Source organism: Grus americana, chromosome 1 (assembly GCF_028858705.1).
Source record: "Grus americana isolate bGruAme1 chromosome 1, bGruAme1.mat, whole genome shotgun sequence".
In the NCBI taxonomy this organism is placed as follows: domain Eukaryota; kingdom Metazoa; phylum Chordata; class Aves; order Gruiformes; family Gruidae; genus Grus; species Grus americana.
The window spans coordinates 15,778,130-16,284,486 of record NC_072852.1 but is presented as its reverse complement, the minus strand read 5'-3'; the positions used below and the strand labels follow the sequence as shown (position 1 = coordinate 16,284,486).

Sequence of the window (506,357 nt, the reverse complement as noted above, 5' to 3'; positions counted from 1 at the left end):
AGGGAAAAAATTGAACTAGAATATTGAGGCATTTTTATAATTGACACAGTTTAATGTTATTTGTGTTCTTCCAGACTATTTATTCCCTAGACAAAAGGGTGCATGTTCCATGGTCCTCTGTTATTTGCACTTCAGCATTATCAGTATTTGAAAACGTAAATCCTTCATTGCCTGTGGGGCAACAGCAATCAGCCAACAACATTTTCCTTCTATACTGAATTCCACCTGGTTTAGAACATGTGCAGTATTCTGTTCAATTTCATAGAAACATAGAATTGTTTAGGTTGGAAAAGACCTTTAAGATCATTGAGTCCAACCATTAACCTAGCACTGCCAAGTCCACCACTAAACCATGTCCCTAAGCACCACACCTACACGTCTTTTAAATACCTCCAGGGATGGTGACTCCACCACTTCCCTGGGCAGCCTGTTCCTGTGCTTGACAAGTCTGTCAGTGAAGAAATTTTTCCTAATATCCAAACTAAACCTCCCCTGGCACAACTTGAGGCTGTTTCCTCTTGTCCTATCACTTGTTACTTGGGACAAGAGACCAACAGCCACCTGGCTACAGCCTCCTTTCAGGCAGTTGTAGAGAGCAATCAGGGCTCCCCCTTTCTCCAGGCTGAACAACCCCACATCCCTCAGCTGCTCCTCATCAGACTTGGGCTCCAGACCCTTCACCAGCTTTGTTGCCCTTCTCTGGACACACTCCAGCACCTCAGTGTCTGTCTTGTAGTGCGAGGCCCAAAACTGAACACAGTACTCGAGGTGCAGCCTCACCAGGGCCGAGTACGGGGGGACGATCACTGCCCTAGTCTTGCTGGCCACACTATGGCTGATACAAGCCAGGATGCTGTTGGCCTTCTGGGCCACCTGGGCACACTGCTGGCTCATATTCAGCCGGCTGTCAACCAACACCCCCAGGTCCTTTTCCACCGAGCAGCTTTCCAGCCACTCTTGCCCAAGCCTGTAGCATTGCCTGGGGTTGTTGTGACCCAAGTGCAGGACGCGGCACCTGGCCTTGTTGAACCTCATACAGTTGGCCTCGGCCCATGGATCCAGCCTGTCCAGATCCCTCTGTAGAGCCTTCCTACCCTCCAGCAGATCAACACTCCCACACAATTTGGTGTCATCTGCAAAGTTACTGAGGGGGCACTCGATCCCCTCGTCCAGGTCATTGATAACGACATTAAAGAGAACTGGCCCCAGTCCTGGTCCCTGGGGAACACCACTTGTGACCGGCCACCAACTGGATTTAACTCCATTCACCACAACTCTTTGGGCCCGGCCATCCAGACAGTTTTTTACCCAGTGAAGAATACACCTGTCCAAGCTATGAGCAGCCAGTTTCTCCAGGAGAATGCTGTGGGAAACTGAAGTCCAGGTAGACAACATCCACAGCCTTTCCCTCATCCACTAAGTGGGTTGCCTTGTCATAGAAGGAGATCAGGTTGGTCAAGCAGGACCTGCCTTTCATGAACCCATGCTGACTGGGCCTGATCACCTGGTTGTCCTGTACGTCCCGCATGATGGCACTCAGGATGATCATCTCCATAACCTTCCCTGGCACCGAGGTCAGACTGCCAGACCTGTAGTTCCCCAGATCCTCCTTCCAGCCCTTCTTGCGGATGGGTATCACGTTGGCTAACCTCCAGTCAACTGGGACCTCCCCGGTTAGCCAGGACTGCTGATAAATGACAGAAAGTGGCTTGGTGAGCACTCCCACCAGCTCCCTCAGCACCCTTGGGTGGATCCCATTTGGCCCCATAGACTTGTGTGTGTCTGAGTAGTGTAGCAGGTCGCTAACCACTTCCCCTTGGGTTATGGGGGCTTCATTCTGCTCCCCATCCCTGGGTACCCAGAGAACAACTGGTCTTACTGCTGAAGACTGAGGCAAAGAAGGCATTAAGTACCTCAGCCTTTTCCTCATTCTTTTTATGCTAAAAACATCTAAAGGTGGCTTTAGGTAAATAATATGCAACATAGTTCATAATGTTGCCTGAAAGTGAAAATATTTTCTGTGAAAAAGAGTTCTCAAGTTTTCTAGACTTACTTTCTAATTTCTTGCACAAAATCAAGATTTCCATCAGGTGGCAGTGTTCCGTTATTTCCTATAGAGAAGCACATCATTGAGCACAAATTTTTGAGATCTCATAGAAGAGAGGCATAATATTCATAAATGCCAGGCTTTCTGATTAGAGCAGACTTAAATTATTTAGAAGAACCACATGGGAGAACAGCAATTCACTCATTAATAAAATATAGTCAGATCTGTTGAAAGTGCATTAGCTAATGAAGGCAGCGGCACCTAATAATGCTGTGTGAAAGCGTCTGGGATCAAAATGATAGGCCATATTCGGTGGGCAGAATTCTTCTTCTGTCTTTCTACATAAAGATTTCTCTGATTGCACCTCCAGCAACACTGGAGACTGGATGTGCCTGATATTTTTGTATTTAAATCCCTAATTCTTATGCTGGCTAATGAGAAAGTGTCCCAGAATCCCCGATGCTTGCAGTGAAAGTATCATGGCCCCATCATTTCCTCCCATCCTCACTAATGAGCAGAACAAAGAGAATAAAAAGCAAAAATCCTCCAGCTGTAGTTAACTGAAAGTACTCAGCCAACAAGTTTTGATTCCCCACGGCCTTCTCCCCGGCCTCCCAGCCGTGGTATGCAGCAGGGGTACTGGAGCCCTCCTCTGCACAGGCAGATCTGAATGCCATGAGCAGTGAACAAGACCATCTTCGGCAACAAGAAATTACTCGAGGCTCTGAAGGACGTGCTTTGGACATGTCATATCTTGCTAAGAGAGCAATGTCTGGGTAGCAAGTGCAAGAACGGGATGGGGCAAAGCAAATGGCTGCCCATCCCCACGCCCCACTAAGGAGGTCTCTGCCAAGACCCCAGCAAAGCTGCTGGAAAGCCCCATGAGGACATCTCCACAGAGATGCAGCATCTCTTTGCACACCTTATGTCCCAGCCGGAGGGCCCAGCCATGGGTTCATGCTGCACCATGAAGTTTTCTCAAATTAGAGAAGATGCTGATGATTACCCTGGCCACCAAAGGGAAGGAGGCTTTTGTGGTGATTGCTTCAGGACCCAGGAGTAGCAAGAGGGTGTAGGGGACATGGAGAAATGCAGAACGCATAAAAGCATGGTGGGTGGAGGAAGCGGGAAGGCGAAGGGGCACGGGGGAGTGCAGGGCTAGACCCCTCTGTCCTGTTTGCTGCAGGTCTGACAGTCACCTCCGAACAGCCTTGCCCATTAACTGCATGTCACTTGGGGTCATGGTGGCTGGCACTGCCTTTATGAAGCTTTCTGGGGACTTCGCTGGAATTTGGAGGTTGTTAAAATATTTTCTTGAGGTTTTACATCTCTGAGTAATAAAGATCATAAAGATCAGATCCTCAGTGGATTGCCTTTAGGACTGTGGTAGTTGTAAACCATGGTCACCTGAGTGCTTTCTGTTCTATTGCTCCTGGTATGGCTCTACCTCACCTTTCTTTGGTTGTGGCACTCCTTTTGTGAACACTGAGGTTACGGTACCTGGGTACACTCCTGCTTTTTATTGCATTTATTAGTACACATGAAATGTCACCTTGCAGCAAAGATGAAGGGACTGGAGCATGTCTCCTGTGAGGAAAGGCAGAGAGCTGGGACTGTTCAGCCTGGAGAAGAGAAGGCTCAGGGGAATCAATGTATACAAACACCTGAAGGGACGGTGCAATGAGAATGGAGCCAGGCTTTTCTCAGTGGTGCCCAGTGACAGGACGAAAGGCAACAAGCACAAATTGAAAAACAGGAAACATCTAAACATCAGGAAACACTTTTTCACTGTGAGGGTCACCAAGCCCTGGCACAGGTTGCCCAGGGAGGTTGTGGAGTCTCCATCCTTGGAGATACTCAAAAGCCATCCAGAAATGGTCCTGGGCAACCAGCTCTAGGTGGCCCTGTTTGAGCAGGGGGTTGGACCAGATGACCTTCAGAAGTCCCTTCCAACCTCAGCCACTCTGTGTCAGGAAAATAGACTGGAACACAAAGTCTTCTGGTTATGTGCCCTGAGAAGAAGAGTCAGCTCTGACTTGGAGCTAGAGGAGGAAAGCCGCAGGCACATACTGAAGTCAACAGAGGGCAACACGACTGCATAGACTAACAGAGAGATCTGCAAGGAGGTTTTTGAGAGGTACACATTAAAAACTAGAGCATTATATTTCTTTGAAATACTGAATATTTTCTTGCACTACAAATTGCATTTTTTTTGTTTGTATATACCAAGATTATGAAGTTATCAATCTAGACAGACTATTGCACTGTCTCTTAACTTGGGAAAATAGAACTGAAAGACCTATCACATTGCACCCAAGGACTGGATGATGACCATCAGTGTCTTGTACCTTGCAAAAACACATTTAAAAAAACAACTTTTCAGATGATTCATCCTATGTTTGGTAAATCCTTTTGGTAAACCCCTCTCTTTGGTGAGAGTGAGCACCATGGCAGGGTAAGGTATATCCAGAAAGAGACAGGGGTGGCATTTTGTTTTTGCACCCTTGTCCAAAGCAGGGTACTGTACTGATTTCCAAACTGCTCAGCTTACTGCTATGCTTAGAAAAGCTTCCTATCACTCAAGCATTAAAGCAAGATGATTAGAGAAGTGGAGAGAAAGCTACACAAGTCCTTGACCTCTGTTTGACATTCTGCACCAATATGTGGGCAATATGGGATAAGTAGGAAAGATGAAGACAAGTGGGATAGGGCCAGATGGAAGATAGCAGCATACCTCAGATTCACCAAAGAGGCAGGACAAGTGTCTTGAAAGCATATCAGGAGTCCTGGTATGTACTCTGTTCTGCAGGTATTTTACAAAGATCTGTGGCTCCCAAATGCTTGCAGGAGAGTTAAGCAGTTGGGACATTCCTCTGCTAGCTGGAGCTCTGAAGGAGGACATGTAGGTAAGCAGGGGGTTGGGGAGGCTGAAGCACTGCATTTTGGGGCCAAAGGGAAGTTAGAAAAGAGTCCCAGACCCTACAAAGGGCACCAGAGCTGGGTGTGGTGGCAGGACCCATTTGGGTTCTCTCACATTACATGGTGACTGCAGAAAAGAGCATCGGTCCAAGCTGTAACCATGACATACCTAAGACCTTGTGACATATCATGGTTAAACACCCAGCTCCGTGCCCCTGGCAGTGGCTTGTGAGTGAGGTACAATGCAGCTGCTTCACCTGAGGGAGCGAGTCTTCTTTGCATTTAAATGCTAGACACCTAGTGAAGCCATCCTCCTAAAGCAAGTACCTAAATTCCCTGGGTGGCCAGCAGGTGCCTTTGAAAATAAGCACCCAGGAGATCCTGTCTGCCTATCTTAAATGCACGTACCAAGGCCAAGACAATCTTCCTTGAGGCCTTCAAGGATTCCTGCTTCTGCTTTTATTACACAGGGAAAGCAAGCAATCAAGGCAGGCTGAAGGAGGGTCGATTTAGATTAGATGTTAGAAAGAAATTCTTTACTGTTAGAGTGGTGAGGCACTGGAACAGGTTGCCCAGAGAGGTTGTGGAGGCCCCATCCCTGAAAGTGTTTAAGACCAGGTTGGTTGAGGCTTTGGGCAACCTGGTCTAGTGGAGGGTGTCCCTGCCCATGGCAGGGGGGTTGGAATTAGATGGTCTTTGAGGTCCCTTCCAACCCAAACCATTCTATGATTCTATGATTCTATGAAAATTGTGCAGTGCCCATAATTCAAAGTCTTTGCAATGAGAATTAGGATAGGATTATGTATTACTGATGTCTTGCTCTTCCTGTGCTCAATCTGTCATTGCCCATTTAAACTTCTTAATAAACATTTATACCAGAGCTGATCATAAAGTGCCAGTTAATTTTCACATTTTTAAAAAACCCCAAACTTTTAATTGTTTTAAGCTTCCAGTTAAATTTTCACATTTTTAATAAAAATCAAAACCAAAACTACAAATATTTTGTATTTCCTAAACACCTGTGAAATTCATTGCTTTTGTTGTTGTTGGAAAACATGTAAATCTAAACTAAGGTGGAAAATTTCCACGCAAGTTTTCATGTTAACTAAAATGTCACTTTTGTCCCCAAACAAGGCCATTAAAAGTGCAGTAACTATGCAGTATTTAATTCTCTTCAATTCCAAAAGCTCTGGCAAGCAAGGTAATTAAAAGAAAAATGAAACCTAAATAACAAGGTAATAAACTTGGAGATGCCTTTCAAGAGAAATGTATTACATCAAGGAAATGACACACTTCTACTCAGGGGATGGGTTTTCTCATGCCCTGCTGTCCTAATCTGGCCTTTAAAACCCGTGAGCAAGAGGGTTTTGTGGCTAACAGGAAATGTCACACCAGGACATTTTCTGTGTTCAGACAAAAAATCTTTGAAGCAATAAATTCCCATTGTTAGATCATCTTGGCTTTATGAAAGTCAAAGTTCTCCCTGAAGCACAATGTTATCGTGCAGCTTGGAGCTTTCTTGGTGATAACAGGATGATAAACAGAGCGTATTTCCTGCATCTAAGATCGCTGCACTGTTGATGCTTTAGGCACTGTATGGTACCTGGATGGGAGAATGTCCTGATCTAGCACAGCAAATCAACTGACACCATGAAAATCAAGGTGCACCCACTGTGCTAATCTGCAGTTTGCCCTTTAAGAACCGTAGTAGGTATAGATTAGTTATATTAACATTACTGTTTGCTTGTGTGTGTTGGGTTTGTGTGGCAAGGTTTTGGTAGTGGGGGGGGCTACAGGGGTGGCTTCTGTGAGAAGCTGCTAGAAGTTTCCCCTGTGCCTGATAGAGCCAATGCCAGCCAGCTCCAAGATGGACCCGCCTCTGGCCAAGGCCAAGCCAATCAGCGCCTCTGTGATAACATATTTAAGAAGAAGAAAACCACTTAGAGAGAGCTTTTGCAGCCGGAGAGAGGAGTGAGAAGATGTAAGAAACTCTGCAGACACCAAGGTCAGTGCAGAAGGAGGGGGAGGAGGTGCTCCAGGTGCTGGAGCAGAGATCCCCCTGCAGCCCGTGGTGAAGGCCATGGTGAAGCAGGCTGTCCCCCTGCAGCCCATGGAGGAAGGATGAGGGGGTGTAGAGATTCCACCTGCAGCCTGCGGAGGACCCCACGCCGGAGCAGGTGGAGGCACCTGAAGGAGGCTGTGGCCTGTGGGAAGCCCATGCTGGAGCAAGTCCGGGCCGGACCGGTAGACCCGTGCAGAGGGGAGCCCACGCCAGAACAGGTTTGCTGGCAGGACTTGTGACCTCGTGGGGGACCCCATGCTGGAGCAGTTTGCTCCTGAAGGTCTGCACCCCGTGGGAGAGACCCACGCTGGAGCAATTTGTGAAGGACTGTAGCCCAGGGGAGAGACTCACGTTGGAGAAGTTCATGAAGGACTGTCTCCCATGAGAAGGGACTCCATGCTGGAGCAGGGGAACGATGAGAGGAGTCCTCCCCCTGAGGATGAAGAAGTGGCAGAAACACCATGAGATGAACTGACCGTAACCCCCACTCCCCGTCCCCCTGTGCCGCTGAGGGGGGAGGAAGTTGAAGCCGGGAGTGAAGTTGAGCCCAAGAAGATGGGAGGGGTGGGGGGAGGTGTTTTAAGATTTGATTTTATTTCTCATTCCTCTACTCTGTTTTGCTTGGTAATAAATCAGATGAATTCCCTCTCTAAGTTCGGTCTGTTTTGCTCGTGACGATAATTAGTGAGTGATCTCTCCCTGTCCTTATCTCGACCCATAAGCTTTTCGTTGTACTTTTCTCCCCTGTCTAGTGAAGGAGGGGAGTGAGAGAGCGGCTCTGGTGGGCACCCGGCCTCCAGCCAGGGTCAACCCACCACATTGTGGTATTGTGTCTCAATCAGTTAATATAGAACATTATAACAAAGTCATGCACCTGGGAGGCACTAACCCCATGCTACAGTGTAGGCTGAGTTCCAGCTGGAGAGAAAGCAGTTCTGAGGAAAAGAACCTGGCAGTCCTGGTGGAGACCTAGTTGACCCTGAGCCAGTAATGTGCCCTGGCAGCAAAGGCGGCCAACAACCTCCTGGGCTGCATGAACAAAAGTGTAGCCAGCAGGTCGGGAGGGCATTATTTCCCTCTATTTAGTGCTTGAGGGACTACATCTAAAGGTCTGCATCAAATTTCGGCTCCCCAATGCAAGAAAACATGGTGATAGAGGCGATGGGCACAAGTTGGAGCACAGGTGTTGTGCCCTTGTTCTCGGCACCTGCCCAGCCATCCCCAAGGCTATCTAACCTGCTCTTTAGGAACTCCAAGGAGATTTTACAATGCTGTTGGCTACCTATTCCTCAGCTCAAGTATTGTTATCATTAGAAAGTTTCACATCTTTCACTCTACCCTGGGCTAGTTACTTTATCAAAGAGAACATTTTGCCATTTTGATGCAATTAATTCTTGAAAAATGTCTCTTCGTTGTTGCTTATCTCTTTATTGTCTTCAGGGTGCTGAAACTTACATAAAAGTATAATCTTGGATTCCCTTGGTTCTCCTGTCTCCTTCAGTTAAAAATAAAGTTAATCCTTTTGCAAAAGTCTATAAGCAAAAACTTTATATATACATTTTGTGTTTATTGTTAGGTTACAGAATAGAGAAAGAAGAGATTAAATAACACTTAGATAATCTAGAATGATACATGACTAGTCTTTAAGGTTTGGTGTTTCAGCAATGAAGAAATGTAATTTTGCAGGTAGTAGGACAATGCCAAGTCAAATGTTGCCTGAAACTACTCATACATAAGCATAAGAACAGGAAGGAGAGAAAAGGAAACATACAAAACAAAATTAATAAAACCAACATGACTTGCATTACAAAGTGAACAAGTACAGAGGCAAGAGCTACCTCTACTTTGACATTTAGTACATTGTACTGATTTTGGCTGGAATAGAGTTAAATTTCTTCCTAGTAGCTCATATGGTGCTATGTTTTGAATTTGTGCTGAAAACAGTGCTGATAACACAGGGATGTTTTAGTTATTGCTGAGCAGTACTTGCACAGAGTCAAGGCTTTTTCTGCTCCTCACACCGCCCTGCCAGTGAGTAGGCTGGGGGTGCACAAGGAGGTGGGAGGGGACACGGCCGGGACAGCTGACTCCAACTGACCAAAAGGATATCCCATACCATACAATGTTGTGCTCAGCAATAAAAGCTGGGGAAAAGAGGAGAAAAGGGGGATATTTGGAGTGATGACGTTTGTCTTCCCAATTAACCGTGACGTATGATGGAGCCCTGCTTTCCTGGAGATGGCTGAAGACCTGCCTGCCAATGGGAAGTGGGGAATGAATTCCTTGTCTTGCTTTGCTTGTATGCGCAGCTTTTGCTTTACCTATTAAACTGTCTGTTTCAACTCGCAAGTCTTCACAATTTTACCCTTCCAATTCTCTCCCCCATCCCGCTGGATGGAGGAGTGAGCAAGCGGCTGAGTGGGGCTTAGCTGCCAGCTGGGTTCAGACTACGACGTATGTACAAATAAGAGTGTATTTGTACAGCAAAGCAGTTGGTGCTGAGGACCTGAAATCCACATTTCAGTGTTTTTCATTATTTTGAATGAGCTGGAGCCTGGTTCTATTGAACTCCCCTTTGCAGCTGCTCCTGGATGTACCCCTGGAGCACATCTTCCCATTCATTCCCATCCCCAGGAATCTGGTTCGTGCTGTCTGAGGCTGCTCCACCATGTGACCCAAAGCAGAGGAATGGGAGATGATCAAGCCATTTGCTACAAAAGTGGAGTCACGTTCTGAAACAACACACTGATGTAGATGCTCCAAATAAGACTGCAGGTGCTCAAATAAAATAAATCTATAGCAGAAAGTTTGGAAATGGCACTGAAAGAGAAGAGGTAATTTAGAGAGAGACTCAAAATCATGTACTAGCTTACAACCTCCACTTTTAGAAAGTGCACACCTGGCAGACAAGATGACCCTGATAGATTACTCATACTGATGCCGCAAAAGGAAAGAAAAACAATAATCTTATAATTCTTCTAAACTGGCCACAGGGCTATCTTTAGAGGTTTACTAGATAACTAATGTTAATTACTATTCCTCCCCAGCCAGCCTTAATAAACATTGAACCCAAAAATGTGAACTTCACCTTCTCTTCTGTTCTACATCTTAACACAAGGTCTCATTGTCATTAACACATTAACATGGAGATGGGCTAGGAGCTGTCTGGAAAGTTTTTTTTCCCTCTGTTTAGGGTCCCCAGCTTTTGGTGCATGACAGCAGCCAGTGATGGGATGGCAGGAGTGAGGAAGAGGCGGGTCCCAGCCCTACGGCAGGGGAAGGCCCTGGGAATGAAGTTCGGGGTATCGCCCGCAGCAGGCTGCGCTCCCTTCTGGCAGCTTGGTTGGCCCCACTCCAGCCCAACATGTCATGCATTGTGTCTTTCACTCTAAACTGTGTCCTAGAAAGCACTTCACGTGCTTGAGTTCAGTCACTTTTCCTAACCCTGAACTGGACAGCAGCACAAATGTGCTTCTACTGCCGACACTCCTAGACACAGATGCGCAGGAGCTTGGTCAGACCTTCTGTGCTACCCCCATGACTTCTTCAGTAGGGAAGTCTCCTTGCATCCAGGTTCCTGGACTTGCAGGCAACTTTTCAGTGCTGGAGGAAGGCTAAAACATAGTCAGAAGTGAGCCAGGGAGCCAGTAAGATGAAAAAAAATTACAAAACATATTGGATACAAGAACCCAGCAGCTGCAGAGCAGAAAAGAGGATGTGGAGTGGTTTCTATGCAACCAGGTGTAAGGCAGACTTGAGTGCTTTCTGTTATCAGCATCTAAATTAACCAGTTTTAGCCAATTCAGGTATGTCTATGTGAGTGGGAGTGAAGTGCAGCCATACCCCTAAGCACAGCTTCAGGGTGATAGGAGTGCCTGAATAAGCTCAGCAAGGCTCAATGTCTTTGGGAAGAGGATGTCTGTGGATCTTCGAGGCTCGTTTCAGGTAGAATAAAAAAAGAAGCACCCAGAAAAGTAATGCTCCTGTGCCAGATGCTGGGCAGATTTGTTCCCGCTGCCCTGCTGGGTCATCAGATGCTCCAACATCCCACAGTCACCAAGCAGTAGCCTAAAGTACATTGTCAGCACCTGTGAAGACTCTGGATCTGCTCATTCTGCAGGATTAAGGAATCTTTATTTCAGAGATTTTCACTCCCTCTAATGCCCTTATTAACTTGGGTGTATTTAGACATTGATTCAGCAACACCCTAAAACGTGGATTACAATCCATTTCTTTTCTCTATCTGTTTGTTCTAGAGGAATATTTTCATGGCTCACCAGAGATGTTACTACATTTATTTCTCTTGCAGCAGCAGCCATCTGAGGTGACTTACCTCTTTGTGAATTTAGAACTAAATTTAGAGTAACTGTGCTGTAGCTCTACTCCAGATTCCCCATGCCCATGGTTCAAGCATATTTATTGTCTCACTCTAAAATAACTTTCCTCCCTCCAGAGGGACCTGAGGGAACTTGAAAACTCCAAAAGACACTGTGGCTGGGGAAGGACTGGGACTATGGACTGTGCATTGTGTTGCCACCACAAAGCCCACTTGCAGTGCTGTTGGGGGAAGCCTAGTAGTAGGGATTAATTTTAAAGCTTTTGCTTTGCTGTTGCTCCTCCAACCTGATTTACGCTGTAAAACTGTGATCTGACTATGCCAAGGGGAGATCTAGTAGATTTACTTGGAAAATTGCAGAGCAGACTCACAGTGTTTTCACTTGTAATTGCCATGTTTCCACTTATCTTTCCCCTCTTCTCCTTACTGTTCCTTTTCTGTCTCTTCCTCTGTCAAGCTACACATTAGCACCTTTGCCACAAAGCAAAGGACACACCAGCAATGCACAGCAGAGGGGTTGGTGTGCTGAAGAGGGGAGCAGGACCTCCCCATTAGCACCCATGGCCCTTAGATCAGCCCAGCTCACCCGAATGAGCCGATCTAGGAGACGACTGTCAGCGCAGCAAACAAACACGGGAGCTGCCTTATCACACCATGTCAGAATCTACACTACTCTGTCAGGATCCAAAGTAGACAGATGTTGGAAACTCATCTTCTATTCCTGAAGCCCTCTAACTTTTTCAAACCTCCCTTCAGTGGCACCTGCCATTACACACCAAGGATAGGAGTCAAATCACTGGACTTCAAACATCTGCAGAGTTGACTTCTGCATCTGGGAGACTCCTGTGGAGTGCCTCTGCAGTCAGTGGGAATGGCAGATACTCACAAGGCACAATTCAGATGAGTTCCTGTAGACAGCCGCCATGGGAAGATTGGCTAATCACACCTTGGAAGTGCCCATCTTTTCATAAAGACAGCTGAGCGTGATAAGCTCAGCTCTGGGCATCCACATCAGCCTTCTTCCATGAGCCACCCAACCCATCTCCAGCAGAGATTTCTTCTGATCTGAAAGAGGCAAGTGCCCTGTGGGACACAGCCATGAGATCCTGCAGTTAATGTCTATATCCAATATGCATGCACATAAGCAACCTGAATTCTGTCACATCCTAATTTGGGATGCTTTACTTTGCAATCCTAATAGTTTTCTTTAACTAGTGTTTGTTTCTGGGCTCTTCTAAAAAGTGATAACAAGAAATCAGGAGACTCAATACCTGGCTTCATTTTGGTTCCCTCTCAGCAGGTCTGCAGCCTTGAGGCCCACTGCATGGAGCAAGTGGGGTAAGTTGGAATGTCAATGAGCAGAGGTGGACATTTCACAGATAAAAGCTGGCAGAAAAGGAAGGCACTCTTCCTAAGTCATATTCTTAACAATGCCTGAACCATTTGGACAGAATCCATCCCAGAATTCATCCTGAAGCAGATTCTGCGCACAGGAGCTTATTGCAAAGACCTGCAGCTCAGCACAGAGCACTGCAGCTGCAAGTGGGGCAGTCAATACTCGCTTGCTAAATTCCTGTTAGACTATTAGCCTCAACGACATTGTATGGCAGGAGTTTCACCTTGAGCTGGGCACTTAGAGAAAAAGGATTTCCTTCATGGGATTTGAATTTGGTTCTCTAGTTTCATTTACACCTTTTTGTTTGTAATATTGAGAGCTAGGGAGGTCAGGAAATCCTACTCGGAGCATCCTTTGCACAGAGGTACATATGCCTTTTGTATAGCCACATTGTAGACATATTTGTGGAGTACAGTCATATTAATGTCTAACAGACTAATATCAAATACCTGCAATGTCCCTCACAGATCTCCCAAACAACATCAACCACAGTTATTGCAATTCTGGAATTCTTGCTGGTGACCTAATCAATAACTAAAATGGATTAAAGAGACATTGTTGGGAAACAATTAAGGAAGACATCTGACAAGGCACCCTCATGGGTGGTAGCACAAAAACAATGGGACCTGAACACTCAGGTCACATAGCTGAGGCACAACAACCCACGCAAGGACATGGCTGCCTGCCCTGTACGAACTACTTAGTCATGAAGCAAATCAGTGCAAACTCCTGAGTGATGCGGTGGTGACTTTGAGCTGGTTGGTGGCGAGGGAGATGAAAAACCATGTCAGTAGTCCAGCCCTACTCTGATCAATAGAGCAACAGCTCTGCCAGAAAAATCCCTGTGCTGCTTTTCACAGCCTGCTTCCCTGCCTGAAGGAGGGAGCAGATTTCTAGGTCAGGGTTTTTCAACCCAGGGATCTTAAGACCTAGAACAGTCTCAAGGACCTGCCGTTGACTTGAAGCACAAGTGAGAGAGAATGTAAGGATGGTATTTTTCCCCTTAAAATAAGTCAAAGCTTAGTAAGGCTCTCAGAAGGCTTCCCCCAGTCAAGGCTATTTTAATTCTAGAACAATGAAGAATATTGATTGCTATGAGCTAATATCTACCTCTAACAACAGCTGCACTAGGTTGTCTTGGTCATCACAGCAGAACTTGTCCTTGCAAAGGAAGTTTCCAAAATATCTGTCAATAAAACATCCTTTGATATGGCACTGAGTAATTTTTACATGCCTCAGTTTCTTTTAAGTAAAGCAAATCTTGTATGTTTATCTACTATGGAAGGCTGTTATAAAGTCACACTAATAGTCATAAAGCGATTCAAGAATCTTGAGTGGAAGGTCCTAAAAAATATCAAGTGCTATTATAGCATTAATACATTAATAGTGAGATAGCTCGGGTAATGTTTAACTGTAGAATGAGACAGTAGTAATAAAAATGACACTCAAGAAAGCATTAATTGTTCTTCTAACCGAGGTACTGTTCCTCTAATTGAACTATTATCTTCAAAAAAAAAAGGTGTAATTCAGTAAGTGGCATATTTACAAAACTTTATCTTCAGTAAATGTTATCAACATAGATTTATGTTAATAAATTAAGCTTGAATAAGAATTATATTTTGGATTGGCTTTCAAATATTCACCAGGAATACAAGAGTTCAATGGCATTTTATATGCTGTATATTTAGACTGTCAAAGCAAAATATTATAGAGATATATTAAAAATATCAATATCATAAAATATCAATATATATAAAAAGAATGGTTTATAGTGGTCACAAGATCCCCCACTCATTTTTGTGTATGATCAAGCCAGTCTAATGGTTGTGTTTGCATTGTTGTTAATATCAATTAATGGTTACATTGGAATTGTTATTATTCTTCATTTGTGTTTTCATAAATCTGCATAAGGAATCTGGCACGGACAGACATAGATGGGTCCAGGAAGTGAGGAGACAGCTTTAGATATTGATTCTTAAGAAAAACACGTTTTCACAGCTGTATCAATCAGGAGCAGGGTGCCTGGGATGTTAATCTTCAATCTAAAGATTTAGACACTGATTTGTCAGTATTTTAAGGAGACACCCACTATTCTGCACATGTAATTTACTCCTTCTACACGTTTTGCTAGCACCTCGCTCCTCTGCCACAAACATGAGCACACGGCACCTGAGGTCATAGGACAGCACAGACGGTCTTCCACAACCATTGGTAATGGTTGTAAGCTCCTGGTCTGCAGGAATGCATGCAAGCTCTGCCACTCAGCAGCTCAGACTCAGGAGGGCTGTCTTGCTTACAGAACCCTGCTTAAATCACAAATCCTTCTGGGCTTCTGGGATAAGAGCCAAAAGACTTGAGTTTAAATATTAACAAAATGCTCTGCGGTGCACAAGGCTGAGCACAATGTTCTGCAATTGGGTTGCACCAGTTTGTAAAAATCTCAGCTTTCAATTGCTTTATGTATGCACAATAAAGTTTCATTTTCCATCATGTAGGTATTTGGCAGGAGAAGACATGATCTGTTGTCCTTAAGAAATTCTTTTTTTACCTCATGTGGCTAAATCAAGCCCAGAATTATCTCTTTTCATCCCAGAATGAGTGCTCAGCCGTTTCTGCTGCCCTGTGGGTGGACAGGAGGAGGGGAAGATCTGGAAGGTCTGGAAGGTCTGGAAGCACCTGCGGTGCTTCTGGTGGGGATATCTCCCTGCTCCTCCTCCTCAGTGGGGCTGATTTCTGAGCCCTCCAAAGGAACCTCACAAGAGGGTCACCCTTCCGCAAGAGCACTCTGGCAACCCTTTGTGCAAGGGAGAGATCTCAGCTGGGGGTGCAAGGAAAGCTGTCCTCCCTGTCCCTGGTCCAGCATGCCCTTCTTGCACATGAAGGGGTCACAAGACCCTGCAGGGACTGACGCCATGTTGGGGCTCTGCACCCACTTCCCACACATGTGCCAGGCCACAGGCACAGAAAACCCCTCAGGAACACTCAGCCCAAGTCACAGGTTATTTTTTATTTCATAGAATCATAGAATGGTTTGGGTTGGAAGGGACCTTAAAGACCATCTAGTTCGAACTCCCTTGCCATAGGCAGGGACACCCTCCACTAGACCAGGCTGACCAAAGCCCCGTCTAACCTGGCCTTGAACACTTCCAGGGAGGGGGCATCCACAACTGTTCCAGTGCCTCACCACCCTCATAGTAAAGAATTTTTTCCTTCTATCTAATCTAAATCTACCCTCTTTCAGCTTAAGACCTTTAACCCTTGTCCTATCACTCCATGCCCTTGTAAACAGTCCCTCTCCACCATTTTTATATGCCCCCTTTAGGTACCAGAAGGCTGCAATAAGGTGTCCCTGGAGCGTTCTCTTCTCCAGGCTGAACAACCCCAGCTCTCTCAGACTGTCTTCATAGCAGAGGTGCTCCAGCCCTCTGATCAGCTTCGTGGCCCTCCTCTGGACTCTCTCCAACAGCTCAATGTCCTTCTTATGCTGGGGACCCCAGAGCTGGATGCAGTACTCAGGTGGAGCATCATGAGAGCAGAGTAGAGGGGCAGAATCCCCTCCCTCGACCTGCTAGTCACGCTTCTTTTGATGCAGCCCAGGACATGGTTGGCTTTCTGGGCTGCAACCGCACATTGCCAGCTCATATTTAGCTTTTCATCCACCAACACTCCCAAGTTCTTCTCCTCAGGGCTGCTCTCAATCCATTCTCCACCCAATCTGTAGTTGTGCTTGGGATTGCCCCAACCCACGTGCAAGACCTTGCACTTGGTCTTGTTGAACTTCATGAAGTTCCTCACCTCCTATCAGCCTCCCCAGCAAGCTGGCTTTCCTGGTTACTTCTATTATGTCAGCCATCTGCAGCTCAACATTTCCACCTGCACTCTCCTAAAAGTGTCTTGACTTTCTCCTTTGTTTCACTCTGATAATTTCCATCACTTTTTGGTATGTGTCACTAGAGAGAGTTGTGTTTTAATCAGTCATTGAAAAGACCAACAAAAATCAGTTGCTTAAGAGTAGCTGAGACTTAACTTCAGGTGGAAGAAAATTGTCCTAGAAAATTTAGGAACATCTTAAAGTGTGAGAGAAAGGCAGAAGGGTTCTTGTGGAGGTGGATATCCTTTTGAGAAAGCCTCACTTTACTCCCAATAGATGAGGCAGAAAGGTTTTTGGACTTGCCACCGATGACAGCAGAAGGTCTCTCTTCCCACACCGGGCTGGCCCAGAGCCTGTCAGGACCCAGACTAGTATGGGCTATGCAGCCTTTCCAACCCAAACTGCAGCAACTCAGCACTCGTTAGAACATCACGAGTCACACAGAAAATTTTGTGTATATCATTTACATAGTGTGATCGCTAATTAGAAACTGGCAGCAATGGGAACAACAGTGCTGCACCATATCTTGCATCCCATAGGTCAGACGACAGTCCCTTCTCACCTTGTCCTGACAGTAAATCCTGCAGATCCAAAACAAGCTGCACTCTGACTCGTCAGTGCTGTTTAAATCAGGCTCTGAGTACATAGTTCAGTAAATAAAGGGCTGGATTGGTTAGAAAACATAATGATTTAACAAAATGAAGGAATACATGCATGTTGGTGTGGTTGTTTATCCATGGGCACATCGCAGGACAGAAGATAGTTAATCGGTACTTGTACTGATAGTGACATTAGACTGCAACCAACTCACATTTATCAGATGTACTTAGATACACAGTTTTTATTTTAGGTTCATCCTGAGTCATAAATAAAAAGGTCTTTCCAGCAGACCTTGAAAAATATTACATCATGCAAGTGCAGCCAGTAGGTAAGAGATAATTAACTTTTGATCATAAAGGCAGCTAACAAAAAGAGTACAAATATTTTAATGTATTTTTCATGAAAGCCACTATCATATAAAAAGGTACTACAATATTTATAATGATCAGTCTTAAAAAGTTAGTTATGATTAATGCCTTTGTAAGGAATATGGCTAAAAGGGATAAGAGATATGACACGAGTGAGGAATTTCATGAAACTCTGTGGCACTTTGTAATATTGTTTCAGGACTGAGCTTTAAGCTCCAGAAACACATGGGTTTGTGGTGTTACAAAGAGCAAGCATTTAATTTCCACTGACAACCAGACTGGATCACCCAAACATACTCACTCCAAGCACGTTGTCTGCATGACCATGTCTTGGGAAATGAGAGAGGGAAGACATTTTTGATATATCAAGGCGAGTCCAATAAGGGCTGATTCGTTTTCTGGCCTTCCTTTGGAAGATCACCTCCCTAGACCTCCAGCTCTAGGTTTCTAGACTCCATTTTCTCCTTCCTTTGTCCAGCCCAGACAACCACCCGGTTGTGCTTGTGGAGGGTCCTGGGTGCCATTGGCCCCATCCCAAGGAGCATTTGCCTCCTCACCCTTCAGGGAAGAGCCCTGCTGGAAACCCTGCTCTTTTTTCATCCTCCTTTTGTTTGCTCTAAATTCCCTGCTTCATAGACTTTGATAACTGGACAGTAAACACAAGCAGCTCCCCTTTCCCCTGCTGTTCACAGATCCCCAAACCAAAATGCTTGGTTTTAAGGGACCTGTGTTCAGGATTATGACTGTTTTTCCCAGCCCAACGCTGCCTGTCAGGCAGACCAGTTTCTTACTGCCTTATCTTCAGGTGCTTTTGCATGAAGCTCAGGGTGGGGCGAGATGCCCTTTTTAGTTTCACCCAAAAGACTTGTTTGATCCAGACCTGCAGCCCAGTGCTCCAAGCCCCATCGGTGACTCAGTGGGAATGATGCCAGCTGTTGAGAAAGAAGCTAATTTCCTGGAGCAACTATCTTTTCCAAGACGGCCTTTATCCTAAACTGATTAGATGCAACTGTTTTAGCTTGTTTAATCTGGCACGATTACAAGCTGAAGCAGTCTGGCAAGGAGCGAAGGGGAGTGCCGGCTCTGGCAGCGGGTGCTGCAGCCAGGGTCTGTTCCCCAGAAAAAGAAGGTGCCCCATTCCCGAACTGGAAGATTTTCCCATTGCTGTTACTGCTCACCATTTGCAAAATGGCTTGCACATGTGGCTTTGGGATTTGTGGCATTGCATATTTCTATCCCATCTGGAAGAAGTATATCTCTTTTTATCAATAAAGCTGCAGATAGAAACTGTGATAGTGGCCAGTTTGGGATTCAAAGACAACTATGGGCCTGATTACAGCCCTGGGTGACCAAGGTTTCCTTCAGGCGTGGCACAGGGAGCAAATAAGCCTCTTCTAATAGTGAAAAAAGCACCTAAAAAAAAAGAAGACTGAAACCATAGGCTATAGGCAAGTCACAGCAAACCATGTGGACTGCAAGGCTTCCTGTTGTACAAGCAGAGGCCAAAATATCAACTATAAGCATCATGTGGGGAAAGAAATAAAAAAAAAGGAGTCCGGATTTGACTGACAGAGAGATGCTGTGGATGAGCCCAGGAGTCCCGGAGCTGTCGGGCCTGGGACTGTGAGCACAGAAATACAGACATTGCCACCTGCTCTTTGTTTCATCAAGCAATAAATGAAAATTCATTCAAATGTTTCATTTGTGGTTGTGTTTGGTTTTTTTTCTGGATCTCTCAACCACCACTCTTGTAAAGCTCCTCAAATAAGCAGTGCTAATGAGGAGTGCTACAGCTGGGGTTATCTCATCGTCCTGAATTACCACTTTCCTACCTCTGCCTTCTCCTGAGCAGACAGTATGCCAGGTCAGGCCACCTGCTGATCTGCGTGAAGATATTTTACTGTTTCCTTGTGTCAGTCTGCAAAACAGCAGATAGGAAGGATATTCAGGGGTGTGAATGAGACAGAGGGTACTGTAGGGCTTTTTAACAGCACGAGAAAGATCTCATTTGTAGATTGAGAATGAGAGGGATGAACAAAGTGATGTTTAATTTCTGCTTACGACGAACTCAACTCAGCTCTTGAATTTTACCTTCAATTTGCCCTCCTTGTATTTATTATAATAGGTTTTTAAAAATATATTTAATATTTTATTTAGTGTTTAATATATTTTAATATTTTTAAAAGTCTCTATGATATAGAGAAGCAAAGTTTAAAGAAGTGAAAGTTTGCTAGCACTAATCTAAAAAATTAATCTGAACTACTGATTTTCAGCATGTGGTCTTTGAACCTACTGCTTTACTTCAAAGGATGTCTTTAACACAAGTAAGAAAATCGGGCTTTTCTGTACTAAATGGCAATGTATACTTGGGAGATTTGTATGAAAATGTTTATGAGCCCACAAATGGAAAAAGTTAAGTATGTTAACAGTAAATCAAAAAATAAAAGTAAAAATAAATTCTAAGAATTCCAGTGAAAATTCATTGCAATACAGGAACTGGAAGTCCCTCTCTTAACACTTACCAAAATATTCAGGAAAGTGAGGCTCCTTAAATAATCGGAATCTATCTTGATGTAAGATCAAAAGACAAAATACTCCATATCCCATGACTACCATGGTTGTGCAATTCCAAGGAAAGAGCAGGCTGGTAATAAAGGTGAGTTCAGGCTGAAATTCCCAAATCCAGATGTGATTTTGAAGGGTTATAAAGAGCAGGGATGTACACACTTGAACAGCTCTGGAACAAACACTTGGCGATGGTGTGGGGAAGCATAGATGCCAGACCTGTTGAGCCGTGGAGCCTGCAGCTAGGTGAACCCTTCTGCTAGATGAACACAGCAATGTTGCTCCATGAGCAAAACCCCAGATCATTTCATTTTGCACATTCCTGCAAAACAAGCTGAAGCTGATAGGAACCCAAGAACTGATAAGAGACCTGGTGAAATATTGGGAAATACTTTTTTCCATGTAACTGTTACCTAGGGAAACCTCAGGCATTATTCACACGGTTGAAGGAATGGCACAGTCTAAAGTATCTGGAGATAATGTTGTATTTTATTGCACTGTTATCTGCAAAGGTACACCACACAGGGAGACCTAGAGCACACACAGAAATGTTTACAAGAAGCTGGCTCTGACTTAATGTTTGAATATATTCAAATGTTCCATCAGCTACATAGAAATATCTGCTGCGTATTTATTTATTTAGGTTGTTTTTATAGTACTCTTCAGAGTGTTTCAAAATGGATGGCTACTAAAAGTGTGCTCAGATGGACTTTAAAGAGGAAACTGGGAACAGTGGCCAGGGCTTGCCTGGGAAATATGGTGCTGGCACCCGTTTGGAGAAGCTGCTTGTTGTATGCTGCCAGGCAGTGTTTTAGCCATTTATGATTGTTGTTTGGTTTTGGTTTTACTTTCATGCCAGTGTGACTTTGCTCCTATTTAATAGAAATGTTTTGGGCTCAGCAACTGAAATTCAGGTAACCGCTGTTGTGCTCTTCAAGGATCATTATCTTGACTGACCTCTGGGGAGGCACAGCCTGGACCCAAGTCATGGCCTGGGGATGGAGTCACGGACAAACGGTTCAGCAGTGCTGAGGGGTGAGAAAATGGGCCTTTTCTGGCTCAGCAGTGCTGGACATGGAGATGAGTGTCAGGCCCCATCCAACACATTCAACAGCTCCCAGGCTGCAGTTGACCAAATCCAGCCAAGAGAGGAATAAATTATTCCTCCCTCTGCCATCTGTTCCTTCTTGCCAGGAGGAAAAGACCTCTAAGGAAACCCAGTGGGGACACCACAGCTTTCCCTGGAGCCAGCACCATGTTTCCGTGGTATTCACACAGCAGACCTGAATGATCTCAGCAGGAAAGCGCTGTGGCATCAAGCCACAAGCAGCTGGCACTGTGGCTTCCTAAAGATGGGATATACATAGAGGAGAGATATCCATAGCTGCTGTATGCAAGCCTGAAGTGGACAGGACCCCCTGCAATGCCTGGGGGAACACAGGATGTTTTTATGCTCTCATGTGGCTGAAAACCCCTTGCAACTGGGTGTCCCAAAAGCATGTCTTGGAGCAGGTGTCCCTGGAGCCAGCGGGAAGGAGCTGAGGGTAGAGAGGCAAGGCTGAGCCTCCGCTCCAGCATGGCACAAGCAAGGCTATCTACGCCTCTGCTTTATTTTCAGATATCTGAACACTCATTGCTCTGTGTCAAACATAATTCCATGCGCGTGTAGCAGTATCTGTACCAAAGGACAGAGCACGTCGGGCTGTGACGTTGCAGATTCCTTGACTCACCCATCCCAGGCAGGAGAAGTTCTGCAGGGCTCTGTGATTGTGCATCCTCCCATCGCCTGGCCACGTCCCAAATAACGTGCATGCAGTCACAGTGCGAAATACAGTTAAATGCTGAATCAACAAGTCTAATCTAGTTGGTTGCCTCTGATGTGAGATATCTCTTAAGAAATTAATTTGCTTTATGAAATCAAAAGAGACAGACAGCTTTAAGTAGAAACAAAGGACCTACTTACGCCTTAAACAAAATAGGCAAAGTTCATAAGAGAGAAATAACATTAACATTGGATTAAAATATGACACTCTTGTCTTGAAGAATGAAGTCCAGTTTTTAATGTTGGCAGAGGGGCATGACAAAACTCTCCCTGCTCTGAAAAGCAATGTGCAGGATTTTGTGTTTGTGGTTTTTACGGTATAATGCCATCATGTAAACACCCATCATCCAGCCCAAGATTGCTGACTTTCAGGGCACAATCACTCTTAAGTACGTAATAAAAGGGAATTAAAATCCATAAGTGTAATAAAAGAAGTATGAATAAAAAAACGAGATGTGAATATGCTACCAACCCTTCTATTGGAAATTTCCAGCTCCTCTGCACGATACAGTGACGTAACAGCACAAGGTGCTCCTACTCATTGTGTGCTCTAGACAAAGGAGCCATAACCTTCAATGACCCTTACTGTAGCAGGGTCTTATCTCTTCCTGAGTCATTAAGCAAAATTCAGACCCTCTTTTTCAACAAGTCTTGATAAATCTGAGCAATCCAGAAATATCTTTGTAATGGACCTGACCCTCTCCTGCTGCCCAACCTCACTGCCCTTTCCAAACTTATGTTGACTGCCTGACACTTGCTTCTTAAGTAAACTTACTCATCCTTAACTAAACTTAGCCCCATATTATGCATCACCACTGAATTTGACCCAGTAGCATGGCTGATTTGATTTGTGCCTCAGGATACTAGGAAGAGAAACTTGCTGTAAAGAAAGCAAGGTACCAGAGAGTATAAGCAGCTTGAAACAAAATGATGTCATGCTTCCTTCTGGTGTCAGTGTCCTGAGTCTATGAGTACAAGTGACACCTCTGCTTTCTATGAAGACCTCTCAGGGCCATCCAGTTTTCCTTTTCTTTCTTGGAGGTCCCCAGCGAGGGCTTCAAATCTTCCTGAGGGTGCCATCCACAGGCTGTGGTCCCTGTCCTTCCTCCAAAACGGGAGCGAGGAACTGGCACTCATCTGCTGTGCATGCCCAAACTGACTACAACACTTACTGCTGACCAAAAAATATTTCTTTTACCCACTGAGCTGCCCAAGTAGAGCAGAGTGTCATATTTGAAAGGGTTGGAAAAAATTGAGTCTGGGGTGTTTTGCACTAGAAGCATCACAGCAGATGGTATTGTGAGCTATATTTTGCTTGAAGGTTTTGGGCAGAACCTGGCAGCAGGGTGACCAGTTGGGCAGCAGAAGACAGGACGTGGCCAGAAAGCTACACATGAGAACAGAAGCTTTATACAGCACGTGGTGAAGGAAAACATTGGGAAACACTAGAAATCGGCATGGCCTGATGCTGTTATCCACAGTCTCAGCCAGCTAATCTCTTAGTATCGATACTGGTGTTTATTTAACACTAAAGACGTGGAGCTCTTCACAAGACAAGTAAAACGCATCTCCGGCAGAACTGTCGTCTTCTTTCTCTGTGAAAAATAGCTTCCCTCTGCAGTCGTAAGGCACTCAGACAATTTGTTACTGCTTTATCTCCCTCCAGCCACTTGTTCTCCCTGCCCATCCTGGCCGGGGCAGGAGGCAGCACACATGAAGCCCTTCAGAGAGCTTAGGTCACTGAGTGGCTTTCAAGAGCTGTGGGTGGTTTTCAGCTCCCATGAAAATAAGAGGAAGCTGAAGGCACTTGAGACTTGGCAAGGGATCAGGCTGTGACTGATTCACAGCACTGAACTCTCTGCATTTCTGGGACTTTCTAAGAGATAGAGCAATGAGAAATTGTTATTTCTTCCTCCTCTGCTCTGCCTTGGCAGAAAAGGCCACACTTTCCAAGTTGGTTACGGAGTTTCACTGGAATTTAAGCACCTGATGTCAAGACATCAGGCCTTTGCACAGCTGAACTTCTGCAGTGTGGGTCAGAGGCAACTTGCCCACTGTATGACCCTTGTGCATGAAACCTCTTCTGCACAAAACCTCTTCTGCGCCACTAGGAGAAAATCATGTTCTTAACATTACTGTTGCAAACACAAAGGCCAAAGTGTTTCTTTCCTTCGTCACTCCATATAGCACCTTATTGCTTCAGTGAATTCGTGGAAATAATCCAAGAGTAAAGCACTTACAGGTGGACATGATGAAGCCAAGGACAACACTCTACTGACTTCGTTAGAGCCAAGCGTCCCTCTTGCATTTAAACCTAGTTCCAAAAGAGCTGTCCTACTGATTTACGTTACAGCTTCTCATGACGTATCCCAAATACAAAGAATTAAGAATACATTCAACACTTCAAAGGGATTTTAAAGCACTTCTATGACCACACCTGCACTTTGGAAAGGAGGGAGGCCAAAAGCTGTTTAATTGGTTTGAGTTGTTCTACATCTTTTTAAATGTTTGTTGTTTTAATGGTAAAAGTAATTTCTGTGTTAGTTTTACAAACTGCAGCAAATCCCTTAAGCCTAACAGCAGTTACCAAAAACAAGAGTTTGCTGTCACAGAGGAGGTGTTCTTGACAGTTTAGGAAGTGTTCTGTCATCTTTACTGACTAGGGAAGCTTGGTTAGAGGTGTAGCACCAGCTTTCAAAAGGGAAGAAATCCTGATTGAATGGAATAACAGAGTTTGCACCTTGCAGGGATAGGTATTGGGGTCTTACTCACTCCATTATTTTTTGGTTTAATCATTGACTGAAATATGTGCAAACCATCTGAGAGCAGAACATCAGGTTCTTCTTGCCTCTTCTCCTCCCAGACTGATGTGTGTGACTGTCCCTCCAGAGTACGCAGGGTGCCTTCCCTCACGCCATGCCCTTTCACCAGATGAGGAAAACCCTTTCTTCAGGGGCAGGATCTGTGATTTCAAAGCCCCAAAGGCTAAGGCAAACCAGCCCAGAGGAGTGCCCTAAAGAGCCTAGGACCCCATGACCTTCCTGATGCCATGGATATCAACAGCTGAAGTGTTTCTAGGTGTTCATGGTGGCATGACCTAAGGAAATGGTCCTAAGGATGGTTTTCATCAGAGAACTTTGATGTTATGGTGTCCTCAGCACCTCAGCACTGAGGGTGTACTGCCTCCTGAACACGGGCACCTGCTACCAAAGCTGCAGCCTGAGGCATCAAAACATTACTTCAGCTATCTCCTTAGGTGGTTTTAAGTATCTCAGGGAAATGTTTACAAAGGCTCACTTTGGCCTAGGGAGGCTGATTTCCCTCAGTTCCTCTGTAGGCAGTGAAGGGAGCAGGATTCTACAGGACAATCCAACCCACCTACACCACGTTCTTGCCCCAACACTTGGCTGCACACATGGTCTGCACCTTTCCACCAGCTATCACAAGATGCTGCAGTGTCAGCTCCACCAAGTCACAGCTGGCTATTGGAATTCCCTGCAGAGACTACTTTTGGCAATGATCTGAGCGTACAGGGATTGCTTCTGGAAAGACAATGTAGGGTCCCTTAAAGGTGCTTGGGAGGAAGATTCACAGTGGCACACCTTGCTCAGAGCTGGCATGCCCAGCAGCCCCATCTCCCTTATCACTGGCTCATGCTCCTTCAGAAATGAAGGGAACCATAGCTGAGCTCTGATCACCACTTCGCACTGTGCTCAACAGAAAGCTGGCAGATGCACAGCACAGGATTGCAACAGACAGCCCTTCTTATTCATCTCTATTTTCCCATATTAGTCTCTGCAGACCAATCAGAAACAGTTCACCAAAGTTAAGCAATATCACAGAGAACTTTAAGAAATTACTCTTATCATCCCTCCTGAGGATAAGCTCAATGGTCAAGGCCACAGTGAAATCTTCCTTTTATTGTAAAAGTTAACCGAAGTTAGTTATTAAAATGCTGCCAGTATTTAGGGAGGATCTGAAATGAAGAACAGCACAAGATACCTGCACTGCCTCTGAAAATGTCAAGGATATCTTTTTCCATAAAATCTTGGTGTGGTTTCTTCTGAAGAGCTTCCTGGAAGACACATCAGGTACAATTTTGACTTGCCAATCTGGATATGGGATATGTGAAGTGATGCTTATAAATTAAATGCTTCTAGCCATGTGCTGTATTTCTTGTAAAATATGAAAGGTTCTCTTGTGGAATTTGTTTGTATTTTTCAAATGTGTGTATTGCAGAGAAATAGAGTTTGTGAGTGTGTATGCCCAGATTGAAAAGTGTGTTAATATTTAATTATTCAGTTAAAGTTATCAGATTTTTGTGTACTTCTTAGTCAATATTTAGGATAAATTAATAAAGGGAAAAAAGTATCCCTTTGCTAATCCTCTCAACAAAATGACACACATCAAGATATTCGTTACCAAAGGTTCACAAATGTGAGGGATTAGCAGTGGTGTTGGAGTTTTTTATGTGTGAGAGATGGTGACGCTGTTAATTGCTGGCCATGAGAACAGGCTCAGAGGCCATATGGAATAAAACTGAACCAGAACGTTATCTCTGGGGTTTCAGTTCAGACCTAGTCTTGGTCAATAGCGAGTGAAAGCTGTTACCACTTGATAGATGTGTGATGTAAGCTTGGTCTGCACTCCTGTTCTGCATGGGTGGGTGGACACATTATAGAAGTCATCAGAAAAATTGCACTAATTTGTCATGTCCCACAAGGAGTCCAAGGACTTAACGATGGGAGCACTCTGGAAAGGCAGTGTGGGTTACTGGAGTAAGGACCTCTCTTTTAGGGGATTTGTGGAGGATGTTAGCCTTCACTATGCTGGCAGTCATCACAATATCCCCATTTTCTTTAAAACATCCAAAATAAGTAAGCTGAAGAAAATTCCCTATGCAGAGGGCATCCTATCTTTCTAAACATAAATGGGAAGAAAATGAGACGGAGCAAGAGGAAGGCTGTTCTGACTGAAGTCACATAGCTGATAGCTGCCAACAGAGCCCATGGAAGAGGGAACCAGATGAGAAAACCTTAATTAGCAGGTGACTTGCTGCACTGGTCATCTAGCTGCAGCAAGATGCTGCACCATACGGTCTCATGTATCTGCCAGGAAACAGGTTGAAGGCACATTCCACCACACTTCAGGTCCTCAGGCTGGCTTGCTTAAACTTGAGTAAATCCACCTGGCACTGCAGTCTTTAAAGCAGACTCATGCTCACATGGTTCAGCTTGATGAGACCCTTAGGGTGAAGATCCAGCTCCCTTTCTGCAGCTCTAAGCCATCAACCTAAAGCTAACCCGGAGGAGAGTCAGTAAATTGGGGCTCCTATGAGGAAGGAAAAAACACACGCAAAATACTTACACCTTCAACAAGACCAGCACTAACAAACCAAAGGAGATTTGGAGAGTTGTAAAGAGGCATATTGTACGTTCACTGAGATTGGGGCAATAAATTGGTCTGAGGGAAGAACAAAGGCAGGGCAAGGGGCAGGAGTGACAACTATTCACAAAAGATACAGCAGCTGCAGCACTGGGGAAAATGCGAAATGAAAGAGTAACCCACGCGTTTATTTTATTTTTATGGCTTATGAACATTTCAAAGGGTACAAATAGTACATCTTGTGCCCTATAGAGTAATGAACAAAACTATTCAAGAGGACTTTCAGCAATATTCTTCTCTGTGACATGAAATCTAGAAGACTGATAAGCAGACCAGGAAACAGAGCAATTCTAAAATCTTTGATGGGTAAAACTTCATCCTGAAAATCCATGTACACCAAGACTTACCAGAGAAAGAAAAAAATTAATGCATTTTTTCATTTAAAATTCATCAGCCTCAGGTTTGGAGCCTTGATCCCAACAGAGGGAGGGACAGTAGTGTGCAATTATAGGAATGGAGTAAGTTTTTAACTGACTTTGGATCAGGGTCTTGAATGAGCTTAGATTTTGAGTCTGTTAGAATAATTAGCTGCCAGTTTTTGGAAAATATTACAGATCTAATTTTTTAATGCTAAAACAGATAGTAAAAATGTTTAACCCATTGCCAAAATCGTGACTCCTATGTGGAAAAACAGTATATCAACAATAACATCATATCTAAGAGGTTCATCTGACATTACACATCCATGAATTCATCCGACTTCTATACATCCATGAATTTCCCCAGAATCAACTAGGAGAAAACCAAAATGAAATCACTCGAAATAGGTCAATAAAGGGCCCTGAGCTAGCGAAGTCTCAGGATGGGCTTCACATTTTAATGCCAAAATTGTCATAGATATAAAGCTTTCCATCTGTTCATAACTATGCGAACTGCTTTGTGCAACTTGTGCGACAGGCAACCTGGTCTAGTGGAGGGTGGCCCTGGCCATTGCAGGGGTGTTGGAACTAGATAATCTTTGAGGTCCCTTCCAACCCAAACCATTCTATGATTCTATGATTCTGTGAAAATCTGTCCTGTGATATCTCCAAATATTGAGTGCACACAAGTCTGAAGGCTACTTCAGTGGAAGTCAAGCCATAGACCTGAGCAAGGAACTAGTGTTGGTTGAGCATCTGTCATAAAACCACCAGCAAGCACCAAAGTACCAAGGAGCATTTGTGCTGGGGGAGAGCAAACCAAGAAAAATGCTGTATTATCAATGTCACAAAATACTTTTTGCTTCCTACAGTACATCTTTGAGTCAAAAGAAAATAGAATAGGATAGAGCAGATTAGTTTCAGTTGGAAGGGTCCTACAATGATCATCTAGTTCAACTGCAGCTACCTAGAGGCAAGTTCCATGACTCCTGTCTAGGACTGTATCAAATATTTAATGGTGGCTGCAGCAGAGAGAAATGTTTTTAGATAGTACATTTATTTAGGTGAGTTTAATGTGGGAAGAATATGAGGCATAGAGGGAAACACAGTGCTGCACAGTGGGCAGCACAGTGATGGCATCAGGCAATTGCTGCAAAATACCCAGTGGCATCGACTGAAACAAATCTTGAATCTTCTCATGCGTAATGCAGGCTGCAGGGGTCATTTCTGGAGTGACCTAAGACAGGTTCTATTCAGCGTAAACATGCAAATGTGTGTTGGGACAAGGCAGAAAATAGTATTTAGGTCAGACGTTGTGACAACTCTTTGTGAGCATGAAACAGAGAAGAAGCAGTCCAGACAACCTGTGGAAATAAATCTTACAAATAACAAACAGCAATACCGTGTTTTTTTGCTACTGAGTCTAACCTCCTCGTCACACAGACCCAAGCCAAAAGATTCAGCCCTGTCTCTGAGTCCAAGAGAGGATGGCTGAGCCCTGCCTTGGCTCTGCCTTTCCTCTCATATGTCGGTGGGTTTCAGCAAGCTCCCAGCCCTCCCGGTGGGGCCACAGGGAGGAACTGTTTGGGATCTGCTTGTTTGCTCCTTAACAACTTAGTCTCCCTTAAGAGAGGCAGTTTTTGGCTGCAGTCAGCTGACTCAGAGATAAATGAACTCAAAATCCGTGTTGTCCATTTTTTGGCTGCATCTTTAGAAAGAAATACTTCATGCTCCAGCGAAACACTGCCCTGCAGTGGGAAGAGGAGGAGGGCAGGAGATCACCTTGACAAAGTGAAGCAGGTGTCTTAACAATCTCTCTTTTGATCTTCAAAGGTGGTAACGCTCAGTTTGGAGTTCACTCATCTATGCTACAGCTACCCACCCCACAGTACATAAGGAGCTAACCCTGTTCTTCATTTCAGGTTTTTTAGTGACTAAGGCCAGAGAGAAGCACACACGAGTCACCACCCTTGCCTGACATTTCAGGAGAAATGGTTGAACCTGTGGGCAACCACTATATTGTAGCCAGAGCTGTGTACTCGGAGAATTTGTTCAATGAAGAGCATGAGAAATTGCACAGATACCATAAAACCTTCTGGGATCACCTGAAACTATATTTTCGGTAAGGACATTTTTTTATTTTTTTTTAAATATGGATCTGAGAAACAGCCCAAACTGTCACTCTTAGACAGCATGAACTCCATCCTGACAACTTCTATCTCAGATTCCAACAATGCAAACAAAAACTCATTAACCAAATGCAATGTTAGAGTTTTATCTGCTATTACCCTTAAAATTCTCTCTACAGTTGTAACCCAGGCAGCTTCTCCTTTCCGGGGGCACTTGGCAGCGCAGGCTCTGGGGAGACCTTATCGCGGCCTTTTAATACTTAGAGGAGGCTTATAAGAAAGATGGGGACAGATTTCTTAGTAGGACCCGTAGCAATAGGACAAGGGGTCATGGTTTTAAACCAAAAGAGGGCAGATTCAGTCTACATATAAGGAAGAAATTTTTTATGATGAGGGTGGTGAGGCACTGGAACAGATTGCCCAGAGAGGTGGTAGATGCCCTATTCCTGGAAGTGTTCAAGGCCAGGTTGGACGGAGTTCTCAGCAACCTGATCTAGTGAAAGATGTCCCTGCTCATTGCAGGGGGGGTGGACTAGATGACCTTTAAAGGTCCCTTCCAACCCAAACCATTCTATGCTTATATGATTGTATGAAAATTTTGGTTGGAAGGGACCTCTGGAGGCCACCGGGTCCTCCTTGAAGCACAGCTGGCAGAGCAGTTTGATCAGGGCTGTGTCTGGGTGAGATTTGGACCTCTGGCAGCCTGAACCTGAATCCTTCCCCCTCTCCAAAGACAGGCTGTCTCTCAGCCAAGCTGTTCACCAACAGACCTCTGTCCTCTTGTGTCTTTACAGCTGCTCCCCACAAAGGGTCAAAAAGATTGCCTTGGGTTTGTTTCCCATTGTCTCATGGCTGCCAGCATACCGCTTCAGGGAGTGGATCCTGAGTGACATCATCTCCGGCATCAACACGGGGCTCGTGGCTGTCCTGCAAGGTACCACCATGAAACGTGTGGTCTGACACAGCCTGCTAGGCCAGGCACAAAGGGACTGTGAGCTTCAGCCTGTAACACACACGTCACCTTCCACGGGCCTCTGTCCTTACAGGTCTCGCCTTTGCTTTGCTGGTGAACGTCCCCCCTGGTTATGGACTCTATGCGGCATTTTTCCCTGTCCTGGTCTATTTTATCTTTGGCACATCCAGACATATCTCAGTGGGTAAGCTCAGGCACATCAACCACCTTCCTCACTGGTGAAGAAGTACATGCTGTCCCTTCAGGTCTCTAACGAACGCCTTGTGCTGCTCAGGTCCCTTCCCCGTCCTGAGCCTGATGGTCGGAGCAGCCGTCATCAGGCTGGTCCCTGATGAGAGTGATGGAAATGTCACTTCCCTGAATATGTCAGCAATAAATGAAGAGAGGGTGATGGTGGCTGCATCTGTAACCTTCCTTTCTGGGGTTTTTCAGGTTGGTAAACATATATGTGTGCGCCTGCGCGCGTCTATACGCATGTATACGAATAGATGGATGGTGGACTGACCTTCCTCTTTGGTTTCTGCTGGTGTAGTCACCAAAGCAATTCTCTTCCCCTTCCAACGTAACTGACTTTATCTCACTGATGCACCCCACCTACAGCAAAAACCAACCCGCTGGATAGGAAAAAAGTAGTTGTGAGAGTAATGTGAATGCTGCAGACACACCAAGGGGAATAAAAGCTCTGGCTCATAATAGTTCAGTATTTGGATTTGTCTTTTCAAAACGACCCAATTTCTCCTTACTTCCTAATATAGAATTCCTACAGTTCCTTCCTTCCTAACATATTAATATGTTTGTGCTTCATGAAACACTGGTACCATGTGAAAATATGGGCACTGAAACCCCTAAGATTAAGGAGGTTTATTTTAGCTACAAAATAAGGAAAAAAGGTTTTAACTGCTCTAGCAATTACTCTTACTAGTCTTACACTCCCTGTTGCTAAGTCTCAACTTTTATTGCAAGTCTGGTAACAGTATATTCCTTAATCCCTGGATGTATGGGATTAAGTGAAAATCTCTGTTTCCATTAAATATGGTTCTCTTTGTTGCAGAGAGTGCTTAAAAGCACAAATGAATCCCACTGATGTATAGTCATTTTGCATTTCAGTTGCTTCTGGGAATTGTCCAGTTTGGATTCATCGTTATTTATCTATCACACTCATTAATCAGTGGTTTCACAACTGCTGCGGCTATCCATGTTGTGGTATCTCAGCTGAAATTCATGCTTCAACTACCTGTCCCTGGATTTAATAAACCATTTGGCATCATCTATGTAAGTGCTAAGGGTTAATTATTTGCTAATGCAGTTGCGACCTGCGATGTATATCTGTGTATCACAAGGCAGTAAAAACAGAACTCAGCACAAAAACAGCCAAGCAGAAGGAAACACAAGAGACAAATGTAAGAGATGTGTTATTAGTATATGACCGATCTTTAAATTTATTACCAAACACCAAGTTACACCCGGTTGGGCTAACTAGAAAATATTGTCTATTGTGTGTTGGCATACTTTAATTAAGCATTCAACTTTGCCTCAAGCATTTAATTATTCATTTTGACTGGACTGATATTATATATTTAATTTGGATATAACTCTGTGAGGGCTGTTGAATGAGAAAGGAAGAAGGAGAAGGACAGGAAGGGAGGAGCGGAGAGAGGCACCTGCTCAGTAATTCCATTGCTCACGTTCCCTATTGCGTGGGTGCGTGTTGCTCCGACCCTCCCTCAGGGGGACGCCAGGAGGAGAGCGTCGACAGCCAGTGGAAAGGGTCTTTGACGGATGCTTTTGTCATTTGGATGATGCACATGCACATTCATTGGGGCTTGCAATCAACATCATGCCATAGGGAATAAATCCCAACTGCCGTAATCCTCAGGGCAATTCAGATACAGGCTCTTCTGGAAGGGTTACTGCTACTGTGCCAGGGCACTGCTATTTTGAAACCACCACATGTTTCTTCCTGGTTTTGCAGACTCTGGAGAGCATTTTCAGCCAGATCACAAAAACAAACATTGCTGACCTTGTCACATCCCTTATTGTCTTGCTTATCGTGTTTGTGGTGAAAGAAATGAACGATCGATACAAAGCGAAGTTACCAACTCCCATCCCGATTGAACTCCTTGTGGTAATGGTCACTTCTTTTTGATGTTGCAATTGCTCCATCACTATAGTGAGATGGGAAGCAGAGTTTTAACTATTTCCTATCCTGTTTTGCATTAAATGATGGGTTAACATTTTACCTATAAGGAAAAATTGACAACATTCATGAGCTACTGTGAGATGTTTTGCCTCTACTTAGCTGTTCTTAACTGCATACATCCGTAGTAAGAAAGATGTTATAAACTATGAGTTTTTCCCCTGGATGAAATTGGTTCTGACACCAACCAGCTGCAGTCCCACAGCTGGGGCCCCACTCCACCACACCTGCAAGCAGCCACTGGTCCTGGCCACCCGTGGCCAAGCACAAACCAGTTTTGCCCTCCAGCAGCAGAGACTTTTGGGCCCCCCCCCCGGCCCCAGCAGCAGTGGGGTAGGGGAAGCCTCACACGGGCAGCAAGCTCCCAAGTCCTGGAGGATGTTGCTACAGATGCAGGTGGTGCCTGTTTTCCCCCAGAGTTATTACAGCACTTTGTTAGAAAACAACATTGAGTGGGATGTTCTCTGTTATTAATGAGATATTCTGATATATTCTCTGTGTGATTTATGAACGTAAAGCCATACCTGTAAGGTGCTTCAGGAATTACACCTGAACAGCAAAGGGATGTGCAGACTTGGGGCATAATTCTGCTGCTGGTGATGACACTGGAGGGCGTGGGAGAGGGAAAGAAATGGGTTTTAATAGTTTTTTCATACTGTTACTTGAATGTGCCTAACGGAGGTGGGATTTATTATCTTTCAGACAGTCTTAGCAGCACTGATTTCCTATTTTGTTAACTTTGAAGAAAAATTTAATGTAGCTGTCGTCGGAAAACTAGAGGAAGGGTAAGTGATGTGCTTAAAATTTACCAGCAGTGCAAAATGTTCTCTCAAGTTTGTCAGTGCTAAATTAGTTCAGCTCTGCTTTTTGATTAAAATAATCTACTTCATCTTCTTTTGGTAGGTAAATAAACATTTGGCTCTCTACAAAATGAAGACACACTTTCAATAGGTAAAAGTTGCTCACTAGAGCACATCTCCTGTGTGACAAAGAATGCACTGTAACGTGAAATAATTGCATGCTTCATTTTCTAAGACGACAGCTGTTGAGCAGGAGGTTGATGTTTGGCCCTTATACTGAGCTGCTCACTTCTCAACCCCTCCATTTCCCTTGAAGTACACACACCACTAGCAGTCCTGGGAAGCCACCAGGACACTGCGCAGTTCTCCTGCCTGGTCCCCCGCGACCAGCCACCAGCATCTCCCCAGGCATGATTATCCTCCGGAGGCCTCAACGTCTGCTCCTCTACGAGTATATCCTTATAGAGAGTATATATCCACATATAGAGTATATATCTATATAGAGAGTACATCCAGCTATGCCAGAATTTTGGCGTAAAGAATTAATAGGCACACATTAAGTTAAAAAGAGGGAGGAAGACATTTACTAGGACAGCAGACTGCAGCCATTTACTCACCCAGGCACTCCGGATTGCCTCTTGTAGCCCCAGGGGTGTTAGTGGATGAAGCTTGCAGAAGAACAGCTATTTCTGCTCAAGAGTCTCCATTCTTCAGATTTCAGGTCATTGGAGGAAAAAAAAAAAAAAAAAAAAAAAGCCCAGAGAGGAATTGTCCCTAGGATCTGCAAAAGCCCCTGATCAAAGGAGCAGGAAATGGTAAAGCTAAGGCATCTAGCAGAAAGCCTGAGAGACTAGTCAATATTACCTGACCTAGTATTTATTTAGCTATCTAAAGTGCTTCAATGAATTATGCAGGGATTTTTTTTTTTTTTTTGGTCACAATTAAGTCAAATCCTTCCGTGTGCAAATCGCCTGTGCAAGGGCCCCAGCGCCGTGCCAGATCTGACATCCATGTGCAACTAGAAGGCAGAACTGTGCATGCACCTCAGACAAAATAAGCTGTGGCTGGTCCTGGCCAAGGAAATGAGAACCTGCTGAGTCACAAGCTGAGCAAAGTGTGGATAAACAGAATCCCTGTTCCGATCAAGGATTCCCCAAAGTTTTACAGGGTTCAGATCCACAATTCTGTGTCGCATCTCTCCAAAGTGCTCAGTATAAGCTGGACACTGCCTTGCTCGCTTTCTTGACACCTTGTCTCCTTAGGCATATCCTTAATGAGCAGATTTTTCTGTCTTTCAGATTTCAAGCGCCTGTTGCACCTAATGTAAGTGTCCTCCAAAAGTGTATCGGTGACAGTATTTCCATTGCAATTGTTGGGTTTGCAGTAGCCTTCTCCGTGGCCAAAGTGTATTCCATCAAGCATGACTACGCAGTAGACGGCAACCAGGTAGGCAAATAACACAGAAATCAGTACAGTGCATTTGTCAATGGGAAATAATTCATTTTAGAACTGCTTTGCCTTGTGAATAACTTTCATGAACTAGCTTTTAAGAACAATCTCTTTTGTTTTACTTCAGGAACTGATTGCTTTTGGGCTGGGTAATATAGTTGGTGGATCGTTCAAAGGATTTGCTTCCAGCACCTCTCTGTCGAGATCAGGTGTGCAGGAGAGCTCGGGAGGCAAAACACAGGTATAGAAAACAGATCATGATGGCGTTTAATGCAAGAAAGCTCTCTTTTTTTCCTGGATGACCATAATGACCTTTGGGCACTTATTCATGGTGGAATTGTTCTCTCATGCAGATTGCTGGTATTATCTCAGCTGTCATCGTCTTGACTGTGATCTTGGCCATTGGGTTTCTCCTGGAGCCATTACAGAAGGTATTCACTGGTTTCACCTCGCATTTCCTCCTGCTGGCCAAAGACAGGGCTGCTCTAGGAGTCACTGGGAACCTTCAGAGACTTCAGTGGGAGCCAAACAGGGTTTCGCAAAGCTTGCTGCTTTTTCCCAGATCATGACAGAGAGGACCACTACATCTGGTCCCTCAGAGGGAACGCAAGTGCCCAAACACCAAACATCAGAGCACCGGCTTTTAGGTGCCACAGATAAGTGGGATGTGCAGCCTCTAGTCAGACACCTGTGCTGCACCATGGTTAGGGAGGTCCCAGTGCGACGCACAGGGCATCCCTACTTGCAGCAGTGACACAACGCAAGGAGCTGCCTGGCCTTTCAGCTGCACTTTGGCCCTATTTGTATCATCTTCTAAGTCTTATGTTCAACATTTTCTTTGCTTGCTTTAAAATTCAACATGGATTTCGGTCTTTTTAACAGTCAGTCCTTGCATCTTTGGCTCTTGGCAACTTGAAAGGAATGCTCATGCAGTTCAAGGAAGTAGGCGTCTTATGGAGAAAGGACAAGTACGACTGTGTAAGTTGAGTCCCACAAACATTCAGGAATTAAGTGCTCTGGCAAACCCACCTACTATGCAAATTTGCTTACAGGTTATATTTATGTTTATACCTGCATTACTTCAGTAAATGGAAAGTACAATAGTGGCATGCCTTTTTTTACATTTATACCTCTCACTCGTGTTTTCCATTTTGTCCCACCTATTTTGAGTTGATTCTCTCTCCTAACTTCACTTTCATCCATTTCATCAAAATCTATTAAAATACAGTTCATTATATAAAGTCAAATATAGAGGCAGTTACAGAAAATGTCTCAATACCCAGTGCATTGGCTACACATTCAGGAACACTTTCTCACGCTCACGCAGCACATTAGGTGGAGGTTACACAGCAAAAAACCAGTGAAGACCATGGCTTGAAGGGTTTACTCCAAATGGTAAAGTTCACTGCTGGAGGGCAGGACTGCTTACCTCTGACACTCAGAAAATTTAGGCTCTTGGCTTTCTCATCAGCCAATTCCTTGTGTTCCAATATGGTTCCAGGCCTCAGTTTTCCCAGCTGCCAAACAGTTATTGACCACATGAAAATGCTTTGAGATCCATGGTTAAAAATACTCAGTATTATTTAGTCATTTGTGCTTATCAGTCAAGTACATTCACAGCACCTACATTTGCCTGTTTTGATGTCCAAAGCACATTTACAACTCTCAGCTTTACCAGGCTCCTGATTTACTTGTAACTTGCCTTTCTGCTGTGTTTTGATTGAGCATTTAGTGAACCACCTATAGAAGATCCACACCTCTATTATTCTCAGCCTTTATTTTATAGAAATTGTCATCCCTAGAAACACTCTTTGGTGAGCCTGGCCCTATTTTACAAGAAAAAAAAAAAAACCAAAAACATAACTAGAAAACATGAAACCCTTCACCAAAGGTGGGTGGACAGCCTGCTCCCACCCTGGACTCACGACCCAGGTCCTTGGCGCGCTCATAACCGCTGCCATCCCCCTGCTCGTTACAGGTTATATGGGTGGTGACTTTCTTAGCTGCTGTTTTTCTCGGCCTGGATATTGGGCTAGCAACCGCCGTGGCGTTCCAGCTGCTGACTGTGGTGATCCGCTCCCAGATGTGAGTACTTGTTGGACGCGATGAAAAGATATCTCAGGGCCTCCTGTTATAAATTAATTCCGCCCTGTACTGAGAAGGCCAACAGCCCCATGCCTTGGTCTGTCCAGCAACCATGTATGGGAAAATCATTTACAGGTGTAAACCCTTGGATGTGGGTCCCGCTTCAGTCTGAAGAACTGGAGCTGACATTGCTTACTCTGACCCTTCCCTCCCGCCAGGTTTTGGTATGAGGTACAAATAATTGCGTGTGTGTGTTTGTTCACAGTCCAAGCTGCACCGTTTTGGCTAATGTTGGGAGAAGTAACATCTACAGGAACAGGAAGGATTACACTGATGTAAGAAATGTCACATTTATTATCTGCTGCATTTGTGTTTCTGTAGCAGATGTCGTTACTGACACTTTTCCTTCATTGTACAGATCTATGAGCCAGAGGGAGTGAAGATTTTCAGGTGCTCATCTCCTATCTTCTTTGCTAATATTGAATACTTCAGGGAGAAACTCATTACTGCTGTAAGTGTCTGGGGCTATCATCCTGAACATATGAATTGCATGACACATTAATTTCCCAGTAGTTACTACATGTTAAGTCAGACCACAGCTCAAAGATTAATTTTTCATTAATTATTCAAATATTGTTGCCACTACTGTAATGCCACATGTATGTACACATCTCTGAGAAAGAGAACAGCCTGACTAGTGCGAATCTTATAGCATAACAATGTATATACATATTTTAAGTCCTTTAGAAGGTAGTGCAAACATAGAGAATATAAAGGGACATTATTTTATTTAATTAACATCTATATTATTTACACCAAATAAATGCCAGTTTACTCATCTTACCCCAAAGAACTTAACCTCAACAGTCAGAAGAAAAGCTGAATGAAAGTACACTATCAAAGAGGTCTTAATTTATTCCATGACAAACTGGACAAAGGGAGCCGGTCTTTCTGTAACCAGCATGGAGAGCCAGGACCCCACTGCCAGAGAGGCTTGCCATCCCCAAACTAAACTGAACTTGCAAAACAAAGGGGATGTTGTAGTGGGTGTCTACTACCAATCGCCCAGCCAGGATGTAAGCACTGAGTTATTCTATAGGCAATTAGGAGAAATGTCAGGATTGGTAGCCCTTGTCCTTACAGGAGATTTCAACTGCCCAGACATCAACTTGGAATATCATACTGCTGTGATGAGCAAGTCTTGGAAATTCTTGAAGTTTGTAGGAGATAACATCTTGTCACAGGTACTCCATAAGCCAACTAGGAAAGGTAGCCTCCTAGACTTGCTGTTTGTGAATAGAGAAGGACTTGTGGGGGATGTGATGGTAGGTGGCTGTCTTGGCTACAGTGATCATGAAACTGTTGAGTTTAAAATTTTCAGTGTAAGAAAAAAGGACAGCAGAGTTGCTACCCTGGACTCAGGAGAGCAAACTTTAAGCTATTCAGGGAGCTATTTAGTGGAGTACCCTGGGAATCTGCTTTTGACAGCTTAGGAGTCCACAAGTGCTGGTCAGTCTTTAAGATCCACGTTTTAGAAGCACAGGAGTAGGCAATTCCACTGTATCATAAGTCAAGCAAGTGGTGCAGAAGACCAGCTTGGCTGAACAGGGAACTCCTCGTGGAGCTCAGGAGGAAAAAGAAATTGTATGATCTCTGGAAGCAAGGTCAGGCTTCGCAGGAAGATTACAGAGTTGTGGTTCCTATATTCAGGGAGCTAGCAGATGTTATGGCAGGACACCTCATGGTCATCTACTAAAATTCTTGGGAGTCTGGGGAGGTCCCTGCTGACTAGAAGCTAGCCAATGTTATTTCAATTTTCAAAAAGGACATGAGGGAAGACCCAGGGAACTACAGACCTGTTAATCTAACCTCACTTCCTGGAAAAATTATGGAGAAGATTATACTGGGTACTATTGAAAGGCTTTGAAAAATTAATGCAATCATCAGGCACAGTCAACATGGATTCACAAAGAGATGGTCTTGTTTAACTAATTTGATATCCTTCTATGATAAGGTCACCTGCCTGGTAGATGAAGGGAAAGCGGCAGATGTAGTTTTTCTGGATTTTAGTAAAGTTTTTGACACTGTCTCTCACAGCATCCCTCTGGAAAAGTTGTCCAGCTGTGGGATGAGCAGGTACACGGTGCGCTGGGTGAAGAACTGGCTGAAGGGCAGAGCTCAAAGGGTTGTGAATGGGGCTACATCTGGCTGGCAGTTGGCCACCAGTGGTATTCCTCTGGGTTCATTCAGTTCTAGGGCCAGTTCTGTTCAATATGTTTATCAATGATCTGGATGCAGGAGTTGAATTCACCATTAACAACTTTGCTGATGATACCAAACTGGGAGGTGCTGTTGACTCTCCTGAGGGATGAGAGGCCTTGCAGCAGGTTCTGGACAGATTGGAGCACTGGGCAATGATTAATGGGATGAAATTTAACTAGTCCAAATGCCAGATCCTGCACCTAGGACAGAGTAACGCTGGCACAAGTATAAATTGGAATAGGAGTGACTGGAGAGCAGCCCTGCAGAAAGGGATCTGGGGGTGCTGGTCGACAGCAGCTCAATATGAGTCAGCAGTGTGCCCTGGCAGCCATGAGGGCAAACCGCTTCCTGGGTGCATCAAATACAGCATAACCAGCCAATCAAAAGAGGTATGTATTCAGCATTGGTGCAGCCTCACCTGGAGTGCTGTGTGCAGTTCTGGGCCCCACAGTTTAAAAAGGATGTGAAAGTCCTTGAATGCCTCCAGAGGAGGGCAACAAAGCTGATGAAAGGGCTGGAAGGAATGTCCTATGAGGAGCAGCTAAGGACTCTGGGCTTGTCTAGTTTGGAGGAAAGGAGGGTGAGGGGCAACCTCATCACTCTCTACAGCATCCTGATGAGGGGAAGGGGAGGAGGTGCTGATCTCTTCTCCTTGGTATCCAGCAATAGGACTTGTGGGAATGGTTCAAAGCTGCACCAGAGGAGGTTCAGACTGGACATTAGGAAGCATTTCTTTACCAAGAGGGTGGTCAAACACTGGAACAGGCACCTAGAGAGGTGGTTGATGCTGCAAGCCCGTCAATGTTTAAGAGGCATTTGGACAATGCCCTTAATAACAAGCTTTAACTTTTGGTCAGCCCTGAGTTGGTCAGGCAGTTGGACTAGATGATTGCTGCAGGTCCCTTCCAACCGAAATAGTCTATTCTAGTCTAAGGCAAACTCTTGCACCCATAACCTCCCCTTCCTGCTGCTCTTAGGAGGGAATTGATAAGCAGTACCTACCCTGAACATTGGTAATGAGAAGTTCATTCTTCACATGAGGGACTGAAACTGGCAGAGCAACCAGGGAATCCAGCACGTTTGGGTCTCCACGTACTTGGCTTTCACCTCAGAAGACCTGAAGGGGTTTTTCTGTGAGTGCAGAGAAATACAGGCATTTCTAACACTGTTCTCCTACACCCACTAGATAGATGAGGCAGAAGACTTGCAGGAATTTAGTATTTTTGTAACCCTTATTAGCCTAATTTACCTGGCACCTAATTTTGCTAAAACCACTAAGAGGTTCAGGAGATATATGCAGCCATTATGATCAACTTTGTTTTTCTTCAACAAGAAAATAAAACAATTTGTATAGGACCCACACTGCAGTCAGGTGGCACAGAGCAGATACAACCTGAGCTCTCTAATCTCAGTCACCTGAACGGCCATCTCGTAATGAAGATGAGTAGGACAAGCTCTGGGCTAGCCAGCACTGCACCAGCCTGCTGGAGTTATTGGCCTGTGCTACGGCATTGTCACTGCTATAGTGCTGTCCTACAGCTAGCACAGATGGGCCTGCCTGGTTTGCAGTCATACCTGTAGACATCTTTCCAACCAAGAAAAAGGGCCCTTGTTTGAATTGATGAAAAGTGGTAGGCAACATCAAGTTCAAACTATGCTTATCATGACTGTAAAAAAAAAAAAAAAATCCGCATGAGATGCTGTATCCTTCCTCTGGTGTCACCGGGGTGGGTTTTTTAATTATTCAAAGTGCTGTTTCTGCAGGTCGGCTTCAACCCACTGAGAGTCCTGAGGAAACGCAATAAAGCTCTGAGGAAGATCAGAAAGATGCTGAAGAAAGGAGAGCTACAAGTGACACCCGTATGTATGGCAACTCTACCCAGGAGGGGTTAAGCAACCAGCTCCCTGGCTTGACATGGCAGAGAAGTGCCTCACAGGCTCCTGTCCTAATTAGATATGCTGTTCCCCAAGTTGCCACTTCATTACATAAACAAATTTCAAAACCAAGATTTTTAATGGCGCTCTCAGTTAGACACCTACAGCTTTACCGTGGGCAGAGCTTCTATGTGTCCACTGGAGCTTTCTTTGGCATCAAATGGCAGGATCAGATCCCACAGATGTGATGTTCATGCTGCATTAATGGTAGGATAAAGCTGGTTTTCTCCCAGCCCAAATCCTGCATGTTTTTTGTTGACTTGTTCCAAAATTACTGAATCAAAGCATAACTGGCCATTGACTTCAGGGAACAATAAAAAGCCATTATTAACTGATTATGATAATAATTAAATGATTGATGAGAGGAAAGCCAACATTTCCAAACTCCTCCAGACAAGGGAGAGACAGAACTTTTTCAGTGTAAAGTGCAGGTGGGTCGTGCTCCTTCTCTTGCATACATCAGCTTTGCATTGCCACCACTCTCGTCCTTGCAAGTAAGATGCACTACTACCCTAGCTGGGTCTTAAAAAGAAGTATTAATTATGTCACTTTTATCTGTCAACACAGAAAGGCTTGATTTGCCTGGCTAACCATATACATGAGTCAGACGAAGAATTAGATAACAACAGGATAGAGGAGCTGGACCAGCCCGCCAACATGACAGACTTGTCCATTCTGATCAACTGGGGCACTGACCTTCCCCCCGGCATCACTGTGCCCCAGGTCAACATCCACAGCATCATTCTAGATTTCTCAGCAGTGTCCTTCCTCGATTTTTCTGCTATGAGAGTCCTCCAAAAGGTAATTGTAATTTAGAAGACAGACAGTGATCATATGAAAGAAAAACATACGAATGTAGTTACACTTGGGGGATGAGGGAAGGGATGGCATCCAGACCTTGACAGACTTGAGGAGTGGGCCACTGTGAACCTCATGAAGTTCAAGGCCAAGTGCAAGGTCCTGCACATGGGCTGAGGCAATGGGGATTGAATGGATTGAAAGCAGCCCTGAAGAGAAGGACTTGGGGATACTGGTGGATGAAAAATTGGACATGAGGCAGCAATGTATGCTCACAGCCCAGAAAGCCAGTAGTACCCTGGGCTGCATCAAAAGAAGCGTGACCAGCAAGTTGAGGGAGGTGATTCTCCCCCTCTACTCCACTCTAATGAGACCCCACCTGGAGTACTGCATCCCACTCGGGGCCCTCCAACATAAGAAGGACATGGAGCTGTTGGAGCAAGTCCAGAGGAGGGCCAAAAAAATGATCAGAGGGCTGAAGCACCTCTCCTCTGACAAAAGGCTTGAGAGAGTTGGGGTTGTTTAGCCTGGAGAAGAGAAGGCTGTGGGAAGACCTTATTATGGCCTTTCCTTACTTAAAGGGGGCTTATAAGAAAAATGGAGACAGACTTTTTACCAAGGACTGTAAGGCAATGGGTTTAAACTGAAAGAGGGTAGATTTAGATGAGAGATATATGTGATTTTATTCTGTGTTTCTACCTTGCTTCTTAAAGGTATTCCTACATGGACTGGAAAGTCAGTGACAATCTTTGAGTTTATGTGAATTTTAATCATAGAATCATGGAATGATTTGGGTTGGAAGGGACCTCAAAGATCATCTAGTTCCAACCTCCCTGCCATGGGCAGGGACACCCTCACTAGACCAGGTTGCCCAAAGCCCCATCCAACCTGGTCTTGAACACTTCCAGGGAGGGGGCATCCACAGCTTCTCTGGGCAACCTGTTCCAGTGCCTCACCACCCTCACAGGGAAGAATTTCTTTCTTATATCTAATCTAAATCTACCCTCTTTCAGTTTAAATGTACATTTTAAAATGTACATTTTCCATAGAAAATGTTTAGGAAATTGATTAAATAATCAACCTAATTTTTGTGGAATTAGAGTGTTAGCTCTGGCACCCTTTCTTCACCTGGTAAGGTTTTGGGATGCTTTACAGAAATGTATATGTGAAATATGGCTTTAAATGGCAGGCTGGGAGTTGGAGCATTGGAGTTTCATTTCTGCTCCTGTTCTTGCTTCCCAGGATGACCTTGAACAAAGCAGTAAGAACATTTTCAAACAGTAGTAGCTAAAGTTAACTATCTAGAGCCACATAGGGTGTGTAAATCTATTTCCATAGGAACTAAACACCTGTCGTGTCAGTGAGAACTGTAGTTTTGTTCAAATTCCCAGTTATAAAAATCTCCCCAGAAGCTTTTGGAGTCTTAGTTTCATCATGTGTCAAGTAGGTACAATAAAGCCATATAATTTATGACAGAATCTTTTTCACTGTAGGCTAAATGTATATAATACTGCCCCTTTTCTAAAGGATCGGTCCTCCCTATCTGCAGCCATGTGAACAGACCATCCAGCCTCTAGGTGCAGTAGAGTTTGAGTTTAGAGCTGCTTACCATCAGAGATCCTAAATATCTTAAAGTGGTTTGTATATTTGCTGTGGCTAATCACCATAACAGCTGTTATCTGCAAAAATAGCAGTAGCTAATTAGTGCCTCTTTCTGGTTTAACAGACTTTGAAAGAATTTGTCCGGATCAACATTGATGTTTACATTGCAGGGGCACATGGTGAGTACTTCCGTTTCCATCAGCATCACCATGGATGCCTCGTCCCACTGACTTCCCCATCCACCACTGAGCACGGCTGCTGAGGATCACCCCAGTTTTACCTTCCAGTCTTGGATAGTGAACAGATCTAGCTGAGCAGAGGCGTCATCCCTCCCGTGCTGTCCCCAGCAGGCTGGGACCACGCACGACGGCTCATTTTGCCTATGGCTGCCGCTGTCCTGTACAGCTCTGGGCTGTGAGACCCGCTATCGGGCAGCCTGGGTTAGGCATTGAACAAGAAACGGGGCTCAAATTCCCTCCTGCCTGGCATTGAGTGGGGCAGTGCTGATGGGCACTTACATCCCACCCTCTCCACATCAGTAAAGAGGAACCCATCTGCTCTAATAAATAAAACAGTGCAGTATACCAGCAATTCCTGTGTTCGCCCAGTGGGCATGCTCAGGATACGCTGTTTCTTCATTTTCAAGGCCCGCAGGTCACTCTGTGCTTTGATTTTGTTCCCCTACAGAGGGCTTCCTGGACAAACTGGAGAGATGTGCATTTTTTGACGAGGAGATCAAGCCATCCATGTTTTTCCTCACAGTTCATGATGCAGTTTTACACATTTTGCTGAAGAAGGACATAGCCTGCTCCCCCAAATCAAAGCTCGCTGAGGTAACACTACAGTATTCATCTTGCACTAATTTAGTGCCTTCACATTACTCACAGGCATCCAGTAGTGCCCTGCATAGCTAGCCACGTGTCCTACACCATCTCTATATTAAAAAATTAATGATTAATGATTAAATCTCAGCTGGTCTCCAATAAATTTGGAGAGTAAGAGTGGCCCCTGGAACAGGTTCCTGCAAAACTGCTAGTGAAAGGAGTGAACAACTCCCACTGGAGACTGGCCTGGCTGTGGACTTCACTTGAAGCCACCTCCTTGGGAAAAGCACGGTGTGGGGCGAAATCCTGGCCCACCCATCGACAGTCCTCTGTCGTCACCCATCCAGCGTGTGATTGCTGCTTATGCTGCAGTGGCTCTTGCAAAGCAGACTTGATACTACTTGCATGTAGGCTTCCCAGGCCTGTCTACCTTCAAAAGGAGTGCTAAAGTAGTGCAGATCTACTACTACAGCCAAATTTAGTGTTGGCCTTTCTGGGAATGTTCTTAAATCATGAGCGAGAAAGGACCCTGCATATGTTAGATCTGTTTAGAAGTACCAAACCCAGAATGATACTCACCTGGAAACTGTTTAATCCCACTTAGCTTAACTGGCCCAGCTCTTCTGCACTGACCTGGAGACTGCTGGGGGGCATAACAGGCTGACAAGTGAGAGCTTCCTTCCTTCTAGGTCAACTTCCCAAGCATGTTGCAGAGATTTAAAAGCAATACCTTCTTCAATGTGAAAAAGGAAAAAAAGAAACAAACCATTTCCTAACCCACAACTTCTTGTGCTCACTGCAGGAGAAGGGTAGCAGCAAGGACTATATCATCACCTTCAGCAATGGACTGCGCAGCCGGGAGGGCACGGTAAGACGCCTGTCTCCAGTAGCAGCACTCCAACCATAGGAAACACAGTCCCAAAAGCTGCTCACGGGAACTGTGAGGTCAGATAACAAAAGCATCTTCATTCCTGAGCTCTTGGGTCAGCCCAGGGTAGAAAGTGTCCAGAGAGCTCATTATTGAGATTTGACTTAAGGCAAAACATTAGAGGAGTAAGAGGCACAGGGCTCAGCTCACCAGCCTTGCCTTGCACACTGAGAGTCTGCAGAGGGAAGGCGGGCGAAGGCCACCTCACCAGGCTCTCCTCTGGTCTCCTCCTCGCCTGCCCACCACCGTTCCCCCCTGCCAAACTTACTTACTGGTAGCATGTCTGCATGGCAGAGACATCAGCATTAGTCCCATTTACCGAAACGTCACAGGCAGAAGGGGAGCTTGGGGACAAGGACAAGAAAGGGACACACGCAGCCTTTCGTCACAGACTTAAAGAGAAGGGCAGTATCCAGCACATGGCAACTCCATAAGGAAAAAATGTCAGACCACAGTCTTCCCACACAAATGCTTCAGAGGAGCAAACTTTTACCTATCACTCACCAGAGGGCACCTGCCCTGGCTATTCCTTACAGAGGGTGACATTTATTTCCTTTTATTCCCTACAGATTCCAACAGAAACAAAATTTTAGCTTTAATTTTCTAAATATAATGTTCCCCAGCAACACAACATGACTTACAGAAGATGAATGCAGATGCAGTGATAAGCATGAAGATGGAAGGATACTTTCATGTACCTTAAGAAGGATTTACTATACATGGTTATGTTCCAGGTTTTGGAATGGTCTTGTTAGTCTTTATGTGTCTCTCTATATATACATGTATTTATTTACATACATGTACATACATGGAGGCAAAAATCATACAGATTTCCTTATTTCATACCTTCCTGACAGCCTACTCACACAGTTGAAGCAGCAGGTAATGTTAACCCTACTTGCATATACTTGTACGTATATCTATATTATTCTGTTTGTAGACAACCTGTACAGTTACCAGAGAATATATAAATATTTGAAATCTCATAAGTTATAACACAGACTAATAGTTGGGAGTGATATTTTACCTTCAGTTTGTATATAACTTGTATAAAGTTTTCCTTTTTGTTTGTAAGATACCTAGTAGACTGAGTTATTAAACTTGTCTTCAGCTCACTACCATAAGCATAGTGTACACAGTGACCAACGTATCTACATGGAGATTGCTCAGGAAGGACACGACATTTTCAGATCCAAACACGATTCATTGATTTGGATTCGGCTGATATAAAGTGCACAAGAGAAGATACATTTATAGTGAACTATTAAATAATTATTTTGGTAACTCTGCATTGCTCGCTGCATTTGTCAATATACCATCGAGGTAGCTCATAATCAATGAGTGCGTCCCCCAGCAAGCAGACCGCTGGCCCCAGAACTCGGCTCAGGAGGAGCTGTGGGTGCGGAGCTGCGAGGCGGACAGGCTGAATTGCCCAGGTCTCTTGAGTAGACGTGCAAAGGACTTTAACTTAAAAAGAGTCTTTTCTGATCCTCCAGTCTGCACACCCAGTTGTACAATCGCTGTACTCCAAGGCTGGAAGCTGAACTACAGCACATCTTTCAGAGAAAATGCAAAAAGTGATAGAGCTTTTAAGTTAGCATAGCAAGCGATGGAGGTATAAAAATCTTCAGCCTAGAGGAAAATGGAACCATCCCTGGAGTGTGAAAGAAACAGCAGTCTGAAATCACAAGAGGTTTTAGTTTTCAAGCCTACTTTTGACTTTCACCCAATACGGGATGACCAGAACAGTGCATTTAGACTTGTAGTTAAGAAGGGCTGAACTGGATGGAAGGGAAGGAGAAAGTGCTCTGGGTAAACAAGAACCATGATTTTTCAAAACAAAATTTGAAAGAAAACCACACAGAAATAAGTGGGGAGAAATACCACTTGGTTTTATAAAACGTACATATACACATGCCATGCTCACCTGGTACCTTTAGAAAACCAAGCTTCCCAAGGGAAATACCACAGATGTCACCTCTCTGGACCTGAGTAAAGCCTTCCGTGTCCTGCCAATGGGCAATTGTTAATGCCGTTGGAGAAGACGGGATGCCTAAAGGCACTGAAAGGCGAAGATGGATTAGACTAAAGAGGAGGTGACAACTAGGAGCTTTGAAAGGGAAGTACCAGGGTAGAAGGAGCACTGATCTGTTAAATATTGTCATTAATTGGGGTTATTTTTGCAAAAATCTGGGGTTATCTGATGAAATCTGCTGATGAAACCAAGCTGAAAGATTAACATTAAAGCAAGGAAGTTTTGAACACAGAAAAAAAAGAGATGCTCTTGAAGGCTGAGGTAAGAGAAGTTCAGCATTCAGAACACACACTCATGCATTTGCAGATGAACAACAAGCTGTGGTTCTGACGTGGGTGATCACGCGCCCGAAATGGTGTGGGAGAGGCGGCCTTGGGCGGTAATCACAGTGAGACGTTACAGACTGCTTTCTACAGACGTCGGATGGGTGGTGGACAGTTGTGCCAGCCTGCTGCTCTTCAGACTGTGCCACAGCAGAATTGCTGGCTAAGTCAGGTAGGTGTCACCTGCCAGACAACCAGCACACCAGTACCTGAGAACACGTACAAGCAGGACATCACTGAATCGCCCACACAGTCTTCCAAAAAACCATAGATTGTATCAGAAGAGATTTTCCCAGCAGAATGAGGGAGATATTAGTGCTACTGTACAACGCACAGGGGACGTTTCACTCTAAATACTCCAAACTTCAGGACTGAGCCCTCCGGTTCAAGATAAATGAAGTCAAACTGCAATTAATGAGGAAAATTGCTATGAGGATCTTTGTGGAATGGAGAGCCTGTATCTAAGGACTGGCAAAAGGAGATATAGATACATCAGGGATTTAACCTAAGAGAGAGGAAAGGCTATGCAAGATAAAAAATAATATTGTTCTATGAGAAAAAAGATATATATGGGTCAAACATAAACATAAGCTAGATACTAGAAGATGGTTCCTAATTTTTACAATGGTGAGATTCTGAAACATCCTTTCCAGTTAAAATAAGAGAAGCAAAAAAGTTTAAATTACTTTTAAGATGAGGGTTAACAGATTTATGAAAATCATGACGCCACATCATACCAGTGGAATCTGGACTTTCCAACGCGGGCTGTTCTTCCCACTCCTGTGCTCACACACATCCATACCGACTCAGGCAAACATCACTAGCAAAAGCAAGTCAGCCTGGTGGAATACCACATATTGCACTTCAACACCATGTTGGATTTGCTGACAGGCTTCAGGTTAAGAAAAAAAAATATTCTTCTCTACGTTGCACTCCTCAGAACAATTAATTCAGTATCAATGACTCTTCTGACACAGCACAGTGCGCCAGAGCATAAATCCCCCTTCCAAAACTATTTGCCATTTCTTAAATGGACAGGAGACCTGGACAGCCTTAACCAGAGAGCCTTGCGCGCCCATGTCACACATCCCTACCAGCTGCTTGTCATCCTCTTAAATCACCCTACTTATTTTTAATGTAGACAAATGCAGCATTGTATTTCTGATGCTTTATGCAATTTCCCCCTCCAGGTACCAGTTATTTCTGCATTCAACTCTGTTACTCTAATAGTAACGTTTCTCTGGGCTGTTTACCCTCATGCAGATTGTAGCACATACATCTTGCTCCGTTGTAGGATATTGTAGTGATGCAGATTTACTCGCTTATTATTGAGACAGGCACCTTTGGAAACCTAGATATTTATCACTCCTCCACTGGGTGCTGTTGCTGCTCAGTTAGAGCAATGCCATACACCTCTTCTTAATTTTTTACTCAATAAAAAGCTAAAAGGCAAATTTCATACCTGCTTTCTTTTTGGAGAGCTGACAAGTATGGTGTCAATTCATCACATATCCTGAGCCTACCTCTCCATGGCACAGTGCAGATGCTTGGTAACCAAATAAAAGGCATTTTACAGCCAGAAAGAGGGAGGGGGAAAATACAGAAGCCGTGGAGCCTGTGATGCTCAAAGCCTACTCTCAGGCCTCGTTTTCACTTTGCAGTGCAGATAAGATTGCCCGTGTGAAATATAGAGACAAAAAATCCAAAGGTCTTGGGCTCAATGGAAAAAGCATTACAACATGTATATTTTTCTCAATTTCTGACTAAGTTTCTATTAAGGAAAAAGTATCCTTAAGCACTTCTTTACTGTGTCGGTTTTGGGCTGGGATAGAGTTAATTTTCACAAGAAGCTGGGAGGGGATGCGGTTAGGACAGCTGACCCAAAGTAGCCAAAGGGGTATTCCATACCATATGACGTCATGCTCCATATATAAAGGGAACTGGCCAGGGAGGAGGGGTTGGCGACAGGCTGGGCATCGGGTTCCAGGCAGTGAGCGAATGGCATCGTGTATCACCTGCTTTGTATATTCTGAGTACTGCTGCTGTTATTTCCCTCTCCCTTCGCTGTCCCACTGTCCTTATCCCAACCCACGAGTTTTACCTTTTTCTTCCGATTTTCCTCCCCACCCCACGAGCGGCCTCGCAGTGCTCAGCTGCCGGCTGGGGCTAAACCACGGCATTTACTGGAAAAGAACCACCACTCAACAGTTCTCTGTTCCTCACCCCTGTGCTGAATGCGGACAGCTTGCTTTGCTCACTCTCCTTTACGCATCTGCTCCCTTCTGCTTTCTAAGAACATGCCTGAAAGTTTACCTGATCCAGAAATGGCAAAGAACAAGTGCAGGAACTCTCATTAGTACTTATGTGATTTTATTTAGTGTAGGAAATAATTCACCATAAATTATCTTGGAGCTGTGTTCAAGCATTGGTTTTCACAAATAAAACTGAAGATAACTCTTGTCAACTGACACATATTCACATCTCTAAAATTACTCATTTTGGGTTTTTTTTAAGTAGTTAAGCTGAAGTTCTTTTGTGAAACATTTCTACTTAAAAATGGCAACATTCCTGCCCACTTGCAGACATTATAATCCCTTAACAGAAGTGCATTACCATCAGTCCTACTAGCACTCGGGAATCACTTGCATTCTATTATCAAAATGAACAATAAACGTTTTGAGCTATTTTACCAGCTTCCTGCTGCTATTCCACCCATGCCCTTCCGGACATATGTTGGATTTTTTTAACCTTTTAGTCTTTTGTACTTATGAGTCAAAATTGAAAACAATTACAAAAACCCCACAAACCAACCAAACAACAAACTAATGACCCATATTTAGAGAACAAGGAGATACAATTTAGAGTAGGAAAAGCTTCTAAAGTTGCTCTTATGGCTGTCAAGACTAAAAGGAGCTTTAAACTTCATTATTCCCACTCACATTGCCCAACCACAGCTAGTTCAGCTTATGAACTGGTCAGTCTGAACCATTAGTGTGAGTATAACATACCTGAATACAGGGAAGAACCTCACAAGGCACCGTTACTATAGAAAGATGATTTAACAATTGCTAAGACTTGTTTTTAACACCATAAAACACTGGGGAAATACAACCTGTATAACACTGACATTTCCTTTAGAAACGTGGTCAGGATGGAAATGAATATAAACCTGGCACATCTCTCTGCTGCACTGAACCCTGTAGCGTCACATACACGAACAGGAAAAGTTCAGCCTTACTTCCCACACATTCAGTATTACGTTGCAGCTACAACCCACCGCGCTCCTCCAGTTTCCCAGGCTCGACAGTACCCTCTGATGCGGCCCCGCACGTGCTTTTGTCAGCAACATGGCAACATGCGCAGAGAGAAACACAAAATCAGACACACGTTTTAGAGAGCAGAAAGCATTTTAAGGAGGGAGAGGTGTGTTCAGACTTGATCCACAGAGAAAGCTGATCCACAAACATGCTTTTGAGAACACTTGACTTTACATAATACAGGAGACTTTTTGTCTCCCTTGCTATGTGTGCAAACTTTAACATGCAATGAATACGAGTTATGTCCATTTTACTTTTTTTAATAAACAGAATTTGAGACGCCTTTGAGAGCAGTAAGTGAAAAGAAGTAGAAACTCCATCCAATAAGGTTTTCTAATTCTCTTGGATCAGGTTTTTAAAAAATAATTCACCTTTTTTTTAAAGGCATGAAAAATATCACTTAACACGTGTAGGTATCCAATCTTTATGTTAATAGCATTTAAAAAAAAACCACCAACAAACAAAGTACATGTTCACGCAATTAACCTGCTTGTTGTAAAGCATGCATGGTTGCAGGCAATCCTTTAAGCAAAGCGATAGATGGAATTGAAGATAAAACGTAAGGACACAAGCCTCTACGACACTGATGTTTCTGGGCCATCTGCTGGTGTCCTTTCATTCATTGCACGGTGGACCCAAACCCTCATCAAACTCCTTTTCATTCCCTGAAGTGACTTTACCAGAGGAACCTGCAATGGCTGACAAACTCAAATGTCATCAGGGTTCTCTTCAAACCTCGAGCTCTGCTCAGCAATGCCTGGGGAGGGAGATCCCTGCCACAGACAGGGATATCTATTCAAAATACACATCATTGATTCAATTCAAATGTTTGTCTTTACAAGGAAGACGTAAGTAGGAATCCAAAGAATTTGCAAGTACATCTCACTGTTTCTAAGACTGTCAGTTATACCATTAAATACAATACATGGCATTTCTGAACTTCACACTGAAACGATCAGGCATTTAGCAAAAAAACTCCAACCAACTGAACAAAAAAAACCCCAAAACATGCCCCAAACCCCATAAACAAAGACTGTTAACACAAGGTTTCTACCAACACAGACATTTTTTTAACTTTGTAAATGTGAAAGCATCAGCAGTACCCTTAGTCACGTAGGTATACTTCAGAATTAATAAATAAAAAAAAATGGATTTAGGTCTTCCTATAGAAACAGGACACAGGAATGTGACCCAAGTCCTGCCTACGTAAGATGACTTTCCAGCGAGTCCTCTATCACAAAGACTTTTGGTCCATGGTCACCAAACAATTCAAGGAATTCCACTGATTTTTTGGGTAATATGTCATTGTCCCTACGACGTCACCTTTATCTCAAATATAAACAGAAAAAATCTCACATTTTCTACAGTGACATCATTTCTGCTTTTCAATAGAGCAAAGGTTGTTTTCCCTTAATCAGTTCAGCTGCCTCAGCATTTTCAGAAAAACACTTTATCAATAACTTCAACAACAACAGCGGACCCAGAATTATTAAGTTTGAATCCTTCATCTGTTTCACAACAGACTGGGTAACATCTAACAGAAGTATGCAACCTGACTGGTTTCTAAAAACTAGCAGAGTGGAAAGAGTTGCCTTATTTCCTCATCACCTGGAACTGACAGGTAATAGCTGATTTCTGAATGTTTTATTTTCCAAAAGAAGAGTGCGCAGGCGAGGTTGATGCATCTCCCTGCACAAAAGCCGGCCATGTAGTGCCCTCATAAACCGCATGAGTTACCTTCTCAGCCTCAATGCAATGAAGCTGGTACCTAGAACCATCGCTAAGTCTGTTTAAAACAGGACCATCACACGTAAGCTTGCCTTTGCAGGGTCAGAGTATTAATTGGACATGCAGATTTCCTCCCAGATGAAGTTATAATATAAACCTGCCTAAGCCTACCTCCTACTAAGTAATTTAACAGTGACAAAAGGGGGTCCTTAGAAGTTCCTCATGTGTTTACTCCAAGTTCCAAGTAATGCTGGCAGAGTAATTTTTGCCTTCATGCACACTGAAACAGCAGATTTTCAATCAACCCCATACCACAGCACACTGTCACAATCAGCCTCTTTTTCTTCACCAGTGTTTCATTTAAAATGACTTGTTTTTCAGAGAAACCAAAACAAAGAACTCTGTCTTCAAGAGAAGCATATTACAGCTAAGTAGACTTAATCAGTTGACACTTACTGGCCATTTGTATACCCCAGAATTTAATTGTGTATCTCAGCATTTATCTGCACATCTCTAGAGAAGTATTGACTTGGAAGGTAGTCGAAAAAATTTGCCCTTGGTCACAAGGAAATCAATGGCAGTCAAGGACAGAGGATAAATCTACGAGCCCTTGCTCTGGTAATTAAAAAATACATAGTTTATACTTAAAATTACAGATTTGGAATGTTGCACTGCCAAAACTCTCTCATAAATTTAACACCTATGAGGCAGGAAAGAAGGCTTACAAAATAAATAGTAACACCGAAGCTTTAAGATGTTTCAGATTAGTCGAGAACAGTAGGAAATTACACACCTTAGAAAAAACCCACAAGATTTCATCTAAAAGCACCACTGCTAGAAATGTGGCATTTTGAAAAAACAAAGGTTCAGCACTAACATTGATTAGAAATGCAAAGATAAGCACTCCAAACAACACAGCGCTGTCTTATTATTGTCCTGTTCTGCTGCCAGCTGCACTAAAAAAAAAAACCAAATAAACCAACCACCTTCTCATTTCGTATTCATTGTACTTCTATGTAAAAGTATGCTTATAAAATGTAAGTTTTGGGCCAACAGACCTGAGGGCCTGCTTGTATTGCTACTGTTTAAAAAAAGCGGAACAAACCCCCTAACTATTGTCTGTTAATTAAATCTGTATCACAAAATTGAAACAGATAAATGATGTGTAGCTTCTTTCTATCTACAGAAGGGATTTCAGACCACTGTTTTCAGGTTACCCAAACGGGAACTTTTCCTACTGTACATACTCTATAAAGTGAGAAGAGGCAAACTCCACTTCCCTCCCCAAAATTATCTGCTTCTCAGACATGGCAAGGCAATTCACAGCCACTTCCAGGCAAACATAGCCATAGGTAAACACAATAGTTTGAATTCAACTCCAGTGAGTAGCGTACATGTAAACAGAACCGTCTGAACCGAAACTAGCCTTAAAACAAAACAAAACCACCCCAAAATCCCAAACAAATAAAAAAACCCACCCCACCAAAACCCACAAGATATTATTACCTGGTTTCCTGTCATGCTCAAACCTGTATTTCTGATAAATTTATCTTGCTGCATAAAGAACAAAAAAGAAAGAAAAAGCTGAAATACAGTATTCTGCATGTCTGATATCTAGCGCCATGAATTCACCATAGTCTGAATTCATTATAAGCAATGGCAGCTGTTAGTAAGAGAAATGTTAAAGTTCCCTTAATATTTCATTATGCTGTCCCTTTGGAAAGTATTAGTGCCAAAATGGTGTCCCGGAACTATGTCTGTGTTAACTTCATATAAAAACCCACCACTTTTACAACCATATTTCAATTTAATTATTGTACACAGGTTAACAAAAACGTATCACAAGTGAAACTAAACACTGAATTTAACAAAAACAATATTCAGAATGGTACAACACATGTTCATTTTCTCCAGGAAATAATATTACAAGTGTTCATCTTAGGACAATTTAGTCACACTAGAGACAGAAGTTCTGTTAAAATGCAACCGTGGTCTACTAAGCCACTTATTTTAGCACTACAGAGTATTTGAAGTCAGAGTCCTACAGCCAACGCTTAAAAATCATTTAAGATTCAAACCCCAAAATGTCTTACAGTATTTAAAAAAAACCACAACAAAATAACCCCAAAACAATCAATTAAAAGGCTGTTGTATATAGTTTTATCCTCTTCATAGCACTCTCTATTCATAGAATTGCTCGTATCATTGGTAATAGGGTCTGTATCTGGCTTGATCAGGGTGGTGTGGTCCAGGAAGCGGGGCCTGAGCAGGAGGCCCTTGCATCCTCGGTGGTGGAGGCGGCCCCCTTGGAGCTGGCCAGATCCCTGGACTCATTCCCCCGGGCTGTGTGAAAGGGGGACTAAGAGTTCCTTGATCTTCACTGAACTGTGGCAAAGAGTTAGGATTATAGTGATGGGGAGGGGGTGCACTGACATTTACGGGTGGGCCTCCGTGCTGAGGAGGGGGAGGTCCTGGCGGAGGATGATTCATATATGGTGGCATCTGGGCAATTATATGTCCAGGTGGTGGGGTTATTGGAGGAGGAGCAGAGGTCATTGGTGGTGGAGGAGCTTGGCTATATACCATGTGTGGAGTACCTGCTGCTTGGGGAGGATGCTGCAGCGGATGGCTTATTGGTGGAGGTGGTGGGGGGGGCGGTGCGTAATGTTGCTGTGGAGGCATAATATGATGAGGGTGCGATACCACCGGCTGCCCCTGGTATTCAGGATGATGATGAGCAGGTGCGGGGGCTGGTGGCGGTGGTTCTCGAGCACCTGAATTTGAATCATCCTGAATAGGAACGGTTATTAAGTTGCTGTGTTTTCTTGTTGAAATGCGGAAGGTGTCCTGACTGACAGGGCGAGGTGGCGGTGGAGCCATTGACATCTCTGCAGGAGGCGCACGAATGTCTTCATGTGGCTGGTTATAATGCTCGTGTGGCACGTGCTGTAAAGGGGGTGGCGGCATCATGATGTGCTGCTTTGGCGGAATGTGGCTCAAATGATGTTTCTCAGGTGGCATTATGAAACGCTCAGGAATTTCAGCAGGCGGTGGAGCAATAGGAGGATGTACAGGTTCAATTGGAGGACGAGTAACAGGCTTTCCAGCTCTCATATGACGGTGGTTGATGTGAGCTTGTAAGTCCCTCTGTGACAGGTAAGTTCTCTTGCACCCTTGAACAATGCTACACATGAAGAGAGACCCTCGGACACACTGCTCGATTCGCTGCACAGGTTCATTACAGCTAAATCAGAAGAGAATATTGGTTTACTGTCATCACAGAGAGCTCAATCTGCCTTTTTTTTTGGTTAAAAGTCAACCAGTTTACCGTAATTACCCAAGTTAGAAGTGACAATTTTTTCTCCACTGTAACAATGAAAGAAACATTTCATTGATTTTGAAGTTTATCTGGTTTTTAAGTCTCCAAATACAACTATAAAAGACCATAAACGTTTCATGAAGTGGAAATGTACATATAGCATCACTCTCACAAATTCCTTCTGTGCTTTAAGACTTACCAAGAGTCATTCTCACCAAGTACATTAAACTGCAATTTATTCCTTTTCAAATTAGAGCAATAACAGGCTACCTACCCAAATACTTAAACAGCAAACACTGATCCCTTACAATCCCAAAATGTGGGATACAAAACTATAATCAAGTGGTATAGTAAGGAATACTCTACTGCCTCTGCTGAACAGACATAAGTAAGAACCATGTTAATACAGCATCTGACATAAAATTTGTTATTAAAGGAAATGTAGCAAAGTAACTTAAATATCTTGAGATAACTTACCCTGGACACATCTTGTCTCCCTTTTTCTCATGTAGTATAGCACAGTCATAGCAGAAAACATGCTTGCAAGGTATCTAGAGACAAAAAATGGCTCTCTTAAGGCATCATATACAAATATCTATGTCATTTTGCAGAATACAGTTCCTCCGTCCCTCCAGCACACAATTTCTAATAAAGTAACTAAGCTACCTATGAGATGAACAGGCATAGTGATAGTTAGCAGTTTCCGGCATCTTTACATAGAAGCTTTTAAAACAGTTTGTGTTGAGTTTGGGATTTTTTGGGGTAGGTTTGTTTGGGTTTTTTTAAGAGTTGGCAAAAATCTATAGGCAAAAGTTTAAGCCTTGCAATAATACCAACACTGAACATTTATAGAAGCTGCACATGCAATCTAATTACACTTGTCTTGCTGGCAAGGAAGGAAAGTTTTAAATGCATTAACTGTGATTAAGTCAGATCCTAAAGCCTGTTACATCACACTTAGAAATCTGAATTAATCTCAGGGAGTTTGTTACACTAATTTTAAAGGGACATAAAAGTCAGTAGTGTTTTCTAACTTCATTGCAAGTCTTCAACTGACATAAAGAGCTTATTTTTAAAGCTAAGTGGTGTAAGGTCAAATCCCACTGAAGGTTTTTTTTGTTGGTGATGGTGTTCTGATTTTTTGTTTAACATTTTCAAGCTTACTTTCTTAAATCAGGGGGTAAAGTGAAATCGGCCAGACAGATGGAACAAAAACACTTCAGCAATGAAGGGCACTGATTCCATTCTGATATTCTTCTGCTGTTTATTCAGAGGGCTGCTGAAATCAGACCCCTCCGGAGGCCTCACAGAGACATAGTGAAATCAAATTTTACCTAAAGGGAAACCACGGCTGCATCTTCCACTGATAGTTTCACTCACCATGCGTCCATACATTTTGATGGGCAATCCACACTTATCACAGAAATGGACCGGTGTATCATCCTTTTCCCCCAGCAAGTTTATCTGATAGATAGAGAAGGGGGTGGGAGAACAAAACCCAACATCACTAAAGCTTCTCATTTCAATTATCACCGACACCCCCAATTATTTCTGAATTAGTTGAGAAGGAAGGAAGGACACCACAACCATGAGAAAGCAGAGGATATATTTTATCATAGAATCATAGAATGGTTTGGGTTGGAAGGGACCTCAAAGACCATCTAGTTCCAACCCCCCTGCCGTGGGCAAGGACACCCTCACTAGACCAGGTTGCCCAAAGCCCCATCCAACCTGGCCTCGAACACTTCCAGGGATGGGGCATCCACAGCTTCTCTGGGCAACCTGTTCCAGTGCCTCACCACCTTCACAGTAAAGAATTTCTTCCAAATACCTAATCTCAATCTACTCTCCTTCAATCTTAAGGCCATTATCCCTTGTCCTATCACTACACACCCTTGTAAACAGTCCCTCTCCAGCATTTTTGTAGGCCCCTTTAGGTACTGGAAGGCCGCAATTCAGTCAATCGAAAGTAACGGAATCACTTTTATTTAAGAAGGTATCTATCAGGACTACCTACAGCTTGATAACATTCACAGACAAAGATTCACAATTTCTCATCCGTGACTTTACCTTATAGTCCCAAAAGATGGGTCCAGGGAATCTCCTTTGATTGCCAAACATTTCACCTCCTTTGCATTCGTATCGCTCCTCTTCGTTATAATCAAATTCTTCTGTGGAAAGAAGAAAGAGAAGAAAGACACAAGCCAGCCACAACGCTTCCCTCATTGACACCAGCTGCTATTAAGAGCATGTGTCACTATACTGAAATTATCAAGAAATGCCACAGCACTTCTAACCTGCTGGGCCCATTCTACAGAAAGGTACAGTCAAAATAGTAAGACAGTCTGTTTTGGGAACATGCACCATTGAATCCTTATAGTGCAGCAATATCTGGAAATCTGAAACTTGTTTTGCATTTAGACAGAACCTTGGACTCTAAGTCTCCAAGGCTGAATAGTCTTGAACAATGCTGCAGAATAGTATGCTTCCCTACTACAGGGCTAATACTTATATTAATTTACCTTCATCACCAGCTTGTGTCTTTGAAGGCATCCTGTTCATATTTCTTGGAGTTCGAGGTGCAGGTTTGGTTTTATTGGTCTGTTTTGAGATAAGCTTTATAGGGATTCTTCTACGAACATCAAGACCACCCAATGATCCTGAACTATTTGTTCCTTGCAAATCATTGTCTATGAAAGAAAAAAAAAGGCTATGTAATTTTTCAGTTATCTAATAGTTTCTAAATAGGCTAAATATTAACGGAAGAGTTTTAAGAAAAATAATTTTTCAAACTTGTTGAGATTCATACATCACTAGAAAATAAATATCTTCACACATAATTTATTCTAGAAGTTAAGTCACAAAACTGTATTGGAAACAGGCATGATTTTAGGAAATCTAGTTCTAAAAATAAAATTATTTTTAAAAAGGTAGCTAGTCTGTCATTTCTCCACAACAGGAAAAAAAACATTATAGCTTCTCTCACAGCATGAATAGTACTGTAGAGTCAATTCTTTGTACAACCTTGACAGCACAGAACTTCTTATGAGAGAAGATAATTTTTACAATTTATGTAAACTGTTTATTGAAGTTGGAAGGAAACTAGTTTCCATATTAACTGAGCATCTTGACATATCACTTAGAAATTTAGCATGAAGTATCACAAAAATATCGGTACTTAAAAGTGTGCAGTAGTATCCTTGCTAAACTGAAAATTATTGTTCCCCACTACATATAGAATTCTCTTTAACCAGAGTGAAATCTGAGTACCAGAGCAAAGGCAGCAGGAAAAAGCCTGACCCATCATGCATCAGCAGATACAGGCTCCAAGAGATAATCTAGAGGGGGTATTGCAACAAGCAACACCAATGAAGGGGGTACGACTCCCTCAGCTTCTAGTGAGTCTACCTTTAACCACTGCATAGCACCTCATTCATACAAAAAGTTATGTCCTTCACAAATCTATCCAGCTTACTTTCATTTTAATTGAAAACGCTGTTTTGACAGGTGTTTCAAAGCGGGGCATGCTCAGCCTCGAAGGGCTGTGCCACAAGCTGTTACAGAGTGTGAGCCCTGCCATTCCACTTGATACAGCACTGCAGCCCTGGAACGATCACTGAGGCCCCAAAGGATCACAGCATGGTAGCATCTGGATGCTGAAATTAGGGCCCCGTTAGTGTAATTCTGTACAATATCTCACAAACTACTGTCCCTCAAAGCCTATAACCATCCCACACGACACAAGTAGGAGGAAAAACAAGAGAAAAAAAAAGGAGAGAGGAGATTGCTCTAAGTTATTCAGCAGTTACCACCAAAACCAGGAACTGTGACAAAGTTTCAAATTGGGACTGTGCCCTGGCAGTCACTTTACCTCAAAATCAAGAGCCCTCAATTTCCTCTGATAGACCAACTGTATTTATCCCTCTTAGCACTGCGGTTGACATGTTTCACTCTAAAAGGCAATATGTAAAAAGGCAAAAATAATAAAGCCTGAGTTTACTTTTGTTCATTTGTTGCTTTCGTTTAGGCTGTCCTGTTGGCTAAACAGATGACCCAGCAAACATACAACTACACCACCAGGTTTCCCCAGAGACTGCTGCACTAGAACATCAGAGATAACGATGCTAAAGCTGTCTATTTTTCACTTGTTGGGAAATCCTGGTTTCTACCAGAATACACAAAAATGCAACACCACAGACCAGAAAAAGTCTCTGCAGGACCTCAATCCATTTGCAAATAGAAATAACTAAAACAAATTTAAAAAAAAAAAAACAAGCCTCCACAACTTGTGTATTATTCAGTCCACTGAACAGCCAATAGGAAACAATTAACTTCTGACGTTTTTCTTCCATATACCATTGCAAGCTAGGAATATTTACATGAGTTAGCTGCTCAACTAATCCAAACTACCAAGTTTATTAGTCATTCATGTTTCATGAAAGGATAATAAATTCCAGTCTGTGTAAGCATAACTAGCAGGATTAAGTCCAGAAAAAAAAAAAAAAAGAAAAACATGACAGAATTGTTAAGACTACTTAGAGAAGCTCTAATTAGAGGTGATACATCCTCCTGTCATCTTCATCAACTTAAGTTTTATTTTTATATTTCAGTTTTTTTGAAAACTCATAAATATAGCTCAAATACTATACCTTATAATCTATATAATTTATAATTTATTTATAATTTATAATGCAATAAGAGGAAGAAAAAAAATCAAAAATATCCTAGCAAAAAAAATCCACGTCCACTCATCTATTCATCAGACTACGCCAGCACGCTAACCAGCAAAGTATCAAAGCTACAAAACCAAATTTAAGCCCATGAGAAAGTTTCCTCTCTCGAGCACAAACTACGGAACCAGAAAACACATCACCGGCACCGATCTCGGGAAACGAGCGCCTCGCCGCCACCTCTGAAACGCTACAGGCTGCACCACCTGCTGCAGGCCGACGGGCTCCGCACACACCGCCCGAGGCAGCGCAAGGCCGCCCGCCCGCCCGCCCGCCCCGAGAGCGCGCAGCCGCCGCCGGCACCGGCCGCGTATGACGCTGCGTCAACCCCCTCCGCGCTCCGCAGCCTGTCCCGGGACGGGGGAGGAGGCTGCAGCCACGGAGCGGCCCCTTAGGCCGGCGGCCGAGCCCCGCCGTGCCGGGGGGGGGGGGGGGGGGGGTGGAGGCGGGACCGCCGCTCACGGCCGTTGGAGGGCGCGCGGCGGCCGGGGGAAGCGGGGGGAGCGGGGAACCGCCAGGCCGGCGCTGAGGGGGAGAGAGCAGGCCCCGCCGCGCGGGCTGCGGGGAACCGCGGCGAACCCGGGCCCCACCGGCGTTACCGGGTGCTGGGCCGCATCCTGCCGCTACCCCGGTACCGCCCCGCACCCGGCGGCCCCGCGCGCGGCCTCTGCCCGCTCTGCGCTGTCGAGCGGGCCCGGGTGGGGACGGGTATAAATGGGTCTCCCGGCCTCTCCCCTCCTCACCATTGTGGTCCATGATTCGGCGCGGGGCACTGTGGGAGCGGAAGGGTGCGACCGGAAGCGGAAGTGGCCGGGAAACGGGCGGGGGGACGTGAAGAAGTGCGCAGTGGGGAAGCGTTTGTGGTTTCGCGCTCGCTGCGCCTCCGTAGAGCGGCCATGCCGCCGCAGGATAGTGAGGGCATGGTGGAGCCCGTGGGGGGGCTCGGCGGAGAGGAGCGGTGCCGCGCCGCAGCGGGACCCTCGCTCCCGGCAGGCTCTGCGACGAGGCCGGGGAGGAAGGCGCGGCGGTTCCGCAGTGCCTGCCGGGATCGCGGCGGCCGACCGCTGCCTCCTGGGGGGTGTAGTGCTGCGGCGGGAGCCGGGGGGCGCCCGCGGACATGGCGGCGGCGGGCCTGGGCACCGCCCTGCTGGGAGCCGCGGGGTGACCGGGCCTTCCTAGGCACTGCCTGGCGGCGCGGAGGCGGTGGGCAGCCTCTGTGCGCCCCGGTCAGGGCCTGCGGGCTTCGGCGGCGCTGGCGGCTGTGCTGTGCAGCCCCCCGGGGGCCCGGCCCGGGCTCTGGGGGCTCCTGCCCCGCGGGGAACCGCCTCCAGCCGCTCTGGGCCCCATTCACACGCGCTCTCGCCTGGGTGGCTGGGGCGACGCCGGGCTTCGGGAGGGCTTGGAGCCGCAGTAGGGAAGAGTGGTTGGAAATAGGAGGCATGGCCCTGCGGCTTCTTGGAGAAGGGTAACGTTAAAAATGAGAGGGATCTTTCTGTTTGGGAGCCACGACCGCCCTGCCCGCGGGCTTAGCCGGAGGTGGGTTATATGGTGCGGGCTTCCAAGGAATGGGACAAATCTGAAACCACATTGGGCGCTCTCAGCTGCTGTGGTCAGACTTAAGTTTTGCCATGGAAACAGCAGATTCCTGTGAGTTGGCACTATGGAAATGCCAGTGATGTCGTGGAACAGTGGACCTCCCGTGCACCCCCAAAGCTCCACAGCAGTAGAGCTCGCTACCTCAAGAGGCTACTTTGTGTAATGTCCATAAACTTAACATTTTGTAAATCCTATGTAATTCAGTGGGATACTGTCTATAGAGTGCTTCTGTAGCACTGGAGAAAGGAATATAAATAGAATTAAACCATAGGTCGTAGGGTAGGAAGTGGTGTCAAGGAGCCCTCCCACAGTCCTAAGGTAGGGACAGTTCTACTCCAAAAGCTTGACTGGTGACTGTCTCGCTAAAAGTCTCCAGGACTGGGATCTTGTGTCCCTACAGACAATGTCTCTCAGTATCTTTATAGCTTTAACACAGAAAAGCTGCCATTTAAGCCTAATGTTTCTCTTATCCCCACAAGGCAGAGAGGTTTTCTGTTTTGTCTTTGTTGTTCCGCAAAAGGCAGACCCAAGGGAAGTGTGGCACTGATCCCCGCACAATATGCTTTATTTCCCCATAATAAGAATTCACAAAGAGAAGAGTTTAAAAAACAAAAAAAACCAAACATGCAAATGTGTGGAGCATGTTTTCAGTGTGCACAACTTTATTTTCTAGTTAATGAATACAATTACTTTTAAAATGCAGCTTTTTAAAAGGGTAAAAAACTTAAAATATATCTCCAAATTTAATACCTGACATGCAAAGACAGAATAGTAATACGCAAAATGCATACAAAAATATCACTTCTTCATTCTACTGGAAAAACATAAGCACATCTAGTTGCATTACATACAGATGTTTGAATTAGTACAAAATTGTATAGAATTTTAGCTTCATTGAGAAATCCATTATTTTGGTATCCTTTATTTTGATGGATACATAGACAGAAAATTAAGAAGCACGTGCCCTGACCCACTGAGAAAGGTATTTGAATGCCTTCTGCATGTTACCTCTTACCATTCTGTGTAACTGTAGGCTTTGTGTGAAATGGTGTTTTTCAGGAAAAGTTGAATATTTTGTGCCAGTTAAATTAAGAACAAATAAAACCATGCCTTTAAGAAATATGCAGGCCAAGAATAAGTGCATTGCATCATATTTTATCACAATTAATTCCAGATGAAATGTCATATTTGGAAAGGAAAGTGGAAGACTGTTGAATATTTGATTGTTTTTTCTAAATACCTGTATGGACAAGAACTGGAGAAGGTTCAAAAAATAACATAAGCCCACATTTCTTTCAAGTAAGAATCTATACTCAAACTTCACAGTGCAGATGTTCTCTCGAGGTAAAAAAAATGCACTGCTATCATTTTTTATACCATCTTTTCCGTAGTATGTGTTCTGCATAAAGACTAGCTGAAAGCTCACTTATCAGTCCCAGGTAGAATATTTTACTTTTACTTTTTACATCAAATGTACATCCACTGTAGAAAAGCGTATAGCTTCTGAGAAACGTTACTGGCCTTGTCGTTCATCGCTATGTGCTGTGTGCGCTGCCAACAGTGCCTTATATTCAGGTTGATCTATGCTGGGGCTGTGGCCTGATAGGAAAGTTTTGTCAGTAATGTGGGCGAAGTGCCACGCTCCTGCGTTAGGCTGGTGAATGGAGGGGGAGAGAATGAGGACAGGTTGCATTTCAAATGAGAAACTTCACTGACTGAATTTTTTGCCTTAGAGAATAATGATGTCAGACTGGTGCTGTCACCTACTGTGTAAGATGCTGTCCAGCTGACTGAAGGTTATAGGAATTTTTTCACTGATTTTCATGGAGTTCACTCAGGTCCCTAGGACAGAATAATTTATTTAGTGCTTAGCTTTTCACCTGAGGTTTTCCGTTAACATTACTTGCAGCAAAAATCTTCTCTATGCAGTGTGATATAAGAAAATTTCTCTGACATAATCAAATAAGGAGACAAATACGTGAACATACTGAAGCTAATTAGCCCACATTATGAAACGTAAAGGGATTTTATACCTGGACATTTTTTTCTTACACTTTTGTTGTTATCTGTTCCCTCACCACACAGGGGTTTTTTTTCCATTTAAAAAATTAATGTAGTGCTAAAAAATTTAAGGTAACAGTCTGTTTGCCATAAAACACATTTCTTCTTCATGAAAAGTAAGAACATTGATTTCCTGCATATCTATTTTACATAGTCCTAAAGTAAGGATTAAAGTTTTGCAGGTCATATCCTTTATCTTTTGTAAATTATTGCACTTGTGCATTATGAACTGTCAAATGTAAAAGAACAGCAGCAGTCTGACGTAGAATATTAAAAGAAAAAATAGGCTATATAAAAATATGACTATTCATTAAACTAAATAAACTCCTATATTCCATTTAAAAAAACCCCCAAACCTCTATACTAGGTCACATTCTGACTTTCTTACTTGCACTCAGTAGCAGCCTGTTCTACAGATTCCATTCAGTACTTGAGGACTAAGGTTTTCCTTAATCTAATTTATGTCATGATCTGCCTCTTGATGAAAGATATGTAACTTAGCCAAAACAATCTTCTGTGTATGCTTCGTTTTAGGGACAATCATTAATAGTAGTGCATGATTTGCTACAATGGGATTAAAATAGAACTAATGAACCCATATCCAAGGGTTTTTCCTATGAAACATCCTATTTGAAGTTTTATAGTAGTTCAGTGCTGTTGTCTGTTCTTCTGTTTCGCCTGTCACCTGTTTCAGTTATCTAACAACCTGCAGCAATTTAAGGAATTGCTTGGAAAAAAGTGATCATGATGACACATTTTTCAAGACTTGTCAGCATGTATGCTCACAGAAATGTTCTAGAATGGCAAAGCCTTGGCCAGCTGGAACTCCTGCCCTCTCGCTAGGCATTGTGCAAATACAGAACAAGAGGCTTGCCATCCAAAGATTTTGGTCTCTCCAGCTCTCCTGGGCAGACCACAAAGCAGCTTTTCATCCTGCACACACTGATAAAAGTGTAATGCACCTTCTGCCTGGCTCGTCCCCAAACTGAGTACATCTTTTGTAATAGTCTTCTGATTTTTTAAAATCAATATATCGTATCGAAAAGTGCTTGCTGAATCAAGGTCCAGAATATTTCTGGGATAACGTTAGCTAAAATTCAGAGATTTCTAGAGATCTGTATCATTCAGACAAATCAGGGTTTTCTTCAAGTGCAAAGATTGGTTCCATTGCAGAAAACACTTATATAGTACCGATGCATAAATATTGCTGTGAGTTCACAGGTAAGACAATACCAGCAGTCCGTCTTCATGAAGCAAGTCTGCGCATAGCCTAGTGAAATGGTTTTCAAAAGGTGGAGAGAAACAGGCGATGGTTAGTTCTGAGTACACACCCCTTGGAAGAATAAAATGTTTGTGTATGTGTTAACTAAAAACTACCATGTTCAACCTGGCCTCAGTGAAAGTACAGAGAAAGTAACTGTTCTGAGGCAACTGCCCTCTGACTTGTGTCTGCATCGGACAATTTGGTCAGGAAGCCACAGTTCTGAAGGTATTAGCTCTCACCTTCAAAATGTGGCTATGAAGGTGTAGCACAGAAACCTCCCAGAACACTCTCTGACCTTGGATGGGTAATTTTGTGTCTGGTGTCTTTTCTTATTTAATGACAATAATATCAATATCTAAGCAATCCTGTGATTCTATTGATATTATTGTCATTAAATAAGAAAAGACATACAGAGGAACTTTGCTGCAGCATTTTGCTAGAGCCTGACAGAAGGGTCACAGCATTTCTCCTGCCCATTTCCACTCCTGCTGCTGAGCAGAGAGGCCAAGCACAGGGCACTACTTCACTTTAGATTGGGAATTAAGAAGCAAGTTCTGACTAGTACCACAGTAACATAATAGGAGGGACACAATAATCATGCCTTTACCTGCATGGAGTGTTGTAATGCTTCCAAGGAATTGATATATGACTAGTTTAATCCATCTCAGGCTATATAAGGGCATTTAGCCCAATCTCCTGTTTTCTGAATAAGTGGCCTGTGTGCTGCACCGTTATTTTAGCAGGAAGTGCTACTTTCTTTTCTGGCAGTATTCTCTAAATACAAAATACCAGGGTATTGCTTTAAAGGAGTTGTGGTGTTGCATGTTATGTTCAGTACAATGCTTTGCTGCACCTTCCTCTAAAATGTTCAGATTGTACAAGGTGTCTGCTGTGTTAAAAGGAGGAATAAAGGGGGGAGGCTGACCATAATTTTGGATTCAGGTGCCTCAAGCCTTACCAAGTCTTTTAGGCACCTAACTCATGTTTAGATCTATTTATAAGCCTGTGTAAAGCAAAAGTAGTCCTAAAGCAACAGAGATCAGGAGATGCTTATGCATATATAATTTACTACATTTTGAGAAAAGCTTGACTTCCTCCACTAAGCACTGACATTCAGGTACGCAGGGAGAGTATTTATTTGTGGAGAAGGAAGGAAACTATTGAGGACTCAGTTCATCCGCCATACTGTCACAGCACAACTCAATGCTACAGGCAAAGGAATAAAGCCAGCAGTATTGTATAAGTAATAGACACATTCAGTTCTAAAGTGCGTACCTCTTCCTGAACATCAAGTTCATCATCAGGCCGGATCATTTCTGTGAATTCTATGGGTTCTTTAGACTCCTGCATGAGTGAAATCTTGGGAGAAAGAAATTAAGAAACGTGATTCTATGAAGAGTTATGCATTGTCCATATCATTAAAATTGATTTGTTACTCTGAAGTACCTTAAGATAATTTCCACAACTTACAAGAGTCTGTTGTTTACTGTTCCTTGACAAAGCTGTTGTTTTAGTTCAGCTGAGAGGAACTTAAATGTTGAAAAGCTTTTGGTCCTGCCTCTCCTCAAATGACCAGTTACGGCTTTGTAAAAATAACAAAAGCAGAATCTGTCTCTAAACTGCTGTATAGCTTTGTCAAAATGTTAACCTCTACTGTAAGACAGTAGTATGCAAAAATTATAAAAAATATAAGGGTCTATCCTAGTAATATTAATATAATCAGTAATATTAATTTTAATTACTATTTATTCATAATACTGTAATAGTAATTGTTAGGGAAGGAATTGTGGTGAAAAGACAGGAGAAAATTATAAGGCCATTTTCCTAATGTGGGCCCACATCTTTAAACACTACAGAGTGTTCTGGTTATCTCAAAACCCACAGAAAACAACTAGGAAATGCACAGAGAAGGGCAGTAGGAATGAACACTAGCGTTGAACAGCTTCCACGCACACTTATACCAAGTAGAATAGGACTCTTCAGCTTTGATCAGAGGTATATGAAATTATTAATAGTGTTAGGAAAGGGAGCAGGGAATGATTATTCATTGCAACTAGCAATCCAGAAATCCAACAGGCTTGAAACAAATGGAAAATATTTGTCATATAACACATTTAAAATTACAGAACCCATCTCCACAGGATAGTGTCAAGCTAAAACTTGGAAAGGGGTTCCAAAAGGAGTATGACAGACACATCAAAGAAAACTCCATCTGTGACGATTAAATGTAATGGTCCAAATGCAACCTTCAGCTGAGGAAGTTCTTAAGCTGCCAGTTGTCAAAAACTAGAAAATGTGTTTTAGGATGAAGTGTTCTCCATATGTCCTGTTTTTTGTGTTCTTTTCACTAACAAGATCCTGGGGTTGGCAGACCCTTCCTTTGATCTAGCAAAATATTAATGTACTACAGAAGCTGTCCAATTTACTAGACTTTACTTGTACTACAGCTTTATGTCTAGTTTTCAAACCTGCCATGCTGTAATGGAAATTGCAAGAATGAATGCTAGATGATAGAAGGAAAGGAAATGTACTACCGGATATCCTTACCTTCTCAAGAATGGGATCCTGGTTGTCACTGTACGTCATTTGATTCCTTATGTAGAGCACAGCATCATGGACAGTCAAGAAGAATATGTCTTTTCTGACGATGTCATCAAAGAAGGCACTCCGTTCCAGTTGAGATATAAGGTTGTCTGAATAAAAGAAAGTTGTAACAGGTTAATACAATTTGAAGTAATTGAAGAACAAAATGTCAAAATACATGGTTGCAACTACCAGAAATCAAATGTACAGCCAAATCAATCAATCAATCATAGCTTTGTCTTGACTTTTACTTTCCATATTTCCTCTAAACACCGCCATTCTTTGTGTCCCACCACAGCCCACCATGTTTATCAGTGTGATAATTCACATTTTTATTAGAACAAATGCTCCCACACACACATCTAGAGATCCCTTCTCATCCCTTCTCATCTTCATTTTATTCTTTGCATGAGTGGTAGAAATATTTGAATGTTTACCTTGGTATGAAGCAAAGTATACTCTCACATCAATTCTCTCAAACTCTCTAATTATCTAAAAAAATAAAAGTTTGCAACAAGGACATAAATAAATAAAGTCTGTAAGGAGAAAATGCATACATGTATATATGTCTACATATGTAATGTATAGGCACACACACACACACTTCTTTTGTTTCTGAGTGTCTTCATTCCAAATTGTATGTTTCATTTATTCATCATAAATAAGGAACTTTGCTATACTTAAAGATCCAGTAGTTAAGTACCTAGTTGCTGAAGTGGCCTATCTTCGACTCTGTAAGTGGAACTATCAATTTTACGCATACATACGTGGCTGCCTATTAAGGTTCTCATTCTGCTCTCATAATATGAATAATCGTGTCTCTTCAAGTGAGAACCACATGGGCCTGAGCAAGCTTTATTTCCCAATGTATGTGTAATATGATACAATCCTTCACTGGCACATGCAAATTTTTTTACAGATTTTTCCCTCATGCAGTGCACCAGATGGCCCTGTTCTTGGATGAAAAAGCTGCATATGGAAAAAGTCATGTCTGTGGACCTCATATCTCTTTTGTCTCAGAAGCTGGAACTGAATTGAAACTAGGCAGAAAACTGAAGCAAGGCACAAGCATTCTTGTATTTCAGTTAGTTAAAAGGTGGGAGACCAGATTCTACCCCTGACTCCCTGGGGGGAGTCTTAGAATAGTATTTTCAGAGGTGACTGATAATTCCGTCCCCTTCTGTTCATCGATAAACTAGTCTTGGTAATCTAAGTTGTCCCAACTGCCGAATGAAGTTAGCGAAAGCAGCAATCTGAACATAGGAAGTATCATAATAGACTAGAGACTGAACAATCTGGTCCTACACACTTGTAACTGGGCACCAAAAAATAATGGCAATACTTGCCTTAATCTCTTCACCTCATTTCCCTCTCCCTAAACTAGGAATATTGTCTCATTACATACTGTGATGTTTGAAGAAGAATTAATGAATGTTGATGAAGTGCTTTTATATTAGCCACAGAAAACCCTATAAAGAAAAGAATCATTCTTCCTTCCTTCATAATTTAAATAATATGGAATGAATAAATAAATATTGTGGCTAATGACTGAAAAGTGATGTTAAGATGAAATTTTTACTACCTCTGTGTTGAGTGAGCATCATCCTGTGCCCAGATTAAAGTAGGAGGCATGTGGAAAGAAAATATATAGCTAAAATATTTCATAAGATATGCATACAAGGGGACCACATTTTGCAGTTCTAATTTTAGAGTACTTGACTTTGCAACCTTCATACTGTTCTTTTAATGCATTTTATTTTTTTTCCACCTAAAATATGCACACACCAATATTCTACCTCTTGTTGTATAAGATTTGAAAGTATTGTACGACAATGGACTTTTAAAAACTCAGAAATTAACTTCAGCTAACAGCTCTTGATTTACATAGTACTGACTATTTTCATTTTCATGGAACACCAGAAAAAAATGTCCTTACCGTTTTTATTGATCTCACAGCTACAATATCCAAGAAGGTTACTGCTCCAAAATCAAGAATGAGACTGTGGATGGGCACCTTGGGGATGTTGACTTTGACTGGGAGGTCTGAATTCCAGTCCACCTGGATCTCTACTTCTTTGGTAGGAACTTGAAGATCTTCGTTGTCTTCAGGTTCCTCATCAGTCTCAAAAGCTTCATTATTAATACCAGGCTCACTGATGATGCCATTCTAATGTGCAGATAATATATGGAATATATCATTTGATCATGGAGAAAGTTTTGGAGTTACAGGAAGTACTTCCCTGCGATGATAACTTCTGTTTCAAGAATGAGTGAGACTGATACTTGTGACTAGTACCCCCTACTCCCGACCTCCAATAATGTGGTTAGTATAACTAACACCATTTTATAAGGCAAGCAGCCGTTCTCTGTGACCAAGCAGGTGACATATTCTTTCCCTTTCCCTTCATTCTCACGCCTTGAAGGTCCTGTGAACCAACTAGACAAACCAAACAGATTTCTTCTTCCCCTCCCTACCAGCCTCAAGAATCCTGGGTGCTAGGCTGATTACTCCCTTCCTTGCTGCCCTTGAAGGTCCCAGGCACTGGCCAGCCAGGTGTTGTTGATGGCCCCGTCAGAGAACAGGGAAGCGTAACAGTGCACAAAGCACTGTCCATAAAATCAAGTAGTTACAAGTCCTAAGTGGGGAATTTAGACCAGAACTCTGCTGGACAGTGAGCCCCGTGGCCAGGGATGCCTCCACCATTGTCTGCTTCATCTGAGTACTGAGTGACTCATCTTTTATATGATTTTTGAGTCTAGATTATGATTATTATATTGATACATCAAACCATGTATTAAGATATGACCCCATGTGCAGAGGGTCCAGGTGATTAGAAAATGTAAGTGAAGTTGTGTTACAAATTCTGTATTACACTACTCATACTACATTGATTTTGTTTGTAGAAATTCTGTGCCATTCTAATTATAAATTCTGTGCTATACTAATCATAAAATCCTGTTAAGAAAAATAAAGCTTTCACTGTAACTACAATTTAGTGCCGTCATCATTCTGCCAAGGATCCCTAAAAGAACCTGTCTGTCCCCTTAGTGTCAGGTGACAATACTGCATCCAAGAATTTAAAGAAAAACAAGATAGAGCACATAATTAAATCCTCCTCCGTGCAGTGTATTTCCTTTCCTCTTTTTTCTTTGTTAAAAGAGCATCTTCCTGCAAAAAAGGCTACTATCCAGAAAAATAAATACCTCAGAGCTACTCCCTCCCTCAATAGCTTTATTTCTAGGAGATATTTAAGACCAGTATTTTCAACTTTGAATTAGATTTACTGTGTATGATAACATGGTAAAATGACTAGGTCAAAAGCTGGAGTGTCACATGTTCAGTTGAGCATTTAACTGCATCATTAATTGTGATATATACAGGAAATACTGCATCCTGCACTGAGAGTGATGAGAACAGAAAACCCATTTCTAACTTCCAGCTCTCGAGACTGAATAGGTTGCCTGTACCTGTCCACTCCTATAAGCATTTGCATTGAAATGTACATTCCATACTCAGAGGAACATATGCTGCTTTCTTTAGAGAGGATGTGGAAGGCTATGTCTACCAGCCAACTGATACAGCTCACCTGTGCATAGGAAGCTGGATAAAAGGAATGTGTACACGTGAAAAAGCCAGCACTTTCACTGCACAGAGACAATCATCTGAGGTGGTGAGGGGTAGAGTTAACATCAGGGAATCTCTTGTTTCCACTCCTGTTAACACTATGACTGTCACAGCTGCCTGAATCTGTGGGGTCTTTGGCAAGAGGTGTACTGCTGTGCTAAGTCTCCTGCAGGTCCCAGACTTATAGTAATAAATCATGCTTTTCTATCTTTATTTTAAAGATGACTACACAGGAACTCATAATTAAGGCTAAAGTAATAAGCTACAACAGTAACCCTTTGAGAAAGAATAGAAAGGAAAAAAAAATCAGTTTACCTTAGTAGCTTTTAATTTCCCCTTCTTGATTAGCTTTTGTATCTTCCTCAGTGCTTTGAGTCTCTTGTTATATACCTTGACTGCATCAAATCCCACCTACAGAAAAAGGATCAAAATTATTTAATTTTACGTAGATATAATTCTGAGGAAATCTCAAAGGCAGTTAAGAAGCATCCAAACCCATCACGTATCACCTACTGTGGATTTGAGGCTGTTTTTCAGTCCATCGATGTTAGCATAAAAAATTGGACTTGAAAACTTGAGAATCTTCACACCTTCTGGTTCTATAGCCTGTTGCCAAAGAATATAAGGTTAAGCAGCAGCAACCATATTTTGGCTAATAAGAAGCAGTTTAACTGTTTCAACAGTTCAACTCCATATCTACTTCACAAAAAATGGTGTATCTTTGCTGATAATTGAGGTGATTCCATTTTGAGAGGCTTACAGCCTCAGCATGCAATATGGACCAACCATCTGGATCAAGATGAAGAATTTAATGTTGAAACTTGTTATCTTTGAGCACTCCACTTCCAAATTCAAGTTGTCCACAATATGCAAGGCACAACTTTGTCTTACACTGGCTTGTAGACTGAAGGGGAACAACTCAGCAATTACTTACTTACATTTTTATAGTCCTTGACCTTCTTGTAGATGTCTGTGCCAGGAATGTTTCCGAAGCCACCCCATGAAGGACTAACAGAAACAAAAAAAAAAGACAGTGAAGGTAAACATCATACTTAGGCATTCATAGAATTAAAGGGATTGCCACATACAAACTCTCATAGACTCGTAGTCTGCTCTCTTCTGCTAAACTAATAGCCTCATTGGAAAAGTGTTGTATCTTTGTTTTGTATCACTGTGCAAGGGGTTTTTTGAATTTGTAGTGAATGGTCCTTTTTAAAGACAAGGTACTTTGGTCTCAGCCTACTTGCTGCACCATTTTTATGTAGAGCTGAATGAATAACTTGTTCCATTTTTTTCCCAAACCAGAAAAATGTTTTAAAAGCAGATTGGTTTGGTTTGAATGAAAAAAACAATTTTTTTACTCTGAAAAGAAATTGATCACTTTTTTTTTCCATTTCGAATCAACTGAAACAATACATTTGCATTCTTTTCACATTACTTAAAACTTTTTGTTCAACACTTTTAATTTCAATTTCAGTCAATAACAAAATCAAAATATTTTGCAGCCTCCACATGTATTTTTAACAGTTGAAATAAATTGGTTTGAAGTTTGTAAAGCTCACCTCCCTTTTATATTTTGATTTCACATACCTGAGTTGAATTTGGGAACGTTTTTTTGAGGCTCTTCAAATTCCATTTTTTATAATCTACTATTGTGTTACAAGTTTTGCAAGGCTTTATTTTTGTGCATTTGCTGATAGTGCAACTATCCTTTGGTATTGCAGGTAACCATACTCTCTGGACTCCAGGCTAAAGGAAAGGAGTTATGTTGTATTTTCAGAGAAAAGATCAATGAAAAGTAACAAGATGGCCAAAGAAGATTCTGCAAAGCCACCTTTTCTCACCATTCCACTACCATATGTTCTCTGAGCAGCAACAAATCAGCCGCAAGCACAAAATTTTGTCTTATCCTCATGCTTTCTCTTCCTCTTCTTTCACAGGCATACACCCAGTCTTGTATAAGCAATAAGTGAAAAGGTTATTGGCATGTGCAACGTACTATAGTAGTATTACAAGCTAAGTGTTACTATAATGATCAATTAATTACAGAAGCCATTCATACATCTTTTTCTATTTGATCTGGAATGTTCCTGTCCCTTTCCAGAACTCAGCTATGCGGGTGCATAAATAACGTATGGCTAAGTAATACCAGAGTACCCAACATGATATGGAAAAATTACTGATAAAATAATGCAGCTTCAATGTAATTAAATGATAGCACACAAAAAAGTGTTTTGTTCTAAGGAATAGATTTTTTTCCATTTAACAATTTTTGTAAACCCAGGCAGATTTTCTGCCATAAATCATCTTGCTTTTCAGCATATTATCTTCCCTTTTCATGGTATAACACTAACAATTATTTCTGATGCTGTATTACTTACAACTGAACTCTCAACACAACTGTCAGCAATCCAAACAAAAGGCCAGCAAGTAATCCCAAATCAAGTCCCAGAATGATGGATGCTACACATGTAAAAACCCAGATCATCTGGAGAGGAAATAACAAACGTAAATTCTCTTAATTATAACATATAACTCCTGGTCACACTACAGAATCACTAGACCAGACAATATGAGTAGCAGAAGAATTCAACTTTTGAGGTGATCGTAGCACACTGGCAATTAGCTGACTTCCATAGAAAAGTCTTCCTCTTCCTCCGAGATGCTTCTATCCATCACTATCTTACTAGGCATAGTTAGCATTTTAGGAAATAAGTTTTTCTAACATAAGAACATTTTTCAAGGATCCAGTTACTTTGGTGAAATTAAAGGGGATGCAGTTAACCATTGCATTTTCTTCTTTCTGTTGGTGGCAGTCTTTGTTAATATTTCTTTAGAAAATTGAAAGAGTTTATTTTCCCAAGATGTAAAATACTGTAAGAAGCCCTACCTGCAGACATATAGAGAGGGAAGGGGGCTCCTCAGTGATATCTAAGAATGAGAATTGTTCCAAAGAGAGCTATTTCTAATTAACAGGTTGATGGCAGTCTCTAAAGTCTCCATTGAATACTCAGGCAGAACAGTTGAAGTGGGCTCCTCAGTTCCTCTCTACATCACTGCCCAGGCAGAACACCCAGTGGACCCAATCATACAAAAAGCTGAGTGCCCACACTTCTCGCTGAAGTCAGTGGGATCTTTTACCTATAAAGAGGACTAGTAAATGATTGACTAAAAAATTTCAGATCTACCTAAGGCAGGTACTGCCCAATGACACACGCTGTAAAATCTATGCATTGTAAGGACTGCAAGGAGAAAATACTTTCCATGCAATCTTCTCCTGCCCTGACAGCCACACTGAAGGTCTATTCCACAGAAAACACAATGGGACATGTGAACAAGAACCCCGAGATATGGTTATAGTGGTTCGTATATCCCTTAGCATGCCAAATGAATCCACATTCTAGCTTGGATTAGTCTTACTAGAACAATAAACATATTTTCTGAGGACTACCTGAAATTTTCCAGGCAAATGGGATGCTAATGTGGTAACAACATAAATACATGTACATTAATTAAGAAAAGGTCAGTTTTTCTGACCCATTTAAACTGTGCAAATGATAAAAGCAGAATGGTAAAGGTGGCAACAGTCCATCTTTATTCTGATTTTCAAGCCGTCTCAACACAAGATTGCTGTAAACTATGGTAATTGCTGTGAAGGAGTCATCACTGCACAGGAATACTGTAATTGGCATCCTTACTGTGGGGTGTAGGGAATTAAGAAGATAAGAAGAATACTATGTAAAACTCTAAACTGACCTCATGGCATTTGCATTTTGAGGATGCACATAAAAGTTTTCTGATGCTAACTCTACAAAATTCTGTGTATATGGTAGTTAAGAGAAGCTTGGATGGCAATAAAAGGCAAAAAGAAAACCAGGAGAAAACATTTGGGAGAAAAGAAAAAAAATAGGTTACTTACAGCATCCACTTTATTCTGTCTCCACAGACGGGGAACGTCAAACACTTGCATGAACATCCCTTTCAAGTTAGCTATGACTACAGCTGCCAACACAGACTGTGAAGAAAAATGATGAAAAAGTGTTATCCAGAAGCAAAGATGCATATTGAGATAGTACTCAACATTATACACTATAAACCAGAGCCTTGTCTGGTATCAGTCACCATAGTTTAAACAGGGCTATTTATTAATCCTGCCCATCAAAGTCGAGCATTCGGATCTGATTGGTGCTGGTGGCTGTGCTGCAGAGGACAAGTACAGTACCTTTTGTAAGGGCTCTAGCAATTTCCCCAGGGCAACAATGGCAATCAAAACAATCCCAGCTGAGATTATACCGGCAACCTGTGAAGAACAGTGTTTATAGGAAATGAATTTATTAAGACTCTGTCTTATCTTTCTGGGATTACAAAGAAAAATGTACAAGTAGTTGCACATTACATTTCTTTAGGAGCAAGGAGACCTGCCAAAATGCCATTCTGTTTAGGCGTATGTGGGCAATCATTATACACTTCAGCTATCACAGAGGAAATTCAATTAAGCAGGTAGTATAAACAACTGCACGCAAGGTAGTAGCTCTTGGTGCGGTTACGTTGCATAGACAGATGAAAGGAGCAGAGTCTGTGTGTCAGCCAGAAAAGAGGCTGCTGGATAACCTGTAGTTCTCCACTGTTAAAAACTGCAAAGCTGTGGCACTGTAGAACAGAGTAGCATACTCAACATGAGAAAGATGGCACATGAGATGATGAATGGCCTATGGCAGAGCTGCTCAGGCCAGCACGTGGGACCTTAAATACCTCATAGGCAGCTGCAAGAGGATTTCCTCCCTCATCCTCCCTCATCCTACGGGGGCAAGCTCAGTCCCTTAATTGGGAATGAAATTCTGGGGAATTAGGCTTGAAGGATTTCTGACCCCTAATGTAACTCATGCTATCTAAAACGTGATTGCCCTCTTCTGGCATAGCTACAAAAGTGATTCACTACCAGAGCACAAGCTGCTAGCTAAGATACCTGTGGCTTTCTGTGTGCCAGCAAAACAATCATTTTAGGACTATTTTCATCCCATTGTGAAAGCTGTGCCCTGTATAAGATTAAATTTACCTGTGCACAGTACTAGTAAGAAGAGATTATTACCTGAGTCTTTCCACCAGTACTTTCTTGGACTGCAGTCCGTGAAAGAGCAGTAGTTGCAACAAAACAAGAAAAGGCACCTGAAAAAATGTTGCTGAACCCAAAGGCAATAAACTCCTGAAAGATAATTGGATGATGCTGTAAATGCAGATGCCTGAAGACAATTTTGCAATGGAGAATGACAATAGCTTCTACAGTAAGTAAGTAGCACAATAATATTGAGAAGAGTATGGATTAGTAATAGCTGTTAAATGTTTACACAAATTCCTCATGTGCCAGTGTAACTACCTGTGTTTGGTATACTCTCCCTAACATGGATGTACTCATCTTAGTATAAAGACGTTTAAAGCTTATTTCCGTCAATGTTATCAAACCTAACATTTCTAACAATTACACTGGTATAATTGCATCAACAAATGGGACTAGTATAAATTTAACTCCCAAGTATCATCAGCTAAACAAATAATTTTAATCAGTGCAACAGTGAGTTTAGACAAGCCCTTAATTAATGCAAAGCATTGTATTATTAGTAGAACTAATCAGGAACTTTGCAATAAAACACAGTTTCACTGAAAACTGCTAGTTTGTTGAGCCAGAAGTTTTTCACTCTGAACATCCCAATGAACTCATGCTGAGTCCCAGGCAGCGTTCTCATAGATTTGCCCCAGGGTCACAGATGCTGGCGCCTACTGATGCTGGTTGTTCTGCTCAAGTGACAAGGCCCCTGGGAGCTTTATGTCCTGGGATCTGGGCCATTCCTCTGCTGGGAAATGAGGCATTTGGGAGCTGCCTGCAACCCCATATAATTGACAGAAACATTGTTTTCACCAAGCTGACACAGTCACAAGAGCTTTTCACTCACTGCAAATTTTTAAAAATATAATTTGAGAATTGATTTTGACTCTCTCCCTTCTTTTCTCCAAAATGAAATTTCCTGTAAGCTTTTCATTAAGCTCCAACTACAAGAGCAGGATTTTAAATTCATGTTCTTTAACAGAACAGACCTAGCTGATTCATGCCTAGTCCTGTGTAACAGCTGTGCTCTGCAAGAAAATGTTGGAAGTATAGTTCCTAGTGTTCTTAGGTCTTGATAATCTATGAATCTATGAAGACAATATAAACACTAGCAGATAATAGTATTGGCCTGTCCTTCAAAATTATTTTACTACCTGCCTTTATGATGTTATTTTAACTTCTCCAGTTCAAGTAAACTATTTGCCCATTATTCATGGCTGCATTTAACCTTTGCTATGTGTAAAATTCATAGCATAGTATCGAAAGGAAGGCACTTTGCTTTTATAGGCAGTAATTCTACTACTACAATATTTAATTAATATCTTTGAAGCACATCAGTGCTGGCAGAACAGCATATTCAACAAAAGAAAAGCATAAACGGCACTTCCAGGAATATGTATTATTCATTCAGATTTATTAAAGTCAATGCATTTTAGGCAACTTTAAATCAAAGTGTTACCAGATATGAACTTTGTATATTGTAAAGTGACCAGCATGTTCAGAAGTATAATTTCATTACATACTGCAGAACAGTGTTTCCAAAATCAAAATTTATGTAATCCATTAGCCCTAAAATAAAGGAGGACTCATTAAACAAAGTGCTTAGCTTATCTATTTATTGTAGTGAGTGTATTTTCTCATATGTTCAAAGGATAAAATTCAAAATTAGCATTGATGCAGGACAAGGAAGCTTTCCGACATTTTTCTCCCACGCTCATGGGCAAGTCACATAACCCCTGGTGAAGACACTGAACAACTGCAGGAATCCTCCAAGAGCTTGTCAATGCATAGCTCGTCTAACGTTCTAGCTATGCGCCTTTAGAAACCAATGGTTAACACAATGCAGCCACTTGGTGCGGGTAGTTATTCAAGTATGTTCATATGCTGGTAAGCAGTTACTTTTGTGAAGCTGCAGGACTTAGCTATACAGTTACTAGTATATTTATATTGATGTAACTGGTGTCATGCAGAAAAGTACAATAATTTACTCTGTAGGAATAAAATCATGCCTTAACTGAAAAGTTCAGCTGATACAAATCCTGCATGTAGACTAAGCCTAAATAAAGCAGTCTGGAGCAGCTTCTTAGCTTGATATTGTCTCCCCCCACCAACACCACACCTCAGAATATGCCTTACAAGTAGAAATGGAAAGCATGTTGCTAAAGCTGGCCATGTCAACTCGACATCACCAGAAAATTCCCTATACAGTGCTTAGCTTTAATTACCTAGTCAGAGCTACTGCAGTCACTAAAGCAATACAGAAGGAATTAATTAGTATGAAAAGTCCATACTGAAGATCGAGCTCATCTCTATGTGGTAAATTTGCCAGGTAATATATAGCCATTTCAGCTATATTTTTTCAATAGTTGAAAGAATTTCTCCTGTCAGACTTCAACTTTAGTCTGAAAAATGTGTGTGAATGATGTTTATTTCATTTGGCTACGTAAGTCAACATGAAACAGATCTTACATTCACTATGTCTATAAAGTATTTTGGTTTTACGTACCTGGTTTCCATCAATAGCATAGTCATACTTGGTTGCATATACTTTCCCCACAGATACGGCAACAGCATAAGCAACAATAGCAATGGAAAAGGAGGCTGCTATCATCTGGGAAAACAGGCTGACATCTGGAGGTGCAGGAGGCAAAAATCTAGCATTTAGAAAATATATTAGTGTTACCAACTTTGATCAAATTCTGTTCTTACTAGAATTGTCAAGGAGTCTGAGGCAGAGGCATACAGGTTGCTTGTAATATGAAGTGTAATGTTTCAAGTTAATAAAAAGGTGGAAACAGCCCATTGACATACAGAACACGCTTATCTAGCTCACCATAGCCCAAATCCTGATGCTATTAGTCAGCAACAAAGCTCCCATTGTTCTCAGCATGACTGAGATTTGGCCTTATGATAGCAAAGTGAAAAAGTACATTTTTTGAAGCATTGAATAAAGGATGTATTGAATAGTACGATGAATTATATAAATATGTTAATGACACTTCATACTATTGTTAACATACTTCTTCAGAAGATCTCAAAACCATTTTATCCCCTACTGTGTTTCCACAAATTTTAATTAATCAAGCCCTGAATACCAAATGGAATGTGAAGGTTACTACTGTGAAGTGCTCTGAATCTTTCAAGTGAAAGTCTCTACCAGTGTAATCCTGAACATCTTTGCTCCTGTGACTATGAAGTGACAATATTGATTGGGATAACAGTAGCAGCATGAATATGAGCCACAGTGAGATAACTCAGGTCTACTGAAATAAAATCTATGCAGAATTTAATTATTAAAAATCCTTTAATTTTTTTTTTTTCATTTTCCATAGTCATACATTCACTTCAGGAGCATGAAGCAATGAATTCTCAGATGAACTTCATGAATCAGACAGACGTTCCTATGCCCATTTTACAGATGAAGGAAAGCTAGGCAACATATTTGGGTGGCACAATTGACAGAGCCAGAAGTAAAACTCCGGAAATCTCCAGCTCTGAGTTCTAAACTCAGGTTACAGTTCTCAACATCTCTTTTATGTCTTTTCTTTTACCACTGTCATTTTTAGCCAATTAAAATAATACCTATTTCCCAGAAAACAAAAGCACTCACCCTCTTGGAATGCTCTTAACAATGCCTGCATTGTATTTTTTTTCCAAGTCAGCAGCATATGAAATGCCAGTGGCTACTATTGTCTGTAATAAAATAAAACAACAGTTTTAATACTTAAGAAGAGTTCTTGCCTTCCTGTAGCTAGCCCCATCTATTTTATCTGTTATCAGTTTTTGTTATGCTCCTTTGCTTACCACAATAACTTCTATTGGTATAGGTATAGGTATCTTGTGTTTGAATCGATCATTTATTTCTTTAACTACCATGCAGACAAAAATGGTGAGGAGTCCAGCAATAAGATCTGCAATGTTGGTGGTACCAATTTTTTCAAATATTTCAATAAGAGTCTGAAAAATAAAAATGACAACATAAAACATGCCCATGTCCACTTGAAGGATGTGAAAATACTCATGAGAAGATCCACATGCATGGGGGTTTGGAAGAGGCTGAGTTACTTCTTTGTTCAGGCCTCGAGGAGCCTGAGGATAATGTACTGTCAAGGTGCTACAGAATCAGTGAATGGATTTAATGATGAATTTAAGTGAAAAAACGTAACTGCAAGAATTGTCCACACAGCAGGCTTCTGCTTCCTGATTTTTAGGAAATTAATACTAAGTAAGAAGAGCTAAACCCCTAGATGTGTTTAACCTCTACCTGTTCTTGGAACAAGGAAGGGAAGATCTATAGCTTCTTCACCTTGTCCAAATACCAAGAGAGATCCTCATTTTTCTATTCAAAAGACAGCTAGCAGACCCATGGGCAAAACTCTGGTTCACTGTATGCCCAGTACACATGTCTGTGGACAACATGTTTCCTATTTCTGCTGTTGACATCCAGAGAATCAATATGAACATGTGGGTCCTGCCAGACCCTGGAGAATCCTATGCTTGAGAGAAGCAGTCACCTTACCTTACTGTATATTAACCCTCCCAGCAGAGTTCCGTCGCAGGCTGGAGGACACTCACAAGTGGGCTGCAATGGGCAGCTCCCTTCTCTACCCTTGCTTGGTCTTACTGTTTATTGCAAACAAGTGTACAGAGAAAACATGAAGGGCTGATTACAGAAAAGCTACAAATTCTCCTCTGTCCTCCTCCTAGGCATCAGGGTAATTCTCACTTGCCCCCAGTCTCCAAGAAAATTTAATTAGTCCATGCATAGTGAAGCAGCTTTAACAGAACGATCTTATAGAAAAGAGGTTAGAAACAGACTTCTTGCATCCTGGTTAGCTCCCCAAACACTGAGCTGTCAGTTTAAAGGCAATGGGAGGGTTGCAGCAGCAGTACCACTACTACCATTCTGAAAAGACTCTGGTTTTGAAAAAAAACTTCTAAGTGCTTAATAAGCTACGTTTTCTGAACTACAGAAGAAGCCTTCCTGAAACACTGAATCAGATGCCTTTCTTTGGGTGACTGAAGCCATTTCTTGCCCATCGTACAGATTACCAGGGATGCCATTCTTACTGACCATCTCTTCCACTGCCCCACTTCACAGGGGAACAGTAACTTCCTGACTTTGGGTTGTGGACACTGCTAATGTTGGATGCTTAATGTTGCAGTTTGTTAAACACCACTTCTGAAGCAAGTCCAAAACTTGCTGAAGCTGACACAGCAAGTCACTGGTTGAGCAGGCCAAAAATCACAATTTCTTTGCTCTACACACATCTGCAAACACACGGACTTGGCTCACCTGTAAGAACACAGAAGCTTTGAGCTTTAACCTAAAAAGTCAGCGTTCCACTCAGGCTTGCAGGAGCTGGAAGAACCATGTAACTCCTTTTCAAAAATACTTTCTAGTAAATGTATCACCCACCAATAAACATAAAAAATAGAGATAGAAAAACCTGCTGGATTAATGACCTGACAAGTCTGCTCTAAGCTCTATTAGACAGTAATTTGTCTCATCTAACTTTCTAACTTGTATTCTGAGGGAAAGAATTTTCATTAATTCTGAAAAGGCCCATAACATAATACTAATAATGCTAATCTAGATGCCTAATGTATTTTTGCTAGTCTGGTTGCCTGAACTGGCATGAAAAATCTGTAAATACATTTTTGTGTGTGTGTGTGTGTGTGTGTGGAGAACAGCCTCTTTTAGAAACCTGTTATTCTAATGTGAAGTGCTATGGAAGATCTAAAATACTATGAATCTGAATAATTTCATGCTGAAGTCAGTGACAAAACTCTCAATAATTTTCCTGGGGAAGGAGACTTTTCTGTAATATGAGACCTCTATTTCTGTAATCCAGCCAAGACATTTCTCCATTTGATCATTTTCTCTAAGATGAGCAAATGGAATTGTAACAGCAATGTTTAGCCTCACCTCAGCTAACCAGTAGGTACCTGGCCAAAGGGTGGGAATCCACATCCTTCTTTAGGTATTCACAAGTATGGCTACAGTGTGGAAAGGAGAACAATGCCCTTTACCAGAATGACCTGCTGGTTTAAGAGTAAAGAGGCTTGGGAACCATCAGCTTTGGGAGATGACCTGACAGTGTTAAGAAATAATGAAATGTCCTTCACAGTAAGCCAGAAAACAAGAGGTGGGACAGAAAGTACTCTCCAGAAGTGACAAACTAGAGAAGAACTGTATTGCTGGATAATTACATTTAAATTTTATGTGAAAAACTGCTCTGCCTGAAAAAAGACTTCAAGATGGCAATTAGACTTTCTGTCTGGGGAACCCCAAAAGCAGCTACTTAGAGCTCCACAGCTATAAATGAACATCTGCAGATCTTCATGAGAGTGAGAACTAAAGAATGCCCTATACTTACCACCATGTATATGAACCATTCCTGTATGAAATGGAAGCAGAAGGTAAACAATTATATAAAAATTCTGGCATAAAACCAAAATAAATCAGAAGGGCATACTTACATATATTATGGAAAGGACACCATTATAGTTTTTAGTTGAAACATTTAGGACTATTTTCAATTGTGACACAAGCACTTGAAAAGCAGCTGCAGTTGTGAATCCCCGAACTAGTGGATCTGCAAGGTACCTCACAATGAAACCAATCTGAAGGACTCCAAATACTACCTGGAAAAACCATGAAGAATACTAGCTTGTTAAACAACAAAAAGGTGCACTTTTATTTGATGATTTCTTATGCTTTGTTATTTTCTCTTTGTTGGTACAGAGTCTTAGGACTGTCTTCCCCCATTGCAGCCTAGTATAGCTTAATATCATGCCATTCAAGGAAATAAAGGAGACCTGAAGAAATGTGTGAAAGGATGCTCCAGGATATGCACCCTTAGCACTTAGTTTCATGCAGGTCTCTTGGTCTGCAATCACTGGGCTATTCTGTTGTCTGCGCTCCCAGTCATGCTGCCACAGACTCTGCCCAGGATAAGAATAAACCCCCAAAAGCTCTTCAGAGTTTGAGATGTTTTTCCTTCAATGTTATGGTTTACTACAGGAAAGTGTCTTATTGCCCTAGTAGGTATTTCCATGCCATATGTTTCCCCATTAAAATTAAAGCAATATCAACCTTGTGTCTTCAAGCCAACTATTTTACCTGTAAAATTCCAACCAGAAATGTGAGGGTACTAGCAATCAGCACTCTCTGTGCATCTCTGGACTGAGTGTCTATCAGTATCCCAGTACCATTAGTCCCATTACTGCCATCTATGAGAAAATTATCATCAGGGGCCATGTTCAGTACAACAGATCCCACCATCAAACTGACTACAGGGAATGGACCTGTAATGACAAACAGAACACACTAAAGTTTAATATACATCAAAAAGAAGCATTTATCAGATTAGACAAGCAAATTCCAAATCAGAAAATCCATTTAATATTTTAACTGGGTTACATTAGTAGTATTAGGGGGCCGGGAGCCACAGGCACTGCAAACATGACACAAAGATATAATTCCTTCCTTAATAACTTAGTGTCCATACAGGTGCTGTTTCATGCTTTGCTTAAGCCAATTTAGGGCTATATCAAGGCAAAAAGGGGCAACATGTTCCAACCATCTCCAGCACCACAACCAGACAAAACAGATCATTGATCCAGCTGAAAGCAACCTTTTTTTTTTTCTTTTCTTTTTTCTTTTTTTCTTTTTTCTTTTTTTTGTCATGGTTACTTTTCAGCTGATCCAGATTGCCACACAGTTGCATGGTCAGGAATCCCAACACCACAGTGGTGGAAGGAACATGCACCAAGGGGTAGGACCACATCTTTTGACAGTAGAGTGGTATTATATTGGCTAAAGATGACTGAAACTATATTTTGGGGAAGATGCAGACAGAGTAAGTGATCATTGTGTCAGCAACACACAATCTAAAAGTAACCACATTTGTTGCAGTTATGTACTAAAATTATGCAGAAAAGGAAAATGAGACGAAATGTCTTGAAGGATAAGTTAATTTTACAGACACCTTAGAGGACACTTCATGAATAAAAGTATCAGAGAAAGCATAAAAAGGACCATTTGATAATGTAGGAAGTAGGAATGTCAACATAAGTAGAGGTGACAACTCAGACCTGGATAGCAAATGTGAGCTGCTAGGTAGGGTTGGAAGAGGTTAACAAAGTGGAGAGAACATACAGAAGTATTCGATGCAGCAGAGAAGAAAGCTGGTGAAGAATTGTAATATCATGCCAAAGCTTTGGGAGGGGAAAACAATCTATTCTTAGTAACTATGAACAAGGAAACACTGTATTTTGTTAGAATGAAGAAAAAGAAACTTCAGTGACCGAGCTGTAACATGAATTTTAAATGTGAGAACTGACAGGAAATAAACCCCATATTTTAAAGAAAGTATTCAGAAGGAATCAACAAGGTTTACCCATAGCCTTGATGTGAGGACCTAGAGCGAGGCTGGAGTGGACACACAAGTTCTGGGTCTCCACGACAGGCAAGAAGATGATACTGTCCACAGTGATCAAAAAAGGATGCAGCAAGGAAGGCTTGTAGACAAGACTAAAAGAGCTCTGTTTTAGCCATCTTGAGCTTTAGCTGATAGACAAAATGTCTGTTCATGATGCCTACTGAGGCCTTGATCTTGCAATTTCTTGCATAGAGTGTAGTCAAAGACAAGATTTAAACTTCAGCATAAATGCAAGCAAAAAGCACGCACAGGCACAACTGAAGTTACCTATTAAGCACAATTGCCTGGACAGAGAAGAAATAAGCCTTAAATCCCCCAAACCCACCAATATTAATATTCAGCACAAACAATTTGGTTCAGAAATTATTTATCTTGAATGAAATATGGGTGTTCACAGTAAGGATTAACATGATGTAATAGATTATTCACTGTAACTTGAATACATGCAGTTACCAACTGAGATGTGCCTTGATGTTCCCAGGAAAAAGTATGTCAGGATGGGAAAAAAGGCAGAATAGAGACCATATCCAACAGGAACTGCAACCAGCAAAGCATATGCCAAACCTGAAATGATAGATCATCAAAATGTCAGATTTAAAATCTCTCAACAAACTACTGTCTTGTCTAGAATAGACTTTCAGAAAGATTTAGTCCTTTTGTCCAGATACAATATATAATGTATTTTGTCTGTAAATCAGTTGCAAGCACATATGTGAGTATGAATGATTATAAATGATTATATATCCCACACTGGTAGTTGGATGAATAAGTACTGAAAGATGTTCCTAGATTTGTACAGGTAGCATAAAACATAGGCTCAGATGTGGAGTGGGGGAACACTGCTGCAAAAGTGAATGGTCTGCCCCTTGAGAGAAAAGAGGGATATGTGAAGTGTCCTACTTATGGATAGAAATTTCAAGCACAGATTATGAATTATTGCACTACAAATATACTTCAGCCCTTCTGAAAATCAAGCCACTTCTTTTAGGCTTATAAAATTAAATACCAAAAGTCATACAAATTTGAGAGTTTTGATCCTTATCATCATCTTCCTTTTTACACCTGTGCAAGCAATCAAATCCAAAAAACAACAAAGGAAAAAAAACCCTAAAACCAAAGAAAATTTCCTTTCAGACCCTGGTTAGCTTCCACTGCAGAGTGTACTATTCTCCTTTAAAGATACCACAAAAACATATCAGAGTTCAAAACAATTGAAGTCCTGGTCATACTACTCTGACCAGGGGGAGGACTGCATGCAACATACACAGTTGCTGGGAGTGAGGGACTGCAGGCACTTCAAGATCCCAGAACCCTCTTTTTTGGCAACCATTTTGGCCAATTTTCCCTGTATCATGATTTAGAATTCTAGAGTTATTATATATTTTAAGAATTACAACTAGATTTAGATTTACACTAATTTGTTTTTTAATTTTTTTTAAATACATGGGGAGATGAGAGACCAAACACTGTATTTCAGAAAGCAGTTTTACAAGTGCAATCCAAGTGCAATCTAACTGTGAGAAAATCAGGCCCCACTGTAAAAAATAGAAATGTGGGGATTACAGTAAGAGGATAATAGCTACTATAAGTCATATGAAAAGCCCATCCATCCCAGTTCATTTTAGAAAGGCAGAGGAATCCTGTGACTGCAGCACTACCTTCGGCAGAGATCTTCCAGCTCTGACGCAGACTCTCTGCAGGACTGTGGACAAATCACTTTGTTATTCCTCAGGTCACCCTCTGCCTGGGGCAGCAGTTTGTAACACTTCTTTTCTGCCAGTCTGTGCCTTCCTAGCATGCTCCAAGGGAACAGACAGGAGGGAATACTTGTGGCTAATTGGGAATGCACAAACTGCTTTCCTTGTTCCCAATGTGAATCTTTTCCGCCTGCTGCAAACACTTAAATTCCATTGAGGGAAAATGTGGGGTTGACACAGCTAGCTTAACCTCCTCTGGTCCTGAAAAATTGTGAAAATAGTGTAAGAACACCATTGAGATGAAAGAAATTAATGTGCTGGATTGTGTTGGGGTTACAGCTAGTCTTGTCTTTGAAAGTGGACCCTATCAGCTGCCTCAGGCAGAAGAATAGTTCTGCCCTTTAAGTCTTCCTTAAGTAAGTAGCTTATTTTAATTCTTTTCTGCTTATTTCTGCCACTTTTCTATTTGTTCATCTACTGAATGCTTTCCTAATAAATGGGATAAGGATATAAGGAAAAGTTAATATTGCAACCCATGTGCTGCAAGTATCCATCAAGTTTATAAATTTTTTGAATGTGAATATACCATCAACTCCTTGAGGGTTCTTTTCTGCAGATACCTGAACAGTCTCATGGGCCAAATTTGAAAGAAGAGTAGTTACAAGGTTGCATTATTTTGGGGCAATAACTAGATTTTTCTAGGCAGCTGCAGGAGAGCTATAGGCTCAGATAACCAAGAAAGAGAAATAAGACCACATGACCTATCTAATTTATCACAATGCAATTAAAATTTTAAATACCACAATGAATACTCTTTGAGGAAAAGACTCGGGAAAAAAGTTAAATACATCTTGATAGGACATCAAAGGAAATTTAAATCTTCTAGCCAAGCAGAGAAAAAAGGAATAAATTAAACCCATCAATAATTCAATGCAAAATAATACCTAATATCTAGTATTAAATAACAAGTCTCAGATTTGTAATTCCATCTGCATAACATCCCTGAGTTCAGCCGGCTCCCTTATAGAAACGCCCTCGAGAACGGAGGGCCGACATGCCTGGCTTTACCTTGCAAGGTGGCGACGAGGCCGGTGCTGATCCCCGAGATGATATCGCTTATCAGCCACTCTTTCACCCGGTAGTTGGGCAGCCACTCCAGGATGGGCAGAAAGGATTTGGCAACCTGAAAGGCCCTTTTTCTTGAACATCTGTGAGAGAACAAGTGATAAGCATACTCCACGGGGCTGCAAGTGGGAAGCCCCCACCAACCCCAAGCTGACAGACAGCTGGGGCAATGCACATTTTAAGAGGCAGAGATTGACATGGTTGTGTCTTCCAGACAAGGATGGGGCACGTCTTGGTGTCAAAAGTGCTGTCTCCTGAAGGGAGCACCCTATGGCCAACTGCATCCAGGCGCTTCGCTATGAAGGGAAGCAAGGATCAGTCTATCGACAGACTGGCGGGTTTTGGGCTGCTTTATCCATCGGCGGATGGAGTTTATCGGTGCCGGGACAGCGCGTCCCCCGACACCCTCCGCCTCCCCTCACTGCTCCCCCGCGGGCCGGGCGCGCCCCGCTGCCAGCGCCTGACGGAACTCCCCCGGGGGCCGCCACTCACCTGCAGGCCACCTGAGCCCGTTCGCGGAGCGTGGGCGGCAGCGGCGGTCGCCGCTCGTTCTCCTCCTGGAAGCTCGCCTCGCTGTAGATGGGCCGCGCCACCACGTAGTGGCTGAGCTCCGCCAGCGGCTCCTCCGCCCGCTCGCCCGCTGCCATGGCCCCGCCTGAGGCGGAGGGCAGAGAGCGGCGCCCGCGTCGGCACCCCCTGGCGGCCCGCCGCCCGCGCCGCGGGCTCCCCCGGCCGCCCGCCGCCCCTCAGTCCGGGGCGCGGCTCGGCACCGCGGCGCAGAGCTGTCCGCGTCCTGAAGCGGCGGCTCGGGCGGGGCCCCCGACGACGGCCCGGCCACCGACGGCTCTACCTGCTCCCGCACCCGCTCTCCGGTGTGGGGCAGGGCGAGCCGGCCCCGCCGCAACGGCATTTATACCGCCGGTTGCGGCCGGGCGCTTTATTTACGGGGAAACGGAGGGACCCGGCTCCGGGCTGGCCCGGGCGACGCCTCCGTCCGCCCTCCCCCTCCGGCCCCGGTGGCCCCCTCGCAAGCCCTGCCCCAGGCCGGCGCTCCCCGGAGCGACCCTCCCAGCCCCGCGGCAGCCCTCCGTCGGTCCGTGTGTGTGTGTGTCCCCCGCCCCCTACACACACACACTCCCTCCTCCGGCACCTCCCGTCCCCTCGGGGCTGGGGGCTGCATTTCAAAGCCAGCCGCCCGGCAGGCATGCTGCCCGGGAACAGCGCGGCATGAGGGTCGTTGTCGGGGAGAATGACTTTCAGCGTGTGGAGCGGGGCTCCCGGCACGCACACGAACCCCACCACAGGTGGATGGTCTCGTTCCCACTCACCACCTGCCCTGAGGAGCCATCTGCCCAAGGGCGGCCTGTGAAAGCACTCGCTGTTAAGACGAGCCTGGGGGGACAAGATAGCACTAGCTGCTCCACGCACTGCTTGACCCACATGGAAACCTCCTCTGAGTTTCCAAAGCCGTGCTGCATCCCATGATCCAAGCTTTGGGAACCAGCTCCATGCAGAGATACAAACGCCTAGTAAACTGCATCTACTCTCTGAACCGTCCCTGGGCTCGCCCAGTCACCTTGGTGGGAAGATGTGGTTCAGAGCCTGCAGGCTCTTTGCATCACACCTGAAATGACAGGAGGGGGCTTGGGGCTGCAGCTTCTAGTTTGCCCAAAGAGGGTCAGATGGAATGAACTCCTTGGCAGCCCTGCTGTAATTTAGGATTAGAGATAAGACTGGGGCTGAAAAACTCAACCATGCATGTGAAGTACTGCTGGCTACATTGCAGCTCTTCCATGTTACTGTGTTGGGTTTGCATGGCAAGGTTTTGGTAGTGGGGGGGGGCTACAGGGGTGGCTTCTGTGAGAAGTTGCTAGAAGCTCCCCCTGTGTCTGACAGAGCCAATGCCAGCCGGCTCTAAGACGGGCCCGCCGCTGGCCAAGGCCAAGCCAATCAGCGCCTCTGTGATAACATATTTAAGAAAGAAAAAAAAACCACTTAGAGAGAGCTTTTGCAGCTGGAGAGAGGAGTGAGAAGATGTAAGAAACTCTGCAGACACCAAGGTCAGTGCAGATGGAGGGGGAGGAGGAGCTCCAGGCGCCGGAGCAGAGATCCCCCTGCAGCCCGTGGTGAAGACCATGGTGAAGCAGGCTGTCCCCCTGCAGCCCATGGAGGAAGGATGAGGGGGTGTAGAGATTCCACCTGCAGCCTGTGGAGGACCCCATGCTGGAGCAGGTGGAGGCACCTGAAGGAGGCTGTGTCCCTGTGGGAAGCCCACGCTGGAGCAAGCTCCTGGCAGGACCGGTGGACCCGTACAGAGGGGAGCCCATGTCAGAGCAGGTTTGCTGGCAGGACTTGTGACCCCGTGGGGGACCCACACTGGAGCAGTCTGCTGCTGAAGGTCTGCACCCTGTGGGAGAGACCACGCTGGAGCAGTTCGTGAAGGACTGTAGCCTGTGGGAGAGACTCACATTGGAGCAGTTCGTGAAGGACTGTCTCCCATGAGAAGGGACTCCATGCTGGAGCAGGGGAACGATGAGAGGAGTCCTCCCCCTGAGGATGAAGAAGCGGCAGAAACACCATGAGATGAACTGACCGTAACCCCCACTCCCCGTCCCCCTGTGCCTCTGAGGGGGGAGGTAGTTGAAGCCGGGAGTGAAGTTGAGCCCGGGAAGACGGGAGGGGTGGGGGGAGGTGTTTTAAGATTTGATTTTATTTCTCATTCCTCTACTCTGTTTTGCTTGGTAATAAATCAGATGAATTCCCTCTCTAAGTTTGGTCTGTTTTGCTCGTGACGATAATTAGTGAATGATCTCTCCCTGTCCTTATCTCGACCCACAAGCTTTTCGTTGTACTTTTTCTCCCCTGTCTAGTGAAGGAGGGGAGTGAGAGAGCGGCTCTGGTGGGCACCTGCCTCCCAGCCAGAGTCAGCCCACCACAGTTACGTACGGACAACCTAGCAAAGACCTTGCAGGAGTGAAGTGAAGCATGTGTCCTCCTCACCCCAGGAGACGTTTTAAACATCAGCAGTGCTGATGTTTTGGCTAACACCAAAGAGGCGCTGAGGGCACATGCTGAGGATACTGCATCAAGCAAAATTTTTGTTCAATGACCTACTCAGGAGTGGATATTCTCAATAACCTGGGTTTCAAAATGTTTCAGTACAGTCCCAACTTCAGGCATGTTGAAGCCAACATTGCTAAACTGGAAGGAAGCTACTTGCTGAAAGTATGTTTCGTACTGTAACACAGTTCAGGCTTTCTAATTCTGCAACAGGCAGAATTCTGCTGTTGTAGTCTCAGAAATGTATAGGTAAACTGCTGCAATGCTTTGATCTGAGCAGTGTTGTATCAGGCAGTGAAACAGCTGGCTTCCTAAACTGAGTCCCAAAGTTTTGTAGAAACTTGTAAGCATGGCACTGGACTGAGTAAAAGCTGACAGTTACTGTCTAGCGGTAGGACTTTGTGTTTTAAGGAAAGTGGTCTTACGTAAATGTTATTCACTCCAGAGTGGGAAAGCTGTCAGATTTTTTTTGCTAGCAGATAATACTACAGGGAAATGTAATTAATGTTGGAAAACAGAATAGTATCTTGATTCAGTTAGACATATATTAAAGCACATACAGAAATCTGAGCTGGCATCAAAACTGAGTAATCTATTGAGTTAGAATCCACTCCTGATAAAAATGGAGTAGCATGAAAAGTAGTTTTGAAATCTAACTTTGAAAAGCTGTTGTGGTAACATCTTAGGTTCTAAAATTAACGCACAATGAAATGACTCTAGAAGGTATAATGGCTTCTGGGTTAATCATTAAAGCAAAGAATAATAGCAAAAACATTTGCAGGAACCCAACATAGACACCCTACACTTACAACATAAACTCAATTTTCAGGACTGGATGCATATTACATATTATTTTCTCCCAGAATACCTGCAAAACTACAATTCTCTTATTTATATAACTAGGAGTTTAGAAGAGAAGTGGGTGATATCAAGGAGAAAAAAGTCACACTGAACATGGCAATTAACACTGGAAGATTACAGTCAGAAGAATCTGGATCGACTGTAACTCATGCTCCCTACAAATTAATTTCCTGCAGCACGTGTCTGCCTGAATGGAACTCCAAGGGTCAGATCCCAGGTGATGAGATGCTGTAGGATCAGCAGCAGATCATGTACAGATGAGAACGCTGTAGGACCATGCATATTGGCAGAACAGAACTATGCACGTTTGAGGACAAGAGGTTTCAAGAAAAAGCTCCATCTGCATAACACAATGCACTTACCAGTATTTGAAAAGAAATTATTTGAGGAAGAGAATAAAGAATGCAAACCTAGGTCAGAATGAATCCCATACGCAGAGACAGATCTGTGTGAAATCAGAAGCAATGAGTTCCTAAACCGCGATGCTGCTGCCCCCACTCAGGATGCTGCCCTGCATAGCATCCCCTTCCCCAGGAACGCTAACCCATCAAGCTAGAAGGCAGGCTTTTCTTTCTTGTTTTGTTAGCTTGAAATTGACATCAGTCTTCTAAATCCTTTTGTTCACCTTATTATTTGTTACTATTTCCTACTTAGATCCTGTTCATTTTGTACATGGTATGAGATAAACAACCTGGGATGGATACGCAGCTTGTTTCCAAGTCCCTGCTTACAGTACCACTGTATGCTCTATTCCCCAGTCCTTAATTCTAAATGCCTAAGTCATGTCTGGAGAAGAATCAAAGCCTGAGATTTTGTCCTTACTGGCCAAAAATAACAGTTCCTCTCTTCCTTCCTCTTACATTGCCTCTTTTCTGTACCATGTCTTAAACTCAGAAGGAAAGGAACAGTTTAGCACCTTCCCAGCCAACTTAGTTTCTTCTTCCGTAGTCACAGGAACGTGGGTTTAAACCTCAGGCTAAGTAAGATGTAGAACATGCTCTCGCTTTCTAGGTGAGCAGCTATTAATCTATCTCACAAAGCACAATTCTCACTAAAATGACTGCCTCTTCTGGCTGTGTTTTCAAAGAGAAGAGTGAACCCAATCAGACTACACAGTCTGATCTCAGACAGCAGAATAAAGGAAAGAATTTAAGCTGTGACTTAAGCAGTCATACCTTAAGCTGCAAGTCTTGCAGACATACTTTTATTACAGCTGCAATTGGCATCCAATTTCCAGACAAAAGAGTTTTGAGAGATCCTGCCCATTTTCACTTTCCCTAGTAGCTGGCTTTGGTATCTCCTCACTTCCAATGGACACGCTAGCACTAGTATCTAACTCACCCTAGTCACTAAACATAGCGGGTAGGCTCCCGCTTGCTAAACCCTGATGCACTCAAGTGTGTTTGGGAATTTGAACAACCCAGACTTGGTTGTGTTGATGTAGACTGAGACCAGCTTGGTAGAGTTCAGAAGGGAATCTTCTAGCACATATAGTCCCGGTCTGTAGGAATGTAGCCTGCTCCCCCCTCCACTCAGCTCTCCCAAAGCCGAGGATAGAATAGCAACATCCTTTAGGGCAGACTTGCACTCGCAGGTGACAATAGGAATTTCCTATGGACCACAGTTGTATTTCAGAGTGATGGACACAGAACTAGAGGCACTCTCTTATTTTCCTCAGAAATACACCTTGCAATACCCATCTCTATTTGCACAATGCCTCTAGAGCAAAGTAAGTGTTGCATTTTATCATATAAACCAAAACATTCCACATTCTTCCTGAATTGGGGATGCTCCTGTTTCCAGAGCAAAACTATGTTTTGAGACCTTACACAATTAATGTACTCAGCAATATTCAGCACAGAGGACTGGAAAGACATAACTGACTTTCCAACTTTATCTGCAAAATGATTTGTATCAGGTTGCATCAGGACCCAGATTACAGTTGTCACCGGGATAAGCACTGCCCAAAGGCAAAGCAAAATGAGGGTTTCTCTCCCAAAGCCCTCACAAAGTAAATTTAGCATTTCAAGGAACACTCGAGAACTGAGGCAGTCACGTAATATTTCTACAATAACTTCACATTTGGAAAAACCAACTTAAATTTTATTTCAATGCTGAGTAAAAACCAGAGCTTTCACCCTTCAAACCAAGCTAGGAAAGCACGGCGTCTTTGCAGAGGCTACACAGCTAGGGACCACTGCGTCAGCAAATACATGTACTGCTAACGCAAGGGTACATTATCAGAAAAGCCTGTGCACAATTTATGTTATTGAAGAAGATATATTATCAGATATTTGTTGCAAAAATAGAAAAGGGGGAAAACATCCTGCCTAGCTAAGGGTGCTTTCATTTAAGGAAACATCGAAGTATGTAGTTAGGTCTATTAATATTCAGGTCAGTTCTCATGCACCCACCATGACCTCACTGCTTTCTTGACTCAGCAGAAGAAGGGGTGTATGAAAAAACCATGAAAACACATCTCAATTTTCTTTGAAAGCTACTATCAGTTAAACCTGTGCAAATATTTTTAGAATTAGAACCCTCTCCTATGTTTCCCCACCAAAGTACTGAAAATGCACATTCCTACTTTTGTAAAAAGGGAAAAAAGCTCCAAAACAACTAGACGAATACTTTGACATTATTTACAGTATAAAGAGCTCTGAAGTCTTACTTCTGGAGACACACCCAGAATTAAATCATCTGTCAAACATGAGTACAGGAAGTAATTTCGATTCCATCAGTATTAGTGGAGATGTAACTTTTTCTTCAGCTCTTTCCTACAAAACAGGCAAACAGGACCAAAATCCGACAAAACAGCCTGAAAGATCAGGAGTAAAAACCATGAAATTTTGATTCACTCTTTCCCTGTATAGCAATCATAACTTAAACATTACCAATGAGAAAACTGTACTTAAAGTTGATCAACCTGGACTCCAGCAGGTTCTGAACATATATAAAAGATTGTGAAATAATGTAAATGCAAAATATTCTGAAAGACTTGCCATCTACTGGAATTTCCATATATACTATTTAGATTTCTAATTTTACAAAAGAAATGTGTAGTTTCCAAGAATACAGTTTTACAAAGCAGATATTACAATATATTTTCAATTTGAGCAATAAAAGATTATTTTTAGGTGAACAAATCTGAGACTCCAAAGAGCTGTGCATGTGATAATGCAATTCAAACATGTGTGACCACCCACAACAGAAAACTAGAAAAATGATGATGGTCACATTCTACTCCGGGACAGGGAAATCTGGTTAAGTGATAGAAGTAACGGACATGACAGAAGAAATGACTGGAGGCCAAGTAGAGAGTCTGTGGGTTTTAAGCAATCTCTAATTTTTAATTAAGGAAACATTCTCTGTGGGCTGATATGCAGGGGTTTGGTTTTGTTTTAAGCTGCTGTCTCCTCCATCTCCCAAAAAGTGGATCCCCACCTTCCACGCAGCCAGCAGGACACTGTTAGGCTGAGGCGACTGATACAATTACAGAGGGCAGTATGCAAGTACCATGTGTTGAATGAACATCGCACATTTAAAAATACCAGGTGTCATTTCAGCTTCTGAGGGGAGCAGTACAGAGCGCAATGCACTCCTTCAAACTGCAGTCATGCTCTACACAGCAAAAATTACCATGAAACATACAGACCTCCTTCTCAAGGAGAAGTATTGATACTATCAGTGCATTCACAACTACCTATTTTTTGTTCCATGTTATTTTTTCTAAGTCTTTAGGGATGAAGAGTCCAGTGCATGGTATCTTTCATTGTAAGTTGCTAATTATCTACCTAATTATTTACTTGTACTATAGGAAGAAATACTTGAAATTTAATGAGTAGATAACAACGGTAAATAAGCAGTATTTGCTTTTGTTCTGGGTCTTTAAGAAAAACAGGTGAGCTTTTAGTCCTGTTATTAAAAACCACACCTGCTGTTATACCTCTAAGGGTTCCAACCATCACCTTTAGATCAGACTGGAAATAACATTCTGCCACAATTCTAAGTATTTCAGAAGGGGGGAGAGAAAAAAAAAAAAAGATGCATTCAACTATATCACCTAAACCTGTGTGTATGTGGGTATTAAAATCTGTACCTTTTCCTGCAAGTTTTGATATGAATGAACAAACGTCCCAGTGTCGTAGAATCTCTGAGAGTACATTCTGTACTACTTCAGCAAGGATGAAGTATTTTTAAAAAACATACGCATTTTTATTTAATATACTAATGTGTAATAGTACTTAATACACTAACGTTTAAATTCTAAGCTAAACAACTCCTGTTTCCAGAGCAAAACTACCCCTATGAAGAAGGCCATATTTCCAGGAAAAGCTAAATATCATCAAGTTAGAAGTGTATTTTGTTCTTTGTGTGTATACCTATTAACTCTGATGACACAGTATATTGGGAGATATTTACAATAATAAACCCAGAAACTCCTGAACTTAAACAATCCCTTTAATATAACAAACATATCCAACTTTCAAATATAAACTGGAACCAACTAACAAAAAAAGAAACTCAAAACAACTTTCTGAATGCCAAAAAGGGCTTATGCAAAACAGTGCACATTTATTCAAGGTATCGTATCCATGAAAACAAAACCAAAACAAACCCAAGTATCTACATTTAAAAAGAATTTTTTACTTAGCAAGGCAAAAGAAGTTAGGTGGCACATACGGAGTGAACAGATGTAAACAGGGTAAAAATACAGAATGTTAGTACTAACCAACCCAAAACTTTGGTTATGAAAACTGAAATAACCCAGTATATTAAAGAAAAATAAACCAGAGGCATGCAAAATATTATTTGTCACAAAACACTCATCCATGTGGCTAAGTGAAAGTCACAAGCTAGTGAGAAGCACTTAGAATTGCAGTTTTCCTTCTTTCTTTATTTTCCTTAGATTGATTGTCATTCAGTTTTCCACTGAAGTGGAATGGCTGATGAAAAGCTTTCAGCCTTCTTCAACCCACTGGTAACTGAATTTTTGAAGACTCCAAACAGGTGTTGCAAAGGAGGTTTGGGTAATTTTGTTTTTATGATATAGTGTGATATACAACCTTGCTCAAAAGCTACAAGCAAGTGGTGCGTGATGTGTTACCATTCTGGAAGGCAAAAGCTTGGAGAACAGTCAAGTTGGTCCAGATGGAATTGAAAGATTTTTGAGTTTCTCCTCACAAGAGCAGTGACAAACTCCATGGTACATCAGGTAAGCCGCTTAGCATTTTATTTGCAACACAGAATATTTTGGCAACCAAGATATATTAGAGGAATCTGAATAGTGACCTGCAGCGCATGTGCTTTTCAGAAAAATCAAGTTTTGTTTCAGGTATGCATCAGGAGCCTAAACAGCATGACCCTTTTCACACTGAAGCAACTGTACTGATGCCGTCTGTCTTAGATGCACCTACAGGTCTTTCTTGTCTTCTGCTTCATTTAAACTGCCCTGAAAAAGAGACAGATGAAAAATATTTTTTTATGTTTGGCAAGACAGAAACCATTGAGTCTAGATGCCACATTCTGTCCCCTTGCAGTCATATCTGATTTGTTCACTATACACCCTTCAAAGCTGCAGTCCCATCAATGATACCCCATGTAACACGTGCATTCTGATCCCAGGACAGTAGCAGCCGTGCAGCCTACTTCTGCTCCACATTCACATTATGGCTGAAATGTGCAGCAAACTGAGCAGAAAATGTTTTCTGCTATCAACAGTAGCTGCATCTACTGTGTGCTCAGTACCTTCTGTTCCTTCCATTCAGAGGTGACCACAGAAAACTGCAAGGATGTGTGTTCTAGACCACAAGACTGTTAGAAATGCAGCAGGACTACTACGGTTCATTACACAGGGAAGCACAACAAAGATAGGACATGCATGGTGGTCTTAATTCAAACACAGATCAGTTGAGCAATCTCTGTAAGAATATAGGCTGAGGCTGGGTATCAGTAAATGGCTTTACAGAGTACAGGAAAAAGATTATAACCAGCTCAAATTTGCCTTTATTATTTATTTTATTAATACAGGACCAACAATCAGCTCTTCTTGAAAAGCAGGTCACCATAATTTTAGTATCAATCACTTTTTTTTCCCAAGACCATTCCTTGTAAACAGACTAACTTTCATTTTTATGGAATTTTGGTTAAATTCTGAGGCAGACATTAGCCATGGAACATAAAAACACCTGTCAGAGAACAAGCAGGGCTCCCAGTTCTACCAGAAATAATTACTGTACTGAGTATTATAGCCATGCACATATGCTAACCCAATCAAACTGCTAAGTCAGCTATTGCTTACTATGTTTCTTTTATTCTTATTTTGTACTTCAGTTTGAACTTTTATAGTAGCCTGTTTTTAGCTTACGCTGTTTGTTTTGGTTGGGTTTTTTCTTTGTGGTGTTTTTTTTTTTTTGTTCTTGCATATCAACAGTATTGCAACATTTATAATCCAGTATTGCAAAAGCATGTTTAAAGAGCAAACAAAATAAAATTACTCTTATAAAATGATGTATATACCACACACACGCCACTCCTATAACTTTCTTAAGATTCAGATGGTTTTGCATGTGATGATCAAACTGAAATCTTTCATTTCCCAAGTGGCAGCAAAATCGAGTCTAATGATGGATGACCTGAGCTTTGTCACCTGAAGTGCAACAAAGAAAATGCTAATAGCTTTGCCATCCAGTCCCTGAAAAACAAAATTCTACTATTTTGATGAAGTTTAAGGAGTGCTGCCCATTGTAACTTTAATCTATACTGAAGATTTTGGTAAATTCCCTTGCATAATAAATACCTAACAAGCAGAATTTTGCTGGTAAAATTTCAGAACATCGCGCTCATATAGTGATCCAGAACCACCTACCTGAAGTCGTTCATATTCTTTCATCAGATTATCGTATTCTCTTTTAAGGCCTTCAGACTGCTTTTTAACTGCAGTCACTTCATTTTTTGCCTTGTGGAAAGCTGTAAAATATCAGAATTACTGTTTTAATTATTATTTGTATTCCAGCAGTTCCTCAGAGCCCTACTTATGTATTAGGGCTCCACTGCACTAGACATTCCTTCCTCTAAAAAAGCTTAAATTTAAAACAGAGCATCACAGATGGGCACGGGAAGAGATATGCAGGACAGGGAGGGAAAAGAGAATGATTTGTGTTCAGGAAGAGCAGCACAAGGAATAGGAAGAGACTCTAAGAAATGTAAGGGCAAGACCAATAAACTGTTGACAGAGGTGACAAGTTAGTGGTGACTACAGTGTTCTGTCACATTGCAGAAAACAGAAAACCAAAACCCTACAACCCCCAAACCAAAACTGTCAGCCCTCTTAAAACAGAGAGGGAACTCAAACACTGGGCAAGATTTTAGCAAAGCAACTGAGGCTGTCTATAAAATGGGGAGGGGGAAAGAAAGAGCTAATACATTAATAGGAGCACAGACCACCACCACCCTTTTTCACTGTTATATATTTTACCATTTACAAGTTAATTCACAGAAGCATCACTTTATGGATGGGAAGGCAGAAATGGTGGTGGTAGGACAGACAACCGTGGACAGGTTTTTAACATGAGAAAAAGTAATTATTACTCTACTCAATCTCAACAGCAATAAACTGAGAGCATGTCTATGCTGCAGTACAAACCAGCCCAGGACTTCATAGGCTCTAATTTACAACACAGGGTAAATCAGCATAAAGTTTCATAAAGCCGTTACTCCTAAGCTGTTTTGTAAACATTCATAAGGCAAGGTCATTTAGACGTTTTTACATTCCTCTGCTATAGGTATCTCAGGTATCTTTATATTTCTCTGCTGTAGCAGCACAGGCATACCCTAAAACTTGATTTATTCATGCTAAAACAGAGAAATGTTGTTCATGACCTATAAGGCTGCCTCACATAGCCATACTTAAATATCAATGGTACAAATAAAAGAAACATTTACAGTTTTCCTTGTTCTAAAAATATGGATCCATACTTTGACTGTGAGCACCCCGAGACAGACTGTTCTTTTCCAGAGACCTCCAAGACACTTAAGAATTGCAGCACCTCTGTAAGAGCCTGTTCTCAAAAGATGAGGAGCTAGACGTAGTTTTGTTAAGCCCCTAGCTACAAGCACTCTGGTCTGGTCATGTATCTCTCTGGGCGCTAGTTCCTGAAACATCAGGACACAAGAGATTTGACCACTTTCCTACATGCAAAAAGGAAGACTCCTTCCCCCAGCACTTCTGCTATTTTTAATTAATTTGAATGTATAGATTCAAAATCATTCTCACTTTAAAATTCTGCAAGTGGTTTTCCAGTAATAGGACTTTTACCCAGCCTGAAATTCTGGTCTACTGAAGTTAATTACACTTACATCTACTGATTCCGACATGCTCAAGAATTCATCCCATCTCTTTATATCCTTTCTTTCATTTCCATACTCTTACACAGATATCCTTCATCCTTTAGTGCATTCTTGACAGCATCAATACAAAAAACATTTTCTAAAGGTTTTGGTATTTGGAATAACCATGATTTCCACACATCTGACAAGTCAAACCCCAGTGCATTTACTCTCTCTCTTTGATCTTGCTGCTGTTTAAAATAATCAACAGTAAAATTTGGAAATCACTCTAAACTCGTGACAATTTGATAAGCTTCTAAATGTTAAGTTCTAGACAAAACACATATGCATATGCCATTTTGCCTCTTCAAGAATCTGCTAATTAGAAAGCTAAATTTTGCCTTTGTTTAAACGTTCTTGTACATAGTTATAGTAAAAATTAACAATATCTCATTTCTGAAGAAGTCATAACTCCATGTTATTGACCCAATATTATGTAGCTGCTTGCAAGCAGCAGCACAGTACTTTAGTTGCAACTAAAAACTACTGTATCTTTAAAACATGAATAAAATATCTAAAAGTATCTGCGAACCAAGAAAGCAAACAAGCCACTGCATTGTTTCAATGTTTTGACCAAAACAGATGTATGACAGGAATACCTCACCTAACCCTAGAAGAGGAAAAAGCAAAGAACAGATTGTCCTTTCCACCTGTGTTGGCTATGGACTAAAAAAACACCAAAAACCCCAAACCCAGACTCATTCCTGTTGGGGCCACACAATAAAATGAGCATCACATCTTTGACAATGTGAATTGCCCAGCACACCAATGTCTCTGGCAACGGAGACAGTCCATACATCACTGCTCAACTGTTTTGCCATTGCATGAACAGTACAGTGCAGCCAAGTCGACTGTACAGGTATATTGTCTGTCATATGGATCGTATCATATGAGCACTGATCCAGCAGAAAACAGAAAATCCTTTGTGTGCACAGTACAGTCAGTTGTTATTTCTGGCCTCCATCTGGCCTGTTACTTTGCCTCACAGGAGGCAGAACAGCTGGACTGGCAGCAAGCAAAACCCAACAGCCGATTGTTCCTATCAATGAACAGGATGAGTAGGCAGGAGGTGAGAATGCTGCTTCTATGTTAATGCAACTAATGAGAGGAATAGTCAGTGAGTCCCAAAACTGGGATCCAGCCTCAGTACTGTGAGAGGTGGGCTATCCTTTTTCATTCCTTTTCCTTCCCTTCAAAGGAAAATCAACAACATATTCTTAGGGCAGTATGTAAACAAAGGCATTTATGGAAAACTTTATCCTTTTACACTCAGTGTGTGACTGGAGATCCATAAACTAATGTAACATGTACAGTCTGGGAGAAGTAGAGAACTTGTCCTTCCGTTACCAGATTCTCTGTATCCTGTTCCAGGATAGTTTACTTCAGATTCCTCTAAAGTCAAAGCAAGATGAGGAATAAAATTGCTCTAAAGAGGTTACCACAGCCCAGTAGCTGTAGCATTTCTATTTTCATTCCAGCAAGGATGGAGAACCAAACAGTAAAACAAAATTAAACCAGCAACAAAACAACCAATGATTATTTGGGCATTTCCCTGCACAACTACTAGTCCTGGTCTGACTAAATCACTTGACTTAGAGTGCTTGCTGCTAAGGAAATGATCCGGAACTTAAATTAGCATTGCTCACAATACAAGTCTAAAACCCAAATGATTTGGACTGGTCTAAGACTAAGATAGATCCCTCTCTCAAGAGTCTTCAAGCTGAGAAAGAGCTATTCACATTTAAGAATGTAGACACTGACAGGACAAAAGATTTGCTAACAAATACACTGTAAAGCTGGGAACACAACTCCACTCAAGTTATTCCATACTAATTCTGTATTCTCTTCTTAAGATGTAATGGTCAGATAACGTTTAAAAAGAGAAGGCAGAGCCAAAAAATTACACACAAATTTGTTCCAAGTACCTTTTGCAACCTCAAATGATATTTTGTTACAAAAGGGATGCTACAGCATCTTTGGATGGTGTAAACAGCCTTGTATAACAAAACCATGCTTGCTGTATGCAGCACCATCCCTTTGAATCAAATATGAGTATCAACTCTTGTTGCATGTGACATTGTGCAAGGGCTCCCACCAAGGTTATGATCTCACAGTGAAAAAGTAAGGTTAAGCAAGATGGACTTTGTTTCCAAATCTCCCTCTGCCATTGGCTAAATAACATGAGACTGTGACCAATTCTTTTAACTTGTATCTCCTATTCCCAACTTAGGAAAGCAAGCTGACAGCTTGGAGTTTTGGGGTGGTTGGTTTTTTTTTGTTATTTGATTGTTTTTAAAAACTGAAGTGCTTCCGTGGAGCTCAACATCAATATAGTTTCCCTACGTGGCAACACAAAGGTCGAGCTGAACTCTCCCTGGAAGTAACAGTTCTATGAAATGTATTCCCAATGTCTGCATTGTTTACATCTAACACCTAATAAAGTTAGCATTTGAGAGCTGTACATCCGTACATGCATACTTTCTAGAATAGTCAATAATTAAAAGCTATTTCAAAACCAGCCCTCCACATAAACTGTTGCTCTCTTACTGTCTCCTACAACACTATGCAATCATGAAACAAAAAGCAATCTTGTGACACATTCTGTACACAAAACAAATCTCATTAAAAGATGCATGGAAGTTTCATTAGAATTTCCTCCTGCCCCACTGTATGCCCATGACAACAATATATAAATAGAGAGTATTTTCAGAAAAAGTTGAACTAAAGTTCAAAAGCACCTAAATTACTTCGGTGAGCCAGTATGCACTTCATGAAGTGAAATCCTAATGGCAGAGACAAAGAAACAGTCTTTGGGTTTTGTCTCAATGCAGTATACAGACTCGGTTCAAAGATGCAGTAAGGTCACAGCTCAGTAACTGCATACAGGTGCTGGGGACCGTAATGCCCATTATGCTCCATCTGATGCGGGCAGAAGCTTTAAGAGCATGTCATTTGCCATGAAATACTATTAGAAGAGTGAGGGATCAACAAGCTGGACAGGAGTCCGCCACCAGAGTGTTCTGCTGCAAGACCTGATCAACACTAGCTGTTCTGTATAAACTTCTGTTGTGTAAATGAAGGTGTAGCCTTTACCAAACACTAGGACAGTGTCACCAAAAAAATCACTTGAGATAGAAGGTGAAATAGTACAGCATTGCAGAAGTCTCCCTCCCACCCAAAGGGTCCCATAACAGCAAATGGACATTTCACACACTAGCATTTCCACAGCGTGGGAATCTGTGAGTGAGTTAATGCACCAAAAGTCCCATTCATGCCCCCAACCCAAGGACCACTGTAAGGACAGCTGCCTTATGAAATTTCTCTCAGACTCTGACCTCATGTCCAATTGCAGATAGTTTGTTTTGTTGTAGCTTTTTAGATAATTTTCAAAAGTCTCAAAATGAAACAATATCATAGCATCTCTTCTTTCCCAAGAAAATTTCTATAGGTCCAAGACCAGCAGCCGTACTGAGAACCTTTAATTATCTGAATCAACGTTTTTGTTAGAAATATGTCTAATGTATAGCAGAAGAAATGTTCTCACATTTGCACTAGGTGCTTCTAGCACTATGTATACTTATTTCTAGGTATCAGTGAGACATTTTTCATAATATACAAGCGTATCAATAAAATACCATCTTGGAAGGTTTCTAAACAGTCATGTTATTACATGTCTAGGTATGCTAAAAATGGATTTAGGCTCTGAAAGTGCTAGCCCCACTGCTGGGTGCCTATAAAACCCCCAGTATGTGGGTCTGCAATAAAGTAGTGAAGAACTAGCTCCCTTTCCTTCACTTCCACAATAAAGCAGAAAAGGGCATCAAGAGGGATAGGAAAGTCAAGTCTGAAAAGAAAACAAGTTTGGCTGAAATCTTTGTCACTCATTTCCAACCTTTCCTCAGATTTTAGTAATTTCATTACTCAGTCTTTGTCTTGTATTTTCATTCTTCCTCTCCATCTGCTCAGAGCATAGCAGATGGCAAAACGTTGTCTTAACTTAGGATTTCACTTATGGTTAAGTGGACCAAAAAAAAAAAAAAAAAGGTAGACTGCATTTCCTGTCAAAGGTAGAAAGCTGAAGAACTAGAGATGAGTCTCCTGAAAGTCTGCAATAATCACTGTCTACACTATAATTTCAGTCAGAATTTAAGAAAGAAAAGACATACAGTATTTTCTCTGCCAGAGGTTGTAAATACTGGTTCAAAATCTTACAGAAAATTTGGACATCCCCTGAAGTCACAGCCTAATCTGATACTAAATTGCATTATTTAAACATGAAGCAGACTTACATTTAGGACTCCTTTTGGGTGCCACTCTATTGAGGTGACCCACCTTTCAACATGTGGCCTACTATACAGTAATATATCACCCTGTCACCATGCATAAGAAGCTTAACAAACGTACCTGACCACAGCAATGGATATTTGAAACTGCTCCGTCAAAACGATTATACTTGTTTTTTCATCCAAGCAGCAAAACCCCCCAAAATTCCAATCAAACAAAAATACAAATTTATGATTCTTACTGATACTATAGCTGAAAAACAAGCAGACCCCCCCCCCCCCAAACCAAGCCAGTAATGTTTTCCTTTTTATACTAGTTTTGCCTTGTTTCATTATTAGGCGACAACCCACACACACTCTTTGCTCCTCACTGCCCCCCACAAAAAAAAACCAACCCAAAATTTCATGAATTGGACTTTGTGGACACAAAGGAAAAGTTACTTTAGTCACGTGAGATCAGTGGCATGAAACAAATTGTTAAAAAGAGGTAAACCACACTTTTCAAGCTCAACTTTGATATTGTGTAATGCATTGCTCACACTTAGCGAGCATGAAATTCAACATTCACCTGCTCAGTTGCAGAAGTTGCAAAAGAAAACAGTAAATTTGATCCACATTAAATCACTAACACTCCACAGAAAGCCATGTCTACAGATGTGGCTGTTATCAAGTACTTTAAGCTTTCTGGCTATCAGTTTGCTCAAAATAATGTAAGAGAAAACTTACAAAAAACTAAGATAGATATACCTTAACACCATCTAGCTAGCAATGGTAATTAATGTAACCATGGGTTTTTTGTTTGGTTTTTTTTTCCAATGAGGGGGATGGCATCAGGGGAAGGGTTGTAAATATTTTCCTATTCATTCCTTAAAAAGACCGTCTCCCCCACTTTCCCCCTAACAAAAGACTCAAGCATGCCTTAATTTATACATCTTTTGGACGGACAACAGCCCACAGGGAAAATGCAGCTGAAGCAGCATGTGGTAAATCTATTTATTCCTTAGTTTTCTCTAGCATTCCTCACTGAAAAGCTTACATTATATTAGTGTTACATACCACCAGTTAGTTTACATAAAACATATGCATTTAAGTTTTTCATTGATCCTGTCACTTCAAAGGCAGTTTTCCCCCCTTTCTTTAAGAAAACAGCAGGAGAGGGAAAACCCACAATCAAACCTGCCTGAGAATGTGAACTAATGAGATCCTCTATTTAAAGATTCTTGTTGCTTCAAGCCCAGCTGAAAACAGCTGTTCTACATTTCTTGTTTGTCTTCCCAGTGGACAATGAAAAATTATTAAATGTTATTTTTACAGCTTCGTAGCAGTGTCATGCAGTATGAAAGCCAGGCTGTGTTTTGATGACAACATGCTATCTGGTACCACAAAAATCTGTATTTTGTTTCAGTCCGAACATCTGATTAATGCTTACAAGGTCACAGGCAGTGTTATCTTAAAAACACTAATTTCAGATGAGTAGGTGTTCATAAGCATCACACACCTTGACAGATCCCAGTAAGACAGAACCAAGCAGGTAAAAACTGCTTCTATCTCAATTGGGGTTGCCAAGAAAGGAGTTTTGACAACCTAAACCTTAAACATGGAAGCTGCTAACAGAAGTATTATGTTACAAATTGCAAGCCATGTTTCCTTGTAGACAACTAGAAGATTAAAAAAAAAAAAAAAAGCTAATGCCTCTGCTGTAGGAGATATATAAATTTAGAACACTAGTCAAGGACTTTTCTGCTATCTGACCAAACCCCTACTTTACAGAAAAAACCTCAAGCACATACTTCCCCATTTTATACAGGGAGAGTGGCTGATATGTACAACATGAAAGATCAATCTGATGTCTATAAGTAACCTGCAATTGATTACATATCCTTGCCATGTCATTAAGACTAGTCAACACCACTTAAATAATCGGTTTAATTTGTTAATAATTATGAATTGACTAAGGTGTTCAAATTACACCATGTGCATTTTCATAATGAAAACATTTACTAAAATATGGGGATAGCAATGGCATGTTTTTCCAGTTCCTAGTCAAATGTAAAGAAATCCCAAGTGTTCCATAAACTGGTGTAGTTAATGCTATACCTAGAATAAGTTTTTGACATCCAGTGTTGAAATAATCTTTTTCTTAATTGCAAAAAAGTCCTAACCAATACTCACCATTTGATGTCTTCTGTAGCTCTGCTTTCAAATGTTCAACTTCCTTCTTCAACTTTTCATCAGTTGCTTCTGCTGACTCTTTCCTTTTACTGCTTCCTTTTGCACTCAAGGCCTATTAAAAACCACAGTTGCTACATTAATTTTGTCTTCATTAGTCTGACATTAATGCCAAACAACCAGAGAATGTCAGCCTTGATCTTGCAAAGTGACAGATTTTATCAAGTGCCAACATGACACAGGCACTCAAGTCATTCGGGGGGGGGGGGGGGGGGGGGGGCGGAATAGAAAAAAATGCTCAATGTTTTAACTTGACAGTAATGGCATACTTGTAATAGTGTGGCATTATCTCCTATGTAAGAGTACTTTCTATCTCTGCATCAAGCCCACAACCTCTGTTTAGGTTATAAATGGCTTTTCCAGAAGACACACACTGGGACTGCAAGTGACGGAACACTGCCATGTTTATGTGCAACTTGCTCTAATAATTTATTCTGATTTAAATCTTGTAATACATCACAAATCTCTCCTTGTAGGTTTGCAGCTACTTCTTCAATCTTCAGAATACCTCAATACCCAAATTAGATTTCCACTGAAATTCAAGGAAAAAAAACTAGGAAAGGATTCAGGCAGAGCCCTGTAAGTACTAGACACAAGAGCAGAATACTCCTGTACTCTGAAAATGTTGGCACTACTATACTTATGGACGCTCTTACCATTAGGGCAATTCCTACTGATGACTTAAAGTATCATACGTTAAGGATTAGACCTTATAATTAGACCCTTTGCTCAAATAGCCTCTATTATCCAACCAAGCATTGTCTTTGTTACAAAAATGGCAAAAGTAGTAGAAAACACTTAATGGGAAAAAGAAAAATAGAACAACTGAGATGAACAGCCGTTAGGTGAACTGATGATATCAGAGCTTACTGGGCATCAGTGGGAGCAGATGGGGAAGATTACTTTAGGAAGAAGGAAAATAACTGTTTATAAAGACCGGTAAATGATCCCAGAGAAGAGCTGAAGAAATTTTTTCAAAAGCAATTTAACAAAAGAGCAAAGATTGCATTCGACTGCTGGTGACAATCTGTCATGAAATTGGCCACAGATTGTCTCCTCTACTTTGTGCTCCCCTCTTTCTATTAATACACAAATAGTTATTTCTGTAAACTTTCATCTTAAGTTCTGTGCTCCATGGAACCTCTGTACAGCAGACAGTGCTGACCTAGCACACTAAACTAAACTTACAGTATTTATACTTACAGCCAGCGCCCTATAGACAATTGCTCTTGCATCTCTATGATGGTGGAACAAAGCATGCTTGTAAACAAACACAAATGCAGAGGCCAAGCCAGAGAAGAACCTAAGTCATAGTATCTCTGTAAAGTTAAAACAAACCAATTCTGAACACTTTGCACCTCCAGCGCAATAGAGATCCAGCCACAGCATGCTGGCTGTGCCTGTGGCTACCACTGTTTTTGCAAACCATGCAAACACACAAATAGAAACAGACAGGAATACAGTTTCCAGTTCCTGGCTATCACTTACAAGCAGCTAAGAGAATGTGTTGCTAAGAGAATGTGAAAGCAGAACAAAAAGAGGACTTTGGCTAAATCCCAACATGACAGAGAGGAAAAAAAAGTACCAGTTGCAGTAAAGAGACAAATTCTGTGGCTGAGGGAGTCTGAATCATTTTGACAAAACACCAAATCCCAAAATTTTGGAATCGTTTCATACTTGGGAAATACCTAATACACCCTAGTGATCCTTGCGTTACAATACCTCTCAAACAACTGTATTTTTTTTCATCCCTTCTACTACTTTTTGTCCAGAGTCTGCTCTGTCTGAAGATTTATTACAAAAAAATTACAGTGCTGGTAACCATAGACACAGCTCCAGACAACCTGGAAGGAAACCTGTACATACCTGCTGTGAATTTTGACAATGTGCCAGACTGAAGAATGCTGTAGAAGTCTTTATACCCTGGATATCTGCACTCTAGCTTATAGTTCAATTGCTTCCAACAGAAGTCAAACTAACCAATTACAAGACAAGATTTCATACATTTATCTTTTTTACCTTTGCTGACTTCCCTTCCCACATACAACTGTATATTGAACCACGAGAAACAAATGACGGCTTAATTTTCTCCATTCTTCTCATAAAAATAACATATCTTTGGTCCACTGATGGTTCTTTTAAGTAAGAAATTTTTGGTAATAACCCTCATTAATACTATGGCAGTGCCTTACTGAGAAAGGAAGGTATTAGGAAATTGGCTGACACACCATAAAAATAGATGCAAGAATACAAAATACAATAAATACAAAAGACCAATTTTACAAGTTAGAAAAGACATTTCAGGACTGGAGCAATTCCATCTAGAAGAAACAGTCAGCACAAGAATAGCTATATTGTAGGCTTTCCCGTACAGGACTGCTATAGTCCTGACCTAAACAGCCAACTCGTTAGGATAAAAGATTAGTGTCTCCCTCTACTTTGCTATGATTGAATTCAAAGAGATATTTTAATAATATATTATTACTTTGATGAAATTTGTACTGGAAAGACAGAACTTAATTTATTTGGATTACTTTAATTTCCTTTGTTAATAAAATACTACTGAAATTTGTATTCAGCATTCCAAATTACACATTGTAAGAACATTGTTCTTCCTTTTCCAGAAGAAAAAAAATGAGTGAACATTATTTGGAAGCAAACCATCCCCAGAGTATTTTGTATTAACTACTGGCTGTATAAGAAAATAACTAAAAAAGTTCAAAGATACCTCCTGCAGCCTTTCATTCTCGGCCATGTATTTTTTGGCTGCTTCAGTAGCATCGTTTACTTGTGTTTCCAGAGCTGCATGAGATGTCATCCCTTTTGCCAACTGAGTAAGAAGGGTAACAGTACGTCTCAACACACTGGTGAAGAAACACAGCGAACAGTACAGTAATTCACAGCACAAATTAAAAAAAAACCAAAACAACAAACCAAACAAAAAAACCCCAAAACAACCCCTTTTCTCTCTCTGTGCATTATATGTGAAAACAAAACCACAAGAGGACTGTTTAAGCACCTGAAGGGAAACATCCAGGCTCATCAAAGACAACTAATAGCAAAATAAGAGATTGAAAAGACTTTCATCCATTAAAATTCTGATTTTTACCTGGTGCAGAACCTCCCTCCTCCCAAAAAACACACAGCCATTAAGGGGTCTAAGACCTGCTTGCTTAAAGGCTGAAATACTCTTGCCTGACCTAGTGTTTTAAACAGGATGGATCTCTGAATGCAAGACACAAGCAACATGTTATGGTAGTGACTACAATGCAAAAAAACCCCACCAAAAACCAACACAACTTTATAAAAGGCCTTACAAGAATAAAATTAGCAATTTTGAGTGAGCATACTAATCCTCAAAGTACTCTGTTAATACCATATAAATCAGAACACGCATGAACATCAGCACTCATATGGCACCTCAAATCTAAGCTTTGCAAATACCCTCCTTGATTTGATCTAGTGATTGCCTCTTTGCATCCATAATTTCATTATTCATCTTGGAGTCTTTCAAAGCAGTATGTTGCTGAATCAAGGAAAGGCCAAAGCAACACTGAATAAAATTAATTCCTGTAATATAACTATGCAGCTGGTCTTCAAAAGAAATTTGAAAATCCAGGTAATTGGCTTTTTCATAACTGAAAGCGCATTAATAGACCTTTTGGCTTTCAAGGTAAGCCCTACTCCCTGCTTTTTCATTGAAAGCTCATTTTCTTACTTTTTTTTGTTTTAATAAAAAAAGTTAAGGTCTCCATGTCACTACTTTTCCAATGGTTAGCATGTTTTACTATTGCTTATTAATTCATAGATGCAGCAGTCAGGCATTAGTAAAACATCATTACTAAAATAGAATCACAGAATCCTAGTGTAGGACACAATCCAGCTATTCCCCTCTCGGAGCAGAGATCATAAACATTTGCGTGTATTTACTTAACCTTTCTGAAGGAAGACAAAGAACATGGTGCATTCCTATCACTACTGTACATGGTTACAGGCACCTTTGTTTTTTTCCAAAGTTTTCCTGCTCAAGTTTCATACAAATTTTTCCTTGACATTTCTTTATGTACAATGCTCCTTGATGATCAGCTAAAACGGCCGTACATCACTCCAAGAGGAAAGAGTTTGTCAGAAGTCTCTGATTCGAAGCATTTCCTTGTTCTGTGTTCCTCTTGTGTATCTAGGCAATATCAACCGGCTCACTGAAGGAATTCAGAAGAGGGCCAGCATTCTTTGCCCAGTGTCACCATAAAAACATACAAATAGGAAATCATCTGACCAACATGTCTGTTTCCATTCATTCACATTATTTGTGTCCAGTGAGTTTATGTGCTCCTTGCCCAACTAAGACCTGCAGGTCGTTGTGGCTATTATGAAGATTCACAGGTAGTCTTGACTTCTACTGCTGTGCAGTACAGAACTGTGCTTTCCGTTATCCTGTTTTATTAGTGGTATTTAAACATCCTGAAAGGGATACCACACTTAAGATCATAATATCACAGTAGGCTAGCTGCCACAAAGTGCTTGATCTGAAATAGTATCTGAAACTCTCCTTGGAAGCTGGAATATTATCCTACAGTTCCTAACTTCAAGTTTTAGATGAAGTGGTTCAAGTCAGACTCAAGCTTTGCTTCTTAACACAGCAGGATGCAATAATACCTTCTTGCAACATACTAAGAGTATTTTAACAGTACCTTAGTTTTTGAGGGTATTTTATTCCATTTTTCTGTGTCCAAAACAAACAAAACATAGGGCATAAGTTTAAGGAAGGAAATGAGCATCCCCTGAAGAAACTTCTCCTGCAAAATACATGTTTTCTCAAACACTCAAAATGTTTCTTTCCATGTGTTGCTCACATATCCTTCCAATCTTCAAACATTTGTGAGATATTATTTTCCCTGATCTTACTTGCCTCATAATCAATCTCTTCACACTTAATTCTTTAATCTCTTGACATTGGCTTTCCGATCTTTTTTATAGTTGCATTACTTGGTGTGATAGTTCCTGTAAGAAACACGCTATGTAGAAGTTATAAAAATGTTATACTTACAGCCAAAAAAATAAGGAAAAACCTGAGAGATAGAGGTTTCTTTGTGATCGGAAGAGTTTCATCTGAATATGATCAAAGGCATTGGTATTGACATTTGCAACCTTCTCATTCACATGAATGGCCGAGTACTTCCTAACTTCTCTAACAGCATCTGCAAATGAAAACAGTTTGTTCTTATTCACATCTGTGGGTACGCCTGTGTGATAAACCAGAGTACTAGAAATATGTATTTGGACTTTCTGCTCAGCAAACAGGCATTGGACAAATAGTGACACCAGTTACATTATCCATACATTTTAAAGATAGGTCTTGATAAATCACTGAAGTCATATATTTCCAGAGATATGCCAAACCATTGTCCAAAACATGCTTGAACAGTCATTTCCAACACTTGCACCCAGTCACCAGGGATCAGGCCAAAGCAACACATTCTACAAGTGTTACCAGAGACCCTATAGACAGTGTCAAAATGTCACTGCTGACAACCAAATTAAAATTCAGCCAGTGGACAAACAGTGAGAAAACAGAAAGAGAAGAGAAAAAGAAGAGATGCCTTCTGAAGTATTTGCTTCACATGGAATTTGTTAGATAAGCATGTATTTTGGTAATAACAGAGGCATCTACTTTATGCTTGAATTAGAGAGGGAAAAAATTATTTCTACAACATCGATCAAAACAGGAATACTCTAGTAACAAAATGTGAACACAAACAGAACAGAGGGGGTAAGCTACACCTCAGCTTTCTTTCATTTGCCTTTCATCCATCTTTCAGCTTCTTTTCATCCATCATATAGTCCTGATAGTTCTGCAGAAGGGCAAATAACACTGCCAACACTCCAAAATAATTAAGACTTACATCTACATAAAAACAAAAGCTAACCCAGTTAAGAGTCACAATCTATAAACTGAAGGTCATCATACATACTTAAGGCCAACAGAGCACCTAAAATCTCCTCTTGCACATCAACAAAAATACACATTTCATGACATCATGAGTTCTTGCAGAATATTTTGGCCATATGTTATTAAATTGCTGCTGCATTTCTCTAAGCAAAATCAACTCCACAGAAAAGCATGTGAGAGTAACATCACTTATGACCATCTCTCATGTTCATAAATTAGAGAAGAAAAAAAATAGAAAAGATTTGAAGTGAAACTTCAAACAATGCAATGAAGACTAAGAACAAACAAAAGCCCGTATCCCTGTGCTATGGGAAGATTCTAGTCGTGCAGTAACCAGTCATCTTATGCTATGGGGCAAGCATCTCACCACTGCTTTACTTTAGCCTAAATCTATCTTTCCACAAAATCAATAACCATCACCAACTCAAAAGCAAACTTTGGTCAAAGTTTTCAAATGGTTTTCAAGGACAGTAAATTAAACCCATTGGTTCTCAATCTTAAGCCATTTACTGAAGGATCTACTTCTAAAGATAATACTAAAGATCATCTAAAAAAAAAGTTTATTTGCATTTCCAGTTTTTTTTTAATATTAAGAAAACAATATTGCAGTCTAGTCTGTTATCTATGTAATTCATCTGTATGTTTCTCTCAGCAGACAATAAAAAATACAAAGAAAAAAATGTGATTAAGTAGCTTGGAATTAAATAGTATTTTCATTGTAAGGTGCTTGAAACACTTCTACCTATGGAGAAGAACCACTTCAGTCACTGAAACACAGGAAAACTATTTCCATGAATGAAATACAGGAGATACTAACCACACAAAGCAGTCAGGATAGACATTAAATGAAATCAGTCAGACACAGAGTGGTCACTCAAGCTTCAGTTTCATTGACTCACAACAAATGCAGCCAACAGCTGTGTTGTATCTGTGCTAAACAGAAGTACTCAAATAGCCCAGTGCTTTGACATACTCTTCTGGTCTTCTATTTTAACAGCAACCAAGAGAAAGAGTGCCATCTACTGCATATTGGGCAGCTTAGCCAAATTCTGCTATCAAACATTTGAAGTTCATTTACTTGTGTGAGAAAGTGAAACCAAGCAGCTGCCTAGACCAAGCTCCATTTTTCCTCCTCATTCACTACTATATTACTATACTACTATATTACTATTGCATTTGGATTCCCAACAGAGATGCAGTATAAGCCATTCTGTTGTAGAACTTTTAACCAAATTAGCTGATTTACATTAGGCTTGAATCCTTTCAATTAATCTACTGCCATGAATTCCCTATACCAGGGGTTTTTTCCCCATTTGTTAAGCAATTATTTAACACTTACCAAGAAACAAGACGATCAGTAAAACTATTATTGTAAGGAACATCTTGTTCCAAAAAACTGCCATTTTGCTCCATAGAGGAATCATAAAAATCTTCTGCCATCTGTAAAATAGCACTGTATTATTCAAAAATAATTAAATGCTAGAAGAAGAGCATAATAACCTCACAGAAGAGACACTTGCTATCGATATGAGACTTCGGTAAGGTCTCTAAACAGCTGTTTTAATTGCAATATAATTTAGGTATACATAACTTTTCCAACAATCCAACTTGCTTGTCTCTTTTTTGTTCTTGTCAATACAGGCAAAGACAGTTGGTTCAACTTGAAAACTTCTCTCATGATTGCAGGTACTCTGCAGATATGTTTTATTTTAGCTTTTACTTTGACTAACTTTGTGTTCAGTCCTGACTACAATAAACTCAGGAATGGGGTAAAGACTGTAAAACCCATTCCATCATTTTTATTTCTACCCACTTATACTCCTTGTTGCCAAATAAAATAAAAAGCCTCCACAAATTAAGATTATCTCTACTATCCTTCTTCAGAAGGCTTATCTTTTACATTGATGAATCTGCATAGTTATAAAGTACAAGGATTGTTATTTCATTCTATCTTGCAAATGACAACAAAAGGACAAGTCTTATGTTTATATTTTGTCAAGTGTTAAAACCTCTTTCAAGAGCATAAATTTGTTGGCCAAGGAAGCATCTTCAGAGGTCCAATGGTGGTGAAGACCATTTTTTGTTTGTTTGTTTAAACAATCAATTGCCTATTCAATATTACTGCATGGAGGGCTCTGCAAGAATTCACGCTTGCAGCACAAATAAAGATCATCTGATGTGCTCAAATGAACTAAAACCCACAAAAGACAACAGAGCAGCTTCTTGTCCTTTGCTGCAGATTAGAATTGGTGCTACTGCAAAAATGAAGTAATACTTAGTTATGCAATTAGGGATGTAACACAGGCATGGCTAGTCACTGTCTGATAATATCCAAGTTTTGTTAAAGGACAAATTTTAACAGTCTCTGGAAAATGTAAATGCTCTTAAAGCAGTTTCCAACGTACTATGAACCTAATTTAAATTAGACTGTGGCATCATCTCCAATGGTTCCTCCTGGTTCTGCATCAGCAAGAATTAAAATATTTTAGCACTGTATGTACAAAAACTTCATTTAAATCTTTTAGTATAATCTGAATTCTTTACAGCAGACAGCCATAGTCTGTATCAACAAAGAAAGCTTACTTCAATTAAACCAAGCTACAACTCAAACGAAGCAAACTTGCTAACTCTTTAAACATGCAATTCTCCAAGATTCATACTGATCTCCACTTAAGAAGTGATTCTCTGAGGTATGACCTTAGACCAACTAGATTCTCTGAGGTATGACCTTAGACCAACTATACTGCCAAGTTATAGTCAGGCTAAAAATAAGATCTCTTTACTGCAAAGTCTTCCTATATTTTCACACTTTTTTTTTTCCTCAAAAAAGTATCGACATTCACATTTATTAATACTGCATTTCCTTTTGGTAACAGAAATCACATACATATATTCCTTCCAAATTATGGTACCGGCCACCACTACAGATGTACCACTTGGCAGTACAGTTCTGTCTTTTTGCATACTTCTATTTTCATATTGTCAATTTACGCATTCCCCAGGAACTTAAAAGTTTGTTAGCAAACTTGAAAAGGAGCTTATTATACAAAAAATGTGCAGGAACAAGAGAGGCAAACAATCTGTTTGAAGACCAAGTGAGTAAATCAAAACTTTAAAGATCAGCAGTTTCACATCCATCTTTAATCATGCACGCTTTACTGCTCTGACAGAACCAGCTTCCAGGCCACCAAGATGCGCAAGGCAGAACTGCTGCCTTCCAGTACTGTCACAGCAGCTAAATCTAATGATTAACCTCACAAGATTCCTGCAACAGTTTTGTTAAAATAATTGAACACATCACAAAGGATAAAGCTACTTCACTCTTTCAGAAACCACTATTCAAAGGAATAGCTGAATGCTACAAACCAAGAGCAGAAATCTATCCTTTGTATATAATTAAAAGCACTGTGTTTAATGTTTGCATAAATTTTGGTAACACTAGAGGTTACGAATTTGCTTTTCAGCCACAAAGACTGGATTCAAATCCTATTTATGTCTTAAGTGAAACTTATTTCAATACTCCCAATGTACTGTGCATGTGTCATCAACCTACAGAAATTCTTGCAGCTAGTTTCCTCACATAAGCCATTAATAATCTGATTACAACTCCTGTAATACTTCTCCCTTCTTACATACAGTTGCACTTTTGATTATAAAACTACAGAAAATACGAGAACTCAATAATCTATGTTGAAATGCTGAACTCCTAACAATCAGAGGTTAAATTAGATTTTTCCGAACAGTTTCAACTTCAGAAGTTGAGGAAACATGACTAATCATTGATATCAGCTGTGGAGGATCCAGCCATTTTCAAGACTCTCCCCACAGGTTTAAGTAGTTAAATTCAGACTCTAGACAGAGCAGAGTTTTGTCTTAATTTTTGTTTCTTAAGATGTTACAGTAAAAGCTGCATTCTTCACTTTAAATACATCTAAAGATGCAGAAGTGAAACATGTAAGAGTTTTTATACAGCGGCAAGTTTTTTGAAAAAGCTTTAAGGTTTCATCCTACTTGGGTTTTGTTGTTTTGGTTAGGTTTTTTTAAGAATTACTGATTCTGGAAAGAAATCATAACTCTGTTTCTCTTGCCTCTTACAGACAAGCTACCTTTCCTTATTTCCTGTAGAGAAATAAAAATAACATTAGTAAGTTTGAGGAGCAACTTGCAGGAAACAAGATAAGGCTGTAAGCCAGGCCTTTGCACACAATAAGAGTAATTAACACATTTTGTTTCTTTCCCTTACTAAGGGCATTTATTTTACAAGAATGAATTCTTAATGTTTTGTCTTGTGTTCCAGAAGTATTATTATTTTGTTAATCTATATATAAGTTTGTAGAGGCCTTTATTTCAGTAGTCCTGAACCTTTTGCATCAAGCTGAAGTTCACATTTTTTTTTTAAACAAATGATCACAAATTTCTGACAGCCTTTGCACATGCTGTACGCGTCTAGCTTTGAATATCAGATGTCTCTTATGTGTTCAGCACCCACAATGCCTAGTGCACACCAAAGCATTGTAAAGCTGCTCCTCGCAAACTTGACAACTCCTGAAAAGGCTGCGCCATCCTCTCGTTTCTTACTGAGCTGACAGCACAGGAAGCCAGATGCCCTCCTGCGTGCTGGCTACTCCAAAAACCCCTGAGAGATGACTGCGAGACAACGTCCCACTTGCTGAAGCAAAGCAATGGGGCTCAGCCTGGGAACCCCGATTGCTGCTTGGATGAATCAGCAGTGTGTGTAAAGCAAACATAAAGCTCCTCAAAAAATGATTCTTGAAACTCCTGATGCGCAAGTCCCGAACAGCATTCCTTCAGCTTAGTTCACTGCTAGTTTAAGATGCAGCAGAAGTCGGTGTTTATAAAAAACAAATAAAATAAAATAAACCCAAACTGCTGAGAAGACCAAGCTGGGGTTGTCCAGCACAGTGAAATCCCACCTCAGCGGAGAAATAAACGGCAGGCAGAGCACGAGAATTACTCCCACTTCACCGTACAGAAAAGCGGCAACCGCTGTCCACTGGAAAGTCATCGTCCCGGAGGCCTGCGGACGAGAGCGCGGCTCAGGCGGGCCCGCGACACCCCAGCCGCCGGCACCATTGCCACGGCGGCTCCGGCAGCCCGCCGGGCCCAGGCTGCCTCGCGTTGAGCCACCGAGTTTCAAAGGGAAACACTTCTAAAGTAACTTAACCGTGGCTCCGAGGGGAAGGGGGGGGGAACGTCCCACTATACTGACTTCCCCTCCCGACCCAGCCCCTGGGGCAGAGCCTGTCCGCCGGGGGAGGGAGGTGGGGACTGGGAGCCTCACCGCAGCCGCAGGGTCCGCCGGTGGCAGCCCCCCGTGAGGAGACCGCAGCCCCTCCTGTGCCGCAGGCCGATGGCCCCCTCCCGTCGCCCCCCGCCCCTAAGCGCTGCCCGCTTTTCCCGCTCCACTCTGCACAGCCGGGGAGGCCAGGGCCGCCCCGGGCCCGTCCTGTCCCCCCTCCCGGCCGCTCGGCCTTCGCAACCTCCTCGGCACCGGCGCCTGGCTGAGCCTGATGGCAGCAAGTCGCTCTCGAAGGGGCTGGGAACGAGCGAGCCGGTCCTTCCCGCCGGCGCTGAGGGGCGGCGGCAGACGGGCCGCTGAGTCGCAGGGCGGCCTCCGCCTTGCTCGGAGGATGTGGGCCGGGACAGGGCTGAGTGACAGGACGGCCGCGGGGGCAGGGCGGGGAGCCGCGGCCTGGGGGCGGTGCGGAGGTGGTTGCCGTCCCAGCTGGGGAAAGGTGCGGGCAGGCCGGAGGGGAGGGTCCCCTCTGGTCCTACCCCGGTAGAGCTGGAGGCTCCCCGCCGTCCTCCCCCCTTCCCAGAGGCCATCGTTGGCTACCGCCCCCACTTCCCGGGTCTGGCCGAGGGCCCGGGAGGGGTGAGACGTGCAGCACCGACTGCTGAGGGGGTTGCATGCAGCAGCTGGAAAGCCGACTCTGACGGTAGGCGTGAATTTATTGAGAAACCACTCCTCTGTTGGAAAACGCAGGGATTTACACGTTGAGAAAGATTAAAATTAGTATCTTTTTCACATTATAGGGAACGGTTGTAAGCATTTTGCTGCAGGATCTTGCTGTGACTGTCCCGCTGCTCCATTACTCAAGCTTATTCGGTCAGGGACTTCAACTCTGCTCTCCAGTGCACTGATTAGTTTCTGAAGATCAACTAAAACACTGTGTGTCCCTCCATGCGTTATGCTACCTTAATGTATTAAGATCCTGTAAATCTGTTTTTCTCAAGGAAAATAGGCCCATTATTCATAAAGACACCACGAAAAACAACAAAACAGTCTCAAACACTGTCAAACAGGCCTGTTTGGACCTCACAAATAAAACAATATTCCTTCAGAAAATCCTGTTCTATCCTACTGTCCTGTGCAGTGCTTTTTTATCAGCATAATGAGGCTCTGACCACACAATTTCCATACCTTGGTACCCGTTTTCCTGTTTCTTGATCAACTCTTCTGCCATCCTTGTAACTCTCCTACTTTGCCCCTGTGTAACCCTGCGCTAATCACTCCTCCCTGTTGTTCGCTGTATCTGTGCCCAGATCCAGTATTTCTGATGCCGTTACTTGTGCAGTCTTGACCTTATGTGGCGTTACTGAGTTCTGATACGGTTATTGGGCACTCTTGGCCTTGCAAGTTTCTAGTCCTGAAAGGGCCCCCCAAGCTCTCTGTGTAGCTCAGTTGTTTTTCACATATCTCCCCCTTAACCACCGGTGAACCCCAGCCGTCCCTCGCAGTGCTATCTGCAGCTTGTGCCAGCTTCTCATAACTGTTGCGTGTCACGTCCAGCAATTTCACGTCATCTCTGGGAGTTTTGCACACCCTGTGCAGTTCGCTCAGGGCAGGGCCTGCTTGCTGCTGATTGCCATCCCCGCAGCCCTAACAGATCCTGAGGTGCTGCTGGTAGAAGAGGTTCCCTTGTCTAGCAGCCCTCTTGACACAGCTACCTGCATTTGGGAATTCTGTCCCAACTAATTTCCATCAAAATGAGACAGGTTAAATGCTGTCAATAGTAGCTCTTTGTTCCTCTAATCCATTGGAACTGAAACAGGGTAGGAAAGTTCATGCATAAGCAGTTTTGAGCAGAGTTGTTTGCAGCTGCTCACAATCTGAAATTGTTTACACTTAAATTTTCCCAGGTCTATGGCCTGGGGATGCAGCCAGTGTGTTAACATTTTCCTAGCTGCTGCCAAGCAATGTCTGGATGAAAGGTTACCTCCCAGATAATTGTTTATGTGTAACAAATATTGGAGAGTGACACAACCAGCCATTTCAATCCAATCTACACAGTGGAAACAGCCTGGGGTTTAAGTAGAATTTCCAACATGCTTTCATAAACATATTTAATCAGAAGCATAGACAAAACATAACCTCTTAGAATGTCCTGTTATTACATTTCATCTATTGGCTTGCAGCCAATAGACTTTATTGAAACTGTTAAAATGTTATTAAGGACTTTCTCCCCTTCACTTCCAGTTTCCATTTCTGAGCTGCTTACCCACCTCTTGCTAGCACAGCAGGCTGGCATCCCAGTAGCTGAGCCTGACACTGATACAACTATATTCTGCTTTTTGACTTCAGGGGCCTCATAAGATCTGAGAAAGGCTCACTCTGCAGCACCTGCTGTGCACTTCCACTGCAGCTGCTGTGAGTCCCCCACCAACCTGGAATGCAATCCGCGGGACAGAGAGATGCCTTCTGCAAACATCTGTGAGAGGTCCATTCTCAAGTTGAGTGTACTCTGCCACTCCTGGAAGGTATTCTTCTAACTGAACTTGTAGAAGTCCAGGTTGTTGATCTAAGCCTGCCTGTCTTACAGTGAACCACAATGTGATAAATATGATGCCATACAATATATCTAATGGCTAGCTGCTTTAGGAAAAAAACTCAGAAACCTTAAAACATTGCAGTTAAAAGAAATACCTCTCCCACCAGTAAGGTGACAAGGTATTCAGAAGTAGAAATATGAAATGCCTGTGTATTAGAAGCTGGTTAAAGCAAGAAATCTGACTAATTCTCTGCTGAAAGAAAACCAAAGAGAAAGTTCAAACTTGTTGCATTCTACTTTGGTTTGTATGACAGCTGTCTCATTATCACACACTGCTTTTGCCCAATCATCAACCTAGAGAGACCTAAGAAACAACTTAACAGTAGGGAATAGAGAAAATGGGATTGTGCACGCTGCGTGAGGGAGCTGGGGTTACTGCAGCAGGTTAAAAGTTGCAAGAAAGTACAGGTATCATGAGCATACAGCATTGTTGTGCAGGGCGACTTAAAGAGCGGGATTGGTTACAGGAAGCAAAGGACCCAAAATAGGAAACAAAGCTTTGACTCTTGTTACTTGCAGAATAACTTTTAAATATTTGAAAATTAGAAGATAAAAAGACCAAGTACCTGGTGATGTTACAAGTAACATGTACAGGGAAGGAATATACCTAGTGGCTTTAAACTGGAGATGAGAATTTTCCCAGATTCAAAGAGCTTATAATGAGAAATATGACTATATTCTAAAATAACACTGGAAGTTAAATAACTAACTCCCATCTTTAGCAATTTATGTATATTTGAATAGTATGGCTGCTCAGAGTATGGCTTTAAGACTCCAATTTTGCAGTTTATTCTATGTCAACACAGTGAAGTGTGTTCAGATGCTATCCTGGTTTTGGCAGGGATAGAGTTAATTTTCTTCCTAGCAGCTGATGTAGTGCTGTGTTTTGGATTTAGGATGAGAATAATTTTGATAACACACTGATGGTTTTAGTTGTTGTGAAGCAGTCAAGGACTTTTCTCATACTGGCCTGCCAACAAGTAGGCTGGGGGTGCCCAAGAAGCTGGGAAGGGACACAGCCAGGACAGGTGACCTCAACTGGCCAAAGGGATATTCCATACCATATGATATCATGATCAGTGCATAACTGGGGGGTTGACTGGGAGGTGGCATGGCTCAGGAACTAGCTGAGCATCAGCTCTGGATGGTGACCAATTGTATGTGCATCACTTGTTTTGTATATTCTTTTATCATCATTATGTTAAAGAAGTTTCTTCATCCTCAGTTTCGCGCAACAGAGTTTCAGGCTCTAAATCCTATGAGATAACTTACTTGGGTGGTACAGCAGCTTTAACAGCTCGAGCTGGGTGTCTCTGCAGAGGGACCCTGAACAAAGAAACTCCTGGGCAATTATACCCTTACAATCTAAGTTCCCCTCATGGGACAGTTCAGACCAATAGTACTATTAGGGTCTGGGGTCCCATGTTCTCCACTGGGTCCTTTCTTTGTCTCTAGGTGGGCAGCTTCTCTTCTTATCTCTAGGGGTGCCGCCTCTGCTGACAGTTATAGCCTCATCTTCCAGCTTAAACCCGCTCTGGGGCCGCCTTCTACTTAACTAGGAAAGGGTTCAGCAAAAGTTCAATATAACTAGGTGAAAATGCATTGTGTGTGGCCTACAGTTTTGGCAAATTTAGTCACTTAGGCTAAATTAGTTATGCCAACACTTATGCTAAGCTTGACAACTAATATTTCCCAACTATTATTATTATCATCATTGTCTTCCTTTTTCTGTCCTATTAAATTGTCTCTATCCCAACCCACGAGTTTTACCTTTTTCTTTTCAATTCTCTTTGCTGTCCCACTGGGGGGGGTATGGGAGCAAACGCCTGTGTGGCGGTTTTAGCTGCCTGCTGGGCTAAACCATGACAGATGCAAACAAAATTCACAAGGGAAGAAGGCATACAATTCATCTCACCCTCAAATAAGGATGATAAACTTCTGTTGACTTTTATGATGCATAATTGGCCAGATCAAGCACTCCTTAATTACTAGCGATATTAACAGCAACCTAGGTCTTATACTTCAGGCAGAAATCTCTGATTGATCTCACACAGGCACAACAACTGCTGCCTTCAAAATCATCAAGTATTCAGTTTGTAAATAGGTCAAGGTATTTCAAGTCCTCCAAAGATCAGTTTCCACACTACTACCAACCAACCAACCAACCAACCAAAAGCACCTTGCATTTGTGTTATTTAACTTTTTCTTCTCTGCTCCTTGTGGCTAATGGGACAGCTCACATAAAATAATAGTTGCTTGCCAAATCATAAAAACCTTAAGAAAATGCTAACATGGGGCTTGGTTAATACTTTCAAGAATCCTTTTCTTCTACAATTCAGTTGTATAGTTTTACTTTTCAATGTTGATGCGGAAGGCTGGAGGCATTCGAGGAGAATTGAGTATTGCACTATAGTTGGATGAACTTGAGATTAGAAATTCAGTAGTACAAAATACAATGTCATGCAGTTGGGAAGTAAGAACTTTTGCTGTAAAACTGGGAGCTCATAAATTACATGATGAGTATTAGTTGAGGAAAAATGAGGCATTAGAAAGAGAAATATTAACTGCAGAAGACATTGCTGGGGTTTTACCTGGAATGCTATACCTAATTGTGCTCATCCAATGCCAAGAAAACATTACAAGCCAGAAGATTGTAAAAGAGTTTTGTCTGAAGGAATGGAGAACTTATCGCACCAAAAAAGTTGTAGAGATTGTCTCAATCAGTCTAGGGTAGCAGAGCATGTCTGTAGTTTCCTCTTAACACATCAGGAAGGTGACTGTATCAGAAGAGTTATGTAGCTTTGCTCTCTTAGTGAACTAGACTTGATGGTCACGTCTTTCAAACTTCTGTTCATATGCCTGAATCAGAACATATTTGCTATGAAAAATGATCAAGTCTTTTATGCCATTGCATTAAAAAAATTGTGAGAATTTAGATAGCTAAATGATTAAAAGATGTGGGGAGTAGCATCAAAAGCAACCTCCTCTCCCACAGGTTGTCACATAGTGTAATAAAAAAAAAATTACAATTATATACAAAAGCAAGTAATTTATTTAGAAAATTTAGAACTATTCACTTGTATATTCATAGAAGTATCAGAGTCAGAAAACTAAGCAATTTCTGGTATGAATTTCTGTGTAAACATATAAAGAAAACAAATTATTTGATTACAAATAATTGTACTGCACAGATTTGTGAAATTTCCCTTGCAGAACAAATGCAGCTGGTGTGTAATGTTATTATCTTGTTCTAATTTTCACTATTTCCCTCCCATACAAAGATTCAAAGCCAAGTGGCTGTCATGCTTTGATAAGCAACATGCCAGCAGGCAGAAAGGACTGCAAGAGCCCCACTGAGAGAATCTGTCAGCTTTTCTTTGACCAATAAAGTTCTGTTTTGGTAGATGACAGAGAATTAATCTTTTATATAATTATTATACAGTAGAGAAACAACACTGAACTCACTTAGATTGAACTTTCAAGTCTTGTACTGTAGATTCAGCTAAGTTTGTACTTAGTTGAAACTAGCTCTTCATTTTACTCTTTCCTTCTTTCCATCATCGTTTATTCCAGGTTACTTTCACTACATGAAGTGTGGAATTTTTGAGTTGTAAGTAAATGTAGGAAGTTTTAGTCTGCAAAAGGAACATTTAATTTAAAAGAGGGTACTATGCTGGGCTTCAAGGCCTCACAGTCTTTAAGACTGAAAAATCTACTCAAATTTAAAAGTGCAGTTTATGCCACTTAAAGCAAAAAACGTCTATAATTGCTCCCTTTGTATTCTTTTGGTCTGAAATTCTTGATATTATTTACAAATAGTCCTTCTGATTTTAGGACGTTTCATGTAAGAAAGGCGCTAGTTTTGCAAATACATTGCTGTAAGCAATTGTCTGGTGAAAAAAGAAATGAAATTACTGCAGTCTTACAATAATCAATTCTCTGTGTAGTAGTGTACTGTAAATAGAATTCCACATTTGTGGAATATGGAATATTTTCTGGAGTGAAAAATGTTGACATAAAAATACTAAAAATATAAAGTATCACCTTGATCATAATGTTACACTGTGTTGAAAATACTTACACAATATATGAATGTGACTAAAACGTAGGAACCCAATTAAAACTTTAACGATGTATTGACAATTGCAAAATACAAGTTTACATAGAACTAAAATACTTCAGTTATCACACACCATAATGGTCCTTCAGATAATCTAGTACTGCTGAGGTACTTGATAAAACATTAAAAACTTTTTTTTCTTGTTTTGAAGTTATCCGTTCCATCATGTACATTAAGTGGTGGTGAAAACATGTAAAAGGAGTTCCATGCTCAAGAGCAATGTCAACCCAGTCCTGGATGCATTTCAGAGGTGTCTCTTCGTATCCTGCAAACATAGCTGGATTTGCTAAGAGTCCTCTAGCCACCATTATACCTTCAAATTGGAAATTAAAACAATCAGTTACATTATAGTTTAAATTTTACATTAAATCTTCCCGTAGATTTTGTATAGCACCCCTTAGGACAACCACCCAAAGCTTACAAACAAGTAATGGGAGAAAAACAGGGATGAGTATTACAGCTATACCAGAGAAATCCATTTAATAATCTGAACCTCAGAGTACCTACAACACCTGTCAACACATTCAACTTGATGACATATCCTTCCAGAAATTTTGAAGTGAAACACAGAACACAGAAGCCTTTCTTCCCTAATTTTTAAACTGCAATTCAATATTATTTTGTTTTTATTTGCTACACACATGCAAACCTGTCTTGTTAACATAAAATTATGATGGAAACACATAAGAGTAGCACTATGCTAAATTTAGTCATTTTCAGTTCAATTCAGCTGATTCAGTGACCTAGAATCTTTCTTCCAGTAAGAGCTCAATGTCTCAATTATATAAATCTCAGGGCTGTTGGTCTTCAGTAAATCTTTCTGAAGAAGCCAGTGTATTTGCAACTATAATCCTAAATTGTCAGATAAACCCATACAAGTTCTATTGTAATTTTTCTGCAATTAAGGGATTCTGTTTTCCTGCACTGTCAACATAGATAATCTATCACAGTCTCTTTGTAAAAAAATAGGATGATCAAATATGACAAATTTCGTACATGACAGAAAAAACCTGATGCTTTATATTTTTGCTATTGAAGGTGGCCAGCTGAGCTATAAAAACATTCTTTTATGTATTTCCTTCCTGCTTTGTATTTTGGGGGAAAGTCAATGTAGCAACCCGACAGTTTGGTTCAACTAGTTTTTGTTGTTGCTATTGAACATCAATAGTGTCAAAAGAAACCTGCCACATGAACTTTTCTTTACGACACTAGCTACTGTTCTCTGTCCTGTTATTCTCTAGCTGTAAGATTCAAAGTGTGTAAATATAGATCACCTCTTCAAACATGTACTGAATTTCCATATTGTCTTGAAACCATAGACAGCTGCAGGAATCTATTGTGACTGAGTAACTGCAGGACAATCCTTTACCCCAAAATTCTACCACTGAAGTGTAAGACAAGGTAAATACATACAGATCTGAGAGTGCAAAGCCTCACTGTGTCCTTGAAGCTAACCATCCTAACTGTTAAGTATCTGGCTTAACAATATTCCCTTTTTCTGCCGTATTGTTACTCTAAGGAATCTGCTCCCATGTGCAGGAAGTAGAGATTTGCAAGTGGAAATTTACAGTTCTTTAGAAGATGATCAGCTCCATAAAGAGAATGAACATCTGAAGGTCCTCCTGAACTTCACTACTGACTGATAAGATAGCATAACTAAGCAAAGAGCTTTTGTAATTTGCCTCAGAAATCATTATTTGTGGCTTTAAATAATGGTGCTCTAGTGCTCTGATGATTACAAGTGATTCTGTTTATGCCTTTATAAGGCATCTAAAACATCCTCTTTCATTTGTCTCCTCAAAGAGCGAAAAGCACTCAAATCATGTCCTACTTACAGCCAAAATAAATACTTTGAAATCTGATTTGTCAGTTTACTTAGAAAATAGAATATGTTTAGTCTTACCATCTGCTCCTGTCAAGTGATGAACATTTTCAGCATCTTTTAAAGTTTTAATGTCTCCATTAGCCACAATAGGTATAGACATGCTTTGTTTAATTATTTTAATTGCATCATAATGTACAGGCTGATGTCTTTCTTCCACACTTCTCCCATGTACTGTAATCCATGAAACTCCAGTTGCTTCAGCTTTTTGACACAGGTCAACTGTTCTTTTTAAGTCCTCATGGATCCTAAAATTCCAAGGAATGAAAACATTAGATAGTAAGTTACCTGAACTGTATAAAAAGCCTCCCTCCCTAAGGAGGAGTTACCACAGATTTGTATAAATAATAGTATAAATAAAGAAAATGTTACTGTTGAAAGATAGAGTTTTTTTAATAAAGACATATGAGTTTAATTTGTTGAAACCACTATTTAATTTAGCATTTCCCAATTATATCACATTTCTGAAATATACATAGTAAATTTTATAGAGATTAAGCAAGGGTGCCCAAAAGAGTCTAAAATAAACATAATTATTTTGCGTATTTTGTGGAAAAAAATCCAATTTATAATAGTTCTTTCCTGAAGGATTGCAAACTGAGTTGAAAATTGAGTGACAAATATGGAAAGACCACACGGGATATGTGGATAAATAGCAGATGAAGTGGTACAAAGCAACGCAAACAACAGTTCACAGCAGTTTATAGAGTGATGAAGGGAAGCTGGATGTGTTCCTTACAGCAGCTGTGGCCATCAGTTCCCAGTGTTGTTTCCCTTCCCTTTACAGCCAGCAGTAACTGTGGCTCTGGCGTCCCACAGCTCCCAGAGTAAATCCTTGGGATGGTACAGATTATGCATTGCTTTTCTTTTACGGAACCCTAGACCTTTTAACTTGTACTTCCATGTCATTTGAATTGCAAGAAAACTCCAGCATCCAGCAAGTTATCTGGGTAAGTAGTCAAAGGCTGTGCTGGTTCTACTATCTAAGTTTGGAATTACGTGCCCCAGACATTCTTTCACCATCTAGGGTCAAAAAATCTCAGCAGTCTTCACATGTAAAGAAATTATTATAATATGTAATATTACATTAACAGAATTATATGTATTATAGTGTAATTATTACACTAACATGTTTCTTTAAAAAAAATTAAAAGGATTCTTCCATGTACCATGAACAGCACTTACATTAGACCTACCTTATTTTAATAGATACTGAAAATCTAGGGTTGTCGATCTGATTCCGTACATGTCTCACCATATCTCGAACTAGTTCTGGTTTATTTATTAAGCAAGCACCATAACCTTCTGCCATCGCCCATCTTTAAAAGAAATAGAATACTTGTATTCTACATTTGAAAAAATGCACATCAATTTCAGTCAAATCCATCAGTTTCCTTACAACCTTTAGAATGTGCGGTTGCGTAAACAGAGATAGTACTGGCTATGATCGATGATTTGTTTGCATTTTTGACACCAGCTTTTAGATCCTGGTTTAGTCTCCATTGTGCTGTTAGAACTTTGGACAAGTTACTGATCTCTTTCAGTTCAATCTTCTGTCCACAAAATGGACTCACAAGGAAGATAACATTTAATCAACAATGGTTTAGACCATACATAAAATAAATAGTTTGATGTTTCCCCTTCCATTGGGTCATGGATTTCTTCTAAACAGAAAATGACTTTGGATTGAAAAGGAAGATTTTTGAAGTGAGGATATGATTTCAGTAATATTCTGAAGATTTTCCCTCAACTGCAAAACACTTTATTTTGATTGGTAGGAAATAACCTCTGCTTCCACTGAAAAGCAGCAGTTTTTTTCTTAAACAATCTTTCTTATAAAGGCAGATTAAGTGCACAAAGTTTTGTTATTTTGAAAGCAGCATGCACAAGAAACAAAGGATTCAAATGTAAGCATGTATTTTTGGCCTAAAAGGAATTTACAGTTTGGCATACTTAGCTGTAGTTAGCTTAGAAAAAAACGCACAACACTTCCATTCTGAAGTCTCAGATCTCTCCAGAAAAGTTTCCTCAAATACTATAATTTTAAGTCAAGACAACCTAATTAGAACAGACAAATTAAGTATTTGCACTGTAATATTATCTTTTGCTTTCCTACATTTATTTTTGAGGTCTTCACTTAGAAAAAGACTGCCTGACAAGCATGTAATAAATAGTTCTCAATTGAACCAGTTAGCAAGAATCTTCATTTGTGCATTACTACTCTGTTTCACTGTCAAGACAAAATCTTTATCAATTTAAGTGAGAAGTAGATCACTAATTCACTGTACTTATAAACCTAATAAAAGATGGAAGAAATTCTTTTGAGCACTTCCTGAATAATATAATCTGTATAATTAAAGACTATCCTTCACTTGCAGATATCAGGGACTTGCCTCGTTATTTTGGGAATTGCCACATCATTTCTCAATACACTCTCCAAATTATTTGCAGCAAGCTCTTTTTGGTAATGCATATTTAAACAGCTGTTGAGAAGGGATGGACACTTCACTTCTGAGCCAACACTCAATATCTCAAAAATAAAAAAAGGCAACTTTGCAAATACACCTGGTTTTCCCAGTCTCACCACGGTGACAGGCATCTCAGAACATTCAGAACGTCTTGCCCCATAGACATTTCTGACAGGTTAAAAAGCTGTTTCTCTCTCCAAGTCTATTTTTAAGTTAAGAGAGCAAATTACTATGAAAATAAAGACCAGCATTCTTTATTCTCAAATTATTTAATCATTATTTCACCAGCTTTTTCAAAACTTTACCTCTGAGGACAGCCACAGTTTAGGTCTATTCCATCTGCAAAAGGACAGACGATACGGGCAGCATCACACAAAACCTGTGCTTCTTTAGCAGCAAATTGAACAATCAATGGATGATCACCTACTCCAATGAAAAGATATTTAGAGATTTAAAAAACCCCAGAAAATAAAAAGAAGAAATTATAAATTTTAAATATTTTTCATATATTGAAAAGCTGTCTGGCCATGGTCCTGAGCAAACTGGCTCTAGGTGACCCTGCTTGAGCAGGGCGACTGGGTAACATGACCTACAGCGGTCCTTCCAAACTCACCTATTTTGTAATTCTGCGAGCCCTAGATCACAAATAAAGGTAGTTCACCAGTGGTTACTAAATGAGTATGTCTATCAAGAGAGGTGGGAATTCAGACATACGTATGTGTCCTAAATGGTTGCTGGCTCAACACAGACTTTTTCTGACTGAAATTGGTCAGATGCTTATCTTTCACAAAGACAATATATGAAACTAAGTATTTGCAATTTTTCAGCAGCCTTCATGCTTTTCCTCCTAGCCTGCCCCTTCTCGTCTGCATGCTGCCCCTTTGCTGTGCTGACATGGCTGTCTGTCTTGCCAAGCGGGAAACTTGCTTATGGAACCAACCCTTCAGAAAGGAGCTGAACGACCCACAAGATGTGCCCTTCCTTATCCCAGCCCATCTCTTTCCTCCTCTGTGCCAGCGTGGCTGGTTTTTATGCATAATGCAATATGCAGAGTTGGAATGAGAATACACAGGCAGAGGCAGCTTTAGCAGCTTTGTCTCAAGTGGGAAACCAAAGTGTCAGTGCTCCTCAACTTGGGTCTGCTGAACTACTTGTGATTTACTAAGCCCCCGTAGAGAGCCAGATGGACATTTGGAACATGGTCTCCTCTTTTACAGCTACTGCATTACATTAAAGGCATCTAAAAATATCTCAAACAGTCTTAGCACTCACTTCCCATATAAACAATTGCTGCAGCTAAGAGGAAGGGGGGTATCTGAGCACTGATGGAAAGAGATGATTCAACAAATGCACAAAGCAAATGCACTTCTGGTACTGAAAAGACCACAGCTGCTTCTGAAGATTTTTCTGTTTTAGTGGAAAATAAGCAGTTCGTGAAGTAGCGGAACTTAAGTCAGAGAGGGCAGCAGTACCTTCTCAATCAAGTTGAGACACTTCTAGAAGTTACCTAAAAATCCAGCAAGCAAAAAAAAATCCCTTGCATATTTTCAGAACAGTGTCCATTTAAGACAGTGCTCTAGCTAAAGAGATTTATATTACTGCAGTTAATACTTGGGAATAAATCCACGCTCCTAATTTTTGGTTGAGCATTACGTAATAAAAATACTGAGTCTAGCCATATTAAATTTTTTAGCAGCGTCCACAAAAAAATCTACCTCTATGTCAGAAATACACAACACAGAAATGTCAATGCCAAAGAAAACGGAAACCAGAAATTGCAATTGTAGGCTCCAAACCTACTCTGCTAATTAGAAGACAAAATCCCCAAATAGCCAAGAAGCTAAACATAAAACCACAGTAAAATTTTACAACCTGTTGTGGAGCTACTTGTTAAAAGCATAAATGCTAATAATATAAATACTATGATCTTGGCAAAGCTGTCTGTAGCAGAAAGTTTGAGAGGCCTATAAAATTACGGCCAGCATGAAAGAGGTGTATGGGGAAAAGATATGGTTTACAACAGTGGAATGTTTCATTTTGTATCCCTTGTTATCAGGCAGCAAAGGAGAATTTCCTCTTTCCCTGTCCCTGCACCCCCCAGAATATACTACATATCTGACGTGTAGAACTTGAATGCCACAGGACGTTGCGCAGATCAGAAGTTGAAAGGCAGCGAACTAGTGGCTCTATAGACCTTTGAGCCATATATGTTGCCAGTTATGTTCTTACTCGTTTATTTTTGCACATGAATAATTATTCATGCTTTTTTTAAAGTTAAATTCCACTAATAAGAGAGCCTACCTGTGCTTCCCAATGTGACTTATCTAACTGCTGTTCTATTTGCATAATGCACCACTGTAAACAGCCAGTGCTAACATAATGAAATATACTTCCCCTGCTGTTATATATACATTTACAAAACTACCAATTCAGTGGTCTGAATAGATTAAATTATCACACTTCATAGATCCTACACGCCAATCTTACCAGCATGTCAGCAGCACTCTCTTCATTCCTCCAGTTGAGGCCTATGCTTTTATGTTTCCTGTTACACTCTTCTACTGCAGCCACTTTGCGCCAGCAGATCTGTATCGTTATTGTCACCTCTTCCCACATATTTCATACCACTTTTCTCTTTTGCTTTACAGACAGGACTCTGTACAACTCCTTATACTCCATCTTTCTGTATGTGTTCTAGTTATGTTTCTGTACCATGCCTGAAGCCTTGCTTCTCCCCATCAACCCTAGCCATGCTTCAACTTCCTGGTCTCTTCTTGCCCCTTTTTATCATCCTCAGAATATCTCAAGGAGTCCACCAACAGCCCCTTCCCCTTTCCACTCCAGCTAATTTGAAACCCTGCTTCTTTTATCAATCCTTGATTCCACTGTATCAATGTCTGGTCTATTAATTTTTTTGTCTTTAGCAACCCTCTTATTTTTGTTAGAGACTGGAAAACTTTTCCTGGCAATAAGTTAAGTGTTAGTCTCTGAAACACACAAGAAACGGCAATTGCTGGGAAAAAAAATCTTACTACCATCTTGTACAGGGTCTGGCTGGGATGGAGTTAATTTTTAAATTTATTTAAAGTTTATGTATATGTGGTGGTTTAATCTTGGCTGGACACCAGGTGTCCACAAAGCCACTCTATGACTCCCCTCTTCAGCACGACAGGGAGGGGAGAAAAATAAGATGGGAAAAAAACCCTCCTGGGTCAAGATAAAGGCGTTTTAATAAAGCAAAAGGCTGTGCACGGCAACAAAGGAAAACCAAAAGATTTATTATCTACTTTCCATCAGCAAGCGATGTCTGGCCACTTCCCAGGCTTCAGTAGCGTAGCAGTTGCTCCAGAACACAAACATCATAAAAACCCCAAACGCTCCCCCACTTCCTCCTCCCTTTGCTCAGCTTCTTATTGCTGAGCAGATGTCGTATGCTATGGGATATCCCTTCAGTCAGCTGGGGTCACCTGTCCTGGCTGTGTCCCCTCCCAAGATCTTGCCCACTCCCAGCCTACTGCTGAAAGGGGGAGAAATGTTGGAGAGACAGCCTTGATGTGTGCCAGCACTGCTCAGCTGTAGCCAAAACACTGGTGTGTTATCAGCACCTTGCTAGCTACCAATACACAGCACAGCACTGTGAGGGCTGCTACGGGGAAAATAACTCCATCTCAGCCAGACCCAATAGAGTACAGCAGCCTGTATGGTGCTGTGTTTGGGATTTTGTGACACAAACAGTATTGTAACACACAGGTCTTTTGGCTACTGCTGCACAGTACTTGCACAGTGTGAAAACTTTCTCTTTTTTCCTCGCTCTGCCTCTGCCTGCCCCCAACAAATAGACTGGGGTGGGCAAGAAATTGGGAGTGGACACAGCTGGGACAGCTGACCCAAACTGGCCCAAGGAATATTCCATACCATATAACTTCAAGCTCAGCAATAAAACTGGAGTGGTAGCGGAAGAACAGTGGGTAGGGACATGGAAATTGTGTTCCAGGGTGGCTGTTGCTTGGAGACTGGCTGGTGTTGGTCTGATGGTGTGGGGTGGGAAGTGATTGCCTTTGCATCACTTTTTTTTCCTTCTCCTTTTTCCTCCACTTATTAAGCTATCTTTATCTTGACCCATGAGTTTTTCTTGCTTTTGCTCTTCCTATTCTCTCCTGCTGCTGCTGGAGGGGGTAGAGGAGGAATGAGCGAGCAGCTGTGGGTGCATAGCCACTGGCTAGCTACGTGGTCAACACACTACACATCTAAATCAGTTTGGAGGCCCTGATTTCAGGCGGAGACAAGGCTTTCCGCTATTTCATTTGACACACTATCACTGGAATGTCCTTACTCTCACCTAGAATATTTCTATGGTTTTACAACCAGATATAGCATACCAAAATTGTTAATGAATGTCAAGTTGTGTGACAGACTTCATTCACTTGGCCAATTTGGTTTATCACCACATAAAACATTCTAACAAGGCAACGGTTTCTTAAAAAAATACCTTTGTTTGTTGTGAATTCACTGTCTCTAGCTTTTGCAGATCTCACAAAATCAGCTGCCACTATCATTGGTGTGTAACACAAATCGCAACCGTATTTCCTAACCAAGGTTCTGAAAGCCAACCTGCAAACACATGAAAATGAAGAGATGAATAGTAAAGCCATTTTTCTGATTAGCTATTCTAAAATGCTGTTCTGACATGCAGTACTGTGGGGATGTCAAGTATAATCGTAAGATAAAACATGTCTATCTCCATCTTTAATAATTAAAGGAGAAGAAGGTAATCATCCTTGTTTTTCCAGTGAAGATAAACTTCCTCAGAGAAAATACATTGAAAACATAGTTGACATGACAGTTACTTACTTTGAATAACGGACCATAGGGGCACATATTTTTACAACTTGTCCAGAATGAAACAAATCCATGGGATCTTTTAGTTGGCATTGCTTAGTTTCTACGATGTCACCAATCATGTATAACTAACAATCCTTTTAGCATCTGGAAAAACAAACAGTGTTTGCGCGTAAGTAATTCAGCTATTTCTCACAGGCCACGCAGCTAAATAACAGAGCTTAAATCGGACTTGCTCTTTGGTAAAGCACCCTGACACTGGCTTGCAGAGTGTCGGGACCAAGCCTTTTGCCAGCACCAGGTATGAACACCGGCCCTGCGCCGGGTGCCCGGCTATAATGTGTAATACCGCCGTTGTAATACCGTTGCGCCTCCACCCCTTACAGTACGGACTCAGGCCGGAAGGTCGGTCTCCAGCCCAGCCCCTCGGCGCGGGGCCGCCTCCGAGGCCGGAGCAGGGGCTCAGGGCTGCCCCTGCCCTGCCCCATAGGCCACACGTACAAAGTTTTCCTCGTGTCCGGCGAGAACCGCCCCTGTTTCAGCTTGGGCCCGCTGTCTCTCCTCCTCCCGCTACAGACCCAGCTCCCTCCCCGCACGGCGGGGGCTGCGGCCCGGCCACCCTGCCCTGAGCTCGCTCCCGCGTGCCGGTGCCTGCCGGGTGCCGGTGCCTGCCGGGTGCCGGAGGCGCGGGCCCGAGGAGCGCCGCGCCGCTGCCGCCACGGCCCGCCCGGCTGCCGCCACCCCCGGGCGGGCTGCCCGCACCCTGCCGCCCGGCCCGGCCCGGCCCGGCGCTCACCACGTGCGCGAGCGCCCCGCCACCGCGCCCGCCCGCTCGCGGGGCCGCCCCGTTCCGTCGCGCGCCTTTGCCATCATCGCCGCGCGCCGCCGCCCCGGAGTGACGCGCGGGCTGCCGGCACCTGCCAGCATGGAGGAGGCGGGGGCAGGCGGCGGCGGAGCCGCGGCCCCGGCCCTCGCCGAGCTGCTGGCGGACGGTGAGGCGCGGCCGTTGGCGGCGGCTGGGGGGGGCCACTGGCTCGGCGCGGGCGGGGGAGAAGGCAGCGCCTGGCTGTGCCCCCGCCGGCGGGACCACGTCGGGGGTCCTGTCCGCGGGCGGCCCTGAGGAGACGTGGGGTCCTGTGCGAGAGCGGTGTTGGGCTGGGCGGGCAGAGCCGGGGGAGAGGCGCCGGTGCGCGGGGACGGGACGAGGAGGGCGGTGAACCCCCCGTGCTGTCAAGTCACGGAAAGTTTCGGCGGCGGAGGGACGGCAGGCGGCGGGGAGTGCTGCCGCACCGGCTGGGCTTCCCCTCCGCGGGGAGGAGACCTCCGGCTGTGGGCAGAGGGGTCTTAATGGCGCGGCCCTGTGAGGTGGCGGGTTCACCTCTGGGCGCTTGCTCCTAAAGGACAAAAAAAGTGTACTAAAAGGAGAGACGGAAGTGCTTGGTAATATTAGTATGCACTGTCTGGAAGCACGGGTCTTGCTTGATACAAAATCATCATTGCAGTCTCACTGATTGTGTAGTTCATAAAGCAGTACCATTGTAAGAGTCCGGTATGATTTCACGAAGTCGTGTCTCATGCCACTTCAGTCCTCAGCGATTGGAAGGTGACTAGTGTGTGTTTGGTTATGGGTACAACCTCAACAGCCTCACCCTGGTTACACTGTAAAGTTTGAAGAAGAAGGTAGCAATACTTTTTAGTATATTCTACTCAAGAACAGACTAGGGGGAGTAAAGGAACATGTTTTTTTCACCATTTACACCCCCCTCCCCCAGTCATCAGCTCCAAACTTGTTTCTCTTGATTGTGGTCTCTTCTCAAATCGGCGTCTCATTTGTATTATGTGATGTAGAGAACATTTGAAGAAAGTGAAGGTCAAAGAACTGTACGCTTTAGATTCATAAATATTATTTAACTGTTTTGAAGTGTGAAGATAAAATCTAAATCTTTTTCAGAATGTTATGCTGACTTCTTCAGAGAAGACTTTGATGTGAAAGCTTACACTTCCCAGTCTATCCATCAGGCTGTGATAGCTGAGCAACTGGCAAAACTTGCCCAAGGTATTAGTCAGTTGGATAAAGAGCTTCATTTACAAGTAAGTTTAAAGCATACCTGTTATTCTGGGCTGGTTGATATAAACTGGTCAAAAGCTTAGTAATCGTATGATCTTGTTGCTTCTGAAACTGCCTGGTGTACTCTGCAAGCAGTAACTAAAGGTACAACTTGCAGCAAAACTAGTAGTGAATCTGATACTTAACTCAGTCAAGCCCACTCTTAATACTCCTACCAAGAAGCCATATACTGCTTTGTTTTCAGTTTCTGCAGCCAATCTCTGTGTACATAGAGGTTCTGCTCTTCCTTGTAAGGATGTTCCCTGACTCTTTCCAAATTATCATGTCAGCTATCAGAAACGCTGGCCTGTGTTTTGGGATGACAGTTGTGAGAAGATAGGGAATGGTTTAACTTGCACCCTTTCATCCTGTGCTGGAGAGCAGCCTTAGCTCTAAGACTTACCTTTATCTGGGCAAATATATGTTGACACCTCCACACCTTCAGAAAGGCTTTTGAGTTTGAATAGTAGAAAGCTTTTTGGTAAAATCTATGCAGTCACTGCAAATCCACAGTGGAGCTTGCAGTGAGAACGCATGCGAAGTTTCTGTGTAGTTTCAAAACCTGCTTCCTCCCTCCCTCTGCCCCAATTGGTAAATTCTGTGGGAACTAATTTCTAAACGTCGTAAACAGAAAAGAAAATATTAAAAATGAAACTATACATTATTACTGTGTGATTAATAAGCTTATATTTACCATTATTACTATATATGAAGGTGTGTTGAAATGTGATTGCTCTGCTGGCTTTAGTTAAGATGTCAGCTATGCTGCAGTTCTTCTCATTCTGACTTTGTCACTTTTATGAATTAAAACATGTTCTGGAAACCCTTTCATCTTTAAGGTGTGGCTGCTTTTTCCTGTGTCTGCCTAATGTAGGGATGATGATGATATATTAATATCCCTTTCAGGCACATGTTCCCCATTTTTCTGTGTTGATTTCTCTATTCTATTTATTAAGGTTGTAGCAAGACATGAAGACCTGTTGGCCCAAGCAACTGGAATTGAATCCCTGGAAGGTAAATACTGTTATATTATGCATAAATACCATTATATTATGCTTGCTACTTCTTACAATGAAGGAAGCACTTTTAATATCTGTGCAGGGAACGTTGTTCACTGCCAACTTTGGCCCCTAATGTTAATGCTACGGATCTTATTTCTGAGGAGTAACATGAGGCAGGGTTTTTTTGATGTCAGTAGATGGAGCTCCAGGGAGGAGATTTGGCTGATACTTCTCTGGCATAACTACTTCATATGTAAACATATTTTGATAATCAGTTCTGAGCAACTTTAGCAATCAAGTCTTTTTGACCTTTTAATATATTTTTCTAAATAAGCCTAATTTTGTTGCAACATTAGCTGATACCTGTTGCTGTAAGTACCAAGTCTGTGCATGTTGCATATGCATGTGTTGCATAGTTTGCAAATCTTAACCAAAGAGGCTTTAATGCATAATCTTAACTGCATTGAGATGGTTTTTTTCCTAGTAAGGGGCTGCTAAATTAAATACATACCTTTGTGTTATTCTGCTGTTTGGGATCTGGATTTTAACATAAACCGCTGACTTCCAAAGGCCTTACTTAAGAGCCATTGAATCTGTATTGAACAATTGTTGCAGTATATTGTTCTTGTGCCAGGAGCTCATTAGACTTGCCATTCTGCTCTTTGTCACTTGCTGGGAACTTCATGTGGTTTTGTTTGTTTTTTTTAATGCAGAAAGTTATTTACTTCTGTAACATGCTAATTTGCATGTACTATGGGATCCAAGCATATCCCCTTTCCCCCTTCCATTTTGTGACTTGCTAAGTAATTTATCTTTGTTCCTTCTTCTGCTTGCAGGTTTTGGCATAACCAGAGAGTTTCTGGTTACTGACAGTTGTATCTTCTTAGTCTTTGGAACTTGTTGGATACAGTATTCAATTGTTAGCATTTGCATATAGTTATAAAAATAAAGAAATGCCTATTTAATCTAGCAATTGTAGCTCCCAAATAGCTTTTTAAACAGTTGGAAAATTAAGCATAGGAAGACTGGAATCTCTGTTCATTCTCCAAGTAAGAAGTAGATAGGAATCTGTAGTCAATATTGTGACTGATAAATACCTCCCAGTCACGATCTTTAGCAATTTGTGCTCAGTGGAACTGTGTTTTCTGAAATCGTGGTTGTTTCTGAAGGACTCCTTCCTAAGATTGCTCTGAGGAAAGAATTAAGTACTTCAAAACAGCTATTCAGTTACAAAACTTTTCTATAAGGCAGGCGTGGTAAATAAGACGTGTTACATTTAATAACCCGAAGTAAAAATAGAATCTGAATCACTTCAAATTTGTTGAAATTTCTCCATTTACTTAGGGTTATGCTCTTCAAGAGGCCTTTTCTGTGTGTTAGGAGAGGAGAAGCATGCAGAGGTTCTAATCCTGAAAAGTATTTGATACTCGAGGCATCAGTAGAAACTTCAGTCTGCAGTTGCCAGGAAAATCATGCATCTATGCACACAATGATGATGTTTTAAGTTTTGCAAAACTTTCTCATCTCTGCCCTGCTTGTGCTACACGTGATATATGGTCACTGTAGAGAAACACTGAGACAAGATTTATAAGAAAAAGAAAAGGTGGATGTCAATAGAAATTTTAATTATGACATTAGAAACACATAGCTCTTGGTGTGTTTATCAAGAAAGTTAGCAAGTGAAGATTATGGAAAACTAATTCACAGCACGCACCATCATTTGGATGCGTGAAAGCGAATCTCATTAAACGTTTCAAACTGATATACCCAGCTTGTAGTGTCCTTTCTTTTTTAGGTCTGTGCACTTTTTAAATGGCATACTGCTCTGGCATACATACTCTTTTCTGTCTGTAGGTAGCTCAATAGATATCCTGAACTACCTGTTAGCTCAAGATAGGCTAAACAGTATCGTCCTGTATCTTACCCAGCAGGTGGAGAGGGTAAATTGCCTTTTCACCTATCCTAACTCTGACTTCTGGCAAGAGGACTGCTGTATGCTTTATAGCAATGTCACAGTCATAGATGCAGCAATGTCATGCTACTGACCCTCCCCTGTTATTGCAATGTAGAGTGGAAAATTCAGCCTGTTTTGCCAACTTTTCACTGTATCTAATATCTTCATCCTCTGACGCATGAGAATTGCATGCCTACCATTCCGTGTATAAATGTCAGAGAAGTCCTGAGTCTGTCACTAAGCCAAATTAATAATTCTGAAATATGGAGAAATGGGAGTTTGCATATTTATATAAAATACGTGAGATGTAGTCCCAGTACAGGACAAGCTGAATAAAACTTTTATCAGTAGTTTTGTTTATCTTCCATCTTACTGTATCATATTGCAGTTTTATCCAATTTGATGATGATAGGCTCGTAAACAGGACTTCACAAAAATGTAGTATGTTTGAGAATGCTAACAATAACTGGAACAAAAATAATTTCGTAGGCCTGGGTTTGTGTAACTTGATTAAATTCTCAGCAGGCTGATTCCATATTGCAAAAAAATGACTGCTACCCTTGACTACTTTGTTTGCAATTTAACAAGAAAAGAACAAGCGTGCTTGTGGGCTTTCTTTGTCCTGCTTTGCCAAACGAATCTGGAACAAACACGATTAGGGTAGTTAGCTCTGTTTGTCATCTAAATTAGATGATCTCACAATGACATCGTTACCTTACTTTTTTGCTAAAGACGCTTATATAGAGGAAGAAAACCTTGAAATAGAATTGGTTATCTTCTTAGTCCTATTTTGTCTGTTGGTTTCTCTGAACTGTCTAGTCACTATGTTAAATAAAGTTAAATAAGTTGTGCCATTTTTGTGTATCATGTTCAGGCATTTGTACCAGGTTATATGCCTTTGAACAGCAGTCCTGATCATCATTCTCTTCCAAAGCAACATACTCTAAATATTATTTGAAACTTAACGTATGATGGACTTTAGAGTGATATTTCTCTGTAGGTTTGTGTTCTCTACCAATAGATTTTCCATATCATTCAGTAAGTGACCTATTACTTGCTCAGTTTATTTCCAAATACGCTGTGTTTTATTCATTTCAATCTGTTTGAATGCTTTGTTGTAAAGGGGGAAACTGTGTTTTTTATGCTAAAGTAGTCTGCAGTAGTTACTGTGATTTGAAGAATAGTTCTTTTTATAATTGACAAGTGTTCCATGTAAAAAATCTGCTTTATTTTGCAGGTGTCCTCCAAATGATGCAGACTAGAATTGGTGCTCTACAAAGTACTGTTGATAGGTATGCCATTCATTGTGCAAAATAGTATAAATTCTTAATTGTTCTATCATGTTATTTTTTTTAATAGTTATAAATAAATTTCTCTTCTTATTTTTAGAATTAGAGTCAAAATTGTTGACCCCTACAACAAAATAGTGTCTCGCACAGCTCAGCTAGCAAAACTTCAAGTAAGTGGTGTTAAAAATGTGTTTTAAAAAAACCTTTTTGAATATGTATTATTTCCCAGTGGCCAGACATGGGTGGAATTTTTGTACTCCTGTAGCCTGTAGTTCATTGTCAGTATTTCTCAATGAAAAATCAGTATTTGTGTGTCTCTTCGTGAGCTACAGAGAAGTGCTTCATATTGCAATGTAGGAAACTGACGTTTGCACTAGCTAAGTGAGGTTTTGTAGAAATGGAGGGAAGAGAGAAGGGTTATCTGAGTACAGATTAATTAAATTCTCATTACTGTTTGTGTAATTTTGCTATTTAATGTTGTAGTGCCATTGTGTAGAAGATACTTTTCTCCCCTAAATTAATGCATGCTTGGCTGCAGTTTAATAAAGAGTTTGGGAAGGAAATCTTTCAAAATAGTCAGGATGCAACTTATGCAGCCAGTTGTGGTTCTGTAGTTTTATAAGCCCAGGTATGTAGTTGTCCCTGTTTTTTGAATATAAGTGGAGTCTACAGGAGAATGTATATCTCACATAGAGGATAGCAGTGGGAGAGAGCTTATCACAATGATGGCGAAGTAAGCATCAAACATTTCCATTGTTTGTTTTGTAATAGTTGAAAACTATTCCATAGATCTTCAGAGTCATGTAGCTGCATTCTGTTCAGTTTATGATTTGAAAAGCAACAGAACTCCAAATCCACAAGTGTTTAATGAGTTATTGTTTGAACTGTTTGTCTTTGCAAGTTTACCTTGGCTTTGCAAAACTAGAAACTTTTAGTAGCTGAAATTTGAGCTGTGGATATACACTGAAGTAGCTTGCCATCTGTGGGTGACTGCTGTTCTACAGTAGAGTAGGTGGAGCCACAAACTCATGCAGTTTCTAGTCTGGGGGCTGGTGCCTTAGTCTGTCATCTGAACTACTATTTTCTACATTACTTTCAGTAGCAGCAAAGTTCAGCAGGAAGCTCTTAACACTCTGTTCAGCCAATTTGTTCAGCTGCTTCTCCTGTTCTTTTCAACTCCAGCTGTTACTGTTTATGCCACTGGGCAAAACTTCCTTTACTTCCATGTGGCAGGTTAGGTGCAGATTTTTTTGTTCTCTGATGTATGTTGCAGCTGTGGAAAGGGTTGTGGGAATTTGGGGCAAAAAAGATGAAGATCATTTCTGCCCTGACCTTTCACAAAGTCAAATTTCATAAGGATGTCTCAGAAGAATGAGTCCCTGAACTTTGGAAATGTTTCTTGGGTGCTCTTTGTTTCCTCTTTGCTGTAGCAGGGTTACATGGATTTTCCTGTGGTGTGAAAGCAGCATGCTTCCAGGGTCAGCATTACTCAGCCTGTGCCAAGGAATTTCTATTATCTGGCTTTTCTTGGCTATAAGTAAGAAAAAAGAGGTGCAGGGTAAGGGGAGCCTGCTAGGCTACCCTTCCTAGCATCCAAATCCACTTACTTACTTCAGTGTAAACACAGAAACGATGACTCCAGCTTTTCTGCCAGTGGGAGTGCATCCTCAGCACGAGAGCTTGCTGTCCCTTCTTGTGTTAGCAGATACATAGTAAGTGGTTTATGTGGCACTACACTGCTGGGAGGAGTTGAGGGTCAGGACACCTGAATTATGAGATGAAGCTGGACTTGTGGAGAGTTGAGTCAACAGGCCTTTGAAATCTCGACCCTCCTGCACTGCTGTGGTGTCTCTTTCCCTGGCTGCCTTGTTTGTTCAGGAAGGAAGGGCAACAGCACCCCAAACAATTCACTTCCTGGCAGTGGCAGGGCTTATGACATGAAATTGCTCCCAAATGTAAGACTTGTGGCATGGGGCACTTTCAAACTTGCTAATTTTATCAGTTGATGTACAAGTGGTAGAATAAGTAGAAAAAACTAGATGACTGATAAAAGAGGTTGCTCTCTGTCAAAATCTGTGGAGTTGGCAGGTATGTTTTGCTGAACTGTGGTATTTAAGGGCCTCTTATACTCATGATGGTATTATTTTAGTGCTTCTCCATTGATTGCTGTGGGACTGCTCACAAACTGAAGGAATATTTGGCTTGCATAAAGCTGGATTTTGCCATCCTTAATTGTTTTTAATATAGTCTGGCTTTTTCATAAACATTCTCACTGCAAATTTATTATCAAACTTCAAATGCAGTCCTGAATTCTAAACCTCATTGTGTGCTTGTGTCTTGCTCTGCTCTTAGAGCTTCATGGCATCCCAAGGGAGCAGCAGACTCACAAAGCTTACTTCCTGCTTTAAATCATACTGTGCTCTTCTGAGTCTCTCCGTAGTAGATCACAAGCTAAATGGGAACAGTTAACAGCTGAAATATGTAGACAGTTTGTCCTTCAGAGGGTTATTTTCTGTGCAGCTCTATTTAACCATGTGTTTCTACATGTTCTCTTAATTTCAGATATCTCAGTGTTTAAAAATCTTTATAGTAGTCAAATTTTTAAAACTCTTTAAAAATAATAATTCTGTATTTTAAAATTAGTCTCTCTTTAATATATTCAAAGGTAGCAGATTTCATCCTGGTGCTGCTGTAACTAAATAGTAAATGTAGTCTGAAGATAGTGGACTGTCTCATGTTCAGGGTTCTGTTATAGAGACGTTCAATTACATTACGATCTGGCAGAAATATGCAATTGCATATATGAGCTACACACTGGCACATTTTCAAGTGGTCCTCTCTTTATAATTAAGTTTTCTTTAATCATTTCTTAAAATTAACATGAGATTAATTGCAAGAGGCTTTTTGATTGCTCGAATTGTAGCAATAATGTGTGTTATGTTGATATGCTCCTTTAAGTTTCAGGAGATAACTAACATGTAATCTCCAGAAAAATCAGGTTTTATTTTTAATTTTACAAAAAAACACTGGGACTAACTCAGGCCACTGGCCTTTTCCATATGAATTCTTACTTGAACAGTGGAATTAATTCCTTCTTGGATGAAAGCATCTCCTTTAGAAAAGCATACTATATCAACTCAGGAAGGGAATGTTTCCTGAATTAATTCAGACTTCTGTTATGCAGGTGGTCAGGTTAGAGGATCTAGCATCTGTGAACAACTCTACTATTAGATAATAGTTTTTATTTCTGTTACGTGATTCTCATATATTGCATTATTTTACAGTGACTGGGAGTTTTTTAAGTTGAACAGCTCATGTAAATGGAAATACTTGGGTGAAACAGAATCTTTGTCAAGGGCACAATGCAATAGCAATCACTGTGAAGTTAGGAGTCCATCTTCAGTGTCTTTGGATTTTTCTCCTCCTCCTAACGTACAGGGCCAGAAGTTAAAAATGGTTTTGCTCTTGTATCTAAATGTAACTTTCCCATCTCTTACTCAATATGATAGTCCTTTTAAAAGATTGTTTCATGGGGTAGGAGATAATGAACAACAATCAAATGAAAAAGAAATAATCTTTTGGCATGTAAAGTAAAAGAGGGTCAGAAGATAACTGAATTTGAATTCCTAGGGAAAAACATTAGCCAGAGATACACAATTGGATTACAGAGTAATTAAATTTGAAAGCAAAGTAGTAATACTATGCCCTCTTATTTGGCGAAGCACAGTGCACTATATAAAAAGCTATTTTTGATTCATCTTGCAGAAATTTAGTTCACAGATATGGAAGTGATATGTGGATCAAGATTTTTCTAATTAAAGAAATGAATTAATAAAAACTAATACGTTAATCTCTCAAAGTAGGATAAGCCCCACTTACTTCTCACTAATGGTAATAGAAATCATGTGGTTAAGTTGTCGTAGAATGCTTAGGAAACTTGCACTTCAGACTGTGTGATACAGAGCCAAAACCGGTGAGAGTAATTGTGCTTTCAGTGATTTGCCTCAGTGGGGCTTTTTCTAATTTTTCCTTTTTGTTCTGTCTAGATGTTTAATAAAATTAAACTATAAATATTTGTGTTTTGATTGCCTTGTGCTGGCATAGGGAAGAGACAAGTTGTACAGTCAACTGAATATTGATTGAAATGACTCGCTTGTGTATGTTTTCATATACACACTGTAACATTAGTTTTCAAGGCATTAACTTGAGTATAAAAAAGGGGTTCAAAGTCTGTAAGATACTAAATATTTTTTAAAGTAATTTTAATTTAATTTTGATATCCATAAAATAAATATTTCAGGAGGCTTTGTCTTCAGTACCAGGGAAATACTCAGAATGACTGTCTTCCTCATTCCAAATTTCTCATTCAGCTCCCTTGTTAATCTGATTGCAGATGTTGGACTGTACCTGTGAACGTACTGAAATCCACATACTTTTTTACATTCCCCTGAATTGCATTTCTGAATTCTAGTTTAGCTGTTACCCACTCCAGAATGTTGCTGTTCCCATTGCATGTACCTCCTAGCCCCACTGACCCAATCCAGCCTCAGAGAAACTCTACACTCAATGTAACTCTTACTGTTTCTCTGTCTCTATTATTTTCTGCGTGAAAGGAGAAAACCTGTTTCAAGATACTGTTTGAGTGAAACGTAATGAAACTCTAATGGCTGATTCTGATGTCAGCAATGCCTTTTGTCTAAATTGGTGCTAACAAAAACATACACAAATATGTTTCCTGAAAATTTACATATGCACCTGTCTTCTTAATTTTTAGCCAAGAATGCCGTATATTTTAATAAACCTATGAAAGGATGTGAACTAACAGTTGGCTGAATGAAGGTGACTGACCTTATGAAAGTTTTGCTGAAAATGAGTTTTTACATATATTCCTAGCATAAGAGTCAGTATCTGTAATAATGATTTAGCCTTTAAGTTCTATTGTCCTCTGAAGTAAGTTCTGCCATTTTGCTTATTTTGGATCAGTATTTGATTGGCAAGGCCAACTTCTTAATTTTACTAAAGCTTACAGAGGGGGGGGAATATTGAGGATAGATGCACAATGTAAAATAAGGCTCACTTCTAGTTAGAAAGTGAACATGTCTCTGTCATAGGGTTCTGAGTTTCCTTTATTTTTTTTTTAATAGTAATGACAGCATAATCTCAGTAGCCCTGTGAATGTAATTACCAGCTTTTGGAAGTATTGGTCTATATTGCATAAAACCATGTTAAAAAAATCCTGAACAAAGGGATTTCAGTGTTGAAAAGTTCCTTGGTTTTATTCATGTTCATATTTCCTTTTTTGGTTAAAGTATTTCCATATTTGAGGCCTAATATTATGTGATCATAATGTACTGATAATATCCCCTAATGTTATGATTTCTCTGGAGGCTGCCTGTGACTTGTTGCGGAGGATAATACGCATCTTGTATCTCAGTAAGAGGCTTCAAGGACAACTGCAAGGAGGAAGCAGAGAGATAACAAAAGCTGCCCAGAGTCTCAATGAACTTGGTGAGTCCTTCTTAGTTACTTTTAGAGGTGTTTTTAGCTTGCGCTCGTATGACTCACACTAGTGTTTGACTTAAAGTAACCCCCAAAACTTTTTACTGTAGTTCTTACTGTCTGCTTCCTACTTGAGAAATGGTATGGACAGAACTCATTAGTACCTTCAACTTTTTCATATGACTTCTGTAGATAAAGGTATTTAATAACATGAAAATTCTATGGTAATAACTTGTGTTCTTTTGGGCAACAATGTTTTTGTGAAGCAATTAATTTCTTATTGGTTTGTATTTGTATAAAATGCCTTCAGAGACAGCAGCTAGATATTTAGCTTTTGGAAGACATTGCACTACAATAAGGCATAGTTTGAATTACAGTTTATGCCCTAAAAGAGAATTATTGGCCCTGTGACCTTTATGAAAGCCATACGATATACAGATACCTAACCTAATTCAGGTACTAGAAGCATTCTGCTGCAATAGTGACTAATTTACCCTGTCTTTTATTGGCTTCTAGAAAGAATGATGAAATATTTCTCACGAAGCTCACATTATGTTGCTAGGTTGTTTTCTGTACTTGAGCTAGCTTGCGTACTTCCACTCTGTGCTGCAGGATGCAGTGAGGAGCATCCCGTTAGCCCTGCAGATCAGTCGTTGGTGTTGTATATGGTATCTTGCCAGCTGATTCTCCTTTGGTTTAATGGTATTCAAATTTTGGCTTCCAAAAATAGGTTGTGGGAGGACTGAACTATCAAACATTCAGAATCATCCTGAGGTTTATTGTGCATATTTGTCACTACTGCTCGTTTTATACCATGTAATCAAAAAATTATTAGACAATGACTTAGTCTTATAATTAGCAGATGCTACGTTGCAAATGGAAAGTTTTTGTATTTATTTAGTATAGCAGTTTGACTGAAGTACTTAAGCAATTGTAGCATTCTAAGCTAGAATATTTTTTCTAATTTTCTATTTTTTCTAATTTTTAATTTTCTTTCCATTTTGGTCTCCTCTGACATCTTCAGGATATATAAAGTAATATTGTTTTTTAACTACCTGAATTATAAGTCTTGTAGGATTAATCTGAATGTTAGGTCCTATTTAAATAATTAGTGCAATTTTATGGTAAAATCTGAGATGTTTATCTTGTGTAGTTTTTTGGGTTTCTTTCTTTTAAATAAAATGCCTTTTATTTCTCTTCTTTCTCTTTTGTTTTTTCTTTTCTTTCAACGTTTTAAAAAAGAGCTTCCACTTTCTTCTGTTAAGGTGTCACAATCTTTTGAGTTTCTTGTTTTCAAATACTCGGTCTTTTCCTGAAGCTTAGAAAAGTATAAGTATTTATTATTGTTAAAGATGAGGGGAAACATTTCCCCATAGGAAGCTCTTTTGAGTTTCATCCTACAGTCCATGGTAGGGGGATCGAAGGCTTGTGGTCCTTAATTTAATCCTTAATTAATCCTTAATTCTGGATGGTTTGTGGCCAGGTAAAATCCCTTGTCTGCTGTCATTTTTTCTCTCCTTCTCTTTTCATTTCTTTTCTCTTACCTCTTCATCTGCATCCCTCCCTCATCTTTTGGCTATCTGTTCTCCTCCACTGCCCACCTTGGCTGGTCTGAATTCTTATTGCCTCCCAGCTGGCCACAATGCCCAGCACCCGAGTGGATGGGAACATCCCACTGAGTCGGCATGGTTCAGGCTACCACAGTGGGAGACGGTGGGAAGGTGGTGTGTTGCAGGGAGGCTGGATTTTGGGGTATGGCTGGGGAAGCACCATGCTGTGCTTCTGGTTTTGGAAAGTGTTGGGATGTGTGGGAGATCTGGAAGGGGGAGGTGATAGTGGCGTGGAGCAGGAGAGCAGTGAGGCTGTGGTGACCTGGGGTGAGGTTGTAGAAATGCTGTGCTTCAGAAAGGTGGGAACGGTGATGTAGTGCTCTGTGGCGTCGGGAGGGTGGGAGACGTGGGGAACAGACACCGGGCACTGGTTGTTCGGTGGTGAGATACGAAAGCTTTGGGAGGACTTGGGAGGTACTACAACATCTGATGCTAGTAAATAGGTGGTAGACGTGAGTGATGTGAAAGGCTGGTATTGGATAGGGAGCTCTGCATCATGGAGGCTTGCTCTTGAGTTGGGGATCATGGCCAAGATTAATAGTAATTTGTGTTTTTAGCCAGATATTTCTGAATATCCCTTTCGGCTCTCTTTCAGGGAAAAATTCTTCCCATTGTTTGTTACCTTTCTGTTGTATGTGTGGTGCAATATAATTTCTGCTTTGTTGAAATCAGCACACTGTGATATTACCGCAAAAGCTTTGCACTTTCTATGGTATAATATACCTTTTATTGCTTATAGGTTATTCCGGGTGGAATCTTGGGATGATTGGCCATTTATTTTTATGTACTGCTATACTCTGTGTATGTTTGGGGGACACGAATGTGTGTGTGCCTGTTTAGGTATATGTATTCAACATATATTTCTTCAGCAAATCTATGTTAGTTCACTTACAGCTTTTACTTAGATGTGTTTTGGAAGTTTATTTTGCAGTGATGATAAAAATATAAAATCTTGGCATTAGATAGAAATATGGGTCAATCAGAGGAACTGCAAGAAACAATAGCTATTAGTCTGCAGATCTCCAGCTTCAGTGGATGATTTTAGGAACTTTATTCTGAAAACATTTGGTAATATTTTCATTGGGCTCTCTCCTTAAAGCTAAAGTAGATCTAAAATTCCTCAGTGTTGGACTTTTCACATTCTTTGAAGTTAACTTCCTGCTTTGGCACACTAAGAAGAAAAACCGAATTCCCTATGTAATTTTTAGAGATTAGATGTGATGTGTATGTATATGTATATAAACCCCCCAAACTTTCTTCAACTTTCTTTTTCAACTCCTCCCTCCCAACACACTTCTTTGGGTTCTCTAGCAAAGTAGAAACAGAGCTGTGGTAATCCGTTGAATAAGCTGTTAGCTGCTTGTCTGGTGATGATTCTTCATATGGTATAATCCAATTCAGTGTATGGATAGGAATCCAATTCAGTTTATGGATAGGTAAAGCAAGTGGCATATTCAGATGTCACACAGTGCCTAATGCAGTGAATTATGTGCCCTGACTATGCTTCCTGGTGATATTTTAATACAAATATTTTATAAAGTGAAAAAGAAACATTCCTAATCCAGTTTGAACAATAGAATGAGACAAGAAAATGGTACCCTATATACAGTTCCCTTTCACAGAAGAAATTCTGCAGGTATTAAAAAATATACTGTCCTCTTTGTGGGTATGCAGAAATTTCTGTCAGTAACAGTGGCCAGTAACTGATCAGCTAAAGGTGAAAAAATTCTCAGTCATGCAGCGAATGGCTAGCTTGACTCTGGACAGGTTGTTAATTCCATCTATCAGTTACAGAGCTAGCTGTGGACAACAAAGGATTTATATCTTTCGCTTGTTAAATACCTATAACTGATGTCATCATTATTCATATAAATGTCTAGACTTCTTTTAATTATAATAAACTCCTAGTCTCTATATATGGTTATATTATAATTTATTTCACAGCAAGTGAATTTATGTGCTTGAATGATCTTGTGAGCGTATAATACTTGTAGGCAGGGTCTCACAGCAGCCATAATTTTGCTCTTTTGTAAACTCAGAGTTAGTCTGTGACTAAGCTGTGCAGCCGTAAAATGAAGGGGAAGGAGTCTATTGAAGTACAGTTTTGGGTGTCTTCAATATCGAAGTTGCTCCAGGATGGTACTACCTTCCACGTAACTTAGGGAAGAGAGGCTGCGGGAAGATGAGACTATGACCTTGCTTTAAAGCTAGATAATTTGAGAGAAAAGGCAAAATATTGTCAGTTACGGAAGTCTAGCTAAAATGGAGAAAACCCTACATACACATCGTGTTCTTTAGAAAGAGGGAGCAAAGCTTACACATGGCAGTTATTTAGCCTTAACATGCCAGTGGAAGACTTAAGGGAAATTCAAAGAAATAAAGCTCAATTTTGATGATACTTGTAAAGAAGTGTAGCTCGGACGGAGAAAACTGAAACTAGTGAGGATATGCATGATACTTGGTGAAATATAATTTGAAAGAAGTTCTTTGGCTATGCTTGGAAGGCCTCTGTAGCTGCCCTCGTGTAGGCATTGATAGCCCTGTTTTCTAAAGTGCACTCCAGAACTAGGGACATCTACACAAAGGTGACCGTGATCTCGGACCTGAAAAAATCTCTTGTGGAAGCTAGTAAAAAATTGGACGTAGCGCCTTTCTAAGGCAAACAAGATGCGTCATGATATCATTTTAACAAGATAAAGCCTGGCTATAGCCAATATGTCTGTTAGAGTAACAATTGGAGGAAACGGGAGGAGGAAAATGACTTCTTGTCTGCCTGCCTTAATGGGGGTTGCATTGGTGGGACCTTGTCTTGTCCAGTATTGAGGTTTCTCTGCTTCAGTGTGCTTTTCTAGTATTCCTGCTACATGTAGTACCCTGGAGTTTCTACTGAGAGGGAACACCGTTGTAAAGATTGTGAAGTTATCTATAGTGTTACATCTTGTTACCCAGTTTGTGTCCTACAGTATACAAAATAATGCTTGATAGAGGGAGAGAATTAAATTTCTTTGTGAAAATTCACTGTTTATTTTTACACTTAGCTCTTGTAGCTATGTGTTGTAGTAATGTCACATGGTCTGTGTTTTCCCCATTTTTGAAATTACTTATGATATTAAATAGAGCAAAATATTTTCAAATATTTTAAACCTAAGAAATCTATTTTTTTCTTCTTTTTCTCTGTTGCTGTTAAAACATGGACCTATCCTATAGAAAGGAGAGTGTGTTCCTTTGTATGCATATGCATGTATGTTTATATAAATATTTATAAACCCAAATAAAACAATATGTATATTCATCCTAATGTATCTCAACTGCTTTTCAGAGTAATCTCATTGTTCTTGGTGGTTATCTCTGGGAACTCCTGGGAAGAGAGATGAGATTCCAGAAGATGGGAGAGCTTGCTTTATTGAAAATACAACTCATTGGTTCCTATTTTATTTAGACAACTCAAACTAACTTGACTTCCTTAAGCAAAGGAACTCCAGAACAAATAAACTATTTGTAGGACTCTGGAATATAAAAATGCTTTTAAATAGTAGGCCACATAGATTTATCAGAATGAATCCTGTTTAACCATCCACATTTTTTTTGTTGGGTCTTAGAACTAGAGAGATCAATGACTGTCTTATAATTTGATTTGACACCTTGTCACACTAGTAGGATCAGCAATATAATCCAGATGAAAATGTTGTGCAGTGAGTGCAGAAGTTTTGAGAAGGCCATACCCCAGAAGTTGTCATCAGTTGTTCACTGTTGCCCAGCAATATATCAGGTGGAGTTTTGTTGAAATGTGTTCTGCAGCTGGCTCATGTTTTCATTAATGATTTGAGTGATGTAATATGGTATATCCTTATTAAATTTACAAGTAATAATCAAGCAGAGAAGAATGGAAAGTATGTTGGGAAACAGGATTAGAATGAAGAATATTCTTAGCAAATTGGAGATATGTCTTAGTGGAACGGATTTAATTTCTCTTCCAGACAAGTGCAAAGTCCTAGCAATAAATAGTTGTACTTAACAGCAGGAATAGGAGAAATGACTGTGTGGACAGCAGTTCTGCAGAGAGGCTTGATAGTTCCTCACAAGTTGAGTGCAAGCCACTTGTTCATTGGTTTCGTAGCAGTGCGACATTGTTGGCAATGAAATTTCTATTGCTCTTTATAAGGAAGGGTGTTGTGTGCAAAGCACTCGAAACAAATCTTTTGTTCATGCTTCGGCTGGAGTATCAAGTCCCTTTTGAGGCACCTCATTCAAGGAAGATGTAGGTTAATTGGAGAAAGTCCTAAGTACAGCAGTAATGATGGCTGAAGGTCTTGAGGATGGGCAGTGGGCAGAGGAACTAAAAGTGTGTGGCTCTTTGGTTTGGAGAACAGTGGTCTGAGAGGCAGAGTAGCATTCTTCAGACAAATAAAAGTTTTTCAAATGAGAAGGGAGTAAATGGCTCTCCATATCCACTGTGATCAAAACAGTAAATAATGGATCCTAAATGAAGCAAAGAACATTTTTATCTAAAATGTTAGGAGAGGTTTCTGCCAGTAATAGTAATTTCAGGGGAGCTGTGAAGTCAGTATTTGAAGCTTTTTTTAAAAGCAGTTTAGTCAAAGCATGTATCAGGAATAGTTCACATACAGGTGGTTTTGTGTTGAAGCAGGAGGACTGAGTAAGGTTACCTGCTACCAGTCCGTTGTTTCTCTCAGCGATGCTCCCCCCACCAACTCTGTTAACAGAAAATACATTATAGGGAAGTTTTGGGTTTGGGTTTTTTGAATTTTTTTTTTATAAACTGGACTACTTGATGTAAAATTTGCTTCCCACAAGTTGGTTTGTTGGGCATTGTGCTCAGATACCTCTTGGAATATCAGGACAGTGTGACTGAAAAATTCGTGCCATCACTTTAGTTCAGCCTCTTCTTATCACTCCTTCAGATGAAATAGTAGATAAATCTCCTCCAAGACCTTCAGCTCACCCTTCTGACACAATTACTTCTCTTCTGGTTACTCACTGTGTGACTGACATTCAAGTTAATTTCACACAGTTCATCATGTTACTGGAGTGCTGCAAAAATTGACCCTCAAAACTGTTATGTCAATATTCTCTAGGAGAATGCAGTGAGCAGAAGGAAGGTGGTACTGACTGTGTGAATATAATTTTTTTTTTTTTCCCTTTGCGAGGACAGAAGGCAAGCTATCCATTTTTCACTGACCCAACTTTTTTTAAGAAAGATGTTAATTTACTCCTGTAAGTTTTTAATCATATAAGCATAGAATAGTTTGGGTTGGAAGGGACCTTTAAAGGTCATCTAGTCCAACCCCCCTGCAATGAGCAGGGACATCTTCAACTAGATCAGGTTGCCCAAAACCCCATCCAACCTGGCCTTGAACACTTCCAGGGAGAGGGCATCCACAACTTCTGTGGGCAACCTGTTCCAGTGCCTCACCACCCTCATAGTAAAAAAAAAAAAATGGTTCCTTATGTCCAGTCTAAATCTATCTTCTTTTAGTTTAAACCTATTACCCCTTGTCCTGTCACCCCATGCCCTTGTAAACAGTCCCTCTCCAGCTTTCTTGTAGGCCCCTTCAGATACTGGAAGGCTGCTCTAAGGTCTCCCAGAGCCGCCTTTTCTCCAGGCTGAACAACCCCAACTCTCTCAGCCTGTCCTCATAGGAAAGGTGCTCCAGCCCTCTGATCAGCTTCGTGGCCTCCTCTGGACTTGCTCCAACAGCTCCATGTCTCTCCTGTACTGGGGCCCCCAGAGCTGGATGCAGTACTCCAGGTGGGGTCTCACGAGAGTGGAGTAGAGGGGCAGGATCACCTCCCTCGACCTGCTGGTCACGATTAATACTTGGGAACAATGATGAATATTGTTGGGTGTTTATCAAAATGCTAAGCACTACTAGTCAGTATTCAGGGAACAACAGTTCTAATTTGTTGAAAAGTTAAATAACTCATTTTAGTAGTAAGTGTTCATACTTGTTTGTTTTGTAGTGATTATTTCATCCATATCTATTGCAAGTTGGAATTATCTGTACCTGTTGTTTCCACAGTATGCCTTATTAATTGAGTATTAAAACAGTATAAATAATCTGACTAAACCAGACAGACTTATTCTGAAGTGATTGCAGATTGGCTGATTGTAATATTTGTCCTTCAGGTTAAATATTGTTGTATAGAAACTATTTCATTTTAACTGCTGCAGTTTTTGAAGTAACATTAAATGTGATATGTATCTGTACACAAGTATTACTAAATTTGCAATGGTAAGCTGTATGAGCACCTGCCATAGATATGATGGTAGCTATCATCCACTGCTGCCTTCTTCCCATATCATATTCAAGGATTAACTTAATTTTTTTTCTATTCCAAGCAGAAATTTAGACTGTATGATTGCCAAGCCAGATCTTTTGTTGACTCAAACTGCAATTAAAGTGAGGAAGGACTCAGTTACTGTCATGTCAGTGAGGTCTTTCACTGCTAGTATACAGAGCAGACAGATTTGTTGATATTAATATTGCTGCGTGCAGTCTTTCATAAGTATCCACACACATCAATCTGGAGGGAAAAGTTTTCATGGCACTTGTGCTTAGGGATTTAGATGCAGTACAATTTGCTGCCTTGTGCAAGACCTAGTGTCCTCTAAAATAATATAGCATATGTCTGTGTAACACAATGCACTGTTCTGAAGGGGTAACTGAACTGATTTGATTAATAGAAATTACATGGCCATGCTAGCATGATGCTTTGCCTGGGGTAATTAGTCCTGCTGAGAATGACTGAATTGCATTACTGGCTCAGAGCGATCTGCATTATTTTTGAATGTCACTGCTTCAGGTGGTACATCTGCATCCATAGTAAGTGTAAATATCTTGCTAAAACATTTTTCTTCTGTCCCTGGTGGTGTTAGCAGTAACACTACCAGATCCTCACTGAAATTGTTTGGGCTAAAATATGCTGTACCTTTCTGTAGTTGATGTGAAATCTCCATGTTCTTCAGTTTCATGTTGTTCCTTTTGTTGAGTTTTTTGTTTTGTTTTGTTTTTCCTGAGGCTCTGTTAGCATAAAATGGAAGATTTTGCAAAAAGTTGTTGTGCAAAGTTTTATTTGTAGTATTCCAAGCCAAAAAACCTTCTCTAGTGGAAAGGTCAAGGAGATATATAAATAATTTAAAAACCTTAATATTTGTATTATATATATTATATAATACAAATATATATATACACACACTATATATTATATATATATATAATATTAAAACAAAGAGTCTTGAACTGTCTGGAAACTGAGAACTCATTTTTATATAAAAGCTTAATTTTTCCAAAATCAGACTTATGAAAAATTTTAAAAATAATGAGAAGTTCTTCACATGAAGCCAGTGTCACATGTGAAATCCATATAGAATACACTGTCCAAACTGCTTTTCTTCAGCGTCTCTGGTAAAAATGGAAAGTGATGGCCTGTTGCTCTAGTTATATTGTGATTAACTGTGTATGGTTAATAGTGTACTTAATCACAAAATAGTTGTATAATATATAATAAATATATATATAACAGATACTGTGTTTGCCATGCATAATACTGGTCATTCTGTGACAGATATATTGCAAAATAATTATTCTTTATTTTTAATGTGATAATGTTGATAGAACCATTCAGCTTACATTCATACAACAGAGGCAATTGAAGTTGTTATTTTATACATTGATAAAGAAAAAGAAAAAAAAGCAGGTTTGTAATGCTTCAATTTACTACGTTTAGAAAGATTCTGGTTTTATTATTTGATCTGTCTTTTCAAGGAAAGGAGGTTCATGAAAGCTATGGGTAGTTAGTGCTAACAAAAAATCCTCTTGGTTACTAAGAAGATCTTGTTATTTTCTTAGTATTGTTCCTGGCTTCATGTTTGCCAAAGTCACTACTTGATTTATTGTAAATTAACGTTAAAGGAAGAGCTATTCAGGCTTCTGCTGAGTCGTGTTATTTCATGAATTATGCTGTACAACCAAATATTTTGTGTAATGAGTGTAGAAGCTAGTCCTTGTGCTCTTCTGTAATTGCTGTACCACCCACTTATTTTCTTTGTTTCAGTTATGCATACAACAATGTTGTTCTAGACAATCTTATTTTATTCCATCTTTACCTTTTATGCAGAGTTAAGGAGCTGCTGTGGATTTTAATTTATTTCTTGTCGGCTTTTGAAGTGAAGAAAGAAATATCTTTATCGTATGTAACAAGTTCATTTATTTGACCTATTCACATTAAGATACTGAATCAATGTACATGTAACAAAATGACTTGCAAAACTTAATATACTTTTTCATTAGTAAGAGACGAATAGCGTAAGATCTCTTTATCCTCTTTGAACAAGGCAGACAGAACGTATAGATTTTGCCATCAAATTGTGTTTTGCTGTGATTAGGATTACTAGCTTGGAAACTTTACGTTATACAGAGCATTTTATGTAAATAGTTGGTATGTTTTACTTAATCTCTGGCATGCATTCTTTTTCTACCCATTTTCAATAGAAGACACTGAATAATTACAGGCACATGAGAAAAAAGACTAAGTTTGAATTGATACAAGAAAAAAATATCCTGTTGGAATTTTGTTTTTCAGCATAACCTTTAAGTTAGTAGGTCTTGAATTTACATTTCCTCAGGTTTTTTAAAAGTTTGGTTTCTGTTAATGTGGCTTCATTGCTGTGTCACTGTTTTCCAAAGTCATAACTATTCTGATCTCTTGAAATTTAGTTTTCTAGAAAATTAATCCAGGTATAATTGTAATGTTGAGTTTTCTTGATGACTAATTTCCTTTAAATGACCATAAACATGTTTCAAATTTGCCATGTTGAGTGAATTATGAAACTATTTTTTCATGTTAGCATTAAGCCGCTTTCTGGTTTTGATGAGATTAGTTTTTTAGTTATAACTACTTGAAGAATTTGATTTTAGTATATTATTAAGCATTTGGTAATTTTAGTCTCAAGTATATAGACCTTGTCAAAGGGCTGTGTATCAGGTATTTTAAAATGGATTTAGTACTCTGCTTTCTGTCTTGAGGTGTTGACCTGTTCCTGAGAGGTATGTTATTGATGTCCCATTAGCAAGGCTGTGCCAGAAGTTAATGACAGTGTGTTCAAGTTGCCTTTGCTGTAGCACATGGAGTATTTCTGACAGTTTTTATCCTGATTCCAGGCCCATCAAAGACCATTTTCTATCTTTTGCTCTTTCTTGCTCCCAGTTACAGATGTTCACACCTTTTGTTCCTTACATTTCTGGAAGGCTTTGCTCTTTCAACCTCCTTGTCACCTGTTACTCTGAATCTGATTGCTACTATGTCATTATTAATATCAATTATGATTATTATTGTCATGATCTAATGTATCGAAGTTTTGGTTGTAGGCCAGTATTACATTGAGCTAGGCTTCAGCAGGTACAGAGTAAAATCTGGGGCCTGATAGCTCCTGATTTATTTGCTTCTAACAGTTCAGAGGACTCCAGTGGGAAAGAAAAGATCGTGGGCAAGAACTAAGGAAGGGGAGGAGGGATGTGATGGACTACCAAAAAGTGTTTTCTGCTGGAATTATTGTCAGGACAGCAGCAGTCATGCAGCTGATAAGTTAATATGCGTTTAAACTCTCTCATGTACTGGCATGTGCGTGAGGCATGAATAGTGTTTGCCTTGGTAGTACATTCAGTTCTGTGTTTGAGATTAAGCCAGTACTTCTTATTTCTTAAAAAAAATGAAACTACAGTTTTTTCCATCTGCTTTGGTAATGTATCGGATGGTCTGGGGCTTTGAGAGCCAGAGGATATATTGTTTGTAGTCCCGCCTGGGTAAGGCTGAAGCAGAGGGGTTAGGAATTTTGAAAGAGGAACTGGCTGGAAATGAAGAACAGAAGTGATGGAAGATGGAAGTTGTAGAAGGTGGTCTTGGTAATTACAGTATCCTATCTTTTCTCATTAATGAGCCTAAATGTAAAGACCAGGCCTAATAAGGTGGTTTTTTTCCAGTTTTTTTTGTCTGTTTTGCAATTAGTGAATTTAAATATGTGACTCTAAAATCTGAAAACTGTACTTATATTCTGTTTCTTTAATTACAAATTTCCCCTTCTGCTCTTTTCTCAAAGTATCCCTATAGAGCAGAGAGGAATTATAGCAAACCTGTTTCTGTTTTGCTGTTACAGAATACTTGTTCCTCACCAGAAGGGTGGTATCCCAGCTGGTAAGGATGTTTGGACCTTGTTTTTGCCTTACTCCTTGGTCATTTTAAGTGTTTGAACAGTATGGTTTTTTGTGTTTGTTAGCTAGGGTGTGTCATGAGAGCAGAGATATGAAAGGATTTTGAAGAACCAGTAACATAGATAATCTTGTAGCTGTGAAGGTTTGTGTTTAGCCAAATACAGGATAAATACAACGTCAGAGGGGTTTTTTTACTTTATAATTGCTTTGAAACAGTTATGATTGTGTAAATAGTACAGATCTTAGGGCATCTTTGTGTTTTGAGACAAAATATTCTGTTACTGGGTAGTCATTCTTTTTTAATAGAACTACATAATTAAAAGTAGAAATGAAAGCTATGGGTTTCTGTTTCCAGGTGACATACAAAAATTATCAAGACCCAAAGATATCTGCAAGCTCTGTCTGCCTTTGAATTGGATAATTTTTTGTGCACTGACTTTAAAAGTCTGTATTAGTTAAAAAAAAAGAGATAAAATGGTGCACACTGAAGATAAGAAAAGAATTTAAAAGAATTATTTTTGGCTGAGAGAGAAGGGAAGAGAGACAGAGGTTAGCTGTGAATCTCTGAAAGATTATCCTTTTGCATCTTGTAAATTATCAATACATTGTAGAGAATAAGAATAGCTGGCAAGAGCTTGAAAAGAATTTGTAGTGTCTTCTACATGTTATATAAACAAAGAAACAAGTATCACCTCAGATGTCTATATGTTCGTATAGAGAAAAGCAAGTTGGATTACAAAATTTAAAATAATAAGTGAACTCGGGGATATCAGCAAAGCAGAGAGATGTTATCTTGAAATCTAGTGGTGATGTATTCTCACTGTATTTCAATAGGTATAAAAGTTCAAGTAAACAGTTAAGAGTTAGGACTCAGAGTACCTATTATAAACAAACAAGTCAGTGATACTAACAACTAGTATGGAAAAATGGAGTTCTGTAGAGTTTGACACCATTTACAGCTAGAATGATGCATCTGAAATAGTGTGGATCCAATCATCTGTTCTGCTCTGTGTGGAGGTTCTACAAGGAAATGGCAATTTTACATTTCAGGCAGGTCTGTATGAGGACTGTCTGAAGCTCTAGTAAGAACTGGCATTTATAACTTTGTTCTCCTCTTCCTTTCCTGAGCATTTACGTACTTGGAAATTCAATAGTAAGCTGCAGGCTAGTTCTCCCAGAACTGGAGTAATGATCTCTAAGGTTATCAGACTCAGTGGTTTGAGTTCAATAGATAATCACTTCCCCATGGGAAGGTGTGGAGAAATGTCACACGTATTTTTTCTAGGGGAGTTGGCTGAGGGTAGCCAGGAGGATGTGTGCTTCCTCTTGTTTATCTATGGCCAATGGTGAAATCCGTTGTTTAGTGATCAAGGAAACAGCACTGTGAAGCAGTTCATAATATTGATCTTTTTCTTTCTGCTGGGACTGAAGCGTTTATTAGTGCATAACCTGGTGGTTGTACTGAAGAAGAACACGATTAGTTCAGAAATAACACTTCAGAGTTGTGTGTCTGAGAAAACAGATTTTTTTTTCTTTTTGAACAATCATTCAGAAATAGTCAGAGTGAGAGAGAATAGAAATGGATGAAATGGACAGGTAACTTGTGATCACCAAAGAAGAGAAGTGAGCATTTGATTAGAATGTGCACCAGAAGATCAAATGGTGGTAGCAAATCATGTTTGGAAAATTTCATTAGGGGTAACAGAATGAGAAGTTACAGTAGAAGTATCTGTAAATGCATATAGATCAGAGAACCAGCTAACAAAATCCAAAAGATGTGACTTTTACAACCCACTGAATTAAACCAGAAAAATGGAAGCATGTTTCTGAGATGTGTGGAAGAATGGTGCTGGGATCCTAGACTATTTGTCTTCTATGGCTAGTGGTAAAAAAATCACCAATTTCTAACACAGGAATTATCAACAAGGAGAAGCATTATTCTGGATTCTCTTATAATAAACAAACTCATTGAATTTGGAAGTCACTTGTTGCCAGAGTGGCAAGTTGTGATGCATAGGACAAACTGAGAATAGACCCAGTGTTTAATGTTTTATTTTTGAAAGAGTTAATTTTCCAGTGCAGAGGATTTTCTGTTCAGTAGTTTGGACAAACATATTTAGACAAACTTGAAAGTTGAAAGCTTACTGAGAAGACTATTAGATTGTGAAATACTGGCTTTTTGACAATCAGGAAAGAGGGTAGTCCTGGCTAAAGGCCTGTTCTAATGCAGTGACAAAACAAAGACAACTACAATGGGAAAATAATGTATAAACACAACTGAATGCATTGCAAGTGTAGAGTATAGATATCATACATTTAAAATATTACAGAAAAATCCATGGCTGGCAGGAACCAGAAAGGCACCTATCATGGTGTCTTTAATCTTATTAATATACAGGTTTCCAGATTGTTCATAAAGATTTGGAATAGGAGGATTTTTCAGGAAATGCTCTTGCTTTAATTTTGGAGGCAAGGTTAATTTGTTCTTCCATAAAGTAAGGATACCTTGTAATTCAGCAATAACTAAGGAGGATGTTACACAAATGTACTAACTTCCAGAGCCATTTGTTTGTAAGTCCTTACTGAATGGGGAAGGGGAAAGTCCAACTTGTGTTGTTCCAACATTCAGAAGGAGAAACGGTATTTCTGTTGAAATCACAGTTGGTTAGACACAAAGCTGCTGTAGAAAAATAGTAGCGAAGTTGAATTAACTTGAAAGAAGAGTTCAGGACTGTAAAGCCGAATTAATAATAGTAAACTACATTTTTATGGAAAATATGTGTTGTCAAACAAATTTGTGTGTTTTGATTAAATAACTTGTGTAGATTCAATATAGATTTATTTTATGTGCATAATGTACAATTTAGATGACTTGAATCTCCCTTAAGGTATTGTTCACTTAAGTATTTAAATAAGCTATCTTCTCCTCACCTCACAGTTGCTCTACATTCTTCGTAGATAATTTTGTTACTAGGGGAGCTGGAAGAGAGGGAGAGAGGTAAGTAAGGTGGTGGTAGTTTTCTATGGGTTTACACCTCAGATTAAGGCAGACTACTGGAGGAGAAGCAGCTGTGAATGGGCAGGGCACCTTGAATGTTCAACAGGAACGCATAACATGCTTTTTAAATTTTTTTTTTTTGAGAAAAGTATGATCTCGATTTTTACAAATATGAAAATATGGTACAAAATTTCCGTGAAGTGTTGGAATTGGACTGCATCCATGCTGGGATTGCTTTACCAATGTTGTTTCTGTTCTAGCATTCACGCAGCTCCATCAGGCAAATCTGTACTTCTGCAATTGGTACAGGGAATTGGGCTGTACACATAAAAACGTAGTTTTGTGGATACTTGTGAATAAATGCAATTATACATGTCACAGTAGGAGATTAAATGTGCTCTTTTTCTTGAAGATTAAGACTGTAGAAGTGCATTCATGGGGAGAAAATAAAGGGTCGCAGAAGGGCTCTTTCATTAGCAGAGAAAGAAATGACAAGAGCTAAGGACTGGAAAATGAGGCCTGGCAAATTCAGGAGTATAAAATAATTGAAAAATGAGATTGTGTACACAACTTTGTTGTAATTCCTCAAGTAAATACTGGTTGTTCAAATCTTGAACTTAATAACCAATTTTATCCTGTTCATTTCTAATTAAAGTGTGAGCCAGTTCAGGTTAAAAAAAATCTAACCAAATAGCTTTGAAAAGAAGACTGAAGTCTAATCTTTGTTCAGGTCCTGGATGGGAGCCAGCATTCCTCTAACTGTTGTTTCTGCCTTGCCTGAAAGACTAGTGAAGGTGTGCTCTATGTATTACACAGTAGTGAGTAGTGTAGAGTAGGATTTAATTCTTGCACATAGGCAACAGCTTTAAAAATAGGCTGTTTTCACAGGAGCAGTTTTTGTCTCCCGACTCACATATGTAACTTTCAAATATTAGTTTCATCAAGAATTTTATGGACTCCTCTCAGTTATGGTTTGAAAAGTAAAGTAGTCCAGTCTTTTTATTTATTTACCATTCAGGTCCAACCTTCCATTGCTCACCAAATCTTGATTACTGGCTTTGTTACCTTAAAGGTATACCCTTTTCAGCTGAAGAACAGCGTGGTCTCGTAGCTCTTTTCGTGTAATTTCAGGGAAAGATGTGAAGACCTAACCTCATTAAAAGAAGGAACATCCTATTATTTTGAGAACGTACTGTTTCTATGACATTGTTTACAATTCCAAAGATTTCCCCCTTCCAATTTTTAGCAGACCTAACTTGCAAACTAAAGATCTAGTAGAAACTTGAGGTTTTTGACTGAAACAAAATTGGGGCGTAACAAAGTCTCAGTGACTGAATCAAAAGTTTCCCACTGTGCTGGGTTGACCCAGGCTGGAGGCCAGGTGCCCACCAAGGCTGCTCCATCACTGCCCTCCTCAGCTGGACAGGGGAGAGAAAATATAATGAAAGGCTCATGGGTCGAGATAAGGACAGGGAGAGATCATTCATCAATTACCATCACGGGCAAAACAGACTTGACTTGGGGAAATTAATTAAATTTATTACCAATTAAATCAGACTAATGAGAAAAAAACACAAGTCTTAGAACACCTCCCCCACCCCTCCCTTCTTCCTGGGCTCAACTTCACTCCCGATGTCTCTCCCTCCTCCCTGCCAGTGGCACAGGGGGACGGGGAATGGGGGTTGTGGTCAGTTTGTCACACCTGGTCTCTGCCACTCCTTCCTCCTCAGGGGGAGGATTCCTCACACTCTTCCGCTGCTCCAGCCTGGGGTCCCTCCCATGGGAGACAGTCCTCCACCAACTTCTCCAGACTGAGTCCTTCCCATGGGCTGCAGTTCTTCACCAACTGCTCCAGTGTGGGTCCCTTCCATGGGGTGCAGTCCTTCAGGAACAGACTGCTCCAGTGTGGGTCCCCCATGGGGTCACAAGTCCTGCCAGTAAACCTGCTCCAGCACGGGCTTCCCACAGGGTCACAGCCTCCTTCAGGTGTCTCCACCTGCTCTGGTGTGGGGTCCTCCATGGGCTGCAGGTGGATATCTGCTCCACCATCATCCTCCATGGGCTGCAGGGGGACAGCCTGCCTCACCATGGTCTTCTCCAGGGGCTGCAGGGGGATCTCTGCTTGGGTGCCTGGAGCTCCTCCTGCCCCTCCTTCTTCACTGGCCTTGGTGTCTGCAGAGTTTTTCCTCTCCCATCTTCTCATTCATGTCTCTGGCTGCAATTGCTCTTGGTGGTGTTTTTCCCCCCTTCTTAACTCTGTTATCCCAGAGGCACTACGACTGTCGCTGATGGGCTCAGCCTTGGCCAGCAGTGGGTCCGTCTTGGAGCTGGCTGGCATTGGCTCTGTTGGACATGGGGGAAGCTTCTAGCAGCTTCTCACAGAAGCCACCCTCGTAGCCCCCCTGCTACCAAAACCTTGCCATGCAAACCCAATACACCCACTTTTATTCCACTTTATTTGAGCTGGTTCTGGAATCTGCTCTGTAAGCTGTACAACTGAGGCAAGGTTTGTCAGAAGCTTCTGAATACATTAATCTTCTAAAAGATATCTTTAGCTTATCTTCATGTGCACTTTTTTGTGCTTTATCCATGTTTGACTGCAGATGAGCTTTGTAGCTCCATTGTATATTTATGGCCATGTAACCTCATACAATCAAAATTATTAAACTTAAATATTTGTTTTTGTTTAAACATAGACAATGAAGTGATTCACTCTGGAAATTTCTTATGATTTGATGTTTGCCTGGTAACTGTTCAGAAGATGAATTTATAATTCAAGTAACATTCTTGTTTTTGTTATGTACAAATATACTCCTAGGAAATCTATTGTATCTGAAAAAAAGTCTCTCATGAAATACCTTACTGACTGCAATAGCAACAAATACATATGCTAAATCTTATTTTAGCAATATTGTACTCCATATATGTGCACATGTGTGGTATTTTGGCAAAACACAAAAAATTAGTTTTCCATGAGAATTCCTTTTGGGTTAGGCATTTAGCCTGTGAAAGCCACTGTTGTTACTGAACCACATAACTTTGTGAAAAACTTTTGCTTTGCCCGCAGATTTTTTTCACATCTTTTGTTTTGTTCCTTCTCATTCATTGATAGGTCTCACTTACAAGCTATTACAGTGGTTAGTAGGAATGATAGAGCTTCCTCATTATTGTTGTGATGTTTTACAACAGCAGTGCTCACATTCACCTCTTGTTTTGTGATGATACAGACATTGCAAATAGTGTTCCTTTCCCATTTGCTTTTTTCCTTATGCATGTTTTCATCACACTGGTAAATACAACCTAGCGCACAAAGTATCACTGGTATTTATAATAATTTACTAATGTGGGAAGCTGTCTTTTTTTGCTACTTCTCCCTTCTTCCTTCTCTGTTTATTTGTGACAGGGATTTATGAAAAATATCTTGAAATAAGATTTGGAAGAAAACCATGGCACAGAGTAGCAATAGGTTGTCATCAGTTATTGTGCTTTTTTTTCCTCTACTAATTGAGTTTAAATTGAGTTTAATTTGGTAAAATCTCACAACAGATTGTGAGAGATCCTAGTACAGTTGAAAGTAAAGCTGTGCTAATATTGCTCTGTTAATAACAGTCTGACATAGCCAGAATGACAGATTTTACAGCAACAATGTTGTTTCAGCAGTGACATTGATTTGTTTATCAGATGTGGTATCAAGTTAAACTGTTGCAAGATAGGGTAGGAAGTTAGAGATCATAGCAGGGTAACAGAAACCAAAAGTATATTTCCAAAAAACCGAGCTTGGAAAGGAAACAAGGGCATGCTGTTTGCCAACAGCTTTGTGCCGTCAGCCTGCCCGCCTGCTTGCCTGGCTGCGCAGTGTCAGGAATCGGAATGAGGATATAGAAATGCTTATATTCAAAGGATATAATTAATTCAAACTATAAAAAACCCCTATGTTTTAATAATTTCAGGTTCTGTAGCTACCACAGAACTTTCACTGTAAATCCTGGTTTTTCATTTTAACTGAATTTCTTTTCATTGTGTGAGAATTTCTTTGTAAAACAGGAAAACAGCTGATACAGAAATCTATAAAGTAAATACACAGGAAGATATTTCTTCCATTCCAGCTCAATTTATAATAATCACTGAAGTGTAATTTTAGAAAAGAACATAAAGATGTCTAATGATATTTCTCCTTCAATCTATTACTCTACAAAAATAATTAAATTGAGATAAAGAAGCAGTAATTGAAAACATACCATGGTAGTGAAACACATTTGAAGCATCAAGAGAAACTGAAGTTATCTGACCAATACTGATTTGAGAGAAAATTCCATAGCATTTTTTAAAATTTATCACTGAAAACAGACATCTAATAACATTTTCTTTTCAGAGCTGTTCTTGGAATGCATGTTCTCTGTATATACTTTGTACTCGGTAAAATGTATAGTTTAGGAAAAGAGGTAGTAGAATAATGCACGCTCTCAATTTGTCTGTTATTCTGTGTACAATTTGTTAAATCAAAAGCCTTTTCTGGAGTTGCTGTTCGTGTCATTCTCCCCTCTCCTCCCAGCAATTTTAGTAAAAACACATATTACACTTGGTGATTCAAAGATAAGTTGTTCTCGTGTTTTTGTTTGTTATAATCTAAAAAATAAGGTTAGCATTCTTTCCATGGCAAGTGTGTGTTGCCCTCCACCTTTCTGTGGTCCTGATGGCTGCAGCTGCCTCACAACGGTTCCTTTCACCTTCTGCCCTTTTCCTCTTGACCTGTATTCTCCATCCTTCTTTAACACTCATTGGATGTAAGTCAATTTTGATTTTCGTATTAGTCAGTTATTATGTCTGGGTTTTTTTTCTTTTTTCTTTTTCTTTCTTTTTTAATTTTTTTTTTCTTTTTTTCAGAACCCCCTAGCAAAACAAAACCCAAACCCTGTGTTTAATTTTGCTTCTTGAATTGCACAAGTGTTCTGTGAAGTAGAAAAAGGAGAAGGTAATTACAGAGTCAGATTCTTCTGTTGATGTAAGACAAATAAATTCAGTGATATTACAGTAGAATGTGTGAAGTGGGAGTGGAATTTGGCTGTTATAAAGCTGGAAGGTTTTAAGACAGAATCTGATTGTCCTTAGCTATATGTTGGACGTATTTTGTTTGAACAACGAGGGAGGGAAGGGTAAGTTAGAGTAATTTATATTTTTTAATACTACATTGAAACTTTGCTAAAGAATGTTGTGTTCTCTCCTTTGAAAAGAATTTAGTGGCAATTGATAACTAAAACACTTTCTTCAGAGGAAACAACCATATGTCTAAAATATTCAGCTATCAAAGAATTCTGATGAATAGCACGTACATTGATGTTGAAAAAGAACTATTATGTGCATTGCAATGTGATATACATAACAGTTAACAGAGCAGAAAAAGTGCCCAGGTAAATTATCGCTCATTGAATGTATTAGTTTGTGTAAAAGGATAGAAAAAAAAGAAAAAGGTGGTAGTGGGGAAGAGAAGGCATTTAGGTATGTTGTCTAGTTCAGGGATACTCTTATCAAAACCCCCCTCCATAAAATATAAAAAAGATGCTAATATTGAATTGCACTTTTGGTGTGTATGGATGTCTAATAATTATGTATTATGTACATGTGTGCATTCATGTAACAATGAAGGAAGAGAGGTGTATTGATCTTAATATGTATCCGGATGCATACATTTTTGATCTATTTAGAAATCACTGAAGTGATTCCTATTCCCCTGGCACTAATTAAGCAAACAGAACTTCTGACCATGCAGCAGTGCCTTGTAATCCGTAAAAATTGTTGCCAACTTGAAACTAGATATTTGTGATGTATTTACACATCTGTTTCACTTGTTTGTAATATATTACTGTGTTAAGGTGTGCTTCTTGAATATTCTAATAGATACTGGCACTGTACTCCGCTTTTTTGTATTTTTAGTGTGAGCTAGCCTCATTTTACAACGTAAAATTGAATGGAAATGCATTTGAAGTTAAAAGACAACATAGTCTGATACTGGCTAAGAGTTTGGGGACAGAGAACGTGTGGAAACCGGTGGTGGTTGCTTGTGTTTCTGTGATGTATTTGCTGGAATTAATATTTTGAGAGTCCTGTACAATTCTGCTTGCCTTAGGCTGAGTGGTGTGAAATGTAATTGAACTAATGACTCACTGTGGTGAGATCATTTCTAAGAATGTAGTGGGCTTCTTATTGTACAATACTATGGCATATATTTGCCCTTTTTTCTCCAGCGATGCTGTCTATTTTTGCGTTCTGTTTTAGTCTGTCTTGTCAAGCACCCACGGCACACCTTCATATCCCTTTAAAATCTTCTTCTGTATCTGTAGGATATACAGTGTTCTTCACTAGTTACTCTTTATTTTGTCTTGTTTGTGTTTAAATCTGTCGTCTTCGTGGTACAGGTTATGCATGATTCTGTTTTACAATGACTTCTGCATGTATATAGGATTGCACATATTCTTACTTGTATTCTTCCCTGCTCTATGCAGAATTTTCTTCTGCAGACTTCAAAGTGTATTCCAACATGGAAAGTCCTTTTTTTTTTTTTTTGCTTTATTTAATGAAAGATGAAGAATAGTAAATGTAAAAATGAACTAGTTTATATTCTTAAAGGCAATCAATGACTGTGATCGACATAGGCTTTAAAACCTGACTTAATCTCTCTGACTAATTCCTAGGCTGCATTTTCTCTTTGTTATGAAGTACTGCTTCATTGAATCTGACTTCCTAATGAATGAGCTTTTAAACACTAAACGCGTAGTTCTTGCGATTTATTTAATTTTAAAAAGTAAGGTCATGTTGTCAAGAAACCTTTCAAGACTGAAAGCTTTTCTTAAATGCTTATTTCAGATAAGGACATGATGTAAGCTTATTCGTATGTTATGGTCATTATGATTTCTTTTTTTCTTCTTTTTAAATAAAATGAATAGTATTTTTTAATTGATTTAAGAATGCTTTATTGAAAGATAAGTAATCAGTTAAATCATATTATACCATTAACCCTAGAGATCCCACTTTCTCCTTCTTCTAGTGTTCAGAATACAGAGGATAACTAGGCAGAGAAAGGAAGAAGTGTTACAAAAAAAGAAAAAAACAATATTTCCTGCTTAGGTTTTTTGAGCACATTTCTTTTCAGAAGAGTTTATTCCTGACAGAATGTTTTTTTGAAGTGATAAATTTGGAGCATATGGGATTTAAAAAAAAAAAAAAGCTTCTTGCATAAAACCATTAAGTTTACTTCCCCCCTACAACCTCTCAAATAAGATGAAGGATTTCAATTCATGTAGGAAACTAGGGATAGCTTGGATAAAATCAACACTGTAAGTGGGCACAGTTGAATGCGGGTGTCATTTGGTTAGCCTTTAGAAAAAAGCCGGTGAAATTATGTTTGTATGTTACACAGTAATTTTAGATAATGAATTATCAATTAGATAATAAAACTTCTGGGTAGAATTTGAATGATTGTAAGTGGCTGGTCTTTGTGGAATATGGAGCTCCATTCTGGTAAGCTAAGGCAAGAGCCTAAGTAAACTAAGGTACATTACAAGTACTGGGGGTTTTTTAACCACAAAAACAGTTTTGGCAATACAAGTATAATTATTAATTTAATGATGTAATGGAAAATAGCTTTTTGCTCTCTTAAAACCACACTTTTGGTTTTTTATATGCAACTTCAGAAAAGTGCTTCAGAAATCCTAATTTTTTATGTAATACTTTAGTCAAACTAGCTCTCATATTCAAGGATATGTTCTGCTTTTTTTTTTTTTTAATAGAAGCCAATACTTTTTGAGAATTAGCCATTTAATTATACTGGTAGCTGGTGACACACCAAGCAGTTTATATAAAAAGACAAGTGAAATCATGCTCATTGATTTTGCAGTTTTTTGTTTTGTTTCCCCCTCCCCCCATAACTGGCAATTAATAGCCACTGTTCATTGAAATTATGATTTTTTTTTTTTTAAAGCATGGGATAGTGCAAACCACTCAACAGACTTTTGTTTGTATGAATATCTTAATTCTTCCTTACAGTGCTATGGATGATGATGACTTCCTGAGGCTTCTTGATTCTTCATTGCAGGTATAAGATGAAATAGAAAAAGAGGATGTAGAACGAAGTGTACTATGGCTGTCCATGAAATGCAGAAATAGGATGGCTAGCAGTATTGGTGATAGCTTGTGACAAAGCAGTCAGTTCAGAACTGAACATCATTGAAGGAGAAGTGAAGTCAAAATAATACAAAAGTTATTGAGGACAAGAAAATTATCTTCTACTTTAGCTGTGGCACTTGACAGCCTTATCTGTCTATGTAGATAGATGGTATGAATGCAGAATCTCTGTGTAAGAGGTCCCCATGTCACACTAGAGGTCTAGCTAAATCCCTTCAGTGTGAAAATCTAAGCCTTTGCACAGGAATGGCTTGGCTCATTGGTTATCTTTTAGTATCAAGCCCAATAACTTTCTTGTCTGTGGTTTTTGCCTTCATTTAGCCTGTCTTTCCCCCTTTATCCTTTCCACTCCTCCTGTGTAATTATTTAAAATTGTGTATTTTCTTTGTAGAAACCATAGGTCTGAGATTTGTATACACAAGACTTTTCACTTTTCTAAAAGTACTGTCAATTTTTGGACCAACATGTTTCCCCCCCCACCACCAATCAAAATTAACTGATTCTGAAGGACATCATGTAAATGGCTTTATCTACACATGCATGGTAATTGCATGCTGGAGAAATTTGAAATAAGTAGCTATCTAAATATGAGGTTAAAGGTTGTGTCCAAGTTGTAGCTGTATAGCATTCAGAATACCTCTGATCAATATTGTTTATAAATTAAATTTAAAAATACCATATCATGCGAAATGGTGAATTTGTGCTTTAGAAAAGTATTCCCGAGCGGAATTTTTTTTTAAAAATTCTTTTATATTTACAGAGAAACTGAGCCATACAAATATTTTTAAAAGTTTGCACTTCTTTAAGGCTATTTATTTTCTAAAAAAGAGGACTTGAATATTTTTGACAAATATACACATGGTGTTACGCTAACAAACGGCCATGCAACATATATCTTACATAATGAAGAAATTGAATATACAAGACTTACTCTATTTAACATATATATTGAAAATTTACAGTCTCGCCAATAGTTAAAAAAAGTTTTTCTTATTTGGCAGTATTTTTCTACAATTTGTTGAAATATTCCACTTGATGTGTTTTGGTGAATACTGAAACCTAGTCAGTGACAACCTGAGGTACTAAACATTTCTGCCTTACTTCGTTGTCTTCAAAGGTAATCTTTTTGTTCCTTTTAGGCTCTATCCATGAGTTGTGTATTACAGCGTTATTTGGCATGGGATCTGCTTCCACTATTGAAACAACTCGCTTTTTCATCTTACTTTTCAGAACTTTCTGAAACTTTTGCCTCGTGAATGCATAAAGTAGAGGGTGAAATATAGTTGTTCCATATGCCATTACTAGAAAACATAATCGCAACTTTACCAAAAGGTCACTTGGGCCCAAACATAAGATGGTGGTGTTTAAAACAGAGATGGGTGTCCAGCAGAGGAGGAATGTTGAGATAATCAAGAGGGACATTCTGAAGACTCTCTTTTGACGTTCTCGTCGCTCCCGGTGCCGTTTTACAGCTCGGCGCAGAGCAATTATGACAGACACAGAAGTCCTTACGCCAAAGACGACGTTTCTTCCTCCACTGCTGTGGGACACATCCGTAGTCTCGTGCTGAGTGGTCAAAGAAATAGTTTTTTTCTTTCTAGCTTTCTTCTTTTGTCCCGTTGTAAATCTTGTACCAATCCGAATATTTAGAGCCTGGAGTATTTTGGTGTATGTAATTAGCATTACTATAACAGTGAAGAAAAAGATTGGAATCTGAACGAGAAGGTGGTAGTACATTCCTAGCTCAGTGTGGTACTCGTTTGTACTCACGCACAAAAGTGTCTTATTTTCCCAAGTACTTGCGCTTCGAAGACTGAAAAAGTTGACTTCAATGAAAGGAATCAGGAAGGAAAAAAGTGAAATGATCCATATTGATGTCATTAATATCACAGCCCTTCCCATGGTCAGAATTCGATTGGCAGGTTTTACAGAGATGTCGTATCGGTCCAGAGTGATAGCAAAGACGTTGATTGCAGTTGAAACGCTTGCAAAGGAGACACAAGCCTCGTGGAAGCAGCAGATGAGAGCAGTGTTACTCTCCAGTGAAAGCAGAAGGATAACTATAGTTAGAGGAATACATCCCACACAAATTATTACATCAAGTACATGAAGGTTCATTGTAATTATGTTACTGACAGAATTGATTAAGTTGGATTTCATACAGTAAAGTACCAGCACGGTGAGGTTGCTGCCAAGTCCCAAAACAATTTCTAGCATCAAAAATCCAGTGAGAGAAACTTGAAAGCTTAATGGATATGACAGTGGTCGGTACATGTTGGTGTCGATGTCATCAATGGCATCTTGAACTGTAATGTTAGATTCAGACTGCATGTTGACTTCCAGAATGGGGGAGAAACACATTCTTTTGTTGCAGCTGTTTTTTCTCCTGAAAGATGAAATAAAATATGGAACTATTTGATTTCTTTTTTTAACACTTATTGTAGATAAATGCTGGGAAAGGAGGAGGGAGGAAAAGCATCCATTCTTATCAAACTCTTGATTTACTGTATTTTTAGAGCTTTGGTTGGCATGGACTCAAAAGCCCGAGGATGTAGAATAAGGTCTTTCCTTTTTAAAGGAAAGCAGGATTTGTTTAAAAAAAAAAAAAAAGTGAAAAGCTTCCACTTAGGGAGACAAGTCTTTATTTATAGTGATGTGGTTTTTACAAAGGGCCCGTTTGTTGAATAAACTATACTTGTGCATTGCCTTTGTATTGTGTTGAGGGTCATTTTAGAAGAATGTTGTTAAGTATTAACGAATTAGTACTCAAGATTATTTTAAAAAGGCTCTTGTAGAAAAAGAAAGCAATAGGAACATGGAGCACTGTTGCTTATGTGTCATAAAAAGGACACAAATTATTTATGGCAATTTAGCAGCCTCTTTCTTATGAAGAATTTGCAATAATGTTGTGGGCTGAAACTTGAAGTTCTGTAATTCAGCAGATTTTTACAGAGTTTGAAGACTTCTGTTTACTTTTAGCTTGTGTGCAGCTACATGTATGAAACTTACCACTACAACAATTTTATATAAGTATATATAATTTCAAATGCAAAACTTATTTGAGTTTGGGGGGATGGAGTTTATTATAAAAATACGACATTCTCTTTTTCTGATTTGAATATTCAATTTCTTCAAGAAATCAGTGCCTACATGGAATAGAAGAGTATTTAATTTTATTCCAGAACAGATTTAAGGGAGTAATTTTAGAAAATAATACTTTAAAAGAAAATTATCTCTTTTTTTTTTTTTTAATTGTATACAAACTGCAATGAAATCCAACAGATTTATATACATAGCATGTTTTTCTTAGGAATAAGTAGGTTCAAAAAAAAGCATTTATTGCATCTAGGAGATTTTTTTATTTTGTGGCTCATCTGCTTTGTTTTACACATGCTGATAGGTTGTAAAAGTAGCATCTGCATGTAATACCTGATGTTTGTGTTATTTATATTGTCAGCCAGCTCTTGAGTTTGTAATGAAATGAATAAATAAAAGAGAGGTTATTCAATTTCTTATTATGATACTCTAGGTTTTTGGGGTTTTTTTTAGGTAGCTTTAAATTTAAAAGGGGATGTACTTGGCATGACAATAAATTTAAATGTGGACCTTTGTTCCATTCTGAATACATTAAAAATGGATAGCACTAAGGTGAACAAAAATGAACTCTTTTTAAATGAAAGTATGAATTAAGCACACTTGGGATACAATATGCAAATGCATTTCATCTGCAGTTCTGAAAAGCCTCAATTGCACAATACTATTAATTGCAAATTGTATGATGAAAATTCTTGGTATGCTTCAACAGTTATTTCACATGTGCCTCTTCAATACAAAAGATATAAATTAGAACGTATTAGTCTCAGGTGTGAAATGAAACAAGAAATATTTCAAAAGCTTTGTTTAATTTCTAATTTAGGCAACCTCGATTAGGTTTATATTAACCCTCAGGAATACAATTTCCTCTGTGTATGCTGTCCTGGCTGCGAATGGATTTCAAGAAACCGTTCCAAATGCATTACTGGATAAATGGAGTTCTTTCGTATTAGCAAAAGCCAGGAGGAAATCAAAAGCAGATCTGCTAAAACAAATGATGATCTTAACTCTTAACATTATGCCAACTGAAATTCTGTCAAAACGGAAAACTTCAGATGTGAGAAGTCTTATGAATAGCATAAACATCCCCTCCTTGTTGCAGGGATTAGATTTCAGTTAAATAAAAGCAGAAATGTCAAGGCAGGGAGCTAATGTACCCAGTGCATCGCCTCTCTGGACAGTGCCTGTTCCCTTGCAAATGCTGAGCAGAGGTGGGGTGCATGCAACTGCTGACCTACCTGTTCTCTGTGCCTCAAGGGCCTTTCAGATCATTGCAGCAGCTTGTCAGAAATTGATACATGGTGTCACTGACAGATATTTGACATGCACTGTAACCTGGAAACCAAGTGGTAGCTGGGGTCTTATTTCATTCCTTGCAGGTTTTTTTTTTCTTTTTTTTGTTCCAGCGCTTCAGCAGCAAAAAATTCTGATTAAACATGGGGACTTCTTAATTGCCTGAGATACTTCTACAGACCAGTGCATATTCTGTGTGTCTGTTCTGAGTTTCAAGCCAGCAATAACAAATAAACCTTCTTTTAAGTGATGTTAATTTCTTTCCCCTGTTGCATTTTGTAGCAGCCTGTCTTTATTTTCCAGGTTTAAAAAAAAATAATTTCTGATCTCTGTGTTCAGAGTGTATGTAGGCATCCTTTAGTTTACGGTTGCGTATTTCTTTCTGTAATATTCCTGCTCATTACTTTTGAGTGATGGCTTAGTCAAAGAAGTTGCTATACATCATAAAATCCAGTTCATGTGCTTTGAGAGTAACCATGAGTTACCTAATTTGGTTTATTTTCATTTAAGGAGAATACATAACAGACCATAAAATTGAGAGAAAAATATCCATTAGTCATTATGACAAATAAGTTATTTAATGAGTAGTATAGAAAAAGCTTGGTTAAACCCTTATTCAGCTTGCTGGTGAAGTATGCATATTCTCCTTTTGGGAATTCATGTTTCATTGTTTCTTCATGCATCAGTAGTTTCCACAATTCTGGTTTTAAATTATAAATCCCTCTTTAAGAAATGCTCACCATTTTAAGAATCAATCATTGCACTCTTCTTTTAATAAAATCTGAGCAGATGTGTTAGTCTTCCATGTATATTGTTGAAGTGTCGTGCACGTAAATGGTAATACAAGTGTGTTCCATGTTTTGTTTCTAATTCCTTTATGTCTTAAGAATACATTTTAGTGATGCATCCTGCTGCTTGTAGGTCATACAGCTAGAAAGATACCCGGTCAACTGCATTCTTCATATTGTCAGTTGTAAAACTGATTTAGTTGCTGCATGCCCTTGTGAAGGGGAGGAAAAAAAAGGTTAAAAGTAGGGCTTATAATTTCCAAATAAAGTAATGCAAGAATATATTTTCTAATATCACTTATTTCATGAATAAAAGATCTCTAAAAATGGATCTTATAGATTACCTAGAAAATCAGTTAGTGTGCTCACTATTTGCTAGTAAAACCATGTCATTCTTCTGTCAATTTACATGAATTTAGTTTTTTGGACAAGTTTCCTGTTCTCCAAATAGTGCAGGTTACAAAAAAACCCCAACTAGAAGCAATAACTGTTGGATGTAGAGCATCTGTGACTAGAGCTAGAAAATGTAGTTTTAGAGCTCTTGTGAGCAGGTAGTTTATACATGCAACTCTCTTGTCTTCTGATAAGAAATTGAGCAGAATCAATGAGCTTTATAGGAAATATGGTTTTGTTTAATTTGCGCCCTGTTGTATTTCCTTTCTTGAAATAAATGTTTAGCAAATCTGTGTTTTTAATAAACAGCTTGAATGTACAGATTAATGAAAGAAATAAGTTTAAAAAAAAAAACAACCCAACAAAAAAGGGGAATTTCTTGAGCAATCAGAGATTAGTCATATTAGCCAACCTTCAGAAAGCAATAAGTATACACTAATTACGGACTATCTGATCTTGCAAAGAGTAACTGAATAAATCTGTAATGTATTTAACTGCCAATATTTGGAAAGACTGCTGAGGGAGGAAAAAAATATTCCCGGTTGCATTATGTGATTTCTTTCCCCAGTACTGTATTAGCTTAAACTGTACTGTCTTTATGTTGTACGAACAAAACAGGTTCTTAATATTCTACAAGACTTTCATACAAAATAACATTTTTCTACCATTGTGTTTTTAACGGGGAGGGGGAAATAGCATTGGAATATTTCCTGGTCTCAAATATAACAAGATACTAGCGCTTAATGTAAGTTGAATCTGATCTCTTCCCTTTTTTCTCCGATTTTTTTTGTTAAATGTTGCTTATTCTGCATACCATAATAAGGAACAGATCTTACCTCCACTAAAGATTTGATAAATTCTCGATGCAGGTGAAGCAGTTCCAGGTTGGAGGGATTCATTTTGTTCACTTGTTAGCAGAGTAGAAGGGAAAGAGGGTAACAAGCATATCTTCAAAAAATGACCTTAATGAAAATTTGTGCCTGTACTGTGCCATTGTTTCAGCATACTGCTAATGTATACAACTGCTTTAGTTCTGGTTTACAGGCTGCTGCAGTCTCCCACTCTTCCTACTGTAGAATCAATAAGCATCTGAAAATACATAATGAAAGTAATTTAACATACTGAAGGCTTCTTGTCTCCAGAGACACCACTGAGATTGAAGCTTTCTAAAAAAGAAAAGCAGTGCTTCTGAGAGGAAAGCTTGCGATGGGCAGCTTTTGCAGAATGACAGCCTACCTTGTCGCTTCTCCTCACTGCAGAGAGATGCAGTGCATTCACTAATTGTGATTGGTCAGTGATGTTGGGCTTCAGTTGTGCTTCATATAGGGGATTGATGCCCCCCTCCCCCCCATTTATATAAGGATTCTTTTCTAAAAGGACTAAATTTACAAATGATTTATGAATTCTGGAATATATTAAGGCTATGCCAGTTTTATTTTTACCTTTTCACTCTTTACTTTGTGTACGCTGGAAACCACATGACACTGAAAAAAACCTGGGATTAAACGTTTATTACTTAAAAAGCTTCCAACAATCTATATTTGAATTTGCCTACTTTCCATTTGTGGGGGTTTTTTGGGGTTTTTTTTTTTTTGGTCCTAAGAACATCTCTGAAATAAAACTGCCTCTTTGAGCCATGCTGAATTTCACCTGATATGTTTATATGCAAGTGAACACTTAGGTCTTGTCCTAAATAAATTATATTCAGGACAAGTTGGTACCCGCAAGTATATTAGGAAAAATTGTATTAGGATTCAGAGAGATTATTCAGACCCTTAAAATGGGTTAATAATTCAGTTTAATTAATGAATCGGAAAAGAATGATTTTTATGATCCATCACCATGTACAATGTATGTGTAGTAGTGTAGGTTGTTAAATTTTGTTGAAACGTTAACTTCTATAAAAAATCTTGTATGTTCCACGTGAATTTTGCTAGAGACTTCACAGGTTTTTGTAAGGATGTCTTGCATGATGTTCTTGACCTTCACTTTGCAAGGGGCAGGGCAGTCTTCATTTTCGCTTTTTTGTTTGGTAACTTATTTCTGAATCACAGCCACTGTGAATCACAACCACTTAATGAGGAGTAAGAGAAGTGTAGCACAATATCTGTTTTAATTAGTACCAATGCTGAAATAAACCTTGCAAATAAACTCAGAATACAGCCCAAAATAATATTTTTTTTAAAATTGGTTTGCTGAAGCAAGTAATTTAAGAATATCTGAGTATAAGATGTTCTGCTGGTAGTTTTTAATCTCAAATAAGTGTAGGGTGTGGAGCTTTTTCTTTTTTTATTTTTTTTCTTCTTGATTTTAAAGATTTTTAATTTTTTTTTTTTTGTTTTAAAGTTTGGTAAAGTATTAAATGTTAAAGCATGGGTCTTACATAAGCAGCTGAATTAAGATGGCAGTTTTGGTCAAATTTTAATGGAGTCCTCTGTTTTTAAGTTGTTAATACAATTATAAAATGCAATCGTGTAACTCAGATGTCTGCATTTCTTCTCTTTGCTGTTTTCTCTCAGACAGCCATCCAATATATTATTTATCTTTAGGTAACAGCATACTTTATTTATTTTTTAAAATGGCTACGTATTCGTCTAGCATGCTTCCTATTCCGTGCTCTTTTATATTCAGAAAATACCTAAATAAAGATTGCAGAAACTTTGAACAAAGCTCAGTCGGTACCAGCTGGCTATGCTGAGAGGCAACTGTTGGAGCTCTTTGAGCTGTCTCTGTGTCGTCTGCCTCCCAAGAGCTTCAAACCAGCGATACCAGCATAGCTCTTAACGGTGACGTGATAAAGAGGATTCCTGAAATGAAAGCATAAATACTAATATATTAAAGAGATTTACTTGCTTCACTTTCAGTATGACTTAGGATAAGTAGGGAAGCCTGTCTAAATTTAAATAGATGAATCTTCATCTCCCTTTCTAATTCTTCAGTGTGTGCCAGAACAAAGATGGAGATATTGGATGAGCTGTACTGTTAGAAAGAAAAAGATGTATACACGGAGGAAGATTGTAACAGGATTTTGGATAGAGGGTGGATATGTGGTTCCACCGCAGGCAAAAGGGTCACAAAAGACTTCCTATATTACAGGAAGCGATAATGGCAAAAGTTTTATCTGCAAAAAGTGTTTGAGAGGAATGATAAGGAACTGAGTTGTGAACATATCAAGCTTAAGTTTTCTGGAGAGAGAATCAGGAGAAGCAGCAGTACCATATGGAGGCAATCAGGAGTAGGTGGATGGATAGACATGCTTACAAGCCATTGCTGTGCAGATGCTAGTTAAGATGGTGTGAACAGATGACATCATTCTCAAAGGGTAGATCAGGAAGAGTGGGCAAAAAGAGCCTTGTGCAGACACCCAGCATAGACAGAAAAAAGTGCTGTTCTTATACCTGTTTCTATATCAGTACAGAATGGAAGAGAAAGGATTTGACTGGTATTTTGGGTTTTAGGGGCGTGAAAAGTGAGATGGAAGGGTAATGAGAGGGTAGAAATATCGGGAAACAGCAGGAGTCTTAATCCAGGGGATTGGTGATGAAGGGTTTTAGGACTGAGAATGGCAACACAAGGGAGGGGGAGACCCAGAATGTGACAGAGAATAGAGATGTGAAGGGCTGAGGCTGCTGGGTCTGATGTGGGGAGAAAATAAATGCTTACTTCCCTTGTTCTCTGCATTATTCTTTTTCAGTTTCTATGATTATCTCCCCTGAATGCTTCAACAGTGCTTTCTGTTTCTTTCTTTGGGCTGCACGACTTGTTTCCTAGTTTGAATCTTGCTGCTCATTTAGTGGCTATTTAGAATTTTGCTGCTTCTGGGTCTAAAAATGTCATCTGTTCTCATATTTGCAAGAGACTTGGGCTCCTAACTCATACAAAATTTTCAGTGACACATAATCTTTTTAGAGCTTAAGTCACTTTTGAAAATGAATATTGGGTGATTTTGGACATCTTGCCCTTGGATTGTTCTTCAGCATTATTTATGTGGTGCACCTGCAGAATTCCAGCTGGGTAGGTCCTCCTGTACTTTACACTTACCTACACTGGGCAGTGTGATGCCCAGTTCCAGAGTAGCTCTTCTGGATAGTTTATTGTTTATATCTGTTCTAGCAATGTGTGATCCATAACTAAAATGTGTTTCTGACCTCATTGCATCTTAGTTTCCTCAATAGTCTGTTGCAAAGAACTTTGTAAGACTGTTGTTGAAAATCCAGTAACTTTTATAGTATAAAGGAAAATAAAGAGTGGATAATAGCATTTTGTGTTTGGGAGTTGTACTGACGTGCCCTTGTTATGCTGGATTTGTCAAGGTGCTCTGTTTTACCCAATACTGAAATTATGGCTTGCTGGCCTGGATCATGCTGCAGAGTGATGTTATGTTGTGTTATGTTATGTTTTATGTTATATTATATACTGACTCCCATCCTGTACGCAAGTTCTAGTTGTAAAGGGTTTTGTTGTTGTTTAAGAGTGATATGGTGAATAGATGACAAAAACTCTGGTAGAATTTGTGTGTAAGTACCATTCTGACTCTGATGGTAATGCAGTCTTTTCTTTCTTTTGACACAAGTACTTTATTCTCGTTTCATTCATCTGTTGAGAACAGTTCTAAGACTGTTACTCCTTTTCTGTAGTAAAGACTGACATCCACAAAATTAATTTTCCATTCACTGTCCTATTCTTCATGTTTATTTTCTTTTCTCCCTGATTATTGATTGCCATACAGCTTTCTTTGTTTTCTTATTGTTATAATGACTTATTTAGGTTGGGTTTTGGGGTCTTTTTTTGCATTTCTAGCTTCCATTTTTCCCTTGCTGGAAAACATTCCTACACATGGGACACTGTTGATCTCAGTTTCTCCAGTTTAGAATTACTTCCATGGATTTAAAAAAATTTGGATTTTCTAGCTTAGTTATATATCATTTCATTGTGCTTCCTCTTGTATTTGCAAAGATGTACACCTTTGGAAGCAGCACAAAGACAAGTATTTTTAAATAGATAGAAAATATATTTAAACCGTATATAAAATATTATAATGTTATATATCTATTACATTTTTATATAGTTTTATATATATCCATTTTCAAGATGCAGAGTTAATGTTAGCATAGCAGCTTGAGTACGGAAAAATTACCTACTTATGCTACGAAATAAGAATGTCTTGGAAGACTCATTTGGTTTTGTGTAATTATTAGGCATAGGTTATTTGTTCAGTAGAATTACATGTTAGTTCAACTATTGACCTTTTTGGCACTGGAAGTTCCTGTACTCATAAGGAAATGCGTAAGTTACAGAATGCCCTTTAGCAATTAATATTGAAACTGTATCTTGTTTTAGTTTTGCGCAATGAGATGATACCAAAGAAAAATTACAGAACCGGTGCTGGTTATCACTCATATATAGAGAAGGTGTCCTTTTCATATCATAACAGTACATTTGGTTTAGTGATGTAGCTAAATCATGATCCTGGTGCATTATTGCACAATTATTTAAGCATTTTAGTAAAAAAGAAAAAAAAAAGGAATATTGGTTATCCTCAGGAGAGAACTATGGCTGGTAAATTTAATATTAATTTGAATAATGTCATCCTGACTTCAGCTTTTCTCCATGGAAGTGGTTTGTCCTCTAGTATAAACATTCACAATGAATGGTGCTGTATCTTGTAGTACTTATTGGCAAAATTTAAAAAAGTGTAAATTTCAAGAAAATTTTTCAATTTTGTTTAAAAATTGCAATATTGCTGTGAATTTAGTTTCTCCTTCATTAAAATTGTACTTTGAGTACTCTGGGAATTTGAGAGATTTCTGCTTTTATAAAATAATCTTAGTTGTAAGTTCGCAATTGCTACTGAATTTTAGTGAGGGTTTTCATTATTAGGGAGAGGCTTTTGGACTTCTGACATCATATCTTTTGTATTGCTTCAAACACACGAAGGAAAAAGCCACCTGCTCGCATTGTTTAAGCTTGTGAAAGTGTGCCTGAAAGAATGTTGATTCCGTAAGTCGGAAAGAGTTTAACACGATAGCTGAACAGTGCTGAAGCTGGAGTGCTGACACTGTGTGGCTGTAGAATGAGGAAATAGTGCCTTCTGGTTTAAAGTCCCAGGTGGTTGCTTACCTTGCTTTCATCAAAATATTTTGTACATTGGAAGAAATTTTCAATGTTATTCCCCGCTGCATGGGTTGCTGCGTTGCCTAGCATCCCCAAGTCCTAGCTAGGTGCATGGCAGAATGGCATCAATATAAACATTTCAGTAAGCTTTCTGTCTGGCTTATTACAGTGAATTGGGTTCAGAGGCAGCTGAACAGAACACACAGGGTTTAAACTTTAGGATCTGGTTCAGGATTCTCCATCAGATACCCTCAATGCTGTGGAAGCCATGCCTGGCAAAGTATGCGAGGCGGGCAGCAGTAGGAGCAGTGCCAGCTACCCTGTTACAATCTCCTGATGAAGGAGTTTTGTTACACACCTTCCTGCTGTAATATCCTTTAAGTGGAATTGCTAATTTAAAACAAAACAAGAAAACAAGATTTTCTCTAGAGTTGTTTATTTGACAGAGATCTTGGATAGACTTTGTTTCTGGTCATTTTAAAATAGGAAGGCAATATGACTTTATCTTAATTAAGACAATGTTCACATGGCATGCCTAGTAGCAAGCATTCTTCTAGCTGAAATTAAGAGAGTAAAGTCTTATGATCTTAATTGCCCTGTAAGTAAAGTAAACATGAATAGGTATCACAACAGAAATCATGTCCCTTGATCACCCACAGTGTAAGGGTTACCACCAGGCTGAGTTCGTACCTTGCAGTCTTGCTCAGTTGCCCTCTTGGTTGATTTGGTTTGGAAGCCCTAAAAAAGCACGTGAAAAGGATCTAGTAGGCTTATGAGCTTTAAAATCGAAGTTCAGCGATCACACGCAGTAACTCTGCATGTTTCCATGTAACTGCAGTGACAGCAGCATACTTTGCCTTCTTCAGACAACAAAATAAAGTCTATGGGCAGTAGTTAGATTGCCCCTCTGAGTTGTGAATGACTGCTGCAAGTGGGTAAAACCATCCATCAGGCCTCTGCGTTCAGTTCAAAGATAGGCAGTCATTAACACCAATCTGACAGTGGTGATATTCCTCACATTAAGTTCTCAGAATCTGAAAAATTGTATGAAGTACGATGTGTTTTTTTTAAAAGATAAAGTACTCTGTCTTCCCCTCTTTGCCACCTTAGTTCTTGAGTTATTATTTTTACAAAGTTGTTCAGGGAAACTGATGGAAAATCTGTTTACATAGTGCCATAAAAAGATGTGCGAGAGAAGTTTAAAAGTAATAAGCTATAATGATAAATGCATAATAGTAAGGAAATTAAACTAAGCTAGTGCAGTGTGCTGGATTCACCATTTCCTCTGCTAAAAAGAATATTCATTTGATTGATGTGCATGTTGATCTAAATTTAGATTTGTGTTGGTATCATCTTCCATTTATTTTCTTTCTTCCTCTGTGGTTTGGGTGCACGTTTCCATCGTTTGTATCTGTAATATAGTTTAATTTCTTGTTATTGATTGTTGAAAAATATTTCTCACTTTCTTAAGAGAATAAATGAAATAGAAATATAACACCCTTGATATTTTCTGTTTTTTTTTTAAAGACATACATATTGTAGCTCTAGAGTCTAAAATAAATACCTAAACTGTGTTTAAAATGCATGCATATGCATGTATATGAAGAACTAATTTTATCTATGAAGCTTTCAAATATCATGGATTTTTGTGCCTAAGCCATAGTTTCATTTTTTCCATCTCCTAAAGTATTTTTAACCTCACTGCATAACTGTTGAATTTGAAATCACTTATTGTAGTACTGAAGCAAACCAGAGCTTGTTTGAAAAATGCTTTGATTTGTTGTTTTTTGGGGGAAGACTGAGAGCAGTAGTGTCATTGGTATGTCTGAGGAAGGGAATACTGTTTTGCTTTGTATATGGCTGATGCCTGGAAGTGGCTTTGCAGTCATTAGGCTTGAAGCCTAGGTTTTATTTCACTAACAAAATCTTGAGAAATTGAAAGTGGTTGGTGGAGATATTTTTGTTACATCGATGGCTGATGAGCAAATACATGTTTAGGGAGAAAAAACTTGTCAAATTTCTCAGCAGCCTTCACTGATGATCTACTTAATAAATTAAAATGCATAGGTAGAACGAGTTGCAGTGATAGGAGCTATAAAGTATAGTTGGAGTGGGAAAGAGGAAGATTGTTATTTGCATTATTTACAGTACCTTTCAAAGTGAGAAACTTCAATATTACTAGGTAGGTTAGCAACTCTGCAAATTGATACCTATGGTTAGGAGCTCCTGGAAGAAATGTGGAAGACAGAGTATAGCAACTGCTACAACCTATCAACAGGAAAACCATGTGAGTTATTACATACTGACTCTGCCCGTTACGGTGCTGTCTTTCTAAAAGAGAAATTGCAGTTCTGATACAAGGAGAGGTCTTTTCCAGTCCTTGTTCTTTCCATAGTAGATACAGTGCCCAGTGAGAAATTACTCCCCCTGAGAGACAGCTGAATATGGAGGGGAACATTATTTCTCTTATTAATCAAGCAAATTAGTTTTAATGTGAGGAAAGAATGGAAGGAAAGGAGAACCTGCCCTTTGAAAGTGGTTGCTATTTTAAGTCTGCTGGTGGTTGGGTTGGAAATGTTTTTCTTTAAGGTTGTTTTATGTTGTAATACCTTTTCTGTTGTTTTGCTCTCAGAGGAGAAAGAAAAACTCAGCCAGCCCTTCCCGTTCCCCCCAGGGTAACTTTTTCATATATTCTTTTTCATATATTCTTTGGAAATGTATTATGTTCACCACCATCAAAAATTTCTAGGTGTCTGCCTGTTTATTGGGTGCTTGATAATACCCTGTTAACACTCCCACTCTAAAATCTTTAAGCTGGCATTATCACAATAATCGATATGTACGGTGGTCTAGGGTAGAATATTTCAACAAGAATTTTCCAGTGGTGTTTGAATACATCTGTATGTAAGGACTATATGGCTCTTTGGATTGTCAGTTAAATGCGTACCTTGATGAATATTACAGGCTGTGACGATAGCAAGTACTTAATACAGTTTGTGAGAGTATAAAAGCTGCTCTTGGTAATCCTGAAGCCTGTAGGCAAAGCAGCTATTACAGTGTACTTCAGGGCAATAAAGGTTGATATTAGTCACAGAAATTTTAGTTTGTATTCAGTACTCTTAATCTAACGCAAACTTATATGGACAGTTAGAGATAATGTGGATTAACACTTCAACTAAGGATTTTAGCTGCTTGTGCGATGTCCGTGACCACAATATCTGAGCATCCTGTATCTGCTTCATAGTTTCTCTTCACATTATTCTGTTTTGTAGAAAAATGGTTTGGTTACACGCTAGAAGCCTAGGGCAGATCTGGAAAGCCTGTCATGAATCTGTCCAGTCTCTATAATGCAAGACTAATTTCTTTTTGAAAAATGTGAGGACTATATAAATTCTCCACATTTATTCTCTTTGCAGGTCTTTAAGCACAGATTTTTTTATGTCTAACTAGACTTGACAAAGAAAGTTAAGCCAAGGCAATGCTTTGGAGTAATAGTGAGCAAATTGAGGTTTGAGTGGAAAAATAGTTCATATATCTAAATCTTTCTCTCAGGACATTCATTTTTTTTCCTAAAGTAAAGTAATGCCTTGGCGAAGTCAGAATATAAATTATTTCTTGCACTAACCTTACTTCTGTCTAAATTGCTTTAAGCCCTCAACTGCATTGGAAGGGAGAGAGCAAAACAAACCCCCAGAACATGCAAATAATTAATGAGATTTAAAAAAAAATGTCGATGAAACACTATAGAACTCTCTACTTCATCATCCAGCTTTTCAAAATTAAACAAAAACCTCACGCATCTCTAAGGAAACAGGCCTTGCAGCATGCATAGAAGATTATTAAACACAGGACAAAAATATAGAACCGTGTTTGGAGAATATTTCACCTGGATTTTGACATCTAGGAGACGTTGCTTCTAACATCAGCTAGGAAGTTAAATTAAGTGTAAAGATATTCGCTAAACAAAACCTGTAATCGTATAGGACCTAACAGTTAAACAAATCAATATTACGAATAGAACAAATTGGATATAGTGCTTTTATGTACGGTACTTTGGGTTGTGCCCTACTGGAAAAACATTTATATATTTGGTCTCTTGTATTTTGGTGCATTTCTCCTTCTCTTATTCTCCCCAATATGACCTGTATTGTACATGTGCGTGTGACGTGGCAGAAGGAAGAAGATAAATCTATTTAGGATGAGCCAGGCATGGAGTTGGTCGGATGAATTTTTGATGAGAACTAAAGGAGTCAAATGCAAGGACAGGGAAGTTGTGAGAATTGCTACAAGGATGACTGAGCTCCTCTTCAGAATTATTTATATAAGCTTCTCTTGTTTTCTTAATGATCTTTTGCTAAAAGTGAACAGAGAATGTTGAATGTTGAGTTTCATGGTTGCTTTTGTAGGAAACTGCTAAGAGCTTGTCTTGTAAACCTTGCTTTAAGTTTTTTTTTGAGGTGGTGGTTTGGTTTTTGGTTTTTTCTTCTTAAATCTTCAGCAATATCAATATTTCTTCATGTTGGTACCACAGTATAGTTCCTTTGGGTATGACTGCTGTGTATGGCAATTTGCTGGATAGCATCCTGTGATCAGCTGGGCACAAAATTGCCTTGGGTAGATTTGCACATCCACAACACAAAGAAATGAGAATGGAAATGGGATTGATCCCAAAAATGCCATAGACCAGCAGCTGCAGAGAGAACTGTGGACTGTAGAGAGTCCACATAAAATTGCTAAGCTGTAATTTTAAATCTTTGTTTAAATCTGTGATTACGATGCAAAGATTATTTTTTCTTTCTGTGCTTGCCTGAAAGTGTCTATATTTTCAAAGTATGTTTTAAGATCGCTGAGAGCTGCTAGTCATAGATGCTGAAGAAATGAATTCATCAAATCATTAATCTTTTTAATTTTTTAGATTCTTTTTAGAAACGCATCCAGCTGATATAATTTAATATTCTGTTCTTGTGCAGAGTCTTGGCTAATGCATCTGTTGAATGAATAAATAAATGGAAAGAAATGCAGTTTTAATTCTGGCAAAAACTATTTTTATTGCTTGCTTGTAAAATTGGCAGCAATATTCTACTCTGGGATAGCATTATTGGTTACTGACACAGTGGAATAATAGTAGCAGTTAGAAATAAATGTGAATTTAGCTGAGTTTTATAGCTTGGGCCTTTATTTATTATTTTAAAGTAATTCTAGCACCTGCAAAATAATGCAAGATGCTAGTTTCTCTTTTGACAAATATTACACATTCAAAGATTAATGTATAGCTTCTAATCTCCATTGATTACTATTATCTAGCAAGTGCTTGCTAGATAGCAAAGCAGTCCGACACTGTGAACAGGCCATAGATTGGGCCAACCTGTTCTTTGACTGAGGCTCAAGAGAGCAGCCAGGCAGCTACTGTTTTACCCTCTGGACAGGAGAATATATTTCTTTTCGTCATCTGTCTTTCAGCTTTTGAATTCTTACTGAGTTAGCAAGTTACCCATTTGTTTTGGTATTTGAATTATATTTGAACTTTTAATGTGGAAATTCTGTTATGCTGCTTCTGGGAGGACAAAATAATACCCAAATAGTTTAAATGTCAGTACCCAACTCTTTGTTGTTCAATTTTGCTGGATAAGTACAGGGTTGCTCAAAACACCTGCTGTGTCCACTTCCCAAGGCCTTCTCAGCACTGTTCCAGATCCTCTTCCAAACCTGGGGATTCGGGGTACTGACTCAGCTGGAACCAGGCATGCTGGGTTGCTCTTGAAGTAATCCGTGGTTGCTTGACTTGATTAAAGCTCTGCTGTCATCACTGCCACCGACAAGCAGTGCTCACCGTGAGTCTGTCTTGCTCAGCTGAACAGTGTGTACAGAGTAGTTATTCTGTAATTCCTATAGCTATGATAGATATACCATAGGTATATTTTGTATGAATGTGTATACGTATACATATGTATGTAGTAAAGTATATCATGGTTATAAAATTGCCTTTAATTCTCTAGAAGGGGTGTGAATTACACTATGTCTGGCAACAGACACAGTATAATTGTTTCTGTAGAAACAGTTGTTATTTAATTAGTTGGTCTGGTACTGTGGTCTTTCCAGCAACCATAGCCTCAGAAAGTGAAGTCTAACACTTTTTTTCCTCTCCTGGACCTTAATCTCCACTAAAACTTTCTGATGTCTTTGCAGACTGGAATGGAAATGCCATTACAAAGTTTTTCTATGACAACATTGAATTCTCTCTCTTCAGTTGCTTTGTTACAACTCTGAAGTGCCCACTTAACAGGAATTAGCACGTCCTTCAGGGTTGACATTACAAGTAATTGCAAACTGTAAACTCTTTGTTTCATGCTTCTAATTGCTTCACAGAAATCTTGATCCTCCTCATCCAACATCCAAGAATGAATGAATAAATCTTTTTCTGTGCTCATGAAAATCCTTTTCTGGTGGTGTATGTATGTTTTAACGCTCCAGTATAATTTCATTAAGGGAAATCTCATGATAAATTTAGGGAAAGAAAAAGCAAGCTCAAAAAAGAAAGTAGGTATCCTACTGTCAAACAAATATTAACAAAGAAAAGACTATTCCATTCAAGGAATTACAAAGTCTGCAAGTAATTCTGCTTGCAGTATTTTGGAACAGATTCTGATAATTTTGGATTTTTCAGCAGGTGTTAGGAATTGTGGTATTTTTGTGGCTGAGCACTTTTTAAATTGTTGAACCCTAATGTAAAATGCTTCTTTAAGTACCTTATGGCCAAATGCAGTCTCTGCAAAGGTGTGGCATGTGGGAGGAAGATAGTAGAGCAGTTTTGAGGTGAACAAAACCCCTGTCTGAACTGGGATCAAGGGCTATACACCCACCAGTGCACCAAAAGACATGGGATAACAGGCTGTGATAGCTGGTGCTAGGGGAAAGTGAAAAGCTGAAGCCGTTAATCCTTCTGGCTAGTGTGCGTGAGATGGACAGCATGGAAGCTACGTCAGTGCTCTGCTCATTTTCATTTTCCCAGTTCTTGTGGGTTGATGAGTTTGTACTATTACCCACCTTAATGTAATGAACCAGAGAAGAGAACTAAAACCCACTTCCCTGCTACAGTTTGTTCAAGTATCCAATAATGCATTCTCCAAAGTGGAATCCTACTTCCAAAAAGGTAGGAAGAAAGAATGCTGAATTTGAGATAACGTGCTGTCAGCCTAGAGGCTTTCCAAGATGAGATTTTTACCAAGGATGGGCCTGCAGTGCAATGGAAAAATCAGTTCAGGCCATGGTTCGAATGGACGTTTTGACCCTGGTTTTATTTATTTTCGCACTGGAGTTAATTCTGCCCCCCACACCCCCCTTCCGATTAACAAAGATTTTCTTTTGGCATTTCTTCTGCTTAAATGTATCAGAAGAAGGATCATTATCTGAAGGAGGAAAGACAGACAGGTCCGTTTACAGTACTAGAATCAATCTCTGCTGAAATTTAGATTGTTGTACAAATGATGGAATAGTGTTCCTGTCTTCTCTTATATTTTTAATCTGAAAATTTCATTTTAAATAAAGAGGGGCTATGATGGTTTAGGTTTTCCTTTGTGTAACCAAACCAGCTATTAAAATTTTAAAAAAATATAGATACATAGTTGAAAGTGTAAGAAAGTTCTTTTCTTCACCTCTCCCACTTTGGAAGACTTCATAAGTCTCCAGTTAAGTTGGTTATACTCATGGATAGAAATAAGGAAAAAAACCTGGGGAAAAATTAATTAATCAGCTGGGAATGGATGAAGCATTGGACAAAATCCCAAGGCAATATTAGTTAAGAGATAAAGAATGATGCTTCTGTTATAATGCTGTTCACAGGATTTGGGTTTTAACTTTGGTTTAAATGTAAACTTGTTACTTGGACAAGATACTTGGTGTTCAACTTCTTCCCTTTATAAAACTGCTTAAAACAGTAGCCAAAAATGCTGTGAGATCTAAAGATGGGAACTGTGGGCAAGTGCTATCTACTAAAAGTTATTAAAAAAATACGGTCTGTATCGTTTTTGAGCAATTTTACAAACTGCAACCTTGCATGATGAATGAAAAGCAGTCGGGAAAATAATTTCACTTTCAAGCTTCGTGCAGCAATATGCTTTTTTAAATATCATGAGAAAGTGCTGTAGAAATTGCATCTGAATGTGGTGCTTTCCTTTCCTTAACTGTTTAAAAGATGAGGCTGATTGATTGTGTAAATACCAATAGCTTTAAAGACCTGAGGAAAAAATTGCTGTGAAAAACAGAATTTGGGTAGACTCCAATACTGCAATTTCGAGACTAGATTTTTAATGGAATGTCCTATAAGTAGTCTTAACTATTTGTCCCTTATTAATAACAAAATATACAAGTCTCCAAGGTATCCCATGACCTTTGTGGAGAAAATGGCGGTCAGGAAGAAATTTCCACTACTCAAAGGATGTTTTACAATTACAGTGGTTTGAAAAAATTAACAGTGCATGAAACTCACAGAAAATTTCTCTTTCATTATTTATTAAATATTAAATTGTTTGAATTGTAGACTGTCCATCATTGCCAACAGAGGGGTACTTTATTCATACTTGAAGAAGGAAACTTCAGAGTGTAAACCATTCTGTGTAATTGTGTGTTGGTTTTAAATTACTTGAAAAATTTATATTTTCTCTAGTTCTTTTAGGCTTTCATTATTTGAACTCATGTTAAAATAAGCATGAGTGAAGAAATGGTGTTGAAGTCATGCTCGCCTTTCTGTTTGTAATCTAGATAGGATCTTTGATACATCAGAAAATGTAAATTGTTGCACTAGTACTCATAATTATTAGAATGAATTCCCTGCTGTCTGCCTGAAGCTGATACTTATTATCAAAAAATTGCTTTTGTAGTTGAGCATGGTAATATAAGAGACAAAATTATAATTCTGCCATTGTGAATATAAGAAATACTGCTCCTATCTATATTACCAAAGCAAACACATCTATCTCTGGTGAAATGCAAAGCACAATGTTGGTGTTCTAGTAAAATACTAAGTATTACAGATAGTTCTCTTATTGGTGAGTGTAAAACCTGTGAATAAATCAGATGTATGGATGGTAGGGTTTTCTTTATATATGTTTAAAGTTTCTGTCATACTGTTATGCCACACTTCCATCCCAGTTACAATAGTTATGCATTGAGTTATGCCTAGAGTGATCTGGTTCTCAGGTTGAACATATCAGGCTGGATTTTGAACCAATTAGAGCATTTTTAAGTCTGGAGAAGTTTATTTTTAGTCTCGAAGGGAGTTCAATAGGCAAAGATGTCTTACATTTTCTACTTCATGTTTATTACAATGATATTTCTACTTGGACAAATCCTTTTTCCTTTAATTCGTGGATGGATTAAATAAATTGGCAGCTTGTGTAGATACAGGCATAGCACAAAGAAAAGGCAATTCTGCCTTGGAACGTTATGCTGCAGCCCTTTCACCCACCTGTGAATCGCACTGAATGACACTTTTTTCTTCTTTCTTTTTGATCCGAAGCTTTATTTATAAAGTAATAGTCTACTGTGCTATAGCAGCACAGAAATCAGGGTTATGAGGTTGATGCAGAAAGAGGGTAGATGGAAAAATGAACTGGTATACATAACTGTAGAAGGAAAATAATTATGCTGCTCAGTTTCCCTGGATAAATGATCCCACTTGAGAAGGCTCCAGTGCAGTGATCCCATTCCTACTGAAGTTCTCTGAATTCTTACTCAGAAAATAACAAGTCATTGAATTCCTGAAGTTTCTGGGCTTGAGCTTCTGTTTCTAGCCCCAGTTTCAGGTTTCAAAGTCTGAACTGTGAAAGTTTTGGCTCATCAGATTCACAAATACTGAAGTGTTACTTATTTAAAGCAGGTTGAGATAGTTGCACCATGTATTATGTAATCTTATACTCAAAAAGATCCCCCCCCAAGGTAGTCAAAAGAGAAGTTGTTTTATATTGCTATGTTCTAATACATAACAGGTGACCTACTTTTGTACTTTCTACATGGGAATATAAAGAACAACACTATATTTATGTACTTTGAGATCTTCCTACACATTTCTCTGTCCTTTCTTTAGTTTTTTCTTCTCTTTTTTGTATTCTATGCCCAGAAATGAGAGGCTCAATGAAATAGAACAACTTAAGAATTTTTTAATTTCACCAGTGTACAAAATGTACATAAATTTCTATTTAATGTAATCCTAAATGTTCATTTTCACATTTCTTTGAAAAGAAAAAGGATTTTGTTACATCTGTGTCTTACATATACCTCTGAATTTGTCTGAATTTTAGGGTTTGGTATATGTCTCATATAATTTTTCTTTTAAATTCCCTTTTAAGAAGCTGTTGGATCTTTTTATTTAGTTTTAATTTTTTTTTCTTGGCAAGGGAGGAACTTGACTCTTGCATAATTGACTGAAAAACGTATTATTAAATTTGATACATACAAAATGCTGTTCAACGTGTAGTTTAAATTAGACTTTTCCCCTTGCACTGACCTTTTCTACTTTATAATAAAACATATTATTGCAACAAAGTCAGATAGCAGAAAATTTTCAGGCAGTAATGTTTTTCAGATTCATGGCATCTGTTAAATTGGTGTTTATGAAGCACTTTGAGATACTCAGATGAATGAGGCTATATTACTGTCTGTGTTAGACGGCACCGTTCGAAGGAGCAGTGTTCCAAATAAATGCATCTTGGACTTTTATAAATTTAGTTGTATACAAACCCTCCTAAGTCAAATAGCCTATGAAAGGCAAAACATAAGCATTAAATTCCTTGGATGTCTTTTATTGGGGAAGCAGGATTGATAAAGGCACAATATGTTGCAGGCTTTATTTCACAGTTCTGCCAACACGAATCCAATCTGAGCTAGAGCACAGCTGCTATTCCTGCCAGTCCTCCTCTCTCTCCTGATGGAGCTTGATCAGCTTTCTTTGTTTTCCTGTGTTCTCTTAAAACGAAGACTGTTTAATGATCATTGCTAATGAAATAGCGATGTCCTGTTCAGGGGCTTTTCCTTACGGAGTGCTTCCCCCCAGCATTAAAATATTCTTTACTGACACAGTATAGGGTAACGTAATGAGGAAAAATAGAAGTGAAGATGAAGATGGATTGCGATGGATAGAAATACATAGAGAAAACTAGATGTTCTTACAACAATTGTGCTATTCTTTTCATCCCTGTAACACAGTTACTCCTCCGCCGCCCCCCACACAACAGATTTGTAATGAAAGAATAGAATCTTGTGCAGGCTGCAACTCCCAGAGGTAAAACCCACAGTACTAGACTTCCATCTGTATAGCTTATTTTATTTCAGAGATATTTCATTTAGTTTTCCTTGGTTAAATTAGTCTGAAATACGGTCTTTGCAAGTTCATTAAAATTATTCTATAATGGGCGTGTACTGTAATGTTTGAAGTTTTATATTCAGTTTCTTGGTGGTGGTGCTTGCTGTTTACCTGATTGTCATCCTTTCTGCTGTGTCCTGATGTTTGTCGTGCTCTCTTGCCTTTCCACTCACCATGGCCAGAAGTGTTCATCCTGATCTATTTGCCATAGAAGTGTCTCTCTTTCTCTCTCTCTCTCTCTCTCCCCTCCCACCCCCATAATAAAATACTGGAGTAAAAAAAAAAAAGTCACCTGTGTTAGTTACATGTAATTGGAGTGGGGAAGGGAATCCTCTTTGGTTGAGTAATATATTTTTATAGAATTTAAGAAGATTATTCCACCAGAATACTTATCTGTAATGTTCACATTTACCAAACATAGCCCTTACCGATTAGTAAAGGCTTTTATCTGCTTGGAGAAACCTAAGTTTGAAATAAAGCTATACATGTAAAAGAAAAAAAAAGCAAAAAAAAGCTCCCCGGGGAAGGGGAGGTGGTGCTGGGTTTTGTTTTTACTCTTCAACCAGCATGTTAAAATGTTCTGAATCAATACTTTGAATCAATGTACACGCATTCAGTAGTTTCTTAGGAGCAGTTAGACCTACGTAGGAGGCCTAATCCTGGTGAGACCTGCGCATGTGGATCCTTTAATAACCTGTACAGAGTGAGCACAGCATCGTGGCTTCACAGACCACGGGCACTGCAGGGCTCAGTGACCTCTGCTCTTTGCTGCCTTGTAAGATAGTATAGCATTATCCCTCTCCTTTGCCAAGTATACATCCCTCTTCCCCCAAAACACAAGCAAATAGCTGAATTAAATACATAAATTACTAAGCTAATTTTGTGAAGGGCAACAATTGAACTCTTGAAAAAGGCTGATAATAAGTGTTATCTGTGTAATCTGGGTTTGTCTAATTGCCATTTAAAAGCTTCTGTACTTTTCCCACACAGAGTTTTCCCTTACTGAGGGTATTTCAATACCAGGTAATCTGTCACTTTGTTTTGCCAGTTTGTTACTTTGCTTAACTCTGTTCTCTTCAGAATTTGCACTTCAGCTTTGAAATCTTTGAGTGGTTTTGCCAGAACCAATTTATGTGTTAGCTTATTTATATGTTGTATACAGGTGTTAGTTAGTGAGTAAATGGAAATCAGAATAGATATAGTAATTGCTGAGTAAGATGGTGGAAACTTGATGCCAGTACAACCCAAAACTTTAGAGAGTTCTGTATTTTATTGCTTTAATGTGGAGCTTCATACACACAGTGGATTAAAGTTTGGCTTCCATGTCCGGTTAATTGATAGAAACTCTTCTCCTGTGATTCTTTTCTCCATGCATCTCTGCCACACACAGGTACTTGTTCCTTGCACAGATGCTGATGAATGTGTGGCTGGAGGAGTGCGGCGCTGATGGAGGGGACTGAGCTGCTGAAAGCAAATGGGGTCATTTTCAGCAGAATGGTTGTGTGGGTGCAGAGGAGGGGGGAGACAATGTGGCTGGGATACGTGGAAAGGAGGAAGCCACGGTATTTGCAACTTAGAATGTGGAACTGAATCACAAGAGACTTGGGTCTGGTACCAGAGCTCAGTATCTTCCCTTTCCTAAAGTCTACAATGTGGTTAGATTATATACAAGTATCTGAATTATTACTGTTCCCCTTCTGCCCTGGAGGGCTCTGAACACTCAGTAAATTCCAGAGGAATGGGGGAGAGCTGACCTTATGGCACAATTCAGAAAGGGCAAATGGAATGACTCATAAACCGGGTCACTTTAGCATTTGTCTTTGACAGAATAATTTTTGACTAATGATGTGGGACAGAAAAAGTAAAAAAAGACTATCATAATTCTAATCAGTACTCCTGAAAATAATTTTTGCCAATTAATTTTTGCTTTATCCTTATTGTGATAGCATTCTTTTGACATTGCACATAGGTATGGGGTGATCTGCATGTTGTAGATTGAGATTGCTATGGTGTATGTTATGATTTTAAATACTTTTTTCTAAATGTGGACGAGAAAATTAGGTCATGAATTTTGCATAGACTGAGACAAGCATTGAACACAGCCGTTTTGCTAGCAAAGCTTGCAGGATCCTTTTGTCACCCTTTGTCACTTAATTTCTGCAACAACAAATGGAAAGAGTTTAATAAAAGGTAATAAACTAATTTGATTTTTTTAAATGAGATTACAAGTCTGATAAAGCTTAAATGTATTAATACTATTGAATTCTGTAGGCTTTTTGATACATTTTAAGAAAAAAAATCAAGTAAAAGATAAAAAAAAGCAAACCCTGAGCAACTGGAATGATACAGCCAATGGCATAGCAGCTTTTCCTTGAAAATGGTTTCAGCTTCGTTGTCTTCTTTTGTAGAGTTTATTCCATCCCAAGATCTGCAGACTCCTTAAGCCTTCCAACCATTTTCATCTTTGAGTTGGAAGTCTTTTGTGTACATAGTACGTTGAAGAAATTTTGGTATAATTTTTTTTCTGAACACCTCTAATTTTTGTTGTAATTTTCCTTGTCACGTATTTTTGAAACTCTTACATAATTCTTCGTTAGCATTTTTGCAGCACAAAATATCCCCTATCTGTCAGAAGCTGACTTACAATGCCATTCTTCATCCATCCACCAAGCATCTATTGTTACTTTTTGAATTTATACTTATGTCTTAATTTCATAATACAGTAGAAGTATAGTACATCTAATATAAGCATTAATGGTATTTTTAAAACTTATGGGATGGGAGAAGAATGGAAGAGAGTGGCAGTTTGTATAGTCGCTGGGTTGGGGTGTAAGGGAATCATGGAGATGAGCCCTACTGTGTGAGCAAAAGCAGTGAACTAGGGCGAAGCATCAGACAGTTCTCTTTGGTTTTGTTCCTGATCAATATGCAGGTGCCTCTTGGTTGTATCGATCATTTCTGCTTATTTAATGTACTTTCATTTTATGAGACCTATACAATCATTAAATGGAGTAGTTTGAATTGGGTTTGAATTATTTTCACTTGCTGTGACATTGTTTTTAACATACTGGGCTCATTTACTGGATATCTGTACTGTTAGCTGCCATTAAGATAAAAATAGCTCATGTACAAAACCAGGAAAATGTCTGTAGCCAAGTGTCTCAGGTTAAATGATCTGACCTACTTGAGAATGTTGTACAGACTCAGTATCTCTATTTCAAAATGTCAGGTGTTGTCCAGTAGTTTGTTTTTATTTTTACTCTGAAAACTGGGGAAATACTAATTCACAGCAGAACAATTTGATTGCAGTGTGAATGGTGCTGAAGATCAGTTTGTTAGAACAGGCTTTTCCTGAGCAGCAGCCCATGCACTCAGTGTGACAGCATCACTCTTCATTCTCAGCTTGCTGTCTGCCTGGCGGTACGTGCTTGAGGGGCTAGCTGGAAACCAAAATAGATGCCTCTTAACGGAGCCCCATTGGTGCGTACTCCGACGCTGTGCTCTTTCAGTGCCGAGTTGCCTTCATAGCTTAGCTCTGATCTACGCTAGAAAAGTTTTGCTGGTATGGCTCTCCCAGAGAATTCTTTCAGCATACGTGTAGTGGTGCAAATGCTTTTTTCCAATGCAGCCCATGTTTTTGCCAACGCTCCTGAATGAAATGGGATAAATTACACCAGCAAAAGCACTTTTGTACCCTTAGGCTTTTTGCTGGTGTAAAAATACTGTGGACCTTTCACTTCATCACCATGATGCTGCACTAGGAGAAGTTTGTAATCTAGAGCTGGATTTAATATAACTCTTTTAGTGAAGAATAGAACATGGTATCAACTATGTTACACTTAGTAAGCAAAGCTAGTGAAAAATACTGGATGAGTCATAATGAATACTGTGAGTCTTTTTTCTATCCCCCTTTTTTGTCCTCAAAACAATTTGATGGGGCTGGTTTAACAGATGGGCAGAAAACCTATCAGTGTGTGTTGGAAAACTGTTTCCAGATGAAGAACAGTTTTCTTAAGTCATTTGCACTCTTTTTTTCTTTGTTCAACATTGACTGAACTAGTCAAAACATTTTAAGCATATTAAGCAATAACATATTAAGCAAGTCTATAAAATAATTAAATTGAAACTAGAAGCTAAGAGTTCTTAGAAATATTTACATTAATATTTGACTCAGTATAAATCTTATGATAACTCCTTTTGAATCTTCTAGGAACCTAGTGCTGAAGATAAAGAAAATGTTTGTCAGGGTTGGTATGCTGTTTCATACTGGAAAATGTTTAGGATTGTCTGGTAAATTTATTTCTGAATCCAAAATGAGCTGTGCTTTCACTTTGCTGTAAGTGCTCCAATATGATGAGGCAGAGACACATAAGGTTTATAGCTCTCTTTCCAAGAGACATTTTGCAGAGTTATTAAGGTGTTGCAATACCCTTTGCTTTTCATGGACTTTATTTCAGTTCATTTTCTTGTGCAGCAATTGCACAGCAGTGTTGTGCCTGAATTCAGGTGGAGGTTTTAACAGGTCTTCCTTATCTGTTGTGATCCTGGTCACTGCTGTTACGGACTGTGAAGGTCTGCCCTCTGCGTGTTCTTTGGGAAGACCCAGCCTCTTAAAATTTATGTAAGGTTAATAGTCTGCATAATTTTGCAGAGTATGAGCAAGTACTTGGCAGGAGGTGCCAAAAAGCTGTGGCAGATTTATTTTGTGCTCTGTAGTCTCAAAACGGGTTCAAAGGACACTGATGATAACAGGTGACTAATAATACTTCATGAAATAACTCTTCTGTGGTGGAGATGACTCAGGTAGTTATCAATTTCTAAACACATTTGCAAAGCAAAATCCTTCTAACAAGGGAGGTTTGGAAGTTTTTTGGGTTTGTGATTTGCTGGAATCCTGTTAAAATGTGTATGGAGATTTTGGGATATTTTTCCCTGTCTACACTATGTGAAAGGGGTGTGAGGATCCTGTAACTTCTTATACCTCCGGTGACCAGTAATTCTCAAACCCTTGCGGTGTATGTTTTCCCTTACATAAGATCAGAGAAATCTCTGGTCTGCACTTTTTTTCCCATGAAGATGCTTTCTCTCTTTCCTCTGCCTGCAGGCTCTCCGTGCAGTTCTCACTGGTGAATCGTCTGATCCTTCTCAAGCCCTTGCTGGAGGGGAGCCAGCAAAGTGATCCCTTTCAAGAGGAGGCAGTGAGAGAAGTGTAGCTGAAAAACAGTTTCTTAACCTTTCTCCATAAAGCCTATCACTTGCAAGTGGGGATGCTACAACATCCTTTGTTATCAGGCCCAGACTTCTCACGCTGTGCCCCTTCTTTTTTCAGAAAATTCCTTCGAAGATCTGGCCCAGCTGTTACATGCTCTCTGGGAAACGGAAAGGCAGTACTGTGCCTCCATGACTGCATTGCTAGCTAGTGGCAATGTAGGACTGAAAATCTCATGCTACTTATATATGTTGCCAAATTTTTAGATGCTACTATCAAGATAACGTTTGAGAATCTGAACTTTAAAGATCCCTAAAAACTTCCTAGGACTTCTAAAAACCTTGGGAATGCAAAGCAAAGGTTCTCTAGAAGTTCAGAAATAGAGAAACAGAGTAAAATATACATACCAATGTTGTTTTAAAAATGTGAGGACCATGTTATGGTTTCTTGAGGGCTGACTTGTTTTTTGAACTCTTGACACTGTTGCTGCTGATGTTTGCCTTCTCTGTCCTTTTCCAGGGAAAGAAACAGTGATTAGGTCCCTCTCTTCATCTTCCCATCTTTTGCTTCCTCTTTCCTGACTTTACACCAGATTTTCCAGCTTTACTTGGGGCAGAGCGTAAGGAAGGCTGAGACTCAGAGCAGCTTGAGTGCTTATTTGGAGAGTACAGGTAGAATGAAGAGCATACATACAAACAGTCCTTAGACTACCAAAGTATGGGTCCTCAGAGACATGAAGCATAGGTAGAAGTATTCTGAAATGTTCTGCTTTATCAGACCAAGGAATATTTTTTTCTTTTTCAGTTTTTTCTCCTCTCAGAAATGTACTTCTGGTGGTTTGTGCATTGTATTAACTTACCGTTGTTCCCTCAGTGAGCCCAGACAGGTGTCCCTCTCTCAGTTGCTGTGGGACCTTTGATACTCAATTTCACTTTTTTCATCTGATTGTATTTCTAAAATTGGAATTGTGTTCAGCTTATTTTACCCCTGCAACAGGCCTCATACACCACAACAAATGACAGAAAAGTTTTGTATGAATTCTGAGTGACTATTTGTAAATATATACCCACCTACCCCTCCTTTTTTTTTCCTCTTTATAAGCCTCTACTTGTTGTGGTTCTATATGAGAAGATGGAAAACTGACATTGTCTAAACAAATCAATGACATTATTTTCCTATTTCCTGCTATCAAATACAAAATTTTATTATTGAAGCCTGATGCTCCGAAGGAGTCCTCTGTCTTACCTAGAATGCCTTTGAAGACCTGTCTGCTTTCCCTTACTCCAGCAATTTGCCTTGATCCCTAATGCTGCTTGCCAAAGTCAGGCTGACCATAATTAACTTTGATGAAAATGAGTCTTCAGAAGAGTTAGATGAAACTTGGAATTGTTGTTTTCTGGGAAGGTTTGACATTTTGTCCAATTCATGACAAATCTAAAACTGTAGCAAAACAGAAATCAGAAGAGATGTGTACTTTGGAATTGGATAGGCCTTACTTGTTTTTCCTCTCTAAATTATTTCATAACATAACATAATATGACATAATTAAAATATTTTTTCTTTAAATAGGAAGCAATAGCTACTTCCAAACAGTTACTGAAATACCTCATAAACCAATGCATTTAATTTTGAATTCTCATTTATAACAGATGCAAACATGGATAAAAAAAAAAAAAAGCCAGTGCCTTGCAGAGGCTACAGTTTTCATTCTTAGTTCCTTCCTGTAAAACAAATGGAAATTCTGTTAAATCTGGAATTTTGATACTTGTATTCCAGTAATTCCTTGTCCTAGAGCCTTATTCCCTCTTGAGTGCTTACTCTTGGGGAGGGAAGGAGCTGAGGTCCATCAGAGCCGTCCCAGCAGCCCACTGATGGCTGTGCTGGCTGTTGCAGGCAGGACCAGGGGCTGCCGATCTGATGGCTGACTCTGCTTCTCTGAGGACACAGCTAGCACGAGCCTCTGCCAGGTTCCTCTTCAGTCAGTCCTAATAAGCCACTTTATTTACAAATATGATCTGTGTAATGTCTCCTGAAATGCAGTCAGCTAATCCTGCCTTTTTAATTACTTAAAATGACTTTAATTGGATCAGAAAACAGCAAGAAATATAAAGCAGTAATGTAATATAGTTCACACAGTGGGAGGACTCTTGCTGTAAGCTGCAGCCAGAATACTGTGTTCCTAGACCGTCTCCATCTGCAATGGCTGTCACCTGCCTCCTAGCTCTGCCACTATGTCCGGACTGCTCTGGTGCAGAAGTCTGCTGCAAGGCAAGTACCAAGACAGCCATGTTCATTTAAGATGTTCAGTACCTGGAATTTGTCAGTATTTCAGGCTCTCAAGTCTTGGAAGAAACTTTTTCTACTATGAATGATTGACCAGGGTTGAGTCCCAGTGTGCCAATGTGTCTTGCTGGTGCCTTGGGAGTAGTTAAACCTTACGGCTCTCCTGATGCTTTCTGTTTGCCACTTTCTCACCATTTCAGCAACCCAGTGCTATGCAAGTACAACAGTATCTTCAAGAACAAAATGCAAATCTTTCTTCCTTTTCTAAGGCGCATTGCACAGGTTGAGTAGTTACTCAGCATAGCTGCTTCTCGTGGGAAGACAGGCAGACCTTCATATTGAGACTGGCTGCTTACTGGTGGATCTGGCTGCTTGGTTGGTTTGGGGAAGCCAATATCCTAGAGCAAGTATTATTGCTCTTTACTTTCTGATCATCTCCAGCCACACAACTGAGAGGTTTCACATGTTTCTGTGTTATATACTTCCAAATTTAGGACTTCTAACATTTCCCTGACTAGCTGTTTCTGATTTTTATTTTTTTAACCTTTTTTTTTTCTTCCTTAGAAGTTCCAACACACAGAAAGGAATTTAGACTGTGCCCAAAGTACCCATGAGTTCATATATTTCTACAAATGTTCACATTGCAATGTTTTCCCTGTATATTTTTTCTAAAATAAAATAAAATTAAATCCCTTTTCACCTAGTTAATTTGCAAATAAAATGGCAAAGAAGGTCATAAAATCAATTAAGTGAATCAAGAGTTTTATTTGAAAGAGTATTCACAGACATTTTGGTTTTTTTCTCAGTTGGTAGAAGTTACGACTTCTTTACTTGCATGGCATAGAGAGTCACTAAAAAACTGGAAGCATCAGGGCCAGGCTTGGCACTGTGGTAGCACTGGTGTGGTTAGTGAGCGTCCATGCCAATTGTTGGTAACTCTCTGTCAAGATTCTTGTGTCAGAGAAGTAGTTACATAGCATTTGATAAATCTGTGACTCGCTACTCCCAAGATTATCCATGGCAAACGCTCCTATGGTAGGGTGAGGGTGGAGAGGTCAGTCGGCAGTCTGTGGCCATCCCCTATAAATGAGTTTAAAATCACAGAGAGGGAAATATGATAGAGGTATATAAAATCATGAATGCTGTGGGAAAAGCAAAGAGACGTAATGAGCAGTCGCTCTCTTCCATTACAAGTGCTGAAAGGCATTGAATGAAACAGTTGGATGGCAGGTTCACAACATAAAGTTACTGCTCCATGCAACATGCATTTCAGTTGTCATGGAAAGCAGTGATTGCTAAATGTTTCCGTGGGTTCAAGGAGTGATTTTATTGTTAACAGAAAAGAAACAGGAAATGAGGATTATCAAATGTAACAATTCAGTTGCTTATAATATTGCTAAACCATAAATTATAGCTCTGTGAAGCTTCTCTTTTCCGAGTTGTCCATGCTTTGGGCTCAGTACCCCCTGTGGGAAGAGGAGCTTGGCTAACCTGCAGGTGAAATCAAGTCATGGAAACTAACAGCTGAGACCACAGTTACTCCGGCAGCTTGTTTCTTAGGATCCATTGATGATCATTTTACTCAGTTCTGGAGATTATATGCTGCTCTCTGAGCAGGGATCTCCCAGCGAGATATATTTGACAGTAGTGAGTTTTACATATTAGAATTGCAGATGTTGTCATGTTTCCAGTCAAGACTTTTTGCTGCTGCTACTTCTTGATTTCAGTGTTTCAGTGATAAATGGTCATGAGTGTATCAATACCATTAATTTTGAAGACCATTGATATTCTTTACTTAATTTTCTGCTAAAGATAGTTATTTTCACTTTTTGATTATTTTCTTTTTGCTTGGCAAAATATACTTTCTGGATGTTGGAAAAATGTAAATCTTAATTGTGGTGCAGTGTAATAATTTCTTTACTTCCAGATGGGGTTCCTATAAGAAAGTTCAATATATGCTACTGAGAAATTGTTTTTCCCCTGAATTTTTTAATTCTTTTTTCTCTCTCTGAGGCGAAAGGTGTTTACTTTAAACAATGGCAGTGTTCGTTTTAGAGAAGAAACTGTTTCTTTCCTGATCTTGAAATGATTCATTCAGCAGTGAATTCCACAAATTGTGTTTTGTGAGGCTTGAGAAAAATCTGTTGTCAGACTAAATATTATTTAGAATTAGAGGAACTGTAATAAAAATTATGATAGAATCATATGAGTACACAATGAGTCTGTATGTTTTCTCAATTTTATTTTTGAGTATTAAATTGCTAAACATCTTTTATCTTTCAAGCAGCACATTTTTTTTGTCTGTTCAACTTTTTGGTGTCAATTATTAGATGTAATTGGCTGACAGATGTAGGTAATAATAATTGGCTCATATATAATTATGTAATTCTACAAAGAAAATATCAGCATTATTTAATAACAATTATTTGATAAATTAAATCTTATCACCCATCTGTTAACAATTTGTGCCTCTAACAACTGAAAGACTTGCTTGAACTTAATTGTTTGCTTCCTTGGTTATACAGTCTTTAAAAAAAAAAAGTTCTTGATATTTTCGGCATTTAGCTCATTATTTTGAACTCTGCTACCAAAGACATTAATTTTTAATTTCATGTCTGTGTGGCATAAATGCTAGTAGAACTCAAACATGTCATCCGTACCATATTTGAGAAGACTTAGCTTTTAATTTTTATCTGTTTCAAAATAATAGAAGAAAAACTGTGGCTTCTGTTTCTGTTTATGTCAATGTTTAATCATATTGAGAAGACAAGTACATTTTTATGAGATCTTAATCCATGGTAATTCTCAACCTTCATACATGTATGTGCTTCCTAATTTTAACAATGTAAGTATGTTTTTCTTGGAAAAAAATCATGGTCAATGTGCATGAAAGATCCAGACTAGTAGTGATAGATCATACTATGAGGTTGTTGAAGAACTTTTGCAGGTAGCAGAACAAGTATGGTGCCACAGCTCTCTAAAGGCAGACCTGGAGCGTGTGTTAGGGGGTTGTTTCGTATTGTTCCATTTTTGAGGAGCAGCTGTGCAGGTATGCTATTCAAATTCTCTTTTGCTGGTGTTCCTAGCTGAGCAGTCATTCGGGTTTGTGACCTAGCAGGTTTGGAGGCTGTGGTGAACACACCAGAGCAGCTCGTATGGGGAGGTTGGGAGGGATGTGACATTTCCTTCACCTTCCTTGTGTTCTTCTTGTTACTGCGGGTACAGCTAAACATTATAGTAAGTGCTAAGGGCAAGAGTTGTATTTTACCAATTTGTATCTGTATAACTTTTTTAGCAAATTGCAACAAATGTTGAGGGGGGGAGGAAAGGTTTAAAGCTGTTTTATTTTTTTCAATTTCACTATCCAAATTGTACAAGATAGAAGGTATTAAAGCATCATCAGAGGTAACTGCTGTCAGTCTTTGTGTCATGGTTAAATACTTTATATTTCTCTTGGAAGGTTGAAAGACAGGCACCTGTGAAGGCTTCAAATACAAGTATTTGGAATCTGAACACTGTTATGTTCAGTTTGGCTTCCAAACAACATTCTTTTCTCGCCCATCTTTTTAGTGCTGTTGCTAAGTCTTATTATTGCTGGAAGAATTGGTGAGAATTCTAGCAGACTGGGCAGATTTCTGCCATAGGCTGATCTCTAAATTTTAAAAAGGCTTTACTGTAGGAGATAAGATATATTGCATGATGTTTTAAAATTTTGCAGTTATGTTCCAGTTGTCTACAGAAGCACTCTGGATAACACAAGGTTCACTTTGTTCTCCCATAAAGTGTCTGAGGTACATAAAACCTGGGTGATATATAGCCTATGCAACATCTGTTGACTCTAAAGATGATAAAATCAAGTAAATCTGCAGCTAATTGCAGGAAGTTATTGATGGTATGCCAAGGAAGAGGTGGGAGGAATTAAATATGCATTTATTATAGATAAAAATTACATATATTCTAAAGTACCAAGGGAGTTAACATAGCTGGTACTAAAGAAAATGAAGTTCTGCTTTTGCAGAAATGTTTTCCTGAAGGTGTAAGTATGTAAGGGGTGAATGGTGGGTGTTGAAAAGAGGCAGGAGAGACCCATAAGGAGAGAGGGATATGAAATAAATATTTGCAGCTTATAAATATATAGTAGGAAAAAAAAAAAAGTAGTATTCCCCCTTATCCAGGGGCCAAGATAATAGCATGATTTTTTAAAAAAATTTGATTTTACAGCACTGTAGCACTACTGACCTTAAAGTATCTCCTGGCACTTACAAGTATGTGTTAGAAGTGATCCATGTTCTCTCATGTACAAACTAACATTTTTAGATGCATGTTTTAGTGCAAAAATAATGATAACACCACCTCACCCTGCCCCCCCTCCCCCCAAATGGAGGATGGAGGATATAGCACAGTGAAATGAAAAAACGAAGTGAGCTAGAAATGACTAACTCAGTAAGGTAATTGTAGACTTGTACACCTTAAGTCTGTAACTGTCCATGTATGCCTTTATCCAGATGTAAAAATATTCAAGAATTAGGTCATTAACCATTAACATCATGAATTAAAACACACAAATAAACCAACATCTCATCTGCCCTCCTTTGAGGGCACTGATTCAGCGAAGAGTCAGCCATCTTTGCCGTCTCAGCACTGGTGGAATGTTTGAAAGAAGTTATTTTTGACTACGGTTTTCAAAACCCATCATCCATTTTCCTTCATTTTCTTTTATCATTGCATGTGTCTGTTGCAACACGGCATGGTACTGATGGAAACTGAATCACTGTACCTTTACATAATGCTCTATATTGAGAAATTCTACTTAGCTATTGAATGATAACATTAATAATATTTAAAAGCTGCCAAAAATACTGGTATTTTCAGGCCAACATGTAAATTTAGGTTTTCTTTTACTTCACTCTGCTCATAACTATTTTGCTTGCTTTCATGGCTTTAGTTATGATGCTGACTTAGGTAAATAAGAGAGAGCCGAAGTCATATACCTTCGTTTAGATGAGTCCTTATCTTTGTTCAGGAAAGAGATGGTTTTCTTCAGCCGCTCCAGTAATACAGTTGGAACGGCATAATTCCTTTACATGGCTTTATGATGCAGTTGCAATATATTTTCAAGGCAATTATCTCTTGCAGATATGAGAGTACATTTCTTTTCATCCTGCTTCATTTTATATACTGATGTGATGCTCCATTTCAAGGAGGATTGCTTATTGTTCACCTGTTGGGATTTTAAGAAATATTTTCCTGACATTAAAAATCCTGATTAATGTCTGCTTGAAATTTATTAAAAACAAGCTTTATTCACCCCTTTGTTTTCCAGTTTTGGATGCTCTCCTGAAATTTGAGCAGAAATGCCGTTGGCATTGGTAATGAGCAAGCAGTGCAAAGCTACAGGCTTAGGTGGGGGTGGGGAGAAACTGTCAAGGTGGAAAGTAGATGATGGCACTAAATTACTCTTACAGATTAATAAGACCAAACTGTACGAACTGATTTGTATTTGTATCCTTTCACAAGTTACATGCTTCCTATTTTTCTGTATCTTATTTTTGAGTGTACGATCATTCTCATCTCTTTCAACCCATAAGTTCATTTCTTCAGTAATCGTCCACTTGGGCTTCATCTCTCTCCTGTTCCATATCATACTTTTCTGTCCCCCTTTCTGTTTCCATCTTTTTCACATATGCTGTACACATTGCTTTGCGTCTGTGATGCTATGAAGTCTGTTCAAAACAGAAATAGGACAACTAGATTTTTACTGGCAACATTTTTTTATTTTTACTTAGCTCCAAAAAAAGCCCAAGAGGAGTATTGACTTGTAGAGGTATTATTGCTTTGTTGCCACACTAAATTTTGGTTTAAAAGTCCATGTACATCTGAAGAGCAGTTCCTTATCTGTGCAGTGTCTAAATTTATCTTCAGTTAATTTTTTGTTGAGAAGTGGGGCTTTTCTCTGTTTATTTTAATGAAGAACAATATTATTGGAATAAAATGTGGACTTTGTAAGTGACATACATATTGGTTTTGTTTTCATGATTATAACTTTTGCTTCATGTTGCGGACCTGTTGTAATTTATACGTATTGGTGTAAGGAATTTTCTTTTGAATGTTTCCTGATTTCTAGGCCATAGATCAGGTAGAATATTTAGAGTGGGGTTGGTTTCAGCTCCATCCAAATGCTGATGATGAATGGTATGAATATTACAGTTCTTTGGGAGTATCTTATCACAGAGAATTTAGGAAAAATGCAGTTTTAGTTACTAAAAATGTTTTGGAGCTCTTGAGGAAGTTTCTCAAATCGGCTTCTTTTGAGGGAAGTCTTAAGAAGCTTAGGGTGATTTTTAGAGTTCTAGATCTTAATGTTTCACACTTTACTAATTTTAGTTATATTAAAATATAATGTATGCATTCCTGCAGGTTAATATCCCCCATGGGTAAGCCGTACAGCACCACAAATACGGTATTCTCTCCAGACGTCTCATCAGAATTTCCTATGCTGTAGCTTGTGTCTCTTGCCTCTTGTCCTATCCGTGTGCACCTCTGAGAAAGGTCTGGCTCTGTCTTCTCCTGACCACCTGTTAGGTAGCAGAAGACAGCAGTTAGATCTCTTCTTAATCACCTCTTTTCTAGGTTAACAAACTTGTTTCTCTCAGACTCTCCTCATATGCTTCACAGCCCTGTCTCAGTGGTTCCCTGTTGGGCTCACTCCAGTTTGTCAATGTCTTTCCTGTACTGGGAGACATGGAATACAGTGGCCTGACCAGTGCCAAAGGATAAGAATAATCACTTCCCTCAACCTACTGGCTACACCCTTGCTACACCCAGTCCGGTACACAGTAGGCAGCTTTGCCCCAAGGACGTACTGCTGGTTTATGTTCAACTTATTGTCCACTGGGTTCTTTTCTGCAAAGCTTCTTTCCAGGCAGTGAGCACCTGACCTGTTTGGGTGCACAGGGTCATGCCATCCCCGGTGAACGTTTGCTTTCGTTGAACTTCACAATGTTTCTGTCCGTTTCTCAAGGTGGTTGAGGTTCTTCAGAATGGCAGCCCTGCCCTCCAGGGTACTGAGCACTTCCCCCAAATTGCTGTCACCCATAAACTCACAGAGGGTTAATTTTGTCCCATCACCCAGTGTACTAGCGGTGACATTAAACAGTATCAGCCAGGGCTGACTGGCCGCCAGCTGGATGTGGAGTTGCTGCTCACTCCCCTTTGAGCCTGGCAGTCCAGGCAGTTGAGGAGACAGTGAGCAAAACAGAAAGTAGCAGGTTTAGTAGGTCGTGGTTAAGTGAGGTTGTGAGTCTGTATTCAAGGCGGGGGGAATGCTGGGGGGATCTAATGGTGCGTGGGTGGGGGAACCTTAAAGGAGTTCAGCAACTCTTGATTTAGGCCTAAGCGAATGTGGGAGTAGTGTGGTATAACTTGTGATTAGACCTAAGTAATATTTGTCTTGGTATGTTAAGCTATTTTCTGAATCATGGCATTTTCACAGGAATGTCTCCAAAATATGGTGTTCATTGTTAAGTCAGTGATGATGATAAAAATAGATATCAAAGTCATTTCCATCAACTCCAGATCCTGCCTGGCATCTGATTTCCAGCCCAGAGAGCAGTAGGAATTAACTCTTCCATCAAGACAGTTTAAATGCAGCTTTAATATAAAGTTAAAAATAGCTCGTCAGTCTTCCTCAGTACTCCTCCAGTATTGTTATCAACTTTGGGTGTGTTTTTTGAGTTTTATGTGTGCAGTCTGGAGAGAAACAGCAAGTTTCCTCTGTAGATATGATTGGTCATAGATGATTATTAGTGCACTACTAAATATTTTAACACAAACCATATTCTTTAAAAAAATCAGCAACAATCATTTGGAGGAAACAAAGCTTGATCCCAAGTGCAGGATGACAACGCATTCCTTCTTATTCCAACCTGCCTATACACTTTAAAATTTTCCATTTGTTTTAACATGGTAGAAGTTGTTAAATTCTTTCATACCTCTGTGATCTCTAATTTTAGAGTGTTGAATTCTCAGTTTTCTTCTGAAGTAAAGCTTTAATCAGGTAAGATAATGCCCCATCACTGGAAGTGTTCAAGGTCAGGGTGGATGGGGCTTTGAGCAACATGATCTAGTGAAAGATGTCCCTGCTCATTGCAGGGGGGTTGGGTTAGATGATCTTTAAAGGTCCCTTCCAACCCAAACCATTCTGTGATTCTATGATAATACAAAAGATAGTTGTCTGTGTTTAAATGAGCAGTTCAAGTTTTGCTTTCTTTGAATCATGCTTTCCACCAGTTTGATTTTTGGTACTGTTGACCTCATTTCTCTAAAACTAAACCAGTCTTGTCATGTGATTGATATGAAAAACTGAGAAATGTTTTGCTTTAGGGGTTTTTTTTAATGTCCCTGTTCACTAGGGACATCTATCAGAAACTATACCCGGTTGTCTAATACCTTCTACTTCCTTTTCTGCACGTGAGGAGAAAGAGTGTGTTAACATGCTGTCCGAGAAAGCAAAAAGAAACATGGCACCATGGGCCCCACTCAGTTTCTGGCTCCAGCAGCACAGTTTTGCCTCGCTTAATGTTGCTCAAACAGCTAAAAACCGAAACCTTATGTATTATGCATACGAGTAGTTAATTTTTAAGATGGTAGAAATTGGTTAAATAAAGATCAGTTTTCATAGGAACTTAATGGTATTTTAGTGACAAGAGAGATGTTTTATTCTCTGGTGCTTCACTGAGGAAAGGAAAAGTTTGCAGGAATCTTGTCCTATAGGAAAAGGAAGGAAAGATAGCAGGAGTTTTGTAGGTAACTGGCATTCTAGTAAAATGAAATTTTCTTCCTCTTTATTAATGAATTAATAATATCTGCAGAAAATTTTCAAAATTAAACATTTAAGATACAAAATGATTAATTTTGTAAAGTATATCTAAAATATATCGCATATTGTATATGGCACATAGTACTGAGCAATGACATTCTTATTTTGAGCACTTTACAAGGCACCATAATCCATACGGTTTTCATAGGAATAAACATCTTTTTCTGAAGAGCTCATGTTGTATAAGATGGCTGTAAGATATTGTTTCATAGTAACTGTAGTGGAATCCCCTTCACTTGATTTAAAGGCTTAATACAAGCTTTGCTTCAGCAAGTACTTTGGTGCCCTATTGCAGAGTGTGGGGCAGTCGTTTCAGCCTGTGTGAAGAATTAGTCTGATTAAAACACAACATGGAGAAAGGTTCTTTTTGGAGGCACCAGCTTCCAGTTTGAAGACCTACAAATGTCTCTGCTCTTGCCATTCCCCACCTGCTCTATGGATCAATTGCATGAAAAAAATGTCTCCAAGAAGACCATTGTTCTTTAAGTTTAGGGTGTTTGCCTATCCCACTTAGAGAATAAAGATGTAATGTAAAGTGTTAGGTTGTTTTCACTGAAGGGTGAGCATTGGGTTTCTGCTGAGGTATTGGGATCTCAGGCTCTGTTCTAATGTTGGGTTTAGTTTTATCTTACCTGCATTGATAAAAACAAACAAATTGACATATTCAGGCCCAACAGCCTCCTGGGTTGTTGGTTCAGATACAACTGAGACAAATAGGATCTCATTCTTCCTTTTCAGTAGCTAGTGCTGTAACTAACATTTCCATTAAAACCGTGAAAGTTTCCATGCTGGATTAGATTTGTGGCCCATTTGAATTAGTAAATTACTTTGAGGTGCTTTAGAAGCAGACGGAAAAAAATTCAAATGGGTCCTCAGCAATTCTAACAAATCAGTCCACTCATTTTGTTTGTTTTGTGCTTGTATCCAGGCACTGCTGTAGGACCGAAACCTGAATGTTTAATAACCCCTTTCAGAACTGAAATTGATTGTCATTACTGAATACTTCTCCTTTGTAGGAAAGATTTTATGTATTTTTACAATATCTGTCCAGTCCTTTGCATAACAGAAATAAATATTGCAAATAGCAGTTTAGATTCGGTTTCATGAGCATCTTCTACCAATGCACATGTGAGCTTCCACCAAGAGGAGAAGTTGTGTCCTGCCTGTAGGTTCCTACCCTCTCCCTATGCTCTTGTGCGTCTACATCGTGAGTCAGATGAGAGAATGCCTTTAGATGACAACTAGCTCAACAGCAAAAGCTCTGATGAGTGCTAAATCTTGGAGGCTGGAGTGGAGTGAAAGAATAGGGAAACAGGTCAGGGGCACGGAGGTAGAAATCAGAGAGCGTTCTGTTCAGGGCAGCCTCTATTCAGATCAGTTTAAAGTAATAATGACATTGCAGTTCTACTCCATCTTGACATTCTTTATTTTTGATATGCTATTTCTAATGGGCAGTTTCAGCCAATTTGTTTTGATGCTTAAGTTACCTCTAGAGAAATTTTATGGATGCCATGCTGTATGCATTGTAATGTTTGTGCTGTCGCAGTCTTGTGTGGTATTTCTTAATAAATCATGTTTTGGTAGCCTCTCATCTTCTGCATACTTAAATCCCAGCAGAACTCTTAGGTATGATTTGGACCTGTTGACTTTTTGGAATTTAAATTAGTAGTTTCTTCCAACATTGTAATTTTTCTTCCTTATGGAAAAAGAACAGCCTTAGGGTACAGATATCACCAACATTTTCTGCAACTAAGACTGCGGAAGCAAAATAAAACAAATGACCTATGCAAAAGAAATAAGCCCCAAACATTCAGCAAACAAAAACCTACGATTTTATGATTTTGTAATTTTATTTACAATTTCAGGAATGACTTAATTTCCTTTAATCTCCCCCCCCCTCCATGAAACACTTCTTAATTTGTCATTGGATTCTTGCTACTTACGCATTTGGGAGTTGGTGCTGATGTTAGGTGTTTGCTCCTAGGGAATCCACGTTAGCTCTTCTAATTTCCTTCTTTCCTCCTCTTTATTAACATCACTGAGGTTACTTCTCAGAGCACTGAAGGATTTCTCTTTTGGCTCAAGTAGCCTCTCGAGTGACGCAGTCTAATCACATTGGTTTATTACTGGCGCTGTCCTGGTTTCCTCTTTGTTAGTGCACCTGATTGTCCTCAGTAGACTTCTCTTGATTCTCTAGTTTCTAGCAAAAGCTCAAAATCAACTCAGTCTAAATAAAGAGCATAATACAGTTTTTGTGAAGCTTATAGGGATGCTAGCTTCATAGTTATCTTTTTTTTCCAAAACATATTTTAGTTCTTACAGAAATTTTTAATTCAGATTTTTTCCCTATCTTCATTATGTATTATCACAGAGCAATATCTGAGGTCAAAAAAGGAAATCATATAATAAAAAGATTCTGTGTTGTTGAGTCACTTAGATGAAGAAAAACTAGCTGTTTTGCTAAGAGTATTGTTTTTCTACCTAATGGACTACGTCCCTATTGGATTTATCTGTATTAAATTCCTCTTACATAACTCTCTGGGAAACGTTGGCTTAAAAACTGCATTTTTAAGCAGCATCTCAACCAGTAGATTAGAAGAGCTGTTCAGATTTAGTAAATCAAGAAAATTTGGAGTTGTAATGACAAAAATATTTTTTCTTTAAGAAATATAAAGTTCTAACCCTTTGTTAGGCTGAGTTAGATTATAAATGTCACTGATTCCTAGGGCTCAGTGTATTTTGCCTTGACATATAATATTTTTGTTCGAGAAGAGGATTCAGCAGGCAGTCTGTATTTTAAGTCCTTAAAAAGTTATTTCCAGCTGTGCTTTCCAAGCTTAATAAGGTGTGATAGTTAGATGGGAAGCAATACCAACACCCTATGGGAGAGTTAAGGATTCGCTGTTATTTTTATGAACCTCTGTATAAAGAAGTAGAATTATCAGAGAGATAGGTAGTAGAGGAATGGCTATAGGACTATAGTTCCCTCCTCTAATTTTCTCCCTGGCTTCAATGAGCAGAAGTGACTGGAGCAGCGGGCTGCGTGCCGTGCGGGTGTGAGGGCAATGCCTGTCGTGGCTGCATCCAGCCCTGGCATGTCATGTTACAAGATATTTAGGTCCTAAATAGTTTAAAGCACAAGTCTTGTCAAAGTTAACAAAATGTTATATATCTGTTTTTTAAATCTATTAAGGTAGAGCTGGCAGTTATAAACACTATACTCACTAAATCTGTTATGGTTAATACAGTATTAGTTTTACTCTAGTGCTTTAAGGTTAAAACAGAAGGAAAGCTGAGAAATTTTAAACTGGGCCCCAGTCCCTAAGGTCTGTGCTAAGTGGGAGATGAGCCATGTGTCTGCTTCATTCCTGAGAAGACACAGGTATCTTACGGCCCATGTCACCCTTGCCTCTGATCATGACGGTGGTGTTACCAACTGACTGTGCACAGCAAGAAACAGGGTAAGGATGCCATAAGTGCCTGAAGCAAAATCCTACATTTGCTGGTCCCTGGGTTAATAACTGGTAGTATCTTTGTTTTATTTCATGTGACATGGTTTCTTTACTAACTAAAATTGGTGGGTTGGAATGTGAGAATTTCTCTGCAGTATTTTAAATAAACTGGATCTTAAATGCACTACGGTTCGGGCTATGATCTGGCTGCCCTTGTGTCAACTGCCCTTCTGCTTGGTTTCATCGTGCTACCTGTGATGGCAGCATCCCTCCTGAGAATACACAAGTGTAGATATTTCTAATATTATGTTGTCTGTTTAGATGATAAAAACTATCAGAAGGCGCATATTCTGCCTGTGTTGCAGCTTCTGCTCTCACATAGGAATGGCAGGAAAACACTTGCAGGTGTTTCTGCCGTAGACCTGCTGTCCTTAGGAAAACTGCTTTTCTTTTGAACACGGTATAATATGATTGCCAGGGCTTCCTACTGGTTAGAATAGCAACTGAGAGCATCCATAGCAGGATGTCTAGCCACTGAACCCACAAAAAGGCCCTCTGTTTTGAAGTCCTGCTGAAATGCATTATCCCAAAGCATTTTGTTAGGATTGCAGGAAATTTGGAACGAAGCTACAGATTTTGGCAGTTTAGCAGGAGGTGGCTGCCAGTCTGAGGCACAGATGGAGGTATCTGGAGAAGCCAAAGCAGCATGGTCTTTCTGTTCCTTTCTTAAAACCATCAGAAGGATTAGATTTTTAGCACTTGAAATGGCTTAATTTAGATTTTGAGATAAAATACAGCAGGGAGAAACAGTCTCTTTTTTAGTTCTCTTCCACAGGTTTTTCTGTGGATTTAGGAGATCAGAACCATGTTTTAATTTTATTTTCTTTAAGCAGCCTGGGGTTGCGGAATATGATTTTATGACATAAGTGAACTCCACAGCACTTCTTGTATTTGTGGGCTATGTAAGTCTTTGGTGATATTTGCACCTTTTTCTAATCGCGTGGTGCCAAGAAACTACTTCAGAGTTTACTATGGCAGTAGAATTAATCCGTGGGTAGTTCTTTGCACTTCCCCCCCCCCCCCCGCCGTGCAGCTGAGAGGAAGGGGTCAGAAAACTAGTCTTCACATTCAAGACACTTGCTCATTGAAGTCAGTAATTGAACTTAGTGGGAGTTCAATATTAGTTTTAATAGGTTCCTATGCAAGGCCACCTGTAGATGTGCAGCTGAGTCACAGCAAAAAGTTGCAGGGAAGTAATGGGCAAGTGTGGCTGCTGTAGCCGCTGGCAAAAGCAGCTTGTAAGCAGGCCTGCAAAGAGGGCTTCATTAATAGCCTGTGCAGCATGAGGTGTGCTGCCCTGCTGCTCCGCTGTCCTTTGACTTCTCTGATCCATTTTTAAACAAATGCATACAGACAAAAGCGTTTGCAGGCCTATTCTTAGTAGACTAAAACCTCTTTGACATACTGTACTGTTAAGAGAGTTGATTTTCTTTATGCCTTACTAAGCTTTCTGCAGTACTTCTCTAAACTTTTTGGTTTGGTTTCTTATGCAGCATTTTTCGTATGCAGGTATGGGGATGTTCTCTGCATAGCTGTGAAGTGACTCACTTGTGTTCAGTCGTGAACATGTGGTTGCTAAAATTAATCAGAGGCTTAGATTAGTTTATTGTGAATAAACACAAATAATTGGCTACTAAAGTGAAAGGTTATTTGGCACAGATTTAAAATTTCAGTTAACTTAGTTGGAATTTCAGTCTGTGCCTTAATAAACTTACTGGGAGGACATAAAAGGAAGATAACTATATTAGGAAGTCATAGGGGGCTGGTTATAAATGGAAATAATGGAACATTGTCTGATGAAGGAGGTATCTGATTCTGGGTGAAATGCCTTGGCTGTTATTTTGTTAGTTTTATTGGTTCTTTCAAAAGAAGCAGTGGAAGACCTGCTTGATTCACCAAAATGCTGAAAAATGTGTAAATGAGAGTAGTTCTGTGTTATCCTGGAGATAAACAGTAGTGTAAAGGTTTAGGCTACCTTGACATGGGGAACTGGGATGATTTAAATCTAGAAAGATAAAAAAAGAGGTGGAAAAAAAAGAAGTGTTGTTTAACTTTGAAGCTTTCTCAGGTTCACTGGGTACCTTCCTAGACTGCTTTTACATTTCTCTGTGGATCTAATCTAAGGCACCCAGACATGTTCAGAAGTGTTCGTTTTATAAATTTAATCATCCAATTCCCACCTAAGTTATGCTGTAATTCAGAGTTTTAAATGGAGAGGTGTGTCTGTTCTTGGAGGAGCCTAAAGTAGTAGATATTCTCAGGTCATGCTTCCCATATTCCAGGAACATGGATTTCAGAGCAGTGGCTGTAGTTGGTTTGATTTGCAAAAACATGCAATGGTTATGAGTGTAATGGCACAGTATTTGAATGATGTGAGTTCTAGCCCAATCTAAGCTGTGGGTCTTTATTATCCTGAAGGAAGTTGAGCATACAGTTCCTGCATGCCAAGTGAGTGTCACTAACAAATCAGAGACATGTGGGAAGAGGCATCCTGCAGCCCTTCTTTCAAAGACAGGTCACTCGTTAGATTAGGTGTGCAAGATCAGGCAAAGAGCCAACAGGAGGGAATGTAGAGGTCAGGGACCTCAGGGAGTGTGAAAATCTTGTTTTTACTCCCCGGGTTGTATTTTATATCTAAACTTGTCCCATGTGAAAAGCCTAAGTAGTCCGAAGAGCAGGCATTATAATGTCGCACCCTTTGAAAAAAACCATGAATGTGTCTGGGAGAAAGGATGTCACAGATTCAAACCTCCTTTGATAAAGGGAGATGAAGTGTTGGGTTTTCTGCTTGCTGGAGTGCTCTCATTACTAAGTGGCTATTGGTGAAAGATAAAGTGATTTCGCCAAATCTACGTAGCCTGTGACAACAGTTGAATTTGAATAGGTTTTCTTGCTGCAGTCGCTAGTCCAGCCCAGTAACCTGTAGATGCCCTACTGGTGGTGGTTTCCACGATGATAATAAATTTTGTGATGTTTCTGTGATTAAAAATAATAATAATAAAGTTTTCTTTTGCCATTCTTCTGTGTTTCATCCCAAATGTATAGAAGTGCAATTTAAATATATGAAGTATAATTTCAATCTAATAACATGTAATACATTTGGAATTTCAGATCTGAGAGCAAATTGTGCTTATTCAAACATCTGGTTAGAGAAGTTTAATTATCTGGTCAATCCTTTGGGACAAGGAGGTGACTTCTTGCCCCTTCCTGCCCTGTGACTGAGATTCTGGAATTCATAGAAGTCATGCCGTGACCCTCTTCAGCAATGTCTGGGTCTAGAGAAGTGCAGTGAAGTAAATTCAATGTATTCAATATCCAGGTTTTCTTGAGTAATAATATTTTGATTTTCAGTTTTTCTGGTATAATACATTACTTTGACATCCCCTATCGTCAAGTGTTGTATGCAGAAATGTCCCTTGGAACTAACTATAATTTCTAAATGTTTTAGCATGTTTAAAATGTTCCATTATCCTATGTCATGCTTATCAATGTTTTGTTGCTTTTATAGATTACCTTTCTCAAGGGATAGATCTCTCTGGAATAGAAGTAATTGAAAATGATCTGCTTTTTATTGCAAGAGCTCGGCTTGAGGTGGAAAATCAGGCTAAAAGGTTGCTTGAGCAAGGTGTGGAGACTCAGGTAAAATACACTTACTTCTTTATTTCCTTTCAAAAGTGAAGTGTCAAAGTACTCTGAGCTTGATTTCCTTTGTTTTGTGTAGCATTGTCTAGTGGAGATTAAACATGAAAAAAGTCTTACATGAGAAATTCTCACACATGAGAATATCCAAAAAGTTAACAAAACTGACCTTGTACAATATTTGCAAGAATAAAATTTTGCAGGATCTGATCCTGAAATTTCGGAGAAAGTAGATGCTGATATGAAGAGTTTAACTGTAAACACTCTGATAAAATCTTGATGATTGATAGGACTTTACATTAAGCACAGTATACTACATTGCCAATATTGCCGAGCTTTGTAGATAAATCTGAAAAATGCAGTTTCTTAAAACCGTGAGAAGATTTCTACATTTCAGCTGTGCAGTAATATATTGAAACAATTTGAAAGATTTCCCATTAAAACTTTAAAGGGCATTTTAAACTTTGAGGTAAATATTCACTGTAGGGAATATAAAAATGAATATGCATAATTACTTTCATCCATACTTGTGTTGGGTTTGCGTGGCAAGGTTTTGGTAGCGGGGGGGCTACAGGGGTGGCTTCTGTGAGAAGCTGCTAGAAGCTCCCCCTGTGTCCGATAGAGCCAATGCCAGCCGGCTCTAAGACAGGCCCGCCGCTGGCCAAGGCCAAGCCAATCAGCGCCTCTGTGATAACATATTTAAGAAGTAGAAAAACACTTGGAGAGAGAGCTTTTGCAGCCGGAGAGAGGAGTGAGAAGATGTAAGAAACTCTGCAGACACCAAGGTCAGTGCAGAAGGAGGGGGAGGAGGAGCTCCAGGCGCCGGAGCAGAGATCCCCCTGCAGCCTGTGGTGAAAACCATGGTGAGGCAGGCAGTCCCCCTGCAGCCCATGGAGGAAGGATGAGGGGGTGTAGAGATTCCACCTGCAGCCCGTGGAGGACCCCACGCCGGAGCAGGTGGAGGCACCTGAAGGAGGCTGTGGCCCGTGGGAAGCCCACGCTGGAGCAAGTTCCAGGCCGGACCAGTGGACCCGTGCAGAGAGGAGCCCATGTCAGAGCAGGTTTGCTGGCAGGACTTGTGACCCCGTGGGGGACCCACGCTGGAGCAGTTTGCTCCTGAAGGTCTGCACCCCGTGAGAGGGACTCCATGCTGGAGCAGGGGAACGATGAGAGGAGTCCTCCCCCTGAGGATGAAGAGGCGGCAGAAACACCGTGAGATGAACTGACCGTAACCCCCACTCCCTGTCCCCCTGTGCCGCTGAGGGGGGAGGAGGTTGAAGCCGGGAGTGAAGTTGAGCCCGGGAAGATGGGAGGGGTGGGGGGAGGTGTTTTAAGAGTTGATTTTATTTTCTCATTCCTCTACTCTGTTTTGCCTAGTAATAAATCAGATGAATTCCCTCTCTAAGTTTGGTCTGTTTTGCTCGTGACGATAATTAGTGAGTGATCTCTCCCTGTCCTTATCTCAACCTACAAGTGTTTCGTTATGCCTTTTCTCCCCTGTTTAGTGAATGAGGGGAGTGAGACAGCGGCTCTGGTGGGCACCTGGCCTTCAGCCAGGGTCAACCCACCACAATACTGAACGTAATTATCTACATTTTTAAAAAACAGGCTACATCTATTATTTAACTATTTGTAGTATCATTAGTTCTGTCTTCTTGCCTTTTTAAAAATTCATGTTCTTTTGTCTATACTTTTTAGTATTCTTTAAAAAAAAAGTTGTTTAAATCCCCATCACTACAGCAAGAGAAAAAAATCTACTACAAGTTCCTATCAAATTTGGGTTTTAAATTAGAGAACAAAGAGAATTAGAACAAGACACTCTTATTCTGTTTGTTACCAACAGTTAAACTTATCTGTAAGTCAATATAGCATTCATTTATACTGTTGAAGGTTGACATGAAAATAGAGCATATACAGAATGGAAAATCTCTTCATTAATTTGGCTTGGTTAGATAATTGAGGATTAAAATTATCAGTATGTCTCAAACTTTTACTTAGAACTCTCATTTCAAGTAATTTTCTGCATTAAGTCATGATTGTGGGAAATACCTTTGGCTATTCACTGATAGCAAAATGGTAGGAAAAAACACCCATTTTTTTTACTTGATTATTATTCAAACATTGAAACTCCTGGCTATTTGAGCATGTTGCCAAGCTGTGATTGGGCTTGTTACAAGCTATAAAGCATATGCAATGTTAAATAAAGACTGAACAAAAATAGCAAGTGGACATTTCTTTTAAATGTAGCAAAAGTCTTCATCAGTGTGTACTCCTTCTAGTTTTTCATGTCAGATTTGACCTTCTCTGATAATTTTCTCTTCGTATTAAGTACTAAAATGGAACTGACAAAGAAACCCTGGGGAAATCAATCCCACTCCACTTGAAAAATAGACAGATTTATTAGGTGTTCCAGGCCGTATCCAGGTAATCAAGAGATTATGAAAGTATATGCCTGTTGTGCTTTAGCCCGAGGCCTGTTTCCAGCAAATGGAAGATTTTTTGGGGAAACGTTATTAGTGCTTAGTCATATCAGAAGTGGGGATGTTTTCATGAAGAGGTGTCGGGGTATGCTTCACAGGTTTGTTGTTGGATATGATTCGCAGATTTAATGTTGGAAGAATAGTGTGCTTTAGAAAATACGCATGGAAGCATTGCCTAAGAAATCTAGCAGATAGTATGTCTTTTATTCTTACTATTGTAGCTGTGTGTTTTATTGACAAGCTGATTTACGTTTATACCATCCAAGCCCTGAGATTTCCCTTAAGAGGGCATATAATCTTCATTTTTTCTTCTGCGTTTTGTACCACAGAATTCCTCAGATGGGCTGTCTCCCTGCTACTATCTATTATGGTATCCAAGTCTGTACCTTTGAGAATAGTGCATCTGTGTTTGTCCAGGTGGTTCTTCAGTTATTTGATATTCATATTTGCACCTTTGTTTTGATTTGCTGTGTAAATAATACACAAGAGCAGTTGTCTACATAAAGGCAAGCTGTATTTCTGTATTTCATCTAGCACTTTTCAGCAACGTCTTAAGTAGTAGTCTTACGTCTCTGTTTCAGAGTATTTCAGTGTCCACCTGGAAGAGAAGCAGGAAGTGGAAATAGTTATAGTTTAGGGGGTTTATGTATCTCCTTTTAAGCAGAAATCATTAGAATTTGATGAATGTCTTCTCTAGAATTCAGCTTTTTTTCCAGAGATGCTGCTAGAAGTTACCCTGACAAAAGGAACAGAGCTAAAAAGTTTAAACTGCCCTTTTCAACATTTTGATATATCTCCTTTGGTTAGGTAAGAAACTATTTTCGTTAATTTGATTATTTATGTAATGATGTATAAGTCACATGCTAATGAGCTGTGCCCAGATTCCCCCAAATAACCACCAGCAGTAGCACATGAAAGCAGATAGTTCCCTCTAAGTGATACATTGTCTTTTTCTCAGCATTGTAATTCACGTTTTTATTGCATGCCCATCACTGTAGCATTTGTGTATTTCTCAGAAGAAATGAAATCTCTCTTTCCCTCTTTCTTTGGAACTGTGGCATTAGACATTGACTGCTTCAGAAGTGAAGACTTCCACTCATGTTCATGGTGGTATCTTTAAAGCTGCCATCTGGGTATAAACTAGAAGTGTCTGTCAGCGTGTCTAGACTTAACAGGCTTTCATAGAGCTGCCAACCACGCTTGTCTTCCTAATCCTTTTAAAAAGAGTAAGCCCTCTTTGCTCTCGTTGACTAAAGTAATACAAATAGAATTATAGAATGGTTTGGGTTGGAAGGGACCTTAAAGATCATGTAGTTCCAACCCCCCTGCCATGGGCAAGGACACCCTCCACTAGACCAGGTTGCTCAAATAATAGTAAACCCAATCAAGCAGGGATACCAGTGGCTACGAGCAGATTTTTTATTGTTATATATGCTTTGTTACACACTCCTAGGGTACATAGCACAGATTGGTGCTTTTTCATGACCCACAGAATGGTATCAAGAAAATGGATTCAAACCTTGTCCTTACTGTTTAGTCCTACTGTTTAGTAGCTTTCCTTCACCGTGTAAGCAGGTTAGTGGCAGGTAGCATAGAGAGCAGGAGAGGCTGTTTTAACAGAGGTACATCAAGAACTTTATTAAAGTCATCATTCTAAGAGAAGAGACAGCAATGTTTTCTGCTTTAAAAAGAAAAAAAAGAGGTATATATCCACTTCAAGCACTTGAAGCATCCCCAGCATTTCTTTTGCTCACAGCATGAACCATAGGCAGAGGAATCTAGATGTGCTCTTGACATTACTTCACCCCTTTATTCAACAGCAGTGTATTGTGTAAAGCAGATCTGAATAATAAGAAATTACTTGGAACAAGAGACATTTGTTGAGATTACCATAGCTCAGTTCCAGGTAGGACAGTTTTGCCAGATACAGTGTGGTGGCTGCTCTATTTACAAAGAAGAAAGCTTTCTCTGCAACTTAGGTCACACTTTTCAAACCCTTTCTGCTCTATATTATCATGCTTAGTATGAGACTTTCCTCTTACAGCCAGGGATGCCCAAACTTAGTTCCGTCAGGTAATGATAAGGTTGGTAGCATTAGGAGCCAGGCTATGTGGGTGCAGAAAAGAGGTGCATTTCCATCTCCTCCATCTTTACTCATCTGAAGAGGTAGCTCTAGTGCTGAGCTAAGTTCACTGCTGTAACAACAGTTAGGGGTCTCCTCTGTGTAAGAAGGGTGGGTTTTTGCATGTCTGTACCTGTATGTGTGAAATAGGTTAGGAACCTGTGCTCTTGCTTTTGACTTTACTGGCACAAACTTTAGTAATTGGCTAGGATATAGATGGTGAGGGCTATAGTATCACTAAAGATTGGTTAAAATATAAAATATCCATTTAGGTCAAACAAGACAGGGTGTGGAGATGAGAGTAGAACTCACATTTCCTTGAGTTTGCACCTTAAATACAGTTTGTCCTTCTGTGTGTTACAGAAACATTCTTTATCTTTGACCACAGATAGTAAAAGTTTTCTTTCTTTGCCTCCTGGAGTGATTTAGAGGTCTCTGACTGTTTTTTTTAAAGGAAGGTTTTGGATAAATTATGTGGTGTTTGTCGCCCAGTTTCCCTCATTTAAGGTGTGGGCAAATTTATTTTCCTGCCTAGCATGGATCTGGAGAGAGTTAAATTCACTGATAAGTCACTGAAATTGTTCTGGTGATCTTGTAGTGAAGTTTCCTGATTGTGTTAGAGAAAGCAAAAAATAAGTGTAAGCTTAATAACTATCCTTTGTCCAAATGAATATTAAATTGTGTCTGCGTTTTTTTTTAATACATAGTGGTTTGGGTTTTTTTCAAAATGAAGAGCTTTACTAATTACAACCTCACAGAATAAAGAAGAGGGGGGGAAAAACCCCAACAGAAATAGATCATAAACTCTACTTGCAAAATGTTCAAATGCTGGATTTGTATACACGGCATAAATATTTAAACAATACAGTCTGAACAAAAGTTGTCAGTTAATTTCAGTGTAACATACTTATATTTATTGTCACTTTGAGCATATTTGGGGGCATTTTGAATTTTCATATTGTAACTCACTGAGTAGAATTTGTTTTGTGAATTTTTGTGGTTTGCATTCTTTTTCATACAGAACCTTTCCTCTAAGTTGTCGTCTCTGGGACAAGTACAGCATTTTTTATCCACATTAAAAAATTATTAACTGGATGTATATGTATAATTGTTCTTGTCTAACACTATTTAGCACCTGAGAAAAATAATGGCATGACAAAGTATCTGCATAATTAACCAGTTGTCTGGAGGTGATTATCAAGAAGTTGCTCAATTTCTCTCAGTTCAGGGTTCCCTAAGCTAGGTGCTTATGTAGTACATCTTGCAGTGTTATGGCAAAATTGGTGAAATTAATCCAAAATCTTTCATAGACCAGCATTTAATCTCGTGTCAAGGATCTCTAGCAATAGGTCTTCTTTCTTCTCCCCAAGGGACTGGAGGGGAAAATATGCACATAATTGACCATTTTTCCACACATAATCATCAAGATGTTGCATAATTTATTTCATTTCAGGGTCCTCTGAACTGAGTGCTTATGTAGTACAACTTGCAGTGTTACGGCAAGATTGGTGAAATTAATCTTAAATCCTTCATAGGGCAATGTTTAATGTCAAGGATCTTAAACAATGCATGCTGTTGTTATTATTCTGTGGCAGCATTTCCCAGTTGTGCAAATGCACTCGGAGGTATTTGAGATATTCAGATATTAAGAATGGCTGACATTGGGCTCCATTTTTCATTTTTTTGATGAAATGTGCAAAAAACCCGATAAAGTTGCATTCTTGAGTTATTTCTAATTATTACTGCCAAAGGCGTGGATGGCCCTTGCAGCACTATTGTCTGGGCAAGGTCCTGTGATCTGAATTTCTCATTTTCAGTCGTGCATACTTTAGCAAAAGTCTATGTTTCATTGAAACATCCTTTTTTTCTAGATTAGTTTATGATATTTTAACAGTTTCATTTATATCAAAATATGCTTTCTAGTTTTTGCTAGTTTTGTGTCATCTTCAGATTTGAATTCTTTATAGTAAAATGGGCTGTGCAAGCGTATGAGTATGCTGTCTAAAGTTGTCGGAGAAGTGCCTGACTGTAGAACAAAGTCTGATGTCATAGGAGAACATGACTGCATGTGCCCCACGGTTGTGCAGTGGGCCTCTTAATGTTTATCTTTAGTTCATTTAGCTTAGGATGTCTTATGTTGACCCTACCGATGTACTGCCCTAGTCAAAAGAAACATTTTAACTTCCAGATGTTTTTGCCTGCCCTTTGCTGCTTTTACATATTAGCTATCATATTCTGTCATACTTTTAAATAATATAAGCCCTTATGTACTTTAGAATGTTGATGGAATTGATTGCCGTTATGTAGATGTTCATAACTGTATATGAGTGCATGATTACAGCATGAGCATTATGATAGCAAATAATGTAGCAAAATATGAGAAAAGAACCCCTCCAATTTGGCACAGAACCAGTCATCTTTTTGTCCATATACTGTAGGTTACCCTCATAAAAAGTCTGGAAAAACTAGACTTGAAATGCTACCCAGTGTATACATTTTTTTAAGTCAGTCAAAGAGTAGTCACTGCTTTTTTTTCCCTTTTTTTTTTCCCCCTGACATTTATTTTTACTTTGAAAGCTAGAAGTTGAAATTTAACCTCATCACTGTCAAAAATTGAACCAATATAGTACACTTTAGGCAGTAGATGTTATGATTCTACGATTATTCCACAATCTTGATTCCCTGGAGGAGATCCTGATGGAAACTAGACTGAGACAGCTATTTCATAATAAAGTGATTGACTACAATATGATATAGAAATGGAAGGCATTTTTGATTATTCAGTTTGAAGTAAATTACTTGAATCTAGAGTAAGAAGACTGAAGTATTATCTGTAAAAAGGAAAATTTGAACCTGCTTGCTACTTTCAGCATAGGGTGAGGGTGGTAGCTATAGTTAACTTTAAATCTAGTTTTGCTTAGTGAAGACAGAGGGTGAGATCCAAAGCTTTTTATTTAAATTCACGTTAGCCACCCATTTTACTGCTCTTTGTAATTCTAATGTAGACAGAGAAGATTTATTTCAACATGTTATAGCTGTCATATTGGCTTTTGTTGTAAAAGATCATGATGGCATTTGAGTCTGTTTAATTGAAATCCTGTTTCTGTTTTTTCTTCTACAATAGTTCTGTATGCATACAGACAATTTTCACTTTATGTATTTATATATATCTTTAAAAGTTTTACTCCACCCTAACCTTTAAGTTTCTTTGTCACAAAAACATACTTGTGTTGCATTATTCAATTTTATTTTTCATCTTCAATATTATGGTTATGGTTTTCATGAACTTGTTAACTTGCTAAATCAGATTCCTTCATCTGGCCATCTGGTGCATGGCACTACCGAAGGAGTTTTTGATAAATCTAAATTATTTCTTCCTTAAACTATTCTGTTAAGATGTGATATAGCAACGTATGGTTCATCTAACAACCAAAAAATATCTTCCCTGTCTGTCTCAGTTATACCCTACATCTGAATGGTAAACTTCAAGGGGATTAACCAAACTTTATGAAATTTTCCCTTTACTATTCTGGTCTAAAAAGAGTTCATTGTATCTTAAAGCATGATCTAATGGAACTGAAGTGTTAACTGTGCTTCAGTAATTCAAAATCACCAAGCTAAATACTAAGCGTGAATTTATACGTCTGAACTATGGATTAAAATAAACCACAGATTTCTCTGCAACATAATTGGCTGATACTGATATAACCTAGAATATCCTTTCAGTTTCCATAGGAACAGGTGATAGAATGTTTTGAATCTTGGAATAGCTAAAATGAATGTCTGGCTTCAATATAGTTCACTTTTGTTTTGCAGCTTGCAACCTCTACATACAAGGGCTAAAAATGTGCATAAAAAAAGAAAGGTGGAATATTGGCATAACACGTATTAAAATGTTTTTAGTAGCAGCAGTAGTAACAGCAACAAGAACAACAACAATAATAATAAAATTACTTTAAGGTGTTTCTGTGCATAATTTTTCAGGTGTTAGCTCTATGTTTTATTATACAGGTGCAAAAAGTATTTCCCAATCCATAGGAAAAGAGAAACCATTAATTATTCCTGTGTGTTAATGCCTCTTGAAATGTTTTATAGCAACAAAAAAAAGTCTTGTTGGTCATCTCTAAATTTCATCTCCAGCCATTACTTCATCTCACTGGGTTGCACTGTATAGGTATATTTTCTCATTGGAACCATTTGTACCACACAAGAAAACTTCATGTAGCCACAAAGAACAGATCAGCAAAATTTTAGTGGAATATATAGTGTGTTATACAGGTGACTATGGCACAAGATGATAATCCAAGAACAGGCAAGGAAACATTCTAGCTGTAGTAGTACTTGTTTTGTTAGATGTTTGACATCTCTTTCTTAACAGGTCATGTTGCTAAATCAGAGAAGATAGGCTTTGAGTGTAAAAACATTAACAAGATTTGAAAGATATCTCTTAGTTTGAGATGAATGGATATGTAACTCCAATATTGATGTAGAAGGAAAATAAGGAGGCCTTGTTAACAAACCATTAAGAATCTAAGTGTCTGTAACCTGAGGCATTGGGAATGCAGGCGAAAATGGTGTGACTGACTGCTCAGTACTTGGTCTCTTTCATTTGTTATAATTCCAGCATTTAAGAGACTTGATCTTTAAAATATTCTGTATGTGGAAATTAGGATGGTACTGAAAGCAAAAAGCAAAAAGAAGCAAAATGAAGAAGAAGTAGCAAGTTAACTTGTGATAGTTTCTCTTTTCAGTGCAACAGGTTTTTGTGAATGGAGCTAATGTAGTTCAAATAGGAACTTTTTGTCCTGATTTTGGCTGAGATAAAGTTAATTTTCTTTCGAGCAGCAGTGTAGTGCTGTGGTTTGAATTTAGTATGAGAATAATGTTGACAACACACTGATGTTTTTAGTTGTTACTAGGTAGTTGTAGTGTCTACACTAAGTCAAGGACTTTTCAGCTTCCCAGGCCCTGCCAGGTGCACAAGAAGGTGGGAGAGCACAGCCGGGACAGCTGACCCAAACTGGCCAAAGGGATATTCCCGACCATATAGCGTCATGCTCCATATGTAACCGGGGAGGCTAGCTCGGAGATGGGATCGCTGCTTGGAAACATACTGGGCATTGGGTCATTGTTTTTTTCCTTTCACATGTGGTGAGCAATTGCATTTGTGCATCACTTGTATTATTGTTATTATTTTTATTACTATTCGTCTTCTCTTCCTTTGCTATCCTATTAAACTGTCTTCATCTCAGCCCACAAGGTTTTTTTCCATTCCCCTCCCCATTTCCTTCGGGCGGGGAGGAGTGAACAAGTGGCTGTGCGGTGCTCAGTTACCACAACACTTTTTCAAATATCCGTATTCCAAGATTATTCTCAGCTACCATTAATATAGAGGACTTATGAGAGCTGTAGTTATTGGAACATATGGGCAATTTTAATAGCAACATTTTGAAAGTAGAAGGATTCTGAAATTAAAGTAATACCTAGGGCTTTCCTGCTTGGTATTAGAATATAATTTAGTGTTGTAAATGTGCAGAGGACCCTGTGTCACATGTTACTTTCTGAATATTGATCCTCTTTTATTAGTGGTTCTTGTTTGCACTTTGCAGCATCTTTTAGAAAATTCCTCGCAAACTGTGTAGTAGGTGGTTTAGGCAGGTATTAGCAAACCTCATTCCTCAGGTGGGAAAGTATAGAGAGGTTCTACATGACAAGAAGTAAGCAGGAAGGTTCTTAACAAAGTATTTGAGTTTGAAAGTTTCTATGCTTTAACAATTAGGCAACACTGGCCCTTTTTAACAGTCGTTGTTATATGAAAAAGCTTTTTTTCCTCCTATGAAAATAACATTTTTTTCTTAAATGGATCCTGGAAGCTTCTATTTTCTCACCCAGTAATATTTGCAACTCCAGTTGTTTATCTTTTGAAATATATTGCAGTTAAAGTAGAATAAACACTGTAAAATGAATGTAAATTTTAGTTCTTTAAGCAGAAAGTTTCCGGGTGTGGGAGTGAGGACAGGGGACTGGGTAATTAGGCATTGAAGGGCCCCTCACCTTCGTCAGACACCTTTCCCAATTAGTAACTCTTGCTAGAAGTGACCTTCCCAGCTCTGGGCCGGGTACGTGGCCGTGCAACACCCTCACCTGCATTTGACTCCACATCCACTCTAATAAACTTCTGTAATATTCAGGGTCAGGTTTGGTCCTTATAAAGTTGAAAGATTATTATGTACCAGATATTGAAGTTACAAAGTGTTACTAATAAAACAAACAAAATGCACAGGTTTTGTTTTTTGTGAGGAGGTAGTATTGGGAGATATTTTGTCACAATGTATTAGGGGCTATGATTTAGGTTATGGTTTTAACAAAACCTTCACATTTAATTAGCCCAGGTTAGAGACTATTTTTTGCCTGTCCTTTGGAATTTTTTTTTTCTTCAAATCATATTAAAGCAGAGAACTGAGAAATGAAACGATCATTGTTTCCCAGATCTGGATTGCCTGACTACCTCCACTGGGGTAATGGCAAAGGCAACAGCTTCTATCACAGTAGTTAGCCATCCTATCTTCCTCCATCCTTCAGTTGGATACCATTATACTTCTGTTTCCCTAGGCCTCTGAGGGGGATTGACCAGGCTGGAGGTCAGGTTCCCACCAAAGCTGCTCCATCACTGCCCTGTTGAAATGGACAGGGGAGAGAAAATATAACGAAAGGCTCGTGGGTTGAGATAAGGACAGGGAGAGATCACTCACCAGTTACCGTCATGGGCAAAACAGATTTGACATGGGAAAATTAATTTAATCCATAACCAATCCAATCAGAGTAGAGTAATGAGAAATGAAACCAAGTCTTGGAACACTTCCCCCCACCCCTCCCTTCTTCCCGGGCTCAACTTCACTCCCCATTTCTCTGCCTCCTCCCTCCAGCGGCACAGGGGGACGGGGAATGGGGGTTGTGGTCAGTTCATCACACCTTGTCTCTGTCGCTCCTTCCTCCTCAGGGGGAGGACTCCTCACACTCTGCCCCTGCTCCAGCCTGGGGTCCCTCCCATGGGAGACAGTCCTCCATGAGCTTCTCCAACGTGGGTCCTTCCCATGGGCTGCAGTTCTTCACCAACTGCTCCAGTGTGGGTCCCTTCCATGGGTGCAGTCCTTCAGGAACAGACTGCTCCAGCACGGGCTTCCCACGGGGTCACAGCTTCCTTCAGATACATCCCCCTGCTCCAGCGTGGGGTCCTCCACAGGCTGCAGGTAGATATCAGCTCCACCGTCATCCTCCATGGGCTGCAGGGGGACAGCCTGCCTCACCGCGGTCTTCTCCAGGGTCTGCTGGCGCTTGGAGCACCTCCTCCCCCTCCTTCTTCACTGGCCTTAGTTGTTCCTCTCACATCTTCTCACTCCTCTCACTGGCTGCAAAATCCTCCTGAGGGTTGTGGGTTTTGTTTTGTGGGGTTTTTTTCTCCTTCTTAACTGTTATCTCAGAGGCACTGTCACCATCACTGATGGTCTCAGCTTTGGCCAGCAGCAGGTCCATCTTGGAGCTGGCTGGCATTGGCTCTGTTGGACATGGGGAAAGCTTCTAGCAGCTTCTCGCAAAAGCCACCCCTGTAGCCCCCCCGCTGCCAAAACCTTGCCACACAAACCCAGTACAGCCTCAGAATGCCTCCAAAAGCATCCAGATTAAGAAGTCCCCTCACATTGGCCATCTTGCTGTCATACCTCTATTGATTTCTGAACTGTCACCCCAGCTGAACCCTCCACCTGCCGTGTGAGAGCCCTGTATTTGTGTCTGAAATGCTCCTGCAGATCAGCCTATGGCTCAGGTGAGTGCAGCAGAACCAGGAGCTGCCACCTCCTTTGCTGTCAGTGTCCTCTGCACGCCGCTGGAGGAGGTGTTGGCTCAGGGCTTTGGGCAGCTTGGCCAAGAGAGCGGTGTTTCTTGTTGATCATCTGTTAGTGCTCTTGGCTATTAATTGCACGTCTGCTGGACATGTGTACCGCAGAGTAGTTTTCGTCAAACTGCAAAGCAGACAGCCCCAGTGAGACGTTGTCAATAGCAAATGAAGCATGAAACAGCCTTCCCTTTTCCCTTCCCTCGGTGGCAGGTAGTATGCCGCGGTGTAAGGAATTTGTAATTAGTTGATATGAGGCATGGGCTAAAAAGCACCGATTTTAAACAAATATTGAAAATAGCAGAAAGCAGGGGACTGTGTTTTGAGGAAAAACCTGCTTGGATAGACACATGCATATTTAATCAGTCTTCAATAATTCATGTGATATTAATGTGATGCATATGGTAATACAAGTGTTTAGTAATGTTTTTGGCTGAAATTCTAATGCCTAATTGGGAGCTGTTGCCTTTTTTTAATATCTTAAAATTCTTTAGAAAGAGGTAGAATTAAGTTAAGTAAACAATAATTATTGCAGCCATGTCTGCTATACATATTTAACTGAAAATAGTTTAGTCCTTTAAGTCATTAAGCTTTTATTAACTGAAAACTGTGTCTGATTTTCCACACCTATGTTGGTGTGCCATGGCCTCTTTCAATGCATTTCCCAGAGAATCTATCACTATCGAAACTGTCATTTTTTCCGTTACTGTTTTTCTTCTGACAAGGTGCTGCTTTATGTTTGCTAGTCTGAATTAAAAAAAAAAAAAGACAGATGCAACAAATAACATAAAATGCAGCTTTATGTTATGAAAACAACAACAAAAAAAAAGGAGACCTTTCTGCTGCTCAGTTTTCTAGGTTTCGTAACAGTTTATACGTTTGTGATATTTTATTACACCGGTGAAGTTTAATTTGTGTCTTACCTTTCTAACTTGACTGAGTTTTATAATATAAAAATCCTCAAGTTTTCATTAAATGGACTTTGAAGAATTTTGTTAGCAAGCTCTTTAACAAAGTGTGGTATTTCTTTATGTACAATAAGGTGAAGATTGTTTGAGCAATTACTTGAATAATCAGTAACTTAAATCCTGAGGCAGGTCCAGCATTTCTGCTGGATAAACGTGTTGGAACTGCAGAAGAAAGGAAAGTATAGTAATTTTTGAAGAGATCTCATGCCAGAGATCCAAATATGTAGATTTTTGCAGGTCCACCTGATTCATTTTCAGAGATGTAGTTTTGCCTCATGTATGATGTGCTTTCCTGAGTGAAAGTGGGGAGCAATGAATTCCTCGGTGAATACTGTTGGGAAAAGAGGACTGCTTGGGAAGTACCTGAGCATATGTTTTAGAAGCCCACGTTTTAGGGAGCATCTCTACAGCGTAATAGAGATAACTTAGTAGCAAAGATGGCCGTGACAGTGTTTTGTTTAATCTAACCACAGTTAGTTCATGCCAAAATAAATCCTTTGTACTCTGGTTGCTGAACCATGCTGAAGAGTGTACTATCTGTTAGTCTTAAGGAACATAATCATGGAAGCGTGTGCCTACGCCGCAAGCTAGATCAGCAGTGTGTTGATGTTTTCATTGTGCTCTCTTTGATTGTAAAGCGTACATGTAGCAACGGTTATTGGGTGCTGATAACGCATTCCCTCTCCAGAGCTCAGATGGTGCTTATTTTTGTGTGACTCTTTCACTCCAGGAGGGGGGAAGAAGAGAAGCTGGAAGATGAACAGTGCTTAGTCTTTCCCCCTCTCTCCTCCAGCACTGTATGTGAGCAAAGCTAAAATGTATATGCGTTTGGGGAGGAATGTGTGCTGGAGTAGGAGTTACCAGCGAGGAGGATGGGAGGGTGCCATATGTTCTCCTGCACTGCAGGTTTTACTCTTCCCTGGAGATTTGTTCTGAAATCCTATTGATTTCTTGTCCAAAAAAATTTAGTAGCCTTGCAGTACTTGGTCAGTATTGTAGAAGATTTGGCTATTACTGCTTAGTGTTGCTATCTTTGTAGTTATTGGGATGTAAGCACCAACTTATTTGAGGAAAGCCTAAGTCACCTTATTCTTTGTTATTAATGTTAGATGAAGGATTTTCCTGTATTCAGATCCAGGTCAGTATTTATGTATTATCATTCTTGGGTTTTTGGGTACTACATATTGAAAACCACATTCCTGAAGCACATATGTATCACCCAATAGAAACTTTTGGTATGACATTAATGTCACTCACTTGCCTTTTGCTGCAGATTTTTGTTTCTGCCTAAGATGTTAATGCATAAGGCCTTTTTCATTCTGTCTTTCTACTTGACTCTTGTTTGTCCCCTTTTAAAATGCTAACTAAGAATCTGAGTTTCAAGGTTCTCTACAAATAAATACAAGCAACCTTTCCACACGCTGAAGACTTTCTCAGCTGCTGTGTTGCTACAGGCCATTCTTCTACGCATTTGGAAAATTCACTCCCTTTAATTTAGCCAGGCATCACACTTCCACCACACCTTAGAATTAAACTTAACCTACCTCATGATCAAGGATATTCTTCTCCTTAATACCAAGTAGCATTCTTCATGGAGACCCTCTGACAGTGTTCTCATGTATGGCACAGAGCGAAAGCATCACTATGTTGAGTTTATGTTGCTTCAGTGCAGGTTATAAAGGAATCATAAAATTAATGAACTCATAGACTTTTACAGTGAGCTACAAAACCTTGTGCTCATGTAGTCTGACCTGTGTAGTGCTGGACACAGACTTAAATTCATTAGATGGTGAACTGTAAGGCATGAAGAATAATAACTGTTATGAGCTGCAAATTACATTCTAAAGGAGGGGATTTGATAACTAGTTAACTTTTATTGCACTGGCCAGTCTTGAATTTTAAAAGAAATTGTATAGCTATGTAAATGAAGTAGTCTTTGCTCTGAGGTGGTTGACACAGCAAAGCTGCTGCAAAGATAAAGTGGATCATTGAAATAATGCTCTGGCCTGTGAACATTTGGAAATTGATCTCATGCATATTATTTTAAAATGCAAATTGGTATATAATCAGGTCTATATTTATACTTTATGTTCTCTATTCAGTTTAGAAATCTTACAGTTTTATAGAACATCTTTGCGATTTTCTCTTCAGAGAAGATAAGTTTTAGCATGGCTTTTACTTTACTCAGAGATATTTTTTTTCTAATTCTAAAACAAGCAATAAGAACTTTTAAAAAATGTTAGGTTGTTAACTTTAACTAAAAAATAGATCTTAGATTAGTTATTTAGTCTTCAACTGAAGTCTTTTTCCCCACACTGGAAGTGCCTCATACATTGTGCCTTGATAGCTGTATATGGAGAAGGGAAGTTAATCCTACATCTTGATAAATAACTGTGCCTAGATATAATTTCTCTCACACACTAAATTCCTCCTGTAAAGACTATTTTCATTGCATCTGTATACAATTTTTATGAACAAGTGATTAATTCCCTTTTTTTCCTTTAAAATTATACTAGTAAATGCAGTGTGCCCCAGGTAAAAGTACTAAGTGTTCTAAAACACTGTCATGTTTTTCCACACAATACAATTCTGCATTCCAATTTCTATAAGGGATGTTTGCATCTTTGTTTTCTGTAACACATTGTGGCCTCATTTATATTTCATGGTAGTTAAGTTCACAGTTTATGTGTCATTCAAACAAGGGAAAATACAAGGGGATAACAGCTGAATTTTAATAATGGATGAGGAAGTGAATTGTAATTCCAGTAGTTTTCCTAAAGCCATTTCAGTTAAGGATCTCTGTCAACAATTCCTTTAAATCTTTTATATGTACGGCAGTTTTTTACCTTGACTCTGAGTATTCAGAGGAGGTCTCGCAAAGCTGATTTCTGTTTTGGTTTAGAGTTCAGAATCCATTTTCCATTTTCTGTCCATCTTGTAGGCATCTGTCTTAAAGTTGGTGTGATTTTACACAAAGCATGAGTCGATAAAGAACTTGACCACTAAGTAGTGACCATTCATACTACTGCTCTGCAGATTCTGGGCAAGATCAAGCAACTAATATTATTTGTCATAATTTTTTAGTGTTCATTTCTATCTCTAGGTTTGTGGGTTTCTTGCGGGGGATGTGTGTTAATTAAAGTTAAGGTTCTAGTTATTGTCCTTGTCTCATGCATTAGACCAAGTTGTTCACTGATGTCAACTAGTGCATCTCTTTTGTAGCCAAAGACTGTTGTGCAAGTTCATAGAAGCAGAGACTTTGACATAGAATTCATGAAAACCTGGCATGGTGTATGATTTTACATATGTGCTAAGAATGTTATTTCAGCTGAGAATTTATTGAATTTTGTCACTGAGGATCATTTTTGTTCTTGTTTGACGTCATGTAGTTTTCACACAAACTGCAGTGTAAGCATGTATTCATTTTTGCATAGCATCCAGTTATGCAGCAGCATCACATCTGAAACTTAGATTGGTGCACTAGGCATATTGTAGCAATCAGCCAGTAATGTTGAGAGGTAGCCCTTTCTTTTCCCCCCCCCGAGCTGGGATAAAATTACAGACTAGTGATACAGGCACTCTATTAATGTTTTTAATTAAAGAGAGGTTTGTTTTTTTTTTTAAAGATATACCCCTAAACCAGAGAAACTTCATGTTGATTGTGAGTGGAATTCATATTCCATATGCCTTAATATGACATTTCAGTTTGTACAGACTACAATGTCTTTGCTTTGTGAACTCTAAGGCTGTCCACCTGTAGAAGTTATGTGCCATCACGGCTTATTGTCATCTGCAAATTTTAATAATGCTGTCGTTTCTTCTGCCATTTTCAGATCCGTAAGTGAGAATGTCAAATAGTACCAGAGTTAGGGCAGACAGTGGGAGACACAGGTGTTTGAGTGTCATACCCTTTCAGTTTTGAAGTGAATCGTATAAATACCCTTTGAGTAGGGTTAACCCACACCATTCTTTATGTCCATCTTAGCACAGTTCAATCTAAACCATGTTTCTCTGCCTTAAGAGAAAGTCCCTTAAATTAGTTGTCAGCCTTGCTTCAAATCAAAATGTATTATATCTCCCATTAAAAGGTACGTTTCTCTGTCACAGAAATAAATTACTTTGGTTTGGCATGAGTTGTTTCTGACAAAGCCATCTTGGCTATTATTTAGCACCATATTAAAATTTCCTTGTGCATATCAAAAGGTAATTTAACTGTGCAGTCAAATGTAAATAAGTTATTACTTTGTAGCAATAAGACTATATAATATTACAGTGCTGTTTGATGGTCCAGTTTTGAAGAGCAGAAATGTAATATATGAGATACTGATTTCAGGATACTTCTAGTGTTAATGACTGTTATATGAGAGCTTTAAACTCCTTAATGTCTTGTTTGGATTTCAACTCAAGTTTCTGGGAATGTGCTCAAGTAGGTTGGTAATTAACGTACTTTCTGGACGTAATTAGTGGAGCATACTGTAATTAATAAACTTGTGATCACTAAATGTAAAATGCGTTCTTAAAGTACTACAACTTGGATAATGAAAACATTTACAACCTGTATCATTCATGGAGAACAATAGTACTCCCTAATATATTTTGCAATGAATCACTGAGCTCTCTTATCTTTCTTCAGCCCCCGCTGCTGACAGTTATTTTAAGATCAGAATTAATACTTATGTATATAGAGCTCCTGTAAATCAGATGGATTAAAGACAACAAATTTTTGACAATGCTGAAGCTGAAGTACATTTTCAAAGGTGGGTTACACATCAGCTGTAAATGTATAGCGGAATTCTTCTGTAATAAAGTGTTTATGAAAAGCCTGAATCACTTGCTAGCCAGTAAGCATATTACTCTACTCATTCTAGTCTTTTACTTCTGTACGTAGCTGGGAACAGACTTTTTTGTGGGCTAGTATAAGTTGGTTCTCTGACAGCCAAATAGGATGACGAAATGGAACTAAAATCATCTACTCTGAAACTTTTTTAAAAAAATCACATAGTTGAAGACAGTTTCTGACCAGCCATTAAATTGGCTGTGGAAGTGTATGCATTCTAAAAGAGCTTCACGTTACCTCGTGGGATGTAGCCGTGACTCATTATAGCTTTTCTGTTTTTCTTTTCTGGAAGTCACCACTTTGAAGGCTGGGTAATAGTTGGGTGGGCAGTTGCTATGTGACAATTCTCATCTTCTTATTAGGTGATTTGTGTCCTGAATTGTTCAAGTCACATTTACTTCTTTTTCTGCTTTTTCTCTCTAATCACGCAGGTCAAAATTTGTGAATGGATTCTTGTCCATAGTTCCTACAAATAGCGGGGATGGGAAACTGGTAGACTTTTCCTTGGGCTTTCAGTTTCTTTTTTTTCAGAGGAGTTTGAATCTTTGACTTTGAAATCTTTGCACTAAACCAGTCCATTTCTTGAGCTCATGACTGCAAAATTTATCTCTACTTATAGCTATGACTCTCTTAAATTATTTTAGAAAACTGGTTTCTTGGTAATTGAAACTTTGTATTTTTAGAGAGTATATCTATCCCTATGTAATTTGTGCATGCTACAGGGAGAAATGTGCTAGGAATAATGAAAATAGCAAAGTACTGAAAAATCCAAATGGTGTTATTGTGGTAAGGTGTTCATGTGGAAGTATTTTCTTGTATATTCTGCAATTTACTTTTTTTCAAGGAGATGTTCACCAGCATTTCAATGTTTATTACTTGTTTCAGAGGCATTGATGACCTTTACAACAATGTGAAGGCACTTTTATATATGACAACTTGCTAGGTTGGAGGAAAGTAATAGAGTTTTATCAGGAAGTGAATTACTTTTTATACAATTTATTAAGTAAGATAATATTTTAGCAATGGCATTATTTTTAAAATAAAAATCTTTGCCATGCTTTACTATGCCCATAATGCCAAGCCTTGGCTGACATTCATGGCATCAAGAGGTCAGTGACAGATGACTTTTGGTCATAGCTTAACTGAGTAATGCAGTAATTTTGTTCTATTCTTCAAGGTTAGGAATTTAATAGCAGTTACCTAGTACTTACTTCAGTAGGTTCCCTTTCATAAATAACCATGATAATGGGCCTAGATAAACAGAAAAATCTTGAGTTCTCAAAGAGATATCTTCTGACCAAATTTGTTCTCATGAAAAATAAGCGTTAAGAGGCACTTTAACTTATGCATATATATAAAATTCATCCTTAATTGCTGATTGCTGCAAATTAACCTTAGCTGTGTGCTTATATATGATGTGATGTTACACTGTTTATCCAAATGACATTGTCACAGGAAATAGCTATTATTAGCCCAAACGGTTCCCTTTTAGGAATCTGTTGAAACCTGATCCTGTCTATTTGAGTTTATATTGATACAAGTCCCTGAAAAGGTCATGCCCTTTTATTACAAAATATTTTGCTTCTCTTTATTTGCTTGAAAAAGCAAGTGAAAAACACTTGAACATAAGTATGCCATCTGTCTTGCAGATGACCCAAGCAAGTATTTATCCCGCAAGAAAATTACATAAAGTCCCTGATCTAGAGTTTATGTAAAAGGAGTATTGTAATAGCTGTCAGAACAATTCCACAAAGTTCAGAGGTGTTATGAGGAATTATGAGAAAATTTGTGTAGGGCCAACCTACGGTTCAATTAGCTTGAACCCAACCATTTGGAGCTGTGAAGTCAGAAATTTCTGCAAGAGCTAAGAATTTGTATGCTAAACATACAGTTTGATGATTGTTTTTGTTGGGATAGGATACCTGACATTGAATGAAGTTTAGGAAAATAGGTATTCCTTTTGTCTGTGGCCATATAAGAGAACAGATCTGACTCTGAATAAATTATCAGGGGGTTTTTTTTTGGCTTGAGGTCCAACTGGTTTTTGTACCCTCTTGAGCCCTTTTAAATGCAATGTTAGGACTTAAAATATATAGTAGAAACAAGGCTGAGTGTTGAAAATGTTGTTTTCAGTATTCCTTAATGAAAAGCATGTTATGTTGTGGGGTATAAATTCATGTTTAATCTATATCTCCTTGGAGAGTCATCTTAGTGCTTACTGATGAAATTTGGCACTTTACTGATGCTTGAGCCAAAAAAAGATACTTTAGTACAAAAATTATTCAATCATTATCATCATTTCAGGGTGAATAGTATAGTTTACCATACTAGATCAGGATTAGAGTTACTCCTTCAATTCTCATTGCCAATTTGGAGTGGATGCATAGAACTGTTCAATGCTTAGGCCTGGAGAAGAAGCTGATGTATTTTAGGATTTCTTCTTACGTTTTCAAATCATACTTTGATCTCTTAGAAGGTTAAAGAATGTTTTATTGTCCTTGAGATTTTTGTATGTAGACAGACACAAGCATTTTCCCTGATGTAATGATTCAACAAGCAAAGTTCAAATGATCAATAAGAAACCATAATTTCTGCAATGCTGCCTTATGCCTCTCTGTCAGCAAACAAGGAGAGCGAACAAGGATTCATCACCTCCCTAGAGAAACAGGACAAGTCAGTAAGGCAAGTGGAGGATTTTTTTGTTTTGTTTTGTTTGGCTGACATCAGATCGCAGGAATCCTTGCCATAGTTTGTCTTAAGTTTGTCAAAAAACCAAGAAGTTGTAGTAATTCTGAAATGGTACATTTTGGAAATACAGTGCAGATTATGCACTTCATCTCTTCAAAATAAAACCTTTTTTTTTTTTTCTTTTTCTGTGACACTCCTTTTTAAATCACAAGGGTGAACACAAAGGCCAACTAAGTATATTTTGCCAACAGATCCCTCTCCAGGGAAGAGGCTCATGAACCAGGATTTAATGCAGAAAAGAAAATAAGCCTAAATTACTGTAATCAGTGAATTTTTATTGAGATCCATTATAAATGAGCTGATACTCTAGAACTTTAATATTAGTATCAATGTCTGGAAGGATATTGAGGATCAGATGGGTAAAGAATGAGCAAAATATCTGCAGCCTTCTTAAGTGACAGCTGTCCATTAGGAACAAACAAACATCTCATTTTATTGCAAACAACAGAGCCACTGCTTTTGTGGCTGTCCTGAGTATGTGAAGGATGTCGTCATTTTTTTCTCCAGGCTTAGTCAATAGATAGAAGGCCTGTAGGAGAGATGCCCATTTGTAAATCAAAATCTAGATCTAGAATCTATCAAGAGGGTCAGAAGTGTACCTGGGATGGCTTAGGAAGCTGTGGGTGGTTACCAGTGATAGCATGATAACAGTGTGTTACTGACTTCCGTAAGCTAGAGGTTAAAGGAGTGTAGTGTTTGTGTAACTAAGAAGCCTTTATCTGCTTATTAATCTTCTTACAACTTGAAAAGTTGAACTATATGTAGTTGTTTCTTTGACTTAAAGCTACCTATGTGTTTCTGCATGCAAAGAGATGTCACGAGACAGCTTGCTGTGGGGTGGTAAAAAGCTGACATTTTTCTACAGGTCATTTATTCTGTATGTTTTGTATGGCTTGTGGAGCAGTCTTCCCTGTCTTGACCCTCTCATGGCCTGTTGACTGAATGTATTCCATGCTTTCAGCTGCATTTTGGTGTTAAATAATTGTTGATAGCTGCTTTTCAGTAAACCTCTTGTGTTTTAAATTTGTTCAGAACTTGTCTCAGTTGATGTGATACTAAACCACCTGATGCTGGAATCGGAAGTCCTCACCAAATGTTTATTATTTCTTGTAATTGTTAGAGGCTTGTGAATATCCCACATATTTCCACCCCAAAAAAACCTGAAGAGCTAACTGTGCAAAAGCAGCGTTCAGTAGCAGACCTTTTAATGGGCTGTGGTTAAGCGTGCTGTTAAATAGGCTGTTTTAAGGTGGTTCAACCACTGATGATTTTTGTGTAAAACTTCCTCTCTAGAATTCTGCCAAAAAATAACAGTGTGAGACAACTTGAAAATACTGGCTACTATATGCTTATTATTTGGCTAGATCCAACTTCAGAGAAGTCCTCTTAGGTCATCTTTGAAATTGTTTCTCTGTGTCCAAAATTGTTTGATTTGCACTTTAACTTCCAATAATCAGTACTAATAGAACAATACAAGTCGATCAGTTTATTATATGACAGTGAAATAGACCCAAGTCAGGGGAGACCATTAAATCACTTTATCTGACCTCTGCAACTTGACTTTATTTCAGCTAGAACGTTTTATCCTCAAGAGATGTGCCACAATCAGGACCATGATCCAGATATCTGTATGTCAGGGAACTGGCAGGGTGAAATATGCCCTTGCAAGCAGTCTGGAGGAAGAGTAAGGTGAAATCCTACAAAGATTAACGCTATTGATCTTTGAGAAATATTCCTGTCAAGGGAATAGTCTGCCAGCCATTGGAGCGTTCTCTATGCCTTGAAGAGAAAGAGATACCTGATCCTTTTCCCTTGGCATCTATTTGACGTTTGGTAAGAAGCTGTGAAGCCAGCTAGGCGTTGGAGAAGAATATTGTTTCTAATCTGCTGTAGGCAAAGGATCCTAAGTTTGAGAACTGATTTAATTACTGCTTTACCACAGACCTGCACGTGGTATGAGGATGTAGAATGCAAAGCAGAGCTGCTTATTTTCTCAAAAGCTGCAAGAGGAGATTTGTGGAATACATAGTTTCACAAATCTACACACATGAAGGCTAGAAAGATCCACCACATTACTCTTTTTCACATTTTTTTCCTTCCCACCTGTTCTTCACTACTGCTGTAGACTTTCTCAGGAAACATGTTTCTTACATGGCCTTCAGAAGTATTTCATAATGCACTTTCTTTGGAATCTATTAGCTTTTGAAGAAATGTTCCTTGGTAAGTAAAGAAAGACTAGAGAGTTTAAAAAGTAATCTCATATTTTCCCTTACCTTCAGTTTTCTCTGGAATAATTAGAAGTGGTTTTGTCCAGTTAGTTGACTAGTTGACTGGTTTTGTCCAGTTAGTAAAAACAAACTAGAGCAGAGAGGAGGCAAGGAAGGTGTCAAAAATAGCTGAAGGTGTAGTTGAATATGACCTATGGTTATAGTGAATGGTTATGGTAGGCTTTTCAGTGGAAAAAAGGCCAATTTTGATATCCAGGATTAAAGCACATAGCTTTTATTTCATTTTGTGGTAAGGCTTTATTGTATTTGTCTTAATCCAGCCTTGGAACAAGCAGCAACGTGTCATCAGAATTAGTACATAAATTACTTTTTTTTACTTTTTTTTTCTTTGTTTTGCCTGTTTTGTATCAAGCCAAAGAGAGTTGGGCACTCTTTTTACCTTTTCTCAATCTGTGGCTCATCTTTTTCAGTTTGGCTTTTGGGATGCTGCTGTTTGCCTCCTCCTTCCCAGCTGTTCACTAGAAGATTCAGGACTGAAGCCAATTCATTTGCTTTCCTACTTTATTACCAAAAATGGCAAAATTTTGCCAATGTTGTCATTTTCCCACTTCAATAATAGATAATAAAGTTGCACGTGGGAATTTTTGCATATCTTCAATTTTTTGAGTGTGGGTGGAATACTATTTCAGGCTCTTACTCTGAAATGCTAAAACATGAGAGACTATATTATGTATTTTTTTCCATGATAACCAATATTTTTAGCTAATTTCTGATTCATCTGAATCCAAGATAAGATATCAGAGGCATAGAAACAAATGGTCATGTATATGCCCTGGGTTTCCTTTCTCTAAACACCTTGGGAACACAAAGTATTTGAGACACTTGCTGTTTAGAGAAGAGGGGGCAAAACCACCCAAACTTCTGGGAAATGTATGGTTTTTTCTTTTTGCATTTTACCAGAGGAAGTTTCTTGCCATCAGCTGTAATTGAGTTTGATAGGAACTAGTTTATATCTGCGGAGGATAAATTCTATTGAATTTAAAGACATTTAAATATTATATTGTGCAGGGTGTTTTGTTTTAATTGTATTTTAAAATGCTGTATAGCTCTATTAGAAAATGTTTGGACAAAATTTTTCTAAAAGACAAGTGGAGTGCAAAAATCTATTCAGATTCCTATGCTATATCCAGGGCCAGGTATGGACATTGGGAGGAATTACTAAAATGAATTATCTGAAAGTCATAAACTCTGGCACACCATATTGCTGATATGAAGGGATCTGTAGTCTTCACACTAAATTAACATCGAATAATTTAGCATGTGTGTGCCTTCCTGCTCCAACTTTGTGATGTAATCATAATCAATCCACCCTTTCTCCTTCAAGATTAAGGTTGTCTCCACCCTTATTAATGAAAACATATGTGGCTATAAAACAGTTCTGTTTAAGAAAGACTGTGAATTGTGATTTACTATAGATTTTAAGGTGAAGGAGGGTATGACATACATGACTCAAGAATTCCTGCAATGGTGCGTATAATCTCCAAGAGCTAATTTTTGTGGAGGAGATGCAATTTCATTTAAAGAATTAAAAAAACCTGAACAACCAGAAAAACCACAAACTAGAAAAAAGATTAACTAGCCTATCCATTAATTTATTTGTTAGGTGGTTGGGTTTTTTTAAGGCAGACAATATTCATTTTTTGTTCCATGCCATCAATAACGGAAGCTTGTAATACTGGCGTACCCACTATCCATTGAGGACGTACTCCTGAAAAATGCAATGCTGGTGTTTGGACAGATAGCAAAGCAATTTTCCCTGTCAATGTAACAGGGTGTAGATGCATACGGGGACTTCACATACACAGGAACAATACCTGTGTGGTGGAGGATGGACATGCAATGGCAGGATTTTCAGGACTGTCAGCTGGAGGAGGTACTGGGTTTGCAGCAGCTGCCTTTTCTGACCAGGCTATCACTCTGAAAGAGCAAGCTCAGCTGCTTCCTACATGAGATTTATTGCCCAATTTTCATTTATTACTGTGGGCATGTTTGCATTCTTCTACATTTTCACTGTGCAAATCATCTTCCTCAGAATAATTGAGATCAATTAAAGCAGTCAGCGATGAAAAACTGAAAACTAGGAGTTATTACAGTGATTAGCAGCAATATGGGGTATTAGGTGATGGGTGACAGAAGTCCAAAACTAAACATATTGATGACACAGAAAATAGAGTGTTCCTTTACCACTAAACAGTCATGTTAGTGGGGAGTGTCAGCAATTAGATGTTAGGATAATCAGGAGTTAGTGCTGCACCCTTAATTTTGGAGCACATCTTGGAAGGTAACAAATCTTTTAAATACTTCTCATAGCATTCCCAGTCATGTTGCTGTGTTAATATTTCATGTTTCTGAAATCAAATGTCTTTCTGAGGTAACAAATAAATCTTTTGGCCTCCTAAATGTATTGACTGAATTTTAATTTTCCTTCTAACAGCTTTGTTAAAATACATTAGATACCATTTAAAAATGGTAATGTGTCGCAGGAATATGTAATACAAGAAAAAGACTAGACTAGTGACTGATAGTTCAAAGATTTAACCTTTGTTTCTAGAACTTTTCAGCTACCACATTTAATCTTTAAAAGGACAATTTTGGAGGCTATCTAGTTTGGATTTCAAAGGAGGGATTGGATGCTGCAAGAGGATACGTAACTTATTTTCTCCTGGAAAAAGGAAATACTTCCCTGATTGTTTCATGAGGTGATCAGAAGAGAATGTTCTCCTTCCACAGAATATTCCACCTCAGTGTAGTTCTTCAGGTTACAGATTTTAAGCAGCTGATATATGTGGATGATGTACTGCAGTGGCAATCAACCTTTAGTCTGCAAGCCACGTGTAGCCCCTCACGACAACTGACTGAATCTGATACCTGCTTTGGAGAACTCACTGCATGCCAGGCTGCATGGTGATGGTAGCTGCTTCCTGTGACTGGTGTCTTTCATGATGGTCTCTAGTGCTTCCCCAATACACTGCTGTGCACAGGCTTTTTAATTCTGTTGCATGCGTGAACACAGACACGCATGCAACACACTTTCTTGGTGTCCCAGACATGCCTGATAGCCGTGCATGTGCTGAGTCTACTTCATGATCAGCGCAGGTTTCTCAAGAGTGAGTCCTGTCAAACCAGCTTAGTTTCCTTCTGTTGAAGGGCGATCAGTGTAGTGGACGGAGGTGTAAAAGGTGGGGTCTGATATTTTGTCCGTAATACTTTTACCTGTGACCTTTTCAAATTGAAACTGAGGAAGGATAATCTAGATGAAACTGCTCCATGATCAATGGAGAACAGTTTGGAAAGCCATACACAGCGTTGATTCCCTTCTAAAATGGAAGAATGTATCAAGTGAGTTTCTGCAGGGATTTGCCCCAGGGCTAGCACTATTCGGTGCTTGCATTAATGATCTGGATGATGGAATACAGAATATACTTATTAAATTTACAGGCTGCACCTGTCGAAGAAGGATTAAGAGGTCTTGTAAGGACAGAGTTAGAATTCAGAGTGATCTTGAGAAATTGATTTGCAAAAACAGGATGCTATTGTAAAGGACCAAGTGTAAGGTACTGCATGAAGAAAAAGCAAAAGGGAAGAAAAGCATGGTTATATAGTAGAAACAACTGTGTGGATAGTAGACCTGCAGAAGCGGATTTTGAGGTTATAGTGGATTACAGGCTGAATGTCGGCCATATCAAGCAGCCATACAGGAGGAAAATATTGTACTGGGTGGTGTTAACAAAGGTGTAGGTTGTTAAACATGGAGTAATCTCTGTGCTCTACTCATATGGAGCGACCCTTGTGCTCTACTCAGCCCCATGGGTTTTAGTAGTGAATTCAACATGTCAAGAAGGATGTGGATTAGCTGGAGAGATAGTCAAGTGGGGAGCAATGAAAACTAGAATTAAGAATAACAGTTTGGGTAAATTTCTGCTAGATGTTTATATTTTTAGCTGTAGATACAGTTGTTTTAGAGAAGGAGAGTAAACTTGAACTACTTGAGATCTTTCCAATCTGTGTGGTAAATGTAGTAGCTTCTTGGAAAAGTCAGTTGATACGATGTCCTGGAACTGACACCTGAACAGGTCATCCAGCACCCTGATTGCAGTGGATGCACACATACAAGATAGCTCACGTGAATGTACGTGAGGGCCAACTCTCCAGCAAGTGTCACGTCTCTGACATACACAACACTACTAGCATCTGTGCTGTCATCTTCTCATAGGGTAGGGAACATGGCCTAGGGCCCTCTCCTTCACCTGCACAAAGGCAAGTGGCCCACCCAGCCACAAAGACTGGGCATCCCTGCAGTGGCTTTATAATCCACGGTTGACATGACACTTACTTCTTTAATGGATTTGAAGTTTCACTGATGGAAAATACTTGCTACTGTAAACAAAGTAAATCACCTTGTTGACAATTGAATATTGTATTCCACACACTGATAAGTTTGTGAATCTGTTGGCACACTACCTGACGTGGGTACAAGGGCATTCAATACCAGCAGTTTGCTCTCTCGTGTACATAGGCCAGCAGCATTCTTTGAAAGTGTAAAAAAAAAAAAAAAAAAAAAAGAGGGAATCATTGTGGTTTATCAGAATTCTGAAAATCTGAATGATGACTTTTGTAGGTAACTGTTACCTGGACCCTCTTACCTGCAAGGTCATCAGTGGCTGGCTGTGATAAGCAAACCATAAAAGAAATCAAGATAACATTTGTGTAGGATAGAAGATGAAGAAAATTTTAAAAGTAATTAATAAATGAAGATTCGCTGATGAAAAAAACATGTCAGGTTTTAAATTAAGAAAACAAAAATGTTAAAATAATTTCTGGTCAGACAGATGAAATAGATATTATGTAGAGTGTTTGTTAAGTAGAGCAGGGAACAATTCATGCTCTTGGAAACAGAGAATGGTGTTTGAGAAAAGGACACTCCATGATGAGAGCTTAAGAGATCCAAACTTGAATAATTTATTTTCCCAAGTAAAATTATATGTTTCAGTAATGCTAGTCCTTCAGAAACTTATGTAAATCTGTGCATTTAAACTAATAGTTGGTATTTACTAAAGCTTTTAAATTAGAGCATGAGGTTGAAATATAGTGCATATGTTTATGGTTTGCTGGAACTCTGTGTGTGTCTAAGGAATGCTCTGACACATTATTAGGAATAATCAAAGAGAAACTCTGTTAGCCTTTTGAGGGGTAATGTTCTTCTAAGATATTACAAATAATTTGAAGGGATCCAGTCAGGAATTTCTCTCAAAATATTTGTGCTCTACTCACCACACCAACTCACTCAATATAAGATTCTGTTGAAAAGATTGCGTGCAGATGTAGAGATAATAGAATAGTGTAAAGAAAGGGTAGACTATAGCTCACATCTTAGGAATTTAAATACACATTATGGATAGATCATTTTTGTGTAAGGTAGTTCACACATATAACCTAATAGATTTTCAATTTCTACATCAGAGGTTGTTTCTTGAAAATCTGAGTAATACTGGAAGTCCGTGAAGATGGATGCAGTACTTCTGTAGGTTGACTGAAGCTGCAGAACTTTAGCAGTAAGGCGCAATGTAAATTTATACATAAAAATGTCTGTGCACTGCAAAACTAACACTTGCAGTAACACAGTATCATACTATATTAATAAGCTGAAGGAGACAGTGGACAATTTCCTTCAGTTATCAGTTCCCCAAATCTCTCCGTTGTACCAGCTGTGCCTTTTCTCCACAGGCAATAGTGTCATTATGTTGAAACTGGAATTGTACGTTTTTGATCTTGTTTAGCGCGTGACATCATTATTAAAAATGTGTATGATGTACTAGTGATCCACTTGAACACAGGTAAAGGACAGTATTGCATACTGAAGATCTGTTTCTGGGAATTCCTCCAGACTTGTATTAAAAAAAAAAAAATCAGTTGATTTCAGTCATCAGGTATTTTGGCAACAGTGCATGATTTAAAAGACATTTTGATCCCTCTTCAGAAAACTAAGACTACTCTTTTACATTCATCTTGGTAGTTAAGAGATACTAAATTATCTATGTATCAGGTAAGAGGTAAAATATTAATTTCATTTTCTCAAAAAGTGAGTATCTAACATCAAATGAAGTCTTATTAACTCATCTAGTGTCTAAAAAAGACCTTTTGCATCATTGTGTGTGTCTTAGTATCTTTTTGTCAGTCCATGTGGCTTTGTTTACTGGTATATAACTAGAAAAATCCAATTTTTAGCTGACATGCTCAACTGTCATGTATTGTTCAGTCCTTGTGCAAGCTGTTACAAATGTGTACATGCGTTTTAATGGATCAGTTCATTCAGAGATAGTACTGAGTTGCAATCAGATTATTTCTTTGTATTCATGATAAATCAATAAACATCTCTCTTGATCATGTACGTTACCCAGGTTTCAAGCAGAAGGAAAGCAGCTACCAAGACTGAGAAACCGTTATGCATCTTCCAGAAATTCCCCATGCCAAGTCTCATATTTACTGCACGTTGTTACCAGGTGTGCACAGCAAAAATGCTGTTGCTATTCTCTGGTATTCTGTATGTTTTGTTTTGAGCTGAGGGGCTGGTGTTTTCAGTAACAGTTTACCTGAGTTTGATCTGTCCCTCTACATTAGGTAACTGTATAATCTGCATTACCAGAATTCCTTACAATTCCCGTTATCCCTACAGCACCTTTGTGACAGAGGTGAAGTACCAACATCTGTCGTTTGCAGGTGAAGAACAGAGGCCCAGAGAGAGAGAGATCATGGACCAGATTTATAATGCTCCTAGGTCTTGCCATGCACAGTAGGGGCTGCGGCAGTGGGAAGTGTGGTGTGGCGCTAAAAGCAAGGTTTGCAATGCCATTTTAGTCATCCAGGTTCTGCACTCCGCGAATTAAGCACCTAAGAATGAGATTTGCAGCAGAGACTGTGAGTGTATAAAAACCTGAACCTCAGCACACGTTTGCAGCTCTTCTGGGGTGGTTTTGCTGGGATTCACCAGCCGTTGCCTTTTCTGAGCATAAGTACCTGGGTTTCCTTTGAGGCATGGGTGACTGCTTGTTTAACTACACAAGTGATGAAAAAAACAAAGGTGCTGGTGAAGAAGTACTAAAGCACTTCTTCAGGAAGTGGAAACGATGGCCAGGGTCATCCTAAGCCTGAAGGGCTTTACCCTGTGTCTCGTTTGGGAGGGTGCCCTGCCCTCCAGCACCGAGCAGGGCTGGGGCGATCACACACTGCTGTGGCTGCTACAGGGCTTGGCACTAAGGCATCTCACTAGATAATCTTTTACAAGCTTTTTATTTACTTGTGCAGGCAAGACAATTAATTTGTGCTTAGAGGTTGGATCTACTCAATAAAGATGGTATAGACCCAAGGGATGTGATATTCATGGGTCAAAGGGAAGAATAACCGTAATCCAGTGCGGACAGTGTATTTGGGAAGTTCTGAGTTTGGCACATTTTATGAATTTAGGCCTCCGTGACTTACTGAAAATCACATCTTAAACTGCTGAGTCTGAACTCGAGTCAGTGGATTGTGCTTTTCTCCCTATAACTTAAAAGCAGACTTAAGCCACTGAAAGAACTGCTGTTTCACAGACTGTTCATTAACTGCACTGCTATTACTTCTTACTCAAGAATTCACAGAGTTGAAACTGATTTTATAAATAAGCTTGCCTGTACTCTGGTGACTTGAACCTGCAAAGGGGGAAGGGACAACACACAGTATCTTTCAGTATTGCTTCCTTTCTGGTGCTACTCTGGCTGTAATGCAGATGCAATTTAGTGAGGCTTTTTTTGCTTTTTTTTTTTTTTATCTCCCCTTTTTTTGCTACTCAAAGTTATTTTTTAAAATAGAAATAGAGAAGGCAGAAGCAGTGATTGCTGCAGGGAAGTACTATGGAAACCTGTCACGACAACAATTTCAAATGAAAGTGAATCTTCAGCTGTTCAAAAAGTCAAAGTATTTGTCAGATTCTGGTGTCTCCTCTAGAGGCAGAGTTGGAGAGGAAGGAAGTGTACAGAGAGGTGTTGAGGAGAAAATATATATTCTTGTTTTTCACTGGGGGAAAATGCATTTCTGGACTCCGCCTTGGAGTTACATATCCTGCAACTTTCTTTATTATCTGGGACCTAAAATTGCCCAGTTATTTAATGTGTTACAGTGCTGTGCTAGCAATATTGTCCTTAGACAATAAATTAGACATGTTTAGTGTAAAATCTAGCTTGTAATTTTTTCCAACTGATTTTTTTTAAAGAAAACATAGGCAGATGCTTCCCTTCTTGGAAGGAATTACAAAGCTGAAAAGAAGTTACTGGTGGTGCATACAGCAATAACGAAATAAATATACCTTTAGCATACATTTCAGTTGTGAATGTTTGTCCATATTTTCCAGATGGAAAATGCAAAGCATGATGTGAATGTGTACTAGATCCCAAGTCACTTGATATTTGTTCTCTGTGCCCTTGCTAAAGAAAACACCATCAAATGCATTTTGCTGTTATTAGTAAAGCACGCAGAAGGTATAAAATGACTCGAATGTGGTACTGCTAGTAATGTTATGATTGATAGGCACATTCACTGTGCCTTTTAAAAGTTGCTAGTTGTTTCAGCATTATGCTGGTGCATAATAGTGTGGATACATCTATATAAATGTATATAAACGTGAAAGTTTTTGAATTAAAATAAACGTTTGGAATGCCAGTGATAAATCATTAAAATACAGTGTCCAATGGCACTACCTGGGGTTATTCCGAAAATGTGCAGTGAATTCAAATATCAAAGTATTTCATCTACCTGAGGTCACTAAAGTTCCGAGGCATATTTTGTAATATTTGTTGGTCATGTTCATTGCTACTAGAAGTATTGGAAATCAAAATCTAGTAAACAGAGGAGATTTTTTCTTTTAATTTAAGAAATACTGCTTTTCTTAAAGGATTATTAAGGAAAAAAAGAAGAAAAAGACTTGTTGGTGGAGAAGCCATTCTAAATTAGTAGATTAATCTTTTATGGTGTGTAAACGTAGGAAAATAGAGGCTTTCTTTTAAAGTTAAGGGGGTTTATTTTCACATTTGGACTTTTACTGCTGAGTAAAATTTTTTACTGCTGAGTTATAAAGCCTTGAAAATAGTAGGCATGGTGATAGTCTCTTTTGTCCTGTGAGATCCTGATCTTTCAGAATTTGATAAGTCTGTGTGCATTTTTTAAAATATGTATACTGAATTAGAAACAGATTATGGGATTGTGCAGATTTTGTCTGCTTTCAACTGTAATATAGAAAGCTTTATATCACTTAGCCATTGTGCACTTGCCCTATATAGAGGTAATTTAGGAAGCTTAATGCAATTGATGTCCAACTGTGACACAGTACTTTTGTAAAAGTAAAATTCTTCACTGCTCCTAGCCTCTGTAAATAGTTAATCAAAGTGGATTGACAGATTATGTGTCTGGGTTTTTTCTTTCTTTTTTTTGTTCCTGTAGGTGTTTATGACTCATAAATGCAGAATTAGACTGAAAATCTGTGACTGGATAATGGAGTATTTGCAAGTACTTTTCTGCACTTTTCAGTGCAGCACAACAAATAGCCTGCACTTTCCGGTGTTTATTTGTAAGGATTTATTATTCTGTGGCCTTGCTAATCCCATCATTTCTGTTCCTGTTTTATGATAGTGCAAGAAAGTGGTTTATAAATAGTTTCTATAAATGGGTATTCCTGAAAATACATCTGATCTGAACAATATTTTTATATAACTGTCTTTTATGGTAAAGTAATAGGTGAAAATTGAGGTCATTAATGTTTTATATCCCTTCACTCTGCTATGAATCATCACTTAGCTGTTTGCCAAAATCTTTGTATTCTGTTTAGTGACAATTTTAGATGAGAATCAGCTGGATAATTTTTAAAATTCACTCCTGGTCATTTTCTGTGAAGATTCATCTTGATTAATTTGGCCAGTTGCCGACAAAACATTAAAACTTAATCTTCCATTGTAGATGATGTTTTAAATACATATAAACTTAGAGCTCAGTAATGCTTTTTGAAGAATAAGGATAGCTTTACTGGTCCAAAAAATTGTAGATACTAAATCAATTCTAAGGAATTAGCAGCTATGCATTGTGTGTGTTAGGGGAAAAAAAAGTCAGAACATCTTAGAAAGCTATCAGAAACCACCTTTTGTGTTAGATTTTCCCATTGAGACTAGTTGTTTTGAAATAGGAAACACTTAGTTCAGTTTCATACCAATTAGTAAATGTCATTTGTGATCACTAAAAAATTATTCCTCATAGAATATCCGTCATGAAAACACAGGAATGTTTAATAACATTGAGTTCAGCTTTCTTTGCAGACAGAAATGATTTTAAATTAGAGGCTGCTGCATAGTCTGCTTCTGTGTTCTGGTTGTCCATCTGTTGAGGTGGTTTCTCTGGACTGGAAACATGTCAACTATTATGTCTTGGACAGCTCTGACCACATTGCAGAACTGAAACTGCACTAAGACTAGATAATACCTATAAGGGCAAGAATGTATCTGATTGTAATGCTTGTAAGATAATTAAGGCGAATGTGATAATTGATTCAGCCATTTATATGCAGAGAGGCATGGGCCACTGCTATGAACAGCTCAACTGTGAAAGGCTTTGTAAATAAAATATGCTGTAGGGGGAATGGAGGAGACTGAGGACAGTATGTGTCGATACAGAAACTGGAAACTAAGTTTAGGAGTTGAAGGTAGCTCCAAAGAGAAAGAAATGAATGGAAGGAGCTGTTATGAGAACAAGACTACGGAAGGGCTGGAGGATTGAATGGGAGATGGCTAAGGTGGAGCTGTGAAATAAGGACGTGGTATTTGCCTTGCTACAGATCAAGGCAGGCAGGCTAAGATTAGATCTTGTTGAAAATAGTTGAGGTAAGATTGGAATGAGAACCACAAAGGTTTTTCTGTATCAGACATTGCAGTGCTTTAATTACATGGGTCTAGTCTTTATAGAATGAGCTTAATCAAAACTGAAATAAGGTAGTCTTCTTCCAAAGTCCTTGTCCATTCCAGTGTTTTATACCAAATTGATTATTTCTGCTTTGGTTTAAATACTCAAAGGTAAGCAGCGTGTATGAAATTCTGCTAGGATTCCAGGGATGCAGCTGAGCAGAGACTGACCCTGGCTTTGCCTGGGTCTCTGTATAATCCATCCCAGTCTTTTTAATTGGTACTTTCGTGTATCTGTCTCTCTTCAAAACTAAGGCTACACTGAGGTTCTTTCTCTCCAGATAAGATAGTATGTTATTGTTAAATGCCTCTCTCAGACTGTAATTCTATTTGTGGTTTGTACTGTTGACTGTTGATTGTTAACAGGTTCTGAAATAATGCAATTAGGTGATCCAAGAAAAACATATAAAGCATTAATAAGCCACATCTGCATAGAGCAGAGTGAAAAATATGATCGACTAGCCATGATACTCATCTAAATAAGATAATATAATTAATTTCGCCTTTTTCTCAGCTTAAAAATCTGCCCTTTGTCTTAATCTTCTCTGAAAAATGGGTATTTCATCATGTTCTTGATCTGCTACTCAATGCCACATGAAATTCTGCATTATCATACATTTGGAGGTGTTCTTATGGTAACAAAAGATTTAAAGCTTTGGCTTAGCTTGAAATGGCATACAGAACTGAACAGTATGTTGCATTAGAGAGGAGAAATTTTGCATCAAAATACTGCAGCTCCTAGGTGATGAATAATGTCCTCTGCATGGAACAAGTTATGCATTGAACTGCTTATTCTTCTATCTCCCTTCTTTCCTTTGGCAGGTATCGCCCCCCATAAGTTCCCACTTGTGTGAAGGTTTCAAAAAGCATTACTGGCAAATAACTGAAGTGAGGGGTGAGGACTGACCTTTCTCAGTAGAACTGGATCCCAAATGCAAGTGCTAGCTGCAGGCAAAACTAGGCACGGTATTTCTTTTTCTTTAGGTGACTTCAGATTTTTTTCTTCATCTTAAAGTTTTAGATAATACAGCTTTGCCCGTTTATTTTTAAAGAGACTACTCATTTATTTTTAAAAAGACTATAGAAATATGAAATGCATTTCTTTAAATGTAGCATCTGTAACAAAAAGAGGTCAGTCTTGTCACGCTTCTCCCAGTGGCCAAACTTACAAGAGGGCTTGGAAGGCTGATCTTACTATCGGGGGTGGGTAACACTGCCAACGACGCAGAAGCGTTGTTAGGTGTGTATACGGACCCTTGCTCTCTTTCAAGCTGGCCTCAGTGAAACTCAAAAATGACTGCAGGAGTGCATTGTTACATTTTCCTGGAACCATAAGGAGAACTAGGAAGGGAAAACAGAGCAGGAGAAGGATGTCTTCTGGGTCATTTGAACTAGCCTGTCTCTGCCTTGTGAGGCCCTGAGCAGCCTGGTCTGGCAGACCTTCCTTTTTGAGCAGGGAGATGGATTTGGTGATCTCCAGTGGTCCCTGCCAACTTCAACTGTTCCATGATTCTATGATTCTTCACCAAATTATCCACAGACCTGAAGTTTCCTGTAGGTGGATGATACAAGGAATTTGAACTTTGTATTAAGAAGAAAAAAAGTGTTTTGAAATGTGATCCAACAGCAAACCAGACATTGATGGAGGTCTGTCTGTAGTTGAATATGAAACCAATAACTGAAAAGAATTTGAAATAAAGTAACTTTTTAAAGTTAATTCCTTTTAAATATTTGAGGGCATTTCAGAGCTGTCAACAATATGTGCACAGATTCCAGAAATGAGATATTGTCACTTGAATAGGTAATTATTATCTTGTTACAAAGACTAGCAAGAGAACAAGAAAACCGGAATGGCTTTTGTTAGATGTTCAAATCATTTGGAGTATACCATTTAAAGGATATTTTGTCTGAAATTGGATTTTTTTGTAAACAGAGAAAAAAAATATTATAAACCTCCTGTAGCTAATTCCTATTCTTAATTGTTAAGACTGAGTTAAAAGTAAAACCTGACATTTCTGTTTTGTAATTGCTTTGTTCAACCAGTTAACAGGGAGAGCACGTACGTAATGATATTGTGAGGTGGGAGAAAATGTCTGGTCACAAGCTGCTGTCCAAAGATCAGAATTAGTATGAATTTAGTGTCCTTATACTTCTGTCCTTCAGTAATGGGACTTGAGTCAGCAGGTGCAGATCAAGGTTGCACAAGGACAAGAGAGGTGCTACAATCTTGTCCTGTGTGCTCCAACCTTCATCAGAAAGCAACAGCTGTGTTTTTAATAGAGAAGCCACGTCTTCAGCTTAACCGGCCAACTGGTTCATTATTGATGAGGGCTTTGGAGATTGGTGGAGTTGTGTAAGAGGTGAGAGAAGCATTGTAAGAAGCTTGATTTGGCTCAGATGCTCCCCCATTTCCTTGTTACCTGTTAGTTTTTATCATTTTGTATGATTTCTACCCCGAATTTATACTCTTTCTGCACTCACATACAGCATTATAGGATAAAATTTGTAGTTGTTATGGGCTAGATGATCTAGCTGATCTGTCCTCAGAGGTGCCAGATAATTTCTTTAAAATTGTTGTCACGTTGATAGCCTAAGGCTTGGTAAACTTTGGAATATTGCTTGATGTTTCATGAGATAATTCTTTACAACAGTTCCTGATGCCTTTCTGTTCCATTAGCTCTTAGCCATCTGTTGCTTTGATTACACTATTATAGGGAATAAGTGTTTTGGCAAGCTATTTAGCTGTGTTGAAAAATCTCGTTTCTTTGCTTTCTAGTATTTTATTGTGGTTTCTTTCTTTTTTTTTTTTTTCTCTCAACCCTTATAGTGCAATGTTTCTTGTTATTTACTCCTTGTTATTCTAAGAAACAAAAGTCTGACCTAGTTTGAGGACATGATGAGGTTTATGGCTGTGCTTTATGGCTGTTTTCCTTTCCTGTGAAAGTCCTTCTACCAAAAGAAGTTGTGTGTTCCAAACATGGGCTGACAGAAGGTAGATATTATAATCTAACCATATTTAAATGTTTAGCTTTGGGATTCTTGCCTCTTAAGGCTTAAAATGTGCTTTTCTAGAGTCAGGCCAACGTGTTATGTCAGTATTACCTTCGATAGAAAATTATAACATCTTAACCTCTCACTCATCCCGACACTGCAAAAGTCAACCCAGGAGGAACTGGAAGATCAGTAGAAAGAAGTCTGTATTCTCTGGCTTTACATTGTCAATTTGACCTTTTCATGTATTGCTCAAATTTTAAAGATGAACAGAGTAAAAGACAGATGGGGTGATAATGAACATAGAGACGTGCTTCCCTGAATAGGTTCATTTTTAGGAGTTGTGATATACCAATTAATTTTTTTAAGGCATGGACTTTTGGAAATGAACTAGAATACTGGTTTTAGATGGCAGCTGAATTTCATTGGCATTTAATTTCTACTTTTAGTTTTTTGTTAATTTTTCCTGCAGTTAAAATAGCTGAGTGATACTGCAAAGCAAGAATTCCAGCATTTCTTAGTAAATTATTAATTCTGCTCAGTAGGTCATTTTACCTTGACTGTGACTGAGGTGCCTGAGTTTCCTTCACTGCTTACCTGCTTGAGCTCTTTAAATTGAACTGCAACCTTTCCTGAAGTAACTTCTGACTTTTTTCACTTTTGGCGTCTATAAGAGATGACTGAGAACTACTTGCAATTGGTGGCTGCAAGTGCCTACAAACCTCAATCACTTGGGTCTTCAAGAAGTAGTACTTGTGATTAAGGGTAGTAACATTTATGGGAAAATGATTTGAAGGAGGCAGTGTGTTGTAATGGTAGCAAGAGGGAAGAAGGAGTGAATACTGTAAATGAAGATCTGACTGGGGCTTTGCAGCCTCTCAAAGGGGTCTTTTTTTGGATTATTTAACTGACCTTGTAAAGCTGTACTGTATTGGAAATTACAGCTGCTATCTCATACAAACAAAATAAGCTGTGTGACATAAACAGAGAAAAGTAACTGAAATAGTTCCCAATATAGTAAATCTACTATTGAATGCAATTATTTAATACCAAGTGATACTCAGAAATATCATTCTGGAAACTGTTTTTGCATTTACTCTGGAACAGCTGCAATAACCTTTTGTATTCCCTGTCAGAGAATATATGTTAGTTTACGAGTTTGGTTATTTCAGTGTGTTCTAGGCTTATTGTATTTTAATACTGATTATTTCTTGATGGCTAGGGAATGTTGCGGTTTTGTTCAAAATACTCTTCATGGTATTTCTTGCTTGCCACATTGTCAGACCACTCTGTTGAAGTGATACCTGGACTAATTAGTAGTTATGGATCTTCCTTCAGCTAAGCAACATATGTAATTCTTATTGTGCTGTGTTATTCTTTTAGTTCTTGTGTATGGGACATTGTAAACGTTTTACCACATAAGAGGTAAGGATGTGGCAGCATACTGAAATCACAGCTATTGAGTAATATGTATATGTACATATATATATATATATAGTGAAGACTTTCTGTTGTGTTCCTGCCACAGCTTTTCCTGAACCGGGTCATCTGCTTTCTGCAGAATACTAAAGATTTTCAGTCAGAATCACTGTTCTGATTTTAGTAAGCAAAACAGAGATGTTCTTGTGTACATTAGTAGCTATGGAACATCATTTCTAAGTGAGGGACTAGACCAAGTTTGACTTCTCCGTATGTGGTGCTTCCAAACTGTCATGTGAAAGAACATTTCCTCAGAGAGCTGTTCTGATTATGTGGTGCAGGCACTTGTGAAATGTAACTACATGACAGTTAGCAGTTAATTAGATTTCTAACACTACTTCTTTATGAAAGTAGTTGTAATTGTCACAGGTAGCATTGACCAAAAATATTCTGGGCAATTAACACATCTTCATTTGAGAACAAAGTTGGTAGTCCACACAGGTGAAAACCCCACAGCATGGGGTCATATGGGCAGATTTGCACTCGATAAAGGAATAATGATGTGGAGTTCCCTAAGACAGCGCTAGTTAAAGAAGAAAGGTCCACATGGTGAATATCCTGAGAAGGTAGAGTGTGAGTTTGGAAGCTGTGTTTGTAGCACTTGAGCCAATTAGTTTTGCCTGTCATCCAGTTTTCTTATTTTTGGTTCAGCCTTATGCTAGGAATTTTCCCATCCCCAAATTAGCTCAGTATCATCACCACACTCCCTTGTGAGGAGCAGGCTTGCTCGTCCAAGCTGCATTTCTAATGATGAAAAAGAATATTGCTCTTTATTTAGCAATGCTTTCAGAAGATTGTTCTGATAACACTAGTGGCAATCATAAAATAAAAGACTACAATGTTGGACATTATAAAATAGTTGCAGTGTTGGCAGTTGACAGAAAAAAATTACTTGGTTCCATCCTAGGAGATATTTTCAAATTAGCAATGTGATATGTATTTATTTAAGTCTCTAATGACATTTCTATCTAGTCTTCACAGGGTTATTATCTTTGTGGGAAATGAAGTGACCAAATGGGGTTCTGCTCTGCAGAATAACTGTAAATGTCGTGCTGGACTGGACAGCATCTTTTGTGTTATTGAGTCTAGTTGCCTACTCTTGAAAACAACCACGTGATATAACTGTGAAAAAAGCATTCATACTTAATGACTGCATGTCACTTATTTTTCTTCATATCTATGATGGTCTACAGAATCACATGGGATGGGATAAACTGAATCAAAAATGATGTTAGCAAAATGGAACAGTTCTTAGTGATAAAGAAAATGATCAAATGTGTTTGGTACGAACATGTCTTTAAACTTGCTGCTGAATGAGTGTCTTTATGTTTTGCCAAAACATAAATTGAAATATCCATGCCTTTATTCAAGTGGTGGCTAATATCACCCTTCCGACGAAGCTATTTAATGTATTGTCTGATGGATGCTGAGAAACTTCAGTGTTTTTAACAATTTGAGAGAGTTGCTTTCATGGTAGAACTTACTTTTGAGCAAGTTGATTTTTTTTTTTTTTTTCATATGTTGAACTGATGACTCACTGAGTCGTCTTAAGCTCTTAAATTTGTGGAATTTAAATTCCATATATCTGCAACATATTATGTTGTGACATGCCAGATGGAGGAGTGCTTTGAATGGAGAAGAGTATTGTTGGTGGACTTAACTCCATCTCTCCTTAGCTCCCTGCTTCATTATAATTTTTGCAATCTGAAGATCACTGTGGTTAATCTTTGAGTAGGTAGTGTTGCAGGCCTGCAGTTTGTGGGGTCATGGTTTTATTTCACTTGTGTATGGCTGTGTTTGTGCACATTAGATTATACTGTACTAACATATTATGAAATGCTGTACTAATTTTCTTTACCCTCTACTCTCTTGATTACCATAACTTAAAATTTATGGCATATGTACAAATATTTTTAGGATGCTAGTTTATTGTGTAAAAGGGTGTTTTCTTGTAAGACACTACCTTGTGAGAAGCGGAATTGTGTCTTGCTGTTCCTCTAACTGCCTGTGCATTTTTACATAGTAAAACCAGCCTGCTTTGTGTTTGGTAAAAACTACTACTTCTGTGCCTTCATTTACAAAATAAACTTAAAAAGGAACATAGGATCTTATGCACAGAGATTCTAAAAACGCTTACAAATTACTAAGTGTAGTTGCCTGCAGTGGCAGGCAACTTGATTATAAAATACTGCTAATAAGCTCATTAAATTCCATCTCAAAAATAGTTATATTATTTTCCCTATTGTTCCTGTTGGATAGATGTTCTGAACATTATTATCTGATGTGATTCCATTTTCCATTGTAAATCACTTCTGTAGTCAGGTTTTTTTTTTACTTTGAATGCCTGCTTTCCATTTCATAAAAATTGTGGCAATCTTTTGAATCTCAGAAATGTTTAGCTTTAAGCTTTCTCAAATAGAAGGAAAATATTCCAGGCAAATTCTTATAAACGAAGTCTGTTGGTAGTGGCAAATTCCGCAATACTGATTCTCAGATTTTTGTCCAGTGTGTATTAATGATAAACAGTCTAATTTTGAGATGTGTATACAAGCCTGAAAGTACAATTGTTTGTTTTCTTCCTGCTTCCCAACATTTTCTTTCCACATAATAATTTTTGTCCCAAGAGATGCTCCATTTTTTTTAACATATTGTCTAAGCCTAGAAACTAGCTGTGCATAAAAATGCAATTCTCTTAGGATTAGTGATAAACCAACAATGGACTTTATATAGCCTGTCTGGGGCATATAAAACACAAACTGTTTTTTGAGGAGACAAAAATTCTATATATGAAACCAACAAAAAAGACATTTTATTGTACATTGTCAGGGTTTTAATATATCTCTAATTCCTGTTATACAAGATGAATACATGAGCTAGAAGCCGTCTGTCAGTGGCCATGTCCACAATTTAAAGCAAATAAGAAATAGGCCACCTGCATAATCTTCATTCTATTCCGATTTTAACTTTGCTACTAGATTTGGAAGATACTTCGAGTGACTAGCAGGTTTCCGTAATGATGTGTTTTGGTTATTCCTTAACTATTCCTAACTTCAGAATTAATTGTTTGACAACTTTTGGCTAAAACCAGTTCTTTTGAAACATAGCTCGGGCCCTGTTGGAGCACGTTTTTGTGTCTGTCTTGACCGGTAGCTGCAGAGTTAGTTTGCTAAACTACGATGTGGGAGCTCTGAGATCATCTTTTGCCTGAAATTATTTGTGCCCATACTGCCTGTTTGTCAGGAAACCATCCGTATCTGACCATCGGTTGGTTATTCAAGGCTGGCTAGTGCCCTGCTCACCTTTTGATGCTGTTCTATTTTGTTGTTAGTTAATATATGAACATTTGCTAGAGTCTGACTGAAACCTGGTTGAGTGCTCTTACTATAGTAGTAAGGCATTGATTTTATATTACTGACTTGCTGCCTGGTTTTATAATTGTGTATGTGTTCTATAAGAATTAGAACAATTTCAACAGGAAAGGCTGGTAAATGAGGTGAGTCTTATCTAGCTTTGCTTTCCTTCCTTTCAGTTTCATTCTCTTTCTTCCTTCCAGTTTCTTTTCATTCTATTCCCCGTCCTCTTCCCATTTATATTTTCTTTCTCTTGTTCATTCTGTCCCCAAATTCCCTCCTTGCATTATACTACTCTTCATTTTCTGACATCCCGTTAATCTTCCAGTCTTTGTGGCTTACTTTCCCACCTCCACAAGCACACCCACAGGATGCTTAGAAATTTTACAGCATACCCAGTTGTCAAAAAACTAAATCTACAAGTCCCAGACCCATAATACTATGCTGGGAATGCTCATTAACTCCCACACTGTTTGGAAAAAGAAACCCGTACAGTTAGTATAAGGTCTGCAAACCATAATACATGCCTAATATTCCTTCGCTTTCCACTAAACCTGGAAACTCCTTATTGGAGCTGGGGAAGGAGATAGGATCTGGCTTTTTTGCTTCAACTATTGTTCTGATCTTTGCAGAAACCCTAGAAAGAGTGACACGGATGTGTAGTTACAGTGCCATGACCTCTGAAACATTAGGTTTGAGGAGAGCGCACTGTTCATCAATGGATCAGAAAACCTGTTGCAGTAGGTGGATGTACCAGCAGTGAACCTTCAGCACAGCAGCCGCATCGTAGCTTTACTGCAGTGGTACCAGTGCAAGTTCCCCACCCCCGAGAGCAGATGAGCACACCCGCTTTCTTTGACTCACGAATGCCTGGCTAAGAAATCTGTGACCTGGGGAAGGTGAAGCAGAGTTAGTTGCGTTGGTTTTGCTGTAGACTCTTGGTATTAGTGGCTACTACTGCTGCAGCTGCCCGCAGGGAGAGCGCAATGGTGTAAGGTCTCGCTGCCAGAGGAGAGTCGAAATGGGGTTTCTAGTGGGACGTGCCTGTGGTCTCAGATGCTTCTGTCCGGTCCGGGTGCCAGGATTTCTGCCAGACCATGTTCTCTACTGCTGGCAAAAGTCACTAAGAAAAATGACAAAAGCCTGCATCTCTAATGTGTGTATGATCAACTGATCGCCCCCTCCGCTAATTGCCTGTGAATGCTAAATAAAAAAGCAGTATTCAGTGTATGGATGACAGTGCTTAGTTTCCAAAGGCAATAATTTGAGGCTTTTCTCTTGCTAAATAGCACCCATGCCAGTGTTTAGTGTTGCTCAGTGGAGTTATCATCAGATTTAATCTTAATCAAAGGTCTGTTAAACAACGGACCTGAACAGTTTTTGGATAGTTTTCACTCTCTTGTATTTCGGAAAACCTCAGAGATACCATACAGAGACACTTGAGCTTTTTTACTTTTTTGCAGGCTTTGGAAATGATCACTGTGTTGCTTTGCACTCTTAAGTCTGTTGTGAGGAAGATGAAGTTATTGTCAGTGTTAGAAATAGAAATGTAGAAATACAAGCTTAAATTCTGCAGTACTAGGGGCTTGACCTGCTTGCCTCTGCTTGTCCTTGGTTAGTATTTTTTTTTAAGCTTGTATCACATTTAATTAACTGTTTGGCACTTAAATGACAGTATTGTAACAGATCCCGCGTGTTAAAACAATATTACTAGCTACACCATAGCTGAATGTAGCTGTACTGTAACTAACCTCAGAATTAATGGATCAATCACTGGTAACTCACCCCAGGTTAGATATTGCCAGCAGTGCTTCCAGTTCCTTTTTTCCTGTTCTTCTTATTCAGAGGATAGCACCAAAGGAAGCTAAGCAAAGCATTGCTAAGCAATCAAAGGAAATCAATCCTCTCCTTTACCCTCTGTTCTCTGTTATGCAGTAAGAATGGTAGTTATTTAATGTTAAATGAAATGAATTAGCAGACTGAACTTAAAGATGAACTTGCCCAGTAAAATGATGCCTCATCACGGATTAAAAACCCCTATAGTACAGTTAAAGATAATAATTATTTTTTAAAATCTTCTTTCTCTAGAATCCTACTCAAGTGGGAACTGCTCTTCAGGTTTTCCATAACCTTGGGACTTTGAAGAATACCATTGCTAATGTGGTAGACGGATACTGTGCAGTCCTGGAGGAGAACATAAAAAATGCTTTGGATATCAAAGTATTGACCCAACCATCTCAAACTGTTACAAGAGGTATTCTACTTGTTTCACAGAGGATGAGAACTGATTTTTTTTGACAGAAGTACAGTATGTTGTCAAATGGAAGAAACTGTCACATCCAAGCCAGTTACAGGAACGTTTCCCCGCTTGCTTTAACCAGTAGAGGGTGGGAGTAGGCATGTCTCAGAAAACGAAAGCGAAAATTGGATCTGTCTATTGTTATTGGGCTCAGAAGTTTTCCTTTATTCTGCATCCCCTCTTTTTTTCCTGACTTGCCCAGAAAATTGTCCTCATTAGTGTACAACTTTTCAGCATTTTCTCAGCAGTTTGTCATGTAAAGATGAATCCAAACTCTGCTTTCTTTGTGTTGGTGGGAGGATCACGGGTAGAAATTATTTGCAAGCAACGGAACAAGCCTGAAACTACATTGTGATGCTTTTGTGAGACGAAAATTGTTTCAAAGCAGTATATTCAATGTGAAGGAATGCCGCAACATTAAACATTTCATTCCCACGTGTTAGCTCAGATACCAAAGAATGCTGAGGAATTGGGCAGGCAGGCAAAGTTGAACTTTGGCAATATGAACATTTAAAACTTAAAAATAATTTTGCAACAACTTGGGGATCCAAAACCATAATCACTACCATAATAAAAAAATACAGCCCCTCTCAAGGAAAGCGATGGTTCAGATGCTGCATGCCCTTCAGTTGGAATATCACTTTTTTTTTTTAGCAGCTCGCCTATGCGTTTAAGTCCTGAGCTGGTAATACCTGCATTTTTCACAGCTACTGTCTCTGCCATTTTGCTTTGCTATTACATCCTGCAACAGTGCTCATTGGCGTTTACCTTGGTGTTTCTGTGGAGGTCTGAATTGGTAAAGTAGGTAACAGTGACGAACATTGAAGTATCCCCACTGAACGTCGGCTTTTAGTTGACTTCTCAGTTGAGACAACTGAGACCATTCACAAAGCTCTGTTTTGAAGCTATTTTAGGCTACGTTGATTTTTTTTTAAGAAAAATTCTTATGTCAGAATGCATAGAGATCTATATTTCTAATATTTTAATTTTCACATGTGAAAGCTGAAATGTGCTGCTGTGTATATTTAAAAACCATTTAGGTGGCCCTGGTAGAGCTGCTATGCCAACACCTGGGAACACAGCAGCTTTTCGAGCAGCCCTCTGGACAAACATGGAGAAACTCATGGATCAGATCTGTGCTGCTTGCGGACAGGTACTCAGCAGCTAATTGCTTTTTGTCTAGTCATGTAATTTTGCATATGAGATACTAGTTGTCACTTTTCCTCTCAATAAATTCTTTCTTACAGGTGCAGCATTTGCAGAAAGTATTGACAAAGAAAAGAGATCCTGTGTCACATGTCTGCTTCATAGAGGAAATAGTTAAGGTAAAGTTTTAATTTAGCTGAATATGTTTTAGTAATTCTGTTAAGGAAAATGTGATGAGGGAATGCTTTTGTTTACAATTTTACAGTTCCATAAAAAATTTGTAATTAAATTAATGGGAAAGTGTTGAAAGTCAAACTAACATTGAAAACTATATTTATGATTTGTGGGTTACATCTGTAGGGTATAAACATGTTCCTTTTACAATCATTCCTTTTGTTTCCTTTAAAGGGAGCTGATAAGGCACCACTGTCAGTTTTTATTACTGATCATTAATGTCATTCCATAAAATACCATGTGATTTGAGTAATTAATTAAGTCTGTTAGTTTGCACAGGAGAATGTGTCTTCATCTAACACTTTCAGCCATCTGTTTCTCTACGTCTTGGCGATTTCTTTCTTGAAAAATAATCATGGCTGTTCTTTTGAATACCTATTATTTCCCATTCAGTTGCATTGTTTTCTACTCATATTTGGAATAATTTGATTAATGGTCTCCTTCAGTGTTAGGAACAGAATTACTGAAGCTTTCTCATCTACCTGAGTAGATGAGAAGAAACAAAAACAAAAGATGTGTTTATGCAGACATCGTGTTTTCCAAGTATATGGCTGGATTTTTAATTTACATGAATTTAATTTTTGAAATATGTTGGGGAAACTCTTCATATGTAAATGTGATCTTCTCAACAGTGAAAGCAAATAATGAAGGTTAAATACAGCATTTAAGTTTATTTGTCTGTTAAGCCCATCTCCAAAAGATACTGCACAGAACATCACTTTTCTATGAGGCACTTCAAGCTTCTCTTTCTGTGTTGTAAAAAAACCCCCAACCAAACACAAAACACCTCAGAAAGTGTATAAACTTTTAACATATTTTCTTCATTAAAAAGTTTGAGCTGGCAAAAAATATCTATTGCTGCCTGGGTGGAGCCCTTCAGTAGATCAGGATGGTTAAGGAGAAACACAGAAACCTAGAGAAGAAGGAGGAACTCTGGAAGGCTCAGGAAGAGTTTGAATGGAAAGGGAACTGAGATAAATGAGCTTTCAGTGTTCGTGAGTGACTCCCACCCTGAGCCTGTGCTTCTCACTTTGACTATTCCTTTTTGTAGAAGAGCACTTGAAAAGGAGATAGGAAGTTGTTGAGGATGATAATAGAGCAAATCTTTTCTCATCCTGGAGAATAAATGAATGGGGAAAATGAATCTCAGTAGAAGCTAGATGCAGAGCAAGGAAAAAGTCATTAGAAAATAAAATAAAATAAAAGGCTTTTGGGTTGTCATATGCTAAGCATGTTCCATGATCTCTCTGATTACCCTTCCTTCCCTGTGATTTAATACTGCAGGATTGCATCTAAGTGACAAATTGTATATTTCCCAAATAAAATCCATCTATCCGTTTCTTCACAGTTATCACACTTCCAATTAGTTTGCTCTTCAACAGGTGTTTTGGTGTAGTATAACACCAAGCTGGACAGTTGTCCTTCTCAGTGAGGCAGCTAAGGAGTAGTGGTACATCCTTGTCTGATGCTACTAGCTCTCAGCATGACACGGTACCACTGGTAGCATTGATGCTTTGCTTTCTTCTTACCTGAGGTCGTTCAGTGTAGCACAGTGTTTTTCTTGGCCCTCCTCACATTTACACCATTTGTTCTAGTGTCCTTGAAAAAGGTACGGCACCAGCCTGCAGATGGGTGAAGTCACACCAAACAGTAGAGCTGTTTTTTAGACAAGACCAGACAAGTACTAGATGCTGCTGAAATTCAGGAGTGTATGTACAGATGGCTCTATGAGAGAGTATGAATTGTTGTGTGCATCGAAGACAGATACAAGTAAGAAATTGGTATTTTGCCATTTACTGATGAAGATTCCATCTCGTATTAATCCAAACTGAAACAATGTGCTTTCCTCAGCAAGTGTTCTGGAGAGGAAGAAAAGTTGGATTTTCTTTATTGTATTCGATTTCATTAATAAACTGAACAAATGAACAAAACAAACTAAAGGTATTAACATTATACCCATTCTCTGGGGCAGCGTGCCCACGCCAGAAGATAGGAAAACGAATCATCCTCTCTACAGTCTGTGCACTAATTACTGTTACTGATGTCAACATTATTATTATAGTCATCTTCTGCAGCAGCTGCAGTACCACTTTGCCTGTCCATCTGCTTCCTTGTTTTGATTACTGCAGTGCAAGTATCATCCTAGGAAGCATAAGAGAGGAGGAGACCCAGCCTTTTTAAAGCACAAGTCCTTTAATAGCAAGGAAGCTACTTGCCTTTTTTTTTTTTTTTTAATCATTCTCTTTTTTCCCATTGGGGATTTTTTGTGTCTTTGTCTTCACAGATAGCACAGCCTACATTTTTTCTAATTTTGTATTATGATCTCAAACATGTGCTTTCTGGCCTTCTAATTACCTGTTACCATAATAATATTTAGTAGTGTTGTATCATGTTGTATCCAAAAATGTAGTTTTAAAAACACTAACTAATTAATTAAAGGATTCACAGAAATTCTCTGTTAAAACAAAAAAGGAAAGAAAACAAAACTGACGGATGGAGAAACTGAGGCACAGAACTTTTAAAATTTATAAATACTGGAGTTCAGCAGCAGGGCAATGACAACATCCTCATCTTTTCTACACTAAGAATTCTCTTACAGAATTCAATTCCAAATTTTTCCACCATTATATGTGGCCAAGTGTTAAGTGACATACCCAGGTTTACACGAGTATTATGGAAGAATTTGGAGATTAAATTTATACTGCACTTTTTTCCACTCCTTCCCTTTGCATATTTAGATTCTGGTATTTTTCCTTTGCCACAATATGAAATGAATGCAATTTTGAAAAGAAATCATGCACTCATAGTACATTGTAAAAACCATTACATTTCATACTAGCAATGAACTATAGATTCATTATTCATCTGTAAATATTAAAAATACAGATTTAATTTCCAAAAAAGATCTACAAGATATTTAAAGGAGAAATAAATTTCCTTTAAGACTGAATGGACATTTTTGTAGTTTTATCTAAGAGAAAAGGCCTTTAATGATTAGATTTTAGTTGTGGAACAAGGCTAAAAGAATTCATTAAGTTCTGATTTCTAGTTTTGGGGAAAATGAATAGAGATTTATTTATACATTTTTTTAAAAGGTAGGGTTATTGTTTTCATAATGCTGAGTGTAAAAATTAAAATTACAAATAAGATTTAAATAACGTAAAATTGATATTTTTGTTCGCCTAATGACTGGTTATTTATATCGCTTCTTTCAATTGCTTAATTCACCTTCGGAAAGCTAATAGGTTACTCCAGTTTATTCTGCTTTATTGCTTCTCTCTTTCAATGTGTAGTGACTAATCCTGCCTCAGCTGATGTAATACCTAAACTACAATTGACTTCAGTGTAAGTCGAAGCAGAACATATCTTTCTGTGACAGCCAGCTTCCTAATTAGAGATAAGAATCCCTCTAAGCCCCTTGTAAAAGAGTTGAAAATGATCTCTGATCCTCATCTATTTTGGGTCCCTAACTCCTACATAGGCATCAGAGAACAGTTCTGCAAAGCGAGAGGCAGCCCTAAAAGCAGCAAATCATTTTGTAGGGGGGTTTTGGGGTGGTCAATAGAAAGGGTGAGCTGGGGTCTCCGTGCTGGGCAAAGGGTAGTCCCCATGAGAGAGCAGATCTGTCCTTGATCACCTTTGGTCTGCTGACGTCCCGCTCGCCAGCAGCTAAGGCACATCGCAGACCCTGCCATTTACGTAAGTCTGGGTAAAAAAAGTGAGCTGGGAGTTGTAGGGAGTGTTATTCTGTACTTGGTGGAGGGCTCTTATCATTGCCTCTCCTGATGAGCGTTTGGTGAGTAAGCAGGCGATTTTCCTGAGTTGTCAACACTGGCAATATGAGGTGTTAATGGTACAGAAGGAAATGTCCTCATCATTACATAAGATAAAGAAGATAAATGGAAAATATAAATGTTTATTGCCCGAAGTGTACTTACATTTCACCTTCTTATTTCTCCTCCCCATCCAAACTTGTTAAAAAATGTTGCCGCTTTATTCACAGCTAACATCACCTATTCACATCCAGTTGACCCAATTAAAAAATAATCCCAAGTGGAAAAAATTGAAAAATAATCTAGTTACTGCCTTATATGAGTTCAGAAAATAATCTAGTTTTCACCTATTATTACAAGTATGTGATTTATTTTCCAGTATTTTTTGTAGAAGCAGAATTGGATTACTTGCACATCATTTCTACTGTGGTTTCTGTTTATTATTTAAATAATAACAAGGTACTCTGTGGACATCTAAACACAGGTGAATGAGCAGGTTCTTGATCTCCAAAATGCTGAAGATGCTTTTTATTTCAAACTTACAAATTGTCCCACTGAATTCAGTTGCAAGATTTTTGAGACCTCTGTTAAAAAACCAAAAAGGTCTTACCATTTAAAGGTCCTGATTCTAATTTTGGATGGATCAGTGTGTCCAGACAGCCATGCTAAAAGTAATTTGGTTCTAATTCAAATGGCAGGGTCAGAGCTTGTGCAATGGTTTTCTAATGACACTGCCTTTTCTCTAGAACTTTAATTCTGTTTCTCTGACAGAAGTGTGCGGCCGTAAATAAAAGCGATGGTGTGGAGGTTGCGTGGGTTAGTAGGTTATAATGACCTTTGTTCTTTTTCAGTTCTGGTTTGGTGGGGTTTGTGCAAATTGCAGGTCGGTGATGATTGAAAATTACTTAAGTAAGTTGGTTTTCAGTCAGCTTGCTATTCAAAAAGAAATGCATTTACCGTAAGTGCCGCCTTTTATCATTGTTCTTGTCAATCTTACCTGAAAAACTGCGGGCTGAGTGGATGTGGTAACGAACCACCCATCCTTGGATGGGGTATGTAGTAGTCAAGGTGAAAGCTGAGTTTGAATTGCTGCTGTACATACTAAATCAGTTCTCTGGATAGAAGAAAGCTGTTGGGTCCCTTGGGTAGTCCCTGGATTTTGAAAACACTAAGTTCATTTACTTGCAGTTGATGCATATCTTGCAGGAATATGGGAGGATTAATTAATATTTTAAGTAGTTTTGAAGATATAGGACACTGTTGAAGACCTAAGTATTTTTGTTCCTTACAAATTAGTTTTTCTGAGGGATCACTTAAGAATTCTAATATTCTAATAGGGAAAACGCACAGTCTTAACTTTATTTTCTAGTTCAGAAGGTTGTGTGTTTTTTTTTTTAAAAAACACATTTTGTTTCTTTTGTCAGCTGCATAAAGAGACCTTTTTAAAATGTTGCACTACTGCTGGAAGTCTAGAAACTATTACACCTTGGGTATAAACTGATCAACTCGGTATAATGAAATTCTGTGCCCTGCAGTAAAACAAAAAAATCAAGGTCATTTTTAAAATCACGGTGTCATTTATTGACATCTGTTCACCTGCAATGTATAATGTAGACAACATTAGAAATCTAAATGCACTGTTCTTTTGAGAAATTTAATCTTGACTACTTTGAGAAGATAGAAAAGGTTTATTGAAAACACACTCAGAATTTGTCTGTTTCTTTACTGATTAATCGCACTACTGAGGATGATGGCTTTTTGTTCACAGTTGAACATTTGGCAATTATGTTGCTATAGAAATAGTGCAAATAGATTTCCTTATTTCTGTCCCATAAGATCTTGCTGTACAAAATTGTTAAATCATTTGCATTGTTGCTTTATTGGTGGAAAAAATATTTAGACTGTCCTTTAAATGTCTTCTGTTTTTAGAGCAGCATTTGCAAGTCCCGTATTTCTTTATGGCAGAGCCTTTGATTACAGATAGAAAACACTGTATGTATTAGTATGCAAAGCCTGATTTCAGGAGCCTGCAGCAACTAGCTACATGGTAATATTCACTATATTGTTTTACATTTCAAAGAGGCTTCACAATAAAGATGTTTTTCACATTCTACTCAAAGTATCAAAATTTCTACAGGGAAAAATAAGTTGGAAGTGATTGTCATGAAGTGGGAGCCAGTTTAGAATCAGTGGGTCAGATTTATTATTTGAATGTTAGAATAGCTATTTTAGACACACACAAATATGATAATTCACAGATGGGAAATTATACTCATTAAGTTCTAAATTTACAGTGTGGAGGAAATAGAGACATTTGTAAAAATAAATATATGTCTTCTCAGCATCTTCTTGCATTCTTGTCTAATACTGAATAAGGGGGGTACTTTCATTCTCATTCCTTGAATTTAGATTTAATGTCAGATACTAAATAGTTATATTAAGAACAGAGCTCAAGAGATTTCATTTCAGTAATAGCAAAGTTAATTAGTAGTTTGGTATGTTTTTTAAAAATTAGCTACGCTGTTCTGATTTTATGTTTGAGGAGACTTTAAATCAGTTTTCCAGGCTGCAGCATTAATATTGATGTAGAGTAACAGTGAATACAGATCTTCAAATATCTTTGCTCTTATGGTACTGGTACTCAACCCACTATTGTTCAATGGTTTCTTAACTTACTAGTATTAGTGAAAATGGGTTATACTTTTTGAACTGTGAAATCAAGTCACTTTCATGTGTGTAAGTGGGAAGGGATTTAGCACATGGATTCTGTCAGCCTGTAGTTTTTTCTGTCAAAAATAATCTTGTAATCCTGCAAACAGGCAACATTAATCTAAATTTCAAATCTATACAGCTGAGTAATAATGTCGCTCACATTATTGACAAGTCTGCATGCATGCTATAATACAATGCACTAAAGATATCAAGACTATTGAAAGAAAGAATTTTTTATATGCAAGTATAAATGTTTTTTTTCCCCTGTTCGTTCCATACCAATAAAAGAATACTGATCTGAATCCTTTCCTTACCACCAGTGATTGCATAGGAGATGTTTGAATCAATCCATTACGAACATATAAAATAACATAAGGTTGCTCATGAATGGCCCAGCTGAATGACCAGGCCCAGAGGATGATGATCAGTGGCGTGAAGTCTAGCTGGGTGCCAGTAGCTAGTGGTGTACCCCAGGGGTCAACACGGGATCCAGTCCTGTTTAACACCTTCATGAATGATCTGGATGATGGAGCAGAGTATGACCTCAGCAAATTTGCTGATGACACAAAACTGGGAGGAGTGGCTGATGCTCCAGAGGGTCATGCCACCATCCAGAGGGACCTCAACAGGCTGGAGAAATCGGCTGACAGGAACCTCATGAAGTTCAACAAGGAGAAGTGCAAAGTCCTGCACCTGGGGAGGAACAACCCTGGGCACCAGTACATGCTGGCTGCCACTGAGCTGGAAAGCTGCTTGGCAGAAAAGGACCTAGGTGTCCTGGTGACCACCAAGTTGAACATAAGCCAGCAATGTGCTCTTGTGGCAAAGAAGATGAATAGAGACCTCAGCTGCATTAGGCAAAGTATTGCCAGCAGATTGAGGAGATGATCCTTCCCTTTATTCAACACCAGTGAGGCCACACATAGAGTACTGTGGTGAGTGCTGGGCTCCCCAGTACAAGAAAGATGTGGATGCATTGGAGAGAGTCCAATGAAGGGCCACAAAGATGAAGGGACTAGAGCATCTCTCTGAGGAAGGGCTGAGAGCTGGGACTGTTCAGCCTGGAGAAGAGAAGGCTCAAGGGGATCTCATCAATGTATATAAATGTCTGAAGTGAGGGTGCAAAGAAGTTGGAGCCAAGCTCTTTCCAGTGGTGCCCAGAGGCAATGGGAACAAACTGAAAAACAGGAGGTTCCCTGTGAACATCAGGAAACAGTCTTTCCCTCTGAGGGAGGCTGAGCGTGGTCACAGGTTGCTCAGGGAGGTTGTGGAGTCTCCATCTTTGGAGATAAACAAAAGCCGCCTGGACACAGTCATGGGCCACCTAGGTTTAGGTTGCTTAAGCTGGGGGGCGGTGGACCAGATGATCTCCAGAGGTCCCTTCCAAGCTCAACCATTCTGTGATTCTGTTGACTTGCAGCTTAAAATGGCTGCCTAAAAGGCCAGTCGGCTGCTTTGAATTTGGTATCTGCCAAATGCAGACCTTTTCTGTCCTAGACTAGCAAAGGTGTTAAACTTTTACCATTAGGATATTAAATTTTCACACTTATTATGCCTGTATTATTGGGGAAAGACTCGATTTTATTAGTTTACAACAGAAATAATTACTTAAGAGAACTTTATCTTAAAATACAGTTTGCTAGTCTGTGTTCACCTAGAATGCACAAGCCTGTGTTCAACTTTGCTTTCTTGCGCTGGGACAGAGAGCAATGTCCAACTGTGTCTCCTTACGCTGTCATTATGCAGTATTATCACGCATTCTTAATTTTTTTTATCTCAACCCTCCTCTATTGTGGGAAGTTGCACAGTATTACTGTCTGTGCAGAGTATTGACAATAGTAACTTTATAGTATTAGTTGAAACTAAATAGTAATACGAGGTGAACGCATTTTTTGCTGATCGTTGATTATGGCCCTGATTCAGCAAAGCACTTAAGCACATTCTTAATTTCACATAAATAAGGTATACCATGGAAGTCAAACAGACTGCCTGCAGCTATTATTCTACTAAGGGTAAACTTTGTTGAATTATGGCTTAAACTAATGATCTTTGTCCAGTTCATGTACATAACACAGTGAGCCCTACTGTTGAGAAGATTCATTGCAGTTGTGGTCTAGCCTGCTGGTAGATTATTAGTTTATGTAAGTCTAGTCTAGGTATAGGAGCATTTTCACAGCAGATTTTTATGAAAAAATAGCCAGTTCTGTGGCTGATCTTAGCCTCCCAACTGTTTTATAGTTGTGCAAAGTATGATTTATGTGCCGATTTTCTCTGCCGTGAGATCAAAATAAAGTTGTGAACAGATAATACCACCAGTTCAAAAATGCTGAGTTAAATGGATCTGCTTTGGGGGGAAAATCCTGTTTTGCCTTTATAGTTCTACAGTTGCTTGCAATTCATGGTCATAGATTTAATTCAGTTGTATTCCATGATGGGGGGACTATGTATATGTCAACCTGAATTTTGCCTGTCCAGAGTTTTAGATACCGTCAATTACAGTTAAGGTCCTTTTGTTGAAGAAAGAACACATTGCATGAAAAGAGGAAACAGCATTCTATTATATGCTAAAGTGTAATAATTTCCTTCTGAGAAACTTTAAATTATGTATGGATGTTTTATGTGTGCTTTCTATATATGCAGTATGCACCTGAAACAGTTTTGCCCCGGATAATGATGCCCGATCTCTTTAACTTCCAAAGGTTTATGTGTTCTCTGCATTATTAAACACATAACACTGACAGGGAGAAAATATGACAGAATGGTGACCTTTTTCCAGTGTTGTTGGTTATGGAATAGGAAGCTGTTGGAAAATGATTGCCACAGAGCTGAAAAGATAATCGGATGCAGTTCATTACTCATCTTGTCAGCTGCTCCTGCTACAAGGGATTGTATCACAAGATGTTAATCTGCTTGTGACTAGATTTCAAAGCAAGCATTTTTATTTTGGAGGGGGTGTAAGTAATTTAACATCTTTCAATTTTGTTTCATTTTCAGAAGGAAGAGAAATGGAAAATTCCCAATTTAAAGTCTCAGAATATTAATTGATAAAAATATTAGTACATCCTTGTGGGTTCTGTTACAAAAATATGATGATATCCTGCAAAAAGCTATTTAATTGCAGAAGTTGTTCTTTTTAAGCTAATGATGAGGTAGTGTATTCCTTGAATAGTGGAAGTAGTCTGCTAGCACACTTCAGTGTGTTCTGCACGACCACAAGTACAGGCACAAGACAGATTTGCACAAAAAAGAATCCCTTCTCCACATTGAATCACTAATGTGGATGTACCCAGGGCTCCCATACATTGTCTGCCAGTGAGGATATTTGGTGTACGTGTAGAGGAGGACCAGATTCATTACACTGTACAGATGGGAAGATGACAAGAATGCAATTTTAGCTAGATGACGTTTTCTGAAAGTGAAAGGCCCAAAAGAGCAGTTACTTTCTGATACTGTGGGATGCTGCTCACAGTGCTATATGAAGCATAGGGGAAGGCTTATAAACTTTCCATTACAATAAGGTGAGCCAGTAGATTTGCTGCGTACATTTCAGGCAAGCAGTACTGCCCTTTCGTCTTCCATCTTCATCCTGCCTGTCTTCTTAAGTCCTTGAAGAAGATGTCCAGTACAAGGAGAGAGACATTCCTTTATTTTCCTGCTAAGCTGGAGAAAAATACTCCTTTGCTGCCCTTTTTTGTGTCATTTTCTAGTATTGATTATTGTCAAATGGAATTGTACGCTATACTTTAAATAGTTAAATTATAATTTCCATTCTGATCTACAGGCACAAATGTAATCTCTACTAGAATACATTATTTAAAAAATAAGCAGTGAGATACTTAAGAGTACTTAAAAAATAATAAGTTAATGTATAAGCAAAAGAAATTACAGGTTTAGACAAAATAAATAAATGGTTTCTGGATGCTTATGGTTGCATATGGCACTTTTTACTCCAGCAGGAGTATCTAATGCTAATGCCTTGCTGTATTCCAATTTTGGTAGCTACAGTCCACCCACCTAAATACCCCCTGGTGTATGCGTAGGCAACAGTATTCTCTAGTTCCTGCCAGAAACTCTTACATGGTCTTTTGTGCGCTATTAATCAGCAGCTATATTTCACGTCCAGAGTGACTGCATCTCAACACTGGACATGGGGAAATATTGTACCTTACATTGTAGAAGCAACCAGTAATGACTCCATAGATGATGTTTTTAGTTGGTCCAAAACTGGGGCATTGATTGTTTTTTCCCCTAAACATTTTTGACTGAGCAGTCAATCAGTATGAAATGTTATTTGAATTATCCATGTAGCTTTTCCCCTCTGTTTCTCCTCATACATAATACAGTTGGTTAGCCGAGACGTGAGGGCCTTCTTCACTACAAAATTCTGATACAGTTAATGAACACCTTTTGCCCAGGTCAGAAGACACCAGCTAATGGGCAGAGTCTTAATTGGTTTGGTACAGCTGTGGCTACTATGCAAATGCTTACATGAGTACATATGTATATATGTCTGACTATAATATATATGTATATAGGTACATACAAAAGTTCTATATTTTCACAAAAACATTAAAGGTCGTCACATATATGTTACTGTTATTTGTCACCATGCTGAATCTGACAATTAAGATAGAAATGTCGGTGTGGAGGGACTACAAGCAAGTTTGTTTTCAAGACCCTTTAATCATTGCATTTTCTGCTGAGACTATGACAGAGGTGTAGATGGTGATTACAGTAATGAAAAAAAAGTTGTATGAAAGTGCTCTGTAAGTATTTTTCCACCTCCATTAGATTATTTAGAAATTGAATTGAGTTACCATGCTGAATAGGCAAACATTGTTCCAGGTTGGGATAGAGAATATGAAAGCTATTTAATTTACTCTATAGTTAATGTGAAAGGTCATTTGTTTTATAGTAATTTTCATGTTTTAAATGTGAAACTGTGAAATGAAGAACTGAGTAATTTCACATTTATGCTACAGCAATACATTTACAAAAAACCCCAAAATATTTTATGCAGCACACCTTCTGAATCATTGTCTACTTTGCCCATTTATGAAAATCAAGTACAATTTTACAGAAAATACAAACATGGCTGTAAAATAAGTTACTTCATTTTTAGATGTCTCCATGTACCTTTGACTGATTTTCAGGTTTTATATCAATTCTTTGAGACCATAGTTTTGGAACTGAAACTTGAGCTTGAACTTACAGTCTTTCAATGACCAGATCTTCAAGTGGGATGCAGTGGCACCCTGCTCATGGATGCCTTTCTAAACACCTCCATTGCTTTGCATGTTATTGCCAATGCCAGTGAATAGAGTGCATTCTTTCTTCCTTTGTCATCTTCAGTAGTAGTTCAGTTTGGAGTAGCTAGCCTTTTATATTTGATAGCTAATCTCCTCCTTTCTGTGGTGCTGGGCAGTGCAGAAGTTGAACTGACATGTTAAAAGGGCTTGTGTTATCAACGGGAACTAGGGTTGCTTGGCTGGGGGGGGGGGGTTTGGGTTTGTTTTTTTTCCTTATAGTCACTGGCAGTGCCAAAAGGAAAGCTGAGAAAATGCATCCGTCTTTGACAGCGATTTCAGTGCTGAACCCTTTGCTTAAACCCATCTTTAGCTGTGGATGTTGTGCTTTGATTTAAAACCCTGGCAGGGGGGTTGGAACTAGATGATCTTTAAGGTCACTTCCAACCCATTCTATGTTTCAGAGCAAGTCAGGATAGAAACAGCGAAGTGCCAGTGTGTAAGATCCTTAGAATTGCTGACATTTGTCATCACTGCTGGCTGTTTCACTTTTTCATTCCGAGCACTTTTTGCTGATTATCATTACTATAGTAATTTGATCAAACTGGTTAATTTATACAGTAGGGTCAATACATTACATGTATACCATGCAATGAAGAAAACCGTTCTGTTCAGAGTGAGCTTCCCCTTCCCATGAAAACACTGTGGACAGCTGTCCAAGTATCTAACTAGTGGGCAGGACAGGATACCCATCGTCATCTCTTCTCATTTTTTCTACCTCAAACACATAGGAAGAAAGCAAAAGAGAGAAAATAAAATCATGCTTGAATGCTTGAGCATAAGTGCAAGATGTTGGGGGGGAGTAAGGGAAGAGCCTGCCGTTTCTTGTGTGTCATTTCTGCAAGAATATGCTGCCTTGTTTCCGCTGCTGACAGCAAGCCCTACTGACACAAGGTGGTGAAGAGTCAACTGTGAGGTTCACTGTGTTTTCATGGGGTTTATGTTTTTAGAAACAGTAAACTGTTCTGTGTGAAGCAGAGCAGTGTGCACTGGTTTTGGTCCCTGGTCGGTGTTTGGAAGCATGTTGTAATGTAACAGTATCAATCATTGCTGTGATGTAGCCAGCATGAGAAACCCCACGGAATGAGAAGGTCGCTGCAATGCAAAGAGATTTTCTAACCCAGCTCCTGAGGTGTACTGCTTCCGTCTACGCTCACGCCCCTAGAGAGCTGGGAGCATTTCTCTCAGACTTGAAGGAAAATATTTCATTTAAGAGCAGACTGTAGCTTGTATTTTTGTTTTCGCTGATATTTTTTCTAGCTTTAAACTTGAAGAAAACTTCTCAGGCTTCATTTACTTAGTTTTTATTGTCAGTGATGGTAGAACAACTTTGACTGGAAGCATTTGCATTGAAAAGAGTATGTTTTGAAACTTGTATTTCTTTTGTCCCTTGCTATCAGGATGGCCAGTCTGATATTTTGTACAAATTCTGGACTGCAGTAACTCAGACACTTTCCTCTCAGTTTCAGTCAGCAACAGACTGTAAGTATTCAGTATAAATGTTTTATAATGTGTTCTATAGCTATTTTGAATCTCTCATTTCAATAAGCCCTTTGCTCATTATCTCCTCGACTAGAACTATAGCAATGGTTCACTCAGTGCGGGGTCTATGAATTGAAAACTTCTTGGTTTTGTAACCAAAAAGGGTGATCCTCCTAAACTATGGTTAAATTTTCAGAAATAAATATATTCTGCTCCATTAAGTAGCCATTATCTAACAAGACAAACATATTTTTGCAACTATATGTGGAGGTAACAATGTTTGGAATGGTACGTTATACTTTCCAGAGTGAATGGGTTTGCCAAATTCAAAAATAGTAATTTGATTTTAAAGAGCAGTTCTTACTGTTTTTTTCTTGTTAAACACTGACTAGTTGTAAAAATCTAATTTTAGCCATTTTTGGATACCTTTATAAATAGGACTTGAGTTCCTTCAAAGTTGTGTCTTGTCTAAATGTAGATAAATGGCTAGTGTTCTGACTATACACAGTATTCTGTACATATGTAATATGTAAATAGCAAATACAATCAAGGAATATTACATAAAATTATATATAAACATTAGGCAGTACTATTACCAGTATATGCTAATACAGCATGCCATTGGATCATAAGCCCCAGATGAGATTGGTGCTTTCATAAATACATCTTTCGTGTTTGTATACAGTGTATAAAGTTAATCTTTTGCACATACACATAAAGTGCATAAGATTTTGCATTTATCTTTGTGATCTCAGCTATTGCATTGGCCCTTCAAAATTTGGTCCTTCCAGGCTTTATAGCAGCAATATAATTTTGAAGAACTAGCTGGTTGATTCATCTTTAGTAGTTGCTAAGTAACTAGATGATCCCAAAAGAAAATATATTCATCTTGTGTTAAAATATATTAATTTTACTGTTTGCCTTATGCATTACTTTAACAGCAGTATGTACACACCTGGAATGTCATATGTTCAAACTGAACATGTGCTACCTGTTTTCAGCACACAGTTTTAAGATTGTAAAATTGTGACATCAGTTAATGGGATCAATCAACATTTCAGAAGGGAACTCTCACATTTTGTCAGCAGTACTTTGTCTGACAGCTATTCAAAACTATTTTATTACTTACAATTTTAATCATGTTTTTTATTTAAACATTTAGAGGGAGTGGTTGGATTTTTGGATGGCAAATGATGTTTTTACTTTGCTACAGCTGAATTTTGGGGAAACAATGCTTACAGCGAGTAGACTTTTTCATTCAATTGATGCATCTAAATGAGAATGTTCATTTTTAACATATAAATTCAAAGTGATTGAATCTGCTGACATCAGTCACAGACCTCTGGATCATATAGATCAGAGGAAGACCAGACAATATCAGAAAAATAGTGTAAAAATAGGAATTCATGGCAGTTTACAGAGTTTGATAATAGATCATGATCTGCTTTTGTGAGCTTGGGACAGTCTTTGTAAACATAGTCTTGTGACCTAAAATAACTCTGTGTTTGATAATAAATGTGAATCTTCCAGTATTCAGAATTAGAATATATTTGAGTCAAAAGGATCAGCTGGGTGAAATGGGGCAGATGTCTGGAACCTGAAAAATCTACGAATGAATGAAACAGTGTTAATCTCCTAATGTAATGGGAAATCCATAAAGTATGAATGATGTTAGATCAAGATTAACATCAATTGCTAAAACAGTTGTACATTTCTTTCATTTCCTGTTACTTGTGGCAAGCCTTTCAAGGCTGAAAATAATGCTGATTGTTCTGCTGGCTTTGTCATTCTTTGCTTGACAAGTTTAGGAATTGCATTTTAGATACCTTGTTTTAAGAAGTGTGTGTAAAAACATATGCTTCCCTCATCACATTTCTTAAGACTTTGGCTCATAGAAGTTATCTTTGTCTGTATTAAATGGCTATCTTGAAAGCTGCACAGCCCCACATGTCTCCCCCATCAAGCTATTGTTAGAAAATCTCTAGATTTGGAGAGTTCTAACCACACTGTGGCCTTAAATGAATGATAATAGTAATAATTAAGTTTGATACCAAATGTTTCACAACCATGATTAGTATCTTGATTGTACAAAATAAGTTTTCCATGTCCAGTCTTCCAGTTGTGGATTTTGTGCTGGTTCTTTACATACATACCTTTGTCAGGTGCATTTAATGTGATAGCTTTTGCCACTTGGAAATTAATTATAAATATTACATTATTAATATTATAGGATAACATTGTATGTCATTCATTGAAATAAATGCAAGGATACAGGTTGTTTATGTGAATCAAAGAATTAGTTTGAACTTTGCAATGTGTATTGCTTACTTCTTTATTTTGCAGCCTCTATGTTTTTGAAACAAGCTTTTGAAGGAGAATACCCTAAATTACTGAGGCTTTACAATGACTTGTGGAAGCGCCTGCAACAATATAGTCAAAATATTCAGAGGAATTTTAACACAAATGGAACTACTGATCTCTTTGCTGAACTACAACAAATGGAAGAAGATACACAGGACATATTCATGCAAAAAAACCAAGATTATGAGTATGTATTATGAACACTAAGGCAATAAAATGTAAAGCTTTGCACCCTACAGGAAAACAGAATATTTTTAAGAATTTGATGTTATTCAAATTGTCAGAGCGGGAAAATTTTAAAGGTGGTTTTTTTTTTTTCCTCTTGCAGATATTGCTTTAATACTATTTTAGAGCTGTAAGATTTTCATTAGGTTATATAACTAACAGTGTTGGATTGTCTTGTCTTTCACAAAGTCCCTGACTTTGGAACTAGTTTTATCTTTTTGTCTCTTTGGGTGAAAAAAAAAAAAAGCAGTGTGATGAAAATTCAATATTTTATATGTGTTACGATTACAGCAGTAGCTTTCTCTTAATGATATCACAATCATTGGAGTGTGACAAATGCTCAGTTTGTTATGATTCACAGTTTTTATGTTTATACATTGTAGAATAAACATGATCTGAGTGGTAGATATCAGAAAGATCAAACTGAAACAGACTCATCAAGTCTATTAGGAATTCTAGACTTATGTAAGATAAAATGAATATTTTATGTGAGATTTGTATTGGCTTAAATATGTTCCTGAGCAGTCAGTGGGAGATTTATCGTTGACTTCAATGGAAGCAAAGAAAAAAGTTCACCAAACTTCTGACAATGAGTTAAAGTTTTTGAGAGAGCTACTGCTTACTCATTTTCACAAATAGAAATACTAAAGACTGAAGCTTATTAAAGATAACTTTAAGAAGAGTCTTTCTATTTGAAGCTTTTTGTACTCATACATAAACCAGGAGATGCGTTTTTGGGGGGGTAATATGTCACTGGGTACAAGCTATCTGCTAATGAAATATGTGAATATATCCAGAACTGCAGTGAAAGGCCTTTTTATCTTACTGATATTTTGGAGATGTTTTTAGCACTGTTTGTCTCAAGAAAACCTTGAATTAGGGATTCCACGTAGGTCTTACAGAAAGTGCTAAGAACTGCATTGAACTACACAGAATGGCTCCCTGACTAGTTACATGGTTCAGGTGAAAAGCAAGGTGTTATACACTATTAAAATCTTTTCAAGTGCATATGTTTAAAGAGCAGAAAGAAAAACAGGTTCAATACTGCAAACTATGTATGGTCTGGAAAGATTCAATGCTATTGTGTATTTTAATTTAAAACGTAGTAATTTTGTCTTATACCCACAGTCCAGAAAAGGCATTGAAAGATTCGTTGCAACAGTATGAAGCTGCTTATTTGTCAAAATCCTTATCTCGGCTCTTCGACCCCATCAATCTTGTCTTCCCTCCTGGAGGTCGGAATCCTCCTTCTTCTGATGAGCTTGACAGCATCGTTAAAACTATAGCCAGGTATGCATGTATAATACATTGCAAAATGTAACCAATGACATGTTTTTTCTTGTAAGTTACAATTTTAGAAATCAGAATTCCTTAGCAGTAAAAGGTTGATAACTCTTTAGTTATAAAACTGTTTAGTGTAAAAATTGTCAGGATTTGGAATGGAACAGAATGGAACAGAACGGAACAGAACAGAATAGAAGAGAATAGAAACAGACTATTTCACTTGGAAGGGACCTGCAGCAATCATCTAGTCCAACTGCCTGACCAACTCAGGGCTGACCAAAAGTTAAAGCCTGTTATTAAGGGCATTGTCCAAATGCCTCTTAAACACTGACAGTCTTCGAGCATCAACCACCTCTCTAGGAGCCTGTTCCAGTGTTTGACCACCCTCTTGGTAAAGAAATGCTTCCTAATGTCCAGTCTGAACCTCCTCTGGTGCAGCTTTGAACCGCTCCCACAAGTCCTATCACTAGATACTAGGGAAAAGAGATCAGCACCTCCTCCCCTTCCCCTCCTCAGGATGCTGTAGAGAGTGATGAGGTCGCCCCTCACCCTCCTTTCCTCCAAACTAGACAAGCCCAGAGTCCTTAGCTGCTCCTCATAGGACATTCCTTCCAGCCCTTTCATCAGCTTTGTTGCCCTCCTCTGGAGGCATTCAAAGACCTTCACATCCTTCTTAAATTGTGGAGCCCAGAACTGCACTCCAGGTGAGGCCGTACCAATGCTGAATACAGCAGAATAACTGCCTCTTTATTATTATTTATAATTTATTCTCAAATTTATTGTTTATTATTTATTTTCTGGGGTTTTTTTTCTGGAATAACTGAAAATTTCATTTAAGTTTTACTGTTTAAGCTTATAAGACATCAGGAAGAGAAACTTCACATGTATTGTAAATGTCGGATATCTTAATTATTCTGTGTGAAATGGAAGATGATAGGTGCTTGGCTGTAAATGATAATACCTGATGTAAATATTCTGTTAGAGTGAAACAGCAAGATAATAGATAAAGACGACTATTCGAAGTAGAATTTATTAAATGAGATGCTTAAATTACCAACGGTGTATTTTCCCTCAGAAGGTTTAGTAAGAACTACTCTGTTTAATACAGGCTGAAAACAATGGGCAGTATTCACTGTATGTGTGAGTGTGTGTCTCTGTGTGAGCCGGCCCAGGCAGGACACAGGAACAACCACGAAACCACGGATGAAATGCAAAGAATAAATTCATTTTCGTTACCTCGCCAACTGGGGGATCCCTGAAGCAGCACCTGGGCAGAGCACACAAGCAGGGACACAGGCACCGTGGAGCTCCGTCCGTGCTAGAGGATCACCAAACCTGCTGTTTTCACTTGGATTTCAAGGATTCACACAGACGTAGTTTACCGCTGTGCTTTGATCTTTCCCACAGCAGGGCAGGCATCTCAAGCATGTTTGATAGCATGCCTCTAAGTCTACCACAGGCCTGTGTTATTGAAACACAGATGTTCTACTTGCCCAACACACAAGTCTAAACAACAATTAGTATGATATATGTGTTTTTCTACACCCCAGCTGCAAGTCACTTGAGTGTGTTTACAGTCCTCCTTGCCAATCTTCTGTTATTTTCCCATAGCATGTAATACTGAATAGTGACACTGCACTTGTGGCCGGGAGTGGCAGATGCTCAGAACATGCCTATTGGTGTGGCTATTGATGTTATTTTGCTCCTTGCAGAGGAGAAGGGAAAAGACATGAAATTTCAGCTGAGTTTTCCAGAGTGACCTTTAGCTAATGATGTTTGGGGCCCTGCAGAGTTCTCCGAGAAGGTTATTCCTATGTCAGGGTGCCTAGTGTCTCTCCAGTTCTTGGGAGAGGTTAATCTCATCACTAGCAACATGATGGTCCTTGTGCTTGTCTGTTTTCAGTAGAGCATTTATGAATGCGGCCCCAGCCAATGGAGATCCGGGGGTTTCCATGAACAAGAAGCGCTGGAAGTGATTTAGAAGTCTTTTCCTTCTCTCGTTTGTTCCCTGTCATTCCTTTGGGGCCTATGTTACCATAAAGGATTGCCTAAAACACAGCTTATTAGTTGTGTCAAGCTAAGGCGTCCCCTGGGTATTTCTGCACAGCTCATGTAATTCCAGAGTTGAATGACTGTGTATTCACCTGTAATGTTTGAAGGCTGCTGCCAAAGCTTGAATGTAGTTAATTGCAGTCAATATTTTTGAATGACTTACTAAGAGTGATTTCATACTGAAGTGTCATTCCTAAACTTTGCTCATTTTTACTAGAATAGGAACACTGCACATGAAATTCCCAAATGATTTGTTAAATTGTAAACTGAATTACGGTGCTTAGAAAGACTGGGTTGTATGCGTTACTCTCTCTAAATTGACATGGCACGTAACTATGTGTTCATAGTTAATTCTTTATCATTTAAATACAGCACTGTTTAGTTGTTAATTAAGATTTGTAATCTTTGCTTCCAGTGAGCTAAATGTGGCTGCTGTTGATCCAGACCTGAGTTTAGCTGTGGCAAAAAATGTGGCAAAGACCATTCAGCTCTATGGTGTAAAGTCTGAGCAGCTTGTAAGTAATTTTAAATTTCTAAAAGCTTATGTTTTTCTATGTACAGTGTTCTGGTTTTTGTAGATTTACAGCATAACAGTAAAGCAATGTAGATAGACAAAACCTTCAAATTGGCTTTCCATTATATTTGGAAATATTTTCAGTTAAATTCTGCCTTCAGATAAACACAGTCTATTGATAGCAGTAAAATTTGTCTGTATAACTCCAAATTGAATTTGCCATATTAATTTTAAAAAATCAAAATTGTAGTTGTCATTAAGTAAAATTCGGACAATTCAATTCAGTTTAATATTTACCAACATTTGATATTCTGTCAGTTGCATGATACATCGTCTTTATGGTATTAAAATCTGGACTATTCAAATATTTTTTTTCACTATTTGTGACAAATTTGGTCATTTTCCCCATATATTTATTATTTGCCATATATTTAATTGACCTTTGATTTTTTTGCATTTGTCAAATGCTTCCAGTCATTTGCCACACACTGTTATCTAGCATTAAACTGAACAGAGGAAGGATCCCCAAAGCCTTATCCTTTGGGTAAGGATCCCCAAAAAGCCAATGGATACTACAGTAAATGTTGTCATCATACAAAAAAATAATTTTTAAGATCAACAATTTTTTTGTAAAGTCTGTTGCTGAAATTTTAATGCTTTTCTTATGAAGAGATGTAAATTAATTTTTGTAATATGCAGACCTACAAGAAATTACTATTTGTATTTGTAAACAAGATTTTCACTTAAACAACATTAATTCTGAAAGCAAACTCAGACTCCAGTGACATTCATTTACTATATGTTCATTTAAAGACAGATAGTTGCTAAAAGGTTTTTTGTAACAATTGGCTACAAAACATTGCAGCAATTAAGTTAGTATGGATTCTGTTTACCTTTTAGACACCTGCTGTCTGGAACAGCTTTAAAAAAATTGCAATTCAATAACACATACCTTGTTCACCATGTCTGTTGGATGAATTGTATTGGAAGTTTGCAAACTAGTATATGGAAGAGGAATGTAGGTGAAGCAGTCATGAAGGTCATAAGGAATATTTAAAATTTTAAAATAAAAATATGTATTTACATTATTTTGCTATCTGTTTAGAGCATAGTGCTTAAGTTGGGTCTTCCTTTAAAGACACTGAATCATGGCTTCATAATTCAGAGTGAAATTTGCTGATGAAAGAAATCAGGAGTTTTAGTAGGTTGTGAGAGTCATCCTGAGTAAAAAATATTACACTCGTATCTCTATTATTTACCATGGAGTGTAGTGTCAAGTAGTGGCATTCACCTGGAAAAAAAAAGACCTATCAGCTGTAACTGTGGCAGCACGAGGGTCTGTTGTGCTCATCATCTCTGTTAGAGTTTGCATCTGGCCAGTGGCTTGTTAGAAAGTATACATTGCTTTGTGATCAGCCAGCCGGCAAGTTCTTCAGAAACCCTGAAAAAAGGGATATGTAGAAATAAGCTGACAAGTATGTGCTTGTATTAGCTGACCTTAAACTAAAAGAATGTAGGAGTAAAGAGGGAGTCTGAGCCCTTGAACTTCTTGAATTTGACAACTGAAAATAAAACCTGAAACTTTGAAAAACTTGGTGACAGGATTAGTCAAACTGGCAGAACCAACATGAATATACCTGCAAATTGTAAAACAGTATCAACTATGTATTGCACAGCTACTTTTTTTTATTTACCTTTTTTTTCTTGCCTTACTGATACACACATTACAAAATTATTAATTGGAAGGGCTCAACACAGTTGCCAAGGCATAGGAGTATTGTGCCGTCTTTAAAGTGCTGAAATCCTGTGCCTAGCCTCCAGCTGCCTCTGCAGAAGGGCATGGCCTCCCACTTGTCCTGTACCATGCTTGCCAGCCCTGTGGATATAATCTAGAACATCTTAACTTTTTTTTTTATGCCTATTTTTGGGCAGACAGATTGAGCCTGAAATGTGTACTGTGTGTAGAACAGGAGCTATGTCAGACAGCACTGTTTCATTATGGTTTAGTGGTGTAGCCAAGAATGCAATCCACATTCAGTCTTGCAATCCAGCCTCAACAGTAGCTTTCTAAAGCTGAGAAGGGTGACCATGTAACATTTCCACTCAGATGCTTCATTTCCGATAGCTATAGTAGAGCACCGCTAGAGATGGACATTTAATTTCCTGGAGGAATTCACGATTGAGTTATCTTCCAAATTAAAAGTAAACAAAAGAATCTTTGAATTCTCAGTGAAGGAAGATTGGGGGACTTTTAAGAGTCATTAGAATTTTTTTTTCTTAATGTTGTTGTAATATTGCAGGTAGATTTGAATGGTGAAAAACCGAAATGTGCAGTCCTAAAAAAGTTGAGACATTCTGATGTTAAGGTTTTTATTTATTAAATTTCACAAAAAAAGGAATTGCAATTCACCAAGATTTCATCACTGTTTCTCCAGTTAGCTTTAGATAGGACAAATCACAAGAAAAATGTTATTCAAGACTCAGAGATTTTGCTTTTGAGTAAAAGCAGCATCTAGCAATCTGTACATATAGTACTAGAGTGAAAACAAGTAAGAAAAAACAGCTTCTTCCTGTGAATCCAAAACGTTTGTTTGTGTTACTTGTGACTTCATACACTGCTGGCTTTTGGTTTTCAGCTTTCCCCACACCAAGAACTAGCTGTTACTGTGCCTGAGACCTATTCTTGTATTAACCAGTTCAAATGATTCCAGAGAAGATATAAATAACCCTCTGTGAGCAGCAGATAGATATATTATGCTCTTGGGTGAATCTTTCACTACCCCTTGCTGATGCTTGATGTGGCTGGTATATGCCATGAAACGTTCAGATTTATTGTCCCAATTTCATTTAGTGTAATTGCAGATGTTCTTACTATACAGAGTTGGAAGGGATAATTATACATTGCACTAAATTTAAAAAAAAAAATTCTGTTAATTTAAGAGTATTACCTTTCAACTTCACCACCCATCCTGTGTTTTGTTAGGTGATGCTGAGGAAGGGTGCTTGGTATAATTTTTCTATGCCATTATTATTTTGTCTCTTCTTATACATGTTTTCCCTAAATCAGGCAGCCTATACATCTACATAATGATTACAGACACTGCGAGATTTCCGTTTAGTCACCATTTCTACATCCTTCTCATTCCAGATTGGACGAGAGATTAACAAATCTGATCATCATGCTTTGGATAAGAGCAAAATTTTCCTCTTCTGCATTTGCGCATTGTAATCTATTGGTTACTTTTTAACATAATGGCTGCTTACTGAGCCAGATCTTGTTCACTAGCCACTTTTTCATGTAAGTGAGATAGCCCAGATTAAAAAAAGAGCGCTAACTTTTCTCCTTGATTTAAGAGTTTTCCAGAGTGGTTATCTGTTCCCATTTGCAAATACCTTGTTACTCATCTTGATTGACACAGAAGGAAAATAGCTCTTTCATCAAATGCTGACAGTACGTACAGTGGAGGGAAGAGATTAATGAGAAACCACTAAGTTGTATTTCCTGAAAACAAAGAAAAAGTTGAGTAATTTGGGGTTTTTTTGAGAATCCATGCTGCTTAACAGAAGATAGGAGCTCACAAATCTGCCTCCTAGAGAAATTTTCACCTGTTTGTATAACTGATAGTTCAGAAGAGATGTAGAGGAGAGCTTATATCTCACCAACATCTTCATTAGATGCCTTTGACATGGCAGCAGTAATTGCATGGCAGGATCCTCTAGGGCTGTGATCTCTAAACATGCATCCCTATCGGTAAAAACTTTTTGAGCATGCACTCCCATTATATGTATACTTATTTATAACTTATATACATGTGCTATTGAAGTTCTGATATTTTCTTCCTGCACCCCAGTGGATTGTCTTGCATAACCCCTGTGGTGCACGCACGCCACTTGGAAGACCACTGCTCTGCAGTAATCTTCCATAAATAGAAGTGAACAGATTTTGGCTGTCCATTTTTGGAAAAGATGCCCGATTGATTGCAGAAGTATTTAAAATTCATGTTTGATTTTTGTTCATATGCTACTTTAAATCAGATTTCTCATTTATGTATATAAAAATGAAAATGATGGTTACCTGTTGATTGAAAGTGAGACAAAATTGTATTTCCCCAATTGATTACCTGTAATTTTGTCGTTTGTTGAGATGAATTCTAAATGTATTTGAAACGTTGTGATTTCTCTCATAATTAAAAATCTCTTTGTTGCAACTTTGCAAGTACTATGTTTTGGTTTGCCTGTTGATAGAGCTATTTCCCTTACTGATACTTAGAACTGGATGTCTTATGGGGAGAAGTCATGAAACATCGAGGGTTAAAAGCTCTGAAAGTTTACAAGATGTATACTTTTGCCAACAAGCAGAAAAATAAATTGCAAGCTCCGTTATCTTTATGGAGATTGAAGATGGAAGAGCCCTATTTGGTCATGTAGTCTATCCCCTTCCCAGCACAGGACTATTTCAAACAATATTTATTGTTGGGGTTTTTGTTGCATTCTTTCTGCTTTTACAGTGATGATTTCAGTTACCTCATATATTGTGAGTAGAAATGTAAGTACTGTATGTTCTCGTACTTTTGTGCTATTTCTGTTCAGCTTGGCATGTGGGTGGGTTGAAATACACTAACACACCCACCAAGTGCACATAGATGAAATGTGTTGTGCTGTGAACGTGAAAATGCAGTTGTTTAGAGAAGATGCGATTCTCCTACTTTTTGAACCTGGAGACCTCTCCTAGTTTCCTCCTAGAGTTACAGTCATCCTGTCAGACTATATTGATTGCAGTCAGAGTCCCACAGCAATCTCTCCTGTCTTGGCTTGTGGAGGCTGTGTCTTGCTACCTCCTCCCACCATAAGGCATCACCATCAGAGACAAAGTGACCTGGTACCTTTTGGCTAACAAACAAGCAAAGAGTAATTTGTAGAGGCAGGATTGTAAAAATCAGTTTGCCTACTTGCTTTTGAGAGCAGGTAGGGGTGACGATGCTGGCAAATTCTGGTGGATCAAATTATCTTAAAAACCATTTTTATATGTGGTTATGTAATGGTATGCTTACATGATTTAGGCAAACACAAACTCACTCTGCTACGCTCCCAGATGACAGGGCATGTTTTAGCTCCACTCCAAGTCAGGGTCACCAGCTCAGGCTTGGCACCTTGCTGAGTGCAACACTCTCATTCAGCCTGGAGCACAAACAGAGCAAGTTCATGTTTGCTTGAAGTACAGGCCAAGCAAGAATCTGCATGGCCATATTATACTAGGCGGATTTATCCTAAGGTTAGGGTAGATAAGGCTAAAATCAGTGGGAACTGTGATTGCCTATAATTGGAGAAGGTTCCTAAATATGGAATATTGTATTTTATGGAGTAATAAGTTTATCTTAAAAAAGAGATCTTTCCAACAGACAAGAGGCTGCAGGCAGATGATATAATGGAGAACATTCCCACTGTCAGACTAGTAAGCAATCATAAAGAGGAAGCACTCAGAAGATGGAGAAGGAGAGTGGGTGTAATGAGGGAGGAAGGAAATAGAGAATTTTAATTTTTTTTTATTCCCTTAACTAAATGTGGTTGGACTTGTGTCATACATCTTACAAAAGTTGATGAATGAGGTGGTGGCCCAAAATACAGGCTGTGGGCAGTGCTCTGGAGGAGCTTCTAATCTGTCCTTTGCCCACAGCTCATGGTGGAGGCTTGGCTTCTCATCAGAATTTTACCCAGGGCGGTGGCTGTGGGATTTTCTGATGACCAGGTTTGCCTGGTACAAGCCACTTGAAAATTTTTAAGCACTGTACAGGAGAGGGAGCACAGTCCTTCCTGGAAGTTTGACAAATTCTTCCCTGACCTTCTTAAGAAAACATAAGGTGACACTTGGCGTATTTTCTATATCTCAAAGTTAAAATACTAAAGACCCAGTGATAGAAGTAAATTTTGAGATTAAAGAGAAGACATAAGTGGCTCAAAAATTAGAGTCCCTGCACGAAGGTTCAAATAGTTGTCCATATCCTCAAAGGGCAGGATATCGACACATGTTATTGAAGACCTCTGGTACTGGATACGTCAAAAGGCAAAATGAGAGAGAACTTTGCATTCTGACCCCAAAAGCAATGCACCACTGTACATTTGGGACACAAATTTGTATGGATTTTCTTTGGTGAATCAGGTTTTTAGATTATGGGTTGTTTTGAGGGAAAAGTCAGCATCAGCTGATATCTGTGAGAGAGAGTAGGCAGCCTCTTTCTCACTATTCTGGATCTCAGTAGTATATTAAGATTTATTTACATTTACTGAAGTAAATATCAGAGTTATGTAATGTTATACATGGTTTTAGAATGTGCAACAGTCGCAGAGTACTAGGGCAGTAATATGAGCAGTAATATGCGGGTACTCAGCCAAGTACAAAAAGGTTCTTGGGAAGCAACTGGGAAACTGATTTAGCCTGGTACTGTTTTTCAATGCAATGGTGAAACTGAATTTCAAATGTTGTAAACTAGCTCTGAATATTTAATTGGATGAATGTTTAAATGTAAAGTGACTCTGACATAAACATTCTATGACTAAAACTAATATACATTATTTCTAAACTTTATTTGTTCTGCGGGTTTACTGAGATCTACTTTTCAATTAACTGGTACTAAATAGGGTAACTGGGACTGCGTTATTGTAAAGTATTATTATCTTTCATAATGATGAGTAACATGTACTTGATGACAGATGTTTTTAGTGCATTATTGTTTAAGAAAGTAAATACTGAAGAAGAGCATGAGAAGTAGAGAAACGTAACAATTCATTGTTCTTTCAACCCCTGCTTCAAACGCTGATATATCCCGATCACTCACTCCTTGTCCCCAAATGGTCTGGATTTGCTTTTGAAACAGAGTAGGGATGTGGAAAGAAAAACATGTAACTGTCCTCAGAACAGTAAATGCAAGTAAGTAAATGAACTTGGTCTCATCTGTTTGAAGGCAAACTTGTATCATCGAGGCTCATTCTGATCAGTGTTGGCCTCACTTCAAGCATCAGCAAAACGTGTCTGGTTTTGCTGCAGAAAGGCTGTGTATTCAATTGCTCCACACTGTCACCCTGATGTGTATGTTAATGTCTGCCTCTCTCAGTTGAGAATACAAGGTCGGTGAAGCTTTATGACTGACACTCAGGACTTTATTTGCCATCCTAGTTGTGAACCCTCTCAGTCTCCAACATGGGACGTAACAGTAGCGTCCGTAGTAGTCAGCGAAAGGTGCCTGGGATGGTTCCCGGGCGCTGCGGCTGACGGGCGCAGGACAGCCTGCCTCACGGCCGGTAAGGGCTCCTCTCCCCACAGCAGCGCCCTGCCAGGGGCAGTCTCTGCACTATTGCCTCTCCCGAGCCCTGGCTGGAGGCTGTTTGGGAGAGTAGTTGTTGGCCCAGGCCAAGACCTTGCTAATGACCGTCCTGACAGTTTGGTGGTGCAGATGAGTGCATGCCAGATCCAGGAGCCTTTCCTGGCACTGTTTAATTTACTGCTATGGGCACAGCCAATATGTGAATGAGACCAAATGAGAGCGACATGCAAAATCTGTTCGAGAGGAAGCTTAAAATGCTGACAGATTGGGGTAATTTTTTTCTTGCATCTGGAATTCATACTTTCTTACTTCTGATGTAAATAAATCTCTAAGGCAAAAGTTAGGAGATGCTGAGTTCTTCTATAGTAACATTGTTTTTGGTCTTGAGATTTTCTTAGATTGCCAGAGCTTCAAAAGATATGCTTTCCTAAACATGTTTTTCTATCTGCAATGCTTGTTAGCCATACTTTACTTATTTTCGAGTAGCATTTGGTGTTTCTACCAGAGTTTTAGTTCTTGAAAAAAGCACAGTTGTCTGTGGTGGTGTGGCTGGTCGGCAACTCCAAATGGGTTGGATGGGTGCAAGAAAACTCTTGGATATTAACTCTTTTCAGGAGTCTAACTCTCTCCTCAGGTAGCCAGATATTTCTTTGAGTCAACTCAGATGACACCTTTTTGGATGCCAGTGCAACCAACCCCTTCCGTAATTTAATATTCTATTTTCAGTGAATGTAATGGATGGAGATATAGGCTGAGGAGCATCTATCTATCTGTCATGTTCAGGTATTTTTAGAGCACTGATCTTTGTAATGCTGATCAGCACCAAATGCATTACATAAGATTAGCATCAAAATATATATAATGGAAAGTCAGCTCTGCTGCACTTGTTCTTAAATTATTTTTAGTATTGCCCACAAAACTTGTATGGCTCAGCGCGTTATCCTGCCATTGTGCTCTGTCTCTACTCCATAGGAATCATTTTTAAAGATGAATTTATCTTCTCTCAGACCTTTTCAATCACAGGTCTCCTTCCTGAGGCTTCAGATAAGATTGTCAGTCAGTGATACACATTACAAAGATTTTAATAAATGCTCACTCTCCACTAGGACTGAAACTGAGACAAACAATTTATCTCTTACAGTCCTTCAATCCAGTTTATATTTGAACTTGTGATTTGCAGGTGCAAGATTCCAAATTCTGCTTTACTTACATCCTCATTTACTGCTGTGTTCTTTAATGCTGCTCGGGTGGCTTAATCTTTTGCAGTTACCCATAATGATCTTTTCAATTTTCCACTTGTAGTGGATAGTCAACATTCATATCTCCCTATTAAATATCTCTGGTCCACTAGCTAGCCATTTAGAATACGTTGGAATAGATTATTTGGGAGGGTTTTTCAGTTTAAAGAGGCAGACTGTGAGAAAACAGACCATACTCTTCTTGCACTAGTCTAGAAATTTTCTGAAAAAAAAAAAAAAGCCGATCCTTTGAGTATGTTTAAAAACTAGTTTGTAATTACTGAGGTTTAAAATAGATCTAAACTTTCTGCACATCCATCCTGTCACCATAACTATTGGTCATATTGTGCTGTTTGTCTTTGGTGATGTAGTTTTGGAAGCTGAATTCTGTGATGTGATGGCTTCACAGATCTTCCAAGATCTTTTCCCGAGATTACAATAAAACGTGCTCTGATACTGGTTTACATTTTTACTGTTTAAAAACAATCATCTAGTTTATTAATGCCTCTCCTTGGTTTATAAACCTTATTGCAATAAAGAGAATGAGGAAAGAAAATGCGAAAAGGCCAGGTAGAATAGAAAAACAACAATTAATTCAGCTTAAACGCCGAACTGAGAGAGAGACAGCATCTTTACAAGGACTATTCGTAATGTCATTTGTAGAAGAAAAGTCTGTCATGCTTAATCAGGGGAATGAAGATTTAAATAAGCTGTTTTCAGTGGGTTATTTAGCAATATGAATGGCTTATTTTTGTCCTGAATCTAAAAGGCTATGTGTTATAACTGATCCAGAGACTATATCGGAACGTCTTGGCTCAGTCAGTGAAATTGTTAAGGAAAGCAGAAATGCAAAGAAAGATGGGACTTAAAAGTTAGAATATTGCAATAAGGAAACAGGTGGATGAGAAGGATCTTTTCTTAGTTTTCCCTGAGTGTTCATGGAGATAGATAGGAATTTTTTCTGAACTTTTTGGTCTAGATTTAGTGGTGGACTGGGAAAAGGCAGAGAGGGGCTGGACTAAACAAGTTGTCCATTGATTTTGCCCCTGTCTGCCTAATGGCAAGGAAAAATATCTGTAATGTGTTGTAAGAAAGAAAGAAAGATGTTGATCTAGGAGGGCTATAATTCTGGTTTCTTCTTAGGGAAATGAAAAAAATTAAGACCTCATTTATGGAGGAAAGCATTTGTTGGGTTGGCTTTAGTCGTACGTATTCCTAAGGAGAAATGTACTTTACACCAACCAAAAACATCGTTTTGCTCATTTAATTTATTCAAGTTCCCCAAATGAAGTACGCTGTACTAGCAAGAAAACCGACACAAGCTGGATCTCTGTTAGGATGTTTACTGACATAACTGTGTAGTTTGGGGTATCTGCGTTGTTGTTTTTTTGTCCACCCATCCTCTTATCTGTCATAGCTAAATTTATCTAGCTGAATAATTCAACGAAGTAGGGGAGAACAGGGTGGAAAGGGAGAGATAAAAGATTTCCTGGAATCCAATTCTTCCAGTGAAGGGAAAATACTGTTTATGCACTGGAATTTTGGCACCAGATTTAAACTCCATCAAATTTATGAGGCCTGTGATGGTTTTGAATTGAAAAGCATGATGAATTCTCATTGTAATGACATAAAGTGAATTTCTGATTGCCTTTTTTATTATGTGGTCTTATAAGAATTAATCCATGTCTCGTATTAGATGGTGTTATATTGAATTGTGAGCTTTCATTTGTGGGTGAATCACTATTCAGGACATATTCCAACAATGAGATTTGTCTGACAGTTCCAGGGAAACGTATCTAGTCCTCCTGTCTAAATGTCGAATATTGTGAACTTTGGATGGAAGTATGAAATGTAATAAGCTCACAAATTGTCAAGAACAGTAGTGAAATGACACTTTGGGAAAGGTTTTCTGTAAATAACGGGTGTAAGTAATGTGAAAGATTATGTTTTCCCCACTTCTTTTTGAGATATGTGAATTAATTGTATTATACTGGTACCTTGAAGACATGGTGTTACTGTCATTGAAAAACTTGTATCTATGCTATTTAAATGAGAGAACCCAAAAATATGAATTCAATATTTGGCACATTAAAGGAATTCATTAATAGGTATTTAAATAGTATATGTGGGAGGCTATTATATGCTAAAATAATTTAAGAATAATTACTATTTCACTGTACAGTAATAAAAGCTAAAGATGGCTGTAGGTCTAACTTAAAAATAATCAGAAGTCAGCTAAGGTTTTGTAATTATCTTTTTTTTCTGATGGAAAGATCAGAAGAGCTTTGTTAAAACAGTCATTAGGAAGCTACTTATATTGGTCAGAGAATACTTAGAAATGTCTAGCTGATAAGTCACCTAAAAGAGCATTTAAACATTTAAAAAATGAATTAAAAATCTAGAGGAGGAAGTTGCATTAAAAAATAACTTCATGAAACATTTTCTTCATTCTCATGTTGTCTTTTGCTGGTTAGATCGTGACTCACATAACAAATGTGTGATTTTTATTTTTTTTTTAAAGAGATACTGGCTAAACTCCAGAAAAAATCATCCAAGCATAAAAGGCTGGTTTTTAGAGTACTATGGACTTCATTTTATCTTTCTGGGAAAGAGGTTAAAAGACTTCTTTAGATCTGACTTGTAATGGTGCTAACAGGTGCAAAAAGAGCAAGATTGCACAATCCTTACAGTATTTTGTTATAGTGCGCTCTAAGTTATTTCATACCAAATTAAATTCTATGATTCAGAAATAGATTTGATTAAATGTATGTTGATACAGTAAAGGCTTTGGAATTTTGCAATTTTGGAACAACTCTAATGAGAGTTGGACAATGTAAAGCTCATTTATAACCTTCTGCAGGGTAGAACTATTCTAATCTCAATTAACGCCTGGACTTGATACCAAAAAAAGACAGATGGCAATTAAATAAGTTGATTATATTTTTTTATGTGTAGATGAATATCACCCTATCATGTTGGACCCATCTTACATGTCCTGGGGATGGATGCCTGCTCTTCACCTCTGGAGGTGCAGTCTCAGTAGCTGGTTGGGACCAACAGCTATTGGGATGACATATAAAATATGATTAATCATTCAGTCATTATTTTGGCAAGCATGAAAAATTCAGTAAGCTGTTACAGTCAGAGGTATCAGGATCAACACACATTGTCCTTGAAATCCTCTGCAGACTTGGGTAGTCTGGATAAACCTGAGTCTGAAAAAATGTCAAATACAAGGGGTGTAATTTTTTGAAGTTGAGAAATGATTCTGAGTGCTTCAGGTTTAGGATTCTCTGAGATTCCTTAAAGGAACTGGTTTTAGGTGCTTTCTGATAGCAGTTGTTTTAAAGCATCTCATTATTTAAGGACCATGAACCATTACTCACTTTTGATTATTTTATACAGTGCTTTTCTTCTCAGATGATTCAAAGACTTAGAGATAAATCCTGTCTTTTCTGGTACAGAAAGACCATTTGCTGTTTTCCTTCCATTTCTTCTGCTTTTGAAAATACTAAGGAAGAAAAGGAAAAAAAAAAAAAAAAACAAACCAGAAATACCCCCGAGGGAATGGTTCGATGATTGCTGATGTTCTAGCATGAATAGCATGAGTGTGCTGTGCAGTCTTGGTTCTTGGTCAAGGACTTAACAGTTCCTTCAAAATTTTCTTCCCAAAATGATGATTGTGTTTTCTATAAGATTCTGAATGCCTTCACCATAAAGCTTCTTTTCTATATTCCTAGAATACAAAATTTTCATTTTTCTGAGGAAGCTATATATGTATGTATTTTCTGGAAGCTACGAGAATGTCCTAAGGGTGCAATATAAATGCTTTTATGCACATTTTAAGTTATTGCCTGAACTCACAGCTTATTTCTTTCTTCATATCTTGAAATATTTCATCTTCTTTGAAAAATTAGATATCATTCTAAGAACATAAATTCTTATTTATGATTTATGCTTAAATTTTTGTTGATTTTTTTAAAGCAGAACATTAATTTTAATTTACCGTCATCTGTTGAGGACCTTATTTGCCCCGACACATTCATTCAAATCCTACACTTCAAACCTCTAAATTATGTCTCTTCTTTTTGCAAGTTGCCCTTTGAGTAGCTAATATATGAGGTGGCATAGCTAGTGGAGTTCAGAATGTTGTGTATTTTTCTGCTAAATGGTGTCATATTTTTACAAAAAGTAGCAAACTGATTCTAGTAAACTTTTGTGTTTCTTGGGAGGAAAGAGATTGTGAAATGCTTCTTCTGCCATATGGAAAACATTAAACCTAAGAGTAAATCATCCCAATTATTTGTAGCTCATGGGAGAAATCCCAGGGCCAAGCCCTATTGACTCAAACTCTGTAAATGGATTCTGCGCTTTATAATAAGTTGTTATGATCAGGCAGGAGGCCAAGTACCAGATGGATTGATTGCTTTCTGCCAGAGGTATGGCCACATCAGCTGCCTCTATTAGGAGTGTATTTATTCTTGAAAATGTCAGCTTGACAATTGGAGTTCAATTTGTGCTATCAAAACACATTAGTCTCGTGATCCTAGAGTTAGATCAAATGCTTTGTCGAGAGGCACTACTTCCGTCCTGTTTTGATTTAATATTTTCTCTGTACTCCTTCTGAATTATGATGCTGTTTCCTGCTCTTTGGAGAGTGGGTTTGCTGAGGCTGTTTTAGAGTAGAGAAATCAAATAAATGGAGTTTTCCAAAACTGTCAATAAGGATGCACACAAGATCTTAGTTACTTAGTGTGAAACTGAGCTTTTTCACAAAATGTTCAGTCTGTGAAGGGAATGGTAGCAAACCAGCTTGCGAATCAGTGTCTCTTCTGAGCTGCCACCTGTTGAAAGCAGGGAAGTTAGTCACTTTGAAACACTAAACAAATTACAGGAAAAGATGTATCAATAGTCTGAGCTTTTCTACAAGAAAAAAACAAACTCAGTTAGCATTTTTTTATAACCCAAGGGAGAACTGATGATTTGATTTATGTCCTAATCTAAATTCTACTTTCATTGCTTCATGGTGAAAACAAGAATTTAAACCCAAAGCAGTCTTATCATAGCACATGTCTCAGCATGTGAGATCAAATCCATGCTGTCAAATTACATGTCTGTTCTTAGGTATTAAACATAGAAAAGCGTAAAATCCAGAACACTTGATCTAGTTATTTCTAAGGCTTATTTCAAAGGCGAGTCTACGCAAAGGGGTGCAAATACATTTACAGGGTGAAAATTCATCTGATGTGAATATGCTAACAGTATAGCTACCTGTATATGTCTGCAGTACTGCTTTAGATTCCATTTATAGTTAGTAGAGGGAAACGGATGCGTACAGGGTGCGTTTACTCTGTCCCTAAAGCAGGGTCTCTAAAATAGGTTAAATGAATTACTCAATAGAAGTGCTTATTTCTCTACTTGGTAGTTGCCTGCGTGTGGTCAGGTGAATCATTCCTGAAAATTTCTACGTTGTGCAACTTACTGACCTGATAGAAGGCACCTGCAATCTCTGCAGGTGAAGCAGTGTAACCACATCAGTGTCCTGAAGGATACAAACTAAAAGAGACTGTTTTCCAGAAGGACTTCTGAATTTGGTGAGAGCACAGTGCCAGTTGTGGCTTATAGGGTCTCGACCATGTCAGGCTAAAGCAAGTCATATGGCATGGCCAGTCATATGGCCTTCAGTCAACTTGTTCCTCTTTGTGACACATTTTTTTGCGTATCAGCTCCTGCAGGTGTCCTTTTTGGTTCAAAAAACTACCAGGTCTGCTACGTAGCCCTCAGAGTCTGTTGAATTAGATTTTAAAAAAAAAAAAAAAAAAAAAAGTCTTCTAGCCAGCTTCTTCCAGCTAGTCAGCTACTGGATTGAACCTGCAAATTTCAACCTCTGACCTTAGAGAATGTCCTCATATATGTGCCAGAAAGGCGGTACCTCCATGTTTCTCTCTCATTTTAGTCTAACAGCTACCCTATGAGTTTTCTTGAAATGCTGCATGGGACAGAAGTTCATGTTCACCACAAGACACAGACAAAAGTCCTGGCTAATATTTGCTGGCGGGAGACTTCTCTTCCTCACTAGCATCTCGTGTTGGCAGTGTGCCTGTAGCTTATGTTAGCAGAGAGACGTGTCACCATTGCAGAATTGCCACTTGCTGGGGAGCGGGGTGCCTGTGCTTTGCTAGTGCCCATGAAATTGCTGTAGATAGTAGACAGGCTTTGAGGTAAAAGTGGAAACGGTTTGCCCAACTGAAGTGAAGAGTGTAAGAAATCAATTGCTATACTTACAGACAGATACAGAAAAGTGGAACAGTTACAGTCCTTGTTGTTACTGTTCATTCAGGTCTGGCTTCAGCATGGTTTCTTTTCCTCTGTTTTCTTTTCAGCTAGCAGGCTCAAGCCAGACTAACTCCCAGGGTGACCGACGGTTCCCTGGAGATGGGATCTGGTCCTTCGGCTAAGCTTTGTCTGTTAGATGTGTCTTTCCCAAAATAGATTCTGATTTGGGATGAAGTCACCCCTTCTGTCCTCCCTATTTCTGCTTAGCATAAATTCATCCTCATGGCCTTCTGCATTTCTGGATAAATCTAACCAAATAAAAAGGCATCAGATTTTGTCTCTAATGCCCTCATCAAAAAGAAGGCCCTTGGACTGTGCCTTTCAGCTGAGTGGATGTGGCTAGGCTTCACACTTATTTGACCTGACCTATTTACACATTGCAGTCCCCAGCGGGCAGATAACAGAGGGAGAGTTACATTGCCACTGTGCTTTAAATGCATGAGCTGTGTCCAGCACAGAACTTCAAAAGTACTTGCTATATAAATGAGTGATGAACATGAATCATTGATAAAAACAGGTATGATGGAAAATAAATTGAGGGATGGTTTGTGTCTAAAGTGAATGGGCCATAAGCATAATTTGTTGGAACTGGGGAGACACAATGATGGCATCTTCCTACCTGGATGCATGATTGCACAGTGGATATTAGAAGTGTCAAGAATTCGGTCTGAGTCATTGGAATATCGGAATAGTGATAAACTACCTGAAATGCAGATATATGCCAGTGGGGAAGTGTACACACATGAACCTGTTGGACAGAGCTCAGTGCAGAACCTTCGTGCCTCAAGGCAAGGTCATAGAAATCATTGTGGTGACAGCAAGAGATGGGAACGACCACCTGAAACTTCTGCTGTAGATGGTACGGTACACCTACCCATGTAGGTGCCACATGTTCCCATGATGGTACAGCACACCTACCCATGTAGGTGCCACATGTTCCCATGTCACACCTCCAGGAGAAGCAGTCCCAGGGAACCCTGGGCTGCCCAGTTCCTACTGCTAGTTTCAAGAGTCGAGTTTTCCAAGCCTTGTTGTTTTAGACCAGTGATTTTATTTTAAGGTACACAAGGGATCAACACGTCTAGTTGTCAAAGTTCAAACTGATTAATTTAAGGGAATATAATATGGTAAACAATTTTAAAAAGATTGGTTGCTTTTAAGGCACTTTTTGACTTTATCTGTGAAGCAGTTGTGCGCTATTGCTGACTGCAAGCATTGCTTGTTCCTGCAGAAGGGTTATGTTTGTACTTGTTATTGGTTTTACGTATCAGTTAAGCTTTTCTACCAGCAGAAGAGACACAGTCTAATGATTCAATAATGTTTAAGAAAAAGAAATTGTGCAACCTTTACAGTAGACTCTGAGGAACTGAAATTGAAGTGACTAGGATGTAAAATTTTACTGTCTTCATGGTGTCTTTTATGTTTAATAGTAAATGTGCAGAAAAAACAACTGAGTTGAATAGTCTGTGCGGTGCTTAAAAAAACGTGTGAAAAAAAGTTTATTGTTGTCTGGGAGGGTGGTCAGCAGGATGGACGGGGTGTTTCTCTGCACAGCTGTTTTGTTATTAATCTGTGAAGCTGTGAGAAGCAGAGTGCTTAAAACCAGTCAGGTCTGTCAAAAGGAAATATCAGGAAGGAAACAGAAATGTATGCAGCTCACATGGCTGTTCTCATCAGGAAGGCAGGAAGATGCTGAGATGATAGATTTGTCAGCTAGTCTAAAGATGTGTTCCGATGTCAAATAAATTAAGATACGTTGGAAAAGATTTTTCCCTCTGCAGAGGCCTCAGAAAACTCTTTACACTGAAATAATCCCTAAATTTGAAGAAAGGGGAATGAACTGATATTGTCACTTCAGTGCTGTGAATAAATTTGTGTTCCTGTGCGCTTGCAAGAACTTGTCTAAAACTTCATTATTAGCAGTGCTGGCAAATAGTGGATAACTCTGCTTGCGTGATATCTGTGTTTATCCTGAGTGGAAGCTATGGGAAGTACAGGAATAGTCTTTCACTAGTAAAGATTCACTTTTTCCCACAACTTAAAAATTTTCAGGTTATGTTTGTTCCTTTTGTTCTTAAACAATTGTTACTGTGTTTTCAGTTTTACTTTAAGAGCTTTCTGTAGCACCTACAACTGTTTAAAGACACACTTCATAAAAGTCTCTTGATGACTTGTTCAATGAGTTGAATATATTTTCACTGAAAGACTTTTGGAGCTAGGCATCTTCAGGAGTTTCCTGGAGGATAATTTTGTATCCTGAAATATAGATAACTAGTCAGATAATTATATCTCAGTAAAGTCTTCTATAAATAGCTATTCTTGCTGTAATATTTAGACATACTTCTTCTAGAATTCACATAGCCTTTTGTCAGTTCTTTGTATTTCTGCAGCTTTCAGTGCACAAGAAGATTTCCATTTGTTTCCCAATTAGAATTTATTTTCTTTTAAATTCTAAACATATGCTGTGGTATCCTTATGGGGCTGTTCTGTAGTTAATTGCTATTTATGTGTCACCCTAGAACTTTGATTTCTGTGGTAATGATAAAAAATGTACGCTTTGAGGAGTTTAAATATGAAGAAATATTTTTTTTATTTTTGCTGAAAGATTCATGCATAGAACCCTTTTTCATGACAGGACTAGGAGTTTTGGTCTTTGCAGTTCAATTTTTCTGTTCATTGCAAGCCACTAATATGTACAAATGTGTAAGCATCTGTTTGAAGAAACAGTTTTTAAGGAGAGGCTTGAGTGGTTGTCAGAAGTAAGGACTGAGGGTATACAGGAAAGCATACCCTTTACAGTTCTAGTTTATATTGCATCCTTGGGTAGGTGACTTCACCTGATTCTTAGGTTACAAAGGTGAAGTTCTGCTGGGACTAGGTGTCTCCAAGAGACCGGGGTCTGAGTGCTGTGGTTTGGGAGCTGAGACAGCTGTTTATCACGATTCCTGTTCCTGTTGTTTCAGTTTGTATTATCTGGAGATGGAAATCATATGAATCAGAGTTAAATGGAAGAACATTGGTACTGAAGACCTATAGCTTTCTGCCATGGTCTGAGTTTAGTTAACTCTAATTTTGCAGTGATGCACTGTTTAAAGAGTTGGTACCGTTTTAACAATTTCTGCAATCACTGCAGCTTTCTACTCAAGGAGATGCCAGTCAGGTGATTGGACCTCTCACAGAGGGACAGAGGAGGAACGTGGCCGTGGTGAATTCACTGTACAAACTGCACCAGTCGGTTCTGAAGGTAGGCATCCTTTGGTATTTCTCTTCTTGCCATAATGGTAACTCCTTTGCTGTATCGTATACATATTCTCCCATTAGCTGATGAGAACACTGACAAATACGGCCCCATTTTGGGTTAAGAGCTGCACCTTGCTATGCATTTGTACAAGTCTTTGAGACTTGGTTGGCCCTTGTAAGCATTGCTATGCGACAAATTGTCAATATTAGAAGAGGAGTGAACACAAGAGTATAATCACGTCTCACAGCCGTTGTTTTGTGAGCCTAAACAATTGAACTCTTTCAGGTTTTTCTTATCAACTGAGTTCTTTGTACTGGCCAGCCTGATAGCCCTTGTCTGCATCTGTCCCAGCCCAAGCTTCTCTTTCGCAGAAGACCCTCACTGCTTTCCCATGATTGTGGCCAAACTGAAAAGGGCCTCTCCGTGCATTGTTGCTGTGACCAAAGTCTGGCCTGGAAATGTTTTCGGGACTAAGCACAGTTATGGATAATTCCAATTTACTGGCTTAGTGATGCCAGTGGTTACACAGTCTCTGTAAATTAAAACAAACAGATATAGTGGTAGATGTAGTTAATTGTGTTTAACTCCTAGCCTGATTAGAAAAAAGATCATGAGTATTCCTGGCTATGGATATGTTTAAAGAATGTAAAAAAAAATGCTAAAAAGCATATAAAATTTGCTTGGATTTTGCAAACAGATGGTAGATCAACTTTTAAGTCTGCTTTCTCTGATGTATTTAGTAATGAACCTCATGTGCCTTAGTGTTGGAGGGAGATCTGATATGATTCAGTCTTTGAGTTCAGTACTTATCTGGCTTAAAAATATTATTGTATAGCATATTCATAACTGTAAGGAAATTGGTAGAATGTTCCTTCAGATCATTCCTTGACTGTCAATTCTAATATCATTGTAGCTGTACATAAACAGCTATACTATAATAGTCATAATACTGAGAAAGAACAACCATTCTTTCAAATACTTGCTATAGAGCTGCTTGTGTATTTCTCCATGAATTCTATACTTAGCAGTGGGATAATATGCCACTTATTTTTACTCTGATTCTGTTAATCCTTCAGCTAAATTTCAGTTGAACTCAACTGAATCATTTCTTTGCCAAGGCAGAAGCAGCGTCCATAGAAAATTTGAGAGCAAAGGACTGACACTGGTGCATCGGAAATTCTGTCTGTAAAACACATTTGATAGTTATCTATACCTGTGTAAACCACTCATTACCAAGGATAACTGAGTATGTTTTTAAATGAAATTAATATTATGGATTCTAATAATTTGTTGAATGTTGACTATTAACAATTACTTTAAAATTTGTAGGTCATTACCAACCAGAGCTCATTTCCAGCAGCCGCTGAGCAAACAGTCACAACTGCATTAAAGGTAATTGAATGTCCATAAGCTGCAGGGATAGGGCTGAGCTTTGCTTTCTTTGTTACACTTAGAACGGGCACTTATTTTCCCAGGTATTATTTTGTGCAGTATATAGTTAGTTAAAGGTATACAAATATTCTGAAATTTACATTTTGTTGTATCTGCAGCTACATATATGTTGCATGTGCCAAATCTCTGCTTGAGCAGCATTTGTATTCAGGAATATTCTCGTAATGGTTGGAACCCAGGTGTCAGCTGACTGTGAAAATAAATGTCTTTCTCTGCAGCATTCACACAGCAATAACTGGATCCTTCATCACGCCCTTGCCGCTCCTGACACACACATAAAATTATGATTTTTATGCTACCTGGTGCTTTTCGGGGGGGCGATGCAGCTGGCTGTGCAGCCCACTGTGGATGACAGCTATCCACATCCATCCTGCTGTGCACTAATCCGGGAGGGGTTGTGTGCAGAGGAATGAAGGGCAGCTTGTGTGTCTGGGGAATGAACAGCTGAACGAAGTGTGTGCACCAAAACATGTACGTTTACAAACCAGGAATGCCAGATTGTGGTGCACCTTTTTGAAGGAAGGCTTTACATACAAGTAGTAAACAGCCTTATTTCTGTACTTCACTGGTAAAATCAATTAAAGAGAAATGTTATCTTAGGCTTTTGTCCTTTTTAGCAGTTTTTAATGCAGAACAATAAGAAGCACTGTTGAAATGAACTGTTTGTCAAGGTATTTTTGAGGTGTCAAAATGCAAATGCTTCTAGTTGCTGTTTTCTTACTTCTGCCTTTTTCTAATTCTATTTTAGGCAGTCCATGATCTAATGGGTAGTGCTGTTCAACCGTTACTGAACTCTGTAGGAGATTCAGTAGAAGCTATTATCATCACTATGCACCAGGAAGATTTTTCTGGGTAACTAGAAATATTTTTTAAATTTACCATTGCTTTAGTAAGGCGTCCTGCATATGCATAATAGATTGTTATTGCCATGATGTCCTTGGAGCAAGAGCGCTTGTTTGTTGAGGGGAAGGTGATGCTTTATGGTCAATGAACACAGAAAGCAGAATTACACCTATCTATTGAAACAAATGAATCAGGTAGCATCTGTCTTCTTCCCTTTTTTTTTTTTTAGTTTCATATCTGTTGAGTAAAATTCATTTTAAATAGAAAAATAAAACCAAGCAGAGGCCATTTTTGTGCTTAAAAAACCCCCTTTGCTTTCAAAACTTATTTTTTGTTGACAATCTTCAGAACTGTCTTTGTTTGTGTTTCTCAAAATAAAGCATATAACCTCTGATTCAAAATTACACACAAATTTTTCTGAAGTATTATTGAGTATGAAATGGTTCAAAAAGTCTATTTTATTGAAAGCTCAGATTTAGTGTATTATGCTATTTTCCCATAGCAATTTAATTAAAATTTCCAGTATCCTTTATTTGCAAAGATCTTGACTCTTGTCTATAATTGAGACTTCCTTCCTGAGCGTTATTTTGGTTGTTATCTCTGTTCTAACATTGCTTATATCATCATCAGATGTCCCGGTTTCTATCTTGGAAATTCACTGAAAATAGTGTGTTTTCAGAGGTGTTCTAAATTTTCCTTTTGACTTTTTTTTAAAGAACAGTATTTTACCCTCTCCATCTTTCTTTTGCCACCACTAGCAAAGTACCTCTCTAGCTGGATAAACTGATTCCAGCCAAAGGCTCAGTTTTTTTCCATGGCATGTATGCTCAGGTTGCTGACTTTGGAAGAGCTCTTTTGCCTGACTGTGATTCAAAGGAAGAGAAAAGTGATTGATTTCTGTGTCCTGTAGCTTCTGTGCTGCTTCTGTGATAATTAGATTAATTTTATAATCCCAGGTTTGGAGGAATCTAGGAAACAAATTCTATACGAGAACAGTCTTGGGATAGGCTAAACTAGTAACCCTGTGACATATGCTTCTATTTTCTGATCCATTATTAGAGTTTCAAAATAACAACTGGGACATTTAAATTTTTAGGGGCTAGATTTGAGGTTTAGGCTCCAAACTGGTGGAGGCTCTGCAAGTTGGGTAGGAGTGCGGTGATTTCCTTTATCTTGTTAGGATAGGAATGGCTAATAAAGAGATATTTTTTGACTGCAGTTTCAGAGCGCGCTACACATTCTTTATTCTGAGCAGAAATGAGACTCTGTAATTCATGCCATGACTTCATGGGGTAAGGAAAAAATTAAAAAGAATCCAGTAGTTTTTGGTTGTGTTTTAAAGATGAGTTTAGCTGTCCCCATTTCTTTTTTCTTTTCTTTTCTTTTTTTTTCTTTTCAGATCATTATCCAGCTCAGGAAAACCAGATGTCCCTTGTTCTTTGTACATGAAAGAACTACAGGGTTTTATAGCAAGAGTCATGAGCGACTACTTCAGACATTTTGAGTGTTTCGACTTTGTCTTTGATAACACTGAAGCCATGGCTCAAAGAGCAATTGAACTTTTCATTCGCAATGCCAGTCTAATAAGACCCCTCGGTGAAGGTGGGAAGATGCGGCTTGCGGCGGATTTTGCACAGGTACTCGTAATACTGATTTCTGCTTTCTACTGTTACTTCACTGTGTTTGCTGAAAAGTGTCAATATTTTTGTCCCCATCAAAGCATAAACAGGCAGTCATAGAGATCAGTGCATTCCAGTTCTAAACATCCTCTCTGATGAGATACTGAATCCTGAAAATGCATCCACTAAGTAGTTGAAGATCCCTTGTCACCGTAAGGCACATTCAGGGAGGTCTGACAGCTTCCTATCAAGTTACTGTTGCATTTAAATTCAGCTGCGTCTTGACATTTCATCCCGCTTGTCTGACCTCTTCGGTACGTCCATCATTTGCCACCATTCATTCACTTCATTCTTTCTCTCTCTTCTGATGGAATGGTGTGTCACTTTCTTAATCGCTTTATATATCACAGTGCCCGCAGTGGTTAATCACTAACGCAGCTGCCTTGCAGTGTAGGAGACAAGCTAAAGAAATACTAATATCCTGTGGAAGAACTGCCCTTTCAGTAACAGAAGGGCAGTTTTCTTGTGGGATTCTCTTCGTGACCTGATTGACCTATCTGCCTCTCAGCTTTACCTAGCTCTTGTACTGGACTAAAACACATAATAAAATGCCAGAGTAATATCCACTACTTGTCTGCGTTATCTACTGTATTCAAATTTAATTCATCAATAGTAACACTCTGTGATAAACTTGCCAAAGAATACAGACATCCACTCGGTTGGTCTGGGGGTCCTGGTTACTGTTATCCAAGCAGAAAAGGGAGTTAGCACCAGCTGTCTGCATACTGAGCACTGCTTTTGGCTGGTAGGTAACCAAGGTAGGAGAGGAATCACTGCCATCTCCGCTCCTGCTTGTGGCTGCTTTGTATCTTTTGTCTGTGAATTACATACTCCTGAGTAAGTTTTTGTATTCATTACTCAAATGTAGCAAATCAGCCTTTAACCGTAGAAATTCAGGGGAAGTTTTCAATTGCTTTTAGTGAGAAGATTCTGTTCCCTTCTCTGTTTTGAAGACAATGACATAAAATTGGAAAACAAAGGAAGGAATTCCTTCCTCTGGAAGGAATATAGATAATTTTTGTAATTTATGCTGCAGTACTAACGTTGTATAAATTTGGGAAATATCTTCACCTAATTCTACAGTAAAGAGCATCTGATCTAAGCACCTATTATAATAATACCAAAAATATAACTTGTTTATCTTTTTTAAACACTTATTTTTCTCATTCTGCCATGGGCTGCCTTTTAAGTGAAAACTGAAGGTGTGTTTTCATCTGAGTGTAGGGGGATTTGCATGTCCTTCCCCACTGTGCTGAGTATAACTCCTGAATGGACAACTATGTAAAGATAAATGTTCTGATTTCTCTTCTTTTGTATTGTGGAAGAAAAAAAAACAGGTTTTGAATTCATTCTTGCCTTCTGCCTTCAACTGATGCTGCATCTGGAGATGCCTTGTGTTTTTCTCATCTTAATATTGTACCATATTTTTGGCTTGTTTAAAAGTGGGCTTAAGACAAGAACTGGCTGTGTCCAACCAGCCGCATTCAGCCGCCTCAATGCTCACTCCGTGCCTCTGAGCATCTCTGCACTGAGCTCCTTAGGGCGTCCCAGGCTGCAGAGGGGCTGTAGTGTCCAGAATGGCCTGGACTCTATGTCCTATCGCTCAGGATAACAGAAAGAGAACTGAAACATTTTGCGTATGAAGGCTGCCTTATACCCATGTTTTCTAGAGTGTGTGTGCCCCTCCAAAAAAAATGGTGGTTTTGGGGAACGTGCCCACGACACCAGCTCCTGGTAGCCCCACTGGGGAGATTGTAGCTGCTCTGACCTGGCCAGGAGTCCTGGGCACGTTTGCTGAAATGTGGCCATAATCCTGAACAGAACTCAGTTCCTTTCCATGCTGTCATTCCCGTTGCACCTGGCTTTGTCAAGGAAAAGACTTGATTCCTCCAAAGAGAAGGGCAGGTTGCTCCTGCTCTGGGGAGAGCAGGCAGCAGGTATTTAGCCAGGCTGCTGGCTTGATGGGAAGGATAAACTTTTCCAAATGGCCATAAATGCTGCGTGCAGGGGTTTTTCAGTCCCAGAAAGGCACTGCACTGTTGGACTAAAGCCAAACCCAAAGGAAAGGGACCTGCTTGGAAAGACATTGTGTGTGTAGGAGGAGGTTTGTTTATAAACCATTTCTACTTGTGCTCTGGCTAGTAGAGTCATTTTGGATTTTCTGTACTCAAAAAGGGTTACATGTTCCAGCTTCGAACTGGCTTTTGAGATTTAAAACCCCTTTTGGTGTTTTGGGGTTACTTGCAAGCAAAAGACCTGGGCAGAAAGTTGTCCAGAAGCTTTGGTTAACTTGAGGTCCTATTATAAACATGCATGCAGTAAGTCAAATAATCTTGGGTTGCATCAGATTTTTTAGGTATCTCGTTAAATGTGCGTGTGCACATTTCTTTCAGGGAACTCAGAGTTACAGCTGCCTTATCCTAGGCAGAATTGCTTTGGCTGAGAGTCAGGTTTGAAAATTTTTGCACTACAAATGTGTTTTACTGATAAGTTGCCCCAAAATAACAGGTGTCTACACAGAAGGGGGAAAACTGAGGCTTCAAGTTCTCTTCATTCAGAACTGGGTTCGGTGAGGTGCACAACAGCCAATTTTCTTGAGTAAGGCTCAGCTGCTTATACAGTTAGGAATTATTGTTGTAATTCTGTTGAATTCTCTGTTTTTCCTGTTTCCAGTGTCAGTATTACATTTTGCTATCTTATGCATTACAGATATTTCAGCAGTAAGACCAGTTGTGTGCTAGTGTGGCAGCTGTAAGCAGAGGTATGATAGGCTTGAAATATGCCTGAATATCATTAATATGATTTCATGAAGATCAGTGGTTACAGGAACACAGAAACATTTTAAGCCCTAGAAAATGTCTGCAATGCCACAAGGTTGTTATCACATACTGTGCTGTTCCTTGGGACTCTCGTCATTTGAAATATTTCCAGTCTACAGGCTGAATTCACCTCTTTTCATGCTCTCAGTTTTTATGCAGACAATTGCACAAGATTTCTTTTCAGTTCACTCCTATAAATTCCTGGATCAGTTTGTTTTCATTCGCTTTTGTATTTCTAAGGTGACCATAATTCAGTTTTCACATATGTAATACCAAATTTCACTTTTTAATTCAGTACTAGTCAGACTGAAAAAAGTATTCTCCTAGAGGCAAGCAAGCCAGCAAGCCCTGATGGTTTTTCAACATTTGTGTTTCTGGGGAGTACCAGTTCTTCTCCAGAGGACCTTTTAACTTGCCTGGGATTCAGAGTTGTTACAGCACACTTTGGGATCGGTGGCTTGTAGTTCAGGTCATCTAAAACCCGATGGAAGTACTGGACAATGCAGGAAAGAATGAAGTAGAAGCACGATCAGTTGAGAAGTGAACTATTGAAGTGAACTGTTTTTACAGGTCCCGTTTGAGTTAATACTATTCTATATATACCTGTATATATTTGTTATCTGGGTGTGATTTATAGTTGGGGTTTTTGGCATTGTTCAGACAGTTTTGATGGGGCATAGTTAACACTGCCAGCAACTCTTCAAGTGTTTTTACCGTAGAAGTTGTCAATGCTAAATTCCAGTGCAGAAGAAATGTTTCTATCTGCTGGTTAGCCTATGGTCAGAATCTGGTTTCCTGATTCAATATGTGACATTAAAAAAGTAAGAATATTAGGCATTTGGGTTTGTAAAAATATAAACAGATTTGCTCATTTGATCAAACACGATGATATAAGTGTAAAAATACTTTTTATCATTTTTCCTAAAAAATTTCCTTTCTAGTTTCTACAAAGAAGTGAGAGAAGCAGAATGCTGTAATCACAGTCGTAGTCATAAGCACAGAAACGACTCAAGCTAAAATGCACTTAAGGTTTAATGCCAACTATCTTACTGGAAGGAGGAAATTAATTTCAGATGTGTGATATTTTGGAGGTATTACAGCTGAAGGTTTACTTAAACATCAACAGTTTTGGAATTGCTGCATGGGGGAGAAATCAAATTCCACATCCCTTCAAGGCCAGCTTCTTTCATATAATAGTTCAGAGCTCTTCTGCTCCCTTGCTTGTTAAAGCATTTTCTCCTAGTGAATGGCTAGAAAAAAGTATTTAGAGTTAACATTTAAAAACTGGGAATTCTTTTTGGCCAGGAGGAAATGTAATTGCTAAAAATTTAATGTTAAGATTTTCCAACTGAAAAAACAGCTGTTTAGTAATGAGAAATCTTCAAAATACCACAATAGGCACTAAACAATAACTTCACTATGGGGTTTTTCAAAACACTGTTCAATATATATGCATTATCTCTATCTAGACCGTGTATTAACTTCACCCTTGGGTTGCTGAACATAATCCAATTAGAGAAGCCAGCCATGTGATGTATTTTTTACAATATGGCTAACCAGTGAATAGTTCAACAGATAATTGACCATCTAGCCATGGGCTATGTCAGGGTCATATGAGAAGAAAAGATAATACAGCTTTTTTGGGCTTAGAGAACAAGAATCACTGAGAAGAAGCATACGTTGGGCAAGAGCCTGCCACTGTGTTTTGCAAAGCATAACAAAATAACATGAATAAATCATGGAAAAGCAATGGGTTTTGAACAAAGTTAGAAGAAAGGAGGCAGAGTCATTAGGCCTTCTTTGGTTCCAGCTGTCCCTTCCTTTTCAGCAGCACGTGCGCTTTCTACTGATTCTCTTGGATCCTGTGTTAATGATAATCTCAGATTAATCGATCAAGCCTCTCTGGTTGCAGATTACTCCTTGGACACCTCATTTCTCACTGCATCTAACCTGGACACCTGAATTTTCAAATATGCAATTCTGGGAGAGAAATTTGGAGAAGAAACAAAAAAGTCTACTCATCCGTACATATGTAAAGCCTGTAGGACGTGTCTGTATGGAAGGCCTTGCACACGTGATACAAATACTGGCTTGCAAACAGCCAAAAACATCACCCAACCTGTACAAGCTCACCAAAATGCTTTGGAAACTATAGCTGTATATCACAGCAAAAGCTGCTACAGTATAAACATGCTGCATGAATCAACAGTTGATGCAGCTTCAGGTGATGACAGGTAGCAAAACCAAGAAGTGATGTATGCTCTATCCTCTGCCCAATTCCAGCACCTTAAAACCAGCAGCTGTTCCCAGCCGAACAATTCCTCCCCAGCACCCGCTCCCGGGCCAGCGGTGCCGGCTGGCATGATGCTTGGCAGAGACACAGAACCCTGCACAGCCAGCCTGCAGAAATGAATGTAACAGCAGAAAGATGCTGTAGCATCTCACTACATCATTGGGCTCAGACAAATATCTAAAATTCAAGTGAAGAAAACAATCTTAGTTGTTATGTGAAGTATAGTTTTTATTGGAGAGATTGGTTTATAACACATAGCAGACTAGTGTTGCAAATAAGAAAAAGAAGTTTCTGTGGTTTATGTACATTTTTACCACATTAGTTTTCACTCATTCCCACTCTTCGTGAGTCAATTTGAGATGGTATAGTATGCTGCAAAGATTAAAAACAATTTTTTTCTTTGGCAACTAGTACTTCACGAATCAACCATCTGCTGCCATTAAATCTATCTAGTTCTAGCAATACTAATAATTTCCTACAGTGAATAAAGGTTGAAGATGAAGTAACAGAATTTTCCAAAGTAAATTTTATTCTTTAGTACTTAAGACTAAAAGTGCCGATTTATGGAAACTGGCAAGTATGTTCAAGAGAAATAATTTAAATTTGTTTTAATAAGGAATTGGTTAAGCTGTAGAAAGTTTCACTTACATCTCATTACATCATATTATGTTTCAGGAGCGAAACAATAATTTAAAACTTATTAAGCAAAACTATATTATGCTATGCTGGGATTTCTTTCCCCTCATGAGTACAGCTTGATCTATGCATCTCTGTTTCTGCAAGTCAGACTGGCAGTTTGTTGCCTGTTATCAAATTCTCTAAAGCACCTAAAAGAATTATCTTCTCCCTGGTTCTTCACAGCTACAAGCCCACGGCTCCCACTAGAGCTGGGACACCAGCTCCTGCAGGATATCGGTTATTTCCCGCTGCCCCTAGCCAATACTGATCCCCAAAAAGAAGCTCTGGAGAAATCTGAGTCTTGCTCCTATTTGTTTTTCAGGATCTGCAGGGATCTTGTATCATGATGCAGCAAAACCTACTTAATTAGCTCTGCTTTTTTGGCTGCTTGCTCCTGATCCTGTGCAGCATGCTGGCCTCTTGGCTCCCATACATGCTCAGAAGTGTCCCAGGGCACCTGGGGAACAATGTGCTGAACTTGTTCTAAGCTTCATCGCAGTTTGGAGTTGGAGCATCTCCCTGCAGAAACCCTCAGGGAGCGTGCACTCAACCTAGCTGCCTTGTGCCAGCCAGTTCAGCACAGGGCACAGCAGCTGACGGCTCCTTCTCAGGCGCGGGGACGTTGGCTTCCCACGGCGTGCCTTTTGCCACTTGCTCGGGACCTGCAGAGCTGGGTTTATGTGCTCTTCAGCATGAGAAACAGGTACCCCTTGCACCTGCACGCAGGAGAGGTGTCCTAGCTCACAGGCTGTGAGGGTCATGGGGACAGGGCAGGGATCCCACCCCGCTGGAGAAAAAGGGCCGGTTCATAGCCTAGGCTAGAAGATTTGGGGGCCAGAAGGGCAGCAGGCAGGAGGGAGCCCGGCTGTTACCCAGGGCTGGAGCGGAAGACAAAGATCCTTATTCCTGCTTACTGGACTTTTAGTCATTTTCTGCTTCTGCAAGTTTCGTCTTAATATAAAATGCAGATTCAAGTGGCCTGCAAGTGCTTGATGTGGGGCATGTACTCCAAGGTTTCTAGGCTCAGGGAGCGGCTTTGCACTGCCTGGAGGCTAGCTCTGTGGGGCTTTCCCCATCGCCTTTCAGAGGTGCCATCCTCTCCTTGCCTGTAGACGAAGCGTAGGTGCCAGGGTTAGGCCGTCTGGATTTCTCAGCTTTGTCTGATCGAGTGTCATCTGGGAGGATACAACGTGACCCACCTGACATAGTTCAGATGTCTGCCTCGGGGAAAGATGTATCACACCCCAGGAATGGCCGTCTCTCTTCACTGAGTATGAAGAGAACCCGTAGATGTTGAGAAGTAGGTGAGATGACTCCCATCCTGCCACCTGCTTTTTAAGTTGGGTGTCTGAAATATATGGCCTTGATTTGCATTAATTGCTAATTTAATTTCTTCTGGGTTTAGATGAACTATGGCATCATAGTTCACCACACCATCTTTCTTGTTTCTCCTGGAACCCCAGCACAGTTTCATGCTCTTGGTAAAGCCAGTGGCTCAGCAGCCAGCTCTGTCTGAGGAGATGCTATGGCTGGAAATAATAATAGTATTAAAGACTTCACTGTAAAGAGTGTCTTATCACAAATGCTTTGAAACTCATTGAGTAATGTTACTTAAATGGGAAGCTCATTGTATGGTGTTTTTGATCTTGTTACTTATTTTAGCTCTCGTCCTTTGAAACTTAGCTTAATTGTGCATTATGAGGAAATCAAAGTCTGAATAGTCTTTCAAGTTGGGGATTTTAAAAAACGTATGTGGAGAATAAAGCTTGCATCCCTCTGTTGACTGACATGTCAGGAATGCAAAAAATAAAGACTTAATCCATTACTTTACCTATGGGGTTTTTTGAGTGGTGGTGTTTGTATTAGTAATTAACTGAAATTTTGCCATGTAATGTTCATGTTCAGTCTGGGATCTGGAAGTGAAATTGTTCTTCCTCACTTCTGTGTCCCTCACTGTTAATGAAGAGCCTGCGACAAAATTTAGTCTCACGTGAATGATGTAAAAACCCAAGCGGAGCCTGGCTCTTGTTCAAAAAGGCAGGTTAGCTCCAGTGCTTAAAAAACAGAAAGTGCTTAAAAGTTGTTTGTTTTTAAAGATGGATGCTGGAACTCAGAGACCGAACAGTCTGAAGAGAAGTATGAAAATAATGCTCTTACTAATGCTGTTTTCCCTGTGATTCCATATGACCCTGTGGCAATAGGTCCCAGCTGCCTCCTATCTAATCTGCCTAGGTTTTGTGCCCCAGAATTTGGGGCCGAGTGTTCAAGAAGGAATCACTTTAACCTTGTCCTTCACCAAAGGAAAGGGTGCCCAGCTGAAATGGGTATGCGTTTTTACTGCTTTAGGAGTGGTTTGTGGAGACCTGCCTAGATTTGCTTTCTTCCCAGGCTGCGGTCAAATTTTTGGGGTATTGACCTAAGTGCTTCATCAGGAAACTCATCGCCAACAAAATAAACCTGCTGCGAGAAACAAAGCTTCTGTCTCAGAAAGCTCAGGAGATGTCTTCTGTTCTTAGCCATAGACTATCGCTGTCCTTTGTCATGGGATGTTCACTGTGTTGCCAAGAATAAGGCAAAAGTCTTGGCTTGGGCAGCGCAGTATGAAAGGAAAGGATAGCTTCTTGTCTCAAATTCCACCACCAGCGAGAAGCCGGTGACTTGTTCTGCAAGTTTGGATTATTGCTTAAAGGCAGGCTACTCCAATACAAAGTTTTATGGTTTGGGGACATCCTAATTCAAATGAAAATGCTTGTTTTTGCAGATGGAGTTAGCAGTAGCACCACTGTGTCGGCGAGTCTCTGACCTAGGAAAATCTTACAGACAGCTGAGGTCATTCAGGTGAGTTGCAGTCGCAGGAACTGGCGATTGGCAGTGTGACCAAACTGTATTTCAAAACTGGTTTATTACCTCGTGTTAGTTCTGATTGAACTGAGAGCTTTTTTGGCAACACCCACCTGAAAATTAGAAATAGATTAAAGTTCTTTTAAATTTTATGCAGAATATAACTATGATTTAACAATCTTTGTCATGCAAATGTTGGCCAAATTGTACTTTTTTGTGTTGCTTTCAGTGCAACTTCTGTATGACAGTGAGTTCTATAGTTACCTTAAGTGTTTTCACTGGAATATAAAATTCACAGTCCTGTGTTGTTTAATTACAATAGGCAACTTCTGTAAATTTTTACAAACTGAACCTGTGTTGAAAACCTAAGATGCAGACTAGTGGAAAAAAATGAGGTGATTCTATCCTAACGCAATATTGCCACCATATAGGCATTTTTCTAATGCATAAGATAAGCTTTGTCTTTCTTTCACAAGTATATCATTACATTTTTCCAGACCGCTGCTGTTCCAGACCAGTGAGCATATTGCCAGTAGCCCAGCTCTGGGAGAAGTTATTCCATTCAGCATTATTCTTCAGTTCTTATTTACAAGAGCACCACCAGAGTTAAAATCACCCTTCCAGGTAATAAGATCAAAATGTCTTTCCTTTTGAGATGACCTAAGGAGAAATGAACATTAGAGTTTGCCCTAGTTATTTTAGTTAAGAAGTATTCAAGCTCATGATTCATATGATTTGTTAGCTTTTGTTTTTATTGTGGCAAAGGTGTTATGGTCATTGAGTTCATATTTTGATTAATTAACAGTAGGAAGATGATAACCTGATTTTAAGTAGACTCTCCATTCTTTAATATTCTGTCAACTCATAGAAGAAACTGCAGGTCTTATCCCAAACTGCAAATTGCCTGGATCCTGCTCATGTAAGATGCGGGAAATCTCCATTCAAACCTCTGTCAGAATTGGGCAAACAGCTGATGTAGGAGATCACCTCTGAGCTCCCAAATAACGTATTGGGCTATTTCTGTTAATTGTCTCTGATTCCTTAACTCATTCTGCATCACTGCAGTATTAAGAGGGCCTCATGTGGCCTTCATTTATGTCATCTTTGATTCTGAAGTTGGTGTGTGTGTTTCTTTTTTCACATTTATGTGCAATTGGTGTTTGTTTGTGTTTCTCTGTGTCAGAGGGCTGAGTGGTCCATTGCCCGCTACTCCCAGTGGCTTGATGATCATCCATCTGAAAAAGACAGGCTTGCTCTCATACGGTAAAAATCATGCTTCTTTCTTCTCTACATTTATGATAATGGAAGAGTAACTTATCTGCACACCAGGGCCGGTCTTGAAAAGTAAAAAAAATGTGCTATAGCAGATGTATCATAAATATCATTACCCTCTCTCCAGTCATGGGATGAGCTGCAAAATGGGAGAATGTAGAAGCTGAACCCTCCCCTCCGCCCCTGTACCCAAACCCTCCAGTGCCTTTGGAAGGAGTGCATAATCCTCTTGCAAAAGAAGGAAACCATGCACAATGATGGTTTAAGCTCATACTGTGCTTTAGCAAAACTGCCTCTCAGCTGTTGGAAAGTCAAGGCTGCAGCCGTCCTGTCTTCTGTATCAGGAAAGAGAAGCTGTGGAAGCTTAAGCAATGAAAATGTAGGTAGGAATTTAAAAACAGAAGACCCTTGTTGCAACCCTGTAATGTTGTTATTCAGAAAATCAGCCCGGGGTCTTTAGGAAGTGATAATTATGTCAGATTTCTTAGATCTTCCTAGGGTAGATAACTCTACAGCTAAATACTATTTTGCATCTTAAATGTTAGGAAAAGTTACAGAGTCTTGTTTTTCAAAACAAGCAGATTTTAAAGTATGTTAGAGAGAACAGATGTGTAGTATGAACATGACAGAGCCAGCCTGAGGATCCAGAGGATTCAAGGCTCAGATGATCATTTGGCTCCTAATGCCCTAACTCTTCCAGCCATCCTCTTGGTGTCCTGTCCTGACCTCGCTGTCACCCACTCCAGTGGCAGGGGAAAGGTTGTCACGCAGAGCTTGGCCTGGAAGCCAACTCTGTCCTTGAACTTCTGTGCATGAATGTTGCCAGCTTTTGCTGAAATCATAAAGCTGACTTTTAAGTTCCAGCCAGCAGTGGTTGTGCTTGAGAAAATCAACCATTATCTGTCCACACTTTCAAAGCAGCCAAGAGGAGTCTGCTATAAATATTTACAGTTCTTGTGGCTGATAGCACCATACAGCCCAGTGTAGTGCTCGGGCCAATTAAGAAAATGCTAGTTGATCACCAGTAGATGTTAGTAGAATTCATTTCCAAAATATTAAAATGCAAACTATGTCTCTTCATATGTGTATTAAAAGAGTAGTTTTTGAAAATCATACATGTTGTTAGTCTAGTTTGGGTACAAAACTAGGTTTTCTTGAATCTCAAGCCATGACACCTTGAATTATAGGGGAATGGATAACAGGTACAGGGCTGATACAGCTGTACATGTAACTTAGTTATGAATATTTTGATTGTCATTTCTGTCCTGATAGTACTGGCAAAATTGACAATGCTGAATTTCAGATATGTTACGGAAAGCCAAGAATGCAAATCATTTGAGAACTGATGGGATTTTGTTCTCTTCAATCCTTTTACACAAATTTGAAAATACCATCCTTAAACTACAACACATTTTTGTCTTTGCTTGTAATTAGATTTCATCCAGACTGATTTGGTTAATAGGCTTGCTGGTGGTCATGTTCAGACACTGATAAATTGCTCTGACCATGGAGGTATTAAGGGACAAGCCTTGGGACAAGGCTTTTAGGCAGAGAGAGTGTCATCCATTAGACCAAGTAACGTAGCTGGAATACTTAAGCTTTTCATTTCAATCCTTTCATTGAATCCTTTATTTATTTTATATGAGATACCACTATTAAAATATTTTTACTTTGTAATCTCAAGAACATGCTGCTGCAAGGTGATCACTTGGCAAGGTTATCACTTGAGCATTTTACGGTGAGACTGTGGTCCTTTTGCTTTGTACTGTGGAGTGCTCGGACACCCATCCTCCCAGGGCACGGCGAGGGCAGCTTGGAAGATCTGCCCTTCCCAAGGGCCTCTGTTGGCAATCCAGTGGCTGTTCCCTACTCTTGGTATGCTGGAGCAAGGCTGTTTGTCACTGCCCACGCTTGACTGCTTCTCCATCCATCCATCCCCAGGCCCACCGCTTGCAGGCACCACTTGTGCAGCTCTGCTGAGCCGCGTGAATTAACTACACCGGATTTGTCGAGCAGTGGTTTGGTTGGCAGCTTGTGTAGCACTGCACGTCTGGGAGCAGAGAGCGGGGCTAGCTGACCAACGCTGAATGCAGTGGCTGAAGGAGATGGGTCTCCCTTGCAGACACCAGTAACCTCTGTAGGCATTGCTGCATGCACTTACCTTTTTACCATCTCCTCTCACGCCTGTTAGTCATTGCTAAATAGGCCGATTATCCGTACATAAGGCAGGCAAGCAAACGTCAGTCACTGGTATGACCATGTTTCACTCCTACTTTCTTTAATACTCTTTTGGAAGATTTCTGAGCCTGCTCTTCATGTGTCTCATGTGAACCTAAGTTGAACTACAAGCTTCTTACTCATTTGTCTGTAATCTTTTATCAGTCACTCTCTTCAAGCTTTTTCCGCCTGTAGTTGTTCATCTGTGCTAATTGAACCTTGGATGTTTTGAGCCTTCAGATCCCTGCACTGGCCTACATCAAGAAATGATCTTTATGTTTGCTGCAACCTTGCAAATGGTAATTTTCTGCAGCTTCCCTTTGTAACAACTGTGCAATTACTCTAGGGACCTGCTGCTTAGATATTAATTTACTTGTGTTATCAGAATCCTTACAGCTTCATATTGAAGCTAATTGCAGTGTTTCTTCTGCTCTGTAGATCTTAAATGCTACATATGCAATGTGGTGTTAATGTTATGAATTAGAGCATTCTGAGCATTTTTGTGTAATTCTTTCTGCTTGTATCCAGCATGAAGGGTGGGATTTACCTGGCCAGAGGTATATCACCTAGACTGCCTTTATAGTCAACAGAGAGAAACAGGCGCTGCTGGGGCTGATTCATCTCATCCTGAAGTAGGTACCTAAAATAGGTCAGTTGTGTTGTGTCCTGAAAGCTCCATTTTCTCTGCTCAGTGAAGTGAACGTGGGCTGGGACACGGGAGCTCTCGGGCAGACAGCTGCCCTGCAGGCATTTAAAGTTAGGTGAGATGACCCTGCCGCAGGCGTCCTCCCGGAGCGGGGATTGCATTGAAAGGAGCGCTGCTTTAAGCAGCCAGGGCGCTTTTTTTTATTTTTTCTTTTTAAATTAAGTTTGAAAACTCAACCTTTCTTCCATAAAAGAAACCTTCCTGTTAGATGTGGCAGGATTTGAGCCAGCCTGAAGGACAGTTCATCCATCCAAGGGCCAAATTCTTACCTTTACCAGTCGAGTGTGGGTAAACTGCCCTTATTCAAGTTCCCTGTTGCTGGAGCAGAGCTGAAAGCCAGGCCCAGTGAAGGGTTTGTTTTCATAACGAGCTCATTTCCTGAGCCAGAGAGCGGCTCTGACCACTACCCTGCCGGGGGCAGGGACAAATGCCAGCTTGGGGACCACCAGGAAAGCCCCATCTGCACGCTAGGTTCAGTCTGGCTAGGCGCGGCAGTGTGACGGCTTCGCCGCAGACGGCAGAGCCGTGCTGGGTCAGTGCTCCGCTCTGTTCAACCAAGCAAGCGGCAGCCACGCAGCGTGGCCGGAGGGCTGCTGCGCGCTGGCTGCGCCGCCTGCGCCTCTGAGCGTTCCCCCTGCCAGCACCAGGCCATTCATAAAACCCCTCGGTGTCAGTTCTGCTTGTCTGCCAACGCGCAGTTCCTTCTATCTCTTCATTATGCAATCTGGAACAAACCAGAGATGTCTCTTGCTAATCTGGTGTCCTACAGATGATGCTGTTGGAGATTTAACTGTTTGGTTTTACCGTAACTTTTATAGCACTCGACTAAATAGATCTGGTGTCAGATAGATGTGCTCTTACACAGCATATTTTCCATTTTCCTCTTTGCCCTGAAGTTTGCAGAGCAAACAGACTTTGTAAAGTACTAAAGAAGAGTCTTGGCCCTGCTGTCCTCCAGCTGCCCTGCTAATTGCTCGGGAGCTGAGGGCACAGGGCGCTTCCCGCCGTGGAACAGAAGGATGATTCCTGCCTCTTCTGAAGCTTACAGTTTAAATCAGGCTTCATTTGACCGAGTTCGAGCCCAGGAAGGTAGTGCCAGTATTCACAATTCCGCGTAAAATTAACTAATTAATTAGAGTAATTCTAAATGATACGCATTAAGATCCCTTTAAGAACCACAGCCCAAATCATACACTTTTTTTTCCCCTGTTAACTGTAGATATAAATCTTCATGGGTTGAAATAACATTTTAAAAAATAACTATCTGGGTCTTATATAATCAGCTTGTCCTGATTTCCAAGAAAGCTCATGTTTTTGCTCAAGCAAGTGAAGTAATTTAATAAGTGCTTTAAAATCCTTTTCCTTATGTGGGAGGGCATCTTAAACTTAGATATTTTTTTTCCTTACTTCTTATGGCATTTTTAATGAAGCATTAATATATGCAGAACATCCCACCAACCCTCTTTCCATAGCTCTCTTTTTACAAACAATATTTGTAATGTATACCATAGCTTATCTTTTAAAATAGAAACAGATTGCTGAACAGGTTTTATGTCCTTTATTAGACTGGAAGATGCTGAATTTAGGGCATTATTTAGTCTAATCCCTTCAAGAGTATGTTTTTGTATATTACATAAACAGGGTTTCTTCCATCTTCTTAAACATCGGTAATAGAACTATAAATTACATCTTTTTATATGACAACAGCTGTGATCGCTTCTGTGCTGGAGACTTGATGATACTGCTTTCACCCATGATGCTGTTTATTTTTCCATTACTACTTGTGCACTAGTGTTTTTACAGTGTCCTCTACAGGAGCAAGCCTACCTTCTTTTAAGACAAGATTTTAATGGTAAACCAGTGCATCTGAATTGAATTCTGTGCTGCCAGCATCGGTTACAAAAGCTCATCTGAGCTAGGACCAGTAAAGTTTACAAAAAAGCCGTCATAAAATCTGCATTTCAAGTGTTAACAAAGCTGCTAAGCTCATTTATGTCCCCAAATGAGGTATGCTATGTAGGCATCTCAGCAACTTCAGTGAAGACAGGCTGAGAGAATTGGGGTTGTTCAGCCTGGAGAAGAGAAGGCTCTGGGGAGATCTAATTGCGGCCTTCCAGTACCTGAAGGTACTACAGGAAAGCTGGAGAGGGACTATTTACAAGGGCATGGAGTGACAGGACAAGGGGGAATGGCCTTGAGCTGAAGGAGGGTAGGTTTAGATTAGATAGAAGGAAAAAATTCTTCCCTGTGAGGGTGGTGAGACACTGGAACAGGTTGCCCAGAGAGGTTGTGGATGCCCCATCCCTGGAAGTGTTCAAGGCCGGGTTGGATGGGGCTTTGGGCAACCTGGTCTAGTGGAGGGTGTCCCTGCTCATGGCAGGGGGGTTGGAACTAGATGATCTTTAAGGTCCCTTCCCCCCCCCAAACCATTCTCTGATTCTGTTATTCTATGAAGCCTGTTGTTAGAAGTTGCCCAGGTCAGCCAGCCTGAGCTGAAATCTGGCTGTGGCCAGCAGCAACCATCTTGCTTTGTGTGCAGCTTCTGCACTGTCCATATTTCTGCGTGTCACAGTCCCGACATCCCACCCTTAGGACTTGGTAACTGTCTTCAGAGAAACAAAATTCCCATTGACTTCTGAAATCACATCTACTTTATGACCATTGGTGCTTTTGGTTACCTCTCCCAGCCAATTCCTCCCTCACACTCTGAGGCCACCTCACCGTTATTCTGAGGACTCCAAACATCCTTTCACCCTGGATTCATTATTTCTGCCATTTTACTACCTGGACCTTTCCTTATCAGGGATGCTGTTCCTAATGGAATGGCCAGGCTTCCTGTCCCATCCCCATTGTGTCGTTACCACGGGCAGCAAAGCAGAGGAGACTTTCCTGAGCTGATCAGAGCTTGACCATGATTATGAGCTGTTCCATGGTCCACAGGTAGGGTATGGAGCTCCAGGTGGCTGTGGCTGCCTCTTGGCTCCCAGCCTTTAGCAGCTGCAGCAGCTTTTCATCCTCTCCCTCAGTGTGAGGCCCCGCCAGCTGCTTTCGTACACCTGCCCAGGTGGGAGGCAGGCTGCTGCTCTGCCGTGATGGGTACGTGAAGCAGGTAGTTCCCCAGGCCAGTTCTGCTCTGGAGGTGCCCGTGTCCTCTGTTCGGTGGTGGATGTCTCTCCGTGACTTGTTCATTCTCTTGGCACTGCAGTTCCCGTCAGCTGTTCCCCCAGGGTTACAGCGAAATCCCCACCAATGGGAGACGTGGTGTCTGCAGAATAACCTTCACGAGTTGAAAGCTGACAAGTCAAGGGAGCCTGACAGAAATGTTAAATTTGGTGAGAAGTCGATGCTCACCAAGCCTCTGTCATGCATTAGGCCGTTAGCGAAACTCTTCCTGTCTGAGAAGAGTCAAGCTTTTGTTTCAGCGTTTCAGGTAAAGTTGTTGATGATGAATTGCATTTTAACATTCAGCTTTAGAGCGTTTAAATACTTTTATTGGAGATGCAAGCATGGAACACAGGAAAATAGTGAATGCATTTAGTCTTAGAGTATGAAGAAAGTTTTTATTTTCATTGTTTAATGTAAAGCTGTACAAGGTCTGTTTTAGAAAAAAAGCCTGAGAATTCACCTTATAGCATTGATGGAGTAGTAATTATTGGTTGTCTTTTGAGCAAAAAAGAGAATTAGTTAAGATACTCCTGGGTTGGTCGTATTGATGAAGTTTGACTCAGTGTTTTTGAAATAACGCAAGCAAAGCCAGAGTGAAAGAGCAAGCCCAGCAGGAGAGAGCTGACAAAGATCGGCTTGCATCGGCTGTTGGTCTCTGCTGGGAAGGAGAAGGGTCTGGGCAGTTCTGAGGCCACCAAACAATTTGCCAAGTTCCTTTTAGCTGCTTTTTGAGTTGTAAGAGGACAGTGGCTGCCACTGATGGAGTTGGATTTGCCAGTTAAATCAGATTCTTTTGAGGCAGGAGAGAAAGAAGAAAGATAAAAGGAGCTGGAAGGTGTGACAGCAGGACTCTAACACCGGTGTTCGGCACTTAGCGTAGCCTAAATCTCATTCCCTCTTGTTTGATCTGATGGGAATAAAAGACTGGCTAAGGATTAGGAAGGGCTGACACTGAGTGAGTTTGGGTGCTGCTTTTAGGGTAAAGCTTCTACTTTTCATCTGAAGGGATCTGGTTATCTCTGTCATCTTTTTCAAGGGCTTTTTCAAAGCAAGGAGATGAAGTCAGAAAGGGATGGCAGTGTTACCATCTGGATAATGATGCCAACCCACAACTTCACCAAGAGGTGTCAGAGCTTTCTAAGTTAAGCAGGTCAATATGTTTTTTTTTTTCTATTTGCAGCTTTTGATGACTTCTGAAAACTATTTGGGCCCAACAAACTTTGAGGAATGTATAGAGGAAAAGACAGGGACAGTGGTGAGTTGAAGGGGAGAGATTGAGCAAGATGAATGACAGTTACAGTAAGAAAACTGTCACAGGAGTTTCTCAACTGTCCTTTTAATACAAGGGACTATTCTTTGTAGAAGGTAACTAACATCTAACATGTTTAATGATCACTGCTGGCCAATCACTTGAGTGCTGACCTGAGTGGAAATGTAAGACACATCTGACTCTTCAAGGCCAGGTTGGATGGGGCTTTGGGCAACCTGGTCTAGTGGAGGGTGTCCCTGCCCATGGCAGGGGGTTGGGACTAGATGGTCTTTAAGGTCCCTTCCAACCCAAACCATTCTGTGATTCTATGATTCTATCTCCCCTCACCTTGATGGGATCCTTGAGCCTTCCCTGCCTGCATCTCCCACTTGCTGCTCAGTCTGCTCATCACATGCTCTGCCCCTCATTGCCATGACAGGCCAGTTTATGTAAAAAACACGCTTACCTGCTGTCCCTTTCCCCCAGTCTCACTTCTTCTCTTTAAATCTTGGGATTTAAAACTTACCTGCAGATGTGCCTGATCTCTCTGCAGTCCGTCATGCTGATGGCCTTTCTGGGAGTGAGATGAGCTGCACCTGAAGCACTTTGTGGCTGCAGCAGGCACTTTTTTAGTTGTTGTCTCTTTCCCTGTAGCTGCTCTCCAGAGACCATCGGAAGGAGCAGGCTGAAGGTTCTGAGTGAGCTGACTGGGTGCAAAAAGCTTTATTTTGGCTAGATAAAATAAATATTCTTTCTCTGCCTTTCTGGCTGTAAGGGGGGGATAACTTTTCTGTTGCTGTTTGTTGATGTGCAGAATGCGAAGTGTCTCTTTAGAGCATGGTGGTGCGCAGTGTGGGCCCCTCAGCAGTAATTCAATAGTAAGTTGTTATCAAAACTGAAGAGCTCTTGAGTGCATCCAGGCCAACATGAGGGACTGTTTCTGTCACTTTATTCTTCTGAAGCCTCTCAACTCTCCAATAATCCCATCCATCCTCCTTTTGCATCGCCTCAGTCTCAGACAGTGTGCCCTGGGCTTCAGCAAAGAAGGAGTCTGAAGTCCAGCTGCACTGCCAGGGGACGTCAGGAGCTGCGGTGGGTGGTGGGCATCTCCTCGTGCCCATGCCGTTTCATTCCTGTGCTGTGCTCGGAAGAAAAGCTGCCTCGGGTTCCATGGTTGCAGTCGCACGCTTCACTCTCTCCCTGTCAAACTCCATTAGCAACAGGCCAGGGACTCTGCATATGTGTGTGTGTGTGCGCGTGTGCGCACACGTGTGCTACGCGTGGACGCCCAGCTCCTCCTGTGGCACTGGCAGTGAGGCTCAGGGATCAGCACCTGCCTTTGGTGGGGATGAGAAGTGCTGGCAGGAGCGGGCGCAGCCCCAGGCCTGGCTCGTGGGGCCGGGCCATCATCGCTGTCACTGGCTTCTCCAAACCCAAAGCTCAGGCTCGTCTCTCCAGCAAACTGAGTACAGGCTCATGGCATCAGGAGCATCTCCCACTTGTTAATAAAAGAAGACCTTTGCTGGAGATTATGACATGGATGGGTTTCAGTTTTCACTGAAGAAGTTCAGAGCCGTTGTTGGTTTAGCAACAGCTTTACTCGCAAGCAACAAAGTGTATTATGACCCCGCTTCTTCCTGCCATCTCTTCTGGTTTGCCAGCTTTGGTGGGCTCATCTGTAGCTTCCCAGTGCTGCAGCATCACACAGGGCTCTTGGCCTCTCCTCTCTCATCATCTTACTTGAGGAGGAGACTGTATGTGTGTGTGTGAAACATAGACTGAGTCTCACTCTTCAGTGCTTCTGCTTTCCTTAAGCCTTGCCCAATTAAATGCAACCTCCAGTCGCCAGCAGGCACGTGTGGGTTAGCAGCACAGCATAGCTCCCCTGAACGCTTTGTGCAGGAATGCAGTATTTCACCACAAGCTTGTCTGCTGGAAGTAGCAGCGAACATAAATTCAGCTGTGCCTTGGCCCAGCCAGCAGCAGTTGATGTGTATTTCTATGCACAACACTGCAGTTGCTCTCAATGTTACCAGCTCCCTCAACCCTGCACACACACACACACACACACATGCACACACACGCACACCCCCCCCCCCCCCCCCACCCCTCCCCCAGTGGGCCAGGGCACGTTCCTGCCACGTTACCAAAACCCAGTGGCCCCTTCCCTGGCAGAGCAGCCATGCTGGAGCATCCCGCACTTCCAGGAAGAAATGCAGAAGGCAAATCTCAGGTCCACTTCCCCACACAGTGACCCAGAAGGGTGGTTTCAGCACTGCTGGGCAGCAGGACCTGCTGCCCTGTGGGATGGTGCCTGGCTTCGGTGGGGAAGGTCTATGATGACAGTCTGTGTCAGCAGCTTCACCAACCAGAAGAGGAACAGCCACGTACTGGGAGTTGTCTTAATCCCTGCTGGAAATGGGGGGGGGGGGGGGGGGGGGGTGGGGGGTGGGGGGGGGGGTGTGGGGGGGGGGGGGGTGGGGGGTGTGTGTGGCTTGTGCGTGTTTTTGTTTTTTCCCCCCCCACATCACAATTTTCCTGTTGATAGCACCAATGGAATATAACATAAAGTTTTAAAAGGAAACCCCCAAGATTCCTGCATCTATTACATGATGAAATAGAAGAAAAGAACAGGAAAGTTAAATTAGAAGCCATATTTAAGTATGGCAAACCTAACTTGGCCTATTTAATGAACAATTAAGTCTGAACAGCTCAGCATTTACAACAGCTTTGTTTTACAGATATGCTGTCACTCCACACTACTGTTCACTGGCATGGTGGATGAAAAGCCCTGAAGTGCTGCTTAAAGTGTGTTGTAAAGCAAGTTACATTGCATGCAGACAAGTCCATCACCACAGTTGCCCCCTTAGCTTTGAAATGGTTTTGTGCAACTCACACTCTCTCTCTCTCTCTCTCTCCTCTCTCTCTCTCTCTCTCTCCCTCTCTCCCCCTCTCCCTCTCCCTGCCCCCCCCCGGGGTAGCGCAGCATTTCCAAAGGCCAGCAGCAGTTCTGGCCGTAGCCAGGCCCTCACCTAATGGCATCACGGGTGTTCACCAGGGCCCTGGTTTTCACTCTCCAAGTTGTACTCGGGGTGTCTGCAGCAGCTGGAGTCTATTCTTTCCATTTCTAAAGGTTACCAGTGTAGCACTCTGCCTGGGTCTGTGCGTCAGCGCTGTCATTTCAGCCATCTGCAACATGCTGCTGCTTAGTTAAACGTTAACTTGTTCACTCCTCAAAACATGCAAGAAAGGAGAGCAAGATGATGAAACAATTATGTAGAGCTTTGTAAGGCCTTTCTTGCCTATTTCTTCCACAGAGACATGCAAGATCATCTCGGGAAAAACACAGTAGTAGGGAAGAAGCTGAATAATTTCAGTTGCAGATCCTGAACTTACAGTACTTGTACCTTTTTTTCTTAGTGGTGCCCTGGAAGCCTACGTTCAGTCAGTGAGGACAAGAGAGGGGAAGGAGTTTGCCCCTGTCTATCCCATAATGGTTCAGCTGCTGCAGAAAGCGATGTCAACCCTTCAGTGAACATCTCTGGGCAACCCCCTCAGCACGGGGAAGAGACAGTAACACGCTCATGGCTCTTCAGTGCCCCACACATACTTATGGTTCATGTAAATTACTCCCAGCTACCCAAGCTTCACAATGAAATGTGGTTACCTACTTCATCTGTGAAACTTGTGTCTTCCTGCTTTACATTTGCATTATAGGAACTTAGATTATAAAGGAAATTGTACAACTTTTATGTGCCGTAAGTCTATACTGAATAAAAATGTTCTTTAGCATTCCTTTTGAATTTAGAAGGTATAAAATTAGCATATACTCAAATATTATAGTGTAATTGCTGAGTATCTCAAGGAATTAGCTCTTTTCCTACATGTGTAATTTTAAACAGTTGGATACAGAAAATCATACTTTTGATGCTAGAATCATCAGTTTCCATCTAAAAATCACTAATTTTAACACAAGGAAAAATATTTATAAATAATGTAACCAATTCTCTGTTGCACTATTTGCTTTGAAATAATTTATATTGATTTCAACTCTCTTTTTGCTTTGACTGTAATAAAGAACATTGACTATCCACTCCTGAATTCAGTATTTGAAATTCTTCAGCAGCTTCCTCACTGCAAAGCATCAAAATATACTTCCACTGGGTTCACGTAAAGGCTCCTCTGCAGGGCTGACAACGATTAGTCTTCTTCATTTTATAAAATACGCAACATCAAATTTTAATGAATTTATTTGAAATAATATACAAGAATATAGTGTGCAAAAATCTTAGGGGCAACATCATGTAGACGTGTCATAAACTGAAATTTACAGTTGTGATTCTTAAAAAAAAAAAAAGAAACACACAGCTGTTTAGTACATGAAAAGCCATGATTGTAAAAGTTCACAGCAGAAGCAATTGTAATCCTAACGCAGCTGCTCTAATTTTAGACAGTTGGAGGAAAAAAAAAAGTAAAGTGCAAGTGTTGCACGTATAGTTAAGTGCAAAGTTTGCCCCCACCATAAAGATGTCTTATGGCAAAATAAAATATTGTAGAATATGTGGCAAAGACAAAACACAGAGTTAAAACTATGATGGTGACGATATCGACAGCACCATTTTTCTTGAGATAACGCTATTTATTTGTTTCATCCTGTCCCAGGCCATTGTTTCCACCAGACAGAACAGCTCCCACTAGTGCCAGCTGGTGCAAAAATATCTCACTTGTGGATACAAATTTTGCTAGGTGGCAACCCAAGCAGCAGCCCCCGTGCGACACGACATCCGCTTCCATCTGCCACATCTTCGGGTAACTGGTCGGCATCCGGGCAGGCTGGGAAGCTACAGGCTGGTAATACGTTTTGCCATTTCAGAAAATCCCAGGCCCCAGAATCGTAATTAATAATACGGTTGTGCAATACATATTAATCAGCAATAAGAATCAATGTATATAAACAGCTGTTACATACTTTAAAATTCCCCTTTTTGTACATTTTCTTTTAAAAATAAACATTTATACACGTCTCCTTCGCCTCTTTCTGAAGTACTTTAGCACCACAGGATATCCATTTTCAAGCCTCTATTACCTGATACATATATGAAGTTTGGAAGAAAAATAAGGCAATTTGGTTTAAAATGTTGATAGTTTTAGCTTACTTAATGTTCTATTGTAAAAAGCAAATCTGCACTCATATTAGATCATTTCTGACATGATGGTGCCAGTATTTTATGGTCACACAAAGTCACAACAAATAGTAAGACCTTGATCTCACATCTTCTTGCCATCAAGCAACAGCCGTTTTGTAAATACACAGTTAATAGGAAAATTCTGGCTTAATGCTGTTGTGAGCCCTGAGAAAAGAGAAGAGAAAACCTGGTTAGCAGTTACCGAGCAAAGGGGAACTAGACATTACCTTAAATCTAGCAAACACTTGTTTTGAAAGCCGCAAGTACTTGTACTCATCAGTCAGAAGAAAACAAAAGGCCGAAACATTATTTTATCCCCTGAACGTGAAAAGACCATCAAGACTTCTTTGTCACAGCCTAGAGTCCACCATCATTACTTGATAAGGTAAGCAAGCTGCAAACAGAACTCCTAGTTCACTGAAAGCAAACAAGAAAGGTATTTCCTGCTGTAACACTGAGGTAACAGATAGCATTACCTTGGCCTGAAGACCCTAAGGACAAGGAAAATCCTACAACAAGGAGAGTAAGAAAGCCATCCCTCTTACTAAGGCCACCCCACCAGTATTCCTCTGTTACACACAAACACCCCTGAAGAGCTCCTTGAAGCTCACAAGTGCACACGCAAAGTGAACTTGATCTCACTGTCCCATGCCCCGGACTGCAGCAGTGTAAAACTAGAATAAATAAATAGTATTATTCTAACTGAAGCCACAAAGAAATCTAACAGCAGCTGGAATTTGGTGAAACCCTCTGCAACAAGGGACTGAACTCACCAAGTATGTGCAGCAATCAGAAGCAACTTGGTGTTGGAGCTTTTCTTATTCAGTCTGAGAAACTTTCTCAAAAGTTAGCTTCACTTACGCATAAAAGGAAAGCGGGTAATCTGAGGATGAAATCTTAAATCTGTGAAGTTTACAACACACTTGATGCTCCTACCCAGGCACAAAACGGCTGATGAAAGGATCTGGCATTCTGTCCGCCTCAGTGGATCTTTCCTTCCAACCTACTCTTCCAGCTGAACCTACTCTTCTGCAGGTTGGCAGAAGCTCGTCTTGAGGTTCTCTTTATATGATAAATTAACTTGAAAGCCCTTATCTTACCCAATACATCCACCACCTACTAATACACTGCTGCAGACTCTTAAATTGATGGCCTTCTACAAAGTGGAAAACTATTTCCCTACAGAAGAAGTGTTACCTATTGTATTTATTTTACAAGTAAAAGAGAGTAATAAATGAAAGGGATTAATGGAAAAAATTAATTTGCTCCCTCAATAACTTCATATATGCTGATATAAATTAAGAGTAAAAAAAAGATAGAAAATGGCAAAGAAAAAGCTTTTACTGAAGAAAAAGGAGACTGAATCACAAAAGAGAAGGATTTTGTGAAAGTTTAGGTGTTTCTGAGGGGAATGGACAGGTGTAATTTAGGCACAACCTTATAAACTCAGTTACTTCAAACAAAAGGTGACGTGCCCTTCCTCTGCACTTCACAAGCAGTCCAACAATTCACAGAACTCTCACAAAATATTCAGACAGACCCTCTCCTGATCTGTCTCCTGCCAACTATCCAAAAGCAGATTATACAACGCAGGAGTCAAATGAGGGTTTGGGCTACCAAGAAAGAAGCAGACAGCAGAGTTTATCCTGAACAAAAACCACTGTAGCTACTGTATGAACACATTTAACTGCATAATGAAAAAAGACTGTTTCACAAACATACAGAATTTGTTCGTTTTCGTTTCCAACAGTCAGGATTTAAACGTTTCTGTTCTTCCGCCAAGGCCTTGGCTTCTAGTGTGTACATCCGTCTTTCTTCATTTTTCATTTTCTTCCACCTGTCACCGAGTATCACACTTATGGCTCTGCAAGATAATGTTTACAGTACAGTCAGGACAGAGTGTTAAGAAGTACCTTTATTTTTTTCCTTTTTTATCTCAGCACTTTAAAGAAGACACAAGTTAAATGTGGAAATAATACACAAAGAAGAAATCAACTGTATCTTTAAAAATACATTTTTTTAGAACAATCATGTTTCTGATTAACTTATACTTAACAGTTAAACAGCTGAGACTTCTGTGCTAGCTGAGCATGGGTCAATGCACATTCTAACATTTCAAAGGGTGTACATTTGAATATGCAACAACTCGCATAAACCAGCAAAACGGGGATGTTAAAAACCACCACCAAATGGTAACTCACATTTGTTTTGCTCTACTTTCATACTAGAAGATCATATGACCGATTTGCTGAAAATATGTTCTCTAATAATTAGGGCAACGATCTGAATACGACCTCAGCTAAACAAATATTTGATTAGCTGCAAACCCCTATGTCTATTTAAGAGCTGCGTGTAGCTTCCTCCACCTTTAATGCATACTGGGGAGAACACGAGTAGGTGGAACATACTGGTAAGTTCCCGTTCCTATGCAAAAGGAACCATTTGTTCTACCACACCTATCGCCATTTCCAGAAGCTGAATGAATTGCTTTTCCTGCTCCTTATAAACTTGCTGTCTTTTGGATAGTATTCCCCCACATTATCATGCTATATTGCTTAACTGCACTCCCAAATCCTGGATCAAGATTCCATTAAAGCTTTAACTCCATCCTTTAGCTGAATGAAGATCTCTTAACAACAGCTCTTTTATCAATGACAATTACTAAACTACTGAGTAGGTACACTTTGGCTTCAGATTACAGTGATGCAAGTTCTATGACCACCTTTAAGAAAAAAGTAGTTAAGTACTTTGCTTTATCATATTAAAAAGTTCCTTGCTGGCAGCAAAGCTATTCATAGACTTTCTAAGAGAATCAAGAAGAGCAGAGTGTCATCAACCACTTCCATGGCATTTCACATACAGCAATTCTGAAGAGTTTTCTGCACCATACCAAGAAAATGGATTTTAATCCTGCAAGGCCCTGCAGTACTGTTCAGGCTTTGAGGAGGTACAGAGCACTGGGAGCACAGCAAGGACTCCACTGGGGCTGCCGTTATGCCTATGCTGTCACACGCTCTGGTGACTCCGCAGAGCAAACTCCTCGAGTTGCAACCAGATCCCATCAGCATCAAATCCATTTGCACAGCCTCTTTGGCAATGGAATTTCTGGTTTTCTATCTAAATTAAGAACCGGTATCTTTGTTCTGTCATCAGAAGCAACATACTCCAGTTTAATTAGCTGATTTTTCATCTTTTGGCAGTATCCAGAAGCAAGCCAACAGCACCAGACACCTGTCTGGTTTTGGTCACCAGTTTGTACTGGGTCAGTCATACCCCCAGGAAAGAACATAGTGACCCAGAAAGAGAAGGTTTGCTGAAAAAGCCATTGCACTTCCAAATAAAAATATACTATGCAATCTTTGCACTTCAAATGCAAAAATATATATGTATTTTATACCTCCAGAGACAAAACTGCACTGTGGCACTACAAGTGAGTACAGATCTGTACGTTTTAAAAAGCTTAAAAATCTAATGCAGAGACAAATGCTCCATTTCTCCATGGAAGTATTTCTACGAGTGAACCACTGAGACTGAAAAAAGATGCGTACAGCGAAATTTCCTGACACAACAGAAACCTAATTCTCCTGACCAGAAACAAATAAGAAAAAACTGACCCTACTGCATGACTGCCTTAAGCACCCTGCACCTCATCAGACGTTTGTGGTGCTCTGTGCACTGCCTTTGTCCTCTTAAAATACTGGCAAGATACCCAACAACATTTTAGCAATAAACTAATGCACAGGATGCAATCCCTTACACTGCAGTTAATTCAAAAGAAATTGTCACACAGTAGTTGAGAATGCCTCAAGTTTATGCAGTAATTATGTTCAGCATGAACAAATGCTGTTGAGTTTCTCCATCTTTAGAACATACACTACTCAAATTAGTCAAGTATTTCTGAATGCACAATCAAGTCCACCTACAGTTACAGTGAGAGTACCTAGAAAAGAATCAAGCACTACCCTAACCCCAGTTTCTCAAGTACGGTCTTACAGTCCACAGTATTTTTAAGTATCATGTGAACGCTGACTTGTGTTTTGAATGTTTAAGCTCGCTGTCTTATTGATATGGCTTGAGCTACTCTGTCTCAGAATAGACTGTTTACCTCAGAATACCTCAACTTCTGTCCTTTCTCTCATGCATAAGAGAAATAAAGTAACTGTAGCAAACATAAGAACACCAGTGTATTGAAATAGGTACTACATGTAACCAACCCTAAGATCTACTTTGTAATCTGAACATGACACATACTTACATTTAAAAAACATGTCGTTGCCCTGAACAGCTAAATTTCTAGATGCCCCAGCAACACTGAATGGCTGTATGCCTATAAAATCAATTATCACTACCTCTTATGATTTCTTCTGTACTATATTTTATGGATGCCAAGAAACTGCATCCAAATGCACGACCTTCCAAATGGGACAGTGAGTGGTGCACTCTGAAGCTTACTTGTACCTTTGTCATTACTTTCCTTCAAGGTAAACCTGTTCACTGAACCTTCAACTTATTTTCACATCCATCCAGCTGCAGCTCCAGTTCACAGCATCAATTTGAAATCAGCATTTTAAATTAAATATATAACCATCATAAACTTTCCTAGCTGACATTCTGTTTGATTTCTCATCGATAGTTGCAATGAATTTGAAGGCAGCAGATCTGCTTCACTGAACATTGCAGAACATCACTGCCAGGACACACAAGACTGGCTGGGATTCAAGGATGGGTTATTTATATGATAGGATTTTATTTCTCAACGCCAGTTACAGCCTCCTTACTAGAACATTATGAAATAGCCAAAACCCTCTCAAACACCTGTCACCTTTAGTTTTTACCAGATTTAGTACTAGAATTTTTATGTGACAATGCAATTTTTACAGTAACAGTTTTCATAATGTTATATACATTAAAAATCCAATTATAAGATCAATGCATGTTGATGTGTTTTAGTTTATATTTATGCATGCACATTAGCACAAAATATTATTTGAAATATATGTAATGGACATCTTTATAAAAAAAGTTTAGACATGAATGTGCATATAGATAAAAGCAAAAGAATAAAACCAACAAAGAACCCTCCCCCAAACACATGGTCATACAACTCTTCCTGCAAGTTCCAGCAGATTGTTCAACGCCTTTAGGACAAGCAAAATTTGGCAATGTACTGTTTGGATTAAGATCTTTCAGACATCCTAACAATCAGTAGTCTACTATTTAATATGATATGCAGACTGAGAATGAATTATAGCAACTTCACTGAATAATCTGCAATGTTACGTCAAGACTTAATTAGAAGAACCAGAAATTCCCTTTTTCCATTACAATGCACAAGCAGAGAGCCTGGTACTTTTTCCCCTCAGACATCTCTCATCAGTGTAAACAAAGACTGCTGTGTATTTGTGGCTCTACTGGTGCACATATACATGTATGTCTATATATAAAATGCTTTCCTAGAAGATAGGTTTGCAAAAAATGGCTTGTGTCAAATTTACTCAGCACTGTAAATATTTAAAGTCTGCCCAGAAATTAAGCTTTGCTTCAGCATCTTTCAAAACTTGTTCTTAAAACAATATACACACGTTTTATTTCAAATGCAAAATGCAGTGCACTTAAATTTAAAGGTGGGACACAGATATTCTGCTAGCTCACCAGTAATAACAAAACTAGAATGGTGTACCATTACCTGTTGTCTTTCCCTGGATACATCTGAGTATATTCAACTCTGTATTTTTTGGCAAAAAGCATGAAGGCATTCATTGGTCTTTTGCACTTGTTCGGAGAAGTGGCACTCACAGTACTTGCAGTCCCTGAGCTGTGGCTTTTGCCAGCTTTGCTGTACAAGGGATTGGAGGAAAGATGTGATGATGCAGTAGATGCACAGTTTTTACTACTGCATTCTGATCTCTCAGCATCTTGATTGTTTGATCCTCCACAAGATAGAGAAGCGCGACGCTGGCGAGCCATGCTGCTTAGCACATAAACTGCAGAGGAATCCATTGGTGTAAAATCGTAACTACAAGAAAAAGACATACCATAAAATGATCAAGTAATTTTCACGTAAAATCCCTAAACAGCTGTTCACTCTTCATCTCTACTACATTTCTAGTATTCTGGTCTCTTTTGTGTGGCATAATGATTTGTGCTTGATGCAGATGTCATGGGGAAAAACCACAACTTTGGCAGATGAATGAATGTTTTTTTCAATGTGACGGTGGACTGCAACTTTGCAAGATCTGCTGTGTACTATCAAGTCCCCAGCTGTACAGAAATTAATTATACACTGTCTTCAAATTTCATCCTCTTTTGAAATAAGCTTCTTTCTGTTTCTGTCCTTACCATAAATCAAATCTGGTTAGTGAATGATAGGTACTGAAAATGACAACTGATGCAGGAAGAATAAGCATTGAGTTCACTTGCAAATATGTATCAATTTAAAATATGAAACCACTATATTAAAATATATTGTACACACTACTGTATAAATAACTTTTCTAGGCAGTTAAATACATATTATTTTAGAGACAAACCTTCCATTGAGACTAAAAAAATTGTTTAAAGACCCATGACGCTGCATACTATTTGATTCAAAGCTGACAAACGTCTGCCCTCTAGTGACAAAAATGCGAGATTCCTCGGTATTTCAAGGTACTTCAACAGCTTAGATGAGTTGTTTCCGTACAATTTAGACCTCCAAATACTACCAACTGTCGTAATTTTTTGTTGACCAACAACTACAATTGACCTCTAACCACTACAGAAGAAGTTTAATTCCACAGACTATTTGTTATCCTCTCTAGGTGTGTGCAGATCAGTCTGGGAACCACAGGCTATATGGTCTTTAGCATGCTACATGGGGAGAACACACTTGTGAAGGTGCTACTCAATCATAAATCTAAAACACTAAGTTACCACCACAAAATAACCCTAAAATGTATGTAACTCTAAGGCTCCGCTCACCCACTGCTCAATGCAGCTTTAGTTGTGTAATTTATGGCAAAAATAAGGCTTTAAAGAACTTTTTTCTGAACACAAAGTAGAACTACTAGCCAGGAAAGAGAGCCAGTGGTAGTCCAGCCCCCATCTGGAAGGCAGCCCCTTTCTGTGGAATGGAACCAAAAAGCAAGGATGGAGCCTGAAGGGTTGTCTCCAAAATCCCTTAGAAAAGTAAAAAGCAACAAAGGAGGGATAATACCGACAACCTTGCAGGCTAGTTCCCAAGATAAGGAGAAAGGACCTCTCTGTTCTACAAACAGCCTAGCACCCTTCCTATTCCTAATCTCCTTCCCATAACACAGCAACAGGATTTTATTTTTTTAATTCTTCTGTCCTGTTAACCACAGCTGCTGCTGCATGCTCCCTTCTCAGTGAGGTATTCCCTTCTGCCCAGAGACACAAGCAATTTGAAGTGTGCAGGCAGCATTCAGCTGGGCTGCAGGATGAGTAAGGAGCCACAAGTTCAATTTCTTCAGGGAGATGTAAATACAGTAATTCTAGCAGCTCTCTACGTATGCAGGTCAGAATAGAAGTTAATAAGAAAAAAATCCCAGACAGCAAATGAGTGAGGACAAGCAATTTGAACTCACTCTCTATCCCAGGCTGAAATCATAGAAGAGCTCCTAAGACTTGAACTCCAAACAGCATTTTAAATTTTTTTTTTTCTACTGTAAAAAACCCCAAAAAACAACTAGACTAAAAACAGAGTCTAAAAAGGAGCTAACATCATAGGAGAAGATGGATTCTACTAAACCTAGAAATCTCAAAATAGTATGGAAAAATCTTTATGGGTAATACTATTTCCTTAGAATCTTAGAATAATTTATGTTGGACAGGACCTCTGAAGGTTATCTGGTCAAACCTCTTGCTCAAAGCAAGGCAAACTTCAAAGTTAATCTAACTTAGAAGTTAGGTAAGTCTGATATATTAGAAAATAATAAAAAAGCAGAATACACAAAAATAATAACTAATTATGAAAGTACTGTATTCTAAAGCCACAGCACATGCATTAATTACTAAGAAACTACTCAGATAATTCAGATACATAGCTGCATATGAAGCACAAGTTAACAGCTGGCAGATATACTATTGTGGGAAAACTGTACTAGGTTTTTCAAACATAACCCACTTTACCTGGAGAATTTATACAGATTACGTAATATATTAACTGCTTTATCTAATCTGGCTTAAACTATCATAAACAGGGGCTGAAAAGTTATTTCACTCCAAGATATTACTTTGCAGTTTTCCCTCTCATTTATCTTGTATTACCAAAAGTATTCTCTCTTTGCTCTACACGCTGCTTCAAATTCTTGTAGACTTAAGGTGCCTACTCATTAAATACAAAAACCACTGAGGCCACTTTATCCAAAAATTACCTTTTAAATGTATCAAAAACACCTGAATCATCAAAGTTAATGGCATCAGGGTGTCCAGGAGGTAGACACAGATCTCCAAGATGCATTTCACAGCATGGAATGCCATGCTGTACCACAGTCAAGCTTGGATAAAAAGATGACCAACCTGAAGTGGTAAAGAGTTAAATTAGACAAACGGCCAGACAATCTCTCTAGTTCTTAACTGGAGCAATCCTATAGCTCTAAATGATATCATTTTATAAAGATGTTCTGATGTAGTTTCTTTCACCCAAAGGAAAAATCAGCAACACTTACTCAGGGAATTCTTACTGTAAATAGTTTATTTTTATCTCAAGTAAAATCTCATTCTAGCAAAAAAAAGTAATCAAAACCTGGAAACTTCTATCATCAGAAGTTCCATGTTTAGCAAGTGAGAAAAGCCTCCCTTATTTGCAGCTTTCCTTTCTCCCCCCCCCATTTTTCTGTTTTCCTGAGATCCATTTATATACTTGACTAAATCCTTATGAGATACGCAGTATTTCTGTAGCTTTACAGTTTTGTTTGTCCAAATTCTGGATTTCTTTACAAAGATAGTAAATTGATTCTACAACACCACTTTTATCAATTTCTTGAGCAACATGGGACACCAATAAGACCTGCAACCACTTTCTAACAATATTTAACATACAACCAAGTATACTTGGTAGTATTTCATACCTTTATTTTTAACATAAAAAGGGTGATCGAGTCTGCATTCTACTGTAAGCAAGCCATCCTCCACTGTGCCAGGATCAAAAGTCAACTTCAGCACTGACTCACCAAAGGAAATGCTTTCTTCATGAGAAATCAACTTTAAACCATCAGAACCATAGCCCTGTAAACATACATACAGTTCAAAAATTTTCCCCCAAGAAAAGCATATACCTGTGTACACTCTAGGTGAATATTCATCACCTTATGTTAAAAAAAAAACCAACATTCTAAGTGCTCTTGCCAGAAAATAAAGACAATATAACATTCAAAACACCTAAATGAATTCAGTTCAATTGCTTTATAGCAAGATACTCAAATAGTACAGTGATCAGCTCTAGACAAGTTTAGTATAAACCTGTCTTCATGAGACAGTAATTAAAGGTACAGGGATAACACAAGAAACTAAGTATTTGCTACAGGTATTGAAATTAATATTAGAACAGCTACCTTGTAAGGACTGACTGGGAGATTTTCCTCGTTTCCACAGCTTTCAGATCTTGCAAAATCTTCAACATCTTGCCACTCTTTATTGCGTCCTTTATGAAAGCACAAACGAGAGCCTAACAGATTTTTTCAAGGAAAAAAAAAAAGATTAGTGATACATAAAAAGTCTGCATCACAAAAAAAAAGACAAGACAAAACAAATACTTACTCGATGAGACATGTTATTTTACCTTTTAGAAAACAATGCCAAACAGTTGAGGGCCAGGAATGGCACCATCCTAAATCATCATCATCTGAAAGTGATGACATGCAGAAAATACCAGATTCTGATTCACTATTCGCCTATGAAAAAAAGCAAAATGGTGTTGATATTTTACTGTGGAAGATTTTAGGGCTGGTCTTCTATGTCTTTAGACACATTCTGTAATTTGCATGTGTCATCATTTTGCTTAAATACTAATAGGAATGTAACATGAAGACAAAGATTCAAGGAATGCAGTAAAAGTGAATGGAGTATTTTCATCTCCTTTTCTTAAAATGTGCCACCCTGAAATTTTTGGGTTTCATTCTCTGAGATTCATTTGCGCACCTATGGATTATCTTATGCTTAGGTACAAGCATTTTACAAGCTATCATTCCTTGGTCATCCACAGAACCCACTCAAAGCACACGTTACTCTACAGTCAAATTACTGGAAAGCTGTAGGGCCAAGTCGGTTCTAGAGAAATTACTGGGAAAAACTCAATGTCTTTTAACAGACAAGTTTCAGACACAAATTAATACACAGGAAAGGGAGAAACAGGACTGACAGTTTTTGTGCGTCTAAAAGGAGATGGTTCTGTATTTCCTTTTTGAGGAAGCAAACAAGTTAATACAATTTTTTAAAGCTTGCTATAGAAAGAACTACAAGAGAAGCAGAGCTTTCTTAGAATGTGATCACTTCACAAAGCTGTGGACTCTGTGATGGAGCACTACAAGCCTACTGTGTTAGGTAAAAAGAAAAGTAACAGAAACTCTAGCTTAAATAGAAATGGTATTTGAACTAAACCGATGATTTTTTAAAACTAGTTTCTCTTTTTGAAAAGCTTAACCCATTACTCATGCATCTTTATTTATTTTAGAAATGTTTCAGAACAACTCACCCTTTCATGTCTGACTGGTGTTTCATCCAAATCATTCTTGAAGTTAGGATCATTCTTTGCGGATCCTGGTGGAGGACGTGCATAGGAATGTAAACTTTTGCTTGTAGCTATTATGTGAACAGGAGATGATCTACAATAGAAAAATATATTTTAAAATATCTCAGATTAAGACAACACAAGATTTAGCTGCCATTACTCTAAAATGCTTTTATTTAACAAATATTTCTGTCTGTATGAACTGAATACCAAATAAACTTCCCAGACACCAGTACTCAAATGGGATGATTAAAGGGTGCAAGCCCAGACAAAGGCAGTATTTAGCATAACTCCTTCATAGCTTCTATGTACCACCCAAATGACGGTACTACCTCCACATCAGCATCTCCCTGTCACAATGCTTAAGTTTTTACACATATCTTGAAGTGAATACCCCATTCTTAGAGTACATAAAGACATCTGCTCTGTTGTAATGATTAAATCCCAACTGCATGACTGTTAACAGTATTGCATTTAATCTTCTTATTATAAACCTAAGAACAAAGCTGTACAATGAAAGGTGAAGCCCGTAAGTTTCTAAGATCCCACACTGCTTCTCACAGCCTTAAGGAATTTACAGATCACAAATCTCAAACAGTATCAATAAAAAAATGCATTATTGCATTAGATTTCCAATTAGCTCTTAAAAAAAAAGATAAAGTCAGTGCACTGGTAAATATTAAGAATTTAAAGTAAGAAATTCATCTTAATTTTTCATCTGCTGCTTCACATGAGGTAAATGCCCGTAATTTCTGAACCTTCTGCGGTTAGGCAATGTTCTTGTACCATCCTACCTTATTCGTGGCTGGCAATTAAGCAGCTTTTGCAACAGGCTCAGAAATGAGTCCTGTGCAATCTTCCAGAGATGAATAAAGTTACTATGTAAAAAGATCAAAAATAGGGCTCCAGTTCAAAGTCAAAGGGTGTGAAGCGTGAAGGAAATGTTTCTGAAGACATAATATTACAAATCTTAAAGAGTTCACAATTGAAATGAATGTCAGTACCTGTTATAAAAAGAGCACTGCATCAAAGGACTCTGAGGACTTGTGGCTATATTTGCTAATTCCGTCAACCAGTTCACCCCATTCTCACAAGAATAAGCATTTTCTGAATTGCTGTTTGAGGTATGTTGGTTCCATGAAGGCCTTGAACATTCCTGATGCGAAACATCGGCACCAAGCTGAAAAAGCGCAGGTGGGGTAGAATCCGTCTGTACAGCCTGTAGTTCAGGAAGATCATCTACAACAAATGCACAAGTTACCATAATTGCACTCATTGATACATTCTAGTTTTATTTGCAAATCTTGCAAATAAAAATCAAAAAGGAACTACAATGAAGTAACTAACTTTTATTTTCTCATATCACAATTACCAACATTTCACAAACCCTATTCATAATACTAACAAAATGGCCACAGAAATAATCACATCTCTAGTCTATTATACATTCATACAAACAATTTAAGAAAAACATTAAGTAACTAGGTAAAAATGCTGTTCTGGTTTAAAAGTTTTTACTAGACTGACTAGTTTACACAGAACTGTACTGCGTAATTATGCAAAAGTAGCAACATAATTCACTAAAATACTAAAACATTCAACAAAAGCCAACTAAATTAATCTGTCCTAGCAGATGTGACACTAAAAATTATCAACATCAAGGGCTGTACAAGGTAAAAGTTTTCCATGCTTCCACCAGGGAACTGGAATTACGTAACTCAGAAGTTGTTAAAGCTGGGTATACAGCCTGGTAGGGGTGAACTCCTATCAATCCCAGGTTGGATGAGGCTTTGGGCAACCTGGTCTAGTGGAGGGTGTCCCTGCCCGCAGCAGGAGGGTTGGAACTAGATGATCTCTGAGGTCCCTTCCAACCCAAACCATTCTATGATTCTATACATGTTTCACATGTTATACAGAATAGCAGAAGAGAGCCCAGCGTGTTAACAAGTCTTTGTTACATGCTCTCACGTTAACTAAGTATTGTTATTCTTAATCACTCCATAACTTCAATTAAATGTGTTAATATTTCATTGATTATATCAATATTTTCTAATGTACATGCTACTTTTCTCCAATATAAGAACTGAAGTTAAATGTTCCTCTAGCCCAGAATCTCTATTTGTAGCTGATCTAAAGGAGCACGATTTCCCTTTAGGAGGAGCTCTTGCGCTGTTTGTTATTTTTGTGCCAAAAAAAGCTCCTCTGGGTATTAGGAACAGAAATTTGTAGCTCAGAGTTCGAGAACACATTTAAGTCAACAGGCCAGTGTGTCAGAACTGAAAATGGGTTACAGGCAAACGTGACTGCAAAGACCTTCAAATGTCACAATTCACTGTCATATTCCCTGCCCTACTTAAAAATCAGTAATCTCATTCAGTCAGCTTCCAGTAATTTCACTATAGGAAAACTACAACACACTTCAGAATTTGGCTGCTTCTGAAAAAGTCATGTTATTTACCAAGTTCCATGTGTTCATCACAGGATGCATATCCAGGAGAAGAGGGCAGGTTTTCATTACACTTCAGCAACTCCAGTGAGTCATTCATCCCTGAAGTTCTCTTGTCCACTACCAGAAGGAGTTTCTGAACTGCATTAGGCATTTGATTTGTCTTCACTTCCCACACCATGTTAGGATGCTCCAAAGTATCTGACTTTAAGAGAGACGGAGGTTAAAAATTTGTATATGCATAAACTGTTTTAAGTTGCATCTGACAGGCTACGTCATTACCAGAACCCTGAAACCTCCACAATTTGCTGAGAATCACAACATAATTTAGCTTGAAAAGGACCTCTAGAGATGGCCTGGTACAATCCCAGCAGAAAACAGAGCCAACTCTGAAGTCAGACGAGGCTGCCTGGGGCCCTGGCCACTTAAGTTTCTAGTATCTTGAAGGATGGAGATTCTCTGACACTTCTCAGGAACCTGTTCCAGTGACCACTCCTGCTGTAAACAAGTCATTCCTTACGCACGTTTGAAACTCCCTTGCCACGGCCTGTGCCCATTGCTCCAAGAGTCTGGGGTCATCTCCTCAACCACCGCTCAAGCCAAGGTAAACAACATTCACTTGGTACCCTGAGACACGCATCCTGTCACAGAAGACAGATGGGTCAGAGGAAGATTTGCCTTTGGCTGATCTGTCCAGGCTATTCCCAGTTATCTTCTTGCCTTGTAAGAGCCAGAACATGGCTGTCAGGAGGATCTGCTCCACAGTCTTCCTGAAGGCTAACAGTAGGCTGACCAGCCTGTAGTTTCCCCACATCCTCCTCCTTGAAGCCAGGTATGGCATTTTCTTTTTTCCAGTTTTTGGGAGCCCTCCTGCCACCAAACTGACCGCCTTTTGGAGATGATGCTTCACAATGACACTGGCCAGCTCCTCCTGATGCATCCCAGACGGTCTCGCCAACATGTGCATGACTGGCTCACAGAACTGGCCTGCCCCTAACTTGCTCTTCCTCTACTGCAGACAAAGAAGTACCTTGCTCTGTCAGATGTATGTCGCTAGGCCCAGGGACCCAAGGAACCTGGAAACAAGCTGTCGTGGTTTAACCCAGTAGTCAGCTAAAACAACCACACAGCTGTTCGCTTACTCCCACACATACACCAGAAGGATGGGGGAGAGAATTAAAAAGAAAAAGTTAAAACTCATGGATTGAGATAAAGACAGTTTAATAGGACAGAAAAGAAAGATTGTTGGTAACAACAACAACAAAAGAACATACAAAACAAGTGATGCAGCACAACTGCTCACCACCCAGAACCAATGCTCAGCTGGTTCCTAAGCCGCTCCCCTCGCAGCCAGCTCCCCCAGTTATATACGGAACATGACGTCATATGGTATGGAATATCCCTTTAGCCAGCTGGGGTCAGCTGTCCTGGCTGTGTCCCCTCCCAGCATCTTGGATGCTCCCTGCCTTCTCGTTGGCAGGCCAGTACGAAAAGCTGAAAAGTCCTTGACTGCTTGGCAACAACTAAAATATCAGTGTGTTATCGACATTATTATCATCCTAAATCCAAAACACAGCACTGTACCAGCCGCTAGAAAGAAAATTAACTCTATACCAGCCAAAACCAGAACACAGGCCTTGCAAATAAAGACCAAAGCAAAAAAGATGCCATCCTCAGTCTTTTGACATTAGGTCTCCTACGCCATTTAGCATCAGGCCCACATTTTCCCTAGTCACCCTTTAACGACTGGCATATCTGCAGAAGCCTTTTTCACTCCCCTTCACATCCCTTGCTGTATCAACTCTAGGTATAGTCTCAAACACATTCGACTGCTAACATCCTTAACTGTGTTTTAAATGGAAAGAAAAGGAAGGCTCTACCAGTAGATTTCACTGCAGTTTCATTTCCCCAAATCCCAGTACTGTAACATTTATACCAAAGAAATATTTTAAATCATCTTCAGTGGAGAACTGTGCTGTTATTCTACACAATCACTGCCTCTAAAAGCTGGAAAACAAGGTTATGCAGTCTTTAGTAATTTGGTTATCTACTGTTTTTTTCAAATGATGATGAATTACAGCTACCATAACATGATTACCTTGTACTTTAATGAAGTGTCATTGAAAAAGTAATTGTGAGTCCCTCACAAAAGAGCAGAAAGCACAGCTTAGTAAGAAAGAAAATCTGAAAAGTCTACCATATGCATGTCCACTAAGCTATCATGCACCATACTAAATACAATCAATAGTTAAAACCAGTCTAATATTTTCATATGAAACAGTAAGCCTATCACATGGGTTTAAGCTGAAGGAGGGTCGATTTAGATTACATGTTAGAAAAATTCTTTACTGTTAGAGTGGTGAGATACTGGAACAGGTTGCCCAAAGAGGTTGTGGAGGCCCCCTCCCTGGAAGTGTTTAAGGCCAGGCTGGATGGGGCTTTGGTCAACTTGGTCTAGTGGAGGGTGTCCCTGCCCACAGCAGGGGGTTTGGAACTAGATGATCTTTGAGGTCCCTTCCAACCCAAACCATTCTATGATTCTATGATCCTAAAAGTTCCCTTAGCGCAATGCATAAAAAGCCATCCGAAAAGTTATGGGGGAAAAAAAGCTTTATTTTAATAAACAGTTAAAAGGTATTGTTTGTATATATGTATAAATATTCCATGTTTTCATTCACTCTATAGATCTGTTTCGTTCATTTTGCAGCTTGTCCCGTACATAATATAGTTCAGACATAACCTTTTGAATTACATACTGGCCCTACCAGAAGAGCCCTGACCTAATCAGTAATTTTTTTTACTGGAAAATTTCAAACCTTCTCACCTCCTTGACTTTCAAATACACGCAAAACTTATAAAAACTTGCATTCCAAACATAAAAAATATGTTTGATTCTACTTAAATAGCACTACTACTAAAGCCACAACAGTGCAATTCTGATTTTAAAGAGGTGGGGAGGGAAGGTAAAAGAAACGAGAATACACAATCAAATAAACTATTGATGGCCTGTGTATTTCACCTCTAAGAAGCATCTTTAGCACAAATGATTCCTCTGTCATTCAAGAAGGACAGTAAAATTACAGAACACCACAAGAGCAGAAAGCTCAGTCATTTCTGAACAGAAAAATCAGACCTCAGTAGTACAGGTCAGGACCTCAATGATTATCTCCAAGTAATCAACTCTGAAAAGCCACTCCTTGTTTTTCTGGCTTGTCTACGTCCTTCCTTTCCCCCTTCTGCCTTGTTTTCCCCTGTATTCTTCCCTCTCTTCCTTTCTCATTTTCCTGCCAAAATGAACAAGCTAATTTATTTTGGGAATGTTACCTTCTCCTTCCTTCCTGCCAGTTGCCAAGATTTGTAAGTACCTGTTCTGGTATCCTAACACGCTGAAGGTCAGAGATAAGGTATACATACAACACACGAGTCTGACAAGAAAAATACTTGTTTGAGAAATGAATTGTTGTTCCAAGTCACAAGAATTTCTCTAAACCAAAGCCACCCGCATACAAAAGCCAAAAAATCCTCTAACAAATGAATTAAAAAGAAAAACAAAAAAAGTGCCCAACTTTAATTTTTTTTATTCTACTCGATGAAAGCCTGCTTTGGACATCATGTGGTTCTCCTGTCCTCAGCCTTTCAATGTTTCGGAATGTTAAGGGGAATGGTCATTAATTAGCTTGTAAATATTTATCTTTTTTAATTCAACTTCATTTTCAAAACTTATTGCGACAGATGTTTTCTAGAAGTATGCTTCACAGGACTGTAATTACTGCCACTTTCTTTAGAGGCTAAATGAATTTATTTATGAATTTGTGCTTTAAAATAATTCAACTTGTGACGCTAAAACAAATGGCAATATTAACAAAGAGCTTATTACGCCACGTCTATTTTTGAGGGACAAAAATAAATTTGGGACAAAAGTAAATAAAGACTGCGACTGAGAAGGGGTTCAGCAGGAACTAGGCAGCATCCACCCAAACCGCACTCTGCAGGAATGCCTGGGTGGAAGTGCTTCCCGTGGTTTTCCTTCTGGTATTTGCCTTCCTTCCCCCAACCTACCGCCGAAGTCTCAGGCCTGCAGCAACTCACTGGATGGAGTTTAATACGGAGAACAGCTTCTCCAAGCAAAACACAACATACTGGCAAGACTGGATCCACACCAGGGACTTTTATTGGCACAGCAGCTTTGATCAAGGATCCCAGACTCGCACAGCTGTGCCAGAAAAACGCTGCAGAGGCAGAGCCTCCGAGGAGCACAGAACATGATTCATGATGGTTTTGCAAAGACAGACACCCTTTTAGCATTACACAGGCCGAACCGCAGCTTTTACCCAATTCCATCGGAAGCATTGCCCTCCCCGCACCATTTAAACGCCCATCGCAGAACAAACATTACAGCTTTGATTACGTAAGGAAGATATTTACAGCAGAATTAAAAGCGCGTGAGCACGCAGCACTATGTGACCCCCGGGCGACGGACGCAGCCGCCCGGGCGGACTGAGGGGAGCCCCGTACCCCCACCCCGGGGCAGCCCCCGGGCCCGCAGCTGGGCCGAGGCCGCGCCCGGGAGCGCGCTTCCCTCCCCCTCCCCGCCCGCCCCCCCCGCTCCCCCCCTCCCGCCCACACACTCCCGTCATGTGATCCCCGCCTGGACGCTGCCCTTGTTTATAAACTTCTGCCGGCAGCGCGCATGCGCGCAAGGCCCCATTCATTCAGAACTGCGTAACAGCTCGGCTCGGTCGGGGGGAGGCGGCGGGGGCGCCCCCTCTGCCCCGCGCGGGCCCCGGGCCCCCGACCCCCGCCGCTACCCCCCGGGCGGCGCTGCTCGCCGTGCCGGTGCGGGGCTCACCGGACTCAAAGTTCCCCCCCTCCTCCTTCTCCAAACAGCCACTGCTCCCCGCCGCGGGGCAGAGCGCCCTCGCTCTGACAGACTGAGGCAGGCCGGCGGCTCCCCGGGGGGGGTGGGGGGGAAGCGGGGGGAGGGAAGGAAGAGGACATGACACCCGTTCTATTTGGCTCACTTTGGAGGTCTAGCGCCGCAGCTGAGAGAGCCCCAAGGGGCGCCGGCACCCCCGCGCACCCCGCGGGTTTTAGTCCAGCAGTGCGGGAGGGTGGCGGCTCCGCCGGGCTGCTGAGGGAAGATGCCCAGTAAACAATGTCCGGGCTCCCACCGCTGCCAAAAGCCAGGACCAAACAGCCTCCTCGGCTCCGCCCGCCGCCGCCGCCGCTCCCCTCCGGCCAGGTAAACCCCGCCCGTCCCCCGCCGGGGCCGCGCAGACCCCCAAAAGCGGCAGCTCTAAACTTTGTAGCACTTACCAAACCCGTCGCCATTACCAAATTCCCCTCGGCTCCCCCCCCCCGCCTCCTCCCCATAACGCAGTCCCGCCCGAGCCTGGCAGTACTCGGTCGCCGAGTGGTCGAAGACGACGTTGCTCAAGCTGTGACCGCTTCCTATTGGCTGCGTGGCCTGCCTATCAGGAATCCGCCCGGAGGGCGGACATGTTTTGACTCTCCTGCGCAGCTGATTGCACCGCGCTGCACATCAATCACCCCTAGACAGCACCCCGATTGGCCAATGCCTCCGCCGGCTCGCGGAGAGGCATTCTAGGAGCTGTAGTCTTCGCCGCCGCCGCCGCCCGCCAACTTGGCCGCGATAAGACGACAGCCCCCAGGATGCCCCGCGCGGCGCTCGGCCGATAGTAAACAAGAGTCATAAGGACACGTGGACTCGCGCCTCTGGCCGCCCCGGCCCGCCCGCCGTACCGGCCGCCAGTCAGGACCCTCCACCCCGCGGCAAACCCGGGCGCGGAGAGGCGCAGCCTGACCTGGTGCTAGCGCGGGGAGGCAGAGGAGGAGAGGCCGCCTCGGTCGTCTGCGGTGGCAGGGCCCCTCCGGCTCCCGCAGCTGCGCCGGGCCGGGCGAGGCGCGGGCCCCGAGATGGCGGCGGCCTCCGCGGAGGGGCGGTGGGGCGCTGACTCACGGCATCAGCGCGGAAACGGTGTCCGGGCCCCCGGCCGGTGCCTGCCCGTAACGATCCCCGGGGGCGCCCGGTACCTTTCGTGATTTACCACCATGAATTAACGCTCCGAAACGCTGTTTCACCAAATAAAGGCTGCGGCGTGCAGAGGTTAAAGGAAGTTGCTAAAGGTCAGAGGATGAGTCAGCAGCTGCGCTCGGTCTCTGCTCCGGCCTCTTCTCTCATTTTGATGTCATTAAAAGGCGGTGGCAGCTTAGGTCCAAGATACAAGCTGGTGGGGAAAAAATAATTACTTTGTTTTAAATGCACCCAGGTTTATCAGGCCCTTAGTGTGTCCCAGACATTCCCATACGTGTATTGCCGAAACAACAGTCCAGTTTGGTTCGACGTTCCTCCTGTTTTACTGAGAGGGAAATGACGGGCATTGCAAGATTTGCCCGCTTACACTGTAACTCTGGGAGATCGCAGAGATAAGAACGGGCTCCTGCTCTCCCAAGACCAAATACCCATCATAAAGTACATTGCTATGCATGATCCGATACAAAGCAAATACATGCACAATTCAGAAATAATCCATAACTTTTATTTTTAGAAATTGACGGGACAGTTTCAAGATTTTGCAATGGCTGGGATTTTTCCAAGAAAAGCATTTCTTCCTTATCCTCTTGTCAACATCATCCCAATCACGGGAACGTGCCCTAATCCTGTATCAGAGCTTCTGTCGCAATTTGGTTTCTACAACGGTTGTGACTTTCAGGCACGCTGAGGTAGATGTGTGAGAAAATAAGGGGGAAAAAAGTTAACTATGAAATTGAAATAGAAATGGTTCTGTGTTTAGAGTTCTGCGCAAGGTTTGTGTCCCATGAAACATGCTGTTCGTGGCCACTAGAGGGAATGCTGGTTTTATTGTTTCCGCAGAACTGCAAGGGTAATGCAATTGAAAAGAAAAAAAATTAAATCACACACACCGAAGTTGTCCTTAGATCACAAGACGCTCGGTATGCAGATGTCACTGGCATGTCAGTTTAAGATCTGGCTTTTCCAAGAAGTAATAGTTGGCCTGTTAGTAAAGTCATTGCCATCTGTAGGCAGTGTTTGAAGAGAGACATCACTTTGAAAAACATGCAAGATCTTCTGCTGTGTAAATTGGAAATTACTACTTTTTATACATATATGTGGAAGTTTAGCTTAAAAAAAAAGTAGAAAAAACACTCCCATGGAATTTAAGTAAAAATCATCTGTGCTTAATCACATAACAAACCAACCCCTTCAGATCATTTTCCCAGTTTGAAAACAGAAGTTATTTGAGCAAATGCCTCCAGGAAAAATCTGAAAATTAATGTTGAGATTCAACTGTTAAGCAACTAGACAGCTTATTATAGTGTCAGCTGTCTAACCCAACATCCCACAAGCTCAGATTTTTCCTGTATTTCAAATTCAGGCTTTTCATAAATAACCAATACCTCTTTATATAAGAAAGCTTTCACAGCACCCTCTCTCTCTAAAATACATTTTTTAATAAATTGAAAACTGGTAAACCAGGAATCACCTTTTTTACACCACTCCACAATAAAACTAACTTTAAAGCTGTGTTACTTCTTCCCCTTTCTCTTTTAAGCTCCTTTATACATCTAAACAGCCTTTAGGCTCTTTGGAGAGAGACCCAAGCTTCTTGGGTTTTTAATGAATTTTACTGCAGACCCTGCATTTCCAGATTGAGGTTTGGCAGAAGACCTGTGTATGCAGATATCTCCATTCTGCAGATAGACTATTTTGCTTGCAGTACAGCCACTCGCACAGTAAAACTTACAGTTTACTCTTCCAACAGCTCCGTCTGCTGCGGTGTGGGAGGTGGAGAGCGCAGAGGTCAGATCAAGCAGCCACAGAAGATACGAAGCCCCATCAGGTTCTTCAAAAAGACTGTTGGCCGAAAGATCTCCACCCCAGTATGTACTTTTTCTACCCAAAACAAAGAGTATTTTTCCCAAACTAAATGTTAAATCTATTTGCTGTGTAGATTCATCATTCTTTACAAAAACTTATGCATGAGTGTTAGGTGTGAAGCCCAGTTCTCTGAGATCCACTGGCCCAGATTCCAGATACAGGTCCAGACAAGTAAATACCACTGCTGAATTAGAGCCTCAATATCACACTTGCCATCCATGACATACCCAGAAAGCACAAAAATATGAATCCTACCTAGGACTGAGATGAAAATCTTGTAAAGGTGACTGTCTGAATTGTTTTGAGATTCTAAAATCAGACACGTAACAGCTCTCATTTGCAAATCTACCTTCTCTCCTTTGCATATGGTAAATTACATTTACTCAGTGAGGGTGTAAGAGAAAATGAGTAAAAGGACAGACAGTCCATACAGTAGATGGCAGCAGAACACATAAAACTCTATCAAAGTCTGGTTACTTACTAACCACCTTGGTTGAAGTCACATATATATCTTCTAAATTTCAGAATTAAGATTATGTCAATGCCATACTCCTTACTCTCTATCCCTAGTCTCTGATTAAACCATTACTCCCCTCACACACACCCTACCTTGCCTTATTCCATGTCCAAAATGAATGGGTGCACAGAGAATGAATCAATACTGTCTAACACAGACACTGTTGGTAGCTTTACTGATTCAGTTGCTTCTGCTGTTGTAAGAGAGGTACAAAATAAGGTGGGGGATTGGGAAGTGTTAGTTGTGAGTTCTTGTCACATTACAGATGGCTACCAAGAAGCACAAAATAAGCAGGAGGGACTACACAAACAGAAAATAGATGCAGATAAATTTGCATCCTAGCTATTTCATAGAATGGTTTGGGCTGGAAGGGACCTCAAAGATCATCTAGTTCCAACCCCCCTGCTGCAGGCAGGGACACCTTCCACTAGACCAGGTTGCCCAAAGCCCCATCCAACCTGGCCTTGAACACTTCCAGGGAGGGGGCATCCACAGCCTCTCTGTGAAACCTGTTCCAGTGCCTCACCACCTTCACAGTAAAGAATTTCTTCCCAATATCTAATCTAAACCTACCCTCCTTCAGCTCAAGGCCATTACCCCTTGTCCTATCACTCCATGCCCTTGTAAACAGTTCCCCTCCAGCTTTCTTGTAGGCCCCTTTAGGTACTGGCAGGCTGCTCTAAGGTGTCCCCAGAGCCTTCTCTTCTCCAGGCTGAACAATCCGAACTCTCTCAGCCTGTCATCATAGGAGAGGTACTCCAGCCCTCTGATCATCTTCGTGGCCTCCTCTGGACTCACTCCAACAGCTCCATGTCTCTCTTGTACTGGGGCCCCCAGAGCTGGATGCAGTACTCCAGGTGGGGTCTCATGAGAGCAGAGGGGCAGAATCACCTCCCTCGACCTGCTGGTCATGGTTCTTTTGATGCAGCCCAGGATACGGTTGGCTTTCTGGGCTGCAAGTGCACACTGCCAGCTCATGTTGAGCTTCTCGTCCACCAAGACCCCAAGCCCTTCTCCTCAGGGCTGCTCTCAACCTATTCTCTGCCCAGCCTGTAGCTATGCTTAGGATTGCACCGACTCACGTGCAGGACCTTGCACTTGGCCTTGTTGAACTTCATGTGGTTCGCACGGGCCCACCTCTCAAGCCTGTCAAGGTCCCTCTGGATCGCATCCCTTCCCTCCAATGTGTCGACCACACCACACAGCTTGGTGTCATCGGCAAACTTGCTGCAGGTGCACTCAATCCCACTGTCCATGTCGCCGACAAAGATGTTAAATGACACCGGTCCCAGTATCGGCCCCTGAGGAACACCACTTGTCACCAGTTTCCACTTGGACACTGAGCTGTTGACCACAACTCTTTTGAGTGTGACTATCCAGCCAATTCCTTACCCAACAAGTGGTCCATCCATCGAATCCATGTCTCTCCAATTTAGAGACAAGGATGTCATGTGGGACAGTGTGAAATGCTTTGCACAAGTCCAGGTAGATGACATCAGTTCCTCTTCCCTTATTCACCAATGCTGTAACCCCATCATAGAAGGCCACCAAATTTGTCAGGCACAATTTGCCCTTAGTGAAGCCGTGTTGGCTGTCACCAATCACCTCCTTATTTTCCATGTGCCTGACCACAGTCTCCAGGAGGGTCTGCTCCATAATCTTGCCAGGCACGGAGGTGAGACTGACCGGCCTGTAGTTTCCCAGGTGTTCCTTGTTTCCCTTTTTAAAAATGAGGGTTATGTTTCCCCTTTTCCAGTCAGTGGGAATGTCACTGGACTGCCATGACTTCTCAAACATGATGGAGAGTGGCTTAGCCACTTCATCTGTCAGTTCCCTCAGGACTCATGGATGCATCTCATCAGGTCCCATGGACTTCTGCACCTTCAGGTTCCTAAGACAGTCTTGAACCTGATCTTCTCCCACAGTGGGTGGTTCTTCATTCTCCCAGTCCCTGTCTTTGCCTTCTGCAACTTGGGCGGTGTGGCTAGAGCACTTGCCAGTGAAGACTGAGGCAAAAAAGTCCTTAAGTACCTCAGCCTTCTCCAGATCCCAGGTAACCAGGTCTCCCAATTCCTTCTGGAGAGGGCCCACATTTTCCTTAGTCTTCCTTTTATCACTGACATACCTATAGAAGCTTTTCTTGTTGCCCTTAACATCCCTGGCCAGATTTAATTCTATCAGGGCTTTAGCTTTCCTAACCTGATCCCTGGCTGCTTGGACAGGTTCTCTGTATTCCTCCCAGGCTACCTGCCCTTGCTTCCACCCTCTGTAGGCTTCCTTTTTGTGTTTGAGTTTGCCCAGGAGCTCCTTGTTCATCCATGCAGGCCTCCAGGTGTTTCTGCCTGACTTCCTCTTTGTTGGCATGCATCACTCCTGAGCTTGGAGGAAGTGATCCTTGAATATTAGCCAGCTGTCTTGGGCCCCTCTTCCCTCCAGGACTTTGTCCCATGCTATTCTACCAAGCAGATCCCTGAAGAGGCCAAAGTCTGCTCTCCTGAAGTCCAGGGTAGTGAGCTTGCTGTGCGCCCTCCTTGCTGCTCTAAGGATCTTGAACTCCACCATTTCAAGGTCACTGCAGCCAAGGCTGCCCTTGAGCTTGATATCCCCTACCAGGCCCTTCTTATTGGTGAGAACAAGGTCCAGCATGACACCTCTCCTTACTGGCTCCCCTGTCACTTGAAGAAGGAAGTTGTTATCGACACATTCCAGGAACCTCCTGGATTGCTTGTGCCCCGCTGTGTTGCCCCTCCAACAGATGTCGGGGTGGTTGAAGTCCCCCATGAGGACCAGGCATTGTGAACGTGAGGCTGCTCCTATCTGTCTATAGAGGGCCTCATCCACTCGGTCTTCCTGGTCAGGTGGCCTGTCAGACCCCTGCTATGATGTCCCCTGTCCCTGCACTCCCTTTAATCCTGACCCATAAGCTCTCGGTCGGCTCCTCATCCATCCCCAGGTGGAGCTCCATGCACTCCAGCTGTTCATTTACATAGAGGGCAACACCCCCTCCTTGTCTGCCCTGCCTGTCCTTCCTAAAGAGCCTGGATCCTTCCATCCCAATGCTCCACTCATAGGAGCCATCCCACTACATTTCTGTGATGCCAATGAGATCATAGCCCTGCAGGCGCGTGCACATCTCCAACTCCTCTTGTTTATTCCCCATGCTGCATGAGTTTGCGTAGAGGCATTTAAGTTGGGCCCCTGATGAAGCTGACTTACCATCTGGAATTCCTTTGTGCTTCTCCTGCTGACCTGTGATCCTTGTCCACACCCTGGGCTTCTATTGCTGGCACTGGCATCAAACAGATGGATCCCATCAGTCAGAGAAGGGGATGAGCATCTTCGGTCACAGGCTGGGCCAGGCTGGTGAAAAGGGCTTTAAAGTTGCCAGGGGAGAGGAACCTCAATCCATCCCACTCCTACCAGTTTGATGCTAGTGCCAGCAACAGAAGTCCAGAGCCTGGCCAAGGATCACAGGTCAGCAGGACAACACCTCAAGTTACCTCTTAAAATTGCCAGCCACAAAGTTAAGAAACCACAAGGTAGATTTTAAAAATGCATAATACTGCAGTCAAAGTCATATTAGTAAAATACATATTATATATTGGCTTTGTGCCTATCTCTACTTTTAATCTCTCCTGTCCAAAGCCAATGTCCTGTCTTGCCCTTACAACACAGCTGCTACTGTTAACTCTCTGAAATACAGCATATCATTATCTTAATTCTGCTACAGGAGCTTTCACATCCACACGTAGACATCCACCCTCAATAATTAACTAAATACTCCCCAGGCATCAAAGCAACCCTGCTCACCAGAGCTTCCATTTTTACCCAATGCAGCAGCCTCTGTTCTGCAGCCATGCTGCCAGACCCTCTCACATCAGTTTTCTCCTTTCACAATGACTTCTGTATCTCCCTAAAGCTGTTCCTACTCTTTCCCTCTTCTCACATCCTTTTGTGGCTAGCTGCAGTGGTGGTTGGCTCTCTCCACCTTCCTAACAACAACCCTAGGCATGCCCATCCCCACATTTCACCTCTTTAATCTCCTCACAGAGGATGCTGTTGGGAATGCAGAGCAGAGGAACAGAAGACTTGTGGCTTGCAGGAAAGATCTTTTTTCTTGAGTGCTAGAAAGGAAATTTCACTTGCCTCCTGCAGTGGTTCAAGTTGGGGACAAACAGAACAATTAACAGGCCAGTGAGGTGGTTTTGTTTTTTTTTTTTCTTCCAAGACAGGTCAGGAATTAATGAGAAATTTATTTCATGTCATTATGACACACATTCCGGTTTAAGCTAAACTTTTATCACCTACAAGGACAGAGCAAGACAAAAAATGTCAATAGTATCAAGAAAAAATAATGACCTGACATATCAAGAAACAATCCAGAAAAGCAATAAACAAGAAACCCCTCTATCGCAATTCAAAGCTTGCAGAACAACAGGTCAAGACTACAGATGATCTGTAGGTTCCCTCTATGCTGGTTGGTAAATTAAAATGCCAGGGAATGTTCCTGGGCACCGGAATACAATAATCTGTACTATAATTTTTTTTTAGAATAGCTCTGGCATAGTTTTTGCATGGGCCAATAGCAAATAATTTTTGGTTATGGTTTGGGAGCTACCACAGGCCAAGGACTATTCTCAGTTGGCCGTCTGTGTATGGCCACTCCATATGGAAAACTGGAAAAAAATCCTTATAATACTGCTTATAAATGAGCCCACACAAATACTGTAAAATGGTATGAGTGTTGGCCATTCAATGCCTCAGTACTAGCAAATAGTCTCAGGCACATAACATTTCCTACAATGGGTATAACGGTACAGATGCAGCTAAAAACTAAAGGGACAGTGAAGCTAAGGTTGCTTAAGATAGTCACACCACCTGACAAGGACAAAGCAACAAAGAGAAAAAAGAAGATAGAGCTTGGTGAAAAGTTGGATGGCTTTTTCAAAATAAGGCATTTATCAGAACTGAGTTTCCAGCATCTTCAGATATGTGGGGGAGCAGGTCCCAGAGGCTCGCTTGGCCATCAAGGAATTACTCCTCCACAGAGACACCTGCACAGAGCATTATCCTTTCTCAAAACTTCATAGCTGCTCAGCTGAAATAACTCAATACCTTCAAAGAAGAAAGGACAAAGTATTCATACCATGCCATGATGCTATTTTTAGGCCGTCCTCATTTAATTCACCTCTGTAAGAAAAGGTTGAATCAGCAGATAACCGTCACAACAGCCTAGTATAACCTAGTGTCAGAGTTTTTCACATGGTTGTGACTGGGCATAGTTTCTTTTATGTAATAGTTTGGCCTTTGTCTCTTCCCTGTTCCCCCATACAGACATATATACATTTCTACCAGTTCTAAGGAAGAAACGGCAACCCTACCCACAGTATTCACATAGCCATGGCAACACCATTACTGCGCTCCAGTTCAGCCATCGTAGAAGGGACAGGGATGGGACAAAGGGGGTGAGGAAGAGGCAGTCGCTGCCCAGTCAACCCATGCCCATCCCAGCAGGGACCCAGCCAGTCACTCCACTTGCCTTACATCCCCCTACTGCCACTGGCTCTTCAGCTGGCTGTCAGAATAATGATAATTTAGAGGGAAAGAGAGAAATGGGGTGAAGGATGAGACAATATTAAAATGTAATTTTCTTCAAGCTTTTCATATTCTACCAAGATTATTCAGCTTCTGTTTGGTCCATGAAGTGAGAGTGTCCAGCCTGTTAAACATCTTTCTGAGCCAAAAAGTAGATTAAGAACTTGGAAACAGCCTTGGTATATATCTGAAGGAAATCCAGCTCTTAGAATGATTTGAAAATGATCCTAAATTTTGTAAGACAGTCAATAGCACAGATCTGTACGTACTCAGCACACAAAGAGGCAATTCCTCCCAGAGGAAACTGCAGTAATACTTATTTGAGGACTATAGATGCAGGAAAGTATCTTAGAAACTCCCCCCAAAAATACACACCTATAACCATCACATGCATGAATGGATAAAAAGAGCTTTGAACTAACGTAAAAACTTTAGCAAGAGTATGTGAGAATGTCCACGCTGTGGCAAACTGACTTTCAGCAAAGCACTTTGTTCAGCAAAAGCTATCACACGCAGCAAGCATCTGAAAAAAGACGACTAGGAATTTGATATGCCAGGTCTGTGAAGGATGACTAGCAGATACTGATTTTGCACATCTGGGAACTCTTGATATTGAAAAACAGTAATGCTTGCCATGGAAAGTGTCACAAACTACAAAATGACACAAATCATGACATAACTGACCCCAGAGTCACCTTATAGAAGCCTTAAAGCACCAAACATTTCAAACAAAACAAAACGAAAACACCAAAACCAAACCACAACCAAACCCACCATTCCAGCAAGGACCAGAATAGTCTTCACTGAATACAAAAGACAACATGAGGAAAGATGGAGTGACAGTGGTTTAGGTTGTAGATGGTTTCACAATGATCTTCACAGCTTTGCCCTAAAACTTCCACAGTCAGTCACTTCTGGACCTCAAACAGGAGATCCAGAAGGGAATGATTTCAGAAGTGTTTCTTCCAGATGAACTTGAATGAAATCTCATGAAACACAAGTTACGTTTAAAAAGGTGACGGCATCAGCACTAGGACCAAGGAAGATTGCTTTCCTCAGGGTTTGTGTCTCGTGATGGACTGAGGGCTGTGACTGATTTTTTTCTTCCCCATGGTTAAGTCATTTGTAAACATTTGCTGCCATGTGGATTCTCTTTTGCTTAGTAACATGTGATCCCAGGAAAGCCTCTCCTGTACAGGATTTCTCTCAGGCTTTTCTCTCCTCACCCAGCGGGGCATATTTTCAACAAACTCATTGGAGCTTTTTTTTCTTTTTCCTCTGTAGAACTTCACTATCTGTCAAATTCATTTAAATCATCTGCAGAATTATAAATTGCTGGTGAGGTTGGGGAGAGAGGAGAGAAACAAACGAACATGTATGTGCCACGTAATTGCCAAAGTCCCATTCCTTTAGCAACCTGACTACAAACAAGGACAATAAAAATCTTTAATAACAGAAGCATCAGGTAATCTAAGTATGAACACAGTCTCGTAAGGTAAACATGACATAGTATTGTTTAAAATTATCAGAACTATCTACCTTTTTTTGAAAGGTCATTAAAAATCAGTGCCTTGGTATGACTTCCTTCTTAGGTTGAACGCTTGCCATGTTTATGACACGAAGACTGGCATGTTTGAAGTGTACATATCAATAGATTCAGGAGAAATCCCAAGTGCTGACTGATGAAGGATATAATGATTTGGATAAACTTAAAACCAACAATTTATTACTGTTGGTTAACCCCCTCTGAGTTTGCCAACAAAGACAATTCCAGAAATCATCCTGTCCCCATGAGCAACACAATAAAACTGCTGCAATCGGGACCCAGAAAATCCAAAGGCTCTCATTATCTTAAATTTGTCACTCCACAGCTTTTTCCCAGCTAAAAACTACAAGCAAATCATCAAATACAAAGTATCTATGACAATTATCACACACAAATTGTCTATTCTGAGTAGACAGAGCATCCACATAACATCATTTATGAAAATCAACATGAAAGTGTTAAGAATTATGAATATTTTAATAAATGAATATAAATAGGTCACTTGTAACTTTATGATAATAGAATTTAAACACAACGATATCAATAAATGTAGATTTTTATATATAAAAGTGTTGTTTATTGTAAGGAAACTTTAAATATAACCAACAATATTGAAAATATCGTGACTGGCATTTATGGCCTTGATTGTAGTTTACTGCCATACAAGTAATTTCTAGCATTTTTCTTAATCACATCAAGCTAGTGCAAAATACAGGTAGCTTTTAGAGATTAAGCATACAGAATGACAGGAGTGTAGATTTTGGTTACCTGATATTTCCTTCTAGTATAACAGGCTTCTCTTTTTTCCATAAATCAAAAGTACAAAGGCAAGTTATCATATATGCAATTATTCATACCAAGTTTCTAGGTAAAAAAAAAAAAAAAAAGGACATTTGTAAATTTTGCTCAGATTGTATTTTGTTAGGAATCTGACTTATAATTTATACCATACTGTATGATATAAATTATATATTGTTATCATATTATATAATCATAATTTCATATATAGGTATGATTATATAAATTGTCAGAACATATCACTAACTATAGGATAATACTTACATCAACATACACAAATATATGGCATTAGAAAAGTCATTATCTAAGAAGGAAAGATGTTACAATTCAGGTGTTGGAAACAGGGCACAAGCAGCCTTCCTACAATTCTTGGCAGAAGTACTGCCAATTGCCATTATGTGCACTAGCTTTCCATGTCCATCAACAGATAGGTCAGTAAGTGGTATTAAAATTGGACTGTGCCTGCAATTTCTAGTCACAGACCCTGGTAAGCAATGAGCCCTGTGCTCCTAATTAAGATGATATTCTCTCTCCTCAGTCTCAGAAGGTATTCCATGCTATTATGGCTAAAAAGATGTAATTTTATGATGACCCGCAGGTTTTTGAAAGCAGGACACGTTAGCTTTAACAATGACATACTTTCCAGACTTGTGCAAAGCTTTTGAAGTATTGATCTTTCAAATTAAAAATATGTTTGTACTTCCTGAAAAAGATTTTTCAAGGACAAGCTTAGTTTAGCATGGCTTTCAATATCAATCACTTCAGTAATTGAATCTGGTCTTTGATAGCTAAGACAGGACTGCAAGAAGAGAGATATACAGAGATCATTTAATTTGAAATAGGTAAAAGATTTAACAGATAAAAAAGGTGAGATCTAAAAAAAAAATTAACTAGAGAACAAGCATAGATAGAGAAGACAAAATGCATAAATATAAAACAAGGGAGAAGGAAAACGATATAGGTTATGTATGATTAGGTAGAACATGACAATGACCAATGCCTTTGCTTTTAAAGCATTAAGGTTAATTTGTCAGCTGTTCTCACTCTGGACTGTACAGAATACATGTAACTAATAAAAAATGCAGTTTATTGCAAAAATATACAAGTCCTCTAAATTGCATAAGATATTACAATGTCGTGCTGAAACATGACATATTAAACAAAGAGGACTTTAAAACAAATTACAAAATGTTAAAAATCAGGTTTGGGTCATGAACGTTACACAAAATGCATTGTCATGCTTTATCTTACGATTAGTCTTGTGATTCACTACATCTGTGATAAATGCAACATAAAATCATGACAACTGTAATAGTCAGAAAGTAATATCTACTTTATATTTTCTGTATTAATACATATAAACACTTTGTGTGCACTAATACTTTCAACATATCACATTCAAACTAACAGTCTTTCCAGAAAAGTTGTAACCTTTTTGAAGAACAGAAGCTGGCTTAACAAGTTCATGGCAGGTGGGTTTTTTGAAATCTACTCTTTAAGGAAATGCTGTATTAAAGGACTTGATTTTCAAAGGTGCTGTGCTACTATGGACCGTCTCAATGCCAGATGGAACCATCAATGCTAAGCACTTTCAAAAATCAAGCCCACAATTTATTAAATTCCTATTTTATTTACTAGTATTTCCACTGTTACAAGTCCAAAAAATACCCCCAAACCCACTCTTAAAATCACAGAAAATGCTTGGCATCTATAGGAAGAGAGACAATTTCTCAGTGGACTAACCACTACTGTGCTATATTCTCATAACAGATCTTGTTGCTCCAATGTTTTGTTCATGCACTGGGATCGGCAATGTCCATGTTTGTTCCAAACAGAGCAACTAGCTGCTCTTCGTAGTTTGCAATGTTCCTTTTCAGAATTTCCATACAAGGTCCCAAAAGCCTTTCAAATGCCTGCACATCCATAACTAAGATAAAAAGAGAGAGAAAGAGAAAGAATATAATATGTTCGTCTCGGTGTTTATGACATTCTAATGTAAAATTTTAAATGATAACAGGACAGATACTACTGAGGCATATACTTTCTTTGTACAGAAGACAACCACTTACCATAGCAAAACTGAGATCAACCAACACACTGCTGTCTTGAACCTTCACAACTAAACTTAGAATTTGCTGCATTTCTTATTTTGAAAATATTTTCATATTAAGATTTATGTTACCCAGGAGCTGCTGAAGAAGTCTGGAGGGGCCTGGATTCCTCCACAGAACAGTTTCTTAAGATTTCAAAAAACCCACATCCTTTGCTGATGATGTTGGCTGTATTTGGGGTCTAACTTAGCATATTTCCTTGTTATTTTTACTTGCTTCCACCCACAGCGGAAATTGTAATAGACACTTATTTCCCAGCAAATGTAGGAAAAGTTGGTGACGGTAATTCAATGCACAGCCAGTCAGAATATTTTCTTTACCTGATCACATAGTATTATCTTCTATAGTTCTAGCCAATAGGCCAGGGAGGAAACTTCATACTTCAAACACCTTCCAACCTGGTGGCCTGTAGTCTCTTGGCTCCTGAGAAAAGTTCAAGATCTCTGCTATTTGGGAAGTGCCAGAGATCTTAGCAACTCACCTGTACTGGGTAATGACACTCTTCACCACCACTGCCTATTATTCTTTCCTCTCTATCATCTTTGATCTTTATTGCCTCCTGTGTGTTTAGAGATAAGGATTTTAAAAAAATAATACCTTTATAAGTGAGAAACTTTTTAGTTACTGGCTTGGTAATCAAACTGTCATTCAAGAATGCCAAATCTGTCTTTGCAGTTTACAGTTTTCCCATAATTAGATACGAATATTTAGGAGCTAAACATTAGACCATGAAGAGCAATGGATGCGAAGCGTTGTCTATGAGCACAACTCCTATGGTCTTTGCTTTTCCTGTGCCTGAGGCTACAGTGTGACTGAATGATTAAATCATCAGCTGGTGAAGACAGAGAATTTGTTAATGCTTAAGTTACAGTGATAAAACGGGACAGGATTTTTATCACAGTTATTTCATAGATGAGAGTCAGTCTACTGAGAAAAGAAATACTTTACCTTTCTGCAGAGTATTAGACATTTATCTGATAGCTATAAATGGTTTGCAGCAATACTCTCTGTACTGAAACAATTCTTACTTACATGAGACCAGAGAAACACTAGAGAATTTGTATTTAATACCAGTTATCAATTATGAATAATTTTTGCAGATAAATAATGTAAATCAGAATGCACAGTAATAGATATACTTAGTCTTATTTGGGTAAATGTACTTAAATCTTATATTCTGGAGAAAGACAGAGTTTACGATAAAAACAACCATATAGATTATGTATCATTTTATATTAGATATAAAATATTATTGAACAATACCTAAACACTTGACAGTGCCAAGAGCAAATGCAGAAGCGGCTCGTGGTTTGTTAGTTACAAGAGCGAGTTCTCCAAAATATTGTCCTCTTGAGCATCGAGCTATTTCAACTGCTCCATTCTCTTCTACATCTTGTTTACCCTGAAATATCAGGTAAAAAAGAAACAGAAAGGAAGAGAGGGAATGAGAGAGAGATTTGCTGAACTCAGGATTGTATAAGCAAACTTAGTAACAACGGTAGCATTACTGTTTAACACTTAGAATACATCAGGATTTTAAAAAAAAAAAAAATTTCTTTGGTTTAGGGATGTTTACCTTCCTTGTCATTATAATCCTTACTTCTCCAGATTCCACAATGAAGAAAGAATCAGCCAAGTCACCCTGTAGTTGAAAAAAAATTAAAGTGAGTAAAGAAAATGTGAAATTTCCTTTTTAGTTTCATGGTAACATTAAAATATTTGCAGGCAATGCCTTGAAGCTCATCTTTTTGATACTTGTTGCAAAAGAAATCACTTTTAGTGTGAAAACCATACTCAAGGCACATAATAATCAAAACATCTATACAGAACTGACAGCAAGGCCTTTTAATGTAAAGACATAGCTGACTGTGCCTTATACAAAAAGCAGAGAAAAACAATGTTATGTAAGATTTTAGGATCCTTCCTCCTGTTTCTCCACCTTTGTATTCCTTCCAAATTATTTCCCTTACAGAGGTTCCAGGATAAAAAGCCTCCAAAGGCTACCTGATATCCAAGAATTATTTTGGGGCAAGACAATCTCAGTTGCCCACCCTGAATAGTTTTTACTTCTGCTTTCTTCGTCAAAAGATTACCATATTTTAACAACAAAAACAAGGTAAGTTTTCAGTGCTCCTTATTGCAAGCCATCATTCTTTTATATAGTTTGAGTTTCTATGTATACTAAAAATGTTGACTCCTTTAGTCATATCAACAAAGAGGGATGTTTTTCAAACTACTGTAAGTGAAAAATTAGCTTCCAAAACAAAATAATCACCACTCTTAGATGCAAGATTAATTGGTTTGGTTTTGTTGACAAAGAAAACATAGTTTGAAAGTATGTATTGTCTATAGATAACATGATAATCATTACCTATTGGAAAAGAAAAACTAAAACTAGAAATAAACTGTACCTGAGCAATGATTTGTTCTCCATCTTTGTACACTTTGGTGCCAATCACATCAACCACTTTTAAACGCTCAGATACCTTCATTTAAAAAAGAAAGTGTAAGAAATATTTGGTTAACATTTCAATTTTAGAAAGCCTTTTCATATTTCTTTTCATGAATCTTTCCACAGAACAGTGTATCTTTATTTTCCTGTTTTCATAATTATTTAAAAAAGAAAGAAATACTGAATAATGTTTCAGAGGGTATATTATAAACTTAACAGCTAGATGTTTTGACAGAGCTTCCATTTTTGTAAGAAGTCTGTATATCCCAAGTCTTAAAAAATTATTTTTAGAAAAGCATGCAGTAAAAATATAGCTGTATTTTGAAATTCCTTAAGTCATTATTTAATTTTATTGGCTAATATCTAGTAAAATCAAGCTCAAGAAAATGAAGATAAAGGTAAAAAAAAATAGTTTTTTTTTTAAAAATACAATATTAACAATAGTTCTTTATCCTGAAAATTTAGAAATATCAAAAATATGCTCTTTCTCAAAAATATTGTTGATAAAAATTTTAATTCCAAATGTAAACTCTGCAAAAGCAGAATCTTAGGAGGTATCTCTGATGCAGCCATTAAAATAATGCAATAGAAATCTTACTTCTAAAGATTTAAGGAATGGCAACGACTCAATAAAATTCTCATACATTCTTCTCTTTTTGGCATTATTTTTTACAATGATTCTTCGGAATGTTACCCTGTCCTGTAAACACAAAGCAAAAGAGAGAGTTTATTAACAGAAAATACATGTGTGGTAGAAAATACTTTAGAAATGGCTGAATCTGTTCAAATTACCCTATTTTACTCACTCGATGTAGTCATCAAACTAGCTAGCTAGTCTCCCCATACAGTCAGTTGAGAAAGATTCCTCTAGAGGTCAATCAAGACCTCCTAACGTTAATCTCCTGATCTGACTCATGTTGTAAAAAGCTTCTCTGCCCTTTGGCAGGGAATACATGGAGAGTTTACCTTAATCAGGTTGGCTACACAATGAACACCGAGAGGGTAACTTAAGAAATCCTCAATATTTAAATATTTAATTACAAAGTTTATTCATTATCCTAAGGTCTGATTCATACTGATATGTATTCAAAGAGGTTTTTATATTTTTATACAAACAAAACTAAAATACACAGGTCTGGGTCTTAGGTCAGAGTCCACTTTCTGCTATTTCAGCAGAACAAGATTCATTGCTGCCCTGAACAATCCAAGTGAAACAGATCGAAAAACTACACGTATGCTGTTTTCTTCTCTTAACTTCATGTCCTGGTGACAGACAGAGGTGAAATGCTTTGCAAGCCTTCACTGCTACGGGTGGAACTTGCTGGCCAGTATAACCCAATCCAATTTAAAGCCATTCTTATAGTTTCCTAAACTCTGCCAGCATCCCAAGTGTCACACGGATTAAGCTGGTGAAAAAACACGTGTTTTGCTCCAATAGGAAAATGTTAGGATCAGTCATTAGATTGATATGCACATCTTGAAGAAGATGGCTATCCCAGTTTTACTCTTTTTGGTAAATTCTATTACTGTTGTCAAGGATCCAGACAGTATAAGACTGGTAAATAACCTCATATTTGAATTTTACTCTGGAACCAAAAGCATTTCTTATCAAAGTGTGGAAAAACATTTTATATATGTGTCTAAGCAACTGCCAAGTGGTTTGCAATCTGGAAAATTATCATTAAAATAGAATAAAACAAAATGATGATTTTTAAAACTCTGTTTTCTTAAGCCTCAGGTTTGCTCCTGCAAATCTAGAAAAAGACAGTATTGTGTCAGGAGTTCTCAGAAGTTTTAAAATTAAACTTTCTGAAATGAAAATTATTTTTTTATGCTGATAAAACATATCAATGCAATTTATATACAATATTTTAAATAAAGGAATAATATATTAAAACAGGTCTTTCACTTACCAAACCCCAGATGGCACCAGGAGAGGTAGCTATAATTGTAGCTGCTCTGGGTGTATTGTACATTAAGGCCAACTCACCAAAACTTCCTCGGTTGTCGTAGGTTCCAACACACCTCCCAACACCATCGCACTTTACATAAATATCATATGTACCCCTGTTAATAAAATATATAAATACAGTGAGTAGACTCTAGTCCTGTTCTTTGCTAAGCAGCCTCTCACTATATTTTTTTATACCATGAATTCCAAAGATACAGCATTTGAAATACACATTTGCTTATTTAAATGACATTAAACGCCTTGCACAGACATCTCAATCACTTCAATAAATAACAAAAGAAGTTCCTTTTCAAAGGGAAGGACAGGGTTGTTAGTTTTCACGTTAACTCATCAGTTCAAAGATAGACTGGATTTACAGTGATCTATTGATCACCAGAACTGTATTAAAAATTAAGATCAAACTTAGTATCTGTTTCTTAATTAAAAAAACACAATTTATTTAACATTTAAAATATTTTAAATTAGTAATTTGTAATGTAATAATTAGAGGAGATGCAGGAAAAAGAATGAAAGTATATGAAAAGCAACATAATATTATGAAATAAGGAGATCATGTATTTATCTAATATAATGTGGATTTCTTTTCCCCATCATTAAATTAATAACTGTTTTTGTTTTGTTTTGGGAAAGTAGTAAAACCTGGTATCTTGTAAAACACGATACAGCCATCCTGACTGATGCTGAGCCATCATTTTGTTTAGTGCTGAATATTTGTATGGTACATGTTGATAAATCATGTGAACGTAATGCAAAAATCTGTACAGTGATTTCTTTGATAAGGGACTTGCAGGTGATTCACTGCACCTAACTGCAAGGCTGACAGAGTACTGTGAAGTCTGCAGCTTTTTGGATATGAGATGACAAACTGTAACCTTACAAAGTTGAAAAACATTGACTCTTCAGGGAAAAATCCTGACACACTTCTACGATGATCTAATCAACACTGACCAAAATAATTTGCATTTCTTTTACAGTTCTAGCATAGTATGTCTTTCAAAAACTCTCAGAAATCACTGTGTTAGCTTCAAACTAAAAGTAGAAAATAAGAAAAGGTGTTTTGGAACAGCCTGGATGGAGCCTGTACCAACAGACTAGCAAAGGATGCCAAGGTAAACGCTCTTCCTAACTCACTGGTCTCAACAGTAACCAATATCTAGGGTTTTATTTAGTTACCTGCTTTTTCCAGTACAAATCTGCAAACAAAGAGTAGTGGCTTAGCCGCTCAAGCTCTTATAATATTCACGTAAATGAGAAAGTCCACAGATAGTATTGAAATCCAGTAAGATTTCAAATATTGAGCTGTACAACTTTTCCCACTGTGTTTTGTGTCAGATCTCTTTCCATGTAAAAAAACTCCAGCCTTTGGGATCTAGCAATACATGAAGAAGACAGGGACATATTTCCATCTGAAAAATCTGCCTCCTTTCAAAAACTGCTCTCCGTAGCTCAGAGCGAGCTGTACTCGTTCACGTGTGTTCTTTTTTCCTTCTCTGCAAACGTATGTAAGAATCAAATACAAGTTCATTGAGAAATACATTTTTCTCAAGGGACTTTTGCGTAATACATTGTGCTATAAGACGACACAGCATTCACCTATCAATGACGTAGAAGTTGTCACCGTCGTCCCCTTGATCAATGACATGTTCCCCTCCTTCAACCAGCTTTTCAAACATCGCATCTAACACCTGAGACATCTGTTCCTATTTAAAAGAACACAGACAAAACCCAGAAGAAATTATCATCTGCTTTTAAAATTTTACTCTTCAAATTAACAAACTGTTCAGCCTCCCAAATATGCAAATAAAATCTGCTCACGGGCGGAAAATATTAATGCTACAGAAATGTGTGGATCAATCAGAACGACAGTTTTTATTTAGTATTTAGTGTTAGCTTTTTCATCTTCCAGTGTTCAGAGCCCAGCTTCTCTTCTTGTCCCTGCCAATGAAAACGTAGCTCTTGCCTGTAATACAAATTGCTCATGAGCATCCAAAGATAGAATTTCACCCTTCACAATTGCGTAACTTTATACAGTTAAAAGAAAAAAACTGTATCCTTTATTGCCAACAATACACCTACCTGGTTTTGTCTTTAGAACTATTTTACAGAATTTCAAGTTTCAAAATGATTGTAAATTATTTTGAAAATCTAAATTATACAGTGCCTGCACAATGGTGGGATAGATGGAAAGGTCTGCAGTGTTTTGGTTGAAGGACTCATTGGGAAGTAGGAATTTACTCATGGCTATAAAACTACTTTGTTAATTCGAATGGAATACAAGTGTTTAGAGAGAAATGTTAACAGACTAACAAAATGTCAACAGACTAACAAAATGTCATCATCTGAATTATGACTGTCTAATAACAAAATCAAATCACTAATTACATAATTTGTCATGTTTGACGTAAATCTGCTAAAACTTAACTATTCACACTTAAAAAACCCAAACACAGCTCATTGTGGATTAATGATAATTCAAATTGTATTTTCAGTTTATCTAGCAATATGCCTAAAATTCTGACAATAAACACAAAATTCTCTTCTACTTTTTGAAACTTACTAAGTATGTATCATGCTGGAACAAGCAGGTTCTAGTGAAAACCACCGTAAAAAAAAAAGCCTGTGGATTTAGATGCCCACGCATTTTACAATAGTCTAATTCACCACATTTCCAGCCAGTGAAAGATGGCATTTGCTTTTCCAAACAAGAGCAGCCTAAGCCAGTCCTCTAGAGTTCTTCTGCAGCCCATGGACACAGATAACCACACTAGATAGCTCAGAATCATTCTCTAGAGAGTCCCCTTTCTTTCCTCTACTGATAGAGAGATCTATTATAACTCACAGTTAGATACTTAACTTTTAGATAGATAAAATTAGGTGGAATGAATTCCATCCTTATTCTGTTGAATTTCTTCACTTACTCAAAGCTTTTAAAAATATCAGCAGTACCATGTTATCCAAGCCTTTTTTAAAAATGGAAGCTAAATACAATTATACTTCACAGAGTTCCTTGTGTGTGGGCACAAAGAACAACAGAATGGCAGCATCCATCCTCAGTGCAACTGATCATGGTAAAATACAGTAAGACATCGTGCAGCCTACCTAGGCCAGCAAGGAATCATTTAACTATGTCTCTATTTAGTACCTTTTTTAGTATAGACAGGTATGTATTTGCAAAAAGAAGGATGATTTTACTATCAGGGTTATAGTTCATTTCAGAAAAAAAGTGTGTGTGTGCCATTAGGAGAGACTGAAAATTAGGTACAGGAGTTGCCTTTTCAAGACTTTCATGTTTAATAGGTATTATTACATCAGTCTTTTCAGCTTTCCCTATGTAAACTAAAAGGAACTCCTCCAGAATCTGCAAAACTGACATCAGTTAGTTGACTAAAGCATTTGAAGAAACCCATTCCCTTCCCCTTGCTTGACATCTGAATTGGCCAAGTGGCTCCCCTCGACAGCCCCTGGCTTGCCATTTCAAAATGAGTAAGAACGTGAAGAATGCTCTATGGGAGGGTAGAGGGTATTTGTTATCCTCTACATGCAAGCAATGCAAGAAAAATGTATTATAGGGCCCTGATCCTTGGAAATTAAAATACTCCCAAGACATCTTAGAAAAAAGATTGAACTAAAAAGCTAGTTATTTGCAGTACTGAAGGAATAATATAAACAGTTATAATCTTTATGCAGTGTGCTTCATCTCAGATTTCAGGTTAGAACATTTTCAATCTCATAATTCTGAATCAAGCTCACCAAAACACAACTTTTCTGGTAGGTAAACCTATAACTTTTTTAGACAGAGGACAATTCACAAATAAAATTCCCTTTAAAAAAAATGTTTTAAACACATGAAGGTATTTAATACATTTGAGAGCTGTCTATTATCTGCTGAAGTATTGCACATGTATTTTAACTTTCTAAATAAATTACAACTAACTTAAAGACAACTGGTCCCTTTCCCAAAGCTTTCTACATAAAATTAAGATAGAGCAGACTGCAATAACCAAACCAGGCACATGGTTTTTGCTTTTACAGTGAGAATTACAAAACTTGCTTGCCCAGCTTGCTATGTGAATCCTCTTGATTCTCTACCAGACTAAGGCTCAATTTACTGGCACTCTCCACAGTTATTTTGAAAAGATAAAGATGGATAATTTTAGAATTAAAAAGTAGATCTGTTGTCATACACAGAATTAATTCTGGTGTTTTGTGAAATGGTGCAGTCTGAAAGTTTTTCTTCCTTAAAGCAGTTCTAGCTTTAAAAAACAGACATATTAAATGAAAACAGGAAGAGGTTTTTTATATATCAGTGTTTGCATATCTGCTATGTGTAATGCTCTGGCAATTTGGTAATCAACATTCTAAAGAATGATACTTTAAAAACATGATAAACTTTTTAACAGATATAAAATTTATAAAGAATCTGAAGTATTAACCAAGCATGTTGTGCAATCTTTGTGAATTCTGCTAAAATTTCATTATCTTAATACATTTTTTTTTTCAAATATAACAAAGCACCTATTTTTCTTAAGGATAATGCACTCTACAAATATAATGAAACAAAACTAATATTTAAATGATTTGAAATTTGATTGTTTCTATAATGTTTATTTACATACTCTGATTAAAACATGCAATGGATTTTTTTTTCCACTTTAAACCGTGAAGCATGTAAATGCTTCAAAAAAGGAACATTTTTGAGAAAATTATGGGAACCTTGTATTGTTGCCATGAAAGCACACTTTGATCTCCATCTTTTGTGATGGAGGAAATATTTGAACTTCCTTAAAAGCAAGGAGGCTGAATGAGAAATCAGATTTTCTGAAAGACACATTCACAATACAAACCAAAGTCATCTATCAAGATTTTCTTTTCATAAAGATATTTTCTTTTTTTTTTTTTTGAAGTATAGTTACTGCATTTCTCTCAAAAAAGTCTTTCTAGCAATTGGACTTTAATGACAGAACATGATTGCACAAAATAATTTACTAGACAAGTGAATAAACACGCCATAGTTACAGCCATCATTACTGTCTCAATTGCTCTTGCCTTCAAGTGTAGATTTAACTGCTGGGAAGCAGAAGTACAAAGAAGTATGAGCTCCCTTACCAGCATCAGCCAGCATGATATATCCTCTCATATCACCTAAAGTGGAGAAAATGTTTTCTTCCCTTTCTTACTTAGACCAACATGGTACCTACCCTGGTTTTGTACCAACTTAAATGAATTCTGCTAGTAAAGTTCTTTTGCATATTTAGATCAGTCAGAATCGGAGACTACAACTATGATGTGGCCACATGAACCTCTAGCATAGAAGCAGAACTTTAATGTCAAAACATACCTCTGGTAGTTCTTGTGGTGCCCATGAACATCACAGCACCTAAGCAGAGGTTTTATGAATTGCTGTTATAAGTTAGGAAATACTGTACTGTGCATAAAGTGAAACTGAGATACCAGGTGTCTTTGTAAATCTAGGCCTATGGTGATAGCCATGCATAAGTAAGGTGTGTGCAAGCCTGATGTATTGCTATTTCATACCTGAAACATACAAAATGGCATGCGCATTTACAATCAGTTACAAAGGACGACATGAGATTCGCAAGAACAAAGCCCCAGACAGGAACGATAACCGGTTTACCAAGAACATCCTCCTGGAACAGTGTCTGATGCCATCCTTCCTGCCAGGACAAGTGAAACACTGCAAATAATCACTCCCAGCTCTCCTAACGTATACTTTGTATCACATGAAGTACCGTCCTCCAGGTGCATATTGCATTATGTGAAAATAGTATGCTAGCCTCAATTTCTTTCAAGCCAACAAAACAAACATGACAATTGCATCTGAAGACAATTCCTTGGAAAAAAATATTCGGTTAGATAATGGACATTAAAAAAAAAACCAAACTGCATTTTATTTATTATACATTTCACACAGATTAAAAATCCAGTCACTTGTATGTCCTTGCAAGACAGATTTTGATTCATTCAGGAGAGCTGATAGACCATGACATGTCCTTCCCTAATGCCAACTGCTCTTTTAACTGCCAGACTACCAGGTGATTTGCTACCACTGTGACAGGTACATGGCTTCTTAATATCAATTTCTAAATCTACTGTGAGCTATATTGTAAAGGAAAAAGAACAAAGTTCTCCATACTAAACTCAGCCACTCAAAACCTGGGGCTTCCAAGAAGCATCAATGTTTAAACTGCTGATACAAACGTTTGCTGTTTGACAAAGTGCTACCCCGTTCTACCCATTCTGAATCAATGAAGGCACTGTAGATAAAATGGAAAGTAGGACATGATTGTCACCGGGACTCACGACACCGCCAAACGTTAAAAGCAACTTTTGAAAAATTTCCTTCCCCACTATTTAGGAAAAAGTATTCAGGATACAGAAGGCACATTTGTACAAATAAAATGATGTGGCTTCTGACAGCAAACTGAGACAATCTTCATCTGGCATTTGACAGCAGCTGGTAAACAACTAGTAAGCTGGATGCAGTAAGTCCCAGAAGTATTGGATGATATGTCAGGATCATATATGCTTTGGGACTACCCCAAAAGAAGGAGGAGTGTGCTGCTGGAGTGCTCCCTGGGAGACAGGAAATCTCAGTTAATTTCCCTTTTAGATCCAAGGCATCCCGCACAACCGAAGCAGGCATTAGATTGCCTTGCACTTCAGCACAATAGTAGTAACAAGACTTCCCTATCTCATATGATTTGTAAAAATTATTATGTTCTGAGACGCAACCTTAAGACTATCATATGAACAAAGTAAATCCACAGTGCTTCTATTGCCCCAAACTGAGTTCACAAACCACTTTATTCTTTACTCCTACAACCATTTTACTAAAATGAGCCCAAGTTAAAACAGCATCCTGTTGGCCGACTTGTCCTCACTTTGAGAAGTAGGAAATATCAACAGATTAATGCTTAGCATGACATTAAGAAGGTAATGAAGATGATGGAACACCAGCATAGGAAGGGAAAAAACAACCAACCAAAAAAAAAAACCAGATGGAAAAACCCCAGCAAAACATAGCCAGGGAAACCACGGGAAGAAAAGGAGTTCTTAATCAACAAGTCAGGACCTTGTAAATATATGGAACAGTAAATTACAGAATTCATGTCTTGAGCTCTCCTGCATTTGTTTTTCAGAAAAAAACCAGGTACATCTACTCCCCTGAAACTCTGATATAAATGTTAGCAGCACTATTGATCCAATTTAAAATGTTTAGCTCCCTTGTGTAATATCAACATGTAAACTAATCAAAAGGCATTTATTTCTTCACTATTAAAGAACCTAATTTATATTTCAATGTCTAATCAATATTTCAGAGTATTAATATTTTCCTTCAGAATTCAACTTAACCTTCCTCCACATAGTTTTATGTTGTTAGTATTCTGCCTCTCAAATGTCTTGCACATGGCCATCAGTCAGGCTCAGTAATGCTTTTTGTATTTTTTAAGTAGCCTCTCTGAGCAAATTGGCTGACTTTTTAGCAGCTTGCTAAAAAGAGCAGAAATAATTCAGAGTGGCAAATAGTTTCCAAAACTCTTAAGCTGAAAGCACCTCACATTGGGTGGTTGTGTTGCAGAACATCTTCACTAACTAATTATAGGCAAGGTGGAGAGAATCCCTGTTTGCTAGATGTGATGTAAGCATTAATTTTGCCTTAGGAAAAGAAGAGAGGATTAAGTGCAGTTCTATTTGGGAATCCATCACTTTGCAAAGAGTTTTGTGCTATCTAGGACAGCAGAGTATTAAAATGTCCAGGCATTCTGGGCTCTCTCTTACATATATGTATTTGCATTAACTGCACTGATATCTGCAGTCTTAATTTTTCACCAAAATTTTTAAGAATGTAAAAGCATTATGAGACTCTTCTGTTAGTAAGACTTTTCAAGGAATGCTTTGGCCTTAAGTATGAGTCCACTATTCATAAAACATGGTCGTATTATGCTTTCGTCTTCCTTCAAGTTAATAAATTTTAATTGATTAGTCAATATTTGTGCTCTCTTATAATAATTCCCCAGGTGAATGAGTGGCAACATGCCCAGAAATTGCTGTTGCATATTTGTGAAGAATATATATAATTTACTACCTTTTAGAAAAGGATCAAGACCTATTTGAAATATTTTCTACAAGCATTAGCAGGGCAAAGCTCTCAAAAATAAAATTTCCCTGAAACAGAACAGATGATCTAACACTGCTTGTGGATTTTTGCGAAACAGAGTTCAAACTTTAAGTGCAAGGGTACAGCACATCTTTGACGGTACCAGTCCCTTGAGCCACCCTGTTACTCTGATAAAGGGTTCATTGGGTTTTTTAACTGCAGACCTATGGGTCATATCTAGCCCAGAACAGACAAACCTAATAGCCTGTTAATCAGCTTCAGCAAAGTTTCCTCTTAAAAGCCAAACTCAAAAGAATAACTTCTCTGAATTGCGCTGTAAATAGGAAGTGTAGAGGGCTGCGTTGACCACTAGTTAAGCTGCTGCTGCTGCTATTCCTCCCACTGATAAAACAGTTGTTAGGCTGAACGGACAAAGTCCAATAACAACAACTTGGGGCTCATCCCAGTAATGGCCTAAAGTCATCATCTCGTTTTCTCTTTGATGGTTTATGCAAAGTGCAAGTGGAGGAGCAAGAGGGCATGCAGCTGCTTATTCCGCTGCCAGTAACCCCCAGCATGTGGAGCACAAAGGAGGCGTGGTAACATGTTTTGTGCATACATGTAGAGCAAGCAGTCTGAAATACTATGGCAATGCTGGGAGAACAAAAGTAATGCTAGGTTTTTGGGCAATGGATAGCAGGAAATCAAGAAGAACAATAAATAATACTATGGTCTAATAGGAAGAGGTTTTCTGGGAAGAACAGAAGAGGTGCTTTAGAAGAGGAATGGGTTAATCTAACATGGATTAGATTAATAGTGTGGGGAGAGGGAAACAAACATCTGAATGCCCCCTTCCTTCTTTTAATTCATTCATTCACACAGCTCTGCTCCTGGAATTTCTCTTGCTTCTTTCCTGATCTGGTCCTCTAAAAAGCAGCCAAAGAGCTTGTGTTGGGTTTGCGTGGCAAGGTTTTGGTAGCAGGGGGGGTCTACAGGGGTGGCTTCTGTGAGAAGTTGCTAGAAGCTTCCCCTGTGTCTGATAGAGCCAATGCCAGCCGGCTCTAAGACGGACCCGCCACTCGGAGCCAGTCAGCGCCTCTGTGATAACATATTTAAGAAGAAAAAAAAAACAGAGAGAGCTTTTGCAGCCAGAGAGAGGAGTGAGAAGATGTAAGGAACTCTGCAGACACCAAGGTCAGTGCAGATGGAGGGGGAGGAGGAGCTCCAGGCGCCGGAGCAGAGATCCCCCTGCAGCCCGTGGTGAAGACCATGGTGAAGCAGGCTGTCCCCCTGCAGCCCATGGAGGAAGGATGAGGGGGTGTAGAGATTCCACCTGCAGCCTGTGGAGGACCCCATGCTGGAGCAGGTGGAGGCATCTGAAGGAGGCTGCGGCCCATGGGAAGCCCACGCTGGAGCAAGCTCCTGGCAGGACCTGTGGACCCATGGAGAGAGGAGCCCACGCCAGAACAGGTTTGCTGGCAGGACTTGTGACCTCGTGGGGGACCCACACTGGAGCAGTTCATGAAGGACTGTAGCCCGTGGGAGAGACTCACGTTGGAGAAGTTCATGAAGGACTGTCTCTTGTGAGAGGGACTCCATGCTGGAGCAGGGGAACGATGAGAGGAGTCCTCCCCCTGAGGATGAAGAAGCGACAGAGACACCGTGTGATGAACTGACCGCAACCCCCACTCCCCGTCCCCCTGTGCCGCTGAGGGGGGAGGAGGTTGAAGCCGGGAGTGAAGTTGAGCCCGGGAAGATGGGAGGGGTGGGGGGAGGTGTTTTAAGAGTTTATTTCATTTCTCATTCCTCTACTCTGTTTTGCTTAGTAATAAATCAGATGAATTCCCTCTCTAAGTTCGGTCGGTTTTGCTCGTGACGACAATTAGTGAGTGATCTCTCCCTGTCCTTATCTCGGCCTACAAGCATTTCGTTGTACTTTTTCTCCCCTGTTTAGTGAATGAGGGGAGTGATAGAGCAGCTCTGGTGGGCACCTGGCCCCAGCCAGGGTCAGCCCACCACAGAGCTCTGCAAAAACCTCTTTCCCTCATCTTTTTGCACGTGCATGTTTCAATCCATATTCTTCTAGTAATTTTTTTCAATACTGTTACATACAAGCTAAAACTGATATTGAGTGACAGCAACCAGATGGGACACGATTAAGCCCCCAGAAAGGTGAAAAAAAATGCTAAAATATTGATTTTTTTTTTTTTTAAAGTGCTTTTTATGTAAGGGAGCTAACTCAGGAGTGCCTTGCTGAACTGACATTAACTGACCAGTCACATCCTCAGCAATCCAGAAAGTTAAAGAAAGTTTCAAGATAATTCAAGTAACTTCACAGACTTTAAGGACTTCATAAGAGTTGGCCTTTAAAATATAGAGCGCTGCTTAGGGAATTATACCAGAGCTAGTGTTCCTTTATGCTATATATGCTGTATTTTCAATCAGAGCCAACATGTGAAATATTGATACTTATAAATACTTCTCATGAAGCTTACCTATCTGATATTCAAACACTGCTATCAGATAAATGCAGGCTCAAGACAGTGTTGTGTGTGTTTAGAAAGTCTTAAGATGTCCCAAAGTCTGAAGGTAATCTTTTTCTCCTCTCTCATTTTGTCTTATGGTTCTGCTCTTTTTCACTTTTATGTGAAGGCTCTTGTTCGTTCAGATAGACTTTTCAATTAAAATGCTGAGCAGTACTGCAAGTCACCTCCTAACTACTGCAACTTCTCCTTCTGCTTTAATGACACCCTTACCTTAACCTTCCATTCAAATTAAAACACAGTGTGTTAGGGTGGGATAAAGTTTTAGGAAAATGTGAACTCCGTTCATCATCATTTACTGAACACAATTCTGATGGTGCCGTAGGGTTTGTTGTTATACTGTATTTCCTATCTAGGAATGGTGTTTGACACCTTGCTAAAAGGCCACCAGGAAAAAGCCATTAAGCATGTTACATTGTCTCTTCCCCTCTAACTCACTGACCTCTGAAACAATGTTTTTTCACACACAGAACTATAGCAGAAAGAGGTTGAAGTTCAATGCAAGAAACGAAACAGTGGGAGATGCTATCAATATACAGGTTGACTTTTGTTCGAGACTAGCTTTAGCAGCTGCAGATACTATCTCTCTCTCTCCAAGATGAAAGATTTTTTTTGCTAATACACCAGAGAGCAAACTGCAGCAGCTGGCACCACATGCGCTTGTGCTGCAGGGTGGAGACGAAGAGGTGAGGAAGAGAGCTGGGAGAGGAACATTTAAATCACTGCAACTACAGTGGCAGAGCTCTTGAGTCACTGCCTAGCAGCAGAACAAGAAGGAGGAGTGGGAGAAGTCCCCTGGGGACTACAGATCTCGGTTCCTCAGAAGGACCAAGCCAGACTGAAGAAGGCTACATTTTAATACCCTTCCTATCTTCAGAGCTCAGTAGCTTTCCAATGCCTCTTATGAGTAAAGTTGTTATAATGAAAAACTCCTTTACAAAAATTATCTTATTCAACTTTCCAGAACGTTGTCTGTGAAGGATTTAAAGCAGAAGAAAGTGTTCTTAATCCACTGGACAATCTGAGCAAAGGAGGGGTAGACAAGACTTGGGAGATCCCAGGAGCGGTTTTCAAGGCTTTGGACTGCAGAGCTCCACAAGGGAAGGACTCAGCTAAGAAGTCTTCTGCTAAACACCTGGAACAGATTGTGGGAACTATTAGTAATGACAAGTAATTGATGACAATTTAGACAGAAGATCTAGTTCTCACTGGAAGGGAAAGCAGATCTCATCCAGAGGATTGATACTATAAGCAGATGTTACCAAGAAACTGTATAAAGCCAGAATCAGGAAAGCAGTAGCTCAAAATTAACATCACAGCAGATTCTAGGAGCACACAATAATCCGTTGGGTCATAGGGCTCATAAGAGAGAACTGCTCAGAGAAGAACCAAGCGGGGTCTGCCAGAATGCTATTGACAGGCTAACGTCACCATGGCCCAGGCAAGTGGAAGCCAGGACACAGCAACTATAAGGAAAATACATAATAAAGCAATTTCACATCCAGAGCAGATGCCCACAAGCCACTTTGTATCCCTGAAAGGCAGAAAAATAATTCAGGAATGGAAGGGGCAAATGTTTGGGTGACTGTCTTGAACAAGTATAGTGGAAAAGCTAATAAACTACCCATTAGACGGCATGAGGGAGGGAGTTAGGAAAACTTCTGTGTCAGGATCCCTAGTGTCCCAAGAATGCAGACATTAGCACTTAAGTTGAGCCGTTTGATGCTCTGCTACAGCTCTAACTCCAGGGTTCTGCACAGCTGGGGGTCTGTGGCTCACTGCTCCTCAGGGCCTCTCTGGGAACAGGTCCCCAGGGTCAGGGCTCAGCCTTAGTGCAGACAAAAGCAGGAGCTGGAAACCTGCAGCACGAAATAACGTGCATTCTCTGTAACAACACCTGACTTCCAAACTGAGCTGCAAGCTGGTCTTTCCATTAGCTCCCTCTTGAATCAAATTTAAAACTTTCTGTTCTCATGCTTAGAACTCTACATAATTATTTCCCTTTCCCCATGCTCCCTCCCCTGACAGCACTGAATCAATTCTCTTAGGAGAGCATTTGGTGTGCTGTGAGTCATCTCAACCTCAATATGCATGTTTTGATTGATCCACTTGCCTTTTTCCTTAAACAACCCTGTGCTTTTTTGTAGCATTATCACCTTCGTCTGATCCAGATCACTCATTCAGTGCATTTAAGCTTTCTTAAAAGCCCATAATTATTTTTATAGGCAATAGAAGGAAATTACCTGCACAGAAGAAAATTATCTGTAGCGTTTTTACGGTATCTGTATTAAGTGAAATAATAATGTAAACACCTCGCTGTTGCCTTTCTCTTTCCCTCCATTTCATAACTTGCTTGCTCAATTACATCTACAGCTAAACTGTAGGCTTTGGGGGTAAATTTAGGTTTTGATGGAGCACTCAGCGCACTTTTGGATGATAAAAAGTAACTAGTAGAAACAACTTAAACGTTCCCGTTAACTGATGAGTTTGTATACATAAATGTACAGCAAGAAGATTTAAAATAGAATAAGAAAATACAATACTTTACAATCATATTAATGTATACATTCATATGAATGTACTTCAAGACTATCATTCATGGTGGTGAACAAAAGGCTCTCTATACATGATGCATCAGTTACAAAAATGGCATTTCTGGAGTTTAGGAAATGCTCAAGAAAGCATACATAAGAGCTTACAAAAGTCAAACCTGTAAACTTCTGTTCAAGAGAACTAATTCTTAGCAGCACTGCTAAATGTTGTTCATTACAAAGAATCTCTTACCGGATCTAGGTTCTTAAAAAGAAGAATGTCCTTGCACGCCTCCTGCAGTCTGTTTCTTTGATCATCTGTTTTAGGGTGAATAATCTGAGGGATATAATAGAAAAACCTTTGAAGTGGTTACCATATAGCAGCACTAGCTGCAGGACTGAGCTGATTCACCTAAGCATTTTACACAATATTTTGGCCACGCTTCATAACACTTTCATTTCAAAACCTTCCGGATTTGAATAAACACGCAATGATAACATTATATCACCATAGCATTAGTAAATGAAGCACTGCTGTATTTAAGCTAACAAGATCTTTACATTTGTAGAATCCAGTTCATTTCTGCAAGCCGTTCTGGATACCTTTATCTCAACTATTGCTGCATAAACAGTACTCTACTATTCTCTAACCATATTTGGAGCATGCATGTTTTATAAAAAGCACCACTGTTACATTTAGCCATTTGCCATGACTATTTCCCAAATAATATTTTGTGAAATAGCACTCTATATCAGAAGTTTCACAGAGTAAACAACAGACTTGACGCTATCTGAGCGAGCCAGAGATTTACTAAGTTACCGCTATCTGATCAATGTGATTATCAATCAGGTTGTTTATTCAACTCATATGCTTAAAAAGGTATGCTATGTTTCAAAGCTGTGATACTACAGGACAACCTTTTTGGCAGTTTTACGAGCCAGAAATTAGGTAGAATATAAACATTTAAACTTGTCTTAAAGTCATACTTACGCTATTTCATATTAAAAGCTAAGTAAATCCCTTTAAAAAGGTGACATAAGTAAAAGAAATAAATATAGTTCATTAGTTATTGCATTGCACATCTGAAAAATCTTAGCGATTTTATAATTTACCTTTTTTCTGCCTTATTAAAAATACTAGAATATTGAGGAAACTACTGCAAGATTATGAGGACACCAATAAAGTATTTTTAGGAGCAGGCGCCCTCTGGGCAAATATAATTGCACAACAATTTCCTTAACAGACCATGTGTCAAAGGTGTGGCAATTTAGAATAATACTCATATCAGATCCTACATGGGGGACTATTACATAGAATTTTTAAATGCTCCTTTAACATGAAAACCCAAGAGATTATTGAAGTATATTATAATAAAGATGCTTTTGGAAAGGAATGGCAATGCTGGTTATATTTTTCTTCCTAAATGTAATGCCTGAGAGGTGGGAAAAAAAAAAAAAGAAAAAGTATTTGACTCAAAGCATTAAATACCCTAGATTCTGCGTCATCCTCTTCCTCATCAGGATTGTAAGCTTCTGCACACACTGAAATAAAAAAAAAGTATAATCTTAATTCAAAGTACAATAATGTTTCACAAGATTTACAGAACAGAAGATGCATTGTGTGGCACAGTAATAATACTCAGTAATGTAACACACCCAGTAGAGAATCACAGAAGGTACTCCTGATATGGTCCACAGCAGGTTACCTCCAAACTGCCCGTGAAACAAACCTACACCTGTATCATTTTTGGACATCTTTTCTGTGTTTTAAAAGACCTCTAATATACTTATAAATTTCTCACTTAACATGTTCTAAGTGATCTTACCTTACTATCAGAATTTTTTTTCTGATGTCTAAAATAATTCTTTCATGTTAGAATTTAAGCTATCCATACTGGATGCAGAGATCAGATAATTCCCTTCATCTGCATAAGTTCAAGGTGGTTCGGGGCTTTTGGGTTTGGGGTGGGGTTTTTTGTTGGTTTGGGTTTTTTTTTTTTCCCTGTTGGTTGTTCGCTTGTTGGGGGTTTTTTTGTTTGGTTGGTAATTTTTGCATACTAAAAAAAACTTTTCTCTCCTACATTTTACTTTTTAGGGTAAATAATTCTGTTTCTTCAATTTTTTCCTTACAAGTCATGTTTTTCAGCTAACTAGCCTCTTTGCCACTCTCTGAACTCCCTCCAATTAGCCCTATCTTTACTGAAGTGAGATGCTCAAAACTAGACCTAGTATTTGAGCTGAGCAGAATACTGAGTATAGCAGATTAATTACTCCATACATTTTGCAGGCTATATTTCTTTCTCATCCATCCATACCTTTTTCACAACAGCTTGATTACGTTTACTCATGTAATATTAATGACTCAAGTATCATTTTCTAAACCCATTGCTTACCCAGCTGTCCTGTGTCCTGTATTATGGCTATTCTGCCCAAATGTAGTACCATGCACTTACACCTATTAAATATTACCTTATGCCCCAAACCATTTCTCTGTCAAGACCATTTTCAATTCTAATCCTGTTCTTCGCCATCATTCCAATCCATTCTCAACTTTGTGAGAACTGCAAATTTAATAAGCATACTCTCTATAATCCAGATTATTACTGAAAAAACAGAATAGTGTCTAAAATAAATTCTTGTGGAATACACACATGGCAGGGAAACAGCAGTAGCTGCTTGGGGGTTACCTTATCCAACCAGTTTTGCAGCTATATTCCATGCAACTTACATTAAGACGCTGCTTGATGTTCCCTAGCTTGTTTATAGGGGAGTCTTGTGAGACAGCATTCAGAAGTTTCTTAAAGTGCAAGTGTAGGACATCTGCTCCTTTTCTTTTATCCACAAGTTTTAATCTCTCGTTATGGGGTATTAGATAGTTCCAACAAACCCATGCTGATTGCTGTTTGTTACTTTCCTCCAGGTACTTACAAAATGTTTGAATATTCATCTGTAATTTCTCTAGGAACAAAAATGATATGTAAATCTGTGACAGACCTCTTCCCTCCATAGCTCCCCCACCCTTTTACAGATCAGTTTTTCTATTTTTCTGATTTTTCACACACTCATTTTTCTTCTTCAGATTCTCAATGGCAATTGCTAACAGGGCTGAGACAGATTTAGCCAACTCTTCCAGTTTCCAAGTATAGCATGTCTCAGGCACAACTAACCTGGGATCACCTAACACATTAAGTACTCTCTGATTTGTCCTTTCTCTTGTCTAGGCTGAGTTTTCCATATGCTCTTAATACCATTAGTGAAGACTGATGTGCTTCTGTGAAGCAGTAGAGCAACACTCTCCTGGAACATGCTCTTACCAGAAATATACTTCCAGAACAATTTCTGTTACTCCTCATGTTCTTTCTTGTACACAGTCTTTTCTTGTTCACATTTTTTGGCCATAGCTTCTTTGATTTTTTTTTTCTCTACATCTTTTATTATTCTTTTGCACTTGTTCTGAATAATACGAACTAGTTTTAATTTTCTACATGGTTCCTTCTTGTGCTTGATATAAATGAGATGCTTATATTTTACAGAGATTTATTTTACTATGCTTTTTGTCCTTCTCCTACACTGTCTCAATTTGCATTTTTTCCTCTTTATATTCCTTCTTTGAGGAACAACCAATTCCTTTAATTTCATTTCTCCAGACTCCTTTTTGGAAAGGATTATGTCTGTCCACAGTCCTCTCATATCCTGTTGAAACCTGTTGTTCTGATTCTTTTACTCAACCTCTTTCCCTTCCTGAAATCTGTTAGTTCTGTCATCCCAGGATAATTCTCACTCAAGCTGCCTTTTCTCTCCCTTTTCTTGAACAGTTTCTCCCTTAGCATTGGTATCAAATAGAATGCTTCCCCTTCAATTGCTTGTCCTACCTTCTCACAACTTGGTCTTAAGTGCATTGCAAAACATGTTGGGCAGTTGGTATTCTCCTTTATTGGTTTCCAATAGATGACTGATTAATTAAAATCTGCCATCATCACCATCCCCTGTACTCTGCCAATAAAAATCCCCACCTACCTGATCTGCTTGGTGTTCTGTGCAATGCCTGCATAACGACGGAGCCCATGAGCTTTTCCCCTTTTAGCATTACTCACAAAGCATCAGTATGTCCAACTCCCTCTACAGCTGGGTCACGGCACAAGTGTCTGAACCCGATACACAACAGCAACAGCCTCTTCCTCCTCTCTGGCCTCCCACCATGTCTTTGCTATGCTAGTTCAGTCACACTGTTGCTCATGGATTAAGATTTCAGGTCCTCTTGTTTATTCCCCATATTTCCTATATTATTATACAAACAAGTTCTAAAGCAGTGACCAGGTAGACCCATTAACCTCCTCGCTACTCCATCCAATTAAGACGATTTCATGGCAAAGCATATCATTGCACATATTATGCAGAGTCCCAAAGGAAGTCTTAGTCCTCACCTTATCAGGCACCCAGCAAACATTAAAATGTCAACTAAAACTTGGCATCTTCAAAAACTTAAAGAAATTTGATACAAGTCCCTCTGGAACTGACTGAAAGATTTCTACCAAGTTTACTAGGAACTGGATTTGGTCCCAAACAATTACAAATGCCCACCAAAGGAAGTCTGCAATCTGTTGAACAACTATAATATTTTACCTCTATGCAAACAAAATGTTCCTACCAACTGTTTTATGGTACTATAGTTACTTCAATCTTGTCTGAAATAAACTTCAGGGGATTTTACTTAAATAGCAACAATAATAACATGCCAAGTAAGCACAATAACCCATCATAATGTAAATCACTACTTTGTTTCAGCTGGTATCAGCCTCTGTGCCCTAGTGCATGTATGTGTACATGGGAGTCAACAAACGTGTATTACAGTACAGTCTGCTGCTGGGTGTATGAATAGTCTGTCTCAACCGGAGAGGTACACTTACATCCTGTCCTTACCTCTGATAAAACCTCTACATTCAAGAAATTATACAAACCAGGAGTTTAATTTAATAGCTTTGATGATGTTATTCCAGAATTGACAGGTCTCAGAGAGCCTGGCTGAACATTTCACAGTCTTCCAGACCACATAAAAGAAACTGAATTTAGCTTCATCCGTGTTCATCCTGAACCACCTTATCAGTCCCTTTCACATAGCCTGAAGCAGGATCAGTCCAGAAAGAGTATGTTCCTGAGGTCTTCCGTCTCATCTAGTGTCTCTGCTCTAACTTCACTCTTCTCTGCTAGAAGCTCATTTCAGACGGTCTCATTAACTATTATCAGCAGGTGCCTTCATTAAATATTTCTTCTGTGTCACTGATTATGGACAATATATTTAAGAACTGCAGTTTCTCCTGGCTAGTGTCCATCTGCCCAAATTTTAAAATGATTTATTCTTATCATCTGTGATGAGAAACTTACTCTTCCGGTTACAATTCTGTACTTATTTTGCTTTGGCTTATCTTTTTGCCATAGTCAAGGATGCATCTTTCATTTGGGTCGCAAATTAAAGATTATACCAATGCTGTGGCTCTGTGGTTTTAAATATAGACTTTTCTTTCCTTCATTGCTTATTTCAGTGGCCTGTCTTACAGACTTCATAGTCTAGTAAGATATTAATTTATAAGTGCATACCACTAGATGTCTCATGGAAGAACGTGATACGTTTTACTTCTGTTTTTGAAATGTGGTTTCTGACATGACTACGGTCCACTGAATTTCATGATGTGAACACTGGGGTTTGGCACATGAGAATCTCAATAACATAAACTATCTAAAACTGAGATGCCTCTTTTATAGACATCCACATCTGCAGAAGTCATCTCATTCCAACTACAGTCATTGGAGAGAAACTGGCATGTTTATGAAGTGATTCATCTAACCTGTATTACATGTCCAGATTAAGGTTAAATGAATTAAAAACATGACTAAGCGGCTGAGATAAACCCTATCCCTCTTGAGATGAGTCCTGTTAGTTATAACAAGCTGCAAGACTGATTCCCTCACTTCTCCATTCAGTCCATATTTCTTGGAAAACAAGGAAATTCATCATCTGATGATGATGACAACACGTTGCTCATGCAATAACACACCTTCTTTATTCACTTCGGGTATTCCAGGGAGACAGTCTGTGGTCCCCATCTCTTTTGTCTAAGGCTTGACTGGCAGCACAGACATTAATTATTCTGAACCATTCCACTGCTGATGGCTGCAATACTCATCATGTTCAGTATTTTATTTTTCTACCTCTCCAGCTCATTCCATACTCCCGACAGTACACAGGACATAGTGACTTCCTCATGCTCATATGCCCTGCCACATTTTGCTACATGTCACTGCTGAATGCAATACTCACACCATTGCTCAAAAAGCAGTCCCGATACTGTTCTTAGGGACCTAGTTCACCTCATGAGTAATTACTGCATTAAAAATAGTGATACAAACACTGTCCGTATTTCTCCATTGGTTGCTAAGCTCAATTAAGTGAAACTATTTTTAATCAGTTTTTCCAACTAAGGGTTACATTTCACATATAATTCTCCAAGATGGACACAAACAAGCCCAAATACATCAACACAAAGTAGTTGTAGGAAAAAATCTGAATTGTCAAAAGGCAGTGCATTATTAAAATACACATGCACTGAAAGCTGCACACAACTCTAAATGGATTGCTTTGTCAGCAAGAAGAGGTAAGCTTTTATAATTTCTATCACCCCAAGTCAAGTCAATTTTCTGGTTTTCAGCCAGTAAATACTTTTTATATTCAAAACCAGAAATACAGTCACTTCAGATAAAAATGAATTCTAAAAAGAAAATTAACACACAGTTAGTAATTGTAAGATCACAAAAAAATGTTAGTTGTGCTCTATCTATTCCCTTGTTGTATCAGGAAATAAGTTATCAATAATGAAATAAATGAAAATTCATATATAATCACAAAATAATGTACTATACTCAAAACATGGCAGGAAAAACAACCAGTATGTGTGTAACCTTTCCAAAGCACAGAATCCCCGAGTCATAAAGCATATTACAAAGAATTTTACAAGATAAAGAGAGCTGTGGAAATATTTCCTCATGCCATTCAGGGCAAATCAAGACTACAGTTTTGCCAGCAGAACTATCAGGCTTGAACATGAAAACAGACCATCTCTAACCACTGTAGTTACGCCAGCATGTCATACGTCCCTACAAAATTCCCTAATTACGACAGCTATGCCCATCCCCTCGTACAGCAAAAATGTCACTTCCCTGGTTTAGCCACACGAGAATTGCTAAGTGACTTAATGGCAGCGTGAGATTTTTTTTTTCCATTTGTCAGGACAGACTTCTTTTCATCTACTAAACACAGATTAGAAACATGGTGCACAGAGATTCCTTGCATGGCAGGTGGTAGTTCCAAACTAGACCACAAATACTACTGGACCTCCAAAGTTTCTGACACAGAAACCCATTTTTTAAGATCTTACCAGTTCCTACCACTGCAGGAGGAACTAGCAAGAAAGCCCTGCACCCCAAAATCCCAATTTCATAAGTAGTTTTTATTTAAACAAAAGCAACCCTGTGCGATGGTAGCAATGAGAAATAACTGGTCATGGTCTCTGATGCTTGCAACTATCAAGTCCCTTATTATTTCTAGACCTGATTTTGACTGGACCACATGGAAGATGAAATTGAAGAGCTGTAAGCAAACATAAGGACTGAAGAACAACCCAGAGAAAGGAGATCAACTTTCTCCTCTATCGGAGCACACGATGGGAGGAAATAAAATTTATCTGATTCCACACATGATATAATAAGGCAATACCAACTGGCTCTGCTGCTGAGATCCACCATTTGTGCAAAACCCTGGAACTATTTCAAGGAGTTAAGTTTACTTTAAATATAAGCTAATTTGGAACAAACTATGAACGCCAGGGGTATCATTTCCCATGACAGTGTCAAAAAGAAGGCATCTATGAAACACCTATGCCTGATAGGGTCACTAAACTGAAACTTTATCTAGGCATAATTAGGCGAATTAATACACAGAATGCCTGATACCTTGCAATTCCCTGCTATTACTGTTTTAGACATAAAGCATTTACATTACAAATGCTATCCAAACTGGCATAAAGTATGTATGCTCAGAAATAAGGTCTGACAATCACAGACACATGAATATTCTCGAGATTTCCTCACATGCAACAAACGAAAAATTGAAGAAATTCCCCTTCAATCTACCAGATTTATGGGGTAATGAATTATGAACGGTCCACTACCTAAAACAAATCGCTAAGTGCTCACAACAGCAGCCTAAAAATCCAAAGCTGGGTAAAATCCAGGCAGCTTGTTTCCTCTTAATTATCAGGAAGGTAGCCTTCAGTTCATTAGGCGGAGACTGACAGAATCGGAGTCTTGGGAGCACTGCCAAGACAGCCTGTTTCAAGATCAGTTGCTCATGAAGGACAGTTATCTACTCTTGCTTTCAGTGTATAGACTGAAATTCTCCAAAGACCACCTGATAGTCACGAACACATACCAAACAGCGGGTTTGTGCTCAGCTACGCAGCTCGATGGCAAAACCTTTTGTCAGAGTTGGAAGACCTTGCTCAGCCTGCACTATGTGCTTGCAAGAAATCAGACACTCACACAATCAACTTTTCTACAGTATTTTCTCTTGTCCATCTGCTACCCATGCTATTTCTAATTAGTCAAACTTCAAGATATTTCCTCCAGCATTTCTAAATAACATGAAGTGCCTAATATAACATGTAGCATCTTGAATGAGGTCCCTGCCAATAGTGAGTCACAGAACCTCTCAAGGATTCTCTGTTTAAGAGTCCACGTGAGATTTATTCATATTTCACCAATCCTCACACCAAAGCAGGGATTTCGTCAAGATTGTACTGAACACTATGAAAGCCTATTTGAAGAAACATGATGGCCCACGCAAGACATTTTTGGATAACTTTATCCCACTTGAATTATTCATGTGTGGGCACCTTTGCACAAGTTCCTTAATATTATTTGGTATATAACAGTGAAAATTGCAACGCGTTAGACCACAGAACCTTCCTGTACTCCAGAGGCCAAAGCACTCTGCATCACAGCTAACATGCTCATCACTGGGTCAAAGATGCACGCTCTTCCCTGAAATCACGGGGCTTTGAATCACTAAATAGGCTCCTCCATGGAAACAGTATATTCAAACTTCACCATAAGTAGCTGAGAAGACTTCCCTATTTTTAAATAGGGAACCAGAAAGGGGCATTAACAGAATTTCCCTAAGGACTTACATAGTACTTAATCCTCTTTCTAGAACTATTTCAGTTCTTTCCATAACTGTGTAATTTGTCAAGATGGAGCTAAAAAAACAACCAGGTTTCTAGCTGATGGTAGGAGACAGTTTTGCTTGGCTTCTCAGGAAGTGCTTGACTTCATCCGTCTGACTAGTGAAAACCAGCACAAACACACATTACAGTGTCCAGAACACTGCAGGTAGTTATTAAACTATAAAATCATTACAGAAGTAAAACGCACTTCCACCGGAAGAGTTTGCCGGTATATACCATGTACTACTTACTCTGTAAGCTTTCCCAATATAGCTAGAGTAGCATACCATATAGCAACATACTGTGCTCCGATGTTGACTTGAATAACCTTCTGTTCCCATTCTCATATGAGTCCAAGCAGTTCACAGTGCTACAGTGTGTTATTTGGGACATATCTGAAATACGCATAAATATTTGACAAAGTCTGAGCAGACACAGAGCTCTTTGCATACATTTCAACTTTGTATTTTCTAATACTACAGGATAAAAACAGAACTGCACCCAGCTCTTCCTCCCATATTTAATACTTCATAGCCATCAACTACAGATTTTTTATTTTTTTTTCTTATTGAAAAGCCAGCATCAGGAAGATCTCAGAGAGTGAGATTTTCCCACTAGAAAACTCATCCCTTACATAGAAAGTGAATAAATATAAATTGTAGCTAGTAAAAAACTCCTTCTGAACAATGCAACCTAATCTTTTTGCCTATGTGGTATCTGCTTTATACAATTAGATTTAATATTATTTTACATGAAAATATTTTTCAGGATTCTAAATACATTTCAAATACTAAACAGCTTTGAAACCTGATTTGCTGCAAACATTTTAAAAATCAAAGCTACAACTGTTTGTCTCCAGAGTGAACATCCGGAGATGTACATATTTCCATTTTTAAATTGGTAACATAGCAGCACAGTTTAAAGGAAACTACATACACTGCAGTAAACCACAATAACAGCTTGATTTTACCCAAAATGAATTATCTGTCCTGTCTGACAGTGTTTGTAATTTATACTGTACATCATGACAGGTTTCATATAATAGAGCCAAAATGATAAAATGTTTACTGTTGATTTTTACTAAACTATGTAAACTTCAACAAGAAACTATTTAGATGAGTTCCAATACATCTGAAGACACATTAAAGTGGTCGATAGAATACCTGGCCACTTCTTGAAAACCTACCATAGCCAAACTTTTCAAACTTGATGCCAAAATCATATATATTGAATACCTTAAAGAGGAAACAGAAATAGACATTCAATTGAATTTATTACCCATTAATCTCTCTTAATCTCTTCTTTGGCTTGTCCACTCATGTCTTACCCTCAATCTTGCAAAATATCTGAAAAGGAGGCATTAGTTTTGGTTGTCAAATGAAATATGTGTATTTGGGCTTTAATTTTTAAAAATAAGTATTTTTAATTATGGGTTAAATACAAAAGATGTGTGCAGAAAGACACCACTGAATTTACAAACCTAGCACAGTAAAACATGAAACTATTAATACAACAAAATAAAAAAACAGAAAATGGGAGAAAAATACAAGTAGAGAGAAATGCCAGAAAAGGAAGTATTCAAATTTTGGAGTGATGAGAAGACATTGAAGGTGAGATGTAAGAGTCAGTCAGACATAGGACAGGGCAGGTAGAAAGAACTGGGAATTATTTGCAAAGAAAGAAAATGCTAAAATCATAGAAGTAATTAAATGTAAATAAGTGCTCCACACTGTAGCAGTCTGTTCCTGAAGGTCTGCACCCCGTGGAAGGGACCCACACTGGAGCAGTTCATGAAGAACTGCAGCCTGTGGGAAGGACTCACGTTGGAGAAGCTCATGGAGGACTGTCTCCTGTGGGAGGGACCCCAGGCTGGAGCAGGGGCAGAGTGTGAGGAGTCCTCCCCCTGAGGAGGAAGGAGCGACAGAGACCAGGTGTGATGAACTGACCACAACCCCCATTCCCTGTCCCCCTGTGCCACTCGGGAAAGGGAGGGGAGGGAGGTAGAGACATTGGGAGTGAAGTTGAGCCCAGGAAGAATGGAGAGGTAGAGGGAAGGTGTTTTAAGATTTACTTTGTATTTCTCATTATCCTACACTGATTTGATTGGCAATAAATTAAATTAATTTCTCCCAAGTCAAGTCTGTTTTGCCCGTGACAATAGCTGGTGAGTGATCTCTCTCTGTCCTTATCTCAAGCCACAAGCCTTTCATTCTACTTTCTCTCCCCTGTCCAGCTGAGGGGAGTGATAGAGTGGCTTTGGTGGGCACCGGGCCTCCAACCAAGGTCAACCCACCATAATAAGTTAAGGAAGGACATACAGAATGGGAAGAGGTGAAAGACAGTCTTCTCCAAGCCACTCTAACATACTGGAGAAGGAGAGGGAGTGCCTATGCTGTGTAAAGCAGCACTTGGAAAAGTAGGAGTAGAACGAAAAACACATAAGAAACACAGAATGCAAGAGGAGAAAATGAGCAACAGAACTCAGGTCTGTGGGAAGGTGACCACATAAAACAGCGAAGCACCACCTTGATTTAACAAGACTGGAGCGAGGATGGGGGAAAGGAGAGGGACTAGTGTTACAGATCTGCAAAGAGTTACAAAGGTTAATGAAACCAAGAGAAGGTGGTTATTTCATGAAACCACATATTTATGCCTATTTTATATGTTGGTGTTCTAAAGATTAACACGAGATCTTGATAGCTAAAGGAAGGACGTAGTAAGGGAAAGAAAATGGTTAGGAGTGACACGCAAAGAAAATAATCACTGATGACAGGATGTGTAAAGATATAAAAGGATTCAAGAAAACAGAAATGATGTAGATCAACAGCAGACAAGAGGAGGTGACCTCCAAGCCAAAGGCTCATGCAAAGAGTGACTGTAGGGATGTTAGGGACAAAGCCAAAGCTAATGGCTCTGACAAGCTTGTCTCGGTGTCCTGCCAGCAGACTGGACTGATTTGACCAAGACAAGGTGAAAAACCTGCCGCCAATAGCAGTATGATCAATCATGCAGCAAAATAAGGAAGGTACAGATAACACTACATCTAGAATACTCCTAGGAACCTTTGGAATGTTGTCTAATTAAGTTATAATTACAAGATGAGTTCCTCAGAGGCACGTGTCAAAACCAGTGTTCCCATATATGGGGTAGACTTGGTTTAGGCAGTTAAGGGAGTGCAAAATTCAGTCTCAACAGGCTTCACAAAAAACCCTGCATCCATATGGGATTCAGAATAGCAAGCTGAGGACAGGCACCTAAAAAAGAAGAGGAGTTATCCTTTTAAAAGAACGGTTGCTATAGCAAATTTACCTTTGCTTTTCACAGCTATGGGACCAAGGGAAGGAAGCTTGAACTCACCTTTCCCTGTTTTCCAGAAGTGCCCTATATTGTACATTACAAAATACTCTGTAATGAGATGCTCTTCATTCCTCCTGGGCCCAGGCTGTTAGGCAAAATAAAATACAGTAATAAGCTAAAGGAACTTGTCTCCTGGAATTTTAGCATGCTGATTTTAGGTATGTAGGCTTTGGTCGAATAGGTAAGTCATGCTCACGTAATAATCTTCTATATAAGAAATATGATAAACCAAATTTACTAAACAGGTTCCAGATAAAACAGGAAGACAGGTAGACAAAAAACATTATGGAAAATATTTCTGCCAAGTTTTGAAAGGTTGATTTTGAACATCTGGTTTCTCAACAATTCCAGAAAATCCATTTAAGACTTTTTGCTGACAGGATTCTCTTTAGATAGCCAAAGGAAGTTTAGAAGACAAATCATAACTATGAAATAATATATGCTGTTTTACTTTTTCACAATCAAAATATAAACTGTAACTGTGAAATAACACTGGTACTACATACTAAGATAAGAAAGTAAGCACCCAATACAACGATCACTACATGCTCACCTACATATGTAATGGTGCAGACAACAATGCCAAGCCAAAAAATCAACTACAAATATCCTTCCAAGAACTGGGTCTGTAATCATCCCAAGAACATCAATTACCACACTCATATTCCCTAATAACAGAAGTTGTCCATAACTGTGTGACTACTTACCACTCAGAACAAGAAAGAAGGCATCAAGATCTCACAGGACTAGTTAATCTTTTTCTAAAAGAAAAAAAAACCCCAAACTTCCACTCATTCAGCTAACGAGCTGTCACTACTTGGAACTAATATTTCTCAGAAAGTCATTAGCCAAAGGTAAATGCAGGCAGTGTACTGTGATGACTGAAAAAACCACATCTTTATTCCCAGCTTTCTAAACACCCTCCACCCCTCCCACACATACACATTTGGTACCATTATGAACTAAATACTACTGTATTCAAGAAATTAAATGGGTTAACATACACATTAATGTGAATCCAGCTTTTTCCTGCATACCGTAAAACCAGTTTTATTACTTCTATCTATGGATCTTGTGGATTTCCACAGTGCTCAGTTTCTTTTCCTCTCATTTTTCATATTATTAGAAGATGCAGAAAGGCTGGATGAGGTGCCATAATCACATAGCATACGTCAAGTTGTATTACTCTTTTATGTTGGTCACCAACACTTAACTCCATTTTCTCAATACCGACTTAAAAATCACGTTGCACTTGAAGAGAAGCTGCCTAAACATGAACCCAGGAAAACTGACATAATGTATGCCGGAGAAAGTCATTGATCTTCCGGCAATGTGACCTCAAACAGCCCCAAACTGTTAAGACAGCTGTTTTGGACTTCCCAGTCTACTCCATACGCAAATGGCTGCAATGACATACACACACTTGTCCACCTGCAGCTGACCAAGAAAGACTGTATTCTTTCCACTTAAGGAAGAAAGGACCAAAGTGCATGAATGGCCTCCAGACTTCTGCAAAAAATCTCTAATAAATCACGTTATCTTGGAAAAAGCTGACCACATTGCCACAAATACTTTGCTGCTGTATTCCAGTCCCTGTTCCAGTGTTCTCCATTTTCTGTACAGTTCCTTGTTTTACACAAACCTTAACTCATAGTCCCTTGTCTTGATACACAGGATCTCCACTGGGACTGGCTCTTGAGTTCCTCTGCACAACCACAACTGCACGCTGTTTCAGCAGAAAATGAAACTGTCAGGCATCAGGAGAAAGCTCATAAGGGGGAATGCAGCAACCTTCTCAGCAACTGAATCCACACCAGAAAACACCAGCTTTCAGCTCAGTTTCTTCTTGGTCAGTTATACATGAAAAAGATATACAGAAATGAACTTTCCTCCTCAACGGAAGAAAGATTTTTATATCTATTTTTACTTCATGAGATGACAAATAACAACATACGCCCCCTCTCTAAACTGATTCCTTCAAATTTGGTAGAAAAAAAATAAAGGTCCTAGCCCGAGCCAGACACCTTACATTTCCCTGACAATTAATGACCAACCAAAACCAATATCCTAGGAAATCGTGTATCCCAGGTGATCACTTTTCAAAAAAGCTCTTAGAATTACAGCACAAGTCAAACAAAGAGTTAACATCTTGCTTTGCAGGGTGCTAGAATTCAGGCTTACAGTTCAGTCTTTTTCTCCTGGGAAAGGAAGTACCTACAGATGCTCGTCAGCAGCAACTCTGTTAAATATCACAGGAGAATAAATGAACCCTTAGGGTAAGACAGAGAGGCATCTAGCTTCTTCAGCCAAAACAGTCATTTGTAACAGAATGTTCTTTTAGAGATAAAACTTAGAGGGAATAATCAAGGCCACAGAGAAAGCTGAAGGAATCCCAAGGAAACTGTATTCCTTTATAGATGTCCTGTGTATAAGCACCAGTGCTGAAGAACTTCTTGATTTAATTTGTATACAGTTCCCTTGACACTTGACACTAGAAATTTCAAGTTTAATGATTAAATAATCATTCAGTGTAAAAGTTACCAAGATAGCAGCACAGCTGGGAGATAAGAAAAATATTCTAGTAGAATGAATGAGACTATTTGCTGACTGATGAATCCACTGCTGATGTAATAAAATGAAACTATCCTAATTCCAAAGAAATAGAAAACAATAAAAAGCAGTAAAAATTAAAAGATACAAGTGTTAAAAATAAACAGTGCCAGGCTTGGAATACTGTGACAAATGAATTTGAAGGTACTACATGTAGTGTAACCGCTTATAAATTAATATGGGGTTTTCACACTCTCAGGGGCCTTTCAATGTGCCGACCTGTATAGCAAAGGTAAAGTTACTTACAACTAGTTGAAGCTCTCAAACATGCACAGTACACACAAGCCAGTGTATAGATCATTCAAGTCTGGTGAACATTTTTCATCTTAGACTATCCTGAAAAGAGGCACATGCACCCAAACATCCCTTGTCCTCATCCTCTGCCCTGCAACAACACAGGCTGGGCAACCCATGCTCAGGGAGCTGCTCCCCTGGAATGGCCCTAGGGGTCTTGGTGGGCAGCTGCTGACCATGATCCAGCAGTGCCCTGGCAGCAAGGAGGACAACTGCCTCCTGGGCTGTCTGAACAGGAGAGTGATTGTCCCCCTCTAGTCCACGCTCATTAGATCGCATCTAGAATATTGCGTCAACGTTCGTGGACTCCAATGCAGGAAAGACATTGATAAACGGAACAAGCTCAGCAAAAGGTCACCAGGATGGTCAAGCACTTGCCCTGTGAGCAGAGGCTGAGGGAGCTGGGCTTGTTCAGCCTGGAGATGAGACAGCTTTATGGGACCTGACAGCAACCTGGCAGTACGTATGGGGAGGTCACCAAGGCTCTGCAAACTAGCGCGCAGGGGAAAGATGACAGACAAAGGCATGAGTTGAAACACAAGAGTCTCAAACTGGATATAAGGAAAACTTTTACATCATGAGGCCAGTCAGGTGGTGGAGCAGGTTGCCCAGAAAGGTTGTGCAGTCTCTGTCCTTGGAGGTTTTCAAGAACCAACCCTCAGCAACCTGGTCTGATCTAAGAGCTGGCCTGCTTTGAGCTGGAGGTTTGATTAAAGACCTCCTAAGGTTCTATCCAATCTGAATTATGCCAAGATCCAGAAGAATCCAGTCATTGGGAAATTACCTTTTTTACTCTGAGTCCACAAGTATATTCACATTATCTATAGTTCCAAGTCGCCATTAATCACCTGGCAAAGGGTATCTGAATGGTTATCAAAAAGAGTAACTACAGAACCACTTCAGAAAGTGCCAAAGGAAAACTCAAGGTTTTTCCTGTCATCACTGCATAAAGGACACATCTCATGTCACTGTTCTTAAAGATGTGTGGAAAAACTGGAGACATTCCCTTGCAGATTTTGGCCTGGCCCTGTCAGAAGAAAAGTGTTGCAGAACCAGCAGCAGTGACCTGTTTGCTGTGTGGATTTATCACAGAAGATTACAATGCAGCCAGAACTGGAAGTAAAATCTAGGGTGAAATATCACAAAAATTCTACATGCCACTTGTCACAGGAGACAGTGATGCTGAGCAGCTGACCAGAAGGTAAACCATTGATTCACAGTTAGCATAAACTAGAATTTATTGTTCTGGAGTCAACAACTGGTCAAGTGAACTTTATAGCCTGTGATGATACAAGATTCAGCTTTCAAATGCTTATCTTGGGAACCAGATGCACAAAAAGATATTGATAATATGGAAAAACTGGAAAGTCTGGTTAATAATGGGATATACAGAAGAATGATCATCAAAATAAGAAAAAAAGAAATCCTTCCAAATACTTAACATAAGCAGCATCTACCTTCAGCATGCTGGTGAAGACTGCAGGAACTGCAGATGGCCAAATGCATAGAAGGCAAAAAGGATATCGATTGTACCCCTGAGCACATTATTGGTGTTAATGTCCCAACACTCATAACAGGTTAAAGAGACCAAAGTTTGTTACTATTTTATGGTAAAGAAACTTCTGCTTTTGCGTAGTTCATTTGAAACTATTATTTTACAGATACTGCCTTAAATTTAACCATCTGAGGCCTTAGCTGAGGCTGCTCACCCTGACAAAAGCACAGAATGAAGCAAAATAGAAAAAGTTCAACACCTCCAACAACGGCCTGCACATTTTTTTGAAGGAAACCAGGATATTGTCCTGATGACTGCAAAAAAGAGGAGCCATCATATGAAAGATTCTTAACAAAAGCCAGCATGTTTCTACACAGGCCAGAACTCTAAACCACAATGTCCTAGAGAGAAAACAGCAGCTGCTGCAAACTTAGAGGCCATACCTACACACCTAGAGTACCTCAAAGGAATACTGTGGAAGCAATTTGGGCTTCAGCAAGGAGTCCTGTTAGTCAGAGAAAAGTGGATAAAGACAACACAAGATCTCCATAAGTTGCCATCTTTCAGAACAGTCTGATAAATTGAGGGTCAGAATCAAAACAATGAAAGTAAACTTTTTTTTTTTTTTAGATTTCCCAGGCATTTAACATCACCAGGAACAGATGAACTGCATCAGAGCATATAAAGTCCACATTCATAAAAGTACGATGTTTCCTTATCCATTCTACAGGCAGTAGAATGGCAAAAGACAGCATTTCTAGGAAAGTCAGCTGATATCAGAATGACCTTATTACTGGGGAGCAACAGCAGAAGTGCAGACAACTGATGCAAAATACCCATAGCGTGTCCATATGTTTTAATTACAGAAATCTTAAGCTAACCTTCCACTCACCTGAACGTAACCTGCGAAGAGCACTGGCCACTGTAACACATTAAACACTGTCCTCTCTAGCATGAGATGGAGAATGCCCAGCCAGAGCCACCGTCTCAGGAGAACATAGGGGAAAAGAAGGGCTGAGCCTACATCCTGAAGTGAGATAGACATATGTCTTAACTGCTTCGCAATTGAACAGTTGAACTGAGGCATCCAGTACTACACTGGCTGAACTGTAAACAGAGAAGACTGGGTCCTTGGTATTTACATCAAGAATCCAATAATCCATCAGGTACAATGAATGACTATTACTCTTACTATACCCTCAGCTCAGTTTTCCCCTTCTGAAATAAGACACATTTCCAAACCACCACCACACACCAAAGAAAGTGCCCAAGAGAACGTTAATTTTCATATCCTAGGGACTGTATCAGAGCACTCAGGGTCTAAGATTATTTCTGGTGTGGAAGGATCAATGATGAGGCTGAGAGAACACAGTACTATTACAAGTTATACTAAGTTTCTTGAACTTCTCAAGTGCTGCGTGTTACTACTGACCACAAAGCGTCACTTCTACAGAGGTATCCCCAGTTGGTGTCAAGGGATCCGACAGAGCTGTAAATCACACAGTTGCTGAACTGGAGAAGGCTGGCATACGCTTAACATCTCAGTGCATATTTGGTAAGCCAGTGCTACAGAGTCAGTGTCAACCTACAAGCTTCATCCATGTCACCAGACTCTGTGGTAACTCCACTGTCCCCAGAGGTCTTGTCTTTATCATGACGAGTCTGGAGCAAGAGACAGGCAGCTACTTGACAGAGTCATCTTAGGAACAGTACCCCAACCAGTTTGGTCCCAGAGGTGCACAGAGTGGTGCTGGTCCCTGGCAGTGACCAAGAGGCTCACTGCAACCTTAGACACCTGAACCAGATGAGGCCTTGGTGGCTTTCTCAGATCCACTCCTGTGCAACATAGGCACCCGATCCCTTCACTTGCTACATTTAAAAGAACAGCAAATAGAGCACTTATCAGGTATGCATAACTTCCTAAGCAATAAGAATACTTCACATATGGATCAAAGATGGAATTCAAACCTCCAAAATCTCACAGCAATGGATGTAAATTATAAAGATATTACTGCTTTAAACAAAAAGAACAGGATACAGAATAACCCACCATGCAGAAGAAAATGTGCATCTCTGCAGAGCGGCTGGAAGAGTGGACACGCCCCTGAGTGTGTTACAGCTCGTGCTATAACCCACTCCATAATAATACGATCTGCAGTGAGGAACAGTATGTTATACTGACAGCGTCAATGCAGTAGAGTGTACGTGGAGTATAACTCACAGAAAGCCACAATTATTTATTGATGATCATGAATCTATCTAAAATAGACATGAATTCCTGCTGTTACACTCAGTAAGAAAAAGGTCTTTCATATTTTATTTTATTCTTTTTCAAGAACAGTTCAGAATAGTGTTTGCTATTATGCTGTCACCACTGAAAACCTAATGACTTAGAAAAGGCACAGTACAAGAGGGAAGATAACAAATTTCAGTGAGCTGCTAATGAAGGGAAATTTTAAGAACTTCCAGATCATATAAACCCATTCATAACTCACCAGCATACTACCTTTGAAAAGTATAAATTTTAAAAATTAATTAAAAATTGGTTAAAAAAAAGTATATATATTACCACTGGTTTCGGTGGGCACAACAGAAGGTCCTCAGAAGACTTTTAGGCTCTCATGAAGTTAAATATTATTAACATAATACATCTGTAAGGATGAAGCCAGGTAATAACTATAGGACTATATAAGAATTAGACACACCACATAAAAGCACTGTACATACAGCATGGGTAGCCTGTGGGATCCAGACAATGGCGGATACACCATATACAGAGCCTCCGCTCCCTCATAGTGGTGCATCTGTCCCCCGTAGTCCCCAGCCATTCCTTATATCTGCAAGAATATAATAGAAAGAAAAGGCATAACAGGGTGCTTTGAGACCTGGGAGGAGATGGAAGCACATGGTTCAGGGTCTTCGCTCCCTCACCCAGGTACTACCCAACAACTCTGGGCCTTCAGTTCTTCATCGTGAAGCACAAACTTGTGAAGTTTAATGGCCATAAGGGCACGGTGCAAAATGCTTATGTTTAATACAGGTTTTAGAAGGCAGGGGACCACTACTGAATGGATTACAGTTACAGGCTCTTGTTCCAATCTGTTTTGTAATGTTTATCCCTGTAATTATATATTGTGATAAGCACAAAAGAGATAATATAAAGAAAATTGGATTTCTCAAGGAAGCAAAGGTCTTGAAAGACTTGAAAATAAAAAGAACCCTCAAAGGCTAAAAAGAAAGTTTTCTAGTCAGCAGTTTTGTTGCCTGCAAAAAGAAATGAGAATTCTAACTTATATTCCCCAACATCCATCCCAGAGGTAAAGTGAAACAGCATACAGTTCCCAAAATATTTTTGTGGCTGTATCAACTACAGGATCAATGACTCAACGGGAAAACAGAATTGTAAGTCTTCACTGGACATGATCCTCAAAAAAAAAAAAAAAAAAAAAAAAGGCAGCAAGTCATGAATATGAAGTAGTACACGGTCATGTCACTCCCACTTAATTTTGTGTGGAACACAAAATAAAAACGTAGGTTAAAAAGCCCCAAAGTTCTGATACTAAACATTTGTTTAACAGGGAAAGAAGCGTACATGCATATCCCAGATGGCTGGGAACAAAGAGCTTCCATTAATCCAGTCAGCCCAGGGTTACATTATTCCTTTCTGTTAAGCCACTTACGTATGTTCTACCCACTTGCATCAGCGTGCAATTTCATAACCTAATCATTAAACTGTGTTGATTTTGTCTTCAGAAGGACGGACAGCGGTAGTTTTACCTTTGCAGTCATGAAACCAACGCAAGGAAGCAAAACGGAGAAGTTTCATTAAAAAGGACTATTCATTAAAAACGGCAACATGGGGACGTAAACGCAGAGTTCCTGCTGGTCCCACTCTGATAAATGTGCTAAGAAACCCAGTAGTTGGATGTGATTGCAACCGGCCTATAAATAGACACAATTCCAATTGCTCATATAAATAATGTCTTTGAAAATGATCCATCAGTCATGTTGTGTTCTGATTAAGGAGCCCTGCATGAAAAGTGTGAACTGAACACAAATGCCCCTCAAATTTGCTTCCTCTCTTGCACAATACAATCACTTGCCACCTCAACCTCCATCCAACCGATTACCTTCATTCTCACTGAAATCGGTGGGAGATACTTAGCACTGTTCAAAAGTAAGGTCTAGTCCTGAATACATAGATTTAATAAATGTATGACATTATGTATGTTAACTCACAATCAGTCATTTTTAACTTTTGGTAAACAACTTTTTTTCTACTTAATAATTCAACCTTAACGCAGAGCTTTTAACCATAAATTTTAAAGCTATTTTGTCACATATTTGGTCTTTAAGATAAAACCACATAACACAGAAATTGATTTTGCTCCAGCTTTGAAAATGTCACAGATATTGAAAGAACTTTGCTCAAACTCCAAACAAGAATTACATCATGGTCAGAGATGAACCACAAAATATTACATCCTAAAAATTATCTGCCAGAAATTTACGGGTATGTCAGAGTTATGGGGTTTAGTAACTATATTTATGTAAGTCCAGTTACCCAAAGAGTTGTTTAATAGAATAAACACATTCTGAAACTCAATAAACTTCTACTTTTTATGAAAACTAAGGCTGGTACATTTGCTGTACAAAAATTTGCGATTGAAACCAAGCATTTCAAATAAACGTCAGTGCTCTAAATCACAATTTCAAATGTTTTCCTCCCCAACTCAATCACTAAAATACTATTAAAAAGAAAAAATGAATTAGTAAATCATTGCAACAGCAACTGACAGAGAAAGCCAGTTAGCACCCCTGAAACCTTGTCTGCTCTTTCAGAATGAAAGAAACTTAAAGTATAATGCAAACAACAGAAACTGAATAAAAATAAAAGAAAAAAATAAGTAAATATCTACTTGCCACAGGGGATGAAACAGAGTATTACTTCAAGGACAACAAAATTAGGATTCCACAAGAGTACTGAGAAAGAAAACACGTAAAAAATTCTACTTCAAAAGTAAGAATATACGAATGAATAACAGTACGTGACAAAAGTATATTGCAGCTTTTAGACTAATTTAGCAAATACTATTACTTAGTGTTTTGTATCTATTATTAAATATTTTTTCCAAATTGTTTCCTTTTCTAATCATACCCCATGTTCCACGTAAAGCCTGTCTCTATAACAACAATTACACACTCTATAAATATTCCACTAGATTTACATAATTTAAAAAGCTAGAAAACATAAAATATAAGGTTGTGTGCCATGCCTGTATGCGTGCACACATGGCCACAAAACCTGTATGATTTACTTTTATAGAGTTAGAAGAGAAGCATACATATGGCAAAAGCTGTGTGCATGTGAGCACACGCTTGTGTGTACACACACGTACTAGTCCTCTCTCTACTTCATACGTTCCCCTTGTCCACAGACACATTTAAGAGTATTTTGAGACTGCCATGGGCTTCTTACTCTCCTCTGTCCATAAACCTGGACCAAGTCCTCTCTGTTCTGTTTATGCTCTTACACTAGAAGGGCACAAGTCCACTATTCTGCAAATTTAAAAAACAAATTTAAAAATATTTTTTTTTAATTTTCTTGTCACTTAGAGGCCACTCTTGTAGCTCAGTCCATGCCCATCATTCACAACCATTTAAAGAACAATTATACAGATTATTTCATTTCTAACTTTTTATTCATTCAAGATACCGTTCATACTGCTGCTCTATAACATCACAAGAGCCTGAGCTGTAATTCCCAGTGATCTAGCATACAGTCCCATGTACATTTGTTTATGATCTCCAGTGTGTCATGACCAGCTAAATGTACTTGTGAATTCAATTAACTGCTTTCCATGTGTCAGGACAGCTTTTTGTTCTACGCCAGGTGACAGTACTATTCCATCTTTGTGGGGGCCAGAGCATCTACAGGAATGAATCTATTCCTGTTACTTTCAACTTTGAATCTATATGGTTTCTCCACTGTTCCACAGTCAAGTTGTGTTCAGGAGGTTTTAAGCAACTGGCATGCAGAGTCAGGTGTGAGGATACCACGAGCTGCACGACCGCATCAGCTAGTATAAAGTATTAGCCTGGCGATACACATAGTTAACACCTCTGTCAGACTGCAGCAAACCACTCTCTAATAGCAGGCAGTCTTTATCTCCTTTATGCAGCACAGCTTTTATGTCATCACGCATTTTAATCTTCCTTCCCTTTGAGACCAGGTTCTCTGCAGAGATGGGAATGTGCACAGTGCAGGAAATGAGGATGTCTCACACCCAACAAGCACTACTGCTCGGCCTTTGGTGGTAGGTTCACCACAAAGGATTTGCAACCCTATTTAACTCTTTCTTTTTGACTGTACCAAGTGTAGGCTTCCTACTCTCTTCTTCACCTTACTAACCCAGTGTATCAGCTACCATCACACTACGTTACTCCTCTGTCTCTGCGTTGCTACTGTGACGGCTGCCTGACCACAGTTCTCCAACAGCCCTTTGTGTATTTTGCCACATCATCCTTTACACGTGGATTGCATTTCTTGAGCTGATCTGTAGAAATTGTACCACTTCCCCTTCCTCATTCTTCCAGCAGACCAGTTTCTTCGATGGCATATGAAAGAAACCAACTGGATCAGTTTACTAAAGCCCCATACGGATGGGGCTTATTAAGATGAAGCATGGGGCACTCTGTACTTGTCCTTCCTACATGGCTTGACTTGTGCAAGCAAGAAATTTAATTAGCAAAACGTACAGTCTTCACCAATGTGCAACCACGTACATGTGTCATTAGGCACTACTGAAACACAGTGACAATTTAGATTCTCCTCTGTAATTACTCACTAACAAACTGATCCCAGGAGCACACCTCGGGAGGATCTTTTAGATTAGGATCTCTTTTTTTTCAGTGTAATTATGCTGCACAGTAGGCATAAGTATTTCTTTTCTCCTTTCTTAATTGTCCCGCATCTGAAGCATTCCTTCATACTGACCATGAGAAAATTGACTTCATGTGATGTGCCTAAAAATCCTACAGGTCAGCAGGTAAGCTTTATACAGGAAGCCATTTTTGCCACATTTTATATAAATACATACACACACACACACACTTTTGTCTGCTGACTTAGTCTATTTGAGCCTAAACCCCAAACTGGAGATGGCTGACACTCCCCAGGAATTTATTCCCAAATGGCTGCTATAAATTGGGTGGTTCTTACAAAATAAAGAATAAGATTAGTGTCTATCTTCTCAGTAGAGAAAATGCCTGAAAAATTTGTGTCCTGCATGACTATCTTTGCACAATACTAAAGTATATTACTGTGATGGGATAGATCAAATCAAGTGAATAAGAGTAAGAAGTACTCTGCTCTAGACCCACCCAGAACAGGTGTGAAAATAGTTCCTAAATCAATGCTAGCAGAAGAAAAAGGAAGAAAGATCTCTCTTCCTGTTGCTCACTGGCAAGAATATGAGGGAACAGAAAGTAATTCTTTTTTGGACTCCCCCCTTTCAGTGTTTTAAGTCTCCAGCTCACAGAGCACGCTTTTGCTACAGTACTGCTCCATTCTAAAGCTGTATTTCCAAAACACAGACTGTGATAGCAGGAAAGATCAAGGCTGGCAAGTATGCGATGAATTTGTGCCTTAAAAGATGCACTCCTCACTTATTACACTACACACAAAGGAATTTTAAGGGTATAAACTCCCAGTTTTGTTGCAGTGTGTACCTGATGTTCAGCGTGAAAGATGGTTTTGGAGGCTGAGTGAAGCTTTGCAATTAGGCTGATGGGGGTCCTTTTGTGACTGGTTATTTGAAACTGAATCTCCATGTTTTCACTATTTCCTTGTGTAGGAAGAGGGGAAAGGATTAGTATCCCCAATTCAGCCCAATGTTTAACATGAAAAGTAAGCGAGGCTTTAACATTTCCACCTAAAATGTGTTCCTCTTGACAAGTTCATTCTTCTTTATTTTCTGATCAAGTTCTGCTACCTAGTCTAACTATGGAATAAATACTTACATACAATTGTCTTCATGAGTGGATTATGGCATATAGCAATTTTTCATTCTGGCTTGCTCATAATAATTCTTCACAATAATTATGAAGACACCAGAAAACAATCTTTCTCACTTTCACACAAAATAATGATCAGAACAAGAACAGGAATTATCTACCTTTTTGTTACTGATCTACATCACTAGCTTAAAAACAAAATCATTAAAGATATATTGCATTAATACAACAAAATTTTGTTAGTTTTAGTTTTCCCCTAAAGAAGAAAAGGGATTTAATTTGGGTGAGAGAGATTAGGAAGAAAAATATTCATAATATTTATTCAGTGAAATTTCTGAAAGTAAAACTCAGGAGAGATTTTCAAATTCATGTTCGGTCCTTCTATAATTTTCTTACAAATTTTATACTAAAAAGCTATGTATACCCTGCTTTATGCACACACACCACTGCCATACAATGGCCAGATTCTTCTCCATTTGCCACGTGATCAAGCACCATGGGAGGGAGCAGGACTCTTCCTGACTTAGACAGTCAATGTTGGATTGAACCAGAGGGAGAGATCCTGAGTTCAAAATCTATTAAGGGGATTCCTTAATAGTAAGCTAAGAATCAAATGGGACAAGTGGGAGTACAAATAGTGCATGCAGAAGGATGTCTTTAGTCCCTTGCTGCAATATGCCTTGCAATGCTCCATTGCCATTTCACGCTGCTAAAACACAACTACACAGAGTACAACAGCTACTTATTCCAGGTGTTTGTACACAATGGTCACACAACCACTTCCATTAGTTTCTTCACACAATAGTAAACCAAACAAATCTAATGCACAAACATTGATGAGCTAAGATCCGCAAGTGTTAAACCACTGTGTATGCTAACAGTGTGACAGCAATTTGCCTAGCACAGTTCCAAGTAACCCCATTTGAAATAGCATACATACGCACTAGATTTAAAAATTAGATCTCCAATAACTTTTCAAGAGAGAAGATTTTTCATATCTTTATCTAGAAGAGAAAGAAAGATCTGAAATGAGAAAACAGGCATTGCCTAGTGTTAAAGAAAGCAAATGTGGCTCCAAGTTAGCAACTATTGCTGGGATGTGCCAATGTGCTTGGCTGGTAAACTTACATGGATGTCCAACATAGAAGTATGAATGGCTTTGGGGGCATTCGCAGGACCTACTGACAAGAAAACAAATACTGATTTCAGAGATGCTATCTTTAAAGCGTGGGAAGAAATATAGGATAAACTTGCCTATATCCTCCAAACTAGACATTGGAGAAGCAGATCTGAGAGATATGTCATAAAGACACATGAAGCAAAGATGCTGTGGAACAGGATTATGTGGCAGCAGGGGGGTGGGTGCAGTAAATAGGGAGCGTTTGATGGTGAGAAAGCCTTGGGCTTGTGCTTTGACAAAGGACATTTTGTTTAAACAACTGAGAAGTACACCCCACAGCTCAAGGCATCATGCTTCCTACGAAACAGACGGAACTGACACAGAGCATTTAGGAAGCAAAACATCATCAGGCTGCTGTTCATTTTATACAATGTGCATAAATGGCATCTGGTGTTTTAAACACCAGAGTATTTCACAAAGATATTTCAATATATAGTTTCCCCCTTTCTTTGACTCCACAGTATTTAAAAGAAGCAGTACTGGCCAAATATTAAGCCAAATTTGAAGGTCAAAGGCCAAGCCATTTGTATTATGGTGTTCTACAAGAAAACTTGCTGAGCAAATACTGTTATTGCATTTTGAGCAACTCACTATGTACAACATGCCTTGTCTTATTCATATCTCATCCTCCAGAACAAATCTTCTATAGCACAAAAGTCAAACCACATGAAATCACAGGTGGAATGGAATTGTTTTGGAAAACTGGTAAGCAGATCCTTCAGCCTACAGATTCATGGTCTATCCCCTATAGTGGAGGTAGCACACCTCCCTAATCTAAACACAAATGCTGAAGAACAAAATAGCACAGCAACCAAAGTCGAGCTTATCATAGGCACAGATATTAAGATATTTTAGAGAAGTCAGAATTATTAAATAATTACTATCAACACACATCTGCTCCAAAAATAATTTTAAAATCCTTCCTACTTCTTTCAGTAATGTGCATAGCAATTATTTTATTTCTCTCCAAATCATGAGTTATGAGAATCCTGATAAAAGCCTTGGAAGATTATTTATTTCTCTGATCATGTTTCAGTTCTGGGGTATTAGTGCAATTGCTGAGATTATGAATGGTGAATACAAACTTGGAAGCAGATTAAAACAGAATATACAGTATGACCTACAGGTTGTCAGACACAGGAAGAATTTGTTGTGTGTCAAATGTTAACTGGAGACAAGAGAGGAACTATTAATGTGAAAAAAAAGGGCTATAAAATGAAGAGAAATAAAAATACAACAGAATAATTTGTATTTTATATCAACTAGTTCACAGCACTCACTGCAATCTGAGAGCATCCATTAAGAAATCTTAGTACATTTATTCAATAATCATTGACATGTGCAAACTACTGCTTGCAGATAAATAACAGCCATATTTATTGCTATTAATATGAACATTTGGCCACATTTCTATATTTATTTTGACAGAAAGTCTGTTTTGTCTGAAAAACCTGTTTTCTCTGGAATTTATTCACTACTACTTAGTTACATAGCAGGAAGATGATCTCCTCTTTGCCTATAATGCATTTGTTTGATCATGAAAGAAATATTAGATGCTACATTAAAGCATTCCAAGTACAAAAGTGCCAAATACTGGTCTAAAATAAGAAGGGAAAAAAATTTAGCTCCTTAGATAGACCCCTATCTAGTCTCAATCAGAACAGGAGACTACACCGACCAGAGCACCTGAGAAAGCAGGGGCAGCCAGGCGCTGGCACAGTCCAGATGGGACTGTTCCCAAACAGCGGTAGGGATGAGGCCACACTGCTGGCTACAAGAAGTGTTAAGCATACAGACACAAGCTCTGCTGTGGCACTTTCCTATACCCATATTATTTACTAGTTACATACATAAAAGGAGTTTGAAGGAATTGGTCAGTCTAACAGCTCCATACCTTCCTAGAATATCTGAGCGCTCCATCGAACTGACTGGGCAATAGCCCGTTAAGACAAATTTGATTCATATTTCAACACCAACCTCCGATTTATGTTTTATATACCTGAAACAAGATCAGCCCAAATAGCTGAAAAAACTACAGTGATTAATTTTTATTGCTACAAAACTACATGCAGAACGCTTTCCAAAGGTAATACTAAAACAGCAGGAAAAAATTACAATTTCCCATAAAGGCATGTATGCAGTAATTTGTGAACTCAAAACACATTTATAACTCTCCTGTTTTCTAAGGAGATTGCTATCTAGCTTTACTGAATTGCGTAATTTAAAGATAATTACTCTGTACATTTTAGTCTACAAAATGCAGTCTAGAAACACGTGCTTGCAAGGACATCTAAACAAACACAGAAATACAGATGAAACCTCAAGAAATCATCTAAATCATCCCTATGCACTGCTGTGGTATGAACTGCACCTCTATCCCTGCAAAAAAAAGGGATAGGGAACCTTTCTTTAAATCTTCTGAGCTAACACAATATTCCTGAGCAGTTTAGTCTATTGCTTCACTGTTTAGTTTGAAAGTTTTCCCCAAAGCGTAGCCTAAATATTTGTGTGTGTAAAAAATTAGGCAAATCACTATTTGTTTATTTCCTTCCTTCCCTGCCACCTCCTTGGGACAAATATTGGCAGCCCTCTCTATAGCAACTTATACCACAACAGAAGACTTACGTATTTATTCCTACCATCACCCCTCCCTCTCTTCCTCCAGCACCTCAAACTTTGCCTTATAGTATGCATCTACTAAATCTCTTCTTTTATTAAGCTTAGCGTTAAAGTGTTATGATAAAACAGCTGAAGCATAGCCATATCTAAAATCTGGTATGACATTAATTTGCAACAGTTAGCCTATTTCTGTAACTCGGCTCCATAAAAGGGCTCTGAAAAAATCGTGTTCAACCTCTGCTGATGACGTGTACAAGGAAACACTTTGACACAACCTGCTAGAATCTGTGTTTCAGATTGCAGAGGTTTAATAAAGGAATAAATGAATGTTCAAAGTAAACCACTTTAAAAGAAGTAACACACAGCCCAAATTTTGTTTTCTTTTTAATAAGAATACTACTGTCCAACTAAACGCTGTAGTATGGAATAGTTATGGTATAGATGCAGTGCAATCTAGAGAAGAGAAAGTTTCACGGGCAGAATCTTTCACTAGAACAGCTAAAACATCTGAACCAGGAAGGAAGCAGGCAAGCTTCTGAGCACACAAGCTCTTCTTCAGTTCTGCATCAAAAGCAACAAATCTCAAGGTAACCAGAGGTCAGGAACAAGTACTCCAAGTTTAACGTCATGATGTTATTTTATTAGACATTCTGAACAAAAACAGTGGTTAGCATTGGGAAGCAAATGTGCATGTTCTCTAAGCATCTCTAAGCCTATGTTATTACACCAGTTTTCTACGGAACTTTTCTCAAATTCCCAGAAAACATAAGAGGAGACCAGACAGAGCAAATTAAACTCTTGTTTCTGTGACTGTCTCGTTTGCAGCAGAACTTGAGAAGTGCACAGGAAATAAGCTATGCAAAAGAAACTAAAGAAAGGAAGTTGGATCACTTGGTTGTGGATTGGGTGGGAAACGGCTTCTATCGCTAACTTTGCACAGACCCCAAAGTGCCGTGGGGCAGGCCGCTGAAATTAGTGCTTCATTCTCAAGAGTTAAATGAGCTTTGAGAAGGAAGAGGACCAGACTGAAGCACAGCACTCTCCCTGACCCAGTGGCCGTAGAGTGCCTACAGCTCAGGCACCATGCCATATTGTCACACAGCAGCCTAAGCTCAGTCCAGAAACAAATCCCACCGGCTCTTGTGGCACCCAGTATCAGCGGCTACTCTTGGGAAAACTCTCTGGCTCACTTCTCCCTGTGACATTGGCCATGGGATAACCCTGCAAGAGCAGATGGAATGCAGGAGTTCCAAGTTTCACTATGGCACAAAATCCCCACAAACCAATAGCGTAGACATACCACAGGGCAAAGAGATACAATCACTTTGTCTTTAAAGTGCTGTGTGCATACAATTACAGCTATACTCTGTAGGAGTTATGATGCTAAGTGCTTCATGGAAAGAAAAAAGGGATTGCATGTAGAGCATTCCATTTCTGATGCATGCCAGCTGGGGTTAAACCAGGACGGTCCTTTTTGGCTCACGATAATGACAGATTTGATTGGAATGTGTGACCCCAGCTGGCAACTAAGCACCACACAATGATGGTAACTGTAAGAGAGACCATGAGAAGGAAAGACAATATTGTCTGTAAGGACTGGAGAGTACAGACTCTACGATGCATTTGTGCAAAATCACGAAATAAAGAAGGGAGTATGTTCTCAGCAATTAGCGATTGAGGCAGCTGCTATTACAGAATATGGTGGAAGAAGCACAGCTGCATAGGAAAGCTGCCTGAAACAGAAGTGGTGACTGCCTTACAAGCGGAGCAGGAAGTAAACGAAGGGCATGTCCACTCGCACAACAATGCACGGCACACGTCTGCACCCACGTACAGCTGCAGCCCCGCAGCAGTCAGCACAGTCTAACAATCATTTCAGCAGGCTGAACTTAGGTAAGATACTCTGCTTCTGTGACCTCCAGAAATCCACAACTTGCCGCACTGATGTGCCACCATAAGCTGAGGTGCCTTCTTTACTGTGTTGTGATGCCATCTAGATACACCCTAAAGTTCTGACAGCACTTTTTCTTCTGGTTTGCCTCACCGCTACAACAGCGGCCTTAGCGCTTAACTGAATTTTAGTATTAGATACCCCTGTAGGTCAGCTGACTATGTCCCTGTTTATTTAAAAAACCTGAAGAATTGGGCATTTTAAATTATGGATTGATTACATGTGTGTAATGAAGAACAAAGATGAATCCAACATCACGTGAATTCAGTTGGGGGGTTACTCATCACTAAGAGCAAGCAGAACCAGTAACTATGAAGAACTACACTTCAACTACTGGTTCATCAATAAAGTTCTTTATTCTTCTTCCTTCCATCACTGAGTTGATATGCTTCTACAACAACACTGCCTCCTACCTGAGCATTTCAAAGGGGAGTTTACAGTTACTTCATTCCTCACCATTATTTTTGGTACAACTCCAGCTTCTGCCTTACTGTATAAAAGGGAATACCATTTCAGTTAGCTGCCTTTCTCCGACAATTTTTAACATGCCATAGGAAAGTGGGTGCCAAGCTCTTTAAGAAAAATCTCAGTATAATTCAAGCAGATTGAAATTACAAATGAAATATTGTTTCTAGGAGCATATTCTGTTCTCAGCTAACAATATCGATTTGCTCTTCCTAAATACTAGTTTATATTTAACAATTGAATTTAATATCGCCTATGTTCTTCCACACCTATAATTTCAGAAAGCAATTAGCCATTCCTTCACTAACAGGACTCCCATAGTCTAAATTCAGTAAAATTCCTCAGTGTTTCTTAAGTAAGTTGTCACATTTTCTGTAGAAATCATTAAATTGAAAACTAGCAGTGATATATGTAAATGCTACTGTGAGCATGACTAATCCACACTCCACACATCTGCTCAGAATAATGAAGCCTGAAACTTATCTTGTCACTTTCTTCCTAGTGGCACCTTACGCAAAGATGAAGAATAGATAAATTGTTCTGGCAAACTTGCTCCCAGATTTTCCCTTTTATAAGGGTTGCGCAGAACCTCCCTCCTCCTATCCGAACACGTGCCAAAATGCAGGCATCTATCACATGCCAGGCAGGGGCGTGAGCCCTGTGCGTCAGACGGGGAGACCCATCTCCACAGCCGCGGGATGAGGGCACAGCCTATTCGGGCAGGAAGGGCTGCAGGCCAGGCACACCGTAGGGACAGCCCTGTAACGTCACCTGGGTGTGACGAGCTGTGCATGCATGTGTCCTGTCTCTGATGTGGTGGCACCGTCCTGCTCCCAGCTGGGCAGTCACAGGGCTTGGAGGTCTGACAGGCAACCCACCACTGATGTCATCATTATACACGATGCTATAAAGTACTCACTACCTTGTTTGTGAAGCGTTTCACTGTGTGTATGTAGTATTTTAATAAAAATGACTACCTTGAGGGGCTTAGAAATTAATCAGCGTGTTTCGATTAAAAGAGTTCTTCATTTCTGAAAATTCTAAAACAACTGAAAATGTCATAGCTTTCCTATTAAGTGTTTTCTGTTGACTGAGTTAAACAGAAAATATTTCTAACCTGCAGAAATTCTTGCTGGAAAATATTTAAATAATTGCAAGGCCTGAGCAGAAAAGAACTAAAACGACTTCTCTACTAATTCAAATTAACTACCATCTGTGTTAGATAATTCCATTATCATGGCTTTTGGGCATCTCAAGCAATTATGAATAAAGAGAACATTGCACCTCCTTCTTTCTCTTCGAACTGTTGACATTTAAGTCTAAAATTTGCAGAGTCAAGTAAAATGAGTTTTGGTTCTTAGAGAAGCTTCTGTACTTCTGTAAAAAGAGGGGGAAGAAAAAAAGACAGGCCACTAAACACAGCCCCATCTTTATCAGAAATTACCGCAATATGTAAGTGTACATACAAAAATATTTTTAATTTGAGTACCTGCTAAAATAAACACTTTCTTTTCACAGGGCATAAAAAAAGGCTTCCTCCTTTCTCAGCCTTTCCTCTTCAGCTATTCAGCCATGTACCTAAAAGCGACAGTTCTTAGCAGTGTGTGTAAATGCTAAAAATATTTCCAATTTCAAAAACGGCAAATTAAAAAAAAAGTTTTGAAGTAAAAAACAGAAAAAATAATATTTGTTGCACAGAGATCTCCTCTAGTGTCATGTGACATTCTCTTTCTCAGTTAGGCTGATGCAGTAGGTGTATAATTAAAGCTTCAAGTTACTTATAATGTGTATCTCTCATTTCTTTGGAGAGGTCCTTACTGGCATCCATGGTGAAGAAGCCTGAAAGTTTTCGCCTTCTCTGCTTCCTTCTGTTCTTTCCACAATAGGGGTATCTCCTTGATTGCAAGTTTATTACAGATATACCTTAGCCAGTTTCTCCCTAGAGGTTCAGCACTGATGTACTCTGCCTGTTGACTATGTTTAAATTATTTTTGTTTAGAGCTTTGTGGAGAGGCTGGCAAATAAATAAAGCTACTTCTCTTTCTCATTTGGTTGGGAGAACAATATTTAAAACTTCATTTATTTCCCTTCCGCAGGACAAGAATAGTATTTTGAAGTTAGATATTGTTTGGGGGAGAGGAATGAGGAAGTTATCTCTGTTGTTAATAAAAGATGCCTCACAGATGCCCTGGAGCCTATCTACCAGTTTTTCTTACCTTAGGAGGGCCAACTCACAGAAACCTCAGTTAGGTTCTCTTCACTCTTTCGGAAGCTTAAGCAGATACATAACTGAAGTAACTTTATAGACTGTTATCTATTTCTTAATTAAGATGATGTTATACATTTGTATATAATACTAGTAAAGGGGTACAAATAGCATCTGTAAATGGTATCTATCAAGTATAAATTTAAGCTCATTCTATAGCAAACCCACGCTGGTTTTGTTGCACTATTCTAAACTCCTGCCAGCATTTAAATAAGATAATTTACTTGTTTATCTATCCATGAAGATGCTGAAAAGCAGGAACCCAGTGCTTCTGCTAACATACAGAACCACAATAGCTTTCCATCCCTAGGTATCTCATACTGAGATGGCTGAAAACTAAATCTCATCCATAGCAAGAAAGTATCTGTCTATATTCAGAAACTGCACCTCCTGGCTACATCAGCTTGTTCAGGAATTTCCACTCATTTTTCACCTCACAGCTTTCTCTTCCACTTCATGCTGCTTCTACCTCCATGCCACCCTTTCTTCCCACCCAAGTCTCCTGATCACCTCTACAGTTTTTCTCCTTTCTCTTCATCTCAGTCCCACCAGATTTTAAAAGAAAAATTAAGGATTAACTACTTGCAGCTGTCTCATTGTTCATTCTAGCTCTATAAAGTATTTTTAATCTCCTCTTCTTGCTAAACTCCTCTATTTAAGTCTATGATATCTATTATTCTTTGTACATAGCCTGGAACAATGGAGTGCATTATTAACTAGCCCGTAAGGAGCTATGTCATCAGCACTATGGTATATGTGTATCTTATGCGCAGACCCCACATTGCATATATACACACAAATGCATAAACACGTAGAAGAGATACTAAATTAGGTAGCTCAATAAATTTTAAGAATTGAAATTCAAGAAAAAGTAATTGATCCTAGCTTACTTATGCCTTTATCCTCTACATACCAATGACAGTACATTAATACATTCACAGCATGTTAACAGGAACAACTGTTAAATAATAAATGCCTCACTGTATTGTTTTCAGCAGGTGCTTCAGCTGCTTAATTTCTAGCTTAGTTAGAAAAAATAACTGTATCTTATGCCACCAAGTAAAATACTAGGCATTATCCAAAGAATAACAGAAATACCAAAACCAAGATATCCACTGTAGAGAATTATTGTTCTTTGTGAAGAAATGTGTGTCATCTCCTGGCTTCTCCCTGCTTATCACTGCGAGAGCTCAAAAAGCAGCTTTTAGTAGAATAGTCTAGGAGCCTTTGCTGCAGATATATTTCGATGTTTTGCCTCAACTGATGTCAGTAGTTCAGCTCTTTCTCCATCCCACCACTGGCTAAAGACAGCCATGACTACCCCCCTTTCAGATGTAGTTATTTGGGAGCCACAGTACAGGTCAGTTGGAGACACAATGAAAATCACACCAAAACCTCCTGCATTTCTATTTTAAGTTGATGCACCCTCAGGCAGCACAACTCCTAGGTCCATGCAAGAGAAGAAGAGACAACCTGTGGGCAGAGACATGACAAAGACAAGGACCCTAAAATCACTTTCTTGGAATCAGTCTGCAGTATCACTAGATCAGATGCAACGGGAAACCACATGCTACAGCTAACTCTCAGAATATTCATAATTAACTTGGAGTAATGTTCATCAGAAGCAAATCTTCAAAACCACTCAAGAATCAACAATCTTGCAGATTTCAAAATTTAAAATAGCTCTTAGCTACATAGCCTAAAATTAAGAGAAATCCATATTTGAGAAAAACTCTATGCTTGATTTGGTCAGCCTCTCATTTCCTAAACATGAGAATCAACTTCAATTACAGAATGCTATTAAGCTACCAAGCATAAAAAAAACCTTCTACTACCTTGCAAATGGAAAAGCCAGGTATCTTGATTACCTTAATGTATCCAAACAATTGTTCAATTTAAAAAAAAAAAGTATCTAAAAATGTGGTTTGGACTGCAAACATCCCTGTAAAATGTTTGTATTATCAGCATAGTCTGTTTCATATTTTTAATTTTATATTTTATCAATCAAGTTTCTTAAATGTACTGTACCTCTCTGGTAGTAATTTAGTATTTTAAAAGAAAAGTAAGAACTATTACCTTTCATTTTGACTATTAAAGCTGCCAGAAACTTAATGAAATAGTACATATAGTAGACTGCAGTATTACCTTGTTCCAGCTTGAAGTGCGTTCACATGATTTACATCTGGACCATACCATACAACTTGATTCATTATTCTGAATAAGATAACTCTATTTCATCTCTCCACAACAAGACCAAAACATATGAAATTAATTGCCCATAGAAATTATTTCTCCAATAATTGTGCAAAAATTTCAGGCTTCTAACATGTTTTTAGTTTCCTTTTAAAGGAACATTAAAAATAACTGATTTTTTTTTCCTGAGCAAGTATTAGCGTTTCAAACAATCGAACTCTCCTACTGAAATGCAAAAGCTTATCACATATCTGTTATAAGGACTGCATTCATTAAAGTCAGCTATCAATCAGTCACAGTAAAACTTTCCTGAAAACACACAACATAATTTGCATAAAGCCCTGCTCACTGTTACCAAGTGCTAGTTAACGAATCATTCCTTTCATTTCATGCTACAGTACCTCATGAAGAATTATCATTACTTAAAACATGAGAATATTTGGAATTCATTACATTTTCTTACTTTGTGCTACATATGCTATGCACCAATCCTGCAAATGCAAACCTCCATTTTTCCATGCAGCTCCTTAGTAATCCTGAGGATCTCCGCTAATATTTTTATACTGACAAGGAACTATCTGACTGAGGTTGTAACTAGCAAAATTAGAAGTCTGGATAGACTGGATAGACTTACTGCATTATGGAATACAAACTTCATTACATTTACTAAAAACAATCTGCAGTTGAAAACAGAAAGCATTTTATAGTTAGATTTTAAACTTAGCATACTGAGATGACTAGGAACAGCTCACATCTCCCGCTCTGCTGACTCCTACGAGTCAGTCATGAGTCTCATTACATCTAGCGGTGGCTTTTACACCCCACTTTCAGATTCATAGTATTTCAAATAAATAAGAGTTAGGTTCTGGGCCTCATGCTTCAGGAGAAAAAGCCCTCAAAAATGAAGCCTAAAGGCTATGATAGGGCAGAACAATAAGGAGAAGCCAAGAATATTCACTTTGAGCGATATGTAATTTGGAGAGATCTGTTACATGCAATGGAATAAGGCAAATAGTCCTCTGAGTCAGCGCGAACCAAGTTAACTTGAAGAATACACAAATTGGCACCAACACAGGCAGGCGCACTCCTAGCACAACACACCACCACCACAGCGATGTTGCTTCTAGGACTCAATCTGCCAGCTCTGTGCAGCAGAACAATGCATCATGGACACAAACCAGTTTGGTTTTGAAAAATACATGGAGATTTCTAGCACGGTTGTACATTTTCTCATGCACAGATGATCACCAAATTGCTGTTTCAGGCTGTCTATGAAGTAAGCAGAACAAGCCTGCGTCAGATTACATTCAGTTCTTGCTTTCAAAGTTCAGTTCTGTTAGGACTAGAATTATTTTCTTTGAAGGAAAAAAGAAAAGCTTAGGTTTTTCATAAATTCCACAGCAACAAGAAGGCTTCATGCAAGTTCTGTGACCTGAAACCTTGGCTGCATTTTGCAGTAAATCTGATAGATTAACCTCAAATTTGTTAAGTCAGTCATTTTTAAAGAAATCTGACTAATGTTGTATTATGTTTTACATGACAACCACCATCAGCATCATGTTTTAACTATTATGTAGACCAATGAAACATGCAACTTTATCCAACTTACCTGATGCCCGTCTAGTGAATCGGTTTATCACTGGAGCTGAAAGAAAACACGACATTTCAGTTAGATTCTTTTTGGAATAGTCTAACACACCTTAAAACATAACAATGTTATGCTTCATTCAAAGTGTGACAACTACAAAAACCTGTTAACTATTATTTTTGTATCTTTATAGAAACCCACGTTAACTTCACACTTAAACTTTTAAGCAGCTTTGCAAGAGATACAGTACATAGTAACCAGTAAGCTTTCAAGACATTTTCAGCTTAAGAGTTACTGTTACTTACTGCTGTTCATGACTGGCTGTGAAACATTTAGATCTGAATTTCTATTATTTATTGAGAGCACAAAAATTGGCATCTTACAAACAATGACACAAGCACGGATTAAAAAAAAAAATTGCAAAAAAATTCATTTTACTTTTGCAAAATATACCTATTAGGAATCTGGCACCAAAGATACTCTTATAGAGAGAAAGACCAATTTGCAATCCCATCTGAAAGATCAACTTTTGCTTTGACTAACCTTTAAAACTCCTTGGGTAAGTCAATAACAACGCCATCCCCGACCCAAACCCCAGTTTTAAGTGCAAATGCCTGTTCTATCATGCCATCTGGGCACATCTGCAGCTGCGGGTGGCAAACACTGGGAGCCAGGCTCCTGTCTTGTTTCCAACTGGGAGAGATTGCAAAACACATCTTAAAGCACACAGTTTTGCCTCTATTTCATTTCAGGTTTACCAGCTTCTTCAAGAGCTACTAGAGATAAAATAAAGAAATAAAGTTTTGTGTTTTGCCTTTGAAATACAACCTTCGCTTCTAATTAGTATAAAACACTAGTCTTGAACTCTACTTTCATGTGATATATTAACTGGTGGTATAAACAGTAAGAAGAAAATCTGAATGACCTAATTTCAAACATGGGCAGCAGCTACATTAAAAATGTATGCCCTTACAGTGCTTATTAATATTCAACCTCAAAAATTACTCTTCATGTTTACATGGAATTGAAAAATGAAAAATATTCATTTTTTTTATTTTATCCCACTTAATTTTATATGGGAGTTATGCACCAGTTCTTGAACATCTAAGCCAAGATAAAGAGGAAAAAAAAACTGCTGAGAAAACAGGAGACACAGTAACAGCTCGAGATGCACACTGACTTTTTTATTCCTTTGGGGAGAAAAAAACAGAGCAAAGCTACAGTTTCTGAACCACAGTCGCTGATGGTTTGTGCAAGTACATACAGCAGTGACAGGTCCAAGTGGCAAGAAATACACTGGGAAACTCAACTACAGCGGTTCAGAGTACTAGTCGCCAGCAAGGAAACCTCTGGTGAATAAGCTATCACAAACCCCAAATATATATATATATATATATATATATATAAGTAAACAAGAGAGTAACATAACCAGCAAAGTTATTTTTAAACATGAATTCTAATTCCCCCCAACAATTTGTCTTTCTATTAAAAAAGAAAAAAAAGAAATGTAGATACATTTTTTATTAGAGCAGACAGCATATTGTACGCAAATACTGTTTTGTAATGCAGGGGGCTGTTTCATTCCTCAAAACTGTTCATTTTGTCACTAGTGTTATGAGCCAAATTCATTTCAGGACACTAGTCATGGCTGCCACCATCAGACGGCTGAGCTGTTATCTGCAGTGTGTAAATTAGCAGCAGTTCTCAGCAGATACGCTCATGTGAAAAAAAAAAATATTTGGAATCTGACATATTTCTACCAAGAAAGCATAAAATAGTGCTCTGCTCCCATTCAAAAGCTTTCCCCAAACTCAGGGAGGGTATTTGGCTTTGACTGTCAGTTCTGTACATCATCTGTAGATAGAAAGATTTAACTCCTCTAGACAGCTACCTCAGCACATTTTACCAACACAAAAAAAATAATACAATGTTAAAAAAAGAACATCTAACACAAAGCTAACATAATTTGGAGACTACTTCTCTTTGAAACAAGTTATTTGGACTGTCAAACAGACAAGTCCTTTTCCAGCTACATACTTCTAAATTCACTCTTCTATTTGGCTTCAGGGAGCTTAATTTATTTTACAATAAATTTTACAAATTATTTACTGTTAGAAAAAAAAAGAAAAATAGCAGGAATATCAGAACTCTAATAAGCAACTACTTTTGAGCTCATGTGAATAACGAGTGTTTGAGCAGCAATCAGGCAAAGCCTTCCTCCCCAGACTGGGATTTTGTGAAGGTCATCCAAATGTGTTACTGGGAGATTTAGAAGCAACACCCACAGTTCTTTGTTATGAAGCAAGCTGAACTACTCTCTATTTCTCTTGTAGCAAATTGCAATTCACTGTTGTTGCCCAGAAAGATGCAAGTGTTAGCTTACAAGAAGGTCTCAGAGAATCATCAGCCCTACAGAAATTTAGCTGGCATTTTCACTATAAAGTGGGTGCATGGCCAGCCAGGTTGCTATGATGGCTGGCAGGATAAGCATAGTAAGGTGGGCAAAAGAAGGTCTAAGAAGCATTTTGCTGGAGCCATAAAAAAAAAAAAGTTGTCTTTCAGACATGTTGGGAGGTGAAAGTTTTGCCTAGAAACAAGTAGACAAATCAATGGCAGAAATATTCAATGAGGGATATTTAAACACTCCTGCTGGTGCCACACAGCATCAGGAGTAGCAGAGAGATTTCCAAGGGAAGAAGGGCTACTTGTTCTGCCTGTGCTTATCATCTTCCCTGGACATCTTTTTTTAGCCACTGTCCTTACTGAGTTTTGGTCTAGGCTGACTCTTAGGTTCGGACCAGGATAACTGTCCTGATTCACCAGACTCATGGGAAAGCAGCACCCAGACAAGACAGAGTCTTGGCATCCAGGTTTAACTGTGAGGGCAGTTTTGAAATCCTGCTCACAGGTCACAGGGATATTGCACTTCCATCTGTGCATTCAAACCCTGAGCTACGCGCAGGCACAAGAAGCGGTGCTTGGTGACAGTCCTTCTCACCCTGCTGCTGCAGCCACTCCCCAACACCCCTGCTCGACCCTCTCCTCCCAGCCACGTCTGCAAGAGGCTTCTGAGGACTTTTGGTGCCTGTCAGCAGGCACAGCGGAAAGCAGAGCTGGCTGTTGGGCTCCATAGGATGCCCAAGGACTGTTCCCTACCATGAGAAACCCAGGCAGCCCTGTCAGCTACCCCATCCTGCCATTCAGTGAGACCCGGGCAGGCTGGAGAGTGGAGAGGAACCAAATGAAATTCAATAAAGGCAAGTGTAGGGTCCTGCACCTAGGGAGGAATAACCCCAGGCACCAGTATAGGTTACAGGTTGACCTGCTGGGAAGCAGCTCTGCAGAGAAGGACCTGGGAGTCCTGGTAGACAACAAGCTCTCCATGAGCCAGAAATGTGCCCTCATGGCCAAGAAGGCCAATGGTATCCTGGGGTGCACTAAGAAGAGCATGGCCAGCAGGTCGAGGGAGGTTATCCTCCCCCTCTACTCTGCCCTGGTGAGGCCATTTCTGGAATATTGTGTCCAGTTCTGGGCTGCCCAGTTCAAGAAAGGCAGGGAACTACTGGGGAGAGTCCAGCAGAGGACTATGAAGATGATGAGGGGACTGGAGCATCTCTCTGATGAGGAAAGGCTGAGAGAGCTGGATCTGTTTAGGCTGGAGAAGACTGAGAGGGCATCTGATCAATACTTATATCTAAAGGGTGAGTATCAAGAGGATGGGGCCAGACTCTTTCCTCAATGGTGCCCAGTGACAGGACAAGGGGCAATGGGCACAAACTGGAACACAGGAAGTTCCAGCTTAACATGAGGAAAAACTTCTTCACTCTGAGGGTGACCAAGCCCTGGGACAGGCTGCCCAGAGAGGTTGTGGAGTCTCCTCTGGAGATATTCAAAACCCACCTGGATGCCATCCCATGCAACCTGCTCTAGGTGATCCTGCTCTAGCAGGGGGGTTGGACTAGATGATCTCCAGAGGTCCCTTCCAACCCCTGCCAATCTGTGATTCTGTGATCCCATGATCCCTGGTAAGACCCTGCGTGCAACACTGCTGACACATGCCAGTTCACAGCACCACTATATTGCAGTGAGGGTAAACTCAGGAAGGGAATAGCCACGTAGGTATTGCCTCAAGCCTATTGAGGTTAACTCTACAGCAAAAATATACTTTATCTTAAAGGTTATAGTGACGTTGTGCTGAGGGTTGGTTGCTCAGAATGACTCAATAAAACAACTTGCTAGAAAAAACCTGCTTACAGTAACTTTCAGCTACACACACACACACCCTGCCATGGACTTGTGCAAAATGTAAAAGGAATAAAAACATGGATTGCAAAAACTCGTCACTGCAAAATCAGGGCTTTTTCCCAATAAAGGGTAAACTGGCATGCAGATAAATTCAGAAAATGCCCGGTGACATTCGATCTTTTTTTACAGTAAGAGAGCAAGCACTGCACCACAACTGAGTAACGTACTGCTGTGCACAGAGGATCTTGTGTCACTCCAATATTAAACATGACTCTTCGCGTTCCAGTTTCTCAACCACAATCGATTATGATCTTACATAGGGGAAACTGAATAAAGACAAAAAAAAAAGATATTATAGTGGTTTGTATCTTGACAAAGTTCTGAATAAATTAGCATTTGAAACTGTGTAAGCTATCGATCCTTACAGGACATATTACAATTGTTTTGCTGTTAGCACTACATGAGAATTCCACTAAGATGTTACCTGCTGGTAACTGAAATTCATGTTTGCAAATCGTTGCTCAGATGTCTATGCAAAAGTACAGTTTTTAAAGTATTTTGGCAATACAGATCAAGTAAATAAACAGAAATAATTGATAAATGATCAAAAAAGGCTGAAGTGGTTTTACATGTATCTATTCACCTAGAATATAAGCTGTAAAATAATCAAACTACATGAGAGACACACTAAAAATACTTCCATCACTCAACCATCTAACCATTGCTCGTTTCCCCACTGTATTTTATCACTCATACAACTTTTTATGAGCATTAAGCAGTCATCACAACAGCCCTGCAAAACAGACCATAAAAAGCACCATAATTTTGTAAGTAGAGGAGGAAATGGGGATCTATGGGATTGTTTGCAGAGCACCAAGACTGAGAAGGTAATGCTAAGAAAGGATCCCTAGCTGGGCATCCTCTACACTGTTAACTTGTTCTGATAGCTTGAGCTGTCTCTTTTTGCAGATTCACAATTTAAGTGCTTAAAGTCAAGTTTGCTTCAGAAACTGTCAGAGATTCTTGTGCCATTAATGTCACCTGGAATAAGCAGCTAAACACATCGCAGACATTAGACATGCAGCCTTCTTAAGAAGCCAGCGACTGTCAGCCTGGGATTTAACAAGAGGTTCTGCTTATCAGGGGCTGCTAAGGACATGCTCAAGCACTCTCGGACAACCAGATCTGTAAGCTGTGCCTTCTACAGGTCTGCAAACCAAGGCAAACACACAACTCTAGGTCGTGCTGCAGAACACATGGGACCCCACGTGTACCCAAGCCAGGGTGAGCACACCCGGCTCCCTGCAGCCACTTTGGTGGACAGAGGCCATCAGGAGACTGCTCAGGCCACACTACGGCAACTTAAGGCAATGCTCTTTTAGAGCAAAATACACAAAACCAAAATGCCTGCTCTGGGTGACGATGGCTGGCAGGAGATTAGTGATTAGTCTTCAGTATTAGTAAAAATCAGAACACTTTCCAAAAGCCCCACTTTCAATTAGCCACTGTAATTTCTTCCCGGGGCAAAGGGCTAAACCCCTTTAAAAAAAAAAAAAATCAACCAAACAAAAAAATTTAATTCAGCCATTACATGTCTCAAGGCCTCAAATTTGGCAGCCCATAGCCAAAAAACCCAGTTCTGTTTACAGAGCAGAAATACCACTAATATATCTGACAGGGTAGACACAAACAGAAATATCTGCACCATAGCGTGTCATCCTTGCGTGGAAGATGCAAATGCCCCAAGTGAGGTTATGAAACAAAAGTCATAGCCAAATCATACATTTTTTTTACCCTATTGAGGGCAAAGCAGTGTTAAAACTCTTAAGCACCTCACTGAGGTCAGTGGGTTAAACGTAGCCCAAATGTCAACAAGAGACTGAGAACTGGCTCTCAACACGCCACACAATTTTATACAGTTTAACTCTAGTGACTTCAGAAGAGTTACTCCTGGTTTACAAATGTTTTTTTGTCACATATCTCAAAATCCCAGGCCAAGTTTCAACTGATGAGCATCGATGGGCACTACAGGCTCCACCTTTTCAGTTCCAAACTCACCTATTTCTCAGAGATCCAGCAACTTTCAGAAATACTTTCAATTATGCCTATTGTAATCACATTCCTATAATATGCAAATTAACATTTGCTTGTCTTCTTTAATAAACAGATCATTAATTATAATGAACTAATCAGAACAAGCAAAAAATCTAAATGAATGCCTCTCTAAAATACATGCTTTAGTCAGACTTATGTTTTTATGTCCCAAATGGATGAAATACAGTTAACTCCCCATTACCCACGACAATGATAGACTGGGACACCATGGAGAACAATACTAGTAATAATTTGGAGCCCCTCTAATTTCCCCTCCACCACAGGAAACTTTTACTTTAGTTCAGGATTATCGCAGGTAGAACGATTATTTCAGAGCACTCCCAGGCTGAGACAGACATAAGAGAATACAATTATGTTAAGGTACCTTCACATTAATAAGACCTCACAAAATCTGAAGGGAGGTAGGACAAGCACCACCACTACCACCCCTGTGTGTGTGCTCTCACCCATGAGAGTCCCCCACGGTCAGTCTCAGCAGGGACATGCCTGCCTCTTCCAGCGCTGCTTTAGGTTCACCACGGCTGGTGTTGAGCCTAGGCTAACAAAACAGTCTCCCCAAAACTAACTCCAGCCAGAAGCCTCTGCGTGCCAAGTTCTGCAGGAACATCATGGGGTCACCTGAGTTGCCCCTGCACAGGGGCAGCACTGGAGCTGGCTCCAAAAGCAGTTCAGATGTGCTTGTGCAGCACTACCAGCCCGGGGAGCAGTGGCACAGACTATCCACAACAGGCAATTTACCAGTGGAGAATTAACAGCTGATTGTATTTACAGTTGGTATCATTCCCGTGGTCAAGGTACACGGTGTTTTCTTGCTTAGAATCTCTAAATATTAAATAGTACTAGAATACAGATTTAGGAATATGATAAAATCAAGCTGTTAAATGAAATTACACAAATTATGTAATAAAACTGTACAATATAGATCTCTCTATTCCTTAAGAAATTAGTTACAGTTGGAATAACTTTAGAAATGGTTCACTTTACTCTGAAGAGCTATTCTTCCTTCTAGTTATCAGACTCTGACTGGTACATTCACTGACAGTTTGAAGAAATGACTCTGACAAAGGAGGGAGTTGTCAGGTCTATGGAGAATGGTTCTCGTCTTTTCTCCGTGAAAGGCCGTGATGGCTGCAAGGAATGAGGAGAGGGGATGAGCCCAGGGAATACGCAACTATTATTCGGAAGACAAACAAACAGTCCTTGCAATATGGTAGTTAGAGCATAGCTTTCTAGATAAGTGTGTTTTAATTTCTGGAAATTTAACAGCAGCAATATTTTAATGATGATTTCCCTCACCAAATGAGCCATCAAAAGATGATTTTTTTTTTATTAAAAGCAAAATTCAAAGCAGCACATAGGCTGGGCCTTTACACAAGGAGAAAGGGTAAATCACAGCCATACAGGTGCATGCTGAGTAACACTCAGCCAAAGAACCTGAAAGGTTAGACAGCATCGCTGTTGCCAAATTTCCCAATAAACAAACCTTAACATTTCAGGAGAATCTGAAGCCCACTCTAAAACACTGATTTTCCTTGGGGAGGAAATCCCACAGCTCCTCAAAGGGTAAGATCTGCACACAGAGGGATCTGGCTCCATCCAAAGAAGGGTGCATTGCTGGGAGGCACTGCAAGTAGAGGCTCTTAGGAAGAGTATGCTCCCTAAGGAATCGTGGCTGCTATGTACTCAAGGAGACAGAATGTATATGTATACATACATTCATACACACAGGCAGAATGCAGGCAGTGAGACGTGAAGTAAACGCATGCTTTCAGGGAGTCCCACAGACAGAGACCGAGAAGCTCAAGGTGAGGAAGAAATGATGCTACAGTGGTATTTACGTGCTACTGGGAGAAAAAAGTGAGAATAATTTGGCTGTTGCAAGAAAAGATGCTGGTGAGAGAAAATAGCTACATCAGATGAGATGCCCTAAGATTTTTTTATTTTTTTTTAAATTAAAAATGATAGGTACAGATTTTAAAGCCATCTGTATCACAACAAATATATACATAATTACTCCTATCTCTGAAGATATTAACACACCTGTAAAAGAATAAAAATATATGGAAACTGGAATATCCTGTAATCCCCATTTTTATAATACGCAACAAACCAAACTAAGTTTACAAGAGGTTGTAGTCCTAAACCAAATTTTGAGATTTTTATTGGCTCTACAGATTACCACTATTCATTTTTCGGTCTGTAAAATGAGTTCCATTTCACTGTAGAACAGTTTCCCAAGAAAGCAGGGAAAGCCTTATGGTCACGATAATTTGAAAACTACACCAGATAATTGCCTTGTGCTCCTTGCGATTTAGCTCTGGAGCTCATATTTCTAGAATTATGTGCTAGTACATTAGGATTGCACCTTTCAAAACCCAGCACCATGCACTTCCAAAGGCTGCACAGGATTCTGTGGTCTCCTAGGATAACTGTCAAAGAAAGCTGAGATGAAGAATCCCAGTAACTTATTTTATTCTTACAAATATATAAGCTATTAAAAAAAAAGGGGCGGGGGGGGGGAGCTGCCAGAAACAGCACAGAAGCAAGTTGCTGCTCTTTACATATTTCATTCCACATACTAACATGTATCTCCCAGGTGATACACACGAGTTGCTATTTAAAACCAAACAGCAAACTCTCCTACGTCACCTCTCTCTGACAAGTCACAAATTATTTCTTCAAAACCCAAAAGCTTGACTTGGTAATTCACATCAAAAAAGCTCAGTAAAATTTTTGGCAAATTAATTCATTGATTATTAAGATGTCACCACACAATAACATGAATTAAATATGTGGATAAATACCTCTGGTTCTGCTTTGCTAAAGATGAAAACTCGGTATCCATTTAAACATATCGCTATGGTATCAGGAAAACAGCAATGTTATAAATGGAGTCCCTGAAAACGTTTAATAAACAGATAATCTAATACACTGTTTCAGGATTTTTACATTATTTCCAGGTTATAATTACGTGTTGATGTTAAACATATTTGTTTTTAAAATGCTACTACAGAGCAGCACACTTTCATGGTCATGTTTTGACATGTACATACAGACAGTCATTATGCCATAAGTTGGCTGGTTATTTAACCTGTCATAACACAAACCTTGAAAGAGAGGCAAAGAAATCTTTCCCACTTTATCAGTTAAGAGATTTCAGCTCTTATGAATAATTGATGCTGCACGTAATTACTAACACTGAAAATAAAAAGATGAAATGCCTGTCTGATGTGTTAGACCGATGACCCAATGCACTGGAATGGGCTGTCACAGTCCATTAATGGGAATGAAATGCTGCTCTTGGAGACCGTATTTACGTCTCCCACCCAAGCAGCTCGTTCGGGATTTGGGCTTTTCTTAATTTTTAAATCTATGACTTCTTTCAGATGAATGCCTCATGTTAGAAAAATTCAATACAGCAATGTCTTCACTTAATACTTTTATGTTCTATCTGAAATATGCATTCTGTTACGCAGTGTCACACGCTACACGTAGCATATTTCTCTTCACAAATTCATCCTCATCACTGCTTGTGACCAGTAACTTAGTAATTATCTCATTAAAAGTAATCAGTCATCCAGATAAGAAAACACACCAAAAAAATTAAAACAAAAAAACCCCACAACATTCACAGCAGTATTTCTAATCCTTAGTTATACCAGAGCCTGCAACAAGTTAATTTGTGCTAGAATTTGTCTAAGCACAGGCTGAAGATGCATAGCTGTGCAGAAGCGCTGACCTGGAGTGCTTGCTGCCCTCACCCCTGAGTTACTCAGTACATGTGATGAAAACTAATGGTGTGTATATGAGAAGATTTCTACCCACCAGAGACAATATATTTCTAAAGCAAAAAGGGAGTATGAAATTAAGCCTAAAAATACCAATGCAATAAACATATGAGGGAGGTCAGTCTTCCCGGGACATGCCCTGGGCTATGAAAACCCAGGCCTTCCCACAGAGCCAAACCCCAAGACCTGAAGCGCTGCTTTAGCTTGGTCACCACCTATAGATCCCATTTTTCTTTCACCCTCTGTTTTGTACAATTTACCAAACTGCCTACTTCTGCCTAGCAGAGTGGGCTGGGGTTTTTTAGTTCTTTTTTTTTTTAACATGATCACTATACCCCAACATCACTTGCGGTAATTTATTACCATCTCCAAGGAATATTCTGCCATAGCCATAGCATAGTTTACAACTGCTACTAAACGCCATCTGATACAAAATGTCAGTAATGCTTTTATCTTCTTACCATCTGTAAATGGCTTCTTTCCACTTGAAATTTCAGAAGCTATTTTAAGAATATTATGGTTATTTGCTTTCTAACACTGCAGCGTAGGCGTTTAGATCCAATTTCATGTTCTTTTCTGCTTTCTAATTTTACTGCCTGAAGCATATTTACTAATGTATGCATGTTCCCAGTCAGAATGGGAGAAAAAGTGGTCATTCTGCCAAAGCTCTACCAGCAATGCCCAAATCAGTTGGGTGGTGCTACTCATCTGTAAAACTATCAAATTGGCAATTTATGTGTCATCAGGCTTCAGGATCACCATCTTGCAAGATGAAGAATAATTTGCACCTGTCCTTGAATCAATATTTCTGTCAAACTGCAAACTAGACCATCCAAGATTTTACAAGAGTGACATGTTCTCCTGCATTCCTGGTAGCCAACAACATCCCCTCCCTATTACACAAACGTGCTTTAGGTTCTTTTTTTTTTTCCTCTTTTTTCTTCTTTTCTTTTTTTTCTTTTTTCTCTTTTTTCTCCCTCTTTTTTTCTTTTCTTTTTTTACAAAATTTTGGCCTACATTTTTTGTCTCTTGACAGTAGCTGCAAGTTATATTTATTACAAAGGAATAACATTGCAATCTTGCTGACGGTAGTGGGCTGGAGAAGACGTCATGACTGTCAGCATTCTTCTCTGAGGGAGTACACCTTTGTGTGGAGTTTATAATTATCTCATCCATTTTATATGGTTTAACAACTGTGAACATAACTGCTTTCTCCCATACACATGCATATTACCCATGTTTAATCCAAAGCCTCAAACCCTTTAAGACTCAGGCTTTCCTATTATTATTTGTGGTTTTGTGACTTTGCCATTAGGTTATTACAACAATTCCTACATGAGCAAACACCATTAAAACTTTCTGAAGTTAAGATTTTATACAAAGTCTCTGTCTGCTTCCGAGTCCTACCTTGGCAGAAACCTGTGCTACAAAGTACCTTGATGAAAAAGTATATGAATATGTACGATCTGCAATTTGCATTGCCTGCTTATTCACTTCCTGGTGAAATTTAAGATTTTGGACTTGATGTGTGTTTTAAAGTTTGTAAAATTTAAGAACATTACATACTTAAAAGGAGTTTCTCTCACATTCATTCTCAGCTGGTCAGAACTAAAATAGACAGTTTTGTTAGCTTCCAGATCATGAAGCAAAGCACATTTTCACACTTCTTTTTTGTTGTGGTTTAACCTGGCAGGCAGCAGCTAAACACCACACAGCCACTCGCTTACTCCACCCCCAGTGGGATGGAGGAGAGAATCAGAAAAAGAAAACAAAAAAAAAAAAGAAAAAGGTAAAACTCATAGGTGGAGCCAAAGACAGTTTAATATGACAGAAAAGGAAGATAATAATGAACAACAACAATAATAATAATAATAAAAAAAGAATATACAAAACAAGTGATACACAGCACAATTGCTCACCATCTGCAGACCACCAATGCCCAGCTAGTTCCCGAGCCATGGTCCCAGCCTCTGGCCAGTTTCCCCCAAGTTATATACTGAGCATGACATCACATGGTATGGAATATCCCTTTGGCCAGTTTGGGTCAGCTGTCCTGGCCATGTCCCCTCCCAGCTTCTTGTGCACCCCCAGCCTCCTCACTGGCAGGGCAGTAAGAGAACCTGAAAAGTCCTTGGCTTGGCGTAAACATTGTCTAGCAACCACCAAAACATCAGTGTGTTATCAACATTATTCTCATCTTAAATCCAAAGCACAGCACTATACCAGCTACTAGGAAGAAAATTAACTCTATCCCAGCTGAAACCAGGACAGTTTTAGAGAAAGGTTGAGATGCACCTCAGAGAGCACAGTGACTCGAAAAAAAAAAAAAGCCCAAACTCCAAGTGCTATTGCTGGAATGTAATCAGAAGAATGGCATTGAGACTGTTTCAGAAAAAATAAAATAAAATACACCACCCCAAATATATATAAGCATCTAAATAGTCATAACCAAAGAGAGAAGCTCTTGAGCATTATTCTGTCCTTAATCCTACCACATAAAGAAGCTTGCTGATGATACCAATGACAGGATGGTGCTTCCCAACTCCAGCATGCTGGCTGACGAAACACCTAACGCAGTCACAAGCAGAGCATATCGCCCATTTCCTGGTCAGACGTCTCACTGGTTTAACAGCCTACAAATAACATACTTCCCACCACTAGACAAATTGTCCCTTGACGGGCAGCCAACAAAACCCGCTAGTGAAACAACAACAAAATGAAAAAGTCCCAGTGTCTTCCCACCAGCTAGGAATACATCTGCTGAGTCACTTAACTTGGTGGCTGACACCTTCCCCAAGCTCAGGTCCCACAGGTCAGCATGTAGTTTCTGAGAATGGGTTTGAGATATTTTGGGGTTTTTTCTGCTTCTAGTAAATCCTTGTACTCCTAGGCTGTAGGTCTGGATAACACCAGTAACATAAAAGCCTGGGCTACCAGAAACCACAGTGTTGAGATTTGAGAGGTTGAGCCAAAGGTTGAAAAGAAAGAAGGAAAAGAAAAACAAAACCAACCAACCAACCAACAACAAAAAGATTTCACTATGCGCTTCCCATATACGTGCAATGCTAAATTAGTGCAAGCAGCCGCCAGTGATTATGGTGAAGTGAATGAAGCACAGCTAGTGCTGGTAGCTGCACTCGCTTCAACACAGGCCTTAGGTGTCCTTGCAATATCTGCTCTCATTTACTCTCGCAAACATGCAGGACAGCACGCAAACATGACTCCAGGGAGAAGGTGGGATACAGATACACCTTTAATAATGCAAGCCTCTACCTCCCTTTCAGATGGTCAAAACCACTACTGAAATCCACAAGATTACAACTATAGAGACCTTAGGCGTGATTCAGGTTGACCATCATGAATGGCTTGATGTGTCAAGGAAGGGAGCAGAGAAGGCCACCAAAGAATCTCTGGTGACAGCAATACTTAAGTGGCTCCACAAATCTTCACAGGCTTAATCCTGAATTAGCTGCACACTGGCCTGTCAACATGGCACCAGCAATGCAGGCGCTACTGAAGACATTGTGAAAACTGCCAGACCAACTGAAGGACTGCAGGTAATGGCAGAAATCCATCCATAATGAGCCACCATGACTTGCAATAAAACAAATTATTGTTCTCCCTATTGATAAAGAACCACATAGACATATCATCCTGTCAATGATGCCAAAAGAGCTGCAGCAACTTATGTAAGCAAAGTTATCTAATGTGTTTTCGTTACCCAGAAGGCTATCGACTGAGGATTTTACAAATGACACTTCCCAAATTGCACAGCTGGCTGTCATTTTCCCCTGAACTGGGCAGGTGAAGAATGGTGGCAATTAGCGATGACTGTTTTCCCAGTAAGCAGGCAGCACTCTTCCTTGTACCCCTTGCCTCGTGATGCATAGCTACTGAACAAACAAAGGGCAAACAAAACGTGGATCATCACCATACTGATCCTGAAAATCTCCCTTGAATGACTAACTCCCAGTTTTGGAACACAAGGCCCCATCGTCAGCTATCCCTCTTCTCACAAATGTAGGCATGCAGAACATGTTGCATCTCACAGCATAATACATAGCACAGTTTCTGTCTTGCACTCAGTCTTGATACAACTGCACAGGCATCTGTATGACCATGACCAAACACAGACCCATGGTGCTGCATGTTACTGTCCCAGTGCCACGACACAAACAACAGAGCATATATATGGTATAATGCCTTCGTTTAGGTTCTTTTTCCAGGCCTACTCTCATCTCAAACTGTTTTTCTCTTCCATGGTAACAACTCAGAACTTCCCCAGAGCATTCCAGGATGTAGCCCAGACCACACAGAACACATATAGAGAATGAATAAAGAGCTCAGTTGGCTAACTTGGTGTGGAGATTTTTGTGCCCCAAAGGTAAAATTTGTGCATAATGATACTAAAGGTTGTCACTTGAGCCCCTTTATAAATCTAGTCTTTATTCTCAAACTGCCTCTTACTGTGTCAGTACCTGTGCCTCGATTATGGAGCCTTTGAGACCAAATAACTAATTTCTCAAGAGAATGGAGAGGTCAAAGAGATCCCACAGTGTGAACAGACCCTACGGACAGGTTAATAGGATATGCCTTTTCTGTCTTGAACCAATCAACTTGAGCAAGAGAGGTGAGGCGTGGCAAAGGAAGCTGCTGCTACCAATTTACTTCAGTACCTTCTGTTGTGTTAGTGTGAAACAGAGATTACTGGTAGCACCTGAACAATGCCCCTCAGGAAAATGGGTGGTCAAAGTACAAATACAAATATCTATCTTCTGTCATTTGTTTTCTTCTTACACCGCAGGAACATTAAAACCATTCTATGAGATGATGTAAAACTAAATCCCATTATGTTTTACAGCTCCATTACTTGTGGATGACATTCAGAAGTGTCTGAGTAGCGAGTAGTGGATTTTTCAGTGCTACTCCATTTTGCTCAATAGTTGGGGTAGCATTTGAAAAGTTGCATCTGTTGTAAGTAAACTTCAGCGTCACAGTCACTTCCGCTCCTATTTTGTTCTGCTCCTGGCTAGCAAAGCTTGAGAACATTGTCCTGACTTCCTTCTGTAACTATCTGTGAGATTCCTACCAGGGGCCAACTTTCCATGACTCTTGATAACAAAGCTCTCCATCAGGCAACAAAATAACTCCTGGCATCGAACAACGGTCTTCCGCCAGAGGGCTTTTAAAAAAAAATAACCTACAGCACTCCCAGTTTGGATTGCCCAGCAAAATTACATTTGATAATGACACCATTACCTGAAATACAGCTAAAACCAATCGTAACAAACGTATGTGGTCATAACCCAAAGATCTCTTCTGTCTAGACCCATCCAAAAAGTTTGACACACACTTTTTCATGTCATCTATTTACTGCTACCTACCTGGGCAGATAATTTGAGATTCAGATACTGAACACAGATGTATACAGAGACAGAATAAAGGCAAATGAACAGAGCTGGAGACCTGGAGTCTTGCTCTGATTCCGCTTTGCAGACATGGCAGAAACTCTTTACTCTGTGTCTGCCGTCCTCCCTCAACCTCCACTGCCTTTCAAGACGTTATTGTTGTTTTAGAGCATGTAAACAGCAAAGGTCAAGACTGCATCAAAAACAGAAAGACAAAAACTAAGGGATGAGTTTGCTTGACTTATTACATGTCAGACTAGCAACTCACACCTACCAAAAAATGTCCTATTCCCCAGGCCATGCCATATTCCAAGGGCAAGCACTGAAAGCTCTTCTCTTGAAGCCAAGTCAACGTGCAAGCAAGCATGCTAAAAAGCAGATAAGATGCCTGACTCCGACCTAGTGGTCTGGATATTGAAGTGTCCACAAAGACGACGGACTGGAGTTTCTTTTTCAACTTACTGGAATATGCATGTTTTACATTATACCTTCAATAGAAAAAAATAAAATCTACTTCTGTAAAACACTTGCAAAATTCTAACATTGCTTCCTTGCTTTCTCTAAAAATTTAAAATAAAATCTAGAACTGCAACAGAAAGTTTCTGAAATTAAAGTACAGTCAATTTCAGAAACTTAGGATTAACAATACTTTTAGCTTCTGCTCCTAGTATCCACATTAGGGTACCAGAAGTGAACACGAGGAGTACTACTGATACTTTTTCTTTTTAAAATTATTTTGCACAAGAACAAATAAGTGAATTCTACTTTTTGTCCTACTAGTGGATTATTTTTTTTTTAAATTGCAATCAAGGACAACTTTTTGTTTTTAAAAACAGCGACACAAGACAAATTTATTCACCCTTTATAGGCTGGGTCTACACGTAATTTTCATTTTAACTGTGACCAGAAAAGCATAGCGTTTAATGTAGGATTCTGTAATGGTTATATGGCAGGAGTCCATATTAATAACCACAAACTGTCTTTTGTATAAACAATTTGGTAAATGACAGTATGCATTAAAAATATCAAGCAATGCAATCTCTTCAGTGTCCAGACAAGACAGTTCTGCATTTGCTTCGTGTGAGGTTGTGCTTGTGGTGATCTGCCCCGGTTGAGGAGGACTGGCTGTTGGGGGTGCAGCTACCCAAGGCCACCTCCAGCACGTCCCACTCCCCACCACAGCTGATCCCTTTTGGGGCAGCCGCTGGCTGGGCAAGCAGCTTTGCCTTTTCCTGCTCACAGGCTCATACAGAGTTTCCACCCCCATCTGCCCCGTGGCTCTGTTCCCACACTCCCCCTAAATGAATTCACGTCCATTTGGGAATACGCTCTTCATTACAGCACAGTATTATCATTATTATTAACTTTACCAGCACTCTCCTATGATAAAATCTGGAAGATGGCAAGCTGGCCCAAATCTATGTAAGACAAAGGCAAAATTCAGTAAAGCCCTCTCAGATTTGGTACTCCTTTTACTGGCAATCTTTGTAGCCTAAATAGGCCGTATAGATTTCCTCTGTTTACAAGAGCTTTGGTGATTATTCAGGTGTTCCTGCGCATTTCAGTGAAAGATAAATCCATTATTTTCTACATTTGGCTAGAAAAAAAATGATGCATCAGATAAAAATTTCTGGCATCAGCTGGGCCCTGGACTCTAGAAACTAGAGGGTTTTTTAAAGTATTGCAGGCAAGCAATGCTACATGATCCCCTCACAACTCTTCACATGCATATTGCTACAAGGTCCCTGATAGATGGCGATGGCAAATACTCCATTTTACCAAGTTACAGCATGTGTTCAGGCATATAGTGCAAACTACTCAAAGGCACATAGCAAGTCTGTGACACATGGAGATTTAACCCAATTTGTCTCAACTCTCAGAGCCCTATTTTTAATTGCTGGATCATTCTTCTTCCTTAAAGGATAATTACCAAAGGAGGAGATTAGAAAAGACCAAACCTCAGCCTTCAGTCCAAATTCCTTTGTCTTGTGTATTTCAACCAGACCCACAGAGTATTTAAATAATTTTTTTGCACAATTTTTAAGTATCTCTTACAGAATCATAGAATCATTTAGGTTGGAAAAGACCTTTAAGATCATCAAGTCCAACCATTAACCTAGCACTGCCAAGTCCACCACTAAACCATGTCCCTAAGCACCACACCTACACATCTTTTAAATACCTCCAGGGATGGTGACTCCACCACTTCCCTGGGCAGCCTGCTCCAGTGCTTGACAAGCCTGTCAGTGAAGAAATTTTTCCTAATATCCAAACTAAACCTCTCCTGGCACAACTTGAGGCTGTTTCCTCTTGTCCTATCACTTGTTACTTGGGAGAAGAGACCAACAGCCACCTGGCTACAGCCTCCTTTCAGGCAGTTGTAGAGAGTGATCAGGGCTCCCCTCAGCCTCCTTTTTTCCAGGCTACACAACCCCAGTTCCCTCAGCCACTCCTCATCAGACTTGTGCTCCAGACCCTTCACCAGCTTTGTTGCCCTTCTCTGGACACACTCCAGCACCTCAGTGTCTGTCTTGTAGTGAGGGGCCCAAAACTGAACACGGTACTCGAGGTGCGGCCTCACCAGGGCCAAGTACAGGGGGACGATCACTGCCCCAGTCCTGCTGGCCACACTATGGCTGATACAAGCCAGGATGCTGTTGGCCTTCTGGGCCACCTGGGCACACTGCTGGCTCATATTCAGCCGGCTGTCGACCAACACCCCCAGGTCCTTTTCTGCCGGGTAGCTTTCCAGCCACTCTTGCCCAAGCCTGTAGCATTGCCTGGGGTTGTTGTGACCCAAGTGCAGGACGCGGCACTTGGCCTTGTTCAACCTCATACAGTTGGCCTCGGCCCATGGATCCAGCCTGTCCAGATCCCTCTGTAGAGCCTTCCTACCCTCCAGCAGATCAACACTCCCACGCAATTTGGTGTCATCTGCAAAGTTACTGAGGGGGCACTCGATCCCCTCGTCCAGGTCATTGATAACGACATTAAAGAGAACTGGCCCCCGTCCTGAGCCCTGAGGAACACCACTTGTGACCAGCTGCCAACTGGATTTAACTCCATTCACCACAACTCTTTGGGCCCGGCCATCCAGACAGTTTTTTACCCAGCGAAGAATACACCTGTCCAAGCCGTGAGCAGCCAGTTTCTCCAGGAGAATGCTGTGAGAAACAGTGTCAAAGGCTTTACTGAAGTCCAGGTAAACAACATCCACAGCCTTTCCCTCACCCACTAAGTGGATCGCCTTGTCATAGAAGGAGATCAGGTTGGTCAAGCAGGACCTGCCTTTCATAAACCCACACTGACTGGGCCTGATCACCTGGTTGTCCTGTATGTGCCGTGTGATGGCACTCGGGATGATCTGCTTCATAACCTTCCCTGGCACCGAGGTCAGACTGCCAGACCTGTAGTTCCCCAGATCCTCCTTCTGGCCCTTCTTGTAGATGGGCGTCACACTGGCTAACCTCCAGTCAACTGGGACCTCCCCGGTTAGCCAGGACTGCTGATAAATCATGGAAAGTGGCTTGGTGAGCACTCCCACCAGTTCCCTCAGCACCCTTGGGTGGATCCCATCCAGCCCCATAGACTTGTGTGTGTCTAAGTGGTGTAGCAGGTCACTAATCATTTCCCCTTGGATTATGGGGACTTCATTCAGCTCCCTGTCCCTGTTTTCCAGCTCAGGGGGCTGGGTACCTGGAGAACAACTGGTCTACTGCTACAGACTGAGGCAAAGAAGGTATTATGACTGGTAGAACAGGGGAAAAGTTGCCCTCAGTTACTATACTGCACCATATACACTCATTTAAAAATGTGGTTAGCGCTAACTTGACAGACCATAAGAGCTTCATCAGGCCAGTCTATGAAAATAGACATGTACATATTTTCTAAAGTGTATAGTTTCATAGGCCCTGTATGTGTCCCTGCATTGTGACCTTAAAATTTCTAAAAGTATTATATATGAACACCACCCAGCTTTAGAGACATTCCAATAATTCTGATTAACATGACTGTTTCATTTATTTCACAGCTCCATAGCCAAATTCTCCTTTTTGCTATCAAAACAAGAGGTTACTCAGAAGTCAGACCACTTGCATAAAAAATGTAGGATTTGACCAATAGAAAACAGCAGTCAAGTAATAATAATTATATATATTATCTTAGAAATCAAAACTACTGATCACCAAAAATAAGTTTTTAAAACTGAGAACTATGATTAAACTTCTTTTTGATACAAACAGAAAAAAGTGACAGTTTTATGTCCGGTGGTGAGTTTTATCTCACAGTCTAACTGGAATTTGTGTGATTTTCTAATCACAGACTACAAAACTTCAACCTTCTTCCCACTCCCTAAAATACAATCAGTTATATGCATTCAATTCCTCATTCTATAAACACAGAAACCAGTGTCAAACATAAATTACACTAAGAGAAGTTATCTTTAGAAAACATTGCAACTGTTGAATTTCTAATACACAATTTATGCAAGAAAAAGTATAAGGCTAGTTTTATAGAGAAAACAAACTTTACTACCTAAAATGTACTCCATAAAAAAAACTCTGAGACGAAAGCTAAATTCATCCCTTCACCTAAAAAAAAAAAAAAAATTAAAAAAAAAGGTTAGTTCTACAGCTCTATAAACTGTTTTGTCCTGGAATGCAGAACACAAGTTAAACAATGTCAGTTCCTAGCCAGAAGTAAATATAAAGTAGAGTTTCCGGAATGAATGCGTAAATCTTCTTGGCTTTGCCTTTACATTTTTAAAACAGTGCATGTGTTTATATTCTGACCTTTGTACATTTTCCAGATGAAAACAAACAAAAAAATATCACAAAGAAATACTTTTCTGCAATAACTGGACTCCTATTACTTTCCAAGTGTGGGATACAGTACCACATAACTGCCATAAGTGTAATAGCAATTATGTTTCTATTGTTGATACTTAGGAAGAAAGAGTGTGCTTCCACAGAACCTGACCTGTCAATTTTAATTTAGTTTCAGCACAAGCCATTCAAACACTGGAAACAAGCAAGAGTAATTTCATTTTGCAAGTGAAATACCAATTCCTTAAAAAAAAAAATGCAATTAATGCTATTGCATGCTCTGTTGCTATTAATTGCTGTCAGTAATAACTACCTCATTTCAAGAAAACTGCTTCCTGCTTGATTTCTTTTGTCTTCGTTCATGGAAAAGTTTATACCACTACATTATCCATCTGCTTCCGAACTTGCTAAACAATTTCAATTAAATTTAACAATGAAGAAAGTCTCAAAGGAAAGTTGTTCCTATTAATTTGTGAAAATTAGCAGCTGATACCAAACTAATATCTACCATGAAGGAAAGGTCACATAAATTCAGTATTGGTCTGCTTCATTTGACCTGCCAACCAGCTAATCAGTAGCAGACAGCTCTGAACATCAGGGCTAGATGGCTCTGAAGCAGGCACTCAGGTGCTGCCCCTCTCTGAACACTGTCATGCGCCTTTAATAATGCGCTTCCTGAATAAAACTAAATGTTGCAAGGGTATGACGCACACTACATGTCATACACCAACTGGCTCTTTCAGGCCATAAAACATGTTTTGTTTTTATCCCAACTGAACTGAACATATAGCAACCAACTAGAATGCTGGAATAACTTCACACTAGGATTTTTACACTATGATTTAAAGAAACAACAGAGGTACATGCCAGTTTGTATGTTCAGTGCTGCGTAGTCAGTTTTATGAGTTCTTCACAAGCAACTGCGTAACAGCTTCAGCAAATAAAACATCAAAACTTCAAAAGAAAATTCCACTGAAGAGGAACTTGCAATAAATGTTGAAGGCGAAACATCAGATTGCAATGTACTGACTTCTACCACATCTTAGAAAGTACAGAAAACTCCAGGCACATAAGAACAAAAATAATTTTGCTCAATGGTTGAACTTCCCCATCTGAGTGGCATGACACCCCACCGGTGCCCAGCTGGCCGGCAGGGGCCTCTAGCACTGCCTGCCTGGACAGCTCCCGCCCGCTGGGAGGGACCATGGAGCAGCTCCCCAAAAAAGGGACCCTGGGATGGTCACCTCCAAGCCAGAAGAGGTAATAAATAGCCTGCTTTATTAGGGAGAAGCCCTAACAGGCTCCTTCAGCTGTAGGATCTAAGGAGGTTTCTTTCTGAAGCTCATTTGCATGCCTTGTTTTGATTCTGTCATCAAGGATTCAGATACTATAGTGTCAGAATTCTTCCAGAGTTTGATTTAAAAACATTTGTCTAACATAAAAAAGTATGTTCCAGTAAGCACACAATTAGGTACAGGCTGATATCACGATCACTACAATGATCTGGATCCAAGAGAACTTGCCTCTTCTGAAAGGCCTATACATGCACCTTGCTTCAACTCACTCCCAGATTGTCTTCCATTACCTGGTGTTACAGCTATAAAGACAGCGAGTGTCATGCTAGAATGGTAAATACCAACCTGCCTCCTTTCGACTGAGAAGTGCGATTGCACACATTTTTGTGATTTATCTTCCATTACTGTCAAGCAGAACTGCAAATAAGCCTTTATCTCAAAACAAGGGAAATGGATGTTAGCTACTGATTGAGCTTTTGTATAAACAGCAGGTCAAGCAACCTTCTTAATTTTGCACATTGCAAAAAGCAAAAGAAGAAAAACAAACACTTGATACACTCTTAGCAGCAACAAAAGGTGAAAACCAGAAATGGTGTTACTGTCTTTTACTATCTCTTACTACTGTTTGTTTCTTTTTTCTTTTTTTTTCTCCCCTCAGAAAAAGAAGTTCATGAGAAAGATCCTTTAGCAAAAAAGAGATAGCTGAGATGGAGGAAGTAGGTTGCAACTCATTGCTCTACTCTTTTGCTCCATATAACCAGGAGGGTGGAAATGGATCAGTGACATCCAGTTTTGGCAGTAGCATGAAAGTCAGGTCTTTCTAGCAGTATTTACACAAGTTCACATTAAGAAACTTTGCTCTAGAGGCTGTGCCACACTCCCAAAACTCCCCAAAAACAAAGAGGACAAACATCTACAACGTTTGCATGGAAAGCATACCTTTCTCTCACAAGCTCAAACTGTTCTTCAACTGAGACTTCCCAAGACTTCCCAATCTCCTTATACATGCCAAAGCCTACATCTGTGCTGAATGCAATGATTTAAAGGATGGACTTCGAGAAAGCATGACATTGTTTCTCTTTTTTTTTCAATTTTTTGAGGCCATAACCTGAAATAATTACAGACAGGCCATGTTCATATGACAATATATTCCAGATAGACAGCAAACTAGGGTGCACTTCAAACAGCAATTCCATTTTATTAGTGTTCCTAAGAAAGCAAAACCAGAAGAACAAATTACTTCTTTTTGCAAGGTGGATAATGAAAATTAATCTACGTCTACTCCCACCTCAACTGCCAGCAGCAACTACGCTCCAGTAGAAGGACAAAACTGACAGATTGGCAAGGGAGACATGCAGATAAACACTGCAGATAAATTCTTACCAAGAATTTGAGTCAGTAGTATCTAAGAATAAATAACCATCAATCTACTTTCAGACCAATTTTTTATATGTGCATTAGCCATTAAATAATATTTCCTGTAGGTTGAGGCAACAGGAAAGAAAGAAGGCTGTTAACTCTATATTTAAAATATCTCACAAATGCTTAAATAATGTAGTGGTGAAGGCTAGATCAGGGTTTCTCATATTTTGAGTACTTATTACAAACCAATAGAGACAGATAAATTACCAGCCAAAAGATGGCTTTTAGAGAAAGATGCCTGAATGTTACTCAAAGGTATTGAACAAAATGGCCAGAACGAGAAATCACTACACATTAAAAACAGGAAAAAAAACCCCTCAAAGATAAAATGATGACTGGGTCTAGTACTAAAAAGACTCATGAATAAGCATATCTATAAAGGTACCAGATCCTAACTCCTCAATTTCAATAGAAATTAGGCATAACGGGGGGGGATCTGTCCCTCTAATGTTTAATAATGTTTATTATTGAGAACCTCCATTTTTCAAAATTCATTCATGATGAAAAAATGGTTTTATTAGAGTGGTAGAAAACATTGTGTTCAAAGCCTTAAGAAAATTTTAACATATGTCTATAGTACACATCTTAATTGTTTCTGACTGTAGTGGGATGAGTATCACAAACATTGTTTTGGAAGAGAACAAGAAATCTCAGGACAATCCCAGCTCTCCATGAGACAAAGTTTTTGTCATTAAAGCTCTTAATCGTTGTTAATCCAAGAAGAGTGTTTAAACATACTTACTAGCTTGTAGACATTCATTTGCAAAACCTTAAAAAGCAGAACTTAAAAATTTCTTGATCAACACCTATTTCAAGGACTTGTGACATTAGTCTGCACTTTTTACCAAGGGCAATTACTGGCCTAATGATGGAGTTCCTTAAGCATCGATGAAAAGAAGTGTTACAGGTTCAGAGACAGGATCTAAAAGGGAACAAGTTCAGTGGTGAAAGTAATGGGAAACAAATAAGAAGGACCAGATCAGTGTAGCGACAATATGTACTCATTTGTGGGGTCATCCAAAAAAAGGCCACAACAATGCTGTCATGGACAGCGTGAGTTCAAGTTAACCCACACCCTGCAACAGTTACAAATGCCTTATAACTCACAGCAATGGATTTTATTTTACACACTAGCATTACAAATCTATCATTAATATCAGAATGGGAAAACACACCAAACCTTTCAGCCTGTGCTCTCAGGCTAGTAAGTCCAAATGTTTACACTTGGTTCCAGCTTGTATCCATCCCAGCACTGAGGATTCTGTACATCTTTTATTTATAGTCTACACTGAGGCTTTGCAAGGAATGTTTTCTTTCCAGTGTTGGGCAAGGATTTCTCTTCTTCCTGTCTGGTATGCTTTACAATAGACACGTCTGCTAAAAAGTTATACTACGAAGAGACTATCGGTATTTATAAAAACACATTTTACATCTGCATCACAGGGATTCAGAAGAGGTTGATGCTGTTATAAAGATCTTTATACAAGCAGGATCATATCTGGAACAACTCTGAGCAGGAAAGATCATGTTACTTCTCCTCCTTTCAAAATCTATTTTATACAGCAATTTTCTAGTCCCTCCATTAAGGAAGTCTTCCTAATATTTACTAATTGGCCCTTTTAGCCCAGCTTTACAAAAACCACTTTAGACAAATAACTGGAACAGTATGTGTAAGAAAGCTATTCTCATTATCAGCTTTCACCTGCTCAAGCTCTCAGCTTCAAATTCTTGCTCTGATGATTTTTTCTTAATATTAATATCATTAAGCAGAGCAATTTAAGAGGCAAACATATAAGTGAAAAACACTTTCTGTTGTTACAGCATGTTTTTTACCACTCTACTTTCCATTATCCAGAGTGTTATAGTACAATAAGGCAAGGCTGACTAAATTAAAATCTGGATTTTTTTGTATTATTTCATTCCTTATCATTTTCTCATTTTATCCGTGGTCCGTAAATTACTCTTCTGAGCAGCAAGGCTAAAAGGATGCCTTTTATGGAAAGGATGGCAAACTGCCATATGGCTGTTGTTCAGTTCACTCTGTGGATACCTTGTGCCTACAACCTGCATTTTACTCCCATGCACTTCAGATACCTTTGCCTGCCTACACCCCCCTCCATTTCAGATCTCACATCTTTTTGTGTGACATGGTATCATTCAAAATGCTGAATAAGGCACTGGACATTTGATTAACATCATCTTTTTGACGTAGTCCCAAAACTGTATGTCTTCTAGGTTACTCGCTGTATCAATTTAGATCTGGATTCACATATTACACTGCCTAAAGACTGCAAATAGAAATTATTTGTGAGTACTTCTACTATTTTTATCACCAAATGCACAAAAACTTGAAATACAGCTCTTTGAGTTTTTAAATGAAAAACAGAATTGACAAACATGATGCCTTTCTTCAAAGAAAAATGTAGTAACACCAGTCAATTAGAAAAGTAAAAAATAAAGAGAAAACAAAGGGCACTCAAAGCCAAACTTCACTCTCTTCAACATCTTATTTACTGCTATGACTGAAAACTGATCTACAGAACAAAAATATATTCTATAAAGATTAAATAAAAAAAAAGTTTGCAATTACTTGTCATAATCAAAATTCACAATAAGAACATCCTGTTCAGTTCCAAGAAGTAAACAGGCTATCATTCCCACCAACAAGCAAAAGGGTTAACCTGAAAGGGTTCCCTGAATGGAATATTTTCAGTATAAAGCCTCTACATGAAGCTATCTAGAGTTATCTGTGTCATCATCCAATGTCCCAAAGAAAAGGGGAAAAAAAAGCATATATTTCCTGTAGAATTGCCATAAGACTGCTTTCAAACAGTACCATAATTGAAGTTTATGGTAATAATATCTACCTACGGATGTGCATATTTCTTTTAACAGATTTATCTAGCACATACTAACTCATACGTACACAGACTTTAGCTTTTATGCACCCAAATCCATATAACAACCTACAATATAAAAAAGACTATGTGATAAGTGTATCATCCCCACTAAGATCACCTTTTTCTTCTAATTCATGTACATCAAGACCTATTCCAGCAGCAGAGAATATTGAGCCATTTTAAACAGCTCTTCTTCTCAAAGCCTTCTCCCTCCTTCATTGACTTCTAAAAAAATCACTCACCTTTTTAAAGCACAGAACTTCTCCATAATTACACTCACTTGAAGCTCAAACCTAGAGTGGGAATAGTTTTCCTATAGCATGACTTTAAGGCATTCCTATTAAAATAATAGTTGGTAAAATAACCACCGTGATTTTTATTAAGCACTAAAAAAAAGGGACATTTCATAAAGAGTTTGTTACGTACTACTCAGGATTTCATTTTTCCATCAGCACCAAAATCATCTGCAGCTGTATCTACATGCCTACTGACTTTCTTGGTGATGACCACTACTGGTAATTTTTGAAACTGAAAATGGCTGAGAACAATCTGGATTCTCCATGAAAAACTCAAGTTAAAACTTTGTAAAATACACACTCATTAGAATATAAGTGTTACGAGTCTCCAGATATGGTAATATGACAGATTACCATGTCAAAATATTTAAAAGATCTCTCAGCACCAAATGATCGAGTTTACATTCATACAATGCATTGACCACTAATTTTAGTTTAAGTTTGCATTTATGCTCTTCTGAAATACATTTATAAGCCAAACAGAACTTCAATAGAAAATTCAGGACATAAATTTGGGATGTATACATGATGAGAGCAGGGTTATATCTGGGTAGAGAAAATAAGGGCAGAGAATTTAACGCACTCTCTCTTGTGCTCTCTATTCTTTTATCTTCCTCCCCTTACTTCAGTTCTGTCCCTCCTCCTTGCTTTTACCTTTGCATTTTCTTTACCACACACTGACTCCTTTTCTGCCTCTATGTCCTGCCTTCCACCTTGCCTCCTTGTTTCCTTCGTCACAGTCCCAACAAATGAAATTTCCCAATCTAGAGGTCATCTTTGATATTGGAAAACCAGAAGCGGGGCAGCAGCCGGTACCTGGATTAATCTGTACCTTGTGACCTAAATGTGCAATTTCCAAACCATATGTTCCAGATTTACAGGAGCAGCTAAGGCCAATGAGTCTGCAGAGATTTGACTGTTTAAGATACATTTCCCTCAGACTGAGGGTTCTCACTGGACAGAACTAGAGAACAGAATGCAATACTTTAAAAAATGTAAGGTTTCTTTGGGAAACTGAACCAAGTCAGCAAGTGACACAAAACTCATAGACCATTCTTAGGGAAGCCAGATACGTGCAAGACACAGACTGGTGGTTTGCAAATGTTAGTACTGACACTGTTTATACATTATCATTCATAATGCAATCATTACAAACTCAGGCCAGCAAAATTTTATGTTTTCCTATACTCCCTGAATTAATGCTGTTCTCTTTTTTTTTTTTCCTGAGCTGACCAGTCAGCCAAAAGCAGTTTCAAGTTGTTTCTTTAGCAAAAAAGAAGCTGGATATAAATTCAAATGCTTTTTGCATAATTCTACTACTTTTCTGTCCTTAGGTCTTTGGAATTTTCTCCTGTTTCTCTTAAAGGTACAGACATAAACTTTAACAAAATAGTAGCCAGCAGAGACACCTTCACTCATGCATGCTTTTGTTTTGAGCAGAGACGCATATATACTTCTGAGTGGAGGCTGTTATCATTTCAACTAATTCTTAATACATACTTTTTTTAAAAAAAGTGGTTATAGCAAAATTATGCTTTTCATCTGCAATCATAAATATATTCATGTCTGAGAGGGAATCATATTCCTTACTATGAAGACTACTAAGTGCTATCCATTACAAGTTCCCATTTCTAGTTGCTTATAATTTTGTCAAACTTAATTTTTGGACCCCAATTCTCCTAACCTGAATAAAATACTGGGGTGAGACTAAGGAATTTAAAAAAAAAGAAAAAAAGAAAAATGAAAGAAAAAAAAGACTAAACTTCCAACTTGCTCAGGTTTGCTTCTTAAAATAACTGTTAGCGGAAAGAAAATATTTTTGTTTGCTCCTGTCAAAATTCCAGAAACCATTATTTCAAAAATCTCTATTATTGTGAAGATTTACAGCAAGGATTGTAAGCTTTGCAGTTTTGTGACTGAGTATACTACTAGATAAGAGCAGCCAGTGGCCTGAGAACCAGCGAGGCACCCATCCATGTGGCTAAAATTCTTTTCCCTCCTGAAGCTGTCTGCATCCCAAATTCCTGTCCCAAATTGTCTCACACACACACTATGCTCTGAACCACACCAGACACAATCCAGAAAAGTACAAGGAGGTATAGCCCAAAACTACATCAAGGAGTGTACCAACAATGCCATGCTCACACACTCTCGAGGGACTCGCCTGTATCCGCTGTAAGGCTGCTCCAGCCTGAGTCTGAATAGGTTTGTCCTTATAAAAAGAAATAAAGCATTATTTGCATGGTCACATTTCAGATGAGTAACTGCAGAAATTATTAAAACTTCAATCATAAAGTTGGCTAAGCATGTATTAGATAGTAATGCTTTCAGCCACACCCATCATAACCCAGATTTTAATTCGACTATACACATTTTTAAGAAATTCACATGTCTTTCTATAGGGTCCTTGATTTAATGATAGCCTGCTACAACCTATACATATTTTTATATTGCCCCCTTGCTCTTTATTGACCCCTTCCACTGCTTTAATCTACCCATTATCATCGCACAACAGACCTGCAGGAAGGTTATGAACTGTTCAGTGCTTTCTGGTTTTGTTGAATTTCAAGAAGAAAGCCACAAGCAAGGTTAACAGAACTGATGAAGTACCATTTATCATCACAAAACTGCCATGGATGTGGTTGTGTGCAAAGTTTTCTCCGATGCTCTGGTTTCTACAATTTACCTATTATTTCAAAATTTGTAGGAACAGTATGTATCTAAAGCAATCAGACTGAATAAAGGAACTAAAATAAGGACATACCTTTAACATTGATATTGTCAGCTAGAATACATATGTTTTACCTAAGCAGTGATCTCATATTGAGTATAATCAGTGGGTAAAACCAAGATATATACTTGCTTTTTCTAGCTCAAGTTTTCAAGGAAGGAACTCAAAGCAACCAACACACCAACAGAAGCACACGGGGGAGGACAGGGACAGCTGTAGTATTTTCCTGTTAAAATACATCACTATCTGAGGAAAAAACACCAAAACAAACCAAAGTAAAACAAAAGAAAAACAAAGTAAACAGAGGCTACGTGATGCCAAACAGTACATACAGCATTTCTGAGTTTAAAGAACAGCAATGTTACCTCTAAAAATATCTCTACTAATTCATATTAAGGCTAGATGAAATAAGAATTTTTAGCTATGTCAAATATTTAAAAAACAGCTGTTACAAGTGACATGGGTTATCAAAATAAGTTGCACATCAACATGTAAGTGGTAAAAAGAAAAGCATAGTCATTTGTAAAAGAACAAATAACTTACTGAGCATTTTGCAGACACAGTATAATAAATTTTAATATGCACTTAAAACCTGCAAAAAGTTAGAAGAATTTGCTAAAAAGGAGCTTATTTTTACGTATATGTCCTATTCAATTTAGTAATTGCCGTTAGTATTAGTAGAAATTAGTTGTGGTCACTGATTAACGCTAATACACCCGTGCAGGACAACTTAATATATTAAAAAAAAAAAAAAAAACCACAAAAAAGACAACTAGGAGACCTAACAATCATTCCCAAATTAAGCAGTGTGTTCAGAAGGGGATAGTCTAAATGCTCTGAACCTAAAGACTGTAATTTCAGAGGTCACCTTAAATCCAGGTGCCGATTCAGAACTATGACACCAATACGACAAAGTTCTCCCTCCAGACAAGGTAACTGCTTTTACCTTTATTTGATTTCTGCAACTGATGTTTGACCACAGCAGAGGACCCGAATAGAGTTTAATTCATGGTTCACATATGACTCCTAATCCTAAGTCTAGGGTTTTTTTTCCTTTAAACACAGTTTATGCCTCAGCTCATCATTTCTGAAACAGGGTAATGCTGATGTGCCTTCCAAAATGCATTTCAAGGACAAAACTAATCTGACAGAGTTCAACTGTAGTGCCTGTAGGTATTTAGAAACATGTACTAGTGGACAAAAAAAAAAAAAAAAAGGAGGAAAAAAGGTTGGAGACAATAGCATTTACAAGGAGCTCTGAACAACATCCTGTTTGAATTCATTAAGGAATACTGTCAGCTTGACATTTCAAGTGTACTGTTTTAACAAGGAAAAGATACCACCACCAGCTCTGAGCTCCTTCCCAGAGGTTTTTTGTTTTACATTTGCTTACGAACTTTTCCAATTTGTTTTCCTCTCCTGTACGAAAGCAGTATACAAACAGGACAAAACAACTACACAGAAGCAGTTTGATTATTCATAAAGGCAAAAGAAAAAAATGAAAAGAAAAACAAATTCCCCCTAAGTTCAAGAATTGCTACTTACAGTAACAGCAAGCAAAAGCACAAAAATATGCTTTTAAATTGGTGTTTAAACCTATTAAACAATGATGTGAATACAAGTCTTTATGACTCCAGTTATTAACAAAAGGCTGAGTGGATGCACTGTTATGTTACCTTAAAAGAATACAGATTCAGGGCAGATATAAAATTTGAATTTAAAATACACACTCCTACACAATGCACACATACACAAGCACACCACTAGTAATCATTTACTATAACTTACTTATTATTCACCTTCTACATGGTTTCACAAATATTTTCATTTTAATTAATTATTCCAACTGACAGAAATTACAAGCCATAATAGAATTAAACTTTCAAAATATATTAGGCTTAAAAATGTGATATTTTAAAGGGGTTTTGTCAAATGCATAAATCTATTAGTTAAACCAAGTCATTCTAGTATGCCCCTTCATGAAAATGTTGACAATAATGGCTTTCCTTCTTCACGATCACTACAAAAAAAATATCAAGAGAATCTTGATTACAGGTATTCATTAGAAAAGCTTAGAAAGCTTCTTAAAACACCCTGTAAAGTTTTACATATGTAACACATACATGCTAATAAATCAAGCTACATTTCTGCACTTCTCTCCATACAACATTCCAGTTCTCCATTCACCACTGAGTCTGTTTAGTGTTATAATAAGACGTTTGAAAACGTCTAGTGTTAGTGAATTAAGATAATAATTTTGTTCTTCCACATTATCGCCATTTCAGTTTTCAAAGACAGCAAATTTCCAAATTTTTACTAATCTCACATAATCAGCATTAGAGTTCAAAATTACCACATAAATCTGCAGAACCTGATTGACATTCAAATTCTCATTAAATACACGTGGTAGAGCTGCAAAGAACAGATTAAAAGAATGGCGACTGTGTTATGGTGTAACATAAAGCATTTAGAAAACTTACCCAGTTCTTAAACATCTACATATTTTTCCTGACAAAAGGCACATAAGACATTATTTTAAAAACTGCACTGATATTCATCTAGCAAACAGCTGGCTTCTGTACTCTGCTAACTAAATCTACCTCCAGCATGACCTGGAGGGATGAATGCTTCAATGATCTGATGAGATATACTTCAATTTCAAGCTGTTCTCAAAAAAATTAAGCTAACGATGAAGATGCTTGGACGCTTTCTCTTCTCCATCTAACCTTATTGACTGACCTCTCAGCATCTAACTGTACTGACTGACCCTTTGGTTAGCCCATTCACGACACAAAGATGAAGTGCTACATATCCTTCAGAGACAGCTACTACTCGTCCCCTAAATCAGACCAGCTGATGGATTGACATCGTCTCTAAATAAAGCCTGTCAGCCACACAAAGATAAGGGATCATAAGCTGCCTGCAGATAGGTGCTACCCTCAAACACAAAGACACTGAATACTTTCTTTGCTGTCTTCACAGCTGTGCTTACTCCATAGGCCCTTCTACCAGGCAGAACACTTCACCCTGGCTTTCAAGAAGAAATTAGGTTTTAAATTGTGCTCTACTTTTTGAAACACATATAAGTACATCTATGTAAAATGTTTAATCAAGTGCGTAAATACAGTAACATGCCCATGATAGGTGTTTTCTAGGTAGACATTCCATTGGACTAATTACAAAATGTAGATTTGCTCTCATGCTCTTATAAAAAAGAAATATATAGATCTTCTGTTAGGAATATTACAGGCCTATATGCTATAAGCAATACAGCTGCAGACTGGTGATAACCGTGTGCCCACCATCCAGCACTGCTGAACAAAAGGGAAAAGCCCGGGAGGTTAAAGTTTGCAGCGGGAGACGGGAAATCTCCCGTGGGCTCCGTTGTTTGGCGTCAACGCAAGTGGGGGGAGCTGCCCACGGTGCAACCGCGGCGGCCGCCTCTTCCCATTCACGCTCCAGTCACCGAGGCCAACATGCTCCTCGCGTCCCCGGCTCTCCGGCCCCGCAGTCACCCCCACACGACCCACGACCTCCGAGGCCTGTGCACGGCCCCCGCCGCCCCCCGCCTTCCCCCCCGCTGCCCTGGGGGCGCCCCTCACACAGCCGTGAGGCCGCTGAAGCGGGAGCCCCCCTCCCCTCCCCTCCCTTCCCTTCCCCAGCTGCCCACCTGAGCCCGGGAAGCTGGGGGAGCCGCCCCCGCCCTTCCCGGCCGGCTCGCTCCTTCCACCCAGGGCTAGGCGAGGCGAGGCGCCCTTACCCGGGAACTGCTCTTCGTCCTCGCCGCTCTCGGAGTCGGTCTGCATGGGCTCCTCGGCGAAGTTGACCCCGCGGGCGTCGGGGGGGGCCCGGCGCGGCGGCTGGCTGCCCCTGTCATGGCCGGGCGCGGGGGTGCCCGCTTTGCGGCCGCTAGCCTCCTTCTCCGCCGCTGCCGCCGCCGCCTCCTCCTTGAGGCGCCCGAAGTACTGGAGGGCGAACTCCAGCAGGTCCCCGGGCTGGCTCCGCAGCACCTCCACCGTGAAGCCCTGCAGCAGCTCCGTCAGCCCCGCCGGGATGGAGATGCTCATGCCGGGGCCGGCCGGGGGGGCGCAGCCTGGCTGGGAAGGGGGAGGGAGAGGGGAAGGGGAGAGGAGGAGGGGGAAGAGCCCGCGGCCGGGGGGTTCGCAGCCCGGGGACGAGGCGCGCCCGGCGGATCGCCCGTGGGCAATGGGAAAGGGGCGGGCGGCGGCGGCGCAGGTGGGAGCGGGGGGGGGCGGATCCGCGCGGGGGGCAGCGGCTCGCTGGCAGCGGCGGCGGCCGCAGCGTCTCGCTCCGCTTCACCCCACACTTGCCGCGGCAGCGGCCCCGTCCGTGACTGAAGCCTCCCCGCCCCCGCCGCCTCCTCCCCCCGCGCCGGGGGAACCTCGCACACATGTGACCCGGGAAACCATGACAACCTCCCGCCGGGGACTGCGGCCCGCAGCGCGCCCCCGCCCGCGCCGCTGGAGGGAGGGAGGGCGGGCAGGCCGCCTGCCTGCCCCGGCCCGGCCCGGGCCGGGCCGCCCTGCCCTGCTGCGGACGCCGGGCGGGGCGGAGAGCCCCTCGTGGAGCGGGCAGGTAGACCTCGCAGCTGGCCGGGTGCTGTGACCCGCCCTCCGAGGCCTCCCACTGGGCTCTCCTCATAGCCCCGCCGCGATGGGCTCTCCTCACGCCCCCTTCCCCTGCCGGGGCACTGCCCTGCCGGGCCGCCGCCTCCGGGCACCGCGGCCTCCCGTTTCCCCGGCTCCCCGTGGCTCCCGGGGCCGCCAGGCTTTGGGTGCCTTTCCCCTGGGGATCCAGGTATCCGCGCTGGTGATCGGCAGGGATTCCTCATGAGCGGACATGTCCCCGCTCAGTGAAAGGACCACAGTGGATGTAGTATTTCATAGCTAATTACTGCTGTGCTTTTTCACGGCCATGTACCACCCACAGCATTCATATACATAGATATGCTATCTGTTTGTATTCATCTATATTATTTAGGATGAGGGGTGATGTGGTGCTAAAAATGCATCCTGTTTGTCAGCTGGTTGTCTAAGGTCCATGAAAAATTTAGCTGGAGAAAGAAACAATTGCTAAAAAAAAAGAAGTCCAATTTAAACATCGCTGAGTGCCAATGCTCAGCATAGACACTCTTCCAAGTCATGCTGCAGAGACTGCTTAGCACAGTGGTAAGTAGGTGCTGCTTGTCATCACCAGGAAGCTTAAATGTTTTCAGTAAGTAGCAATTATGGGTGCCATGTTTTTCATAAGGCTTTACTTAATGTTTCTTGAAAGTGAGATCCTTGAAATGCATGAAAACTGCATCACCCCCGATTTGTAATTGCCAACATTTTGGGGTTCCAGAAATATCTGTTAGAGTCTTCTTTTTATGCACCAAGCAACTTAACTGCTAAAAAGTCTGAGGTTGGGACTACTTGGCTATTCGATAATTGATTTCAACCAAACAGTCAGGAGTACTCGAATTGAAATATACTTCACAAAGGCTTAGGATAAGATAAACAGTCAAAATTTGCATTTGTAGTAGCAAGATACTGAAAGACCTGTCTTGAAGAAAGTAATGTGACAACAAAATACAGCAATCCCTCTGATGCTTTTCATGCAGATCTGGATCTCAAAGCCATTTTAAATTGAATTAGTTTCCAAGCGGAACCCAATGCTCCCTGTGTATGCATTATCAAATGGAGCTGGGTTCACAGGCTGGATCTTCAAAGTGCTATAGACCAGGCAAATTAGTGGAGTGATCCATGCACACGTGGGTGATATTGCTGCCCTGTAGCAGGCAAGAGGCACCTCTGCCAATGGAGTTGCGGAATACCTTTAAGAAGCGTCTTGTGGCTTCATTTCTCTCTGCAGGAAGAGCCTACAGCTATCTGTTGTGAAGTACTTACTTGAAGTGAAATTCACTGATGTTCAGCACTGTCCAGCCTGAGGAACATTTTCAAGGTCAAGGCAAGTCCTCTGGGAGCAGACCATGAGTACTCTCTGGGCTGCAGAAGATTGTTCCACCAGCGGGCTCTAAAAATTCCTGCATTGCCGTGGGTGGACGTAACAGCCTCACCAGCACACCCACACTTCATGCCATGCCCCAGTGCTGGCATGTCCTGACCGCAGCCGCATTTAAAAAGCACTGCTGGTGTAGCATGTAGACACGTACGTTACAATGGCCAAGAATCAAGTGCAGCAGGAGAGCTGATGTCTGTACATTATGGACAGATGCATACCTTAGTCATTCTAGACGGTGATTTAACTAGAAATGCCAGATTGGCTAATTTACAAGTTTAGGAGTTTAAAAACCCTCTGACACCACTGAGAGGGCTGATCTGTTTGTGACTAGGTTGAGAGATACCTAAGCTCTGAGGAAACCTCCGGGAAAGGAAGTGTTGGTAATTGGTGCCTTCCAGGCACTAGGTGTTCTGTAAGCATACAATATTTCATTTACTGGAGTCTTCCAGGACTAAAGGGATTATAATCCCTGAGGTTTTCTCTTAGCCAGACAAGGCACTCTATTATTCTAGTAATTTACCAGCAGCATAGTGTCCTTTGCCATCTAATCAAGGAATTCCCTAGCTTGCCAGAACCTCCCATCCTCCCAGATGTGAAAGGAGGTTGCTTCTCTGAGGACATCCTCAAGAGCCAGTCTTTGATGTTTGTATGCAAAACTGGGATAATTTGAATAAGAGATTCCTAAGTGGTGGCACTCTAAAGAATGATTATTTTTTAAAAAATTCAAAATAGCCCAAAATGTTTGCATCTAGTGAGACTTATCTTGAGTTTTGGTGTATCTCAAAGGATGGCAGTGAACTTTGTAGTTCAAGTTGGTGTCATCTAGTTTCCTTAGGTACTTTCTGTTCCAAGAGCTTGCATTGACATTTAAATTGCTTTTAAATCCTCTTAAGGAGGACAGCTGTCCCAAAATATGTTATGTCTAGCAGAGTGAACAGTTAGGTAATGAAAGTATCAGTTCACACCTCTCCAATGAGTTTTATTAGTTGCTACTAATTTTTGTGTGTCATTCTAGTTCAGCTGTGAACATTATCTTGAAATGAAAGAGAATATAAAACACTCAAAATTACTTACGTACTGAAAAGGGATTGGGCAGAACATTACCCTCACAATTACCGAGAAAATGATGTAAAGACTTGTGTTGTCTCCTTTCCTCCTAGCAAACAGATGCACTCTTCATAACACACTGCTTACCAGCTTTGCATGTCAATCTGTCCCTTCACCTGGTTCGAGGCTGTGAAAAACTAGGAGATTACAGCTAGCAGCTGAGAAATAGCAAGCACTGTGTCTCCCACGTGACAATTCCAGACAGCATACTTCAGCCAGTGGTTGGGACTGCTTCTGCCAGAGATCTGAGAATGAGATCTTTTCTGATCATGTAGAGGACAACAGACAAGAGTGCAGAAGGAAGGAGCAACAGACTTTCAAGCCTTGTCTTTACCAAGTTAAATGCAAATTTAGTAAATTTAGCAAACTTGAGCTAACAAAGTCCATCCATCAGCCAACTACAAGCCTTTTTTCTGCCAGCTTTCAACTTTTTGCTTGATAGGAACATCCTTCTCCAGTCCTTCCAAAGACATTCTCTCAAACAACCATCTTCTGATTAACTCTCGCTAAGCTCTGCAATGCCATATATGACATATGGAGGGGGCAGAGGTGTGCACTACCATTGTGAGTGTAAGACTGGGTAAAGCCTTTTCTCTTGAGTGGAAAGTAACTTAGCAAGCACACTAGTGGAGTACAGGCTTTTAAAAACCCCTCTTAGTTACATTCTTGGAGGCAAGAGAGACTATTATTACCATCTGCTTGGACTAGCTGCACAGCTAGCCCAGAAAAAAGAGACCCTGATTTCTTCATCTGTAGTAGTCTGTCTCCCAAGCTGGCAATCTAGCAACTCCCAGCAGTGGCTCTAGATGGAAAGAGAGTTCATATTGTACTGGAGAAAACACAGGATAAAACCTGGCCCTATACCTGTTGCAGTGTAGTAGGAAAAGACTGACGTTTGGGTGTGGGAGATGTTACTCTGAATTTCCTGTGTTTTAAAGGTTTTTGGTTTGTGTTAACTTAAATCTTTTGTCCTGGCTTTTGAAATTTTAAATGCAGACACACTTTGCATACTGCATGATTAAAAGCTGCTGCTGACAAGCAACCTGCAAATCCCTTCCTGTTTTATTTTTACTTCAAAATCTCTTTAGCTATATGGCAATGTTTTTCCTTGCTGGCTCTTGATCAGGCAATAGCTGGCCTGTAAGTTTTGAGCAACCACAGTTAGTTCGTAGGAATAATCATGTACCAATTTCTTATCTTCCGAAATACCTTTAAAATGTCACATATATTGACTTTTTTTTTTTTTCCCTCAGCTCACTCTGTATTACTGGGCAAATCTTGCTCACAGAATTATCTTACTAACAGTTTTTAATGGCAGTCATTCAGCCACAGATTTTTTTCAGCAATAACAAAATTTGCAGCTGGGTAGATCCATAGTTTCCTGCTTTTCTGTTCTTCTTATTAGAATGATATGTCACTATTATTATTTTACCAAATCTATTACCAAGCCCAAATTTAGAAATAAATATTTCTATTTATCAGAAAAATGTTCAATTCTGTCAACAATATAAGAAACTAGTGCCTGTAATTCATGGATTAAGTTTTAACATATTCCTCGTGACTCTTCCGTTACTTGAATCTCCTGTTCTCAATCTCATACCCTTTGCTCTGCCCGTGCTTATTGTTCTGTGGATTCAAAACACTTAACTCTTCCCCTGCCTAATGTAAATCTGGAATGGCAAGAACCAAGTAGCCATTTATATACTCAAGTAAAATTCTTATTTATGTCAAAGAAGGTTTTCCCTGAGCAAGCAGAAAGGCCAAGGTCAAATCTTGGGATGGAAGGAATCCACCTCCGGAAACAGCGTAGTGGTGAAGCATTGTAAATAAAATAGGCCCTGCCATTTTCAGTACCGATTCACAATCAGTTTAACCTGATATAAGGTTTGAGGAGTTTCCTCACACCAAAATGGCACCCTGCTAACTCTTGAACAAGTGTTTCTTTCCTCTCCCTTGTATCACCTTTTTAGCACTTGTAGGGCTATGTAGTCAGGCAAATTAAACGCCTGACAGAGCTGAGATGAATCATCGTGCTGACAGAGAAAGGAGAGCAGAAATAACAGCTCAGGAGGAGTAGTATCAGACTGTCCTTTCAGCAGCAATTCAAATTTAGGTTGGCTTACCTTGGTCATGAAACAAAGTCTTCAAACAACCTCATCTACTGAGATAATATGATTGGAAGAATTGCAGAGTATCACGTCTTCTGACCTCAAGTCCCCTACTTTTCTACTCACCCTGGTCCTTCTTAACCCAAAACTGGACTTTCCAGGAAGTATGAGCTTTGTGACTTATTGCAAACTCTGCATACAGGTGTTGTTATTCAGTGAATGAACAGCTGTTGATTTCCATTGAAATCTATTGTTTGTGGTCCTTGATATTCAGAAACTACTGGATACCCTCTCTTAGAAAATCAGTCCTCTCTATGTGCCTCAATTTGGGCACTCACAATCACCTGTAACTTCAGAAAAATTTGACTAGAATTTTTAAAATCAATATAGTGAGTGCTGAATTTGCCATTAAAAGTAAACCACCTCATTTTAAAAGTAATGAGATAAAATGACAGTGTAGAGGTAGTAGACTTCAGCTATTTTGAGGAACTTATTTCATACGATGTCCTACTCTGTTTATAAAAATGGCATTGTACACTGTCAACACAACCTGTTAAATGGCTAACAGAGATATCTCTCCAAGCAGTTGACAACAGAAAATCATCATCAGATGGAGAAGTTCCCCAGGAATTTACAGTATTCAACACCTTCTATTCAACACCTCCTCCAATCACTTGGGAGCAAGTATAAATGTTGCTGATATAATTTACAGATGACACAAACCCCAGTCAGAACAGTGGTATCAGTGAGCTCAGGAAAGCGTGGAGTGGTCTGGATAACTTGTCCATTCAAATAAAACCTTTCTTTACACAGCTACGTATTGTCATTGTCTTCAGAAGAAAGAGTGCAAGATGTTTCTATAGAATGAGAGGACTTTACCTTGGAAAGCAGTGCTTCTGAAAGGGTTTAGAGATCAAAATGGAGAAACAACTCGACTTGAATTCCCATTATAATTCTGTAGAGAAAGAGACTAATGAGATTCTTGGTTGCTGCAAGAGGGAGACCAAAAATAGGAATGGGGGATCTTCCCTTTGTGAAACACTCTTGAGACCAGTAAGAGTGTATGGCCCACAGTTTTGGTGTTCATATGTTCAAAGGAATATGGAAAAATAGCAGATATGCAGAAAAGAGACAGAGGAATTATTCATAAGCTGAAGGAAATGCCTCAAGGTGAAAAGACTGGGAGAGTTCACAGCCTTTATCTAAGTGGTTGTTATTATGCTCAGTAGAAGAGGCTTATACTGAATGATCTAAGTGATGAAGGATATCAGTCTGGATAGTCCAGTTGTTCCTTCTGTCCCCTTTAAGGCGAAGAATAGTATTGGTCTTAATTATCAGAAATGACTCAACATCTTCTCTTGGAAAGTCGAACTCTTTCATGTCTCTTGAGGAACACACAAATATCCCAAAAGATGCAGTAGTTCTTAGATCTTATGAAATATGAAGAAATACTCAGAAAATTATAGTACAAATATGCTTTTAAAAACCTACAGTCACCATTGTGGATGCTTGGGTATTATTTAAATGCAAAAGAGCTATAGTGAATGGATAGTTTTGCTTTTCATTTTCCTTGAAGGAGCTGGCAAATCAGATGATTTTTGAAAAATGAGATTTCTCCCTGCACACACTCTTCTCCTCTTACTAGTCCTGAGCTTAGATCTGAAATCTTCAGATCATCTACTGTGTGGCAAAAACAGGGAGCAAGGGAGTAAAAACAGCTGTTGGATGGAGAACAACCCTACAATTCCATGCCTTGCATTGCTCATTAACTGCCAATGTTCCTCCCAACAAATCTATTATGAGAATTATCTTAGGTTTCCTGGGAGCTGATTTCCCAAAGGAGAGGTTCAGGGCTGTGGAGTCTGTGGTTCTAAGTGATGTCTTCTCCTAGGGAAGAGGCAACTTTTTCGGTGGACATCAACTGTTGGGTTTTTGGTTTGGGGGTTTTTTTCCCTCTGATAGATTTAATTGTTACTCATTATTTTCTTGAAGAAATTAGTATTTATTCTTGGCAGGAGGAATAAAGCATCTGCGTAAGTATTGGTTAAAGAGGACACAAAAGCACCAGCTGAAATATTTTCCTGGGTTTGAACCTTAATGCAGTGGTAATGTTCCTGCAGACTTTCATCCTGGTGAAAACTGAGAATAGCATTAGTGAGTAAAAGCGCCATTCTGACCCTAATGAAGGATGTGTTTCTTTCTCAATTTGAGTGTCTCTGCACACAGCTTGGGTTGCGTAGGTAGATACACTGGGCTGTATGACAGACACTTTTGTATGTTAAAGGCGTCAGACAAGAGGGGTTCAGGTATTGCATAGTCTGTGAGGGAAGACATGTGCCTGTAGTTGGAAGAGCTACGTTTGAGAGAAGAACCTTAATTCAAACCAGCAGACCTTAAAGGACAAATGTGGATGCTTCAGAGCTGTGCACTGGAGTGCCAAGTCTCCAGTTTGTCTCAGGATGGTTTGTTTATAAGAATTTGTAAATGTGTATTTGATTAAAAAATAATCTGAGTGTAATGACCTTTACAGATTCTGGAACGGAAAGACTGTCTTTCTCTCTCTCTCTCATATAAGTATATGTGTGTGCATGTATAAATACACATACATATATGTCTTTATATGACGTTACTTTTCTATTTTGGCAGAACCCAAAGACCGCATCATATTAATCACTCTACAAATGCAATATAAATATCTTAACTTAGTTGACTTGCAGTGAGTTAAGACTGGCTATTTAATGTAGACTTATGGATCATCAAAGAAAGTATATGATTATGTTTTATACTTTTAGAAGAAACAGAAATATTTACATTTTTAAAGTAAAATTCATAATTGCACCACCCTTTCAATATTCCAACTTTAGCCCCAGGAGTGGAATATAAACAGTGCCAGATATGCATTCCCATGAGTTTTTAATCGCTGTTTTTGGCACAATCTATTTTTATTCAATTCTATGGGAAATGCACACACTTTGTGCAGTTGCCAGAATATGATTTCCCAATGCCCCCTATTTATTTCTAAGTGTGTTTTTTTCAGATTCAAGTACTTCTGCAACAGCACTTTTTCATGTTTTATCGTGTAAGTAATCCTTACTCATACTGAACCCATTTGCTGAGGACAACGGTTATGTATGTGGAGCTGGAAGGGCGGCCATATAAGTTAGCAAAAGTCTCCCACACTGGTGGTAACAGTTGGTTTGTCTTTGTTTTTCAGGGTCTGCCGTTATTCACGCTCACTCCACCTAAAGGCTGCGTGCACATAACTGCGTCTGAAGCCAACGGGGCAGAATCTCTGCTTTGTTCAGATTCTGCTGAGCGTAACAGAGTCCAGCAGTTGTTGGGGAGATATTGGTGTTCTGCTGAAATCCCTCTCTCTGGGCCCACATTGCAAGACAATTTGGAGGCTGTCCAAATTCATCTGTAGGAGCCATCCATGAGCTGGGGCTAGCCAGAACACATCAGGTTTCAGACTGATTTACAACATAACAGTTGCATAAGGAGCTATGGAGAGGTTCAAGCTGATAATGCATCTATTGCACAAGAGAGCAAATTTGGCTGTGGAACCTGTCCCAGAAGGACAACTTACCTAAAGAAAGACATGGTCCTTAGTCAACATAGCCACCCAAATTTGCATGGTGCTTTCCAGGTCAGCATCATTTTCTGCCCTAAGATCACTTTTACTTGATGGACTTTTTTTTCTCTCATTTACTTTAAGGGTTTGTTTGTGTGTTAAAATCATTCTGACAATGTCCTTACATCCAAACAAACCATCCAGTTGCAGTTCCAGCACAGTCCTTTACAAAGTACCCTAGAGATGCCCAGTCTGCACATAAATGGGGCACCACTGGAGACCTCTCCCAAACTGCTTGCAATGTGCTCTGTAAAAGACATTTTAATACTTGCCCCAACACTGACTCATCTGCAGTATGTGGACCATGGAACCTGCACCATGACATCCCGCATAAATGCCCTACCCTTTTCTCACAGCATTGTCCAGCAAAGCCTTCAAACAAATAGGAAAAGGAAGAAAAGTTGTCTTGAGGCCAGATATTTAGGTCAGTAGTTCTTCCTACTTCTTCTATATGCCTTGATTTATACCTGGTAGCTCAAACGTGAGCTTGCCCTGGAGGTTTGGCCTGAATGCTTGCAAAGAGGGTTATACCCTTCCTCTCATAACACATACAGCAAGGATCCAGGCCCAGGGTACTCTCCTTGCCCTGTGGATTTCTCCATCATCCTTCTGCCATCTAGATGATGGCACAGCTTCCTTGTCCCACAGGGACTTGGACCAGAAGGAGATGGGTTTGGTAGCAGCTGGCAAGGCACATGGACTACCAAGATGTGGGGAGGCAAGAAGGTTCTCCTTGGATCTGAGCTAATGACTACATCTCAAAACTGTGGTCCATTGCTGTGGCAATGAGTCAGGAAGCAACACCACAAGGTTACACTCTTTTTCCTTAGCAAGTCTCCTCAACTGATACCATTGTCTAGGTCTTTTAACTCACACAGGCACCAGGCAAAAAGTAGCCCTCTCAAGGTCTGACAACCTCACAGTCTTCCAAAGCCATATAACTCATGAAGGAAAGAGAAGTATTTTGAAATCTGGCCCCTATGAGGAGCTGGGTGTCCATGAAGTGTCATGGGAGTGGAGCCTCCCAGGCCAGGTTCTTCCACAGAATTCATTACACCAAAAAGTATCTTTCCCTGAAAAGCCAAGAACTCCCACGAAGGAAAGGTACACTGCTGTCCTTCCAGTCAACCTTCAAAATAACTATTTTCAAAGATGATCTACCAAGTCAATTGACCAAGAGAAATCTACATTAGGCATGCCTTGCAGAATGCTTCCTTCCTCCCAAATAAAAAACAAAAGGAAAGGAAACAAAACAAAACAAAAATCAGTATAATCGAGAGCTGCAAGGGCTGTAGGCTTGTCCCTGTTAACATCTCTGGCCTGTCAGATATTTCTATGTTTTGGGCTCTGAACACCTCAAAGGATGGTGCCTATTAAGAAACTTGGCTCTGAGAATAAGACAAGTCTTTTTTTTTTAAACAGTTTGTATAGATTGTCATGAGCAATCGCCTGAGGCATTCTAGGACCTCTGAACTCAAACGGGTCTGTGCAGACAGCACAGCTTCTAAAGTCCATATGGATCTGCATGCTTCAAAATCCTTCTCCTGAGTACATGTGTTTGAAAAGATCCAAATCTCTCCTGGTAGCCCCACTCTAAAGGGTCCGAGGACAGGCCACTGGGGTGGAAATACTAGCAGAGACTTCAAAACATAGTCTGTCTGCCTTTTCCTTAAGAAAGAAAGGGAAGTGAAATTGCCCCAGCATTGTCACTTTGAAAAGTAAGAATCACTCATGGAGCATCTCTCTGTCTTTGGTGGTCTGCAATAATTAGATGCTTGTTTTGATGTTCTTTTTCTGAAGGTGATGAAGAAGGAACGCAGCAGGAATGCAGGCACAGAAGTGTGGGGATCTTTGGGTGAGAAAATTCCCCTTGACCAACCATAGCCCTGGCAGGACCAGTCATTTTTCAAAGTCCTCGGCTTTTTATCCTTCTCAAAAATGTCAAGGTGGAAAGACTGCAATATGGATGCTTCACAGATTCCTTGAACAGGAATAGAAGAGGAAGATGCAGGAGGAAGATCCTGTTTCACTAACATTAGGCAGCCAGATTGTGCTGTGGGAGCTGGAAGCAAGGTCCAACTGGTCTTATCCTTATTGTAGAATAGCATAATGATTATGGAAAGCACAGAGAGATTCTCAGTGTGTGATCAGCGCCACGCTGCTGCCTTGGCCAGTTTCCAATGTGATACTCACCAGGCTGAGATCTTTTCCTTCATCCACAAAGTGCTAACCTGGTTTTATGGTCTTCCCATGGAATCAATGTCACATAGATTAAGGTACATGGAGAAGCCCAGTCATGACTGCAGCTGGGGTGGGAGGGAAGGAGCATGGGCTGGGATTGCACTGGTCTCCTCACCTGTCCTGTGAAGGTTCAGAGCAGGCACATCTGCAAATCTGGTGTGTGCTCCCAGAAGTGGGATAGCTCTCTGTGAGTCCCCACCATTTCTTGCCCCTTTCTTGCCCTTTCAACACATGCAGAGAGAAGGGAGTACCACAACAGACCAGGAGGAAGGGCTGACTCCTTGCAGACCTTTTCTCCACCTGCACCTCTGTGTGTTGTTATATATCTGGTGTGGGCAGCACTGTTCCCTGCTTGACATCAGTCCAGCTGGATGGCAAGACAGGAGGAAAGGAATGGGGAGGGAGGGCAGACTAGGACAGGCAGACAGCAGCATACTGGCTCTCGTGGGACTAAAAGGCATTGTATCCTGGCAGGGGCCATCCTGGAGGACTGCAACTGATCATGTCCTGGGCTCTAATGTGCCCAGTTGCCAAGTAAATTTGGGTTTCTTAGCAACTGAGATTTTAAGTGTTTGATCACCAAAGTAAGAGCAGTGAACTTTGGGCAGCGGAGATGCTCTCAGTGAAAGCTGGCAAGCAAGGGGAGTGGAGCATTGCAGGCTTCTGCCTCCCCAGGCAGCCCTCCCTTTGTGAAGGGAAGCTTTGGTACAGAGCTGGGCATGCTGCTTTCTGCCATGGAAAAAGCACGACACTCCTAAATGATGGAGGGCAGTGCGGACCTAGTATTGACTGTATCATAGTAAAACTGATTTGCATTCACAGAAAACAGCGGGTTTTGATTATGGCTATGTTTCACAAGCAGTGAAAACCTTTCATGTCCTGTCAGCGTTTCAGTGCATCATGTGCAGAACCAATACAGAGCTCACTGAAGTTGCTTGAAAGCTGCTGCCCGCTACAGAAGATGTTGCAGTCAGGTCCTACCACATTCATATTATTTTCTCCTGTGAGATGGTAACTTAATTAGAGGTGAAAGAGAAGTAAGAACAATGTCTCATGATCTTTAAAGTACAGAGAAAAAATCACAGACTCACGGAGTAGCTGAGGCTGGCAGGGCCCTCTAGAGATTGTCTAGATTATGTATTTCAGGTCCTGCCTGTTGCCTCTTGCCCTGTGACTGGGCACTGCTGGGCAGTCTGGCACCATCTCCAGGCTGAGCAGCCCCTGCTCTCTCAGCCTCTCCTTGTACACCAGATGCTACAAGCCCTTAATCAATGGCAGTGGCCCTTGGCTGGACTCACCGTGGTGTCTCCATGTCTCTCTTGTACTGGGGACCCCCAGTACGAGTGTTGGAGAGCCTTCATCCTGTTGAGGTCCCACTGAATGGCAGCACAGCCATCTGGTATATCAACCACTTCTCCCAGTTTTGCATCTTCTGCAACCTTGCTGAGGGTGCACTCTGTCCCACTGTCCAAGCCATTAACATAGATGCACCCTAGTACAGGGTGACCCTGAGGTATGTTACTAGTGACTGGCCTCCATATTTTCACTATAGGTAAGTACAGATTAACATCTACCCAAGTTGTTTTAAGGAGTAGGTAAGGAGTTTGTCCCTGCAAGCATTTAATTTCTGCTTGTAAATATATGAAAATACAAGAAGAGTTCTTCTAAATGCTTATGGATGGGCATATTTTATTGGAGACAAACTAATAAGTGCTAGAATTTATTTTGAAATATCTACTACTAAAATATCTACTATTTTAAAATGTCTGCTACCTAGTAAAGCATTAAACATTATTTCATATTAAACGTGCAGCAATTAAGATTTTAGCTTTTAAAACGTGGATATTTAAAAATTACTCCATTGTGTAAACAAACCCTTGCTTAAAAGTACAATGTCTTGAAAAAAATCAACATTATTTAATTAATGGCTTCTATTTTCTTTTTATGTCTCAACCATTGGCATTCCTCGGTTTAGATGTCAACATTTCTATGCCTGGAAGCTGGAGAATAAAAATAGTTGCACTCTAAAAAGGGGCAGTGCTGAGGGTGAAAGGTCCTGATCTTGCAAGTTCTTGCTCAAATGGAAACTCATTGGGACTACTTGGGTGAGGAGGGATTACTCACCCTGCAGAAATTACAAAATGAGGCTGAGCTCCTCTACTAAAATGGTAATAACTCAAACATGGAAAAGATTATTCACTCTCTGATGAAACAGGACAAGCAGGAGGGTACAAACCTGATTTTTAAAGAAGTGACCACAGCTGAAACCCACTGGAAATCTGTTTTGAAAACAGATGAGAACATCCTTCTAAGTGGTTAGACTGCAGCGATGTCCTAACAATTGGGGGTTTATTAGAGTTTTTATATTTAATATAAATGAGCATCAGTGATTGCAGGCCTGTTTGGAAGCCAAGTATGTATTCATGTCAATATTAACAATGCCTTGAGCTAGACAGAAAACTTGAAAACTATGTATTAACATAAATAAATCCCAGTGCATTTTTGGCATTACTTCATTCTGTGGCCTTAAAAAGAGTTTCTTTGGCACAGTAAGATGACCTTATCCTTGAAAAAAAAAAGTAGTATATGGCAGAAATATCTTTATTTTTTATTTAAAAGCCACTTATATTCCAAGCAATTCAGCTCGTACATACGAAACCTAAAGAGAATGAACACATCACGACACCACAATACTGATTGTCTGACTTTTGAGATAAAGGTGAGTGCCTAATGGCTGTTTTCCAGACAAAGAGCACTCAGCTAAGAACCAGATACCTGTCAAGGAGGTTTTAGAGGGGAACATTACTCACAGCTCGACAGTGATTAAAGAATATTGAAATAGGCTGCAGAACTCTATCTCTTCTTTCATTGCTCCAAGTGAAGGGGGGGAAAAAGTCCCCCAAACCCGTATATCTTCTCTTCTCTGGCCCTTTTCTGCCTGGAGCACCACCTTCTCTGGTTCTGAGCTTATCTTCAACTTAAGTTTGCTAGAAGAGGCAGCACCGCACTTCTAGGATTCAAAGACAGTCCAGTTGGTGTGAGCAGACCCTGCATGAGGACTCTGCCACACCTGGCCAGTTTCAAAGCCATTTGTAGCAAAAGGCATTTACCACAGAGGAAGGTCCATAGTTCCGAATCCTTCAAAACATCACAGCTAATGTAATTGCAACTAGTAGTTCTCAGCCTGCAAAAGGGCATCTAAACTTTTGAATTGCTGGTCCCATTGCCCTTTGCTCCTTTTGTGACATTTCTGAATTCCCTTCTGAAAGATTATGATCCCATGAATAATTAACTAACTTCCTAACTTTCTTCTTATCTGTTTGTTGTGGCAGATACTCCCTAGCTGTAGGTTGGAAATGAAAAAATTTCTCCAGCACAAAGCTCTTTGTGTAGTACATCTTGGTGGTTCCCTCATGGAGAAGTTAATGGGCAATACAAAAACCTTTTCTATTGTTCCAGTGCACTTGATTCTCCTTCTTCTCAATCTTTTCAATTGGAAAAAATGGTTTGAACATATCCAGTATAGCACCTTACATGGGAAACTCTATGGAGTCTTCCCGTTATGTATGTATAGACCTTCTTTTAGTCAATGCTGATTTCCTTCCTTACTTCTGGTTGTCTCTGAACATATTTGTTGTATTTGTAATATCACAGCAATTATCTTCTCAGTGGTTTCCTCTGTTGTTCTAGGTCGTGATCTTGTAAGTAGATGTGTCCCTATGGACCTTTGTGCCTGACCAGCTTTCACTGTTGGATGAAAGTCTAACGTTTTTTTTTCAGAAGCATTTTTGTAAATAATAAATTTCCAGTGTAAGACTGCAACTGACTAGTTTTCTTGGGGGGAAAGATCAGCGGTCCTGAAAAAATTGAAGTGTTACGTTTTTGTGTTAAAGTCTGTTCTTGGACCTTGTTGATAACTAAGCTACTAAAAACTGGACCGATCTGTCTGAGTTTACGAGGATATATCCATCAGAAGAGATTCACAAAGAAGTTGGTTTTTTTGGTTTTTTTTTTTTTTTTTGCCAGGATTAGCTCATTTTCTGAGCAAAGTAAACCCATGTATTACATTAAATGAGTCTTCCACAGTTTATTGTTTATTTTCAGGCCTGTTCTTTAAAGAATAAGCCAATTCCCTCTCAAATGCAGCTCATTTCTCTGTGATCCACTGTGACAGTTGTGACAATCTGTTTGTCACAGAGCTCAGTACATACCAATTTATACGTTAAAAGTAGCTGGAGGTGGAGTGGTCTCATTTGTGGGTTTAGGACCTTAAAACATGGTGTGATGATTCACTAGATTACTCCCTATTTTTTTAAATGATGACATTACTTTTTAACTTAGCACTTCAGTGAGTTCTCTTACAAGAGTCACTCTTACCTCAAAAGAGAATACTGCCCTGAAATGTCCTAATTATCCTCCATGTTACAGGTATGATAACATGGCGGTGTGGGAATACATCAGGCTGAGGCCGATAGTGGGCTGTTTGCCATTCTGGGGCGAATTGTTTCTGGCTCGGTACCATATGCCTGATGGTGGCATGTGTCTTCTCAGGAAGGACAAATTGCTCTCCTTCATGTTTGGCAAGCTCCTACTGGCGTGCCAAAGAGGCCTATATTTAGTACTGGTACTGTTTAGCCAACAAGCTGGGAAAATTGTCATGATAATGCGACTAGAGATTTACCAAGGCTGTTTTCCAAGAGCTGAAGAAGGCATAGTGGAAGTGGGCTTTGAATTTCCAGCTCTGAATCTTCTTGTTCCTATTTTGTCTGGGTACAGTACATCCTGCTCCCAAGCTCAGACCTGCGGTGCTGCAGCTTGAACTCGAACTCATTTACTGTGATTTGGCATTGGTGATATTTCTACAAAGCTGACTATTTTGATATACAGCTTGGTACCCAAAACTTGGATCTCCTTGTTCTGTTGAACCCTGGCTGCAGCTGCCTCCTTTCCTGCTCCCCTGGTGACATGTGCTGTCCTGGCTACCTAAAGCACATATGCTCCCAGATGTGCTGAGAACAGAGATCCAGAGAGCAGCAGCAGCTGTTCTCATCAAAACCCTCTGCCTGTCATCTGCAATGGGCACGTGGCCTACGTACAATTCGAAAAACTCCTGAGATCGAGGGCAATATGAGCCCTGACGCTCACTGTGGGAATTTCACCTCCTCTGTTCTTTCCCCTTGTGAAACAGCAACATCCGGCACCTCCCAAAGAAGTGGAGCAATACCATGGGGTTATCTTATTTCTTATTTATCTTATTTCCACCCCAAACAGGCCACAAAGCATCTGAGGTTCCTTCTCCCAGAAGGCCATGCCTATGGGAATGGTGGTCTTGGTTATCTACTGTTTGATTTAAGTTACATTTTCAACTGGACATTTACTCTATGCCTAAGCTTTGCATATATAGCAGTGTTAGCAAGAGTGTGAAAGAAATTACCTCTTGAGGAAAAAAATGGCAAATCTCCCAATGTAAACATGATTTTATTGCCTTTATTTAAGCTGTGTGAAGGAATGGAGATCCATATGGGATGAGCTAAACTAAACAGGCTTTTTATTAACAAAACTTTTCAAACACATGCTCTGCTCACAACAACTCAGCTCAAGGCACATGAAAAAAAGATTAAGGAGGACTCTAATTTCCTCTTCCTTGCTTAAAAAAATCCATACATTTGCTTGTGTCTTGCCACACATTCTCATAAGCAAAGTAATTATGGAGGTATTCTTAAAAACTGTCAAAATGTACCATAATCCTTCGCTTGGGCATTTAAATCTTCTCTTCCATCTGAAGCAAGTGTTGCTTTTGGTTCTTGTAGCTATAGCCAAAACATGAAAAATCAGCTCTGCTTGGGCTAGCTGTATTGGAGTTTTCTCTTTTACGTGCTAAGCAGGAGGTTCCCGGGGCTTGCTAATATTGCATGCATTTTCATTTGCAGTTTCAATATTGCTGGCAGCATATTGCACAACTAAGAGCAAGGCATTTCCGTTTTCCTTGTATGTCCCTTCTGTGTGCATAAAAATTAGGTTGTTCTGTTGATTTAATTACTGTGAGGACAGATCATCTTCTTAGGTTTTTTGTCACAATACTGACATTTCTTGTGCAAGTTTTAAGTGATTTGACACTTTTTATCATATTACAATTTCTAGCCCATCTTCCAATGAACAAATGTTGATTAATAACTCTTGGCATTAGAAACAACTCACAGCTTTTGCTTATTTCAGTAGTTCAGGAAACTGAGAGAAGGTCTTGACAACCTTCATTTGCTTTGACTAGTAGCTGATTGACTATTTTTGTATCTTTCTCAGCTTTCTGGCCATTGAGCCAAGAATAATATGGAGAGTGGGTTGCGCATGGCTGAAACATCCATCCTGTACAGATCCCTCAGATGTTTATTGTTGACTCTTACTTGAATAAATTCACTGCAGATCCCTTATCTAGCAAACACTGCCACATGGTAACTCATGGGTATGAACATTATCTAAGTCATAAACCATCTCTAGTCCACTTATCTGCCGGGAAGTTATTTGCTTGCGTCTTCCAACGGAGTCCTTTTTCCCTGAATGAAGTAGCATTAAGAAAAGTGCAAGCCACAAACCAGTTGTTGGAGGGTGGGCACTCAAGAGTAAGCTAATGCACACTCCTACTTTTACAGAAAGAGTTCTGATGTTTTCCTTACAGACTTCTTGGTCAGCGTTAACAAAAAGATGCTTTTATTTGGGCAAAACAGTCAAGAAACTAAGTTACAGCAAGGGAGACCCCACCTGGAGTACTGTGTTCAGCTCTGGGATCCTCAACATAACGAGGACATGGAGCTGTTGGAGCGAGCCCAGAGGAGGCCACGAAGATGCTCAGAGGGCTGGAACACCTCTCCTATGAGGACAGGCTGAGAGAGCTGGGATTGTTCAGCCTGGAGAAGAGAAGGCTCTGGGGACACCTTAGAGCAGCCTGCCAGTACCTAAAGGGGCCTACAAGAAATCTGGAGAGGGACTGTTTACAAGGGCATGGAGTGATAGGACAAGGGGTAATGGCCTTGAGCTGAAGGAGGGTAGGTTTAGATTAGATATTGGGAAGAAATTCTTTACTGTGAAGGTGGTGAGGCACTGGAACAGGTTTCACAAAGAAGCTGTGGATGCCCCCTCCCTGGAAGTGTTCAAGGCCAGGTTGGATGGGGCTTTGGGCAACCTGGTCTAGTGGAGGGTGTCCCTGCCCGCAGCAGGGGGGTTGGAACTAGATGGTCTTTGAGGTCTCTTCCAACCCAAACCATTCTATGATTCTATGACTTTCAGCCCAGTTCTGTTTTCAGGGCCTTGCTGTCATGTGGACTGAAAACAGACTCTAGCAAGAACTCGTCCTATTGCTTCTCCGCTGCCAGCTGTCCCTTCTTTACAGGCCTTTTTAATCAAGAAAACGAGATGAATTCCTGGACTAGATTCTGCTGCAAAATTTTGAGGCTAGTGGCAGATAGCACCTTCCTTTTATTTCTTGCACTTACTCATAGTCAGTTCAACAAGTCACTGCGTGTTAATGTTAGGTGTTGGTAAAAGTGCCAGAAAAGCATTTTGCAGGTTGATTTCTTGATCAGGCAGCCAGGGCTCGAGTGACACCAATACAGCTCATGTGCAGGGGCTGGATTCTTCCACTGGGCTTCCTACACTCACCCGTTCTATGCCAGATGGTCTTTTGCTGTTAGATCCCTTTTCTGAAGAGATTCTCAGTCAGGAGAATTTTTAGCAAGTTTCTCCCAGCGCAGGTGTTGACAGCATCTCTAGTTACCTGTGGCTTTGACACTTGTCTCTTTTGCTAACATTCAGCTGTGCATTTCCTGGCTATAAGAAGTGGACAGTCTATTCTGGTTTTAGATTTTGAGGTCTGAGCAACAGCAACAAGAGAATAGAACTGAGGAACTGGGGTGCAGATCCTGAGCAGCAGCGGGAAATAAGCATTCACATTATGGCTTTACCTACTGATAAAGAAAAGGCAAGTTTATATTTTACAAACTGTATTTATTCTCATTGAATAGTCCTGATACCACCAGAACTTAAGGACTGTGAGGATACGTTCTGCATTAACTAAAGACCACTTTGCATAGGTTTGGGTTTTCCCAGCATTTATGTGGGTGGCTGATGTCATAAAAGTATTCCTCCACATACAGATCTCTGCAGCTTACGTAAATCCTTATTGGGAAACATGAGGTAGAAGAAGAACACTCTATTCTTCCTGGATGTTCATTGTTCTTTTTCTAGATGCACTTTGTAGGTATCTCGTATAGAAAAGGAATATGTGGCCCTGTGGGGAAGCAGTCCAACAGAGGGTTAAGAGAGAGCACGGAAGGAATGGTGGTAGGTTTCTTGGAGGGCTGAGGAGACACCATCAGAGCAGCCATGGAGAGGGGTGTATTTATATGCTCATCCACAGCTGGCTTTTCAGAATAAGACGATTGTGTGTACACACGCGGACAGAAGAAGAGAAGGGAGTTAAAAAAGTCAACACTCTAAAAGTATACTTGATGAGTTAGGGTATTTTTTTATCTCCAATTTGGGGTGAGGGTCTTGTGTTTCAGCTGCCTTGAAGACAGTTGGCTCCTTTCTTCTGGTACTAACAACATTGTTAAAACAGTCCTCTTGCTCTTTTTTAAAATACTAATGCTATATGTTGTTGTCTGTGCTTAGATTGCTTGTGGGAATATGGAATGCCAGAGGACAGGGTACACTACAAAAGCTTTTATATAAGGATAAATAAAGATTTTTAAGTACACCTAATCTCTGAAGAGCTCATGTTAGCATTTACAGAAGGTGGTAGTGGGGGAATAAGAAATGGAGAATAGAAGGAACAAATGAGACTTTAGGAAAAAGTCTTCCAAGAGATGCATTCCTCAAATCCTTTAGAAGGACACTTAACTAACATTGAGTTAACGAACTACAGTTGTGCACAGCAGTTGTGTCAATCCTGTGAAAGGGTCCTTTCAGTAACATACTTATGTGCTGAGGTCTAAACCCTGCTGGTGGTGCTGGCTGTGCACCCAGAGCCCTCGAGAGGGGTGAGCGGTGCCATTCCCTCCTCAGACGGAGGGTCAGGGTCAGCCTTTCCTCTTATAGAAAAGCTGAGTGACAGGGCAGAATCTGTCAGCAAATGGCTTTTGGTCTGGCCTTCAGTGCAACATGCTTATCCTGGCCAGAGCACACAGCTCAACCCGGCACTTCAACCCTGACTTCGACGCCCATTTTTGCCAGGGCTGCTGCCACTGGGTCGCCGTTGCCCTGGGACAGATGCAACTGCACCCAATGGCCACCTACTCGTCATGAAGCTGGTGTCAGTCTCCACAGGACCTTCAAGTCTCTGGTCTTATTAGAAGTCACTCTTCACCCTTGCTTTGGTGTCCTGTTGCAATGACAGATTCCCAAAGATGGTCCTCTGAAAAGCGAACATGTTTAGCTAATTAGCATCTCTGTAGAATGCAATTCTGCAGTGGTATGTAGAATAATTGCCTGCCTTTGCATGAGGCATCATCTTGAATCAAAAGGTCCCTGCCTAGAGTATTTTGGTTTCAGATTGTTTTAAAGTTACTGAGATCTCTGGGTATTTTTCTCTCCAGGCAGGCAGACTTCCTGTTTTATAAGATTTGGAAAATACATCATATTCTGTGAGAAAGAAGCAGGTTTGTAAAACAGAGATGCTGTCATGAACTTCATCAAAATGAAGGATAACTTTGGCTGGAGGGAGAGCATTTCCTGAGGAGACCTGTTTATCTCCTGAGATTCTTTTGTGCAGAGACATTTGACAGCTGAGCAGAAGAGCTGCCATCCTGCATCAGAGCCAGAGTCTGTCCAGGCCAGTATCCTCTCCCTGACATGGGGCAGCTCCCAATGCTTCAGAGAAAAATGCATTTCCATCACGATGGGAAATAACTTCCCCAAGTGATGAGTTTAATGCCAATCGCAGACACTTACTGGTTGATTTGGGGAAGAAGCACAAGACCAATTGTTTCTTTGCGTGTTTTTTTTTTTAATCTCAGGTAATTTGACGGTAAATATTCTGAGCAAAATTCAGCTCTGGCCATATCTTGAATTGTTAATGAACGCTTTATCATGGAACTGCATTGTGGCAGCAGATTTCTTGGGTTATTAAACAGTCACAGCCCTCATAGCCTTTTGCAGGATAATTAGTCAGTCTTGATAAAGGAAGATACATACAAAGGCAAAGGAGGATCTGGTACAAAGTCTGAACTGTAATTTTAAAAATGTTTTGTACTGTGGACCATTAGCATTTCTTTTTTCTTTCTCTTTCTCCTTTCAGCCTGGTTATCCTTCATTACATTAGATTTGACCTTTCTTTGTTTATCTACTCAATGTTTATCTTTTCAAGAAACGCTGCTGTCTACAGATTATTATTTTCCATTTGTTCCTTCATGCGCTTAATGAATGGATCAGTGGTAAGCTTTGACCATAGACACTACAGCTTTGAGAGCGTGACCAGCACTTGCAAACCGTGACTCCTACTGCTGAACACCAGAAGAGATTTGCGCCGAAGTGTGGGATGTGCTTGTACTTACTAGATATAGCACTTCTGCCATACGCAGGTCTCTTTTGTTAGCTAAAATTAACTGGGATGTGTTTCTGGCACCTCACTGCTGCTGTTTCCAAAGTGACAGCCTCCTCTTTTGCATCCCCAGGAGATCACCTGAGAAATGGTACATCTTTTTCTAAACACTGCCGGCTTGCCTTCCCCAGCCAGTGGAGGGCTCCCACCATGTCAGGTGCTGCCATGCGCCCTCTGAAATGACAACCCCTGTTCCTGGGGGTAGGAAGGAAAGAGCTTTTCCCATCACGTGCCCGCTTGCAGGACACCAGCCTCTCTCTTGCTGGGTATGAGAGACCCAGTGATGCTCAGAAAGCCAGCAACAGCCATGTCTTTCTGACCATCTCACCGTATCGCACCAGACCTGGTCACCAATGTGTCTTTTCTCTAATGACATAACGATGTACAACCTCACATGGTTATAACCATGTCATTTGTATCTTTGATTAGTCCTTATTAGTAACGGTGTAACTGCAAACTGCTTTCTCTTCTCCAGCATGAATCTTATTTTCTGTAAATGTGCCACAAAGTTTAAAAATATATTGCCAATTCTACCTCCAAAACGCAGAGTGGGGTGAGCATGGCAGGAACCTCTTTCTACAGACTTCTGTCCAGGAGAATAGGTGATTTCTGGGGTGCTGTTTCCAACATACGTGGTGTAAGTTGCAATTAAAAGATTCATGAAAGCCCATCAGTGTTTTTCAGATACTTCAGTGTTACTGGGATACTCAAAGGGCCCACCAGACACTGCAGACGGTTTGGTATCCCAGATTTTAATATAATTTCTTATTTTCAAGACTACTTTACACAAACTGTGTGAGAAATCATCAGTACAGAGTTTGTAATCTATGTAATCCTTTGGACTACTCATGCAGAAGGCTGCTAGTAGACAGTAAAAAAGGTTTATAATGAAAAACACCCTAAAAGAGTTATCGATATTTTTCTCAAGTTAGTTCTTCATATCTGTATTTCCGTATCATCTGTCACATTTTAGTGGAAAAACTGCTAAATATGTGTTAAATAAGGCTAAATATTCTGCTAGTGATAGATTAAATACCTCTAACAAGGGCAACCAGTGTGTTCAATTAAGATCTAAATATAATCACACTGTACACCTTAGCTCTCTTTCAACTTCTCTTCCTGTCCTGGAATATACTTAGGCTGGAGCCTTGGGGACTCACTCATTGCTAACCAACATCTCGATGATCTCGCTGGAGCCAAAGTATATGTCAAGTAAAAACCACTGCCTCTAAGAATAGATTCACATTTCCATTGTTAGGTGCAGTAGTAGCATGGTGAAGGGTCTAGAGGGGAAAATGTATGAGGAGAGGCTGAAGTCCCTTGGTTTGTTCAGCCTAGAGGAGACTGAGGGGAGACCTCATCACGGCCCACAGCTTCCTCACGAGGGGGAGTGAAGGGGCAGGCGCTGATCTCCTCCCTCTGGTGACCAGTGATAGAACCCATCGGAATGGAATGAAACTGCGACGGGGGAGGTTTAGGTTGGATATCAGGAAAAGGTTCTTCACTCAGAGGGTGTCGGGCACTGGAACAGGTTCCCCAGGGAAGTGGTCACAGCACCGAGCTTGACTGAGTTCAGGAAGTGTCTGGACAACGCTCTCAGTCATATGCTCTGATTCGGCTGGTCCTGTGTGGAGCCAGGAGTTGGACTCGATGATCCTCATGGGTCCCTTCCAACTCAGGATATCCTATGATCCTATGAATTTAGACTACCAAGAAAATATAATACATCTTAAAGAAAATGTAGCCCTTAAAAATAATGCTCCGGCAGTGGCGGCTGTGCTAGAGCTCCAGCTTTCAAAGCCTTGGGTAGGTAGCCACCGCTGCAGCAAGCGATGGCCGTGTTCTGCACTGGGATGGGCAGACGTGTACTCGTGCCCACCTCCTCACCTGAAAAACAGCTCCACTCCACCTTGAAACTGGACTGCCTCAAACTGCATCTCTGCATTGTTTTTCCTTGGGTCAGGGCTTGCCAGAAAACAAAGTCTGCTGTGGGTGGAGGTTTTCCAGAGGCACGCGAAAGCCAACAGATAATCAGCCGTATGAATGCACAGCTATTTATAAATGAAGTGCCGGTAAGCTGCCTAACAGCTTGTTCTGTAGGTAAAAAGGAGATTTGGCAGCTACTTTTGATCTCCCAGAAGTCAGGCTGGCAAACACCCAACGCCCGCTGCAGAGGGGGTGTTCAAAGGAAGACACAAGGCAGCTTAGCGCTGCCCCGGCAGCCCAACCGTAGGCTTCACGGGCAAGGAAAGCAATGAAAAACTCTGCTAATGAGCTCAGCGCAGAGGTGTTTCAGATGTCCGTAACAAACACTGTGTACAATTCAATATGGCAAATTGTAAACTGCTGATAAAAATCAGCAGTGTAAGTTCAGTGCAGGACTAAACTGCTTTCCTCTGGGCGTGGATCTCTCGTAGACCTTTTCCAGCGAATGGAGGCTGCTTCAGGAGGGCCGTTTCCCTTGAAGCTGTGATTAGCATTTATTTCCCCGTGTTGGAGTTAAATTTAGCAGTAGATGTACTTACTTTTTAAAACTAGGAACACAGTAAAATCTTCAGATTTTTCTTTATAGAACAAACTAGGGATGAATAAAGTGCTCTCAAAGTGCTAATATTCTATTCTCATTTTACAATTATCATAATTGCAATTCTAATACTATAGACTATTAAAATGCAAGCTATCTGACATCATACAGAGTTATTAATATGGAACTAACCAATTCCTCTGAGTGGAACTTTGAATATGATTTCTTACTGAGATTACAGAGTCTTTAAGTAACTGGATAAAAAATATTTACGTGTATTTTGGGCTAAGCTGCTTATTCATGAATGATAATCAAATGCATAGAACATGTCAATTTATTTCAGATCTATAAAATACAAATCTAAAAATATCATTTTACAGACAATATTCAACATTTAGTTTATATTTTAGTATGGTCTTAAGCCTATCTCACACAGAATAATCATGTAACAGAACAACAAAATAGTCTACATTTTAACTTTTTAGATTTCCTTAACTGGCATCTACCATATACATCAAAAATAGTTGTGCACAGTAACTGATTAAACATCTACATTTCAAGAATAGATTTGCTATATCTCATAAGTGAGACACCAATTACAGTACATTTATGAAAAATCCTTCAAGAATACACTCAGTAGTAACAGTGGTAGCAGTCGTTAAAATCTTAACAGTTCTGTGAAATGATCAAAGCAAATGATAACAGAACTGAAAAATTCAGTTAATCATTTATATGTAACGTAAACCCCATGTAACACTACAATGGAAGAAGAAATTACACGGGCACAAGTGCAAAAAAGCAATATTGTAAGCCATCTTCTCTCTTTGGTAAAAATCAATTAGCAGGACGTATACCATAATAATTCAAGTCAAAGACTAATTCATGCTATATATTTTTTTTCTTTCCTACCACAGGCAGACTTGATGATTTGCAGGCATCCTACAGTAGAGAAGTTAAAATTCTACTTAACACTGCCCATTTTGTCCTCTTTTAAGTTTAAATATTGAAATTAAAGATAAGGCCTTTTTTTCTTTCATAAATAGCTTTTCAGGAGTATAGTCTCTTAAGGAATTTAAAAATAAATAGCAAAATATACACAATTTTAAAGATTACATTTATTTCCTTGTAGGTATATCCTGAAAATATATCACCAAAGAATAAATAACTTTGGGTTTCTCAAATATTTGGTAAAATGTCAATTACTCTTACCTAAGGAGTTTTCTCTGAGGAATAAGGAAGTACCATTGCTTTTTCTACAAAGCTTTTACTATACAGGTGGAATTTTAGTAACTTTACAGTAAGAATAGAATCTGTTATATAATATGGACGTTCCCCATTAAAAAGTACAGTTAAAAAAACCTTTCAAAATTAAACCTTCAGAATTTCAGGTTCAAACCTGAGGAACTTCCAGGTAACTCTGAAGTTCTCCTGACAGGACAGTCAAGCTCAGTTGTCTATGTCAGGAGGCTACATTAACAGTTAAGATAAATTCCTCTAGTGGTAGAGCCAAAGCTGTTTTCTACTGACAACATATTAAAAATCCAAAAAGGACAACGTGTTAAGGAAGGGACAAAAGAGAAGGATGTGGGCAAAGAACACTTGAGTGTAAGCCATCCCAAGAAAGATGTCAATTGCCTACAGGGATTTCAATATAACCATAAATTTTAAATAGATTCTTCTGCTTTTGAAGGGCATCACCCTCATGAACAATTAAGGTAATGTCATAGGGGTTTTCTATTTGAATTTGCAGGTTATCATCTTACTCAAGCTCCTCCTTCATATTTATCTGAAATTATTACTAAAGAAAACAAAAAAAAAATGCTGGCCACATCAGCAAAGCAACTACTTATAAGAATCCAGCAACTCGAAGTTGTCATTAGACATTAAAAAAAATAATAAATCTTAACTGCAGGAAGATCTTCTGGAGGGGCAGAGCAGGTGTCCTTGCCTTTTCAGAAGATCCATTTAAGCTGCCAGCAAAGAAAAGGCAATTTTGACTGCTCATTTATTCAGAATTCATAAATAACATGTAGATTCACTAACCTCCTATTCACACCCACGGTTAATTTACATAAAATATTAAGCAGAATGCTTTTCTACTCCTTGTTTGATTCCAAGCACAAGATGTAAAAACCAGTTAAATTGCACAGTCCAGCCCTTATCTCTGCAAACCTCTATCTGATCAAGAAAATACTTTTTGGCATCTTCTTCACTTTTCCCTACTGTCAGTGCATCCCGGATATATTCAATATCCTCTTTGCTGGTTAATTGGGGCATTCCAGTCATTAGCATCATGGAGAATAGGATGATCAGCAGGTTTGTGTGATGTCGAAGAGCTAAATAAGCCTTCACACATACGTCCTACAAGAGAAGAATTTTTTGTTAATTGATGAGGTGAACTGAGAGGGATGGTGTAGGAATTTTGCGGGACTCTCATTAACCAACGCTATTCAATCACTTGAGTTTGTCAGACAGGGGACACCCAACGGAGCTGTTCGCCTGAGCAGGAACGTAAAGCAAACTTCTGCATCCGTCACTCGGTATTACTTCATTCATCACCATACCTTGGGACAGCAAGTACTGTTTTGGTGTACAAACTAAAGGCTCTTTTTAATAATATTACATTAATTACTAAAGCATAAAACCTTAGCTCCACCAAAATGTCAAATTAATTTCCCTGTCGTCTAATCTTTTTCTGTGACCGTTTAAAGAGACAGCAATAATTCACTGTCTTCCTTTCCAATTGGTATGTTCCCATTTGAAGACCGTGGCTGGCGAGTAATACTGAATAAAGCAGCACCCCCAGGGGACTGCTCGGAATCCTGTATATCTGTATCTATATCTTTCCATCTATCTATTAACTTTGCAGAGGTGATGCCTTATTTAATGGAGAAGAGTTTTCAGGCTTAGTGTTCCAAGGAATTTTTCCAGCTGATAGCGCTAGTTTTCAGGCACACTGCCTTGCTGTAGGACTTCTATGTTTATGTGCTGTCATACTGGATTCCATAGATTTATTTTTTTAACAGCTTTTTCACTTCCATGTATAAGTAATTTGTGTTTAACAACACAACCTTTAGAAGAATGAAATTTCTGCAGCTTGGAAAAACACACAATGCTTTTTAAAATAATATTTAATGCTAAGTGACTAATACATAAACTGGAATGATTATTTCTTATATTAAATTTATTACTCATTTACTTTTAGAAATAACATCTTAAGGAAGACAATGCAGTGAAGAAATCAATCATCTATTAGAAAGTTAAATTGGGCCTGCAATGCAGTAATGTAAAAAGATGAAAAATATTTCCAAGAAGGTTGTTGCTATTAAAACCAAAGCTGAAGCAATGCTAGTTTTTACCTAATTAAATATTCAATTTAACCCTTCCACATATATATATGAATGTATGAATGTATGAACTCTTAAGAAATCCAAATATTTTCATGTAAAGTTCTGCCAAATCTCATCAGCACTCTAGAACACTATTTTTGACAAGGTGTATGGTTTTTTTCTTCCTTAGAAACAGTAAGAAGTGCACAAATAATTTCAACATGAATCACTGTTCACATCGGCCAGAAAACCGACCAGACAGGTTAGGAAGATACGAAGGAAGGAAGATGTTATGTCGAAGATCTGTCTGTAAGGTTTCTTTTTTCCTATTGCCTGGGCCCTTAAATCTTTCACTTTGTTTCCAAATAAATTCTGTCCTGAAATAAGATCATACTTATGAACTCTAATGTTAGTTTACCTCTAGCAAAGCAGAAGATAAATTGCAATGGTCAGAGCACAATTTACAACAGAAAACACCACCATTTTATCGCAGGGATTAGTTTCTCTCCATGACAGGGAAAATATAAAAAATGAAAAAAAAAAAAATTTCTACTTATGTATTATCAACTTCAAACAGGGAAATCTTGTCACAAGAGTTAGTGTGTGTTTTGTTCCCCTCGAAAGAGATGAAAGCTCTTTATAGTTATATCAAAGAAGGTTTTGCATTTCTCTATGGATGATGCATCTCACTACTGCGGGTGTCTGAGACAGACAAACAATTATGCAGTCAAGAACCTGACATCACTGCATCTCTGAGGCAGTCTTTCCAGGAATTCAAAAGATTTAAAAAAATCTGTATCTGCCTGTTACAGTTATTTATTCAGACAGGAACTGAATGGAATTTTGAATTAACATCTTCCAAGAAAGCTAATTTTTACACTTCTGAGACAGGCAGAGAGAACCAAAAATAACACATACGTACGTGTGAAGGATATGTAGATGTTTACTGTGGGATTAAAAAGAAAGCTGCTAACTCTAAAGCCATAGGCAAAATGAGAAGAGCTGAGGAGAAACCAAAATTCCATTGTCCAACAGACAATAAAGAATAATTATTTTGAGAGCTTGAGACTGTCCTAAGTATTAGTATCCTAAAGGTCAGGCATTTTTATAATATCAAGTGTCCAAATTCTGTTATACAGGCCCTTTCCTGTACACTATACTACAAATAAGTATTTTTTCAATGATGAATTGTCCACCCTTCTGCTTTCTGTCACCTTTACTTGACAATCAAATACATGAGATTCTGTAAACAAATGGTACAGAAGAATTTGATTAGTACTGAAAATACAGATCTCTGTATTATCAAGTCAGCAGAGTAATGAAAAAATAATGAAGTAAATAAATTAAATACAATGAATAAAAACACATTCAAAATTTAATGCAAAAACTAGCAAAGACAATTTTAGGCAAACTAAGAATAGGTAGGTGGACAAGCTCAAAAGACTATGAGAGAGCCCGTTAGATAAGGCTCTCTCAAGGGTTTCTACAAGTAAGAAGTGAAAAAGTTGTGTGTACACAGGAGTAAGGGAGTTGCATGGGTTTCAGCCAAAGGCTGGAAAGGAAATGCTACCGCACATGACACTTACAGCAAGAGAAATCTCGAGAACGCTAAGGCAGCTGAAAAAATCATAGATGGAATAGAAAAATACTCTTCTTCTCAGATGAAGTCATGCTTAAATACATTTTTGTGATTAGGACAAAAGACCGTCAAATCCTGCTTCCTACTAAGCATTTCTGTGATGTCATTAATAACCCTGGCCTCTAATTTTCATTAAACCATCATAAGGAATGCAAACAAAAAGGGAAGCAAATTTTAGATTAAGAGCTAATAGGAATGAGCTTTACTGCTAGTTCCAGAAAAGTTGCCAGGGCCCTGACAGCTTTAGAAGTTCACCATCAACAAACTACACTCTGTTGCAGTGAACTTTGGTCAAAATTATTGTCTAATTAACCTCCTCTGACACCTGCAATATGAGCTATGGCTAACACATCTGTATGGACTGTATCCAATAAGTGATAGAGAAATAAAATTGAAAAAAAAGTGGATATTTTAAAATATTAAAACCACCAGAGCCTGTAAGAAACAAAGGATTCCTCTAAAATATAACCTCTTTTAATGTAGTTGAAGTACAAATTAATGAGAGATGCTCTTAAAAATTAATGAAGGATAAATGCTGAGCCTTTTCCATTAATACATGAATGAGTCAGCAGGCACACTGAATGAGTCCCTCAGTATTAGGAAACATGATGAAACCAGCCAGTTGAAAAGTGAAGCTATAATTTTGTTTATTTTTGTACTCTGACCATATCATTAAAACATGTATTTTTTACAGCAAAATATGTGATATGGATCTTGCTCTGTGTTACTATTTTACTTGTATGGAAGTATTTTAACTTTTTATTGGTCTTTGAGACAAAAAAGTCTTTTAATGTACTACTGGAATAGCAGTTTATAAACAGTAGCTAATGCAGCAGAACTGTACATGAACTTACATTTTTGGGTCAGTATTGTTGTCTGTGCCTAAATCATCCCACTTAAAATGACCAGGTCACATATCACAATCACAGTTCACAAAGGTAAAACACCTTTCACCTGGTTAATGACACTAGTGGAAATGACACTGGCATTACCTCACTGCAGACACTAACAGGTTGCTAGTCCTCCAATCCTCCATTAGCACGCTTTCACATTTTCAGCTATTTTCTGCTTCCAGAACTGAAGTCTTCTATGAAATGACATACCTGAGCGCAGTGTTCCAGCCCCGCACTTGCACATGGCTTACAGCTGCGGGAACAGCATCTTTCCTGTACGCAGCACAGCTTGCAGGCTTCTCTGAGAGCACTGGCTCCGCATCCCCCTCCCACAGCAAAACCGACCCTGCTCTTAAATCTTTTGAGCTACAAGCCCCCTTCAAAACACCTGCACTGTGATAAAGCTAGTCCTTGTGCAAAACAAAGACTCCAAAATCACACCTGGTTCTTTAGTTATTTTCAGAAGTCTGGGCTCACAGATGCCAATTGCCTCGTTATTTGCTGTACAATCAGGTATATGTTCAAAAGGACATATTCACTATCCAACAGTAAGAACCTTAATTAGGCACTCAGGTTAGAAAACCAGACTCCTTACCAGGACAGAGAGACTGGTTCATCCACAGGGAATCTAGAACATCTAAGTTAGGCTTTTGCTTTGGCTCATGCTCTGGAAGAGACTTTTTCCTTTGATATAGGGAACCTGCTTTCTAAATCAGGCACTTATTTAAAGAACCTAAAGATGCACACAAGAATAACACCCCAGACATCCATTTAGTTGGCTACCATGGTCTCAGCCATTTCATTAAACATACTAAACAGCATTTTGCTTTGGTCCCTCCTCGCTTAGGTCCTACACAAAGCTTGAAAAATCAGAACTGTTTCAGAGGAGCTCAATTTTAAACAGAAGCTGCAATAGAACAGTTTTTTAATACCATTCTTTTCTTTCAGAGTGTTAAGCCCATCCACTTCACAAACCCAGAATCTGACACAGCTTATGGTCACCGCAGATTTCTATTCAGATGCTGCAGCCCCAAAACCCCAGGGCAGAACCAGGAGGGAATAACTCTGGCAAAGGCAGCTGAGGAATGCCTCGCACCTGCTCGTCCTGCACACAAGGCTCTGCTTAGTGCTGAGTCTCCTCTAACTGCACAAATACTGAAGCCCTCCACCAAGTATTTTCAGCCAAGACAAGAAACAAAGAAAGGACTGCCTATCTGGTCTGCTAACTGAAGCTTTTCAATGTGGCTTTGTGGGTGTTTGAATTCCAGTTCCCATAATCCTACAGATAATTTTTGCTCTTAGTTGGGCCTAAAATATCCCAGAATTGTATTATGATTCAGTAAATTTTATTAACATAATACTCAGGAGCCTAGACCTTTGAAAACTAAGGCACTAATGTTCATTTCAGAGGATAAAAAACATTGCTTAATTGATTTGCAGCTAGATATTCACTCTTTACCTGAAATTTATGGAAATGGAGACTTGTCTTCTTTCCGGAAGTCCCCATGACAAACAGAAAATCCGGAGTCAGCACGAAAGGAACTCTTTCCTTATTAATTCCAAGGAAGCTTTTATAATTCCCAAGAATATGGCCAAAATCAATATGGAAAAGGTTACCTTCATAAAGAGAAGAAGAAGTCACAGTTAGCCTCAAATACAATAAACTGCCAAGAATGCTTACTTGTATTCACAATAATTCCAAAACCTCTTTTTTGGGGTATATATGAACACTCTTTAGTTCAGCAGAAAAGACTATTTTCTCTCTCTCTTTTTTTTTTTTTTTGTAAATACATAATTCTGTCCTCTTGGCAAAGTTGGTTTTTATTTTATTTTTATTTATCTTTGGCAGTTGTTAAAAACCTGGCAGAACTGCTGTATTTTCTAAACATACACTCACAGCTTTTCAAAAATCAACCAAGGAAAGCTTGTGCTTCAGATCCGTAACAATCAGCTCCTGGCACATCATTACATGGAAAAGGCTTGTGGATTATGTTTCCAATACCCATGGGATTCTGGCGCTATCCAGCTCCTTGGCTAATGTCATTCACTAGAAAACGCTTCTTCCTCACAGACCTGCATTACCAGTGTCTAAACCACCCTGTACTGCACAGAGTAAGTTTGCATTATCACCCTTTGGATAACTTTGAGATTGTAGTCGGGTATTGGTTCCCAGGAAAGCGATGAAAAACTCCCTTTTAAGGATCGCTCCACCTACAGGACTGGAGTGTGCTGCTGCTCTTCAGATTGCTTTATTACTTTTACTGGCAGACAAAATGTCAGGATAAAAAAGCATGGTTACTTAAAAACATAGGTTTGCAATAGTGGTACATGTATAAAAAAAGATAAAACATCAAATGATGTAAGATGCTACTCAACAGTGATCTGTAGGTGGAACACCCTTAGATGTCCCAGCATTTCAACCAGTTGCTGAGTCCTCCCAAATCCAACACTCTCTGCAGACCTCTCAGATTGACATCCTTCTGGCTTCTGTTCCTCAAGACAGCTCCTGTTAAAGACTCCAAGGCAAACCTGCTCCTGACCCCCACAGAATAACCTGTCTTTCTCTGTCTCCTTTTCTAGTGACCTCATTTTCTGCCAATGGGCACTAACATTGCATTATGTTATATCTAATGTTGAAATTAAAGCATTTCTTTGTCTTCTTTTCCTCAAGGACTTCTGGTGAACTTTTTTACTGTAGTCTTCAATTAGCTCATTTCTGCCTTCAGGGTGGTACTTCTTTCTAGCCTTCAACTGGTAAAACTTTAACTAATATGATTAAGATTAAATATACAGCCTTCTAACTAAGCTCAAAAGTATTTTCTGTCTCTTAGCATTATGTAAAGACTAATTATGAAGCAAGAGGATCGTGAAACTGGAAATGAATTTCTTAGACCAAATAAAACTCCTCCATATGTACTGCTCGTTCTGGGGTCCTTTCTGGGGCTTCCATAGGTAAATAAAATTAGGGATGAATCAGTGTGCAGCTACAGAAATAACTCCCGAAGTTTGTAATACAAAGAAATTGTGTTTCTTTCAGGAGGATTGCAATCATCCGACAGACTTCAGTAGCAAACCAAACACACTCCACGTACACTTATTTTCCAGGATTTTCTACAAAAGTACATAAAGCAATTATATTCCTCAGAAGTGAAAATAGTCCAGTAACATCTGAATTTTCACACAGATACAGTTCCACTGAACACTGTCAGAACCACATCCAAGCTTCAGACAGGTGAACAGCTGTCTGCTTTTCAAAGGTTTTTGGTATAGATCTTAGATCTAGACACTAAAAAAAATAGTTTTACATTCCTCATGACTTAGTTTGTTACAAACTTGTCCTTGGAAAAGAATGGCATTATTAATGATAAATATATAGAGCCTATATGAAGGCCAAAAGGGGTGACAATACATTTCGATGTCACAGGAGGATCTGAACTTGTAAGCAATGCTGACAGAACTGGATTGTGTCTCTTCACTCATTATTAAATGCATTATTTATTAAAATGAAAGATAAATCTAGTGAAATATAGACGGTCCCCACTTCTTCTATGAAATGCTCAAAAAACAACTCACCTGTTTCTGTAATCATAATGTTGTCATTGTGTCTGTCTCCTATTCCAAGTACAAAGGTTGCCACACAGTATCCAGCACAAGAATAAACAAATCTTTCCACAGCTGCCTGAAACTAAACATAAATCTCAGAGATGTTAAATGCTTCAATGCTAGAAACTAAATTCAGTCATTCTCAAAGTCATATGCCTTTCTGTCCACACGTATCTAGCAACAGTTAGACAAACTGTGTTATAAAACACACCGTTGCACAGCAGCGATTAAGATCACAGTCCTGCATTGCCCTCACTGTACTGTGCGAGCAGGCTCTATCCCTTCACGCAAATAAAATAAGCATAAAGCTGTACACGCTTTTTGAGAAAAAAAGCTCACAGAATGCTCTAGCAGGTCAGTGGACCTACCTAAGCAAAGGAGTTGTGAGTACCCAAACCTGTATTTAAATCCTCTGAAACCACACTGCCTTTCAGTGTTCTTAGATGCCCTTTCAATCTGCTTCTCGTGTATCACTTCTAAATACCACTGACAAAGGAGTAATTTCTAAAGCATCTTGTTTCTCAGGAGTTTGGCTGCCAGCTGGATGCTAAAGGCTCTTTCACAGACATCCGCAGCTGCGTACAGGGAAAATGAATGGATTTCTCAAACTCACGTAACACAATCACAACCATATGGGCTCTATGCTCCTAAATTAGTAGGGTGCATTTGAAATTCCTACTTAAAAATCCAAAGAACTCACCTTCTCTTCAATCATGCATCTTTCCTTGAGCCACTGGTTTAGTATTTCATCCTTAAATGCACCAGTGTTGCCAACTGTACTCTGCTGAATTTTGGCAATTGTTGTAGCATCTTTCACAATTTCGATCATTCCTAGAGAAAACAAGGATGAAGTTGGAAGTTGTTAAATTTATACCAAAGCATATTAAAAATATGCAAAATTAAATTTTAAACTGCAGTTTTTAAATCAACTGCAGAACTTCATAGGTCATGAGCAGAAATTTATTTTACAAGCAACAGTGGTTCTTGTTCATTCCCAGCTGAAACCAGCCAGAGCTCGTAACTGGTCTGGCATCCTAAACTCCTCCATGAGAATGTAAAACCTTTTAAAAAGGAAAGAATTACATGATGAGTGGGGACCCTCTGCATAAGGCTTTTCTCAAGGGAAAGAACTACCTCCTGTCCTAACCTCCTGCAGGAGCCCAGGTACCAATCACATTCCCACCAGCTTCTCTCCAACTTCACAAATTTGAGGAGCTGGAAAGAAGCTCCAGCGTTGCAGGAGCCTAGGGATGCAACTGTTGCCAGACCTGCGGTAGAGGAACAGAGCTGGCCCTCCTGCAGTAAATCCAATTTAAGCTTAAGTGTGCAAATGCGCAGAAAGCATCAGAAATACCAGTACACAGTGAGGCACAGCAATGGGATTGCTGGTGGAAAGTTCTGGCTGTTGAGGTCCAGAGGTCAGTCCCAAAAGTGAATAGATCCTCCCAAAGGCAAATCAGCACATCACAGCAATATGGTGCAGAAACAAGGACTTGTGCTGTTCACACCAACATGGCATGCAATGAAAGGGAAGCCAGAGAGAAAAGCAGAAACAGAGGCTGCAACACAACTCTGCACTGTAGCCAAGACTAGCAAACATGCTCTGCCCTCATACTGGGCATGCCTGTATGCGGGAAGGTCAGATTTTAGTGGAACTTATTTGGTAACTGGAAATATTATATTTTCTTTCTCTGGTTCAAGTTCAACAGTGTCTTCTAGGTAAAAGCCTGGCTTCAGTTCCAGCTCCAAGATAAGCAAGCAAACAAAAATATCCCTTTCTCCCCAAAGTGATTCAAAGCAGTTTCTCATTCGGTTTCAGTTTGATTCTCTCTCTGAACAGATTTCTATCTACTCACAGTCCTACCCTTTTTCAATTACTGAATTATGTGCAAATTTTTCAGTAACTGAGTAAAAATGCAGTCATCTCTTCCTGCCTCTGCCTTCCACGCATGGCTGGATTCATGGCTGAATACCTCCTGGAGGTATTCTTTCTTGACATTGGCCTGGATTTGTTTGTAATAAAACTATTGTGGAAATATGACCTCCAAAACCCACCACCAACACCACCAAATTAAAAAGCTCTGCATTTTGGTCTGTGCTTGTCAAGCTGTTGTTTCCCTCCTGGGAGTGAGCTCCAGATCACATTCCAGCTGTTGAGAAGGCTTCCCCTGCCTGTGCTCACAAATCTCCCTCTACTGGACAACAAACTGCTGCAGGAGGCATCTTCTGCTTCCCTTTGCATTTAAAACTTGCCCCAGCATAGCTATGATGATTAGCAACGTGAAAAGTCCCCAGATTTTAAAGCAGCTGCTAATGAAAACCCTTTACTGATCATTCTCCACTGCACTGCCAAAAAGAGTGGTATAAAACCTACACAGAATGTTGTGCAGTTTATTCTGCCCAAGTAAATACTTTAAAGATATCATGATAAAAAAAGTTATCTGATGGAATAGTATAGCTCTACTGGCAAATCCTTCTAAACGCAGACTTGCCTCTCAGTAGGTACGGTTAGTCCTAGAGAAGGCTTCAGTAACTGGGATAGAGAATCTCAGCTGGGCTGTATTCAACTGGGAGGAAACGCAGCAGTGAACGCAGGATGCTATAGTGTTTCTGGGGATCTGCGCTACTGAAGCAGGTGACTCTTAAATTAAGTGCCAGCTTGAACTTCTTAAATTTGGCAGTGATGCAGCATAGTAAGTAGTGATAATTGCCTTGCAGAGCCAGGAACATATGGCCATGTCAAAGGGAGAGAGAATACAGTATGACCTTTTACCGCTGATGCATAGAAGAAAAAGTTCCTCCTACAGAGGTCTATTTGGCAGCAGCAGTGGAGAGGACAGATGTTTCCAAAACTGCAAACTGCATTGAATGCAGATGCCAACAGACTGAGAAAGTTCTAGCCAGGAGGGGATGCCAGCCCCAGGTGTAAGACACCTGACTGTTTCCCTGTGCTCAGTGTAGAATGGGGTACTGTCCTTGTGTCGATACACAGAAATTGCCCCAAGTTCCATGGAAATACTAAGAGGGAAGGAAGAAGAAGCTTGGAAGAAGACCACATATGAATTTTGGGACAGGACATTTGCATGCCACTTCCCTTTGGTTTTGTTCCAAACAAGCATAAGCTCTACATGAAAGTGTCCCACACTGGGTGTTACTAATTTAGGCTGTGGGTATTCTCAGCAAACTGAACAGGAGTCTTTGTGTGATGAACCAAGCCCCTACTGTGGTGCTGAAAGGATGCTAAATTCTTACATATTCCCCATGCATATAGGAAAATAAACAATTATTTCCTTCAGATAAAAGAATGGGGAGTCAATTAAGAATTCATGAAAGATTAATGAAGTCTGTAGCTTAAGAATGCAAGGATCACTGGCAGAATTCCTCCACCTTCCTCCATTATTTCAATACATTACATTGTCTTAAGATGATTTTAAACAAAAGTATATTAAATCCTAAAAATGCCTCTAAAAAATTAGGGTTTTTTATAACACACCTAAAGGAGAGGGAAAAAACCAACCATCCTTATATTTACAGTTAGTATTTTGATATATAATGTTCCATTTCCTTTATTATTACAATTCTATCAATACAATTTATTTAATTTTTAAATACTTATATTAGGAGAGAGGAAACTCTTTTGTGTCATACTGCCAAGTATTTTATCAGTGAGTTTGGGTTTTCTGCATTGCTGAGATATCTTGAAGTCAAAAGAAATGATGATAAAATATTTATATGGCAATGGATTTTAGAGAGGAAGTATGTTACAGAAATATATTTAAAAGAGTTCTTAATTTTCCTGGATACCAGGAAATTGTGCAATGTGGATATGCTAGGGTACATAATATATGCAAATCCAACCACAAACAGCCAGTTTGGGGCCATCAGGATGTATAAATTATACATCAGTTTGGCATTTCTGGATGTAATTGGACTCTTCCAGAGCTGATCAGGTTGCTCTACGCATCATCACACAGTTCTCCAGAAGCTTTGTAAGCAACTACTTGAGTTCTCCCACCATGAATTCTGGAAAACAGATCATCTGTGCTGCAGAAACTAATGCCCACTGAGAAATATTGCCTGAGCATCCTGGTCAGTAATGCTGTTGCTTCTGTGTAGTATAGGGTGTGAAGCTTTAGGTCAGGAAAAAAACATAAATGTTTTGCTATTTTAACTCTTTTCTCTATTTGATTCTTATCAACATGTTAAAACACATCTTGAATAAGTCACTTTCACCACTTTTTCATACCAAATATTGTTATTAAGAGAAACTTGCAGCAGGACCCAAACAGCTGGACTTGCACAGGAATCACAGTCAGTTGAGCTAGTGCAGCAGTTGAAAGATACCCATCAGAAGCACGGAAATCTCAGGATCTCAGGATCACAGTGCATACTAGAATAGTTGTCCTATACGCAACTTCTCTACCCATGGCATTTTGAATTTCTAACCACAGTAAGTGTGATCACATACCTATTTTGTTCCCTGTAGAAATACAACCATACGGTAACAAACAGAGGTCCAAAGATTCTGCTTCCCAAATGGATTCCATAATTCGAAGAATCTAATAAAAACAAAAGTATATGCTAAGTTAATTTGAAATTATTTGGACATTACTTATTACTCCCACAAATAACACTACTCAGACTTCTGAGATGGGGCTAAACTTACTTGTCTATTTTACAAATTAAGACATAAATACAGAAAGTGTGCAGCCATTCAAGATTATCAGTTACAGAACCAGGGTTTGTATTTCCTCATCTGTCCCGTGCTCAGGCAATTTCTACTGTTCTAAAAAGTATTAATGTTTCTACATGAGCTGAGACCGAATACATTAGCGCGTATGTCCATTTTTTCCCATAAATATCCCCAAAAGTGCTAACAAACCAGTTTGTCAGAACAATCACTGAAATATTACTAGAGCAATGCCATCTACTGATTTCTTTTTAATTTGTAACGTCACCCATTGTATAAATAAATGATAAAAATGCTTCATTAGAAAAAGAGGCCATCTTGCACTAAATAAGATTCCTTCTCTAGAACACCAAAATGTGAAGTATGTATGGCACGTGGCAGAGGACAACAGGGTAACAATATGTACTAGGTCTGGCTGGGATGAAGTTAATTTTCTTCAGAGCAGCTCGTATGGTGCCGTGGTTTAGGCTGGTGATGAAAGCAATGCTGGTAACACATCAATGTTCCAGCTGTTGCTGAACAGTGTTTGCAGAGTATCAAGGCTGCCTCTGTTCTCACTCTGCCCCACTGTGAATAGACCAGGGGTGCACAAGAGGCTAGGAGTGGACACAGCCAGGCAGATGACCCAAACCAACCAAAGAAATATTCCATACTAAATAGTGTCATGCTCAGCAATAAAACAGAGAGGAAGGAGGTGAGGTAGGTTAACCATCTTTTGCACAGGAACTGGTTGGGCATTGGTCTGCCCATGGGATGTGGTGAGTGACTGCCTTTGCGTCACTTGTTTTGTTTTCTTTCTCTCTTCTTCCACTTCTCCTTTGCTTATTAAACAATTTTTATCTCAACCCACAAGTTCTCTTGCTTTTACTCTTCCTTTCCTCTTTCCCCATCCCACCAGGGTTAACCCACAACATGGTAACATAAAAACCTGTAGTACAAGATAGTTTTGATGTCAGCCTTGCCATAGACTGTTTAAAAAACAAAAGACAACCTCCTATTTCATATGGACAATAAAGATAAGGTATACACACTTCTGAAAAGTAAAATGATTTTAAAATATTTTAAAATATTCATGTTTTCATTTTATACATTTTAGCTATCATACCTGTAAAATAAGCATGTCCTGACGGAGGTCATCTCCATGTTTGAAGATTATGCCTATGGTTTCATTTGATAGAGCTGTTGGATCTGCACATTTGAACTCGAGCCAGAGGGGCTTCTTCTTAGATGCCATTACTTTACATTTTTCTATCTGTGAAAGACACAATTATTGCTAGCCATTGTACTCCAACATCAACACAACTAACTTTTTTTACACAGCAGCAACAGAGTAGTTTACCAACTTCTAATCAGTTATACCCCAAGAAACACAGTGAGAGCACGTGTAAGGAATGGTACTCAATTGCCACATAAAGCCTCACTCAACTTGCACAACTTTTAACACTGTCCATGATAAATGAAAAAGCATGCCTGAAACTGGATTTAGCTTGTAAATCTGCTTCAGACAGGAAAAAACCCTTTTAAACCAGGAATAAGAGATTCTGACAAAACTGGGAAATAATGGACCCTCACAACAAGCACTCTGACAGGTGCTTTGCAAAACCAGAACATTATCCAATACAATTTACCACATCATCCACCCTTATGACTTCTAGCAACTTCAGTTATTCCAGATTGCTTGATTCAATTCCCTTAGCAAATCATTCAAATTCATGGGGAAAACAGCATTTGTGAAACTAATTTAACATAATCATTCATAAAATAAGAAAATAAATTCCCTATTTAGTTTTATTACATTTTTAATCGTGAGAAATTCAGCATTGAAACTACTGAAATGGCTTTATGTCAAATGTTTTCTCAACTAATCACATCTAATGCAACTGTGGTATGTAATACTTTCTATTCTGGAATTCCTGGTTTATTGTTGAACATTACTATGTACCATAAAGCCATCTAAAATAATAAAAGCAATTGCATAATAATGTTTGAGACCTGACAGAATCAATGACATCAGAGAAGAGTATTTTGGAATATTCATGTTTCATAGACGGAGATTCCGAGCTAGTAGTTTAAAACAAAACAGTTTTTACCATACTTATTTTTTAAAAGGAAAGATGTTAAATCTTTGAACTTACTAGAAACACTGATTTTGCTTCTACTATTTGGTTTAGACTAGTCAAACTTTGGGGTTTGAAGATTATGGACAAGTAGCACTTGCTAGAATGAAGATTAAATGAAAGCTTACCAATACAGTTTGCTATATCAAATGGGTTTTTTTCATATAGTTTGGGAAAAAAAGAAAAAGGCTTTAATCCATCTGTTTTTGGACATCGTTACCTCCCCTTGTAAATCTATTGCTGCCTTCATCTAGGAAGGTCCTGGTAGGGCTACATACTTTCCAAGTGAAGAAAAACTAGAAAATCCAGAAACATCTTTTATTTTATTTTGAAATCCACTTTTTGTCATGCAGTTGGTCATTTTTGTACACAAAAGACTAGAGAGAGGAAATATAATCAAGAAAAGAATATTTAAGAAGCTACAAATTCTGTATTTCTGAGTAAACAATGTTTGAATTGACTTCTGTACTGATAGTACCTCAGCTGTGCCCAGCTGGGAGGTGTTTAACTCTCAGCTTGAAGACAAACTAGTTTATAGCCTGTCTGTCAAGGCACATGTTTATCTAACAGAAACATGGCCAGATCTAGACAACTAATACCAGTTACCCAAATGAATATCCTACTATTTGGCAATTCCTTAGGTTGGATCGTTTGTCTGTCCTTAGCTAAGAGAAAAATCAAGGGATTCTTTTCTTGTGGGCTCCTTGCTGCACATCAAGTGAATCCAATGATCTTCACTGACCCAAACCTCACACTGCATAGTAGATGCATGAGCCAATTCCCTCTCGTTACACATCTGCTGATTTATTAATTTTGTTTTTAACTCTGAGTCGACAGAAGCCACTGCGATCTCAAAACAAAACTGGAGGCAGCAACACAGAAAAAACTAAGTGTTTCTTAATGTATCTCTAATAAAATCTTAATGTATTTTCTAATAAAAACAACACAGAGATATTGAAAAATCAGAAATAGCTAAGGTAGGCATTTTTGTTAGTAGGATGAAGGTCTGGACCAAACCTTAATGATAGATATGAATCAGGGTAGGACAGAGAAAGTACCTGGAGGAACAAAACCTGAATATCCCAAAGCCCCCGAAGTCAGATAAAACAGTTTTATACAGGTATTTAATGTAGAAAAAAAAAAAGTCAGTTACCTGGTTAAATCCTGGATTAAACTAATGGAAAAATTGTAATTGCTATTTAATGATTAGGATTTTATGGGTTGTTGCATTTTTTTAGTGCATGGTAGCATGTCATTACATTTAGAAAAATGCTAGTAGCTTTGGGAACAAAAACTTACTGAGTCCATGAAATGTCATTGTATTCACAGTGAAATGAGACCTTTAGGCATATTAGCAAAAATTTTTACCAAATGACACATATTTGCAAATAGGAGACTTTTTTCAGAAAGGATTTGTAGAAACTCAGAATATACTTACCACTAGGGCTCCTGCTCTTAGCCCAGGATCATACGGAACTCTAAAACTTTCTGGAAGTTTGCTGCTCTGTAGTTTTTCAAGCTTTTGCCTCAGCTGTGCAATAACTGCAATTACAAGTAAGAAAACACAAAGAAATCAAAACTTGGAAGGCAAAGAAATTATAGGTAATCAAACTTGTTAAGCATCATGATTTAGCTAAAAACCTCCTCCGTTTAGCTACTTTTTAAATTGCTTTCCTCAAGGATCTCCTGATTTGAGGAATGGAGAAAGACTCTTTAACTTGCACTGTTAACAGTCAGGGCTGTTTCAGATATCTAAAGGTAAAGTCTACAAGCACCTCAAAAGTTATGTGCCCTTTACACAGTCTTAGAAGCACTGCACAGTGCTTTGTGTTCTTCTGAAGACTCAGGAGATTACACTAAACTGTTACCTGTCATTTAAAAAACAAAACAAAACACAGCATAACACATCAAAGAATATTTTGCCCTTGTAACTGCCAAGGAAACATTGAACTATCTACCCCAAAGGCTCAGAAGGAGGCAATTAAAAGCACCTCACATTTTCCAGTATTATTTTGACCTACCTCATTGCTCTTGCAGACAGACTCATGGCTTTTGAATTCTTGGAGTCAATTATACCACAATCATAAGGACTCCAACTACAGAGATACTGAATTTCCTATCCTCCTATAACTGGTTTCATAGTGCAGCCCTGTTAATCTCACTTTCCAGTAAGAAGAAAATTTGCTGTACATTTATATGAACAAGAATTTTAGTGTTCACATCTAAACTGAATCTTTTCATTCATAAAACCTCAAGCTTCTGAATCTTCAGCTTAGAACAGCAAGCATTATACTACATATGACACACTTTGTTCATCTCAGCTAGCAGGTGTTAGCAGCATAAGCAATACACTGGGTATTACCCTTCATTAGGAAAACGACGTGAACTCTGTTCTAAAAGAAAGTGCAGCTACACAGCAGAGGCTGAATATATGTGGTCAAGTAATTTTGGAGATAAAAATTAAAGAGCAAAAAAAATTGTAATGAGAAAGTGTGGTGGGTTGACCCTGGCTGGAGGCCAGGTGCCCACCAGAGCCGCTCTCTCACTCCCCTCATTCACTAAACAGGGGAGAAAAGGCATAATGAAATGCTTGTAGGTCAAGATAAGGACAGGGAGAGATCACTCACTAATTGTTGTCACGAGCAAAACAGACCAAACTTAGAGAGGGAATTCATCTGATTTATTACTAGGCAAAACAGAGTAGAGGAATGAGAAATAAAATCAACTCTTAAAACACCTCCCCCCACCCCTCCCATCTTCCTGGGCTCGACTTCACTCCCGGCTTCAACCTTCCCCTTCAGCGGCACAGGGGGACCGGGAATGGGGGTTGTGGTCAGTTCATCACACGGTGTCTCTGTCGCTTCTTCATCCTCAGGGGGAGGACTCCTCTCATCGTTCCCCTGCTCCAGCATGGAGTCCCTCTCACGGGGTGCAGACCTTCAGGAGCAAACTGCTCCAGCGTGGGTCCCCCATGGGGTCACAAGTCCTGCCAGCAAACCTGCCCTGGCGTGGGCTCCCCTCTTCACGGGTCCACCGGTCCGGCCTGGAACTTGCTCCAGCGTGGGCTTCCCACGGGCCGCAGCCTCCTTCAGGTGCCTCCACCTGCTCCAGCGTGGGGTCCTCCACGGGCTGCAGGTGGAATCTCTACACCCCCTCATCCTTCCTCCATGGGCTGCAGGGGGACAGCCTGCTTCACCATGGTCTTCACCACGGGCTGCAGGGGGATCTCTGCTCCGGCGCCTGGAGCACCTCCTGCCCCTCCTTCTGCACTGACCTTGGTGTCTGCAGAGTTTCTTACATCTTCTCACTCCTCTCTCCGGCTGCAAAAGCTCTCTCTCTCTAAGTGTTTTTCTTCTTCTTAAATATGTTATCACAGAGGCGCTGATTGGCTTGGCCTTGGCCAGAGGCGGGCCCGTCTTAGAGCCGGCTGGCATTGGCTCTATCAGACACAGGGGGAGCTTCTAGCAACTTCTCACAGAAGCCACCCCTGTAGCCCCCCTGCTACCAAAACCTTGCCACGCAAACCCAACACAGAAAGGTAGACATGGACCTGGATTCTTAATATACAAAATCATAAAATCATACAATCATAGAATGGTTTGGGTTGGAAGGGACCTTTAAAGGTCATCTGGTCCAACCCCCCTGCCATGGGCAGGGACGTCTTCAACTAGATCAGGTTGCTGAGAACCCCGTCCAACCTGGCCTTGAATGCTTCCAGGGAGGGGGCATCTACCACCTCTCTGGGCAACCTGTTCCAGTGCCTCACCATCCTAATCACAAAAAATGTCTCCTTATGTCTAATCTAAACGTACCCTCTTTCAGCTCAAGGCCATTAACCCTTGTCCTATCACTCCATGGCCTTGTAAGCAGTCCCTCTCCAGATTTCTTGCAGGCCCCTTCAGGTATTGGAAGGCTGCTCTAAGGTCTCCCTGGAGCCTTCTCTTCTCCAGGCTGAACAACCCCAGCTCTCTCAGCCTGTCTTCACAGGAGAGCTGCTCCAGCCCTCTGATCAGCTTCGTGGCCTCCTCTGGACTCTCTCCAACAGCTCCATGTCTTTCTTGTACTGGGGCCCCCAGAGCTGGATGCAGTACTCCAGGTGGGGTCTCACAAGAGTGGAGTAGAGGGGCAGGATCACCTCCCTTGACCTGCTGGTCAAGGTTCTTTTGATGCAGCCCAGGATATGGTTGGCTTTCTGGGCTGCAAGTGCACATTGCTGGCTCATGTCCAGAAAATTAAGACATTTCAAAAGTTGCTATCGAATAAAGAAAGTCAAGCCAAAAGAATTACCTGAGAACTCATGGAACACAAACGTTTCACTTATCCTAAATGCTTTTAGAAAAAAACTAACTAGCAATGCCAGGTGACCAATGTTGTATCTCCTCTGGTAAAAAATAAATAAATCTGACAGCAAGATACAGGAGCTAATAAGTGGACTTTATAATTAGACAACTTTCAAAACAAAACAAAACCTTCAACCCTAGGTTGTAGTAACTCAGGTCATGAAACAGCTTTCTAAAATGTAATTATTGATTTCCTACACAAATCTAGCTTGATTTCAGTAAGTCTCCTCATTGTACTGTAATGTGATTTGAAAATTGTATGCCAACCAACTGAAGCTAGTAAAGATTAGGAATTAGCTGATTTTACAATGCAAGTGAAGGCGCTTGCTGAAACAATTTCAAGTTGATCTGGCTTAAGAACAAAGCGCTGTGCATTTTAAGAGAAGAAACAGCTGCATTGACACATTCTTGGTAGGCAAATCATCTGAGTCGTGATGAAAGCAGATAATCCTATGCATGCTGTAATATTATGATCTTAAGAATTTATTTCATACAGAATCATAGAATGGTTTGGGTTGGAAAGGACCTCAAAGATCATCTACTTCCAACCCCCTGCCGTGGGCAGGGACACCCTCCACTAGACCAGGTTGCCCAAAGCCCCATCCAACCTGGCCTTGAACACTTCCAGGGATGGGGCATCCACAGCTTCTCTGGGCAACCTGTTCCAGTGCCTCACCACCTTCACAGTAAAGAATTTCTTCCTAATATCTATTCTAAATCTACCCTCCTTCAGCTTAAGGAAATTAAGCTTATTAAATAAATAATAAGCTTATGAAATAAATTATTTATTATTACTTGCTATGTTCATATATAAGCAAAGAGATTACATGAAAAGTGAAAGAAACAGTCTGACAGCTTGATTGCTACTGGGCTAGTATGGGCCTAACTGGAAGGAATTTATTCTTTAAAAAATTCTACAAATACTGGAGGAAAAAAAATATATACAAGAATTAGATGAGGCTGCATGACAGAATGAAATGAAACGGTCCAAAACATTCAGACTGAAAATATAAACAACTATGAACATTAGAAATGATGAGGCAAAAAAGAAGCAATAAACTAAAGAAGAAATTTTAGGATATACATTTTTAGAAATGTAAGAAGTAGAGGGTGCCTGTAGGAAAAATCATATCCTCAATAATCTGAGAATAAATTAAATTAGATTCAGCATTAGTAGGACACTCCACAGTTTCAGGAAGCCTTATTCAGTGAAAATGTCAATTATATAAGTCATCTTTCAATGTTCTGCTGTACGTTACATACAAAGATTCTTTAACTTCAAAACCTGGTGGGTGTTAATGTGATTGCTTTCTCTTGAAACTTTTCTTCTTTGCCCACATATCCTTCAAAGATAATGTATTATGGAGGCAACTGCTGTTACAGACGTGTACATCTGCAAGGCTGTAAAGTTTCTTTCCAAAACATGGGATTCTGACCAAATATATTTAGATTATGGAGCATTTTAATAAAGTTGTTTAGAAAGAATATTTTATACAGGGGTTCAGTAAGTCCCCTACTCACACTATGTGGTAATGTAACTGATGCTACATTAAATATTGGACAATATTTGCACATTTCCTTCAAATTTCTTTTGAAGAAGCCACTACAGCCACTTCTGCGTATCCAGAGTGGAACGGCTTTCCAAACTAAGGACTTCCTGGCCTGGAACACACCAGGCTGAACATGCAGGAAGAGCTGGTCTCTCTATAGCTTTTAGAATTTGAATATTGTCTTATGCCTTCTCGCACTCACTCTCAACACCAAGCCGCTAATAGGAATGATACAAACAAGCTTTTAAGGAAGTCGAGGCAGGGAAAAAAAGGCAGGCAAAACCCAGAGGTAAACAGGCATTGCATAACCCTACTGCCGCTTCCAAAGCAGTGCTTACAGGAACTAGAAATAACAATACCACATCTGTGTCTCACAGGACTCCTCTTCAGCACATCACAAAGCCCGAAAGATGTGCTCTGTATATTCACTGCTGATCCACCAGCTACCTTCATGGCATAGCAGAGGCTGTACTGGACTCCTCCCTGGTCTTCCTGCCAAGAGTCTTTTAGTGACTGCTTAGGGTAAGGCTGTGTTTCTTGGCAAGCATCACTTTCTATTTCCAGTTAATATTTCTGTCCTGAGTCGTTTCTTTCTTCAGTGCTCGCATTCAGCTAAGGATTATGTACAAGAACTTAGCCGTTTCCCAGTTGCATGGCATGAAGTTCAAGAAGATAAGCCAAAGCACGGGAATATACTGGCTGTCTATAACATTGATATACTTCCCCTTTTGGGGTGGAACAAGCAAACAAATGTATTATTGGTTCAGTCACTGTTATCTTACACTAGCATTTTAAAAGAAGTAATAATGATGCCCTTTGACAGTAATTTATCCATGAATTTTCAAAATAAAGAGTACAATTTGCTGCCTAGATTTTCACACCCAAAGAAAAAATACAATATTATTACAAATGAAGAAATGTCTGTTAGGAAATACCTTGAGAAGTGACATCATACTTTTCTGCAGAAACTGATTTTATCTCCATTGTGACTTTATGCAGCAATTCAATTACTTGAACCTGCTTCATGAAATCGTGTAGCATTGCTTTTCCACAGCCCCTAAGATATGCTTCTAGGATGACCGCAAACCTCTGCTGGTAATGCATGGACTGGGCAATCTCGCTTCTTAAGAACCAAAACAAGAAGTGACCAATTCTTTTGTTCTAGAGATGAAAAAAAATACTACAATCAGCACGCATTTCTTGACAAAGGGTTTTAATAATGCGAGTAACTTTAGCATAAGTTAGCTGTATTTTGAAATACTTACTCTCAAACCCCGTTTTAGCAGAAATCTGGCTAATGCACTGTCATGATATGGCTCAAATTTCACAGCCTGAGGAATACAAACATAGAAGACATGTTACTGACATATTTAAGATCTCATTGCACTTACACTTTACTGATGACATCTAGACAGAGCATTGCTGCAAGAGGAGAAAATGTATAACAAAATAGGTCGTTTGAGGAAACAAAGCTGAAAAAAACAAAGCAAGGCTTCTCTGTGTTTGACTCAAGAAGCACTTTTTATTTGCAACAGTTTCTTTTCAGGTATATTATTAATGCGACAAATAAAGCAATGCAGGGAGTAGCTAACCAGCAAGACCGATCTGAGCTCACGAAGGCACGTGAACAAAGCAACATCATTCTCAGGCCATAGCAAAACCTAGCAAGATCAGAAAACAGTCTGCAGTCTGAATGACACAGAGAAGGCTTGAAAAGATTATTGCCAAATGAAGTGATGTATTTGTAATCATTCTTTAATGAAAGTTTTCAGTAATAAAGCACTGTTTTTTGACAACATCCACCACTTTGGGACTGGGGCAGCAGGGTTCACCGCTGGGCTCCCCAGCAAGCATGGGATACAGGAGCAGCTTTTCGGAGCACCTAATCTCAGGCATTCCAGCCCTTAGCCCCTAAATGAACCACAAAATAGAATAAAGGCTCTGATGCACATCCTATAGTAACGGAGTACAATTAAGAGGAAGACTTCACTAGAGCTTTTTTTTTTTTTTAAATGACTCTGTGAGCACAGATGTATTTTTTCTCTTCCAACAGCTGCTCCCCTCCACCCAAGCCCACAGATAATCCCAAGCTACTGCCAAAAAAGGGTGGAAACAAAAAGTCAACAACTTTTTTGAAGTGTCAGGATTGCAATTTTTTTGCTGTTATTCTCCCTGCTATCCCAATAACCAACTGTACTGGTCTACCAGAAAACTATCACACTTCCAGTACTGGGCTGTGCCAGGGAATTTGTCCACTTCAAGTGGTTTTTCCAGCAGCTTCTTTCCCATTGTTTGAAGGACTCAAGTTTATAGGACGTTTGTACTAAGATCAATGGGGAAAAAAAGATATGCGTGTATATCCCATGGCAAGAAGAAAAAAATAAGCAGCATACAATCTCTGGAACAGAGTCACAAAATCCCTGTTGTGGACCAAGGGGGTTGGTGAATGGCTTCAGGTTCTGGGAATAGAGAGCCAGGAAGCAGCACGTAGGGAGATTAAAAGAAAACAAAGGGATGTGCAGAGAGCTGGGTGCATGTAGCATGCTCAGCTTTCAGAAGCAACAAAGTATGCAAACCTCTAGCGATAGTTATTCAACAGAATATAATGGCTTTTCCAAGATCACTGTGGTCTGCAGCTTGCAAAGAAGCAACCAAGCCACCAGCAGAGGTCTACTAAATTCATCAAACAAATCACAGGGTTTTATAAACTCTTAAAAGTACTGTGGCACACAGTTGTATTTTTTATTATTAAAATATCAATACTATTTCTGAAATGTAAATTGTCCTGTGGGTTTATTCAACAGGGAAAAAAAAAAAAAAAAAGAAAAAATAATTGAGCTTTTTCAGTCAACCTTCTAGAATAAACCAATTTATAAAAATGCTACAAAAACTTGTTCTTTCCAGCTGCTGGCTAAGAGACAGGCAAGAAAGTCAAGCACCAGACTTGCCCTTCTACAGTATCATAATTCTGCAAGAACTGTCTTGACCATCTCTGCAATACTGTTTTATTCCCCCAAGCAACACCATCTTATTTTGGAAAGATAATGAGAACTCACAAACATAAACTGATTTAAAAATACATAGATCCTATTACTTTGTGTATGAGATTATGAGGTATGAGGGTTTTTTAATAAAAATTAATTTGCACTGAAATAAGGCACCCAAAAGCAATAATTATTACGTAAATTCAAATGGATTTGCTTACAGTTCTAAGAAAGCCTATTAAAAACCTCATTCTGGTATATGCTTTGCTGAATGAAAGCAAGCCAAACAACTGGCCATTGCTTCAAAACAAAACCTCTTTATATTAAGGTTGCAAATGTGTTTTATAATAAAAGAATATTAGAAAAATGTATTATGAGTATCCTTATTATGCTTATGGTTTAGAAATAATTACTTTTAAAAGTCAATCTCATTTTTCTTTTTTCTTCACAGTCACATATCAACATTTGAATACCAACAATAAAAGGTAGTCATTAACAATCGATGTCTGCTGCCATTTCATCAGGTCCCTCTGCCTTGTCAGTTCAGCACAAGAGCTTTACCCACTGCCATACACAAGCAGTACAGTCGGTGTTTGTTTTACAATGAATTTTGTTGTATTTTAACTATCCTATCCATGTTTTATCAACTGCTCAGGGAACAACAGACCTTCCATTTGGCTGCTTCTATTTGGGATAAACTTGGGGGGAAATAAAATGTTTGTTTGATTTCTAACTCTACTAGAAGGTAAAATGGGAATATCCTCTGCAGAGTGAAATAAAGCCATAAAACTTTCACGAAGGCATGCATGTGAAAAGTGATGACCGTTTGCAGAAAAGGTATCTCGGATGTGTCCATCAGAGCAGAGGAATGGCTGACATCCATTCTCTGAAAAATGTGGATTTTCAAATGCACGGTGGTACCAATACTTTGCTGCAGGATGCTGACAGCCTACGCTCCGTTGTTAGCCAAGGAAGGAAAGACAAGGAAGCAGCAGAGAGGTAAAACTTGGGATCTAGTACTTTTTTTCCTTCTGGAGGATGGCAATCTTTTAATTTCTTACTACATCTCCTACTAAAAATGACACAGTGAAGTTAAGCTACTATGATTTTATGCTACAGTAATTTAATTTACTGTTAGAGAGATTTATTCTTTTTAAAACTCTCCAGATTTGTACTTCCTGAAAACAAATAATTTCAAAAACAAATGGAAAAAATCCCAGTATTTCCCCCATTCTCTCAGGCACTTTGATATCAACCAATCACCATACCAAATCCCTAATTTGGATACAGAGGCAAATAAAATTGCTGAGCCACATGTAGACAGAAAAGCTCACAAGCCAAGCATATATACAGCAGCAGCTACATGGGTGGCCCAATGAGGTAACCATTGCGACTCCTTTGGTTAATGCAGAAGTGCATAACTCTGCCTGGGGAGTCTAATCTTCAGACAAGCAAAGACAAGGCTAAAAAGGCCTTGTTTAAAGCACTACTGATGCACAGCAAAATCTGAAATACTAACTTCACTTTTCTGGGAACCTGGGCACTCTCTGAACTTGCAGAAATTAAAAACCCCATCCCGCAGCTTCCCTGGCTGCAGCAGTTCCTTTTTTTTTTTCAAATTTTAATTTTGTCCTCTGATTCTTTGAAAAAAGTATTTCCTGCTCTGCAGGGTGACAGCCTTTCCACATGAACCAGAGCCCTGTCTGGTGTGGGAAGCCTGTGGAGTCGCCCTGCTTCAGGGGACATGTTTAGCAGGAAGAACTGCAGGGTTACACCTTTCATCAGGCATCAGACGTGACTTTGCCACTGACAGCCTGCCCAGCTCCGGCACCGCATTGCAAAAAAGCAAACAAACCAATTTTCCTGTATAACTGATATAAACATTCCCGATGTTTCATCTGGCAGATCCACACACAAAGCACTTCAACTTGATGCAGCGGTGATTCATTGCCATTAAAAACACAATTTTTCACCCAACTTCCCAGATTGATTTATTATGGAGTCCTAGCAACCCTTTATTTACTTTTTAAAAATTTTTGGAAGCTTCTAGATAAATTTCGTCCCTTTAACACTACAGGACTGAAGTCATCGCAGCATACTATGTAAATACACTGTTGTTCTTGACCTAAAACCCAACCCCAGATTTTTCTTTAGGCCTTGCCAATGTCAACATCTGCCTTTACTTTCTTTCTGTCTACACTCTTTCTAAACTATTGGTAGAGCAGTCAACAATTCTTCAGTGCTGTGTGATTCAGACCTGATAGGCACAGGATTAGAGACAGCACAGTAAGGATTTGCTCCCATCATAGCTGTGCTAGTGTTGACAATTTCCAGAAAAACATACTACTCTAAACACAAGACAGAAGGCAATGGTAACCCAAAAATAACAACATTGGTAAAAGGCAAAATGTAGAAAGTGTGTTTTGGGTTAATTTAGTTACTACCACTGCTTTGACTATATACTGAAGACTTAAAACCTAGGGATTATTAACTACACCTACTAAGACGGGAACGATGATGGGGTAATGCAAATATTCGCGGAAGGCTGAGTTCAAGAATGCAAATATACCTTACCTGCACAAGCTGTAAAAGATAATGAAGAACATCATCATCTTCTAAACTTTCCAGTTTTTGAACTGCCATTGCTCGGACATTTTCATCCGAAAAGTTACAGTCCAGAAGTTGCATTGTGAGTCCAACATCTAAAGTGCTTTGATCCCAAACTTCCTTTTTAGCTAGCAACTGGTATGTTTTGGCCACTATTTCTTGTTGTCCCCATTTCACAGAGCTAAGCAGCTTAGGATACGCCTTGGGGTGCTTTATGCTTTCATATCTAAAGTGCCACAACAGTTCTTTGTCCTCAGGAGAAAGTGGATTAAGTGGGTCAGTTGCTATGATCTCTTCAAGTTGCTTGCGAAGCTGGTTGGGCATTTCAGCTCGTGTCCTATCCCCTTGGGGGTCTGATGTTATCCTGTGCTTGGGCAAAGCAATTGGGTGACAATATTTGTCCAGCACAATAGAGATAGCCATTGAGTTTTCTTTATCCGGGTTAGTTGCTGATGTGAGTTTGTCTGCATTGATACTTCCTTGTTCTTCCCCCTTGCCTGGAATTTTCCACATGTGGAGCACATACTCCCCACTTCGTAGCAAGAAACGGTGATCTATCAACAAGAGATTTACATAATAGAGAAGCTGAGTTTTGCATTTTGAATCAGAGTTGGGGGATTCATGTGACTGAAGGTTTGTCTTTGTGGACAGTCCCTGTGTTTTGCCGCAGTATATCTGAAGATTCAGGAGGGCTCCTTTAGGCAAGTCCTTGATTTTGATATCAAACTCCAACCAAATATTCCACAAAACCTCCTCAGTGAAAGGCTTCGATGAAGTCCTCCTTTGTGAAAGGAGCTGCTGCCCATGTTGAATGTTAGCCTCCACAAACACAGTAAGATCAGTATTTCTCGGTAAAACTGGGATATCAATGCCAATTATTTTCACCCTAAATTTCCTATTACAATCCCACAAAGAGATAGTGAAGACTCTCTCATGATCTTTTCCGTCTATTGTCAATTGTTCATGATATCCTGTAACTCCTGTACAGTCATCCACCAAGGGCCACTCTTCCTTCTGAACCTCATCCTCATTTGGGTCAGGGGGATTGTCTAAGACAAGGTGGATTTCTTCCCCATTCTTAAGGCACTGTCTTATCCAGTGAAAATCTTTGATCGGTGTCTCTCCAGTAATGTATTCATCTCTGCCACAAATCCTGAGAACAAAATCCAGTTCACTATGATCTTCAGGAATGTCCATCAAAGACTTTTTCTTCGCCATTTTTGTGAAAAAGCTGTGGAGAATCGTATCTGGAGTGTCATCTATTGACACTTTAATTTTTTGGCTAGTTGTTCCTCTATGTATAATTATGAAAATGTTATTATTAGTGATCTTTTTAAATAAATATTCTGGGAGTGGCTTAGATGTTGTCCAGGGGTGCATTGCATACAATTTAGGATCTCTACAGGCTACCTCTATCATTCGTGGAGTGACTAATCTGCGACGGGTAAATTCTAGTTCATCATCATGCACGTTGCTTACATCAGTGACATCATAACCAATTAAGTTGTTAAGCTGTCGCTGAAATTCCTGAACTTCTTCTGATGGTTTTTGTTTCTGGACAACATAGATCTTGCCTACCTTTTTCTGTAACACTTTCCAGTACAGTATGCAGTCCAATGTCTGTAATACTTGATGTTTATCATAAATTTCATACCATTGCCCTTTCTTCTGATACTGCAGAATAAATTGATCCGGGGTGAATGTGTGGTAGAAGTCTGTGGTTTGACTAATTTCTATTGCACGCATCCAAATCTGTGCTTTCATTTGCTCAACTGTACAGTTGCCAGCTATTTCGAGTAACATCATTTCCGGTACTTTAGTATGTTTATTGCTTGTAGGTAAAATGAACTCAATGGATATCAGTTCCATTGACGACAAATTACTAGATGTACAATGAGGTTTCATTCTTCTTCTCCTTCGTTTGTTTTCTTCTCTCATAACAACAGGCTGTTCATAATCCCCCAACTCCATGCCAGAAGAAATCTAGCAAAACATACAAATACTTGATTACTTTCTCATTTACAATTTTCTTTACTCTTATCTTTTAACTCTTCTTAACTAAAATCACAGGCCAGTCAGAATCCTGCTACATATACACTTTTTATATCTCCCCTTCCCCTTAATTTCTGGTCATAAACACTTGATTTACATAAACCTCTTCAGACATAATCTATTCAATTCAATGCCAAATATAAAAAATAAAAATTAAAAAATCCTCCAATGATTAAATAATTAAAATAGAGCATTTAAACAGCCTTCCCAGATTTCACTGAGGATAAGCAGTCTGACTATATATTTCTTCCATACTGATTTGTTCTTGCTTCTATTTGATCAAGCAGTGATTTTTCTGCTGCCTCATCTGTTTTGATGCTGCTGATGTTAACACAAGTGGATTTTCATAGAAATCAAAAGACATGCTATTACTGTGTATGAGCAGAATGCGATCCCACCGAGCTCCAGGAATGACAGAAAGTAACAAAACAAGCAATTTATTTGCAGACTGGACAGGGGTGAGCCTATTCCCATTTTCCTCTGCCTCTCTTTTTAGTGGTGAGGAATAAGGACTTACACCAAAAAAACGCCGCCAGGATTCAAAAGGCAGGGACTACTTCTGAAGACATATTTAACGTGCATCTAAATTCAAGCCTGGTATCATTAGATATGCTTCTTTTAAATAAATCAATTCACTGATAACATCAATTCATTTTAAAAGTAAATACTTCCAGTATAAACTATTAGTTTGTTACAGAAGAAAAAAACTCCAAGCTGATGCCGATTTATTATCCTATACATCAAATCACACCTAACACACCTGCAAAACAACTTCGAACGCAAGTAGCCTATCTTATTAGCTTTCAGTAAACAAAAAAATATTATTGCTTACAGTTAATCTCCATTGAACAATATTAAAGTGGAAGTTATTCACCGAGAGCTTGGAAGAGGAAGGCAGTGCCGACTGAACGTGCTCACACAAGCTAAGTCACAGCAACATACGGAACTTCCTTTCCAGACAATGCTTTTTACACATAAAATCTTTCTCCAACTGCTGGAAAAACCAAACCTAATGTAATGATGCCTTAGCATATGACAAAACAAAAAGATAAAAATATAAAAGGTTAAACTGAGACAACATAGCATGCTAACTAAAATTTTTGTCAAGTTCCGGAAAGCAACAACCGTGGACACACCACCTCTATAACTGACAAAGCACAAGGAAATATTACCTGGTTATAAAATAAAGGCTGAATTGCTGAAGTCGATTCATTTGTTTAATTTCTGAAGTTCCTATTTTTTTAAAGGAAGATCATTCACACAAAAAATTTCTTTGTTTAAGCTGTTCTGCTTTTCTTGCTCGCCCTCATATCCAGATGCAAAGGAAGTGCTGCACTACCAGGAAGGAAGTTTTAACCAAGTTGATTATACATATGATTGCTCATTTTAAAAAAAGTCAGAATGCTTTTCCTGTCACAACAGTAAAAATACACTAACAGTACACCAGAGTAATTTTAACACACATGCATAGAAGACATGCTTAAAGCCTTTTAAAAATAGCTAAGAATAATCCAGGCAATAAATCCAATATATCCAAATAAAACATTTTAAAAATGAGAGCCTAACTACTTTATAAAAGAGTTAAATAAAAATAGTATATAAAACACAACGAAATCTGCAATGTTTCCTGATTTTTATTTTCATGGTAATAGCCCTTTGAGGACTTCCAACTTAAATTCATTAGAGTTTTTTAAGCCAGTCTCCATACAGGGATCACATGGAGATGGTATCTGCCAAGGATAACCTCAGCAATAGAACTGCTGGGCAGTCTTCCTCCTAGTATTTTTAACTCATCCATTTATGATCACAAACACACAGTGAAATCCACTAGAAATTATGACTTAAAATTTGTGAAGAATTTAAACAATGGACTTTCAACCCTAATTCGTGTGGTTAGCTACAACCTGAAGTGCTGTTCCTTTCCTAAAAAAGAAAATCCCCACAGGAAAAGATTTGGGAAAACACATACAAATCAGAACGAAAAGACAGAAAAACCTCTCATCAAATCCTTTTTCCTTATGTCTTTTCCAGGGAAAAACTGAGCATTTTGAAGAGCAATAAGCAGTGCACATCCTACAGCACTAGATATCCTACAGCACTAGATATCCTACAAAAATGATGACTCTTGAGAAGAAGAAAAAAATATGAAACAACTGAGAGGTCCTTTTGCAACAGTGAAATGGTGGTGTTTTGTGTTTTTTTAACATATGCATGCCTCCTATCTCGTAAGACATCTTTCTTATTAAAAAGAAAAAAAAAAGCTCCCTCTGTACTGGCAAAAAAATCTGATAGTCTCTTACCTGCCTCCAATGTGCCACTCACAACCTCTGAAATAAATGTTTTGCCAAGGATAAAAAAAGAAAATAGCCTCCACCATAGACATAGCTCTTCTTTCTCAGAGCATCATTTTGCTTGGTAGCTAAGATTGATTTCTTTTTAGAGGTTATGTTTCTCAGGAAGTGAGTTTGTGGAAAACAGTCTGTTCTAGCTCCCTCCACCTTTTAGAGCCAGTATTTGAAATTTCTTAAAGAAGTGGCAAAGTTGCCCTGAACATTTTATCGCTGCCATGGAATCTACCCGTCTTGGCCAAGACATCTCCAACACTAATCCTCTGCGCGTGTGCAGCCTGTCAGCATTCATCAGCCACAGTCTCTGTGGCAGCTGAGCACTACACATCGCTTTCCCCTCTGGTCCTCTTGTCTGAAAAAAGCACTCAGCTGCCGGAATTTTCATGCCAACAGGCTACGTATGTTTTTCGCAAATACCCCTCGTTCTAAAAGTCGTTGTGCTGACCCTATTAAGTAAACCTGGACTCATCAGAGTTTCATTGGATTTTGCCAGACCTAAGAAAGCACGCTGGTTTAAAATGTCCTCGTCTTGCTGCCGTATACTATGCACTTTAATCTTTCAAACACATATACGCACAAATATCCCATCTCCTGCTAAGCTATTCTAGTACTACTCCATTGATCAAGACCATCAAAATCAAACCAAAGGCAGCATCTCTGCCTCGTGCAGCAGAGAACTACCCTGTACACTGATGAACGAATGGAATTGTTTGACACTTTGATCCACTTAAAAAGACTGTGAAAGGTTCAAATATTCCCCCATGAACTGCATCAGATACAATGCAAAATGTGTGGCACTTGTGTAACTGCCCATACAAGACTGTCTCATCTCCCACATTCATTTCAGCTGTGACCTGCCATGCCACTTCACATGTCCAACTCCATCTCCAGTTCAGCTCTGACCTCTCTTCATCAGCTTCAGAAGCCAACTCTTGGAGTGATGACTGTCTCTAATCTGTCTCTGCAATGACAGACAGAAAAGTGTCCCCATTCTTAGAGTGACACCAAATTGTATCTATTTCCTGCTAATCCATGTATAGGCATGGCAAAGTCGTATTTCCTCATGCATATGCATCAGAAAACTTGGATGTTTGTAACTGAAAATCATTTAAAAAAACTTTCTAAAACCTTTGTCAAGCCTAAGTATTCATGTTTCTATACTACTGCAATACCACCAACAAAAAAGGTAAGTCTCACTCTTTTTTATTTCTAATTCTAATTAGCCTCATCAATTCCAAATTTCCCTGTATCAGGAGAACTGTCCTACCACTGGTCCACGAATCCTGATGGGGTGCAATGGAGTGGGAGGTGGTGGGCCTGTAAAAGGTAACTAAGAAAAGCAAACAGACTCGTCTTTGTTTCCAGTTGTGTTCCTATCTCATCACTCAGGTCAGCAAACTGATCATAACAACAACAACAAAAAAATTCGGTTAATTTTCAGCTGGATCAGTTCCTTAATCTGACTCACCACTTGCAGGAGTGGCAGGGCAGGGAAGGGAAGAGAAGGGAAGCAAGGGAATGGAGCCAGCGCAGTTTAGGGTAACTGAGACTGAAATATAATTCACAGCACGCTTAGGAGATAAATTGTTGAGTAAACTTGTTAAATGATTTGAGAACACTGGTTGAAAGGTGCTTTAAAGACACAATGTGGTATTATCATGAATTACTTCATATATTCTGTGACAAAAAATTCAAGATATCTCAAACTTCACTGCTTTGTTAGGACTGTGTTAGCGTTTTACCAGTTACTTATTCTTCACCAGGTTTTTTTATGCTTATTTTGTTCCTGCTTCATGTGAAAACCTTATTTTTAAATTATTCTTTTCACTTTAGTGTGAACTCCTTCCCAGACAACATAACCTGCCAGAAAATAGGTACTATCGGAGTAAGAATTACCTGGTGCACACATTATGCAAATATAATAATAATCCATTTACATTCACAGTTTCAGATAAAGTTAACTTTAAAGATAAATTAAAAAAAAAAACTACCACAACATGACCAAAAGTTTTCCAAGCAGCATACTACATCTACTTGCCAGCAATGTCCTGTAGCAGGAGGTCGCTTTGCATTTGCTGGGTAGGAGTACAGTATATCTTCCCTGCATCTACAGTGATCGAGTGCTGAACTATACAGGCACAATACAGCACTAACATGTTAAGCACGAACACAACAACAAAACCCACTTTGCTCAGTTCTTTTGTCAAACCCTCTAGCAACTCCTAGCTCTCACGGGAATTAAATCCACGCAGCTTCCCATTAGCAAATCAACTTCACAGATAATATAGTCACATTCTTCATCAAAAAGTATACTAATCAGCAGATACAGCTGAACATCTCCGTCAGGAGGTTGCACAGTGAATCAGACTGCCATTCTGGCTGTAATGTTTTCAGGACCCCCCTGCCTTCCCTACAGACCTTTGGGCATTTTGGTTCCTACACTAGGTGTCTCTTTGGGGGTGCTTCTGGAACAAACTAACTTCTACCTGGTTCCAAAAATTTAGATAAGAGTTTTGGCGAAATTCTAGTTAACTGGAGTTATACAAGTGATGGGTGATCTACCTTCAAAGCACCACTTCATGGAGTTTGAAAACACGGAGATTGCAGCTATGGCTCCTGCACGGACACGCTATTTGGATACTGCCCGTCCTTTCAACTTGTGCCCAGTTTTCAAATAATCATTAATGGTGTGATCTAATCTACACCGACAACCAACTCCTGAATGCCCTCAGCTATTATTTCAGACGATTTGTGGTGGGGGAAGGTTTTATGGTCTACATGTACCGGATAGACACAAGAGGTTATTATTTGTTGGATGAGGAAATACAGTTATTTATTGTTTAAAAGCTGTGTTGTAGCACAGCTGACTCATAGATCTTAAGACCAGAGGGAACCGCTACCACTGCCTAGTGTGATCCTTCACTTTGCATTGTTTTATTCAACACACAAATAGTTTCCTCAGCAGGTTTTGCATCAAAACTGTAACTCGTGTTTGGGCCAGGATGCGAGCCGGGGCCAAGGCCGCAAGGAGCGAAGGACCGGGCAGCGTTCGGGGGGCTCAGCCTTGCCTTGGCCACGGCAGCGCTGGCTCGGGTCAGTCACACATGCCCCGCTGCTGGAAGGGGGCTCTGGGCGAACCGCTTCGCCTGCGCCAGCCCCGGGAAGCTCGACGCGGCGGGGAGCTGCGGGCCGGGGCTGCCTCCCTCACCCGGCCCACCGGCCGGGCCCCGAGGCCGCGCCCGCCCCGCCGCCCCGCCGCCCCGAGATGGCGGCCGGGGCCGCGCCGCCCCGCAGCGCCCGCGGGAGCGGCAGCGGAGTGGTGGCCGCATGAGGGCAAAACCTCGCCGCGTCCAGTCCGGCCGGGCAGCTGGGGACCGCTGCCACCCTGCCGCGGGCGCGCCCGCCGGGCGGGTCTGCCCACCGCCACCGTGGGGAGCCGGGCCGCACCGCCCCGGCCCTGCGCCCCCCCGCCGCCACCTGCGAGCCCGGGCCTCGGGCAGGGCCGGGCAGCGCCGGCCTGGGGGCAGGGTCCGCCGGCGACCCCCGCCGGTCCCCGGGACGGAGCTACTCACCGCAGCGCCGCGGCCGCGGCCCCGGCTCCGGACAGGTGTTTTCCTCAGCAGGAAGCGGAGCGGGCCGGGGGCCGGAGGGGAGGCTCCATGGCCGGCGGTAGGCAGCTCCGGAGCCGCCGCCAATCACACGCCGGGCAAAGAGGGAACCGGCTGTGGGGCCTCCCCGCCCCGCTCGGCCGCCGCCGCCCGGTCCCGCCGCGGCCCCGGGGCGACCGGCCCCCGCCGCTGCGACCGGCCCCCGCCGCGGCCCGTCGAGCCGGGCGCCCGGACCGGGACCCTTCCCCCGAGCGAGGCGGGGGCCCGGGGAAGGGGCCGGCGCTGGGCCGGGACGCCCCGCAGGTCTGCGGAGCGCGGTGCCCGGCCCGGCCGCCTGGAGGCAGCGGGCAGCCCAGCCGCGGTCCGGGACCCGCTGGCCCGGTACGGCCACATCAGCCGGAGTGGGGATATATCCGCTGTTAGGGTACAGCACCACAGCCTTAGGGTGGTTTAATCACCAGCACAAGGCACGCAGGACCAGTCCGGGTGTCAGTACAGGCAGCAAAACCTCTCTGGAAGCAGCTTCACAGAGATGTTCATGGCCCAGGGCTCCCTTCAGGCTGCTGCTGAGCGGCCACCACCTCTGGCTGCTGGTTGCCGGAGCCCACGGCCGCCCGGCCAGGCCCGTGCT

At 39.9% G+C, this 506,357-nt stretch overlaps 9 protein-coding genes and 1 long non-coding RNA gene across 23 annotated transcripts; 3 read left to right on the top strand and 7 right to left on the bottom strand.

The window, feature by feature from the left end:
- The first annotated feature begins 29,781 nt into the window (after positions 1-29,781).
- SLC26A3 (solute carrier family 26 member 3) lies at positions 29,782-45,751 on the top strand. Its single transcript, XM_054842977.1, has 19 exons — positions 29,782-29,912; positions 30,714-30,853; positions 30,966-31,076; positions 31,167-31,324; positions 32,000-32,164; positions 32,865-33,017; positions 33,792-33,874; positions 35,188-35,335; positions 35,466-35,579; positions 35,692-35,769; positions 36,221-36,316; positions 37,317-37,423; positions 37,689-37,758; positions 37,842-37,934; positions 41,450-41,545; positions 42,188-42,421; positions 44,145-44,199; positions 44,708-44,853; positions 45,647-45,751. The coding sequence occupies exons 1-19, from the start codon at positions 29,782-29,784 to the stop codon at positions 45,749-45,751; spliced, it is 2,283 nt and encodes a 760-aa protein (XP_054698952.1).
- Positions 45,752-54,962: 9,211 nt separating this feature from the next.
- Positions 54,963-62,200, bottom strand: CBLL1 (Cbl proto-oncogene like 1). 3 transcript variants are annotated; one of them, XM_054808451.1, is made up of 6 exons: positions 61,968-62,200; positions 59,017-59,184; positions 58,565-58,662; positions 57,875-57,958; positions 56,972-57,045; positions 54,963-56,419 (listed from the first exon to the last, which is right to left on the bottom strand). In XM_054808451.1, exons 1-6 carry the CDS (start codon positions 61,978-61,980, stop codon positions 55,378-55,380), a joined length of 1,479 nt encoding a protein of 492 aa, XP_054664426.1. In that variant the 5' UTR covers positions 61,981-62,200; the 3' UTR covers positions 54,963-55,377. The 3 variants fall into 3 exon arrangements, with proteins under 3 accessions (XP_054664426.1, XP_054664418.1, XP_054664429.1); XM_054808443.1 differs by having other exon boundaries at positions 58,565-58,665; positions 61,968-62,199; XM_054808454.1 differs by lacking the exon at positions 61,968-62,200 and adding an exon at positions 60,366-61,141 and having other exon boundaries at positions 58,565-58,665.
- A 1,265-nt stretch (positions 62,201-63,465) lies between these two features.
- SLC26A4 (solute carrier family 26 member 4) lies at positions 63,466-89,653 on the bottom strand. The gene is made up of 20 exons (XM_054810281.1): positions 89,216-89,653; positions 88,667-88,806; positions 86,355-86,465; positions 84,581-84,765; positions 83,938-84,102; positions 81,259-81,411; positions 81,065-81,147; positions 79,961-80,108; positions 77,443-77,556; positions 76,576-76,653; positions 76,273-76,368; positions 74,735-74,841; positions 73,292-73,361; positions 72,867-72,959; positions 72,669-72,764; positions 70,665-70,895; positions 69,166-69,220; positions 68,693-68,838; positions 67,421-67,504; positions 63,466-66,151 (listed from the first exon to the last, which is right to left on the bottom strand). The coding sequence occupies exons 1-20, from the start codon at positions 89,368-89,370 to the stop codon at positions 66,128-66,130; spliced, it is 2,334 nt and encodes a 777-aa protein (XP_054666256.1). The 5' UTR covers positions 89,371-89,653; the 3' UTR covers positions 63,466-66,127.
- Positions 89,654-97,087: 7,434 nt separating this feature from the next.
- On the bottom strand, positions 97,088-135,508 carry DUS4L (dihydrouridine synthase 4 like). Of its 3 annotated transcripts, XM_054812902.1 has the most exons (13): positions 135,453-135,501; positions 134,669-134,803; positions 134,307-134,428; positions 130,123-130,240; positions 128,546-128,668; positions 127,358-127,597; positions 118,429-118,521; positions 114,834-114,934; positions 112,592-112,742; positions 110,273-110,408; positions 107,488-107,599; positions 99,513-99,613; positions 97,088-98,096 (listed from the first exon to the last, which is right to left on the bottom strand). In XM_054812902.1, exons 2-13 carry the CDS (start codon positions 134,776-134,778, stop codon positions 98,058-98,060), a joined length of 1,446 nt encoding a protein of 481 aa, XP_054668877.1. In that variant the 5' UTR covers positions 134,779-134,803; positions 135,453-135,501; the 3' UTR covers positions 97,088-98,057. The 3 variants fall into 3 exon arrangements, with proteins under 3 accessions (XP_054668877.1, XP_054668869.1, XP_054668859.1); XM_054812894.1 differs by lacking the exons at positions 127,358-127,597; positions 128,546-128,668; positions 130,123-130,240; ... (1 more) ...; positions 134,669-134,803; positions 135,453-135,501 and adding an exon at positions 118,996-119,184 and having other exon boundaries at positions 118,429-118,532; XM_054812884.1 differs by lacking the exons at positions 97,088-98,096; positions 99,513-99,613; positions 107,488-107,599; ... (2 more) ...; positions 114,834-114,934; positions 118,429-118,521 and adding an exon at positions 124,382-125,780 and having other exon boundaries at positions 127,371-127,597; positions 135,453-135,508.
- Positions 135,509-135,523: 15 nt separating this feature from the next.
- COG5 (component of oligomeric golgi complex 5) lies at positions 135,524-325,035 on the top strand. 3 transcript variants are annotated; one of them, XM_054812749.1, is made up of 23 exons: positions 135,524-135,648; positions 136,608-136,747; positions 137,720-137,777; positions 140,956-141,010; positions 141,108-141,177; positions 146,395-146,515; positions 215,949-216,079; positions 260,295-260,460; positions 261,546-261,658; positions 261,753-261,830; positions 275,077-275,158; positions 277,502-277,706; positions 278,873-279,034; positions 281,496-281,595; positions 299,621-299,731; positions 301,058-301,120; positions 301,929-302,032; positions 303,423-303,660; positions 312,254-312,330; positions 312,831-312,957; positions 313,517-313,596; positions 316,351-316,454; positions 324,363-325,035. In XM_054812749.1, exons 1-22 carry the CDS (start codon positions 135,582-135,584, stop codon positions 316,403-316,405), a joined length of 2,403 nt encoding a protein of 800 aa, XP_054668724.1. In that variant the 5' UTR covers positions 135,524-135,581; the 3' UTR covers positions 316,406-316,454; positions 324,363-325,035. The 3 variants fall into 3 exon arrangements, with proteins under 3 accessions (XP_054668724.1, XP_054668717.1, XP_054668733.1); XM_054812742.1 differs by lacking the exon at positions 316,351-316,454; XM_054812758.1 differs by lacking the exons at positions 135,524-135,648; positions 136,608-136,747; positions 137,720-137,777; ... (2 more) ...; positions 146,395-146,515; positions 316,351-316,454 and adding an exon at positions 157,829-158,039.
- On the bottom strand, positions 170,303-176,360 carry GPR22 (G protein-coupled receptor 22). 3 transcript variants are annotated; one of them, XM_054812820.1, is made up of 4 exons: positions 176,325-176,360; positions 175,925-176,177; positions 173,853-174,907; positions 170,303-171,907 (listed from the first exon to the last, which is right to left on the bottom strand). In XM_054812820.1, exon 4 carries the CDS (start codon positions 171,880-171,882, stop codon positions 170,581-170,583), a length of 1,302 nt encoding a protein of 433 aa, XP_054668795.1. In that variant the 5' UTR covers positions 171,883-171,907; positions 173,853-174,907; positions 175,925-176,177; positions 176,325-176,360; the 3' UTR covers positions 170,303-170,580. The 3 variants fall into 3 exon arrangements, with proteins under 3 accessions (XP_054668795.1, XP_054668784.1, XP_054668803.1); XM_054812809.1 differs by lacking the exon at positions 176,325-176,360 and having other exon boundaries at positions 175,925-176,318; XM_054812828.1 differs by lacking the exons at positions 173,853-174,907; positions 176,325-176,360 and having other exon boundaries at positions 175,925-176,312.
- A 141-nt stretch (positions 325,036-325,176) lies between the features above and the next one.
- Positions 325,177-345,266, bottom strand: HBP1 (HMG-box transcription factor 1). Of its 2 annotated transcripts, none has more exons than XM_054812781.1 (11): positions 345,129-345,266; positions 339,316-339,508; positions 337,862-338,096; positions 336,822-336,951; positions 335,910-336,021; positions 335,683-335,795; positions 335,200-335,356; positions 334,504-334,648; positions 331,815-332,144; positions 327,851-327,992; positions 325,177-326,293 (listed from the first exon to the last, which is right to left on the bottom strand). In XM_054812781.1, the coding sequence occupies exons 2-11, from the start codon at positions 339,482-339,484 to the stop codon at positions 326,276-326,278; spliced, it is 1,551 nt and encodes a 516-aa protein (XP_054668756.1). In that variant the 5' UTR covers positions 339,485-339,508; positions 345,129-345,266; the 3' UTR covers positions 325,177-326,275. The 2 variants fall into 2 exon arrangements, with proteins under 2 accessions (XP_054668756.1, XP_054668746.1); XM_054812771.1 differs by lacking the exon at positions 345,129-345,266 and adding an exon at positions 344,620-344,682.
- A 47-nt stretch (positions 345,267-345,313) lies between these two features.
- On the top strand, positions 345,314-363,565 carry LOC129201483 (uncharacterized). Of its 2 annotated transcripts, XR_008575421.1 has the most exons (4): positions 345,314-345,450; positions 347,109-347,226; positions 359,764-359,907; positions 363,190-363,565. It is a non-coding gene; the product is annotated as an uncharacterized LOC129201483 (long non-coding RNA). The 2 variants fall into 2 exon arrangements; XR_008575420.1 differs by lacking the exon at positions 363,190-363,565 and having other exon boundaries at positions 359,764-360,250.
- On the bottom strand, positions 355,092-446,137 carry PRKAR2B (protein kinase cAMP-dependent type II regulatory subunit beta). The gene is made up of 11 exons (XM_054812795.1): positions 445,411-446,137; positions 412,739-412,774; positions 376,898-376,950; positions 375,662-375,745; positions 363,809-363,915; positions 362,157-362,310; positions 360,842-360,943; positions 360,203-360,277; positions 359,368-359,433; positions 359,055-359,193; positions 355,092-357,607 (listed from the first exon to the last, which is right to left on the bottom strand). The coding sequence occupies exons 1-11, from the start codon at positions 445,805-445,807 to the stop codon at positions 357,474-357,476; spliced, it is 1,347 nt and encodes a 448-aa protein (XP_054668770.1). The 5' UTR covers positions 445,808-446,137; the 3' UTR covers positions 355,092-357,473.
- A 24,145-nt stretch (positions 446,138-470,282) lies between these two features.
- Positions 470,283-506,129, bottom strand: PIK3CG (phosphatidylinositol-4,5-bisphosphate 3-kinase catalytic subunit gamma). 4 transcript variants are annotated; one of them, XM_054812714.1, is made up of 12 exons: positions 505,691-506,129; positions 500,943-501,100; positions 497,686-499,701; positions 493,393-493,458; positions 493,063-493,288; positions 487,676-487,779; positions 485,226-485,372; positions 483,899-483,989; positions 480,131-480,261; positions 479,401-479,512; positions 477,287-477,444; positions 470,283-472,327 (listed from the first exon to the last, which is right to left on the bottom strand). In XM_054812714.1, exons 3-12 carry the CDS (start codon positions 499,687-499,689, stop codon positions 472,046-472,048), a joined length of 3,321 nt encoding a protein of 1,106 aa, XP_054668689.1. In that variant the 5' UTR covers positions 499,690-499,701; positions 500,943-501,100; positions 505,691-506,129; the 3' UTR covers positions 470,283-472,045. The 4 variants fall into 4 exon arrangements, with proteins under 4 accessions (XP_054668689.1, XP_054668703.1, XP_054668679.1 ...); XM_054812728.1 differs by lacking the exon at positions 500,943-501,100 and adding an exon at positions 500,645-500,764; XM_054812704.1 differs by lacking the exon at positions 500,943-501,100.
- Positions 506,130-506,357: the final 228 nt, after the last annotated feature.

What these genes read in the sequence shown, in the direction of transcription:
- SLC26A3 (XM_054842977.1), top strand. Translation starts at nt 29,782, where the DNA reads ATGGTTGAACCTGTGGGCAACCACTATATTGTAGCCAGAGCTGTGTAC. An exon ending in CACCTGAAACTATATTTTCG is followed by an intron (nt 29,913 to 30,713) that starts GTAAGGACATTT and finishes GTGTCTTTACAG; the next exon opens with CTGCTCCCCACAAAGGGTCA. An exon ending in CCAAATCAAAGCTCGCTGAG is followed by an intron (nt 44,854 to 45,646) that starts GTAACACTACAG and finishes TGCTCACTGCAG; the next exon opens with GAGAAGGGTAGCAGCAAGGA.
- CBLL1 (XM_054808443.1), bottom strand. An exon ending in GACACAAGCTGGTGATGAAG is followed by an intron (nt 58,666 to 59,016) that starts GTAAATTAATAT and finishes TTCTTTCCACAG; the next exon opens with AAGAATTTGATTATAACGAA. An exon ending in GGAGACAAGATGTGTCCAGG is followed by an intron (nt 56,420 to 56,971) that starts GTAAGTTATCTC and finishes CTTCTGATTTAG; the next exon opens with CTGTAATGAACCTGTGCAGC.
- SLC26A4 (XM_054810281.1), bottom strand. Translation starts at nt 89,370, where the DNA reads ATGGCAGCGGGCGAGCGGGCGGAGGAGCCGCTGGCGGAGCTCAGCCAC. An exon ending in CCTCGTCGCCACCTTGCAAG is followed by an intron (nt 86,466 to 88,666) that starts GTAAAGCCAGGC and finishes CTATCATTTCAG; the next exon opens with GTTTGGCATATGCTTTGCTG. An exon ending in CTGTGAGATCAATAAAAACG is followed by an intron (nt 69,221 to 70,664) that starts GTAAGGACATTT and finishes TTATTTTTTTAG; the next exon opens with ATAATTAGAGAGTTTGAGAG.
- DUS4L (XM_054812902.1), bottom strand. Translation starts at nt 134,778, where the DNA reads ATGATTGGTGACATCGTAGAAACTAAGCAATGCCAACTAAAAGATCCC. An exon ending in GCTACAGAAGACATCAAATG is followed by an intron (nt 99,614 to 107,487) that starts GTGAGTATTGGT and finishes GATATTTTACAG; the next exon opens with CTTTCCACAAGGCAAAAAAT. An exon ending in AAGAATATGAACGACTTCAG is followed by an intron (nt 98,097 to 99,512) that starts GTAGGTGGTTCT and finishes TCTCTTTTTCAG; the next exon opens with GGCAGTTTAAATGAAGCAGA.
- COG5 (XM_054812742.1), top strand. Translation starts at nt 135,582, where the DNA reads ATGGAGGAGGCGGGGGCAGGCGGCGGCGGAGCCGCGGCCCCGGCCCTC. An exon ending in TCATAGAGGAAATAGTTAAG is followed by an intron (nt 261,831 to 275,076) that starts GTAAAGTTTTAA and finishes CCTTGCTATCAG; the next exon opens with GATGGCCAGTCTGATATTTT. An exon ending in CAAAAAAACCAAGATTATGA is followed by an intron (nt 277,707 to 278,872) that starts GTATGTATTATG and finishes TTATACCCACAG; the next exon opens with TCCAGAAAAGGCATTGAAAG.
- GPR22 (XM_054812820.1), bottom strand. Translation starts at nt 171,882, where the DNA reads ATGTGTTTCTCCCCCATTCTGGAAGTCAACATGCAGTCTGAATCTAAC.
- HBP1 (XM_054812771.1), bottom strand. Translation starts at nt 344,676, where the DNA reads ATGGGGAGGAGGCGGGGGGGGGGAGCCGAGGGGAATTTGGTAATGGCG. An exon ending in TGGTAATGGCGACGGGTTTG is followed by an intron (nt 339,509 to 344,619) that starts GTAAGTGCTACA and finishes TCTCTCTTAAAG; the next exon opens with TCAGATACTTTGGAGCATCC. An exon ending in CAGTGCTCTTTTTATAACAG is followed by an intron (nt 336,952 to 337,861) that starts GTACTGACATTC and finishes TTTCTATTGTAG; the next exon opens with ATCATCTCCTGTTCACATAA.
- PRKAR2B (XM_054812795.1), bottom strand. Translation starts at nt 445,807, where the DNA reads ATGAGCATCTCCATCCCGGCGGGGCTGACGGAGCTGCTGCAGGGCTTC. An exon ending in AGGATGACGCAGAATCTAGG is followed by an intron (nt 375,746 to 376,897) that starts GTATTTAATGCT and finishes TATATCCCTCAG; the next exon opens with ATTATTCACCCTAAAACAGA. An exon ending in TGGCACTGTCAAGTGTTTAG is followed by an intron (nt 357,608 to 359,054) that starts GTATTGTTCAAT and finishes TTTTTATCTTAG; the next exon opens with TTATGGATGTGCAGGCATTT.
- PIK3CG (XM_054812714.1), bottom strand. Translation starts at nt 499,689, where the DNA reads ATGGAGTTGGGGGATTATGAACAGCCTGTTGTTATGAGAGAAGAAAAC. An exon ending in TAAGAGCAGGAGCCCTAGTG is followed by an intron (nt 485,373 to 487,675) that starts GTAAGTATATTC and finishes TGTCTTTCACAG; the next exon opens with ATAGAAAAATGTAAAGTAAT. An exon ending in CATTATGATTACAGAAACAG is followed by an intron (nt 477,445 to 479,400) that starts GTGAGTTGTTTT and finishes CTCTTTATGAAG; the next exon opens with GTAACCTTTTCCATATTGAT.